Consider the following 511,758-nt stretch of genomic DNA (forward strand, 5'->3'; position numbering starts at 1 on the left):
GATGATTAAGTCCAGTCAAAGGCAACTCTGAGGTGTGGTGCTTATCTCGCTTTCAGGCTGAGGGAGAAACCAGAGCACATGGAAACACTGTTTACCTTCCCGCTGCAGCGGTACCTATTTATCTACTTGCATTGGCATGCTTTTGAACTGCTAGGTAGGCAGGAGCTGGGACAGAGCAACGGGAGCTCACCCCATTGTGGGGATTTGAACCGCTGACCTTCTGATCAGCAAGCCCACAAGGCTCAGTGGTTTAGATCACAGCGCCACCTGCATCCTCCAACCACCAAAGATACTACCCCTCCCCTAACACCCCACACACCCCTAGTCATGACTGAGTCCATCCATTTCAATGGGCCTCCTCTGAATGTTACTTAATTGGATACTAACCATTGAATTCAGCATGGAACCAATGGGATTCATTAAATATACCTGTGAGATACCCTTTATCAGAGCCTGTAGAAATGTCTGGATCGCTACTTTGCTTTGAGATCTTTGGTCTCCTTACATTAAGCAACATAACCACTTAGCAAAGGAAATTTAGCCCAGGTAGACCCTTGAATTAGTATGTCAATCTGAAATGTATAAAGTCCGTCTTTGACAGCCCTTTCAATGCAATAGCCTTTGGCTACAAACAACAAACTGACTGACTGGATGACTTCCAGTATCCCTTGTGACATTTTATGGCCTTAATTAGAAAAGTCTTCTGAGTAAGCAGGAGTGTGTTGCCAGTATCATGACTTCAACGAAGCTGACTATGTTTGATCTAGTCCTTTATTTCTTGAGAACATGACCTGAGCCCTTTCCATCATCAGATGAGAAGGTCAGACTAATACACTGCAGACCTTTCATGGCTGAGGTGGACATTCTGCTCAGAGTGAGCTGCTAATAGTTTCTCTATCTCACAGCCCAGCGGAGGATCCAAAAGGTCACCAGCAATGCAATTCCACATCACTTGTTTCCAAATGTCCTCTGGTTTCTGCCTTAGGCAGCCAACGACAACAAAATGAGATGTTGACAAACATTAAATGTCAGCACCCAGATTGTGCCCTGTTACCATCAGCGAAAGATTGGATTCATTGGGAGTTATTAAAAGTTCCAGACTAAGGATGTGTTAATTTCTCCTGGAGGCACTTCATTTCCATGCTGGCACCAGATTTCCAAAGAAAATCTGTTGGCCAAATCAAGGTTCGGCTACTAACTTGTGGGCTGCTGTCCTTTGAAATATTCACTCTAATTCAAGTTTCCATATACGTTAAGTCTTCTTGGACATGTGATTTGCTTGGTAGCCCACTGCATCATGGGCTTTGCAGTATGACTTGTTGTTTAGTCGTTATGTTGTGTCCGACTCTTCGTGACCCCATGGACCAGAGCACACCAGGCACTCCTGTCTTCCACTGCCTCCCACAGTTTGGTCAAACTCATGCTGGTAGCTTCGAGAACACTGTCCAACCATCTCGTCCTCTGTCGTCCCCTTCTCCTTGTGCCCTCAATCCTTCCCAACATCAGGGTCTTTTCCAGGGAGTCTTCTCTTCTCATGAGGTGGCCAAAGTATTGGAGCCTCAGCTTCAGGATCTGTCCTTCCAGTGAGCACTCAGGGCTGATTTCGTTCAGAATGGATAGGTTTGATCTTCTTGCAGTCCATGGGACTCTCAAGAGTCTCCTCCAGCACCATAATTCAAAAGCATCAATTCTTCGGCGATCAGCCTTCTTTTTGGTCCAGCTCTCACTTCCATACATCACTACTGGGAAAACCATAGCTTTAACTATACAGACCTTTGTTGGCAAGGTGATGTCTCTGCTTTTTAAGATGCTGTCTAGGTTTGTCATTGCTTTTCTTCCAGTATGACTACAGGGTTTTAATTGATGTATTGTTAAGATTAATCAATGTAACTTTTCATCAACTAGAAAGATGCAGGGAAGGTTTCAAGAGTTTTACAAGACCTTCATCTCATACGTCTCTACTGAGCCAGTCCAGCATTTTTTTGGCTGGATTCAAAATTTGTACTGAGGCAAGTGATGCCCTGAAGTGCTCTGTATATCTACTTATTGAGGGGCTTCCATAAAGTCACAACGCTTTGATTAATTTTAATTAGGATATAAGCTTTGGAATCACCCACCAGGAACAAGATGTCCAAAGGCCTCCCTTTCTGCATAAACATGGAATCCAGGAGAGACTCCTATCCCATTCTGGGCAAATGTAAACTGTTATAAATACCGGTACTCCTCTCTTTCTGTGTTCAAGCTGGTTCTATTTTGATAGTAACTCTATAATCGCACTGGGGGTTCGATTGTTCTTTGGTGTTTTGGTTACGTTATAGATTGTTCAGTGCCTTCAGGGCAGGCTCTGCTCAACACACCGAGTCACCCTCTTCTTTGCGTGACTGCGTGTTAAGACAGTTTAATATAACAAATAGTAATGTTTAAGTAAATGAACACAAATATCCATCCGCCCATGAGGTTATTTATGTAGCGGTAACCAAAAAAAACAAGCAATCCCTGATTTCCTTTAAGACGTTGGGAAACTGCTCTGACAATAAATCAGCTTTTATATTGTAACTCAAGCTGTTAAAAATAATGGACTTCTGACACTTGCATCTATGTAGAAATGGGCTGGTCTGCTCCAGCAATTTGCAGAGAGGGTCTCAGGAGATCGCATCCTAAACCTGCAAGTTTCAAGTCCTCCAACCAAAGCAGAGCTCTTGGCTAAGTCAGCAACATACCCTCCAACAATTCACAAATGAAAACAGAGTTCTTATAACAGACCGATTCTGACATCAAGGAACCCCTCGTGATTGCTCAAAGGCCTGGTGTATGTTAAATCTACCATAACCAATTTCCTTAACTAAAAAAACAACAACAAACCCCTTAACTTGCTTCAAAGGACATTTAATCTCACAATGGATTTGGATGTACTTAGCTGCACCTCAGATGCGCTTGGCATCCTTTACTATGGAAGGGAAGCACTGCGATAACGTTTTGTGTCCACATGTGTGGGTGCGTTTGCATGTAGTGTTCTCCTGAGATTTAATTAGGGTCAATCTGGACAATATTTCCCCTGCCCCTCATCTGATGCAGTGGCATGCAAGGGAGGGTGAACTTGCTAGTCCTCCCCACTGACCTGTCTGTCCTGGCTCTCCCCATCAGATGAACTTGCAACTCCAAATGCATTTTCATTAGGAAGAGATACTAGAAAATGTGGTTTGTCCAGGGAAATTGATAGCTGAATCATGCACAGCCGAAGCAATACCCTAAGCGCAGTGCCTGGATCCAAGCTCTTCTCATCATGTACAAGGCAACCAGGAATCTCGGTCAGAAGGGAGGTGGGACTTGACCTCATGTCAAGGCCTAGGCAATAGATGGGCATGTATGTGAAGAACAAGACCTGCAGCACAGGAGAAAGAATGTTGTAAGTGCAGGATGCCAAGGTCCAATCACACATGTCATATGTTCCTCTGCTCAAAGAAGCTCTGGGGACCTGGGCACGCATAATTCTGGATAGTCCTCTAGGTTAGATCCCAGCATCAGACAATGACGTTCAAAGCCAAGATCCCTCAATACATGAACTTCCAAACAGTGTATGTGCTTAGACCTCAGGTCTCACTTCAGAGCCAAATATTTTTGCTTGTGATGAGGCATTTTTAAAAAATGCTAGGAGAGCAGGAAATCTTTCAAAAACACCCTTACATGGTTTTCTGTTTAGCAAGCATTTAAAACTACGGGAGGTAGAGTTTATTGTTCTGTTTAAGGAATGGAAAGGAATTTCTAGGAAAACTAATCAACATATGAGCTTATGTGGATCCAGAAAGGATCAGGAATAGATGAAAACATAAGACCATAAGTATCGAGAGTTAATATGGCGTCTTAGTAAAATGAGCGCACAACTCAGAAAAACAGTTGTGGAACTTGACCAAGGCATATCTTTTTAGTACTGTAATTATGTACAAAAGCAGTCACATGAAAGTCACCACCTCACCTTATTACTCGGTTTCAGAGGAAATTAGTCTTGCATTGGAGATTGCTTAGTTCCTTCTCCAATTATATTACTGTATCCCAGAGTCCCCAGTTCAAGCAGGGACCAAGGGATGGGGTCCTTTTTATACACCAGCAAAAAACAGAAGACATGGGTTTCCATGACATTTGCATATGCTAATTTTATAGATTCACATATTTACATAATTCCTATAACTGAAACTGATAAATAATACACCGCATAATCCATCTCACCCGAATGTAGAAGACCAGGGCAGGAGATCTGTGTGCTAGCTCAGTGTCTGCTGCCCTGATGATGTGAAGAACAAGTGTCTGATGCCCACCTGTGGATGGGCAGCTTCTTGGCCCTGGCTCCTCTTTCCCATAGAATCTACTCATGGATACCTTGTACATGTGGGTTCTGTACAAAGGGACACATGGGCACATGGAAGTCAAGGTTTGATCAGAATATGTGATCTTGCTGTTGTTCCTCCATACATACATCCACCCCACACAGGATTCAGTCCCTCATCTCTTCAGTTAAAAGGGTTAAGTTAGTAGCAGATGATTTGAATGAGCTCAGTCACAGAGCTGCTTCCAGCTGAAGTAGATGTTCAATACAATGGTACCTCAGGTTAAGAACTTAATTCGTTCTGGAGGTCTGTTCTTAACCTGAAACTGTTCTTAACTTGAGGTACCACTTTGGCTAATGGGGCCTCCTGCTGCCGTGTGCAATTTCTGTTCTCATCTTGAAGCAAAGTTCTTAACCCGAGGTACTATTTCTGGGTTAGCGGAGTCTGTAACCTGAAGCATCTGTAACCTGAGGTACCACTGTACTGGATGTTATGGACTGAAGGCAGCTTCCTGTGCAGCATCCAAATTCATACTCAGAACATAGAATTGTGCTGTGAATATGTGTACCAATTTTCATTCTGGTGTTTCGGTCTCCAGGGGAGATGCTGCATTTTGTTAAATCATTCATTTTGCTCTCTGCTTTGAAAATAGCTGTAGGGGTTGAGTTGGCATCTGAATCAGAAACATAAGAATTGAGTGTTTAGGTCAAATTACATTCTGTGTTCAGTCGAATCAATGCATTGCCAACAGGCTTATAAATGGAAGACCCAATAAGTTAAACCTCATTTCACTCCACCCCAAATCTAAACATTTACCATCATGTATAATTCAGTCCAAGCTTTGGATGGAAATAACTTAGGAAAACATATCAGATGCCAATATAAATTGTAATTTTTAAAAGAGCAGGGAGGAAAATGACTGAAGTACTTAGTTGAGTGAAGGCAGCTTGTGGACAGCGATGTTTCATTTCCTTAATACTGCAGCAGGGTTGTTTTTACTAAGTACAGCGACGCAGGGTTTTAGAGGTAAGCAACGTTATTGTGCTGTTGGCTTCTCACTTAACACTTTAAAAACTGCCCTACTCACTGCTTATTTCAACGCAGGCCAATTTTTATTGCTAGGCTATAAATCCTTGGAACTGATTTACCATCAAGATGCTGGAAAAAAGAAGAGGTACCGAGGATCCCCCAGTGGCACAATGGGTCAATGCGTCTAGCTCTTAACCAGAAGGTTGGTGGTTCGAGCCCATCCAGGCAGGGACGGCTGTTTGCAGGATTCCTTTATTGCAGGGGTTTGGACTAGATGACTCTCAGGGTCTCTTCCAACTCTATGATTCTGTGATATGCCCCTAAGAGCATTTTAAGACTTTACAAAAGTATCCAGATCAAAGGATTCACACTGGCAGCTTCCCTCTCATTTATAGCCAGAGCATCTGCTGGTTGCCTCTCTGTGCTATCAGGGGTTAGGCTTAACCATCAGTTTGTTGGTGTTAAACTCAGTAGAGGCTGATGCCCATTGGGGTCAGTTGGGCAGAAGGCAAGGATGCAGACTGTAGCCAGAGCAAATAACAGGCAGAGTCAGTAACAGGTGAAGCCAACTATTTCTGGTAGTTCTGGTACTCCTTCTGCCCTCCTCCCTGCTGAATCCTACAAAGGTAGCACAGAGACTTAACCAGGAGGAAGAGGAGCGGGTTGACATGCAGAGCCACCCCCTGGTCTGAAGTCAGGTAGATGGGGGCTGACTGAGGGCAGGACTGAAGGTTGGTGGGGTGATATTCCACTTGTCTGAATGGAACAGGTTCCACTAGTTAAATTACTGGTGGGCGTATTTGTGTGTGTGTGGTTTTTTTTAAAAAAAAGACTGACAAGCTGCTTTTGTATTTTATAGCTTTGTAAGTCACTTCAGGACATTTTCTTGTGTGGAGCAATGAATAAATGTAAATAACAAAAATAATGCAACAGCTAACATGTAGTCTAACCTCCTGCAATACAGGATCTCTGCAGTGCAGAGGTTGATGATCCTCAGAGTCCCTTCCAGCTCTACAGTTCTATGATTCTAGTCAACAATGGATCAAAATTGACACCAATTCTCGGACTTCCGGGTTGGCGCCATCGCCGAATGGCGGACTCCCTCCGAGCTCCGGAGGGAGTCTGCTCGGCAGGGGCTGGGTTCTACCGCACCGGCGATGCGGGGACCCTTAGAAACCACGGCCACGGAGGCCGTGGACATGGAGACTCGGCTTGCACCGTTAGCGCCCTCCCGACTCGTGAAGGAGCCTTTTTAAAGGCTACGGATCGGGTGCCGGGGAGAAGCGTGGTGCCTTGAGTTCTCTGCTTCCCCTGCTGAGCGAAGCCGCATGCCATTCGGCGGAGAGCGCTGACTTCTTCCATTGAAAATTCGGACTTTTCAACAACAACCCGTGAGTAAATTTGGAAATCGGGTTCAAAAGGAGGAAAAAAAATTTTTTTTTCGAATTGGATACGAGCGGGGGGGATCCAAAAAGGAAGTCAGTCCCCTCCCTATTGTAAACTTTCCAAAACAAGGACGGGGAAACCAAGACCCAAAAAGGCTTGCATTGCTGATAAAAATCCAAAATTTCACGATGGGGAACTACAAGAACTGTGCTGGAGGAGGAACTGGAGGAGGGAAACGCAACCCCCCCCCCTGGGAACCGGGGTGACTGAAGAGAGAGCCTGGTGAAAGGAGTCGGAGATCTTGACAGCTGTCAAAATAGCTGTCAAAGTCGAAAAGCGGAGTGGATTTTATTATGAGAACTTGGCTGGTTAAATTTGATACAATTTGCTACAACTTGTTAAAATTTGGATACAAAATGGCGAATATGGATAACAAATTGACTTTTGGATTAGAGGAAACAAAGATACAACAATCCCCCTTGAGGAGTTTCGGGACATTACAAGGATTGGGAAAGTGGAAAAACACCAATGGAACTTTACAGGACTGGTTATCTTCTGGGAAAGCTGCAAAACGGAAATAACATCTCGTCTTCAGGGTGTTTTCTTTTTTGTTTTTTTAAAGGAGACAATAGATTTTTCTATTGAAGAAAGGAAGGGACTGAACGTAAGGCTTTGCCCCTGAATAACAACCATCCCTGCAGACTTACCAAACTTTCGAACTACAACGTTTTAGCAGCGGAACAAAGGGAAATCAGACTACAACCTGGAAAGAACAATGGAGGGAGTTCTATTACAGTTTTATTAAAGACTGAAGTTAAAGTTTTGAAAAATAATGATAATAATAATAATTTTGATTTTCAAAAAAATTTTTTTAATTTTAAAAAAGAAAAAGCCAGCAAGGAGTTGGGGAAAAGTTGTGATTTATGGTCTTAAGAATTCCAGGCAGACACCAGGGGTTGATGGTCAGGGGGAAATTAAACCGGGGACAGGGGGGGGAGAACTAAAACTCCAAAGGCTTGCCAACTTGGTTATTTTTTGCTGAATTGGTCTATTATTCATTATATTTTTTTTTATTCTCTACCTTTTCTGTTTCTATTATCTGGGGTGCTTCTTTTATTAAAAAATGGAAATTGTGGAATGACATGGGGTGGGTCTTGGGGAAAGAACACTGGGTTTTTTTTTCTTTTTTTTACTGTAAAATAAATTAAGTTTCAATTTGAATGGGGAACTTGATTGGCCAACAATATGAAAGGGGAATATGGTAGGGGTGGGGGAAGGGGGGAGTCCCGTAAAGTGATATTTTTTGTATTTTTGAAAAATTTTAATAAATATTATTTAAAAAAAAAATAAAAAAAAAATTGACACCAATTCTCTGCTTCTAGCCGCAACTTGGCCTATAAAAGTTTGGCATTTCAGATATTCAAAGTGCTTCGCATACAGTATCTTATTTTGCCATGCAATTGCCCTGTAAGGAAGGTCGCTATTGTTGTCTGTATCCTGCCCAAAGGAAGCTGAGGCTGAGAGAAAAAGGATTGACTAAGACAACTGAGCAAACTCAGCACCAGCCCAGCGGTTCAGCTCAGAGTCCACTAATACATTCCAGACTTCGGGTGTAATAGAAATCATAACAAGTCTTTAAAAATAAAAAAAGACCATTAGCATGGAGATCCCTTATTTTCAAAGGTGATGACCTGCATTTACAGTGAACCTTTAAAGTTAACCCTGGTTAGTTTTTTTTTTTAAGTAGCATGACTACTAATGGCAACATCTCAATAAGTCTTATGGCCAAGACTGCTGCATTTGCTTTGGGTATCTCAACAAGCCTTCATTCTTTTTGCCTGTCTACATTTGTCCCAGTTTGTTTTCTGAGCCAACTAATTGTTCACTGGCCATGTAAAAGTTGCTATATGTCCAGTCATTCCCCAGGGAGCAATAGCAGCATTTAAAACAAAACAAAAAGAAGAAGTCATGTGGGGAACGAATCTACATTTGCTGTTAGCAAGCAGTCACCATTGAGGAGAAGCTCTATTGTTGCCCATGTATCTTGAAGTCAATTCCTACATGCTTAAAAGAAATGCTCATGCCCTGTAATGATTATTAAATAAATGACATGAGACAGAATTCCCAAGAAATGACCTTTGCTTTAAGGGTTTGTTGTTTCTGCCCCCTGAAAGATCTCTCCTGTGACTTACAACAATTGTGTATCTGATGGGGTATTGCAAAGTCCATCGCTGATATATATGCCCAGTAACCAATGCTAAAACTTTCATCTAGGACTAGGTGCACATCTGGAGAGCATTAAGGCTGTAAAATTTCCCTTTAAGTACTGGTTGCCAAAGTTAAAAACCAGCCACCCAGAAATGATAGCACTCGGAGTAACTCGATATTTTTTTTCATTAAAAATTACTTAAAGAGATTTACATTTTCTTCTCCCTGCCGATGTTTGCCGGAGCTAATAGTCCCACCAGATTGGTACGAACCACACACATGTATTCACCCTCAAACCAGGGTGTCCCTTCTCCCCAGCTCTTATCAACTGAAATAATATCTGCAAAACCAGCCTATTATAATTTGACTGTAGTGGTTTATGAGTACCATACACAAGACTGCAACTTAGTATATAACATACTTAGAGGTACAAGATAAGTAACAGATATTGATGAGAATACATAGAAGCAAAGTGGTATAGAAAACCCAAAGGAATGGAAGCCTAGCAGTACGGTAATTCTAGCACTTCATCCCAGCTCCTTAAGGAGGCCTACCTCATGCCTCGTCTACCCAAACAGCAGAACTTGCTGGAACTCAGTTCTGGCACCTCTCAGGTGGGGGCAATTGCCATTATAAAAGAACAAGAGAGGCGTTCGTGGTGAGTTCCGGATCCAAAAGCTTTTCCTTTGGTTCTGTGGCTGTGCCTTGCAAAAATCCGATCTTACCCGCCAAATTGGATCTTATCAGATGTGTGGAAGAGATTTTGCTTAATAAGAGTTTTTGCTTAACCAAGTTTCAGTTCAGTGGGAAAGATTGGATTTCCACAAGGCACAGCCACAGAAGGACAAGAAAGCTATTGTACCCAGGTACAATACTGTAATAGAATCAAAATAGAGTCAAGAGAAAGTGATAGATGGTAGATAGATAGATAGATGATAGATGATAGATGATAGATGATAGATGATAGATGATAGATGATAGATAGATAGAACAAAAGCCATAAAACCGGGGGGGGGGGTTAAAAAAACACTTATTTTTATAAAATAAAATATGTTCCCTTCCAAAAATGGGGAAAACACTTTTAAAAGCCAGTAAAAAATAAGGAGAAAATGAAAGAGAAAGAGAGAATTCTCATGGAATGAAGGAACAGGGCAGCTTCAGATGCCACCAAGGGCCATGGAAAATGAGGCTTGGGGTTGCATAGATTGTTTCCCACCCAGGCTGGGAGTTTTCTATTCAAAACGTTCAAGGGGCAACCTATCAGTGACACTGGATGCTTCAAAGAGCCCAGCGGTCCTTTCTTGGACATCTATTTTAAAATGGACTGAGAAGTATGAATTTGTTTTCACTCGGGCCTCCCCAAACCCCTGAGCTGCTAAAAGCCAATGCTGATTAAGGCAAGTAAACATTTAGCTCATTGGAAATTTTAAAAAGAGGATAGGGAGAGAGAAAGAACAGTTTAAAGAAGGATGGGATAAGATTGGGAATGGGAATGAGGTGGTCTAGAGGGCAGAGGAGGGTCAGCCATGTGTGGTCCTGCCCAATGCATGGACACCAAATAAAGCATCTCTTCGCTAGCCTGGGATTAGTCCCAAGGAGAAAGCATGACTCCCAGTCTGGCTTGATCCCAAGAAGCTCTCATTGGCAAAAATGAATCCGGTTCAATGATCCAGTTTATTGTTTCCATCCGCTTGAATATGGACCAAATGGCAGCATAATGGCTTGTTGCTGTTTGCTGTTATTTATCTGGGTGTTGGGGGGGGGGAGAAACATCACTAATCATTGTTCCTCTCTTTGTTGAACATGTGTTTGGACATAACGTGCAGAAAGTAATAGGTCACATGGTTATTTGTGAACAACAAAATATTCCATAAGTGCACTTGGAAATGAAAATTGGAAGCACATGTTAACAGAGAACAAAAAAATTAATACAAATGCATTCCATACTGTTGAGTTTTTGAAAAAGCCAGATCTTGTCTGATTCCCTTAAGTATGCAATGTGCTTCAACCATCCACAAAAGCCAGTATATGTTAGTCACTTTGGGTACACTCACTCATCGCAAGAGGGTGGTGAGTATGTTGGCATATAGAGATTATTATGTGCACCAGAAGAAGTTACCTTTAGTGAGGTCAATCCTTGCTTGGAGGACACCTTTAGCTGAAAGGTATTCAGACAGAGACTTGGAATAAAATGAGAAAGCTTGTGTTTATTACAGGAAGTCCATTCTTAGTATCATAGAGTTGGAAGGGACCAGAAGGGTAATCTAAGTACAGCCCCCTGCAATGCAAGAATCCCCCCAACTTGAGGTTTGAACCCACAACCCTGAGATTAAGGGCCTCATACTCTACCAACTGTGCTATCCCAGGCCTTCTGTCTATAGAGTCCTAGCCAGTTATCTAGTTGGCTATGCTTGCCCCTTTGTTTGCAAAAGAGAGATCCAAGATGACCTCTTGCCTTGACACCCAGAGAAAGAATGTGAAGTGGATTGTAAACTGGATGCCACCTAAGATTTAACATTCTAAACATCAAAGAGATAGAGGGAAATCAGCATAAAGAACTCTGGGAACTGTAGTTTGTTAAGGACGCTGAGAGTAGTTTGGAGATCCCCTCTTCTCCACACAGAGCTACAATTATCATGAGTAGTACAACAATCAATCCCTCTTTCCAGGGAACACTGGGAATGGTAACTCTCTGAGGGGAATAGGGGGTCTCCTATTAGCTTTCAGCACCCTTAACAAACTACAGCTCCCAGGATTCTTTGGGGAACTGGTTAAAGTGACATCATAGTGCTTTAAATGTATGGTGCAAATGTGGCCACATTATTGTTTCTATGAGGGGCTGGGCAGGTTACAAGCATCTGTGAAGTACTAGAGGGTACACAATTGTCTTTTTGTGGTTGAAAAAATAGATTTTAAACTACAGGTAATTGTGATCCCATCCTACATGGGTGCATGGGCATAGCCAGGATTTTTGTTGGAGGAGCAGGCCTTTTGTTAGTGGGGGGCAGAACCTCAGTTAGCTATGTATTTTTATTGATTTTTCTTCATTTAGCTGCCCCTTCCTGCCCCAAACCCCCGGCTACGCCCATGCCTGGGTGCTTTCACAAACCAATTTTCCCACTAGCTCTGGCAGAAAATCATCTCCCAGAGGTCACACTATCTTTTAAATTTTATTTTAAAGCTCCTGAAAACTCAGCCCGATAGTCCTGCCAGTCTGCCCTGCGTTCCTCACTGTCTCCGTCTCTGCTCCAAAGCCATTTTTCATTCTCATTCCAGGGTTGGGCTCCAGCCCACAGTTGTTCCAATATTCCCTCATATGGCTCTGCTTAAATAATAGAGACCTTGTGTGTGTGTTGGTGCTTAGCTGGGGCCATGTGAGGCTACAATGAGGGAAACAAATGTTTGAGATGTTTGCGAAGGTGTTGTCATGAGCTACACTCTGGCTCTCGGGCCAATCCATTTGCTTCTGTTCAGACATTGAGGAATCGGCTTGATTTCTTGGTGGCGACTCTCCCCTGCAAAGTCTTCCTTTTCCTCAGCCTATCCTCCCATTCTCCTTTTGCCTTTGTGTTTGCACTGCACTTTAAAGAGACTGCATTGCTCCAGGAGAAAGGGGAAGCTGCTTTTGTTAAAGTCCAGGTGGTAGTCTATTTTCTCTTCAGTCTGAGCCGTGTGCTGCCACTGATTGGTTTCTGTTTCACTCGGTCTCATTCACGTGGCCCAATAAGCCAAAGTATGCCTTAATGGCACCACATGACTTCCCTGCTTTGCTCTTAGTTCAGAGAGGGGCAGCAGCTAAGCCAAGGTTCAGTAAAGGACAACCCAAATGATCAATGGCATGGAGCGACTCCCCTATGAAGAAAGGTCGCAGCATTGGGGACTTTTTTAGTTTAGAGAAAAGATGAGGAAGAGGTGACATGGTAGAAGTTCATAAAAGTATGCTTGGCATGGAGAAAGCAGATGGAGGAGAGTTTCTCTCCTCTCATAACACCAGAACTTGTGGACAATGAAGGTGAATGTTGGATGATTCAGGACAGATCAAAGAGATGACTTCTTCACACGGTGCATAGCTAAACTATGGTACTGAGAATATGTTCCTTGACCTTCTCAAGAATAGGTTGGTGAGACAGGACTTGCCCTTGCAGAAGCCATGCCAGTTCCACTGCAGCAAGACTTGTTCTTCTATATCCTTGGCAATTTTATATTTGATGATGCTTTCCACCAATTTACCCTGAACAGAGATTAAGCTATCTGGCCTGTAGTTTTCAGGATCCATAGTGGGGAAAGCTGTGAGCCAGGCAGTGTTCGGGTTCCTGCTCTCCCTTGTGATGGCTCTTCATCTTTCAACCAGGCTTGGCCTGGACAGCCCTTCATGGAGAGCAGGGTTGGGAACCTCAGGCTCTGGGGCCAAAAACAGGCCTCCAGGCCTCTCAGTTTCACCCTCACAATTCTCCTCAGGCTACACACCATCCTCAGCCACACCTTTTCTCTCCCGCTGACACCCCTTCCTCACCTTTTCATCCTTCTTTTGCCTGGACAGGCATCCTTCTTTTGTCTTTGCTTGCCTGCATGGAAGCTAGGCAGAGACATGGAAGTAAGTGGCAGCCTGCAGGCTTCCCAAAGACATCTGGCCACCCAGTGTGAGAAAAGGGTGCTGGACTGGATGGGCCATTGGCCTGGTCCAGCAAGACTGCATGAAGGCAAAATTTTCATTTGTGTACCCTCCAGCATTTATCTGATGAAAATCAAGATGCAAATCTTTTGGTGCTGTGCTCTCGCAGGAGCTAGCTGACTCGTGCAAGAGCGCAGCACCACTGCAATGGTTTGGTGGTGGTGCAGAAGGAGGGAGGAAACAGGACATTTTAGGATCAAATCAGGAAGTCTTCTGTAATTCCAGGCTGTCCTGGGGAAATCGAGACACTTGAAGGTGCTCTGCCCACCACTGCCATATGTTTTCTGGAAGGTTGAAATCAGACCCAGAAGTCAACATGGCCTTCCTTTTGCTCCATAAGCCAACGTGTGCCTTGTCCCTTCCCTGTGCAACTGCAAATTTCACCCCATGTGACTAGTGGACTGGTCAATCTCTTTCTGCCCAAGTGAGAAAGGACTTGTGCCAGCTGCCAACACCATTCCTTTTATATAAAAATATTTTCCTCTGCGATTAAGCTCAGCGTAGGCCATCTATGCTAGAATCTAGTATTAAAACTTCCCAGGGGGGCAATTTATATCATGGCTCCTGACAGGTTTACTTTGTTCTCTGGCCAGCCTTGGCCTAGATTCTGGTGCCTTGGAGCACCTGCCGCAGACTGAGTGACAGGCCTCCCTCGGGATGGGGGGGGGGACAGGGGTCGAGGCATTAGCCAATGTGCTTGTAGGCACTTGGTGTTGCTAGCTGCTTAGCTGGCCCTGCTCAAATGCCTGACTTTAAAAAACCTGGGCCTGGAAAACAACAAGGGATATTTGTTATTGGTTACAGCAGTCAACACTGGGAGCTATATTCAGCCAGAGGGGTGGGAGGGAGAACTGTGCTGAGTTTCAAGCACCTTTAGCAATCTAAGCAACCTGCTACACTGCTTCAGTTCAGTGTGGGGTGGGAATTTGCTCTTTGACCGTCAAAAACGCCCCCCCCCCCCAAATTAGGCAATTGCCCAGGCTGTGTTTTACAGCTTTAGAGATAAGTGTTTGATGGTCCTCGGAAACAAATAGGCAGCCTTTTTCATTTGCCGAAGAATTGGATGTGTGTTGTTTGATCAAATGCTCCTGCCTCCGTTCTATGATAGTTACAGATTCAGGTGACACATCTGGGTTGGGATTCTGTTCTGGGATTCTTGAAGACAAAGGCATTTCCTTGATCGCTCCCAGTTTTATTTTCTTTTTTTATAAGATGTTTATTAGGATTTTACAAAAAGCAAAAATTAACAGAATAAAAAGAAGACCAAAAAAAAGAAAAGAAAAAATACAAAAAATACAAAAATACATAAAAAAAGAAAATACAAAATACAAAAAAGAAATAGGTAGAAAAAGTTAAAAACAAATCCATTTTTTTTCATATCTTTAAGCTCGTTTGCTTGTTTCCTTGACCACCTCACACCTCCCTTTTTTGTATTCCCGTTCACATAGTCAGTTCAGCAAATCCTTACCCTCTTTCATTTATCTTAACTCTATATCTTAACATATTATAACTGTATATTTTCATCCATTATCAGTCCATTTTTACATATTCTTATTGGCCTTGTTGCTAATGCCACTTAATTTCGATCCAACATCATTTTAACATTCATTCATTTTACAATATTTCTGCAGATAGTCTTTGAATTTCTTCCAATCTTCTTCCACCGACTCTTCTCCCTGGTCTCGGATTCTGCCAGTCATTTCCGCCAGTTCCATATAGTCCATCACCTTCATCTGCCACTCTTCCAGGGTGGGTAAATCTTGTGTCTTCCAATACTTTGCAATAAGTATTCTTGCTGCTGTTGTAGCATACATAAAGAAAGTTCTATCCTTTTTTGGCACCAATTGGCCGACTATGCCCAGGAGAAAGGCCTCTGGTTTCTTCAGAAAGGTATATTTAAATACCTTTTTCATTTCATTATAGATCATCTCCCAGAAAGCCTTAATCTTTGGGCACGTCCACCAAAGGTGAAAGAATGTACCTTCATTTTCTTTACATTTCCAACATTTATTATCGGGCAAATGATACATTTTTGCAAGCTTGACTGGTGTCATGTACCACCTGTATATCATTTTCATAATATTCTCTCTTAAGGCATTACATGCCGTAAATTTCATACCTGTGGTCCACAACTGTTCCCAGTCAGCAAACATAATGTTGTGTCCAACATCTTGTGCCCATTTAATCATAGCAGATTTAACCATTTCATCCTGCGTATTCCATTTCAACAGCAAGTTATACATTCTTGAAAGTATCTTAGTTTTGGGATCTAACAGCTCTGTTTCCAATATTGATTTTTTCCACCTGGAAGCCAATTTTTTTGTCCAAATTATAAGCCTCCCTTATTTGATAATAGTGAAGCCAGTCTCGCACTTTGTCTTTTAATTTCTCAAAACTCTGCAATTTCAATTTGTCTCCTTCTTGCTCCAGAATTTCCCAATATTTCAGCCATTTGGCCTCCATATTGAGCTTTTTCTGAGCCTTTGCTTCCATCGGTGACAACCACCTTGGGGTTTTATTTTCAAGTAAGTCTTTATATCTTATCCAGACATTAAACAATGCTTTCCTGACAATATGGTTTTTAAATGCTTTATGTGCTTTAACCTTGTCGTACCACAAATATGCATGCCACCCAAAAACATTATTGAAACCTTCTAGATCCAAAATGTCTGTGTTCTCAAGAAGCAGCCATTCTTTCAACCAGCAGAATGCTGCTGATTCATAATAAAGTTTAAGGTCTGGCAGGGCAAATCCACCTCTTTCCTTTACATCAGTTAATATTTTAAATTTTATTCTGGGCTTCTTGCCCTGCCAGACAAATCTAGAAATGTCTCTCTGCCACTTCTTGAAACAGTCCATTTTGTCCAAAATTTGCAATGATTGAAACAAAAATAACATTCTTGGCAATACATTCATCTTTATAACAGCAATTCGACCCAACAAGGAAAGCTTCAAATTTGACCATATTTCTAAGTCCTTTTTCACTTCTGACCAACATTTCTCATAATTGTCTTTAAATAAGTTTAAGTTCTTAGCAGTCATATTAACCCCCAGGTATTTTACTTTCTTGACCAGTGTTAAACCTGTCTCCTTCTGAAACCTCTCTTTCTCAATCGGTGTTAAATTTTTCTCCAGAACTTTGGTTTTTAACTTGTTCAACTTAAATCCTGCCACATGACCAAATTCTTGAATCAGTTCTAATACTCTTTTAGTACTAGATTCTGGCTCCTGTAACGTCAATACTAAGTCATCTGCAAAAGCTTTCAGTTTGTATTGTTTGGCTCCGACCTGTATACCTTTAATCAGACGGTCCCTTCTAATCATATTTAGCAAAACCTCCAGGACCGAAATAAAAAGCCAAGGGGAAATTGGGCAGCCTTGTCGTGTACCTTTCTCTATCTTGAATTCCTCTGTCACCACGTTATTAACTATTAGTTTAGCCTTTTGTTCTGAGTAAATTGCACTTATACCATTTTCAAACCCTTGACCAACCCCCATCCCCTGAAGATTTTTCTTCATAAAACTCCAAGAAATATTATCAAAGGCTTTCTCTGCATCTACAAAGATTAAAACTGCTTTAGTATTAATGTTCACTTGCAACTTCTCCAAAATGTTAATTATATTCCTCGTGTTGTCAGACAAGTGTCTACCTGGGAGAAAGCCGGCTTGGTCCTTATGTATCTCTTCCACTAATACTTTCTTCAATCTTTTAGCCAAAATATCAGCAAATATTTTGTAATCCACATTGAGCAGGGATATGGGGCGGTAGTTCTTAAGTTGTGTCTTTTCAGACTCAGTTTTCGGTATAAGCGTAATATAGGCTTCCTTCCACGACTCTGGCGCTTTCCCCACCCCCCCAAAAAAAAATTCATTACAAACCTCCTTTAGTGGTTGAATTATCCAATCCTTCAAAGATCTATAATATTTTGAGGTTAGGCCATCCGGCCCTGGAGATTTGCCCAACTGCATATTCTGGATGGCACCTTCTACCTCCTGTTCTGTAATTTTATAGTTCAACATTAACTTGTTTTCTTGAGAGATTTTTTGTAGTCCATTTGTTTTTAGGAATTGGTCTATATCAAACTCTTTCTGTGGCCCTTGTGTATATAACTGTTTAAAGTACCTCTGGAATCATTTTCTAATTTCCACTGGATTCTGAATGTTCTTTCCTTCCACTTCCAAACTGGTAATAGTATTGAGCTTTTGTCTTTTTTTCATTTGCCAGGCTAACATTTTTCCACATTTATTAGCCGATTCAAATGTCCTTTGTCTCATTTGTTTAATTTTCCATTCGATTTCCTGATTCATCATCTTCATATATTGCACTTAATATAACTTTATATCTCTCAGAATCTCTTGTGACTTTGGTTTCGCTCTCAGTTTCTTCTCACCCTCTTTTATTTTTTCCAAAATTTTATCTTTTTTCTCATTTTGAGCTCTCTTCTTTATTGCGTTCTGTTGAATCAGAAACCCCCTCATAACTGCTTTACTTGCGTCCCAGATTACTCTTTTTTCAATAGTGGTGTTCAAATTTATCTCAAAATAGTCTCTCAAGGTTTTTTGGGCCTTCTTGATAACCTCTTGATCTCTAAACAAGGTGTCATTCATCCTCCATCTAAAGGAACCGGTCGGTGTTAATTTCATCTCCATTTTCACAGCATTATGGTCGGAGCAAATTTTAGGGCAAATTTCCACTTTTCGAGTCTTAGGTGCCAGTCCTCTAGTTATCCAGATTTGGTCAATTCTTATCCAGATCGCTCCCAGCTTTAATTGCTGTGTTGTTTTAATGGGATTTGCAGGGTATGGGGTGTTAGGAGAGAGGTAGTACCTCTGGTGGGGTACACGTCATGCTCCTACTGAGTTAGTTTGCTCATCTTTGGTCCTCAACCTGCACTTAGCTCTCACCTGTGGCTCCTAGAAGCAGTCAGCATGTGACTGTGGCCACAGCCTGGGAACAGCTTTGACTGGCCAGTTAAACCAGGTGAGGGTAGCCAGGTCTCAAACCCTCATGAGTTAGTTACTCTGCATATGAAGACAGGCTGTGGCAGATTGAGAAGGCAAGACCAATAGTGAGTCCAACAGTCAAGAAGATTATTTCTGTACACAACTCTGTGCTGCAGAGGGAAGTGAGGGGCAGATGTGGCTTGTCAACATGGGAAGGTAGCCCATCTAGGAGAAGGAAAACTGATCCTAGACCTTTGCTGCCTTGTGGCTATATGCATTCGTGATAAAGGTTTTGAAAGTACAGTGGTACCTCTGGTTACAAACTTAACCTGAAACCATTCTTAACCTGAGGTACCACTTTAGCTAATGGGGCCTCCTGCTGCCACCGCGCGATTTCTGTTCTCATCCTGAGGTAAGGTTTTTAACCCGAGGTACTACTTCCGGGTTAGCAGAGTCTGTAACCCGAGGTGTTTGTAACCCAAGGTACCACTGTAAGCCCCAAGGAAAAATCCATACCCGCTGCCTTGTGGGACATCTTTGGGAGAAGAAAAGGTGAAAGAGTAAACCTTACACAAATCCAGAGTGGAGTCCCTAAGGTGGCTGGATGGCACCTTGAAACTACTAGGTGGCTTTAGGCAAGCTGCTCTCTCTCTCTCTCTCTGCCTCTGTTACCCCATCTGTATAACAATTCTCATTTACCTTACAGCGTTATTAACTTAACATTTGTAAGGTTTATAGCTGGGTAATACATGCAAACCACTTTGAACACTTGAAATGTTAAGTATTATTATATTAAAAATACTTGAATCAAATCTATCTCACCCTAGCTAATCCGTAGTAGGAGGGTACCATACTTTCCACAATGGTTTTGACTGGATAGTTCTGCAGTTGCTTTTAGTGGGACTTAGAAAGTGCCTAGCTTTAGCTGGGTGGTCTTCTGCATCTTCGGAAACAGATTCAGAGTTTTCCAGCATGTGATCTTTCCATTACAGTTTGGATTCAACAATGTGAGATTGTGATAAGGAAGCTATCTTGGGCATATTTGCCATTGGAGCAGAGGTCTTTTTGGATTCTGTTCAGAACATTGTATGAGTTTTCAGCTGTGGCTCTATAATGAAAAGGAAGTTCAGAGAGCCAACATATTTGAATGAAGATATAATACCACTTTTGCAATGAACAGTTTACATAAACCTTTGTGTTTGGCATTTTGCAGATGGACACACCCAATGCAACGCGCTGGTTAGCAGAATGCCATTGTGTTTGACCTGCTTGTATGCCAAGCAGGACTTATTAAGGCTGCGGTGCTTAGGAATGGATCCATTCCATGAGCCTCACCAATTTGCCAGATTATCCTGCGGAACAGCTAATCCAGGCCAGGCTTTATACCACACTAGAAAATCAGAGTGTGCTGTATGCAGGATTTAGCATTTAGCCTGATACTTTTTGAGCATTTGCAGTGGCATGCCAGATGCTGAATCTATGGCATTGCAGTCAATGCATGCAGCAATCTTGCCATAGGCTGGAGTTTTCAAACACTTTCCCCTGGGATCCAGTATACACTGAACTGACTGGAGAAGTGTCCATATACTGAGTCAGTATTCTATTCGGGCAGTTAGCTTGGGTGGTCATACACTCAACTTTATGGAGGACAGTTCTCTGTTTGAAGGGCTCTGTTTCAAACCCAGTATAAAGATAAAGAGCCAACAGAAGAGAGAAAAGGAAGGGCCTTGAAGTTGTCCATCCACAGTTAGCATCTGAGCAGAGGCAGACAGGTCACCTGGTCAGGGTCTTCCCCAATATGGTGAAATGCATGGTGTTTCTATTTAACTTGTAGTAACGATATGGATGTTTGCATCACCTGTAAATTACCAAATGCAAATCTGTGCCCTCTTTCACCCTCTTTTTAGGCTGTTCCAATGGCAGCAGCTGCCCCAGATCTCAAAGGTCTTTCCTGTCCTTACAACTTGATGCCTTCCCCCCCCCCCCAGGGAGATGCCTGAACCTGTGGCTTTCTGAATGCAAAGCTTAAGTCTATCAAATTGCTCTGGTGAGCAGCACATAAAAGTGCATCTATATGAAGCCCCAGATTTTGCCTCTTGCCCCAAGGAGGCAGTTGTGAAGACTGAAGGTCCCTGCCTTCCCACAGCTGCCTAAGTCTTCTCTCCTGGGTCTTTCTCAAGAAATCTGAGATTACAATGGCATGCCTGCCTTTGCTCCTCCCGCTTCATGCTTCTCCTGGTCCTGGGAGACCAGAGGGGAAAGGAGCTTTGGCTTCTTCACCCGCCAGACTCACTCCCGCCTCTGAGCCTCTCTCATCCCACTCTCCTGCGTCAGCTTCTACCTCTGATTCTGGACTTCCCTCTGCCACAGCATCTTCCTGCTCACTATCCCCTGTTATCTCATCAGCTTCCAACACCACCTCCTCCCAGGTTTCTCCCTCTTCTTTCCCATGACCAGTCATCACCATCTCCCCACCAATCCCCAGCCTTTGTCCCTTGAGGGTTCCTCAGCTGGTACCTCCTCTGTGTCCAGCCAGTCCGTGACATTCATCTAGCTCCAGATTGTCTACACTGCCTGCTCTCTGGAAAGAGGATTTGCTTGTTAAACCACTATGAGAATTGTAGCTCTTGGGGGTGGGGGGTCTCCTAACAATGTTCAGCATCTTTCTTAGGAGGAAGCCATGACTGTTTAAAGTGGTATCATGGTGCTTTAAATATAAGGTGTGAATGTAGCCTGAAAAAACCAAAACTGACAGAATATTCTACCTTTAGCCAAGTCTATTGGCCCTCTGGCTCCTGCCTAGGTGCACCACATTGCTTGCTTCCCATGCCATTCCTGGTGCTGTGCCAGAGTTTGACCTGCCCTAGATAAGAGCATCCCGCTTACGAGGCTTCCTTCATGAGTGTGCAAAATGAGCGAGAGGTTGTGCCCTTAAAGGTTGCATCAAATGGCAGCAGATCTAGCACCCAGCTCTGTAACAATGCCAGATTTCCCATGGTGGTTGTCATGAAGACTGAGCTTCTGACCAGCTGTGGAGGAAATAAGCGTTTACATTCTTTGAGATGTCAGTTAGCACCAGTGCTCACATTTCCTGCCGAGCTCCCCCTGAAGATTAGAAAGGCTTCGGCAAAAGGTTGAACAGATTTCATTTAGCACCATTTAATTTTTCTAGTTCTCTGCATGGCTTTGAAAAGGAAATGCAGCCTGGTGAGAGAAGCAATAATTGAAACAGTGTGCTAGAAAGCTCCCCCCGTCCCCTCCCCACAAAGAATCTTAACAATGCCAGTAAGAACCAACACAACCCCCAGTTCCTCCCTGATCCATACAGCACTTTTAAAGTCAAGCTAGCATGTTGCTAAGGGGTACATTTTTTCGGGAATAATTTGCCTGGAGCATATTTCCTTTTTTTTCTGTTACTTTCTATTTTTGGAAATATTTATTTACTAAAGTGTTGCTTGGGAATTCTAAGAAGCGCCCCCCAAACAAAAAATTAAGATTTTCCAGGACTGTGCATCCCTTCCCTACTCTGAATTGATCCCGAGGGCTGACCCAGGAAACAGCCAATCTGGATCCAGCCCTTAATCAATTCAGGTGTCAGGGCTAATCACAGAATTGTAGAATTGGTACAGTGCAGGGATCCATCCTCTGTTTAATTAGATTTTTCTTCAAGCCTGTACAGTCAGTAGTGGAGCAGGGAAAAGAGACACTGCGTCTCCTTACTCCCCTCCCAACCGTAATGCAGAGAGCAGGAGGGTTCAGTCCTGCTGGGTGCTGCTTCACCAGTGTGTACCTTATCAGGGTCTGGCAAAGTAGACCCTTGAAAGCCAACTGGAGTGCTCACTTGATGGGCAGCACCTGCACCATTGCAGCATGTGCTCAGCTGCCATGCCAGGCTTCCTTTCCCTCCCCTCTCTCCCACATCATTGTTCCTAATCATCCCGGCTTAGTATGGTTCAGGCCCCAGCCATCCCCAACAACTCCACCTCCTCCCACTTCTTGGCTGCCACTGACCTGACTGCCCTCACCGATGCTGCCACCACTACATTAACTTGAGCTGGATGTTAAGAGTTGTTGCAACAAAATCCCTTATCTGGACCTTGCACAGAGTAGACACAAATGCTGTCCACCACAAGAATGAGTTTCAGAGCTTAAACTAGCTACAAAACAAATGTTGGCAAAAAAACAAACACAAAGTAATGCATTGCTCTTTAACAAACTAGCAATGCGGTCCCATTTTCTTTTTAGTCCTTAATACAGCTCAACAAACTTTTCTCTCTCTGGTCCCAGAGAGAGAGAGAGAGAGAGAGAGATCCCAAGCAACTTGCTTGTTCATCATTGTGGAGCTCAGGTTTCCAGAGTGAGTCATCAATTAGCCTCAAGACTGAAACAGAAACTTTTCTGTGGCTGGTTATTCAGTAGGACTAACCCTTTTTACCTTGAAACATATACAGTGAAGGGGTTCCAGGTATCCTTTGCCCTTGATCCCTGAAGAACTAGGTTATACACTTTTGGTTTCTCAGCTAATGCTGAAGACCATCTCTTAGACATGGGTTTCCCAACCTGTGGTTTCAGTGGTGGCCCATGAGCCAGCGTGGGTGGGGCACCATTGTTCTCCTGGCTTCCCAGCACAGACAGTGGCTGACACTTACCAAGAGGGAGCAGTGAAGTGCAGGGAGCTTGGTGCCGTGTGGCGCACTGCTGCAGAGCCAATCTCTGGCTCCTGCCAGGACACACCACACCCTGCCACTACTGTTTGGGTTGTGACCTGGAAGTGGCCTTGCACAAAGCCTCTGCAAATGGGTCTCTGGCTTTATAAGTTAACCCCAAATAATCAATTCTTGCAATCCTTAACCAATGTGATGAACACCGCTTACAGCTTTTTTGTTTTGCTGCCATGTGTTAACACTTGTAACAGAATTTTAACACTTAGGAACCACCCTCTGGCATCTAGTGGCTGAGAAGGTGCAACATCCAAAATTCATGTAAACTGATGGGTCACAATACCAAATAAATGTGGACTTGTAGGTTGCCATACCAAAAAGTTTGGGAACCACTGCCTTATACCACCATTTGTGCATACCATTCGTGCAGACCACCAATCTTAATATTGGTGAGCAAACTCTGTTTCTAAGCATAGCCATCTTTCCCAGAAAATGATCCTTCTTCAAAGTTGAATTTAAGTGGCAAGAGCAACACACACACATCCATCATTTTACAGGACAAGGAAAGAATGGGCTTTTCCCCTGGGGATGGCTTAACAGATCTGGCTAAGCAGGGGGAATAGGCAGCATGCCTTAGAGGTCCTTGCCCCATCAGAGGATACTGAGTTAAGCCGCGAGCAGGAATGGGCTGCAAAGGACCTTTGAGCTTCAGGAACATCCTTTGCCCTCACTGACAGCTGGAATTCGGACTGTTTTCCCAGCTGCTTCAAGGACTCCTAATATCTCCAGTTCCAGATGTTCAGAAATCCTCGTTCAGGCCACAAGAAAGGATGAGATTTTGTGAGAAAATAAAAGCTATAGCTTCATTTAACTGAATAGTCCTGGGGCTATCCAAAATAGGATGGGAATGTTGTTTACATGCAAAACTGCCATTGCTCTGATATGCATACAGAGCTCTGGGTGTGAGGGAATTCAGATAACCAAGAGGTTCCAATATCCTCGATACACACCATGTTGGTTCTGCTAGTTCCACTTTATTTTTAACACCTTCTGAATTCTGAGCTAATAGGTAAAATGGAGAGTTATGCTACCATCAAACCTAGAAGTATGGTTATATTTAAGAAAGCGCAGTGAATGGAAACTCATTGTGCCACAAAAACTAGGTGTGATGCTAACTGTGCATCCGTCATTGAAAACACAGAGTGCCCATCTAGCCTCCATCACATCTAGTCACGTCACTGGGCTTAGTGGTGCAACATCTTTTTTGCATGCTGAAGGTCCTAGGTTCCACCCCCAGCATCTCCAGGTAGAGCTAGGAAAGACCCTTGCCCCAAACCCGCAGAACCGCTAAGTGGGAGTCCACAGAGTATAAACAATGCTGAACTAGATGGACCAATGGTCTGACTGGTTTTAACACAGCTTCCTATATTTCTATGTTCGTGTGTACTTAGCCAACAGTGCCATGATACTCCACTTTGTTGCGGTGTTAACATAAGTGTGCCCCTCTAGGTGACAGTAACGTGGTAACATTGTGGAAGCATAACAGAAGAACTAAATGTGGACCCATATAGTATAAATCCACCACTCATGCACTGTGTCAGTGACATGTGATCTTGAGCCAGTCAGCCTAACCTACCTCACAGGGTTGTATGGGGATTAAATTAGGGAGAGGAGAAAACAATGTAAACCCTCTTGAGCTCCTTAGAGAAACAAGTGTGCTATAAATGCAACATATGTATGTATGTATGTATGTATGTATGTATGTATGTATGTAAAGAAGGCTGATCGCCAAAGAACTGATGCTTTTGAATTATGGTGCTGGAGGAGACTCTTGAGAGTCCCATGGACTGCAAGAAGATCAAACCTATCCATTCTGAAGGAAATCAGGCCTGAGTGCTCACTGGAAGGACAGATCCTGAAGCTGAGGCTCCAATACTTTGGCCACCTCATGAGAAGAGAAGACTCCCTGGAAAAGACCCTGATGTTGGGAAAGATGGAGGGTACAAGGAGAAGGGGACGACAGAGGACGAGATGGTTGGATAGTGTTCTTGAAGCTACCAGCATGAGACTGACCAAACTGCGGGAGGCAGTGGAAGACAGGAATGCCTGCCGTGCTCTGATCCACAAAGAGTTGGACACGACTAAATGACTAAACAAGAACAACAATGTGTGTGCGTGTGTGCACGCGTGCATGTATGCCACAGATTATACCCACCAATAAAAAAACAAAAACCTACCAGCCTAAAGGGGTGCAAGTTTTAGAAATGGCTAGGGTGTTCCCAGAGTTGGAGCTTGTCTTTCAGCTTCATAAATCCTGATGTCAAAGTCCGGTCATTTGTTCAGCTCCCTGCGAGATCAAAAGCAGAGTGAGATTCTACAGTGCATGGATTCCCTGCATTTTTTAAAGTTTTTTTGATTAATCATGAGTTGCTCTGGCAGCCTTCTCAAATGCTCTGCAGCCCTCATTTAATCATTCACAGTCAAAGTGCTGACTCGGCCTGATCGCAGCCCGCATGATCAGAGCACAAAGAAGGGGAAAGGAAAGCACTGGGCCCCAAGATGCTGGGGAGCTCAGCAATTCACTTGGATCCTAATTCATTTCTGGGCTTCTGTTGAGTTCCTTGGGGAAAGTGTAGAACCTGTGCCATTCCACTGATGGGGAAAAATGAATAGTCTCAATGGTTGTTGGGTTCTATGGTGTCACATACCAGATTTATGGGTCAGTAAATAAATGATTGTCTTCCATAGCTGAGAACAGCAAAATACCACTGGTATGCATCTTTCATCAGAAAATATTATAAGCTGTAGGGCTCTTTTAAGTGCATCTGAAGGAATCTGTGTTGCCAATAATCTCAGGCAAAACTGTCCAGAAAATTAGTGGACCAGTTTCCTTCTTAGCATATAGTGGTGTGCCAGTGATTTGCTGTCTTGGGTGGATTATGGTCACAGGGCAGTGCAGAAGAACCTAATTAAGCCTGCTGAGTCATCCCATTTGGCCCACTGGGCCTTTTGGCCGAGAAATGCCACCTATCCTATACCTGATGTCATATTAGACATGGGGCAGGTAAAGATGTGATAGTGGATGTGAAGAAACCCCCTTCCTCGGGAGTTTCAAAGTGGGAGAGGGAGCTGTGCTTAGGGCCAGCTCCAGATGCACACGGCTAAGCCAAATGCGTGTGCACTAGGGAAGCTGGTTGTGCCAGTACCTCTGGCCTGAGGAGGCTATGTTGCCCTGCTCAGATTCCTAGGTATCCAGCTCAGAAACCTTAGTCTTCCTCTGCTGGAGTCGACAACTGCTAAAGGAGGCTGGGACCATTCAAATGAAGAGGCTGCTTTTGTGGAAAACTACTGAGATTCTCAGATAGAGCTGCAACTCCTCTTTAAGGTTCAGTCTGAGGATGACTGCTGCTGAAACAACATTTGCACTCTGCTCCTTTGGAATCTCCAGCCTGAGTCCTGCAAGGAGCTGTCCAGGGTGCCGCTGAAACCATATCTAGGCTAAGGCCATCACTGCTCGAAACAGAACAACTTGCTCTGTCTTTCTGCAACTGAAAGAAATAATTCTGGTTCACAAAATTATAGCGCCGAGGAGGGATTCATAACAACAATAATACAAAATTTTTTAATCCCAGATATTTATACTTTCTGATACTGAAACCAAATCATGTGACCTTATTTGACTTGATAAGGTAAACGTGAGTTTGCTTTTCACTCCTGATGAATTTTGTTGCATTGAACAGGACTTACGAATTTCAGAGTTGTCATAATCTGGAGAATGTTTCATGTGGTGCTTCTTGGGATACATCAGATCATTCACAAGGCCAGTTCAACACCCCTGAAGGCACTGGGGGAAAGTTGATTTCTCCCCCACCCTATGTGGCTGCTACTGTATCAATCTCATTGGTGTAAATCAGTCTTCAGAGACTCTCCTCCTCCATTTGTTTCCCTACAGCACAAAAGTATGTCTATCTTGTCCTGAAGAAGTGAGTCTTGTGTGAAACAAACATCTGATGACTCTATTTCCTTGGCCTTCTATTATTTGCTAATTAAACCGGAACTATCACCCCATAGTTCCATATACATCATTATTAATGCAGACTGCATTCTGTACTTTGTTCATACGCTTACCCTGAATCCATATCACCATTTTAAACCCCCTTGATATCTGAGTACTTTGGAATGTTTAAGTGGTCAGCTGTGCAACCACATAAAGCCATATATACAATGTGTCCTAGGCCTGTGTCCTATTTAAAGCATTTTCTTTGTTCCTGAAGTTTATTCCTCATGTGTGTTATCAAATTGACTTGAGTGGAGGCAGATGGATGATTTACACTGCCCGTGGATTAGGTTTGGAGCTTCTTCACCCAGACCTGTACAGCAGAGAGTAATCATAATCATAAGCAAAAGATACATTGTTGGCAAAGGCTATTCTCATAGGAATCTCAGGTTATTGGCTGACTTTCTTACGGTCTAATCCAATCACTGCAGATGACTAACATGTTCCACTTGCCTCCCTCATTGTCATCTGTGTTGTCTTGAAACATTTCTCAGCTCTCATAGATGCAGCTTGTTGGATCCACACGCATACACAGTGGTGCCGCTTTGATGCCAGTTGAAACAAACTTCCATCTGTTGAGCCACCATATTGAACACTTGAGTTTGTTCTGTACACGAAATGTTGGTGTAAAGCCTTTTTCAGGTGCCCAGAATTCATGGATAATCAAAACTGGCATCACTGGGCACCTGCTGAGGGCAGCAGCCCAGTGGCAGACAACACTGCCACTCTTTGATCCTTGTGCTTTCTCCTCAATGTCTCTCCCTCTTCACTTTTCCTCTTTGACCTTCAGATGTGGCTGACCTATAGCTCTCATCAGTCCCACCAAGCACGGCCAATGGCTAGGGATGGTGGGTGTTGTAGCTCAACCACATCTGGAGGCCCAAAGGTTCTGCAGGCAACGAGGAACCCTGCCTCTGTCATCTTAATTTGCCCAGAGGCAGATCTTAGTTATGGATCTGTACCCTGCTTGAGACAATTGCCCACATCATTCCCAGTATTCAGTATGGGAGTTCCTCACTTCAGAAAATGGAGACAGAAAGATATGTGTGACAGTAACCAGAAAAAACAACAATAACTTTGTGCAGTGTTCAGTTTCAAAGCACTGCTTAACTTTCTTTAGGCAGGTGAAAATTATCATCTCCCTGAAAACTCCCACTTTGGGTTGTCATGTATTGAACAGACTTGGAATCATTATTGGTCACCACATTCTGTCCTCTATTTTCCTTTAGGCTACTTGCATCTATTGTTTTTCTTTCCAGTCTGCTAATTATACCTACTCTGGCAAACGACCATGTGACATCAAATTCAATGTGATGTGCACTCAAGCTCAGTCAGATTTAATCTGCAGCTGCAAAGGATAGCCAAGCCAGTGGCTATACCAAGACAGTTAACAAAAGGGCAGCTTTTCCAGTACTTGTTGGTGCAGAAAGAAAATGCAGAGGGAGAGGAAGCGCCCATCAGATATTCTGGCTCAGGGCCATTCAGTCCAAGGCAGGCAAAATTCGAGGTAATCTGAAAACCGGGAAGGAGCTCGGGACTTTGATTGCCCATTTGATAGGCCAATGCGTTAGAATCTACACTATGTTAGGTTAACGGCATTTACGACTGTTTCTCACAATCAGGAAACCCCCATTCCATTTACAGCAAACTAAAATACAGTAATAAAAATACATAAACACTAAGTCATTGGTACTGCACATATGCCTGGAAAAACAAAAATGTATTTGTCTGGCACTGAAACAATGAACGTAAAAATAGGCAACTGGATCAGAGCAATGGTCCATCTAGTCTAGCATCCTGTTCTCACAGTGGCCATCCAGATGCCTATGGGAAACTGACATGCAAGACCTGAGTACAAGAGCACTCTCCCCTCCTGCGGTTTCCAGCAATTGGTATTTAGAAGCATCACTGCCTCCAACCATAGTCATATTGGCCATTGATAAAACTTGTCCTCCATGAAATGGTCCAAACCTCTTTTAAAGCCATCTAGGTTGGTGGCCATGGAATGCGGGTGGCTCTGTGGGTTAAACCACAGAGCCTAGGGCTTGCTGATCAGAAGGTCGTGGTTCGAATCCCCGCCATGGGGTGAGCTTCTGTTGCTCGGTCCCTGCTCCTGCCAACCTAGCAGTTCGAAAGCATGTCAAAATGCAAGTAGATAAATAGGTACCGCTCTGGTGGGAAGGTAAACGGTGTTTCTGTGAGCTGCTCTGGTTCGCCAGAAGCAGCTTAGTCATGCTGGCCACATGACCCGGAAGCTGTACGCTGGCTCCCTCGGCCAGTAAAGCGAGATGAGCACCGCAACCCCAGAGTCGTCCGCGACTGGACCTAATGGTCAGGGGTCCCTTTACCTTTACCTTTAGGTTGGTGGCCATCACTGCCTCCTGTGGGAATGATTTCCATAGTTCAACTAAACACTGCATGAAGATGTACTTTCTTTGATATGTCCTGAATCTTTCAACGTTCACCTACTTTGGATGTCCATGAGTTTTTCCATTATGACAGAGAGAGAAAAACTTTTCTCTACCCACTTTTTCTATGCTATGCATGTTTTGATAAAGTTCTATCAAGTCAACTCTTACTCATCTTTTTTTTTCTAAACAAAAATGTCCCAAATGCTGCAACCTGTCGAAGAGTTACCCTATTCCTTTGATGATTTTAGTTGTCACTTTCTGAACCTTTGCCAACTGTACAACATCCTTTCTTGAGGTCAGTGAGCACCTAGTATCTCAGTAGCTCAGTGGTGGGGCATCTGCTCTGCATGGATATAGTCCCAAGTTCAAGCCCTGGCATCTCCAGAGTGGACTAGCAGAGACCCCTGTCAGAAAAAAACTCTGCCAGTCAATGTAGATAATACTGAGCTGGATTGACTAACTCAGGGGTTCTCAGTGGTGGTGTGCCACCCTGGTGTGGCAGGAGAGGATGGCAAGTGTGGTCGGAAGATTCAAGGACAATCAGAGGCAACCATTTTGGGCGCTTCCAATTGACACATGATCACCAATGCACAGGTCCTTTTAGACCAGGGGCAGAATGGGGGAGGGCGGTGGAACAGGGGCAGGGTGAAATGGGGGCAGAACAGAACGTAACATGGAAGGGTGCAGGGAAAAGAACTCCCACCCAAAATGGTAGTCGCTTGTATTATATTTTAGGAATGATTCATGTTCTTCTGTGGCTGCATGGTTTTGTACTTTCTGGGTGCCTCATAATATGATCATATTATAAAGTAGTTGTGTTCTTCTATGTTATAAATCTAGCACTGCTAGGAGTTGTTTTCTTTTTGTTCTCTAGTGTATTTCTTGTCAATACAAAATTCGGTGCAGATTTTTATTCTGAACGTGTGGCCCAGAGAAAGAAGTTTGAGAACCGCTGGACTAACTGGTCTGATTCAGCATAAGGCAGCTTCCTGTGTACCTAAACTTAAGAGAGATTTCCTATTCCCCGGGGCTCTAACGGACCAGGTTCCATTTTCATAACATCGTTACTGTAGCTCCCCGCAGTATTGGTGCCAATGGAAATTCTTTGCTGAAACAAGGGCTTTCCAATTGCTTTCAAAGGAGACGGTGAAAGCTGTTGTTCCTAAATCATTTTCTTGATGCAAAACAGATTTTGTGTTGACTTGGCAAACTCCAAGAGAGGAATGAAGATGAAAGAGATGACAGAAGTGTCAGCGTTTCTGAGACTCCCCACCTCTCTGGCCAAAGGAATCAAAATCAGCAGCGAGCATTGCTGGGGAATGGAAAAGAATAGGAAGAAAATCTGCAAGATAACATCTGCTCAAGTGTCAGAATTCATTAATGGGGAGAAGGGGGAATCGGCAGGCACACTTGGGGTAGCTGGAAAATCTGTGATTCTAAGCAAATGTGCAACTTGCGATCTTGTTATTATAGTTTTCTTCAGCTGTGATTACACCCTGCAGATCAAAAGAATTCTGGGCCAGCTTAAGGAGTGCATGAAAAGCTTAAGTGTATCTTGTTGCTCACGGTCTTGTATGCTCTCTGCTCACAAATTGGATTGTGAATGCAATAAAAGTTGGAAATGCTGGATAAAGGCGATACTTAGGAATGGTGAAGTCATGTATAAAGTAAACAAATGGGGAGGCAAGGTTGTATATATAGCCCATTTATGGCATGCTTGGGCTGATACCAGATGTGTGCACCTTTTAGGGGAAAGATCTATGGCTTTGAAGGAAAAGAAGAAATAATTGACAATATAAAGTTATAGAAGTTCATAAAACTTCCCTCTATGCAATGGCCAAGCCTAAACTATTAGTGAAATAATCACGGCAAGGATCTGGTTCCCCTTCCAACCGTCTTCTGAGAGTTACCCACGGCTTGTGTACAAGTCAAGATGTGGCATGTATTAGTAGAGGCACTTGGGTAAAGCAGATGGAGTCTGGAGAGAAACATCCTGGTAAATGTTTGGTGAACAAAGTGGTAGAGGTGAGGGGCATGTGTGTTGCTAAGCAGAAAGATGAAGGGAGGGTTTGCCTTCTTGACAGCCTATTAGCATGTGCTACTTCAGTAAAGATCATGCCACCTTCCATGGTCACTATGCAACACCTCCAACCCGCTCTTAGGAAACTGACTAACACTGAGACCAGAATTAACCCTTAAGTTGCAAACTGAATGATCTCTGTTGTAGCACTTTCAAAGGCAGGTGGCGCCATGCCCATCCTGATGGCCCTTGGTTCTGAAAGCAAAACAGGGTCTACACAAAACAATCCCTTAAGGGGACAGACCAGGCACTCAGGATGAAGTGAGGCAAATTTGGGACAGATTTCCAACTCCATGCATATGCAAAACACAACTTGTCAATTGCATAGGCCTGTTGCCCCTATGCATGCATCTGATGTAAAATTTCTTGCAGATTTGCATTACAGCAATTGCAGCCTTTATTAAAGGGTTGGGGAGCGGCTGTCATCTCTTAGCTCATTTTTTGACCTTGTACTCTGAGTGTATAGAAGACCAACAAACCCGGTTGCCTGGGCGTGGGGAGAGGGTGCTGGCATGGCGAGGTTCAGATTGCCCATTGCAAATCAATTCTTTCTTTCTTTCTTTCTTTCTTTCTTTCTTTCTTTCTTTCTTTCTTTCTTTCTTTACTTACATACTTGGCCTTTATGCCAAAATGCTATCATTTCCCCCACTGGGCCTCTTGCCTCACTCTGCAGGGTGTCCTGCCCTTTGCAGATTTAGGACAGGGGGGCTAAGAAAATAATAATTCTGCAGGGATACTTACAAATAGTGCCATAAATTACAGGAAATCATTAGGAAAGAGACACGCAAACTCTAATCTTCTTTGACTTCTCTTGGGGCTGCTCTAGGCTTAGCTCTTGATCCGTGCCAACATCAATGGCCACCAACCGTTAGTGGAATTTCTCTGCCGTAGTAGGATGACTCCATTTAGATCACAGGGTATAAAGTTTAACAGAGTTTGCAAGCAAAGCAGCTTTGCTTACAATATATTGCTGCGATTGGCTTTTAGGGTCAGATCTTATCACTGGACCGTGGGGAGGGGGATCTTTTCTTGGCCATAGATGAAACTGAGCCACCTTAGCTCTCGAATAAGCTAAAAGAGGTAAGCTCTAGCTGGCTTCTATAAGATATGTCTTATGTCAAGATCCTGCTCAGCCAGGGGAGACCTCCTAGGAGGAAGAAGGTGGGACCCCACTGAGAGCCCTAGTACAACTGGGGACCTGCAAGAACCTGCTATTGTCCTAAGGTGGTCCATAGTACTTGGTCTGACAGATGTATTGTCTCTGACTCTGATGGGAACTCAGGGCAGCCAATTCTGGTGGGGCTCACTGTCTGTAACAAAACAGCTTATAAATGAACGATTGGGAGCTTACATACCATGCCAGGTACGGGGCAGGTGGACCCAGTTGGAAGCCCAAGGTCAGTGTAAGAGCAGCCATTTGGCTGCCAGGAAGCTTTCTTGCCAGGGGTCTGTTTGGGAGAAAGGCTCCACTTGAGAGGAGGGAGAAGTCAGAGTAAATCCAGTGGTGAGTGAATCCACCAAGCAAGTGATGTGAAAGGGGATGGGGCTGGCCATGGTGAAATCAGCCTGCTGGGATAATAATTGCTTCCTGCTGAACTCCTGCTTGAATGCTTTTGCTCAGAACCTCTTCCAGCTTTTCTCTTAGCTTCTACATTCCTCCCTTGTAAAACGACTTTCTCTTTCAGTATCTCTGCTTCAGCCTAAGAGAGGTCTATATAGCAGATTTTCTCTAGTGTGACCTCACCTCATGCGATTTGTATATTATTGATGGAACAGTTTTATTAATTTATGCTGTTTTATGAGAGTTTTATGATGTTCACTGCTTAGATGTTTTAGGATTAAATAGTATACAAAAGTGTATAATAAATAAATGTATACGTCTTCCTCCCTTGCAGGTGCCAGTCATTAGAACTAGTATACAGGGATTGTGGCACCTCAAGCCTGAGGGCCAAATGTGGCCCTCCAGGTGTCTCTGTCTGGCCCTTGGGATCCTCCCCTGTGAAACATCCTCTTCCTTGGCCACTTACCAGCCCTGCCTTAACTGTATTTGCCTGTCTGGAATATGTCCTTGAACTCTGATAATGATTCTTGTCTGGACTGAGAATAGAAGAGCGCTCTTTTTGTGTTTGTAGAAGCTAGCTTACTGCTGTTGGCATCCACCTGTCTTGCGAGACAATGGTGTGTGCCTCGGGGGGGGGGGGGAGGAGGAGTCAAACCACTGGAGAATCACAGCGCCTGCTGTGGCTGCAGAGACCGGTAACTCGTAACTGCTGCCTCTCACATTGTTTTTGCTACATTAGCAGCACCAAAGTGACCTCTCTGTCGTGCCCATCACTTACATTTGGCCCCCCAGAAGGAATGCAGCCCTCAGCCTGAAACAGGTTCAGCCATGTTTTCCACATGAGGCAAGCTCATATTTGCATTAAACTAACTTACTAACCATTGGTTCTTACATATTATGCTTGTCTCTCCCAAACAGAAACTGGTTCTTTCAGGTTCAAAATCCCCCTTACCAGGTTTTGCAGGCATGGGAGTCATTTGCATATCTGTGTTCTTTGCAATAATGCCACATATGATGCTGTAATACAGGGGTCAGCAAACTTTTTCAGCAGGGGGCCGGTCCACTGTCCCTCAGACCTTGTTGGGGGGGGGCGGACAATATTTTGGAGGAAAAAATGAACAAATTCCTATGCCCCACATATAACCCAGAAATGCATTTTAAATAAAAGCACACATTCTACTCATGTAAAAACACACTGATTCCTGGACCATCTGCGGGCTGGATTTAGAAGGCGATTGGGCCGGATCCAGCCCCCGGGTCTTAGTTTGCCTATCTATGCTGTGACATATCTACAAATCTCTTTGGATAGGCCCATCTGCTGGTCCCTGCCCCATTTGCCCTGCAGAGGGAGCTGCCCTGCCACCTGCTTTGTACCAGGAGCAGGCAGTAGTAGGTAGATCAGAATCTACCGGTAGATCTGGATGAGTTCAGTAGCTTGGTGAGGACTGTTGACTACAAAATTTTATCAACCAGAATGCTGAAAGTTTCTGCTGTGGTGACTGGCCTGGTGCTAATTGCTTCTCTCTCAGCCTCTCTTGTAAAATATGAGTAACAATTGATTGTCTTTGATCAGGACTCCTGTCCACTCTGAGATGTAGATCTGTATTTGTACATGCCAGCCTTTCACAGCCTGGTGCCCTGCAGGGCTGATGTTTTAAAAAGGTTGTTAATTATCTGTTTTTTGTAGACAATGATATGAACGAATACAGTGGTACCTCGGGTTACGTACTTAATTCATTCTGGAAGTCCTTACTTAACCTGAAACTGTTCTTAACCTGAAGCACCACTTTAGCTAATGGGGCCTCCTGCTGCCGCTGCACAGCCGGAACACGATTTCTGTTCTCATCCTGAAGCAAAGTTCTTAACCTGAAGCACTATTTCTGGGTTAGCAGAGTCTGTAACCTGAAGCGTATGTAACCCGAGATATCACTGTACTGATCGTATTCATTCGACTGATTTCCACTGCTGACCACAAGCAGGCTTGTGGACTACAACTCCCACTTCTTTTTCTGTTTCATCAGAATAGCTCAGTCAGTAGACTCGTAATCTCAGGGCTGCAGGTTTGAGCCCCACGTTGGACAAAAGATTCCTGCATTGCAAGGGGTTGGAATTGATGACCAGCTCTACAATTTTATGATTCTATGATGGAGAATTCTCCACTATCCATTAAGGAAGGGAGTATTCTCTTCCCTACTGCTGGACATAAATGGGGAAAGCAGGTTTCCCACTTCCCTAAATATTAGAGTACATCTCTTTCCACCACTTTTACTAAGTAGGGAACAATAAATGCATTTCGGCACAGAAACTCAGTTACAGAGCACATGCTTTGCATGCAAAAAGTCTCTAGTCCAAACTACGGTATTTCTAAAAAGGAATCTGCAGCAGCAGGTGATCTGAACGGCCTTTCCCTGGGGGCCAGGAGGGCGTCTGCCAATGAGAGTGGACAGTGCCAGGCTAGATGGGCAGCTTCTGAAATTCTGTTTTAGGAATGGTAAACCTGTGGCCCTTTGGATTTTGTTGGACTCCAGCTTCCATCATTCTCAGCAAATGGTAAAGAATGATGGGAACTGTAAGCCAATGGCCTCTGGAGAGACGCAGGTCAGCTACCCAACCTCTCCAGATAAAATGTAACCTTTTGAGCCAAGGCGCTCATGATGGGAGGCACAAAATGCAGGCGGAACATTGCTCTCAGGCAACAACGGCAAAGGAACACATGGTGTGAGGAAGGAGCCTTGTAAATCAAGTGACCTTGGGGGCAACTCCTTGTGATTTAAGTATCCATCTGTGCAGAGGGACTTTTTCCACAGTGCAACACCCACATGTTATGAAATCAAAGCCATATGGATACTGTAATGTCTGGACTTCCTTTTTATGCCTCTCTAGGTATCGCCCAGCAGAAGGGTTTTGTTCTAAACTGGATGAGCCCTCCCTGAACAGAGTAAGTGGACTGGAGGGGGAAAACAAATTTCAGATCTGCTCATTTCACTCTTTCAAAATTTATAGCCCAGGACAGGTGTAAAATTACAGCAACAAGGCAGTAACTCATGCAGCCCCTACAAATGCCAATTATATGTCTTTTTTTTTTTTACAACATCAGGCCTTTGCCCGAACACATCGTTTGAAAGAAATATGCTGTTAAAAATGTATCCATTCAAAAGAATGCTTATGGGAAGAGGGGTTGGGAATCTTAATGTCATTCCTTCTCAAGTCTTAAAATCTTCCCCCCATTGCTTCCTATTTCCCTCCCAGCTGCATGGGATAAAACAAGTCTGGGTTATGTTTTGTTGCGTGCACACACAAATCTTGCTGAGCTAAACTAAACAACGCTGGAAAGTAAGTGTTCATAAATGCGAACCATTTATGGTTCTGCAGCTGTGGAAACCACTGACCAAACCCAGAATGAGGAGCACCCATGTAAAAATAGCCACCCCTGTTATTCCAATGGCAGTGACTCAAGCTACACAGCACACCATACTGTTTACAAAAGAGGAGCCAACCCTGAGCTGAAGCACACACTCAGATCTGATTGCAGCACATTGGCCATTGTGTGTTGTTATCTAGAGCAAAGCATTAAACTGCAGAATACAGTGACTCAGGGCCAATGCTATCTCCAATGGGAGTGTACTTTGACTTCTCTGCGATTGGGATACCCTCTCATTTGGGATGCGTTTCTGTGGGGCGAGGTCTGAGTCCAGTCCGAGGTCGATGGTGCGGTGTGGAGGCGGCTGGCCGTCAAAGCTGTAGCTAGGTCCAAGGCGGGGAGTGGGGAGGAGTCAGGAACTCTGACAGAAGAGCAGGACAGGATGCAGGCAGGAACATGCTGGCAGGAACATTGCTCCCGCAACCTGGGACTGGGGCTGACTGGCTTATATCTGCCCCGAGGCATAGGGCAGCCCAGGTCCACAGGTGACTCACCTATCCTGGCCTGGAGGCGAGCACTCCTCCTGCAGGAACTTAGTTCCCTCCGCCTCTCTGCCCTGAGCCTCTGCAGCTCAGGAGAGGCTGGAGGGTTATCGGACCCAGAGGCAACCTCCTCTTCCCCTGACGGAGCTGAGAGTGGAGCACCTGCAGGCAATGGGTCCTCCATCACCTCAGGGGCCAGAGCAGACTCAGCTGGTACCTGCACCTGAGGATCCAGCGCAGGTGAGGACCCTTCAGGCTCAGGCCCCAGCCCCGACTCAGCTGGTTCTGGAGGCGGGGACTCCTGTGCAGGCTGGGATTCCTCAGGTTCTGCCTCTGAGTCTGAATCCCAGGCCATCACACTGGGATTTGGAAGAGCGCAGGAATCAGGATTGTTTGAGGTGGCTGAGTGTGTGACAGCCAGAAATGCAGGCTTCTCAGCCTTGCCATTGCTCTTTGTAGAGAGCATAAGGCTGAGCATGCAGGTACATTAAGGCTCAGTGTTGTGAAGTACTGTAAAGGAGCTCAGACCTCACCAACCACATCCCATTTTTCCGAAAACAGTATTTTAGCCAGCAAGTTTATCATACTTTTCACATAGCAGCATATTATTCCTCCTGGGGGAACTGCCTGCTGAGAGCCGGATCATTTTGTGGCAAAGCTCTCTGGAGAAGGTAGGGCACAGGAATGCCAAACTGTGAAATACGTTTTAATAACAAAATAATGATCTCTGAGAACTGCCATGTGTCAGTGGAATCATTTTCTTGCTCATTAGTTGGATAGCTATTGAAGTGGGCTAGTGAGCTCACAGAAGCATATGTCATAACAGAGGCATAAGCCGCCGGAAGTCTCTCTGGCCTAATTTCATGTGGGTGGTAAGGAGAGCGGAGCAGGAAGAAAGGGGGTGAAAGCAAGACCGAGGGAATGTATGTAGGGAACTGCCTTCTCTAGAGAGTCAGATCACTGTTCCATCTAGCTCAGCCTTTCTCAACCTCAGGTTCCCAGATGTTGTTGGACTACAACTCCCATCATCCCTGACCATTGGTCCTGCTAGCTAGGGATGATGGGAGTTGTAGTCCCAAGACTGAGAAAGGGCGATCTAGCTCATTATTGTCTACACTGACCAGCAGCGGCTATCCAGGGTTTCAGTCTTTCCTAGACGTACCTGGAGATGCTAGGGATTGAACCCAGGACCTTCTGCATGCCAAGCAGGTGTTCTGTCACTGAGCTACAGCCTTTCCTTATTGCAACATAAGCTGCCTGATACAACGTCACACCCTAGGTCCATCTAGCTCAGTATTGTCTATGCCGTGGGTAGGCAAACTAAGGCCTGGGGGCCAGATCAGGCCCAGTTGCCTTCTAAATCCAGCCCGCGGATGGTCCGGGAATCAGCGTGTTTTTACATGAGTAGTATGTGTCTTAAAATGCATCTCTGGGTTATTTGTGGGGCCTGCCTGGTGTTTTTACATGAGCAGAATGTGTGCTTTTATTTAAAATGCATCTCTGGCTTATTTGTGGGGCATAGGAATTCGTTCATTCCCCCCCCCCCATATAGTCCGGCCCCCCACAAGGTCCAAGGGACAGTGGACCGGCCCCCTGCTGAAAAGTTTGCTGACCCCTGTGTGCTGATAGATAGTGGCCCTCCAGGGTTTCAGGTAGGGGACATTCCCCGTCTTTATCTAGATTTAGATACAATTCGATTCTACTTTTATTTTGAAATGGTCACAATAAACCTCTGCCAGTCATGTAATTGTAATCTGCCAGTGAAGAGTAACTGCTGCAATCTAAAAACAATGACAGCTTTTGAGTAGTTTCTGTGGATAACAATTGCAAAAGGAAAATTGATATATAAGAAAATATTATAAATAAAAAGACAATTGATGAATATAGGCAATATGTTTATTGGTACAAAATGGAAGAGATGGGAAGTCACTTATTTATGAAGAATATTATCAGTATAAATTACATCTTTTTTTCCCTTTTCTCCCCCTTTTTTCTTTTTTTCTTCTTCTTTGTGTACAGCAATGTTTGCCAAACTATGATAATTACAATCATGAACTTACTTTGAAAGCAAGAATATGCATAATTGCAAGATGTAAAGTTGTGGTGTAAAGATATACTTGTGAGTAATAAAGGAAAACTTAAAAAAAATAATTCTACTTTTAAGTGAAATAGTTGATCAAACCTTTCAAACTGCACTAAAAAGGTAAAGGTAAAGGGACCCCTGACCATTAGGTCCAGTCATGACCGACTCTGGGGTTGCGGTGCTCATCTCACTTTATTGGCCGAGGGAGCCGGTGTACAGCTTCCGGGTCATGTGGCCAGCATGACTAAGCCGGTTCTGGCGAACCAGAGCAGCACACAGAAACGCCGTTTACCTTCCCACCGGAGTGGTACCTATTTATCTACTTGCACTTTGATGTGCTTTCGAACTGCTAGGTTGGCAGGAGCTGGGACCGAGCAACTGCACTGATTCAATCCAAATTTTGCATGATGGTTCCTGAGGTTAAAAAGCAGACTTTTGTCTGTGTTTGAATACAACTGGGCACCATTTTGAATCAAGATGGTGGAGTAAGCCTATCAAGACTGCACTGATTTTAACTACTGATTTCAAAGCTACACAGATTTTTTGCTTTCTTTTAATCCCTCAACAACATTGGGCATGTGGCTGCTAGTTAGCAATAAGAAAGAGGTTAGTCAGGCACACGGGGACTGTATGAACTGGTATTAAAGCAGAGATGAGGAGCCTGTGGCCTTTCAGATGTTGCTGGGCCTACAACACCCATTTTCCCTGACGTCTGGCACTGCTAGCTAGAGCTGATGGAGCCCAATATCATCTGGAGGGTCACATGATGTTTAATTTTTTTGGGACTGTTCAAGTTGTGTGCTTTAATGCACATTCACGGAGCACAGCATCCAGTTCTTTTCTATAAATAAAAACATGTGTGTGTGTCTGTTTGCATAGTTTTATCTTTTTATGGCCAAGCAATACAAATGTGAAATATTACAAACATGCCCACATCATAAAACAGTTTAAATGTATCCTATATGTTTACCATTGTGTGCTGCTGGTGGACAGAGGATGTTTTCTTTTTGCTGACACTGTATTTCAAGCTCCATGGAAGCGATTTCCTCCCTTATGAGTTCTGTTTGAATAATATTTCCACAGCTTAAAACATGCATTGCAAGCATACTGGATAGCTTTTGGAGCTGGATTGGACAAAGGAAAAAACTTGGCCACATTTGGAACTCTAACAGATGTTTCCATGCAAAGATACAAGTATTTTCTTGTCTTAAGGGCATTCCCTTGAGTGGGAGGAGGATAAAAAAAGCGAGCAGGGAGATGCTGCGTTCTAATCATGGAAGTAACAACACTCTGTCATTGCAGTGAATAATGCAATTACTTAGCATTTATAGTTCAATCCTAGACATGTCTGTTGTGTGCAGTGGGAATGAGAAGGGTGCACAGGAATCTGGTCTCAAAGTAATGCATTTTTAACATGTATATATCTATGGGATTTCAACCCCACCCTTCAAACAAATTACTAGAAGGGCACACAAAGAACTAACAGACATAAATGCAATAAAAACAATAAAAATGTATAAAGGATATCCCGAGCAGCAAATCTTAAACGAGAACAGTATTGTTAGAAGAATTAAAGATGCTTCCAGCTTTTGGGTGGTGCATTGCAATTGTTAATGAACAAGACTGGTGAAGATCTCCCAGGTAAATCCACCTGCATATAGTGGTACCTTGGGTTAAGAACTTAATTCATTCCGGAGGTCCGTTCTTAACCTGAAGCTGTTCTTAACCTGAAGCACCACTTTAGCTAATGGGGCCTCCTGCTGCCACCGCACCGCCGCTGCACAATTTCTGTTCTCATCCTGAAGCAAAGTTCTTAACCCGAGGTACTATTTTTGGGTTAGCGGAGTCTGCTGCAGCTCCATCTCAGGGATGAGCAACTCATGGTCCAGACCTCTAGAGCATATTATATGGCATTGTCAAGCAAGTAGACCGTCAGGAAAGGAGTTTGCCTGTGCAGGCAGGCAGCCAAATTCCTCATGCATGGACACACCACTGATGCTAATCAGTGTGGAGGATGCAGAGCTAGATGATCTTACTTGCTATGATACAGGGTTCAGTATCTATCCAGATAAGAGCACATCCCATTTGGCTTATACGTCAGGAAGCAGGCAGGCAGGTAGACTGTGGTTTCCTTACCAAAAAAAGAGAAAGAAAACAAGACGTACAAATGTGTGTTTTCAACAATATAACCTCTTCACATAGCACACAGTTAAGGTATGGGAATTGCTCCCATGGGAGACAGTGATGACTACCAACTCGGATTGTTTTAAAAGAAGATTGGAAAACAAAAGCAAAGAGGACAAGACTATACATGGCTACTGGCGATGATGGCTATGTTCTGCCTTCACGGTCAGATGCAATAATGCTGCTGAGTAACACTTGCTGGATTCCACAGGAGGGGAGAGTGCTCTTGTGCTCAGGCCTGCTTGAAGGCTTCTTTTGGGGGGCATCTGGTTGGCCCCTGTGAGAACAGGAGGCTGGACTAGATGGGCCCCTGCCCTAGTCCAGCAGGGCTCTCCTTATGTCCTCTTGCATACCAGCTCTTTGTGGCTACATGGTACAGTGGTACCTCTGGTTACAGACGCTTCAGGTTACAGACGCTTCAAGTTACAGACTCCGCTAACCCAGAAACAGTACCTCAGGTTAAGAACTTTGCTTCAGGATGAGAACAGAAGTTGTGCTCTGACGGCCAGGCGGGAGCAGGAGGCCCATTAGCTAAAGTGGTACCTCAGGTTAAGAACAGTTGCAGGTTAAGATTGAACCTCCAGAATGAATTAAGTTCTTAACCCGAGGTACCACTGTATAAATCTTGAAGGTATAAGATAGCCCATACAACATTCCAGTGCCTCTGCTCCTTTCCCCACCAGCTACTTGACTATTTGAGATCGTATGCATTTTATACAGTGGAGACGAAGCACCAGTTGAGGAAGTAACCACACAGCCAAGCCCACCCACATGGGTAGCATTTGCACATGTTACCACTCTAGCCCCAACCACATGGGGCTAGAGCAGTGTTTCAGCTGCAGTCACATGATTGCAGTGACAATGTATTCGAGACCAGCGTTCTTTGTTTTTGGAAGCTTGCTTTACCATGTGGAAAACATAATGTCTGCAAATAGAATGACATAGGCTTGCTCCTTCCGGACTTTGCTTTGATCACCAGGACCCATGTGAAAGAGGCCTTAAACAACTAGTGGGGTGATTTTTCTTGGGAAATGGTTTGGGTCTGCAGAAGAGGCATATGCAGTAAAAATGCTGGGACTGTGGCTATGGCAGTAGGCAAATCACAAAATGTAGAGTAATATTAAGTGCATCTAGTTACTGTACTGTAAGATTGGAGTGATTTAATATGTTAGGGTTGCCATATGTCCGGAATTTCCCAGACATACAGTGGTACCTTGGGTTAAGAACTTAATTTGTTTCAGAGGTCCGTTCTTAACTTGAAACTGTTCTTAACCTGAGGTACCACTTTAGGTAATGGGGCCTCCTGCTGCCACTGCGCCACTGCTATATGATTTCTGTTCTCATCCTGAAGCAAAGTTCTTAACCCAAGGTACTATTTCTGGGTTAGCGGGGTCTGTAACTTGAAGCGTCTGTAACCTGAAGTGTCTCTAACCCGAGGTACTACTGTATACAGAACGCTGCAGCCACAGGCAGTGTATAGGCGGAAATCGGCTAAATGTCTGAGATAATTCAGGTGTATGTTAGCCTATGTCAGCAGTGTTGTATTTTGTTGTATTTGCCAGTTTTCCTCAGAAATAGCTCCAAAACGTCCAATTTCTTTGCAATTCTTCAAAAAAAGTTCAACAGCTTTGGCCAAAACTGAAAAAAGCTCAACAAGTTTTCAGTCCTGATTTTCACTTTTTGAAATATGGCAACCCTATGAGGATCAGGAGCCCATGATTCCTTGCAATGAGCAGGGAAGGAGTTGAGAACATTATGGAAAATATAATAATTGAAACCAGGCCAGGACACAGCTGCAGGAATATAATTTGCACTTCAACCAAAAAGGAAAATAAAATATACTAAAACAGCCACATCTCTTCTGGTTGCTCAGTTGTAGGAAAGGGCCAGAAAGAAAGAGCTAATGTGCATTTTAAGAAATATCCGAGAGACTTGAATGAATATAAATACTTGATCTGTAAAAACAAAATCAGCCAGCTTTTCACACATGCACGTCTGCTTTTCGAGAGCATGAAAATCTAAGTGGAATTCAAGGTAGCCCATTCTGTTGTCTGTGTCAATTGGTCTTAACTTAGCTTTCGCCAACCTGGTACCCTCCAAATGTTTTGGACTACAACTCCCATCAGCCCCACATGTTTGGCTAGGCTGGCTGGGGCTGGCTGGAGCTGTAACCCAAACCATCTGGGAAAGGCCAGATTGGTCAAGGTGGTCAGCCCAAAGCTGGGAAGGCAGTCACAAAAATGGTGCCCATATGCTTTCCCCTCCTATTGGCAGCTGCAGGGAGGCAATCAGATCAGGACTGTGGCATGGGGGGGGAAGCATTAGCCCTCCCCTGATGATGCCATGGCCTTGATCTTAATCAGGAACCTCCATAGTTGCTTCTTGGTGGAGCAGATGCTAAGCATTCTAGTCGTGAACATCTAGTTTGGCAGGGGAGAGGATGCAACTTGCCTGGAATATCTCTTATTTTGGAGGTCTAAGAAGCAAGTTCTCCAGTCCAGGCTGGAAGATAGGCTCTTTGGATGAGATGTTGACAGGATGTACTTGGCTGCTCTGAAGGCTGAGAAGTTAGAAGCTCTTTCTTCGCGTTGCTTACTTCCAGAGTTCCCTGCCTCATTCACTTTACACTCTTATTCTAAAACATCTAGAAATGGAAGGCAGAAAATACTGGAAGTCAATGAGGATTCTGTTATGGGAGCTGGAGAGCCAAGGCCAGTCTCCAGGCCACCAGTTTCAAGGAGTTGGGGAGCTGGTTGTCCCTCCAAGTGGGCCAGAAGTCCAGGCAGGGGTTGAGTTCTGGAGCAGTAAACCAAGGATGAGGAATGCCAAAAAGCCAGGTTCATTGTCAAAGGTAAGCAGAGATCCATTTAAGTACATGCACACACATACCTTCTGACTTGCACAAGATTTATTTTGTTTGTGGGTTTATTGCTCTTGGTCTTGACTGAAACCACACGGATCAGGATAATAGCCAATAGCTTTGTTTATTAGTAAGATCTGGTGCAAATGATTAAGTGTTGGGTAAACACAGTTATCTCTGAAATTTATAAATATAGATGTGTATCTTCTTGTGCTGCATTCCGTCCACTGAAGCCATGACTTCAGTTATGCAGCTTTGACTCGTGTGGACAGCCTTATTAGGGAAGGAAGGAAGGCTGGAGCTGCCATGTGCTCAGGATTTCATCAGCACTTAAGAGTTGTTTGTCTGGAAAGCAGGCCTTTAGAAAAATAAATTGTGTCATACTCCTAAAGTAGGATTTCAGAGAATAATGATTTCAAGAAGCAAAAACAATTGGAACAACAGAATCTTGAAAGAACATTTTGGGCCCGCGATGATTTTATTAATAATGAGTAGCAAACTTCTGTGGGGCTAGGATCTAGCTAGCTTATTCTAGTAGTCTTGGAATCTGCCTTCATCTGATACATCTCTGAAGGTCTCTCAGATGCTTCGGACTTAAAAATATTTGTCAGGGGGATATGTGGGGAAAGGAAGATAGACTTGTCAGCTTTCCAGACCAGCTTCCCAGTGGCCATGGCTAAGATCTGTACTTCAGAATAACAGCCTCCAATGACATAACACCCAAATGAGAATGACTGAATCTTGCAGAATGTCTAGGTGGTGGAGAAGATTCCTGTCGTCTCCAGGTAGGGTTGGGAGAGACTTGTGTCTGAAATCCTGGAGAACCTCTGCCAGTTAGTGCAAACCAGGTATCTTCAAACTTTTAGGACCCAGGACCCACTTTTTACTCAAACATGCACTTAAGGACCCATTTATAAAAAATATTTTACCATATATTTGTATAGTGGTAGTTTTCCCGTTGTGACCCACCTTGAACCAGGCTGTAACCCGCTAGCTGAAGACCAACGGTGCAGACAACACTGAGCTAGACAGACCAAGAGTCTAACTTAGTATAAAGCAGTTTCCTATGTTCCGATCCATGTCTTATACCAAAGCCAGAATCTTGCACCTCAGAGTCACCTCAAAGAGGTGACTGCATCATGTCCTGTTTGTGAGCTTTCCTAATACATTTGTCTGTGAAGTACTAGAAACAGAATGCTGGACTGGATGGAGCTTGAGGTGAATCAACATGCCAGTTCTTAGGATCATGAATCTGGAGGGGAGCCTTGCGGTCAGCCCGTCTGCTCAATGTTGGAAATGCAGAGCTAAAATATCCTAAATAAGTGGTTGTCCAGCCTCTGCTTGAAGTCCTCTGTCTGTAAGTAAATACAGATCTGCTACCCTTCAAGGCCTATGAGAGGGAACTGCCATTGTTTAAGATAGGATGTAGGAGTTTTAGTGGGGAGCAATAAGTGACAAGTGGTGTTGTATCATTCTGTCTTATATATATATATAACTTTTTATTGGTTTTTAAATAATTTTATACGTATTTAACATAACCATTTCAAACATTAAAATACAAGGTTCTTTTGAACCTTTGGACCCCCTTCCCTCCCTCCATGGATTCCATGTTTAAGATTAAATTTACTGCATCTTTTACCATTATCCATTATATAACCATAATTATCATAAATAATTCCACATTACAATGTCATTACATCCCTGCCAAAGATTTTAACTGTTTACAGTGGTCTTTTTAATAAATTACAAATTTACTCCAGTTTTTAGAAAATACTTGATCTTCCTGGTTTCGGCTCTTCCCTGTCAGTTTCGCCATTTCCACATACCCCATCAGTTTCATCTGCCATTCTTCTTTTGTTGGTACTTCTCCTTCCTTCCATCTCTGGGCTAGTAGCATCCTCGCTGCCATCGTTGCATAAATGAAAAGTCTTTTGTCTTCTCTTGGGTATCATTCTGTCTTTTAGGTTTCTCCTGCAGCAAATAATTCCTGGGTTCAGACTAGTACCTGGGAATAGCACTTCATGTGTTTGATGAAGTGGACCTTAGTCCACAAAAGCTTATGCCACAATAAATCTTTTCGCATGTAAGGTGCTCCAAGACTTGTTGCTGGTTTTCCTGCCGCAGTCTAAAATGGTTATGCCGCTGAAAAATTTAGCAATCATAAGAGACGTTGGCAGCAAAGAAATTTCAGACCAGTCTTTGGTGAGTTGACAGTCTGTGTGGTCTCCTCCTGTGGAGTGTGATTTGGATAGAGGAAGAGGAGAATGAGCTTACTCAAGTCTTGGCTCAGGTTAGGCCTGAATGGGTGGCCTTGAGTAAGTTGATATTCCTTGGCTTGAGCTCCCCTAGACATCCACCCCCACCTGTTGACAGGGATTAATAATGACTGTACCTACCTCGTAGAGACATCACCTTGCCAACAAAGGTCTGTATAGTAAAAGCTATGGTTTTCCCAGTAGTGATGTATGGAAGTAAGAGCTGGACCATAAAGAAGGCTGATTGCCGAAGAACTGATGCTTTTGAATTATGGTGCTGGAGGAGACTCTTGAGAGTCCCATGGACTGCAAGAAGATCAAACCTATCCATTCTGAAGGAAATCAGCCCTGAGTGCTCACTGGAAGGACAGATCCTGAAGCTGAGGCTCCAATACTTTGGCCACCTCATGAGAAGAGAAGACTTCCTGGAAAAGACCCTGATGTTGGGAAAGATGGAGGGCACAAGGAGAAGGGGACGACAGAGGACGAGATGGTTGGATAGTGTTCTCGAAGCTACCAGCATGAGTCTGACCAAACTCTGGGAGACAGTGGAAGACAGGAGTGCTTGGTGTGCTCTGGTCCATGAGGTCATGAAGAGTCGGACACGACTAAACGACTAAACAACAACACCTTGTAGAGTTTTTCTGTGGATTGATGAGGAAATTGAAACATAGGAAGCTGCCTGATACTGAATCAGACCATTGGCCCATCAAGCTCAGAAATATCTATACTAACTGTTCTCCAGGGTACAGGCAGTGTCTGTTCCCAGCCCCACCCGGAGAGTTTGGGAATTGAACCTGGGAACTTCGGTATGCAAAGCAGATGCGTTATCACATAATGATCCTTCTCCAAAGGGCAAAGAAGTTCTATTTGCTGTCATTATTTTTTATTAGCTTTTCTCAGAAGCCTTTTCAATCTCCAGTCCCCCCCACCACAAGATGAAAGGAAGTTGACTACAGAAATAACTTCAAGCCCTTACACCCAGTGCAGCCGGCAATCCCAGGGCACAACATCAGTGGTTGTGGGCTCCACTGTCATTGTGGGAAAGGAACGGATTCCAAGGTGATTTTGAATGCAGATTTCAACATGTAGTTGGCATCTATCTGTCTCGGGAGACAATGGAGGAGTACACCTTTGGGGGTTGGAAGCTTGCAGTGCCTGCTGTGGCTGTAGAGACCGATGCCGGAGAGACATGTTTTGTTGCAGCTGGGGCAGATGAAAGTGTCTTTGGTTGTGCTGCTGCAGATACACCATGGCGTTCCTTCTCTCTGCACTCCTCCCAGCATTCATTTCAGTGTGGTGTAGTGGTTAAGAGTGGTAGTCTTGCAATCTGGGGGACGAGGTTCGCGTCTCCGCTCCTCCACATGCAGCTGCTGGGTGACCTTGGGCTAGTCACACTTCTCTGAAGTCTCTCAGCCCCACTCACCTCACAGAGTGTTTGTTGTGGGGGAGGAAGGGAAAGGAGAATGTTAGCCGCTTTGAGACTCCTTCGGGTAGTGAAAAAGCGGGATATCAAATCCAAACTCTTCTTCTCCTTCTCCTATGGTCACTGCTGTGGATACATGACCAGCCTGTCTCCAGGCACTGCAGTCGTCTGCAAGAGATTCCCACATGAAGGGGTTGACGTTGCCAGCCTTCATGTCTCACTCGCAGACATCTTTGTAACATGAGTGCCCTGGAATGAGAGATCCTTTTATTCTGTCAGCGGAGGAGTACAAGTCAGACCATAAAAACTGAAACAAGAATTGTTATCTCTCTTCTGTCTTGCTCTCAGCATAAAGTGAATAGATGTACTCAGGGCTGGTCCTACCATAAGCTGAGTGAGATGCCCACCATGGGTGGCATGGAGTGGGCAGAGCTTTTTGTGTCATGTGAACTGCCCTGCACCCCCTAGGCAAGTTTGGTACAATGGGGGGAGGCACTGTCTCATCGCCAGTAAGGGTCAAATGCCAGTCCAGTTGGCTTCTGGTGCATGCAATATTTTTTGGGGGGTGGCGTGGGAGGGCACCATCTTGTCCTTTGCCTCAGGCAGCAAAATGTCTTGGGAGAGCCCTGCATGTAGTTCTATGGATGGTCTTAGAGCTCTCCTCCCTTATTTCTGCAGCTGAGTAGTGTCAGGCCATATTCACACTTTTAAAGCACTATGATATGATCCAGTTCTAGGCCGAAGTCATGTGTTGGGGCAAGTGTGAGCAACCTGTGGCCCTTTGGTCTTATTTCATGCTGGCAGTGGGAGGAGGAAAAAATAGGGGGACTGACTGATCTGTTTTGATAGAAAATCTAGTTATAATAATGCTAGGCAACAGGCTAATACTTGCAGTGATCCCAGAAGCTGTAAGTTGAGGGCAGGATATGCTGTGGTACAGTTTCCACCTACAGTTTCCTCTTGGCTCTGAGATCTGAAAAAACAACAACACACCACTGAAGGAAAGTTGCTTTGACCATTTTCCACAGCCGAGTCCAGAAGCAAAATTGCTGGAAGCCTTAAAAGGTGGCAAATGACTGTTCTACAGAGCATTGCCCTCCCTCTTGTATGACTGACGGAGGCTACCGCAGGCTGAGATTCTAGATATAAATATTTTTTATTTTGGAAGTCAAAGCGTGCCTCCACTTACTCCATGGCATACATGATTGAAAGATGCTACTGCTTTGGCCCATTTGATCCTCTTCTCATCTCTCCCTGCCACATGCTCTCTGCTTTGAGGTTTTGTTGCATTTTAGCCACATAGCAGGTTTGAAACAGGACGGCTTCCCCCCACTTCCGCTGGGTCTCTCGCGCGGCTGCCTGTTTGACTCCGCTCTGTCACTCTGTTCTCAGCCTTTGACAAATGTGTGAGCAAAAAGTGCACCAGACAAAAGTCAATGCTGGCAATACTTCAAAGGCAGAAGGTGTGCAGGCTTAAGATAACAGATAGCAGAGCAAAAGGCCCCAGAATTACTGGAAGAAGCGAGACTTTGCTTCTGGAAGCAGCAGTAGCTGGAGAAAAATCAGCTGTGTGTTAACAGGAAGGGGAAGGCATCGTAGTAGCAGGAGCATGGAAACTGGTGGTTGTCTGAATAAGAGAATCCAAACATGCTACTAAGATGTTCTTTTTTTAGAAAAGGGAGAGCTTGTGTATATTAAATCATATAGATTATACCATGGGAAACAAGACATTTTATCAACACGCTGGAGGAGTCTGGACACGTTGCTAAGCCATGCTTTGGAGCAGGGGTTGAGGGCAACCTGTGGACGCTGGCCTGATTTCAACAGCCCTTTGGAAGTTCAAACATCTGGCAGAAACAATCTCTTCTGCTGCTCATACCAGCAGACTGCTAGGCGGGAGCAGGTGGGAAGAATAGAGTGTCAAAAATAAAGAAACAGCAAAGAAGTTGAGAGAGAGAGAGAGAGAGAATGGCTGGCACCATCCCTTTTTTGTTCTAGTTCTGTCCAGTAGACCGCAAGAGTAGTGTTACACTCAGGTCCTATTGGCATCTGGTTGGCCACTGTGAGAACATGATAGTGACTAAATGGGCCTCTTACATCCAGTGGGGCTCTTCATATGTTCTTGCCACCAGGATACAGCTCCCAACCAGTGCTGGATTTATGTATAAGCTAAATACGCTATAGCTTAGGGCCCCACTCTCTTGGGCCCCCCCAAAAAAAATTAAAGAGAAAAAAACTGGATGTACATTTCCAAAATACAGTGATACCTTGGTTTGCAACCATTTTGGATTTACAACCATTTTGGATTACAACCACGTCAAATCCTGAAGTGTGTGTCCCTTTTTTTGGATTAATGTACAACCCATTTTTTGGGGGATTACAACCAATTTTTTTTATTTTTATTTTTGGAGGCCCCATTGGCGAAAGTGTGCCTTGGGTTACAACCTGTTTTGGTTTACAACCGGACCTCCGGAACGGATTATTGTTGTAAACAAAGCTACCACTGTATAAGATAAAAAGAAGTAAAATAAAACCTACATACAGCAACAGCATTTTGTGTTGTGTAGGCTCCTATGATGTACATATTTTGTTATGTGCAAATGGCTTCAGATACCTATTAGGTCCATAAATTAGCATATAGCATATATTTAACACAAAAAACAGCGACAATTTGTTGTTGACAAAGGACAGCCGGACATACAAAGGGCCCCATTACCTTTAGTAGCTTAGGGCCTCATCAAACCTAAATCTGGCCCTGCTCCCAACAGATTGCTCCCAAGGTAATGTGGCCCTCGAGGGGGGGGGACAGGACGCAACCACCCACCCCTGCTTTAGAATTGTGTACGCAGACTTTGGGAGCACGCAGCCTCCTGTCTCCTTTCCCCCTGTGTATGAAGGAAGGGGATATTCTTGTAAAGAAGCTGGTAAAATGCGGTCTTGACTATGCTACCACTCAGTGGATTTGTAACTGGCTGACTGACCGAACCCAAAGGGTGCTCATCAATGGTTCCGCTTCATCCTGGAGAAGAGTGACTAGTGGGGTGCCACAGGGTTCTGTCTTGGGCCCGGTCTTATTCAACATCTTTATCAACGACTTGGATGATGGACTCAAGGGCATCCTGATCAAATTTGCAGATGACACCAAACTGGGAGGGGTGGCTAACACCCCAGAGGACAGGATCACACTTCAAAACGACCTTGACAGATCGTTTTGGGCCAAAACAAACAAGATGAATTTTAACAGGGAGAAATGTAAAGTATTGCACTTGGGCAAAAAAAATGAGAGGCAGAAATACAAGATGGGTGACACCTGGCTTGAGAGCAGTACATGTGAAAAGGATCTAGGAGTCTTGGTTGACCACAAACTTGACATGAGCCAACAGTGTGACGCGGCAGCTAAAAAAGCCAATGCAATTCTGGGCTGCATCAATAGGAGTATAGCATCTAGATCAAGGGAAGTAATAGTGCCACTGTATTCTGCTCTGGTCAGACCTCACCTGGAGTACTGTGTCCAGTTCTGGGCACCACAGTTCAAGAAGGACACTGACAAACTGGAACGTGTCCAGAGGAGGGCAACCAAAATGGTCAAAGGCCTGGAAACGATGCCTTATGAGGAACGGCTAAGGGAGCTGGGCATGTTTAGCCTGGAGAAGAGGAGGTTAAGGGGTGATATGATAGCCATGTTCAAATATATAAAAGGATGTCACATAGAGGAGGGAGAAGGTTGTTTTCTGCTGCTCCAGAGAAGCGGACACGGAGCAATGGATCCAAACTACAAGAAAGAAGATTCCACCTAAACATTAGGAAGAACTTCCTGACAGTAAGAGCTGTTCGACAGTGGAATTTGCTGCCAAGGAGTGTGGTGGAGTCTCCTTCTTTGGAGGTCTTTAAGCAGAGGCTTGACAACCATATGTCAGGAGTGCTCTGATGGTGTTTCCTGCTTGGCAGGGGGTTGGACTCGATGGCCCTTGTGGTCTCTTCCAACTCTATGATTCTATGATTCTATGGGAGCAGAACCTTGTGGCCACAGTTAGAGGTCTGTGGGAAAGTGTGATAGAGGGGAACAAGTGCTAAGCTGTTAAATGCATTTTTATTTTTGCCTTGTGTCTATTTATATATTTCATAAAAATTATACACCGCTAGATTTTTAAAAAAACAACAATAACACTCAAAGCGGTTTACAAAAGATAAAATAGCAAAAACAAGAAGAATTCAGAATGATACTTTAATCTATACAAAAATTAAAACACTGAAACAGATTAAAATTGCCTCCACTTTCTGAGCCTCTGGGTAGGCTTGTCTAAACAGAAATGTTTTTAGCTGGCACCAAAAGGAGTACAGTGAAGGCACCTGCTTGATCTCAATAGGCAGGGGGTTCCAAAGTGTAGGCTCTGCCACACTAAACAATCAAGTTCTTACAAATCCGTAGCAGGTGTTATGTGGCACCTGTAGTAGCGCCAATGCCACAGTAGGAAGTGAGGTTATGCTTAACCACATGTAATTTTGGTGACTTCATCTTAGATGTAAGGGAAATGTGTCTTTTGCATTGAACATGCAGGGCTGTTGTTGTTTTTAAATGCAAATAGTTTTAATTGGGGATGCGGCTGAAAACTACCAGGATCTCAACAAACGTAGAAGGGGAGACGTAGTCTTTCCTCCCCTGCTGCAGGAATCCCTCCCTCTGAAGGTGTCCTCTGGCAATGGGATGAAATTTACCATGTGATTTTCATTAATAGTAGTAGCAGCAGCAGGAACAACAGTAATCCTTGCTTGTTAAGTGCAAAAGATATATTTAACAAGTCACATCTTGCCTGGCCCTCAGCCTAGAGCACATACAGGAAACCTCTTTTGGACAGAAACGCTGCGGCCATTGTCATTTCAAAGTGCTACTTGACCAAGGACACGTAAGCCAAGGAGAATATCCTTTCAGTGGCTTCCAGGGAAGGACTTTTCCAGTAAACTGGAAGTTGAGTCAGACAAAAAGATGAGATCTTACACCGGAGAGATTTTACACACACACACACCCCTCCTGGGAGACACATCTTCAACCTGAGATATCTGCTAAATAAAGGAGTATTACATAAGCTTCAGTCTCCCGTCCCACCCATTGGGCATATTTGAATGTTTGTCCATCTTTAGATGCCTCCCACTTTCCTTTCTTGTTGAGAATTGTCTGCCTTTGTGCCTTCAATATTTCACCTTTAAGAAACTCCCATCCTTTGGACCTCCTTCTCTTTCAGTATTACCGACCCCGGGATCTCACCCAGTAGCTCCTTTGAAATCAGAGCATTTCCAACTACACTCAGCTTTCTCTTGACTCTGTATCATGAAACACAAGAGGACATAACAAAAAATTTTTTTCCTTCCAGTAGCACCTTAAAGACCAACTAAGTTAGTTCTTGGTATGAGCTTTCGTGTGCATGCACACTTCTTCAGATACACACGTGCATGCACACGAAAGCTCATACCACGAAAGCTCATTTTCGTGCATGCACACGAAAGCTCATACCAAGAACTAACTTAGTTGGTCTTTAAGGTGCTACTGGAAGGAAAAAAATTTTTTGTTTTGACTATGGCAGACCAACACGGCTACCTATCTGTAACAAGAGGACATGATTACTTCCTTCCAAGATTTCCAGTACTTCCACTTCATCAGAAGTGTTTCCTCAAGGAAGTGAAGCCCATGCTCCAAGAAGCCAAACCTTTCCTGACGACACTACCTGTGCGGCCAGTGGTTTACCTCCAGTATTTTCCTCTCTCTGTCTGGTCCATGAGGTTCAACAGGAAGGAGTGAGGAAAAAGCCACCTGTGCCCCAAGGCCCTTCAGCTTCCCACAAAGAGTCTCATAGTCCCTTGCTATATGTTGAAGGCTGTGTCTGGCAGTATCATTTGTACCCACATGAATCAGAAGGAAGGGGTTGTGGTCAGAGGTTCTGTTACCTCCCCACACTCAGTAGGAAGACACCAACGACAACAACCACACATCTCTTCCTCCTCTGGGGAGTGGCACAAATTGTTCTGTACACCGTACTGTCCACAGCCATCTTGGCATATTCTGAGGCCTTCAGCTGCTGTCCTTGCTTCTCAGGGCCAGAATCGGTTTCTGAGGTGAGGGCCTGGTGTCATCCTCCTGAATCTTTCCTTTCTCTTGCTTCCTCATGAATTGCACAGAGGAACCTTCCTGTATGGCAGTTACTTTATGCCTGCATGTCATTAAGGATTGTTTGCAGTTTCTATGGTGAGACTAAACCCCCAAGGCTGTGCAATTGCACAAAAGTATTAGTAAGCCTTTTAAAATTATGTCTGACTTAATGTTATCTCTTGAGCCCAGGGGCATGAATAAGAGGATTGCAAGAGAGATAAGTATGCGATAAGTTGTTCTACGGGGTTACAGCATCAGTGTCCAGTTTGCAGGATTTCCAACCACAAATATTTTAGAAGTGGACAAGCTGTAGCTATGGATTTTGCCCTTCTCCAAACCAGCATGCTTCTGTGCTGCATCGTGGCACCCCTTATGCTTTTTTGTGAAGGTTACGACAGTTATATGCATCTGCCAGAAATCAGCACTCACTTCAACTTGCACCCAAGGCATCCTTTCCTGTACAAGGGAATTGGCTGTAGCTGATCTTGCATCACCTCCACAGCAGTAGGCCTTAGCAAAGCCTTGTTTCCTAATGCATTGTTCTCTGTGTTCACTTCTGAAATTTAGGAACCAGTCTGTTCTAAGCATTTGGGAGACTACTTTAGTTGCTTATTTTTGTTGTTGTTGACAAGGAAAAGAGGTAGGGCAGTGGTTACACATGTTTCAAAAACCTGATTTAACCACGCTCATTTGAAAACTTAGGGAACAAGCTGTGCTACCATAATGGCTAAGGCCTTAAATCACTATTTTAGGTTATATTTTAGGGATTAAGATTTAACTTACATAACTGCTGCTATATCTGTATTGTCCCTGTTATACCCAATTGCAAATTCAAACATATCCCTATTGTGTTTTATGATTTCCCTGATGTTGTATGTGAGCTAGAACTGGTCTGTGACCGAAATTAATAAATTCAAATTCACCCTCATTTTAACAAATATAATCACTAATCTCTCAGGGGGGCACAGACTTCACAATGATCAGATGTACTGTATTTGTGAGATGTGCTATAATTTGCACTGATAATTTGCATTGGTACATATAAGTTGGCATATGATCTTATGCAAATCTGTGCCTTCTTTTGCTCTCTTTTTGGATGAGGTGTTTTCTTTTTGTGCTTATAAGGGGCAATGATATGCAAAGAGCATTCATTTCAAGGGGGCTTTTGAAAGTCTCTTACTATAAAGTTTGTAGCAATGGATCTTCGTCCTCATGTAAAACTAATTTTCTCGAACACTTTGAAAACAATATCAACAGTGCTCAAAATGAAAATAACTATTTCTGGTTTTGAAAATGTGACAATCAACTAATTATTTATTTTTAACTTGCCATGGCTCTTAATTCTCTCATCCATGTAATAATACCAACAAAGAATATTTTAGGGGTGTTCCTAACTGTTATTTTCACCTGTATCTAGACTAGTGAAACAAAGTGAAAGAACATAAGATTCAAATACTAGCCTTGGGAGAAAAACTTCTCCTAGTGAAGGGTTCTGAAAAACATTTAGTGCAAGCAATTTTTGTTCATTCGCTATTAAATTGTGTCTTGTTAACTTTGGTTTTGATATCCCCCCCTGGCTTGCATTTGAATAGAGTATGAGTTGAAGCAATCATGTCTGCTTTTGATACCACTGCTAAATTTGGTTCATTTCCATCTTAAACTTGGCCCCTTTCATGGAGCAATCTGCCATTCCACCCTCCTGATGAAAAGCTGATTGTATTTTTGACCACAGGTGGCAGAAGCCTGTGGTCTCGGGACCCGGCGGGCGCCAGAAGCAGCCCCCAAAACGTTGAAGGGACCCCGTAAGGGGCTCCGGATCGCGGAGGGGGTAGCGGCGCTGTGGGTCGTTGCGCAAACAGCGAAGTGAAGCCGCATTGCTGTTGCCGGTCAGCGCTGTCCTTTCTTCCTGCAACTTTTCTGAACTTTGGAAACTACAACCCGTGAGTAAATTTGGACATTGAAAACTTTCTGAAACTTTCGTCAACTTTCTGAAACTTTTTGAGAACTTTATGGAACTTTTAAAACTTTTTTAAAAAAAAGTTGAAATTTGGCTGAAAACGGAGTGAGAATAAGCAGGAAGCCCATCTCCCGCGATACTGAACTTTAAGCAAAGAGCAGGAGGAGTGGAGACAAAAAGTTATGCTTTAACTAAATGCTGGCACCCTGTTAAAGCAGTTTTCTGAGTGAAAGACTTTGAGCTATTGACTTTTGCTGGTCATATGTGGGATGCACTGATATTCTTCTTCTGTGGTACCAGTGGATTATAAAATAAATAAGAATCTCTGGTGCTGGAGCTGCCTGAATGAGCACCAGTTTGCAACTTTGGATATATTGAATTCAGGTTTTGAAACATTCTGAGCTGGAACTGGATACTTTGAAACTGTTGCAGTCAAGGCACTGTAAGAAACACTGTTTTGCTTTAAGTTTTACTCTGCTAAAAATAACACACTGTGGAGGCGATAGACATGGATTTAAATTTATAAGTTTAACTTGGATTTGATCTTTTCCCTGAAGACGTATTAAGCTCCCTCTAGAGGATTTTGGGCTTACAGCAGTGACTTTGTTTTACTTTCCCTTTCCCGGCCTTTGTTTGACTATTGCATCTGGGACTCTGCTTTCTCATGGGAACAACTTGGATTGACCTTGGATTACAGATAACTTTGGAATGAGTGGCGCAAGGAGAAGAGGAAGGACTAAACAAACAACTTTAACTTTATCTGCAGCCTCACAGCGTAGATCTTCTGTGCCGGCCTTGCCTTCCACTTTGCCTCCAGACATAGAGGCGGCCTCCCTAATACAGGCAGGGGAGGGTGAGACAGAGGAGCTGCACCTGGGAGATATGGCTTCAGGGACAAGTAGCTCTGTCTTGGAGAAAATTTTGGAGAAACTGGAGGCTCTGGACAAGAAGGCTGATTTGCATACAGCTAAAATTGAACAGAACACAGAAAGTTTGAATAAGCTGACTGGACAAGTTGCACAGAATGCCCAATCCATTGGAGAATTAAAGGAGGCTGTAGGTGAAAATCGTAAACTGGCTGAAGATACTAGTCAAAGATTGGAAGAACTTGAGAAAGAAGTAAGACCACTCAGCAAACAAGTTGGAGAACATCAGATTTACTTTTTGATGACAGAACTGCGAAACAGGGAGACCAACTTGAGGATACGGTCAATACCAGAGGTGGAAGAAGATAATCTTATTGAATTTCTAACTAAGGAATTTGCCAAGTTTTGGGAGTTAGAGGAAAAAGACTTTAAAATTGCATCTGCTTTCAGGCTTGGCAGAGTCAGAAGGACAGAGAAGCCCAGAGATTGTTTGATAACATTGAGATCAAAGGAGGAAAGGGACAAGATTTTGGGCCTGCACTACGAAAAGTCACTAGACATCTTGGGCAAGAGAATTGAAATCTACAAGGACATTCCTAAGCAGTTGCTGGACCTTAGATCTAATTACACGGAATTGGCAAGACTGTTGAGAAGCAACGCAATTATCTTCAGGTGGGAGTTTCCACAAGGATTATCCTTTACCTACAGAGGGAGAAAGATCAAAATCAAAACAGTGGAAGATAGAGACAAGTTTTTGGGAGCACACGGAGAAGACCTCCACAAAGGACTTGGATTGCCAGCGCCAGAACCTCCAGGGGAGCCCGCCCCCTCGGATCCTCAAGGACCGGAGAACAAGGTACCACCCCAGAAAGAATAACCAGATCTATCCAGGATGTCTCTGCAGCTTTTGAGTTGGAACATAAATGGCTGTAACAGTCCCGAAAAAAGGTCTAAAATTTTTCATATTTTAAAAAAGGAACAATTGGACATTATATGCTTACAAGAAACGCATGTGATTAGGCTCCATAGAAAGGTGTTAATAAATAAAAGGCTTGGTCAAGAATTTATATCATCGGATACAGTTAAAAAGAGAGGTGTAGTGATCTATGCAAAAGAGAGCCTTTCACCAAAATTTCTCTTTAAAGACGAAAGTGGAAGAATCCTCGCAATAGAAATACAGTATCAAGGAGAAAAAATTTTGATATTAGGAATTTATGCTCCAAATGAAGGAAAATCGGATTTTTATAAGAAGTTGCACGAGATCATGCTGGACTATCTGGATTACAACAACGTCATCATGATGGGGGACATGAATGGGGTCGTATCAACAAATATGGATAAGTCACAGAACCAGAACATTACTAAAGAGGGAAGACTACCTAAGACCTTTTTTGAAATGACTGACAATATGGACTGGGTTGACATCTGGAGAGTTAGAAACCCCTTGGGAAGAGAAGGAACATTCTTTTCTGAAGCTCAACTGACTTGGACACGAATCGACCAAATATGGATAACTAGAAGTCTGGCACCTAAGGTGAGGAAGGTGGAAATCTGCCCCAAAACATGCTCCGACCATAACGCCTTGAGAATGGATATGACATTGATCCCAATCGGCTCCTTTAGATGGAAGATGAATGATGGCCTGTTTAGAGATCAAAGAATTGTAAAGAAGGCCCAAAAAACCTTAAAGGACTATTTTGAGATTAATTTGAACACTACGGTGGAAAAAAGAACTATCTGGGATGCAAGTAAAGCTGTGATGAGAGGGTTCTTGATCCAACAGAATTCCTTAAAGAAAAGACTGCAAAATGAAAAGAAAGATAAAATTTTGGAAAGTATCAAAGAGTTGGAGAAGAAGTTAAGATCTAACCCGAAGTCCCAACCGATTCTGAGAGAAATTAAACTTTATCAGGCGCAATATTCCAAGCTGATAAATCAGGAAATAGAATGGAAGATTAAAACAATGAAACAAAAAACTTTTGAATCGGCAAATAAATGTGGGAAACTGCTAGCTTGGCAGTTGAAAAGGAGACAAAGATTAAATACAGTAACAAACTTAGAGGTTGAAGGAAGGAACATTCAGAACCCGGGAGAGATTAGAAAGTGCTTCCAGAGGTATTTTAAAAAGTTATATACTCAAGGGCCACAAGATGAAATAGAGATTACACAATTTTTGGAGAGAAATGGATTAGCAAAGCTGTCAGAAGAAAACAGAACAATTTTAAATGGCAAAATAACACAACAAGAGATTGAACAGGCCATCCTGAGTCTGAAACAGGGCAAATCACCAGGGCCAGATGGACTGACCTCTAACTACTATAAGACATTGAAGGATTATTTGATACAACCTTTGTTGGAGGTCAGTAATGAAATAATGGAGGGGAAGAAGGCGCCTGAATCGTGGAAAGAAGCATTTATCACATTGATTCCAAAGTCAGAAACTGAAAAGACACAACTTAAGAATTACCGTCCCATCTCCCTTTTAAATGTGGATTACAAAATATTTGCAGATGTTTTGGCACGAAGATTTAAGAAAGTTTTAAGTGAGATAATCCATAAAGACCAGGCAGGCTTTCTCCCGGGCAGACATATGTTTACTAACACAAGGAACATTATAGACATATTGGAACTTTTACAAACAAACATAAACACCAAAGCAGCTTTAATTTTTATAGACGCGGAGAAAGCCTTTGACAACATTTCTTGGAAATTTATGAAGGGGAACTTAAAAGAAATGGGAGTGGGACGGGGGTTTGAGAACGGGATTGAGGCAATATATTCAGAACAAAAGGCTAAACTGATAGTTAACAATGTGGTTACAGAAGAGTTTAAAATTGAAAAAGGTACACGACAAGGCTGCCCGATTTCCCCATTACTGTTTATTTCGGTTCTGGAAGTGCTCCTGAATATGATTAGGGGGGACCGGTTGGTGGAAGGGATTCAGGTCGGAGCGAAACAATATAAACTTAAAGCTTTTGCAGATGACCTAGTTCTGACATTACAGGAGCCGGAGTCTAGTTTGAAAAGAGTACTACAACTGACTCAAAACTTTGGTCGAGTGGCAGGATTTAAGTTAAATAAGCAAAAAACTAAAGTTCTGGGGAAAAACATGACAGATATTGAGTTGGAACAGCTTCAGAAAGAGACAGAACTAAATGTGGTTAAAAAAGTTAAATACCTAGGGGTAAACATAACAGCAAAAAATCTGAGTTTATTTAAAGATAATTATGAAAAATGTTGGTCAGAGATTAAGAGAGACTTGGATAGTTGGTCAAGATTAAAACTTTCATTGCTAGGCCGAATAGCTGCCATCAAGATGAATGTATTGCCAAAAATGTTATTTTTGTTTCAGACACTGCAGATTGTAGACAAGACAGAGTGCTTCCGGAAGTGGCAGAAAGATATCTCTAAATTTGTCTGGCAGGGCAAAAAGCCCAGAATCAAATTTAAAATATTAACAGATGCGAAAGAAAGAGGGGGCTTTGCCCTGCCAGACTTAAAGTTGTATTATGAAGCTGCAGCTTTCTGCTGGTTAAAAGATTGGTTACTTCTTGAAGATACGGATGTCTTGGATTTGGAAGGTTTTAATAATGCGTTTGGATGGCATGCATATTTATGGTATGATAAAGCTAAGATAAATAAGGCCTTCAAGAACCATATTGTCAGAAAATCAGTTTTTAATGTCTGGACAAAATATAAAGACTTACTGGAGAATAAAACTCCGAGGTGGCTGTCACCCCTGGAGGCTAAGGCTCGGAAAAGAGCCAATATGGAGGCCAATTGGCCAAAATATTGGGAGATAATAGAAAAGGATGGTGACAACTGGAAATTGCAGAGTTTAGAAAAGATGAGAGACAAAGTGCGAGACTGGTTACACTATGCTCAGATTAAAGAAGTGTTTAAAAACGACAAAAAGTTAGGATTCCAAGTGGAAAAGTCAAAGTTAGAAACTGAACTGTTAGAACCTAAGACTAAGGTACTTTCAAGAATGTATAACTTGCTGCTGAAATGGAACACACATGACGAAATGGTAAAATCAACAATGATAAAATGGGCGCAGGATATTGGGTATAATATTATGTTTGAAGATTGGGAAAGGTTGTGGACCTCTGGGCTGAACTTCACTGCATGTAATGCGTTGAAGGAAAATGTGATGAAAATGATGTATAGATGGTACATGACCCCTGTCAAACTGGCTAAAATATACCATTCGTCTGATAGCAAATGTTGGAAGTGTAAGGAAAATGAAGGAACATTTTTTCACCTCTGGTGGACCTGCCCTAGAGTGAAGGCCTTTTGGGAGAAAATATATAATGAATTAAAAAAGGTGTTTAAATACACCTTTACTAAGAAAGCAGAGGCCTTTCTCCTGGGTATTGTCGGCCAGAGTGTGTTAAAAGAGGACAGAACATTCTTTTTGTACGCAACAACAGCAGCAAGAATATTAATTGCCAAGAATTGGAAAACTCAGGAGCTACCCACTGTGGAAGAATGGCAGATGCAACTGATGGACTATATGCAACTAGCCGAGATGACCGGCAGAATTCGAGACCAGGGAGAAGAAAGGATGGAAGAAGACTGGAGGAAATTTAAGACTTATTTACAAAAATATTGTAATCTGGCTGAGTGCTGAATAGGATGCCAGTGCAGACAATTGTCTACCATTAAAATAGATTTAAAGTCGAATTATATGTCAAACCAAATTAAGATTATTAATTAAGATGAGTTAAATGATAATTTGCTTGAAAATAATTTAATAATGATGTAAGTGTATGCGGGAGGTGTGGGGGAGTCCCATGTAACAATTGAAAGATGTTAAATGGACAACGATAAGTGCTTATTTGATATATGTTTTATTTGAAAACTTTAATAAATATATTATAAAAAAAAAAAAAAAGAAAAGCTGATTGTATTTTTGAAGCCACTAAAGATGCTTTTTTTTTTCTTGGGCTGATCAAGTTTCGGAAAATGGGATGTCGATTTTACGGATTTTAAACACTGGCCAGTCTCCGAGCCTAAACACTTGAAAGAGATGGAACTCTGAAATATTAGCACGAAGGCAAAGAGCAAATGAAAAGTGGTTGATAGGACAGAGATTGCAGAAGTTTATCCCTCATTGATTCAGAAAGCAATTAGAGGATAGCCTAAAGATTAACTACCTTCTTGACCTTCAAGGCCACCCATGCACTGCAGAACATATTTTGTTGCTGTTTGTGTCCTGTCTCTCGTAACACTTTATAGTACTGGAACACATGCATACAAAACTCCCAATTCAGCAGAGTTCCTCCTGTTAGGGTTTGCATTTAGTGAATTAGAACCTACTGCATGAGGACAATTTGAAGGAGGCCCTCGTGCTGTGATTTCACCCATTCAGGTAACACTATAGAAGCTTGTGGAAACTATATGGGGTTTTAAGGGAGAGTAGTACCTCTGGTGGGGGGTGTATCGTGCTCCTTCAGGGGTAGTTTGTCCACCTTTGGTCCCCACCCTGTATGCAGATCTCACCTGTGACGCCTATAAGAAGAAGAAGAGGAGTTTAGATTTGATATCCTGCTTCATCACTACCCTAAGGAGTCTCAAAGCGGCCAACAATCTCCTTTCCCTTCCTCCCCCACAACAAACACTCTGTGAGGTGAGTGGGGCTGAGAGACTTCAGAGAAGTGTGACTGGCCCAAGGTCACCCAGCAGCTGCATGTGGAGGAGCGGGGAAGCGAACCCGGTTCACCAGATTACACGTCCACCGCTCTTAACCACTACACCAAGCTGTCAGCATTCAACAGCAGCCGGAGAAAGCTGGATAACATTAGTAACTCACACAAACAACATATTAACAAAGTGCATACCCACCAACCCTGCTGCCAAAAGGGGGGGGAGGGGTAAAATAGGGGGAGCAGTGATTTACCACGAACAAGTACTGGGAAATAGGGACTATCTCCAGCAAATAGGAACAATCGGAATGTATACTGTAGCTTGTTTAATTTTGAAAATTAATTTTAAAATTAATTGGTCCCTTCTTGCATTCAGGCTCAGGAAAGATAATCCATGGCTTCAACTTATTCAAAATTAAGCAATTGCATTGGCTACAGTTCCACACACCCCCTTCATTTCGCAAGGCAGAAATGCTTGGAAGGTGGTGAAGGTGCTCTCTGAAATTAAAAGTGATTTGGTCGGATGGCATGAATTACCCAGGGGTTCCTTGGAGAAGATCAATCTCATTAAGGTGGAGGGCATTGTATCCTCTTTGGATGTCCCGTCTTTTAATCTTCTGAAAGAGGATTTGAATCAGATGGGAAAGCATTTGAATTGGGTTTACTTGAAATGGGGGAGGGGTTTGCACTCAGATGGGAGAATAAATTACAGGCACTTGGATCAGGAAGGGGATTGGCATTTCCTGGCTCTAGCTGATTGCCCCAAAATCAGTGATCTGAGCTGATGGAGTTGAATAGAATCAGGATGCTTCATGCTTGAGGAATTCTAACTTTTTGAATTCTGATGCATTCTGACCTGATCTGCACCTCCAGGAATGATGTGTGGATTGGAATGTACCTTTGCTTCAGATTTTGTACGTCTCTGAATTTTGCAATACAGCTCTTGGCTCATAAACACACCCAAATGCATTTTACAAATGCATATCTAAAGATGCACTTATTTTCAGATTTTCAAGCAGACAGACAGACAGACAGACAGACATACTGAATGCAGAAGCAGGCCTTAATACACTCAAAAATCAGTTCCCAAACACCTCCATTTTGGAACACTTTGGCTCCTGAATGCTGAAAACCCGGAAGTAACTGCTCCGGTTTTCGAATGGTTTTTGGAAGCCGAACACGCTACGCAGCTTCTGTTTTGAGTTTCCCTATTGTACTGAGGCTTCTGCTTTCAGTTTCTGGTTGTCAAACGTTTCGGAGGTTGAACGGTCTTCTGGAATGGATTGCGTTCAACAACCAAGGTTTGACTGTATGCTTATGAATGAACAAATGTAAAATTAACTGGTCCACCCTTCCTTAGATCAATAATGCCTTAAGCTACGTACACACCATACATTTAAAGTACATCCCACCCATCCCCAAATCATTCTGGGAATTGTAGTTTGCCCCATTCCCAGCACCCTTAGCAAACTGCAGTTCCCAGGATTCTTAGTGATGGCGATGGACTTAAATGATGCTTTACGTGTATCGTGTGTATGCTGCCTTAGCTGCATAGATCCTTCGGAGGAAACTCCTTGGAAGATGGATTATTATCTCTTCAAGGGCGAGGAACTTCTTTGAGACCCCTGGAGCCTTTCCAAAGTGCACTTCCTGCCATCTCCCCTTCTGTGGAGATACTTTTGAAGCAGCTGGGCAGAGAGCTCTCCCATTGCAGCTTTGGCTGGAGGGACATCTCTGTGAACCAGATGGTTTTCCTTCTCCAGACAAAAAGAGGGCTGTAGCAGGAGATACCCTTCGAGTGTGTATGTGGGTGTATCCTGTTTCCCTCCATATTGTGACAAACTCCAAATAGTTTCTGCCATGGGGAGGGAACTCCTTCTTGTCTCACAGTAGGACACAGTAGTGCTTTTATTTTGATTGCGTATGATCTGACTGTGCTGTTTTGTTGTTTGAGGTCAGCTTAAAGCCCACACATTTGCTTTGGTATTAGGACAATTAATTCTATCGCTACTTTACAATCTGGCTGCTCCAGTTTTGAGGGATTACTGGTGTTTTTAAGCCAAGATGCTAGTTTGGAAATCTGTACATATTCTCTGAAATTGTTTGTTGAATTGTGTGTTTCTGGGAAACCTAGCAGGGGAGTTAAACTTGGGATGGCCAAATATAATTACAGCAATGGTCCTTGCTTTCCTCTTCAGTTCAGGCCTCCCACAAGCATCTGTCAACTAGTTTAGGGTTCACTTAGCTCCTAGGTGAGGGAGCTACGGCCCTCCAGATGTTGTAAGACTCCAACTCCTGTCAGCCCCAGACAGCATGGCCAATGCTCAGGGATGATGGGAGTTGTAATCCAGCAACATTTGGAGGGCCATAGGTTCCCTACCCCTGGGATGAGAACTTTGTGTTTCCAACCTGCAGATGAAGGGTGCATGTGCTGTGGGTCAAACCTTGATTACTCGTTCAGACTGTGAAAGTGCAAGTAATTCAAAAGTTTTATTGAACAGGGCTATTATATTCAGCTCCCTAACAGAGCTGAGTGAAAATGCCTGCTTTTCCTCAGCCACACTCAAAGGCTGCAAAAGTGGGGGATTCTGACTATTAAGGAGGCACGTGGGGTGAATGTCCAAGGCAAGGGAGCTCAAAATTCAATGGCATTCCTCCTTTCTCGCCAGGATGCTGGGTAGCATTTTCATGCTCCAAGAATGCCCCCAAATCACTCTACTTTATAACCCTGGAGTTTCTGGCCCAAGGTGACCCAGTGAGCTTCATTGCCGTGAACCCTGGTCTCCCAGGTCCTACTCCAAAACTCTAACCACTACACCACTCTAGCTCTCGGTTCACCAGAGCTTCCTACTGCAGTCAAACTGGGAGCTATGAATAATGGCTTTCAAACATGTCAAGATCTGAAAGCCAACTTTCAACCATGGCTTTGTATTCTGACTCACTAGGAAACCACTAGCCACGGTGTCCTGGTTTGGAAGCAACGGGAAGCTGTGACAGGCTGCTTCCTGCTTTGTTTCTTGGCGTGAGTTAAGGGAGGATTGAAGCAGGAGCAAAGGGACTGCAAAGAACTGAATGAAGCTTGTGCATGTTCCAGTTTATTAAGCTGAGATCTGGTTGTGTGAACACAACCAGTATGCCTGGCCCATCCCCAGCAGGCGTCTCAGCACCTCGGATAGCTCCAAGTGCACTGCTTGCTTAGTGTAGTGGCGAATTCAGAAGTGCAGACTGCCTTCATGATGCTCACAGCCACACCCTTCCGAAGATTATACAACCTTCCAAAGCAGAGCTTTCCAAGCTTTTCTTGTCGGTGACACACTTTTTAGACATGGAGAAGCGGCTTAGTCATGCTGGCCACATGACCCGGAAGCTGTACGCCGGCTCCCTCGGCCAGTAAAGCGAGATGAGCGCCACAACCCCAGAGTTGTCCGCGACTGGACCTAATGGTCAGGGGTCCCTTTACCTTTAATTCAGTTTTACTAGCAAATTGGTGAGCTGCCCATTCCCTTTCCCTTTCCAGGAGGAGTGCAGGGAGCATTCATGTGACACACCTACACACTACAGCCAACACATTAACATGCCGCAACACACAGTTTGGTAAGGTCTGTTGTAAGGTTATACAGTAATCTTATAGTTATACAGTTTAAAAATAATTAAGAGATGTATTGCAACAATGAATGCAGGTCTCCATGTATTGCCTTTCAGCTAGATCTACTATTTTATGTGCACATGCATTGGCAAATGCTTCCAAGTGAGCCAATATCTGCTTTCAGACAAGTTGTGTTTTTCATGATGTTCCATTGTACATAACAGAATTTGCACACCATTCTCATAACTGAAGCACCTTGTGCTTTTCATTTTCCTAAATGCCTAGCTTTGAAGAATAATGGGGCTAAGAATCTCCCCTGATTGGGCAGTTGTAGGACACTGGAGACAGGGACCCAGATGAATAAGTGGTCTTCGACAACCATCTCCACCCCATGACCCTGGACCACAACACCACTAGAGGTTGACTGAAGACTTACAAGTCTTTTTGTCCAGATTGCCCCTCTCTCAACCTGAAGTGTGGACCTCACCCTGGCCTGAAGGTGACTGCTTTTATTCTTCTGTGTGGGTTGTCACCTGGTGCACCGTTGAGCAGGCATTGTGGAGTGGGAGGCGTTTGGCTTCTTCTTGGTGAAAGACGTCTTTGAGGCTCCTAGTTCAGGGTCTGCAGGCTCACAACCACCAGCCTCGGAAACAGGAATCTGTTTCTGCTTCTCATCCAGCTGTACAGCAGCTCAAAACTCAAAACCAGCTCTTCCTCCTTCATCTCTGACCCTTGGTTATCACTTGATGCTGGGGCCATGACACCCTATGCCTCAGTACAACACACAGATAGACTTGCAAGGGAAACCCCACAGCTTGTGAGACGCTCATGCCTTGCCAATACTCTTCCCCCATGTCTGAACTTTGGGGGAGGGGGTGCCTTGCCAGCGAATCCTCTGCCACCACTTTCATGAATCATACTTATTCTGTGCTGCTAAGTGCCCAGAGCAATATGCTGAGGAGAGTGGTGACACCCCCACTTTGCAGCATTTTCAGCTATAAATGACCTTTTCTTTCATCCAGTTCCTTTAAATTATGTGTTTTCAGGGAGGGATGAACTGGGTTCTCAATTATTGATCTGTGACCCATTGCATACCTGTGTTGCCAGTTGGTTTTCTTTGTTTGTGGAAAGTTTTTGTGTTGCGTGTCACTGTTTATGTTGTTGCATTTAAGTCATTTATCTTAATCTTTGTTTCTGTGAGCCGGGCAGAGCCATGCAGAGAATGCATTGCGGGGAAATAAATGAATGCATAGGATTGAGCCTGCAGAGTGACCAAGTATAAATTTTGAAGGAGGCATAGGAAACATTGCTCGTCCCTTCTCAAAGCTAAAGACTAGTTTGGTATTAAGCAGCATATAATATATGAAATTAACAAACACTTTAAGAATTTCCTTTGTAAGGGATGTGATCCAATATTTTTGATGCCCTTTCCTGTGTCATAGGTCATACCTCCACCTCACTGCCCCCCCACTTCTTTCCAGAAAGACTACACTTCCCATTCCTATCATTGTGTAGGATTTCCTGTAATGCAGGCCTTGTACGAAGCAGAAGGGGATCAAGTCTTCTGTGAATCTAGGAGTACAGTGTGTACGCCCAGAGGTGCCAAAAATACCAGGCAGGAGTAGAGGCAGCACAGTGTTTACAGCCTTGTTCTTGGGTAACTTGTATCACATTTATAGTATCTTCATAGCTCAACTGTAATGTAATAAAAACAATTCTGAGCTTCTGTTATTTGATATTGGAAATTTTCATATTTTGTTTCCACATGTCAGATCTTTGGAAAGAATAATATATGCTCCAACTGTCTCTATTTACCAGGGACAGGGCCTATTTTCAGTGACCTGGTAAATCAGTTTGTCTCTATTTTTGTCCTTTGGAGATGCCTTATTAAAATGTTGCCAGTGAGTTGCTTGAGTTGCCATTCTTCAGAGTTCCACTCCCTCTCCAAGCTCTCTAGAAATTAAAACTCAGAGCAGGGTGTAGATGCATCTTGTCCCTAGAGCAAATGCATGGCATTAGTTTGCAAATGAACATTGAAGAAGCACATTCAGTGCAGCATGGTGAAAGAAGGACTGTGTCCGGTGGAGAGTGGAGAGCAAGTCCTATGAGGAAAGGTTGAAAGAGTTTGGTATGTTTCATCTCAAGAACAGGCTATTGAGAGGTGATATAGTTTGAAGGGCTCTCACATTGATGATGGAGCAAATTTGTTCTTCCGAAGGTAGCACCCAAACTAGCGACTTGGATTTTGACTAACTGTTAGGAAGAGCTTCCTGATGAGTTATTTAACAGTGGAACAAAGTGGTAGGCTTTCTTTCTTTAAGGGTTTTAAGCAGAGACTGGATGGTGACATATCAGGGATGCTGTAATAGTGAGCTTCCTGCATCAGCACTGGGTTAGACTAGAGAACCTTTGAGGTCCCTTCCAACTCTGTCCAATGTGTTGCTTGCCATTTTAAATACTGCAGCTGGTGAGGCTTATTTTGAGCTGTTGGTAATACGTTGTAAGATTATTTCATATTCCCAGTTGATTATTGTGCTTAACCTAAAGAGCAAACCACTTTTTGACTTTTAAATCAGTGGACAGGCTACTAGAGTTTAAGCATTATTATTTGTGGGCAGTGGTGTGAGGTAGGAGAATATTGCTGTTACTCGTGTGTCCCTGTTTTCATCTATGGCATGTTGGAGGTTCTGCCAGGAACTAAAATCAACCAACAAATTCCAGTAAACTGTATGCAAGGTGGAATCTACACACATATAAAAAAAACCTGAAAATGCATTTAGAAAAAAAAGTTTTGAAAAATACATTTAATTTGCCGTAGCTCACAGTCGCCATCTAGTGTCAGCATTACCACACACTTACTTTATTTGCAGCTGTATAGCTGAGTCCCCAGTCTCAGCTGAAGGTTTACAGTGCAATGCTATACATGTCAATTCACAAGGAAGTCCCATTGAGTTCAATGGATCATTCTCCCACGTAAGTGAGTACAGTATAGGATTGCAGCTGATCAAAGCTGGACTATAATGCTGAGTGCTGTGGGGAGGGTGGTAAACTGTCCATGTTTGCTCAATGTGGCTCTTTTCTCTTGTTACACTTTGGATTTAATTTTAATGCGAACATATGGAAAGATTGCAGGCAGGAAGAACATTAAAAAGTGTTTTTCATTCATGTGGTTGAAGGAAAAGCCAGTTAGCAACACCTCAGCATACTGTCATAGCATCTCAGCTTACCCCAGCTCCTGAGCAAGAGGAACTCAAGAGTTGCAGGTTAATTTACTATGTTAGAGGAGGCAACTTTCAGCTTCACTATCCAGTCACCACTGAACTCGAGCCGATTTCCCCTTAGAGTGTATAGCATAAAAGTGTGATCTGGCACAAGGGTGAAAGATCCTTGGGTTGCCTATGGTCAAACCCTCCAAATTAGGCAGCTTTATTAAGATTAGGGATGGAAGTATAAAGGATGAAAGGGGGAGAGGAGAAACAATATGATTTAAAGAGGAGTCTCAAACTTACTTTCAAAGACCACATTAAATAAAGGTACGGTCACATATACTTGGTTCTGACACTTGGGGCATAGCATATCCAATATGTAGGCAAGGATCACACAGGGAAATGGTCCATTGACACCTTTCAGCAACCTGGGAAGTTGGAAGTAAAAGGTGCAAACTAGGAGATAATTCCAATCTACTTCTGGTATGGAAAACCACTAGGGGAAATTCCAGCCTGTGTGCATGGAGGATGTTTGACATGTGACAGGTGGGTTGAGGAAACTAGGCCGTTGTGCCAGGAACATTGTGCTTTCCTTCATGACAGTAAGATACAATGACCTTGTTCTATCAATGAGTGTCAGGATTATGGGCTCTCCTCCTCCCACGGTGCAGCATCAGGGAAGTGATTAAAAGTTTTTCACTCTGATTTTTAATGAACCATGGTTTATTTTTATGACATTGACCAACCATGGTTAGCCTTAACCATGACTTAGGGAAGCTAGCCAACTTCAAAACATGGTTTATGAAGTTGGATTGTTTCCCTAAACCATAGTTCATAGAAACCACAGTTTCAGGTTCAGACAAAACAAAAACCATGTAGAAGAGGTGATGAGGGAGCATCTGGGCTCAAGGTTTATGCACACAACACTCAGCCATAGTTTGGTGTTATTTCCAGGCCGGATCTGTGCAGAATGGTGGCTCTTCCACTAGCTTTGCTTTGTTCCTTTTCTTCTGTTCAGTCCCTCCCTCCCCATTTTGCTAGCTGTACTGCTTTCAGGGGTTGGCAAGGCTTACCTTGCCTGGGCCAGTTCACTGCCACGGAGCCCCCTCTGTGGGGTGGTTCACGGGCTCACATGAGCACGTGCGCCCATGATTTCCGGTGTCTGTGTCTGCACAGACGTGATTTTCGGCGTCTGCGCATGTGCAGACGCGATTTCCGGCACCATAGAAGCAAGTCCCCACACCGTGTTGCGCCAGTTTAGCGCAGCACGTGAGGACTCACTGAGCGGACGGCTTGGTCCGGGGGCAGCTCGTGGACCAGTAAAATGACCCCCATGGGCCGCTTGTGGCCCATGGACCTTAGGTTGCCAACCCCACTTGTTGGAGTAGGACGGAGAATCTACTTTGCTACTTGCAGGGACTTCCTGTTTGTGTCCCTGTTTGGGGCCCTAGCCACTGCAAGCAGATTAGAAACGGCAAACAAACAAAATACCATTAAAATGAAATCACAATCTAACACAGCAACATATAAGAATATAAACTGAATAAAACAGAAACTCAGAGGATTTCAACATGTAAAACAAGGTCCAGTCTTATGAGTCAGGAATAGCCTGGGCAAAGCGATATGTCTTTGTAAGACATCTAAAGTAGCTATTGGTTGCTGCTTCACATATGGCAGAAGGAAGAGCATGATACGGTGCAGGGGCAACAGCAGACAATGCCCATAGGGTCACCACCCTATGATATTCTGTTGGGTGCAATGCCTGAGTAGAATTTCCCCAGCTGATCTAAATGATCTAACTGTTCAGCACAAGGCTAGGTGGTTTTGAGTTCTCTTTTGTACACTTCAAAATGAAATAAAACTATATGAATTATATACATTGTTTTTTTAAGCAAGCAAACAAACAATAAATAAACCAATAGAAACAACCAGATCCTCTTCAGCCCATAACCAATGGTGTTCGGTTCCATACCTGGAACGACTCCAGGTACTCATAAATTAATTAGTGGTTGCTTAGAATTTTAGCTCTCCTTCCATTTCCACTACTCCGATGGTGAATGGCATCTCCAGCCGTTTTCTGAAATCCCATAGCAGTCCTAGATTCTCTGACTTTTTGTGCTGAGGGAGGGGGTGGTGGATAGGGAGAAATATGATTAAATAATTTGAATGCATACAAGTGGAGGAGGTCACTGTGCTTTCTAGTCTTCTTGACCCAAAAGCATCTTTGCAGCACACAAAGTCCTTTCCGTCTTCCCCTGTTGCCGTGTGTGCTGCTTATCATTGCCCTGGTTCATTCAGATTGGGATATGCAATGGGTGGGGAGGAAAAGATTGGGGGGGGTGATCATAGAATTGTAGAGTTGGAAGGAACCCCCAAGGGTAATCTTGTTCAACCCCTCAGTGCAGGAATCCTGCCCACAGACATCCCTGGGTGGACGTGAACCACTGACCTTCTGGTTAACACCAGATGACCTGGCCCCTGACCCATTGCATCACAAGGAGTCAAAGCACCAAACTACACAGGGAATAGTCATCATTCTTATATGATTTCGAGTACAATTCAAAGTTGACCTTTAAAGCCCTAAACTGCCTCGGCCCAGTAGAAAGAGCGTCTCCACCCCATCGTTCTGCCCAGACACACCGAGGGCCTTCTGGTGGTTCCCTCATTGTGAGAAGCAAAGCTACAGGGAACCAGGCAGTGGGCCTTCTTGGTAGTGGCACTCGCCCTGTGGAACACCCTAGCATCAGATGTCAAAGAGATAAACATTCAGAAGACATATGAAGGCAGCCCTGTTTAGGGAAATTTTTAATGTGTGACATTTTAATGTATTTTTAATCTTTGTTGGAAGCCGCCCAGAGTGGCTGGGGTACAAATAATATTTATTTATTTATTTATTTATTTTTATTTATTTATTTATTTATTTATTTATTTATTTTGAGATGGCAGGCAAGTGGACATGAGTGGGTGCTTGCTATAGCATAACTGGTTATCTATCTAGACTAATGTTGGAAATCTCCAGTAGCAGTACACAAATTATAAGCAGCATCCCCTAGTGAGATGGTACCGAAAGGGTGGTTGGTGCAAATGGTGTTTAGGTGGGCGAGCTACAAGCATAACTCTGGCCAGAGAGATCAACAATCCTGTGAGGTAGTGTGTTAGAATGTGGGGCTGGTGCCTGGAGTGGATCTGTGTTCGAATTCTCCTTCAGTCGTGAGGTTTACCAGGTGACCTTGGGACAGCCACCGTCGCTCAGCCTCACCTACCCCACAGACTTTTTCCAAGGATAAAAATGGGAGAGAGGGGGACCATGTGCACAGCTTTCCAGATCCTTGGAGGAAAGTCAAGATATAATTAAACACAATAAATAAATAAAGCAACCCTCTGAGACTGCAATGCAGAGATGCATCTGTGAGGACTGCTTATATATGTGTGCATTTGGCTCCGCTGACGTGCTTGTATTTCTTTATAAACAAAGCAAATATCACAAAGAATGTCCCAGTGTCCTCTCATTCAGAGGAAACAAAACAAAAAAACAAACAAACACCCTTATTAATTGTTTAACTGCTCAGGGCTTAGGAGAGAAATGAGCAAGTAGCATCAGTACTTAATGTATGTCAGTGTCCCATATGGTGGTCAGGAAAGGTTAGTCCACATGCTGACCTATATGCAGTGTCTCGTTCCAGTGCAGCCTCTGCCTGGGCCATACAGTGCTGGCATAGAAACATATGGCACATACAGGCTGGTGAATAGTTTAAGAGCCTTTAAAATGTTGCACTGGCTATGGGCGCTGCCTACGTGGGCAAATGCCATTTGGCAGCCTCCATAACGGCTGCTGTTGCATTTAAATTGGCCCTTATTTGATGCTATGTTTGCAGCTTGGCTTTTTGATACTCAATGCCTTTGAAATGTTTTTGTTGGCTGGAATACAGATTGCAGCCACGAGTGGTATCCACCTGGTAAGATGATCATCCCCATAAGATTTGGAATTCATTAAACTTTATGCATGTAATTCGTTCCAGAGCTAATAGTGGCATATATATTTTAAGGAAGGGAAGGGGGGAGATTTGGGCTGCAGGCCTGTGACCAATCAGAAATAATATGTGGGACTCGTATGGTTTTTTATTATTATTATTATTATTATTATTATTATTTATTGTTTTTGTCTTGATGATCTGCTTCTTCTTCACCATGTTGGCATATTTATTTGCTGGTCCAGTTAATAAAGGAAGGCATAGCAGCGCTCATAATTCTCCTCTCATTAATGGCAATCTGATTGCACAGCAACTTTTTAGAAGAAAATCTATGGCATGTTAATACAAATAATGATAATTAGGCAAGCCTGTTTCCTCCAGCTCTTTAAATCCAGAGGAAGCTGAGTCATAGAATTGTTACAGTAGAAACTCTGTTCTCCAAGGGCTTTTCAGTTCCAGCAACTCAGCACCGCTCCTCCTATCAGATCCTGAAGTGTGGCTTGACAGTTCTGAAGAAACTCAATTACAACCTGTGCAGCATGTTTCAGAACGCATGCTCGTTAGGTCTTACACCCAAGTGGATGCATGAAGTGTTGTATCGTGGCAGAGCTAATTTAGGGTTGCCATATTTTGAAGAGCAAAAAAGAAGACATATTTGCCAACTTATACTTTTAACTATGGATCGCTGTGACGACTCTCATTTTACATACGCATGAAAAAGAGGACATTTCCTGGAAAAAGAGGACATCTGGCAACCCTAATTCCCCTTAAGTACAACCTAGCCTCAACATTCCCCCATTCTTCTCGTCCTTTGGCCTAGGAGGCCAAACCCTGATGCAGACTTGTATTAAAAGCCCAGCCAGAGATCTCCATGACACCTGATTAGGAAACCTGTGACGCTATCAGCACCTTCAGCTCAGGAATCGCAATTCAGCTGACAACGTGGGACTGCCGCTTTAGGCCACATATTCCACTGCATCCATTTACTTGAAAATCCCAAGTTTCATTGATTCCAATTAAACTTTACTTCCAAGTAAGACTGCAGTCTTCACTAACACCTGAAGAAATATTATTGGGGCCATCTGCTACATGTATTTGCAGCACACAATGCGAGGACACACAATGCAGTTGCCTCCCCAAAATTAAAAATGGTGGGTCATTTCTTGAATGGGAGACACACATGCCCAGAACCTCATGTGTGTGCTTCCTTCAGTTCCAAGATGGCAGAAAGTGGCAGGGTGGGTGTAAATGGAATAAATGGAATAATATTTAAACTTAAATCAGAGTGTAAGGTCCTTTGCACATTAAAATAACATAATAATATGTAGATTTGGTTTTTATATTTCTCTACACAAAGACTCCCAAGACCTGCTGTGATGTTACCACTAGAAACCATAGGATCAATACCTTACTTTTTAGAACCACAAAACTCCAAGCATTGTCTCCAAGCATTTATGATTCTTTTACTCATATTTGTATCCCACCCTTCCTGCATTGAGCTCAGGGTTGCATACATGGCTGAAAGATCTCCCAGATGACCTTTACTGAACACTCTTCCGTATTTGTTTGCATGGAGGGTATAAGGGTTATATAACCCAATGCCATCATTATTCCACTTTCCAGGGTATTTCTCCATAACTTTTCAATGGCAAAAAGTATGGGGTGGGGATTTTGTGGGGAGAATGGGTAAAGAGAGATTCAGGGTTTGCTTTTTTGTGCAACAGCACCAAATCCACTTTAATTGTACTGCCTTAATTTGCTGGTATACGGTTCAATCATACTCGTGAAACAGCGAAAGTGGCCTGGGTTTATTTATAGAATTGATAAGCTGCCCTTTAGCACAATCTCCCATGATTAAAATACAATACAATTATAAGAGCCAACAGTGAAGCAACATAAACAGATGCACAGCAGCATGAATCCAATGAGCCAAGCCAAACCATAAGATCCCACTTTATTAAGTACCACAATAGGCTGTGAGAGGACCACCAGGTCCATAGTGTTTCCTGACTGATCAGGGATCTGAAGCTGGATCTTGGTGGTCAGAGCCCAGCTTACTAATGATTGAATCACACTAAATACTTGTATAGCAGCAGACAACCTTCCAAGTACTCTATTTATATTATTATTTTGAAATCCTCCTGGTAATAAACATATTCAGTAGCAGGGGCAGACTTTGGTCTTTCAGATTTCAGCTGCATCCTTTAAGAAGCCAGAATTCGATACACCATTTGCCTTCCGTTCTGCTAGCAGCACAAACCTGTGCACGTTTGAAGGTATCTGAAGAAGTGTGCATGCACACAAAAGCTCATACGAATAACAAACTTAGTTGGTCTCTAAGGTGCTACTGGAAGGAATTTTTTTATTTTGTTTCGACTACGGCAGACCAACACGGCTACCTACCTGTAACTGTGCACGTTTAGTCAGAAATAGTGTGTGAAGTTCAGCAATCCCTAGTGATGAGAGATTCTGGCGCAGAGGAAAAAAGTCCCTAAGTCCTGCTGGCTCGCTCCAGTTAGGGAGAAGGTGTGGAGGACACTTAAACTGTTTCTTCATCCCATTGAAGATTGACTTCACGGAAGATACTATGCCGGTTTCAGAACCATTTGGGGGGCAAGTTGGGACAATGAAGGCTCACCCTCACTCTCTTAGCCACTATGTGAAACTAGCTCTCAATAAATATTTTGCACTTCACCTCTATAGAATATTTAGATGTCATGTAAAATATTTACTTTCAGGGCAAACACTTCAGAAAGCAGCTACCAGCACAGTTTAAAACAATAAAGATTAAACAGAACACAGCAACCCAAGACAGGAGTCTATTAAAAACAAAAGTACCGGTAATTTTTATTTCAAATATCCTTCTGCACAAGAAAGTCTTCCGGACACACCTAAAGCCAGGAATGAACTTGTCAGGTCTCCCTGGGGAACGAAGTTCCACATCATGAGTAGGCAAACTAAGGCCCCGGGGCTGGATCTGGCCCAACTGTCTTCTAAATCCAGCCTGTGGACAGTTCAGGAATCAGTGTGTTTTTACATGAGTAGAATGTGTGCTTTTATTTAAAATGCATCTCTGGGTTATTTGTGGGGCACAGGAATTCGTTCTTTTTTCTTTTCTTTCCAAAATATAGTCCGCCCCCCCAAAGGTAAAGGGACAGTGGACCGGCCCCCTGCTGAAAAAGTTTGCTGACCCCCTGTTCCACATCCATCTGGCTACCACGGAGAAGGCCCTGTTGCCAATCCAAGAATAGCCGTCTGAGAGCAGGGCCTCCAGTGCCATCTTGAAGCCTCCTGCTGGGTTTGTGTGGGTGGTACAGGACGTCCTGAAGACAAGCTGGTCCCATACTGAGCTTTTAAAGGTCAGTACCAGCAATGTTCAGCTGAGCCTGGAAACAAACTGCTACAACCAACTGGACTGATGTGAAAGGAGTGTCACAAGCATGTCCTGCTTCACTCCTGATAGCACCCAAGCAGCTGCATTCTGAACCAAAATAAAAGAAGACAGAAATCGTGGTTTGCATGGAATCCTCGCTGGCCTTTCTGAGCTGAACATCAACGAGGTTTCTGCAGGAAAGCTTCCTCTCCCCAGGCCCTGAGGCGTCAGGAACTGGGGCTCTCCCTAAATGACGAAAGGCAAACCGCTGCAGAGTTCTGAAGCCAGCATGGAAATTAAATCGAAACCAAACAATGCCCAGCCCTGGCAATTGCACGCATGGTGCCTGAGGGAAAGGCACTCCGTGTATGCTCTAACGCGCTCTCGTCACTGTTTAGAACCAAAACTCGGCCAAGGGGCTGAGCTCTGCCTAAGCCGAATAATGAGCCTGGCCACACCTGGGAGCTTCCCCTTTACGCCTCCGCCGGGCGCGGGGGGAGCCGCGCAGCTCGCCCCCCCCCCGCCGCGAGGGAGATATTTGGCCTCGGCGCTCGCCCCCCACACCCCGACTTGTGTCGCCGGCGGCGCGGAGGGCGGCTCCCCCACCCACAGCCCTCCCCTTCCGTCCCAGCCAGGAGCCATTCCAGCGCGCGCCTTCCCGTGCAGGCGCCCTCAGACAGACGTGGGGTTTGCTCTCGCTGGCGGCCGCCGAAGCAGCAGCAGCAGCAGCAGCAGCAGCAGCAGCAGCAGCAACCTCCCCCTCGAGCCAAGCCAGGCCCGGCCGGCAGCAGCGGCGGCGGCGGCTCTCGCACGAGCCGAACTTTCTTATTGGGCGCCCGCGCGCCCTCCCCGCCCCCCGCCAGCTGCTCGCTCTCCTCGCCCGCTTAGCGGCAGCAGCAGCAGCAGCAGAAGGCGGCGAACTTTCTCTCCTTTGTTGGGAACTTCTGCGCTCTTGCCTTCCCCTCGGCCAGGCGCTCCCGGGAGCTGAGGAGAGGCAGGTGGCGGGCGCCTCGGCGGCGGCGCCCCGCGAGCCCCGAGGTAAGAAAGGCGGGCTGCGAGCGACCCCCGACGCGCGTTTGGCTGCCGCCGGCGACGCCAGGAGCGAAACGGGGACTCTGTGGCGGCAGGAGAGACAAACGGCGGGGGGGGGGGGGCAGGTTGGGGACGAGCCCTTCTGAGGGGACAAGGAGGAGCGAGGGAGGGTTGGGTTGGGGGAAAGAGGAGCGAAAGGTCACGACTCTTGGCCTTTCCCTTCTCTTCGCAACAACACAGCCAACCAGCCGGCAGGCGCTCTCGGCGGGGACGGGAAGCGGCTCGCCTCAGAAGCTGCTCGGCTACAAACGTCCATTGAGAAGGCAGCGCCGAAGCAGGGCCGGGGGTGGGGGCGGCGGAGGAGGAGGCTTCAGGCTGTGCCTCGTTGTGTAACCTCGCCAGCTGCCGCCGAGAGCCCTCGGGCTGGGGGAGACCCTGGGCTGGAGGCGAAGCCGCTCTCTCCCAAGCAGCCGGCTCGGCTTCCCAGGCGGCGGGAGCCCTGCGAGAGAAACAGCTCTAGAGTAAACGTGGCTTCCTAAGGCGCTAGCCCTCATGAAGCAGCTGCGTAATTGCTTTCGCAGCGGGCTCCCCCCGCCCCCGTAAACCCGAGTAACAGCAGCGCCTCCTTATAGCTGACAGCTGGGTGTGCAAACAAAGTCTTTCTTCTGGACGCCGAGTTGCTTCGAGGAGCGTCTCTTTCAGGGAAACTCCCGACGCCCACTTCTGTTCTGGATAGGAGGAGAGCTTCAGAGCTTTTCGCTGCAAGTGAGCAGAGTCCTTCCGCTACCTGGCGAGTGTGGCTCAGAAAGGCATTGAAAGGATCTGCTCATATTTCCACTTGGAGCTTCGCGAGAGTTACAAAGGCTTCTCTTGCTTCCGCGAATCTCTAAGCTGAGTAAGTCTCCCTTTCTGGAAGGGGATCTGCAGAGCAGGTCCAGGGTCACCTCCTGCATGACTCTGTTGAATTGTTCAATTACTTTCCGGCTGTCTTTGAATGTCTTGTCTTAGTTCAGGACTAATTGCTTCTCTCAAGACCTTCTGCAGGCCGTAGCAGCTGTGAAAGGAGTTGTGGCCGATTGTGAAAGGGGGGTGGGTTCTGGATCTGAAATGTTTCTTTTCTGAAGCCAATTTGTCACAGTGCTTGTCAAAGTTACTGTTTTCTAGAGTTCGCCTCTAGCTGGCGATTTTTTTTTACTTTCATGCAGAGAATTGAGCAGTAGAGGGAGGGGGAACTTGGGAAGACTACTTCAATTGATGGAACTAGTTTTTTTGTGGTAAACAATCCTTTGCTTAGTTTTGCATTAGTTTTCCTTCACCATTGGCAGGGCAAAGGACAGGGAGTTCTGCTCATTTAGGCTGCAATCCCTGATCGACTTACCTGGGAATCAGCCCTATTGAGGTCAGTGAGACTTGCTTCGGAACATGCGTAGGCTTGCACTGTCTCCTGGATTTCAGTCTTGCTTCAAGCCAACTTTCCTGATTGATGTCTTCACCCCCTAACCACAAAGTTCATCCCTCGGTTTGGTATTTTTCTCCCTCCGCTTCTATAATGGTTAAAGGGCACTCAAATATGGCGAGGCATCTCCTATTGGAACATGAGCTTCACTCTAATTGGCTAATTTATATGCATTTAGAATGAACCAAGCAGTAAAGCTTTTTTTGGACTGCATCCTTTAAGGCTGCCGGTACTGGGATTGCATAGCTGAAACCAGGGAGGGAAGGAAAAAAACCAGCCCTCTCTGCAGATTATAAAAAATAACTTTGGAAGAAGGCTAGGTTGAAATTCTTCATGATCTGCTAGCCTTGTGTGGCTGGAGATGGGTATTTTAAAATAGCGGGATTTGAAAATACTCAGGTAGCTCTTGGGAAGAGGGCAGACCATGAAAAACTCTTGATTCTCATTTTGCATAATTTGTCAACTGGGCTCCACATGATTATTGTGCAGAATGTTGGGGTTCTCAATAAAATTCATGCCAAATGCCTTATAATATAAAGCATATGTTCCCACAGGGGCCTTCCCTGGTGCTTGTAGGGTCCACTCCACTGTCCTTCCCTCACTGAAATTAGGTTTGAAATAAGCATTTCTCTTGTAGCCAGTAGAACAGGTTTTGGTGTGTGTTCAGCTACAGAGGGTGTGCGGTGCCCATGACAGAGTCTGTGGTTTGTAGTTGTGCCCACAGGCCCCCCAAAACATTGGCAGCCCCCACTTTATGTGAAGCGGGGGGGGAATCTGATACTCTCCAGAAGTTGCTGTATTTCAGCAGTAGTCGTCTCTGACTATCACCCATGCTGGCTGGAGCTGATGGGAGTTGTAGTCCAATGTCCTTTGCAAGGCCACAGATTTCCCATCCCTGTTTTACTTTTTATTTTTATTTAATTTCTATACCGCCCTTCATCTGAGGGTCACAGGGTGGTTTACAAGACAAAACCACAAAAACTCATAACAGTTCGAAATGCCGTAGATTAATTAGGCAAAGTCCCAGGAAAAGAAGAATGTTGTTGCCTGGCACATAAAGATGCAATGAGGGTGCCAGGAGAGCCTCCATGGGAATAGAATTCCACAAGTGGGGAGCCACCACAGAAAAAGTGTATTCTTGCGTTGCCACTCTCCAGACCTCTCGTGGAGGAGGCGCATGAAATGGCTTCAGATGATGGTCACAGGGTCCGGTTGGTTCATATGGGGAGAGGCAGTCCTTGAGGTATTGTGTACCCAAGCCATTTAAGGCTTTATAGGTCAAAACCAGCACTTTGAATTGGGTCCGGAAACTAATTGGCAGCGAGGGTTGGTATTATATGCTCAAACCGTCTTGCCCTGGTGAGCAACTTGGTTGCTGAATTCTACACCAGTCAAAGGATGATGAAAACTTTCCCAGTGTTGCTCCTACTGACCTGGAGTTCATTCCCTTGACCAAAACTTTATTTTAAATGTTTATTTTTCAACCTGCTTTCCTAATAATCAAGGTGGCTCATACTAACAAAACTGCAAACAAATAACTGAAAACACAATACAACTCTGAAATACAGCAATCAAATAAAACAGCATAAGCCATAACAACAGAACAGCAGTATTGACAACCAAATGTTTTATTCTGGAATATAATTCATATTCCTCTGGAAGATGAAAGAGATGTATCTCTTCACCTCATCCCATGATCTCTTCGTGCCATCCATCATGTAGGTTCGTGTTTATGGGAATTGGAGCCCAGTAACATCTGGAAGGTCTGTCACTTCACTCCGGAAGAAAATGAAATAACTTTTGATAAAAGAGAAGGCTCACTTCTTTGGAATCTTTTCATCACTACTGGTGTTTGTAGGGAGGTGACCGATATGTACAACTTGACTTGCAGCAGGTTCTTCAAGAGATCCAAGGCCCAGAGACCCTGCTTGCCCACTTGTTTGTTTTGTTGATATGTGACCTGCCTAAACCTGAACAGCTCAGAGCAGGAAATTACATAAAATGTGTACAGATTTCATTGAAAGCCCCCCCCCCAAGTTCTGCAGGCAAACCCTTACTCCCCAAAGCAAAGCCATCTGTATGTATTCTGTTTACATTTCATGCCTTGCTTTTCCAAAGTGGCTACAGCATCCAATTCCAAACAAAATTCAATAATAACAAAACTATCAACATATATAAAAACAGCAGCTAGTTGAACAAACACTAGGAGTTCATCATAACCTCACTAGGCTCTTATGGGTGAAAAATGCAAAGACAGTCAATACGTTTTAAACAATAATTGTTTATTATACATTGCAGAAGAGAATAAAACTATTATTATTAATTAAATTTCATCTGATCGGATCACCGGGCAGTTTAATAATACAGTGGTACCTTGGGTTACAGACGCTTCAGGTTACAGACTCCGCTATCCCAGAAATAGTACCTCAGGTTAAGAACTTTGCTTCAGGATGAGAACATCGCTCAGTGGCGGCGTGGTGGCAGTGGGAGGCCCCATTAGCTAAAGTGCTGCTTCAGGTTAAGAACAGTTTCAGGTTAAGAACGGACCTTCAGAACGAATTAAGTTCTTAACCCGAGGTACCACTGTAACCACTTCACCAGGTCAAAGACCTGTCTAAACAATGTTTTCACCTGCTGCTGAAAGGCCAGCAGGAAGAAGGCAAGATGGGCTTCCCTTGGCAGAGACTTCCAGAACCTGAGTGCAGCCACTAAGACAACCATTTGTTGCATCCCTGCCAGGGTCTGCTCTTTGCAGGATGCAGACGACACCTCTTATCTTATAATGCTTACTCTATATCAGGGCTGGGGAATGTTTTCTGGGTAGCATTCCCTTGGGCCTAATTTGGGGCACTGCATGCTGGTGGGGTCAGAGCTCTTTCCTCCTTCCTTCCTGCCCAGCTGGGTACCAAGGGAAGGACAAAAGAGTTCTTCCCTAAGGTCTGAGCTCATTGCATGCCCCAGTTGTTTGAATCTGGCACATGGATGGTACAATCAGGAATAAACCCTTGCGAGATCTTGGCGACTTCAGTGGGGACCTGTCAGAGGTTGGGTTGCAGTTGCAGCTTTCCCCTCACCTTGCTTTCAGTGGTATAAGAGCAACTGCAGTTTGGCTCCCTGTCATTTCTCTGGTCATCACTGAGAGCCCATGGCTTTATGGGAAACAGTTCACCTTACAGCTCCTTCCCATGCCGGCACCTCCTTCCTGGAAACTGGAGGGAAGGCTGTGATTGCGAGAAACCTACAGTGTGGTCTCAGGTTACAACTTTTATGAAAATTGGTTGCACTGATTAATCAATTAAGGCTTGCAGTGCTAGCAAACATTTCCTAAAAGTAAAACACTTGGCTAGATAGGCACATTTGTGTGCTCCTCTTCAAGTTGTTATGTAACTTGACATTTTGTTAATGTTGATTACTGTTTTGATAGTAACAAGGGTATAATCAGTTGCCTGAAAGCAGGATGATGGAAAATGAAATTCAGGAACACAGGAGCCTTTCTAAATACCTTTTGTACTCATTGCTACAACTTGTGAAATTGATTTGCATCTTGTGCAAATTTCAGTTGTTTCATATTTCGTCTCTGGAGGCTGTGTGGACACTTCCTGATTACTTCATTTTGCACATTGGTGCTAGAATTTAGCTGTGGATGGAGCTGAAATGGGCGTTGGGTTACTGTTCTCTCCCTTGTTAACATCCTGTTTGTTTTTAATTCCTCAGTTCTCTTTGCAATAGGAAGTTAGAACTTTTACAATTCTGTAGTGCTAAGTTTAGACCCAGGTGAAGATTGAATTGTTCAAAATCATTTACAGCTCAAACCAATGAATATCTAGTTAGAAGTAAGTCACACTGACTTCAGTGGGACTTACTCCAAAGTAAGTGTACATAGGATTGCAGACTTTTAGAAACTGAGCATCAAGCTGTGACCCTCCAGATGTTGTTGGACTTAGGCTCTCATCATCCTTGACCCATGCTGGCTGTAGCTGATGAAGGTTAGAGTTCAACAACATCTGGAGTGTCACAGGCTTTTTGTTCCTAACTTAACAAGCAACATCTTTCCATGCAAATGCAGGTGTCGTTATTTTTCTTAAACTGTTCCTTTTTTCTCTATCCCCACCCTAGTTTTCCTCCCGCTTTAAAATATTCATAATTTCTTTACCCTGGAGTTATTACAACTTGCTTGTGCTGAAGCTTTCCTTAATGTACTAGGAGTCTATATATGGAAATATACTTTTAATTACATTTGTTTAATTACAGTTGGTAAATCATGCCTCCAGGACTTAAAATACAACTTTTTCTGAGCTGGCACCTGAGAGGTAATCTCAGATGCGACATGTTCAGAGGCAGTACAATGTTGAGGATTAAAGGTTGGAGACAAATAAGGGAAGGCCATTGGTTTCACGTTGTGCTTCTGGGCTTCTAGAAACTGACAAGCCAATGTTGGAAACAGGATACTAAGTTAGATAGCTGCAATGGTACGATCCGGTGAAGCAATTCAAAAGGGATGCAGAAACGATTTCATCTTTCAAGCGATCTGTAAGATGACGCTTTACTTTTTCTTTATTTTTAAAAAGTGGCCTTAAAGGAGGGCTGTGTCTGCTGCATCAGACCAAGGGCACATTTTGTCTAGTTTTCTGTTTGCATGGTGGCCAACCAGAATCCTATGGGAGGCCCACAAGCAGGACTTGACTGCAATACAGTGGTACCTCGGGTTAAGTACTTAATTCGTTCCAGAGGTCCATTCTTAACCTGAAACTGTTCTTAACCTGAAGCACCACTTTAGCTAATGGGGCCTCCTGCTGGCGCCGCACCACCGCAGCACGATTTCTGTTCTCATCCTGAAGCAAAGCTCTTAACCTGAAGCACTATTTCTGGGTCAGCGGAGTCTGTAACCTGAAGTGTATGTAACCTGAGGTACCACTGTAATTCTCTCCCACTTGCATTCTGGTGGCAACGTGTATCCGTCATGACTAGAAGCCACATATGAATTTGTCTCATCCCATTGTTACAGCCACCCATCACTACACCTTGGGGTGACAAATTCCATAGTTTAACTATGTACTGTGAAAAGAAGTATTTCCTGAATCTCTTACTGCCCAACTCCTTGAACCCAGTATTATAAGAAAGGGGAGAAAAACTTCTCTTTATCCATGCTATGCATAATCTTGTAAACCTATATCATGTACCTTCTTACTCACCTTCCCCCCTAAAAACTAAAGAGCCCAGACATAAGATTTTCACATGGCTGCTTATTATCATTTCTAGAGGTGTGGCAACCAGTATTTCAGGGGCTTCGTAGTGCTTAATGTAGCTTTTGTGATGCAAATCCTCTTCCTTCTGAACCATGTGAGTGTCTGCTCCTGGAGTAATATCATTAGAGGGAAAGGTGCCCCCCTTCTAGATCATGCCATTATTATTATTATTATTATTATTATTATTATTATTATTATTATCATCATCATCATCATCATCATCATCATCATTATGTTGCTGGAATAAGCAGCACAAAACACTCTGCTGAAATCTTTTGTGTAGAAGGTGGTGTTACTCCAGCAGGGTTGCAACTCAAACTGAACACGTTTTTCCAAACGAAAAGGTGGCCTTCGTCCTAATCTCCCTGGATATTTCTGCTCCCTCTTATCGCAATTATTGTGCAACAGATGTTTTGCTGGAAGCTGTTTTTAAACCTTCCAAATCTTAATAAGAAAACATTATCGTTCACATGTGATGTGGATTGAGAGGGGTCTGTCTGATTGTTTTTATATTATTTAGCAGGAAAGCGCATTTCATAAGAATTTAATTTTTAAAAGTATGTACACGCTGTTCTTTTTTGTTTGTTTTAAAAGTGGCAGCAGTTATCTCTTTCTCCCCGAGCCTTTAAGGCACAAAGGCAACATTGTAAATTGTTTGGCTTTTGGTGTGCTGGGATAGGATAAGTTCTTAGATATTGTGGATTGTTCCTCTGCATTTCTTAAGAGTGCCATATCAGCTATAGCACCTCTGTGTGGATTTAAGCTGAAATGTAGTACAGTATATTAGTGCAGTAAAATCATATCTGCTTCTAAATTAGAAAAGGCCTTGATAAGAGGGGAATGGAATGAAAGTTGTGGCCTCATCCTTAGGGAGGGAAGAAGGACTACAAAGATGCTGTACAATTAATTGCACCAAGGAAAGGTGAATTAATTTTAATTGTTGGCCAGAAACTACAAGGAATCAAGTGAAACATAGACATTTCAAATTCAAATATAAATGTTGATGAGTGTCATTTTTTTATTTGTATCTGGATCACATTTGTGATGCCTTGGTTGACCCCACAAATCATTATTGCCCAACTGTGGGGTTTATCTTATTAACCAACCGCTATTTTGATCTTAATGCCATTTTTCAGTAACCCTCCTTACATGTTACAACTAGGGAGGTGCACTGACAGCAAGATTTGGTTTTGAGCCTGATTTGGTACTTTAGATTTGTTGCTGATTTGGTGCTGAACTGATTTGGTGGGTGTCTAATTTCGCTTTGGGTCAAAGCTGAATCCTAATTGGTAAGAATAAGCTTTTTGCATTCCCCTTTCATAATTATAGTGGGGTTTTTTTGTTTTTTTTTAACTTTCTTTCTTTCTTTCTTTCCATAATTAGATTAAATTTTAAGATGTAGCAGCCCCTTCTGAGGAGATGAATCCTGAAAAACTTCAGAAGGGTAGCTTTAATTGTTTTTCAAAAGGGTAGCATTTAGAGTTGGGGGACAGTTAAAAATGATTCATTTAATCTCTATTGTTTCATGGGCAAATGGTATAAGAATGGCATACATTGTAAAAGTAAGACTAAGTAAGAAAGCTGCCAAATTGCAGACAAATGGATCTAGGGGGTTTTGTACTGATCATTCTTAAACTGATATTTGAGGGTGGGAATGAAAAAGGCCTTCACTTCTCTCCTTGTGGTTTTCTGGCAAAAAAGAAAAGAAAGAAAAAAGAAAAATACCTTGCAGAGTTGCCCCTTGGGAATTTATCTTCACATTTTCAGAAGGATGGATGCCTGAACTATGGAGTTATGCTGTATGAAAAAACAGCTTCGGTGTTCCTACTCAGTTGACACAGTAAAAGACACCAGACTTACAGAAACTAGGTGCAAAGCTCATTTGGCAGGAGTGGATATGTGGACATGTGACAGAGATGCAGGAGAGCTTGAATGCCTAGTATTTTCCAAGCGAGCACTGCTAACAGAACTAGCAAAGAGCACAGACCAGATCAGGGTGATGCATTAGTTCAAAAATCTCTCCCCCAAAGCACGAAGATTTGAGACCCCTGGTAAAATCAACCCCACTGGTTAGAAACTAGATTTGTCAGTCACCTCCTTTCCCCACCAACCTAATGTTTTCCTAATGTGGCAAGCATGGGGATTATTATTTTTTCAATTTTTGCAGACACCAGCATTTTTTATTTTTATTTTTGAAAAAGCAAACCTCAAACTGTTTTGGAAGTCCCTGCTTCAGCTGGGGGCACTTCAGAGATGTCCTGCTTTGGCTTGGACAAGCCTTAAATCTATTGGAGATGGCCTTCTTCAGTTCAGGATTCATCTATAGTACCCGTAGTTTACAAAGGGAAGGGCTGCAGCTCAGTAGTTCAGTGGCAGAGCCTTGCATACAGGTGGTCCTTGGTTCAATCCCCACCATCTCCATGTAGGCCTGGGGATTCTCCTTGTCTAGAAACCTGGAGAGCAGCTGCCAGTCAGTGTTGGTGGACCCATTGTGCAATTTGGTATAAAACAGCTCCCTATGTTCTTATGCAACACACGCTGACCATTTCCAAGGCTTCCCTGGTCCCGATACCTTGCACTGTTTATTTGATTGATTGCATCTTATCCCACCTTCCTTCGGCAGCTCATGGGCTAAGAGGTAGAATTTGAAGAGTTGAACTTGGGTTTGTCTGTCTCAAGTCATCGTGGTTATTGGTATATAGCTGACAGTTTCAACTGGACATGCCAGTCTTTTCATTTGGAACCTTAAAACAATGCAAAGCATGCCTTTCACACACACACCCTAAGCTCTGCCACCTCTCAGATACTTCTAGTTATTCTAGGTAAATAAAAATTCAGACGCTGGTATTCAGGAAGATGGAATTCATAAGGAATTCAGATGCTTTAGATGAAGTCAACTTAGTTTTGCAAGCCCCACTTGTATCCACTTGTGCTTAGGTCTGAAATAAAGGGCAGCTGCAGTCTATGCGCCAGGCTTGTGTTTGGCTGCTTCCAGCTCCTGCTTCATGGTGTGTGTGCCTGCAAGCGTGTAGCATTATTCTGGATTACATTGCAGCGTGCTCAAAAGTGCCTTGCATTTCCCAGCTGTTTCACAATTTTTCTCTGCCTGGCCCTGCCAGCTGCTTTTGCCCAGGCGAGTGTAGATAATATGTTGGATCTTCTGATTTTCTGTGTTTACTAGTTCTGGTGGCCAGGCTTTTGTGTATGTATATACATATGTATATGTACAGTGATGCGGGTGGTGCTGTGGTCTAAACCGCAGAGCCTCTTGGACTTGCCAATCAGAAGGTTGGTGGTTTGAATCCCCGCAACAGGGTGAGCTCCTGTTGCTCTATCCCAGCCCCTGCCAACCTAGCAGTTTGAAAGCATGCCAGTGCAAGTAAATAAATAGGTATCACTGAGGCGGGAAGGTAAACAGCATTTCTGTGTGCTTTGACTTCTGTCACAGTGTTCTGCTGTGCCAGAAGCAGTTTAGTCATGCTGGCCACAATACCTGGAAAGCTGTCTGTGGACAAACACTGGCTCCATCAGCCTGAAGCAAGATGAGCGCTACACTGCATAGTTGCTTTTGACTGGACTTAGTCGTCCAGGGGTCCTTTACCATTACCTATATATGTATATATGTACAATATATGTACATATGTCCTGCTGGCCAGCCCTTTGAATATGTGCATTCAAAGTGGAGGGCATTTGACATGTCAATTCAGTGGTCATAAACGATAAAATATTAATAGTGATTAATTTGCTCCAACGCTTCATGAGGGGTTTTTTTTTAACTGCACAATATAAAAGAAAAGTAATGCCCTATTTAGATGAAAATATTGAGTGCAGAAAGGGTTGAATTAAGTATATAGAACTATTTAGAAACTGACCAGCTGCTACTACTAGTACTTTTGGATGTATGTGTTTCATATGGTTGTGTTAGTGAAGCAACATGATAACTTCTTGGCACAGTAGCTCTTGCAGACTCATTAGCAGGAAGTTGCCAAACACCAGGAAAGAGACATCGAGCAGAACCTACTAATCTCTCTCTCTCTCTCAGACTGCAGCTGGTGTATGGAGGGAAGAGTAGCAATGGTTCCTATAGCAATTTGTGCTGACTGCTGAGATCAAGATGGCAACCATAGCACTGTCAAGTGACAAACCCATTGACCATTTCCTTGACCCTGGTAGATTCCTGTCAGTTTTAGCTTGACCCGCCCAGCAGAAATTCAATCCTGTGTCTGGAACTGGGTGACAATCTGGCTGGAAATATTATCCTTTCCTTATATGGTTAGTCTCAAATTGCTGGGGAAAGGCTCAGCATCAGGTTGTAAGACCTTACCTACGGAACAGCTCTGTATAACCCAAAAGCTTGCTACCCTTGCCCCCCAATAATGTTGGTCCAATGAAAGGGTCCAACTCACTCCTAACTTTATCTGTTTCTGACATTTAATGTTTGAACCTCCTGGTGTTTTCTAAAAGAATAGGTTGAACTAATAGTTACAGAATATCTTCTATAATGTTGCTCACCACAATTAAATTGTAGCAGTAAAAAACTGAGGGGGCATGGATAGGTTTTGTTTCTTTTTCTATTTTCCCTTTCTTTTTTAACCATTAACCTCATTCTCAAAAACAGCGGATGTTAAGTGGTCATCTAAATACTTTGGAAGTAAAAAATTCACGGCAATATTGGTGAGCTTTGAAACCTGCAGTGTCAAGCTGTTCTTGATGGTTTGTTGGGGAAAGGTGTGACTGAAGAAACAAAAGAAGAGGCAAACCCTCAAAACAATCCTGAAATATAAATTTTTATCCGTTGTACTAGTCCTTGTGAAACAATCACTTGTCCAAAATGTTTTGGTTGATGACTGCCTTCTGCAGCAGCAACAAGATGACGGCTATTCTACCAAACAACATCTCTTTGCAAACCATGTCCAGGCTTCACTTTCAACCTCTAGCTAAGAGATGAACCATGGGCAGCATGAACTATGGTTAACATCTTTGCAGATATAACTTTAAACCATGGTTAAAGGTGACTTCCAATTTTATAAAAAATGGTTGGCAGGAAGTGACTGGTGTACCTTCATTTGGCCCCTGGATATTTGCAACTACCCACTCCAAACTGAAACAAAATTAAAGGGTATTGGTCACTTTCCTACCTGCCTCTTAAAGATAAAGGGTGCTAACTTGAATAAAATATTGTGGGGGCCCAGGTAAGCCCTGCCCCGCATAATCAATCAAATGGTGCATGCACACCATTTGAATGGCAATGCCCATCAACTGGGGGAGGGGGGTAAATATTTTATTGTGGGGGCCTAAGCCCCCACGGCCCCAGGAGTTGGCTCATATGCTAAAGATGATCGTGCATGTGGACTCGAAGTAACGATAGATATAGAAAGAAAATATCCCAGCTGTTGCCTCAGAACATCCAGTTGTCTTCAGTTTGCTGCAGTTTGTGGTTTTGTGTGTGCTTTGTGTGATATAAAAACCTTGCCCTAATATCTGATTCAGTGGTGTGTGTTTTTATATTAAATTCACCCTTGCTCCAATGGTGTTCATATTTCCTGGAAAAGAACGATTTGTCATTCCTTGTTAATGGAGGGGAGAAACAATAAGAGTGCTATGTTAAAGGGGGGGATTCAAGGGTGATAGCAGGTGGAGCAGACATTTGTGTGTGCACAAGCTTGAAAACATGGTTGTTTTAAGGGTGTGAGAGTGAAAAGCGCCAGCCGCTTTCGTATTATCTGTCTTTGGATGCCTTGTTTTTTGTGTGACTGATGTAGACCCTGAACGTGGCTCTCATATTTGGCATGTGTGGGCAACACTCAAAGATGTTTCAGTGACAGTTCATGACACCTTCCGTCAGATGGTACAACAGCACCATAGCTACAAGGAACAAATATGTCAACAAACCTCCTTCCAACTGTGTCCTGAACATTACAAACACATCTTAAGGAATAACTGAGCATTCCTTTTTACTAGCAGAGGTAGATGCTTCATCGTCGTCCTTGGAGAGAAGGGATTGCATTTACTTAATGAATGATGAATGCCACTTCTGCCCCTGCTCATCCGCTTTGCATGCAGAAGGTCCCACAATCAATCCCCAGGGCCTCCAGTTTAAGAGGGTTCCAGGTGGACTTGGAGGAGGCCTTTGCCTGAGACTTTGGAGACCTGCTGCCAGTCAGAGTAGACAGTACTGAGCAAAATGGACCAGTGTTCTGATATGACTGGAGATAAAGCGGCTTCATGTGTTTGCACAAAATAATGCATATGAACTTGCCTCCAGCAGCAATCTCCTTTCTGAGGATTCCCCCCCCCCTTTCCCACTTCAACTTCACCTTTATGCATCTACCACTTCATCTTGCTGCCGTGTCTATTCTTTCTTGTAACGTAAAAGTGTGCTTTGTTAATTCTGTGCTTTGAGCTGTTTACAACAGCTTTCTTCACCCTTTTCTGGTGCTTGCCTTTTCTTGTTCTTGACCTGTCTTTACTAGTGTATTTACCTGCGTCTTAAGTGAGTCTATCTTTCTGCACTTCTTTGCCTTTTTAGAACTAACTCAAATGAACACAGGGTGACCTGCAGTTTTTCACAAAGCCTTCCTTAAAGGGGGTTTAATGTTTCTGATTTCGCAACCCCTTTGGCCTCAGAAGTTGAGGTCAAATATCTGCTATGTAGATTAAGCAATGGCTGTGAAAAGAGGGTGAGTGTATCTGATCTTGTTGCTTGATTATGGCTGTTGTTGTTGTTAGAAAAAACATAGTCATATGTAACACTTTCCATCCCTGTTATTAATATTTCCCTGTTTGCTTATACTTGTTTGGAGACTATGCTAAGAAATAAGTTGCTGCCATTTTATAGACTGTAGAAAGATCCCATTGCCACCGGTCCTTATTGCCATGTTACTGCAGTCTTAATATACTGTAGTTAGGTGTATGAAAACATCTAAGTGACCATCAGATGTTGTTGGGAGTCCAGCTGCCATCAGCCCTAGCCAGCATGGCCAATAGTCAGAGATGATAGAAAGTAGCCCAACAACACCTGGATGTACACAAGTTATTTATCTTGGTTTACACTAACTGGGAACAGCTCTGTGGGATTTCAAACTGGAGTCTTTCTCTGCCACACCAGGAGGTACCAGGGATTGAACTCAGGATGCAAACCATGTTATCTTACTACTGAGCTATGGCCTGATCAATAATGACATAAGAAAACACTGTGTAAAGGATAGTGACAGTGTCTGCCCAAAGTGACCTTGTGGTAAATTAAGGTCTTGGGAAACCACCCTTTCAACCTGTGATGTCACCAGTTGCAGTTAGAGATTTTGTTGGCAGGTATTTGAAAACATGTTTGCAGTTTTTCAGTTTTTATTCTCGTTTGTTCTCTCTCCAACCCCAGTTCCCAAATTTTCTTTGACCGAAGACCTGCTGTTAGTCAAACATCCCATCCTACCAAGCATGTGTGTGGGTCCCAGCCACACAATTTATCAATACAATACATGTACCAATCAGAGCAAAACAAAACATTAAGTACTAACAAATTAGTTCAGAGGTATCAAGTGTTGAGTTACACCCATGAACTGAGCTTGCGATGTGCTTCAACAAGCAAAAATAACTTCTCTGGACTTGCTGCTGTATTCAACATTTTTGTTGCCACTAGGTATTGATTGTGCTTTGAATGGTAACTGTTTAGACCTGGAAGAAGTCGCTGCAGGTTACATGATGTATGCAAAAAAATAAATAAAAAAAAAATCCCTATTATAAGGTTCAAGTGGTGAAGTGCAACCTGATTCAGAGAGAATCTGGGTTTGTCAAGTTGAAGGAACTAATAATGGTCGTTAGGCAGCAGTTGTGCCACGTCTAGCCTTGAATTTTGGACACTGCAGCCCTAAGGTATATTGCATTATATGAGAGCTCAGTTCACTGAGCTGGCAAGCAAAGTAGGCCAGGAGCACATGTCTGGCTCTGTAGTATAGCCATGGGGAACCTCTGGTCTGCACATCTATTTACCACTGCCACTGGCCCAAGAGGTTGATGTCAAGATGTGGCTGGGCTGAACTGTAGTTTGTGGGTACCTTTGACTGGGGTCATTTACCTTTTACCTTAGTGCAGGACGTGGGTGACGCTGTGGTCTAAACTACTAAGCCTCTTGGACTTGCTTATCAGAAGGTTCGAATCAGCACAATGAGGTGAGCTCCCGTTGCTCTGCCCCAGCTCCTGCCAACCTAGCAGTTCAAAAGCTCACCAAATAGATAAATCGGTACTTCTGTGGCAGGAAGGTAAACAGTGTTTCCGTGCACTCAATGTCTTCCGTCACAGTGTTCTGTTGCGCCAGAACTGGTTTAGTCATGCTGGCCACATGACCTGGAAAGCTGTCTGCGGACAAACATCGGCTCCCTCTGCCTGAAAGTGAGATGAGCGCCACAACCCCATAGTTACCTTTGACTGGACTTAACTGCCCAGGGGTCATTTACCTTTTACCTTAGTGCTAATAAAGCTCCATAAAATAGACAAATGTAGTTTGAATGAGATGTTCATTTTGTTACAATTTTTATATAAGAACAACCATTTATGGCAGACTATTTTGCATCCAATTTCAAACCTCACCTTTTGGGTGTGCAGTATATTGATCAAAAAGCCACAGTTCCAGAATGCAACAGGTAATGCAGTATAAAAAGAATATTAGAAACCAAGACAGAAGTGGTAGCATTATAACCAGCAAAACTAATGCAATAAACCCCACATCAGAATGCACCTCAAGAATTTGGTTCACTTCTAGCAGGCCAGGCATATTGTTTTTATGGAAATCACATAATTCTTAATATGGAAAATGTGTCCTACTGTTCAGTATGTGTTAAATTGGGACTAAAGCTCATGAAATCTAAGCTGCCTGGCTTCTAAAATTATCTTGCATAATATTGGACTTTACTTAGCCTGAGGATTTAGTGTTGAGAGCCAGACTGCATGTTGTAGTAGCTTGACCATTGGTTTGCAGGGGTGACTTCTGCACAAACTCTTCTGCATTGTCTAGCAGTACTCACTACATCAGCTTTCCCCAACTTTGTTCTTGGAGTCCAACTCCCATCATTTCCAGCCAGCTTGTCCACTGGTCAGGGATGAAGGAATGTGTGATTTAAGGACCCAAGGGGGAGAAGGCTGCATGGAATGAACTGGAGCAACTCCTAGATTCTGATGCCAGTTTCAAGGCAGGGAAGCCTAATCATACTGTCTTCACAATGCAGTCGTTAAAGCTAGATGGTCTAGAACTCACTGCAGCATGTTTATTCCTGTTGTGAGTAGAGCCCTCATGCAGATGTTGTATCAGTTTAGTTTAACATGCCAAAGTGTTTGCCAGAAAATGCTGTCTTTTAAAGTATTGCCTATGGTGTAATATTTTGATGGAAATTCCAGAAGAAGCTGCCCCTCCCTGTGAAATCAAGGTGGTGCAGCCCTTTCTTAAGGAGACTCATTTATAAACATTCCTACTGGAGCTAGTGTATATATCTACCACCCAAGGCCATTGTCCATGTTTACAGGACATTTAAGGCAGGTATGGGGAACCTTTGAACTACAACTCCCATCATTGCTGGGGCTGGTGGGAGTCGTTGTTCAGCAACATCTGGAAGACCAGAGCTGGTTGCCTTGGGAGGCTTATGATGGGGGCTTTAGGGGCAACCCACCAGCCATTCCTCATGAATCCCCTTTGACCAACCCCCTCTGTCAAAGGACAGAGCTCTCTATTCCACATGACCTGCCCTGATCCTTGTAAGCCATTTTCCACCCCTCTGGTGCAGTGGAAGATGCTGTGGCATTACCAGTGTTAAAGTAAAATTCAGCTGCCAGCTTCTGTACCTGGTATGGAGAGGAACACCATCTTACCTTTCTTCTCAGACAGCAGAGTGTCTTATGATGGCCCTGTCTTGCATTGGAACAATTTCTGCACTTCAGAAGCTAGTTCATTCTCTCAACAGTTTTTCATTGCTGAAAACACACAATATTATTATTCTCAATATCCTTTCTTAGTTGCAATCACATTGCAGCAAACCCTTTGAATAAGTTTCTCAATCTTGTTCCCTCACTTCCGGCCCCCTCTTCTCCTTGTTATATTATGCGCAACTCTGAAAGGCTTTGAAGGCTGATAATTTCTGGCCCCTGTCTGTTCATAATTATTCCTTCTTCTGACTTGTGAAAGAAACCTCAGCGCAAAGCTTCTTTGGGGAAAGAGGTTGGTCTACTTGATACATTTTGAAAAACACCTAACACTTAGAAACAGTTTTCAGATCCTTCTTAACTGGTTAAGCTTGAAATGATGCAGTCTAGAGCTGAAGGAACACATGCAAGGTTTAGGTTCAGCAGTAATGAAGATTTAAGCGGTTGGATAAAGTTCAGGAGAAAGATTTCCCACAATACAAAAGGAAACTGACTCTCTACAGAGAATGTTTGACAGCTGATTAAACAAATTTAAGAAAACCCACCCAGGTTCTTTCTTTTCTTTTTCTTAAAAATAAAAATAAAAATCCCCCCTCTGGTCTTCCAGTCATGGTAATTATTGGCAAGATGTTAACTTTTAAGAGCAAAGACTCAATTAGTTTTCAAGTTAGATAGATATATGACCCAAGGTTTTGGTAGGAAAATTCTTAGTCCTCTCCTTTTCCCTTCCACTTAATTATGTCTATGGTGTCTTTCAGCTGTGTTCTTTTGGGGCCGGGACAAATTTGATTACTGGTTTTTGCAATCGTTTTAACATGGCATGCTTTCTAGGAACAGGGTGCTGGTGGCATTGCAGTAATAAATTAGCATTTCTGAGCTAACGCGTGTCCTTGCTATAAATAAATACCTTCAGCATGCAAAATGTGCTCGTGTGTTTAGTCCAGTGGTTCCCAAGCTTTCCCCCTCTATGACCACTTGAAAATTGCTGAGGGTTTCGGCTGATCACTTCATTTTTCTGGCTGTTGTAGCCATTATAATTACAGACTCCGCTAACCCAGAAATAGTACCTCAGGTTAAGAACTTTGCTTCAGGATGAGAACAGAAATCGCGCGGCAACAGTGGGAGGCCCCATTAGCTAAAGTGGTACCTAAGGTTGTTAAGAACAGTTTCAGGTTAAGAACTGACCTCCAGAACGAATTAAGTTCTTAACCCGAGGTACCACTGTATGAATGCTTAATGCGATGGATGTGCCATCTCCCACCTTCAGTCACAGACCCATTGTGGACCACCTGAATGAAGCTATCAGATTCCTGGAGGCCCATGGACTGTAGCTGGGGAACGCCTTCCGTCTATTGCAGCCTTCGTCAATATGGTGTCCTCCAGATGTTTTGGTTTATAGCTCGCTTCAGTCCCAGCCAGCACAGTTGTTCAAAACATTTGAAGAACACCACTGGCTGTGACTGATAGGAGTCGTAGTCTAAAACATCTGTTGGGTACCTCTAATAGTGGCAAATGCATTACAAAATTCACTTATGTACATGACCTTGAGCAAATGGATGAAACAGGAGAAGAACCTGTGGAACCTTCGCATTTTACAAAACAGGAGGAATAAAGATTTAGGAAAAGGGTATCCTAACAGGGAAGTCTTTTGTTAATGTTTTTGAGAAGTGTAAAGGCTTTTGAATATATTTTTTCCACCCCCACCAATATTTCCTTTCCCCCTTTTAACATACGCAGTGGTCTTAATTTTAGCTAGAATGAAAGAACCTGATATAACCTTCCAGAGATATCACCTTTCCAATGGGGCAAAGACTAAGGCATCTCCTATTTCCTCTGCTTATTCATCCTCTTGGAACCAGAGTTGCCCTCTGCAGAATCTTCCGGCCATTTGTTCCAGGCCTTCAACAGTACTGCTTCTCTTCTGCTCCCTGCCCCCCACCTTCACTTTTATATCTTCTTGACTCTAAACATTCTGGTATATATTTCATCTTGCTGAAGGCACAGGCATACTGGTCCTGGATTTGTGGTTGCCTCTGCTTAAAACACAGGGTAAACAAAACCAGTGTCAACTGAAATGTTGAGGTCAGAATAATCTTATTCCTAGGTTTATGACCATGTCTTGTTCAATGCCCATAGCTTTTCGGAGTTCGTATATAACAATGAGCTATGGTTAGTTATACAGCAGAAGCAGATTCACCAAAAGGGAAGGGGGAAGTGTGTGAACTCAAGGCTTTGGTGGGCAAATTCTTGTGCAGGTTTATTCATGTAATACTAAACCATAGTCTTAGTCTTGTGTCCGAGCCAGCCCAGTGTACTGAAATAACAGGCTGAAGGTTTGAAATAAGTTCTTTTGAAAACTGCACCAAACTTCTCCAAGACACATTTTAGTCAGCCATTTTGATTTCTTTTCCTTTTTGGGGGGAGAGGGGCAGGGATATCACTTTAGAGGAAATCCTCACAACTTGTTTTTGCATAACTGGGCCCTCATTTGGTCCAGGTTACTAGGATGTTTCAACCAGTTTTTGTATGCCATTGCTCATTAATCCCATATTAAGACGATTTACGTGGTGTGCCAGACTACAATGATTCCTTGTGATAAAAAATGGAGAATTATTTTGCTGGTTCCAAATCCTCCCAAAGTCCATTTGCAGGGCAGCTGTATGACTAAACATTGCTGTCTCTGGAACTGACATGTATGCATGCTCTTGATACCGTATGCTGAAAACCAATACTTTTAATCCAGTGTACTTCAGTCTTGCCAGAAACTTTGTGGTCAGCTGACAGGCTGTTTGTAATATCAAAGAACTGAAATGCTCTCTTTCCAGCATGTTAGCTATCTTTCCCAACCTAATGAGTATGTTCTGTGCTAAGTGAAGCAGTGTTTTGCCCCAAATCCTTCTCAGCCACATTTTGCTGTTTATAATTTCCAGAATGTCTATTATATCTGTACCAACTTAGATGGCCTTGCACAGGGGGCTCTTTGTAGATATCGCATGAGTAAGTGAACTCCCCCCCCCGCCACCTTTTAATGTATAGAGATGTGATACACAGTAATCTTACAGCAGCTTTTAATGTACCCATCGCCTGTGGCTTTTGGTATGTGTGGTTTCTGCTAACCAGACAAAATGTGTGCAGAATTGTAGCTGAATCTCATCTCTGTCAGTGGCAGAATTTTCTTTATAGTACACCCTTGAAGAGAGGCTGTACTGTAGGCATTGCAAAATGCATGCAGAAATTATGTGTAAGATGTTGCCCTTAATGCCTGCTTCTTGGGCAAATGGTTAACATGCCCCCCCCTTTTTTTGTATGCAGCCACAGTAGGAATATATTTTTAAATGCACAGCACTGTTTGTCAGCATGTGCCATCAAATTTTGCAGGAAGGCTTTCCAGTGGAGAGCAGAAGTTGTAAGGAAAGTTTTCCAAGAGCATCAATGCAACTATGTGAATTTTCATCCTATATGCTTTCTGGTTATGTGGTTTGAGTTAATTCCTACCTTGCAAACTGTATTGATGTGAAGGATGATTTTGTTGTGTGTTTGAACGTAGGCCAAAAGAGCCAGAAAAAATGTGTTTTTAAAAAGAGTTGCTCCTGTCTTCAGCATCTAAACTTAAATCACCTTGACTTGCCTCTTTAGCCTGAAGTTCAACCTCCATTAGATACTTGGCATGAGTTTGTTTGGACACTTGCCTGGAGCTAGCATAGCTCTGAACATGCATCTCTTGTGCATATAATCGCTAGCATAAGAGAAGTGGTATTATGCTTGTAAACACACACACACTCTGGATGGTAAAGGACACAAGGGAAAGAGGCACTTCGCCTTTGTTCTGCTCTCTGTGTAGTAGAGAGAAATGTCTACTGGTTCATATGTAATGTGAAGCAATGGATTAGTAAATAATGGTTTGTTCAGCTCTGCTCAACAGCTTAATCAGGGTTTGTTTACTGTCAATAAAACATGTTATGAAGCCATGGTTTGTTGTTGGCTAATGAACCTTGGTTTGTTCTAACCTATGGCTCAGTACTGTGCTTGAACTTGGAAGCTTTCATTAATCTTCTTTTTTTTTTTAACCATTCCACTGTCACCAAGCTACAAAGGCATGAAGCAAGATTAGCTGGAAAGGGAAAGAAAGCTTTGGAGAGACAAGACATAATTTGTGTGATTGTCCGTTGAACAAATTATGGTTAACTACACATGCATACATAATCCCCCCTCTCTCCCCCAGTTGCCTCACAGGGGGGTTTGGAAGGCACCACAGTGCCTGTGGGTGTCTGGTTGGCTACCACCCCCCTGAAAAGTGTTATCATTTATATCCATTGTAACTCTAAAATCCAGTAATGCTTTCTACGGTATGCTTTAGCCCAGAGTTCCAAATGCATAGTAAACAAGCTTTTACTCCTATAGCAGTTATGTTTTGAGTTAACTGATGCTGCCTGAGGGTTATAATAGTGCATTTTCTGGGATAACTGCCATTCACGCTATCATCACAGCTCACTGTCAGCTTCTTTAAAATGTTCTTTTGTGCAGGTCAGCTGAGTTACGGAATTACAAGATCGCAAATGAAATTGGATAAATTGCATCTAGGTGTAGCTGATTTTCTGAGCTGCTCTAACAAGTTGATTGTAGTGTAATTTAAGTACACCGTGACATCCTTTCAGCAGAGGAATATGAAATCTGTACACAAAGACTCCTATTTGCATACCTAAAGGACTGCAATTTACTGAACCTTGAATGTTGGGTTTCAGTGATATTCCTTTCCCTGACACTCCTCTGTTGGCTTTTGTGTGCACAAACGAACCTTTGCAGGAAAAGCTGGTAGGTCTATATCTAACCAGGGCTATCAGAAATTGTTGCTTTTGGGTTGACGTTTAAACTCTTGTGACCATCCTCTACATGGCGGACAACAAAGGAAGTGGGAGCAAGTAAATAATGTGCAATTATTTCAGTTCACGTGTTACATGCAATTACTTAATTGAGATTGCTAGAGGAGAGTTGCCACACTCCCCCCCCCGCCACCATGTAATTTACCCTGCCCCATGTCCTAATCCTCTCAATATAAGGAATAATTCTGATGTAATTTAATACCCTTTGCAGTATTTGTGTGTAAAAGCAAAAATCTCTTGCTTCCTCCTCTGATGCCCTGGAGCTTGGCTGCAAGACAGAGACACCTTGGCACTTCATTTTGACAGTTCCGTTTTAAAAGGCAGTGTTTTCCTTGAGGCCTTTGCATTTAGCACAGATGTAGCAAGCTATAATTGTGCCCTGGAGTTCAGCTTTGTAAAAAATATTTGGTGTGTGTGTGTGTGTGCGTGCGCGCAGTTCTTAAAGCTGAATGCGTGGTTGAGGAGGATTAAGCCTCCGGCAAACAAGACAGCACATGCACAAAGAACTTGGACTGCTAATGGTCATAAATCAGAATTGTACACATCTGGAAGTTAGACTGATGTTCATAAAAGAAAATCTGGTTCTGATTGTTACAGTAATACAGACTTGGGGAATAAATATGGAAACAAAAATGGAAAAAAACTTTTCAGCTCTTGCTGTGTTCAGGCAATTGAGGCATTGGCTGCTGCGTACAATGAGTTCTAATGTCTTTCAGAAGCTCTCATCTTGTTGGAAGGGGAGGGCAAAGGCTTAGACTACCATTGCCCATTCCATGATGGGACTCCTAGGACTCCAGCTTTGCTCCCAACTGAGCTTATCGGGTAGGCAAGCTTTCAGAACAGACATTTGATCTTTTGTTGCCTTACGACTGTAATATTGCCTAACTGTTAAACAGTAATCCTTGCAGATGTGCCTCTTACAGGTATACAAAGCTGTGCAACAACCTTGGTGAAGCTAAGCAGATCTGTGCCTGGTCGGTGCCCTAAATGGGAACCCTATGCACACTGTGTTGAATTCCATCAGGGAAGAAAGGTGGGATATGAAAGTAGTAAATGCCATCTACCATATATGTCCTGTCACTTGAGGTACAGTGGTACCGTGGGTTAAGTACTTAATTCTTTCCGGAGGTCCGTTCTTAACCTGAAACTGTTCTTAACCTGAAGCACCACTTTAGCTAATGGGACCTCCTGCTGCTGCTGCACCACCGGAGCACGATTTCTGTTCTCATCCTGAAGCAAAGTTCTTAACCTGAGGTAATATTTCTGGGTTAGCGGAGTCTGTAACCTGAAGCGCATGTAACCTGAAGTGTATGTAACTCAAGGTACCACTGTATTAGTAGCTTTTGAAAGATTTGACTACCTCTGTGTAAATATTGAAAGAGAGAGAGAGATCCACATTTCCTTTCGGGCAACATTCTGGAGCCCACATGGCAGCACTGGGCAAGGCCAGAGGCAAAAGCAGGCAAAGCAATGAATGCAAATTTTACTCCTGTGCAGTAGGCTAGTTTCTATATGCACACCCACAACCATTACACTCTTCCATCAAGACAAGCAAGAAGCACTGTCCGGCCATTCGTGGTGCAAAGCAGGATCAATGAGTAGCCGTTCAATGGTACACTCCTAACACCCAACACCCAAGTGCTGAGTCAGACTCCCTGCTGCTTCAAACTGATCTCTGATTCAGCCAGAACTAGGATGAAATTGACACTACTTTCTCTTTCTGTCTGCGGTCATGGAGAGAACTGTGAGAGTTCATTATGAAAGGAAGTAATCAAATACATTGCACTTATCTGGTGCATCCATGGGTATGAAGTTCTGATTCATGCACTGTGTAGATTCCTACTATCTCTTCATGATCAACAGCTACAGGCAAAGGAGCTGAGCTGCTCCAAAATCCCTTTCTAACAGCCTACATGCCATTTCTTCTTCTTTTCCATGGATACAAATTGCTTTTGGTTGGCCCGTCAATTCACCAGAATTTAGAGAGTTAAAAAAATCTTAATAGCTCAGACGCACCCTTGGAAGGAAGGGTTATCATGTTCCTCTGCTGTGAATGACAGATTGCTTGGTTCAGGAAGAGGGAAAATTCAATGTCATGTGTAGGAAATAGCCTGCTGTTACAGGAGAATGAGCAGCCCCTAATTTGCCAGGTGTGTTGCAAGCATGCATTAAAATCTTAAGAGGTGAAAAGGGAAGATAACTGATTTTTATTATTTATTTTTGCAAACTGAATCCTCTCCCTTTGTGTTTAAATGTCTGGTTGCCATTTTTATTTTATAGGTGCTATTCAGTTGCCTTTGAAACAACAGAAAATCACTTTCAGTTGACTCTGGTTTGGTTTCCTATCTTTGCATAGCTGGTGATTTGCATGAACCTTTTCAGCTAAGCATTTGTTACAGCGTACTGTACCATGCAGCTGCAGGACTTGTCTAACTGGTTATCGACAGAACTTGTGCTATAATGCTCTGCTGGCAGAGTTCTTTTGTTTTCATAGAATCTTAGAGTTGGAAGGGACCGAAGGGTCATCTAGTCCAACCCCCTGCAAATGCAGGAATCTGAATGTTGTTGTTTATCCCTAGGGGAAACTCTGCTCACTGATGCCCCACCATCACTCCCCCATGGTAACCCCCTAGAACTTTCCCTTCCCACCCAATGTAACTACAAAGTCCCCTTATTTTCACCTCCACTCCCCATGGTAACCTATGTCTTCTTCCTCTCACACATTTCGCCAAATTGAGAAGCTACACCATCCTATTCTGCAGCTACCATTTCCACCTTCACCCCCATCTCCATGTCTTCTTCAAGGAGCCCAGTGTAATAAAGTAAAACAGTTATAATAATAACATCCCACACAGAGAGAGCTTCTCTTCCTTGGACCTGTCTTTAAACCTTCCTCAACCATTTACCACAGTATGACTCCACTCCAGAACTTTCCTCCCTCTCTAATTCCTCCCAGTGCCTCCTCTAGTTCCTCTGCAGCATTGCAATTATTCCCTTTACCACCAGGAACTTCCACTTGTGCCCTCTCCAGTTCTTCCTCTTCTCCAAACCTCCCTCTCTCTCATTGTGCAGGATATTACAAGCCATGAAGCACAGTTCTGCACATGTTTATTCAGAAGTGAAGCCCCCGATTCACAATTATGCAGAAAGCCTCATTCCATTTTTGTCACAATGCAGCAACAAAAAATATATTTATATCACCGCAATGTTGTTCCTGAATGTTTCTGATTAACTTGCACGTATACAGATTTCTGCATCTGGGTCTAAACAAATGCTCCCAAGTTCTTGCTGCCGCATATTCACAATTATCTACTGGAGACGAGTGTATGTTTTGATGGCCAACAATTTCTACATCATTTGAGTTTATAAAAATACATGGTCTAGGCCTGCTCTTCCTGCAGAAAGTGCTCTACCTGTCTGAAGACCTCAGCAGACTTGCAGGTATTGTCTGGGCTCCTATTCTTGCCATCAGCTTTCCCCAGCTTGGTACCCTCCAGGTGTTTCGACTTCAAGTCCCGTAAGCCCCAGCTAGCATGAGGGGAATGGATGAGGGGAATGGTAGTTCAAAGCATTTGGATGGCACCAGGTTGAGGAAGGCTGGTTTAGAGAATTGCACAAACTTCTGTATAATTATGTAGAAAAGGATGAATAAAATAGTAAATTGTGGATCAATTAAAAAAAAAAAACACGGGGAGGGGAGATAGATTGCAAAGTTTGCAGGAGCATTTCCTGCAAGTCATTCTCTTTTGACATCTGATTTGGTCAGCTTAGGTTTCCCCGGTTATATTTCAGACTTCTCTTTGAAGCATTGCTACTATTAGCGTGTTCAAGATGTACCCAGATGGATATGTTTAAAGAGATCCATATGGTTGGCAAATAGCTGCTTTGCAAGTAGGGCTCTCTGTTGTTGATCAGAAATATGCAATGGGCATGTGGCACTTTGCTTAAGAAGCCTGCACTTGTCTGGCTTGTCATCTTTAATGGATGCAGCTAATAGCACAGCCAACCAGTAGCATCTACAAAGGCTTCTAAAGGAACTGGCTTATGGACTGGACCAGCATGGTTCAAGGAAGGCATTCATTGAATTTTGTAGATCTGAGCTTTTACAAATGGGAAAGCATTCTTTTATTTTATTTCATGGACATAAGAAGGACATGAGATGAGCCCTGTTTGTTCAGAGCAAAGGCCAATGTAGTTTAGCACCTTTCCCCCACCGTGGCTGACTATGGAAGACCACATGCAGGACCTGAGCTCAACAGTACACTCTCCCTCTTGTGATTCCATGCAACTGATATTCAGAGCCGTATTGCATCCGACACTGGAAAGCCAGCATGGCCAGTAGCTTTTAATAGCCTTGTCCTCCACAGATTTGAAGTGCAACAACCAGAACAAAATACAATGTGTCCTTGTACAACTTTTTATGAAAGAACAGGCAATCTTTGCTCTACAAAACCGAGGAAGGGTGAATAGATTTTTTTCGCACTCGGTTTTGTAATCCTTTTATGGTTTGGCTCTGCCGTAAATTCTCCTCTTCCAATTATGCATGAAAAATTTCTATAACTTTGGAAATGGTATATGCATGTTTTACTCTGCCTTAAGCTTCAATTCCCCCCACCCCTACCCCAGTTTTAAGTAAGCCACCCGAGCATCCCATGGTGCACATCTGCCCATCACTGGGCACATCCCCCACCCCCAGTAAGTGAGATTATTCACAATCCTTCAAGAGTAGATGATAGGATGTGGACTACAACTTATCTGAGCAATAGTCCACAATTTCTGGAGGGTACCATATCACCTAGTCCTGGTTTAATTAATGTAAATGTTCCATTTTGTTCATATGCTGGTGCAGACTGGAAGGTGCATTGTTTCCTGTTCATTTTAGAGGCTCAGAAACACAAATTGAATGCTAAGGAAGCCCATGTGTGGGTCTGATGCTTGCACTTAATGAAATAATGAATAAGTCCTGTTCTGTGGATGGGGCAACGAGGAGAAATGGTTTAATTGGGCTTGGTGCTTCAATTACAGGCTGTCCATCTAGACCTCTTCTACTTCCCTGTTTTAAATATTTCTCTGACACAATCAAATTCTACATTATACTGCTTAGAGAGACATTTTTAACTTCTAATTGGGGTCAGAGTGGGGAGAAAAGGGATCCAGTTCCCTTGAAGTAACTTTCTAATGGAGCTGATAAAAGGCTTTTAACATTTCAATTTGCATTTTTAAGCAGCTTCTTGTTGCATTTGACTTGATGCCTTGTCAGTTCAGGTTCATAATTCACAATTCCCTTCTTTGCCTACGTCTAAACTCCCTCGGGTTAATTCTGCTGGGTTGTCCAATGTTGTCTGGTATTGCTGAAGTCTTAATAGGAGCTAAAAGTCAGCCGTAAAACTGGATGTAGCATGTGCAAGTGTCCTCACTAAAACACCATGCCAATTCTTTGAGATGCAGGGTGCACGTTTGTCTATGTGTGAGTAGTGTGTGAACTGCCTCCATTGAAAACATTTGCATTTGAGGCAGCTTGAAAGTGTTAGCTGCAATAGTTTTATTTTCGTTGGCCCATTCTGCACATGTGTCCTCATGTGATGATGAAGGATGTGTGAACCAGCCCTAACCCAAATATTGGTTTCAATCTGCTGAGCAATCCATATACAATTACAATAGTTGTTCTGTTGTGTGAACAATATGTATAGATTTAGACAATAACAAACCATTGTTTCCCAGTGTTATGAGAAGCCTTCTAGCTTGAAAACTCTGCAGTAATTATGTGTAATCCTTACCACACCACCACAATGTTTTTGTTGGCATCTGTCTGTTTTGAGAGACAATGGAGGATGACTCCAGGGGTGATGTCAAACTTAGCAGTACCAAAGGACCCTGGGGCAAAACAAGTCTGGGCAGTGTGTATGGAGGTCCTGGGCTAAACCCCCCTTCTCAGCCTCACTGGTGTGGTCCAAGGAAAGCAGAGCAAAGCGTTTAGCACCAGCTTGGCTGCACAAGTTGCCTGAAGGAGGTGTACAAGGTGCAATCCAGCTGATTTGTGTAGGGTTTACTTCTTAGCCTTTTCTTCTCCCAAAGATATCCTGCAAGGCGGTGGAAGTTTAGGACCAGAGTTTTCCTCCTTCTATTCCCTGCCCCCAAGATAATGGGACTAGAGAGGAGCTGCTCTTGCTGCCACCCCTGTAAATTAAGTAACAGCGTCAGTGATTCTACTTTTCAGCTATCTTTATGTTGGCTCAGCTGAGAAACACAGCCTTAATTTGGGGATTGAAGTAGATGGAAGCTTGGCCTGTTGTTGTTGTTTTTACCCTGTCCAAGACCCATTTGCCTTGAAGCAAGCTGGAAAGTTATGCTGCTGCCGCAATTTCTTGTGGCGGTAGGAGTGAGTTAGGGACTTCCCTGCATGTGAACACATGTTTTGGCGGATTGAGCTGACAAGACACATAGTGGAGTCCAACACTCAAGAAGGCAGTTTCTGCATGTACAACCACAGATACTGTAGGACAATGATTAGTGTGCAAATGTTGAAGTATTAATGCATTTCTGTAAATACTAGAGTATTTAAATTTCTCTGTAATTGTTTCTCTTTCCCCCCAATACCATTTGTCTCCATAGATATTAGCACCCTTTTAGGAGCAGTTTTATTATGTTCTCCTACCCCCTTAAATATGTTTTGTAGTGTAAGTGCAAAAGTAATATATTAGGGAGCCAATTCAGTGATCCCTTCAATAGCTGTACAGTCATACCTCGGGTTGAAGTCGCTTCAGGACTACTGCAATGAGCTCTACGTGGGGCTACCTTTGAAGGTGACCCAGAAACTACAACTAATCCAGAATGCGGCAGCTAGACTGGTGACTGGGGGTGGCCACCGAGACCACATAACAGTGTTCCTAAAAGACCTACATTGGCTCCCAGTACATTTCTGGGCACAATTCAAAGTGTTGGTGCTGATCTTTAAAACCCTAAATGACTTCAGCCCAGTATACCTGAAGGAGCATCTCCACCCCCATCGTTCAACCTGGACACTGAGTTCCAGCTCCGAGGGCCCTTCTGGTGGTTCCCTCACTGCAAGAAGCAAAGTTACAGAGAAGGCAGAGGGCCTTCTCAGTAGTTGCATCAGCTCTGTGGAGCGCCCTCCCATCAGATGTCAAAGAAATAAACAACTATTGGACTTTTAGAAGACATCTGAAGGCAGCCCTGTTTAGGGAAGCTTTTAATATAGGATGAATCATTGTATTTTAATCTCCTGTTGGAAGCCACCCAGAGTGGCTGGGGAAACCCAGCCAGATTGGCGGGGTATAAATAATAAATTATTATTATTATATTATTACAGAACTGTGGATTTCTAAAGGATATGCCTCTGTGTTGTATTAAATTTTTAAAAGGCAGAAAAGAACTGTATGCCATGATAACACCCTATATTTGGTCACGTTAGCAGCAGTGGCATGATCCTGAAAACTGCAGGAAGATAAAAATTCAAAACTCCTGTGATTTTCTGAGTTAATGGGACTACAAATATTTTCCCTGGAAACAACTAGCATGGAAATGAGAGCTGAACGTCTACTAGATTTCACCAGGTTTTCAAAAGTGGCTTTTAAGTCATGTGAAAGATCACACAAAATGTGAAAATTAATAGGTAAGGAATAAAGTGGTGTCTGAATGCAGCCTCAGTCTCCTTGCCCCTCTTCTCCCTAAATGTTTTCACAAGCTTTTTGAAAGCTCCCTGGTAAGCTTGATTCTTTCTTAGTACACTAGAGGTCAGTGTGTGATGATGGGAACTCCTGTAAAGATAGTGTAGAGTTTCAGCGCAGATTTCCCACTTGAAGCAAATCTCAAACAGCCGTCATGTAAGTAGTCCTGTTCTTCAGCAGATACTCGCTATTCTCCCCCCCCCTTTATGTCCCTTAATATATCTCCCAGCAAAAGATCTTAAAACTTCCTGCTGTTGAATCCTCTACTTACTGGGAATGTGGGCAGGCTTGTTCTACTACTAGCTGCTCCGCATGAGAAGCATAGTAAATTCTTCAGCATGTTTGCCAAACTTTCATGTTACATGACCCAATACATGAATATGCACAGTGCTATTTAGAGGAGTCATCCCCTGTGTTTGTGCTCTATAACCCTGGATAATTTGGAAAGGGTTGCACATTCATATCACTATTATTAGCACGGACCCCAAATAATTCTCCCAGCACCATACTGCTAACCTTTTAAGATCACAGACTTCACCCCTTAGCTATGAGGACAGCAGCACCGTGCATTCTTTGTTCAGGTACAGTGGTACCTCGGGTTAAGTACTTAATTCTTTCCGGAGGTCCGTTCTTAACCTGAAACTGTTCTTAACCTGAAGCACCACTTTAGCTAATGGGACCTCCTGCTGCTGCCGCACCACCGGAGCACGATTTCTGTTCTCATCCTGAAGCAAAGTTCTTAACTCAAGGTACTATTTCTGGGTTAGCGGAGTCTGTAACCTGAATCGTCTGTAACCCAAGGTACCACTGTATCCGTAAGGTGCTATTGGAGAGCACTTGGTTCTTTTTCTTGGGAGTGGGTTTTTATACTGGAAAAAAATCTGTGGAATTCATTGCCACTGGATGTTGGATGGCCGCTACCTGAGATAGCTTTAAAAGGGGATTGGACAAGTTAATGGAGGATAGTGTATCAGTAGCTGTTAAACATGATAACTCTGTGGATCTTCCATGTTCAAAATCAGTATACACTGAAAACCTGTTGCTGAGCAGGGCAGCAATGCTGGAGGGCTATTGTCTTCAAATCATGCTTGTGGGCTTCTTGGAGACAACTGGTTGGCCACTCTGGAATGCAAGGCTAGCTCAAAAGACACTTCGCTGCCTAAGGACAGAATGGTCCCCCCCTTCTTCTATGTACATAACATGTCCTGACGGGCTGATGACTCTGACTTGAACACTGACGGCATCAGGCTAGCCTATGGGAATGGCTCCCAGCCTACCAGCACCTGCTACTTGAGGTGTCTACTTTTGTCCAATGGTAGGGCTGGCCTCAAAGTTGAACTAGTTGGACATTTGATACAGCAGGGCTCCCTTTAATGAATCATGAAAGGGAAAGGAAGTCAAACTTAAAAGAAAAGAAAAGGAAGCATTATGTGAAGTAATGGATACTGGTGGATATTCTATGAAGAACTAACTGGCTTTATATTTGGCTTGTTTAAAACTTTTGCATACCACCCTCCATCCAAAAGTCTAATTACTGGCCAGGGCAGTGAACGACATAACACTAAAATACACAACAAAGCCGCAGCATTAAGAAGAATTTGAGGCTGCATCTAAAAACAGGTAGCAGACTAAGGCATTGCGCAAATGTTAGTAATGGCATTATGTACATTGTTTGTTTGTACTAAGCAGATACCCATGTTGGTCCATAATAGAAAATGTGGAAATCTGCACTTGGGCAATATCTTTATTAGAACCAGCAGAAGTGTGGCAAGTCTTTGAGTTCTCCAGAACTCTTCATTAGGCAAGAGAAGAACACATGGTGAGGCAATGGCACATCTAGGACAGCATCTTCTTTCTCACAGTGGCCGACCAGATGTCAGTGGGAAGCCTGCAAGTGAGACGTGAGCACAACAGCAGCTCCCCTCTCCTGCAGTTCCCATCATCTGGTATTTTGAGGTGTAATGCCTCTGGCTGTAGAGGTAGAACACAGTCATTGTGGCTGGTTGCCATCGATGTTAACACAAAGCCAGGGTTGTTGTTGTTTTTAATGTAGAAATGTTGGATTTGATGCTATAACCATGAGGTCTGCTCGCAGAGATGAAGAATGCATGCAGAATATGCCTTTCCCAAGTGCTTCAGTAATTCTGGCTCAGTTTGCATGTAATGCTAAGCCAAGTTCTCAGAAAGGAGATGGTGGTTGCTTTGCTTCTCCCCCAGCCCTGCTTCTGCCATGCTGCTATGAGCTAACCAGTGGCTTGGGTTAGCATAGGTGTTGGGAACCTTTGGCCCTCCCTATGTTGCTGAACTACGACTCCCTTCTGCTCCAGCAAGCATGGACAGTGGACAGGGATGATGGGAGTTGTAGTTCAAAAACACATGGAGGGCCAAAAGCTTCTGCACGACTAGCCTAGCATGTTATCTTAGTTTGTCTAGCTCTAGACAAACCACAAACTGTAAATGAAGAGCGAACTTTAGTTGGAGCTTAAAGTTTATCTGGTGTGAGACAAACCATGAACCCAGGTTTGGAGAATGCACTAAGCCAGATTGTGTGTATTTTTAATCTTTTGTTGGAAGCCACCCAGAATGGCTGGGGAAACCTAGCCAGATGGGCAGGGTATAAATAATAAATTATTAATTAATTAATTAATTAATTACCACCAGGAGGGTCGGAGGAGGAGCACAGCAGCTTCAGTCCTCTCTGGGAATCTGCAATTTCATGTTAAGTTTTCCACCCACATGTCAATGTTCTACTCTCTCCCCACCCGCAATTAAACTGAGATCCACTAAACAAGGGTCCTTCTTGCATGCACGAGAGCAAGCCTGGGTTTGTGGGTCGACTATACCAGTTGTTTGGGAAGGCAGAAAGTCAGGCCTTGCAAGTTACTTTTGGAGGATCTTTCTGACTGTACAGAATTTTCACTGGAGTACGAATAAACCACAGAAATGTTGGATCGTCTCGCTCTCCACTCATTCCCCAGTAGCCAATAGTCCCCCTCAGTATTTTCTTACCTAATTTCCACTTTGATGATGTAAGCTGGCAACAGCTGTTAACACATTGGTCATATGCAGAAAAGGGAAGCAGGGTTATTCTGGCAGCTCTGCTGAGAAACCAGCTGCCTTTGTTGTTCAACAGTTGCCTTTCCATCAGTAGCTATTCCATCAGGCTACCTGAACTGTTTCCGTCCCAGTTGTCCATTAAAAGATGTGCAACTTCACGAACTGGTTACAGAGTTTGCTTTTTTCCTCCTCCCTCCCCCTCCCCTTTTCCTTTTGTGTCATGTCTTTTGGGTTGCAATCCTGAGGGCAGGGACTACCTTAATTAATAATAATAATAATTTGTAAGCCTTTTTTTTTGGCTGAAAAGTAAACTGCTTTGAATAAATGGATTTTATCTGTCCCCTTTTGTATAATGACAGCAGATTTCCTGCTATATAGTATAATGGGTTGGATCAGGGCCTCCCCCCACTCCCACCCTGCTGGCCTATGGGGAAACCCATCCAGGTGCTGGAGTCAAAAGAGAGTGGAGTCAGTTGTAGGAAGAGGTGCTAGCTTCCTTCACACCATGCACAATCGTTTGGACCTTGATCAGGACAGTCACTCAAATTTAATTGTGTCCTCCTCTCTCCCGATCAAAAGCCCCAAACATTGTAGCCTCTTCTACTGGGAAGAAAGGAATGGGCTCTATTGGTTCTCCCATGGTTTTGCCTGCACATTGCACTAGAAGGGAATGAGGATTAATCGCTACCCAGGGAACAAATGCCTCTGTAGTGACCCCTCCCCTCCCCTCTGCTAGAGACCCCTCGCATCTTCCCCAATGGCTGTGGGCCACCGTCACCTCTTGTGGGACAACCCTGCCCCATAGAACATGCCCTAAAATGCCCCAAGGCTGGCTGGCAGGCAGAAATGATCAAGGGATGAGGGAGGCGGCCAGACCTAAGTGTGGGCCTCATCCGTGGTTCTTTTGAGGGGTGGGAGTCTGGATAAGAGAGTCATTTGGAACTCCTTAAAGGTATGAAAGCAAGTCAGGCATAAGTGTTTGTTTAATTCTGCACAGGAATCTATAGTGGAAAAATGTATCGTAATACATTCTGTGTGGTTAATGTTTATTGCAACCTGAGCAAATAATATTACTTAATATCTTATATCAACACTTCACTTGTAAGTACAAGAATACCAGTCACAAACGGGTCCCCTCCATATGTGATACTCTTATATAAACAGAGCAAAACCGAACATTCTTCTCAAAGCATATTGTTTAATATCATGGTAGAAAGGACATATGGTGAATTGGTGACAAACCTGTTCATTGATATACAATGGTGGAGTGATAATTTTTTTAGGAGTCAACTCTCTACTGCCCTGTTTAATGAAATGAACTTTTCTGAGCCTTCTTGGAAGCAAAGACCTCAATCAAATCCCTGTAATCCAAATCTCTTCCTGTTTTATGTTCAGCTGAAATCTGTGCAGACACAGAAGAGTACAGAGATAGATAGATGATAGATAGATAGATAGATAGATCAATTTCAGTTTTGAAAATGAATTCTCGCCATATGCAACTGTTGCAGCAGGGGTGTGGAACCTCCATCCTGCAGGCCTGTAAGGTCATTTAACTAAAACCATGTCTACCCGTCAATCAACTGACATCAATGGCGGGGGGGGGGCTTTCAATCTTATTGGGTGCTGCTTCGCATTTAAATAATGCCTGTTTTGTTTTGTTTTGTTTTTATGTAGATAAAAGTGCCTTCAGATTGAAGTTCTCTGTTGAGCATTGGGATTCAGAAGGCTGTCTAGCTGTGAAATCATGGACAGCCATTAAGGTAAACATTGTTTTTACCAGTATTCCTTTTGAAAACAACAACTGAAAACTAAAACTTAGATGTTATACTTATATATTTAACTACCGTATTTTGGAAAAACCAACAAGCTTTGTTCCACAATGGCACCCTTGAGCAGAGATTGACTACTAAAGAAAGGCAGTATCCAGCCACATGTGCTCTGATGCTCAGGCATTAAACGTTTGAGGGTAGGAAATGGGCATGTCCGTATGCACTTCATGCTTCACATCTTAGTTCCAAAGGCTCTGGATCTATGCCATTCCTCCCCCCCCCCCACAGCACAACCACTAGGATGCAAAATGCAGCAGCCAGTCTATTGCCTGTTACAAATTTTACGGTCCGCATAACACCAGTTCTAGACCAAGTTTAAGTTGACTTTTGATGAGATTTAAATTCTGGGCTCTTTTTAAAATAATTATTTCATTTTATTTTTATTTGGTGTGTTTATTAATTGATGCTTTTACCTGTAATATTGTTTTTTAATGATTATATATTAGCTTGGAGTCCTTGTAGGCAGTATTTACTATTACTAATTACTACCATAAATCCCATCCCCCAACACCCCACGTTCTTATTAGCACAGTTAACAGTAGTTGTAGTAATAGCAATGTAGGAAGTGGGGTTCCTGGTCCTCAGAAGAGGCATGCGCACATTGGGGTGATAAACTACCTTTTTAAATGTCCCTGGAGTTCCTTTTGCTGTTTGCTGCCTCTGGAGTATAGCCTGATGTACCTTGTTCAGCAGCCGAGTCTGTGATCGCCACTCAGCCTTTGCAAAGGCACGCAGCCCAGCCCAGACCTGAGAGAATGCAAGAGCTCCACACAATACTATAATCTAGGGAAGGATTAATTATTGCCCTGTTTTGCGTAGTGTTGGTTCTGTGATTATGCAAAGCGTGGTGTGAGCTGAAATTATGCAAGCTTCCTCTCTCTCTCTCTCTCTCTCTCTCTCTCTCTCTCTCTCTCTCATGTCAAAAGAGATCCTAATTCAACTGTCTGAATTTGGCTAGCAGACCACTTAAGTTGTCAGCTTCATGTTAGTATCCCTGTCAGGAGCTTTTCGGGGCTTTACACAAAAGAGTCAGTCACTTCTGTGCAGCAGCAATAAGAAAGCAATGGTTTCCCATTCACCCATTGTTGGGACAGGGGTGGGTGGAAAGGAAACCCAGTGGCATTTTTAACACAGATTGTTTCCCTCTGATATTTTTACCTGGGGTTTCATGCTCTCTGAAGCATTATAAAATTCTTGTTCAGAGTAATGCTGAACAGGATTCCAGAATGCTTCAAAGAGCCCGAGGAATTATTATTGCTGTTTAGCTTAAGAGCAGCTCAGAGAAGCAACAGAAAGGAGCCAACTCCCATAATTTCATACCAGTTGTAGGCATCCTTTGTTATAAGCAAGGCTAAAAGTGGTTGGGGTCTTTGCCTTGATGGGACCAATGTTTGTATTCCCTAGTACCAGCTGGAGAACAGGATTTCCTCAACAGGCAGAGTGGTTGGCAAGAAGACCCCAAGCTGAGCAGCCACTGAGCTATATCACTGTGCCAATTTTACCAGTCCCCAGCATATAAGGCTGGTGGGTTGCATTCAGCTTCACGGGTCACAAGTTCCCGAGTCCTGTTTTATGGCAACTCTTAGGAAAGTTTGCCCCCCACTTGGGCAACCAGGGATCTAACACAGAAGCAGCTAGGTATTGCACATTGTGGTAAAAAGTGAAAGAGGGGCTCTGCTATTCTCTCTCACCCTGCACAGAATCCATGTTCGTTCAGCATTTGCTGGCCTAAGCACCTGGCCACAAAAGCTTAAAGCAACATGTTGCATCTTTTATTTATTGACATATTTATAGCCCACGTTTTCATTAAAAAATACAACAGAGCAGTATACAGCATCTGAAATTACAAAATTATAGTTTTGTAAACTAGGGTGCCAGAATTGGACAACCTTCAGTTTGATAGCTCAGTTGGTAGAGCATGAGACATTTAATCCCAGGGTCGTGGGTTCAAGCCCTATGTTGGGCAAAAGATTCCTGCATTGCTGGGTTGGACTAGATGACCCTCATAGTCCCTTCCGACTCCACAGTTTGATGATTTTATAGTGTATGTACTTTGTTCCAGGACAAAGCAAATCAGAGACCTTGTCAGGACTTGGGAACTGTGCTGTTTCGTCTTTTAAACTACAACACAACTGAATAAATCCACGACAAATGTCTTGTAATTTAGTAATGCTACTTAACTTTCTGGCTTCCAGTAGTCTTGGACAACCTTCTATAAATTCATCTCTTGATAGCCTGGCTCTTATCTTTACTTCCCTCATGTTGTCTCCCGTATCATTGAATTCTAAATGGTAATCACTATGGGGCAGGGATCTGTTTTGAGGGGTTTGTTTTGGTTATGTTACTCAGTGAAGCTCCACTTGCATGCATAGATACATACATAGATACATACATAATTTTTTTATTTAGAAAAGATCATCAGCTTATGCAGGAGAGCTGGTGAGAAGGACATCCTACTCACTATGACAGATGGAACTAATACTCTTCTGCCTTCCATTTGTGACTTCTGGCAAAGAAGGACTTGGCTCCCTGTGCAAGTAATCATAGCAAATGTGTTGAGCAGTAGCTCTCCCTCTTCCACTCTATTTAGAATGATGTGCAGTTGGTCTTGTCACCAGGACAGATAAAGGCAGTGTTTTGTTCCCCCCTCTACAGAACTTCCAAAAATAGGCATGAACTGCTAACTATCTGAGCTAATAAGACACTCTACTTTGAATTAGAAATCTGAGTTGCGTGTGAGCTGTTGCAAACCATCTCACCCCTTTTCATTTCACTTATTATGAATGGAGAATCTCAGCATATTATAAGGAGTTTTCTTTCCCTACCTTCATTATCCAGTAGGAATGCTAGTGTTGAGATTCAAGAGTTTCCAATGCTCTATACAAAAGCTTCCTTATGAAGAGGTTGTGGAATGCTTCCTAATCATTTGATATCATGTGAGGGAGAATTGACTGGAGCGTTTAAAAATAATTTTCTTCCCTCTATAGAAATAGCCTCAGGTGTGACCATAACTACAGTTACTGGGCCATCTCTGCTGGAGATCTGGTACAGTGTAGTGGTCAAAAGACTGAGCTATGATTCAGGAAGACCACACTTCATATCTCATCTCCCCTAAACTTTGGCAAGCCACAGTGTCTCAGCCTCAAAACCTATCCACAAGGTGGGTCTAATAATACTGAATACAATGCCTTACGGCAAAACTTTCCAAACTGTGTGTCGTGATACATTGGTGTGTTATGCAAACACTCCCTGTCCTCCTCCCAGGGTTGGAAATGGGTTAGTTTAACCTCCAGTTTGCTGGTAAAACTGAATTACTGTGTTGCGAAATGATGCATGTCTAAAAAGTGTGTCACCAACATGAAAAGTTTGGAAAGCTCTACCTTATGGAGTGGTTGGTAAGAAATACATAAATAATATATGTATAGCATCTTTTAGTTCCCTTGCTTGTTTCACTCCCCAGTGGGTGGGTCTTTCCTCTTTGTGAATGAGGATCAGAATGCTTTAAAAGCACAGGTAATATTCAGATCTCAGTGGCACCGGAAAAGAGGTAATGTGAAACAGTCTTGCCCAGGAATAGGAAACCTGCAAATTCTCTGGACATTGCAGGACTCCTGCTTTAATCATTACTAACCCTCCGTCCCCTGCTCACACCTACAAATTCTTCTTCTGGGACCTTATGTATAGACCCCGTCTGCCTGAAGTGTTCCCTTTTATTTTTTTCTTACTAATATGTTGATCCCATCCATCTGACAAGGAACTCAAGCCAATGGACATGGATATGGTTGTTAAGCAGAAAGCTTCCCTAGTTTTCTCTGCTTAACAACCACATCAAGTATGTTAGGCTGAGAGGGAGAGTGGCTGGACCAAGTTCATTCACATACTTCATAGATGAGCAGGAATTTTAACCTGGGTCTTCCTGGCTGTAGCCTGGCACCATGCATGCTATTTATATCAGTAGCCTTAAGCAGTAAGCCTCTCAGCAGTGTATAACATTAGTATTAATATTAATAATAGAGAGAGAAAGAGTGGGGGCAGTGGCGCAGCATATGACCGCGCTGCCCAGGGTGGGCGGGCGCACTCCCGAGGAGGGTGGGGCATGCTCCCGAGGGGGGCAGCATGCGGAAGGTGCCCTCCCAGGCGCGGGATAGCCTCTTGGGTGTATGGTGCGGCACGCGCGCCCTGCAGCCGGGGGTGGAGCGAGCTGCCGATGGCAGACATTCGGTGCGCCGCACGCCCACGACTCCCAAGCCTCCCCCAGCTGTCAAAATGAAGGGGGGAGGGGGAATGCCACTAGCAAAGCGGTGCAGCTCCCCCTTTCCCCCAATGGCTCCGGGTAGGCTTGGGAGTCGTGGGCGGGCAGCGTGCCGAATGTCACCACCCCCTCAGGGATGACACCCGGGGCAGTCCGCCCCCACCGCACCCCCTTCCTCCACCACTGCAGGGGTGGAATTCTAACAGGAAGCACCAGAGTGGTTTATTGGTTAGAGTACTGGACTTGGATCTGGGAGACCAGTGTTCAAATCTCCACTCAGCCATGAAGCCTAACCTGCCTCACAGGGTTATTGTGAGCATAAAATGGAGAGAAGTGTGAATAAAGAAAAAGGTGATATATAAATGTAATTAATAATACAAATATAAAGCAAGAAACAAACAAATGCAAACGATTCGTAATGGTCAGCAAACCACACAGCTTCATTTGTTCCAAGGCTGAGTTCTAGCATTGAAAACTGATCTGGATCTGAGCCCAAACTCAAAATTAGATCTTGTGAGTGCCCTTAGGTGCCATTTTAAAGCCCTTCCTGTGTGCTGGTCCTAATATTAAACCACGGGTTGTATAAACAGACAGCGGCAGTCCTCTGTGCGTACTAAGGAGTATCTACATGAATTTTATTTCCTCTTTGTAATGAGGAGGAGCTCAATTTCTCAGGCGCTTTGTGTTAAGGAAAGGATTTGGCCCACTGGGAAGAAACAGGCTTTAAAGATAGCCTAGCTGCCAGCAATGAAAGCTTGAACTTTAACTTCTACTGGAGCAGAGTCACAAACTAGGGAAGCCAAAAATGTCCCTCTGGGTCATTTCAAGCTCTCAGGGAAACTTGAATATGCTAAGTAGAATTGTTTGTGAATGAGCCAATAGAGATGGTTAGGCAGGCAGGGTAGAGGCAATGTCTTTTTCCCACAAGTGGGAGGAGGGGTGGGTGAGCCCAGAAGATATAAGCTCAAAACAAAGCCAGGCTGTGTCCCTGAATTGTTCACATCCACTGGATAAGTGAGGCTTGGTCCAGAGAAAGAGAAGTTGGAGCCATGATTCTAACAATGGAACCTGGTAAGTGTTTTTTTATTTCCTAGAGGGGAAAGAATAAAATATTAGGTGCCTGTTTTAAATTATTCTATTGTTTAAAGGAGTATAGTCCCTTCCTTGTTTTTGAGTTCTTATTTGATGTGTGCCTTGTGCCGTGTGAACTTTTCAATGGGCTCTAATTCCCTCTGGATCAGAGAGCACACTATGGGCAAAATAAGTTATTTTATATGAGCTCGTTGAAAGGGTTCAGGGACGCTTGCGATACATTTGTTATGATGGTGCCAGAAGCTGGAGGCGTGATAAACACCGGAGTTGTTAGGGAATGGGAAGGGGGCAGTCTTTCATTTAATAGCAAGCCATTACACGGAGAGTTGTGTGCCCTTAGTATTGAGAAGTATCAAGTATTAAGGGAGGAGCCCTGTGCCAGTGAGCAAAGCTTCAGTATGTGAAGTGCAGCCTTCTGGGCTTTTGTTTTGTTTTACAGTGTCGTTTGCTGTCTACTTTTACCATAAGGGGAAAGAAACAAAATCTCTTTTGTGCTTTGTAAATTTCTCACTTTCAGGAGCAAGAGAAAAGGAGGCAATTTATACGCTGGAATTGGGTTGGCTGAAACATTGCAGATAGGTTGCAGAACGTTAGTAATACAAGCTGTGCATAAGTCCATGTGCAGTCCTGGTACAGGCTGTTTCGTTAAAATGGATATGTTGCATTCATCTAACATGTGACGCCTGCACTCTGCCTCTGGACAAATGGATTTTGTTGTGAGTGTGATTGTATCAGTAGTCACTATTTTTTTTTTAATGTGGTGCTTTCAGCCTAAGCACACTGCTCAGTTCTAATGTGCATGTTCATTATTCTTTTTAGTATCAAATTTTTATACCGCCCTTCATCTGAGCATTGCAGAGCAGTTAACAATATATTTTGTTTTCCATGCTTATTTCATACTTGTAGCACAAATCTATGCATTTCTACTCAGAAGTAATTTGTACTATGTTCAATGGATGTCTCTCCCAGGTAAATGGGCATAGAATTACAACCTGAGCCTATAATCCTAAGTGTGCTAACCAGGAAGTAAGAGCCATTCAGCTCCAAGAGACTTTGTTTTGAGTAGACATCCTTATTTTACCCCCTGCCCACAAGGAACCCTGGGAATTATAGCTTTTGGGGGGGGAGGGGCAGTGTTCTTTGGCACAATTCTGTGGCATAAAATGTTTATTTTGTATGTTTGTACCATACCTTTCCTCCTAAGGAACTCAAGGTGCAGTGTACATAGTTCTCCCCCTTCCCATTTTATCCCCACAGCAACCCTGTGAGGCAGGTATTTGCACTTAGTGGAGATATTTCTTACACCAGCAGTGGTGAACCTCTGGCCCATGGGCTTAATTGGGCCTGCCAGTGCTCCGCATTTGACTCCCAAGGCCAGTTAGACAAGAGGACATAGGTTGGCTGTCAGCTTTACGTTGTGTGATGTCATGTGCAGAACATGGACTTGGTAAAACATCAAATTCCAAAGGCATGAACTGAACTGAGAGTGCACTTAGAGTACACCTCTGGTTCTCCCTTTGTAGCCACAATTACAAGTGGACACTTTGGTGCCTTTTTCTATTGCCCACAAACGGCTATCCAGCCCATCCACCCCTTTCAATACTGGTCCTAACAACTGTGCTTTTGGAAACAATGCAGTTATAAGGGCATCCCAGCATCCTAAGCATATGTACCAAATGCAAGAGGGCAGCTCTAGCATTTGTATAATCTCTTACTCGCCCCTGCCATATAGGCAGAATTTGAAGGTGACCATGAGCTGTAAATAAGTCCCCTGTACTGTGAAAACACAGGCTTAATTAAAGTGGAACCTCATTACCTGAAGCTGTGCTCTGTTTTTTCTAAGCAATATTTTAGAAACAAAATTTTCATCCATTCCTAGCATGTAGTATTCAATGTATACAGATAACAGAAGATGGCTGCCTTAAAAAAACCCCACACACATGTGAATTGTTGCTACTGCTCTCCTGCCGTTCATTCATTGGTTTCAGTCCAAGAGCATGCTCGTTGCTGCTTAGTTTGTAGAGTTCATATGACCTCCTACCCAAAGGGATCATTGCATTTGGCCCATGTCATTAAAGCTGTTAAGTCAGATGGAGGAAGCACAAACCAGATGGCGGTGGGGGTGCTGTGTCAGAAAATGCATACTTAGATACTGCTCTCTGTGGCCTTCTGAAAGAGAACAGAGATGAAGCCTCTTGATAACATTGCCAGATGATGTATCTGGACCATACAAGAATCACTCTATTGTTATTTGATGTCTGTGATGAAGACATTCATTGTAACTAATATCATAAGATTGTAAGGGGATACAATCTTGAAGCTTCGAAGAGCTCCAGGCTTCCCTGCCCCATTATATTCCCCTCTGCAAGTAATACAGAGCTTCACTCTTCTATGCCCTTGGCTAATTGCCAGCCCAAAAATCAGTGGGCAAATGCCCCCTGTGCCTGTTGATCTTTCCCTAGACACATAGCATCCCTAGACTTGGCTGTTCCTAAGCCGCTTTAAAACAGGGATGGGCAACCTGTGGCTCTGCACATCTTGCTGGGACTTCAACTTCTGCCATCCGGATGCTGTTGGGATCCAGCTCTCATCAGCCGTAGTCAGCAGTTCCAGTGGTGAGGATTCTGGGAATTGTAGTCCAACAACTTCTGAAAGGCCCCAAATTTCTCAACCGGGATTTAGAACTTTAATTGGCTTTATAGATATGTATTGGTATGCTAAAAAATATTTTAAATAAATAAATTTGCTGTATACCACCCTATGACTCTGTGGTGTGAAAGGTGGTATAGAAGTATCTAACCTGGAAGATAAGCTTTGCTGACTGGCATCCACCAGCCCAGGATCTTTTATCTCAATAGACTCTTGCATGCAGGAACTGATCTTTATCTATCTGGGAGTTCCCAGTTTATCTATCCCAGTTCCATGCATAATGCACTTTTCCTTCCTGGGGTGACTAAAGATACCAGACTTTTATTTTTCCAAGGGTATATGTGCAAGAACTTAGAAACTTGAGAAACATCCTGTGTGGTTCTAATACACTTATGAAGAGTTACCCAACACTGAAGGAAGTAAGAATTTCCTGCCCAGAGAGCTTTATGTGTGATAAAATCCCATGGAGTTTTGGGTTCCACTGATCACATGAAAAGCTTTAATGCTAGTATCTTCCTTATTTTTGTATAGTGTGTTATATTCTTTGCAGCACAAGATCATGTTTAGACTGTTTCCCCCCATAAAAATCCAAGTTCATTGTTTATTTTTCTGTTTCTCACCTTCCAATAACATCCACATAGTAATTAAGAAAGCCTAGTGACTTTTTTAAAATAAAAAAACCCATCTGTACCTTTTAAAAGAGATCTCTTAATTTTTAAAGTGTGCCAAGTACAGCCTGTATTGTGAACTCAGGCAATGGCACTGGACAATTTACTTGGGAAAACAATGCATACAGTACATCTTTTTTCTTTGCTTGGAAGTATCTTCTTTCCTTTCATCCCGTCCTTCCCAGGCTTTTCTTTTCTGAATGACTTGATTTCTTTCTTTCTTTTCCCTTTTGCATATTTTTTTGGAGGGGTTGGGGGGGAGGTGCTGAAAACTGGAAATGAAAGCTAGGGCTGAAACTTTCTGACAGTGGGGAAGGACTTGGAAGTAGCTGCAGGCCAGGCCTGTTGTAACAGCTGATATGATCCTTCTGCATTTCAAGAGCTATTTATGGTCGATTAGCTGGTATCAAAGCTCCACTGTTCAGCCCATAAAAGGTTGGTCCTGTGTGAAGTTACCACACTGCATTTGGCTTAGTCCTCTTAAGTTTGAGAGCCTGTAGTTGTCTGTGTAAGAATCCCAATGATGGATGGAAATGCTGAACTGCGGGATTGCTCTGTTGAGGATTTCAGGTGTCTGAGGACATTTAAAGAGAGGTTTTTGCCAATAACATTTTCGTCCAGCCTTTCATTCCTTGGAATATAGCTTTTGCACATGTTCTCTGCTGGTGCACATACGCCACTGGAAAGCCCTGTTCTAAATTCATCTGGCTCTGAATCATCTTGGCCACAGTTGTGCCTGTGAAGGCTGCATGCTACTGACTTGTGTGATGTGTCACTCTGTTTTCTTAGTACCTGAATGTATGTTGTTTCGGAGAGAAATTGTAGCTCAGCCGAGGAGCCACTTCTGAAATGAAGCCTAGTTTTTACTGTTGGATAAAAAGACGTTTTGCTAGGGCATATATATTTTTCTTTTGTGAATTTTCTTTCTGCAAGGGTTTTTGTTTTGCTTTTTAATACCCAGGCTAGGATTTAAAATATACAAACCCAAACGCACAGGATTTTGAAGTAAGTAACTTCTCTCTTCCTTCAGTGCTTGACGCGAAAAGTTTTCGAAGCCAGTTGCTTGCAAATGTTTGACTGCTTTGTCAGGTTGAATTGTGACTGAGGATTTCTTTCCCCCAGAGCCTGTGCATGTCAGTCATTCGAGGCATTTTGCATCTCTCTTTTCTTCTTTTGCCTATGGGGTGATTTAATTCTCACAATGGATGGAAAGTTTGACACTTAATGCCTTCTTTGCGTGAAGTGTGTGACAATTAAAAAGAATGTGTTGACCTTTAATATCTCTGTGTTACAGCAGATTGCAAACACCATAGATAACACAGTCTGAACAATGGAAATTTTATATGCTCTTTATTGAAAAGTATGAAATACTTCGTTAAAACTGAAATATGTTCCTCGCTAACCCACTGTCAGCTAGTTTAATGCTAGGCCACGTCTCAGGCTCTGACTGTGCTGAACTCCCTCTCTCTCTCTCTCTCTCTGTGTGTGTGTGTGTTGTTCTTGAATTGACAACTGGGTTGCACTAGCACTGGTTTTCACAAAACCAGTAATCATCTTTTGGGAAAGAGGAGGAGGTGGGGAAGATGAGTAATAACTTTGGACAGCAAGTCCTATTAATTTTTCTATGGAATAATATCCCAAATAAAATGTAGCTTGCTAGCCAAATACAAATATTTTGAGAGGGTTGGGCTAGATGATTTCATGGTTTCCTAACCATTATTCTACAAAGCTAGCATAAGTGCCCCTTTTGGCTAGTGTGTGTGTGTGTGTGTGTATTCACTTCTCAGGAGTGGACAGCCTTTGGCCCTCCAAATGTTGCTAGAGCTGATAAGAGTTGAGAGTCCTGGCCATTGGCCAGTCTTACTGGGCCTGATGGGAGCTGCGGTCCCAACAACTTCTGGAGGGCCATATCTCACCCATCCTTGACTTAAATGCTGTATTTCTTGGCATATGCTAAGAACAAACTGTGACCCAGGAAGTCCTCGGTTCAAAGGTTACTTCAGCCACAAGGTCACCAGATTGCCTTAGGCAACCATCTCCTCTTCAGTGGGGCTCTTGCCACTTTGCCCACCTTTTGTTGTATCCGAAAACACTTTAAACTGTGCTATACTAATGCTAAGTATTATTCATTGCATGCAATTTGTCATTCTTCACAAATTAAGGTCAGCCTTTAAAATTACCTGTGTGGGAAATGAAAGCAGTCACCCATACAGCTTCTTCTCCTTTTTTAATTGGAAAGCCTGTCTATATCCTTGTAAGTTAGAAAAGAGCATTCTTGAACAGAAACAATATTGAAAAGGTGGGAAAACTGAGGAAGAGATGACAAAGAATCTTGGTTGGTTTATTGTAGAGATCCTGTGTTCCAGTCCCATACTTAATTTGCAAGAGGAGAAGCTTCACAAAAATCCAGACACCTTTGAGAACACCTGTGCCCTCCTCTTTAGCCCCATGGTTCTCAAGTTGACCAGTGCCAGGCAAGCATAGCCAACTGAGTGTCCTCCCAGGTGTTGTTGGACTTCACCTCCTATCAACCCCAGCCAGCATGGCCAGTGATCAGGGATGATGGGAGATGCAGTGGAATTGCACTTGGAAGGCATCAAGTTGCCGACTCCTGATTTTATCTCCTACTGTTTAAACATGTGCCCTCGTTTTGTCTTGGTCTTAAAGCTAAAGTGCTGCTGCTTAGCTGATTTATTTTTTACTTAACTGAAACATTTATATCCCTGCGCCACCACCCACCCCAACAAAGGCTCGGTAATATGGCTAAAAGTCAAAACACAAATGCACATGCAATCACTATAAAAGAAATAACACAGTCTGTAAACTAACCACTTACAAAAAAAACCAACAGTGGGCAAAATGCTGGCAGAGAAGAGACAGCACAAACATTTCTCTAGGAGTGGAGTTCAGGGTCTTGGTTCCATTGTTGAAAGGACCCTTGTCCTGGGTAACTTCTCCATTAGATTTCAGCTGGTGAAAGGTCCCAGATAAGAGCTCGAAGACCCTTAATGCAGCATTGGGGAGCCTGTGGCCTTCCAGATGATACTGGACTCCCTTTAGCCCCCAACCAGCATGGCCTTAAGGTCAGGGGTGATGGGAATTGTAGGCTAACAACAGAGCTGGTAGGCACCATTTGGCTGCACGTGATTTAAACCCCTTCTGTGCATCACTGCCTTCCTGAGTCTCCCAAAACACAACCCAGCGCTCTTATTCAAGATATAGGTGCCGATAGGCCAAATGCTTTAAGTTAGTGTTGTGCTCCCAGGACTTAAAGGTGTGAACGGCCCATTTTAGGTAGCGGAGAGCAGTTATGAAATCTTTCCTCCTGCGAAAGAGTTATTCAAAGCAGGAAATGGCAATTATTTAATCTGCCTTCATAAAACATGGAAAAATAAAAGCAATTTGTCAAGCACGAGCCCCACCCCCTGCAATAAACCACCTCAGCACTGCCTTGTGTTTATGTGCATAGGAGTAATACCAGAAGGGACTCTACTGTGAGGAATGACTACATAGAGAATAGGCGTTAGAGAATGTGTTCCGTAAATTGTATCCTAAACTGGGATGGGTGGGAGTGGGGGGCTACCCATGTAGTGCCTTCTCAATGTTGCTGGAGTCCAACTCCCATCAGATCCAGCCAGCTTCCGGAGGGCATTTCATTGGCTCCCCCTGCCTTAAGCAGGATGCATGGCCATTAAAGCACAACAAAATTCCTTTTATTATTGAAACAGCTTGATTGTGAAGAACTTTGGACTGCAAACATGGAAAACTTGTGTGTAGTAGTTATTCCCATAGTCATAAGGAGGACCAAAGCTTTAAAAGAAGTCAACACATTTAAGATCCTGCATAGCATGATCTTTCTAATCTACTGGTTTTGCTATTTGCTATCCCATTTTGCTGATTGAATTTGCCATCCAAGTAAATGGGAAGAATTAAGGAATGTGACCGTTTCTTCCATCGATTTCCATTGTTGTTTGCCTCATTTGCCAACTTTATATGTACAAACTGCTAATAGTTGATGTTAATTATAATTATTGATGAGATGCAGCTTTGGGAGTGTACCAGTGTAGTAGGATCTCTCTGACTGCTCATCTTCCAGAAGCATTGCTGCTGATGAAGAAACCTTTCTTTAAGCTTCTACATTTCCTTCCTGAGAAAGATTCCACCCTCTTCTCAGACCGAAAGGCATAATTTCTTCCTCTAACAGAAGTAGTAGGTAAGCGCTTTCTTAAAAACACTATTTCAAGAAATAAAACAATTGCATGGCTGTGCTTGAAAGCTGTTAGATGGAGAGATTTTGTTTTCATTCATAACTTCAGTGAGGAGAATGTATTCCAACTGAAATTTGCTGTGAGCAAATAAGAATGCAACCCAGCTTTATATTAGAAAAAATTAAAATAGAACATGGAGAATTATCAATCTTAAATCTTTACTGAAATAAAAGTTTGCAGGGCTCACTTTCCTACTTGAATGTTGTATTTACTCTGTTAAATAGTCATGCAGCTTGAGACTAAAATGAAGAGGATAGAATCTTGGTGCAAATATTCTTTATTTACGAGATTTCTTACACATCCTTTACCATAAGGTCCAAGGGAGGATTAAAACAATACAAACGTAATATAATATACAGTGCATCACAATATAAAATTATAAAAGCAATTATCACAACTGTGAAATAAAACCATTCCAAATAGAACAGTATGCATTCAACAAAAGATAAGGGCCCCACAAAATGAAAAACCTTTACCTGTTCATGGCCAGGATGCAAAGATGTTGATACAAACCTTGGCTATTAATCAGCTGCTCTGGGTGCCACTAATCACAATTCCTACTGGAGATTTGGAGACTGCTCATCGGAAGCTGTGCCATAACCAAGAGTGATTCAGGCAGCAAGCCTGTAGATTTTTTATTTTATTTTGCTGTAAACGTTTTGTGTCTCACCAGCTACAAATGAGAGCTGGTGGTTTCATAACCTGTAAGGCCAAGGGGTGTGGAACCTGTGACCCTCCAGCTGTTGTTGCAGTTCTACTCTGACTGGCCTTAACCCGCATGGCTGATGGCCAGGGATGATGAGGGTTGGAAGACATCAACATTTGGGATTCAGCTAGGTGGGTAAAGAAAAAGCATTTTATATGTGTTGTATATTCATTATAGAGAAGTTTGGTGGAAGATACAGCAAATGCTAGGCTGCATTTGTGGATCATACTATAGCTTCAAACAGTCTGCTTTCTTAAAAGCGTGGATCTTAAGTGTTTCCAGGTCTGTACAATAGTGTTTGCTATGTTGGGGAGATCTCCTATGATGTCCTCCATGATGGAGCATAAAATAACACAATGCAGGTTATTCCATACTATTTGCTGTTTGAGAAAGTAGAGCAGTCAGTGGATTAATGCTGTTTTCTGGAAATATAAATGATTTGGCTGCCGCATGAATTATTCAGTTTGTATCTTTTGATTCCAGATGGAAACGCAAAACTTATTCACGGTGTTACTAAAACGGCTTGTGATATTGAACTTCACAGAATAACGTGTCACAGACTTTATATAGACGCTGCAGTTGTGCTGGCTCCTGGCTTTTGAGTATGTGGAAGAGCAGCCTGGATATGTCAAAACAATTGATGGAGAGAAGCTTAAGGCTGCAAAGTATTGGAAAAAAAGGCCAAGGCTTCCAAGGACTAGTCTTGAGAATGCTGCTGTTGATCTAACCCGGAAAACGTGGAAGAGGGTGAAACAGGAGTAGATAAGCAAAGTGCTTGGAGGAGGGGGTTACGCTAGTCCTATTAGCATGCTAAGTATCCTGACTTCCAGCAGGGGGGGATTAAGAGGCACATTATACAGAGCTCTTATTTCAGCTGCTGATGTTAAATTTGTGCAAGTGACCCAGATGGAAAGATCAGGTGCAGAGTAGTGAAAGATTGATAATGTTAGATTAAATCTGCATTTACATTGCATTGTACATTTATCAGAGGATCTGCCCATATCAATGAGAAGGGAAAAATGTGTTTGCCATTTAACAGATTCTGGAATTGTTGTAGTACCAGCAGACTGTTACCAGATACTTATAGAACATTTTAAATGCTGAGGGACTAGAGAAGTTGTGAACAAGAAAAGGCATTACACAGTCAAACATGATTATTGTTGTATCTTAATGTTGCTGGGAAGCTCAAGGTTGGGTTAGATGTTTGTCCACAGAGTGACAGCCTACATGGAGTGCAGCAACCAGTCTCAGGAATGAATGTGCCTGATAATTGCACAAAGAAAAATGGGCACTAGACTTTTATATATATAAATATGCATGTGACCACTGTGTTTCTCATTTTTCTTGATTCCTTTTGGAAGTGGGGAGATAGAAATTGGGTGACTCACACCTGTGGACAAGTACAAATGGCTAAGATCAAACAGCTGGGTCACACATGACTTGTGTACAGTGGTAGTAAGTGCATGAAATCCAATGATCCATCTCTACCATCTAGGCTGTCAGTGCTTCAAATAATAAGGCATTTAATTGACTATCCTTCCAGTTCACTCATGAAGTCAATCAAGAGTGTATTTGGGTCCAGTGGCAGCTAGTTGCAGTAGCTGGCAGGTTGTGGGCTGGTTTGTAGCATCTGCAGCATCTGTTTCATGAGATTTTGCACAGTTGAGTATTACAGCAGAAGTGGGCAGGAAGCAACGCAACTTGCCCTGTTCGCATCATTATGTAATTAATGAACCATCTTGCAGTGTAGGAGGATGTAGTGCTGTATTGTCAGGCAGACAAACAAAATACATAATGGTGTTATCAACAGGGAAAGAAAACTTCCTGTATTTCGATCTTCAACCCAACCGAGATGGGAAGATCACCACTCTATAAATCTTGAGAATTTTGCAGTGTTTTATTACCTTTAGCAAAAGTGTATCTGATTTATCTTCCTGCTAGCTCAGCTTGTGTGCACCCTTTTTTTTGGGGTAGGATATATAGGGGGAGTAAAAAGCTGATCTGTTAAGGAACATTTCATATAATATTCATCATATTATATTGATAGGAGTGTTCATGAGGAGCTTTCCTTTTATAAATGCTGGAGCAGGGCTGCTCTGCTTCTCACCAGCCCAGTTGAACTCTGTCCTCCAGCCATGTAAAGCAAGCTATTGTACTAGGGTCTCAGTAAACACCCTGGGTTTTGCCACTTGCCTGGAATGTTAAAAAAGAGAGAATTGCCACATACATGTCATGGCTGGTGGATCTGTGTCTGGCAAGTCACCTTTTCCACTGTGATTGATCATTTGCACTTCCAGCTCTTGGCAGTATGAAATGTTGTTGTGATTGTCTCTCATTTGAGAGGAAACTCAAGCTTGAGTTTATTATTTTTATTTTTATTTTTATTTTTATTATTATTATTATTATTATTATTATTTATTGTTATTGTTGTTGTTATTATAATAATAATAATAATAATAATAATAATAATAATAATAATTATTATTATTATTATTATTATTATTTATTTATACCCCACCCATCTGGCTGGGTTTCCCCAGCCACTCTGGGCAGCTTCCAACAGAATATTAAAATACAATAGTCTATTAAACATTAAAAGCTTCCCTAAACAGGGCTGCCTTCAGATGTCTTCTAAAAGTCTGGTAGTCGTTTTTCTCTTTGAAAAACAAAGTTTGGTAGAAGTTCGTTGCATCTCCCGGTTTAAGTGAATTAAAACAGTTAGTGGGAAAGGAAAGGTTGGCTTCTGTTCGAGATTCAAAAGAGAACAAAACTGAATGCTGACTGATACTCAGAAAGCTTATTTTACATGTGGCGTAAATTACCTTTTGAAGCAAACTGAAGCAGTCATTGGCTCTGAGATTGGAAGGAATCTGAGCATCTGACTGTCCCATTTTCTTCTTCAGAGTGAGTAATTTAAGACACATTATAAACACAGATTAAGTTGCTTCAGTAGTCTCTGCAGTTAAACGAGAAAGTAGGAAAAAAGTGACGTTGTGGTTTGGAGAGGTAAGCCGTACAAATTTTTAAAGCAATCCAAAATGTTTCTTTAGACTTGAGATCCAAAGGTTGTGTTTAGTTTTAACATTCCAAGTAGTTAAAGTTTTAACTGCTGTGTGTAGAGGGCACTGAGACATGGACACAAAAATTCAAATTTCCCTCTGATTAATTAAGCAAATACAGCATTTGTCACACTTACAAAATAATGGTTTCTGCTATTGTTATCCATTTAAAATCTAGCTGGGAGCAGCTGATCAGTGTCTCTGCATGACTAGGACACATAGCAGATGTTAGATTGTCTGTCAGAGAAGAGGCAAGGCCTGAGTCCCAAGCCAAACATGATTTACTGCTTATTTTACATTCTCTTACCCTCCAACATGTTGAGTCCCAAAACTAGGTTCTGTGTCTTCCCAGCTGTGCTTCCACGGAAGTCATGTGACTTGTGCAAAATCACGGAGCCCCAAAGATGTGCTTTCTCCAGGGTGAGGTTTTGGCGCAAAATCATGCAAAATCACAGTGCCCAAAATGACCACCTTGCTCTGGTGGGAAAAAAGGGATGTCCTGTTTTTTTCTGGGACACTTGTGGGGTATGTACTGAACTCTAACTTGCCCAGAGAACCTCTCGCCAAGAAAACCATCCCAGAAGTAAAGTTGGCCAGAATGGCATTTGGTTGAACAAAACATCTGTGCAGACATCTGCATTTGCTGTTATAAAGAACAGTCTTGAAACATCCATTGTTGAGACAAATTTTGTTTTGATTGGCCTTCGTCAAATGTTAGCTTGTAAGAGGACCACCAAGGCATAAAGCATGAAATGTCATTTAAAAATTGGTGCTTTTAATAGTGCATTTATTTTTTTGTACACAGGATTCATGAGTCTAAAAGCATGCTAGTCAATATCCACATTAAGTCTGCAATAGGCTTGCCTTCTTTGCTTTGTTTGTTTGTAAAATGGTGCAGATCAGTGGGGAGATAGATGGAAGAGGCACCATCATGAAAGTGCTTGCTGGGAGGCAAATTGCAACCTACTGCTGAAGACCTTCCTTCTTGCCCCCAAGGTTTTCAGTGGTGAGTTGCTTTGTGTTCCAGGCTAAACTTCTTTGGACTATAGCCTTTTTCTAACTTCCTGTTCACATCAAGGGAGACATCAAAATTGTGTGTGGGGATCACAAATTTTAATGTTTTTTAAGGAAATTGTTTATGCGCAGAACCCCATCACCTAAATTCTACAATCTAGATTTCCGACTGGAGTTTAAAAAGGCGCAGGGGTCAGATTTGCAAAACAATTGCAGAAAGGAACTGTTTTATTCCTTGCCTCCCTTCTCATGAGTTCCATTCCTTGCTTTGCTGCCTCTGCCTATTCCCATTTGCTTTCTTAGCTCTGCGAGCCTTTTCTGATTTGTCCACCGCACCAATCTTACTACCTGTTCCCTTTCCTGGACTGCATCTCTGACAAATTGTTCCACATTGTCTTTCATTTGGGCAGCTTAGCCTGACTTTGCAAAGAGATTGTAGACGTATCCCCAGCGTCAGGCACAGACATGTAGAGGAAGTGCCATAGCTCAGTGATAGAGCTGCTGCTTTGCGTGCTGAAGGTTCAATCCCTGGGATCTCCAGGAAGGGCTAGGAGAGGCCTGGGGAGCTGCAGCCAGTCAGTGTTGAGAGTAAGCCAACTTCCTATTTTCCAAAGAATAAAAAGTATTTATGAAGAAATTAGTTCCCTAAGGCTTAAGGCTGATTTTCTGTTGCTTACACATTGTTTTGAAACATATTGTATTTCTGTTATTTTCGTCTTTAAATCTATCTGAATTGTGCAAAGCACTTTGGTCCCATGCTAGCATGAGGAGGCGAGACATGAGCATCCCACACAACAACAAAGTAACTGCCACATAAATGGGGTGGGGGTGATCTGGAAAGGTCCCTGGGGTGCTCCTCAAAAGCCTTGGTGGGAAAAAAAAAATTCCTTGATTGAGAGGGATTTCAGAGGGTAAGCAAGGGCAGCCAGCTGAATAACCGTATCTTAATTAAACTCTTAATTCAGCCTGACCACTGGATGATTATTTTTCTTCTTCTTGGCCGCTTGGAACATTGCAATGGGCAAGCCGCCATATTTCCCAGATCAAGCTGTTTTTATGATAAGTGCAGAGACTTGTTTTTCTCTGCTTTTTTCTACAACCTTGGAGGATAATGCGCTTATATTTAAAGCAAAACATGTCCGTTTTGTGTATTATGGGAAGCAGAAGCACATGGCTGTGCGCTTGGCGCCAACTGAAGATTTCATTCATTTTGCCAAGCCATTGCCCGCTTGCATGTGGCCAGTACTCATTTATGAAAACAGCTAGGCGCACAGATGGCTCTTACTTGTTTCCAAATAAAGGCACAGCTAAAAAGAGTTCCGTTAACCGTCTGGAATGTAAGGAGTTGCGCAGGGAAAGGACCTCAATTTGTGGGCTGAATGGAGATGATTTTCCGGTTGCAAGCTCGGTGGTGGTTGTTATGTAATTTACAAAACCAAGAAATTTTGAAGGTTTCAAAAGGTAGTCTTCTATATATAGTTGCAGAGCTCATTTTTGTAGTCCTTGCTACAACACTGAAATTGCATTCTTTGAAATGGCATTTTAAGTGCTGAATGTTGAAGAGAACGTTCACTTTCTAGAGCTTCTCTAGTGATAAGAAAGGCTTGGCTCCTAAGCAAGAAAGCTGGCATGCATTGTGCCTTTTGTATCTTTGACTGAAATTGGCAGAGTGCATTCGTTTTAAGAAATGAATGAAAAGCCTATGTGTAGGCCCATTTTCATTCTTCATCTTGGACGTATCCAAGCTGCCTAAGTTTGGTACAGATTATATTGAGGACTGAGCAATGTGCTAGATTTGCATGTGCAGGGAAATTTTAATGTTGGGGTTTATTCAAATACATGATACCCCACGAGCATGGTATATGTGCTACCATTCACAAACAAACTTTTCCTTGACGTGCTAGTTTTCTAAGTGCCTCTTTCCCATGTTAGCTTTCTAGGTGCAGGGTGTGTGTGTGTAGCCAGGCTAGCATAAAGTAATGGAGGTGAGATATCGCTCATGAAGCTCCTAAATGCAAAGATAAAACAGCCTGTTGCTGTTGTTTAGTCGTTTAGCCTGAGAAACCTCAAAAGACTGAAACAGACAGACAAAACAAAAACTTTGCTGCTGAAACCACAAAGAACTGTAGCTTCGTTCTCACACATTCAAGAGATAATGACGTAAATCTAAGTTGAACCTCTTTGGGTTGCAGATGCAAGCTCATATGACACTGTGTTTTGTGGTGTGTGTGTACGTGCAGTGTGTACACACACACTGTGTTATATGAGTTTACATCTGCAGCCTAAAGTTGTACAAGTGAGATTTACGTCATCCGTTGCATGTGTGAGAGAGAAGCCATAGTTCCTCATGATTCGAGCAACAAAGTTTGTGTTTTGTTTGTTTCAGTCTTTTCAGGTTTTTTCAGGCTGTTTCGTTTTTTGCACTTAGAAGCTTCCTGAGAGAGATTCAACCTCCTTTATATTATGCTACCTGTCTGCCCACTGCCTGCATGCCTAGTCCCACAAGGGTATCTGCCAGGATAAACCATGCTTCCTGAAAAGATCTTTTAATTCCCCCCCTCAACCCCAGAGCTGCCTCCAATATTTTTCGGGGGGGGTGGGGAGTGTGTCCTCTGATAGATCGCTTCAGCTGCTAGTGGGCTCTGGAGAAGTGACCTGGTAGCTGAATGTAGCCACCTTTTCTGTTTCCCTGAATGCGACAGTGATTCCACTTCAGAGACCTAGAATTGTGAGAAATTAAAAAGTGTGGCTAGGTCCAGCTGCCTGGTGCTGGCCAGAGAACAGTCCTACCTCGGGTTGAAGTAGCTTCAGGTTAAGCATTTTTGGGTTGCACTCCACGGTGACCCAGAAGTAACGGAGTGTGTTACTTCTGGGTTTTGCCGCTCGTGCATGCGCAGACGCTCAAAATGACGTCATGCACGGAAGCGGCGAATCGCGATGCGCTGTCTCGGGTTGTGTTTGCTTCAGGATGCGAACGGGGCTCCAGAACAGATCCCACTCGCATCCAGAGGTACCACTATACTGGGGCAGAACATTTATTTGAAGGGGACCCAGTGCAGCCATTAGCAGCAGGCAGGCCCTGCTAGAATATCTGCGTTCTAGTAGATTCAAAGAGCTGATACTAGCCTTGTTTGTTTTTTGGACAAACCTGGACCTGTGTGAAAACAACTGTGAAGGCCACAGTGTCAGCTACACTAGTACAGATGGCTATAATAAGGTGTCTTAAGACATTTCTGCACCTACTCTTCAAAAATTGTGTAGCAATTAGCCTGAGACTTTGGAGAACTTCTGCCGGTTGGTATTGTAGACCGTAGCTGGCTAGGTAGATCAAGGAGATGACTTAGCATAATTCAGATTCATGTATTCAACTGTGGTGGGGGGTTTAAATGACTGTGATGCAACACTGTCACTCATTTCTTTAATGGGTTTTGAAGTGGGTAAAATGCTGCCTCCTGTTTATAACAGAAGTTGTGCAAAAGCACGCTTTGCTGTTGACATTTTCTGATATGTAAACAAGTAGAGCCCCTCTCTCTCAAAAGTTTACAAGCATAACTAATTGTATTGAACATTAAGAGAGCTCAGAAACCAAGGGATTTAAAACTATAAACTTCTGACTAACATTCAGATGAGTAAATACACACTTTCTAGAGTTTAAAAAGCTGCATAGGGATTTTGGCAAAGATTTTGGTGAAAATAGCTGTTTCCCCACCCGCAATTACCCTCTTTAAAAACACTTGTGTCAGATCTCCAAACTGCTATTTGAACATAGGGGAGTTTGGGGGTCGAGGGAATTTGGAGGCCTTCCAAGAAGGAAAGTTTGAGAGGGAAGAAGCAAGATGTTGGTGTGCAGGAGCATCTGCCCCCTTGAATTTTGGCTTACAAATCAGGTAATACTACACCTTAAGTACGTACATGTATCATGGGGTAAATTGGTAAATATATTGCTTAAACGAGCAACTTGCTGAATAAGAAGCTTCTGCAATATTGGAGCTTTGGAAGCAAAAAGATTTGAGACCCTCAAATTTGACTGCTGTTTTTCTTTTTGAATAATTGTCTGCAGCAAAAGAAATACATAAATGGGCTGTGAATACGTTTACCGCCCCCCCTCCTGTTGTGCAGTGAAGTTAGAGCATGTGAACTTCGGGATCTTAGGGACTCAGTCAGTGCTCCATTTCTGACCCTGGAAGGATGAGGATTTTAGGCTGTTGGGGCAGCCATATGCTACATGAAAGTCTTGGCATGTCACCTACTCAAAGAGTCCCATGGAGTTTATTATTGCATTCCTCTTGATAAGTTACAACTAATTGAAATAGGCCTTGGCAGAAAAGCCAAATCCAAAAGGGATTATTTGCACACATGGTAAATCACTTAAATATGGCTTTATTGTCCAAAGATGAGAATGAAATGGAAGCATCTGTCCAATAAAATTATTTGAGTGAGATCATTCCTCTTCAATCATCCACCTCAGTTTTTCTGGATCTAATTATATATATAAAAAACGCAGAAGCTCCCTTTCCACAGAAATTCTTTGGGTTCTTTGGAGCACAGTCCTAATTGTAATGGACCCGTTGACTTTTCAGAATATGATCTAGGGATTAATGAGTGCAGTATCCCAGGACAGGAGCTTAGCTGCAATGAAGAAATGCCCCAAGGGGGTGTCATTAGTTTCATTTCCACCCTCTCCTTCTTCCATGGTACTCAAGGCTATGTAACTGGAGTTCCCAGGCATTCTCCAATCCTCACAGAGACCATACTTCATACTTCAAGGTTGCTGCATCACGAGCTTTCACAAGCTCCGTCCAATAAGAGTTCAGTCATGAAAGTCACTTTCAAGAGCAGAAGAAATAGGTTCTCCATAATAATCCACATGCTGCTGATGGTATTTGAGCCCAGAACGTTAAATGGGGTTTTCCCCAACTCAGGCACACTTCCATCAGTTTTAAGAGTTACTCAAAAAATAGCCTGCGGTTAGGAATGATGTCATTTATCATGTGTGATTAATAGAACTCACCTAGGTCACCTGAATAAAGTTTGTAATGTGTATTTCCTCTTAGACTTTATTTGGTTAATTTGGTGTTTGTTTGTGTGTGTGTGTGAGGCTATGCCAAATTTTGGATCTATTTTTTGCAGCTATTTTTTATTCTATGTTATGCATTGAATTTTATTACCTGCATATGGGTTTCCTGGCAGTGGCTTTTTTCTAAATAACATAGGAAGCTGCCTTCAGGTAGGTCAGGGCATTTCCCCATGTAGCCCAGCATGATCTACTCTGGCTTGCCCTGGTTGTCAGAGGTCCTTAGGTAGGAGTCTGCTCCCATCATCTACTACCCAATCTTTTTAGACAGGGAAGCCAGGGATTGGACTGGGATTCTTCTTCATGCAAAATATGGGTTCTGTTACTGAATTGTGGTTCATCCCCTGATAACTTATTATGAATTTATACAGCCCACCCTTTAGAAACCTCCGTGGTATCACTGAACACAAACAAAAAAACTTCTATGGTTCCTCACCCCTCCCTTTTTCTCTAAAATCTATGTCCAACTTTGTTTTCTTTGTTCCTCTTCATAGGATATGCCTGGCTGCTAGTTGATTGCACTATGCCAGCGTAGACTCTTGACATGAATGAGTTTTCGTGGCTGTGTGTCATGTGCTGTGCTCAGAGTTCTGCTCTTTTTGGCCCAAAAAGATATTACAAAGACCAACATGTTTGAAAAGCAAGGATGCAACTAGGAATGGAAACAACAGTCTCTGCTACCAAATACTTTTTGCTGGGGTTTGTTTGTTTGGCCTTGTAATGTTGTGAAGGCATTTTAGGCTTACAAATCTCCTTCTGATCTGTATTCCTAAATTAATTGGCTCAAACTGTCTCGTTGTGTGAATATTTGCATTTACACAACAGGAAAGTCTGTTTCAAATTACTTCAACTAATGGGAAGAGCTTTTTTCTTTGTTCAAGCCAAATATATTGTACAAAGCCCAATTAAGCATTGTAGAGTCAAGTAAAGGACGGCCCTTGGAGATTGGCTATATATGTGGGGACATAGCCTTGTACAAGGGGACACAGATTTGAATAAATATTCCTTAAACCAGGTTGAGGATGAATGGGTGCCCATTTCCCCATTCTGTCTGTATTTCACAGTTGTGTGTGATATTTATACATAGAATCATAGAACTGTATAGTTGGAAGGGGCCCTGAGGTTTATTTTGCAATGCAAGAATCATACCCACAGCCATCTCTGGGTGGGATCAAACCATCAACCTTCTGGTTAATATGTTTGTGAATATTTGATTTCTTTTTTTCATTTGCATTCTTGGTTTTGTATTTAAAAAAACACCTGAATGCCCCGGACCCAGAAACTGCTAAAACTTCACTTTTATAGAGGTGGGCACAATTGCTGATGTTCAATTAAAAGGTAAAGGGATCCCTGACCATTAGGTCCAGTCGTGACTGACTCTGGGGTTGTGGCGCTCATCTCGCTTTATTGGCCGAGGGAGCCGGCATTTGTCCACAGATAGCTTCCGGGTCATGTGGCCAGCATGACTAAGCCGCTTCTGGCAAACCAGAGCAGCACACGGAAATGCCGTTTACCTTCCCGCCGGAGCGGTACCTATTTATCTACTTGCACTTTGACGTGCTTTTGAACTGCTAGGTTGGCAGGAGCAGGGACCGAACAACGGGAGCTCACCCCGTCACAGGGATTTGAACCGCCGACCACCTGATCAGCAAGTCCTAGGCTCTGTGGTTTAACCCACAGTGCCACCTGTATCCCAATTAAGCAAGGGTATTTGATTAGCAGCATCTACCTGCTACTTAGCCTCTTAATTCCATTGGAAGCATAAGGGTGTACTTAGCTTTTCACACATGACTTCTCCTTTTTGCCTTTATTTTTGTTAAATAAATCATGACGCAGTATAATATGACATGTGTTATTATTCATCTGAGGTTGTATTTACCTAATTTTAAGACCTACTAAGCAACAGATTGTTATTATGTAAAACCACAGAATTCAAAGAGGGTGTACTTTCTTTTTCCCATGACCGTATGTCCTGCTCAAGAACCAGACTCCTAAAGGCTAGCATAAAAAAATTACAATTAAATGCAGTTGTTAGGTTGCTTCTATTAACACCAAAAATGAAAGATGGACCTTTGCTCTTAGGAGCTTGCTATTTAAAATGTTGCATTTTAGTCACATTTGAGACACCAGGGACAGTCAGAGGGTTGAGGGTGAGGGTGATAGAGAAGGCCCTCCCTTTCAATGCAAGGAATTGCATTTATGAGGTTCCACATTCAGCCTCTGACCTACTCAGTTAAACTTAAAAGATACTATGTCAGTGGAAATGAAAAGGACCTTTGCCCGTCATCCTGGACAGTTGCTACCAGTCAAGAGCACACGATTAAGCAGAATGCAACAATTCATGTAATTGCAAGTGGATTGGACATTCTTAACCCTGCTTAGTAGGTTTGAAATATCTGCACTGAACTCTTGGAATAATGTTGAGAGTAAATGATAAGAGGGAGGTTTGCAGACCCTTTTCTCAACAGCACATTCTATTCATAAGCCACCCAGCCCTAACAGTGATGGGATAAGCATGAACTTCATTAGAAGCAAAGCACATGCAGTCACATTATATTATGCAGCTTCTGTTGCAGTTTGCTGACTGCGTTTTTAAATCTCTACAAAAGGGGCATTATCTTATTTCAAAGCTTAAGCCCAAACAAGACTAATTTATAGATTTAAGACTTGCTATAGATTTAAGACCAATGAAAAGTCAAATGGTAAACCCAATGGCTATGATTGCGGGATGGCATTTTTGCCCTACTCTCTTTTCCCCCTGATTGAAATCATTGGGGCTGATCTCATGGCTAGCCTATTCGCATTGACTTCAATGGGACCAAAGTGCAACGAAGTTAGCCTGCATCTTCCCCTACCCATTGAATATATGGTACATGGAAGGTGAGCATGGAAACATGTTTTGGCCACATACCTTCTGAAGTGGTACAGTTTAGCAAGAGCTGGTCCATGTGATTCTGCTGCTCTTGTGTCGCTTTGCTTGAGCTGCAGCCTAGCCTCTTCAAGAGAGATAACAAAAGTTCATGAGGTTCTTGTTGGCCCAGGCAAAGCTTCTCCTGGCCATCAGATGATGTGCCAGGTCTGTTAGGAATATTTTGTGGGCATATGAATCAACAGCTTTGCTTGATCTCCCGTAGAAGTGACAGAGTTTATCATCCTGTGACTTGCCAAGGAGCCAGGGTGTGTTTCCTACCCCATACCTATTAGTACCTTAATTAAGAACAAAATGACGTGCTGAGGACTACTGAAACATGGTAGCAACAGCACGAGGGGGATCAGTTGCTCCCTAAAGGAAAGGAGAGAAGCTGATTATGGGGAAGGTGGGTGAAGAAGAAGTGTGGGCCTGTTTCTTAACAACGAGAGCTTGGACAGGCTCCTGACCAATATAGCAAGCTACCTCAGTCACAAGTCTGGCAGAGGAGGGTGAACTGTTTTTGCCATTACTCTATCCTAAATATAATGAGTGTTCTCACTGCTGATCTTGCATAGATGCTTCATTAGTAATCCCGGGGATGACAGCAGCTAGCAAATTTAAAATGACTTTGGGAGCAGTCAGATTCTGGGTGACCTGAGGACTGAATCTGGAGCCACAGAGAATCAAAAACATTAAAATGGCAGAGTGACACCAATCCAAATTGTTAAGTTCTTAATTCAGTAGCATTGTACTTCAATGTGGGGCTTGCTGTAATCCTATTGTATGTTGTTTGCCCTGAAAGGACAGTCTTCCCTGATGACTAAGTAAAGTAGTAGAGCCAAGCATACATGACTATCAGTCAATTTCTGCCTCAAGTGGGCAAAAGCCCCTCTTGCCATCTTGGACTGCAAAAAGTCTAGTAGTCCTACTGGTGGGTTTCTGGTGACTGCAGAATGTTCATACATCTTTGAATATGTTTTGCATGTTCTCTACCTGTATCCTATGAGCTGCTTTAAACAGAAATTAAAAACGTAGAATAGGTCCCCAGAAATGGGTAAACTGGAATGGTCTGAAACCACATGAGGCCACCACCTTGTTGAAGCTAAACAGGGGCTAGTCTACCAGATGGGAGACCACCTGGGAGCCACATACATGCCACTATGAGCTCCATGGTGGAAGACAGGCAGGATATAAATGTAAGGAAATAAAATCTTTAGAAAAGAGTTAACACTGCTATTCTATATAATTGTTGCTTCTGATTGCTTTTTACCTCATGCACTTTGAATTAACAATTTACTTTATAAAGTCCATAGTTGCATCCATTTAATTCACTTTTAATCAAGTTTTTAAAACTGGAAATACTTTGACATGTAGGAAAGCATTTTATTGTATCTTTTAATATGACATACAACATCAGTTGGTCTTTACAAATGTGATCCATCCTCTTGCCCAGTTCATGTTGCTCCGTGATATTTTTTTGACAGTGCATCCTTTTCTTCCCTCACCCCCACCATATGTTGTTGATTTAAAGATTTCCTATGACTGGATATAAAACTTTCTGCAGCAATTGGGAGAGGATAGCTGAGCACCCTCTGTCTGCCAAAAGGTAGGCTGTCAGTTGCTTGAAAGGTAAACACTACATGACCTATAAGCCAGCCAGTCAACTTGCACATTGCCTTATTAGGTAAGTAGCTGGAAATGGAGTCTGGGGACAGAATTTGCTGGATGGCAAACTGAGCATCCGCCTGGGGGAGAGAGAGAGAGAGAGAGAGCCCAACCTCCCAGTAGATATGGCCCAATAGACATTCACTGGACTGAAATCACTCTTCACTTGCATTTTCATTAAGTGTGGAAATTCATTTTGCAGGCACCAGAACATGGGGTTAACAGATCCATCTTAATAGCTCATAAATTAGAAATATATTGCTCTTCTTCCATTGTATCTAGAACAACAAGGTCAATACTATACAATACTGTATAGTAATATTGCTATCAGTGTATGCATTTTTCCATTGTTGGTTTTTGTTAATTCTTGGTTGTATTGACATATTTATAAGAAAGAAAGAAACTATTGCAAATAATACATTTCTTCATATTTGTCTTTCCCCCCTTTAGTTTGCCACAGACTTCAGGGGAATTTCGGGGAGGAGAGCATGGAAAGCAGGCTTTTGTGTGGCTAAGGTTGACTAATGACCTGATAACTTGGTCTGATAAAGCAGATAGGATCAGGTGTAAAGCACATTGAAAGAGTTGCATTTGTGCAACAGTTCAAGACCATTGAAGTGCATCATTTAAACCCTGAGTCAGATGGTGGGTGGTGTCAATTAGTGCAATCAGTTCATTCTAACTGGATGCATTTCCTTGCATTTGTGAAGCAGTGTCCATTGGTATTAACCTAAAAAATGTGGGTGACTGCCCATACAGCAGTTTTTGCCCTTGGTTTTAAGAAAAGCTAGCCCTAAAAATGGTTTGAGCATATAAAGTAGACTAGCCACAATGTTTTGTGGACTGATCGGTACAGAGTTTAGCACCATTTTTTTTTTTTACAGTTTCATAATGGATCTGGAATGGTCTTTGGATAAAATATTAGGATATCAATACTCAGAAAATAAATGACACAAAACCAAAATCAGATCTGAAGCATAGAGGAGCTGTGTGTCCTTTATGCTCTGTTTATAGGCAACAACAACAACCACAAAAAGCCAGTCGATTGCTTGCGTAGTACATAATAGCAGTGCTTGTGCACAGGATGTGGCGCTTTGGCGGGGGGAGTATCCAAGCCAACCCCATATCTTCAATTCACTCTTGTTGACTCAACTAGAGGAAATGCATTCATTATTTTCCAGTCATACTGCCAACGATCATGTTACATCAACACCATGGTTGGTTGTTCCATGTTGTGTAATGACCAGAGTAGTTGTAATCAGGATGTTTTCTTATCTAAAAGACCCCTCCTAAAAATGTCCAGAATGTCTTAGTTGAATTACCTTTGCCAGGTGTTGTACTGTCTTTGTCTCTCCTTTTAAAAGGAACTGCAGTCTTAGAAGTGACTTAACACTCAGCAAGATATGGCTTTATTTTGGAGATGAAAGATTTGGGAGTCCCTCTCTCACAAACATATTTGCAGGATGGATTTCTGCCCCTCTACCCTGGGGGGTTGTGTTTGGAACTGGATGGAGGGCAATTTGTTTTTGTTTGGCAGAGAAGAATGCTTCTTGGAAGTAAATAAACTGCTGAAGACTGACAAGGATTTGGGGAATGAGTATCGGGGTTTTTTCCAAAGGAAGATGCATATGTATAAGTTAAAGTAGAGAGGCTGTGTGCTTTCAACACATCTGGCATCAACAATTTGCAATTGTTCTGTAAACGTGCTACATGTTTCTGTTCTTGGACAAATACTTTCTATTTTGATCCTCACCTATGACCTCTTTGAAACAGTTTCTGCAGTGCAGTACAAAATTCTGCTTCTACAGGGATATGTCCAAACTTTCCATACTCTGCAACACCGTCTTGCATCATTGTATAACAATAGCTGTGACTGGAGGAAAGTGAAATGGATTAAACATTTTCCTTGCTAGAGGGATGATCTCATGTCAGGAAATTTTATACCCAGTTGGAAGCTCATATAAATAACATCCACTAAGAGAACAGAGTAACACTTGCAAATCTTCTTGGGAGGGGGAAGAGCAGCAGGAAGCTCTCTGAGATCCACCCATGTTTTATGTTTACAAGTCCGTGTATCACCTTCACCTCCCCAGTAATTACGTGTACTGGGATTAAAGCATGACCCACCACCACTCAGTGTGTAGTCGTTGCTGAAAAATATGCAGCCCATTCTGAGTTGCAACCTGGCACCAGAAATTGTATGGGGTTTGTATGGCAGTATGTCATTGCTACGTACTTAAAGGACTTGGGGCACAGGCCTACGGCACAAATCTGGGGAGCAGACTTACAGAAGACTCAGCAGGGATGGGGCTGATCTGCACCAGCCTAGCCTCTGCTCCGTACCTGCTGACACCAGGCAGGTGCGTTTCACAGTATTCTTTTTTGCACCTGCTAAAAACATCTTTGTTTAGAGAAACCTACCTAGATATGAACACTACTGGTGAGTGTTTTTAGTTTGTCATTGATCTTATTCTTGGAATGTTTGGCTTTAATTATATTGATCTACTCTTTTTGCATGAAATGGGCAAAACCATACTTACCTTACTTTCCTTTAATCGGGCTTGCTTACTTTCCCCTTCACCCACTGATGACAGATGTAGGAACTTAAGAAGAGCCCTGCTGAATGAGGCCAGTGACCTATCTGCTCCAGCATCCAGTTCTCACAGTGGGAAGCCCAAGAGCAGGAGCTGAGCACTACAGTTCTCTGCTCACTTGTGATTCCCAGCAACTGGTCTTCGGAGGTCTACTGCCTCTGATGGTGGAGGAAGGACATAGCTGTTGTGGCTTGTAGCCACTGACAGCTTTATCCTTTATGAACTCCTGTTCTAAAACCATCCATGCTGGTGGCAGTTGCTAGTACTTGCAGGGCAGGTTCCATAGTTTAACTATGTGCTGTGTGGCGAGGCAGCCCTGTTTAGGGAAGTTTTTAATGTTTGATGCATTACTGTATTTTAATATTTTGTTGGAAGCTGCTCTGAGTGGCTGGGGAAGCCCAGCCAGATGGGCGGGGTATAAATAAATTATTATTATTATTATTATTATTATTATTATTATTATTATTATTACTGTCCTGAATTGCCCAACATCCATTTTATTGTTCTAGTGTTACGATAGAAAGAGAGAGAAAACATTTCTCTATCCACTTCCTCCACTCCATGCATAAATTTGTACTCCTCTGATCTGCTTTTTCTCTAAATGAGAAAATGCTGCAACTGTTCTTGATCAGCAAGTTTCTCCTTGATCATTTTGGTTTCCCTTGTCTTGACCATTTCCAGCTCTGCAACACCCTTTGGGAGGGGACGCACATATAGCTGAAATTTCTGGGTCCCTTGCACATAGGACTCTGTCTGTTGTCTCTGCTTACTTTAGTTCTCATAGTCCCATTGCCCTTCCTCTCATCAAGTTAAGTCTACGATATTAGTTGCATTTTCTTAGAGCCCTGTTGAAGGCTGAGAGTCCTCTTGGGAGGACAGTCTTAACGTGGATGTTTTGTGGCGCATTAGATCTGTCAAACTTCATCTGCATTCATGCTCATGTGTCATTGTGTAAAGATGCTTTGTTCCCTGCTGAATTTTTGACCTCACAGACCTGTGTGAGGAGAGGAACCCACACCACTGTCTGTACCATATTAAGGCTTGTGTTCCCTGGTGGAGTTGGCTGCTGTTCAGAGACCTTGAGTTGACTTTCACATCCAAGGGGCTGGTTGGAACTTGTATGAATACATTTTTTAAAAATAAAAATAATTATTCACATTTATGCTGTTTGGAAAGTCCTTGCAATATTTGGAAGCCTGCCCCCATCGTCTAAAAGCTTGGTCAGCTAACAATTAAATACATAAAATATCTGCTAAAATCAAAGCAAAGCAAAATCAAGTGGCTTTTTAGGTGCCCTTCCAGAGGAAGGAAGTGCCACAATTTGTTTGTTGGGCCTCTGGCGTGCTTTGGTCATCCAAGACATGGTGATACCTCTAAGAAATCCTCACAAATCAGGGACCTTAGATACTGACTTGATAATAAAACTTTATAGCCTCCAAGTGGAACTGAACAATGTAAGCTACACTTAAGGAGGGCAGAAAAGCAATATGGTTTCTTGACATTTCAGTGTGTGTTCACCAAGGCTGCCCCCACCATTACCCAGAATAGCATTTCTGCACACAGTGGCAGGAGAGGGAGAGAGAAAGAATGAGAATTGCTGCCACTTTTTCAGTGTAGCCTTTCAGGAAGATAGGAAGCAACCATCTAGCTCAGCATTATCTTCTCTGATGGGTAGTAGCTCTCCAGACAAGAGCATTTCCCAGCCCCCTACCCTGAGACAGAAAAATCTGTGTGTATGAAGTAAGTCTCTACTCTTGCCATTTCATTAAAAAATATGGTTGTGTGGCATAATAGACCTCAGCCACCTTTTGACGTTAGACGAAATATCAATAACTTCCAAGAGATCTTTTAGTTGCATGAGATAATCACTAGATGGCTGTATGCTGGAATATCCCTGTGTTGTGCTTCTTTGCAAAAAATCGCAGGAAAATCTTCATTTCAGCTACTTAATCCTGACACTTGAGAAGGGAGTGGATTTGAGTCTTAAGCACATGATGAGCTAGGAAGCTTAAAATGATCTCTTTGCCCCCTTCCCTTTAATATCCCTCTTGTGTATTTCACTCTCAGCAAATCACTCTAAAGAATAGTACCTTATGTTGATATCAGCGCTGGGCAAAGGCCAGCCATTGCAGAATCTTCCTGTGACCATTCAGTGGGACATATTGCCGGAGATGAGATTATTGGGCAGTAACATGCTTAATTCACATGCTATTTTAATGCCTCTCTTGAGCTATTGGGACACATCAAAATACAGTTAGACTTGTATTATAAATACATGCCTTTCCTAGGGCTGACAGCTTTAAAACAACAAATTCATAGGAAGCTGCACTGACCAGCAACAGTTTTCCAGGGTTGCAAATTCCTCTCTTTGACAAAGCCTACCTGGATCTGCCAGGGATGGAACACAGGACCTTTTGCATGCAAAATCAGGTGTTCCTGTTTTTTGTCAAATAAGGTTAGCATCGGAGCAACCTTTAAGGGGATGGAAGGCTTTTGGAATGTTGTTATCTATGGATATCCACTGTATTTTTTGAACATGTGAACTGTGGAAATATAGGCCAGAGGGACAAGTTCACAAATTCCATATATGCAGCATTTTTTAAAAAATACCCATAGTTAAAACATTCAGCTCCAAACCACTATTTAAACTTCCCATGTTCAAAGTCCGTTTGGAAGCTAGATGTGAAAAGCTATTCACAGTGGAAGTGCTATCAATGCATTCCTGCCACCATTTTCCCTTTTGAACAGTTGTGCCTAGTCCCTTTAGAACTTTTGAATTTAAGGAGTATTCTGGAGGTTTTGAGAGATCATCTCCTGAACTACCAAACTGGAGTGAGGGTGTTTGGGGTGCATACGGAATGCATATGTGGGCAAAGGGCATCAGTTACTTTTCATGAGTCTGTGAAGACTAGAATAAGAACTTACTCCTTTAAATGAGACACCTGGATAATCTACTCTCCCCTCACTGGAGAAACCATGCTTCCATCCCTTTTGGTTGGTTTGGTTAAAAAAGAAAGAAAGGGGGGTGATATGATTTTAACCCTACTTAACTTTGAAGTCTCTTCATTTGAAAGGAGTTCATCAAATTAAAAATGAATGCTGTTGTTAGGTGAATTGTGTCCTACCAATTTTTACAACCATACTTTTAACACCTTGCGTCTTTAAATTTTGAAGTTCTTCTGAGACTGATGTCTGTTCCCAAGAACTTAGTTACCCATCTTTCCTCCCCCTCAACTGTGAACCAAACACTGTTTTGCTCATATGCTGTTCAGAATTCTCAGCAGTTTCAATATTTTGCTATTAGTCTGCCAGTAGTAGGACAAGTGTTTAGCATAATGGATATGATTACCAGCATCGATCCTTCTGTAGAAACCAAACTGGTTGGCTGTCTCTGCTTTCTGTTTAAACTATCACTGCAGTATATTCTGATTACAGGTATCATATTTGCCTTTCCTTTATGGCAAATAAGGATTTATTTATTTTTCATTTCTATTCCCTAGTCAAAATAAAGGCGGGCTATTTAATTGCTAGAATATAAATAGTCATTCAGCTAACGGTTTCAAGTGGTAATATTATGAATCTCCCAGTCACCATTGTCCAATCTGTTTTAGCATTCATGTGCCTAATTTCTGTTTGTAATCTGATTACTGCCTTGAGCTGCTCCACTTTGCAGCCTATTGCTATGCATTTACTGTACTCCCTGGGACGCGATAGCCTGACAGCTCCAGTCCTGAGCTATGAAAAAATCTCTACACAATATTGCTAAGACGGGCCTAGGGCTGTGGCTGGCTGAGAATTAGCTGCTATTGTAGTTTTCTCCTTTTGCCTGGTCCCTTTGTTTTCTGCAACCATGTTTCGAAATCCTTGGATATCCAGCTATTTGCGAAATGTCAGCTACTCCGAAGACCAAGGTAAGAGTGCCAAGTCCATCGGAAATAATGCAACTGAATGTAATTTATTGTAATCTAAATTCAAACAGTTTTCTTCAAGGTTTCCTCCCTTCCCCTCCCTCCCGCCATGAAAAAAATATTTACCACTTTGGTAATCAGCATTTAGTTTGGCATCTAGTCTTATTGTTTTCCCAAAGGACGCTCTTTTAAAAAATCCGATTAGATGAATCTTCTAATTAGCTTAGCTAGCAGTTGAATTAAGGCCTTGTAGATATACTGAGTAATCATTAATGGTAATATCTTTTGAGGATTTTTTTTTAAAGGTGATGTCTGTATTGTGCATATGTTAGGAAGAGGCTTGCTTGTTTGATTTTTTAAAATTGTTTTGATCGGTGGTGCAGTGATCAGTTTAAACTTTGAAGCAATAAATAATTTTATTGCCTTCAGAAAATAAACAAATAAAACAGTGTATGCATATATTAATTGCTTTCCAGTGAAGAGTTTTATGAATACAATTGTCATAATCCTGTGACTGCCCAGGGAACAAAGTATTGATACGTTTGCAGTGACTCCTTAGTATTCTGGAGAGAATATTGGACATGATTGTCAGACTAACCACCAAAATATCAGTCAACCCCCTTGAGAGAGCCTAGAAAACAGAAATGCTTTTACGTCTGTTAAACATCTTTATGTAATTTAAGGGCTGAATGCATGCTATTTGAGCAATAGGTTTCTTTTCCCCCACCCCTTGAAACTTTTAACACATAATGTCAAAAACATGTACCGTCCACTAAGAGAAACTTCATTTACGGAACTTTTTGAGGCAAGGTATCGTAGCATTTTGGAATTTGCTGTAGATTGAAAAGGTACTCTCCCCGCCCCCATCACATTCACACAGTGTACCAATATTTTAAGCTGCTCTGTGCATTGCAGTTATTCAGAATGTGGGTTTGGTGCTTCATGGTTAATGGAGAGTCAAATCATAATATCACGCAGGCTTTTTCTTCTTTGGCTAGCTTCCCTTCTTCCTCCACATCCCTTAAGTTGAAAGCTTCTCCTGTTTTGGCTGGGGATGGAGAGGAATTTTCTCTGTGGCCTTCTGGAGGCTTTCATGGTTGAGAGAGGTATCCATGCCAAAAGCTGTGTTGGGTTATACACCATTTAGAATTGCTATAAATTTTTACGCATGCCTGGCTTTAATTTAACCAAACTCATATACTGTTAGAGAATTATTAACAGCTGCTCTTTCCAATAATACAAATCTATTATTCGTAAAGGTCATTCTTTTTCATCAAGACGCAGAGTTTCAAATAGGGTAATAATGGTAAATCACTGCTAATGCTTGCCTTGACTATTGTGTGTGTTTCTTTGTTTTTGAGTTGCTTTTTAGGGTAAGCTTTATCCATATTGTTACTTTGGGGAACAAAATAAACTGGATATCATCATAGGAAAAAGCAGATGCCAAGTTTGAAAACGATGTTTGCTGACAAGGCTTCAGAAACACTAAATTGTTACTGTCTATTCCAGTTAACTTAAAGCAATATTTTATTGACTACTTAATTTTTTCCAAACTTTCTACGCTTCTCTTTAAAAAGCCAAGTCATTTCAGTGTGGAGGAGGGAGAGAAGATGAGAGAGCATACTGTTACTTAGCTTTATTAAAAACTTATTCTGGACCATGTTTCCATTTGAACAAACAAATTGATTGTATCCAAGGCTGCCAATGAATGGAACATTTCTTGCTCAGGCATCAGAACTTAACCTTGCTTTCCATGGTGTGCATCCCACAATCTTTTCTCTCCCCTGTGCAACCTCAAATTCCAAAAAATTAGGGGATCCAAAGAGTTGGGGGCCGACAGGAGGAGAAGAAGGGGAAGTCCCATTGCGTGGCAAGGTCCCAAGCCCTCCCCAGATGTTGGAACAAAGACACATGAAACCAGTATTTTAGGTTAATAGGCCAAAAAGGCCACAACTTTATTGGTTACAGAATGTGAGTGGTATTGACTTAGGCCAGGCATAGGCAAACTCGGCCCTCCAGATGTTTTGGGACCACAACTCCCATCATCCCTGACCACTGGTCCTGTTAGCTAGGGGTGATGGGAGTTGTAGTCCCAAAACATCTGGAGGGCCGAGTTTGCCTATGCCTGGCTTAGGCATTGGAAATGAACTGACTCTATCTGACTCCTGCCCATCTGCAGGAAGTCTCGGAAGGGTTAACCACCAATAGGGGGAGCTCTGCTGCTGCACATCAACTAGGAACTCCCCAGGGTTGCCGCTTGGGGTCGTGCCATAGCCCTAGCTCCCGTCTGGACTTCAGACAGAGACCACACCCATTGGATTCCTTCAATGGAATACCCTTGAATTAGGAGGTGTAGGTGATGGCCAATACCTCCCCTCACCTCCAACCGAATACTCCAATGCCTAACCGCCTAAACTTACAAAGTTGTGACGATTCGCTACAAGGCAGGTGAAAAACCAAATGGCTGGTGCCAATTTTCCAAGTGAAAAAAAATCCTACCAGGCCCCTTCAACAGGCGACCAACAGGCAAGGTCCATAGCAAGGTGAAGAGATAAAGAGCCTAACCTTAGGGAGGGAGGGAGAACTGAGTGAGCAGGAAGCAGAAAAGGGGTGAGTCCTCCACCATGGGCAGTTTAAATAGCCCAAGCCACGCCCCCTGACTGACCGGATTGGTCGGCCCAAGGGATGACACGGCCGAGGGCTCCCAATGGCGCAGGGGCTATACCGCCCCAAGCGCAAGGGTCGAGCTTGTGACCAGCCCACAACGTCAGCTCCCCGGGAACGGGAAATGGCTTTGTGTGAGTGGAAGTCTGTTGAATACAGCCCAAAGCCATTTGATTTACTTCCTGTGAGGGCCATGGATACAGGCAGTAGTTGCAAAGTAGCCTCATCTAGGGTTGCCATACTTTTCTGTCCAGATTTACACTGTTTGAAACATGGCAGCCCTGCCATTACCTTCCTTTATATCTTACTTTTCAAGAGTATCTCTGCATGGCATTGGGGAACGTAGATTCACTGATCTAATACATTCTGCAACAGCTCCACTTGTTCCAGCTGTTCCACAAGGTATGATAGAAGAATGTTGGAGCCGGTGTGGTGTACTGGTTAAGAGCGGTGGACTCGTAATCTGGTGAACCAGGTTCGTGCCTCTGCTCCTCCACATGCAGCTGCTGGGTGACCTTGAGCTAGTCACACTTCTTTGAAGACTCTCAGCCCCACTCACCTCACAGAGTGTTTGTTGTGGGGGAGGAAGGGAAAGGAGAATGTTAGCCACTTTGAGACTCCTTCGGGTAGTGATAAAGCGGGATATCAAATCCAAATTCCTCCTCTTCTTCTTCTTCTTCTTCGAGTCAAGATATGGAGCAGACTCCAAAGATGGGACTGTTGCCAAATCCCTCTGCAGTTTTCTTGCATGGGAGGAGGGGGAGTCCAGAACAGGTTCTCACCACAAATTTCCTGCATCCTACGTTTGTTCAGTGGTTCCTGTACTTACCACTCAGGCTAATCCAATCTTTAAACAGTAGAAACAACTACTGTAATTGTACCATTATTTTGTATTTTATGCTGCAAATGTGAAGTATGAATGGTAAACCTGTTTTTAATGTGAACATGCCTTGTAAGTCTGGATCAGAGATCACCAAAATGTGTATATAGCTAGAATCCCTGTGTTTAATGTTTTCCATGTTTAATCCAGGAAGTACATGGCGGGAATGATGTGAGCAGCATTACGGACACAGGTTAGAGCTCAACTTCGAGCCTACCAAGTGGCGATAGCGACGGCGAAGAAGACTTTCTTCACCGCCTCTATTGCATCTGCAGAAAATAGTAGCAGGAGACTCTTTCAGGTGGTTCGCAATTTAACGGAACCACCTTTACCACCGGGGCCTTGTAAAGACCCCAAGATCTCCTGCAACGATTTTGCAAAGTTTTTTGCAGATAAAATCACTCATATTCGGAAGGAGCTAGACACCACCGTGGGAGCAGGGCTGGGGCGGGAGAGTGCTAGAGCTCTGTCTGGTCAAGTAGCATGGAATCAATTTCAATCCGTTACCCCCGAGGATGTGGACAGGCTGCTTGGACGCGTGAAACCAACCACCTGTCTCCTTGATCCTTGCCCATCCTGGCTAATAAAAGCAAGCCGGGAAGGGCTGGGCGATGGGCTCTGCGGGGTGGTGAATGCTTCCCTCTGTGAGGGAACATTCCCAGATCCGCTGAAAGAGGCGGTCATTAAACCGCTTCTTAAAAAACCATCTTTAGACCCGGCCAGTATGGCCAACTATCGCCCAGTCTCAAATCTTCCATTCTTGGGCAAGGTGATTGAGCGCGTGGTTGCTGAACAACTCCAGGCACGCCTGGAGGATGCGGACCATTTGGATCCCTTCCAATCAGGATTCAGGCCTCATCATGGGACTGAAACTGCCTTGGTCGCGCTGGTTGATGATCTCCGGCGAGCTAGGGACAAAGGTGAGAGTTGTTTCCTAGTTCTGCTGGATCTCTCAGCGGCCTTTGATACAATCGACCATAACATCCTTCTGGACCGTCTAGAGGGGCTGGGAGCTGGGGGCACTGTTATGCAGTGGTTTCGCTCCTTCCTCCTGGGTCGTGTTCAGAAAGTGGTGGTGGGGGATGAGTGCTCAGACCCCTGGGCCCTCACTTGTGGGGTGCCTCAGGGTTCCGTCCTCTCCCCCATGCTTTTTAACATCTATATGAAGCCACTGGGAGAGATCATCAGGGGGTTTGGACTGGGTGTCCATCAATATGCAGATGATACCCAGCTCTACCTCTCTTTCAAATCAGAACCAGTGAAGGCGGTGAAGGTCCTGTGTAAGTGCCTGGAGGCAGTTGGAGGATGGATGGCGGCTAATGGATTGAGGTTGAATCCTGACAAGACAGAAGTACTGTTTTTGGGGGACAGGGGGCGGGCTGGTGTGGAGGACTCCCTGGTCCTGAATAGGGTAACTGTGCCCCTGAAGGACCAGGTGCGCAGCCTGGGAGTCATTTTGGACTCACAGCTGTCCATGGAGGCGCAGGTCAATTCTGTGTCCAGGGCAGCTGTCTACCAACTCCACCTGGTACGCAGGCTGAGACCCTACCTGCCCGCGGACTGTCTCGCCAGAGTGGTGCATGCTCTGGTTATCTCCCGCTTGGACTACTGCAATGCGCTCTACGTGGGGCTACTTTTGAAGGTGACTCGGAAACTACAACTAATCCAGAATGCGGCAGCTAGACTGGTGACTGGGGGCGGCCGCCGAGACCACATAACACCGGTCTTGAAAGACCTACATTGGCTCCCAGTACGTTTCCGAGCACAATTCAAAGTGCTGGTGTTGACCTTTAAAGCCCTAAACGGCCTCGGCCCAGTATACCTGAAGGAGCGTCTCCACCCCCATCGTTCTGCCCGGATGCTGAGGTCCAGTGCCGAGGGCCTTCTGGCGGTTCCCTCATTGCGAGAAGCAAAGCTACAGGGAACCAGGCAGAGGGCCTTCTCGGTAGTGGCGCCTGCCCTGTGGAACGCCCTCCCATCGGATGTCAAAGCGATAAATAACTACCTGACATTCAGAAGACATCTTAAGGCAGCCCTGTTCAGGGAAGTTTTTAATCTGTGATATTTTAGTGTATTTTTGGTTTTCTATGGAAGCCGCCCAGAGTGGCTGGGGAAACCCAGCCAGATGGGCGGGGTACAAATAATAAATTATTATTATTATTATTATTATTATTACTCATTCATGTCAAGTGGCAGTTTGGTTCACCATGATGTGGGCCACTGTGGAACTTATGCTAACTACAGTATAACAAATTTACCCAGGGTGCCAACATGAGAGCTACTGGCCCAGTCCTCTGTTTATAGTTCTAAGTCATAGGCAGTGTTCTGTTATTATTCTCTCTCCCCAGCATTGTTTGCTTTCACCATATGAACACTTAATAATTGATTTGTTTGGCTCAAAGTGCAAGGTTAGACTATTAAAGCACTGGTGTTTTTTCCCTCTCCGATTAATGCGCTGATTTTGCTGATGTGATATAATTTCCTTTCTTTGTTCCAGATTTTGACAAAGAAAATTTGGTCAGGTATAAGACTCCAAGATTACTCCAAAGGAGGAGGACACTAAGGTAAACAAACAAACAAAACTCTCTTAACAGTTCTTAGGTGTAACTGACTAGTCTCTGGTGAGAACAAAGAACAACACGTTGCTTAATCTTCATCATTGTAGTATTTATATAGTAGAACAACAAAGAGTCCTTTGACACCTTGGACACTAGCAGGTATTTTGGGCTAGTTCATGCCTAGTAAACCCTGGTTTATAGTTTACTCTGGATATTGTTGAATTGCCTCTGTTTGCTCCACACTGCCTCGAGCCAGGAGGAACAAACTATCTGTGATTAGTGTTGTGTGGGAACCATCACTCACAATCAGTTTCTCTTCCATTAGCAGCAAGTCAAGAACAAACCTTGGCTTCTGCCTGTAGTTTCTTTGGAGAAAACAGAGTGCAAGTGTTGGCAAGGATGTAATGTGGTTTGTTGATCCTGGCTCCAGGTCAGGCAGAGCAATTCAGCAGCAAGAACTAGCATGCTGCTATTTCATGGTAAGCCATAAACCATGGCTTACTGGCTATGCAAACCAGCCCATAGTATTTTATGGGGCAGAGCCCACTCTGTCAGATGCTTGAAATGTTATTCTCAGCTGGCAGGGAAAAAAAAGAGTGGAGCCAAAAGCTATGAAATGTAAGAGGAACAAGGAGGTCTGTGAGGTTTCTGTGCAAAGTTCAAATTGAAATGTCACAGCCTTCCTGCACTTGTTATTTCATGGTCTTGTGACTCCACTGTTAACACCTCCTGTATATCTGTGTGTGCATGTGCATGCACGTGTGCTTCACAACTGAAGGTAACATTTCATGCACCTAAAAGAAGGTTGCTAACACATGAAAACATATATCACAATAAATCTTTAAGGTGCCACAAACAAAGCGGGTGGCGCTGTGCTCTAAACCACTGAGCCTCTTGGGCTTGCCCATCAGAAGGTCGGCGGTTCGAATCCCTGTGATGGAGTGAGCTCCTGTTGCTCTGTCCCAGCTCCTACCAACCTAGCAGTTTGAAAGCACACTAGTGCAAGTGGATAAATAGGTACTGCTTCGGCGGGAAGGTAAACGGTGTTTCCATGCACTCTGGTTTCCATCAGGGTGTTCCATTGTGCCAGAAGCGGTTTAGTCATGCTGGTCACATGACCCGGAAAGCTGTCTGTGGACAAACACTGGCTCCCTCGGCTTGAAAACGAGATGAGCGCCACAACCCCATAGCCGCCTTTAACTGAACTTAACTGTCAAGGGGTCCTTTACCCTTTTTTTTAACCTTTTACCCCTCTGAACATACATTTGGAGATATTAGAAGTGACTGCGTATTTAAATCTATGTTCGCTGCACTAATCATCCATACAGATTCACCCTAGAAATTAAGAAAGTGGTCATATAAACCAATCTTTTAGTCTCTGTCCAAAAAAAAAAGAAAAAAGCTCCATATCATGCTTTTTTTTGGAATAGAGCAGGCTTGGGTCTTGAAGGAGCCTTCTTGAGCAATAAATGGAACTCCAGCCAAAAGCAGGAGAGGCAGGAAAGAAACCAAGTACCTATCTTTTGCGGTTACTACTGTCATCACATGTATGTACAGTACATGCAAATACTGGCTGGTCCTCCCTTGGTTGCAATGAAAGCTTCTGCTCTGCCCAGGCCCACTTAGCTGCCTTATGCCAAGTCACACCACAGGTGTGGCTCTCAAGAATCTCAGATAGTGATCCCATCTCCCAGCCCTTTCAATTGGATATACCAGGGACTGAACCTGAAACCTTTTGCTTGCAAACTCCATGTTCTGCTGTTGAGTTATGTCTCCCATCTACTGAGCTGTGGTCCCTCTACATAAAGAGCAATAGAGGAACTGAAATAAAGAGAGCTGATGTATGTATGTTAGTCTGTATTTTAAAAGGAATTGTTATGTACGTTTGTTTTTGCTGCCTTTTCCATGAAGGAGTTCAAGGTTATGACTTCTTTGGGTGTGCAGTATAATGAGCCATAATGACAAAATGCCGTTTTCCTTGGGGTTTGAGTTAATGGTATTGCTGATTGTTGGGAATGGTAATTAGGTTAATAGGACAGATATTCAAAGACTGTACGTCATGGAAGCAGAGAGCAGTCCTCCTTATCCTTTTCATCTTAAAACATGCCCTCTTTGCCCAAAATTATTCTCAGCCTGTGTAACAGGAGCTCAGTCAGACAGCTTAGCAGTTTGTTTAACATTACCTAGTTTTAAAACGGTAAATAACTGGAAGATTAGAAAGCCTAGTTCTTTGGGGTGTGCTTTTATGAGTATCTTTCAAATCTCAAAGAACCATGGAAACATTTGCAGTCTTTTTCTTCTTCTTTTAAAGGAAAAGTTAGGAACTGTAAGCTGTGGTACTTTATTATCATGATCATTTTAATGAGCTATGTTCACAAGATATTTTGAAGTTGAAGAAGCAGGAAATGGATATTTTCTGGCTTCTGTAAAGTATCTGGACCTCTAGCAACAGATTGGCAGGGGATAAAAGTGGGCAAAGGCCACCTCTCTAATTTGTGCCAGGAGAGAGAGGAAATTCAAGAAAAAGAAGAAATGTAGCTCTTCTGCCCTGCCATAGATTATTAAGTCAGAAATTTAGCCTATCCTACCACCAGTACAATGTGAGCTTTACAAGTCATATTGGCTAGAATAGAAGTGGGTAGAAAGTTGTTTTGGATGTACTGGTAGATCTTTGGGTGATTTGCAGTAGAGCAGTAAGAGTTTATGACTCCCAATTATATGGCAGTGACAAAAACTAGAAAGCTTTCCTCCCTTAAATTCAGTTGCAGAAAAAGATAGATTGACAGAAAAAATATAAGTAGATCTTTAAAGGTAATACACCTAAAAACAAATGAGAAAACGGTGATGTTTCAGAATTGGAAGAGTATCACTTTGGTAGGCTACAGCACACATTCTAAGCACCTGGTGTGCAGGAGCAGATATGCGCTCTTATAGGCATCAATAGCTTCGAAGGGAAGTGTGTGTGTGTTGTGCAAAAATAGCATGAAGAGATTCCTGTAAATGGCATGAGCTTGCAGTGCACCCAGGAGTTGCAGATCAAAACCAAGAAAATATGGGTAGATGCTGTATTTGTAACCTCTACAATTAGTGAATGACTAGAGAATTTCTGATTATGGAAAGCAATGGTCAGGGTAGGAGTCAAGACATAGACCAACCTTCCACAACCTGGTGCCCTCTAGATGTTTCTGAGTTACAACACTTACCATTGCTGAACACTGGGCATGCAGCCTGGGGCTGTTGGATACTAACAACATCTGGAGTGCACATCAGGGGAAGGGTGGTCTAGACTGAGAATAATAATAGTAATAAACTGCAGCCAAAGGAACAAAAGAGAGTTTGTGAGATTAGTATATTTTCCACAGCACAGGCATGAACTCCCACACTAATAAACCAAGGACCAGAAGAACCAATGAGGATATGGCATAATATGTAGTATTGATCATCGAGGATGATAGACCAATGCCATGGGCTGTCCAAGTACTGGTGCTTCCAGTAGGGGGGTGGGAACTGCCTATATGCTGTAGTATAACTTGATTTATAGCAGAGTCTTCCACACCTTTGTTAAACATAATGTTGTCTATGCTACAGTTTTCAGAAAGAGTTTTCATTTGAGGATAAAGAAGAGCTTGCAAACAGCACTAAGGATATCGATGCCAACCTTTTAGCAGTGCTGCCAAAAGGTAGGTACAGAATTGTGTTTTCTTGTACTGTACAGTGGCTTTTTAGACTGTCTCTTTGAAAGATTGCCATAGACATGCTTTCTTTGTAAACAACCTTTTGCCCCATTCCTGAAAGAGGCATGCTGAAAGCAGAGGATTGGTTCTGGGATGATAGTTCTACTCCTTGCAAAATTCTGACATGCCAACAATGAACCTTCAACTTTTATCTTGGTGTGCGAAATCTCCCAGCGATGGTTGTTCACCTCCCTCTTCCCTCAAAAAGGAACGGGGAACATGAAGTTCAGTGCCATCTCCAGGTTTTGTAGGGTCCTGAGGCAAGATGCCCTTAGCAGGCTTCCCTCCTTGTTGTGGGCCCCTCAAAAACACAGAGCATTATGGCCTCCATACCTAACTGCCTTTACCTAGAATAAACTCTTATCATTCACACACTTGCCTAATGGAAGACTTAGATCTCCAAAGAAAAACTGTTCATTTTAGACTGGACAGAGGACTGCAAGCACAGAGCAGCTGCACTAGGAGAGCTCTTGCAGAGGAGTAACTCCAGATAACTCTAAATGAGCTGCATACTGCTGGAGAAGGCAGAGACCATTCCCCAAGGCTCTCTGTTTAAGTCTTTTCTGTTTAAGTCTCTTTTCTGACCCCATTGTCCTTGCCTCAGGGCTCATCCATTCTATCACAAAACTTCCCCACTCTCTCCAAGTCCCTTCCAATCCTATGTTCTTTCCAATATCATCCCCATGCGCAGTGTTCTTCAACCTTGGGTCCACATGTTGTTGGTCTACAACTCCTACCATCCCTGACCATTAGCTAAGATAGCAGGAAATGATGGGAGTTGTAGTCAAACAACTTCTGGGGACCCAAGGTGGAAGAACACCGCCCTGGCATCATTAAATAGTTCCAGAGTGGTGCAGAAAGAAAGAAGTACCTTTGCTTACATGAAATTGATCTGGGAATTGGGTATTGTTTTTATTTTTAAAATGGCGATGCAAAATTCTCAAAGTCTTGATTTGGACACGCCTGTGTCTTCCCCTTGTGATAGAAACTGCAAAAGGCTTTCAATTTTGCCCTTAAAATAGACTGTGCATTACTGTCACATGGCTAGTATCTAACTGGATCCTTTATCCTGCCTGAGAGAGTTTTTGCCATAATGTGGCACATTTGTTAGTGTGATAGGGAAGACTGTTCCTTCCTGAAATTTAAAGCTGTTTGACACACACAAAATATAATTGGAGAGACAAAAATATTTCTTCCTTTGCTTGTTTTTAAATTGCCATTGGAGTATATCTTAAGACACTCTTGGCAGATGCATATTTAACCTGCTAAAATGTAACTGGTGCCTTGTGTAAAAACACCCCCCCCAACCATATATAGCTTTCAAAACTAAGATTTATAAACTAGGATTTATAATCTTTTGCAAAATAACCCAGTTTTAAGTGCCCTGTGCAACATTTAAAAATAGATTCTAAAGTCTGTGATTCCTCTTATGGGAGAAGGGTTGTCACTTACATGATCTGTATAAAATCCTTGGGACTAAGTGACTTAAAGCAAAGCTGGTTGCAAATGCATGTCGGATCTCTCATCTTTAAAACGCTGCTTTCTCTCTTGTAAGTGTTCTGTACCTCTCAGCTGTGCTGAGATAACTTGTGCAGCCCAGCTGTATCCTTCAATGGTCAAAAGTTTATGCTGATGTTCAGACTGGCCCAGCACGTCTGTGTGAAATTGTATACTTCTCAATGGGATTGCGAAAAGAGTGAGCATGCAGGTGTCTTGCACTGATGATACATGCATTACATGACGTATATGAAAAGCAAAATTTAACTGACGATTTCCCCCCGCCCCCAGGGATTTACTAGTATCTGTGGGGGGGAAATACTTTTAAACCTAGGTGAATGTGGATTTTACTTATATACAGCATATAGGATGGGGTGGAAGCGAACCTGTGGCCCTCCAGATATTGTTGGACACTTCAGCACCCGCCCCTCCCAGATTTGTGTCCCTTTTGTAGGAAATGTTTACTTTCTGTGCATTCTGCAATTTCCCGGTCAAAGGTCAGGGATTGTAGGGAGTGGTAGACCATCAACATCTGCACGGCCCCAGGTTCCCCCACTCCTGATCTAGAGGAACTTCATGTTAGCAGGGCTGCCTGTCAGGTCACTTTAAAGGGGGATGGGGACAAAGTTGCCTCAGGAGTGCCTCCAGTCATGTGTTAACCTATGTAACTGATATAACTGTCTGGAATCTCAAGTGTGGAAAAAGTGTGATGCTGCACAGGCTAGGTCTGTGCTATTTTTATCTCGGGTCTAGCTTGAGAAGGTGTTGGGGAGATACTCCACAAGCCCATAGCTTTCCCTTAGGCCTGCAAAACAGCAGCACAACCCAGGATGCTGCTGACACCTGAGGAAGACCATTGCATCAATTGCAGAGTTGAGATTGCAGGGTTTTAACCTCTCAGCTGGCTATTAACCTGGGATATGGACCATCCAGCACTGCACTGTGGGAAAGGAGAGAATCCTATTTGGTTTCCTTCACCTTCCCTCCCCTGCAAGGCTTGAACGGGACCACGGTACAAATCTCCTGTTCCAAGCTGCCTGGGGCCCTGAACAGGAACATTTGTTATGGAGTGTGGAGGCATTTTGCTGCAGGTCTCACTTGCAAATAAACTCTTCGGGGTTTTGCTTCAGCGAAGTGGCGACTTGCAGTTCATATGTTAACCACGGTGACGGTCCATTGATGGCAATAAAAAGAAGTTTATGCTCTTAGGCCTGCACCTAAATAAGAGCTGGCTATGCGTAGGTGTTATTTATGTGGCTTAGGACCTCGGCTCTTAAACACGTACCTAAAAATTGTGGCCTGAAGGGAAATGACTGCATAAGTCTCCAAAGGCCCCCTTAAAAGCCTGTGCTGTAGTCAGCTTTAGAGTTGCCAAACATACAGTGCATTAGTGGTTCAAGCAGTAAAATTGTTCTGTCAATTAACCAGGGCTGGGGAGTGAAAAGCGAGTGAAAGCCATGCAGTTGTCTCCACTCATGACCCACAAGATTCCCCTTCCCCAAGCTCTGGTCTCAGTGTTCCTCCTGACTTGCCAGCTTCTGATTTTGCTCTGATCCTGTGGACTGCCTTCCGCAGCATTTTTCTCATCAGGATTTTGGATAGAGCCTGAATGAACATAGCTGTGCAAACCATGGTGTCAAAAGCAGCTGCCACTTTGAATGTAAACTTCTGTTTCCTCTTGGGGTGTTATTTGTTTTTATTTACACTGTTGCAAAATGAATAAAAAATAGATGGTAACAACAACAACAACTATTACCTTAAGTTCATTGGCCCACATTTACTGGCGGAGGAAGAGGGGGGTGGGGGGAGCGCATCGCCCCCTACACCACGATCCTGGTGGGGTGCAATCACAGCTGCACCCCCCCACACACGCTGGGCGCCACGCCCCCACAGGCAACGCACCACACCCCCAGGACGTGCGCCACTTCCCTGTGGGCGGCGTGCCACGCCCCTGGGACGCGTGCCAGCCACGCCCCCGCCTGCTGTCCACCCCCAGTGCCGGAGCATGAAGCTCCGCCACTGCCTACATTTGGTTTATATGCCCTGCTCTAGATTCCACCTTTTGCAGAAGTGAGATGGGTTGCGACTGAAACACTGACTTTTCAGTGGTGGCACCCTGGTTGTGGAATGCTGCTGCTTGCTAGCAGACTGCAAAACAGTTGTGGCTTTTAGAGTTAATGTACCTTTGAAGCAAGAGCTCCTGCCTCCTTCTTTATAATGGCTTCTCCACTGAGCATGAAGTATGAATTTAAAAAAAAAGTGAATGTCTGCTGTTTGAAGGAACACAGAATTCTATTAACTTCAAAAGAGAAGCTCTTTAAGATCAGGGAAGTGGCTGCATAGCACAAGCTGGCTCACCTCTACCAAAAGTTGCTTTATGATTATGCATGGTTGAGAAACACCCCAAACAGGAATGAGAATAATGTTGGTATTCTACTGGTTTCCAAAGTTTTACATAATATTTATCTTAATCCTCTGTTTGCTAATAACCGTATTGTAAAAATCCAAAGGTTGTATCTGACTTCTCAGAGTAGACCCATTAATATTAATAGGTAATATTAATTACAAGTAGTCTTGTGCATTAATTTCAGTGGGTCTACGCTTATGACTAACCTAGAATACAACTGCAAACCACTCCATTAACAAAGTGCATAGTTTCAGATTTCTAATAAGTATTTTATGGGGTTTTGTTTTGCTTCAGTTTCCGAATTAAGAAAACTCTTTGAACCGAACAGGCAGGATACCTTGGAAATGAAAAGGTAAATTCTAGATCTTCCTCTATATTTCTCCTTAGGATAGATTTCCAGTTCTTTGGGGGTATTTCTGGCATAACCTCTTGCTGTCATCTTCCCCAGGAAAGAAAGGATAGCTAGGCGTTTAGAGGGAATTGAAAATGACACTCAGCCCGTCCTTTTGCAAAACTGTCCAGGATTGGTTACCCATCGTTTGCTAGAAGAAGATACACCAAGATATATGCGTGCAACAGATCCATATAGTCCTCACTTCAGTAAGAAACATATTTGTAATATGTGCTGTTCTTAACCAAGTATTGTAGCAGATTTGAGCTAGTAGGAGCTCTGCCTGGCTACGAGTCCTTATATTTCCTTTATGTTTTTAAGGGCAACTGGTATAAAATACCTTAAACATTTTTAGGGTCTTTATTCTATGGGAGTGTGTGCTAGCACATAGAAAAGTAGGTGGCTTTAAGAGAGGCTTAGTCAAATTCTTGCCCGATCGACTATTAAGTTTTTCTGTACTAGGTTTTTTGTTTTTGTTTTTGTTTTTAAATGCAACTCATGCTTAGAAATAGCTAACCATAAGGATCCGTAGAATCGATGAATAGTGAGGATGCTCAGCTGCATGATGTATCTAGGATTTTATCAGCCCAGGGCAGTCTATTTAAAAAGTAATATGGTTGAAATAAAAGACACAGCTTATAAGCAATTATACTGTATTTTGATATGATGTATAATAATGGGAGAAGTCCCCACAGCTTGGTTTGGAAATTGAAGAGTAACTTCAAATATTTGTGGTAAACGCTCAAGAAACAGGCAGCAGTTGCAAGTTTTAAAGTTACTTCTAATTTTCATTGCTCTCTATTAAGGTTGTTTAACTAAACTGGACTTAAACTTCCTCTGTTTTTAGCCCCAAGTCCTAGACACCAACTGCTGTTTACAAAGAGATAAGCAAATCATAGAAAGTTGGAAGGGACTCTGAGGACCATCTAGTCCAGGCACCCCCAAACTTGGCCCTCCAGCTGTTTTAGGACTACAACTCCCATCATCCCTAGCTAACAGGACCAGTGGTCAGGGATGATGGGAGCTGTAGTCCCAGAACAGCTGAAGGGCCAAGTTTGGGGATGCCTGATCTAGTCTAACTCCTTGCAGTGCAGGAATATATGTCTGTCCCAAGCAACCTTGGTGTTATCAGAATGGTGTTACCATTCTGGGATGCCCCTAAGGGGAATTTTTAAGGCTCAAGGGACTGATGGGCCAGCCCAGGGATGCTTCTGAACCTTGGGACAGGGGCACAAATATGCACAGTCCCACCCAGGACATTTTTTAACCAAACTGTGGGGAGCTCCCTAACCCAAAACGTCATGAACAGAGGCAAAGGCTATTTACAGGCTCTGCAAGCCATCACCCCAAAGACTTGCCTGTAAATTCCTTAATGTCTGCTTCAAAATTGTAACTTGTGTTGAATACTAAGACATTTGGAAGGAAGTCATAGGGAAGTGGATGAGTGTCAGGATAATACAACTTTGTAGGACTTCTTTAAAAAGAGATAAATTGGGAAACCTTCTGCCTGTTAAAATCATTCTGTGTTGTTATAGGAAGATCAAATGAAGAAGAAACTTCAGATTCCTCAGTAGAGAATCAGCCTAGATCAAGATACCAAGCAGAATCCAGTGGAGGAAAAACAAAGCCACCTTCTTACAGCCCTTCAGTCATGGATTCCCAGGGACCCGAGTCCAAAGCAGAAAGGATAGCTAGGTACAAGGCGGAGAGACGGCGCCAGCTAGCTGAGAAATACGGACTTTCGATAGATTCGGATGTGGACTCAGAATATTTATCCAAATACACCAGGGCAAGGAAAGATCAAGAAGTGGCTGAGAAGAGAGTACCAAAGAGTGAGAAAAATGAGGATGAAAGTAAAGATTATAGTTCCCTGTACTCAGCGAGAACAGAGACTAAGGAGATGAGGAATGCTTCTTTGGAGTCAAAGGAAAATTATGTGCTTGAGAGGGCAAGTTCTCCAGAAAGGGAAAAACTGCATTTGAATGAGGACAATGAGAGAGAAGCCCCAGAACCTAGTTGCAACAGACACGATCTACCCTCTGCATCAGAGAATTCCACATCCTTCTCATACATCGGCCATGACTCCTCCCTAAGTGAAGTGCCAAGTTCGCCAAAGCAAACTCGCAGGGTTTCCCTTTCTTCACCAAAGCAGCTAGCTTCACCAAGTCATTCCCTCAGCGACAGCAGATTAGGGTAAGTGCGCTGTTCCTGTCGCTGTTTAGTAGAGTGTCAGCAACTGTTGGTATATATGGTACCTGCTCCAAGGACTTTGCATTGTCTTAATATTAGGTGACAATGGCAATAAGGGGAAAACTGGGTAGGAAGCAAGCGGTGTGAGTTAGTACAATGACACATACAGCACACTTCTAGTGTTGCAGGAATAAGAGCAGGATTGGATGTAGGATTTTGGGAAGGGAAAATTAAGCAAGGCAGATCTATGCACGGCATAGATTGTATGTTTGGAACAGCCTTTGAAAGAATGGTTGAAATCCAACGAGAAAGCAGGTGTTGTTGTACTGGTGTACAAACAGAGTTGCTAAAACTTTGAGGTCAGTGCAGAAATAGGGGACAGATTGAGGGAAAGAATTCCGAAATCATTCAAGTCTTTAAGAAGGCAAATACCTTTACAAACAAACTTACCCATTCTGAGAGGAGGGAGAACAAATATTCTGCAGACCCTCCAGTTACCACGGATAAAACCCAATGTAAATTTCAGACAATCCACATAGCAATTCAAAGTGAGTGAATGTGAGGGTTTCAGGTTGCATTTTTCTGTCAGCAAACAACATACCGTCAAAAGCACATGATGCCCAAATAAGTACATGGACATCTCAAAAAAAAAAAAAAAATGGCAGCCAAGTCCCCTTTTCTCCCTTCTCACTCACAGTAACATCAAGGGCAGCTAAACTGTGTTCTGGTGTTGCAGGTGTGTGTGTATCTCTGCCCCACGTAACTGGCTGCTTGTGGGGGTGTTTGGGATGTCTGAATGCAGGAACAACAACTCCTAGGAGCCAAAGAAGTCTGCCCCCCCAATGTCTTTTTTTAGGGGCCCGAGCCCTCTCAATATTCAAGGAGCATTCAGAGAGATTATGGGACAGAGAACACAATAAAAACCCCACAGCTATCTGTCATGGCAAATATGTTGACTGATGGTGATGAGAGAGAGAGTGAATGAATGAATGAATGAATGAGAAGAAGATTGCTGAGCACTTTAAACCCAAAGACAGACTTTAATGGAAAAAGAGGAGGAGAAGGCCTGTGACTGACAGCAGGTGAGCACAGCTGCCAAAGCCTCTCTGCTGAGCCACACTGGATGATAAAGGCTGCTGCTGCAGCAGAGACAGGTTGCTTGAAGGGAGCTGCTGATTGCTTTACATGTGTATTAACAAACTTGGCTGATCAGGACCAACCACCACAAATGGTGCCCTTGTTACACTGTAAACCAATGAGAAAAAGATCAGTCCAAACTGAAAATTGAGAAGGGAACAACCAAAGTAGCTTGCAGTGTCACACATTCAAATACATAGACTTATTGGAAGGACGCTGTAACAAATTCTACATTGTAGAGATTATAATAAGGTCTGTCCCTCAACCCAACCTCAAATATATGTTCCTGTCCTAGATTCAAATGAAACCTGTCTCAGCCCACTAAATGAAAGCCCTCTTGGGAAGCTTTTTAAAGACAAGGAAAGATTATGGCTGCATGAATAAAAATTAGTTTCAGTGTTGAGTTCTGCAATCTTCCCGATTCTATAGATTTTTTAAAATGTTGTTTTATAAATACCACCTTTGCCATCAGCGGAAGAAATGCTGTGTGTTTGCCCAGTTGAAGTGGATCATGTATTTCAGAATTCATCATGTTCAATAGGGACCTAAAACTGGCGGCAGACAAATGCAATCTTTTAAGTTCCCAACTTGTTCTGCAATTGCCCAATATTCATTTCCTGTTTGAATTTAATTTTTATTGTGTATCCGGAGATGAGGTAAAAGTGATGGCTCTTAATTGGTCATTGTTTTGCCTATTCTGCTTGCAATGCAATTTATCTAAATTTCTGTACAAGTGAAGTACCAAGAGAAAGTAATTACCGTATTTTTTGCTCTATAAGACTCACTTTTTCCCTCCTAAAAAGTAAGGGGAAATGTGTGTGCGTCTTATAGAGCAAATGCAGGCTGCGCAGCTATCCCAGAAGCCAGAACAGCAAGAGGGATTGCTGCTTTCACTGCACAGCGATCCCTCTTGCTGTTCTGGCTTCTGAGATTCAGAATATATTTTTTTTCTTGTTTTCCTCCTCCAAAAACTAGGTGCGTCTTGTAGTCTGGTGCGTCTTATAGAGCGAAAAATACGATATGTCTGTGGTGGTTTTTCAGGGTTTTAGGGTCCCTTTGTGTGAATCTGGGGTGACAGGGCTAACTAACCACCTCCTCCAATGTTGCTTCCATGGAGTCACTTACATTTTATGCAATTATGCAGTAATGTAGCTACTCAAGTATTGTTGGATTTTAATGCAACTCAACTTGCATTAAAGCTGATGGGATTTGCATGGGGAGAAAGTAGATAGAGGAACCTCCAAGCTTCCCAGATTGTCTTTATGACCTAAACTGTTCAGACGCTAGACTGGCATTCTCAGAGTTGCTTACCTAAAATCCTACTTCCCCCTCCTCTCAGTCTCACCTTGAGAGAGGAGGCATCTTTCCTTTGTTTCTCTCCTGCAAAGTTCAAAGAGCAATCATGGCTCTTTGCATCTCCATCTTAGACATAACTAAGATCTTTCCTATCCAACATGTATTTCCTTTGATAAACTTGTCTTTCTTATTTTTCCACACTAAAAGTATCAGTATCCAGGGTAAAGGGCGTTCTTCCAAGGGATTTCAGCCAACAGTTCAAGCTTCTGTATATGGGTAGAGATTTTTATTAAGGATACGCCAAAATTCTTCTTGCAGGTTTCTTTTTTAATGAACGGTTGCTCTTGTACCTTGCTTGTGACCTTCCCATGGGTGTCACCTGGCGAATGTGAGAAATGGGGTGCTGGATTATACTGGGCTTTGGTCCAATTCTGGAGAGCTGCTCTTACGTTAAAACAGAGGAAAGTGATTGCTTATTCAAGAAGCATGGCTACATCAGCATGAACCAAACGTGATTGGTTCTATAGCATTGTGAGCATCATTTTTACTATGTGATCGCTGATTGACTGCAATCACTGAGCATAAAAGGCCTTTAATTGGGCACAGCAGCAGATAGGGCAAACAGTGGCAGCAAATGCCTTCCAAAGAAAGGCAGATGTTTGGACCTTTAATTGGACTTTGAGGAAAACAATGTTTCCCTTTTCCCTGCTGTTGACCTGAAAATCAAAACAGGTGAACATGTTGTTGGGAACAATGCAGGGGAAAACCATGGAAGAGGTAGCCATCCTATCACTCCAGGTACAGATAAGAGTAATGAAATGTAGTTAGAGATGGAACTTACTTAGTCTTATTGAAATACCATTTCATTTTTTGCCTTTTGGGCCCAGAGAATATGTGTGTTAAACTCACTCCCAGTATTTCCTTATCTTTAGTACTTTGCATTGCGCCTGCTTCTTTCGCACACATTCTTCTAAAAAGTGTACATGTGTGTGCATGCATATGCATGTTCACATGTGTGCATATGCAAACATAGAAACTGTACTCACTATTTCAAGTTAAAGTATGCTTTTATATTCTGGAGCTTTAGCATAGATCAAAATAGCAGAGGACATTAAGCAGATCTGGACCAGGTCTCTCTCATTGGGATTAATGCTGCCAGCTTCCTCATTCTTTCCATTTTGGGCTACATGTCAGGTCACTCTGACTCTAGCTAAAGCTCCTCTGTGATAAAGATTAAGCTAGTTCACTCTGGCATCAAACTCTCTAGCTTCCATACCTATCTAGATCCTGGCAGCTTCTAGGAATGCTGATTTTGGGGAAAGGTGCCAATGTCATTGCTTCCCCCTTTCCCCCCTAGTTTTTTGGTGCAGTTTGTGGCTGACTTTGAATATTGACTCAACCTGCCTTTCACCAGTGTCACAAATGAGTATTTATTCCAAGAGCCTGGTCTGAAGTAGCAAATTTTCAAGGTGATGCTAGGGTTTTAATGTGTGCATTTTAATAAAATCTTGCAGTTTTCAATCATAACCACTAAATATTGATTTATTGTACTTCTCTCACCACTTTCATTTAAGTGATGAAGGACTAAGGCATTGTTCATGCAATCAAATCCTGGCTTTATAAACCAGGATTTGCCCAAACTTCTTGAACCTGCAGTCACTTTGCTTTTTCCTTTCACATGAGCAAACAGACTAGGAAGCCAGTTCAGCATAGCTTCCTGTTACATCTAAAACAGGAACTGTGGTAAGTGGCTTCTGAATCTGGCTTACCAGGTCCAGGTTCTTCAAAGCCTATGAACAAGTTCATTTATTTTGAAAAAATACAAATAAAAAACATCGAACCGAGAGAAGTTATAAGATGGGGTGAGGCATCAGAATAGTTGTTTCAATGAAATTCTTTTTTAAAAGGTTTATTTGACTTCTTTTTTTAATCTCTTTATAACTTTCCCTTTTATCTCAATATAACTTCTCACCCTACATTTAAAATGAAAATTCAGGATAAACTTCTCTTTAAACAAACAAAAAGCAGGTCTAAACTAATTTTATTATGACAATGCATCATTTGTTAATTTGACCATGTTACACTTTCATTTCTTAGGAATATTTTCTTGCATTAAATATCAAACCAGAAGAAAAATGATTTGAATGTGTAGCTACAAAAAAACCCCACATCTGGGTGTAGTAGCAGTCTGTATTGAGAGCATATTTGTCTCAAGAGAGGTTTAGCTTTTTCTGTGCATATTGTGGATATGTTCCTAATTGCATTCACACACAGCTATTCTAAAGCTACAAGCCTGCCTCTTACATTTATAAGCCAAATACCTTCAGTGAATAATGAAGAAACTGTTTAAGGAATTGGGGGGAAACAGGAGGATTGTGTGTGCATGCATTGACGTATTGCCAGAAAAAAATTCTGAAGCTCTATTTTCTATAGTAGTGCAGGGAAAACAAAACCTGATTGGTTTCTTCAGAAAGATTCGGATGGGGATACACCTTCACTTATCAGCTGGCCCTCCAGGTATCCTACCATGCAGCTGTGTGGCTTAAATAATAATAATTTGGACTGTTAACTTCCTTTCTCCTTTTCCTTCCCCCACTATCATTTTAACAAATGTCGTTGGCACCCTTTAATGGCAGTGGATTAAAAATAAATAAATCAATTTCTGTTTTTAATTTCTGCTCTAATGAAACTTTCCTTCTGCCCCAGCCCTCTCTCCCACCTCCCCACCCCCCGGACAATTTCTGCGTCTTCCTTTTTGTCACTTACAACTAATTGATGTTCTGGTAGGAAGCACTAGAAATGCCCTTAATGTTTGCTCCACAGGTGTAAACATAGTGGCACTGGCTAAACTCAGGTCTTGCCTTTTGGCCTGTCATTAACATGTTTCTCCTGCCTTGCAATCTGAAGTGCAACAGAATACTAGCCTGTGAAATGTTGCGAGCACTGAATGCAGAAACTTTTGCCCCTTACTGAGTGGTTTCCCTGAATGTGAAGATACAAAAAAGTGTATAGTTAATACATTAGCTTTTCTTTGGAGCTGTGAGCAGCTTGCATGTTCACATAAAGTAGTTCTCATAAAGGGATGAGTTGTCCTTCCAAAAAGTGGGTCTCTAGTGAGCAGACAAGGAAGTATTCCTAAATCCGGTGGTTAAAAACAGGCTATAGCAAAATTCTGATTGTTTAGTGCTGTGCAACATACTTTAAACGAGAACTTGGTTTGCTAATAATGTGGTGTATGAACACTTGCTATTAGTAACAGTTCCTTTAAAAAGGTAATGTGTCAAATGTTATATAGAATAGGCTCAGCTATGATTGAGAGGCCCTATCCAACAAGGAGTTTGGTATCAGTTGTACACTCCACTTCTTTTTCTCTAACATATATACCTTGTTTGCACACAACACTAAACCAAAACATAACTTACTGTGAATGAGCAAATGTGTGGTTCCTGGACAGGTGATCACGGCTTGTTTTACACTTGAATTTCTTTCTCAGATCCTCTGCTTAGGATATATTTTGTTCTAAGGTATAGGTTGCAGAGTATAAAATATAGTCTCCCCCCTTCATGGTGCGCACCCTTTCAAATTGCAGCATATTTCAGCAAAACATACATAAGCAGGAGCCTCCCTTTCTCTGTTTCACACTTCTTGTGCATTTTGCAAAGGTAGAGGCATGAGTCTTTCACAAATAAAACAAATATCTAAAAGTATTGGCTCTCAGGTTACGTGTCAAGATTCAGTTGCCTCTGCTCTCCATCTCTGTTTAGAACATTTTCTCACTGGTTATAAGTCAAATGGAGTATTTTTCTTTTTTCTACATGTTTTTCTTATAATGTGTTCTCAGCTGCTTTTTTTTTAACAAAAGAAACATGTTAAGGGAGCCACCCAGTTTTTTTCTTTTTCCACTCTAAAGGTGGACAAGTGCCAGTGTTGTTATTTTTTGGAAAAAAATTTAGTGATATAAGTAGTTAGACGAAAACCCAAATTCTATTTATTCTCCATTTGGGCATACTTAATTGCATTTCCTCATCAGCAAATTGAACACAGCTGACTAAATTGTTCAGCACAACGCATGAAAATAGAAGTGGACAGAGAAATGACTATGCTGAAATCCATGCCTTGATCCTCTCTGACATCAGATTGGGCAAAGGGCACTTGTTAAGAAGGTTCTCAAATATCCCCCACTAGTTTAGTCTAGTTTAATTTGATGCTTAAAACTTGATGTTGCTGGATGTCCCCAAACTAGGTGCATGTGTTTCCCCCCTCCTCTCTGGCTTAGTTACGACTGTCCCACATTTTTTTAATCCATTTTTCTTTCTTAAAGAGTAAAAGTTAGAGAGAAACTGGTGAAAGAGGAAAGTGCCCGTTCAAGCCCTGAACTTCCAGCAGACACTATGACTCAAAGAAAGTTTCGCCCAGTGCCTGTTAATTTCGTGCCTCTTCAGTCAGAAACGTCTGCTTTCCATAGGGTTGCCAATCAGCCTCTTGGCTTGGCCTGCCAACCAACACATGGCTATGTTCAGCCTGCTGGAATCGCTCATATAGCTAAACAGGTGGCAGCTGAAGAACCAGAAAGCAGCCCCATTCATAACCTCCCTGGGCCGGCAAATGTAGCGTTCATAACCAGATTCCCAGAAGATGGGAAGATGGATGATGAAAGAAGTGACTTGCCTCAGAATCATGGATCGTCATCGAAGCTCACTTACTCCAGTTTGGAGGCAGAGAAGGAAAGGCAGCCAACTTTGACTTCAGAGAATCGTAGGTTGAGCAGAGGAGATGAATTTGAGAAACTGGCAATTGGCCAGCCAAGGAACGTGGAACCTGAGAAAGAGCTGGAGCGATGTATGCAATGGATGCCTGGACCTCAGGCGAAGACTCAGGAGAACGTTGAGAGGAGCGAAAGAGTTGTGTACCTGCAGAGTGCTAAAGGGAAAGTTCAGGCTCGGGAAGAGACTCCAGTGAAGCATAAGCTCCTTACTCGCTCATTTTCTGATTATAGTGGTTCGCCCAAATTAGAAGTTTTTAAAAGTAAGGAGAATGTTGCAAAGAATGCAATGGAGTTTCAGAGCACTGAAGCCAAGATCCCCAATGGTGAGATTGCCATGGTTGACACAAAAGTCTCTGTTGCCCAACTCCGTAATGCCTTTTTGGAAACTGCCAATGCCTGCAAGAAACCTGAACTGTAGGTGACGTTTCTGAATATATATGTGTATATATTTTTTTAACTTGGTGTGACACTTGCACGTCCTTGGCATAAAATGGCACCCCAAACTCAACATCAGTTGCGTTCTGCAGCACTTCAAACACACGAGTCAATTCCCATCTAGTGTGTCTTGGAGGTGGAGTTGTCCTGGAGTTGTCTTGTTCGTTTGTGCTTCTGCTTGCTTAGTGCAAGTTCTGATGTTGGGGCAGCTGGAATGGAATGACTTTGTACTTTTCTATGCATGGTTTTCCAGGAGCATGCAGAGTGATTGATAATGGACTGATTTGGTGGGGTGCTTTATATTTGTCCTTCACCTCTCTTTCTCTTTCTCCCTTCCCTCTTTCCCCATCCTAATTCTTTGTTTCCTTTCTTTGCACTTTCTGATGTGGTTAAAAAAAAAAAGTGAATCTCAGTTTGAGATGCCAACATCAGGTACTGATTTGTCTGCCAGTGCTGAACACGAAAGAGGGTCACGGAGGCCAAGGCGCTATTTTTCTCCTGGGGAAAGTAGAAAGACTTCCGAGAGATTTAGGACTCAACCTATAACTTCAGCAGAGCGAAAGGAAACAGATAGGTAGGCATTTGTATGGCACAGCGCACTGGAGCAGCGTTATTTAGAATGACAGCTGGCAGTAATAAAAGTAGTGGAAAAAATGCAACTCAACACAAATATTAATTCAGATAAGGTGGCAATGTAGTTCAAGGTGGCTATTTTTAATTTTTGAAATAAAAAGTTCAATATTTACTCTAAAGGCTGTTTATCACACAACTCTGAGCAGAAATACATTTACTTAACGCTATATGTTTTAAGGTGAAAGGGGAACAATTCATAGGCTTCAAGCCAAAAGTCAGTGCTGTGTGTAACAATTGGCAGAATATTTGAAGTTCTATTTTTATTTTTATTTTAGTTGACATCATTCTCCTTCACGCAACTTACACCTGGCTGGCATTGCTTGCCTTCTTGCTTTTTAAGGGTCATTGTAAATGAAACACTATTGTAACTTGAAAAACCGTTTTTCCTCATTTGCAACCTATTTGCTGTCCCTCTTGAACAAGATTAGGCTTAGGGATTTTTATTGCAATTTTTATTTCCAACTCATAATGATATTTTCTTTTGTAAAATCCCCATAGGTCCATATTCAGTCCAGAAATGCCAGCTCCTGAAGGTAAGATTTTTTTCTCACCATGCTCTTTTATGGGTAAATTTTCTTGTTTTACCTATCAGCCTTTGGTAGCAGGCTGGTGACACCTTGACCAAATTTGACTCCCCCTCAGCCTCAGAGGTGAAATGAATCCCTGCCCAGAGGGGCTTGCAATCTAGATAACAGCACAAAAAGAGTCAATGGGAAGGGAGAATAAATGAAGGCAGTGTTACGAGGGAATGGAGAAAATAAGCAGGTTTGCTGGGTCACAAGGGAGGTCTTCAGATCTTCTGGCTAGGAAGTAAGTAGTTTCATTATCTTCAGCATAAATGACAAACAAATACCAGAATATAACCTCTTTTGACTGAAAATTATGGATATGAAAACCCTCTTCACCCTGGTGTGTTACCTTACAACTGCCAGGAAAGAGCAATTCTCTGACTCTGTTAAAATTGCACTATATAACATTCTGCAGCTTAGATGCTCATTAAAAAGCGATGTTACTGTCTTGCCCAGAGCTGAACCGACCTTCACTTTCTTGATGTACCTTTTTGTCAGTTGTGTTTTTGGGTTATTTACGTGTGTGTGTGTGTGTGTGTGTGTGTGTGTGTGTGTTTTAAAAAAATTGAGAATCTCTTGAATTTATCTAAAGATATGTCATGTAATGTAATCTTCTTTATTATCTGTAGATGAGGAGAAAGTGGACGAGCGAGCCAAGCTGAGTGTTGCGGCAAAGAGGTTGCTATTCAGGGTAAGTGTCTTCCTTGTCTTCCCTCACCATTTCAGTCTGCAGAAGGGACACACCTCAGTGTCAGAGCTGTGCGTGCAGAGTGTTCCAGGTTCAATCTTCAGAAAGGGCTGGCAGAGACCCCTGAACAGCCACTGCTAGTCAATGTGGACAATATTGAACTAGATGCCCCCACTGGCTTGAGGGCAGTATAAAGCAGCTTCATGTGTTGCACTATAAGGAGTTGGGCCACAAGTGTGTAGGAGGCAAATGAGTGAGTGGGCAGGGATGGGGAAGCTATGGCCATCCAGACATTGCTCAGCTCCCATCAATCCCCAGCCAGTGTGGCCATTGGGAGTTGGCGCATAGGTGTCACAGAAGGTGGTAGAGCATCTGCTTTCTGTGCAGAAGGTCACAAATGCAATCCATTGCATCTCCAGGGAGGACTGGGAGAGACCCCTGTCTGAAACCTTAGAGAGTTGCTGCCATTCATCACTGATTATCCTGAGCTAGATGGACCCAATGGCAGATGGGCAAAATGGCAGACTCAGTATATGGCAGCTTCCTTTGTTCCACGGTACAACCCTCTTCTGAACTGAGCGACAACCCTATCACCCACTTGATTTGGGAGTCTTCCTTTCTGTTAACCTGTTAGTTCTGGTGTGCATCTGGTTCTAGGAAATGGAAAAGTCGTTTGACGGAAAGAGTTTTCCGAAGCCACATTCAAGGAATTCTGCGGTGGAAAGAAGGCTAAGGCGAATGCAGGATAGGTCACGCACGCAGCCCATTACCACCGAAGAAGTGGTCATTGCAGCTACGTAAGTCTTGGAAATGTGTTAGGTCTTCTATTCCACTGGGTTGTGTGTTTTTTTAACGGAGCTCTAAATTCCCATTCATTTAAGTGCCTATGGCTTGGTAATAAGGAAAAAGGCTTGTTGCTAAGGAATAGCTTCCTTGAGAAATGTATGCCAGAGGGAATGTCTTTCTAACTGCTTTTGGAGGCAAGGGATAATGGAGCAACGCAAAATGCATGAGCAATATAAGCTTATGAAGCAATAGATGAAAGATTGTAAGGGAGGAGTTAATTGCAGTTCTGGCTTATAAGCCAAGTGAAACAGATTTCTTGCCTTGAGCCCTGCACAATTAAGCTGCTGAATCTTACTAGAAATCTAGAAGACTTCTAGACCTGTGCATCATCACATTAATTAATAATATCCAGTGCTTTTGTACATCTTGTAACTTTCTTTCAGAGCACCAGTGTTGCTGCCCTGCAGCCAAGATTTTTTATTTTATTTTTAAAAAAGTAAAATGCATATGAAAATGATTCAGTTTTATAGAAAATCAGGATATCCTTGACCATCTTCTTTCAAATATTTTATGGGATCAACAATGCAATTTTATTTTTAAAAAATGTCCAATTATTTTAAATGAGGGGGGAAATTACTATTGGTTTGTTTACGTGGTTCAAACTGTATGTTTTTTCTTAATGCTATTCTCTTCTCTCTCTCTTCTTGTGCATTTTCTTTCCCTTGGCTATTTTTTTTAAAGTGAACCTATCCCTGCCTTACGTACTGTGAATACCCATTCTATAGTGGCAAGAATACCTAATCCCACTGTAGTTAAGAGCACTGTACATCCTACCAGGTACTGGGGGAGACAACTTGCATGTTACAGGGAGCACAAGGGTCATTTGCTAGCAAATGCATCCATAAAACCAAGTGTCTTAAGTGTTCCAAGCAATTTGGTGGAACTTTTAAGAACGTCGTTTGTTCTTGTCCTCTTTCTGTGTTTGACTGATAGAACAATAGACTTCTTTGCCTGTTGAGTGTTTGATTCAGGAGCTTTCCAATTAAGCGCACTGCCTCTTTTTAGAAGGTGCATTTCTCCAATGCAGAAGAACATTGCATGTTAAAAAGCTGAGCAAAGACATTTGTTGTGTCTCAAATAAAAGTGAAAAAGCCAGGTGTTTTCTGATACTGCAACTTGCACCCTCCTCTGTTTCTCTCCACTTCTAACAACTTGCAGAATTAATGGAAGGATGAGAAATTGCACCACCTATAGGTGTAAGCACAAATTTCTTCGCTTGTTTCTGTTGCATTTTGTGATTTTAAAGTTAAGAGATGCAAAAGGCAGCATTGGGAAATAACACTGTAGAAAAACCATAGGAGACTTGTGATTTCTCAAAGGGTAGCTGTTTTATTGTGGCCCCAAAGTCAGATATGGATCTTGTATACTAACAGAGGACACTTACTTATACTACTTTGTTTTTGTTAGCTTTTTGTTAAAACAGGCCAACATGGCTTATCCTTCTGGATCTTTAAATCTTGAACACTTAAATACCCCAGACCTTTCAGGCTATATAGCCTTTTTCTATTGGACATCCACGTGTCTTTCTGGCTTTCGGAATGTAGATGAGTTGTCTTCCTCCTTTCTGTTCCTCTAGTCTGGTCCGCAATCTCTCAGTATATTTCCTAACCTCTTTCCTCTCTTGGGAACTAACAAGGGTCTATGTCATTATAGCCAAAGAGGAAAGACGTAACAGATGTGTGAAGCCAAGCAAGAGAGAGCACAGGTTGCTGATAGAGCAATATTGCCATGGTATCGTTCTAATCCTCCCTATCGCCTCTTGCAAGCACCTTACAATGTAACTTTTGTCTTCTAAACAGGGTTTGGCCAAAGTTACTGTGAATATGTCTTTGGGAATATCTCCCAGCTCTTGGTTTTGGCCATCTGGGCACATGGAACATAGGAGATGTAGTTCTATAGGAAGCTGTCATTGGTCCCATCTCTCTTATTAATTGTCTACAATGACTGTACTGAACCTGGAGCTTTCTCCATGCATAGCATGTGCTCTAGCAATGAGTTATGACCCTTCCTCAGTGTGTGAGCAGCTCCACATCAAGTCTTCCCTGTGTGTCCCCTGTGTACATGCCTACAACCCAAAACTAACACAGTGAATATAGACTTGTAGAAGAGGAGAGAGAGAGAGGACAATGTAAGGGTGCCATTGCTGTGTGCTTGGTCTGCGAACAAGCTAATGCATGCAGGGCTTGGTTGACCCTTTACGGAACTGTTGGCTTCACCACTTCTGCTACTTCCTGTGTGGATTGGTGTTGCTGTATTGAGGTGATTTCCCCCCCCCCTCCTGTTTCCCTTTTATGATTAGCAAAAGTTAGACAATGCAATACTAATGCGGGAGGTAAATTCACTCCACATTCAAGGACCTTCATCCCCATGGACTAGGGAAGGGAAGAGAAGGGAAGCCAAGGTGTATTTATTTATTAATCTTTTTGTAAACCACTTTGAGGTTTGGGTTTTTGTTTTGTTTTAACAATCAAGCAATTATATAAAATTTATGAAAAAAATAAGATAAGAAGGTGGGTACCCCTACAAAGAGGGGTACCCACTGTAGATGTAGATGTTTGGACGTCCTTCTCTCACATGTGCAGTGTGACTCCTTTAAGACCCACTGTGCATATTAATATGTAATCTATGCACAAATGCCTATGTGAGGACCAGAAGCAGTGAATAAGAGAGTTCAGAACACTTAAGACCCCAGCAGTGTGAACTGTGTGTCTATTTCACTGCATCTGTACAACTGCATCTTTTTGCCACTAGGACGACTCTTTTAGGGCAGTTCGTCACTCTGCAAGCAGTGCCATTAGGGGAGCGTTTATAAACAAATCGCAAAATGCTATTTTATGTTAGCAGTTCTTCAGTCAGAATTGATGAAGCTGATTTCACAGCTTAGTCAAATTGCCAACACATTTTGTTTGTTAGCTTTCCTGATTACCCTACCCCACCCCATACTTTGCTCTCTACATCTAAAACTACAAGACTGCTAACTGCTTAGCAACTCTCAGTACTGATTCTCAGTTCCACTTTTAAGGCTGCAGGCATCTGCGAACCAAAAGACATCGGCTAAAGAAGAAATCAAAGAAGCCAGAGAAGCCCTTGAGCAAGATCAGTCTGGGGAACCAGACTCTTCCACCCTGAGCTTGGCAGAAAAGATGGCCTTATTTAACAAATTATCTCAACCCATAACAAAGGCAGTCTCTACAAGGAGCAGAGGGGATATCAGGCAAAGGAGGTCGAAAGCTCGTTATCAGACACAGCCTGTCACTCTTGGAGAAGTTGAGCAGGTAGGTATATACAGGATATTTTCTTCTGGCAGCCGATTCTTGGGCATATTTACTCAGCAGTTGTTAGGTGTCATGAGTTCAATGAGGCTTAGCCACCCCAAGTTAAGTCTCCATAAGATGTTGGTGCAAGTCGTCATCAAATGATGCACCATGTTCCTTGCTATTAATGCAGCCGTGTGACTGCTGTCACAGCATGTACAGGCAATGGCTTGCCAAGAAGCAGACAAGACACATCTTTCTAATGCCACAATTTGGAAGGCTTCTGTTTGTGTTTACCTGAGAGTAAAACCTAAACTGCAGTTGCCATTACTCTTGATATTTGAATGCCAAATCCAAGCCCTTATATCATTGCACTCATGATGATTTTTGGTTTCTGCTTTGAGTAATCATTTAAAGACAGAGGGTTTTTTCCCCAGTTTCGGTAATAAGTAGTCTCTTAATAGAAATCCTACTGCCGATAGGATGCGACTGGTAAACACCAATATTCCCCAAATTTTGAAATGCACAAGTGATTGGGCTATCCTAGGTTCAGTTCCCTAATTTGAATCTGGAATGCTACATTTGTTGAAGACTATGTTAGCTTAACTTGAATTTTCACCATTGAAGTTTGCGTTTTTCAACTCTGCAACCCTTTTACACCATAAAATAAAAAGCTCAGGAAATTATTGAATGTATGTTCCTTCTTTTTCTGTCCCAGAAATGGGACCTGCAAGGCAGTAAATGATCGCAGTAAAACAACTAACAATAAAAGCAATACTATATCCAATGAAATAAACAATATATGCAGCATATGAAAACCCAGCAGTTGCAAAATTCATTGAAGAGCATACTTAAAACAGCATCTTACCAAACGGGTCATTGGAAAAGAGCTGTTGTCATTTTCCTATAGAAAACAGGGACAGAGGTTCCCAGGGCAAGGGTGTGTTCAGAGCTCAGGTGCCACCACTGGTAAGGCTTTCTCTCATGAGCCCAACAATCTCACCTCTTTTTGGAGTGTGTGATGCAGAGCCTGGCCCCCTGTCAGTCACAGCATGTGGATAGTCTTTTCTTGAATAAGGCAAAAGAAAACGAAATAAAAAATTGTCCAGTAGCACCTTATAGACCAACTAAGTTTGTTCTATAACAACTAAGTTTGTTCTAAGTTGGTCTATAAGGTGCTACTGGACAGTTTTTTAATTTTTTTGTTTTTATTTCGACTGGGTCAGACCAACATGGCTACCTACCTGAATCTTGAAGAAGGCAGTCCTCTTGATGTTCTTCTTCCAAACCATTTAGGGCTTTAAACCAGCACTTTGAATCGGGCCTTGTGAAACATACCATAAGCCTGCAAAGATACACTGATCACAGAATCATAGAATTGTAGATTTGGAAGGGATGCCCAGGGCCCTCTAGTCCACCCCCACCCCCACCCCCTGCAATGCAGGAATCTCAACATGTGGTCCCCCATCCAATTTGCAACCATACCAGACTCTTCTTAGCTTTGGAAATGTGCTAGCAGTTTTATTGTTGCACCACTGATCCTAAAACTGGGCTCCCGTCAGCAACCTAGCTGCTTCATTCTCCACCAGCTGAAGTTTCCAAAGCACTTTGAAGCCAGTCCCAAGTAGAGGACGCTACAGTAATATTATATAGATGTAAACAAGGTATGTGTAACTGTGGCAAGATTTGCCTTCTCCAGGACTGTAGTCTAAGCTAGCCAAAAACATTTGTGGCCACAGCTGCCACTTCTCTATCCAGGAGTAACACTGGGTCTTGAACTCCCTGAGCTACACACCTGCTCTTTAATTACAAAGTTGTTTACTGGCTAGTGAACTTTCCCCATTGGGTTTTAGGCACCAGTGTACAGCAGATTCTTTCCATAATACAAATTTAAGCAACAAATCCCATCTGCTGCCTGGGGGGAAATAGCATTACAAGTAGAGGGGAGACATTAGCTGTGATGTTGTTCAAAGCTTTGATGCTAATACTGTTTGAGGTGCTGTTTTATATTTAAGAGTTGCATGTATATAGATTTTCACCCACCTGAGTTCAATTTTATTATACTAGTCTGCAGTGTTGAAAACAATATGAGTGGCAGGTCTATTTTTCTTTTGCATTTGATGCCATAATATTTCTCCAGTGGGTGATATGCTGTTGCTTCATGACGGCATAACTCTAGTTGGATTAAGTTCCTTATACCTGTGAGGGTAACTGCAATGTGTTTTACTTTAAGCAAGTACACTCTCTCAGCAAGAATTGGGAGGGGAATGCGTAGGTTCCATAAATTGTATCTTAAGAGGCTGAGAACAAAGCAGTAAGTAATGCCCATAGGTGAACTGTAGAATTGGAATGTGAAGGAAATGCCCCCTGAGTATAATACATATGTACACTGCAAAAGCATTTGTAAAATAGTTTTTGGGAAAATGAGTTATCAAAAACTATTTTGTTACACATTACATTTGCATCACACTCTGCTTCCAAATTTCTCAGCACAGCATAGATGGTGGTTCTTCTCCCCCACCTTCCCACTTTTCTCTCACAACAACCCTGTAAGGTAGTTACACTGAGGAGAGTTTAGCTCAAGACACCCAGGGAGCTTCATGGCTGAGTGGAGATTTCAGTCTGCATTTCCTTGATACTTACTCCAGCCCTCTAACCACTATACCACTGGGCTCTTAACATACTAGCTGATATTTTGTGGTAGGTTAATGAGGAAGAGCTGTTTGTGGAAATGAAAAGCAGCTTTTCAAAATATGGAAAGCTAGGGGAAGAGGGATCACTTCTGTTTCGTTTTCGCTGGTCATATGAAACGTGAACCTTTGTTTGTGTTAGCCAACCCTCATTCTGTATCTGAAGGGGTGTGGCAGCTAAATTGCAGGCTACCAAACCTGTGAGCTGTGAATTATTAATTTTTAAGTCTCTTTATATTGCTCCACAGGTGCAAAGTGACAGTGGGAAAATTGCCCCTTTGTCCCCTACTATTGTAACGTCGGTGTCAACCATGGTGTCTGCATTGTCGCCGGTGTATAGTAAGGATCTGCATGTGAAGCCAGCAGAAGACGAGGTGGTGAATGAGATTGGGAAACCTGATTTCAGATACCACTCTCCAGCGGAAAACGCAGATACTTCATTAAAAAACATCCTGAAAACGGAATTGTGGCAGCCTTTGGTGGAATTGAGAGAGAGCAACTGGCAGTCGAGGGAGCCTGAAGAGACAGAGCCCAGGGGATTCGTAAAACGTGAAGAGAATGCTATGAGAAAGCGAAGCTCTTTTGAGGAAGAGCCACCGCTTCCTGTTCCTGATAAAACGGAGGACTACAACAAAGAGATGAAATATGCATTCCCAAGAAAAAGCAGCATGGAATTGTTTAGCCCACAGCCTCTTTGTCAGCCTGCTGAACAAAAGGAATTCGCCAGCGACACTCTGAAGAATAAACGGGAAGTCAAAGGCCAGTCCTCTGAGGAAACGATGGAGTATGAAGGAATTGTGGCAAGATCAACCCTGCAGAGAGGTAAATGCCTCAGTGTGGGCTGCCACCCAATTTAAAGAAATCTTAGCCTGTTTGTTGTTTTGAGTTCTTAAAAGCAATTAATTAAAAGGTTTGGATGGCATAAATTTGTATATGATTGAAGCAGTTATGAAGAGGGGGCGGGGACCATTGTTTATACAGGTGTCCCTAACAAGCTTTAGCTTAAGAGGGATTCTGTCCTCTCTGAGGGGGGAGGGGGGAATGCCTCATCTGTCGCTCGCTAAGGGTTGTGGGGGTTTTTTTTGTAAATGCTTGTATTAAAAATAATTACCATGGGGTGGAAAACCACAGGTTGTTAGTTGTAGGAGATTTCAGCTTTCACATTGCGATCACTCTTGGGCCAGCTTCATAGCCTCCATGACACAGATGGGGCTGTCTCATATTGTCATGGTTAGAAGAGACACTGAAGTAACCCTGTTGTCATAGTCGGACCACTTCCTAGTGGTCGTTTATTTCAGCGAGAGAGAACTCTGCACTGCCCCCCTCTCCTGGGGTGAAAGACTGATTAAGATGGTATACCCTGGTGGCTTATTGAATCCAATGGATTCCTGAATGCTTTTGGATATTTTCTGCGGTACAGAAAAGGCAATTCTGTTCAGACCACAACCTCACTTTGGAATGGTGAGATGCAACAGGCCATTTTCCACAACCACATCTTGAGTGCCATTGCTAATGCTGCTGATTGGTACCTTGGACAGTTGTGGGCAACGAAACAGACCACATGATGCCTGGAGCGTATTTATTTATTATATATTTGCACCACTTGATTGTAAACAACGCACCCACACATAAACCATAAAGTGTGAAGATGATCATGTCTATTGTGTGGTGGTGAAGGCATACTTTTTTGCCCTTCATTGCAATAACCACCCAACAGATGCTCTTTGTGGAAGCGGATGTCTGACTTGGCACATGGGGTATTGTAGCCTTTGGAGGCCTGTTGTGACAGATTAGCAATGGTAATTGAGTGTATAAAATCACTCATCTCCATGATGACTTGGACATCATTGTTGTGGCTTTTGTCGGATTATACAAGACAGAGACCAGAACTGTGGTGTGACATGTCTTTAAGATGCAACAAAGGCAAGGGCTTTTGCCTGAGCATTCTCCCTTAGTCCTTTACCTGAGCTGGGGACAGCATAGTCTCTGGAAATGTGTTCCTTGGGAAACTTGAGAATTGCCTCTTTCTCCATCTTGCTCTTCCCCAGCGCTGGCATTCAATGGAAGAAACACATTAGCATTGTACACTGCATCATTTAGGACCGATACACTAGCATGCTACATTGGGACTCAATGAAATCTCTTAGTATGAGTAGCCAGAAGTACCATTTCCCCCAAGCCACCTAGGCCTGTGTGTGCATGCGCGCTCACATGCACATGTGTATGATGTCAGATTTCTGGCATCTTGCAAACGATGCAAGAAACTCACCATCTATTTTCATTGCACTGGAGAGTTATGAGAACTCACAAGGACTCAAGGAAGCTGTCTTATAAAGAGTCAGACCATTGGTTCCTCAAGCTCAGTATTGTCTACACGGTCTGGCAGAACCTCTCCGGGATTTTAGACATGGATCTGTCCCAGCTCTATCCAAAGTTGACGGGGACTGAATATTGGACCTTTTGCATGAAAAGCAGGTTCTCTTCTGCTGAGCCTGCAGCCCTTCCAACTCCCCAAACTTCCAAGTCTACAGTTCTGTGATTCTACGATTCCTTTCTTCTGAATCACTGACTCTTGGTTAGTTCTTCTAGCCACAGAATGCTAGTGACACTGTAATTTTGTAAAGCATGAGAAAAATTCATCATTGTGGTGGAAAGCACCTAATTTGTAACCTGGGCTTGTATAATTCATTATATGAAACAAAGAAGTTACCTGTCAGTTTGAGTGATGTGTTTTGCAGGTTTTTGCTTTTTTGCAATTAAGCACTAATTCTGAGCTCCCCACCCCCCCCAGAGCATGATGAGCCAATTTCAGAACTTGTGGGAACAGCAGCAACAAAGAGCTATTCTCAGTCTGCGGCTGCGGGATCCTGTAGACAGCAGGAAACCTCTGAGCTGTTAGAGGGAAAACTAGACTCCAGGGAGAGCAAAGCCGAAATTATGGAGGACACCCTTGACGCGTCCAACAAAACTATGTCAATTAAAGAAAGGTAAACAAACTCTTCTTCTTTTGAAGTATCTTGTTTTCTCTCTTCTTTTATAGTAGAAGTATTTAGTGTGGTGATGTGCAAGAACATCCACTGGGGAATTTCTTAATCTGTGTATTAAAATCATAAAGTCTAAACCTGAGTGGCAATTAAAAAGAAAAAAGTTTAATGTTGAAAGTGAAACTATAAAGGGAAGGCATCCTTGAAATCTGGGTAAATCAGTATTAAAGCTTAGGAACATAGGAAGCTGCCTTATACCAAGTCAGACCAATGGTCTGTCTAGCTCAGTAGTGTATGCACTGACTGGCAGAGGCTGTCCATGTTTTCAGAAGGGGGCATTCCCAGGAGACGGCAGGGATTTAACCTGGGACCTTCTGTGTGCAAGGGAGATGGTCCACTGAAGGAGCGTCTCCACCCCCATCATTGAGCCTGGACGCTGAGATCCATCTCCGAGGGCCTTCTGGTGGTTTCTTCATTTTGAGAAGTGAAGCTACAGGGAACCAGGCAGAGGGCCTTCTTGGTAGTGGCCCCCACCCTGTGTAACGCCCTCCCATCAGATGCCAAGGAAATAAACTACCTGACTCTTAGAAGACATCTGAAGGCAGCCCTGTATAGGGAAGTTTTTAAATGTTTGATACTTCACTGTGGTTTTATAATTTGTTGGAAGCCGTCCATAGTGGCTGGGGCAACCTAGTCAGATGGGCGCCATATAAAAAATAAATTACTACTACTACTACTACTACTACTACTACTACTACTACTACGGCCCTTCCTGAATACAGTGAGGTGAAAGTCTCAAATTAATTTCTCCATCTTCCGTTAAATAGCTGAACCAAATTGTTAGACTCCAGCTAATCAAACAATGGCTTTTTGCAAGAATGGCTGTGGGTAGTCCATGATCAGAATGTAATATTCAGCATTTTGAGTTCCCACCCTATTTTTTCAACATGGAAGTGTCCTTAATGGCTCTGGAAATGGACATGAAAGTATGTGGATAATTCCTGGTTGAGCTAGACATTTCCCCCCCTGCCATGCATAGTAAACAGATGTGCATACATTATAAGTAACATTTAAGCTTCTCCCACCTTATAATTTGAGTTGCCCTGGCATGCAATATACAGCCATACCTTGGTTCTCGAACGGAATCCATTCAACTCACGAAAACGTTTGGAAACCAAGGCACGGCTTCTGATTGGCTGCAGGAGCTTCCTGCACTCAATCAGAAGCCGTGGAAGCCTTGTCGGACATTCGGCTTCCAAAAATAGTTCACAAACCGGAACAGTCACTTCCGGGTTTGCGGCGTTCAGGAGCCAAAACGTTCGAGAACTAAGCTGTTTGAAAACCACGGTACGACTGTACACAGCTCCTGTAGGGTCTTTTGGATGATCTCCTCACACAGCTATAGCTTTTTTCCTCTCCAAGGCATATTAAGTGTATTCCAGGTCATAGTTTGGCATCAAATCAGTGGCCTGGTTCCAGCATTGCCCATGAGTTTACAGCAGGGTTAGTAAACCAGTAGCCCTCCAGAGGCTGCTAGACTCTAGCGCCCATAATCTCCAGCCAGCATGGTCAGTGATAACGATGGTGGGAATTGTAGTTCAACAACAAAACAAAACAGCAGTGAACATGCTGGTAATACTTGTGTACTGAGTTTAGGACTACTCACCAGTACTTTTTCTTTTCTTTTTTACCACTTCCATGCATTTGATGATAGAGAAGTGCTGCATAGTTATTTTCAAAATACTGTACAAAAGAAATGGCCATGTTGCATGTACACAAAAGCTCCTTTAAGGAGTGATACACAGCCCACTTGTTTGAAGAAGGATCTGGGAGAGGGGAAAAAGACGAAGCAAGGAAGACGGGGAACTTTCAACCCCTGCTCCAATGTCAAATTGCCACAGAACCTCTGTTTGTCCCCAGAGGGTGTTGAATAAGCACATCAAAACACATCAAAGAGAACAAAGCAGAGTCCTCCTGGGCAAGAGGCAGCAGGAGTGGGGTTTCCTCTGGTGTGGCTTTTCCTGTCTTTCAGAGGATTAAGAATTACTTGGTACCAGTGTTGGAAACTGGGATATGAAAGCTAAAAGCTAAACGGCACCTTAAACCTGGGTTATAGGCACAACAACAGAATGTCTAGGTCTGCTTTTTTAATACAAGAAGGCAAAGCTGAAAATAACTGCAGCAAAAATATTTTGTACATTTTTCACATGGTCTAGTCCTTCCCCTGCCCACCTCCCTGATATTCTTAAGAGGGTCTCATCTCCAGTCTTCAGAGAGTAGCTGGAAGTGGGAAGGCAAACAAAGGTCCTCCTTTCCTTCCACTCTGCAGTTTTAATCTGAAATCTTAGGCGCAATACTGCATCCAGAGCTCAGAAACTGCTCACGCTAATGAAATTCACTGTCGCAAAATGCGCCAAGAAAAATGGGAGTTTCGAACACTGCTTGGAACATATTGCTTAGATATTTCCCCAGGGGAAATTAAGGTCAGGGGTCAGAGCTCAATCTTTTCAGGTAGAGAAGTGGTAGCTGTCTCCCCCACCCAGAGCCGTAGCTAGGTAAACTTGCGCCCCTGAACTGTCCAGATTGTGCCCCATAGCCATGGACAGATTAGTTCTTCTTTCTGCCTCCCCCCGAACCCCCGCTTCCACATATTCAATTCACCCTCTATTTAAAACCATTTCTTATGAGGCAATAATTTATATTTATATTTATATTTATGGACATATTTTTAGCCAATTTTGCACGCCCCCGTCGCCTGCACGCCTGACTACAGCCCTGCCCCCACCCTACCCTGAATCTGTGCATGGCATTTTGCAGAGTAACATAACACACACTCCACAAAAAGACAGATCCCTGCCCCAAGCTACGTGCAGTCTAAATTCTGAGAGAAAATGGTTTTGTAACTTAACATTGTTCAGTATATTGGCTGCTGGAGAGGCGAATTGTGTATAGTTTTGACTAAAATATGGGTGTGGTTCTATAATTATTTTGTTGTCGTCCCCCCATCTATTTATGAATTGTTAACTGAATGGTTTTTGTTGTTGTTGTTGTTATTGTTCAAATTATATCCCTCCCTTCCTCCCAAAGCAGCTCAGGGCAGGAAGCATGTCTGATTTTTTTTTATTAAAAAAAATACAACTAGAAATAAAACCACATTTTAAAACAGTTTAAAGCTGTTGAAAACATCTACAAACAGTTAAAAACACAAACATTTAAGGCAAGCTTGCAAAATCTATAATACTCTGATTTCATGGTTGGAGGCAGTAATGCTTCTGAGTACCAGCTGCTGGAAACCATAGAAGGGGAGAATGCTCTTGGGCTCAGGTCTTGCTTGTGGGTTTCCCACTGGGGTATCTGGGCGGTCACTGTGACAACAAGATGTGGGGATAGATGTGCTGTAGGATGTAGGAAGCTACTTTGAGCCTTGTATTGGTCCACTGTCTACTGGCAGCCGCTTTCCAGAGCCGCATACAAAGTTTCCCCCAGCCCTACTTAGAGATGGCAGGGGTTAAATCTGCAACCTTTTGCCAGCAAGGCATGTGCACCACCACAGAGTCATGACCCACCCCCAATCCCAGGTGTGTTACTGTGTAATGTGTGCAACAGCCCCGTGAAAGGGATACAGAAGACTGGTGAGCAATGGTCAGTATAGTTCAGTGCGGTGTCTTTTGGCTTCTTCACTTTCAGGCTGGCACTCCTGAAGAAGAGTGGTGAAGAAGACTGGAAAAACAGGCTGAACAAAAAGCCGGAGTATGGCCGGTTATCTGTCATTGAGCGTGGCCCCCAGCTGCCAGAGATGGAGCCGCTGTTTGCGAAGAAGGTAAAGTTGCCCATGTATGGGGAAGGTATTTCACTTGAAAGCACTTCGGCGCTCCAGATGCATCAAGCTAGACAAGCATGCCTGTCTGGAGGTAACAGCTGTTGCTTGTAGCATGGCAATTCATCATCAGTCGGGTTTGAACTTGAAGCACAACCAATCTATCTCTCTTATGCACCAAGGACAGTTATCTGAGATGCTTTCTTTACTGAACAAATGATCCCCCCCTCCCCGGTGTCTTGACACAAGGTTTATGTCTGAATGGAAGAATATTATACATATGCTTTGCAAAATAATTTAGGAATGCAATTATGTTAGGAGCATCTTGACTTAACCTCAGAGTCAAAGCAGTATTCCTTTAATGCAACCTTCCTCATCCTGGTGTCCTCCAGTTCTTTTGGAGTACAGCTCCCACCATCCATTAGCAATAGTCGCTGGCACTCATGGGAGTTGTAGTCCAAAACATTTGGAGGGCACCAGGTTGGGGAAGGCAGATCTGATGTAAAGGCAGGTTGGGGGGGGGCTGTTATCTGGCCTGCAGGACAGAAATTAATATCCCTACCTTGGTGGGCCAAATTTGATTGGTGGGCAGGGCTGCACACCTGTGAATCCCTTAACATCAAAGTGATGTCCTGTGATGCTTCGCTTTGGGACTTTGCAGTACAGCACAGGGCTCTTTGAAAGTCCTTTCCCAACAGCTCCAGGCTTCTCCTCAAAGTGTACCATATAGCCATTTGCATTTTAAAGTAGTGCATTTGTATTTTAATCCTGAAGGATAACCATGTTGGTACATTTTAGCAAAAAGTCTCCTGGTCTCACTTTAAAGAAAAAAAGTTTAAATGAGATGCAAGCTTTAGGGGACTCCTTTGCAGAAGCTTATTCCAGAATAACATGTGGCACAGCTCTCTTGTGTTTTATGGTTTCTGCAACCCTTAAAGGATATTTAGCTACCTAACAAGTTATTCATTGGTAAGAATCATAGGTGAGAAGTGAGTCCATAGCAAATAGATGCCTAGCATTCCACAACCGCAGTAGAAGAGAGAATTTTTTTAAGTCAGGCAAGGGAAGCCTGTGGTCCTTCAGATGATATTGGAGTTACAACTCCCTTCATCTTTGACCATTGGCAATGCTGGTTGATGGGAATTGTAGTCTGCCAGCATCTTGAAAGGCACAGGTTCCTCATTGCTGTTCTAAGTATTGTAGGATGTCACCTCTCTGTATCGTGTATCGTGTAGCTCTGTAGCTCTGTTTCCTGGAGTGTGAGATGTGAAATCTTAAAGAATCTATATTTTATTGGGGTCACTAACAGCAATTCATTCTTGGAACTTACAGTGCTCTTTTAACCTGAATTATCCCATTTTATCTCTTCTCTTTATAATTGTATGGTGTAAAGTAATACTGAAAGGATTGATTAATCAACTAAAGCATTTGCCGATCGATTTTCGGCTCAGCATTAAGGACACTGTTTTAAAACAAAAACAAAAACATTCTTTGGCTCAGGTTAGTCAGTCTAATTATAGAGCATGACAATATTATTATTATTATGTCTTTTTTCTTCAAACCAAGAATGGTAGCTTTTGTTAAGGAAGCTTTAATTCAATTCCTTCAATATCTCCAAAGACTATTTATATTATACCAAGGCTTTGATGATATGGAAGTTATTTTAAATTTAATTAAGTAACTGGAACAGTTGAAGGGCACATGATTAATCAGCGAAAAATTCTTTGATCACTTGATCTGCTATGAAAACAGCCCCCTCTCAGCCTCCTTTTTAAAAATTATAATCTTCAACTTAGCAGGTTCTTCTAAATTCTGCTGCTGAAATAAATTCTCCCTTTTTTGTTATTCTAATTGTTCGATTTTGAATTCATTCATCTTAGATGAAGGAGATAAAAAGGTATGCAATTTCAAGTGTGGTTTTTATCTGGCTGAGCCAGCTACTCAAAGTGCCTCTGCTAGAACAGGTGCTTCACAGAACATTCCTAGGCATGTCTACTCAGAAGTAAGCCCCACGGTGTGCAGTGGAGTAGAATTGTAGTCTTCATCTTTTTATGGCAAACCAAAGTGTCTCTTCTCACCATCCATCTTTATTGAATAATTCCATTTAAGATTTCAAATGGATTCCTTTTGCCAGATCAGACCAAAGAGATGACTATGTCCAGATTAGAACAGCCCTGGAAACCTGCTGGAGGGGTGAGGTAGAACTTTCTACGACAGAGGTTTTCAACCTCTCTTGGGTCCACGGCTCCCTTGACCAACTACATTCTTTCTGTGGCACCCATGTGGGGCTCAGAAGCCCAGTCATGTCACCCCTTGCCTGCAGTGCCGGCAGCCTCTCACCCTTTCTTGAACACCCTCCCTTGTGGAGTATTCCCTCAGTCTCCTCTCCTCTCCACTCCACTCCTCTCCTCTCTCCTTGGAAGTCCTCTGGGCAGCTGCTGCCGCCACCCCTGGTCATTGAGCTGCCCCTCTTCCCCTCATACTGCCCTACAGTGGCCTGGGAAGAGGATGCCCCAGCCTTAGTATCCCAGTGGAGACCGGCCAATGGTGAATGTGAGGCCAGCACCTTACCTTGGGAGGCAGCAGTGGCAGCAGCAGGTGCTGTCAGGCCTGCATGGAGGAAAGGCACTGGGCACTCAGCTCCCAGGCAGGGAGCACAAGAAAGGCCAGTGAAGCACCTGCCTGGCCTCCCATTTGTCTGTCCATTCCCAACAGCAAGGGTTGATGGACTGCCTGGCTGGGCTCCCTCGCCCACTTGCTTGCTTACTCTGAGGCTGCCTCAGCTCCTGGCAACCAGCACCCCCTGGCCAGCCCCAGAGGCACCCACTGACCTGGGGAGCTTGTAGCCAGGGCTGCTGCATCAAACAGCTGTGCAGGCGTTTGGGAGGCAGAGACGCGAGAGGGCATCAGTGGAAGGAAAGAGGGATGGAGGCCAGTGTTGCCCCCGGCACCCCTGACCATCATTTAAGGCACTCCAGGGTGAAAACCACTGTTCTGCAGTATAATAAAATGTTGTCTTCAAGAGAGCCAGCCAAATGGCCAGCAGGAAATAATCAGCAGATTCATACTAGCAGTTTATCTCCCAACAGTTACCAAATATGCTATTAAATCTGATCCTGGAAGAAGATGCCTCCAGAATGTATCCTTACTAGTCCAGACATTTAAACACATCAATCTCAGAAAAGCTGGACGATACACATATTTTGCTTTTAAGCCTCGTTCACTGGAAAGATTTCAAAGTGTAGGACTAGGGCGCGAAAGGTCAAATGCTGGAAGCAGCTTGGAACTTTCAGAAAGGCATTTAATGGCCTTTAAAATGCAAGTTATGGAATGTCATCTCACTGCAATTTTACTACCACTGCAAACCTGTCTTACTTTTCAAATATCTAGTATGGGGAAGAGTCATGGCTTCATTTTAAGACAGCAGCATTCAGTTCCTCAAAAGCCCTTGTGTATATTGCGTATATGCAGTTCAGCATCTCTCTGATATTTTATAAAGGACTGCATTATTTCTAGTGCTGATGAAATTTACACTGGTTGATCAAACCTGAATCTCTGATACCATCCATTTATAGTAGGAATTGCTTTCTTGAAAATTGTGTAAACTGTTAATTGGCTGCTGGTGCATGATGTTATGTATTGAAGCCTGTGTCTGACTTTGCTTGGTATGTCTTGTATGTACTTCTGGATGTAGCTTGCAGCAGCAACCTGTAACTCTTCTAAACATAAATGCCGCACTTGTAAGATGGCACAGCCATCCAGTGGAATAGACCTGTAATGGTTTTTGGCAAAAGTGTGGCATCAAATGCTTAAGTGAGCTTAAGGCTCTTTCGCATCTAGAGAAGAACATCCATTATTTTTCCAGGAATTAAGCACACCTCTGAAATATTTAGGCACACGCTAAACTATTTCAAGTGAATACATAAAATATCAAGCCTTTTTACGTCCCTACTCCACGGTGTTCCATAAAACAATAGTTATTTAGAGAATGAGGAATTAAAATAAATTGATGGCCTTAATATTGGGGTGCTCTTCTAAATTAACATGTTTTACATATTATTGAGATCTACTATGCAAACTGGTATCCTGAGTGCTGATGGTTTCGAATGCTTTTTTATGCATAGAGGAAAACACTTTCACTATAAAAGCATTTGCATACTTTGGAGTGAAACTTTATACCTTTTCATTGTACATGCCAACTTTCTTGGTTCCAAAAATAGCTGTTGGTAGGCATACAGAGATTAGGCGAGATCCATTATAGTATGAGCATTTGTACAACAGGGCTTCTTTTTTCCTCTGCCATACAGTCTTCTAGAAACCCCCAAAATCTGCTCCACATAGTTGGGGAACACTCTGGAGCAGATTTTTGGAACACGTGGGGTGTAGAGGAGAGAAGAGAAACCAGAAGTCTCATTGGGCAAGCTGATTTTTGTTTATGTGGGCTGCCATAATTGGACCTTACCTATAATTTTTTTTGCCAACCTGTGATATTATAAGAGACATGATATTTGTGGCAGCCTTTCCTTGAATTAGAACATGCTTCATATTTTAATAGCAGTAAGTTGTTGCCATGTTGCCTCCTGGAATGACCCCGTGTGTTTAACATTCAAATCTATTGCACGTATTGTACATAATATGAGAAGAGCCCTGCTGGATCAGGCCAAAGCCCATCTAGTCCAGCATCCTGTTCTCATGGTGGTCAACCAGATGCCTAGGGAAAGCCCATAAGCAGAACATTAATGCATCACCTCTCTCCCCACTTCTGCTGCCCAGCGACTGGTATTTAGAGGCCTGCTGCCTCCAACATTGGAAGCACGTAGTCATTGTGGCTAGTGGCCATTGGCAGCCTTATCTTCCATGAATCTGTCTATTCCTCTTCTAAAGCCATTCAGGTTTTTGATGCCATCATTATATCTTAGGACAGCAAATTCCAGATGTGCTGTATGAAGAAGTATTTTGCTTTGTCTGTCTGAATGTTCCAACATTCAACATTAGCAGCTAAAATTGTATTTGGTTCAGTATACTGAAGTCTCCTAGGCATGAACTAAAGCTTATCTGTTTTCATATCTGACCTTGCCTTGGCTTGTTCTCTTTCCCGTCACGGTTTCATAATCGCACGAGGGAAACGTTCGAATCATCTCTGTTAGGTTGTCTCTTTATTGAAAAGCACACCCTAGTCGGCTTAGAGTTCCAGATTATGCAGTGAGCTCCAAGTCATGTGAGTGGAATATTAAATCAGCAAAGGGGGTTTGAAATGCGTTTCATTCCAACAAAGTGCTCCTGCAAAAATGATGCTTTTTAATCTCCTACTGAGACCTAAAAGCGACCTTTTCAGGCTGACATCCTGCTTTAGAGCTATTCTTACATCAAGCGTTGATTCCCAAAATATCCATGGCAAATGTAGTGGGTCTAGCCACTAGACGGCAGCTTGCTTTTCTTTTGGAACTGCAGCTAACGTTATGTTTAGCAGACCCACTGTGAGTTTTAATCTGACTAGGAGCAGTGGCACTAGGAATGCAAGCTTCCTCCTGCAGCTACACCTCTCTCCTGCTCTGCAATGTTTCCTGTTTGTTTTAACCTGTAGGAAGGAGGAGGAGGAGTTACAGATTATAATGCCATGTCTAAGCTGCTTTGGGTAAGCCTGACTCTAATGCATACAGGTTATTCTAGGCTCACTGTGGTTCTTCTTTGGGTGCAATTCTGTATTCCCTTCAGCCAATGGTTCCCTTTCTGGAAGTGGTGCATCAAAATAATGGACAGTTCTTTGTTTCAGGAAGAGCTAAATGCATTGCAGTCTGAAAGCATTGCTGTTGTGGTTAATGGTGTGCTGTACATAAGCTTTCTCGTGCAATTGACTTGCTTAAGATCCAGGAAACTCCAGATGTATGGCAGCCCTATTTTGGCATGCTTCTTTCTGATACCACTAAACCTTTTAATTATTGCATGTGAGTGGCTTCAGGAAAGTGTGTGTGTGTGGTTTTTATTTACTATTGTAGAATATTGTCTGGTGGGGGAGAAATCTGATGATAAGGATGCAAACTGCTACAAACTGTTTAGCAGGAAGTAATCACTCATTTGACCCTTACCGTCTTGCACATCATCTTCATACCTTTTTAATTCTCTCATATTGCTTCTGCCCCCTGTCCATAGGAACCTGTCTATGCTTCTACTTATTCTCCTGCTATAGCTGCTGCCCATAAACTTCATCCCTTTGTACCTATTAATCAGGTGAGCAAATCTTGCAGACTCAGACATTGCAATGATTTGTCAAGTGCTTGTTCATGCGGAGGGGGTATAGGATTGTGTCTAAGTTACACTCAGACCCATTGAAATTAATGGACCCAAGTTAGCCATCTTCATTCATTTCAGTGGGTCTATGCAGAGTATGACTAGCATTAGATACAACCCATAGTTCCCTTGTCCCTTCCTTTCTCTTTCTCTTTCATCCCTTCTCTCTCTCTCTCTCTCTCTCTCTCTCTCTCTCTCTCTCTCTCCACACACACAGTTACATATATATGTCTGGAAATCATTAGTACTGAATTGTGGCCAGCCATTATGTACTCTCCTCCTTATAGAACAGAACACATAGCAGCATACAACCTAATCATTTTTAACATCTAATCATTTGGGTTGCTTTCAAGAGTGGCATTTGACTTAAATTCTGAACCTTGGAATGATATGAACCTGTCTTCGGTGCATTCAAACGTTTAATGCCTTGTTTTTGAAATTCACACATCCACTAGTGTCTGTGAAGCCATGGGCCCCCACCCTTCCCAGGAGTGAACCCAGATTCCAAAGATGGTGGTCGGCTACCAACAATTATCATGACACCTCCACCCCCATTCACTGGGGCAGTCTGGATTTGTTCAACTTAACTAACCCTGTTTCCAGATGGCCGATTCCTTGTAACTTGGTGCATTAGCCAAATGTTTGTTTCTTACTCTGAAGGTGGTCAAAAAAGGCACTATTAGTGTCGTAAAAGTGTTTATGATTCACTCTGTTGTCTACATATTGTTGAGCATGGTGTAGGGCCTTTTTGCTTGTTTCCTTCCTTCCTATAGGTCTAATGTATAATAAGAACTAAAGTAACATTGCTGCACAATCTGGGTTTTTCCTCTCTACTTGGAAAAAGGGGAAGGTGGAGAAATTGTGGAATGGTTTGTTGTGCTCCAGTTTGTTTGGCTTCATTCTCTTTCCCCCACCCCTTTATGAAACTGGAGGCAATGACAGAAACCAGAAATGGTGATGTGTACCTGAGTGTTTGTAAAAATGATTTTTGTCCCGGTCCTCAGCTGAAAAGGCACCCAGAGGGGCTTACATGAGAACAGTAATAAACAAGACAGAAGAATACACAATTCAAGAGGAAAACAAACAAACTGAGGCACTATCCTAAAAGTTACTAAGTTCCTATAGCAGCAGATTTTAATGAAAACAGTTCAGGGAAAGGAGAAGTCCAGTGGTCTCAGCAGAGCTGATTAAACAGCCCTGTCTCTCATCTTTCCTCCTGCCAGAGCCTGATGAAATTATCAGCTGCTCCAATGTAAACATTATCTTACTCATCATCAGCATATTATCATATATTTTTATATATATTGTGTGCCTGCCTTTCTCTAAATCCAAGATGTCTTACACATATAGCCATGGCAGGTTACAGATTTAATATATGGATAGCCCAAATTCCAAAGCAAACATCCGATTTAGTGACTAGATTTCAGGGATTTGTTTTGCACCGCCTTGGAGGCAGATTATTTCTATAGTTTGGGGAGTAGTGGCGATCCAGGATAGCTATTTCACACAAGCAAGCCATTGTTTGGAGGTTCTAGGTTTGAGCTTCTATAACTTAGGAAAAGGGGTTGGATGCTTATTGCTTCTGTTCTGTTTCTGCTTCTTTGCTTTTCCTCTCCTTCTCATACTTCCATTTTCTTTTTCCTTAAGGTCAGTAGTGCTAGTTTGAAAGATCCAAGCCCCCTGGCCTTTGAGCGTCACCCCTGGAGATGGAAGGTGAAATATTGCCTGTTCTGTCTGATTCTTTAGCTTAGAACCAAAACAATATGAAACTCAGTTTTGTGGTGACAGTCTTTGGGAGAATTGTCAGCAAACAGAATGTATTATTTGGCTGAATGGATTCCAGATTTCTGATAGGGATCATTTTTGCAAAAAAAAATTTAAAAAATTACATGTGCATAACTTTCTAAATGCATGTGAACATATAATATATGTGGGCTGGAATTAAAGACTCTTCGGTAGGTGCCGGAAGTCCAACAAGGAGGGTGCCTATTTGACCTCACCTGGAAAGGAGTTTCACAGAACTGAGCACACAATTCTGAATGCCTGGCTCCTCTAGTGGATATGATCCATACATCCTAGCCATTTGGGGGGCACTAACAGTAACTCCCCTGAAGACCTTGGTGATTGGGCAGGGATGTAAGGGAACAGGCAGTCCTTGAGATACCCTGGACCCAATTGTTAAGGGCCTTGTTAATCAATACAAAAACCTTGAACCTGGCCGAATAATGTATAGACAGCAAGTGCAAGCTTTTTAGCAGCTTATGTGCTGGTGATAGCCTGTCCTCATCGACAGTCCAGCTGCAGGGTTTTAGCACATAGAGTGCATTGCAACAATCCATGTATTCTGAAAGGAACCTTGGAAGCAGATTTAATATACACATGAAAGCATTTCTTTTCTCCTTCTGTCCTGTATCTTTCAGTTAAGTTTCATCCACTAGGCCACCATCTCCAAGATATCTCTTGATCTTCGTGTGTTCTGCTGTGCAGTGTGTTCATATGTTCAGAATCTAAGTTGGTCATGCTAAGCACCAAAAAAAGTGATCTGTCAGATCCAGTGAGTGTAGCAATGGATAAGGGTTTTCCCTCCCTTGGGTTTAACTCAGAACTGGGTTTCAAAGCCGGTCTGTTTTAATGATGTTTGAGTACGATTGTAACTTTTGAAACGAAGCAATAGGGCTCAGTGCTCTTCGCTTCATTAGTGATGAGAATGACTAATGTTACTCATATTATGGGTTCGAACAGGGCTGAGAAACCTGTGCCCCCCATGTTGTTGGACAGTAGCTTCCATCATCCCTGACCCCATTGGTCATGCTGTCCGAGGCTGATAGGAGTTCAGTAACACCTGAGCGGCTACAGGTTGCCATTCCTGGCACTGAGGGTTTTTTTATTGTACGGATTATCTTGCTTTTCATAGAATCATGCTAAACCATTTGTAGAGTTGTCTAATCCAACCTCCTTCAGTGCAGGAATCACAACAAGTTTAGCTTGGGTAATTTGATCTAGATTACCGGTATTTTTTACATGTGTTGTGTTCAGTTGCGGAGAAAATGAAACCTTTGAAGTCCTTTGGGATCCTAGCAGAAATACTTCAGGCATTTTTGTCTGAATTAATGGTCTAGATGCACCATTTAATAATAATAATGGGACGGCTTTCAGCAAAATATTAAAATACAATAATTCATCAAATATTAAAAGCTTCCCTAAACAGGGCTGCTTTCAGATGTCTTCTAAAAGTCAGATAGTTATTTATTTCTTTGACATCTGTTGGGAGGGCATTCCATAGAGCGGGTGCCACTACCGAGAAGGATCTCTGTCTAGTTCCCTGTAACTTTGCTTCTCTCAGTGAGGGAACTGACAGAAGGCCCCTGGCACTGGACCTCAGTGTCTGGGCAGAACAATGGGGGTGGAGACCCTCCTTCAGGTTTAAAGAGACCAGCACTAGTTACAAGCAGTGTGTGTTGGATATTTTTGCACTTTTCTTGAACACTTCCTTTTGCCACTACCGTGTACGCCCTTGGCACTGCCTTTTCTCTGGGTTTCATAAGTGTTTTATGGTTGCAAAAATATTTCTATGTGGATCCCATCAATTCATACCAGGCAATAAAAGGTTATTGGAGTTTTAGAACTTTGCAGATTAAGCCACTTCAACTCCTTGTAGTGGTCCAGAGTGCAGTTTATAGTCTTCCTTCCTTCCTTTCTTGCATTGCCTTGTATCCAAATGGAGAGATGAGTACATAGCAGTTGTATACATGTACAAAGAAAGGGATGGGGTAAAAGCATAAGACCCTTTCCAGGTGCTTAAACACAAAGCTGTTCTGAGCTGATTTGCTTCCCTTAGGTCAAGTCTGGGGAACCTGCAAATCTTCAGGTGTTCCAAGACTGCATCACCCCTGACGATTGGCCATTCTGTTCCCCCAGTTAGGGAAGCTAATCTCATGATAAAGACAACATATAAGGGTTAGATCTTCACAGTCAGTTCAGAAAATCTGTCCATTTAGCCTTTCAAAATACCTTGAGATATAAATACTTTCTGATATCCCCAGAGCAGCCAAAAGCAATCCAATGGTTAGTACTTGCTAAATGCATAGGTTAACTTAGTTGCGTCAGAACATGATTTCAAAGGCTAAAGAAGCAGAACAAATCTATTTTGTTGTAGTGCCTTCTTCAAACTGTAGTTGGTGCTCTTGTAGAAACACCAACGTCATATTGAGTGGTTTCTTGGCAGGAACTTGGTAATCTGGGGCATTTGCTTGTGTTACAAGAAGAATTATGCCATGCCGCCTTGCAACCAGGGTAAAATGGAGAGGCACTGGAGGGAGTTGTTGCTCAAATCATTACAATTATGGAAACACTACTAAAAACCAGCTCGGCAGAAGATTGTGAATGCACATGGCAATGTGGTTGTGTTTATCTCATGAGAGGGCTAAAATTAACATACCAGCTTTTACCTGTTTTTCTTGTGTATTCATTCTTGCCCATATGCACCAGAAATAAGGCTGATGTCTGTTATAGCCCTGTGAAGTTAGGTGAAACTGTCAAGAGCTGCGAGCAAGCAGTCCTGGGGTTGCTTGAGGTGGAAGGGACCAGCTCCCAGAATTCTTTGGGGGAAGCCATGATTGTTCAAAGTGGTATCTTATGGCTTTAAATGTATGGCATGAATGCGATCTATGCTCCGAAAGTTTGTTTAGACTCAAACTGAGCAAATAATAATAATAATCCAAAGAACTAGCTTCCTTCTGCATATCAGAGGTGAACGTGTGCATTTTGGATGTTTATTGAAAAAATAACCAGATTAGGAACAAAACAAAACAAAATTACCCATCTTGTCAATGTTTCTTACAAAAAAACCCCACATAAATTATTGTACAAGATGAATTCTGCTGGTGAATCAAATATGTTTAGGCCAAAGATTCATGCATGGAAATGTCATCTAACAATAACATGGAAATTACTTTTTTTAAAAAAATTGTATTGACATTGTAAGATAGAACACATTTAAAGGGCCAGGGGTTTTTTGTTTTCTTTCTTGTGCCTCAAAATTCATCTCCTCTTTCTCTTTGAAAACCAGAGGATGTCGGATACCTGTGAAAGTCAAATGACAATTGAAGAAAGAAAGCAATTGATAAGTGTTCGGGAAGAGGCTTGGAAAGCGAGAGGGAAAGGAGCAGCCAATGACTCGACACAGTTCACTGTGGCTGGCAGAATGGTCAAAAAAGGTCAGTGAATTTATCCATCCTTTGTAACTGGGAATGTTTTCAGTGATAGGAGTGAGAAGCAAGCAGAGGCAGATATGCCAAGGAACATTCAGTTCTTCATAATTTCTGGAAGCCGCTCGTTTCAATTTCCCCCACCATTATTTGTAGAGTCATTTCAATTATATTAAAAGCACAGTACGATGATGAAACGGCAAAATATTTGCATTCTGAAGCTGATTGTGTGTTGAGTTTCCCTTTATATGCAATTTGAACACCCTGTAACTAGACCTCAGGATGCTGTAAATAAGATCTGAGCAATCAACATCTGATCACATTGTGTTAGGATACTTAACCAATGAGTTCCCTACTTGCTTTTGGGAATTGCCATTATCTTTTCTCATCACTGCATCTTCCTGCCAAAAAAATGGCCCTAACCCCAGGCTTTTGTGAATGCTTAAAATATGGATATACATGGTCCCAAAGGAGACCATAACCTATATTTGCATAATAGTGATTATGGGGAGAGCTTCCTGGGTGAAATGTTTAGGCATGCTAATTTGCTAAAAACTGAAGCATCTGTTATGTAATACAAAACTGAGCATCTGCTTATTCCACAGGCTTAGCATCTCCTACTGCCATAACACCTGCCGCATTCCCTTTCTGCAACAGACTGAAGTCAACAACGCCCATCTCAAAACCCCTGGAAGGTGGGTCATTAAAAAAAAGGAAAGTATGACGTCTAATGAGAGTAGTTTTGATTCTCTTTAAACTCAGCGACTGTTTCCATTCTTATTTTGTTTAGAAATTGAAGCTAGGCCAGATATGCAGTTAGAATCGGACATGAAGTTGGATAAACTGGAGACTTTCTTGGGGAGGCTGAACAACAAAGGTCTGTAACAGTTTAAGGCATTTTGTGTTTTAGCTCACCTTCCTTACGTCTGCTGATTTAGTAGTTCTGCTAAGTATTTTCTTCACTGCAGCAGTGGCTTGTGAGTCACATGTCTACAACATCCACTAGCAAAGCTTTGCTTAGTTCAGGACACTGATGGAACACCATGGCTCCCCAGTATAAAAAGCACACTTACCACCTTTGTTTATTGTTCTGCCTTTTTTTTCTGTGCTGTACTCAGCGGGTTCCCAGGCAGTCTCCCATCCAGGCAGCGATCCATACCTGCCTGGCTTCAGTAAACTCGCTGCATCATTTGTATTCAAGATTATTTGCCATGCAATATATTTATTTTAAGAGATTTTGAATATTGTGACTCATAAGAAAATGTCCTGCAAATTACATTTTTGATTGTTTGTTTATTGTTTATACAAATAGCTATCTGGGGGTTGGGGCACACAATATATGGCTTGCACTGGGCACAATTATAATTAGTTCTGACACTGCACTCATGCCTTCACTATAACCTGTGCTATCAATTCTAGCTAAGCTTTTCAGTTTTCGAGCATTGCTTGTATTACCCCAGTTGAAGTCCACAAAAAATTCTCACCCCCTTCTTAAATGGCGGGTCCTTCTTTGAAGAAATTTGAAATGGCAGTGATGATGTTCCTCTGCACACTTTAGCAGACTTCCCATTGCTACTATGACCAAGAGAAACTGCCAGGAGTACAATAGTTGGAAGCTATTGTTGCTTATTTTGTTCTGTGTCTTGCGAATATAAGGGAACTCCTGTTGGATGGCGCCAGTCAGTCATCCACCCAGTCTGCAGATGGGGAACCTGTGGCCCTCCAGATGTTGGACTCCAGCTTTCATTAACCCTGGTCAGCATGGCCACTGGCCAGGGATGATGGTAATTGGAGTCCAGCAACATCCGAAGGAACACAGGTTCTCATCTCTGATCTCATTCAACGTTCTGTTTCACACAGTGGTTAACCAGATGCCTCCAGGAAGTCCACAAGCAGGACACAGAGGCAGTAGCCCTCTCCCATTGTTGCTCTCCAGCAGCTGGAATTCACTGACTTTCTCCCTCTGAAGTAGGAGGCTCCATAGAGCTATCATGACTAGTACCATTGCTAGGCTAATCCTTCCTGACTTTCTCTCATCCATTTATAAAGCGACTTTAGCCATTTAAGTGTTCCTTGTTGTCTTCTTTGTCTGCATTTATGCAGGCAATGGATGTTGTGTGTCCCTTGGTATCTTGCACCAATACTAAGGGTGGGGTTTTTAAAAAATAAAAATAAATAAAGCAATGGAAAGATATTGTGTTTTATTTTTTCTATAGTTGGTGGAATGCAAGAAACATTGCTGACAGTCACGGGAAAATCTGTGAAGGAAGTGATGAAGCTGGATGATGAAGAAACATTTTCCAAGTTTTACCGTTGCATGGATTACCCCACTTCCTCTTTGCCTTTGGAGCTGGATGAAGACTTTGATGCCATATTTGATCCTGATGCACCAAAGTGAGCACTTTTTTTTCACACACCTGGGGAGAGGGATGCTCCTACCACTGCCAGAGTTCTCCTTTGCCCCTTCGCTTTGCTTTATGCAATGCTAAATGACTCCTACTGGAAACAGTTAGGCCGCTATGAGCGATGAAAGCCCCAGACACACTTTTATTATTATTAGTCTTCCTCTCTCTTCCTTTGTAGAGCTAGGAGTGGCGGTGGTAGAGAAGGCAGTACCAGTTCCTCATTGCTTGAAAAGGGAATGCTAGGATATAAAATTCTTCAGTTTAAAGACTAAGAATCCAGTATCAGTGATGATATTAATTTCAGCTTAGTCCTCCTGGGATCATTATGGTTTGCATGACCAATGTATTAGGACTTACGCACCAGCAGCATTTGACTGTGGTGACAGAGCCTGTGTGAATGTATATTTCACTTACATCTCATCTTTCTTTCAAGGAGCTTGAGAGGGTCAGTGCATCAAGAGATTGTTCATTGAGCAAGACCCCATCTATTGAGCTTCTAGGGATCTGAATCCAGCTTTGAAGTGCCACATTGTATAAGGGGCGTGGCGCTGTTTGCCAGTGCCCAAGGCAGGTGCAGAGTGCATCTCCCCAGCCCACGCCACCACCAGGGGGCGCTCATGCACTGGGTGGGGGTGGCACACGGAGGCTGCTCTTCACCCGGCCCTCGCTGCCGCCACTCGAACCCATGTCCTTGAGATTAAGAGTCTCATTCTCTACATTGCCATTGTAATTAATGCTAAGGAAGCCATAGAATTGAAAAGGCAAATGCTGGCAGGTAACAGTCCTTTCTTATTGTTGTTATTATTATTATTTATTAAATTTGTTACTCACTTTATATTGCCCAAGGGAACCCAAAGTGACTTTCAAACAAACAAAAAGTCGAAATGGATAAATTAAATCCAAGGGAGGGGGGACATTAGAAACACCCCACCTGCTTTTAAAAGGCCATAGGGCTGTTTAGACATCTAGATGCAGAGATTGCACTGCATGCCTTCAGAAAAGGCTGCATGATGTCTCTGCTTCTTCCACCAGGCACGCATGGCATTTTATTGGTGCTACTAAGCATGCACATTTTGTGCGGCATCCCACACACGCTCCTCAGCAAAATGTCATCTCCTGTTTTCCTATTTAATCAGGATTTAGCATTTCTATGGAAAATCAGATATTGAAAAGAACAACACAGAAATAGCAAATCTGGATTAAATGGGGGGTGGGGTGGAATTCTCAGTATTTTCATTCTCTCGCGCTGCTGAGTGTGTGACTATTAGATCACATGCTCTGTGTGTTTACCTTCTATGCTTTCGAAGCATGAGAACGGAAGACACTGTGTACCACTTCCACTCTCTTTGTTCTTTGTTCTGACTCTTGTTCTCTCTTGGTGGAGAAGAGAGACACGCCATGATCTCTCTGTTCTTTATTTTGATCCTGTAAATAAATAACTAAACGCAGATGCCACATGTCTGCAGTCTCAGCTTCTGCTAGGACTCTGCTGTTTACTACGTTCGTGCATTTTCGGATGCATGTCGTGCTTGGACGTCCGGAGGGATGAGTGCTGTGCTATGCATTCTGGACCGGTGCTGGGAGATGGCTGTCTCCCACTGAAAAGCACCAATAGGAATAGGAGGTAGCATTTTGATGAGGATAGATTCTTGTGCACACTGTGCAAAACTGGCATGCGTGAGCAGCATTGAGTACACAATACACTGCTGTGTTTTGGAAGCTCCCAACGTTTCATGGAAGGCAGATAAAGTTTGGGTTAAGCATGGGTCTCTTTCTTTTCTCAGGTTGACTTCTTTGGTAGCAGAGCACAAACGTGCAGTGAGGCCCGTGCGCAGAGTCCAGGCTTCCAGGAACCCTTTAAAGATGTTAGCCGCAAGAGAGGACATTCTTCATGAATACACAGAGCAAAGGCTAAATGTGGCTTTTATGGAATCAAAGCGGATGAAAGTTGAAAAAAGTAAGTTTGGTATCCCAGGTGCACCTTCCGTGTGCTACAGATGCAGTGTTCTCAGAATTTATGGTTTGGCTTTGAAGCGTAGCGGTATTGCTGTAGAAAGAGCACTATGACCTTGAGCCAATAAATACGTTTTTAAATCCACAATATCCATACCAAAATCAGATGCATGTGAAGAGGGGAGGAACAAGATGGGAGCATGTGGATATAAAGATACTTTTCAGGCTGATGAACCATAGTTTATTGGCATGAGACCCTTACATTATTATTATTATTATTATTATTATTATTATTATTATTATTATTATTACTACTACTACTACTACTACTACCACTACAATACTTGTAAGTTACTTGGAGACCTTTGGGTAACAAGCAACTAATTACAACCTGGGAATATACTAGAGGTCTGAGTATTTACAGATTACTTTACCTTAAAATAGGCAGTGCCTCAATAATTTTAAATGAATAGCGCAGGCAGGGAGAAGAGGTTGTCGGTCATTGCCAGGGGTGTGTGCCTATATGTCCTGGAAAAGAACTGCAAACACACCTGAATCCTATTCATTGACTAAGTAACTATTATGCAAAAAATAATAATGATGCAATTTTCCTTATAGACTTGTCCTATATAAATATACAGTGGTACCTCAGTCTACAAACTGAATTCATTCTGGAAATCCGTTCTTAAACCAAAGCGTTCTTAAACCAAGGGGCGCTTTCCCTACTGAGGCCTCCCGCCGCCAGTGCCCTTCCACCATTCAGCTTCCAAGGCAAAGTTCGCTAGCCTTAACACCTACTTCCAGTTTTGCGGAGTTCGTTGCCCGAATAGTTAGTTAACAGGACTGTTTGTAGACCGAGGTACCACTGTATAGGAATTTTAAGACCTAAATGCTTCCATTATTCACCATTATCTTGAAAATTTCCTCCTGGAAATGTCAGGTTCTTCAGATTAGTGAATAACTTGAGCTCAACCTGTTTTTTTGTTGTCTCTTTCAGCAGCAACAACAAAAAATGCTGGAAATGAGCCATGCATGAAAAAACCTAAATAAAATTTGGAAACGAAACATAATGTGGTTTCTTTGTTGTTTTGTGTGTGTGGCTTTCTTTCTTTTTCTTTCCCCCTTGCTTTTTTCTGTCTTGTCTGTTGTTTTTTTACTTCTACTGTTTTAAGTGTCTGCAAACTCAAATTTCTCAGAAGTAGCACTTGCTGGCTTAGCAAGTAAGGAGAACTTCAGCAATGTTAGTCTGCGTAGTGTCAATCTAACAGAACAGAACTCAAACAACAGTGCTGTGCCATATAAGCAGCTGATGCTCTTGCAGATTAAAGGTATGTGAAAGAGCTATTATTTTCTAAAGTTTATCTGAAATGCAGACTTTAAGAAGTTATATGGGGAACTGAGGAGGAACAGCATCCATATACTGTGGTTGAGGGCAGCGGCAAATGTAGATAAATGAGTGGTCATCTTAAGCCACCCTAGGAATTGGACCAAGAAGTATCATCGTTGTAGTGTCTGTGTGTTCAAAGCACTTGGCAGGCAGGCTTCTTCTTGGAACAGCTTGGCTCAGCATCAAATTCACCTAATAGTAAGGACCCCCTGTTCCAAAGGTGTTGCAATATTCAGAAATTCTCCCTCCACCTTCACAACAGGTGAAGATGGGGTACTGGTTGTTTTTTGTTTTGTTTTTGGGAAAAAACCTATCATGTTGCCTGTTACATAAGGAGAGCCACCTGCATCTGGCCAGTGGCCCATTCTTGCAGTGGCCAGACAGATCCCTATGGGAAACAGCTGAGCTCAACAGCATTCTTCCCTCTTGCAGTTTCCAGCAAATGATGTTCAGAAGCATACTACCTCTGACACATTTTTTTCCTAAACTAAAAGGTCCCAAGGGTTGTATCCAACTAAGTTCCACACAGACTAGACTCAATGAAATGAATGCAATTAAGTTAGTCATGCCCATTCATTTAAATGGATCTGCTCTTGCGTATGGCTAGCGTTGGATATAACCCCAGGTATTCAAACCTTGTATCACAGATTGTAGCTGCTGGGTTGTTTTGGTGATCAAGTTGCTGTATTCTTTATGCACAGGAACCCTCTGCTACTCCATAAGCTACCTCTTGCATAAAGCAACGTTGTGGAAATGGGAGTATTAGTTATTTGTTCCTCCCCCAACCCCCTCAGTGTAATCAAGCACGGAAGATGGCTCTAGTACAGTCATACCTTCCAAAACATTCCGTTCAACTTCAAAAACATTCGAAAACCAAAGCACGGCTTCTGATTGGCTGCAGGAAGTTCCTGCAGCCAGTTGGAAGCTGCGGAAGCCCAACCGGACCTTTGGGTTCCAGAGAACGTTCGCAAATCGGAATACTCACTTCCAGGTTTGCGGCGTTCGGGAGTCAAAACGTCCGAGTACCAAGGCGTTCGAGATCCAAGGTATGACTACTTATTTATAGGAATGCAACTAGTCTGGTTTTTTTTTCTCCCTTTCAATGTAGGAAGAAGACATGTTCAAACAAGATTAGTCGAGCCAAGGGCTTCATCGCTTAACAGTGGCGACTGTTTCCTGTTACTTACTCCTCATTTCTGCTTCCTGTGGGTAGGGGAGTTTGCAAATGTCATCGAGAAAGCAAAGGTTGGTGCTTATAAGCATTGAGATAACAAAGCCCTTAGTTCCTGGGGAGTTTCTTCTGTGGGCAAGATAGAGAATGGCTGTTTGTAACATGTGAAATGTGGAAGTTACTGATGGGGCAGTTCTCTTCCTCCTCCTTGCTCTCATTTTGTGCCTCTCCCCCCCCCCCAAAAAAAATGCTGGTATGGGTTGATTTTTATATATATTAAAAATTGCATTGCAGTTTTCCTGCTTTTTTAAACAAAGCAAGCATTACTATTATTTATTATTTATGAATTTATACACCGCTTACATGCCAGAATGGCTTTTAAGCAGTATAACATATCAAGTTCCTATGTTACTTACAAAAATTCAGAGGCATCATTTAAATCAATAAAACCACATTTAAAAACCACAAAGAAATTGAGGGGATAGAAGAGACAGTGGGAGTCAAAGCTGGTGTTAATGGTTTGTAACTTGTTAAACCTTACAGCTGAGCAGATGAAATAATTCTATGTGTGGAGGAGAAGGAATACAAGAATTCTGCTTGTATTCAAACGGGGGGGGGGGGGAATGCTTTGAAGATGTTCTCTTTGGCTTCTGGGTTAAATGGGATGAAGTCCTCATTGAAATGCAAACAAGAGAGCCTATATGCATCTGACATAGTTTTTATGTTCAGTATCGTTTGTCTAATAAAAACAGCAGAAAGCTCCCATCCTCTTTCTCTCCTCTGAACTGAGCTATTATCCCACCAGCTGAAACAAGCCTATTCAGCTAATCGTGTTCAAATTTCTTAGGCTTCAGAACTTGCAACTTTAATTCAGACAAAGCGAGAACTTGGCTGCCGGGCTCCTTATGTGCAGACCATAGAGGAAGGAATCAATACACACACTCATGCAGCCAAAGACTTCTGGAAACTGCTTGGTGGCCAGACAAGCTACCAGAGTAAGGCTCTCTTTTTTTGTTTTCTCCATCTCAGTGCTGGCTTTTTTTTGGTAAGAATATCCAAGAGTTGCTTCTTCCAAGTTAAACTGACGTGACGTTTTGTCTTGCCTGCTCATTTCAAGCTGCTGGAAACCCGGAAGAAGATGAAATGTATGAAGCTGCAATAATAGAAACAAATTGCATTTACCGACTAGTGGATGATAAACTTATTCCTGATGATGACTACTGGGGAAAGATGCCAAAGTGTACGCTGTTGAATTCAAAAGAGGTATAGTAAGTGGTGCTTTGAAGTTCGGTGGCAGCTCAGGCGCTCCTTTTGGGGCGCAAACAAGCATTGCCTTTTAGTACGATTTCCTAGGATCTTTCCCCCTTAGGACTCTGCTGATTCTGAAGTAGGCCCAGACCAGCCCTTGAGTGATTGCACACTGCCTTCTACTGATAACTGAACTAGCACCCTTGACCCCCAAATCACAAATTAAATCTAAGAGTGCCCATGTCAGAAGATGGGAACCAGGTGATATTGTAGGAAGTAGCATTCATGGCTCACTCTTCAAAGCCAAGGAAATAAAATATATTTACAAGGCATACAAACAGGCACTTTTCACAGAGCTACAAGTGGGATAAGTACAAACCTTAGTGCTTGCCTTGAATGATGCAGATGTCGTAGTTTTTCGTTATGCAGCTGTAAATATACAAAACTGTAAATTGGGGTGGTTGGAGGGAGGCAAGACAAGAAGCCATTTGTGTAGCAGACCCCGGCAGCAAATCAATTATTGCTCAGAAATGAAGCCTGAACTACTCATTATGGGGAAATGAGTGGGTGCTGCTGATCCATTTCTTCCCAGTAAACATGCATAGCATTATTTTGTGGTGTTATTGTCAGCATTGTTTAGCTGCACTGCTCAGTTTTTACTCAGCATTTCTTCTTTTTTGGCTAAATGAATGACTTCATTGTTTGTTCTCTCTCCTCCTCCTTCCCCCTCCCTTCTCTCCCCTCCTTCAGGTCTTGGTGTTTGATTTTGGTAGTGAAGTGTATGTTTGGCATGGGAAGGAGGTCACGCTAGCCCAAAGAAAAGTGGCATTCCAGCTGGCCAAACACTTGTGGAACGGCACCTTTGACTATGCAAACTGTGACATCAATCCTCTGGATCCTGGTGAATGCAACCCCCTTATTCCAAGGTATCAACCCCAACCCTACGATTCGTAATGCTGAATTTGCTCCCTCTTTTGATACCTCCATAACAAACATTGCCATGAGCTAAGGATCTGAATTGCTTGCAGCTTAGAGCAGGCTTCCTCAACCTCGGCCCTCCAGATGTTTTGATACTACAATTCCCATAATCCCTGACCACTGGTCCTGCTAGCTAGGGATCATGGGACTTGTAGGCCAAAAACATCTGGAGGGCCAAGGTTGAGGAAGCCTGGCTTAGAGGGTCTCCTCTAACTTTTGCTAATTCTTGTGCATTTGTGGGAAGAAAATGATGGCTTCTGCATTCACCCCAGCCATTGTTAAAGAACATGCAATGCTTGTGCCAGTACCAGACAGGAAACATGTTTGGAAAAATAAATATTGCAGACTTCCTTCTCAGTATATCCAAACAGGGTGTGTATCTCACTGCTCTACAGCTCCTCATTCACATTTTTAAACAACCCTGCATCAGAATTGTTAAGAGTGTTTTTACCTACACAATCTTGTGTTCTTGTAATTCTCAAAAATAAATAGAGCTTTCAAAGTTGAATTAGGCAAGACATCCAGCACTATTTTTAAGCTGTTGCAGCTTTTATTTTATAGTGTGAAACGTTGATTGACGTTGGAGTGTTTTCTGTGTTTATATCTATCTATCTATTTTTTCTGTAATGCAGAAAAGGACAGGGACGTCCAGACTGGGCTATTTTCGGCAGGCTCACAGAACACAATGAGACAATATTATTTAAAGAAAAGTTTCTCGATTGGACCGAACTGAAGAAACCAGCTGAGAAGAACTCTGGCGAATCCCCTCAGAAGGTGTCAGAATTATATACTTATTTATAGTAGTTTTATTTGTGTAAATTAATTATGCATTGCCAATCAGGGCATGAAACAAACTTTATATTGTTCCACAAAGCGAACCTGTATGAGAGATTGTATTGTGTCCATTTTACAAATGGAAATACTAAGCTCTAAGAGATGGATTTGCCCAGGGGCTTACCCAACAAATTCAAAGAATCATAGAATTCTAGAAAGGGACCACAAGGGGCATCTAGTCCAACCCCCCTGAAGTGCAGGAATCTTTTGTCCAATGTGGGGCTGAAACCCACAATTGTACCTGGGGATTTCACTATAGCTACTGCGATGCACTTGTCCTCTGTACTAAGATGACATGATGATTATAACATTTCTTGTGGTCCCTTATGAAGTAAAAGAAACTGAGATTGTCAGGTGTGAGGCTAGATTTCACCATTATAAGCATTATTTCTATTCCTGTAGTCTTTTATTCCATGTCTTCTGAAGGTTAATTTTGTGATTGACAACCAAAGTGAATTGCTGATGAACCCCTGTAGGCTTCTTTAGTATGATGATAAGTGCTTGACATCTGGCTCGTTTGTTATCATAATGTCATAATGGGCTTTCTGAAATTGCTAAGGGGAAATATGCTTTGTGTCTTGTTACAGGAGGAAACCAGGTCTGACGTTAAACCATACGATGTCATGCGAATGGTCCCTGTGCCCGAGACAACGGTTGGCACGGTCTTGGATGGGATGAACATCGGCCGCGGCTATGGCTTCATTGAGGGAGATGACGGGAGGCAATTTGAAATCATCACTGTCTCTGTGGATGTCTGGCATATATTGGAATTTGATTATAGCAGGCTCCCTAAGCAAAGCATTGGGCAGTTTCATGAAGGCGACACGTATGTGGTCAAATGGAAGTACCTTGTGAGCACTTCAGGTTAGTGAAAAATCCTCTAATGAGGTATTGATTTTGTCTGAACTGGGTAAAGTTGATCTGTGCTGCCTGTGATGCACTTAACTATTCAAGCACATAACCAACTAGTTTTGTTTTTCCGTATATGAATTGCTAGAAACGATCTTGCTGTTGAGGAGGAGGGCAGGATGTAAACAATGTCCTTTATGTATCTTTTTATGATCTTCATTTTTTATTTCAGGAGGTAACTGTTTATCACCCTTTTACATTTGACTAGTTTTTACGCCGTTTCTGAATGATGCTTAATTATACAGCAGAATGGCTAAAACATAGTTATTGGGTGTTTGCTACACCTCCTGGGTGAGCTCTTCATTCATACAAGAAGCCACGTATCATTTATGAAAACAGATATACAGTATCAACAATTTAATTTTCTCTACATACCTCTGCACTATGGGAGGAGCCCTTTGAATATTACCTTTTTAAAAACAAGTTTTACTCAAGTGAATTGCACTCTGTGCATATTTTACCTGCACAGAATTCCAATGCTACTCAGTAATACTGAACGCTCACCCCCACGAAATATATAGCTGTCAAAGACTGTTAAAGTATGGGAAATGGCATAGAACACTTATTTTAAGGTGGTAGCATGATGAGCTTGCAAAATATCACACACATACTGCAGTTGTCTTCATTTTCGCCCAGCAATGCCGTTTACTTTTTGTTATGGTGCTTTGAGAAGTATAAAACTGCTGGCCAATCTGCAGTTTTCCTGCATGTATTTTTGTCTGCCAGATCAATTTTCCCCAGCAGTTCTTTGCAGGAACACTTTGCTATGCTTTCGTCCTAATGTTTGTGAGTCCTAAAAATGAGTTCTGCGTTGGGCGTGTACTCCTCGGGTTATAGCCTCTTTTGACTTTGCTTTGCAGTTGGGAGCAGACAGAAGGGGGACCTACAAACCAGGGTTGTTGGCAAAGAGAAATGTGTGTACTTCTTCTGGCAAGGGAGGCACTCCACTGTCAGTGAGAAAGGGACATCTGCACTGATGACCGTGGAGCTGGATGAAGAGAGAGGTGCTCAGGTAAGCAAAGCATGAGGCTGTCAAGTTCTTTTGCTTTCAGCACGATGTAGACCAGAGGTGGGGTAACTCCGAGTCAGAGCCCAACGTGGCCCTCCAGGTCTCTCTGTCTGGCCCTTGGATCTCTCCTAAGGCCACTCCCCTGGCTGGCTCTGCTTCACACTGTGTTTTTGCCTGGCTGGTGCAACCTAGTCTTCTGCTAAGTCCCTGTTGCTTTTCTGGATGGAGGGGGCTTCTCTACAGATGTGAATTTTACATCAGTTGCTCTGCCTGCTTTTGCCTCTGCCTCTATCCATCACAGGCACGTGGTCCTTGGTTGGAAGGCTGCCCAGAGGGTAATGCAGTGCTCGGGATGACAAAGGTTTCCCAGTAGATTCTGCCAAATTAATGCAATTGAAAAGGCTCTGCTTTTTGTAACCTCCTTCCATGCCTCCAGTCCTATCAGATGATCAAAAGCATGGTTGGGGAACCTGTGGCCCTCCAGGTGTTATTGCACTTCTGTTGGCCTCAGGCAGCATGTATAGCAGGAGCTGTGGTCCAACAATATGTGGAGAGCCACATGTTCTCCACCTTTGTCCTAAGAACATAAGGAGGTTCGTAGGACACCTGGCATAACTTTTGACCCCAGCCATTTATCAAATTAATTATATAATATTTTGCATTGCCCTGAATGAAACTTAACCGGTTGTAATGCTAGGATCATGTTCACTTTTCAGGTTCAAGTTCTTCAAGGAAAAGAGCCGCCGTGTTTTCTTCAGTGTTTTCAAGGTGGAATGATCGTTCATACGGGCAGAAGGGAAGAGGAAGAAGAAAACACACAGAGTAAATAGCCTCCTGATACCAATTTTTCTGCTGTGACAGAAGGGAGAGTTGAACTGTGTGAATGCTTTTACCTCAATTCACTCTGTTGGTCATCTAAGGCAGCACAGTAGCATTTAATTTAACCAGCATTTGTCTTGAATGCCAGGGAAGCAAACTAGTAAAAGTGAAGGCAAGTACATTTAAGCATGTGCAAAGCTTCCTTTCTCTACAGCCAAGAAATCACAGCTGGCCCCACATAACTGGGTTTATGCATGGGGGTTCCAGATCTGAGACAGCCATTTGCGAAGCAGGATGAGCCATATAGTTTGTAAGACACATATAAAAGGCATGATACAGAAGGGGGGAACAGAAAGGGCAGAGGAAAATAAATCAGGTCCCATCTTTCTAAATGATCAGGTGGAATGGCTGTTGATTGAGGTAGTTAAAGGGAGGGAGGGAGGGAGGAAGGAATCAAATCCTGGCTAATGAAGTGGGCCTTGCTGTCTCACCTCGCCCTCAAATAGAGTCAGGTGGAAAGACTACTGATAGAAAAGTTGGCATCCATTCTTTTCTCACTATATTAACTCAAGCCACAGTGTGTTTCACCAGTGTGGGCCAACAGTGGCTACATTCACACATAGCACTTGGACATGGTTTGTTTTAACAGGGGCTTCTCAACTCAGAGCTGAGCAGACAAGCCCTTATTTTCTCCAAAGCTTTTTTTGTTTCTCCAGCTGTTCATGCTTTTGAATCTTGGCATAGGTCTGGGGTGGGATGGCCAAACAAACCATGGTTAAAGAAAGCCACTAGGTTCAGGCGTGTCACCCAACCAAAGTTAGAACAACAAAGCATGATTTCACATCATGGTTTGCTGACAGAAAACAAATCACGGCTGCGTTGCTGGGCTGGGTTTGCACATACCAGCAAACCACAGTCAGGTTCAGCAAACCATCACTTAGCACTATGTATGAACCAGGCCTTTATGCCAGTTAGGTTTGCTTCCTCCAGCAACATTCATAATAAAAAGGGAGTGAAATGAAGTAAAAACCATCATAAATAGGAAGAAAAACTGAGTTTTAGTGAAGTGTTTTAAGTGACCATCTTTTTTGATCCTGATAGTTTGTTCAGACTTTGCGAGTGATCAACAGTGGAGATCAACACAGGCACATTCCAGGTGTTGACTGCAGGTGTGCACAACACTGCCTCAGCACATCTGTCACTCACCAAAGCCTTGGTCTTCAAGCACCTCAAGGCTTTTTGTTTGCCTGTGCCAATGCATAGCTTAACTTGGAAGTAGCCTTAGCCGTTGTATAATAAAGTTGCGTTATCCATGCCCATTGCAGGCGATTGGCGATTGTACTGTGTACGAGGGGAGCTTTCCCTTGAAGGAAACCTGCTTGAAGTAGCCTGCCACTGTAGCAGCCTGAGGTCCAGGACGTCAATGCTTGTTCTCAATATCAACAAAGCTCTCATTTACTTGTGGCACGGCTGCAAAGCCCAGCCACACACCAAAGAAGTTGGAAGAACAGCAGCCAATAAAATAAAAGAACAGTAAGTAACCAAACTATCCTTTTGAATACATATCCACATTGTCTGTACAAAGTTTGTGTGGAAGACCCCTGAAAATGGGTGAGAAGTGACTTAAGGGGGGGGGGACAAAATTGAGGTTTATTACTTTTATTTCATTTTTTGCACACATATTCCACCCACCCTTCCAGTAGCTCAAGGTGGCATACATGGTTCTCGCGTTTTCATCTCACAACACCTCTGCAAGGGAGGTTAGGCTGGGCAGTGGTGACTACCCCAAGTTCACCCGGTGAGTTTCATGGGGGAGTGAGGATTTGAACCTGGATCTTCCTAATCCAGCACTCTAGCCACTATGCCACATTGGCTTTATAACGTGCACATTGGGCATTGTATAGAGAAGGTGGCTAAAGTGAAGCTTTTGTCCTCATCGCTCAGTACTAGAACTCAGGGTCATCCAGTGAGATGGATCGGTAGCACATTCCAGAGAGATGGAAAATGGCACATCACATCTTAACACGCCACATAAATTTATTTATTTATTGAATTTGCTGCCACTGACTAAGGTGGCTTTGGATAAATGGGTGTCAGTGGCAAGTAGCCATGATGGCTGTGCTGAGCCTCTGCGTTCAGAGGCAGAGTGTGTTCAATTCCAGCTGCTGGAGGGCAGCTGCAAGGGGAGAACTATTGTCTGGGCTTCCTGGAGGCACCTGATTGGCTTCTGAGAGAACCAGGAGGTTGAATTAGGGGCCCCTTTGGACTGATTCAGCGGAGCTCTTCTCAAGTTGGGAAAACACTTGCAGGATGCTTGAGTGAGCCAATGCCAAGGATGTCGGTTTATGAGAACAGTTGAGTCAGAGGAAACAAGAGGTGATGAGGCTTGGCAAGTGCCTGTTACCTGGCATTGTTCTCAGCTCTCTTTTTTTGGCAAAGTGTCTATGTGCATGTCTGACTTGGTAAGAATCATGCTGCAGCACAAATTCACAACACTAACAGTGGTTCTGATGGATTAATATTGCATTTCAGGTGCCCTCTGGAAGCAGGGCTGCACAGCAGTAGCAAGGTGACGATACATGAATGCGACGAAGGGTCAGAGCCATTGGGATTCTGGGATGCCTTAGGGAGGAGAGACCGGAAAGCCTATGATTGCATGTTGCAAGGTAGGGAATGCTTGGTTTTCCTGTGGCGCTTTGATAAGATACCCCAGAACTCACAAATACAGACAAGAGAAAAGCGCTTGTCTAAAACAGGAGTGAGAAATCTGTGGCCCTCCCTTACCATTGGTCAAGCTGGCTGGGGCTGGTGGGAGTTGTGATCCACAGGCTCCCAACCCCTGGTGTAAAGCTGTGGGGTCATCTCTGGGGAACATGAACTCCATGGCAATACAATGCCAGGAAATGTTCAGGGGTACTGGCTATGAGGGCATTCTCTATGGCAGCTCCTAGGTTCTGGAATTCCCTCCCCATCTGGCACCTTCATTATATAGTTTCCATCATAAAAAGGTAAAGGAACCCCTGACCATTAGGTCCAGTCGCGGACGACTCTGGGGTTGCGGCGCTCATCTCGCTTTACTGGTCAAGGGAGCTGGCGTACAGCTTCCGGGTCATGTGGCCAGCATGACTAAGCCGCTTCTGGCGAAGCAGAGCAGCGCACGGAAACGCCGTTTACCTTCCCGCCTGAGCAGTACCTATTTATCTACTTGCACTTTGTCGTGCTTTTGAACTGCTAGGTTGGCAGGAGCAGGGACTGAGCAACGGGAGCTCACCCCGTCGCAGGGATTCGAACCGCCGACCTTCTGATCGGCAAGTCCTAGGCTCTGTGGTTTAATCCACAGCGCCACCCGTCATATACCGAAGTACTACTTCTTTACATTGGCTTTTGACACCTCAGATGTGTTTAATATTGAATTTTAGATTGTTGAAACCCACCTTGGGGCCTGATGGGGTAGCTGATAAATCGGATGATAAAACTAATAAGTCACAAGACTCATAAAAAACCAACCACCCTAAAATGGGTAAAATGGCTTCTGAAATATTAATTATACATCTTTTCATTGCTTTTTCAAAAAAGATCCTGGGAAGTTCAACTTCACGCCCCGCTTGTTCATCCTTGGTAGTTCGTCTGGAGAATTCTCAGCCACTGAATACATCTATCCAGCAAGAGACCCCACTGTGGTGAATTCTATGCCATTCCTCCAGGAAGACCTCTACACAGCTCCCCAGCCAGGCAAGTGAATGTGGCAGGGGACAATATGGACCCCAATCTGAAGCTTAACTTGTCTGGTGCCTTAGGAAGTCTCTGGCCTCTAGGAAGATGCCTTTGCTCAGGAATACTGCTAACCCTGAACGTGCCAGATTTCAGTTACTTGATTATGTTCTTCCTCCTAAAAGTTGCAAAAAAAACCCAAAACCCAAAAGAGGGGTGATGATGATTCTTATATTTCAGTAATTCATATAATGTCATCTCTTAAGTGATGTACAGAAGACCCAGTGCAGTAAGACTAAAAATGAGTTAAAAACTATAAAAAGTAGTTGTCGGTTGTAAACCTGCTGGAACAAAAAAGTCCTTGGTAAGCACTGGAGGTTCAACAGGGGGCCTGTCTGACCTCCACTGGGATTTCCACAAAATTGGGCCCACAGTACTGAACATATGACTCCCGATGGAGATGAGCTGTGCATACAAGCCATGGGAGACCATGCTCAAGCAGGGATATAAGGGATCAGATGGCCCCTGAGGCATCCTGATTCCAAGCTGCTGAAGGCCTTATAAATTAATACACTCTAGCACTCTGAATCACTAAAACTAAGATAATGCACTCTAGCAACACATGGTGCAAATTAGAAGTAGTATATAAGCAGCAGTAGCCTCCCTGCAGTAAGAATGCAAAGTGCTTTGCCATTTTCATCTTGTTTGTCTCATAAAAAGCACTGTGAGGAGATGCTGATGGCAGTTTTAGTGCCATTTTTATATGGAAAACTCAGAGAGTGGCATAATGTGTTTGCTGCAGAAGTAGGAACTCGACCCAAATCCAGTGTGTTAGGTTCTGGTACCACACCAGACTCTTTATTATGTATGAAATGGGCGTGCTGAAGATACGGTACACCCTCTCTCACACACACAAGCGTGCAACGTTTAGAACCTTTGTCTTTTATTTAACATGTGCAGCCCTCTTCCTTGTTGACAATCACCATGAAGTGTACCTCTGGCAAGGCTGGTGGCCTGTGGAAAATAAAATAGCCGGATCAGCCCGAATCCGCTGGGCCTCGGACAGGAAATGTGCCATGGAGACCGTCCTCCAGTACTGCAAAGGTAATAACAAGTTCAGGAGCGTTTGTGTTGGGATGTGCATCTCATACAAAGTCAATGCTTGTTTGCAGAGGAGGCCCAGAAAGAGCGTGGATGTGCATAGACCCCTGTGCTGAGATTCCCCATCCCTTTCATTCTTCTGTGGCTTTCCCTGTCCTCATCTCCAGCAGCCAGTGATGTGGAGCAGGGGCAGGAGGAAAACACATGTCAGAATGACACGGGGTAGGTTGCAACACATGTTATGGTTGTGGGGGACAGACACAAGTTTGTTGTTTTTGGCTGAAGCATCATGTTTCCTCTAATACTGAGTTCACAGCACACTTCCAGCTAGTGTATCCCAGACGTTGGCTTGGGGCCCAAGTATGACTTAGGTCTCTTGGAGCTTGCTTATACCAAGTTTGATCCTAGGGCAGGATGACATTTATTTATATGTTAAATGTTTATAGACTCCCCCACTCCCTTTCAAATAGAATACCAGGCTGCTATACAACAAAATTTATTAGTACAATAAAGCATAAAGCACTGTTTGAAAAATGAAAATAGTCATTAAAATCACAGGCTCATCTTGGAAAAATTTAAGCAGCTGGCATAAGGTCTTCAAGAGACATATGGAAATTGGTAGCGAAGATGCCTTCTGAATCTTCACCAGAAGAGTATTTACTCCACACTAAATGCCTCGTTGAAGGTAGCCAGGATTCTGCAGCACAGGGGGCAACTAGCAGCCCTCCTCTGAAATATCGCAGTGACTGAGCTGAGATAAAAGGGCTCAGATGGCCCTTTAAGTTATCCTGGAACCAAGCTGTTCAGTGCTACCTGGCCTGGTAGCAGATGCTGTTGGCTGTCTGCCCTGTGTAGCTCCTGCATTGTGCACATTGATAGCTATAGCTCATGAATGAAGGTGCTACATGCCTTGCATTATTCTTGCACTCCCACAACTCTCCTTTTTAAGGCAGATCACCAAGGATTTGTGACTAGAGGCTGGATATGTGTGGCTTGCCTAAAGTGGGGGTGGGGGCAGTTAGCCCCGTGGGAGTGTTTTTCTCCCTTCCCCTGCCTATCATTGCTCTAAGGCAAAGTTCCCCAACATTTCCATGGCTCTCATCTGTTATAAGGAGAATTCAGCTGCCCGATCATGCATTCCCATCACTAAAAAAAAAGCTTGTGTCTAGGTAATCATTATTTAAATCAATTATTTTAATTCATTAATAAAATATTACTTTACAAGCAGCTTGCTGCAGTTAATGAGCAGGCGTTCTACAAACCTTGCGATAGCTACAGCGAACCTAATTGCGTTTAACTGTTTCTAAGAGTCACCTCAACCTTTTCTGCTTAAATATAGTGACCTATAAAGTCAGAATCAGAATGTTCAAGGAAATGAAAATGTTCTGCTTCTTAATCTCTCTGGATGTCCTGTGCCTGATGTATTTTGATGGACACTTAATGAGGAGATGCAGGATTAGAGTCCACTAACGAAGTTGACACTATATCTCTCCTGTTTTAAATAAGGATTATGGGTGATTCTCTCCTAGGGGGGTGGGGAAACCCAGTTGGTGTTAACAGCTGCCATTGAGAATTCATGCTTTGTTTCAGCAGATGCAGATATAAGACTACAGCTTGCATTATTGCTGCCTGGGTGTGTTATTGCCCTTTTGTTAACAAGTCTTGCCTTGTTGAGTTTGCTTTCCTTCCACTGTTCCTGAGCCCATGTGCATCTGTACCTAACCATCTATCTAGTTCGCTTTATGTATTTGATGCAGTTAGGCTCCTGTCTATAAAAATATTATGCTGTGATTAAGTTGCTTTGTCTTCAAAGTGCTATAAAAAAACCCCCAATATGATTACTTTTCCAGTTTGGTGTGAATCTCACAATAGAAATGTATTGAATATATACTGTACTGTTCCATTTGGAATGATTTTCATCTATACTCCATTGGCTCGAGACAGACAGATGGCAGCCATATAATATATACATTGATAATGAGAGCTAAACCAGATTAGGTGATGGCTGAACTTGTCTGTTTAAACTTTTCCCAAAACTTTGCCATCATATACCATCACAAAGAAACAACACCCAAGATCAGATTAAAAAGGTGAAGGGATGGAGTCAGGCAGATGGCAGCAGGCTTCACTCAGGGACTTGTAGATGCACCACTGCTGCTGTTGTTCTGCAGCACAGTTGCTTAGCAGAATGATACACACCCTAAGGAAGACTGTAAGAGCCTAGACCAGGGAGAGATAAAGGGAAGCACTCTATCCAGACTGGCATATTTGCAGAGTTTGGACTTTCGTCAAACAGTTGCTGTGGCATCACTGACAAATTCAAGCAGCTTCCACTGTTGTAGTTAGAAGAGCGGAAGACTTTTAATTGCACACGTGCAGATTAAACTGCACTGTAGGTATGAGCTGCTGCTTACACAAAGGTAAGCACTGCCATATTTTTAAAAAGGCACTTGGAGAACTTCCACTAATCATTTTCTAGCTTCAGCATGCGGGTCTGATGCTTGTATGTTGGGAAATTTGTAGAAGAGAGGCTGTGATAATACATGGACTTCTCCAACAAACCATCATAGTCAATTTAAGTGATATTGTTGCCACTAGTTTCTGGAGATAGCTTTTCCTATGCTATGCTGTGTTGAGGTCAGGCATCCACACTGAATATTTGTAGCTATTATCTGCAGCTATATGCAATGGATAAAAATCATTGGGCTGTACCCAGTGTAGACTCATTAGAATTAATGGGTATGGGTAACTGAGATCCATTAATTTCAAAATGTCTAGTTAATAGAACTTAGTTGGAAAAAACCCATTTGTCTTGGCAGTAGCATCCATTTTCCTTCCTCAAGCACTTGAGGGTAGAATGCAAGAGGTCTCAATTCTGGGCACAAGTAGACCCAGGCCTGCGTAGCTCCAGCAAGCCCACTGCATCATATGCTTTCAGACCAAGCTGTCTGAAGCAGACTATGCTTAAGCCTCTCTTAGCAAGGTTAGGAAAGGCCTCATCCATTCCAAGTAGGAAATACTGGGATCAGTCAACCAGTGTTCTGTCTTGTTATATAAAAGGCAACTGCTTTTATTGATTGATTTCAGTTTGTTTATGTTCTGTTTTTCAACAAAGCAACTTAATTCAATTAACTTTAAAAAATTGCGACATTCATTGTGTGGGTGTGCATAAACACACATGCACACATATATTAAATTCACACTCTGCTAAGACCAGAATAAATGCACTTTTCATTAAAACAGGATATATCGAAGACCAAAAAACTCACCACCCTGTGCAATAAAAAGGTTTTCAGAACCCATCTAAAAGCAGTGAGAAGGATCTCCCAAGCGTAGGGGTGGGAGTTGCAGGCCAGCAAGCTTCTGGAATGCGCAGGTTTTCTGCCGCACCAACTTTGCATCTAAAGATGGAATTCTGCAATTGAGAAGGCCTCATCACTAGGGCCCACAAAAGGAATATCCAGGAGCCTTAAAACATATTCCTGGGTAATCTGGACACTTTGTTTGAAAGGTTTACAACACAAAGCTTTTTTTTCAGATAAGTGGAAAATTCACAAAAGTCTAGAAGAAGGTGGCAAGGTATTCCATATTTATTTTGATTTCTTTTTATGTATAGGAAAAAATGTGAAGAAACCTCCCAAATCTTACCTAATTCATGCTGGTCTCGAACCTCTGACCTTCACCAATATGTTTCCAAGCTGGGAACACAGAGAGGACATTGCGGAGATCACAGAAATGGTAAATCAACCTTTCTCATTATCTTTCTTCATTTTCCACTGCACTGCTGGTGATGTGGCTGTGGTGGTGTTCTGGGAAGCAGCAAAAGCCAGGGGATTACCATGGAGAGGCAGCTTCAAGCATTTGAGCGGGGAGAATAACCAGCGTGGGTGGATTTTGACTGAGATTTTATCATCTACTCATAAAGCTTCCAGGATGCAAGGAAATGTTTTATGTCCAAAGAACTGAGAGGTCTGGCTGAAATATTTGTTTTTGTTGAGCTGATTCAGTAACAGAGGCCTGGCTATTCCTTATCTCTCTCAGAAAACCTGCCAAGGCTTGCAGTGGTTGGAGCTTCCTTCTCAAAACAGAGCACATCGTTTTTGTCAGAAATGCAAAGCCTTACACAAAACGTGAAGTGGCAATGTGGGGACTTTCTTGGTAATTAAGAACCTTCCCTCGAGAGAGCCACGTCTTTTGGCTGGTTCGTTCTAAATCGGCTGCCATATCTGTAAAAGAAGTAAACGAAGCTCCTTGGGTAAAATGTACATTTCACAGACCTGGTTTTTCAGATGAAACAGTGGCTCCGTTGTGACTGCAAAGTGCGAGTGAACTAACGTTTGTTTCTCCCACTTCTGCTTCTGGCACCACCCATCCACTGGCCGTGGCATGAAAAATATAAACAATATTACTAAACTACTGTATTTACTCGAATCTAATGCTCACCTTTTTTGGTCAAATTATGTTGTGGGATTTAAGGTGCACATTAGATTTGATGGCACAGTTACATGTGCCAACAAATACTTTTTTTATTTGTTTCAAGGTTCTGAAAAATTGAGGTGCACATTAGTTTTGATGGCGCATTAGGCTCAAGTAAATACAGTAGTTAATTGAAAAAGGAATCAAAAAGTGTCTTGGCCACCTTCCAGCCATCATGGAAGGCAAGGAGGGAGGGAGACTGTATGCAAGCCCAAAGCTTGCCCTGGTTTCTTCATTTAATGCTAAGCCATAGCAAATGAGGTTGCTATTGTAAGTATATACAAACTCCTTTCAGATTGAAGAGGGGGGGGGAATTTGTTTATCACCTGACTTCTCCGTAGAGAATATTTGGCTGCTTATCTCTTTCTGAACCACTTGAAATTTCTAAATCTTTTCCTCCCCTCTAGGACGCTGAAGCTTCTAACCAGATAATCCTTGTGGAAGATGTGCTGGCCAAACTATGCAAGAAGCTGTACCCATTGGCCGAACTTTTAGCAAGGCCCCTCCCAGAGGGTGTGGATCCACTAAATCTTGAAATCTACCTTTCAGATGAAGATTTTGAGGTAAATGGGAATACACATCTCACAGATGTCTCTATAATTACTCTTTGCATTGCTGTTCTTTTTTACACTTCTTAATGCTTACCCTTCAACAATCCTTTTAATGCAGGCTGGATTGCAGATGACAAGAGAGGAATATAACACACTGCCTTCCTGGAAACAGGTGAACCTCAAAAAGGCAAAAGGACTCTTCTAAGTAACCTGGCTATGTTGCAGTTAAGGGCTAAAGCTGGAGTGGGATCTTGTGTCATTTTCAGCACCTCGTGGACAAAGCAGCAGCGTGGCCAACTTGCGCTCACCCCCCCCCCTTCACCAAGCCAAGAAGATACCGCCGGAAGGCTGTAGATTACTGCCTCTTCTTAAATCACGTCATATTGTAAATGTGTGAGAGAACTCTTTTGCAGGCTCTTTTGTTTGGGAAGGTAAGGCAATTTGACAGCTGATGAATTGTGTTCTCCCTTGTACTTTAGCAGCAGTTTCTCAGGCTGCTGCTGCAGCAGCAATGGCGGATCTTTTTAGCTGTGTTACACTACTTGCCATTTGGGTTTTGAAGACGTTCTCTTTGTAAAGTGTTATTTTGTCTAAAGCTGTGGATTTTCAAAAAGAATTTATATTTATATAAAACACATAGGACAAGGATGTATTTAACAATGCAATGTGTTTTGTTCACTTTCAAGACTTCAGTCAAGAAGGACTTTCAGAAAAGTAGCTCGGCAGCGCAGTTGCTTGGTCTGAATTAGTTAAACTACCAATTATGTTTTTACTCTCTCTTTGTGTCTTCCCACCCTCTATCTCTGAATGGTTTCTCTTTTTAATAGGCGACGAATTGGTCTCAATGCTGCTTCAGGTGCTAAACTGAACAAAGCGTCATCACACAAGTTTCTTGAGAAACTCTCCAAATCCAACTTTGATATACTTTGTTATCCCAAAAATGTATAGTGCCTTGTTTTTTTTCTGTGTACAGTTTATATACAAAAAAGATCGGTCTGCTTTTTGAAGATGGCTCTGAAAAGTCTCCTATGCTCTACTTTTATAATAGTAGAAATAAAAAAACATCTCAGTTTCTAATAACTTGTTGTAAAGATAAACTGTCTTTTATGACAAAGACTCAAAGCAAAGCTTCAGAATAAACTCTTAGCAATGCACACAGACTTGTTCTTCTTCTCCCACGTAACTGATTCTGTCGGAAAATACCTCATTTCAGTGAAACACACAGAAAATATTTGCATTGTGCTGTGAACAAAGAGCAGAAATTTTCTGATTCAGAAAATTAGTATTTCGTGATAGAGAACTGGTGCCTGTGATCTAATGTCCTATAAAATGTTGTGTACAAGCAACCAAGGTTCTCCACTGAGTTCCCTGCTCATTAAATAATGGTGCTGCATAATCAGAGCCTCTGAATAAAGATATTATCATTTTTCTGTATTACCAGACATTAAGTCTGAGGTCTTCAACCATCTGAACCACTCATGCTAATGGGTCCATCAGTATGGGACCAGGTGATAAACAGTTGCCACTTGTAGGAAAGAGGCGACAGAAGAAATTGATATACCGGTACTTACTGAAATATACCTTCAAGATGCAGATTGGCAGCAGCTCCTTTCCTGAATTTGCCTACAATAGCAAGCACTGCTGAGAAATGCAGCCTCGTTGCTTCTTTTCCCTATAAGTGAAACAGAACAAAAATTATCATACCTTGATTAAGATGTAGTAAGACAAATGATAGCCAGATAAAATAATGTGGCTCATGGATCACTGCTCTAGATCTTAGCTGACTTCTCTGGCTTATATCAGACCTACTAAAATATAGTAAGTTTCAAGGCTTTTGCTCAGAAATCACGTGGTGTGGTTTTTTTCCCTGAATTAAATTCTGATTTCAACAAAGGATGCAAAGCCATATCTGGTTACTGTTTTAGGTAGCTATCTATTCACTTTGAATTACCACAACATATTCAAAAGATTTCCTCCCTTTTATGTGTCTTTCAAAGAGATGCAGTACAATGTTTTCCCTGCCTGTAAACCCGGGGAATGCATTTCAGTAGACTTAACAGTTCAAAATTACCTTTACAGGAGGAAAATCTTCAAGCCATTGTTGCTAAGTGACATGATGATCTCTTGAGATGCTGTTCTTAACCTGACCAAATCAAATGCAATCAAGCACATTGAACAGACTGAATTGAGTGGCCTTGTTGTAACCTGAAGTGTGACTTAGCCCACAAAACCAAAAGTCCTTAAGACTTCTGCATAAGTAGTGTCCAGAGATGTCAACAAACACAGCTTAAAAAAAAGGAAGCAACTGCAAATTATATGCTGTACTTCCATTACATATGTGAGCATCAGTTTGAGTTCCAAGTCCTGTATGCAAGCCTGCTTTATGTGGGGACCTGCCTATGCTAGATGAAAACTAGTAATTGCTTGCTATGAGAGGACTGGCTCATGATTTCTTTCTTTATTTCATTTATATTGATACCCATAGCAGAAGTTTCTAAACTGTTCAGATTATAAGAACAACACTGAAGTATAAAATAATGGACACTGTAATGGGTTGATTCTAAAAATGAACATAATTAAAACACAAAGAGCCAGGCTGTGAAACATGTAAGTTCTTTAAAAAGCCTGGATGAATTCAATGTTCTTCCACCTGGTGCAAAAAGGTAATAAAGTAAGAATGTAGGGAATGCGGCAATATGGGGGGGGGGGATTCACAATCTGAAAGCCTCCAGTGGATTGGAAAACCCAGAACACATTTTTGCAATTCATTGGAGTTTTATTACATATACTATTACAAATAATGCATAGAACTGTCTAACTTTTACCATTGCATTAAATCTGGACACCATGCTGGTGCTTTTTGTAAAGAATCTTATTTATACTGTTGTTACTTACCTTTGCATCCCCCTGTAGTTTTGGGCTTGTTCATGTTCTTTTCTCGTGGGAGTGCTATATAGAACAAGAAAAGATCATGAAAATGATGGCAAGCAAACCTCCCTGGAAAAACCATTCCCTAGCAGGGGTACCACTACCAGAAAGGCCCTGCCTATCCTATATTTGGCAGAGCCACTCAGAAAAGAGCCACCAAAGATCTTTAGGTTTGGGCAGGTGCACACAGGAGAAGACGCTCCGTTGGGTAACTTGATCACAAGCCATTTCAGGCTTTCAAGACTGAAACCAGCACTTTAAATTGGATCCAAATGCAGGGAGCCAGTGCAGCCTGCAAAGGAGAGGTGTAAAGATGGTCTTATACCAGTCCCAGTTAATGTTTTTGCCGCCCTCTTCAGGACCGGCTGCAGTTTGTTTTCAAAGGCAGATCCACAACACAACACATTGCAATTGTCTAAAATGTTCTACAAAATGGGTACACTTTTCACACATGTAAAGAGCATGGCTCTGCAATTTCAGGTTTGTCTGTGGCAGAGAATGTTTTGTGACTCATTGAAAACCAATAAACTAAAAGTGATCACATATGTGCATAGGGCATGTAGTATATATACCCCAGAGAAGAAAAACTATTGGATTTTTTAGTTTAGTTTTACAAAAGGCCACACAGGAATTGGAGGGGGGGGTGTCACAGTAAAATCTAGTCAAATGACCGCAGGATCCCATCAGTGTTTGTGTGTGTGGATACACAGTGGGGCATCCAATCATGTGAGGCTCCCACCTCCACCTGCAGTTAGAAGTCCAGATTAGTGCAGTTCAAAAAGTTACTCCTGTTCTTCCCCTGCACACACACCCCACACCATTATTTATCAATGAATGAGAAAAGAAACTGCATTTGAAAATGGTCAAAGGTAGATCATTTTCTTGTGAAATTCCCATCGTGGGTTGCAGGGTTTTTGTCATGATTACTTTCAAGGTGTCCGTGTAGCATTTATGAGGGTCCCTTTCATTCTACAAACCATCTCTCTGCACTCTGCAGCCCTCCTGGGTGCCTGTGCTTCCATTAAAGGTCAGGGAAAGACATTCTGCAGCATCTCCTCCTCTGAGGCTGCTTTTCAGATCAGGAAATGTGGGCAGCCAGGGAGGCTGCAGAGAGGAAAGGAAAAGGTGCCATCCTTTGCAGTTCTGCAAGGTAAGCTATCAAAAGTCTAAACAAATTCTAAAGTGTTCTGAAAATGAGGCAGAAAAATAGAAGTCTCTTTTGCAGAGGAAGAAAAGGACAGAACTGTGGTATAGACTCACCATCTCATCTGGTTTTTCTTAGAGCTGGTTTAGCAACACCCGTCAACCAACCTAAGAGCTGGCTAGGGCAATGTTGGTGTTGCCACAATCATTTCAATACTTCACACTTTGGGTGAGGAACTTCTGTTCCTCCAGGTGATGTTGCACTTCCAGTTCCCATCAGCCCTGGTTAACATGGCCAAGGGTCAGGAATAATGGGCACTGAAATCCAAAAACACATGGGGTGGGCACAGATTCCACTTCCCAGCATTACACAGAATGAAATAATAGACTGAAGTGGGTGAACTCAAGAGCTGTGCACCACTTCAGGCTGTGTATGAGGAGGGGAGGGGTGTTGTATTCTTGCCTATTCCCCCACATTAAAAGCTGGCTTGCAGCAAACCAGAATATTGGAGAGAGGTCCTTGCTAAATTGCCTTTTGCTATATCCCATTCCCACCTGCTATTCTGGCCCTTTCACACTCTCATCTATTAAGTGATGTGCTTATGTCTGTTCAACTCTCTTTGGAAATGTCAAAACTATTTTTCAGCACCACTCAGTTTCCAGGAACACTGATCTAAATTACACCCATATTCCTGGCTTGTCAGAGCCTTATCTAAGCTGCTGCATGAGCGACGTGCTATTGTCTCTTCTGTCAAACCTTGCAGGCTGACATTGCCAGCTCTCCTGTTACTTTGCCTGGTGCCATGGTGCAGACAGAGCAATGCCCTCTGAGCTAAGGGAAGGCACTCTGGGCCGGGCGCCAGGAAACCATGGGCTGTTAAATCTGTCTGTTTTCCCTAAGGGTATAATTTAGCTGCTCCTTTCCTGCCAAAACCTGGCCATAAAATGGTAAAAGTACTCGACGTGTCACCCCCAACCTGCCAACGGAGCTGGGAATTGGATCCAAAACATTTTTCTTTCTCTCATTCCCTCTTAAAATGCAGCCGGGTGGAATTGGGATGCGGATATCAGTGCTGCGACTGGTTTCTTTTGGGTCTCTTTAATGAGCCCTTGCTCTTTTGGGTGTACTTCTCCAGGCTGAGACCACCTGAGAGAAAAGTCACAGGATCTGATTCCCTCATTATTATCAATTGCATTATGATCTCAAAAAGCTCAGGGGAGTACGGAGGGGGTTTATCCCATAATGTCCTCAAAACAGGCCCGCGATATCAGGAGTGAACATGCGGTAGACCAGTGGTACCAAAATGTATGGGAAACTGCCATACTAGAAAAGTTAACCAACAAATTAGCATGGAGCCCCACTCACATCCTGAAGCGAACATAACACGCGACTGCTCGTCTGTGCATGCGCGGGTCGCGTTTCACCGCTTCCGCGCATGCGCGTGACGTCATTTTGAGCGCGAGCAAAAAAACCCGGAAGTAACACGCCCCATTGTTTTGGGTTGCGCTCTGGGTCACTGTGGAGCGCAAGCCAAAAATATTCATCCTGAAGCTACTTCAACCCAAGGTATGACTGTATGGGCTAATCTGACCCAACAACCAACCCACCCCCTCAAATACACATGCAAAGAAGCCATACTTCTGCAACCAGCATAAACAAAGGACCAATCCACACGATGCTGATACAAACCCTACACTAACACTATGCAACAGAATGAAACAACAACACCTCCCCATCTCTCTCCCCACTGCACTTTTATCCACTTATTTGTCTGTTTTGTAACAGAAGAACATTTTTAATTGAAACTAATTAAAATAAACAGACCCACGAGACAGAATCACTGGATTTTAGAGTTGGAAGGGTCTTTGGCAGTCATCTGTCCCAACCTTCAGTGCTGGAATCCACAGCACTGCTGATAGGTGGGCATTCAGGCTCTGTGAAGGCAAGACAGCCTGCCCCAGTGTCAAATGGCCCTTTTTACCATTGGGACATTTCTCCTAATGGAATCAAAACTACGTAGATATGGAGAATCTAGTCTCCATTATTATAGCGACCGTTACGGCATCCTCCTACTATGACATCATGACTGTTAAGAGGCAAAAGTCTGGCTTTGGGTGGTCAATTTACTGGGCCTCAATAAAAAGTATCAATAGTATGCTGGAATGGGAGACCCTCCAGTCTAAGTGATGGAACTTGGAAAAGTGGGTTGAACCCTGACAGACAGTAAAAAGCTGCCATTTAATGTAACATACATTTTCAAACTCCTGGCACGTTTCAGCAGGACAAAGCAAATGCCTAAGTACTGATGATATGAGGCCGCCTAAATTTTTCTGTTGCCTAAATGTTGAGCCTACTGTTGAATTCCTACCTCGAAAATGTGCTGTTTTGTCAAAATACCTTTTGCTGTGATTAGATCGGGCTATGGAATTTAATCAGCGCTAATTTCCACAGTGGGAAATATTTCTGGTTGATTACTGCGATATCGCAAGCGGCGAGGAAAGCCATTGTGCCTCACGGTTTTTATAGCCCATCCTAGGCAGGGGTGACTTACAGTGAAGAAATGCATTGGCACTCCAATGCCATAAATTAGATGTTGTTTTTATAATAATGTAGCTGGAGCTGGCAACATTTTATCATAAGTGCTTCAATTCCTGTGGAAAATCATTGTGCGCTGTACACTTGATGATGAATTGAGCATCATGTTGGGAGAGCCGGGCCGGGGCAGGAGAAGAGAAGAGAAGAAATTAATCCGGCTGATTTTATTTACCGGGTGCTTGTGTGATATTTCACCTCCTAACTCAGATGTCTTTTGTCAGGCCTGCCCTCTGCAATTCATTCAAGAAATGAGGTTTCGCTCCAGTAATATCTGGACTAAATCTCCCTTTTCTGCGTTACTCTTTTCCTGGCCCAGTCTAGATCCTGGCTGCTAAACTGGGCATTGAAGGGCCAGCTTAAAACACCTGCTGGAAAACCCTTCACTGCTTTTGAGTATCTAAGAAGGCTGCTGCTTGGGTCCCAAGTGCATCATAGGATACCAAATGTGAGGAAAGGTCATCAGAAGAGCTAAGAAGGAAGAGGAAACCAAGCCCTATGAGGAGCAGTTGAAGGAGCTGGGCATGTTTAGCCTGGAAAAGAGGAGACTGAGGGGAGATATGATAGCCATCTTCAAATATCTAGAAGGCTGTCCCATGGAAGACGGAACAAGCTCGTTTCCTCCAGAGATTGGGACCTGAACCAATGGCTTCAAGTTATAAGAAAGGAGTCCAGAAGAACATTCTGACAGTGAGAGCCGTTTGACAGTGGAATGGACTCCCTTGGGAGGTTGTGGACTCTCATTCCTTGGGGGATTTTAAGCAGAGGTTGGGTGGCCATGTGTCATGGATGCTTTAAACCTGCATCCATTGCAGGGGGACCCTTGTGGTCCCTTCCAACTCTACAATTCTATGATTTTTGGAGGGTTAGTTTATGATCCTTGTGGTGCAGGGCTGAGAGATCAGGAACCTGCCAGATGTTGCTGGACAACAGCTCCGATCACCACCCCTGACCATTGGCCATACTGGCTGCTGGGACTCATGGGGGTTGGAGTCCAGCTGTGTTTAGAGACCCACAGGCCCCCATCCCTCTTGTGATGTGATAAGGACCGCCATGGCACCAGGTGCACCCACTTTGCTTAGTCAGGTGTTCAATCAGAAACCCATTCTGGAATAAAAAGAATCTGACGGTGGTGGTGATCTCTTTACAATGGAGAGTATGGATACCAGGAATCCAGTTAAGCACCTGTGGGTCAGTGGAGCACTGCTACGTGGTCGCAATCACACATTAACAAATTCAGTGACGCACTTCCTCTCCCAGTGAAATCTGGAACCCAGATGCAGCTGGCTACGAATGTTTCTGTCTGGCCTCAGAATGTGAACAATCTCACTCACTCTCCCCCAAATGGGTGAAGCACACAGGTGCTTGACCCTTCTGCTCCTGCCCAGTACAGACAACTTCATCAATGGGAAGCCTGCACTCTGGTTTCTCGCCTTCTCCTTTTTTATGTTGAGATGATGAATTGCTATAATCTTTTTTCTTCCCCTTTACGTCCTTGTCCTCCTCCTTTCCTCACAGTGTTGTCTTCTCAGACTGTGAGCCTGATATAATTACTGCACAGTATGTCTGAGGCTCTTTGTAAACCATAAACGTTACATTTATGATAATGATTACACGGCAGGGAGGGGAAACCTGCTGGAATCCAACGCCCATCAGCCCCAGGGACACACCCAATGGTCATGGATGATAGGAGTTTTAGTCCAACAACATCTGATGGGTCCCCATCGTTATCTTAGGGAAAAGGTTGGGGGAAGAGGGGAAATGGAAGGCAGACTCCCCATGTCCTCACACTAGGGCTGCCTTCACCAACCTGGTGCCCTCCAGATGTTGCTGGACTACAATTCCCATCATCCTTGATTTTTGGCCATGCTGGCTGTGGCTGATGAGAGTTGGAGTCTAGCAATATCAGGAGGGCACCTGCAGCCTAGTTCAATATTGTCTACGTATCAGTGGCTATATTGTCAGTGGCTCCTTGGGATCAGGGTCATTTTATTTTTATTTGTTTCATAATATTTACATGCCACTTAATTGCAAAAAAACAAAAAACCTCAAAGCAGCTTTCCAAAAGATGATACAATAAAATGAAGGGGGAAACTACTTGCCCTACCTGAGGATAGTAGGGATTGAATTTGGGGGTTCCTGCATGCCATGTTTGTACACATTGGCCATGTGGCTGGGGTTGATGGGAACTGTAATCTGAAGGGCACCATGTTGGAGAAGACTCCCTTAGCGGCTTGCTTCATGTTGATGCAATGCCACATTTGGCTTAGTAATATTCTGGCCTTTCTGATTTGGGGGACAATGAAGGCATTCAAAGAAACAACTTTAACCTTCTCCTTCTTCCATGTTCGGGCCAAAGGGGGTTGATACACTTTCGCAATGTGCAGAGAGTTGTTTTATACCAGAGGTTTTCCAGCAAAGAAGGTGGTACCAGAGTGGTGTAGTGGTCCGAGTGTCAAACTAGGACCTGGGAAACCAGGGTTCAAATCCCAACTCGGCCATGAAGCTGGCTGGGTGACCTTGGGCCAGTCGCTGCCTCTCAGCCTGACCTACCTCACAGGGTTGTTGTGGGGTTTAAATGAAGAATGGAGGAACCACGTTCACCACTTTCAGTTCCTTGGAGAACTGTGGGGTAAGAATGCAACTGAATGAATAAATGGCCAGTTCAGATTGCTCACGCAGAAAGTTCTCCTGACTTGGCCTTTGTATTTGCCTCCTGCGTTCCAAAGGTCCATCCTTTGAACCCAGAGATTGTCCCTCTGGAGGCCCAGGGGAGGAAGGTGAATTCTGCCAGAGAATGGCAATGCCGAACAACTTGCACTCACAGCATTTTGATGAGGTATAGCCCTAAAGACACAATTCAGGGCAAAAGGGTTTACTTGAGGATGGGAACGCAAAAAAACAGGACTGTTGTCCCTGGTAAATAAGAACCACAAAGTATATGCAGCAGCCTCTTCCCAACTGCATATTTTACTATTATCAGGGGTCAGCAAACTTTCTCAGCAGAGGGCCGGTCCACTGTCCCTCAGACCTTGGGGGGGGGGGATAATGAACGAATTCCTATGCCCCACAAACAACCCAGAGATGCATTTTAAATAAAAAGCACACATTCTACTCATGTAGAAACACCAGGCAGGCCCCACAAATAACCCAGAGATGCATTTTAAATAAAAGCACACATTCTACTCATGTTAAAACACGCTGATTCCCAGACCATCCGTGGGCCAGATTTAGAAGGCGATTGGGCCGGATTCGGCCCCCAGGCCTTAATTTGCCTACCCATGTGCTATTTCCAGCAATGCACTTAAAGTAAATATTCTGCTTTTAGGGTTAGCTCTTATCTTTACTGTATCTGACTAACTCTGCTGCATGCCACTTAGAAGCTAAAGCGTTAATTGGTATATAAACTGTGGGAAAGAAATGTATCAAGAAATATATTTCTAATGACTAAGTTTTTTCCATCACTTTTCTTTGCCTAAGCACGTTCTGTCCCCCTCTCTCTCACACACACACATATGAGGAACTGTATGCGATATAAATATAAAGAGTACCTGCAGAAGAGGCCTCAGGCCACGCGCGTTGTTTTCCCGGTTCTCGCCTGGGGAAGAGTCACCAGCTGGCCGGCCGCTGGCGGAAATGAGCTGCGTGGCTGAGCGTCCGAGCGATGTCCAGCAGAGGGCGCCTCAGGCCAATTAAGGGCCCGGCCTCGACCTTCTGGGCCGGATCTGCGACTGCCAGCCCGGCCCCTTTTGGAAGCAGAGCCCGGGCTCGCTGGTGAGACGCCAGCGAGGAGGAAGCGGCGGCTGATCTCACGCAACCCCTCGCGTTTCCTCCCTAGGAATAAAATGCGCAAGCGGTGCGCGTGGCGGGAGTCAAACTCGCAGCGCATTGAGCAACATGAAAGAGATCTCGTTGAGCCAGGAAGGAAGCCACGTGGAGCACGCCGAGGCTGAGGACGCAGGCCGGATTCAGCCCGCGTGCTCGCTTGTGGGCATCGCTCAGGGAGCTGCCGGCGCCGGCGCTTGTGACCCACTTGGCACCGCGGCTCATCGCCTACGAGCCAGCGTCTCCAAGGGGCAGCGAGGGGCTCCGCGCCTCGGGCTGTTTTTGCACGACTGCAGTGCTTGGGGCACGCGATCGGGACCGCACCTGGTCGAGACACTAGAACAAACCCACCACAACTGGCACGGCGACCCACAAGCCCTCCCAGCTGTTCCCTGCTAGACTTTTCAAGAACTAAAGCAGAACTGCGAAAGCGGACCCTGGTGGCCAGATAATGAATGGCTGCTTTCTAACACAGCCGGCGCTCGAGCCATTTTGCAAGGTGTGAGAGCCCTGCTGGGGCCTGCAGGGGCTGACCCTGATTGCTGCAAGATCCTTCATAGAATCAGAGAGTCGGAAGGGATCCTGAGGATCAGCTAGTACAACCCCTACTAATACGCGTGTCACAGCTAAAGAATCCCTGGAAGATACAGGGCACCGTGTGGTGGAGAGAAGTGTCAACAGTGGAAGTCCCTAAGGGTCCAGGAGACAAATGCCGCCTCTCATGTTTCTGTTAAGTCCTTGGCATTCTCCCCAGGCTATACCCCTCACCACCCCTGCTTTGCGGAATTTTTGTATGGCTTTGATGTGGTCTTCTGCGAACGCCTCTTGCCTGCCTGACAGAGAGGGTTGTCTGAACAAAACTCGCCCACAGTACAAAAGTAAAAATTACATTCATTGCTCCACACACTTTTGCCCCTGGGTACAAATTAGGGGAGAGCATGCCCCGAAATGCAGCACACACAACAATGCATTGTATCGGAGGGAGAAACTTGTAAAAAAATTGGTGAGTGACAGAAAAAATGTCATACAAACATGTGCCTATTAAGAGAAATGGGATTTCCATGGGATCTTTTGATCACAAACTCATGCGGAAATATGGGAAGCTCAAATGAAGCTTGGGAAACTGAAAGGAACCACAACTGACAGATTCTCTCCTCTCCGGGCAGCAATAATAATAATAATAATTTTGTAATATTTTCATTAGTTGTACTCCGCCCATCTGACGGGGTTAGTTTCATCTATGCTGCAAGTGGGAGGTGGGCGGGGAAGGAGCCTTCCTCTCATAGCTCTCAAGATCTGCAGCTCAAGACCCCCTTCTCCACCTCCCAATTTCTTCTCTTGCAATTGGGTGTGAAGGTTGGCTGGCAAAACTGTTGTGCAAATTTCTGTAAACTAGCCCTGAACTGAAACTCTGCATTATGAGAGGCCTTTTTCCAGCACTCAATTGATTCCACGTCCACCTCTGTGTGTTGTTAAAGGGAATTTGGGAACCAGCAACAGAAAGCGAAGCAGGGCTCATTAACTTCAGGAGGCCATAAGGATGCTGGCAGCTTTGACACTGACTTCATCCTCCTAACAGAGTGGGCTGCAGGCCTCACTGGGGCAGTCCCCCCCCCCCACACACACCATTTGTTTCCAAGTCCTGCTTATAGCAACCTTCCAAGCACTGTGAGAAGGCGGCATGGTTCATAGATAGCATGCAAGCAGATATGCTTGCCCTTGGTGCATTTTTAGCTATTGCCCCTGTCAAAGAGCCCTAAGAGCAGGGTTTTTCATGTGTGGCTTAAAAACCCAGATCCGAAGCTTTAGAGCGCTGTAGTCTGGGGAAATCGCGTCCCGCGGTGCCCGTGAAACCTGAGCGCTGGGGAGAGAAGGGAGTCTATTACTCGGGATATTGATGTGCATCAATAATTCAGTGCCCCAATCCTTTCTCCGAATGCCAGGCACAGCCAGCTGACGTCAACCCAAACGGCGTCCGCACCTGGCTTCGCGTCTGACAAGCATCTCAACGTTCAGGAGCATGGCTTTGCATTCCGAGTCCTGCCTTCGCGGTGCCCAGTGAGATGGGCTGCTGAGAGCTTACCTGCTCACCAAGGTGAATCCCTTGGGCACGGAGCTCACGCTGGGACTGTGGGCAGAAGGTAGGTCTGGGTCTCCTGGATGCAACGGGAACCCCGGAAAGGAGCTAGGAAACAGAGTAAAAAGCAGTGGGGAAGGTGGAAGAGATATTTATTAAGAATTTAAGAGGAGCCTGCTGCATCAGGCCCATCTAGTGTGACATTCTGTTCTTTTACAGAGGCCAACCAGATGTCTGTGTTGAAGCCCAAAAGCAGGAGCACTCTCCCCTCCCAGCAGTATGGATTCCCGTGCTTTAGAATATAGCAGCAGCCTCCCAACACTACTGTTAAAATGCCCGCAAAAATAGCAGCATCTTAACCTGGCACCTGCATTCAGGACTCTCCAGCTGTGGAACTTCATCCCTCTAGAAATCAAATCAAAACAGATCTGATCTCCAGTATTTCCTGGAAGTGATGAGCCCTTGTTATCTCCAGGCAAGCATTCTGTGGCTACGGATGAACAGAAGCTTCTTATACTGGCTGATTATAAAACAATCAGTGTGTGTGGTGTTGTTGTTTTTAAAAAATAAACTAAAATCCCACCTTGTCCATAGATGGGCCACCTGGGAGCAAACTAGTCACGAATATTCCAAAAGGCTGTTATTGGCTGTGTTTGTCATAATTGGTTACAGCGTTTATACTATTTTTGTTAGTTGTTTCAGGTCACTTTTGTGAGGAAAGCAAATAAGAAGGCGGTGGCTGCAATACTATGTACGCTTTGCTGGGGGTAAATCTCATTTAACTAAATGGGACTCGCTTCCGCCTAGATATGCATAGGCTTGCATTGTTAGCAGTTATTTATATAGTGCTTTAGATTGTTCAGAGCACTTCCCTTGTACAATCTCAGTCCTTACAACAACCCTGTGAGGTGGGTCACTTTCTTGTCCCCATAGTGCAGATGGTGAGTGTTATGTACTGAAGTTCTCACCCTGGGCCAGCAGGGGGATACTGTAGATAGTTATGCAAATGAAGGATCGAAAGTGACGTTCAGTGATTGGATAGTTTTAGAAAGCTGTTACAGTAACGTGGTACTGGAGCTCTATATAAGCAGGCTGACTGAGCCCTTCAGTTCAGTTCTGTTCTGGCCTCTGAATAAACAAGAGCTGTTTGAAGAATCGCTGTGTCGTCTGATATGTTCACCCAGAACTTAACACTGAGAGAGAGAGAGACTGGCTTCAGGGCAAGCCCACCCCATGAGTTCATTGCTGTCGTTGAAATTCGAACTGGGACTCTCCTGCCTTTCTCACAATTAGTGTTTGCCCTCATGAATGTATAATTCAAGGCTGGAAGGCAGGTCACTATTTGGGAATGGATGGGAATTGGCAAAGCAAGGCTTTGCTTGCTGGCAAGCCAGAAGCAGTAACGCATATACCTTACACTAGATTAGAGGAGCTCATGCATAGAATCACAGAATTGTAGCGTAGTGTCATCTAGTTCAACCCCCTGCAATGCAGGGGTCTTTTTGCCCAACCTAGGGCTCAAACCCACAACCTTGAGATTAAGAGTCTTGTGCTCTACCGAATGAGCTATCCCAGGGCTGATTGGCCATGCAAAGTCATCTGCAGGAAAAGTGCTGTTGCCCGATGCTATACTACTTGAGTAAGGGGAGCCACAGATAAGTTTGCTCATACTTGAGAGCCCATAGCCAACGCCACTGGGTAGGAATTTCCTTTTCTCCTCATGTCACAGCATTACACAATTGGACAGGAACTGGGTGGAGGGAGCAGGTATTTCCCTTCTCCGAGGCCTGGGGTGCCAGTCTCAACAGCCTAGGAAAGAATTCCTACAGAAGGGATACCTAGGGTGTGGCATGCAGCAAAAGGTAATTTCCTGCCATTCATCTCCCTTGTGTTCCTTATTCTTGGACAGCAGTTTTAAAGCACACAGATTTGACCCCAGCAGCAGAACACAGGCTTTGCATACAGACTGCATGCATTTCTTAGGTTCGTCTGGAAGAGACTCCTCTCTGAGCTGTTGCCAGCCAGTGTCAACAGTACTAGGCCAGATAAACTGGGTATTTTGCCAAGGCAATTTGTTGTGTATACCTCTGGTTGCCATGTGAAACCTTGGTTTTTTCCAGAAAGCTTTTGTGACTGGTCAAAGCTGCTTTGAGTGCACGGTTTTATTTTGGCCCAGCTGGGTATTTGCTATTTTATCTTCTTGCTTCTGCTGCTACTATTTTGGGTGGTTGTGGTTTGTTATCCAGCAACATTTGGAGGGCCGCAGGTTCCTCATCTTGGATATATGGGGAAGGATTGTAGCTCAGTGCTAGGGTATCTGTTTTGCATGTAGAAGATGCAACCCTAGTATCTCCAGGCCTGAAACCCTGGAGAACCACTAACAGGCAGGCAGCATAGACCAGGTGCAGGGAACCTTTAGCTCTCCAGATGTTGAACTACAACTCCCATCAGCCTCAGCAAGGATGGCCAATGGCCAGGGATTATGGGAGTTATAGTTCAGCTTCTGGTTGGCCATAGGTTCCCTATACCTGGGACCAGTGTTTTAACATGGTGGTATTATTATTATTATTATTATTATTATTATTATTATTGGCAGCTTCCAGCAGAATATACAAAGACACATCAGAACATCACAGATTAAAAGCTTCCCAATACAGAGTTGCCTCCAGATGCGTACGGAAGGTTGTATAATTATTTAAACATCTTCCAAAGACCCCAGCAATGTTTTCAGGGTAGCTCAGTGGAAGAACACTTACTTAAAATGCAGAAGATCCCACACTCAATCTCTGGTGGAGAGCCACTGGCGGTCAAGGCCAGATTAGGGATGGGAAGTGTGTGTGGCCCTCCAGGTGTGGCTGGACTCCAACTCCCATCAGCCCTGCTCAGCAGGGCCAAAAGTCAGGGATGATGGGACTTGTAGTCCAACAACATCTGGAGGGCACCAGGTTGGGCAAGGCTATCCTGTGCGAGGGCATGGAGAGACCTGCTGTTCCCTTTTCCTTCCCAAAAATAATAACAACTATGTTGCTTATTATTTACAAAGAGCCTCAAACATACTGCCCAGTATTGAAAGGAAACACCTGTCTCTGAGCAAGGTGAGTGAAGGATCTGACCTTATCTAGGGCAGCTTCTAAATCCTGGCTTCCTATATTGTTGTTTTTCCTGTTGGGATTCTTTTTACAGCTGCACAATAGTCAGAAATTCGTCCATGGGCAGGTTTCCTGTTAAATCTCAGTCTGTCCCCACATTGGTGAAAGACAAGAGACCGCTACACCGAGGAATCTTCAAGCTGTAGGTGAGGTAGCCATTCCTGGGGAGGTACAAACCTCTTCCACCCAACCCCTTGGTGAGCAGCGGTGTACAAAAGAGAAAAGGAATCCAGTTGCAAGCATTATGCCCAGTCTGTTGCCCGCAGAATGGGGAACCGGAGATTCCAGAGTGGGGGAAGTGGCTTCATGTGGGGAAGGGCCCCACGGCACAGTGAGGTACCCACAGAAGGTCCCAGGTTCAGTCTTCAGGTGGGGCTGCCTGAAATCCTGGAGAGCTGCTGCCAGTCAGTGTAGACAATACTGTACTAGATGGACCACTGGTCTGATTGAGTATAAGGCTGTTTCTTATGTTCCCAATATTTTAAAACGGGGGCCCCTGATATGGCATAAAATGCCTCGAGGGCTCTGTCCTAGCACACTTACTTGGAAATGATGGACTGGAGTCAATAAGATGTCCTTCCAAGAAAACGGATTTAGGCTTTCAGATTATGACTCAGAAGGGAAGCAAGGGATCCCTTAAGAGGTGCTTAGGAGAAGGCTGGAGGGAAGCAGAGAGAGAGAGAGAAGGAAAGAAAACAGCCAGCATCCTGCATCTAGGTGGTTCACGTCGATGAGTCCATGTCAGCTGCCTTGCTCTGAAATGCAAGCCGTGGTCACGCCCTGCACATGAATCAACAGTGGTGCTCATCTGGAATGCATCTGCTCCAGAGCTCTGGCTCACAGCTGTCATGGAGGGGGTGGCTGCTCCTTCTTTCCTGTCGAGTCTTCAGATGTTGTGGGACAGGTCTCCATCCATCCATATCGGACGCTGAGCAGAACCACCGCCACCATATTCTTGCCACATTCCCCAACGTCCTCCTCCCTTTCCTGAGTCACCCACATAGGCTTTGGCTTCCACAACTGGAGAGCATCCTCGCCCACAGAAGGACTGGGACAGGGAATTTCCTAAAGGGCAAGGCAGATTTCCCAGAGTCTGTGTGGTGTGGTGGTTGGAGTGTTGCACTAAGACCTGAGAGACCTGGTGTGGCGATCACACAGGGTCCCCGGACGTTTAACGGTCTATTGATCCCTGTGCCACCACTGTGCTCGCTTCCCCGCTGCCACCAACCCGTTACTCTCGGGTAAAACACTGAGTCCAGACAGTTGTTAAAAGTGAACCAAAAAAACCAAGTTTATTTTACAAACATTAACAAGTTTATGGTTTCTCAGATAATATTCCTGTCAGTATCTTAACTTCAGTTTCTTTACCAGTCTATACCTTCCTAATACCTTCTGTCTGATTATCTCAACTGTTTGACTGACTTCTCTTAACAAATTCTCTCACTCTCTCACATCAGACTAGCCCAACCCACACACTTTTCTTATCTAACTCCAGACTGTCTTCTCAACAACTCTAACTCCTAACTCTCCTCTCAAAAAAACCCCTCTGTGCTTAAACCTTATACACAATTAACTTTGCCCCTTGAGTTCCCATTGGTTAGTCATTTTACAATTTGTTAACCCTTTCCTTATGAACCCAGTATGATGTCACACCCCTAGGAGGGCAAACGCCACACCAGGGTTCAAAACCCCAGTCAGCCATGAGGCTAACCAGGTGACCTTGGGCTGGTCGCTCAACTCTCAGCCTAAACTCCCACACTGGGTTGTTGTGAGGATAAAATGGGGAGGAGGAGAATTACCGTATTTTTTGCTCTATAAGACTCACTTTTCCCTCCTAAAAAGTAAGGGGAAATGTGTGTGCGTCTTATGGAGCGAATGCAGGCTGCGCAGCTATCCCAGAAGCCAGAACAGCAAGAGGGATTGCTGCTTTCACTGCGCAGCGATCCCTCTTGCTGTTCTGGCTTCTGAGATTCAGAATATTTTTTTTCTTGTTTTCCTCCTCCAAAAACTAGGTGCGTCTTGTGGTCTGGTGCATCTTATAGAGCGAAAAATACGGTATGTATGCCACCTTGAGGTCCTTGGAGAAAAGGTGGGATAGAAATGCAATAAATAAAATTTTGTCCTTAATAAATCTCCCTGAAAGCTCTGTCTGTCCCCTTGGCAGCATGTGCTGTAGCTGGGACAATGGCAGTTCAAATCTCCACCCCACCACTCAGCGTAAGGTAGGACCATTTAACACATCCTTCAGTAAAAAGCATGAGCTCAGGCTCTTCTCTGTGTGCTCCCAGCATCACAGGGAAATGGAATGTTTTTTGACTGAGGGTTTGTTTATTTTATGTAAAATATTTCTGAGCTGCCCTTCATCAAAAGATTCTAAAGCCATGTTGATTAACAGATTGTAAGTAGTTGCTGGAGGCAATGTTTGCCAAACAAGCAGAATGGAATAGATGTGAACCGTATACAGTACATATGTGGACAGCGCAAAAGGCAGCCAGGTCCGGCCTGCTGAAACCTTAACCTTTGTCTCTAGCAGACCTGACGTTACAAAAAAGTTGGCTGTACTTTTGGTCAAGAGAAGAATTAAAGTGAAAAATACAGAACAGTTTGCGTCATACCTTCCCCACAGATGTTACTAGACAAAATCCTCTCAAACAAGGGACTGTATGACAACCACTACTTCTTATGCTTATATAAGAATGTATCAGAGACGAGACATGCATTTAATCGCTTGTGATATGCATGTCCGGGGGGCGGGGGGGGAGAGATAGAGAGAAAAGATCATTCTACCACTCCCCATAGACTTGGACTGAGAATCCAGAAATTAAAAAAAAAAAAAACCATGTTTCCCAGCTTGTACCTGATCTGCATGCTTTGCTTCCAATGCTTAGGTTGCTGCAGATGTACTTGAGCATGACAATCAAACCATGATTTCAAAGCATCTTTTTGCTGTCTTGAAGCCAAACTTAGGTTTTGACCTGAATAGTAGCTCACAGCATTGATTGATTGATATTGCATTTCTATACCCCTTTCCTCCAAGGAGCTCAAGGCTGCGTACACAAACATCTCCCCCTTCTCCATTTTATCTTCACGACAACCTTGCGAGGTAGGTTAGGCTGAGAGATAGTGACTAGCCCAAGGACTCACGGTGAGAACTTTAACCCGGGTCTCCCAGGTCCTAGCCTGACACTCTAACCACCACACCACACTCGGTCCCACACCATGCATTTTGCTACGGACCATCTTTCTTTGCAAATGTCAAAGGCAGGTATTTAGGGGTGGGTGAGCATCCTGTTGCTTGCCCCAAATGGGGCTGAGTCATTGCCTGGGGAAGGTCTGCTAGGAAGGTCCTAGCTCAGTGGTAGAGCATCCGCTTTGCGTTCAGGAGGCTCCAGGTTCAATTCCCGGCATCTCCACCCTGGGCTTGGACTGTCCCCTCCTTGGAAGCTTGAAGAGTTGCTGCCCATCAGTGTAGACAGTGCTGTGCTAGATGTACCAGTGGTCTGATTCAGTACAGGGCAGCTTCCTTTGTCCCTACGTACCGTCTGCCTCCTCCCCATCTCTCAAGGCAAGTGACTGAGGCCCTCGTGCAAGGAGGGGGCAGCGGTAGCAGCACCTTTGAGTCCTTTCCTTTGAGCATCACCATTCTATGATGCTAATAAGATGCTTTCTTTTTTGCCAGTTCCAAACACAAGTTTGCCAGTCCCTTGAGACAGGGATCCGCAGAATAAACTCTGGAGCCAGAGTGGAGTCTTTAATAAAGGTTCAGTGTGACTCACACTGATGAGTCTTGTTCTTAATTGCCCGGGTAAACTGCACAAACAATTCGCTTTGAAGGAACGGCCTCTCAGATCTCCTGTTGAATTTGTGGAAGACCCAGGAAAGGATGGAACGCAACCTCGTAAGCTTTGTAAAAACTGAACAAAACAAACAAACAAAATCTGGACAGCAATGTTGGATTCCGCCCCCACCCCACCCCATAAGTGGCTCCCTGGATTTTTGGACGCTGCTTTCAGGTTTGTTTCCAGAAGCTTAATTCTCATACCACTCTGTGGCCACCTCTCTCTTTCTCTGCTGGCAGAGGCAAGCTTGCTGGCTGAGATCCAGGATTCACATCCCTGAGCCAGCTTTTGACCCAAATTGTTGAAGTCAAATTTGAGAGGAGAGAGAACAGCGATCTCTAATCGGAGATACTGGTTGGGGAGAGGGGAGGATTGTTACCATGAAAAAGGAAGGAAGACCCTTAGGTACCCTTGCTGAGAATCTCATAACGCCAGCAACAATAAGGGTTGGTGCTGTTTGAGTGGAGCAGCCTTCCTCAACGTGGTGCCCTCAAGAGCAAGCGCTTGGCTGGGCCAGGTAGGAGCTGCAGCAGCAACCCCATGGAGGGCATAACCCTTTCTTCCGTCATTGCAAAAATTTTTCGCAACAAGAGCAGCGGTGTAATGCACAAAAGACCATTCTGGTTTTGGATTGCTCTCAAGGTATGCCCATAAGGAAATCTGCACAAATGAAAAAGCAGGCCCCCTGTGAGCCCAACTGCCCTTTATTAGGTCATGTCCAGAAATATGGGGTGGGCGCTTCTCTTGTTTTCCTTGGTAAGGATGGGGAGTTTATCGTGCATTCTTTTTTTACTCCTCCTGGCTTTGGCTTTGGTTTTGGAAAGAAAATATTTGGAGCAGAAGTAATTATTGTTCTCACCTCCAGCAGAGTGGCTAGAGGTTCTTGGCCAGTGGTGGGGAATCTCCCCATAGCTCAGAGGGAGAGCATCTGCTTTACATGCACAAAAGTCCCTTGTTCAATCCCAGATAGGGCTGGGAAAGTGTCTTGCCTGAAACCCTGGACAGCAGCTGAACTAAGAGGGGCCAACGGTATAAGCCAGCTTTCTGTGGCCCCTTGTGGCCCTCCAGGCCCCTCTCTCTGGCCCTCAGAACTCTCCCCAGGACACACCACTCACTGGTCCCCCTCACCCCCTGAGTGTTTTGCGTGTCCTTGAACCCCAATAATGCTTCTTGCCTGTCTGGATGGAGGACAGTAGCATGTGTCGAAAACCAGGCTATGGTACAAATTTACATACGTTGCTCCACCAACTTTTCCTGTTAGCCCCTCCCACTACTGGCATGTGGCCCTCCAGAGGCTTGCCCAGAAGGTCATGTGGCCCTTGGGTGAAAAAGTGACCACTCCCAATCTTGATGCAGAAGAGGCTGAGAAGGAAGCCACCCTCCCAAAGGATGGATGGCACCCGCCTAGTACCACGATTGGCACTCCTTTGTGCCAATCCGAGGCCCTTATGCCAGATCACCTGACAAGTTGCAGCTCTGCTGCAGTAACACAGAGCTGGGCCATGAGCCAGAGAAAGCATCAGCAAATGCTCCTCTATCATCCCGTTTTGCCTTGTGGTGACTTGTTAGCTTTAATGGGCTTGAGGCTTTTTCTGGATTCGCGGAATCAAGGCCTTGTGCTGACACTTCAAACTCTCATTCCTTCCCCGGGATTCCTGTTAATTTCTTTCTTCCCTGTTCCTTATGGTTCCCGGTTCGGGAGGAAGGCCACCATCGTGCCCCTCTCCCTTAGTATTTAAGCCATCGCTCAGGTTACCTCACTGGGCTCAGTCCATAGGCACTCACTATGCATGGCTAATAGATGGGAATGCCAGTTTGCACAATGACCCAAGATTAAGTAAGAAAACGCAAGTAAGAAAACTTAACATGCCTGATGAAATTTAAAAAAAAAATGTCTTGTGGAAGTTCAACAGGAAGTGGGCCTGGCTGACAGAATAAGAATTAAATAGAGGGTCAGGCCATCTAACCCAGTGTTTCCTGCTCAGACTGGCAGCAGCTGTCCAAGGTCTCTCAGGTCAAGAAAGGGCTCTTCCATCAGCCACTTCCTGTTTCTTTGTAACTGGAGATGCAAGTAACTGAACCCAGAACTGTCCACGAGGAAAGACTGTGCTCTGCAAACCACAACCCCCTCAGCAATAATATGTGAAGAAGAGGGATTTGCTGCCAAACTGGTAAAACACATCGAAAGTTCCTGTGAGGAACACAGAGGGGAGGAGACCCAACCCCCACAGAGGTCTCTTTTTTTGCCTAATTAAAGGAAGGGTTTCTCACGGGACGAGGCACAATCCTTTGCACCCTTTCCCAGGACTTCTTCTTTCACTGTAAAGAACAATCCCGCTCGGCTGTGAACTTCAAGGAGCGAAAAGGAATTAAATAGCGCCTCTGTTTGTGTCGGCCTTCACCTTGGCTGCTCTCTTGCAAGCGGGGCCTGTTTCCTTTCCCAAGGCACAACCGGCAAATGAGGTGGAGGGGGGGTGAAATATCTCTTCCTGCTTCCTGGGTATTGTGGTTCACCATCACGTCAAAGAAAATTTTAAACCACTCTCCCCTCCATTGCTCTCTGTAGCCTCAGGGGGAGCGTTCATCACCCAAGTCCAGCGACTGGGCTTTGTACCTGGAGCTGGAGTATGCCTTGATTGGAACAGCTATTGGTTTTGTTTTGTTTTATCAGCTGCCTGGTTTTCAGTTTGAAAGCAAGCTTCCAAAGCAGGTGGCAGGATGATTTAAAAGATAAAGCATACAAAAGGATGTATAATAAATTAAACAGAATGCACAACAACAATAAATAATAGTAAGGGCTCAGTAATAATAATAATAATACAAACAGCAAGATGAAAACAGAGGCAAGATACGAATTGCAGAACCAGGGTGAAATACCATATTTTTCACCCTATAGGACACACTTTTCCCCCTCCAAAAATGAAGGGGAAATGTGTGTGCGTCCTATGGGGTGAATGCAGGCTTTCACTGAAGCCTGGAGAGCGAGAGGGGTCGGTGCGCACCGACCCCTTTCGCTCTCCAGGCTTCGCGTAGTTCTCCGCAAGGCGCGGGAGCCCGGTGCTGGGCTCCCGCGGCTTGCGGAGAGTTACCTGCATGCTGAAGCCTGGGCGCGCTGAGGCTTCGAGCTTCGCGCAGCTCTCCGCAAGCTGTGGGAGCCCGGCGCCAGGCTCCCACGGCTTGCGGAGAGTTGCCTGTTCTGGGGGCTGGGGTCGGGGGAAGCTCGGGCCTCCCCGGCCCCAGCCCCGCGCCTGGGGGGGAAATACTTTTTTTCCCTTTATTTCCCACCCCCCCAAAAAAACTAGGTGCGCCTTATGGGACGGTGCGTCCTATAGGGCGAAAAATACGGTACCATAGGAATAAAATCATTTGGCATTAAATCATCAGGGCATTCTCTTGGCAAGAAAACTGACTAAAATGCCTGGATGAATAAAAACGAAGACGTCAGCTTGATCTGGCACCTGGAACTTAAAAGTGAGACTCCATTGTCATAAGTCAGGTGCCACCACTAAGAAGGCCCTTTCCCCCGTTACTCGCCACTGAAGACAGGGCACCACTGAGGCAACGAAGATACTAGTTCTGAGGCAGGTTCATGCGGAAGAAGGTAGTCTTTCAAGTTCCAGAGACTCAAGCCTTCTGTCTTCTCACAGCGAGAATATCTGTCCAGAAAGGTTTGCCCATTTGTGTGAGTGGAGGGGGCTGTGGGGGCTGCATTTGCACTAGTGGTACAGGAGCATGTTAAGCAGTATATAAAAGCTTGAAATAAATAAAATAAATATAAACATGCACCGACTACAGTGGTACCTCAGGTTACATACGCTTCAGGTTACAGACACTTCAGGTTACAGACTCCGCTTCAGGATGAGAACAGAAATCGTGCTCCGGCGGCGGCAGGAGGCCCCATTAGCTAAAGTGGTGCTCCAGGTTAAGAACGGTTTCAGGTTAATTAAGTACTTAACCTGAGGTACCACTGTACTTAATTTCCAAATTGTATTAATCGTGTGAAGAAATATGATAAATATGAACAAATATGGGGGAATTCTGATCATAAATAACACTGAGTTTTGCTATTTAAATGTAATTGGGTTTGTTTGTCTTTTAAGAAAGTTTTGAATCTGGATTTTACAGCTCCTCTTCAATGCCAGCCGCAGAGTTCCACACTCCTAAGCTATCTCCCCTTGGCTCTCTTTATTAGCTGCTGGAATTGATTTGGTTTGGTTTTTCCGGGAAACTACGGCGAGATGCTGCAGTGTTTTGCAACCACTGCCTGGCATGGCCCAGCAGGCCGCTGCCAGCAGGGCCACCTGCGCTGGTTTCAGTGACGTCAAATGAGTCCCAGAAATGCTGACATCTGCTCCTGAGGTTTGCCGCTAAAGTGCTTTTCTTTAGATATGCAAGTCAAGGGACTTTACCTGGAGCGCTGCTTGGAAAAAATGTTTGAAGTTTCTATAGAAGGCATTTAGGAAAAACTTACCCAACGAAAAATCTGGGCTTTGCTCCTCGGCCAAGTCTTACGCACGCTTGGCGTCCTCCTCCTCCTCCTCGCCTCGTTTCAAAGTTATCTTGTTTCTCCAACAGAGGGACTCCCCATGGCCATCAATCTGAATGAGGTTGACACACCTCCCCATAGGCCTATATTTCAGCTGTTCATAAATTGGCAAGTTTTATTGTCCATTTTGATTGCTCTGCAGCCAGGGGGTGGGGTGGGGGAAATGTCAAAACTTTTTCGCCTTGTTCAACTGGAGAAACACGTAGCTGCCGGGTAACGTAATGAGTTCTGTTAAGGGAACTTCAGAGTTTTTTCTCTCTCATACATAGAAATCAGTGCCTATATTGACTTCTCTGCCTAGGAAAGCCAACATGCTCAGAGGCTACAAGTACCCCAACAAATGCTTCAGTCCCGACTCCCTGGGACAAAAGTGTCAGTGAGAGATAAGTCTAGTCTCCGAAGGGAGGTGCATAAGTTGTGTGTGACTTTTGTAGATTCACTGTTCGCTTGCCTATTTCAAAATGGTATACCTGCGTTTCTTTGTGACTAAACCAAATTAAACATATTAGTAATTGGAGATCACAAACACACACAGGATATAGCAGCGGAGCAGAAGTTAAAATAGCTATGCAAATGTACAACAATGCCCTCAAAACTGCCTAAGCCAATCTCAAAAGCTTTCTGGAAAAGCCACATCTTCACACTGCTGCTGGAGGGATACAAAGGAAAACGACTTATATGTCAGACCATAGATCCACCTCACCCAATATTGTCAACCCTGACTGGTAGCAGCTCTCCTGAGTATCAGGCAGCACTTCTACCAGGAGACGTCAGGGATTGAACTTGAGACTTTTTGCATGCTTTCACACAGAATCATAGAATTGTAGAGTTGGAAGGGACCACAAGGGTCATCTAGTCCAACCCCTTGCAATGCAAGAAACTTTGCCCAATGTAGAGCTTGAACCCACAACCTTGAGAGTAAGAGTCTCATGCTCTACCAACTGAGCCATCTCAGATGTGCATCAGCACTGGCAACTGATCTGTGGTTGGGGTGTGAGAATCATGGAACATTTTCTTTCCTTTCTAGATTTATAGGCCACCTTTATATTGAAGCACTCATGACACTTTGCAGTTTAAAGTATTGACACACTGTCCAAGATGCAGGACAGGAAAGGTTGTGGGAACTGGAGGGTTGTGGGGGAAGAAGAAAAAGAGGGAAAATAAGAAAAATCAGGTGCCAACTTTTTCTTACCATTCCAATGGCCTGATGACACAATGAGGTTGCACAATATGGGTGCAATGAATGATCACTGCAGCAAATCCACTTTTTAAGAAAAGTCTCCTTTTTTTTGCAGTTACTGAAGTGACAAGAAAATGCATCGAAAAGTTTGGGAGGGATGAGTAAAAACATATACACACCTTGGAAGCAAATCACAATGAATGCTCAACAAACAAGTGTTTTGGAAGACCCCTTAAGGAAATAATAAATGGAAGTGTCAACAAAATGCAGAGTAAAACTTTCCTTTCCTGTGTGAGTTAAAATCACAATCTTGCTTGTTCATTTATGTGCAACTCAGGCTCAGGGGTTGACACAATTCGCTTTATATTTGTTTGCCCCACATCCCACTTTTTAATCTGTGACAACAGCTTACCACACACCTATTTTTACAGCACATTATGAAAGCCAAGAGGTATAAACAAATCTTTTCAAACAATATTCCTTTCATTTATGACATCGAAAACAGACCTGCAAGATAGCCTAATTCCCTCACCCTAAAACCCCATTACATTTTAATTTATCTATCAATCCATCAGATTTTACCCATCAGATTTATGTCATAAAAATCACAATGAAATTGTTATCTAATGGCTCCTAATAAATGTCAAAAAATAACTTGTGGATGGTCATTTGGAATATATTGGAAGTCATTAAACATCAATTAAACTATGTTTTGCTAATACTTTATTACAGTCTTTTTAACTGAACTGCGAGGAGGGGGAAAGATTTGCTGGCTGCTTTATTTAAGTCAAGACATCGTAAAAGTTCTTACTGCTTTCACTATCAAATGTATTGATTCTGCTCAAATTTTTCTCCTAGGAGAATTGCTGACAGCTGTTCCTTACAAACAATCCTGACGGCAGAGAACTGCAGGAGGGTGTTCTGTGGCTCCACCTCACTTAAGCATAGGGAAAGCTGCTAAGGGGCTCTTCCCTTAAAAAATTAGGACCAATAAAATTGACACCTGGGTCTCAGCCACCACTCACTTGGTACTTGGAATGGCCCTTCAGAAAGCAGGTGGGAGGGTTGTGTGGCTGAATGCTTATAGGTGTGTGAGGCTGTGTTAAACAATGGTTTTTAAAAGATGGGGCACCGACTTCCGGGTTGGCGCCATCGCCGAATGGCGGACTCCCTCCGAGCTCCGGAGGGAGCCGGCTCGGCAGGGGCTGGGTTTTACCGCACCGGCGATGCGGGGACCCTTAGAAACCACGGCCACGGGGGCCGTGGACTTGGAGACTCGGCTAGCACCGCTAGCGCCCTCCCGACTCGTGAAGGAGCCTTTTTAAAGGCTACGGATCGGGTGCCGGGGAGAAGCGTGGTGCTTTGAGTCCTCTGCCATCCCTGCCGAGCGAAGCCGCATGCCATCCGGCGGAGAGCGCTGACTTCTTCCATTGAGAATTTGGACTTTTAACAACAACCCGTGAGTAAATTGGAAATCGGGTTTAAAAGAAGAAAAATTTTTTGGATTTGAGACGAGCGGGGGGGGATCTAAAAAGGAAGTCAGTCCCCCTCCCTATTGTAGACATTTTAAAACAAGGATTGGGAAGCCAAGGCCCAAAAAGAACGGTATCTTTGCTAAAATCAAGAATTCCATGATGGGAAAGTACAAGAATTGTGCTGGAGGAAGAATTGAAGGAGAAGGAAAATACACCCCCCTCCCTGGGAACCGGGGCGATTGAGGAGTGAGCCTGGTGAAAAGAGCCGGTGATTTTGACAGCTGTCAAAGTAGCTGTCAAAGTCGGAATTTTAAAGAGGATTTTATTACAAGGACCTTGCTGGTCAAATTTGTTACAACTTGATATAATTTGTTAAGACTTGAATACAAAATGGCGAAAATACGGAGAACAATCGGATTTTTGGAAACAAAGTTACAACAACCCCCCTAGAGGAGCTTCGGGACATTACAAAGATGGGCGTAAGCCGGGAAAAATACAACACTTCGGAATTTCACAGAACTGGTTATCTCCTGGGAAAGCTGCAAAACTGAAACTGAATCTCGTCTACAGGGTGTTTAGACTAAAAGGAGACAATAGAATACTTTACTGAAGAAGGAAGGGACTGAACGCAAGTTTTTGTTCCTGAATAACAACAACCCATGTAGAGTTACTAAACTTCTGAATAAGAAAGTTTTAGCAGCGGAACAAGAGGAAGCTGGACTATAACCTTGAAAGAACAATGGGGGGAATTTTATAATTTGACATTTTTAAAGATTTAGGAATTAATTTTTAAAAAGTAATCCTAAAAATGGGAAATAATTCTGCAAGGAGTTGGGGGAAAAATGGGATTGATGGACTTAAGACTTCCAGGCTGGAAACATAGATTGGAGGATAAGGGAAATTAAACCGGGGAAGGGGAGGGAGAATTAGAATCCAAAGGCTTGCAACTATTTTCTGAATTGGTTTTCTTTTTTCTAATATATTTCTTATTTTTTTATACTTTTATTCTGTGTGCTTTTACTTTAATGGGAAAAAAGGGGGACATTGTGGAAAGAAAAGGGGGCGGGCTATGGGGAGAGATCTTTTGCTTTTTTTTATCAAGGGTGTTGCATAAGGTTTGTATAAATTTAAATTTGAACAATGGGGTATATAAATTGTGCTTTAAATCAGAAACAGAACTTGTGGAAACAACAATATGAAAGGGGAATACGGTAGGGGTGGGGGAAGGGGGGAGTCCCAGAAAGTGGATGTTTGAAAATAAGGTTCTGAATGTATCTTCATAATTTCTTTTCTTCCCTTTCTGTATTTTGGAAACTTTAATAAATATTATTTAAAAAAAAATAAAAGATGGGGCACCGCACCCTTGGACTACTCCAGAAAATGTCCACCCACCCAAACTTTCAGCCCCTGAACTTCAGGGAGGCCCACCCACCCACCTCAGGAATATGCGAAAGACAATTCTCAATACAGAGCGACAATACTCAATTCTCAATACTCAATACAGAGCGACAAGACACCATAGACCAAACTGCCCTATAAGAAGTCAGACAGAGACATGGTAGGCAAGGGAGCACTGAAGGACCTTGAAAAGGCGGGGGGGGGGGGATCACACCCAAACCTGCAGCTAAGAGGCCCATTGCAAAAACTAATGGAGTGGGCCTTGCCCTCCCTGTGTTTGAGCAATGCTAGCTTCCTGTCCGTGCTTTGTTGCTGCAGTTCCACACCCTGTTCCACACCCATTCTGAAGTGGTTCCGTTTAGGAAAGACAATCTTGCATCCTTTTTCTGAGCTCAAAGGGGCAGCAGATCCAAAAGCCCTGGGGCTTAGCCCCCCCCCCCCGACATCCCCTTACAAGACCCCTGGTAGTACCAAAGAATCATAGAATGCAAGAGTTGGAAGGGTCACTGGAGTTCACCTAGTCTCACCCCTTGCTCAGAGCAGAGATCTACAACAGGGGTCAGCAAACTTTTTCAGCAGGGGGCCAGTCCACTGTCCCTCAGAACTTGTTGTGGGCTGGATTATATTTTGGAGGGGGGGGAAGAATGAATTCCTATGCCCCACAAATAACCCAGAGATGCATTTTAAATAAAAGGGCACATTCTACTCGTGTAAAAACACGCTGATTCCCGGACCGTCCATGGGCCGGATTTTGAAGGCGATTGGGCCGGATCCGGCCCCCGGGCCTTAGTTTACCTACCCCTACAGCTACAGCATCCCAGACAGCTGCTGTCCTACTCCTGCTTAAATGCCTTCAGCCCACTGTCTGTTCTACTAGCAAAGAGCTCTAAATCAAGAATAACTGTCAAGTTGTAGGTTAGCTGGATGCTGGAGGAACCATGCGGCCATTCGTTCACACATTTGTGCATTTATTTTGTGCATGTATTCCCTGCCCTGATGCCATCATGGCACTTGAAAGGTGGCATGCATGAGGTTCCCAGGTAGTCTCCCGTGCAGACACTGACCAGACCTGCAAGGTGGCAGCCCTCACCTCATGCCCGAGACATTCCAGACCAATCACGGATCTGTGCCCAGTCACTGAGCAGCATCAGAGTCACTTTCCAGCCATATCCACCAAGTGCCAAACTGATTGCCTAGCCTGACCCTTAGATGCTTTTCATCCTGCTTTTCATCTGATGCTTAGATGCTTTTCATCCTGATAGCCTTAGCAGGGCTACTGCCTCTCAGCACCTGCACATACACAACCCATCTCCCATACAGGGAATGCTAGTACTGCGTGACCTTACTAGACAACTTTTGAGGATCACTAAACTAGTGTTTTTTCAAAGGGCTTTGAATACTCACAATAAAAGCTGGTGCTACTGGGAAGTGTCACTATTATTGGGGAATATCTCATGCTGTGGATGGCATGAGCTGATGGGGAGGAAGATAACTTCTACACAGTGAGCAAAGTAAGCAACCCATCATTTTGTTATACAAGTAGCTATTAGCATTCAATAATACTCTATTGTGTCAGTGTACAAATGTGTCATTATCCTCCACTTTCCTCCGCTGCTCCTTGAATTATTACTATGGCTACACTCCCCCCTCTCCCCGTCCCTCCCCATTTCTTCTTCCGTAAATTAGCAAGTAATAGATCTCTGTTAACTAAAGCTAAACAACCCTTCAACCTCCTTCTCCGTGATAAAGCTGTAGACGAGAGCATTTCGCTGCAAAAATAGTAAATAGGCACCATATGTCATCAGCAGAACTAATGTCTCCACATACATGTAAACCTGGGCTAATGGGCCCTGCCAAAATATTTTAAACCATCTGTTTTGACTTAGCTGTTTTTGAGAAATTATGTTTATCATGCTAATTTATTTTGCTGTCAACAGCACCAAGTGAGACAGTTGCTGCTAAACAACATCATTATATATATCGCATTTCTGGCACAATACCAGCAGGCTTTTGCTTCTCTCGTTCAAAATGCGAACGGAATAAATAAGCAGTAACGTTGTCAGCATATTTAAAGATCTAGCACGGGGTGGTAATGCATCTGCCTGGATCTGCAGTGTTCCAGCAAGGGGATGCTGGCGCAGAGCAGTCCTTAAGGATGGGCACCAGGGCATCCTCAGGAGGAACGGCAGGAGTGGTGCCACAGGTGGCCCAGGAAGTGGGCATCTGCGCAGCAGACCTGGAGAAAGAACAGAAGGGCCCTGCACGCATGGATGAGATGACACAGAATCAGGTTTACACTTCTGTCTGTCTTCCTGCGCTGCATGGCACTGATGCTTTCTCCGTGGGCACTCGGGCTGCATGCACGCCATAGAACTGAAACAGGCCAGTGGCCATCTGGCCCAGCATCTTGCTCTCACAATAGACAATGCCAAGCCCCCAAGCAGGATACGAGTGCAACAGCCCTCTTGCCCACCTGTGATAGATACCCAGCAACTGGTATTCAGAGGCATAATGCTTCTGACTGTGGTGGAGGAACACAGTCAACCTGGCAGGTGATAGCCATGGAGAGCCTTGCCCCCTGTGAATTCGCCTAATTCTGACTTGAAGCCATCCAAGTTGGTGGCCATCACTGCCTCCTGTGGCAGTGAGTCCCCCAGTTTAACTATGCACTCTGCGAAGAGCTGCTTTCTTATATCTGCCCAGAATCTGCCAGCATCCAGGTCCATTGGACACTCACTAGTCCTAGTGTTATGAGAAAGGCAGAAAAACTTTTCTCTGTCTTCTTTCTCCCTGCCATGCATAATATTTATAAATTTCTGCCATGTCACAACTTACTCTTTTGCTAAGCTAAAAAAGTCCCAAATGCTTTTCCTTATACTGTGGTACCTCGGGTTAAGAACTTAATTCGTTCTGGAGGTTCGTTCTTAACCTGAAACTGTTCTTAACCTGAGGTACCACTTTAGCTAATGGGGCCTCCCGCAACCGCCACAGCACGATTTCTGTTCTCATCCTGAAGCAAAGTTTTTAACCCAAGGTACTATTTCTGGGTTAGCGGAGTCTGTAACCTGAAGTGTCTGTAACCTGAAGTGTCTGTAACCCGAGGTACCACTGTATGAGAGTTACTCCACCCACCTGATCAGTTTGGTTGCCGTTTTCAAACTCTACAGTATCTACTGAGGGTGGGGGAGGCATTTGAAGCATGTCTAAAGAACATGACTTCCCCCCAAAGGACTCCTGGCAGTTAGTTTAGAAATTGATCAGTTATAAGATGACAAATTGTGGGATCATTACGCATTTCCATGAGTACATGGAACGTTTATGACAAAGGCCATTGAAGAAGAACCTTCCCAAAACGTGTCTAACGACGTTTCACCCATTTGGGCATATCTACACTCTAGTCTTGGTTTTAGGCTTGTTTGACTGTCTTGGAGACTGTGCGGATGCTAGGACGTTTAACTGCCACAACATGTCGTGTCTGATCCAGACCCAAGCCACGACTCCTGACTCCTCTAATGAAGACCCCAATGACACAAAGTCTTAACGATCTCATGGGGCCTCCTGACTTTGGTTTCCACCTCCCTGATTATGTCATAGTTTAACAGCAAAAATAAAAATTTAAAAAATTTGTGCATCGTATTTGCTGTATTACCTAATGTTTCCTGCTCTTTGCTACCATCTGGGTTCAGATTAGCAATTGTTTCTTTTTTGGTTTCCTGCAGCATCTCTTCCCCACCCCCACCCAGCAAAATAGTCAGCATCTTGGACAGGATATATATTAAAGGAACCAGAAGTCTCTCTGGCCATTTCAAAGAGGTTAATTCTCAGACACTAGATATACACAAACATCCCCATGCTATCTAACAGATAAGGCAGTCATGCTGTACTTAGCTGGTTTCCTCGCTCTAACAAGGAGCGTTTGTGCTGGGTTGCCAAGGAAGTTACTGTTTCTGTGTATCCACTACACTGCCAACCTTTGTCAAGTCATGCTAATGCCAGAACGGAAAAGGCTCTACTGTGTCAGATGTCTTTTTCCTCCGGGGGGGGGGGAAGATACAGCATCTCACTCCATCTAGCAGCATGTTAATATGGGTGTTGTATTCCGAGAGCTAAAGGTGTTAACAACACCAGGGAGAGCCCAGCTAAATATCTAGCACTACTTATTTGGTATAAAGAAGGCTGATCGCCGAAGAATTGATGCTTTTGAATTATGGTGCTGGAGGAGACTCTTGAGAGTCCCATGGACTGCAAGAAGATCAAACCTATCCATTCTTAAGAAATTCAGCTCTGAGTGCTCACTGGAAGGACAGATCCTGAAGCTGAGGCTCCAATACTTTGGCCACCTCATGAGAAGAGAAGACTCCCTGGAAAAGACCCTGATGTTGGGAAAGATTGAGGACACAAGGAGAAGGGGACGACAGAGGACAAGATGGCTGGACAGTGTTCTCGAAGCTACGAACATGAGTTTGACCAAACTGCGAGAGGCAGTGGAAGACTGGAGTGGCTGGCGTGCTCTGGTCCATGGGGTCACGAAGAGTCGGACATGACTAAACAACAACTTATCTAGTCCGCTGGAATAGACTCTGTTGGGAGGTTGTGGACTCTCCTTCCTTGCAGGTTTTTTAAGCAGAGGTTGGATGGCCATCTGTCATAGGTGCTTAAGTTGAGATTCCTGCATTGCAGCGGGCTGGACTAGATGGCCCTTGGGGTCCCTTCAAATCCCACAATTCTGTGATTCTATGATTCTGAAAAACATATGCTGTGTGATTTTGCTTACCCAGTTCACAACAAGATGCCATTACAATGCTCAGATGGGGCTATCCTGGATCCCACCCCTTCCATTTGACATTTGTATATCAGCTAGCACCCCTCTGCTTTGACGGCACAGAAAACTCACCAGCTTCTGTCTCAAGGCTGCTCCTTCCACTGCAGGTTCTCCCAACATTTTTGACACAGTCAAGTTTGAAGATGAGCCTTCTTTTTTCAAGCGCGCCCTCACATTGCGAGGCATAGTATTACAATTTTGGGCCGGACTTCTATTTTCAATTTTGCAAATACTAGACAAAACAAGCACAGGAAGGCATATTCAGAAATAACATTGGCCAGGAGATCCGCTCGTCCATTTATGTTCCGTCATTCCCATCTATCCATATTTTCCATTACTGCAGGTTCATGGTCTCCTTGAGTTTGGGGCACCTTCCTAACTCCTGCAGGTGATTCAGTAACAACCCAAAATGGGCAGGCCATGGATGACTCCAAGTGGTTCCACTGATCAAACTGACTGCACTATATGCTTGATATATTGACTCCAGAAGGGCAGGTATGAAGTAGGGAGAGGCAAGCTCCCCAAGGAAATGGGTCACTCTTGCAAGCTTCCTCTTCAGCTGATTGGTTTACTCTGCCTGGGATCTGGAGAAGAATGGAAGGACACCTTTTGCTGGCTGTTTAATAAAAATGCAAACTCAAGTGCGAGATATATATATATATATATATATATATATATATATATATATATATCCTTATCCTACACATTAAGACCACTTCCTTGTTAAGCCAGGAAGGACATAATAAGGGATCTTAAGTTCACACTGCAGGACATCCAGACAGGAGACATTCCCTGCCTAAATCTAGTTATCCAATACCAGACATCTGCTAGGAAGTTTGTTCAGCTGGGCAAACACGCAAGATATACAAAAGGAAGACTCTTTTAAACAATGGAGTGTGAACAGAGCTTTTCATTTGCATGAGCTACTCTATAAGCAAGAAAATGGAAAGCTTAATTTATTTATTTATTTAATTTATAAATTTAATTAATTTATTATTCATTATCATCATCATCATCATCATCATCATTACTATTCCCCACCTTCACCCTAAAGTCCCAGGGCAGGTTACAACAATTAAAACACGTTAAAAACCTTCTGTAGCTGACGCACACCATCACAGTCTTTCCGCCTTCTTAAAACCTAGGAATCTCGTTGCCTGAAGCTTTACCCTGGGACAAACACAGAGGGAAGTCACCTTGCAGTGATTTAACTGTGTCCAAAATTACTGTGTGTTCAACAGTATCTGATCCACACAAGGTCATATGATGATTATGGAGTAATCCTCAATTGTAATCCACCTTGCAGTTTATTGCAGATTGGAGGCAAAAGACTGAGCTATGCATCATCCCTGAGTGAACTTGAAGGGGGAAATGTAAACCTTTGTCCATGTGGTACAGAGGTTAACTTGGTGGATTTGGAGAAGGGAGCCCCAGGCGCCATAAAACTCACAGGGTGACTGTAGGCCAGTCGTTGCCATCTCTTGGCCTGACCTACCTCACAGGATTGTTGTGAGGCTAAAATGAGAGAGCGTACAACCCCTTTATCAATACTGAAGCTCCTATGAGCCTGCCTTACACAGAGAACAACTACCATTGCTGTCAATATATATGTATGCCACTTAAGTGCCAAAATGGCTTCTAGGTGGTCTACAAGTATAAGATCAATTGTAAAATCCGTACCTTATTAAAATACACAAACAAATTGATTCCATCAAAGCATTAAAAACATTGACAGTTTAAAAAAAATGCCACAAAACAAGCCAGCTAACATAACCATTGAAACAGTTAAAAGGAATTATTAAATTGAAAGTTCCAAGTTCAGGGGAATGTTTGCCAAAACAAGTGAGTCTTCCAGGGCACTTGGAGCACAGTCAAAACCTCCACTCACCCACAAAGCTCGCTGGGTGCCATTGACTGATGTCCCTGTCTAGGCCACTCTGGCAACCAGGTCATTTCCACCTCTCCTATTCTAGATCCTCTATACTGAAAAGGCAAGGGCTCCTCCTCATGCATATTCTCTCTGCCCCTGAAGAATCATGGCACTCCCTGCCTCCTCCAAGCTCAATATTCCTGTTGTCGAATGATTGGCAAGGTTGGCCTAGTTCCTCCTTAGTCCACATTGGTGGTGCCAGTGAGATGAGAAAGTCGGTTGCCCAGACTTAAATCCTGAAAGGCTTCCGGCAGAAAGTAGCAAAGAAAGGTGTTGTGTAAATCAGTATCTATAGCACTCACCAGCCATCCTTTCTCGAAGGCCATTTCTTCCAGGGCCGTGAGTAAACGTGGCTCTCCATTCCTCCATCCCTGTGAAGGAAGTCAGGCTGAGAGCTAAGGACTGGCCCAAGGTCACTCACTGAGCTTCACTCTAACCACTTCACCATTCTGCTCCCCCCCCCAATGATAATCTAGCTAGTGGGTCAGGCCCCTCCTTGCCCATTAACAAAGAGCACTTCCAAACTGGAGAAAGAGAAGACACCAGCAACAGCAGAGAAGCGAGCAGAAAGAGGCCGGGAGCTCTTTTTCTACCTTAAGTGTTCTTGCATACACATTCAGGGGAAGGAGTGCTGGTCCAGTTGCCTCTCGCTACCCTGATATGCACAGGCGAGGATATTCTGCTGTCATGCTGGTTACAACCAAGAGGCTCCTTCAGGTGAGTAATTCATAGGTTGTCACTAGACTGAAGTTATCTTAATCGCCATAAGCTTGATTAATCATATGAATTTTAATTTGTTTATCAATTAATTGATTCTGCATTCATTACATAAAACTATAGTAGTTTTTTTAAAAGCACACTTTCTTTACTTTTAGCTGACACCTGTAAGCATTGTAGCCAACACCGTCTGAGAAGGGATTCCTCTGTGTGTGTGTGTGTGTGTGTGAGAGAGAGAGAGAGAGAGAGAGAGAGAACACACAAGAACACCAAATGAAAGTGGTCCTTTCCTATAGCCAAATCTCACAAATGAAAATCTATAGGAGGAGGATGTTATACCAAACACAGATGCTTATACTGAGCCAGCCACTGGTCCATATAGCTCAGTGCTTTCTACACTGGCTGGCAGTGGCTCTCCAGTACAGTGGTACCTCGGGTTAAGTACTTAATTCGTTCCGGAGGTCTGTTCTTAACCTGAAACTGTTCTTAAACTGAAGCACCACTTTAGCTAATGGGGCCTCCTGCTGCTGCCGCACCGCCGGAGCACGATTTCTGTTCTCATCCTGAAGCAAAGTTCTTAACCTGAAGCACTATTTCTGGGTTAGCGGAGTCTGTAACCTGAAGCGTATGTAACCTGAGGTACCACTGTATCTCAAATAAAAGTTGCAACAACACAAGAAGAAGCTGCTGGATCAGGCCAGTGGCCCACCTAATCCAGGATGTTGTCTTCACAGAGGCCCACCAGATGCCTGGGGAAAGAACGCAAGCTGGACCCGAATGCAGCAGCGCTCGCCCCACCTGCAGTTCCCGCAACTGGCATTTGTAGTGCTGGCAGTATGATTTGGATCCTTGTAAAATACAGGGACCAAAATAAAAATAACGCAGGAAGTAGAGTTATGTTTGCTTTTATTGGCATGGCTTCACAAAAACATTTGAAGTCCGTATATAACCAGCACCTACCCTCTTGAACTATCCCATACAGGGCAGCACTTTTAACCATGCCGATTAATCCTGTTCCCATTAAAAAAAAGAAAAAAGGTTCTTCCCATTCTAATTTGATTTTTTTTTAATCTCCTAGACCTTTTAAAACCCCGTTTTACTGGGCACGCTTCCTGTTTCAGAATGCGATTTTCACCCTCGACTTGCCGAACAGCCCTCTCCCCCACCTTCCCTCTTGCAACTGGGATTAATATAATTGCTGTAAAGGGAAAGTGGGTGGCCGGGGGTGGGGCACACCATTGCTTTATTCATATAAAGGGATTATCAAGGGCCAGAAATAAATCTGCTGTTCTGGGCGTAGCCAGAGATCACATTGCAGAACACAGACTTCTAAGCAGAGGTGAAACCAGAATGTTGCAAACTTTCGTTGGGTGGGTGGGGGAAATGGAGATGAAGAATTTTCTTGCAATTGTGGCTGATTTCCTGTGTAAACTGAAACCATGTGATATTCCATGAAGACATCCAGCTCTAAATTACAGGAAATGAAACCCATTGTGGGGGAAAAGACAGCTCCAGAATAAATTCCCAGATGAGGTATTTTTACCACAAGGTTTCAGGCTGGTTACATTCTCTTGGAGGGTCTCCTGCATACCTGTCAGTCATTAAAGTAATCACCTGTGGACAGCAGCATACAGACATGGGTTCCCAGGGGCATTTGTAAGAGTTTATGGCTGTTGTTAGTGCAGGGTGCATCTTTAAGGCTGAGCTGAGCAAGGGAACCTGTGGTGCTCATGTGCTGATCTTGGGGCCATGTTCATTAAGGGGTCTTCCAAAACACCTGTTTGTTGAACATTCATTGTGATTTGCTTCTAAGGTATGTATATGTTTTCACTCATCCCTCCCAAACTTTGATGCATTTTCTTGTCACTTCACTAACTGCAAAAAAGGTGTTTCTTAAAAAGTGGATTTGCTGCAGTGACCATTCATTGCACCCACATTATGCAACCTCATTGTGTCATCAGGCCATTGGAATGGTAAGAAAAAGTTGGCACCTGCATTTTCTTATTTTCCCTCTTTTTCTTCTTCCCCCACAACCCTCCAGTTCCCACAACCTTTCCTGTCCTGCATCTTGGACGGTGTCAATATTTTAAACTGCAAGGAGCCATAAGTGCTTCAGTAGAAAAGTGGCCTATAAATCTAGGAAAGAAAGGAAATGTTCCATGATTCTCACCCCAACCACAGATCAGTTGCCAGTGCTGATGCACACCTGAGATAGCTCAGCTGGTACAGCATGAGACTCTTACTCTCAAGGTTGTGGGTTCAAGCTCTACGTTGGGCAAAAGTTTCTTGCAATGCAGGGGGCTGGACTAGATGACCCTTGTGGTCCCTTCCAACTCTACAATTCTACAATCTTTGCAGGGAAGGAGAGCCAACGTTCCAACACGTCTTGGTCCTTTGGCCAGGGACAAAAAAGTCAAATCAACTCTCATGACTAAAATAAAACTAGAATACAGCCGTTTTTGGCAGCACAACACAACATTTTTCAAATACTGCTCCAAAGAAGGCCACAGGTATTCTAGCAATAACAAAAGAAGCCCTTTTCCTCTTGGCAGCTCACTGAGTGCTACCATGCTTCTGCCTGAGCACAGTTTGTGTTAATCAGTAGATGATCCCGCTTCACTGATAAACTGAAGGGCAATTTCGGGGCTAGAAAGGTGGAAATTATTTATTCCCCAAACTTGCGCATAAGTTCCATTCTGATGAACAGCGAGGCAGAGCCTCTAAAATCCCCAGGACAACATTTCTAGGATATCTCTAGGTCAGCTGTTCTGAAACTTCAAGATACCGAAAATGGCTGTTCTTGCTTGCTCTTTCCAGGTTACTGTGGAGTGGCTGCCCTCTTCACGACCGCAGCGCCATCAGCAACTTTGGAAGGATGCAAGCCAGTGGCATGGGGAGGAGAGGGTTAAAGCCTACCTTCCCCAGTACTGCTGCTCAGATCCAATTCAGACCTTCCATGCCAGTTTTTAAGTAAAAACAAAAATGATAGGAGATCAGATCGCAGAACTCCTGCATCAAACATGCTATTTGGCCCTTAAACTAACACCCCCTAAGTAAATCAGAATAAGCATTCAAATGTGGGTTCTGCTTTTGATCAGAGTCTTTGTCAGGAGCTTAACCTGTCACCATTTTAACACTCCTTTCACACACTCATGGTCAGCTGTATCCCGCTTTCTGCTGCTCCTTTCCCTCTGGCCTTCTTCCACCCCAACAAATATCCATAAGTGTATCCTAAAAATAATCAAAGTGGGCTGAGTGTTGTATTACATTTATGGGACACAAGGGACTAACTTGAATGTGCTGACTGAACCTGCTCTAACAACTTACATGGGGGGAAATCCATAGTGCAGATCACGGTACTTAGCTTGGTATAATAAAGTCTGCGTAATCAAAAAGAACCTAAAGGAAATGACAATCTAGAGAGGGGAGGGAGGGAGAGGGAGAGAGAGAGTGCTGTGTGGGCTACACATTATATACACCACAGGATGATAAAAAAAATGGCACACCAGTAGCACGTTCTCATGACATAGGGTTAGATCCATCAAAATGGGTAGGCATGACTAACTTGGGCCCATTCATTTCAATGGCTCTCCTTGGAGTGGAACTTAGTTGGATGCAACCCATAATGTTATAATGTCCACAGACATCAGAGTGGCCACTTACTAATCACCAAAAAGAGGACAAAGGACCTGTTGATGGGCATCTCTGGCAGCCCCTGAATTAGATATATACAGTCGGACCTTGGCTCCTGAACGCCTTGCAAGTCAAATGTTTTGGCTCCCAATGTTTTGGTTCCGGTTTGCAAACATTCTTTGGAACCCGAACGTCCAACGCAGATTCCACAGCTTCCGACTGGCTGCAGGAGCTTCTTGCTGCCAATAGGAAGCCGCACCTTGGTTTTTAAATGTTTTGGAAGTCAAACGGACTTCCGGAACAGATTCCGATCAACTTCCAAGGTATGACATACACATGGAATGTATGTTTTGCAAATTTATGTTCCCACCTTCAGTACAAATATTTCCAGGGTGGCTAACAGTTAAGATGCAATCAATGTCATAAGAAGAGTGGTGGGGAACCTGTGGCTCTCCAGATGTTGCCAGCTGGAGCTAATGGGGAGTTGCAAACCAGCAATTTCTGGAGGACACAGTCTCCCCACCCCTGCAATAAAACAAAACAATTCAGAAAGTTCAAATGACAAACTTAAATAATACAGGAATAAAACGGGAGATATCAGAGCAGCATAAATGCATCATAAAAGGTTTAAGTCTGGGGAAATTGAAAGATGTCTTTGCCTGGCATCAAAACCACACATGCAGATTGGAGAACTGGACCAAAACTAACAAAATGAATTTCAATAGGGATAAATGTAAGGTTCTACCCTTAGGCAGGAAAAAGCAGCTGCACAAATATAAGATGGGGGAGACCTTGGCTTGACGGGAGTACATGTGAAAAGGATCTAGGGGTCTTAGTAGACCACAAGCTTCACATGAGTCAACAGTGTGATGCAGCAGGGGGGCAGGGAAGCTAATGCTTTTCTAGGCTGCATCAAGAGAAGCAGAGTGTCCTGATCAATGGAAGTCCTGCTCTATTCTGCCTTGGTCAGACCACACCTGGAGTACTGTGTCCAGTTCTAGGCACCACAATTTAAAACAGATATTGACAAGCCAGAATGTCTGCAGGAGGGCAACCAAGATGATCAGGGGTCTGGGAACCAAGTCTTATGAGAAACGGTTGAAGGCATTGGGTATGTTTAGCCTGGAGAAGAGAAGACTGAGAGGAGATATGATAGCCAACTTCAAATATTTAAAAGGCTGTTGCATGGAAGATGGAGAAAGCTTGTTTTCTCTTGCTCTGGACGGTAGGATCTAAATGGCTTCAAGTCACAAGAAATGAGATTCCAACAAAATACCAGGAATAACTTCTTGACAGTAAGAGCTGTTCAACAGGGGAACAGACTGCCATGAGATGTGATGGACTCTCCTTCATTGGAGGTTTTTAAGCAGAGATTAGACGGCCATCTGTCTTGGATGCTTTAGTTGAGATTCCTGCATAGCAAGGGGTTGGACTAGACGACCCTCAGGGTCCATTCCAGCTCTACAGTTCTATGATTCTATGAAATTTAAGGTATATATCATATCCATAACAACTGGTATGGATATCCTTCACAGTTGTATGATTCCAAATGAAGTGTTAGATATTATCAATTTGTGATGCTGGAAGGATTCTTAAAAAATCCTTAGGGACCTGGAATGAAACCACCAGTTCATTTTACATAACTCACAGCCAGTACATTACATATAGTCGCTATTTCAAATTTCCACCAAGCGTAAGTGAGATTTGAACCAGAACTCTATAGGTAAAAGGTCAACATAGGCTACTTTGAAAAAGAGCATTTAAGTGAGCGGTTATATGAAAGCCTTTGCCGAGTGTTAACTAGGCCGAGAGTATGGAAAAAGCTGGTATTTTAAAGGTAACAATCATGACTGGGCAGACTCCCAAGAATGCAAATAAAATTAGAGGTATTTTTCCTCCTTTCTAGAGATCTTGCCCACTGTAGCTTTGGAAACATCATTAAAAATAATGATAAACTGTCTAATACATTTTTTGTACATTATAGCCTTTAATCTTTCATGTTAATGACAGAAAGGTTACCATTAGCCGCCCTGTACTTTGCTGTCCAAATCAGACATTTGTTATAACCATGTTTCGCTACTCTCTTTAGGCAGATGGTAGCGATTTCAGCTCAAATTCCTCGTTGCGTTAACACGGAGAGATTCAGAAGAAGAAGAAAAATAAACCAGCCTGTAGCGGTACAAACGAAATAGCACAATGATTGGCTTAGGAAGTGTGCTGCTTTACGCATGCAAGTAGTTCCTGAGGGTGTGTCCCTGTGCTGAAAGTGTTCCATAAACATCACTGATCAAAAGGAATTCCATTTGCTTCAATTGCTAAGATGCACTGGCGTAGATTCTTACGTATTCTCTAGAGGAGACATTTCTGGCGAGTTAACTGGAAAAAACCTCTCTATTTCTAAGTATATAGGAGTGTGAGAAATATTTAGTACAGCAGAAGCAGAGTTTGGATTTGATATCCTGCTTTATCACTACCCTAAGGAGCCTCAAAGGGACGTGGGTGGCGCTGTGGGTTAAACCACAGAGCCTAGGACTTGCCGATCAGAAGGTCAGTGGTTCGAATCCCCGTGACGGGGTGAGCTCCCATTGTTTGGTCCCTGCTCCTGCCAACCTAGCAGTTCAAAAGCACGTCAAAGTGCAAGTAGATAAATAGGTACTGCTCCGGCGGGAAGATAAATGGCGTTTCCGTGTGCTGCTCTGGTTCACCAGAAGTGGCTTAGTCATGCTGGCCACATGACCCAGAAGCTGTACGCCAGCTCCCTCAGCCAATAAAGTGAGATGAGTGCCAAAACCCCAGAGTCGGTCACGATTGGACCTAATGGTCAGGGGTCCCTTTACCTTTACCTTTAAGGAGTCTCAAAGCGGCTAACATTCTCCTTTCCCTTCCTCCCCCACAACAAACACTCTGTGAGGTGTGTGGGGCTGAGAGACTTCAAAGAAGTATGACTAGCCCAAGGTCACCCAGCAGCTGCATGTGGAGGAGCGGAGATGCAAACTCAGTTCACCAGATTACAAGACTACCGCTCTTAACCACTACACCACACTGGCTCAGGAGATAGAGCTGGAAGAGTATGGATTTCAATTCTGGAGCCTTCTATGACTTTCAGGCATCACATTTCTGTTTTTTGGTTACCTGTCTCTGTCGCATTTTAATCACATCCTTCTCCCAAGGAGATCAGAGCCTTGTACACAAGGTTATCCCAATTTACTGATCCTAGCAAGCACAGAAGGCAGATTACATGCAGAGACAGGACCTGATCCATGGATAACCAGCTTCATTACCCCTGTTCAGATGCGGGAACCAGGGATAACAACTATGGAGACTGGGGAAGTGGGATCATGCCTGTTGCCCCCCATGCCGACAGTCCCATGGTGGCACACATGACAATAATTCTGTCAGGACCTTGTAAACTGCAGACTCCGCAACATGGACAGAGGTTGCTTGATTCAAGCTAGTTCATGAAGAGACAACTATTTTCACAATGACAAGTATCCAGTGAACAACGGCAGGAGGTTTACACCATCTAACTTCTTCAAAGTTCTAAGGAATGGACAAAGGATTGAAATTGTCTGTATATTCAAAGATTAGTGATGCTGTTTATTCCTTCTACTATAAACTGTTTAGTCAGAAGATGAGGCAGCTATTTGCTGGTGGATTGCTTCTCTGTAAGCACTTAAATTATCATCTTAAAAATCATGAGGTTTCAGATGGTCATATGTGTTGCATGAAGAAGTGGTATGAGCTGAAAGGAAGGTTGATTTCAAAAACACCTATTGATGCATTACAGCAGTGTCAGTTGTAGCTGCAAATTGACTACTGGAGAAAAAAATACTTCATTGCCTGCTTCCAGTTCTTAGCCGAGATAAATTTAGTTCAACAGGAACTGGTGGTCATTTTTTAAAAATGACCTCGGTGATGCCAGAACAGTAATTCTTTTTAGGACAAGTGGGTGTTATGGCCAGATAGAACCAAATGTAAGGAAATGACTGCCCTCTAAGAAAAAAACATACAAAGCAAATTAATTGAACTGATCTCAAATCATATATTGAAGAACATCTGAAACTTAAAGTATCAAAATACTATTCTATCATCCTTGATTGTACCCCAGGTATATGTCATCAGGAACAAATCACATTTTTAAGAGTTGCTAATGTTGGAAAGAGTGAACCTGCATAAGAAGATTCGTAGGATACATACCGTATTTTTCGCCCTATAGGACGCACTTTTTCCCCTCCAAAAATGAAGGGGAAATCTGGGTGCATCCTATGGGGCAAATGTAGGCTTTCGCTGAAGCTTGGAGAGCGAGAGGGGTCGGTGCGCACCGACCCCTCTCGCTCTCCAGGCTTCAGGAAGACATCCGCAGCCTGCTTCCCGGAGCGCCGGGCGCGCTGCAAGCAGAGCGCCTGGCGCTTCGGGAACACATCCGCAGCCTAGGCAGCCCTGCGGGAGGTCCCGCAGGGATGTCTAGGCTGCGGATAGCAGCCTGCTTCCCGGAGCGTCGGGCGCTCTGCTTTCAGGGCGCCCGGCGCTTCGGGAACACATCCGCAGCGTGGGGAGCCCTGCAGGAGTTCCCCGCAGGGCTCCCCAATCTGCGGATAGCAGCCTGCCGCCCGGCGGGCGGGGCGCCCTGAATCAGAGCGCCCCTCGCGCTGGGCAGACATCGGCCAGCCCCACAAGCTCGGGGGACAGCAGGGAGGCGCAGCGCCGCCATCCCACTGTTCCTCGACCTGGTTTGGTTTCTCCGACCTGCTTTTTGGGGGGGGAATAAAGGGGAAAAAATTTCCTTTATTTCCCCCCCAAAAAACTAGGTGCGTCCTATGGGACGGAGCGTCCTATGGGACAAAAAGTACGGTAAATGCAAATTCTCTAGTGGAGCTGGGTTGACAGAGTCACTTCTTGAGAAGCTTAGGTAACTGCAGAGGTCAAGGATATGATAATGGTGCCAATATGAAATGAAAATATATTAGAATACAAAGGAGAATGTTATGTCTCAACCCTAACACTATTTACATTCCCCGTGGATGTCACAGCTCAAACCTAGTTCTATGTGAGGCAATATAGCTTCGACTATTTTCTTTTTTAAATTTACACAGAATTTATCGTCTCTTTGCATCCTCAACAAAAGATGGAAAATACTGACACCATTTCTAAGATGTGCTTTGAAAATGCCACCTGAAACTCATTGGGAGAGTTGCATTACTGGTGTAGAAGTCGTTTGCTTCAAGGCTTCTCAAATTTATAAAGCCATTATTAAATTATTGAAAGCCCCTGCCCTTGACAGTGTAACTTGCGCTGAAGCCAACGGTCTTTTGTTTTTTTTTTTTTTTTATAATATATTTATTAAAGTTTTCAAATAAAACATATATTAGATAAGCACTTATCATTGTCCATTTAACATCTCTCAATTGTTACATGGGACTCCCCCACACCTCCCGCATACACTTACATCATTATTAAATTAATTTCAAACAAATTATCATTTAACTCATCTTAATTAATAATCTTAATTTGGTTTGACATATAATTCAGCCTTAAATCTAATTTAATGGTAGACAATTGTCTGCACTGGCATCCAATTCAGCACTCAGCCAAATTACAATATTTTTGTAAATAGATCTTAAATTTCCTCCAGTCTTCTTCCATCCTTTCTTCTCCCTGGTCTCGAATTCTGCCGGTCATCTCGGCTAATTGCATATAGTCCATCAGTTGCATCTGCCATTCTTCCACAGTGGGTAGCTCCTGAGTTTTCCAATTCTTGGCAATTAATATTCTTGCTGCTGTTGTTGCGTACAAAAAGAATGTTCTGTCCTCTTTTAACACACTCTGGCCGACAATGCCCAGGAGAAAGGCCTCTGATTTCTTAGTAAAGGTGTATTTAAACACCTTTTTTAATTCATTATATATCTTCTCCCAAAAGGCCTTCACTCTAGGGCAGGTCCACCAGAGGTGAAAAAATGTTCCTTCATTTTCCTTACATTTCCAACATTTGCTATCAGACGAATGGTATATTTTAGCCAGTTTAACAGGGGTCATGTACCATCTATACATCATTTTCATCACATTTTCCTTCAACGCATTACATGCAGTGAAGTTCAGCCCAGAGGTCCACAACCTTTCCCAATCTTCAAACATAATATTATACCCAATATCCTGCGCCCATTTTATCATTGTTGATTTTACCATTTCGTCATGTGTGTTCCATTTCAGCAGCAAGTTATACATTCTTGAGAGTACCTTAGTCTTAGGTTCTAACAGTTCAGTTTCTAACTTTGACTTTTCCACTTGGAATCCTAGCTTTTTGTCATTTTTAAACACTTCTTTAATCTGAGCATAGTGTAACCAGTCTCGCACTTTGTCTCTCATCTTTTCTAAACTCTGCAATTTCCAGTTGTCACCATCCTTTTCTATTATCTCCCAATATTTTGGCCAGTTGGCCTCCATATTGGCTCTTTTCCGAGCCTTAGCCTCCAGGGGTGACAGCCACCTCGGAGTTTTATTCTCCAGTAAGTCTTTATATTTTGTCCAGACATTAAAAACTGATTTTCTGACAATATGGTTCTTGAAGGCCTTATTTATCTTAGCTTTATCATACCATAAATATGCATGCCATCCAAACGCATTATTAAAACCTTCCAAATCCAAGACATCCGTATCTTCAAGAAGTAACCAATCTTTTAACCAGCAGAAAGCTGCAGCTTCATAATACAACTTTAAATCTGGCAGGGCAAAGCCCCCTCTTTCTTTCGCATCTGTTAATATTTTAAATTTGATTCTGGGCTTTTTGCCCTGCCAGACAAATTTAGAAATATCTTTCTGCCACTTCCGGAAGCACTCTGTCTTGTCTACAATCTGCAATGTCTGAAACAGAAATAACATTTTTGGCAATACATTCATCTTGATGGCAGCTATTCGGCCTAACAAAGAAAGTTTTAATCTTGACCAACTATCCAAGTCTCTCTTAATCTCTGACCAACATTTTTCATAATTATCTTTAAATAAACTCAGATTTTTTGCTGTTATGTTTACCCCTAGGTATTTAACTTTTTTAACCACATTTAGTTCTGTCTCTTTCTGAAGCTGTTCCAACTCAATATCTGTCATGTTTTTCCCCAAAACTTTAGTTTTTTGCTTATTTAACTTAAATCCTGCCACTCGACCGAAGTTTTGAATCAGTTGTAGTACTCTTTTCAAACTAGACTCCGGCTCCTGTAATGTCAGAACTAGGTCATCTGCAAAAGCTTTAAGTTTATATTGTTTCGCTCCGACCTGAATCCCTTCCACCAACCGGTCCCCCCTAATCATATTCAGGAGCACTTCCAGAACCGAAATAAACAGTAATGGGGAAATCGGGCAGCCTTGTCGTGTACCTTTTTCAATTTTAAACTCTTCTGTAACCACATTGTTAACTATCAGTTTAGCCTTTTGTTCTGAATATATTGCCTCAATCCCGTTCTCAAACCCCCGTCCCACTCCCATTTCTTTTAAATTCCCCTTCATAAATTTCCAAGAAATGTTGTCAAAGGCTTTCTCCGCGTCTATAAAAATTAAAACTGCTTTAGTGTTTATGTTTGTTTGTAAAAGTTCCAATATGTCTATGATGTTCCTTGTGTTAATAAACATATGTCTGCCCGGGAGAAAGCGAAGCCAACGGTCTTTTGTCTGAGCTTCAATCTTTCACATATCTTCTTAGTACAGTTATCTGGTATGGCATCCTGTCACAAGTGAGTAAGCAAGGTGATGCAAAATCGAGATACGTAGCAAGATGTTGCATTGACACTGTTGAAAGGTATTCATGATTATACGAACTGAGTATTGGACCATGGGTTTCAAAAAGCAGTAGAAGCTTCTGAAAAAAATTGCTGCAACATTTGATGATTCCAGTGAGGTGGCATTCCCAGCGCAGCATGTAAGAAAGGTGAATTGACCCCATTCTTGATCCAAAAGTCAAATTTTGCATAAAGTTCTCCAATGTTATAGTGGATGAAACAATTGCTCACCTAGATGACAGATTTAATCAAATGGTGCAGTTTAATGAGAAGTATGGATTCATATGTGATGTTTAATCTTCAGATAATATGGGAGATGATGACCTTGAAAAAGGCTCCAACTATATGTCTTAGCAGCTTGAGGGAGATATTGATTCAACAGAGTTGCTGATTATTATTATTTTATTTTACTTTACTTTATTTTATTTATTATATTGCCCTTTATCCATGGATCTCAGGGCAGTTCACAACACAAAAGACACAATAAAAACAAGAGCAAAAAAAACCCACAAACCAATAACACCCCCTCCACCTCCACACACCTTGAGGACCTTGAGGTATTGCAATCCTGAGCCATTTAAGGCTTTATAGGTCAAAACCAGAAGCTAACTGGCAGCCAGTGCAGTCAGGCTAGGATTGGTGTAATATGTTCAAACCGTCTTGGTCTGGTGAGCAACCTGGCCACCAAATTCTGTACCAGCTGAATTTTCTGAACTGTCTTCATAGGCAGCCCCATGTTGCAGTAACCTAGCCCTGAAGTTACCAAACCATAGAAGACAGACATTAGACTATCCCTGTCCAGATGGGGGCACAGCTGGGCCACCAGCCAAAGCAGATGGAAGGCATTCCATGCCACTGAGGTCACATGAGCCTCAAGTGACAGCAAGGATGCAGAAGTGCCCCCAAGCTATGTACCTGCTTCTTCAAAGGGAGCATAACACCATCAAGAGCAGGCAACCTCTCATCCATCCAGTCTAGGGAACTGCCCACTAACAGTGCCTCAGTCGTATCTGGATTGAGCTTCAGTTTGTTGGCTCTCATCCCATCCATTACCAAGGCAAGACAATGGTCCAGCACATCCACTGCCTCACTTGCAGACTGATAATAATGAATGTATTATGATACTTTTACCCTTGTTGCAGTTCTTTTTTTTAGAGCAATTTTTAGAGAAATTTAGCTCTACAAGGAACTGGGGCGAGGGGTGTCATAAAAATGAAACTGCAACAAAAGAAAGTGAGATCAATCTTTTTTTGTTTCTTGTTTAGCTTATATAATCAATGCAGAGCTTTGCCAGCCCTTCAGTTTATTCATGTGTAAAATTCAAGATATTTACCCCCAATTTATGTGTAGTACATGACATTATTCCCACTGTACCATCTGGTGAGAGGTCATTTTCAAAGCTGAACCTGATAAACAAAAAAACAAAACAAAAACCTGTCCTCTTCTATGTTGCAAGAACGCTTAGTAGGATTAGCACCGATTTCAGATGAACATAAAATTGGGAGAGGTTTGGAGTGATTTGATTGAGGACTTCACTTCCAAGAAAGCTAAAAAAAATCAATTTCATTAAATAGGATACTAGAAAACTATGCTGTTATTTATGAGGGGCCTGGTGATCACCAACATGTCCCTTCCACCACGATATCAAACAATAGGCTTTTAAAGGGTTTTTGGTTTATGTAAGATCATCACCTATGGAGGCAACAGCTTTTTACTTTTCGTTTATGACTTGTATGCATGTATTTACAAAGTAGTGGCTGGGGCAACCCAGTCAGATGGGTGGGGCACAATTGCTACTACTACTACTACTACTATTACTACTACTACTGAATCCTTTCAAAGCACTGCTTTCCCACAGGAGTATTTTGGAAGACAACTCTGCTGCTAAAGCCCCACACATTGCTGGGAAACTTGAATTGAAAATTCAGCAGCCAGTCCACCAGATCACCGAGTTCAACATGAAGAAATGAACACTAGCAGGCGCACGCACGCACACATATACACCCCACATCTTTGTTTTGAAAACCAAGCATCAAGCACTGGATCGCAGCCACAATAACTGTGAAAGCAGGCCAAACCAGAGTGACATGATACATTGGAAGAGGCCCAGATAGCCATTATACGGGATTGTGTCAAAGATTCGCTTATTAAAGTCTTGATGTGCCTGACCCAATAAATCAACATTGTTACAGTGTTTTGTTTCCATTAACATCCTTGTACATTAGAGGTTTGACAGAAGTCTTTCCTGCTGCTAAGAACCTGCTACAGAGTCTGTGTTAGCACTGCACTTAATTCCCACTTGTAGCTGTCTGTCTCAGCTTTAATCTGCACTTGCCATATGTGGATGGTGGTGTGTCATGTGACACCAGGGCTCCATCTCTTTAGTCTCCATTTGCTACTTTCACAAATCATGCACTGGGTTTTAAAAAAATTAATAATAAGCATGACCCAGCAAAGCTAAGCACACTTAACAGCTGCAAGCCTAGGCACATTTACCTGAGAGCAAGCACATTAAATGGGCTTACTTCTGGGTAAAGTTGCACAGTAAATCTTTTTGATTTTAATGGAAAATTAAGCATGCACTAAATGCCTCCTGCTGAATTCAACGGAGCGTGAAAAAGGGTTTGGCTCTAGCTGGACTGTGTCCAGGTGAATTTCAGCTCCACTATATAAATGTAAGCCTATAAAAACAGTCCTCCCATTTATAAAGCTATATGTTTATCCCACACTAATTTCAGATTAACTAGAAGAGGAAGTTTTACGATCAATAACCCAAGGTATACATGTTTATATCTACGTGAGTTCAAATCTTATTTCTCTCCTAATGTTTACAAAATGACAAAATATTAAGGTTACAGTGGTATGCTCCCTTAACTGGGAACAAGACACATTAAATCCAATGCTCTCTTTGCCAAGTATGAGATCTGAATGGTACATTTACTGGCATGTCTCACCAATTATGATTTACTTTTATAATGTTGTTGAAATGACAATATCTATTGCTGCTCCTTACCCCTTGGTTTGTGCATCTTATGTATTTATAACAGGGGTGGGGAATCTTTCTCCGCCTTCTGCAGGAACCACACGGCAGTACTGGGTGGTGTCAGAAAAAGGAAATATGTGGAGCAGCAAATTTGAAATATGTGGAGCAGCCTTGAATAGCTTTGGCCAGACTACCTGAAAGACTGACTCCCCCCCATTACTCCAACCTTAAGAGCCCCTTTCAAGATCCTGCTCTGGATCCCCTCGCCTTTTCAGTAGTGGCACCTAAGTTGTGAAGTGAGGGAATCTCGCCAAGTGCCATCCGTGCAGGCTTTGCAATGCCAGGTGAAGACTTCTGTGTTCACCCAGGCTTGTGAACAACTTAGGAAATCTAGGCACTTGTTGCATTCATGTCACCCCCCTTTTTGTTAATTAAAGGTAAAGGGACCCCTGACCAATAGGTCCAGTCGTGGCCGACTCTGGGGTTGCGGCACTCATCTCACTTTACTGGCCGAGGGAGCCAGCGTACAGCTTCTGGGTCACGTGGCCAGCATGACCAAGCCGCTTCTGGCAAACCAGAGCAGCACACGGAAACACTGTTTACCTTCCCGCCAGAGCAGTACCTATTATCTACTTGCACCTTGATGTGCTTTCGAACTGCTAGGTTGGCAGGAGCAGGGACCGAGCAATGGGAGCTCACCCCATCACGGGGATTCAAACCACCTAACCCACAGCGCCACCCACGTCCCTTTTTTCTTAATTGGTTTTATGCTTTAGTTTGAATTTCTTTTCTTTTTTTTTTTAAAAAAAACTTATTTATTGTAAGCCAGCCAGATAATTTTATGTTATGGGGTGGCACAGAAATGCCATATATAAATACATAAAAGTTATGAACTATAATAATGCAACAATGAAAAGCAAAATGTGAAAATGTCACTCTCATCATTTTCATCAATAGCCAAACATAGTTTTGAAGCCATTTCTTATGTTGCCAGTTTAAAGACGCCAAAGGCTTTGCTGAAAACAAGACTGTTGGTTTGCAAGTGAACAAGCTTTATGGTTTTACTATCTGAAACAAATGTCAGGATCCTCTGCGGCCTTTCAAGATTTATTCCTGTGGAGTTAATTTGAGATTTTATTACGCGACTCCTTGGTGCGAATTTGTTGCCAGTTGGTTGCATATTTAGGCTAAAGAAAACAACACCAACCCACAAAAACAGAATAAGCAGCTTAAAGGCTTATAACTATAGATGGTAGATTATCATTTGCAAAGAGATTTTTATAGGGCAATTCAAGCAGAGGATGCTGCAACCCCTGAGCATCCTCCTATCTATTTCACATCACAAGCATATTACAACTTCTGAGACCAGTACCCATAAGGAAATGCCACTGTCTGATTTCAGTATTATCTTTACAATGCTTTGTCAAATACCTTTCTAATAGATAAAGTAGCAGCAGAGGAGGGGTGGAGATGGGACAGTGCTAAGGGCTATGTCTATTTTTATTGGACCAGAAGCAAATGCTTGATTTCAACTATGAGTGTAAGTAATAATCCTGTTTATTCTACAAGCAAGCAGTATGGGTGGAGAGACGAGAGCAAAACGTTTTCTATTCAACCATTCTCTCATGAATAGATTGCTTCCATCCTCCCCCCCTTTCATTCAGTCCTCTGCTTTGCAAATTGGAGGTCTGCCTTATGGCCAGAGGTCACCAAATTAATCGCTTCAAACAAGGGTTTTTACTGAGCTTTCAGCATAGCTCAACCTGCTCTGTTTCCCACCAGGTTTCCGTTTCCCTCCTACACTGTTTTGAAGTAGAAAAACCATTGGGATAAGGATCATAAGACACAACAGCCAGGAGCCCCTTCTGAACCCCACTAAGAAACAGCTGTCACACAGATAGTCATGCGTTCCAATTAGGTGTTGTGTTTTGGAGCTCCAGTGAGCAAACTATTGCAGTTTAGGGCTGAACCTTCCAACTCTATGATTCTATAAACCCCAGACTATGGACACTAGTGGAATCCAACATTTGTGGATTCAGATACAAACTGATCTGGTCCCACCTAGAGGTTGAATTTGTAAACTGGAACTTAATTACCCGCGACCTTTTCTGGGGGTTGTTGTTGTATCAAAGGTCTAAACACAGAAAACACATCAAAATTCATTTTTAAGATGCATGGAGGGAGCTATAATGTAAAACAATCAAATAAGCAACATTAGTCTCCCCAAAGTATTTCCACTGGAAAAAAACGAAGAACACACTGGGTTTCTTAAAGCATTTCTCACAATTTTGTACTAAAAGAAAGCAGGAAGTTTGAAATTGCTGAGGTATAGAAGATGCGTGAAATAAAACGACTCCAAACTTAAGATTCATTCTTGCAGGATCCTCAGCCAGGAAAGCGCTTGAATGCTATGAATAGAAGTACATTTTTCTTTTAAATTAGGGCTGGTGAGCCTGCAGTCCTGCAGGTGTTGAACTTCAACTTCCATCAGCCCCAGTGAGTATGGTCAGTGGTCAGTGATGTAGTCCAAAAACCTCTGGAGGGTCAGAGGGTCACCAGCCCTGCTTTAAATAAGAACACAAGAAGAGCCTGCTGGATCAGGCCAGTGACCCATCTAGTCCAGCATCCTGTTCTCACAGCGGTCACCCAGATGCCTGCAGGAAACCCACAAGCAGGACCCAAGCACAAGAGCACATACACCACCATAGTTCCCAGCAATTTCAGAACAGTGCCCTAATATTCTTTTTATCCACACCTCCGCTGGGTTGGCGATCAATAAAAGACCCATTGGAGCTCCAGGATCTGTCTTGCCACCAGTTACTCATGCCTGACCTGAGGTATCTCAGATAACTGCTTTCAGAGTGAAATTGCTGGATGACAAGGTTCTGTCAAAATGAGATTGTTCCACTGTTGCTGTTTTTAAAGGAATCCTACCATCCCACCAAGCCCCACCCCCACCCACCCCCAAGACAGAAGGAAATGTTTTCTGGATTGATTGATAAGAAATGTTACAACAGTTCACAGTTCTAAAGGGGACCACCAGTCTAAAGCTGATAAAAGCGTATCCTCCTCTCACCACGCGGCCATCTGAAGCTGAACCCAGAGAAACGACTCAACGCTTTTCTCCTCATGTCAATATACCTTAAGTGTTTCCATATGTTCATTTTACATTTATTGCACTTGATTCGGTAACTTTTAGAATTTATTTTGGAAGAGCACAGTGCAGGCCCTTTCAACCAAATGGAGGATAACAGAGCGTGAAAGCAGGATTCCTCTTCAGAATGCAAATGTCAGCTGCAGTTAAGATGAACTGCTCCGTTTTAAGACCCAGCTAGTTGACTTGTGCTTTGCTGGAAAATTCCGGAACAATACAAAGTAAGGGGATTGGAAAGAATGTTGGGTTGCACTGGGATTGAGTCTGACAGATTTCTGGCTGCCTGAACTCTGGCACGATTAACTCCTCAGCCTGAAATACCATGAAATAGCAGCTTTGTTTCAGAATATGCAGTTTAGAAAAGGCCATTGTCAGAACTGCAGCCTCTCTTTTCTCAGTAGGTTTTGCATTTTATGTAACTGTCCATATGTTGCTTACAGTCTTTTTTGAATCACATAACTGGCAATGGAATTTAATGCTGATGAGCCCTGGAAGTCCCTTGCCACTGTACACCTTTCCCTCTTTCTTCACTTTCTGTACACAAACTTTGTCTGTGCCAAGGAAGTGAGTAGTAACAGACCCGCTTTACATATTTTATTCCAGAACCAATGGAGTTTGGCCACTTGCATTTTCTACATAGTGCACACACAATCTTCATCTCTGCATATTGCTTGTCCCTGAGAAGTACTTCTTGAGAGACTGGCTTCATTCCAAAAGTAAAAACTCATTGTATATTGATTCTGTGTAACCCTGCAGTTTGTGCATTTGAAAATAGATGTGGGAGGCACTGGCAATGGAGATGTATCGAAAAGTAAAAACCAGGGCACCCCAAAATTGTTGAGCTTTTTTAAACAAAACCACAAACACTTTCTTCTCCATTCACCTGGAAAGAGGGGTTGATTCTTAAACCACTCTAGAAATTGTAGCTCTGTGAGGAGAATAAAGGTGTCCTAATAACTCTCAGCACCCTTGAGACACTACAGCTCCCATGATCCTTTGGGGGAAGCCATGATATAATACTGCTTTAAATGTATAGTGCAGATGTGGCCTCTGTTGCAAGCAGCAACCTGCTGCATGGTGTTCTCTCCATAAACCATTTTGTATTAAAGCTGTTGTTGTTTAATGCATCCTGTGTGTGGCCTTCTCTTGACACTTTTCAAATAATCATTAGTATATTATTATTATTTTAAGGAAGAGTTTGAAGATAGCAGAGTTTTTGTTAAGCTGAAGTCACAGCTCGAACGATCACTTCAGTCATTTCAAGACAATTCATCAACCTATTTCTTAACATCCATCCCTAGAAGACCGGCTGAGGAAAGTTTTGTCCAACTTCTGGTTCCTCGTGAGTGTTCCCAGGGCCTCGCCAAGCTCACATGACCAGCCTTCTCTTGGCATGCTCCCCAAGAGTCTTATTTTCCAGCTTTAAAAATGGTTACCTTCAAACTGGCTAGCACAACTGCCTTGAAATCTCCCAGCTGTGGCCTATTACTCACTACTGTCAACTGACTCACACTAGGTCTCGCTCTCAAAATGAGAAGAAACCAGGGCAGTATGCCACAACCATTTACTGAGTGTAATGCTTTGTTCCAAACATATAGTATATCTTCTGGAAAAAAGCCATGGGCCTCCAAAACTTCCCAGGTTACTAACATGAAATTTGCTGCCACAAGCTGTGAAAGTCACTGGCTGAGATGGCTGTTAAACTGGATGACAGCCAGTCATGGAGACTTCGTCTCTCCACGCTAGTGAGCCATGATAGCTTAATGAAACCCCATGCTCAAGAGCAGTATATTTATAAATAATAATGATGATGATGATAATTTATTATTTATACTCCACCCATCTGGCTGGGTTTCCCCAGCCACTCTGGGCAGCTTCCAACAAAATATAAAAAATACATTAAAACATCAGTCATTAAAAACTTCCCTAAACAGGGCTGCCTTCAGATGTCTTCTGAACATGAGGTAGTTGTTTAATTCTTTGACATCTGATGGGAGGGCTTTCCACAAGGCGGGCACCACTGCTGAGAAGGCCCTCTGCCTGGTTCCCTGTAACCTCACTTCTCGCAGTGAGGGAACCGCCAGAAGGCCCTCGGCGCTGGACCTCAGTGTCTGGGTTGAACGATGGGGGTGGAGACGCTCCTTCAGGTATACTGGGCAGAGGCCATTTAGGGCTTTAAAGGTCAGCACCAACACTTTGAATTGTGCTCAGAAATGTACTGGGAGCCAATGTAGGTCTTTCAAGACCAGTGTTATGTGGTCTCAGCGGCCACTCCCAGTCACCAGTCTAGCTGCCACATTCTGGATTAGTTGTGGTTTCTGGGTCACCTTCAAAGGAAGCCCCATGTAGAGCTCATTGCAGTAGTCCAAGCGGGAGATAGCCAGAGCATGCACCACTCTGGCAAGACAATCCACAGGCAGGTAGGGTCTCAGCCTGCGTACCACATGGAGCTGGTAGACAGCTGCCCTGGACACAGAATTGACCTGCGCCTCCATGGACAGGTGTGAGTCCAAAATGACTCCCAGGCTGCGCACCTGGTCCTTCAGGGGCACAGTTACCCCATTCAGGACCAGGGAGTCCTCCACACCAGCCCACCCCCTATCCCCCCAAAACAGTACTTCTGTCTTGTCAGGATTCAACCTCAATAAATATTAAATGTGGGGTATAAATAATGGGAGAGTGCTGCTATCTTCACTCCTGGCTTACTGGTTTAGCAGAGGCTTTGGTTGACTACTGTTGGAAACAGCATCACTTATCAACTGGCTCTCCAAGGTTTCAGACAAGGAGTCTTTGACCAGCCCTGTGCAGAGGCAAGGGTGATTGAAGTTTGTACCTTCTGCATGCAAAGCAAGCGCTCCGCCATTGAGCTACAGTCCTTCCCCATATCTAATGATGCAGCAGCAATCCATGGATATTAACTTTAACTCTGTTCGCTTCAAGTAAGTTGAGGCTCTTAAGGCAAGAAAATTGTAAAACTTCTCTCTCTTTTATCTCAGTAATTGACTCTTTTCCTCCCTCATTCTCCTCTCCAGCTAGTTCATTTCCACATGACACATTAGATCTATTCCTCTTTTCCAGTTAAGTTAGTTGAACATATATTTGCAGTTTAGCATTTAGTAACCATGCAGCCGTAATATAATTCCACTGCGATGTTCTCTGCCAGATGTGATTGTTCTCCACAGCTGGGAGGGATATTAAGGGACGATTGCGTAACTCCCATTCCCATTCTAGCACGGAGGGAAATTAAAATTTGCAATTCAAGAACTGTGTCCCCAAATCACTCCTAGCGCTTCCTCCTGGGCTGTTTCACCTGTCAGTTTATAGTTAAATAAAGTCCTGCTTTTCATTTTAATCTTTGGCCAGACACCGGTTCATCTCTCATTTTCGCTCACTCTTCAGGCATACAAGTTCTTTGGCTTTAATTGCCTGTCATTTTTGTTGACCAGAAAATGGAACATTGCAAAAATCCAGACTTCAATGCCATCAAGCCTATAAAAGACTCCTTCATTACTCCACCTGATTAGGAACATCCTCTTAACAGATCTACATTTTAATAAGCAGGGCTAAATCATTAGCTTTGAAGTGAAGTTTATTCAGATGTGATCCTTCTTTGAGGACTTACTAAATTGAAGAGGGGATGAGGTATATAATTTATGACAAAAGGGACCTGGAAGAACTAACTTGTAGATTAGAAATCCGACTGCAGTTGAATGTGCAACAGATGTCTGGCAAACATTTGCCTCTGTGCTGCCAAGTGAGGCAAGCACAGGTCTGCACTTGGGAAGGAACACAGAGAGGGAGATTAGAAGATTGCAATCCTAAACCACTTAGGGGCGTTGCATACATTACATGCTCCTACACAAAACAGGAAGCCATAGCCAATCATAGCTTTCTGGACCACACACCTTTTGTGACTGGAAACATGTGTTAGTTGAATGCACGTATTAAACATTTAATGGGAATGCATTCAAAATGCAATGTCTGAAGGAGCAATTGCCCAACCATCTTAGTGAATGGATGCATGGTCTAGTCCAGCAATGGCCACCACAGGAGCAACTGGGGGAAGAATTTATTATGTCCTTCATCCTAAAGTCTCAACAACTAGAACACAATGCAAGAAACAGTATAAAACAACTTGCAATCATGCCCTAAAAACACACATCTCAAGTGTCAAAAGCCAGGACAAAGACCTAAGGGGCAAACAGAAAGGCCTGGGGGTCGCATGTGAGCCCTGAGCCAGAGGTTCCCCACCCCTGGTTTACTGAGTGAGGGGCACCTAAATTCATTTGTGTTCATCACTCAGGTCAATTTCATATTTCAAACCTCAGCCAGGACATCTCCAGGAAAGCACCTATTTTTCTTTAAGCAAAACTGACAACTTATTTATCCTCAGCAGACACTCAAATCACCTGTATTTATAATGAACATGGCAAGCAAAGAGCATAATAAGCATGGATGGCTAGGATGCATTTTAAAATTATTATGAATAATTTCTAAAGTACATTCCAAAGTGGGGCCTGGCCCCACCTGTAAGAGGAAGGTTAGGCTGAGCGATAGACCACCCAGCAGGCTTGGAGAGTAAAAAGGGATTTTAATCTGTGTCTCTCAATGTTCTAGCATGCTGTAAATCCTTTACTGTTCCTTTGGACTAAATCAAATTATTTTATCGTCTTTTTTTTTGGGTCATCTTTGTGCTATATTTTTCCTTTGTTTTCTTTTTAAAACTTATATCCTGCCCCCTTTGTCAAAAGGCCCAAGGGCAGTTTACAGCAATGAAAAATAAGTAAAAACAAAAACAAAACAAAATCAAGCAATTCAACACAGTAAATAAGCTTCATCTATTTGGGCACATATTACGATACAGGCCAGAGCTCAGCATTCAAAGCCCTGCTGAAAAAGACAAGTATTTAGCTAGTGCCCAAAAGTATGCACCTGGACCTCTGGTGGGGAGGGAGTGCATTCCATAATAGGGGTGCTATTGCTGAAAAGGCCTTTCAGTGGGTCACAGGCCCCTGCGTTTCACTCAGTGATGAAGCCTCGGAAGGTCTCACATCACAGGCAAAATGGTATGGGGAGAGGCACTCCTTCAGGTAATGGGGCCTTAAGATGTTCAGGGCTTCATAAGTCAGAACCAAAACCATGACTCAGGCTCAGAGTTGATGCAGATAATAATAATAATAATAATAATAATAATAATAATAATAATAATAATAATTTATTATTTGTACCCCGCCCATCTGGCTGGGTTTCCCCAGCCACTCTGGGCAGCTTCCATAGAAACCAAAAATACACTAAAATATCACACATTAAAAACTTCCCTGAACAGGACTGCTTTGACATCTGATGGGAGGGCGTCTTTGCATACTGGTGATATAGGGTCTCTCGCTGTCAGATCGAGCAAAAGCAACTCCATTTTCCACCAGCTGAAATCTCCAAACTTCAAGGGCGGCCCTACCTAGAGCCCAAGGTAAAGGTAAAGGTAAAGGTACCCCTGCCCGTACGGGCCAGTCTTGACAGACTCTAGGGTTGTGCGCTCATCTCACTCTAGAGGCAGGGAGCCAGCGCTGTCCGCAGACACTTTCTAGAGCCCAAAGAAGTAGTCTAAACCAGAGTATGGATCACTGTGCCTAGCTATCCCTAGCCACAACTAGCAAGATCTGGAAATGGGCTTTCTGTGCTACTGGAGCAACTTGAGCCTCCAGTGATAAGGGAAAACCTAGAAGTACCCGCAGATTAAAGATCTAGTTCTTCAGGGGGAGTGCAACTGCATTCAGGCTGCCTCCCTGATTCAGAGGCCCATTAATCCAAAGCACCTTTGCTTAGCAAGGATTCAACTTCAGCCTGAAACACTGCAGGAAGCTTTGCATCTTCCACATTTGTGCATTTTTCCACAAGAAAGCAGCCTGTTTCTCACGGGTGGTATAAATTATGCAAGGTTTTCTATATAGCATAAGTTCTAATTGACCTCCGCTGACTAAATTGCTACAAATAATGTGCAACCCTGGATGAGGATTAATGAAGCAGCATGTGGACTCTGACCTGTTGGAACACACATTGTTGCATCTTCAGTGGGGGAAACAGCACTTTTAAATTAAAAGCATATTTTATGCACTCATGCCATAAATATTCTGTGGTCAGGTGAGGCAGAAGTACAGAACAGGCACCTACCAAAGAAGGATAGGGGAAAGGGATCCAACTTGTGCAATTCAGACACAAGCCCCCCCTTCCTTTTTTGTTTTCAGAACAAAAGAACTAAAATTGGAGTAACAGACAATAAAGTGCACAAAGGACGCCCAACCCACATGTCTGATGTTACCATCACATCCACATCTCTGAGAAGCACTAAAATAATGCTTAAATCCTTGTTTGGGGGTCCTCAAGTGAGGGTACCATGGTGCCCTCAGACATTCCACACTTGCTTTGTGTCTGCCAAGGCCATCTGCCCTCCCATTTTGTTGTTGTTCCCTGTTTTTTCTCCTTTGGCCTGTGTTTTTAGGAGGGGTGTATGTAGGTGTTCTGCCTGTTGTCTGTGTTTGGATGGGAAACTTCTGAGCAATGGGTATTTTGTGGTGACAGTTTCTTAGATGTGCTCCTGGGCCCGAAAAGGTTGGGGACCTCTAGCCTAGTCCCTCAAGCAGAAAGATTATTGACCCAGTCCCGGTGGAGGCCAAAAGCCCACATATCCATCGGCTGAGGTAAATAAAGTTTCTATTGCTATTGCTAACTATGCCCACTTATATCACCAGGTGGGTTTCTATTGTTTTTATGCTGCCTTCTTACGCTGAATCCCCTCTCCTCTGCCTTGTCAGCCCCTTTAGAAAAACTGATTGTAAAAAAGTGATTAAATAAATAAATCATTAAATAAGGCCAGAACTATGAAAATGAAACAGCAAAATGGATTGTATCACTTCAGATTGTTGGTGGGGAACTCAGTTTTTGAATGTTCTCCATCATATATCTAAACAAAGTGTAGAATTCCTCCATGCAGCACTTCAACAGATGCCAAGGGTGGTGAGTCATATTTATGAATGCTCCCATAGACAAAAAGGTTGACTATGCTAAATTTTGCTCCCCAATCTGCTGGTTGTATGGAAGTTGTTGCTGTTGTTTGCATGGATGTGTTTTATATCACCTTCCCCAATGACATGCTCTACGGGGAGTTGGCCAATTGGCAGACAAACTCTATGTTACAAAGGTATCTGCAGGTGTGACATGAATGCTGGCAACATCAACTCTTCCACGTGGGATTCTCTTGCAGACAACCGTAGTGTCTGGAGACAGGCAGTCACGTCATGTATCCAAAGCAGTGACCAGAGGAGGAATGACTCCTGGGAGGAGCATAGACAGAAGAAACACCATGGTGCATCTGCAACAGCACAACTGGACACCTTCATTTGTCCCAGCTGCAAGAAAACATGTCTCTCCTGCATTGGTCTCTACAGCCACAGCAGGCACTGCAACCTTCCAACAGATTGACCTCACCCCAAAGGTGCGCTCCATTGTCTCCCGAGACAGATGGACACCAACTAACCATTCAGAATTTAATTTTGCTGAAGCTTAGCTTATGGGAGTCTGGGTCTGGCTCAGTGCCTGTGTAGGAATGTTAAGGAAGGCAGGAGAGGATATATTAATTAAATATGATCCCTCCTCACTCACACTAGTAAGCATACAGCAGAGCACATTCCTTGCAGCAAATAGTGAAGCTGTTGATGACTGGTTTCAGTCTGTTAATTAAGCAATCCAGGAAGCCCTTTGTGCAGACTGGATTCTTCCTGGTAATTTCCCCTTTATTTTCCTCTTTAAATAATAACACAGTTTACTCACATTCAGTAGCAACTGAAGGCAGGCTTTAGTTGTAGTTGGTAAAGGTAAAGGTAAAGGGACCCCTGACCATTAGGTCCAGTCACAGACAACTCTGGGGTTGTGGCGCTCATCTCACTTTATTGGCTGAGGGAGCCGGTGTACAGCTTCCGGGTCATGTGGCCAGCATGACTAAGCTGCTTCTGGCGAACCAGAGTAGCGCACAGAAACGCCATTTACCTTCCCACCGGAGCAGTACCTATTTATCTATTTTCACTTTGACGTGCTTTCAAACTGCTAAGTTGGCAGGAGCAGGTTGGCAGAACAACAGGAGCTCACCCCATCATGGGGATTTGAACCGCCAACCTTCTGATTGGCAAGCCCTAGGCTCTGTGGTTTAACCCACAGCGCCACCCACGTCCCTGTAGTTACAGGTACATTTGTAGATTAAAGTGCAGAGAAGAGAAGTCTGAGCTAAGCCTCAAACTTACAACATGGGCTTACATCCTTTGTTATTGATGAGCCATGTGCTGGTTAACAGCCAGAGAAGTCCAAAAAGAGAGATCTAAAAATAGGAAGATGGCTATGTGCTCAGCCCTTTTACTTGGGTCAGCTAGGGTCACGCCCATCTACCTGGTCACACTCAGGGGGAGGTGGCTCTCAACAGGTATGGCAGGAAGTCCTCCCTGTTTGGAGCCACATTCCTCTTGCCACATTCTAGCAAGCAGGAAATGTTGGACGTGAATGCTCTAGCTATACATCCCACAACCTGGATAGGAACCAACTCAAATCCCATCACGAAAGAATGCCAGGATACAAATTTAAATGAATATGCAAGAATTATTTTACCCCACTGAGGGTATTGGTGGGCTTCAACTATGGCAGACAGGGCAGTTCCACTTCCTTTGTTGCTTATTAGTGTTCAACCTTTTTGATTAACATCCAAGTTACTTCTTAGCAATCAAAGGCAGTATTGCTTTATTGCTTTTATAATATATGAATTTTGTTTGCCCATCTGGTCTAGCGTTGTCTCCTCTGACTGGAAGCGACTTTCCTGGATCTCAGGCAAGTTTCTTTCCATCCACTGGCTCTTTCACTGGGAAAGCTGGTAACTGAACCTGGAAGACCCTCCTCCTTCATCCAAAGCATGCACTCTACCACTAAGGCACCGGCCCTCCTTATTTACTAGGTTGCTTTTTCTTACCCTAATATTGGGCCACCGCTTACTTCTGAGCTATGAGACTGTACTTCAACTTCTATTAAAACAAATGATTTAAGGTTCACACCACTGAACGGAGATTCCCCAGGGCCAATAATTTTGATGCTCAACTTGCTAAGTTGGTTCTCTTTAATGCGATGTTCTCCACGCATGGTAGAACATTAAGCAATGCCATGTCCTGGTCTTTCCAGGACCCAGCAATGTGCAAAGGAATGCAGTGCCTAGATGGCTAAAGAATGAAATAATGATGTTATTATAGATAGTATCTCTGACTCCTGTATTGCCTTCCCCCAACCCATCAACCAACACTGTTCCTGACAATATCTATCTATCTATCTATCTATCTATCTATCTATCTATCTATAATGGCATATGTTTAATTTAAACATACAGGCAGGAAAATGCAGTCCTTCATTAGCCTGAGTATCTGCAGCTGGAAAACCGAAGGAGTACAGATGATCTTTCACTGCACTGATAACATAAAGCATGAATATTGGAGAAAAACACATTTCCAACTAGATATTGAAATGTCCCCAGTCAACAAGGATCACAACATGCTACATCAACAAAACACCTGGTCTGATCCCCCACCCACCCTTTCCCAGAGTTGTTGTGTTTTTTTTTAAAGGAAACAGCATTATTTATACCATGCAAATCCAGGTCCTTGGATCGTCGCAATAAGAGAAATCCTGAACACATGATGGTTTTTTTAGTGATATGAGAAAGGCCCGCTAGTCCAGTTTTCACCTTCAGTGTTAAGAACAGCAGAGTTCTTATCTGGAATGTGTCTCTTTATAATTATGTAATTACACACCTCATTTATCCAATTGTTAAGCCAGGAGTTTGATTAAATATTAACAACGGCCTGGTTCTTCTAGTGTCATTAGTTGGAAAGCAACCCTGTAATCTCAGGTAACACATGATAGCAATTATCGTTCACAGTCACACTTAGCAGAAACCCCAGCACAATCAGGACAGATAAGGCCGCTCAGTCGAAAACGCATTTACCTGGATTGCCTTTGTTATCTTAACAGCACCAAGGATAATGTAGGTTTCACGCCACTTACGTGCTGTATATGAAGTAAACTGCAATGTGGAATTATATCACAGTGTTAGTTAGCTGTTAAATGTTCAAATTGAAAAAAATTATCAAATTCAAATTAAATTGAATTAATTTGAATTGATAAGCAGTTAAATGTTCACCTACTCAACCTATTTCTTCAACAAAGTACAGCAGGCTATATGAGGGTCAAACAAAATGCAATATCAATTTGCATGAAGGAAATTAATTGGTTGATATGTAAACTGTAATTACAGAGAAGCTGGAGAAGCCTTGGAATCTTAGAAGTGGGGGAATTTAACTCTTTTCCTGTCATGGCCCTAACAAAAATTGCCCCTCTAAAGCTGCTATTTGCATTTCAAGCAAAGCTTGCTTTGATGCAGCTCCAGAGAGATGTGTTGCTGTTTTTGTTGGAACTGTGATAGGGAGAGAACGTTAAACCTGCATTTCTGTTTCCCATGGCCCTGAGGCCTCTCTAGGCTTCCCAACAGCTGCTATTCATATAGCATTAACAAAAATCTGCAAATTAATTGCATTTACGCAATTAAGGCTACATCTAGTTCGGCCCTGAGATCACAACCTTTGACAGCAAATGCATGACTGGTTTTTCCATGATGTGTCCGCCCAGTATAACTGCCACTACAGAATTAAACTGGAAATGGAGAAGGGGGAAACACGGGTACCATGGACAGCTACCGTAGGTGACACATGACTGCTTTAGACAATTAGGCTGACTGAACTCTGCAAAAAACAAGCAAACAAGCAGACAGACAGACAGACAGACAGACAGATTTACCAGAGAACAGGAGATTGACCGAAAGGCCTCCAGGAGTCTCTCCAAGTTCAAATGGAAGGATATGAATGTTTGTTGCACAGGAAAGAAGGTGGCTTTGAGTTTTCAGAGGAAACTTCTACCTTTTTATTTGCAATTCTCCTTGGCAGGGCTAAGCTCCAGTAGACCTGATGCATCAGTCTCCACTGGTTCTAGAACTAAAGCCATTATGTCCCATCCTGTCTGGTCTAGCAGTAAAGATCCAGCGCGTACAGCTGGTATCCTGAATAGCTCACCTCATAATTCTTCACGATGTGTTTATGCTGTGTCGCTGGCCTCATAAGCCTTCAACACTGCTTTATGCCTTAGCCACACACCTTGCAGAACTGTGCTGTCATGTCAAATATCTGGTCCCAGGTGTTATATTGCTTATGCATGTTAAAACTAGGGTTCTAAGCTAACTATTTTATGGTGAATTGTTTTTCATCATTATATAGATAGCAGCTGAAAAGCTTCTGGTTTTCTGTTACAGAATTCGGATTATTTTTATTTCCCTCCCACTTTTGTAAACTATTCATCACTTTTGGTAAAATGTTGTGGCAGACAGCTGCAAGATCTTAGCTGATTGAATTTATTGATTGCATCCTCCTGGATCTTGCAAATCTTATTTCGAATTTTTGCATCTGCCAATTATGTTTTAGGAGCTATTTATCATAAAGCTGGGGTGAATAGCACATACATACATACATACATACATACATTTGGGGGGCATTTGTGTCCCACAAAAATGTATGCATGGTTCCACTCCACTGTGCACCTGTCAGAATCTCCCCATTTGCTCCAAGTGAGGGGGAAATTCTCCACAAAGTGAAACATGACCTTGTGTACGAGGAGCAGGACTCCATTTAAGTGAATGGGTAAGCCAGGCATCCCCAAACTCGGCCCTCCAGATGTTTTGGGACTACAATTCCCATCATCCCTGACCACTAGTCCTGTTAGCTAGGGATGATGGAGTTGTAGTTCCAAAATATCTGGAGGGCCGAGTTTGGGGATGCTTGGGGTAAGCAAATAAGAATGCCTATTCAGTCAGTAACTTTAGGTGTGCTCACATTTCTGTCTCAGAATATAGTGAAGTTGTTGGGGTTTTCCTGGTGCATTTCACCATTATCTCTCCCCAAACTGTTCACATCAACTTATTCATTGGTGTCAGATTTGTTTCTGTTTATGTCCACACCAGGGGGTGTTGACAGAGTGGGAATATATATTCTCTCTCCCTCTCTTTCTCTCTATATATAGAGCCAGGGAAAATGTTTTGGAGTGGAGCTTAGATTTTGCAGATCAAACATATCCAGTTCTGAAAAAGGAATACAGTACAGTATTCCACAATGTGATCCCTTACAAAGAAAGAAGTCTGAAGACTTCAGTCATTAAAATAACCAAGGGTTCCAATACCAGCTGCATGCTGGCTAGATGGCCTGTTCCCTGGATATGTAATATTGGAGGTCATTATCGATCTTTTAAAAGCGAGCAGTTGAACCCAACTCCATTAGATTTAAACAGACTGTGCCCTTTTTGTAAGCTTAAAACTGAAATATAAACTGGGCAACACATAATTTACATGCTGAATGCATTTGTTTATCCTTTCTTGAAAGATATATGGAAGTCCTTGGAGGCTTTTGAAGGTTTATTAAGACTTGAAGGTGATTATTTGGCCTATTGAAGATTCAGAAGAGGAAGTGCAGAGAGCTGAAAAGAACAGATACCGGAGTATTAAATCTAACCTTGATATTCTGAACAGCAGACACCTTTAAAAGATTTTGTGTGTATGCGTGATGCCCCATGTCAGCTGTAAACTAGAGATTCTGTTGCTTTGTAGACTTAACAGAAATGAAATTCTAGCATCTGCTTTGCAAAACAAAGCAATAATCTCCTTAAGTGAGACGGAAAAACAAATTCTATTTTCAGAATAAATTACAATTTCAAGTTCATGAAGTTTGATTCTCCACCAATCAGAATAAAACCTGCTTAAAACTAAGACCCTAAAAGTATTTAGCTTAAAATAATTTCCAGCATAAGTGAGAGAACTTACTTCTAAATAAACATGGAAGTAAACAGAATATAAGCGCAGGAACATAGGCAGTTGCCTTAATCCAAGTCAGATCATTGCCCATTCAGTTTAGTACTGTTGATGAAGGCTGGCAGTACCTTGAACTTAGCCCTGTAGGTACTCTACAGGACTCTCCTGTGTGAGTGTCTGAGGGCCCTGCTCCTTCCTGCCACTCACCATCTGGCCTGGGGCGGGGCCTGAAGCCTCATAAGGACTGCTGCGCTCTGCTATTTTGTCTAATATGCATATTTGTGGAATCCATTTTCCCTAATATAATCCATTTCTGTACATTATTCTCACCAATATATGCATTTTATACACACTTTAATATATGCATTTTTGCATACATAACCTGATTAGAGAACTGCATTGTAAAATTAGAAAAATGCAAATTTCAAAGGATGGTTGCCCAACACTGGAAGGGACTCCCTCGGAAAGTGGTGGACTGTTCTTTCTTGGAGAGGTTGGGTGGCAATCCGCTTTAGTTGAAATTCCTGCATTGCAGGGGGTTGGACTAGATTACCCTCAGAGTCCCAACTCCACATTTCTAGAATTCTATGAAACACTTGACATGAACAACGCTCGAAAAATGCAGGACATCTAAATGCTGCAGAAGGAACAAAGATGAGAGTAATTGGTTCTTCTGACTACATCACTTTGAGCCCAGGGTTGTTGTTTTTTAAGTCTGCAGGAAATGCTCTTAGCGCTTATGGAGCTTAATCAAATAAACTCCAAAACATTTTATGATATATATATATATATATATATATATATATATACACACACACACCATGCATCCTGCTGTGAATATTTGTATAGTGCTAAAACATTAGAAATATTTTTCAGGACTAGTTATTTGTACAAAATGACTCAGAGATGTTGCCAACATTATTAGCAGGGCTAATGCATGCTTTAACATGCTGATTAACTGACTAGAGATCAAGTTGATTAAATTGATGGGAGTCCATTTTAATCAACGAGGGAACATTTTAATCAGAGACGCTGCAAATTAAAGATGCAGCTTTTTCATTTCTAAAAAGTACCTTGTGGTGGGATCACAGTCGCTGTTTCTTTGTATAGGGGTGCCCATTTTCCATGAGAATGCAAGAAGCTATCTTCTACCAAGTCAGACCATTGGTCCATCTAGCGCCATGTTGTCTACACTGACTGGCAGCAGCTCTCCAGAGATTCAGTCAAGGGTCTGTCCCAGTCCTACCTGGAGATGCTGGGATTTAACTTAAGACTTTCTGCATGAACAGCAGATGCACAACCAAGAATCCTCCCAAGTCTTGAGAATCAGTTCACAATGAGAAATCAACCCCAGGCCACTGCCTGGTGCAATATCTGTTCCCCCACAAAAAACTGCATTTCTCTTTCAGTCTAGGTAACTCATTGCAAGGGCCACCAATCAATCCAGATCACCTGCCCCAGCCAGCCACTGGCTTTCCCCTCCTGCCTGCCTGTCTTCCACTATTTTTAAAGAAAAGACTGGTTGATTGATTTGATTGCATGTGGGTGGTGCTGTGGGTTAAACCGCAGAGCCTAGGACTTGCCGATCAGAAGGTTGGCGGATCGAATCCCTGCAACCGGGTGAGCTCCCGTTGCTTGGTCCCTGCTCCTGCCAACCTAGCAGTTTGAAAGCACGTCAAAGTGCAAGTAGATAAATAGGTACCGCTCCAGCGGGAAGGTAAACGGCGTTTCTGTGCACTGCTCTGGTTCGCCAGAAGCGGCTTAGTCATGCTGGCCACATGACCCGGAAGCTGTACGCCGGCTCCCTGGGCCAATAAAGCGAGATGAGCACCGCAAACCCAGAGTCGGTCACGACTGGACCTAATGGTCAGGGGTCCCTTTACCTTTACCTTTATATACCCTTTTCTCTAAGGAGCTCTAAGTGGTTCTTCCCCCTCCTCCTTTAACCTGCACAACCCTATGAGGTGGGTTAGGCTGAGAGGCACTCTAACCACTATACCATACAACAGTCAAGAATGAAAACTCTGTGTGTGCATGGGCATAATTACACTGATGTCATTCACATTCATTCCAGAGGGGAAGTGATAGGTAGGAGCTAAGCACAAAGGAAACCAGCCTGTGTACATGTCCTCCAATAAAACAAGTTCTGCTTAGACAATTCAATTTTCATACACTAAGCACAACCCACCGAGCACAATGAAAATCCCTTTCATTTCACTGGGGCATCCAGGGGCACATATCTGTGCCTAATATGCTCTAAAAGGAAAACCCAGAGGAGAAAAGTGTGCATCATAATGCATGTCTATTCATACAATGGAAACCTAGATGTAATTACAGTGTCAATGGCAAGCCACATAAGGGTACCAGTGATGCAAACAATTTGATGCACTTAAGAACCAGTTTTCATAAGAAGCCAGAGGAGCATAAGCCAAGGAATTTACACTATCCTGCCTTTGTAGAATGAAAACAGGAAGCAAAGTCCATGGCTGAAATGAAGTGATAAAATAGAGACATATTCTAAAGGCATTCTCTACTCTCCAGTTAGAGCTAACAAAGGCTTGCATGAAAGAGTTTCAACAACAAATGGTTTCCATTTCTCTATCAGTTCCATTCATAGATCACAGAATCATAGAATTGTGGAGTTGGAAGGGATCCCGAGGGTCATCTAGCCCAACCCCCTGCAATGCAAGAATCTCAACACATGGTTCCCCATCCAACTGAAACCATACCGGACCCTGCTTAGCTTTGCAAATGTGCCAGCAATTTTTATGCAGCACCACTAGGAGGGGGCAAGTTATCTGTAAGACACCAGGCGAAGCTTTCTGGTAAACTGAACCAACACTGCAGCTTTACACACACACCCCAGTCAAGTCCTTTATGTTGGCCAGGTATTCCTGTGAAATAACAAACTTGTGGTGCTCCTTGGTGCTGTCAGCTGCCGGGTCCCCCCCCGCACCGCACAGCTGTCCTGTCCCCTGCTGTTTTGTTCTGCGTTACTCCCAGAACTTGATCAACATCTCTCCTCACTAGATGTACTTTGCCAGCTTTTGTCTTCCTCACTAGCTCACCGTTCCTTCTCTTCCCCCTCTCTCCCCACTTTCCAGCCTAACTGCCCTGTCACTTTCCCAATCATCTGATCACCTTGGCAACAGTTGTCAAGACTGCCAAAAACTGTCTCACCCCTAACTAATTTCAATTTTACTTATTTCCCCCCACCCCATGTTCCCCAGGCAAGTAGCCTTATGAAAAATATTAAAACCAAAACAGAAACATTTAAAAACCATCTCATGACAAAACCACATCAATCTGCTGCAAGAACTGAATTGTGAGACAGCCAGATTTGCAAATGGCATCTAGTTATTCTGGATTGTATCATCAGGCTGAGAAAGGATCTCTCCAAACTAGGTTATGAGGCTCTGGACAACCACAGTTATAATTAACTTACGAACTGTAATGCCACAGAATGTTACAATGGCCATTAGATATATGGAAGGCAAATTCAGGGAAGGTCAGTTGATCAATAACTATTAATCACAACAGTTAAAAATGGAATCTACGGATTCAGTGGTATTATAAATTTGATTACTAGATCTTGGGTTGAATCAATGGGGATGGTTTCCCAGAGGGGTCTGGCTGGCTGCTGTTAGAGGCAAAAATGGCAGCATCAATTGATCTTTGGTTAAAAGTCCAAACTCCATCCAAATTCCCAGATAATAAATTATATATTTCATTGTTGTAGCATTATATTACCCAAAATGAACAAGAAATAGTAGCTGGAAGGTGGGAATACTCTAACTTTAAATGCTTTTTTTTTTTTTGCATTCATTTGGCTTGAACATTAAAAGAACTGGGATGTTCCTTTACGATTGGTATCTTCTAGTTATAGGCCAGGATCCAAAGAACTGTCCAATCCATTGTATGTGACAAAGGAACATTCAGAGCACAATTTCATGTATGTTTACCCAGAAATGTCTCAACTGGACTTACTCTTAAGTGCATGTGCAAAATATTACATTCTATTAATCTCAATCAACAGCTGGAAATCTGCTGTTCTAAATCAGAAAGCTTAAATATTCCATGGGGCTAAAGCAAGCCCTTATGTCACCACAACAATTCTTAGGATCCTGCCTGTACCATATGCAGTGGTTTTCAATTACTGCAATTAATCTATTTGGGAATAGGAAAAAAGATTCAACCATTCATCAAGGCTAGGTGCTGGACCAGGTAAAATATAAAATGATCATGAAATGGAAGGAGTATTATTCATATCACACAACTTGGGTTCAACACCCTCAGAAGAGGCAAGAGAAATCATTTGCATTATCATGATAGGCATATAAGCAAAAAAAAAATTTCTCCAAAGTTACCTTGAAATTCTTTTTTTCCATTCTTGCCTCATTATACATGCCGGCATAGGGAAAACAGACTACAGTTTATCTGCCTCAGAGTTTTGCAGATGTGCCATTTATCTTCTTTAATATGCCTAACAGCAACAGACTTCTGGAGTCAGTCTGTATTCAAAAGTATCTTCTCTCAAGCACTGATTAGCTTGGCAGAACATATAGCAGGTGACCAGATGACTTAAGGGCATGAAGGCAGATTTACTGGCAACCATGTCCGCTTTGCACTTACGACAAGTAACATTCTGGCAGTTAGCAAAAAGTAGTTGGATGGGATTCAGGCACCAACTGTTGCCTGATTGGCTAAGAAGCACAAAAAGGATTTATTTGAATAGCACATTATGGCAAGCCCAATTTACTTCAGTCTGGAAAAAAAGAAACACCCCTGAATTGGGAAAGAACTAGCCTGTCATGGAAGCTGCAGACACAGCACTTGACTTGAGGTCAAAAATATTCACCCCAGATTATGTATTCTACTTCTGCACCACAATGATTTGTTACTTATGCCAATATTGGAGAATTCTTGCTTTCTTTGAACAGTATTATGACAAGTCATTGTCTGATGCAATGCAACAAGTGCAGCAAAGGCCTTCCACTGCAATATTTTTAAGAAGCCAGTTTTGTGCTCCTATCTCTTGATCACGCCAAACTTCAAAAGTGTGGCTTAGAAAAGTCATGTCGGATGAATTCCTGGGTAGATTGGCACCTCGTGGGACACATTCCCATGACTCGTGTGGAAGCGGTCTGTACCCAAGATCCACGGTGCAGAGTGATTTGGGCTAGGTGTGGATGGTGAGCCTCAAATGCAAGATTGGCAGAGCGGTTGGAGTAAGACTCTTGACCGACACAATAAGAAATCACACAATGCAAGAAGTCTTGCATTGTGCCAGGAGCAGCTTCAGTACAAGGCTGCTGGGCAGGATGAAGAGGATAAAGCATATCCCCCAACTGCCCACCTACAATAAAATACCTAGAGAAATGGCCACTTTTCTCTAACAGAACAGCATGGCTGTAATAACCTTTCCCCTTGTACACCTCTCCATGATGCTTCTAAACTTGCACCAGTGTCCTGGTGTGCTATTTAGATATGCAGGCAAATCTCTGCAGTTGACCTTAAGATCATAAGCAGGCAGCCTGCTGGATCAGACCAAAGGCCCATCTAGCCCAGCATCCTGTCCCCTGCAGTGGAAAACCAGGAAGACCGCAAGCAAGACACGAGTGCAACAAATCTCCTGCTGTCCCATCCCCTCAGAGACTGGTATTCAGAGGCAAGCTGCCTATGGTCCAGGAGGTGGCATACCCAGCTTGACTAGTACCAACTGATAGCCTTTACCCTCCATGAATTTGTCCAATCTGATTTTAAAGCCATCTAGTGGCAGCCATTCCTGGTGAAAGCAAATTATGGAATTTGCTTATGTGAGTTTATGTGAGGTATTTGCTTTGTTATGTTTGTCCTGAATCTCCCACTGTTCAGATTCATTGGGTGACTCTACATATTAGAATTATGAGAGGGAGAAATAGTTCTCTCTACCCACTTTTATTTACCTCCGTCATCTCCCCTGGTCTTATTTTTCTACACTAAAAAAAGCCCTCAAAACTGCAACCTTTCCTCCTAGTGGGAGTTGCTCCTAATCATTTTGGTTGCCTTTTTCCTGCATTTTCCCCAGCTCTGCTGTTTTTTGTTTGGGTTTGGTTTTGGAGACACAGCAACCAGAATCATACATAGCATGGTCACACCATGAATTTGTAGAAAGCCATCAAACTCTCCTTAAATTTTAATGCTTAAGGTATAAGGTTTCCCATGCATGTGTGGGTATCTAGCTTCCTGGAGAAGGGCCATAGCTCAGTGGTCGAGCATCTGCTTGCATGGAGACAGTCCCAAATTAAATCTTTGGCATCTCTAGTTAAGGCTGGGCTTGTCTCCTATATGGAAGTATAGAGAGCTGTTGCCAGCCAGTGTGGACAACAGTGAGCTAGATGGATCGATGGTCTGCCTCAATATAAAGCAGATTTCCAATGCTCCTAATTGTGACCTCTCTCTCTCTCTCTCTCTCTCTCTCCACACACACACACCCCTATTGCCTGCAGGGGAGGAAATCATAACAGAATAAATCAGCTGTAAAATGGTATTAAAATGAGAAGAGACAGCCTTTGCTACTCTTCTCAAGTGATCACATTCCATTTGCTTCAAAAGGATGGAATTTTAGCCTCGTGCCATTTTTCAGAGCAGGCATTTTCACACTCCAGGAATGGTAAAGGGAAGTCTGCATGCAAGCCTTGTACATTTAATCGCATCACGTGAGACGTGATCAGCACAAGTCTGTGCTATAGAAGAGTTTTAGAATAAGAACAGCCCTGCTGGATCAGGCCAATGGCTCATCTAGTCCAGCATCCTTTTCTCACGGTGGCCAAGCAGATGCCTATGGGAAGCCTGAGAGCAGATGATATGCAGTTCTCTAAACGTAGACTGTTTTCCTTCCAAAGTAACTACAGATGTAGGTGGAATTTTGAAGGAAGTACAATAAATGATATTACTAAGCTTTCATAAGCTGGGTCTGCATCTGAGGCATTGGACTAAGTTAGGGGCAATATAGGCCATTCTCCCAAATTCCTGCTCATCCCCATCGTGACACTATCTGCCAAAAAGCCAAGTGAATGGAAGATAAAATCTGTATCTAATGAGATGTGACAGGCAGCTTTGGTGGAGCTAACCAGCAGAGGCCTGGATTTCAAGACGTAAATTAAGTGGAGCGCTCGTTGCCAGCGAGGCTGTTAAATTTGCCATAAGAAAGTACAGCTCTTCAGCGAGAGGAGGAGGAGGCTCTGCAAGCAAGAGAGGGTGGTGGAACTCTTCCAGAGTCAGATTATTTACGGCGGGAAGAGAAAGAACCATTTTCCGTGCGGGAAAACTGATGTAAACAGCAAAGCTGTAAAAGAATTAATGGAGAGACAGAGTTGGAGAGAAAGAAAAGGCAAATACTGGCGATCGCTGCAACATTTAAAAACTGCTGCAGTTAGAGAAAAGCAGGATCCAAATTTTTTAATAATAACAATATGACAAATCCTTATCCTGTGCCCATGGAGAGATCTCCGTAGACTCCTACTCCTCACTGGGCATGCTGCTACTGTGCCAGGACAATGGGGCGTGCCCATTCGGATCAGCTTAAGGTGCTTTGCCTATAGATATTCAGCTGCCCTCCCTTATCCAAGCACAGCCTACTCCCTGGAGACAAGTGCAACTCAGTTCCAGGGTGTCATTCAAACCCAATGCCATTTTGTTTCGTTTAATGAAAGGAAGTTATATAGAGCTAGGAAAAACCTGGAAGTGCTGGTGGCAGATGGAGGAGGGTCCCTCAGAGGGCCTCCTCCTATATGATCTCACCACTTCATCACCACTGAGGCTCTGCTCATTTTCTCACCCTCGCTCTCCCTTTGGCTTCAAACACAGCTCTCTGGAGGGAGATGGGAAGCTGCTAGGCCTTCTCCTGGTCCTACCACTGCTTGTTTGCTCAGAAAGGCCAGGTGAACAGACAGTGTCAAGAAGGGGGAAAGGGGCTGGAGGGCTCCAGGAACGCAGAACCTGGTTGGGATCTTGGCAAGGACCCAGCCATGCTGACCCCTAGCACCCACCCAGAAATCTCCATGTATAGAGCCTGTATACTTCTTAACACTGCTATTTTTCTAGAAAAAGAGGTGGCAGAACTCACCCTTGTTCTCTTAAAATGACAATGGCGCCCACATGAAAGGTACCAGAACCCACCTGTGAGGTGCCAGAACTGAGTTCCAGTGAGTTCTGGCTGGAAAAAAGCCCTGCTTCTTGATAATGCTGGACACCAGACTGGAGAAAAACAGGAGAATAGTATAGGGATGTGAATAGATGCTAGGAGATGATATATTTATTAGATATTATCCTTCCTTCCTTAGGTGTGTAAGTTCAGCAGAGTGCATCCCCTTGCAGCTTAAATGGAAGTTTAGATAGGCTAGTTTTAGCCTTTTTCATTTAAGTAATCCAGGATGCTTTAACAACACTCACACAGACTTGTAAAAGGTAAAAATAACATTTACTCACTCGGAATACTTGTTGAAGAGTAACAAATACAGCAGCTTTGTTCAGTCGGGCTTAAAATGCTAATTCAGTTACAAAGGTATGCTTTAGTCTAGTTTGGAATGATGTCTGAGCATTGCAGCTGAGACACAGCAAATGTTCTCACATTGCTGTCGTGACGAAAAAGAGGATATGCCCAGGCAGGTAGGTAGTTAGGTAGGTGTGTGTGTGTGTGTGTGTGTGTGTGTGTGTCTACGCCCTCCCTCTGTCAGGGCGTAGTGGGAGTGTCTCTCACAGAGTCCTCTCTAGCAAACTTACAGGACAACTCTGTGAGCTTCAGTACCTTTCATGTGCCTATCTGGCAAAACATGAATGGTTGGTTTGACTGCCCTTTAAATATCCCACCAGGAGGACTGTTGCTGATTCCCAGAGACAACTGGCACACCATTCTTTCTTATCTTAAATCCTTAGGGGTCATGTTGTAAAATATACTTCTAAATCTGTGTGCCCCAAATCTATCCTAACTCCAACCCTTCAGAGCAGGAGAAGGAGGAAGTTCAGTTGAACAAGTTTAAATTCTTGGGCTGATGGGGCAAGTTACGTGGACACTACTTTAAGTGTCCTTGTTGTATCTAATTGTTGTGGTATAACCAGGTCATTGGTCCCATTTCAATCCAGTACTGGACACCAATATTCAGAATAATCCTGCTTGTCTAAAAAGAAAGGATATGCCATGCAAATTAAATTTAAATGCAATGTATATATGGACATTATGGTGTGCATAAATGAACACTTCTGACCACCTGCCTTCCAAAAAGTGATGAAAAAGATACAGCATGCTATCTTTACCATTAAATTATATGCAGATTGATACAATTTTAAATGACCATTTAAAACAGCCTTGGTAAAAAGGGCAGATCAGATGGTTAGCACTGCAACAGAGACACAGCAGCGCTGATTTTGCTCAAGCTGATATAGTTAGGTAAAATATATATCCAAAATTAGTTTTTGAAAAAAAATAAATCAAGCCCAAGGCCAATAGAAACACTTCCATAAAATATTAACTTTCCAGGGGGAAATGAAAAAATAAATCTGCTGTGTTGGCAATCAATATATTGCAGCACTATGCCAGAAAAGCAGTAAATTAGAAGAAATCAAAAGAAAAATTAAACTAAGTACTTGTTTGGCCTGACTTTCACAAGAAGAAATGAAACCCAAGAAAAACAGAATGTTAGCGATCTCTTTCCAGTTTTAACAACCCTGAACAAACTTAATCATCGAGGCAATGAGACTCATTTTTCAGCAGAGATACGATTTATGCTTTGATTTTGTCCTTTCTTTGATATATTACTGCAATGTAATAATAAATATGGAAGATAAAGAAAACAGATACATTAGAGGCCATCTTGCTCTCTTTTCTAAAGCAAGTGGGATGAGGAGAAGCATGATGGAGTAGCTCTGCAACAATGAAAGATATGGACAGACTCAACACTAAAACATATCTGGCTAAAATATTAAACCAGGCTAATTCTAACCAATTCACTCACTAGGCTGAACGGTGATTCACAGTGCAATCCTAGGTGTGTCTATTCAGAAGCCAAGTCCCATTGTATTCAATAGGTATGGGACTGCATCCTCAATCGAGGATCTATAATATAAACTCTCAACATTAATACTACATAGTATTATGATTTTCCATAAAGCAGCATTAACATACATCATGAAATGGAAGCTGAACAAGAAGGTCTCTGCTCCAGAAAGCTTACTATCTAAATATGGAGAGCAGGAGGACAAAAGAAAATTAGGAAGGAATTGGGAAAGGCTAACAAAAGAACTGAGAGGCTGGAGGCACAGCAGTAGAGTCAATTTTATGTTGAACATTAATGTTTTAGAAGCTGGAGTAGATAATTGATCAACCCCAGCTGAGCTTGACGAATGTTAGTGCTGAATTATATTGATGTTCCCCAAATCCCATGACACCCAGTAGCCAATGTGATTCTGCATTTAATATTCACAACTAGATAACTGATATTCTATCGCTGATGAAATAAATTAAAAAATTGTCCAGTAGCACCTTAGAGACCAACTTAGTTTGTTCTGGGTATAAGCTTTCATGTGCATGCACACTTTTCCAGATACTTCTTCAGATACCATGCACACGAAAGTTTATACCCAGAACAAACTTAGTTGGTCGCTAAGGTGCTACTGGACAATTTTTTAATTTTTTAAATTTATTTCGACTGCGTCAGACCAACAAGGCTACCTACCTGAATCTATCGCTGATGTTAAATATCTCCTATTTGAGAATCAAAACCCATACAGTGAAGATTTGTACCAAGGGGATGGAACAATATTCACTCACTTCACGTTAGAAGCTTCACTTGTTTATCTGTGTAACACTTCATACACCTGCCCAAATATATCTATGTCAGCATTTCTGAATTATGGGAGGGTTTACAACCTCCTCCACAACTACGGAGGACCATTTGCATGGTCCTGTCGATGGCACTGTTTAAAACTGAAATCGTAGTTGCGAGTGGTATACAACAAGCACAGTTTACTCTCAGAAAATTGTGTGTTCCTTCTGGCAGTGAACTTTAAAAATTGTGTTTCGGGGATGTATGCATCTTCTCCTGTTAGGAAACATGCTGCACGACAGCTATAGGTTTGGGCTTATGCTGTGTGGCATTTCCACCCCAAGGAATACATTTTCCCTAAGTCCTCTCTAAAACTTTTCAAAATAGGATTCCTACTTTACATCTTTAAAGCCATTACCACCCTGCAGTTTCTCTCATTTTCTTTCCTTTGAGCACTTGACATAAGTCATTTTCACATGTGACACATCTGGAGATTTATGAGAAAGAGATAAATTATTATTTATCAAAATGCTGTTTGAAACAATGCTTATCCAAGCTGAGATCTCTTCAAATTCAGAGCATTTTCTTTTCTGAAGCACATATATCCAGGATGCTAGAACTTGGTTAACATTCATGGCAAATTACATCATTTAGACTGCAATCCTCTACATTCTTACCTGGGACTAAGTCCCATTGAACTTTTAGTTTTACTTTCAGTTTAATAAATTCTACCCTATTTCCCCAAACCCAAAAGTAGCTGACAATCATTAGTAAATAGAATATACTACCATCATAACCCTACTTTTCATCATAATGCGTGTAGGCTAAGATAAAATTGGAATATACCAGCTCAAGAAAGCAGAACAAAATAGTAAAAGCTTCCCAAAAAGAGGCTTTCTTGGAGTGTCTGGATCCTCACGTTTACGCAGAGCTCTTTAGGCGAGTATCCAACAGAGGTGGAGCCATCACTGAGAATATCCTGTTGCACCTGTCCCCACCAGCAATTTAAATTTCTTTAGCAGAAGGAATTATAATGTTCCTCTTGCTCTTTAAAAAATGGATGGACTGCATTCTGATGATACAGAGAACACTTAAGTATTTTTTCTACCCCCCCCCCCCTTTCATGGAAGTGAACTGTAAAACAATATGGGTTCAAACTGCGCTGCTCTGTCCAGGGAGGTGTTTCTTGCTGTTTGCACAATAGGTTGTCTTTTGTAAGGTAAATGCCCTTTCTGAATGAATATGATTGCATTAACTTGAACTCTATTAAGAGAACGGATAATACACAATATAAAATTGTAATTAATGCCCTATTTCCTCTGGGCTGCTGCAGAAAATTATTCTGACCAGGTCTCGGGTGGGGAGGGAAGCATTATTAAGGCAGGGATACAAAAAGCAGGAACAGAAATAAAAAGGTCAAGTGGAGACATCTCATGAATCAGTCATGGAGTATGCATCTTGCTTTGCTTACAAATTATAGGCAAAAATATCTTCACGGATAATGATGATTCAAGTCAAGTATCCCCAGTTCAACACGAAGGGTTGCATCCAGCTGTTATACTCAGAACAGACAGAATGAAATTAATGGACCTAAGTCAGGGCACAGTCACACCACACATTTAAACGAGGGCTGCCATACATCTGGATTTTCCCAGGCATTACCAGGATTTCAAAGGTGGAATTGACGTCCAGCGGGAATTACCTAAATGTGGTGTTTTGTCCTGGATCTTAGGCAAGTCAATCAATACACATATTTTTGGAGTCCTGGTTTAAGTTATTACACCCCTGGGAGCTGTGGAGGGTTCCCTATTGCCTTCACAAAACCACAATTCCCAGAGTTCCCTGTGATGAGGGAGTGATTGTTAAACAACTCTGTGGGGGAAACAGGGCTCTTCTAACAACTTTCAGCACTCTTAACAATGACAGCTCCCAGAATTCTTTGGGGAAGCCACGGCTGTTTAAAGTGCTATCATAGTGTTTTAAATGGTGTGACTGTTGTCTTAGCCACGTCCATTGATTTAAATGGGTCTCTTCTGAGTATGACAAGCACAGGATGCAACCCTAGCATGCAGTGTAACCACGTGGTTCTTTGATCTTTTGATCATACTCATGGAGGCTCCTTGTGTGATTTAGAACCTTGGAAAAATCAGGATTCTAGATCGTCCAGAGAACCTCCCCAAGTAGAGGTGGTTTCAGAAGAATGCTACTCAGCTCATAAAGGGCTGTAAGGACAGGAAATGGGGCATGCTGAAAGAGACAGGGATTGCTGCCGCCACCACCCTGCTCTCCTTCATGTGGTTGCCTTGTACGAAGAAAGTGAATGCCTGAATAGGGATCATATGGTGCAACAGATATAATGTTGGGCTCATTTATGATCCTGAGTTCAATCCCAGAGAACCTGGAGAACCATTTGCAGTCAGAGCAGAAAATACAGGGCTAGATGGGCAAACAGGCATTCAGACATCACTTTATTCCATCTTTCCAATGTCTCCTTTCCTCTTAATGTTCACGTTTTATATCAACTTTCACACAGTGTAAAAGTCACTTTGAGAAATCTAGTGGAATCTAGTAGAAGTTTAGCACTCATCTCTGTGTTAACTGTTTCCCAGGGAAAAAATCAATTTGCAAGCCCATTAACTCTGAAAATTGCAAGAGTTTTACACTGTAATATTCCTGCAGTTTTCATGATCACGCACCTCCGCTCATGTGATTAAATTTGTGGTGGTATCCCGGCATACATTTAAAATTTAGCACGGCATGGTGGTATATTGCTAAAAAATGCCACAGCTCCATAACACAACAGGTACTGCAGTATAAAAGAAATGTTAGAAATCAGGGCAGAAGCAATAGTGTTAAAATCAGTATAATTAATGCAATAAACCTGACGTCTGAATGCAGCCATAGTCCAACATGGTATAAAGCATTCCTTTGTTTGTTTTCATGAATAATCAAATAATCACGGCAACGCCAATCACACTTGTTAAACACCGTTATTCACAGGAATCCTTTCAATATCTTCTTAAACTATAGTTGACATTCCGCACCAAAACTGTCTTATAACTGTTTGTACTTCCCTGTGCCAAGCCAAACACAATAGATCTGTTTCACTAAAAGAGCTGGTAAATCTATATTGATTGTCATTCCTACTTGAGTTACGTAGCAGGGAATAAAATAAAATCCTTGTGACACCTTTCCCCCCTTTTTCTTTTTGGTATGCTCAACATACAGGAAGTCTTTTGTCAAACTTTCCTGCTTTTATCATCACCCAGCTCATCACACAAGCCATCGGCATAAATAAAGATCTAAGCATCTGCTGTATGGCAAATGGTCTCAGGGGCAGATGTTTCTATCTTTGCACTCATGTCACTGAGCATGGATACATTATTTGAACAGATGCATGCAATATGAAAGTGTTGTGTCCCACAGTGAAATGCCTCCAACTGCTTCCTATCAACATACATAAATGCTATTTGCACCTGCATTTATGTTAATGATAGAAAGGCAGCAGGGGTTCCCACTGAGCGAGAGTTGATGCTATGAAATACATTCAGATGGTTAATTGAAGTTGAACGTCTGTCTCCAGAAGCCTGCATTAATACCAGTGCAAATATGGTTTTTAAAAAGGAATTTTTAGAAATGCATCCAATGAAAAATAAATTATTATATGTCGCATTATCCAGCAATCAACATTTCCAAAATGGTTCCAAGTTTCCCAGTGTTTTGTTGTTGTTTTTTAAAAAAGATAAAGTTGTGAAAACAAAATTTATGCCTTTGTGTCATTTTTATCCTGCTTTTCTTCCAAGGAATTATGGAGACTGAACGTTTTCCTGGTAGCCCTATTTACCTTCATATACAATCCTGAAGCTGCAATAGTAACCTCAGTTACCTGGGTGTAAGCCTCATTCAATAAGACTTACAACTGAGTAGACTTGGTTAAGATTGTGCTGGAGAGACAGTAACTGGCCTATGCTACCCAATGAAGTTCAAGGGCCAGTGGGCTTCTGTTTCACATTTATAGATTATCACTACATGGATACGCTACTAGAAGTGATTGATTTCCTACAGGCCATTGTAGTGGCATTTGTGATGTTTCTATAACCATTGATCAAAAGTAATGCACAGGTTGTATTAAAAAAAAATTTAATTGACTGCCTGGACATATACTGAACCAGGTTTGACAAATCATTAATGCCTACAGCCTACATATAAAGATTGCACAAAGAAAATGAATATGGATTACAGAAAAGGTATTAATGCAAGAAATTGTCACACAGAAACAAAATTAGAGATGATCAGCATGCCATGCCTTTGATCTTCCTGCTCCCAACAACAAAACCAAGTGCTGGGTATTTAATGTTAAGCAGCAGCATTTTACTGACAATTCTAAGACATTTTGAAGACTCGCTCTAATTTTCTTTCAGTTAAGCCTTGCAACGTCTGTCCTCCAACATCCCAGCTTAAAAGTATATGGTTTTATTTCTGAGATCCCTTTCAACAATCAATCTTAACCCATCTATGTAAAATCATGTTTTAGTATTGCATGGTGACATATTTCTCTCCATCCATCCTTCTGTCAATACAGGAATGCTAGTGACCCAGCTCACTTGTCAATGCATGGCTGAAAGAAAGAGTAAACCCTATTGAAATCTGAGGGTAACTGGGGTGGGAATTTGGAATAGGGTGCTAGACACAAAAGCATTCCTACTTGGATGCTTGAGAGCAGAACTGAGAGAGGCACGGCCCATCTCAAACAGTTCCCCCCATGTCATACTTCCTGTACCCCAAGGCCTACAGTACCTCCTACCCTGTTTCCTCACCAGGGGGGCCATGGATTCCCCACCACTACATTACATAAACTTCCTGATAAACTCATGATAAGTATACTGTTACATTCAGTGAAGGGTCAGAATTTGAGCAAACTCATAAATTTCATGAATTTAGCAAGGGCTGGAAATAACACCAACTAGCTTCCTCATAAGGCCAGCCTGGTGGTAGCTTGCTGGGGAATGGGTTCTTGAAGATGGCTTGGATCATTTGATAATGGGAGCCATCAGCCAGGCAGAAGACAATGCAGGCATGGACAGGGAGGTTGCCAGCGTAACAGAGGGCATGATGTCACTGCAGGGGGAAAAGTGCCCTTTTGAACTGAGGTTTTGAGCAAGGGTTTTTAGGAAGGAGGAAAGAGGGGTGAGAACTCCATACACTCTGGCTGGGAGAGGCTGCACTGAGAGAACGAGTTGGGGGCAAGGGGTGGGCATAATTGGCTGCTGCTTTGGACCCAGCTGAAGCTATGAGAAGAGCGAGAGACACTATTGGGGTGTAATGTTCTGCATTCGCTCCATCAAAACTCAGGTTGTAAATATGTGTAAAATAAACCATATGTCTTAAGGACACTAGCCTGAAGATCACCATGATGTGCTCCTTACCAGAGCTATGACGAATGTCAACGACAGCTGGACAGATCACCAATTAATACGTTGCATGATGGCTCTCAAGATTATACCTCAACACGGGCTTCAAGGAAGGAAACCAAGGTGCAAAATGAACACTCAAGCCCTTCAAGGTCCTATTAAGCGGGTTTGCTTCCAAATGATTCTTATGGACCATCTGCTTTTGGATAACATCAAGGAACACCGAACCAAGCTAAAAACATCCATTATTGCAGCCTGTGAACAAACTATTGGATACCAAACCAAGAAACACCAGGACTTGTTTGATGAGAATGATAGTGAGATTTAACACATTATTGACAAGAAAAGGAAGGCCTTTCAGATCTGGCAAGAGACAGAAACAACAACACTATACCAAGGCTAAGACTGAGGTTCAAAGAAGAACCAGAGAACTAAGAACTAAAGAACACCTGGTGGGCAGACTGCAACTCCCACTAACCCCAGTCAGTATGGTCAATGGGAGTTGGGAGTCCAGCCACATCAGGGGGGTACAAGTACCTCACCACTACATTAAATAAAATCCCTGATAAATTCATGACAAGCACACATTCAGTTGACACAGAAGCTTAAAAGACTGAACTTGGTGCTCAACATACGGGCAGACAACACTGTTGTGTTATTACTACTTGCATTATTTTTTAAAAGAAAATTTACTAACAAAAAATTATCACGCTTATACCCTACTTTTCCTTCAATGAGCTCAGAGTGTCTGACAGAGTGATTGCCCATCCAGGCGGCTTATAGGGCTTCAATTTAGCAGTAAGACTTCAGCATGTGCCTTATTTCCTCTAGGTTCAATGCAGCTTTTCTCTCTCCAATTTTAATTATTCACAATGTTTTTATATGTCTTGGATGGTGCTCTTTGTGTATTAATTTGGCAAATGGGTGAAGGCTGTAAATAAAGATGTGGCATACAGAAAAATGCTGCACTTAGGATTGCTGGGTCCAGAGGTAATTAATTCTACAAAATGTTGCCTATGTCTGGGTTTTAATAGTTTGGACCCATTTTTTCTCTAAAGTGTATTTATTTTCCTGCACCTAAAACCTTAGCAACGGCTAAGTCCTGTGCAAGATGAAACTTTTTTCTCATCAAAAGCAGTCACTGTCTGTAGGTGAAAGAAATAAGGGATTATTGTCCCCAGACTGTAAAGAGCAGGGATCTCATTAGTAAGACCACCAGAGAAGAATGTACAAAAAACAAGCTAACCCCCAACTACAGGAAGAATTGTTCATCACTGAGTTCGAGAGGAGATTCCAGGTGAGAAGGTGACCAAAGGTTGCAGGCCTGCTTATGGCCCTCTAACACAAGACCTCATTTGGGAAGCTGTCCTATACCAATGCATTTGAATGTCTTGTGGATAGGAATAATTAAATATATTTAATTCTTCCCTGGCCAGAATTTGAATGAAAGTTGAAGCATATAACTCAACCATAGCAGACACATATACTTAACGGGGGGGGGGGTGTTTAATCACAAAGGGGTTATTCTCATGAACAGACCTGCCCGACCCCATTTGTCAGAGTTTGTTCCCATGTGCCACCAAGATGTACAACAGTTCATCATTTTTAATGCAGCTGGCCTCCCAATTCAAATTTCACCCCAGCCATAAACTGACATAATGGCTTAGGTAAGCTATTATCTCGTAACTTTTGACTGCCATCTGTTTTACCGGAACAGCATCCTACAGAGCTCGCCATAGGTGCTTTCAGACAGAGGCTCAATTTGCAAACAGGTTGGCTTGAATATCTCAAACAAGTTGTCAGCAACAGGTTTCACCTAGAAAGGGCAAATCAGGATTAAATTGAGTGGCGGCGGGGCAGCAGGGAACAAGCTGGCATTTTGATGCTGGCATTGTGTAGATGCTGCAATGCGCGAGGAACACTGTTCCCACAAGAAACACCTTTCTAAAGAACTATTTCAGTGCTATTGCAGTATTACTAAGGCAATCTGTATGTTGCACCTTATCCATCCAATAAGTGCTACATAAAACAGAAGCTACATCAAGTCTAATGGGAAAACCGACAGGCCTCGCTTTTCATTTCCATAGATTGTCAACCCCATAAGCAGTAACTTCAGTCCAAGCCTATTGCTTTGCCTTCCCCAACCAGGTGCCCTCTAGATAGTTTGGGCTACAGCTTCCAACAAACATGGCCAAGGATCAGGGATGTTGGGAGTTACAGTCCAAAACAACTGGAGGCCGCCTACTTTTGAAAGGATGCGCCAGATGAACAGGAATATGGAAATACAAATCAGATGGTAACTGGTGGTAACTTTTTATACTGTTTTTGTAACCTATGCAGATCTGGAAATGAAAGCCCAGCTCCATTCAATTCCACTAACAGTTTTGCAATCTAGGGAGCCCCTTACTTTGAATTCTAGAACTAGGAAGTGGTGAGGTTGTTGGTTCCCCCTTCTCCTCCTAAAATGTGTTGTTAAGGTAAAGAAGTACAGTGGTACCTCGGGTTACATACGCTTCAGGTTACAGACTCCGCTAACCCAGAAATAGTACCTCAGGTTAAGAACTTTGCTTCAGGATGAGAACAGAAATTGTGCTCCGGCGGCGCAACAGCAGCAGGAGGCCCCATTAGCTAAAGTGATGCTTCAGGTTAAGAACAGTTTCAGGTTAAGAACGGACCTCCGGAACGAATTAAGTACTTAACCTGAGGTACCACTGTATATCACATTGTCTGTTCTTCCCACGCACACCTGTGGAATGAGGCTGGTGAAACATATGACATGATGAAATCACATTATGCATTTCCTTAATTACACATTAATTACATGTTACAGAGCAAGGAGGGGAGTTCAACAAAAGGCTGCAGTTTTAAGCAGCAATTCCCATGATTGCTATAATATCTACCGCTAATCTTAGATGGTTTGCCAGATATGTTGGCAAAAGTGAGGCCGTCAAGAATGTGCCTTTTGAACCATAGACTCTTTTCTAAATGTGTTTAGCAAAAGTTCATCTTTAATGTGAAACTGAAAGCCATTTATCTAGGATTGAGCAAATTTTAAACCCACACGGAGGACCGGTCGAATATTTGATTCTTAAACCTGACTTGAAAAGACTAATTTCCTTACCATATTATTGTTTTTAAAGGGATTTCTTCTGGGATTGTAAAGCAAAGGACGGCACAGTTAAAGTATCTTACACAGGAAAGAGATTTTCTTTTCCTTAAAAGCAGGAGGTTCGCCCACATGATCACCTGGGACAAAGTTGGCCAGTGCAAACAGACTAGAAGGTTATAGGAGCCTGGGAATGTTTAACCTCAAGAAAATAATTACAGCTCAGCAAGATCAGAAGGAATTACACAGGAAATGTGAATAGTAACCCTTTAGTGTCCCCCAAAACATCCCTTAGCACAGAACCATTCTACCAAAGTACAGAGCTAACCAGCCAACTGGAGAGAAGGCTATATTTACATCCTAAATAAAATAAACAATGAATTATAAACACACAAATAATACGATGGACTTTTGTTTTCAGAACAGCACTTTTTCACATTACCCAGCGTACTGTCTTGGGCTTTATAATTAAGAGTGCAAAATAAATGTGTCATTTCAAATCCTATGTAAAATGGCATTGAGGTCAGCTGCATTTCTGCAGCTTTTTTTAAAAAATTACCATCATCAAAATGTCTCTTAACAAAGTAGTGGTTTTATTGCTGGAGTTCATTTTCTTGTTTGTGCTTGGACGTCTGGCCCTCAGGATTAAATTACCCCCAAAAAGGGGGGAAAGAAAAAGGGCAAGTGGTATGAAAAAAAAATGGAATAATAAACTAACATCTTGATCCTATGCAGAGTTTGAGGTATGTATATGCCAACTAAAATCAGTGGACTTAGACACACCTAACTCTGTAAAAGAATCAGTCATAAGGGTGTTATGTGTGCCAGCAACAAACAGTCGAACCTCTTGCTCCTGTTCAGCTGGCAAGGCCAGCTCAACCATGAGGCAAGGTGAGATGACCACTTCGGTCCTCAAGATCCACCGGGGCAGCAGATCCTGCCTCCAAGGAATGCACTGCCCACTGGTGCCACAGTGATGGCAGGAACAGCTGCAGCACACTCCTTGGAGGGTGGATCTGCCACCTCCTCTGTAAAAAATGCCACCCCATCCCACCCCACCCAATGCCACCTCTACAGCAACTTCTTGGTGAATAGGAGGTGCTGCTGATCTCCTCCCTTCCCTGGGGAGGAAATGCCTGGGGCTGACCTCTGGGGTCTTCCCCCACCCCAAGCAATGGCCATTGATTCCTGGTGTAGATCTGCACTCACTCCTTCTTCCCAGGAGGGGGGTTGATATTTTGTGGTTCACCTTAGGTGTCAAAATGCCTTGGGCTGAATCTGTCAACTGGTGAAACTTTCTGCCATAGATGAACAGCATTTTCTTATTCAAAGGGGGGAGCACGTAAACTCCCCTCTGCTCAAATCACAATTTGGATTCAAATTGAGTGTGTTATTGAAGGCTTGAAAAGCAGATCACTTTTTTCAAGAGTTTAAAATAGTTTTGCAATGCCACTTGAAAACCATTTGGGGGGGAAGGGGGTAGAAGATGATTGTGGGTGCCTTCAGATAGTCAGTATTTCATGAGAGGAACTTTAAGCTCACATCATTAAAGAGTTTTGTCGTCCCAGCACAACAGATCTACTTTTAAAATAACTAATTGATTTTTTGCAGGTCAGAAAGTGTCAAGGAAATGCACTGAAAAGTGTAATGAACAAATAATTAATGGGAAGATGTATAAACACCACACAAGCAAATCAGGATGAATGCAAGAGAACATAATTTGTTGCATATCTGAATCGCAAACAAATCAGAACAAATGCTCAATAAATACCAGATATAGTCTACCTTCTGTGTAAGACTATATGGAAATATATAAGGATGAATGCTCAATAAGTCACATGGCCCAGTATGTATCCTAGACCACTGAAATCCAGGACACTTTCACTCCCTCAACCACTGAACACAAAGAAAGCAGCCATGAAACACTTAATAGTAATCTCTGAGAATATCTCCTGGTAGTAGGGCTCAAGAATAGGGCTGGGTGATTGCAGTCCTCCCAACTGCTCCAAAATAGCCTGTCTGCACTTCAGAGCCTGGAAGGGCTTTTCAAGTGTTCGACGGGAACATTAAACAAGCCCCATAGAGTGGAAACTGCCCAAACCTCTAAGACTGAAGGTGAATTGGCAGCATATGCTATCACTGATGTGCAGAGCAAAGTCTTCCCCATTGGGGATCTGGGACAAGTCTCAGGATTCCTTGTGGAAATTGATACACCATTGGCCTCTGATGAGGGGGAGCAAACTTTTATGGATCTGGCACACCTGCCAACTCCCAACACTTTCCCCAAGGTGAGGTTGGGGTTTTTTGTTGTTGTTTTTTTTGCCTTGGAAGAAGTGGAAAAGTCAGGTATCTGGAGGGGTGAGCAGGATCAAGATGTGGGATCTGTTCACAGCAGACTATGCCCATCTTGATTCTGGTCATAAGAATTCAAGCAGGGATGCTCACATAGCCATGGACTTCTGCTTCAAATTCTTGCCTCACCTCCATTCAGTCCTGAGTGAGAGGCATCACAGATCTAACCCACTACCTGCCCTGCCAAACTCAAGCAATCACCCCCCAAAAAGAGGACACACTTCTGCATAAAATTTGATTTTTAAGAGGAACGAATTAAGTTCTTAACCCGAAGTACCACTGTATAGATGCAAATTTAGAAAGAATTACTATCATTTAAATAGAAATAAAGTGCATTGCACTAATGAAGGGAAGATGATGACCTGTGTATCTATCTGCTCAGTCTGTGATTCAGGATAACTGTTGATGGGAAGCATCACACACACACACACACACACACACACACACACACACACACACACCACTTTATGTGCATTGTTTGAACCAGGAAATGGTGCCCAAATGACACGAAAAGAGCAGGTGAGAACTGGACAGCAGGGAAAACAGTTTGCATGGCCACTCCTAGTGTTTTGCTGCCCCCCTCACTTACCCTCCTTAACTTTCTTCTACCTGGTCAGCTGAGCAATGGTGTGGGGGCTGCTCTCTGCCCCCAGCCGCCTGCCCATCCCTCACTCACTCATGTCAATTTTGTCCTTGGGCAGGATCAGAGAGTCTCTCACCACCCCACAAGGAGGCAGCAACATTGTTTCTTGCGGGTAGGGGAGAAACCAGATAAAAACAAACCATCTCCGGCAACTTCCAAGACTAAAAGGGAGAGCATGGAGAGGTCCTGTGGCAGCGCTGGGCACTGCAAACCACCCAGCCACCAACCCCAGCTCAACTTTCCAGTCACCAGAAACAGGCAGGGTGTGCACATGCATGGGGAAGGCAGGTGGATGGATGGAATCTGCCAAGGGAGAGCTGTTTCCCGGCCACTCTCAACAGTGCCTCCCCAGTTTACATGATTTCACGTATACATGTGGAGTCCAGGAATGTAGTTCTTTATCATTAGGTAGACTTGCACAGGTCAACCCTTCAGCTGGAAGACTCCTTAAAAGAAAGAACTGTCCTCTGTAAAGTAGGATACATGGCACCCTAGGCCAAACACAGATGACACAGGACATTTCTGAGTCAGCTTCCTGTCCAGGAGCCGAGGCATTGTTCTGTAAATATGTTGTAAAATTAAGAAATCAAGGGCAGCTTCATTCGAGAACAAAAGGTTACAGTAACCAACTTCTGGGCTTGCCCTACCAGTGGCTACCAGCTTTGGATGGCTAGCATGCAGTGCAAAACCAGCACATACATTAATATCTTGATTTTAAAATTTCAGCACATGGGAAATTCACTTTCAAAAAAATCAAGTACAATGGTACCTCGGGTTAAGTACTTAATTCGTTCCAGAGGTCCGTTCTTAACCTGAAACTGTTCCTAACCTGAAGCACCACTTTAGCTAATGGGGCCTCCCGCTGCCGCCACACGATTTCTGTTCTCATCCTGAAGCAAAGTTCTTAACCCGAGGTACTATTTCTGGGTTAGCGGAGTCTGTAACCTGAAGCGTATGTAACCTGAAGCGTATGTAACCCGAGGTACCACTGTACTGTAAACGTAATAGAGGGTTATTGTTTTTATCTTGATCTTTTTGAACTTTAATGGTGATTTCATTCTTATTTATTTCAAAGAATCTCCCAAGATCCAGTAATACATTATAAAAAGCTTCAGCTCTGCAGACAATTACAAAGAAATCTGAATGCTTAGAGAGTGCAGGTGAATCAGGTTACAAAATTGTCAAGTGTCAATTCAGGGGTGGGAATGTTATATTGTTGATGCTCTTCATTACTCCCATTATGCACTTCAGCTCCTGGGAATGATGGCAATCTAGCAAGCTGTTATGAGATTTTCTTTCTATTATACACTAAAGAAGAAAGAAGATGTCATAATATCCAATACAAGGCAATGCTGTAAGAGGGCTTTCGAAAATATATTTTTAAAAATACGTTAATGGTCCAAGAAAACCAAAAACAATACTATTGAAATGTTGTGGGATCACTAGTAAATACCAGTTTTTAAGCAATTCTTCCATCTATTCAAAATATTGAAGACAACTACCTCATGCTTGTACTCAAGCCTAACATGTTTGCAATGTAATCACACCAAACCTAACACTCGGGTATATAAAACACGGAAAAGAGCTGTGAAAAAGGAAGACAAAGTATGGCCAGCAGCATCCTCATGGGAATACAGTGGTACCTCGGGTTACATACGCTTAAGGTTACATACGCTTCAGGTTACAGACTCCGCTAACCCAGAAATAGTGCTTCAGGATAAGAACAGAAATCGGGCTCTGGCAGCACAGCAGCAGCAGGAGGCCCCATTAGCTAAAGTGGCGCTTCAGGTTAAGAACAGTTTCAGGTTAAGTACGGACCTCTGGAACGAAATAAGTACTTAACCTGAGATACCACTGTACACATTTCCAGAAAATGAATTTGCAGATTTTTGACATACATTTCTGTATCATTTAAATACAACTTTTAGATTCATTCAGATTGCTTTTCTTGTCCATTCAGTTTTCCTAGTCCAAATAAATTGCTCATGTATCATGGTTTTCACAGGAAGCTGATATCCTAGTATGATCAGGTGCTACTCATGAGCATGTGACTGGAACAAGAGGGATAAACTGATGATGCACTAAAATGTGCTAGCTTCAACTATTTAATGCAGCAGTTTGTGCATGGTGGAAAGACACTGAATCATCTCATCTAAAGTACTCCTGAAAACACGTGACATGAGCGACTGTCCAGAAAGTTCTAGAATTATTTCATTCAAGACCTTTGTACTTAACTCTTCCTATTCCATGAGGACCAGAAGATTTCCCTGGTGCAAATATAAAGAAATGTATAAAAAGTATATATTTCTGCAAAAGTCTTCTACCACTAACCACTTATAATATTCATGTACTTTTGTAGTTATGAACTCAGCAAGTGAAAATATTTTTCCCTATTGGTGAACTTCTGCTTTCTCCAATTTTAATTTTATTATTTTATATTTTTTTGGTGGGGGACAAATAAGAAAAAGAAAAGTAGTAGTAGAAAAAGAAGAAGGCGATTTCATTCTTCAGTGCTACAGCATTGGAGGATCACAGATATGTTTTTCAGAGTGCATATATTAAAAGGATTACTATAAAACTGTTCCACTTTTTGGAATGGAAATTACTTAATGCTTTGCTAAAACATAGAAAACAAGCCTCAACTATATCTCAGTTGCTAGAAACCTTGAAATTTGTTATATACAGTATAAAACACTTATCCAGGGGTTATTTATAAGGATAAAGTTCAGAATTCGAAAGTGTATGAGCACTAACTCTTTTCACATTGTTCAATAGCAACAAAAAGCCTAACAGTCTAAATCACTATTACCCTATGAGTGAAAATCTACTATTCACAAGAATGTTAGAAGTGGAAAAAAGTCACTGAGGTCTCTGCCACAATCATTCGTCAAATATCATAATACATTACAATGGTATCCACTCAGACTTAAATTTGTACTGCACAACACTGGAACTTTACAGTTTTATGGCACATTGTTAGTACCATCATAACCATATATTCGAGCACAGCAAATCTTGGCACTGAATTGTAAACAACCTAACTATTCTATGGTATGGTTTTTTATGCATGGTTTGTGGTCTAATGCAACCTGAAGTACAGATTAAATTTTGGCTACCTAGTACCTAACCTTTTGAAGTTTTTTTGAAGGAAACACCCCTAAACTAATAGGAAGGACCAAGAAACAGTTTGTAGCAAATCTTAATTTGGATATACAGTAGTTGTATGTTTTCAGTTGGAGTTGACCAAAACTGAGGATGTAGTACAGGCTTCCTCAACCTTGGCCCTCCAGATGTTTTTGGCCTACAACTCCCATGATCCCTAGCTAGCAGGACCAGTGGTCAGGGATGATGGGAATTGTAGTCTCAAACATCTGGAGGGCCGAGGTTGAGGAAGCTTGAAGTAGTGAATCCCTGGGGAACTTCATGCAGGATTAGCAATTGTATTCTCTGCAACAGGAGTCCTTACCTCCAATACGACTGCCTTAAAAGGTAAAGGCAAAAGACCCCTGACAGTTAAGTCCAGTCGCAGAGGACTCTGGGGTTGCGGCGCTCATCCCGCTTTACAGGGTAAGGGAGCTAGCGTTTGTCCGCAGACAGTTTTTCCGGGGCATGTGGCCAGCATGACTAAGCCGCTTCTGGCGCAACAGAACACAGAAACCAGAGAAGCACACGGAAACAGGACGCAGGTGGCACTATGGTCTAAACTACTGAGCCTCTTGGGATTGCCGATCAGAAGGTCAACAGTTGAGCTCCCACTGCTCGGTCCCAGCTCCTGCCAACCTAACAGTTTGAAAGCACGCCAAAAAGTGCAAGTAGATAAATAGGTACTGCTCCAGTGGGAAGGTAAATGTCTGCCTTACTTATTTGTAAATAAAGCAAATGATGCTATATGTCTCCAATGGAAACTGAATTCTGGAGCACTGCACCTAAATAAGCTGGGATGTGCATAACAGTATTTTACAGAGCAGCTCCCACCTTTGTTTACATGATTTGATTTTTATTCTACTTATATTTGATTACTTTCAATATTTGCTGCAACAAGTTGCACTTATTGAATCATCATTTTGGAACAAGGTAAAACAAAAGATGAGTTCAGTGACAAATTTCATTTCACCATAAATGACCTTGTAACCAAAGCATCACCACTGCCCTCATAATTTTTCTGTATTTGGCAGAAATTTAGCTAATGGCCCTCTAAGAATAAATAGTACTGCCTCATTTCCTCAGCCCAATTTACAACAGATTCAGCTTTGCAAGGATAAATATGGCGGGAAAATAACCATGCTGCTTCCCGCTGGGCTCAAAGAAAGGAACCACTTACTTGAGTCAAATTATTTCGATTTGCCTATTTAGTCTGTGGTTTCAGTAGTCTAATAGTACTTCAAAAGAAGACAGGACTATCACACTGAAAGATAATGAAATTCACTGGACTCACAGTCACAGCCTATGTCAGTACCTAGCACATAACAATCATAATGCTACCATAGTACAACATCTCTCTTTTATTTTGCTTTCTCGCTGCCAGTCTTCAGACTCAGCCACACGGAACACCTCATTCTGACTTATGGTTGCCACACAGCTCTTGGTCATAAAGACAGATTAATTTTCTATGTTTGTTTGTTAGCCATTCTAATTCCATGCACAAAATAATTATTTTTATAATTTACAGAAACACAGAAATCTGCCTTATACCATCTAACCAAGGATTATCTTCAGACTGATAGCAGCTCTCCAGGGTCTCAGAAAAAAGTGTTTCCCATCACCTGTGGCCCAAGAGCCTTTGAAGTGGAGATAACCAGGAATAAATCCCAGACCTTTCACTTGCAAATCAGGTGCAATCAGGTCCCTCTCCATAAAATAACTACAGGTACAAGATCCACAGATGCATGCACTGCATTAGAGGTCCAAAAAGCAACTATAGATGGTAAATAATACATATATGTTTTCCTGTCATATGGTTTCATATAGTAAAATAACCAAGGTATATCAAGCTGGTGATATATTTAATCCAGTATCAAGAGATTTGGGGCACTTTCAGACTTTCACTATATTTAGGTGGGATTCAATCACATACTGGAAAATCCAGGTTGCGTAATCTAAGTGCAGTTGAAGGACTTGCACAACAACCTCCCTTTCTCCAAAATATCAGGTTTTGCTATAAGAAAAGTGATATAAAAATGTCCTGGAAAGTGTGGAATGCCACTTGCCCGAGGCAATGCCATCTAACCTCCCATGAACAGTTCACAAAGTATGCTCAATAAAAAGGTTGTCCAGAAGCGATCTTGGACAGGAAGAGACTTCTGTAATCCATTGCTACTGCCTCACTTCAAAATTTATTACTTAGCCTGTCACCTGTTACATCTTTTTGAACACAGCATAGTAAATAACTGAAGAACTTCAAGATATTGAGAGGTCAACAAAGAAACGTTGCCACTGACTACACTCCAGAATGCAGCATTTCTAATTCCATAAAATTATGTCTGCAAATTTATAAACATTCACTTATGTGTGAGCCCCACGGAATCAGTAGGACTTAGTTCCAAGTAAACATGTATAAGATTGGCTGTCACAATACTACAAGACAAAAAGAAAATGGATCTGGGAAGTAAAATGAAAAATAAAATAAATTTGAAGTTCCAAGTTCTGTCATACACAGTGAAATCACATAGAATTTGGAATAAACAAATTGGGTGAGAAAGACATACTACTAAAGAAATGGATCTTACAAGTGCTTCTGAAATATGTTCACTGTCATTGAAAAGCTACAAAATGTAGGGAAAGTAAAGAAATGGTGGAATGCCACAAATAAATACATTAGGTATCAACAAAACATGCATTACAAAACAAAAATGTTGGATATACTGTACAGTGGTACCTCGGGTTAAGAACTTAATTCATTCCGGAGGTCTGTTCTTAACCTGAAACTGTTCTTAACCTGAAGCACCACTTTAGCTAATGGGGCCTGCTGCTGCTGCCACGCCACCAGAGCACGATTTCTGTTCTTATTCTGAAGCAAAGTTCTTAACCTGAAGCACTATTTCTGGGTTAGCAGAGTCTGTAACCTGAAGTGTATGTAACCTGAAGCGTATGTAACCCGGGGTACCACTGTATATGAATATGTCCAAGTCTTTTCATAGGCCAATGGTTTAATATGCAGTATGGTAACACTTGACTTAACATGGGTAAATAATGTGATTACGTAATATCCTCCCAATATTGCAAAAACTAAGGAAGGTAGCAGAAACTTTTCCTGATGTAGAATGTGTTCACTTGTTTGATTAATGACTTAAAAGAGCAAATACTAGATAATTTTTTAGAAAACTGGAGAGAGGACAGGGTTACCACTTTTTCCAAGTAGGGTTCCAATGTCTTTCGCACCTGCATGACAGCCTGAAATTCTGTCACCCACCGTTCACATCATAGCATCTCTATCCTGAAGATAGTTGTGCCTATCTGTTTTATGATTTGATTATGATTTTGTTTGAAACTATGAAGGCAGTACACAAATGTATTAAGCAAACAGCCATAAGGGGAGATTACTGTGGGAGTAGTCTCTTCAGAATACAGCATTCCCCTTCAATGATTCCCCCCCCCCCAGCTTAAATCAGGTAAGACATATTTAGCAGGTGGGCAGGTCACCTATATGTCAACTTGCAGTAAACAATTCTCCCCCCCTCCCCCAGGCACACACATGTAACTTTAAAGTCTCTTAACCTTCATATTTATGACTACGGGCCTGAACTGTTGAATTTCTACCTGCCCTGCTGATGCACACACAGGGAGAGAGGAATAACCCAAGGTGGGGGGGGGGAGCCTGTGACCAACTAGGCCATGGGTCAGCAAAGTTTTTCAGCAGGGGGCTGGTCCACTGTCCCTCAGATTTGGGGGGCCGGGGCAGACTATATTTTGGAGAGAAAAAATGAACGAATTCTTACGCCCCACAAATAACCCAGAGATGCATTTTAAATAAAAGCACACATCCTATTCATGTAAAAACACCAGGCAGGCCCCACAAATAACCCAGAGATACATTTTAAATAAAAGGGCACATTCTAAAACATGCTGATTCCTGGACTGTTCGCAGGCTGGATTTAGAAGGCAATTGGGCTGGATCCGGCCTCAGGGCCTTGGTTTGCCTACCCATGAACTAGGCAGTCAACAGGGGCTCAGACCTTAGAGGGGCGCAGTACTGACCTTTGAAGGGCACAGTTTGTGGTATCCCTTGTTACATGGTACATCCTTTTTGAAGTCAATCCGAGCAACCTGTTACAAACTAAGGAAGCTGATTTAAATTCAGCTGCAAGCCAACTGCAATTGACCAAAAATTACCTTGTGGGCTGCAGGTGTGATGATGTACCTAAGGCCTGCAAGTAGAACAGTATCCCTTGGGAGATGGTGGAGGCTTTTAAGCAGAGGTTGACTGGCCATCTGTCATGGATGCTTTAACTGAGATTCCTGCACTGCAGGGGGCTGGACTAAATGACCCTTAGGACCCCTTCAAACTCTACAATTCTATGAAGAATTTGGAAAAATCGTTGATGCACAGTGGAAACAAAGGAACTGATGCTGAAGATCTGTGCTGTGAACTTAACAGCAATAGCCGAAAGGCTTCTGAAGTCTGTGCCAGTGTCAGCCAGAAGATGTGAATGCCGTTTCTCAAAGTTCAAATTTATAAAAACCCACATATGCTCCACAATTCTAGTTACAGGTAGGTAGCCGTGTTGGTCTGCTGTAGTCGAAACAAAATAATAATAATAATAAATTCCTTCCAGTAGCACCTTAGAGACCAACTAAGTTTGTTACTGGTATGAGCTTTCGTGTGCATGCACACTTCTTCTGATACCTGTATCAATGCACACTTCTTCAGATACCAGTATCTGAAGAAGTGTGTATGCACACAAAAGCTCATACCAATAACAAACTTAGTTGGTCTCTAAGGTGCTACTGGAAGGAATTTTTGTTTGTTTGCTTGTTTCATGATCCACAATGTTTCAAAAGAGACTTGACCTGAAGGAATTGGTGACAAAAAAAAATTGTCAAGGAAAAGGCACGCAAAATGAGATTTTGATGTGCCTGAAAAGGGAAACATTTAAGAGACTTAAAAATTTAACATCACGATTCACAAGGTCAGATTTGTGTTCTGAAACGTTTCCTTTTGTATTTGGGAAAGATAGCCCAAGATTGCTGCATTACTTATTCTTGCAACTTAAAACAGATTTAGCAGTTCTGTGTTTTTCGTGTTGTTTTTTCTACATCTGCTTTTGAAAATTGAAGTAAGCAACTGTTTTGCGTGCAGGGAGGGGGCGGGATAGGGTTTGCAAGTAGTTTGCCTTTCCTAGGACTCAAAATAGCCTGGTATTGAGCACTGCCTCTGACCCTTCCGGATTTTGTCGTAGGACAACCCCCATTGCTCCTATGCTGGCCGCAGCTGACGGGAGTTGCAGCCCCACCAAACATCTGGAAGGCCACAGGCTTCCCACGTCACGGCGAATTTCTGAGGCGGCCGAAAAGAGCTTCCCAAAAGGGGAGGAGCGCGAGAGTGCCCGCCCAAGAAACCCCGCGCTCTCTTTCTCCCACATCCTCTCCCTCCTCCCCTAGAGGGCAACGAAACTCCACACGGGGGAAGGAGCCGAGGCGGCGCACACGGTCCTGCGTCAGAAGATACCAATGCGCGCTTTTGAGGTCCGGCTGAAGTAACTGGGGTGGAGGTGGGAGAGGAGAAAACCGTTAGGCGTCCTGAGTCAGCCTCCCGCGCGTGCGCGCCCGGCCGAATGCTGCTTATTGTGGTAGATGCGGCTTTGAAAGGCGAAGAACGCGGGGGGATTACTTATGAGCCCTCCCTTCTCACCCCTCCTCCTCCTCTTCCCGTGCGCGGCTGCGTCACGCGCCGGACGACGTCAACGGAGGTCAGGCGGTTCTGAGGCTTTTGGCGTGCAGGCTTGTGAGAGCGTCGTTTCTCTCAGGACTTCGCGGAGGACGCTCCTTTTTTTCTCCCTTCCTCCCGCCTCGCCTTTGGCTCTCTGAGCAAGGCGGCAGCGGGAGGAAGGTGGAAGGCAGCATTCGGCGGGAAAAGGGATTCCTTCAGCTCGCCTGCTGGGTCATTGTAATAAATAAATAAACATACAAACAAACAAATATTTAAGCCGCACTCCTGTTGACTGGGTGTCTCTTCTTTTTTCCTCTTAATTCCTCACACACGAAGCCACACCTGTTGTGAGGCTGCAGTCCTGTGCAGGGTTGCCTGGGAGCAAGTCCCACAGAATTAAGTGTGAATTAAGCATTATAAAATTTATAGCCTGGTTTTTCACCCGACTCTGCAGCTATGAATGCACCAGTGGGTACTTACCATTTTAATCTAGCCGGCATCCCATAGTCTGGATGGCTGCAGGGAACGAGGCTGTGCTTCACTATGTACTGGGGAGCTACAGCAAGAAGAGATACCGCTTTCATGCCCCTGGGTTGCAGGCTTTCCCAAGACACCTGTAGGGAGCAGGATGCTAGCCTCTTCATAGATCTAGATACAGATGGAGAAAGGAATTTTGCTCATGTTCAGATAATTATTATTATTATTATTATTTATTTATTTGTACCCCACCCATCTGGCTGGGTCTCCCCAGCCACTCTGGGCGGCTTCCAACAAAGATTAAAAATGCCACACATTAAAAACTTTCCTGAAGTTTTTGCATGTTCTGTTTTGTGCCATGGCACAGAAAGCCATCTTAGCCAAGCATGAATTTAAACTTTGGATACAGTTTACAAGGGATGCTAGTTTAGTCACCTTGACCATAGCTCAGTTGTAGAGGACACACTCTGTGCAGAATGTATGTCCCTGAGTCAACCCCGAGCATCCCTGGTGAAAGGGATCAGAGAGCAGGTGATGTTCCTCTGCCTGAGACCCTGAAGAGGTTCTGCCCATCAGAATATACAATACTGAGCTAGATCGACAAGTGGAACAAATCTGGAATAGATGGGAAATTGTTTCACCAGTGCCAGCCCCCCAGCCCCCGAGTGCACATTTTAAGCATGTACCCATGCTGCCTTTGATCATGCTGTTTGTGTGCCCACATGACAATGTTGTGAACATAGAGCAGAAAGCAAAAGTGGGCAATTTAAAAACTGTGTGTAGGTTTGCTGTTTTAGTTATCTACAGTCTGAGAAAATGCAAAAAGAACCAAAACATTTTAACACTACTGTGAAAATACCCTATCTATTCACAACACAGTTTAGTATTGCACTGCAGTCAGATGCATCTGCAGATACGCTAGGACAGCACCAACCCGAACAATAAATGACACACTCACAAGCAAAACTGGCCTGGAATATTTTGTGGGTCATGGTTATTCCTAGTTAACAGATGGCAAACTGTTCGCTGCAAATGTTTTAGATGCAGAAGTGAGAAGCAGCGTAGTCAGTTTGAAGAGCTTTCCAAAAAAGCAGAAAGGCAACACTATATAATAAGTGCATTATTCCAATGGGATTAGCTGTTTTGTGTGTTTCTGTTCTGTTCTTGCATCTTATGACTTTTCAATGGCTCTTTATTGGTAGTGGTGGTGGGGATAAGTAGTCAGCATTCTTCTGAAAAACAGAGCCCTTCTTACAATCTCTCAAGCTGTCTGGGCTGCAATTGAATCATGAGGTCACATACGAATATTTTGAGAATTTGTCGGAGATCATTATTGTGAATGAAAGAAATTGAAAGCATCTGCCCATCTCCTGCTGCATTTCCTATTCCCAGGACCTGAGTTGTGTGTTGGATAGACTAGTACTCAAAAGTAAAGCTTTTTGGAGGAAAGGGCAACTGTTGCCCTTTGAAAATCTGTTCCCAGAGCACGACACAGACAACAAGAAGGCACGTTCTGGGAACACTGGGGCAGCCATTCCATCAGACTGGAACACAGAGAGAGAAGGGAAGCAAGGCCACTCCATTAGTCCAGCTGCCTTTGGCTCCCTCACATCCGTCACCTGGTGGCAGCCATTGCATAAGGCGATCTAAACTGCTGCCATCCCAGCTGGTTGTTTTGAGAACTGTAACTTTAAGAACTACAGCCTGAATTTGACTTCCCCTTCTCATCACTTTTTCTTTTTATGTCATGTCTTTTAGATTGGAACCTGATGGCAAGAACAACCTTGCTTTTTCTTTTTGGATCTGTAAGCTACTCCTTTTCAGCTGAAGCATTGGTTTTAAAACGTCTTAAACAAATAAATGAATAAATGATGTCGTTTATGAAGATAATTTATTCCAAGTTGTTCATACTGTTTTATGGATGTGTTATGTTCACCACCTAGGTACTTTGTTTACTGGGTGTTATCTGAGCCTGTGAAATAAACAAACATATCAGCTCTTGCTTTCCAGCAAGGAATACAGTATTGCTGTAGTTCATTTGCCCTCAGTATTTTCTGCCTTGACCAAAGCACCAAAGCAAGCTTTATGAAACCTAACCCAAATATGTGGTTGAAGATGCACTGTGTTTGAACGATTATCTCATTAGTGACCTCAGCCATCTGTGCAGACGGCTGCTAACTCTGGAGTTTGGCAAGGCAGGCCAGGGTCTCTATCATTGCATTGAGCCGTGCGTGGGGGAGGGGAGAGAGAGAGAGAGAGAGAGAGAGAGAGAGAGAGAGAGAGAGAGATGGATGCCCCTTGTTCTCTCTGCTCTGTCTCTTCCACAAACTGCAAAGCATTGTGGATCCCCAAAGAGCAGATTCAATGTAAGAAACAATACACTCTTTTCTGAAACTTTTTGGGGACGTCTATACAAAAGTTTTCACTACTCTGATCCAATACATCTCTCCTCAAGCCATGAGATACCCATGCTTTCAGGAAGTGCATGTATAAAATTACGTGCCAGTCATGTTTACTGTGTTGTACAGGGGTGAAATCCTGAAGGAAATAGGACTGGAATGACTAATTTCAATTGCCCAGCAATGTAAAAAGTTTATTCAGATGTATTCATTTAATATATTTATACAAAACTGTTCAATAGCATTGTTCTCTGGGTGGCTAACAGCAGAAAATGATAAAATGCATATCATAGGACTATTTCTAGGATAAAAAATAGTAATCTTCAACATATGCTGTCTAAATCTGAATACTTATTCAGTTTTGCTATTTTTTAATATTAAAAAAGATCACAACTGCAGACCTGTGCATTCTTAGGATATGTTGACATTGCCACATACTCTTCATCAGTGTGCTCCAATTAGCCACATCCATCCTGCAGTTTCTTGACCAACACTGATATTTGAAGAGGGTTCCCCGCCTCACCAACCAGCTTCAATCCAACTAGAAAACTGGATGTGGAGTAAGCAGTAATGCAAGCATTTGAGACAGCCATTGCACCATTACAGATGACAGCTTCATGAATAGGAGTTCTGGGCAGGGGTGTTTTGCAGGGTCAGGGTCATGTGCATCAGGGGAAGACATCCCTCCCCATTTTCTGAAGTGAACAAATGCAAACTGAAATGCACTAGGGGAGGGAATGACCTTGCCGCATTTTACGATGCAAATGTGAGCACACCCTTATTTGGGGACTACGGACGCCACACATCTCTCAATAGGAATTACTTCCCATGAAACACATTTGGGATCAAACTGAACTACTACATTACAAGATGCAAGGGAGAACCTGCAGCCATCCAGATTTTGCTGAATTCTCAGCTCCCATCGCAAATGACCGTTGGCCATGCTGGGTGGCTGATGCAAGTTGGAGCCCAGCAAGTTCTGGAGGACCAGAGGTTTCTTTGATGTCCACCAGCATTCTAAGAGTGGCTTGGGAAAGAGACGGATGACTCTTGTTGTATTTTGTGTTTTGTTGTATTTCTATTTAGCTATAGCATTCTTTTTTTGAAGAAGTGTTGAGCTACCACAAATACAAAGGATCAAAACAGTGGTAAAGAAAAAGAAATCCTCCAAAACTAAACAAAAAACAGTTGCAAGAATTGTTTCCACATGTTTTAAAAATATCTTTGATCAAGGAAAGTTTCTATATTGACTCCTTAGTAAAACACACAAGCACACACACTAAAAAGAGAAACATAGCCTTTGTATTAAGGGTTTTTGAGGAGTAAGTAGTAAAAAAAAGTAATGGCTTCCCTTGATAACAGTATTTTAGAAAGCTGTTTCTTTTTGGTACCATAGTAATGCTTGACAAATTCTACGAGGGGCAGATTCACACCCATTTTTTAAGACCATGAAGTATAATATGTGAATGTAACATACCTGCACCTGGGATAGCTTAGTTGGTACATCATGAGACTCTTATTCTCAGATTTGTGGGTTCAAGCCCCACTTTGGGCAAAAGATTCCTGCATTGCAGGGGGTGGACCAGATGACCCTTGTGGCCCCTTCCAACTGTACAATTCTGTGATTCTATATGTCCACAGAGGCCTTCCCCGGCACCCACAAGGTTCCCTTCCTCTGCCCCTCCCTTTGCTGAAATTAAGACAATGGTTTCCACAGTTTGTAAATACACCCATGGCCCAAAATGCGGCTAAAACCATAGAAAACTAATTTTGATTAGTTTTCTGCTAATCATCTTCAGGCGTAAGAATCCTTGATGCACACATCTCCCAACATTTGCCCTGAATCTGGGAAAAGGAAACGTTGCCCATTTTACGCAGTAGGCACAGAATAAAAGCATGCAGTATTTGAAGCTGGTTAGGAAAATAGTCTACCCTGCTACTGATAACAGAAGAAAGTTAAGTAGAAATTAACCTTTTGTGTGAACGTACTTAAGGTGATGTGGTTATCTGTCTGTCTTGGGAGACAACGGAAGAGTTTGCCTTCAGGGGTAAAGTCAAACCTTTGGAGAGTTACAGCAGCTGCTGTGGCTGAAGAGCCACAGGAAATACATGTTTTATTGTTTAATGTTTGACATCTTATTATGTTTTTGCTGGAAGCTGCCCAGAGTGGCTGGGTAAACCCAGCCAGATGGGCATGGTAGAAATATAATAATAATAATAATAATAATAATAATAATAATAATAATAGTAATAATAATAATAATAGTAATAATAATAATAAGTGGGGCAGATGGAGGTCTCCAGTTTTGCTACAACCGGTGCCCCATGGTGTTTCTCCTCTTTGCGATCCTCGCAGCAGTTCAATTTCTCTGCTAACTTTTTAAACAGAGTTGTGTGCATTTCCTTTCTCTTTTTTCATTCCTGTCTTTTCCTTTCCTGTTTTTGGTTTTTAAGAACAGTTTGTTATGACTTTCCATATAAAAGAAAAACAAGTAAAGAAACAATAAAAACTTAGAGCAGATACGCCCACATATTTGGTTACTGCAAACATAAAAGCAAAACAAGTAGACAACAAAAAAAAACCTCCTAAAATATACAATCTATAACACAGAAACAAGCACTAAGTGAAGCAATCAGGGAACCATCATGGAAGTAATCAACTAGAGAAGAAGAAAAATTAACTCAGCCTATAATATCTCTATATAAAGTTGATGGAAGAAGCCAATCATGTTCTTTGACTGAAACATATTTAATAAAACGTTTCACACAAAACGTTTTTTTCTCTCCAATTTCTCTCAATTGACAAATTGAGCCACCAGCCGAATCTGAGAATACAATTCTTCCATCAAATTAGCTGTTATTAATTTTCAATTTCAGGCTACCACCATATGGGTCACAATAACGACAAAAAAAGGAAACCGACACACTCTTATAAAGTACGGTATATTTTTGTCTTCGTGGTGCCAACAAATGCTTCATAATCAATTGGAGCACAGGAAAAAGGTTCTTCCAAAACTCATCACTCACTGGGCAAGTCCCCCACTTATGGTAGAATGTACCTAACCCTCCATACACCCTCCAGCAATTTGGACTGGTGGTATGAGTTATCTTACACAGAGTGTGAGGAATCAGTCACCACCTATGATTCAATTAAAAAAGAATTCTCTTTAAATCTTGCTTAGGAATGATTTCCCTTTCCGATATCCTGTTGCCAAACCTGATATAGACAATAAAGGGTACCACTAGATTCACCCAGCAATATTTTATAGTTCTTCTAGATAAGATAGCTTTGTCTGTAAATGAATGTGGATTTGTGCATGCTGTTTCAGACAGAGTTCTTTGAGGTACATTTTGGGTTTTTTTAACTAGTTAACAATTGTAAAATTCTAATTTAATTGTCTTTCCTATCATTTATATTGTACTTCTTTGTTCACTGTGTCCTTCTCCTGCCCAGTGGGTCCCCTCCCCCACTTTTCCTATTCACTTTCCCAAAATGCCTCTGCTCACCTCTTCCTCTCCCCCACTCCTGGTTTGGTGAACTGAGCATCCTCCAGCCGCTGACCTCCTTTTCTTTCATCTTGTGCATGGCTTAGATCTGCTGGATCTTTTGATCTATTGGCAAAGAGCATCAGAAAGCACATGTTCTCATTTGGCAACACTGCTGAGGTTTACTACAAGCCCTTTTGTCCACCCTGGCCAAAAGAAGATTCTAAATTGGACGTGAGTTTTCTAGCACCTCATTTGTTTGAACAACTCAAGGAGCATTCAAAATGCAAGTTAATTAGATATATACAATGTCCTGCTTCCACAAGATTATGAAAACGCTGAGTTCCACTCATCAGGAAACATGGGTAGCTCAGGTACTCTACATTCTAACAAAACATGCCTAAACACACACACGGGTTGGAAAGATATTCCATGAAACTCAGATCTGCCTATGTGTGGGATTTGTATCAAGCCACACCTTGTCACAGGGCACCTCTCCCCATTTTTACACGACAGCTATTGCTTGAGAAAAGCTGTGCTGCGTACTCAAGAGAGCCTCATAATAACAGAGTGGTATCAATGTCTTCCTATCTTCTTCTAAGTAGCAGAAAACTCTACAAAGTGATATTTCAATGAGCCGGAGAAATGTCCCTACATCGTTCAATATCTCTGGCAAACAACTGTTCCTGATTTGCCAGATTAGAGCTATAATTAAGTCCAAATGTTCTTGATTTCCCCCCTTATGAATCCTTCGTCTGAAACCTGATGCTGGCAAGGGGCACTGTCCTCTTGTGACCTTTTCCCTTCCTGTCTCCGCAGCCCACCAACTTTTCAACTGTGAACAATTGTAAAACAGCAACAGTTGCAGGAGTTATCACTCTCCTCACACACCTGGAGGTCTGCCTGCCACTTTGGTGAAAGATCAGGCAAGGGAAATCTGTTTTGCTGTCTGATCCCACATCAGGTATAAAGCAACAGATTTTGATGAAATGGAGCGGCAGTCAGGGAGTGCAGTGACTGTACTGGAAGCTCCCCTTCTAAGCAATCAGTCACCTCTATATTTGTGGTATTAGCCATGTTTCCACATCATGGTGAACCATGGTGTGGGATGGGGCTGGTTGCCATGGGCCTTTGTGTTTGGGGGTGTCAAACAGTGATTTCCCAGGGGCCAGATATGTTTCCCTCTGGGCAGTGGTTCAAAGATTCCCATAGCCTTGTCTGAAGAGTGTTGCTGGGGTGTGGCTGGGAATGGTCAGGGTCTGACTTAGTTCCGCAGTCCTCCATGGGGGAAAAAACACCCATAATCCTTAAGCTTAAACAAACCCAATATCTGTAAGACAAAAACAAACTTTGGCTACAAATCATCGTTTGACTGGCACGAAAGAAACCATGATTCCCAGTTTGAACGTAACACTAAGCCAGGGGTCATGGTTTCATTATCCCTCGTGCTAGCAGGAAGATCAGTATGTTTAAGGTGGATGATCAGTCGTGGCTTTCTGTGATGTATATCAATAAATGGGAAAAGTTTGGGAAATTGTCCTAATGGTGAAACTGACACATTATTTAAAAGGCAACAACAGGCAATCCTTTTTATTGAGCATTGTTAAAGAAGCCTTCTGGTTCCTCAGTCAACTGCTGGCTTTTCAGTGTTTTGATGTATGAAGGCTTATTTGTAGTGTCAGGTATATGATAATGGTCATTGATCCTCATGATGCCAGCTGAAGCAAGTGGCAGAAAAGTTTCAGTCCAGGTGAAATATTTATTGTTTGATATTGTTAAAGCAGGTAATAGCTGTAACCCCCTTCTTTTTATAATTGTGTTTCCTTCATGAAAGGTGTTGTAAAGTTTAATTGCAGATATAGTAAAAGCATTAAACAATTGGATTGTTCTATGCATTAATTGTTCAGACTAGTTAAATGCTTATCTATAGTGTTAAAATTCTCACTGTCCTATTTGTCTCCACAGATATCTTCCATATTTATACACCACCATTCCATCTAAGGAGACCATGATCGTCTGCACGGATTTGGTCCATTTTATTCCCACAATGGACTTTTGAGGCAAGCTAAACTGAGAGACATTGACAAGGTGAGGGGAATTTGAACCCAGGACCCCAAGTCCGCTATTCTTTCCAGCACAACACACTGGCTATGACAAGTTGCTTGCCTCCATCAGACCTCCAGATCAGTTGCTGAGATCTTCTGTGATTGAATTTTTCTTAAAAGTTATTCCAAGAGTTCACATGGTAATGTGTCACAGCTGGTCAAGGATACAGCTCATGGATAGTTAAAAAAAATAAATAAGCAGCATGCCCTGGCTTTCCCAGATGTATTTTATTACTTTATTGCCAATTCACAGGAAATGAACAATCATTTAGCACTGACAGGTACATGCTGAAACTCACTATCTTTCTTTGAAACCTTAAAATAATGTCTTGCAGAAGTTTAGCATTAACCTCAAAACACACCACTTTTCCCCCCTCTTCCTTCTTTTTTGGCCGAAGTTACAATGTCTTGTGAATGCTTTTCAGCCCAACCTGAAAATGATGGCAGCAAGGCCAAAAGAACCTAACTAGAAAAAATAATAATTCAAAACACGTTGGTCTTAATACAATTACTTAAAAGATTTGTTGTAGGTCTGAGCAGGGAAGGCCTGTTTTTCTCTTAATTGGCATCTAACCAAAATTAATGGAACATTAGGACCTCTTCATACATTACAATTTCCTTCACTGCTAATGCATTTTCAGTTGTTCTCTGCTGAAGAAGGAAATGTAAGAAGTGGACTTTATGGCCTTACATCAGACTAGACAGCCAACTAAAACCTTGGGGCATTTTCAGACATGACACTAACAGCAAATCTAAACTCCCAATCTGTGTTGTTGGATGCAGCAGGGTTGGCCAGCTGCTGGTCTCCACCAATGCAGAGTGGGGGCCACCACCACAGAGACACCGCCCAGGGCAGACCTGAAAACAGCTGTAGACGGAACCTGCTGGTGAAAGCCTGTATGCCACCCCACCAAGCAGGGCATTATGGGGGCAGGCAGGAGTGGAGCTATCCATGAATCTAAGCTGCTCTACTCTCTTGAGAAGGGCCAGATCCAAGCCCCTCAGCTGCTCCACTTCACACAAAAATAATAATATAATAATAATTTATTATTTATACCCCTCCCATCTGGCTGAGTTTTCCCAGCCACTCTGGGTGGCTCCCAATTGAGTGTTAAAAACAATACAGCATTAAATATTTAAAACTTCCCTAAACAGGGTTGCCTTCAGATCTTATAATAATAATAATTTATTATTAAAATGGCCAAAGATGGGATTTTCAAAGGGGTCAATGGAAACTTCCATTTCTCTCTCTCTCTCTCTTTGACCTATAGTTTATATGGGGTTTTACATTATTGCAAGCGAACAGCACAGTGGTACCTCTACTTACCACAGGCATGTGCAGAAACGGCACCTCCCGATACGCACACCTCAGGATCCGACCGGAGCTCCAGAATGGATCCCATGCGCAACTGGAGGTACCACTGTACAGTCCTTCATTCCTCCTCTCCCTTCCCAGCTTTCCTCCCTCCCCTTCACTTCATGCTCCCTTTATTTATTTATTTTGCTTACTGTTATCATCTCTAATATCCTGCTGTTTAGCATGCTACTACACAGTGTTGAGGTTTGCAGGCACAGATACAGGTTGGATAAGTGAGTGTCAGGGCTCTGCTGGGTTCCCAGATTAACCACCGTTAAGCTGAGGAAGTCCTTGAAATGCAAATGGAGGTGACGTTTGTGAGGACAATGACAGAGAGAGTAAGAGTTAAACCATCCCTCCCAACCCCCTGGCCCCTGCCTAATACATAACAAAAAAAGGACACATTAATTGCATTCACACAATTAACATCATAGCCATCTCACCCACTTACTCCTGCAGTGCTGCAGAAAGTTCATTTGAGCTGGCATCATTCAAGAGCAGTTAAGCCTTTCTCCCATGGTGATCCTTCACAGGTGGTCTCCCATCCAGGCACAGACCAGACCTAGACCTGCTTAGCTTCCCCTGCTGCTTTATATGCCCTGGTTCCATGCTCCAGCATCCAGAGGAAGGCCCAGTTTTGGGCATCTTTACTTGCAAAAATGTGTGAGGGGGGCAACTAAACTGCGACCCTTCAGACACTGTCATTGAGTCCAGTCAGTATGGCCAATGATCAAGGGTGATGGCTGCCATAGTCTAGCAACATCCAGAGGGTCACAAGTTATCTGCTCCCAATGTATGGAATAATTCACTGCTGTGATTTCTACTGCTAGGGAGGGGAACGTCTGCTAAGTGAAAATGGATCTGTCATGTTAGAAACTGGAAGAGTGAAAAAGATACAGCAAGAGTTTGCAAACAAGGGAGAGTCTTCAAATATGATAGCTGCAAAAGGAAGACAAAACTTACACTGCACCTGTGGTTTGACTTCGAAGGACAAAAACCTGACGGAAGTAACATCTACAACTGAAACTTACCTCATTTCCCCATGTATAATGCAATGGTTTTTTCCCTTAATTTTTTGAGTAAAAAATGGGGGGTTCGTTTTATATATAGGGGTTGTCATACACTTTTTTCCGTGGGGCAATCAACGACTTTGGGAACTCCAAAAATATTGATTTCTTAATCATTTTGGGTTCAAAAAAATAGGGGTCGTCTTATACATGGGGGGGGCCTTATACACAGAAAAATATGGTATAGTGGTACCTCGGGTTACAGACGCTTCAGGTTACAGACTCCGCTAACCCAGAAATGGTGCTTCAGGTTAAGAACTTTGCTTCAGGATGAGAACAGAAATTGCATGGCTGCGACGCAGCAGCAGCGGGAGGCCCCATTAGCTAAAGTGGTACCTCAGGTTAAGAACAGTTTCAGGTTAAGAATGGACCTCCAGAACGAATTAAGTTCTTAACCTGAGGTACCACTGTATTAAACTTTTATCAGTATAATTGTCCTGGCTCCCCTCAAAGAGTCCTGACAACTTTAGTTTGATGAAGGAAGAGTGTTCTCTGATACAGATCCTTCAACCTCCACCCCTTTTAGAACACTAGTTCTTGGAAGTTCACTAGGGTGGGGGTGTAAATGTTAAGCCAGTTTATATCTGTTGTATAAATATATCTAGAGAAGAGTGTGGGGCTACACTCGCCACAATTAGAGCTTCATCACCTCCAGGCATGCTCTTAGACTTCAAATGGAAAACTCAAGATCACTCTTTCTCCATTGTAGTCTAAAGGCAGAGGTACATAAATGGTCTAGAACCTTCATTTGAGCCACACAGGTACTTAGTCAGTAGGAATTAAGCAGAAATTTGGAGGAAACCGTGATGATCGAAAGCAACGTCTAAGAAGCAAATTTTTAGTGCCCCTCATGGGAACATGAGTAACTTCGGCTCATGTGAACTGGTTGCTTTTGGAAATAGATCTTTGTGGGGTGTACAGGACGATTAAAGGTTTGTTGTTATTCTTGGCTCCCATTGCTGCCTTGGCGTTTATATTTTCCCAGTAGAATTCCCCAAATTGGAAATAGAGAAGTGTCAGCTAGCACCGCTTCAGTGAAGGTTGTGTCAACATTTCCTATAAAACATTGTTTGTCTAGGCTTTATAACCAGACTGTAAAAATGTGCTATGCGCAGGAACTTGGCGCTGTGAAGTGAGAGCATCTAATTTAGCTTTTTCACAATTAAAAATGAAAAGCAAGCTCATCTGTTCCTAACTACTGACCAGTGGGTATCACGGAAACAAGCAGATTTCTATGAATCCACTTGCATCATTCCCAAGTGTGCCTTACACAAGTTGTAAAAGGATTAGTCCTTTGACATGATTAAACCATCCATGCTTTGTAACATCAGGCTGTGGTTGGAATTCGACTTAAGCTGGGTTGATATGAACCTCCTTACATCTACGCTGCTCATTGCCAAAATCATTTGAGCAGCTGTGTTGTGAGTGACACCACAATTGGAGATACACTCTCACCAATCTAGAGCATTTTTGGTGGCAGTTCCTGCACCTCTGGAACCCCCTGCTCAAGGAATGTGACCTAGCTAAAAGAAAGAACACATAACTATGGAACATGCTCCCACAGGAGGCAGTGATGGCCAACAACTAGGAGTATAAATCTATCAGTGGCTACTAACCATTTGGGCTATGCTCTGCCTCAGAGGTCCAAGGCAGTGATAATTCTGAATCCCGGCTGCTGGAAACCACCGGAAGGGAGAGTGCTCTTGGGCTCAGTCCTGCTTTCAGGTTTCACACAGACACTTCAGCCATGCTAGCCTGGAAGTAAACAAATGTTTGACTAACTGCTCCCTCCATCATTGGCTGGCGCATCAGCAAGGTGTGGAAGTGGACTCATCACTTTGCTGCTCCTAGCTGTGGATTTGGATTGCTCTGCCCAAAAGGAAGATAACCTGCGAAAGAGGATGAAAGCAAGCAAGCTAAGAACCTAAGGAAAGCCTGCTGGATCAGACCAACAGCCCATCTAGCCCAGCATCTTGTTCTCACAGTGGCCAACCAGAGGCCAGGATTTGAGCGCAAGATCAAATCCCTCCTGCGGTTTCCAAAGACTCGTATTCAGAAGCACTGCTGCCCTCCGCCGTTGAGGCAGAGCATAGCTCCCGTCATGGCTAGCAGCATATATATGTGTGTGTGTGTGTGTGTGTGTGTGTGTGTGTGTGTGTGTTTTAACATATCATTTTCAACAATTATTGAACATACTTTTATAACTTATACAATTTTTTTGACTTCCATCAATCACATCTGAAAATTTTCCAATCTTTTCACTTAATTTACATTTCTTACTTTCACTATTACATTTAAATCTCATAACTAATATCTCTCTTCTTTCTCTTCTTTGCAATATTTCATATATTTCTCCTTACAAAACTTCTTGTAGATCTACTAGCGTAATTTGTGGAGTACAGTTGCTCTTCAAATAGTTCGTATATTTCTTCCAATCTTCTATAAATCTCTGGTCCCGCAGGTTTCGAATTCTTCCTGTCATTTTATCCAATTCTGCGTAGTCCATTAATTTTGTCTGCCATTCTTCTTTCGTTGGTATTTCTTCTTGCTTCCATATGGATAGCAGCTTTCAATAGCCTTCTGCTGTCTAATCCTCTTTTAAAGCCATCTAGGTTTGCGGCTATCACTGCCCCCTGTGGGAGTGAGTCCCATAGTTTAAATATGTGCTGCTTTGAAGAAGTAAAAGAAGGCAAAATGACATCAGTTGAGGTTCTTGCATCGCAGGGGGCTGGATTAGACAGGGTCGCTACAATTCTATGACTCCACGTTTCTATGCAAATGTGAATATTAGGAGAAATTCATTGGGGGATGTTCAAAAGGACTTAAACTTCAAAGAATTGCCAAGTGTGAGAAACCAACATCAAAAGGTTCACCCCCAAAAGAACAAGCACAGAAGCAGCTGCTGCCCATGGCCCAGGCATTTCGATGCTTAGATAACAGTCCCAGGCACAACACTGGCAGTGCCTAGAAAGCGAGGGAGCTAGAAAGGGCAGCCTGGCGTTCCTAACATCAGTACGAACGTGCTTCCTTTTTACGGTAGCGAGAAGCTGGCTTAGCAAGGCGGAACAGCCCTGGGGTAGTTAATCTCTTCCTGCTTGGCGCTGGCTGGGACTGCATTCGTCACCATTTGTACTATGGCAGCCTCTGCTACGGGCTGCTTGGTTGCAATCCCAAGCCGCTCGTTTGGAAATGCGTTCCAGTGACATCAACAGTGCCTGTTTTAAAGGCAATGACTTAAGTCAATGCACTGGTGGTTCTGAAACCACCCCACCCCCGCCCTTTCCACATGGAGGCCTCTGTAAGGCCTGGAAAACAGCTTTTACATTTAGGCAGTCCTGCAGTGTGGCATCCGATCACACAGAGCTGCAGAGCGGAGACAGGTAATTTTGGAAGCCCAGCGTGCTCTTCTGCTATTATGTTAGGAAATAAAAGCCTAATTTGTACAGATTTGGAGTCTTCCTGCTATCTAAAAGAAGTCCCCAAATCTTCACCACAGACGTTCTAGCAGGGGTGAACTCACTGCCCATCCAATGAAGGGCTGCATGATTGAGCACCCCAGGGGCAACTCAGTCATGGAGCCAACCCAGCCATGTTTTTACCTGCTGCACACCTGGTGTCATATATGGTATCAGTTGTAGGCCACTTAGGCATGGCTTGCAAGAAATGGCCTTGCAGACCAAACTGGGACCCATGCTGGACCAAATTTGGCCTGCGGGCAGGAGATTCCCCACTCCTGCTTTACAGTGACAGGGACTGTGTTATTTATATGCCACTTTTAGATCCAAAGAGCAATGCACAACAACAACAACAATTTATTATTTATACCCCGCCCATCTGGCTGGGTTTCCCCAGCCACTCTGGGTGGCTTCCAACAAAAGATGAAAAATACATTAAAACATCAGTCATTAAAAACTTCCCTAAAAAGGGCTGCCTTCAGATGTCTTCTAAACATCAGATAGTTGTTTATTTCCTTGACATCTGACAAGAGGGCATTCCACAGGATGGGTGCCACTACTGAGAAGGCCCTCTGCCTGGTTTCCTGTAACCTCGCTTCTCACAGTGAGGGAATCACCAGAAGGCCCTCGGAGCTGGACCTCAGTGTCCAGGTTGGACGATGGGGGTGGAGACGCTCCTTCAGGAGTGTCCATATGAACCTCCTTACATATGAACCTCATATGATCCTCCTTACATCTATGCTGCTCATTGCCAAAATAATTTAAGCAATGTATGGCCATTTATCATGGATGCTTTAGTTGAGATCCCTGCATTGTAGGGGGTTGGACTAAGTGAGGGTTGGGGTCCCTTCCAGCTCTACGGTTCTACGATTCTATGCACAGAACGACCCTCTGCCCAATGATGAGACCCCAAAGTTGAGATGCATGTGCACACTCACTGGTACAACTACTTTTCCTGTTATTTTTTAGTGCATCCTTCAGTCTGCGTGTCTACAAGTTACTGTTTGCAAAAGAGCAAAAAAGTTTTTTAAAAAAATAAATCTTATGCTTAAGCTATATATGCTTATCTGCCAAGCAGGAATGAATGTTAGGACTTAGTTCCCAGCTTATCCCCTTTCTCAAAAGTGTGAGAACAGGCAGGCCTGCTGGAACGTAGGCCTGCAAAGCGAGAGATGCTCTCAGCCAACTGAGCCAGCGCCAGACCCTTGATCAAAAGCATCCTGCCCGTCTCCTCCTCCCAATTGGACTGGAAAGATCGTGGGCTCCAGTTCCTCCCGACTTCACATATGGTACTGATCACACCGATTGCAGGAACAAGAAGCCTGGGCTCCCTGGATCGGGTATGTTTCATTAAAGGAAAAGGGGAAACAACTTGTCCTTAGGTATCGGTTGAACATGAAAGTTGTTCTGTTAAATCAGATGCTCTTTTGCTCATAACAGCCTCGGAAAGTTTTCCACGTATGATAAAGCTTAATACGCTGGAATAAGCTGGTCCAGCTTGGCTCTGTTAGCAGCTAGCCCTTCAAGCATCGAGGGGCAAAAGTTAAACCTCCCATCCAAATTCTCCCTCTAAGCTCAAGTAGCAAACACCAGAGAGGGATGGAAAACTTAGGCTATCCAGATGTTGCTGGGCTCTTACCTCCTGTCAGTCCCGGCCACTGTTGGGCGCTGTGGTTAAATAATACCAGGAGGACCACAAGTTCCCCATCCATTAAAAGCAGATTTAATATATTGGCTTTGGGGGGCAGTGTGTGTGTGTGTAGACACTAGCTGACTGTCAAAAGGCAAATTTGGCATCAATGCTCTGCCTGCTTTTGCCTTTGCCCACCTCTGACTTGTGGCCCTTGGCCAGAAGTAAAGGACAGTCCTCAGACTAAAAATGGTTCACCACCTCTGAGCTACATGGTAACTCTTCTTTCCTCCTTCAGTGTTAGACTTTCCTGCAGGCAGAATTCCTACAGACAAATAGAAATATAGCCACCATTAGGAGAGAAGAGTGAAGAATAGCGTCATATGAAGAGAGAGAAACTAAGCATTTGACTGTAAGGTTGTATGGTGACCTACTGGTCTTGTCCCTCCATAAAATGACGCCCACACAAAGCTTCAACCCTTTGCCAGTCTCCAGTCTGAGCTATAGCTCAGTTCTAGAACTGCTGGGCTCATATCTGTAAGGAGCAAAACAGCAATAAGAGCCTCTGTGCATGTTGAGAGTGCTTTTCCCCTCACTGGCAAAAGAGCAGAAGTCATCAACGTACACTATTTATTGGCGGTTCAGAGCAGCAAACACTGCTATGTGCCAGCAGCAATACTTTTCCCTTTTTAAAAAAGGAATCCATCGTTTTCTGCCATTATACTAAAAAGGGGTTGGCTTGCATGAGGAAAGCTCATAGTTTTTGCTGAACAAAAGTCACACACTCCATACGCTTTGTACTTTCAGCCTCCGCCAGAAGCGTTCAAAAATTATTCAGCAAAGCTTAGTGATTAATTTCACTGCCCTGGGTCTTTCAGCTGGAAGCTGGAAGGGCTTCGCACAAAGCTCTAAGTATATAGGGAATTTCTGCAGCCAACTTTTAAACCTTTAATAAACAAAAAAAAAATAGTAATAGTGGAAATGTTGACAGGTGATGATCAAAGCAGCGGCTTCAGGCGTTGCTATGATCTAGTTGGTTGGTTGTTTAAAAAGGGTGGCCATATAACCATCCTGACAGTTTTTAATTGGGACGTCCATCTGTACCTTTTGGAATCACTGCATTAAAATCCTCACTGGTCTGCCATTATGGGTCCACCTTGCTCTCCAACACTCATGTATGTATTATATACAGTGTGATACAATTACAGCAGGGCACAAAGGCCCACGCCATCTCTCTTCATGTGATCATTCTTGGCTTTCCCCTTCCTCCACCGGGAACTGAATAACATTCCTTGATAAGCAACTGGTGGGTGGGGGCAGAGTGGGTCATGGAAGTTTGCCGGCTTCCCTTCCTTTCCCCACCTGGAGATCCTCTACCCAAGCTGCCATCTCCATAATGGAAGGTGGGTGGGCAAGTGATCAAGCAAGGACCACACAGGTGTCCTCTGTACATAGTCACATTCTTGTTTCTTTTGTTAAACCGGAATGTGGCAAAGAGATAGTGGAATGCATATACATATCGAAACATAGAAATGTAGAGTTGGAAGGGACCCCAAGGAACATCTAGTCCAAACCCCTGCAATGCAGGAATCTCAGCTAAAGCATCCATGACAGATGGCCATCCAACCTCTGCTTAAAAACATCCAAGGAAGGAGAGTCCACAACCTCCCAAGGGAGACAGTTCCAGTGTTGAATAGCTATTACTGCCAGAATGTTGTATATTCATATTCATGGTGAGCCGGTGTGGTGTAGTGGTTAAGAGCGGTAGTCTCGTAATCTGGGGAACCAGGTTCGCGTCTCCGCTCCTCCACATGCAGCTGCTGGGTGACCTTGGGCCAGTCACACTTCTCTGAAGTCTCTCAGCCCCACTCACCTCACAGAGTGTTTGTTGTGGGGGAGGAAGGGAAAGGAGAATGTTAGCCGCTTTGGGACTCCTTCGGGTAGTGATAAAGCGGGATATCAAATCCAAACTCTTCTTCTCTTCTTCTTCATATATGTATACATGTATACATGTATGTATATATCAGTGATTAACAAAACAGAAATTTTAAATTCTTAAAATCATAGAATTGTAGAGTTGGAAAGGACCAACCCCCTGCAATCTGACAAGTTCCACCTTTAGCAGTTGCTCTGAAAAACAGAGAGAGAGAGAGAGAGAGAGAGAGAGAGAGAGAGAGAGAGAGCGCTCTGAGGATGGGCTGCTGAGAAGGCCTTCATTCAGTGAAGCTAAGAGATGCCAGCACTATCCTCTAGGTTGAGGTCATGGAGTGTCAATGTGCCCAGCATGTACTCCCAGAAGTTCTCGCACATTGTTGGAATATATACTAGTAGGGCTCAGGCATAGCAGGCACAAAATGACAGGGCGGTGGGGGAGCCAGTTTAGCTTGAGGCTCATTGTTCAAATGATGGGCTCTCTTATTTCAAAGACCAGCCAAGAGGGTCACCAAATGTGCAGGTGGTGACTCTTGCCACAGATGGAACACTAATCCTGATGAGTTCAACCAAAGCCTAATGGAAGCCAGGGTTATGATGCTGAAGAGCTGGTATGGTGTTACAGATATCAACTCTGAACTTCGGAGACCCAGCTTCAGATCCCTGCATGTCAGTCATAATAGTCACAACCTGGACCTGGAAGTAAAGTATCTCTGGCATCAGTCTCATCTACCTCACAGAGTTGTGAAAACAAGTATGGATTGTAGAGCAAAGCATTGGCTGGAAAGAGCTACAGGAAAGATTAATAGTATCCCAGAGTGTTTGTGTCACTGAAGACGAATGTTTTCCCTTTTACAATTCTTGGGCTATGTCAGCTAAAATGCCTGAGAAATCTTGGTGTGAGTGATTCATTTCACCGTTCTGCCCAATGTGCAATTTTTCCACTCTCTCTCTCTCTTTCGGTCTCCCTGGGTGGAGTGTTTTCTGGGGAGCTGGGTTGGTACAGCTGGCATTCTCAATATTATTTAAGGCAGATGAACTTCTTCGCCAAACGAAAGTGGTTATACAGCAGTTCAACAGTGACACGGCAGCTCTAAAGATACACCCAACCCTTTGTTACTCCACCTTTCTGCATAAAAACCTCTATGGTGGCTAACAAGATGATGAGAAAACAATCCAATGGCCTTAATTAATAAACAACAACAATAAAACAGCAGTCTAAAAACAAACAAACAAGAAAGCAGCGGAAAAGGGAGTAAAAATGTGCATTGTTGCATTTAATTCCTTACCTTCCGGTGCTTATATTTTTGGACATTTCCCATACATATCTATGATGATGATGATGATTTAGTTTTATTTATGTAAAGCTTCCTGTGATGCATCTCAAAGCAATTCCACAATACAATAAAAGCATATATAAAACAATTACATATATAAAAATAATTTGAAACCCAGTGCAGATAATGGCTTGGGGGCAGGGATCTCCACTTAGAAGGATGGATGAGAGAGGAATGTCTTCAACAGATGCCTAAAAGACAACACAGGTGCATACCCTCCAACATTCCTCAGGTGAAAATAGGGACATTTCTCACTCCCCCCCAAAAGATGACCCTCCATTTTTTGTCCCCAACCCCTGCAGAACAATTCCTATCAGAAGAAGGGCGAGTGTCGCCACCACAACACCAATGGGGCACAGCACACATGCCCTCCACCTCCCTTCTTCAGTAGATTTACAAGAAGATTTACAAAAAGAAAAACACACACCAATGAATAAATTTTAGAAAGGGGCAAGATGAGGCGTAGATGCACAAAGAACATCAAGTCCACTCTGCTCTGGCTTTCTTTCCACCCAGGCTGACCCTGCCCTCACCCTTGGAGCCGGTGGATCACACAGGGTTGGCCTCTTTTCCTCCTCAACTGCTCTCCAGCAGCCACTATGAGCTACACAAGGGAAGAGGCCAGCAGTGGCAGCCATGGAGAGGCCATGGAGAGCCATCAGGGCTTGGGAGAAGCCTTGATTCATCCTCCTCCCTGAGCTTGGTGGCACATCCAGCTTGCAGGCTTCCGTCAACTGGCCTCTGAGAGAGAGGGCAGCATATTGGGGTAGATGGGCTCTTATTATGCTGTTAAAGTCCTTACCTGAGAGAGGTTTCGACCATTATGGAACACGGAAAGAAAAGAGGAAACTCAAGTGCCTCCTGCTTCCTCTTCCTTCCATGGATAGCTCAGTCAGTTGAGCCTGAGACTCTTAATCTCAGGGTTGTGGGTTGATGCCCCACGTTGGGCAAAAGATGCCTGCGTTGCAGGGGGCTGGACTACACGACCTTCGTGGTCCCTTCCAACTCTACAATTCTACGATTCCAGGTCATAGAGTCATGCGACATACGAATTCAGGCAAAGAAAGCAGAGTTACTGTTTTGAACTTGAGCGTGTTGTTATTTTCCTTAGTGGTTCACGCAAATTGCTATTCTGAACAATGCTTTTCATAGAGTAGGAGACACCGTGGATGAGTTTATGGGGAACAAGGGGGAGGTGGCCGAAAAAGTTTGGGAACCACTGAGCTAAACAAATAAATCTTGATTCAGCCCAGGCTCTAAAGCACATTGCTACCTAGATGAGAGACCATTTAGGTTCTAGGAAGGAAGAATGGGTACAAAAGTAACAACGAAATTGAACTCATCCTGCACATCCCTTGAACTGTGATGGAAGTTTAAAGTTGTCCTCTTTAAAGTAACCCCAATAAAGTCTTCCTGGGATTGTTTGTGCAGCTGAGGAATCCACCCTCTTCCATATGCAAGCCTTTCCTCTGTCAGGCCTGCCTGCTTCAGCTGCTCCACAGCTCAATGTCTGCAGCAGCGCTTTTGTTAAGCGAGATAATTGGATGGAGCCTCCTTGTTGGGACTGCTCCCCTCCCCCTGCCCCCTCCCACCACAGACAAAGTATATAGTAATGCATTCTCCTCGCCATACCAATAGCACAGCCTAACAATAGTTGTCAGAAATGTATATAAACTACAAGCTCTTGGGTACGTTTTAACATCAAACATGCTCATAAATTGAATTCTGAGCTAGAAATTGTACAGCTGGGGACAGTTAGCTGTGTCACACACACAACTGTGATGGCCCTGGAAAGCCATTCATAATGGGTGTCATGTAAACAGGCAGGCCAGGAAGTTCAAATGCATCTTTATATTTGATGTATACTGAGATTTGTTTGTAGTGTGTGTGTGTGTGTGTGTGTGTGTGTGTGTGTGTGTGTATGAATGAATGGATATGTGTGAGAGTTAGAGGGAGGATGGATGGATGGTGAATGAATGAGCAAGTGAATAAAGGAGAAAGGGGCAGGGAGCAAACAGAGGCTGTGGAGCCTAGAGAGAAGGAGGCTGCCTGCTCAGGGGGCAGCCTGAATGTATGACTTTTGACTTCTCCCGCCCCCAAAAGGCAGCACACCCCTCCTTTGACTACAGGCTCACTGGAAAAATAAAATATCCTGGGTTGATAGGGAGGTATGGCAACAAGCAACTTGCTAGGTGCTCTTGTTGGGGACTGATCTTCTAGATCTATTTTAATTGGGGTTCGGCCACAGATACTGCTTTGGTTGCCCTATAGGATGCTCTGGGTTGGGAGAAAGTCAGGAAGAGTGTGAACCTATTGATTCTCCTTTATCTCTCAGTGGCTTCTAGTACTGTTTACCACGGTTTACTTCTGGGGCAACTGACATTGCCATGGTTCAACTCCTACTTGGACAAACAGCCCCAGACCCCACTCAAAGAGGGTAAATTTAGCCCCTGTGTTATTTAATACCTGCATGAATCTGCTGAAAGGGATCGTACAGAGTTTTAGAGTGTGCTGCCATCAGCAGCCTGATGGCAAGCAGCTGTTTCCTCTCTTCTTCTTCTTCTTCTACAGGTGATGCCGTGGGTTTGCTGCCCCCATGTCCGGTCACAATAGCAGACTGAATGACGGTCAATCAACTGAAGCTTAATCCAGAGGTGACTGAGATCTTGCTAGTGGGTGGTTCTCCAGAGGGGTCTGCAATCTCCTCTAGATGTGGTCACACCATCCCAGAGTTCCCTCTGAAGTATCCATTTATTTTTACTTCATTTATAACCCACCTTTTTCCTCAAGGTTCTCCCCCTCCTCATTTAATCCCCACAAGAACCCTGTGAGGTAAGTTGGGCTGGGAGGCAGTGACTGAACCAAGGTCATCTAGTGAACTTCATGGCTAAGTGGGAAAATTCGAACCCTGGTCTCCCAGGTCCTGGTTTGAAACTCTAAGCATGACACCACGTTGGCACAGAATTGTAGCTCTGTGAGCCGAGAAGGTCTCCTAAGAACTCTCAGTGCTCTTAACAAACTACAGCTCCCATAATCCTTTGGGGGAAGCCATGACTGCTTGAAGCGGTATCACTGTGCTTTAAACATATGGTATGAATATGCCTCAGTCCTTCAATACACACAAGGTTCCAAATCCCATTGCAGTCAAGTCGCCTATCTTTCCAAGTGGAGATTTTTGCTTATGCTTTTGGTTGACCCATACAGGTTAAGCTATATACATGCAGCCTGAGCCAATCAGTGCATGTTTACTCAGAAGTAAGTTCTGTTCAGCGCAATAGCTTTACAAACCTGCTCAGGTTTAAGCTCAAAGGCATTTTCCAGAGCTGTGCCGCTGCTGAATAGTTTTCCCCCTGCAGTATGCAGAGAACATTAATAGTCGATTTGCCATTCGCATCTTACTGAAAGCTTTGGAATTGGGTTTAACCCAGTTGGTCTGTTATTAGTGTTTACAGATTAAGAACAGAAGGTTCAAATTAACTGGGATAAACAGTTGATTAAATATTTATTTTATTTGGCTAAAGTTCAGAGCACATAGTAAAAAGGACAAGGCATATCAGGAATGAAATCTGAGAGCAATCAAATGACCCAGCTGCTATTATTTTATTTCATTATGTGTACATTCTGCTTTTCATCTGTGATGGAACTTCAAGCATCGTACCTCAGGTTCTCAGGCTGTCTCGTGTCTTAAGTACTGACCCAGCAAGGCTGCTGCGTCATCATAGGCCTCCAGATCAGGCACCAGACCAAAGCTATGTACAGTGGTACCTCTGGTTACGTACTTAATTCGTTCCGGAGGTCCGTTCTTAACCTGAAAACATTCTTAACCTGAGGTACCACTTCAGCTAATGGGGCCTCCTGCTGCCGCTGGCACACAATTTCTGTTCTCATCCTGAGGTAAAGTTCTTAACCCGAGGTACTACTTCCGGGTTAGCAGAGTCTGTAACCTGAAGTGTCTGTAACCCGAGGTGTTTGTAACCTGAGGTACCACTGTACAGATAACAGCATTTAATAGTCATTGTGGCATTGCATTTGTGGCATATATCCTACCCTGTCAAAGAGTTCTGTGATGAATTCTGAAGCCCCCAAAGCAGCACCATGAACGAGCCAATGGTGTTTTACATCAATAGTGCAAGAAGTGTTTTACATCAATAGTGCAAGAAGTGGTGTACCATTCAGTACACTTCCTGCTTCCTGCAGCCAATCAGGTGTTTTACATCAATAGCCAAATGGTGTTTTACATCAATAGTGCAAGAAGTGGTGTACCATTCAGTACACTTCCCGCTTCCTGCAGCCAATCAGAAGCAGCGCTTTGGTTTCTGAACTTTTGGAAGTCAAACAGACTTCCAGAACGGATTCCATTTGACTTCCAAGGTACAACTGTATTCCTAGCAACTACCTAATGCTCATGGCGGATTTGTTAGTTGCTTTCACTGCCGTGAGCAGGGATCTGTATCTGGCACACCACCCAAAATCTCCACAACACAGATCTTTCCATCTACATATATAGCATATAACCAATTTGTGTTTTTATTTATATAAATATTCAGGCTTAAACAGACACACCCCTTTCAGTCCCCAAATCCAGCTTACTACAATGACGTGGAAATCAATCGCACAACAAAAATTCCACTAAAAGCAACCAAACCAGAAGCAATAGCATAAAAACAGCCCATAACATAACAGGACAGAGTAATAATCTCACCCTAATGCAGCAAAACAAAATTATCCTCACAGTACGCCTCAAGACTGATAAAAAGGGGCCACATGAGTGTCCCAAGATACAAAGTTCTACAATCTGGGTGCTGCCATCACAAAGGCCCTGTCTAGTCTTCTCACCCAGCAGACTTCTGACAGTAGCTGGGTGCAAACCAGCACCTCCGTAGATGACCTAAGTGGATGGGCAGGAATTTACAGGAGAAGACAACCCTTTCAATATCCTATTCCAAAACTGCTTAGGGCTTTGCAGGTGATCGACCTCACTTCTGAATCACGCTTGGAAAAGACCAGAACCCAATAAGGTCTGAAGAATATTGGCACCACATGCTCCAAAGAGCAAGCCCCAGCCAAATCTCTGTGCAAATGTGTGGATATATACAACATGCAAGTTTTCCGATTGTGCCCACACTGAACCAGACAGATGACTCATTTGCCAGTACCAAGTACCCATTGTCAAAGCTGTTATGAGACCAGTCCATAGGATTCCCCACCCCCCATATTCCCCCTTTCCTGGTTAGCTAAGTGGAAGACAGCATTTCCTCTGCACTCTGTATCTAAAATGGTTGGACCCCACTGGCTTTTTCCCTTCCTGCCTTGAAGGTGATCTGTACTGTGACTCCAGCACTAATCTGCTCCCCCAAGGGAGGTGAATTTCTTCATTACTGAAATGTAGGCCTGTAACAGTTTCTGCCCCAGTGTTGCCAATCTGGAGTTTATCTCGGTGGCAAATGGGCCTGAGCCTTCCAGTGAAATTAGAGCCTGCATTCTAAATTAAGTTGGCCAGATGTCTTCAGTTTAGCCAGACAGTCCTCGGTGTTTGCAGGGAAACCACCGAGACCCGCGAACCACCCCCGATTTGCCAGTTTTGCTCTGTACAGATGGCCCCACTTCGAAATCCATTCCTTCCCCATCTCTGCCACATGCAAGATGCAGATCAGCGAAAGCTGCTGCTGGTCAGTTTAAAAGACAAAACATCTTCCAAGCTGTGCTCGTAGCCGGGGAAGAAAGGAAGAAAAGCTCTCCTTTCAGAGGGCCCCTCTGGGTAACAATGGAAATCCCTTTGGGGATCTAATGGGCAAACCTCGTACAAAGAGATACATGACTCCCACCTCCAGCTGCTGCTTCAGTATAAAACAAGGGGAGTGAAGATTTGGCTACTTTCATCCAAATCCTCTTAGACAATGCGAGTGCAACGGGGTGTTTTTGCCCTTTTGTTCAACATGCTCTGCTTCAGAATCAGTGTAACATCCTTGGGCGAGGGAGACAGAGCGCAGCTTGTAGGCAACAAATTACCAAAGGGTCTTCTTATTGTCTAACAGCACACAGAGTACCAGTGAGGTGAGAGAAAGCTTTTCCCAGAGATTTGATGGTACGGTTACAACAGCACCGCTGCCCATGGCATGTGCCTACTCTATTCTCCTTGTCGTTCAAAGATTATGCAGGTTTTTGGTAAACCCTCCAAAAACCTGTGGACACTGTTTGATCAGCAGGACGAAAGAAATCTGTTTGGACCATGAGTGTGAGAGAGGCTGATGCTTCTCTTATGCAGCCTTAAGTCATCTTAAAATGCTCTCTCTGTGTGTGTCGGGTTTTGCAATCGTCAGCCATCTACCTTGAATCCTTAAACTGCTCTGAAAGCATCCCTAACAGTAAAGCACAATAGGATGACTCAGTGAGAGATCTGCCAATAGGAGAAAAAGAGTCTCTCGGGGGCATATGCAAGTTTGCTTGTTGGCAGAGTTTGTATCGAGCTGCCAAGGTGCTTTTTAAACTTGGGGCACTTTGGGGATTGCATTGCAAAGGGATGCTGACTGGGAAAGACTGTAGCTTGAATTCCAGGTAGTACTTGTGTGTGCAGTTGGAATATTTTCCCCTGCCCTCCTTATTCTAGGAGGACAAGGAGAGGGCTGTTGAAGCAAGCCAAGGGCCCATTAGTCCAGAATCCTGACTCATGTGCCAGCCAGCCAGTTGCTCCCAAGGCAAAGCGCCTTTTGGGAAACAAAGGGATGGCGAGAGACCATTACTAGGGGAACAAGGATTTCATCCAGGATCTAAATATATTCTAGCTTGAAAGCTCCCCACCTCCAATGATGCAATTAGGTTTTAAGGTCTATAAACTTGCTTTCAAAGTAGCCTCGAGTGCTGGCAACTCTCTTTACAGAGCTTAAGCACCACTCCGCCACACATCCTGTTCTCTTCTCCCCCCCTTTCCCCGTCAGCATGGCTCAGCCAACAGCCTCTGCTGGATGAAAGGGATGGTCATTTTGCACAGATGGCAATGAATCCTGTGCTGACCCTGCAGATGCTATAGCTCAGGAAGGAGGGGGTAGCTGGCCCTGGGGGGCTGAATATGGACCTCCAGGCCTCTCTACTTGGCCCATGCGACTCTCCCTAGACAACATCCCTCACCCACAGCCCCCTTGGGGACTTTGGCTTGGCTGGAAAGTCTCAAATTGTGATAATGGTTCTTGCTTGCAGGATGAAGAGAGATGTCAGCATGGAACCCTACAGCTTTTGTGTGGCTGAAATGTAGCCTACATCCATTGCTCCGCCCACTTTCCCCTCTGGCTCCACCCACCTCTGGAATGCCAATCCCAGAAGGTTATCTATGAGGAAGTGCAGCCCTGGAAAAATGTCCCCCATCCCTGCTGTAGCAGGCAATACAGAAGCATCCTACACGTTGAGCGAAACTCAAAGCCCATCTTGCTCTTCCACTGATCTTTCGTAAGCGATTCCACCGTAGCAGCTTCATAAAGGAGTAAGTTTTAGCCTGTCAGTGGCTGAAAGGCTCTTAAGATGCAGTGTGAGTTACCTTGATCTCAATGCATTTCTGTTCTCCGTGATTTAAGCAGTGCTGCTTTACCCCAGGCACAGTCCTTGTGCCAGCGACGTGTCCTCGGAGAGAGACGCCCCAAAGGTCCCTGCCGCATTCACTGCACCATCACGTGCACAGCCCATGCGCTCAGGCTACAGCTGCCAACACATGCACTGCAGGTGACAGCATGCACTGGTTACCTGCACACAGCAGGTTAGGGTTTTTAAAAACATCACATTCTCCCACATGCAGCAGCTATAAGAGTTTTCCTGTATCGGCAGCGTGGGTTAGCAAATGTTTAAAGTGGGCTGAGGTTTTCCACTACATTGCTCTGGCAATATCCTAGGTCAGCTCCCACTGGGCCAGTTCAGCATTCCTTACAAAGGACCCTACATTAAAACATTTGTTGGTGCAGAAACTCCCAGGAGTTTATAAGGCTAGTGTTATGCAAGATTGAGGCTGCAATCCTAGACACACACTGGGAGTGTGTCGCACTCATCTCAGTGTGACTTGTTTGCCTTTGAGTAGATGGGATGGCACTGTAAAATGACTTTGTACCACTGCATCTGGTAGGAGAGTCACAAAGCACTGCAGAGAGGGAGAATTTAAGTACCACCAAGACAAGAAACCTGTGAAGTCTCCGTGCCTCATCCTTGGATGGTGCCCTCCCCTCTCCTCCTGCATGGAAAGAACAGAAAGATGCATGTCCCAAAAAGGGCAGCTGAGCAGCACAAAGTTATTAGTCACCCAGGTATTTACAGTGTTTTTCCTACTTCCTTTCTCCCATGGCCTTTGTGGTCAGCAGAACAAAATTCCTGGGAACTCCCACCTAAACACAAGTTTCCTGTTTATGCTCTCCTAGTGCTTTTATGCTGTTGCTGCTGAAAACCAGGGGACCAATGTTGCCACAGAACAACGCAAACAGAGATTGCAGGTGAGCAGAGAGCAGCGAAGACGCCTGGTCTCTCTCCACACATTTCTCTTTGGTGAAAAACGGGGAGGGAGGAGGGCAAAGAAAAAAGAGAATAATGATCAACATGTTTCTCTCCCTCTCTTAGCTTCTTTGTCTTTTTTGCCAAAATCTAAAAACAGGGAGGGGGTGTTTTGTGTCTGTTTTGCCCTATAGATCTGTCCATCAAAGTGGGGAAGGAAGTGCTAGTCCAGGTGGGATTCTGATAAGTAGCTGAGCTGCATAGTCAGGCTGGCAAAAGGTAGCTTGTGAGAATGGACAAAGCTGTGGATTTCAGATTCTCTCCCTTTCACGTTGTTCCAACCTTAAGTTCAGCTTGCCCTGTTTCATAATCAGTATGTGATTTTTAATTCTAAAAGTTTGCATGGAGATTTGTATATGAGGTAGCTCAGTTGGTTTGAGCAAGGTGCTGACAACACCAAGGTCACAGGTTTGATCCCCATATGGGACAGCTGCGTATTCCGGCATTGCAGGGGGTTGGACTAGATGGTCCTCAGGGTCCCTTCCAACTCTACAATTCTGTGATTTTAGGAATGCCAAATGTTGCCAAACATATGCAATTTTGCAAGCCATTTTCCTAATGGAATGTCATTTTGCACACTATGTTTCCACTAATTTCCGGGCACTTCTTGTGGCCGGAGACCAGGCGCCGCAAAATTCAGAGAAGCGTGAATTCTGAAGGATAGCTGAGTTTGCTCATTTATTGGTCCATAAAGTGCAAATTAGGGAGGTTCATATAAAAATGCAAATCAAACATTTTTCTCTGCCCCGCCCCCAATCCCTAGCAGTACAGCTAACTCTGGAAAAAGAAGGCAACAGTCCAGGCGATGTATTCAAAGAATTTGACTTGAATGCCAACATCTCCCGCTTGTTCCTGACAATCTTACCTGCTCTGTGGGGGAGAGGGGACCAGATCACGAGTGCCCTCCACCCTAACTATTATGCATTCGGACTTGGGCTATGGATGAGCATCTCATTTGCCTGTATTTGCTTCTGCTTCAGAACCAACATCTGGCTTGGGAATTAGAGGTATTGCCACACAGAGTATCCCCAACGAGCCGTCTCTGGATTCACTAGAAAAGGATCTGAGTCAAAAGGAGCTGGAATTTGAGATGGCGTGGGCTGGCTTACCATGCAGCCATTATACGCTAATAAAATACTGGGTTGTTATGTAATGATCTCCAAGGGATCGGAAGGATCTGGTATACAGTACTCTTCCAGAGCTTGCTGTGCAGCAATAAAAAATTTCTGAAATGTTATGTAAGTGCAAAACTAGCACACCAGAGAGCAAAGCTTGAGCCCAGCCCTATTTGAGTGGTGCTCATTTTAAGGTGGGGAACCGTTTGGCTGTGGCTCCACTCCCTTGAAACTGGAAGTGGTACAGCCTGTTCCATGGCCTCTCCCACTTTAGCCACCTGGCCCAGCATCCTTCTCAGGCCCCAGAAGACTCAGGTTCACCTTCGACCAAAAGGAGGGTGATACAGGGAGTGGCAAGAAAGTCACGGTTCAGCCTTTCCTTCCCTGGTCTGGTCCCCTGCCCACCTTCTCTGCCTGAACCCCAAGGATGCTATCTGGCTATTGGGGGAGGCAGAGGAGAGGATCCTCCGACCCAGGGGGTGAATGAAGCCCCCCATGCCTTTCCGTCCCACCCACAGAACTCTCCCCAGGCCACCAGGTCAGCTTCACACCCTCCTTGAGTTTTTGCCTCGCTGGAATGTGCCCTTGAACTCCAAAAACGCCTCTTCCTTGCCTGGATGGAGGATGAGAGGGACGTTGGCTTTGGACTAACCTACTGTGCAAAGGCAACATTTACATTTGTTTCACCTCGCGCTTTTGTCTCTGACCCCTCAACCCTTGGCACGTGGCCCTTGGAAGGTTGCTCAGAAGGGAATGTCTCCCCTGGCCTGAGAAATGATTCCCCACACCTGGTAGAAGAAAGTGAGGGACTTAAGTAGGGCATTCCGGGGGGGGGGGTTCAGTGTTGGTTAGATTAAGCTGGGGAGGCACCAGCAAAAGTGAGAGTATTGTCCTTATTTTCCAAGGACAGTCCTGGATTTACAGAAGCCATCCCGGTTTCTGATTTGATCCCAGAATGTCCCGCTTTTCCTTGGGACGTCCCTATCTTCATCGGAGAAACGTAGCAGGGTATGGTTATGCGATCCCCGAAACAGGGAGATAAGTAACTGTACAGCCCTTAGAAGACTTCTGAAGGCAGCCCTGTATAGGGAAGTTTTTTTTAATGTTTAATGTTTTATTGTGTTTTTATATATGTTGGAAGCTGCCCAGAGTGGCTTAGGTGACCCAGTCATATGTGCAAGATATAAATAATGTTGTTGTTGTTGTTGGTTGTTGTTGTTATGGAACAGGATGTCCCTATTTTCATCAGAGAAATATAGGGGATGCTATACACACATAGTTGGGGTAGCTGGTGGTTGTGGCTGGGTGTCCCCCGTATTTCTATGCTCTGCTAGTACTTAGGAGGGTTCCCATATGCTATTTGCTTTGGTTTGTATTGATGTTCAAGAGCAAGGGTGGGGAAACGCAGATTCAAGGGCCAAATGTAGAAGAAGAGAAGAAGAGTTTGGATTTGATATCCCGCTTTATCACTACCCGAAGGAGTCTCAAAGCGGCTAACATTCTCCTTTCCCTTCCTCCCCCACAACAAACACTCTGTGAGGTGAGTGAGGCTGAGACTTCAGAGAAGTGTGACTAGCCCAAGGTCACCCAGCAGCTGCGTGTGGAGGAGCGGGGAAGCGAACCCGGTTCACCAGATTACGAGTCCACCGCTCTTAACCAGTACACCACGCTGGCTCTCAGAGCACTTCAGAGCTCTTCATTCAGCCCTCTGGACCCTTCCCGGGCCACACCTCCTCACCGGCCCTGCTCCACACCTCTCTCCACAACTTTTGCCTAACTAGAATGTGACCTTGAACTCTAAACAGGGCCTTTTGCTTGCTTGGATGTAAGCGTAGAAACCTCTGGCTTTTGTGGCTGGACTTCAGCCTCTGGGAGTCACATCCACTGCCCCACCCACTGTTGTCATGCGGCCCCTGGGAACTCGCTTGTGATGGAATGAGGCCCTCAGGCTGGAAATGGTTTCCCTGCTCTTGTTCAAGAAGAGATTTCATCTAATTGTTCTGCGCTGCTCTAAAATGTGGATTTTTTTTTATTGTATTGATTTTGTTATTTGTCATATTTTTTAGTTCAGATCATTGAAATAAGAAGCGGCATGTTAACAATAATAACTGGAGATTAATGAAAAGGACAGGTGGGTGCTGCTTTGTCTCTTAGTGTACAGTGGTACCTCGGGTTAAGAACTTAATTTGTTCTGGAGGTCCGTTCTTAACCTGAAACTGTTCTTAACCTGAAGCTGTGCCGCCGCCGTGTGATTTCTGTTCTCATCCTGAAGCAAAGTTCTTAACCCGAAGTACTATTTCTGGGTTAGCAAAGTCTGTAACCTGAAGCGTCTGTAATCCAAGGTACCACTGTACTGGGGAATTTAAAGATTCGGTAGGGCTCTGGGCAGGGCAGGTATTGGATGCAGTATTAAGTCTAGGAAACAGGAATGACTGCTTTGTTAAAGGGCTACTGTACCTTTTACAACTACATGACAAGCAGAAATTCAGCAGATGAAGCTTTCCCCAACATATATTAGGTGCAACAATGGAAAGAAAAGGTTTACCTAGTGAATTTCCTTCTTCCTAGTTTGGAGAAGTTCAAATTGCTCCTCTGCTAGGAGCAAAAAAGTTGATTTACTTGGTTTTAACCGTTTACCCCAAATTTCTTTAGTTTGGTGATTAAATCTGTGACCGAGGATCCTATACACTAATACCAAGCTCATTTTCTGCATGTAGATATTTTTATAGTGAAAATGACACTATCCAAGTAGAAGGGGAAGGGGGGGACATCAGCAGTTTTTTTTTGGGGGGGAGGGGTTTGCAGAAAGCTTACAGAAGTACAAAAATATATTTAGAAACAAAACCCAGAATAACCCAGCAAGGACTGAGCATACCCACTCAGTCCAGAATACTGACTTTTTGAGGAGGGTGATGGTGGGTTGGAGACTGGAACAAGAGATGGAACAGTGCATCCTAGCTGGCCAGAATCCTGAACGAGAAAACTCTACTTAGACAACTGAGTAATACTGCATTTCTTGCCAATTTTGCTTCCCGCCACTGTGTACTATATACACATGAACGTATTGCAAAGGATAAAACTAAAAGAGCTTATTATTAGGATTCCCCAGAGGTGTGTGTAGCAGAATGCTTCACCTGTTGAATATCCTCTACCTGCTGAAATCACAGGAATCCTGCAGGGGGGGCGGGACTGGCAGGCCTATTTAAATCTAGCAGTTGTAGAGCTGTAGCCAACACACCACCCACAACACACTTTTTATTCACATCAGCTGGACCTAAAAGTGGAAGTTCAATATTACTTTTGATTTCCGGCCTTGGGTTTGCTTTGAGCTGGACCCTTAATGTTATTTAAACACAGTTGTGTGTATTTAATTATATCACAAATTATGTCACTTTGACCGCAGACAGCCTCGAACTGAATTTATTTTAGCAGCTGCCGATCAGAAAAGAATAACGGTGCTTTTTGTATACGGCCCATTAATACAGCAAACTTTTTATCCGCTCTTGCGGAGACCCCAGGATAATGGGGATGATTCACAATGTATAAACCACGTCGCAGCCTGAGGCCATCAAAACGGTGTACAGCAGGATAAAATTAAAATGCAAATGATGTAAATTCTAAAAATGATTAAAACCTTCTCTACAACAATACATTCTTACAGGTTTACAATTTCAATACTGTTTGCAGCTGCAAAACACTGCTTCGTTTCCAATCAGTGCGTATCTGGTAACATGCCGTAACTTTCTATAGCACAAATGTTCTGGTTCATTTTTGTCCCAATTTTGTTGCTCTATAGCCCCTCTAGACAGCACTGGGGAAGCATAGCACATCAGACTGAAGTAGAAGGAATCTACCACTGATGCCCTATTATCGTGTCTAGAACATGTTGCTTCATACAGCTGCAATAAAACACCAATCTGCAGGGGCTCCATGTCTAATTTCAGCTGGTAATTGATTCCAGAGGGCCGGAGCTGCAACACTAAAAGTCCAGTTTCTTGTAGAAGGGTTGGGTATGAATTCAAACCACCACCATCACCACTACCACCAGCAACAACGTGAACCTCTGGGACAAGCGGTACTCTCAGTAGTGCCCTATCTGAAAAGCTGTGCAGTTGCTGGAAAGGAATATTCAAGCTGAAGCAGCCTCTTAGGTAAATTGGTCCTAAGCAAAGATGAACTGTAAAAAAGGCTACAGTCCCATGCACCAGGTATGGGGAATTTTTGGCCCTCCAGATTTTGCTGAACAATGTTCAAGGATGCCTATGCTTGCTTGGGCTGACAGCACTTGTAATTCAGCAACATCTGAAGGGCCAAAGGTTCCCCACACCTGTTATACACACTATTTTCTACATTTTAAAAAATTGTGCTTCTATTGTTTCTTACTCCTTTGTTAGCTGCCCTGAAAATATAAGTTTATGTTGAAGCTGCAGGATATAAATGATGGAAATACAGTGGTACCTCTGGTTACAGACGCTTCAGGTTACAGATGCTTCAGGTTACAGACTTCGCTAACCCAGAAATAGTACCTCGAGCTAAGAACTTTGCTTCAGGATGAGAACAGAAATCATGCAGCGGCAGTGGGAGGCCCCATTAGCTAAAGTGGTGCTTCAGGTTAAGAACAGTTTCAGGTTAAGAACGGACCTCCGGAACGAACTAAGTTCTTAACCCAAGGTACCACTGTAGAGGTGAAGGCTTTTCTCAAGAAGCCTGTTCCTGAATGGGCTGCATTTCTTTTTTGCTGCTTATTTATTTAAAACCAGCCTATGTTTTTAAAAATGCTTGTTAAACTGCTGCTTTTAAATTGGCAGCCTTCTGAACATCAGTGTGTTTTTACAAGATGCAAGCCCCCTCGGGTGAGCTGTGCCCTCCTAAGGTGGTCTATAAGCAGTTTTATAAAGAAACAGATGAACTCTCTGAGGCTTACCTCTGAGTAGACATGCATATCTAGCACATACATCGACAGAGCATAAATAACCTGATTTGTGCTGGTGAAATCCTAACAAGTGCATCGCTATTGTCATGACGCAGAGACTCCCATCAAAAATCTTTTCACGACCCACAAAGTCCACACTGAGGATGACTTTAAGCTTGAATTGTAAAACTGAAAGAGAAGCCCAGAGATTTCTTTGTTACCCGGGCTCCTGTTTTATGAACCTTAAGGTTTAATTCTCCCGTCTTAAAAAAGCAACAGAAAATAAAAAAAATATGTGGCCTTTCCTTTGTTAGGTTAGCACTCAAGGAAAAGATGAAACAGAAGCAATGTCGTTTCTATTGAGCTGTATCAGGTTACAAAGCAGATGTCTTGCATGCAGGGATGGCGAGGTGAGGAGAACAGATGGCGCACCAGGAAAAGCATTGGTGCATTTCCCCAACGCCAGACACTGTAGGACAGCAGGGGAGGCCCTGGCCACCTGGGTCCCACACAGGTGGTGGTTAATAAACAACAACAACAACAATAACTCAACGCCGAGGAATAATGTAAAGGAAATCATAACTCCTATCTTTGTCCACCTGCACATTAATAGTGTGCCACCCAGCTAGAATGGTTCTTGCATTTCTCTGATGACCAAGGTTGCTTCCAAACAGGGGTCCTTCAGGGCCATACCTTTCCCACCATCCTCTCGAAGAAGAATTTTAAAAGTTTGGTGGTCCACACCACTTTTTGTTGTTATTTAGTCGTTTAGTCGTGTCTGACTCTTCGTGACCCCATGGACCAGAGCACACCAGGCACTCCTGTCTTCCACTGCCTCCCTCAGTTTGGTCAGACTCATGTTTGTAGCTTCGAGAACACCATCCAACCATCTCGTCCTCTGTCATCCCCTTCTCCTTGTGCCCTCCATCTTTCCCAGCATCAGGGTCTTTTCCAGGGAGTCTTCTTTTCTCATGAGGTGGCCAAAGTATTGGAGCCTCAGCTTCAGGATCTGTCCTTCCAGTGAGCACTCAGAGCTGATTTTCTTAAGAATGGAGAGGTTTGATCTTCTTGCAGTCCATGGGACTCTCAAGAGTCTCCTCCAGCACCATAATTCAAAAGCATCAATTCTTCATAGTACTTTGCATCCAGCAATGCCCTTCTGATGGCCAAGATCCTTCTGTAATTGTTTACTCAGTGGTCAGTCTCTTTCTGCCAAGCTCCCCTGCCATGCTAGTTAATAGTTTCCTTCTTGCAGGTTCCATCCCTTTGAGCAGGGCTGAAGGAAAAGGTTTGATTATTGGGTTTCTCCAATCATTGGCAGTCTTCAAATAAGCTTTACTCAGAACAGACCCATTGAAATTAGTGGACCTAACTTCAGTGTTTCTATTGTGAGTAAAACTTGCCATCTCACCCCAACTACCTTCAATAAATATTGTGCATACAAACCAAGACAAATTATATATATATATATATATATATATATATATATATATATATATATGCAGGAAGTGAGATATTTATCCATTTACTCCATTGGGTACATTATATCTTGTGCCATTTCAAATAATGTCTATCCATCTCTTTTTTGTAATTCAAATATTTTTCCTCCAGCCATATGTACATGTATGATTTGGAAGAATGTCCAGATTTAGAATGGGATTTACTAAAGCTCAGGTGTCTGAATCAGTTGCATCTTGAGTGTAGGATAGCCACATGTTCTACAGAAGAACTTCTAGGCCCATCTCGTCCAGCATCCTGTTCTCACAGTGGCCAACCAGATGCCTATGGGAAGCCCACAAGCAGCACCCGAGGGCAAGTATGTGAAGCAGCCTTCTTTTTGAAATGTCCAGGTCTGATTTAAGGATGGCAAAACGTAAGAAGAGAGAGCAGGGGCTTTGAAGTTGCCCATCAACAGGACCTGGTTAACAGTTTAAACAGCTGTTCACACATTTGTCTGCAAGACCACAGTGTTCCCCACTATCCTGAGATGAAATATATGTCTATTTAAATTGCATTAATTATATCTAAGTATGCAACTATACACATAAATTGGCACATATGAGTTTTATGCAAATCTATGACCTGTTTCTTTGACAATGCATAAGTGTCCGCTCTACCTGAGTGTAGGGATGTAGGAAGGCATCATTTCCACTCCATTGTATGCAACGTGGTTTCCATTCCGCTGCAATTTATCTTCTGCCCAAACTCACATTATTCTGCTCGCTGTCCCCTGTGGTGAAATGATGTAACTTATGTAATGCAGTTAAGCACATAAATTATGTTGTCATTATGTTATTCCACCCCATTCATTTCAACTTAAAGGAAACACAATGCAAAAAGGGTGTGTGTGTGTGTGTGTGTCTAAACAATTGCATATCAACTGCGAACTGAAAGCAGCAGCAGCAGCAACAACAACAACAGTAAATACTGATCATAGTCATTGGACTGATTCCTGTTCTGGACATGGAATAAATAAGCAAACATTGGCAATTTCTTCTCCCATTTCTATTTTTGTTGGAAGTCGAGTAGGAAGGGACGCCACATGCCAAATATTTTCAGCAGATGTATAAGATCACAAACAATTCACTTATATAAAGAAAATTACTGAAAGAAATTACTAAGCTTAATCTTCCAAAGCAAACAAACAAACACAGCCATATGTCAGCCGCCTTAAAAGCAATTGCAGTGAGCTGGCTATTTAAGGCAGCTTTTCCTGTATAGCAACTTGCTGCCCAGATCTGGCAAAACCATATTTGCCTCATATCCATAAACCACAAAATGGAACTGTTTGGTCAGTGTGTTAAAAACTGCAGAACCCATAGGACAAGCAGCTCTATGCCAATGGCTTGCCTTGCATATCACCTCGTTTTTGATGTGTGAACTGATCACAAGATCTCTATGGACTGCTTTGAGACGGTTCCCACACACAGTCTTGCCAAGTGATCGCTGCAGCATCAAGTGATAGCTGTTACATGGGACTGAGGCATCACAGGTCTTAACCTGCAGGCCAGCCCTTCACATAACCCCAAGCACAAGGTTTTCCAAAGAAAAGCATGATCAGGGCAGGCTATGGAGCAGTGCTGGGAAAGTACATTTTAAAAAGCAATCCATTCCAGTTCATCCCTTCCAAATTGGAACTAATTCCATTCCAGCTCAATTCACAACTCATTTACATGGTATTTCACACAAACACACCCACCTTCCTAAGTTTACAAGCTGCTCTGCTAAAGTATAAAATATATTTAAGAATACTAAGGAAGCATCAAAGCTTCAGTGTAATGTGAACAATTTTTTAATCTATTTTTCTCAACAATCATGATCTGTAACCTTAAACATCGTTCTTCAATAAGGTGAAAATGGCAGATGCAAAGGCCACAACCACAGAAGTATTAATTATTGTATAAATATAAGTATAAATATAAATATAAATTATTGAATTAAAATTAAAACGGAATTCAATTTAAAATTTCCCAAAGTTCCTTCACAAAAAGTTTGGTTCGCCCAGAAATTATAAGAACTACTTTCAGGTGTAATTCAGAGATTTTTGAATCAATTTGGTGAATTAGCTGAACTGAATCAGTTCATTCCAGTGCTATTTTTCTACATTAAAAAAAGGTGCCAGAACTCACCATGAATGCCATCCTTGTTGTCTTATAATGGCAATGACGCCCACCTGACAGGTGCCGGAATGTATTCTGGAATGTTCCAACTGAAAAAAGGCCTGGTTCATTCCAAGGACTGGTCTGAAGTGAGTTGGGAGACTGGAAGTGGGAGTCAGAACTGAAGACCAACCCAGATTAGAGAACAAACCAGAAGGCAGGGCCACAGACACAAGTGAGAGAAACCAACAACACTCACATTGGCCTTGTTGCTCAAGCAACATTCAGCTGGGAAAAGAAGCCCTTTATTCTCCTTCCTACCCAGAGGCAATGGGTCAGGTTGGGTGGGTGGAGTCAGTCCAGAAGGTTCTTCACGGAGAAGACCGCTAACTGCAGTTCACACATTCACCACACACAGGGCAGCCACACAGATTTTGGGAGCTCTTCTGCCTTTTGGACAAAAATGAATTCAGGGTGGTCCTACTTCTACACTGCAAGTTGAGCTTTATTGCACCTCTGAACTGCGTGAACCCAGTTGACTAGAATTTGACTTTGAACTCTGGCCAAATTTCACAAAGGAATGATTCTATTGACTAGCTGACATTTACTGCAATTCCATTTGTTTTAATGGGACTTCTCCAGTGAAAATGTTCACTGAGCCGCCTAAACCTTTCGGTGAACTCAAAACTTTAAAGAAACACGGGATATATTTATGATTGCAGGTGGGAATAAGGTAATGCTGTGGTTTGGCATGTTTTCTTTAATAACCCCAAATCTGGCCTGACTCAGGGAGCTGGGCCAAGCTGAACTCTGAACTTACGCAATTCATGAATCGCCACTCACAATTCTTATCTGGAGTTGTGCACATTGCAGAAAAGGTGTGTGTTGCTGGATCAGTACGCAAGGGAGGGAAGTTTCTCAAGCAAGCAAGATGTTTAATGCAAAACCATCTGCTGGGATCGGCTAAAGGTGAATTCAGTCAGCTTCAAGGTAAACACTCCCAACTTGGGAGGGGTGAATTATTCTGTGCTGCTAAGAGGCTTTAAAAGATGCTGCATTGCGTGTGGATGGGGAGTCACTGTGCACAGCCCTTTCTGAAGACAGTAGATATACATCAAACAAGCAGTTTTAGTTGCTGCAAAACAATGGTTCCCCCACTTTGATTTTAGCTAATCAACTACTTGGAATGCACAAAAGAATGTGTTGCAATGGTGTTAAGTTTGCAAGCAACCTTGAAGTTTCAAAAATGTTCTTGCCCAAATGATCCATTGCTGTCGGCCATCTTTGGAGGGAGGGGGTTGGTGTAAACAGGCTTATTGTGAGGATAAAATGAGAAGGAGAACAATGTACGACACCTTGAACATCTTGAGGAAAAGGTGGGGTATAAATGCAATAAATAAATTTTCATGAGGACTTTAAAAAAAAATGCTAAAACTGATGTGTAAAATATGGAGAACTGAATTTAAGATTTAAAAATGAAAAACTGAGAGAAACCAAAATTGACATAGTTGCCCAAGACCTGATTCTTGACCATTCACTCCAATTTGTTTTCAGGGAGATTAGACAACATCGACTATTAAATGAGCATGTATTCTACTTTGTTTGTGGGGAATTTAAACATTACTTCAAAGCAAACATCATCCTACACTTTCCACTGCATTTTCCTGTCACTTTCTTTATTGAAAAACGTCTAATCTTTGGGGGAAGTGGGTTTGTTGTGCAAGACCTCCCAGTCAGCTATCGTTGCACAACCTGATTTTGTTGTGAGGTGACTGAATCCCACCAAAAAATAGCAGCGGTCTGGAAGCACCAGTAATCACACAATCCCTTCCAGCTATCTTACGTCTGATCTTGAGAGTGTGCTATCAACTTCCTCAAAGCCGACACCTGCCAAAGGTGTCTAAAAATTACCTTCAGACTGTATTAACTTGCCTGCACCAGAGTAAAGCAGGCTGGATGCAGAAAGTCCTTATTATTGTTGTTTATTTGACCTCCTTTTTTTGTAAATGGCTGAAGGAGTACGACGATCAAGAAGCCATGCCCTGCTGACCTCCACTGAAAGAGAATATTGTCTCACTGTGGGGAGTTCATCTTAAAGATGACTGAGACAAACCCTGCTAGATATTTGACTGTGGATTCACCATATCAAAGAGAGAGAGTGAGAGAGAAATTCACTGTCATCAGCCGTATGGCGCAAACAATCCCAATGCTTTTAAGTGTAGGATTTATTCTTCCCGGCTTGCAAAACAGATGCCACAAAATGTCCCCAGATGTCCATGAGATGTTTCCCAGGGTGTTCTTCCCTTAAAAAACTCAAAGATCATTCCAAGGTGTGCAAATGTTTGCACTAAACGCTTGATTTAGATGTGGCTCCCGCATCCTGTTTTTATTTCTGTTTGGGCATGGTGGGAAGACTAGACTTTGGATGGAGGGTATGACATGGTTATTTGTTTGTTTCTGCTGACTTTGGCACATGACCACATCCTGCTTCTAGGAACGATGCACCTTGGCCCTTGACACGGCCAGCTGGTGGTGCACCCTCCAAAGGGATTATCCTCCGTCAGAACAAATTGTTTTCATTCTCGGGCAGAAGCCAGCAGACATCTACAATAAATGGTCCAAGATCCTGGAATTTCAGGACTCTGAAAGAAGAGAGCCAGAGAGTCAGAATTCAGAATGGGATTAGAAGGCTAATCTCTGTTCCCGACTGTTTTTTATGAAGGACTGCATCAATTAAACCAGCCTCTGACATGAATCTGTTCCAGGTGTGTGTTATCTCCTACTCCATAGAGCAGTCTTCTGCCTTCTGGGGGTCGTGTGTCAGTGGTGGGTGGGGCCAGAGGCAAAACTGGGCAGATCAATAGATGTAACTCTTTCCAGAGTACGCATAAGAGTACAAAGGACAAAAATCCCACCATGGAGCATTTGGTTGCTGAGCACCAAATGTAGCATCTTCAAAAGGACAGGGCGCGTGAAGGTGGAGAGACAGGGAAAAGAAGGAGGCAGCAAGGGAAACACACACACACACACACACACAGAGGGAGAGAGAGAGAGAGAACTTCATATATCAACTGCTGCTGAACTACAATTTATTTGTTGCTTTTATGCTCTGCCCTTTTATCCCAGGAGCTTAAGGTACATGGGTTCTCCCCCTTATCATTTATACTCAACAAAAATCCAGTGAGATTGGGGGGGGGGAGAGGGAAACCAGCCCAAGGTCACCCAGTGAGCTTCATGGCTAAGTGAGGATTTGAACTCTGGTCTCCAGACCCTAATACAACACTCTAACCTCCTTAGTGTCATGTCATCCCTGACCATTGGGCATGCTGGCTGGGAGCTGGAGAGTGCTTGGCACTAAACAAAGGTGGAAACATTCCTCTTTCTTTATTATAACTTCTATGAGGTGCTCCGTGCTGCAGAGATGCAAAATTATCACCATTATCGTTATTATTATACATATCGTTATTATTGCTGGTGACATTGGATGGCAGTGGTTCTGCAGGATTTCAGACAGGGTTACCTGGAGATGCCAGAGATTGAACCAGGAGCCTTCTGCTCTACTGGAGTGGGAAAACCCAGCCATAATTATTATTAGAAACCTTCAGAGACACTAAGAGATCTCCTCCAGCACCCAAAACACACCCTCCCCTTGCTGAAGTTGAAAGATTCTGTTGAAAGAAAGATTCTGCCATAGCCAATAGAAAAGGTTGTAATGTGTGCTTGGTTGCTGGGAATGTGTGGTGGCCAAGACAGCTTCTCTGGTTTGCAAATGTGCTCCCAAATATGAAAAAGGGCCCCTGCTCTATATGATGTAGCAGAAAACTTGGGTTTGCAACTGAGTCTTTACTTGGCACTGCTGCCAACACTCCACGTTCTGGGGACATGTATGGCCACCACCAACCTGTGTTTCTCTCTGCGTCTCCCTGGCACATTGTGGCATAATGTAATTAATTAATTAAACTCTTTCCATCCTGTCCTTCAGTCAAGGGCTGTCAGGGGCAGCTCGCGGGATTTTTAAAGCAACAAACACGTTGAAATCAGAAAACAAGTGAAACAATAAATCACTGGAACAGAATTGGTTGGCAGTAAACCAACGACAAGAGCAGATATCATAAAAAGCTAGGGAGAATAATTTACACTTATGTTTCTTCACTTCCTGCCAGGAAAATACTAGCAAAGTGACATCACACGGGACATTCTTTCAATGATACGTCACCAGGGAGATATGGAGGAGAATGTGGATCATTGGCCCCTATGTGTTTCCCTGTAACACGTAATTTGGGTCAAAGCTACAGCTTATTCTCATGTTCTGATGGCTGTATCATAATATGTTTCCAATTTACTACAGCAGGTAGTGGGCATTAGTCATTGCAACTGGTAACAGCTGAGAGCCTTATTCTCCACAAATTTATCTAATCCCTCTTAAGGCCATCAGAGCTGGTGGCCATCACCACATATCACAGTAATAAACTCCATATTTTAACAAAATGGTGTGTGTAAAAAGTACTTGCTTTCTTCTATCCTAAAACCTTCAACATTCCACCTCATTAGATGCTCCCCAACCCACCCCGGCTGTCATTTGTAGGGTTCCCATGTTGTCAGTTGAATTTCTACCCCACAACTACATCCAGTCAGAAATCCTAGGAAGTAAATAATTGTGCAGTTCCCCTCAATGTATAGCCAGATCAACGGTTATATGATCACTGTGGTGGCTATCCACATTCAGCATCCATCATGAGAGTTGGTAAGTTAAAGTTAATCAGTAACATTTGATTCTTTAGCTTGTTCTTTCATTTTTCATATTTTCCCCTTGGATATTCCTAGGCTGGCTTTTCAGGCCACGTTTTTCAAGGTTTTCAGGTAATTTGCATAGACATACTTAAGGCCTCATGGCTGACTTGAGCTTTCCCATGAAGCTCACATTTCAGTGAAGAGTTCTGATGCAGAACTGAGACCAACATATATAAAAGGCCCAGAATTGTTCCCGGTTGACTCATCATCATGGTTCTAGTTCACGTGAAAGGTCCTCTCCCCCCAAAAAAGTTAAAGCTATTTGAAAGTATGGATTAAAATCAGAGTCATTTTGGATTAAAGAGAAATCGAATGTCATTGGTAGGATCTCATTCTTTTGGATCTTCTGCCTTTTCTGCAAATTATTTGGGTGGTGCTGTGGTGTAAACTACTGAGCCTCTTGGGCTTGCCAATCGGAAGGTCGGCGGTTCGAATCCCTGTGACGGGGTGAGCTCCCGTTGCTCGGTCCCTGCTCCTGCCAACCTAGCAGTTCGAAAGCACATCAAAGTGCAAGTAGATAAATAAGTGCTGCTCCGGCAGGAAGGTAAACGGCATTTCAGTGCGCTGCCCTGGTTTCGCCAGAAGCGGCTTAGTCATGTTGGCCACATGACCCGGAAAAACTGTCTGCAGACAAACGTTGGCTCCCTTGGCCAGTAAAGCGAGATGAGCGCCGCAACCCCAGAGTTGTTCGCGGCTGGACTTAACTGTCAGGCACTGGCAGAGGAATGGGAGTGCGGAGGGAGCGGACCGTCCCCGGCACCATTATTCCGGTAGGGTGCCACCGTGGCGGCCCCCCCAGACACGTGCTGTACACCCCCACGTGTGCCGGGCCCCCACAGGGCCCCGTCACGCCCCCACCTGCTCTCCGCCCCCGGTAGCAGAGCATGCAGCTTCGCCACTGCTGTCAGGGGTCCTTTACCTTTACCTTTTTTACCTGACAGTTTCCCTTCTCTTTTCTTAGAAAAGACTTCCCTATGATTTTTAAACAATGTCACTTAAAGAATGGGATTAATTTTACACTGCAGTCATTCTATGCAATGGTGTGATTAATATTTTGCTAGAGGCTGAAACCTATTTAGGCTTCTTTCCTACCATAATGCAAAATACATTCCACCAAGCATCAACCCCAAAACAATATTTCTGTAGCTCACAGGAATATTAAGTTTTAAGTGGTTCTTCCAGAAACAAAGCTTTCTATGCAAATGGCCTGTAAACCCTGAAAACAATACCACAGGCCTGCTAATTTGTTTGTTTGGAAAATGCAGCTCAAGTATGACCACTGAGATGAAACATCTCATTTCAAGAACATCTTCGGGGATAATGGTAAATTATAAACTGTTCATGATTGTAGGCAATAGAAAGTGCAATATATATGGTCAACCCTGACAATGGCAGAAGTTGCTTAAACAGGGCAATAAAATTACCTTGAAGGGAACTCCAGAATAAAATCACAAAAATATGCCATAATCAAAAGCAAACCAAAGACTGATGCGATGCTTTCCTTTTTTAGGAATCATTTCCTTTTAAACCACAACATGAACATCTGTAATGAAAGCATTCCACTTTATTTTTTAAAAAATAACAAAATCATCAGGTTAATCCAGGTATTCATCTGGAGAATCCCAAGGACACGAAATGTATGGAAGTATTTTTAGGAGCCCCCTTGTAAGAGACTTAACAAAGGAATGTAGTAGCTGCTTATCTCTTTAAAATACTGTCTTTGAAGAAAATCTGCTGTTCAGAAGAAATACATGTGAGGGTTTTATCAACTTTGATTTGGATCACTAAATAAGAGCCATTGGTAAGCTGAGTTGAAGACTCTGGATCAGTACTGCAAAGAGTATAAACTCATTTATATCCAAATTGGAAAAAGGCGGAGTAGGGCTTTATATACTTAATATTTGTAGTATTAATTTTAATGCTCTATTTACCAAGATAGACTACTGCTCCATCGAGCTCAGTACTGTCTCCTCTGACCAGCAGTAGCTTTCTGGGGTATCAGGCAGAAATGTTTCTCAACACAGGAAACTACCTCTGGTTTTGCTGGGGAAGGTCAGAAATGAAATATTTCACCATCGTTCCACACTATCCTGTGTGAGAGAGTGTTCCTTGCCCAGTCACCTTCCCATCAGCCTTTAAAATCTTACCATTCCCACCTTCTTAATTAATGCAGCTCTTTGAAGTCAGTGTATAGAAATGACATTTTTGTTTCAGAGTGCTTCTTTTCCTAACCAAAATAGTTACATATTCAGACAGGATGATTTCACAATGAGGATAACAAGGAGAAGTGAAATCATATAACTCTGAAGATGGCACATCAATTTCCAGACAAAAATGAAAACCTGTAAGGAAGAAATGTATATTTATGTCATATAGCTCCAGAACTTCTAAAAACTGCTGACTAATAGCAATGCAATCTTAATACTTTGCCACCTTTCTTGTTTGCAGAGGATAATGGCAGAGGTTCCCCCCCCAAAAAAGAACTATAAATAAAGGTAAAGGTAAAGGTATCCCTGACCGTTAGGTCCAGTCGCAAACGACTCTGGGGTTGCGACGCTCAACTCGCTTTACTGGCTGAGGGAGCCGGTGTTTGTCCGCAGAGTTTTTCCAGGTCATGTGGCCAGCATGACCAAGCCGCTTTGGTCTGGCGAACCAGAGCAGCACACAGAAATGCCGTTTACCTTACCGTTGGAGCGGTACCTACTTATCTACTTGCACTTTGACGTGCTTTTGAACTGCTAGGTTGGCAGGAGCAGGGACCGAGCAACGGGAGCTCACTCTGTTGCGGGGATTCGAACCGCCAACTTTCTGATTGGCAAGCCCAAGGCTCAGTGGTTTAGACCACAGCGCCACCTGCGTCCCTTGAACTATAGACATTTAAAAAAGAATAAAACCCTTTGCTTTGAATTCTTGTAGTAAAAGATTTTGCCTCATTATTTAGTTTTATATTCTCCTTAAGTTAAATTAACTTAAGTTAATTCTCCTTAAGTTAACTTTGACTCTTCACTCTTTAAAGTTGGGGATAATTACCCCACAATTAGTCCTGATAATAATGATTAATAATAACAATAAGTTAAATGACTAATAAGCAGAGTATAAGTACAGACTATGGCTTGTATCTAGCTAAGTTCTACTCAGGGTAGACCCACTGAAATTAATGGACATAAGTTTTTTATTATTACATTTCCATCCCACCTTTCCTCCAAGTAGCTCAAGGTGACATACATGGTTTGCCCCGCTCTCTGTTTTACTCTCACAACAACCCTGTAAGGTAGGTTAGACTGATAGATGGTGACTGGTCCAAGGCGAACTTCATGGCTGAGTGAGGTTTTGAACTCTGGTCTCCAAGATCCTAGTCCAACACTCTAACCACTGTGCCATGCTGACTCTTACCACCAGGTATCATATAAGTCTGTGCCTGACAGGCATTTTGTGCTGGCTTAGGTATTTATTTGCAGTATTGTAAGGACAGCCCCAGAAGAACTCAAGCTTCCAGCTGGTGAATCATGCCCATTAATTCCAATGGGTCTGTTCTGAGCATGATTAACACTGGACACAGCTCTTAAAAACTCTTTAAATGAACCAGTATTGAGCAGATGCTATAAGCTATATAAGTTGGGAAATACAACTATAAAAACAGTTTCAAATGCAATCTATATCTTATTAAGATCAACAGCAAAGTTTCCATTGAATTCAATGGATCTAGGTTTTGCCTTCAACAAATAAGCCTTTTTGCTCCAGGCTTGCATGTGTGCTCTTGGTATTGCTATGGAGTCACTGGTCTGGTCTTGATTCCAGTATATCTCACCTATGCTGGTCTACACAGGCTGGCAGTGCATGCTGTCCAACTTTTGGAAACCCAAAACTGTGACACGCTTCTGCCGGTATGTACTCCTGGGTGAGTCATGTGACCCACGCCTCACTCTCCCAAAAAAGCACTTTTGGGGGTGAGAGCACAGCAACCAAAATGGGATGTCCTGTTTTTGGGGGGGCAGGTATGACTGTGGCTGTCCAGGGTCTCAGCCCAGAGGACTTTCCTCGCTTTATCCACTTCATTAAAGGTAAAGGTAAAGGGACCCCTGACCAATAGGTCCAGTCGTGGCCGACCCTGGGGTTGCGGCACTCATCTCACTTTATTGGCCGAGGCAGCCGGTGTACAGCTTCCGGGTATGTTGCCAACATGACTAAGCTGCTTCTGGCGAACCAGAGCAGCGCACGGAAACGCCGTTTACCTCCCCATCGGAGCGGTACCTATTTATCTACTTAACTTTGACGTGCTTTCGAACTGCCAGGGGGGAGGAGCAGGGACCGAGCAATGGGAGCTCACCCCATCGCAGGGATTTGAACCGCTGACCTTCTGATCGGCAAGTCCTAGGCTCTGTGGTTTAACCCACAGCGCCACCCACGTCCCATCCACATCATTAATAGCTGCCAAAGACTGAACTTGGGGACAAGCAACACATGACCACTGAGCCCTGGGCTTTCCCCCACTTTCTGAGAAAAGATACAGGCGAATGAGGAAGGTATCAACTTACCGTATCCTTCAGCAGGCTTTGCAGATCACAAATTGTGCAGGTCTACTATAGTTAAAACAGTCCTGGCAGGTATTTATTCAACATATTCTAAGGCCGGAGATTCTTTCACATTTTGCTAATTCTTCCAGCAACTCTAAACTACTCTAATAACTGGGAAGACTTCCGATTATCCAGCCTGCTTTGGAACAGTGCAATCTGCTGTGATTCCTGCAGGCCCAGGACTTTTCAAAGGAATTTGTAGACATTACAGGAAAAGCAGGAAACAAAGGGGGGGGGGGGACAAGCCAATGTCTTCTTTTTGCATTCTACATAACCAACGGCTTATGATTGCCTAAGGATGTATTTACTGTACAACTTTGTTGATGCCCATTTGCCTAGTGATTAGAGGATAGAAGATTTGTGAGGGATTAGAAAAGGCAAATGCCGAAAATATCAAGGCCAAGAACAAATGCGGCACGGACCAGTTCTATACATGAATGGCCTATTAAGGGATAAGCATATGGAACAGGGAAATCTCTGGGATCAGGAAAAATAAACAGAATGGATAGTCTTCTGCTTTGAAGGTAAAGGTCATGACGGTGCCATCCAACCTCCACATTTGGAAGCTTTTGAAATTACAGCCACAGATCCCTGTGCAGGAGGTAGGAGGACTGAGGCACCAGCTGTTGTCCCTGAAAAGTGTCAAGAAAAAGTTGACGAGAAGAAGAAGTTGTCAGACGTCACATTGTTGAAAAACGTGCTCTTGGTGCTATTCTAGAATAGCCTCGGCAAAATAGACTTGCAACATTTATCCATATTGCATTAAAACTTCTAAATGGTTCATAAGAAATATTAAAATTATCACTAAAAACAAGTAATTAGAAGCATTTAAAAGGTAATAAAAATAACAGCGAACTAAAAAGAGATTAAAACACATCAACATCTACCGTATTTTTTGCTCTATAGGACGCACCGGACCATAGGACGCACCGGAACATAGGAGGGGGAGAACAGGAAAAAAAATTTTTTTTCTTGTTCTCCCCCTCTAAAACAAGGTGCGTTCAAGGTGCATTCACCCAAAGCCTCCGGAGCGCAGCAGGAGGCTTCGGGCGGCTACCTTGGAAGCCTGGAGAGTGAGAGGGGTCGGTGCGCACTGACCCTCTCGCTCTCCAGGCTTCAGTGAAGGCAACCTGAAGCCTCTGGAGCCCGGCGGTAGTTCCCTCTGGGCTCTGGAGGCTTCAGGTTCCTTTTGACCTGCTCTTTGGGGGTGGCAGTGGGGGGAAGCCAGCCTCAAAGACCCGCTGCCCCCCGAGCCTGTGGGGCTGGCAGTGGGGGGAAGTGCTGCTTCCTCCCACCGCCAGCCTCAAAGACCAGGTCGGGGAGCAGCGCAAAGGCGGCAAGAGGGGCAGCGTTCCATCTCCCTGTTCTGGCTTTCGGCTTAGCCATGCAGCCTGCATTCGCTCTATAGGACACACACAAATTTCCCCTTAATTTTTGGAGGGGGAAAAGTGTGTCCTATAGAGTGAAAAATACGGTATTTGTCCGGAGAGCTTGTCTTAACACAAATGTTTCAAGCAAGTGAAAGGAGTAAAGTTAGGCCACCTGCTTGGTGTCAATAGGCGGGGAGTCCCAAAGTTTAGGTGGTGTCACACTAAAAAGATCAGTCCCCCCTCCCGAAGTGTGGAGTGAATATTATCTGTCACCTATAAAAGCACCGGTTTCACAGACCAAAGTGGTTGAGTGGGTTAAGGTGATCCCACAGGTAAACTGATCCCAATGTGTTCATTTACACACTCAAGTGAAACTACAGAAATATGCCTTTGTCGAAAGTTATAGATAAAATACGAAATGTATAGGACAGGGTCGGGAACTTATCATGCACTTCAGCCCTTCAAAAAAAAAAGTAAGTATATTTTTCAGCGTGTGTCCAATAAATGGCTCTTTCCTAATTAGAAATTTCCATAAAGCTACACTCAGCTTTTAAAGTAAAAAAAGTCTCCTATGTGCTTTGCAAGGTGCTTGGCTCTCACTGGGAGCTGGATATATTTCTGCTGAGTTCGGCTATAAATGGGCCAACTACTGATGGCAAACAATATAATTGCCTTCTTTATTAAATTTCACAAGCAGAGAAATGTTTTAGATTCTTGTTGGACCTTTTAGAAAAAGGCATTAGCACCACAGCAGTGGAACTCAGGCTAGAGATGGATGAGCTTGCCCCCACTTGCCTCGAGTTGAAATAAACCAGACTGTTTCTGGAAAAGTCAGAAATAACTGGGTTTATTTTCTGAACTAGTTTGCCAGCCTTCCATGAACCGGAAGCTGCTTTATATCATAGAATCACAGTATCGTAGAGCTTTGGAAGGGGCCCGAGAATCATCTAGTCCAACCCCTTGCAATGCAGGAATCTCAACTCGATCATACACAACAGAGGACCATCCAACTTCTGATTAAAAACCTCCACGGAAGGAGAGTCCACCACTTCTTATGAGAGTCTGTTCCACTGTTGAACAGCTCTTACTCTCAGTAAGTTCTTCCTGATGTTTAGTCAGAATCTCCTTTCTTGTAACTTGAATCCATTGATTCAGGTCCTAACCTCCAGAGCAGGAGAAAACAAGCTTGCTCCATCCTGCATGTGACAGCTCTTTACGACACAATGCGATAATCTTTATTGTCATTGTCCCATACAGAACAACGAAATTGAAAATCTACACCAGACATTCAGAAACCAACAAGTCTGTTATCCCAGCTATCCCAGCCTGGTTAGCCCCCTAAAAACTCTGATATCCCATAATTAATACAATAAACTCCCATAGAGACTACCTTACACTGCGTTTAAAACCAAAATCGCATTTGAATAGAAACTGTTTCTCAGGCGGCTAGTCCTTTAGATATCTAGCTCAATAGATATCTGAAGATATCACCCAGAAGAGTTCTGCTGGGCAGCAAAGAGAGGGTGCAGTGGAGGTGGTGAAAGAACACTAGTAATAACGCCTGATTTGTACTCTTCATGCAAACTCTGTTCAACGTTTGAATTCATCTCTAGAAGTGAAAACTTAAAAGCCACCTGACTTGCACATCTATGGCTTGCACTTTGCATCCTATCAGCTTCAAGTGCTGATGGGTCATCAGGACTCAGTGGAAGAGCACATGCACTGCATGCAAACAAACAAACAAAACCCCCAAACCCAAACTCATGTCCCATCCCTGGCTTCCCCAGGTAGTGTTGGGAATGACACATGTCTGAAAACCTGGAAATCCCAGTCAGTGCAGACAGTGGTCCAGGTTTGTACGAGACAGCATCCTGTTTCAGAAACTGTATTTTTGGTATTCATGCAAAAAAGGTGCACAAAGACTGTTGAAGCATAACGGTGTCTGAAAGAAGAAAAACGAATGCAAAGAAGTCTATAGCGTACAGGGCATGAGCATGGGTGGAAGTGGGGCAGGGTGGGGGTGGGGAGAGCTGGTATTACTTTCAAAATTACTGCCTTGTTCCATTCTTCTGGGAAAGCTCAAGATCTATTTCTCTTTAGGGGAAGAAAAAAATTGCCTGTCGTGGTGAGCAATTTCATAACCCCCCCCCTTGATGGTCTGAATAGTTTTGACTGAAACAGCCAAAGCTATTAGACCAAACTGAGGCATTTCTGAACCCCCCTGGGGTGCAGAATAAACCACAGGTGAACATCAAGTAAAGCAGGAATGAGTTAAGCCTTGTTCACACCTGTTTCTAAGCTCTTCCCTGTTGTGAAATCCAACAACACTGCAGTGTGTGTTCAAGCGCCAGGACAATGGTGGTGGGGCCGGTTGGTTGGATTTTACCCATCCGGTCCTCACTGGGCTGGGAAAGAAGTCAGCACCCAGGTAGAAAACAGCCAGGCAACTGGCCTCACCCACCATGCTTCTGGTATTCACACCCCACACAAACTGCAGCGTGGTGAAATGTCTGTGTGAAAGAGATTTTATTATTCAGCTATTGAGGCAAATTGGCTTCTATATTTCTTCCATATCAACAGAGAGAAATGGTTTCCCAAATCCTACTGAGAAAGTCACTGCAGACTCTGCAGCTACCCAAATTTTTATTGCCAGAGCTACTGGCTTGCAGGTTTTTACCTTCAACAGCCAATTCAAAGTAAAAGTTTCGAACAGGAACATTTTACCTCCCCACGTAATGAAGCAGATGCAATTACTGCTAAGTGATCAATCGATGCATATTAATAGCCATTCATTCTATGACAGGGTGAAATGATGTTGGCTCTCTAAAATATGCTGCAGAGAGCAATATTTCATGGGCATCAGAGACTGGGATTGGATCTCCATTCACATCAGTTTCACTTGGGAATACCCACTTCTCCTTTCACACCAACATGAAACTAAAGGTTGTTTCTAATGCTGTGCAATTCCACCCACTTTCTCTCCTCTCCCCATGCGACCCCACCTGCACAGGGGCGCCAGGTAGGGGGAGTGGGGGCAGGTCCCCCAAAAAATTTCAGGAAGGAGCAAGGCCTCCTAAAAGTTCCACGGCAGCTGGAACTTGGAGGTCACGGTAGCTGCAGTGAGATGGAGCAGGGTAGCTCAGTTGGTTAGAACATTGTGCTGATAACACCAAGGATTCAGGAACGATCTGCGTTTGGTCAGTTGCATATTTGTGCATGGCAGGGAGTTGGACTAAATGATCCTCAGGGTCCCTTCTAAATCTATAATTATATGATTCTCTGTGCCTGCTCCTGTAGCACAGGATGAAAGGCCAGGAAGCATATTCTCTAAATTCCAGCAAGGTGGAAAAAGAGGATTTGTTTCTTAGACTGCTAATATCTGCACAAAGGTACCCAGATATTAGCAAAGCACTTGGATACCATTCATTACATTAGATGTTCTTTAATGGAATGAATGTAACTCAGTGGTAGAGCACCTGCTTTGCATTCAGAAGGACCCAGGTTCATTCCCCAACATCTTCAGGGAGGACTAGGGAAGATTCCTTGCCTGAAGCTCTGGAGAGTTACTTCAGTCAGTAGAGACAATACTGAGATAGATGGACTCCGTGTAGGCAGCTTCCTGTGTTTCTATGTAAGAATACGAGTAAGAGAAAGATTCCCCCTCCCTCTCTGGCTGCCTAAAAGAGATAAATTGCTTGTAGGTTCTTAAATTATGAAGAGTGAGCACCATTCACTTTTATTGACAATGCTGCAGTACTCTGTGGGAGAAACATTTTGCCACTACTCAGCACAAGCGATGGCAAGACAGGGGTACTTTGTCTAGGTTGGAGCTAGCTGGAAGGAACTATACAAAAACATTTCTTGATAATAAGACATTGGCAGTCTCCTGGGAACGCAGGCCGATAGTTTGCACATGTTAATTTCACCTTCTTGCAAAATGCTCTCTAAAAAGATGGTAGGCCTGAAGTCATAGATTGCAATCCAACACAGAGTCAAGCCCATTTGTTGTTGCGCTAGGCTTTGACAGCTCAATCCTATACACATAGAATAAAAGAGTTGGAAGGGACCACCAGGGTCATCCTCCTGCAATGAAGGAATCTTTTGGCCAACATGGGGCTCAAACCTACAACCCCGTGATGAAGAGTCTCATTCTTTACCAACTGAGCTATCAGGCAGTTGTAATTGTCAAAGGATTGGGCCTAGTTTATGTTAATCACGCTTGGTTCCCAATGAATCAGCGTGACTTAGACAATCTTTTCACAGTGATTTCAGGGGGACCTAAGTACCACCAAGTCCGACCCAGTGACTTCTTAAGGGTCAGAAGTGCCCCTTGAAATCATGTACTCCAATGCTCTGCCTGGAAAGCAGATACTCAAAATATTCCCAGTAGATGCTTGTCCACAATGAACTTCAGGAATAATTCTGGTGTCACTCACAAGTTAGGGACATTGGAAGCTGCCTTATAGGGAGTCAGACCATTGGTCTACCTATCTCTGTACTGTCTATACCAGTGGTGGCCAAACTTGGCCCTCCAGCTGTTTTGGAACTACAATTCCCATAATCCCTGACCACTGGTCCTGTTAGCTAGGGATGATGGGAGTTGTAGTCCAAAAACAGCTGGAGGGCCAAGTTTGGCCACCACTGGTCTATACTGACTGGCCATGGCTCTCTCTGAGTCTTTCCCAACCCTGCCAGGAGATTCCAGTGTATATGACCTGGGACCTTCTGTATGCAGAGTAGAATAGGTTCTCCACTGCTGAGTCTTTCAATCTCAGCATTTATTGGAAGAGAATGAGACTCTTAGAGTATAGCATAAAGTTCTACTATAGCTATTTCTATGTAAGCTAGTTATGTGCTTTGTTGCCCTGGATAATAGTATGCTGCTAATGTTGTAAACAGACAGGAAGGGTAGAATTACAACTAATCAAGAGTTAATACATTGTTCTGAAATGTATTCGTGAGGGCCAGTTTCCCAAAGCCTTGAAAGTGTTTCACATGTTTGCTTGAATAAAACTGTTGAAGAGTTAAAGTGTGTGGTTTTTTGTTTTTTTGTTTGTTTGTGTGTGTGTGTGTGTTCTAAACTGGGAATCTTAGTCTTGTTTCAGATCAAGAAAATCCACGTTACTTATGAAGACACCTGAGCGAAAGAGAGACAGAGACTAATAATAATAAATATTGTAATAAAATAATGAAATTCTGGAACGGATCCTAGAGTTCTGCTTCTCCTCAGATATTGGCTTGGGGTTCAGTATAACTATGATGACTCAGTGGAGTAGTTGCTGAGTCATAATGAGGAACTGGGAGGAGACCAGGGCTCATAGTTTTCTTCTGATACAGATAATATCTGGAGGGCGTTACACTCTTGTGCTCTGTCATCTAGCTGCTGGCCTAGTACCTGTACCCTGGAAGAATTATTGTGTTGTCGTTGTCTGTTTCGGATGCAACCCTCAAGTCACTTCCTCAAAAAGTCATTACAATTTTGTTTGACAATCTTTCAGAGTCAGTGTAGTGCAGGAGAGAGACTAAGAAAGGACTCGTATTGCTGGTTATCTAAGTAAGTGGGAAGTATAAGGATATCTGCTTGAAGTGTGGTGTTTGTAAGTTGCTGCTCTGTTTATTTTATATGAATGAATATGACTTTGTATAATTGGTATGCGTGTGAAATATTTATTTATTTTAAGTGGGCTCGAATTGGGTTAAAGTCCCCCTTTCTTCCATGAAGCTCACTTAGTAACCTTGGGTCGGCTTAACCTACCTCACAGGGTTGTTGTGAACTCCGCATGTCAGCACTCTGAGATTAGAAGAGATAAGAGATCAGAAGAGCCCTGCAAGATCAGGCCAGAGGCCCATTTAGTCCCAACTGCCCACCATACCGTCTTTGAAATCTGTGGTACCAGGGAAGGTCTCACAAGGGGGAGGGATCTTCCCAAGGGATTCGGTGTTTTTGTGTGTGGAGAGACAACGCTCATTGCCTGGAGAGAGGGAGCAGGCAGCAATGGCTGCATCTGCAGGCCAGGTTTTGCTGACGGACTCTCCCAGGATACCCAGACCTCAATAGATGTTCAAGGATGCAGACCCCTGATGCAGTGTGGCATGGGATAAACCTCTACCCCCTTTGAAACTTCCAAGCAGGCACACACTTAATTACAGCCCTTGCTGCAAATTAAATGACTTTGCTTTAATTTAGTCCCTTGCTAAACGCCTAATAAGTTTTTCCTGACATATGCTGTATCCACAAATCATTATTTTGCCCCCCAGTGGGCACACTCGCACAGAAACAGGTTCATCAGATATGGAATCAATTTAAGCTAATGGTATGTGAAAGTATTGTAAAATTATTTCAGATTTAAAAGCAAGCAATTTTTAGAAGCTGACTCTGGCCTGATCTCATATATTCCAGTACAGCCCCCTTGAATTTTGTCTTTGTGTGTGACAAAATAAGGCTCAAAAATGCAAGGGGGGTGCTTAGTTCTCTCTTACTGCAGAATGAAGTGGCCTTTGTAAGAATCTGACTCAATGACAATTTCTGATCTGCGAGTGATCTGCAATTTTGTCCACAAACCAGCCTCTGGAAATCTGCTTTGTGATTTCCCCCCTCCCCTCCTTCTTTCCCCTCTTTTCTTTTTGTTCTGTTTTCATTCTTCAGAAATGCAATTCAGCTAACTGACTCAACTCACTTCAAACTTTGTTCCCTGACTCAGGAGGAGCAGCTGCAAAAGTTCTTCCATTTCCCACATCTAACCCATGCTGGCTCCCATCGAAAGCCAAATTCCTGGCACGTCCAGGAGGAGAGAGGAATCTACGGGAACAAGAAGTGCCGGAGTGGTGCTCTCTGGTTACAAGGCAGGTGGAAGGTGGCACTGCTTTTAATAAAAACAGAACACCGATCAATTTCCAGAGATCAGGGATGGCTCACAGTTGTTGTTTCGCTCTAGATTTCCCTGGAAAAGTCATTTTAAGAGGGAGAAAATATCTATGAGCTCTGCCAGTGCCTTGTTACTCTTTCCTCTTCTGACTAAACCTTTAACAAACACATAAGTCATTTTTGCAGCTCCTCCAAGCAAAGTCAGACTATGGTATAGAAAACAAGCTCTGCCCCCTCAGACTGTTCTGCTACAAAGGAACTTGTTTGGAAAAGAAACACCTATTTTTTGAGAAATATTACGGAAACCAATCATCAGCCATAAGGAGAGCCCTACTGGGTCAGAACAAAGGCCCGTTTTAGCCTAGCACTCTGTTCTCACAGTGGCCAACCAGGGACTCAGCTACATTAGTAAAGAAAAAGTGTTTTCAGTGCATTATAACCTGTGACAACAGATGGTGCTGTGGAGTCCTGTCTTTCAGCAACATGATTTCCTATTATGAGGCTTACAATGCGTTTTCCTGAAATGTTTTTTTGATGTGTCTAGATCCAGCCCAGGTACCTGAGGGAAGCCCCCAAGTTCATGCAGCCCATGAACGCAACAGCTCTCTTCTGCTTGTGGTACCCAGGAAATGGCATTCAGAGGCAGACTTCCACAGATACTGGAGGTAAAATACAGTTCTTATGACTAGTAGCCACTGATAGTCTTGTCTTTAGGCAGGCATTTGCCTAATCCCCCTTCAAAACAGGTTGGCAGCCATCCCTACATCTGGTAGTAAAAAAAATAAAAATCCATGTGTGAAGAAATACTTCTTTTGGTCTTTCCTGAATTTCCCAGTGCTCAGTTTCCTAAGTATTCTGGTATTATGAGAGAGGCAGATGAACTTGTCTTTCCCCACTCTGTGCTTAATCTTGTATACCTCATACCTTGACCTCCTTACTCGCGGGCCCCTCAAATATTTTATGTGTGGGGTGAAGACCCCTTGGCCCCTAGGAGTTGGCTCCTATGCCCCTAGGTGACTTCCTGCTCGTTTTTGTTGTGAACATGGATACCGCATGACAGAAGGAAACACTTCTGCCACAACAGTAAAAGTTATGAAGCATTTGGAACATTGGGAGTGGCTGCTTTCTAATCCAAATTTTACAGAAAAGTCTGGCAACTTTAAGAAAAGGGTTTGTGTTGTTGCGTTTCTTAAAAAAAAAATCTGAGTGGCGTGGTGAAGGTGAATATGAAGAAGATGTTGAAAGCCATCAATGAAATTGAGGATCACAGAATAACTGAACTGTTGGGTAGGAATGAAAAGGTCTCCTTGATTTTGATTTAATGCATTTCTGTGGAGAGAGAGAGCTCAGTCATCTCAGGCTTGTAGGTCTGAGCCCCACGTTGGGCAAAAAGATTCCTGCGTCGCAGGGGGTGGGTTGGACTAGATGACCCTCCTGGTCCCTTCCAACTGGGCGATTCTCTGATTCTATGCCGCTTTTCATTCCAATGAATCCCAAAGCAGTTTACAAAAATAAATACAGTGATAGAACGTAACAGAACATCACAAATACTGCATAAATCTTATAGAACAATTAACAAGCCATCAGGGAAACAATTGCAATCTATGAAACGCTGTTAACAAGCAGCAACTAAAAAAATCAGCTGAAACATCACAATTAAAGCAAAAGTCATATTATATGATTAACAAATCAATACGGCATTCATCTATAAAGCAGTATTAACAACTTTAACGAAACAGCAACTGAAAGATCACACACTCCACCAACCCATGAGTCCTAATCTTTCACTCTAGTCGCCTCATTCAAATACACATACAGTGGTACCTCGGGTTAAGAACTTAATTCGTTCTGGAGGTCCGTTCTTAACCTGAAAATGTTCTTAACCTGAGGTACCACTTTAGCTAATGGGGCTTCCTGCTGCTGCCGCGCCACCGGAGCACAATTTCTGTTCTCATCCTGAAGCAAAGTTCTTAACCCGAGGTACTATTTCTGGGTTAGCAGAATCTGTAACCTGAAGTGTCTGTAACCCAAGGTACTACTGTATACATATTCCCTGTGGCAGCAACTCCCTTCTAAAGGTTCCCTGGACTTGAGCTGGAGCAGCAAAGGTCAAACCAAGCACTCCCTGATCGAAAACAAGAGTCTCTCTCCCCTCACAGTCCTCCCTCTGGTTAACAGTTCCCTCATGAAGGTTCCTAGGGCTGGAGGGGGGGCAAGGCAGGTTGAAAAAGCCATGGCAGGCTTCACCAATTCAGAGGCCTTTTATTGCCTGCCTGTCACAGGGGCTCGTGTCTGTTTACTTATAGCACTTTTACCATGCTCTTGAGCCAAAAAGAGTTCTCAGAGTGGCTTACAGAAAATCACCAGTAACAAATGATGATGATGATGATGATGATTGCTATTTATTAAATTTGTATACTGCCCTTCATCCGTGGATCTCAGGGCGGTACACACCAGTCTGTGCCTGCAAGCTTACAATCTAAAAGACATGACACAAAAGGAAAGGGGAATGGGAAGTGGGGAGGAGAAAAAGCAAATTCAGGAACCAGTTCTTAAAATTTACGAAGTTCATCTAATGCCCCACATGAATGGAAACAGTTGGCGGAGATGAGGAGCCCCTCTCAGCAGAGCCAAGGGAGTGGGCCCAGGAAATCCCAGCCAATGATGTTGTGGGATTTTCAGGAAATGCAGGAAGTCAGGATGGCTGAAGAATACAGACATTGGCTACCATGAAAGTAAAGTATATCCCACATCTCGCCCATGAGGATTTAACTGAAAGTTTTCTCTTATTTGGTAATTTTCAAACGCAATTTCTTTCAGCATTATTTGGCAGAGGAATGTAGTTAAAAACAGAAGGAAATTTTTTGATGCAGCACTACTAGTATGGCCAATAAACAGAACAAGGTTAAATAAGTCCAGTTCTTGTTGAAACCTTGGCATTTAAAAGCATCCCCCCTCTATTTTGACTGAAGAAATTTGCACATTGAAGCTGATGATTTGCAGAATGTGTGTGTTCCACAGGCACGTTATTACACAGAAAAACCTTGAAACGAATAAGCTGCGCATGAAATATGAACACACTTGTGACTGAAGGTTGAGGTGTCTGCTTGTTTTTAAATTTATTTCTAATCCTAAACATATTTTCCAAAATGAGAAATGTCGAAGAAATTCACATAGGGAATCAACCCACCCCTTCACCCCCAGCAATTTAACACATTTATAAGCCTCCTTTCCCCCAGCTTGGTTTTTAAGACTGTTTTGCCACCCTTGGGAATCATTGCCTGAAAACAAGGTGGTTTAGGTCATTCCCTCTTATAAACCCAATGTATATATAGCACACGAACAAGTGCAAATCTCAGAGTCCCATAAACATTATATTTCATCTGCAAGACCCTGAAATAACAATGAGGGCAGCGTCAAAAAGGTTCCTCTTGACAGACAAAGTTTTAAATGTGTATTAAGGGTCTTTGTGACACTAAAAAAACAACCACCCTGAGAACACAGACAAGGAGGCTTGAAGCAATATTTATATTATGTTCTCTCTCCTCGTCCCAATTTTTGAAGGTTTTGCAACTAATGGATGATTGGATCATGAGGGTAAAGTCTACTGTTTTCCCCCAAAGCTTGTGGATAGTTGCAATCCACAGTACTCAAAAGGGAAAAAAATGTTTTTACAGGCTCGAATTCCCACAGACTCAAATGCTGTTTCCCCCGCTCAGCAAATGGGAGAGTTACTGCTGGAGGTCAGGAACAAAAGCGGGAGGAACTTTTGCTGTTTTGAGGTCCCAAAAGTTACACGACTTCAAACATGGGGAGGCTGCTGCCCTCCTGCGTGCCTTACCTATCTCATCATCGCGAGCCACTTCTGGCAACGGCACATTTTCAATAAAGCTGTGTTATATTAATTTGGAAGAGCAACCTTCCCAGCAAGCTTGATCCAACTTAAATATGGAAATAGTGAAAAGCTTTGTATTTGTGCCAATAGCAGATTTCTTCAATCAGTCCTAGACACGCTGGGCGAAATTAACTCCGGACATCTTAGTGAATTTTGAGCGAGGCCTCCCATGGCAGATGGCAGGCAGGGGGATGAAATGAGCAACCAGTTGGAGGGCAAACAGAATGAGTAATGTTGTGTGAGGCAGAATGTATTCAATGTAGCCCTAGAAGCCAGAGCAGTGGCTCCCAAATAGCCTCCCTGCCCCCCATGGACCACTTGAAAATTGCTGTGAGTCTTCATGGGCCACTTGTTGATTTTCCTCCCTCTTGTAATAACAATAATACCTTTATTGTCATTGTACAACCTGTAGCGATTGTAATGTGCTGTGCTAGGTGCTGTACAGTGGTACGTCAGGTTACATATGCTTCAGGTTACATACGCTTCAGGTTACATACGCTTCAGGTTACAGACTCTGCTAAGCCAGAAAGTGCTTCAGGTTAAGAACTTTGCTTCAGGATGATAACAGAAATCGTGCTCCGGTGACGCAGCGGCAGCAGGAGGCCCCATTAGCTAAAGTGGTACTTCAGGTTAGGAACAGTTTCAGGTTAAGAACGGACCTCCGAAACGAATTAAGTACTTAACCTGAGGTACCACTGTATTAATTTTAATTGTATTCTTCTTGCTGGTTTTATTTCTTGTCGACTACATTTCATGGTCTTACCATTCAAATTGCAGACATAACCACCAAAAGCACAATTAAGAGTTAACATGAATATTTCACAGATCCACAGATGCCATGGACCCCTTGGATGAAGTTTGTGGGTCACTGGAGGACCACAGAAGACAGTTTGGGAACCTATCAGATTGAGGATGGCCTCCTTTACAGAGGACAATCCTCTATTTGAAGCTGTCCACTGTTTGAATGGTGGTCTGGCTCACGTCCAGTGTAAATATCTTATTCTTTATGTTCTTAATACTGTATTGCATATACCACCATGCAATATTTCATATGAAAGTGTGGTTTAAAGATGATAGAGATAGATAGATGATAGATGATAGATAGATAGATATAGATTATAGATAGATAGATGATAGATAGATAGATAGATATAGATTATAGATAGATAGATAGATGATAGATAGATAGATAGATAGATAGATAGATAGATGGTAGATAGATGGATGATAGATAGATAGATAGATAGATAGATAGATAGATAGATAGATGATAGATAGATAGATAGATAGATAGATAGATAGATAGATAGATAGATAATTAGATAGATGGTAGCGAGCAAACTCTAGGAAGGAAGAATAGGGGTTCAGTCAGCACCTGGACAGCAGGTTGAGCAGACACGCAGGGCACTTCCTCACCTTGCTGAGATGTGTTCCTGTTTAAATTACAGTAATTATTTTTAAATTTGCATGTGTACATGCTTATGCAAATGTAATGTGAATCCGTGTCTTCTTTCGCCATCCTTTTTGGTGATGTGTTTCCTCTTTTTTTCATGAGGCATAAGTGACCAGCCTAGGTCAGGCCCAAAGTGATATGTTATCTAGACTGTGAGAAGGCACCAGCCAACCTGGGAGCCAGCAGTACCAGTTTGGCTGTCTGGCGTCACCTGTGAAATGCTGAGAGTGATCCAGCTACAATTGCCTGCGTTGCTCTCATCAGATCAGAAGGTGCAGTTGGTGCAAGGAGACTGTGTCTAATTCACCAGACTTCTCGTGCATTTTTATATCCTCCTAGCATTTTCAAAGACAAAAACAGAGATACCCCTGAGAACTTTCAACACCCCTTTAAAAATGTCCAGCAATATTTACAAACTGGATAGGTGGTTATTAAGGATGGATGTATCAATCCACATAGCCTTTCATAAATCCATTCCACCCTGTCTCTGCATTTAACTGTTCGTTCATTTTTTAAATGCACAAAAATGTATATTTGAATTTATGAAAGTACTGTACACATTTCTAAGTGTACTTTATCTGAAAATATGCATTCCTAAGTGCCTGGTGATGCATTTTTGGAAATGAAAACCACATTGCAAAAGGTGTAGATGTGTGAAATCCGAAGGAAATAGACATTCTGATCAGGGCACTAGCTCAGGAGATATTGATGGTTGATTTGTATCGGATTCACAAATATCATATTCCCTAAGCATCCCTAGTGGCCATGTGTGGAGCAGGAATGTGGCAGCATGCTGACCTCACTTGCTTCACACCCTTCCTTGAGTGTTTTTGCCTGCCTGGAATGTGTCTTTGGAGTCTAATAATGGCTCTTGCTGGCTTGAATGGAGGATAGAGAGGGGTGTGGGAGTGTGTGTCTAGACTAGCCCACTGTGCAAAGGTAAAAAATTACATTCATTAAATTATGCTACCACTTGTATGTAACCTCTGGTAGGTCACTCAAAAGGGGCTACAGCCCTTGGATTCAAAAAGGTTTGTCACCCCTGCCCCAAACTTGGAATTGTTAGTTCTATATTCAGTTATATGGGGAGGTGAGACACTTGCACATTCTTTTTATGCCATATTCAATACGCCCGAAGCTCCTCAAAGATAGGGGCACTGTTACAGATGGGGGAGTATTTTCATGCAAACCCACTTAATTCTCCCTGCCCAAATCAATAAGCGAACTGAAACACTGCTATCCTTCAGAATAAGGCCGCCTCTGACACAGTTCTCCAACCCAAAAAGAGAGCACAAAAGTGAATATATTAGTGAAAATAATGTGCAAAATAACATTATATTTTGGGAATTTTCTTGGGCAAATGCATGCACTGGGCAAAATCACATTCAACGTGTGGATAGTATGAGAAATGCATATGAAAATGTATTCAGTTTTTAATATGAAGATTTAACAAGAAAATTTCACAAACTGATGCCGGAATGGGGTGAAAAGAATTTACGGCTGGAAAAATGAGAAACTGAGAGAAACCAAAATTGACAGACTGATCCATCCAAAGCATCGTGTCTAAGCACCCTCATTTTTGCTGCTGGGTGAGCCGATAGAAAATGCTCAGTTTCTAAAAGCATCTAAGAAACTTGGCATGAGTGCAATATTCACTACTGAAATTTACTAGGTCATGAAATATTAATCCTATCCCACTGTCTTCCTCGTGGTATTTTACTCCATTTATTTATTTAAGAGCAAGATTTCCAAGAATGCTTGTGAACATTCTTTTTGCACTTTGTCAGCTGAGACTTATATTCTCATTCCTTGACTTCTGCCAGCTGGTTTAGGGATGTCTCTACGGAGAAAAACATCTTGTCTCCATAACGGCAAACAAATAACTCCATAACAGAGCAGGCATCGATTCGGATATCAGATTCAAACTGCAGATTGTCAAAGGCTACCAGAGTTTTTCAAGTAATATGTTTTACCCATTGCCTCCTATGAAATGTGTTTTATCACTTGTATGATGCTGTGCGGATTTTTTTTTAATCCTGGTGCTGCAATTTGATCATGGCCTGGCATTTGGTATTCCTCTCATGGTTTCCACCATTTCTTGCAGAAAACCAAACCAGTTGGACACAGTGCTGACTTCACACAGCATTTCAAATGAAGATTGGATGCGGCTACTTCTTAAAAAGTGGCCACCAGGAAGCAGATCTCTACAACTGCTCTGGAGATCTTGCATTCCCAAATGCCCCTTGCCCTCTTCATCTCTCAACCTCCAACGCATTGCCATGTATTAATAATGTCATTGTCCTTACATATAATTTTAGAGCACCTATAGAAAACATCAGGGACCAGTTGGATGCAGTCGGAAGGATCAGAGGAACCAGCTGGAGAACTCCCAGGGGAAGAAGGCTCAGAGCCAGGGATTGGTGGTGAGATGACAATGAGTGGTCAGAGGGAGAAGACTGGGAGGAGGAGATGTTGGAAGCTGAAGAGGTAACAGGGCTTTGTGAGTAGGGGCAGGGAGCCTGTGGCAGAGAGAAGTCTATAACGCCTTCTTGTATATTTTCTCACTAACACATGCATTCTTATGCACAATTTATCCTAGCACATGCATTTCTGTACACACTACTTGGCTGGAGAACTGCAAATTTCGAAGGGTGGCTGATTTTCAGCTCGCATACTGTTTCAGAAATTGTGAATTAGAGACGTTCAACTTTAAATGTGAACTGAATCAAATTTCTGCCCCACCCCTGTCTATCACTGAGTTCTGGCCCCTTCCTTTGCTGCTCAGGCCAATGAGCAAGCCCAATCCAGAGTTTCTTCTAGCAGGCAGGGTCTTTTAGCCGCCATGGCCTGGCCTATTGGTGCACAAGCCATCATTGACTGGTAAGGCTGGTCTCCATTGGCCATAGATAGGTGGTGGTGTAAGACCTACTGCACAGTCCACTTCTGGCACCAAGACATGATTAAATAAAACAGTGGTTCTGAACAAATTGTCCGCATTTATAAGCTTCTTTATCATTGTTTCCTTCCACAGTCAACATCCCCACATAATACACTGGATGTGAGAGAATCTCTTTCATGCATCCTACATTCATGTCTAGCCATCCAGAACTGTGGTTTGCTCAATTACTTTGATCCAACTGGAATTTCCCACATTAGTTTTCATTTATTCCTTTGGGTTCTTGGTTTGTTTTCCCTCCAAGATTTGGGTTTTTTTAAAAAAACAAATATTTTCCATTAAAACTAATTACTGATGTTTAAATATTTGGGCATTTTTTTTAGAGCTTCAATGAGTTAAAGCCTGGCAAGGAAACTGTAAGGTTGGGCTGCAAGTTGTTTCAATAAAGGGTTTCTTTTTACAGGCAAACCCTGATGAGTTTTCTCCTGGTAATCCCCTTTCAATCCCAATTCCCGGGAGAACCCCTACAGTGAAGGTGATTCACTCGAAAAGGAACAAGCTTGGGAGGAGGAAGAGGACCACTTCTGACAACAAACACATCATGTAAGTGCTAGAGCTACAAATAATGTGATTTAGGTCTTGTTAAAGATGTTTTAACTATCCAAGCTGTAGCCTCAACAGGATTTATTAGGTAGGAGAAACTCTCAATATTTATTTATTTAATCCATCTTACTGAAGTGTGTGGCTAGAGCATACAGTGGCCCTCTTGAATATGTCCCTATTCACATCTAATTTTATTTGTTGTTGGTTTTTTAAAAAATTGTATCCCACTTTTCACCACCAAAGTCTCAAAGTGGCTTACAAATAAAAATACGCAGTATGCAAAATTTAAAACATAAATTCAACTGCAGAAATTTAAAGACTCGGAAGAACATTAGTTTTTTTAAGAAAAGAAAAGAAAACAGGAGAAGCATTCATGATGCAAAGACCTCCTGAAATAAAACGGCTTTAGCCAGGCACCTGAAACTCAGCAGGGATGGTGCCTGTCTGATATATAGTAGGAGGGAGTTGGGCCCACAACACTGAAGGCTTAACATCTCATTGACATGACTCATGCTTCTGCTCCATGGAGGAGCATGATTAGTGGCCCTCCATGGACCTGAAGCATGAGTCACGTCAATGAGAAGTTGAGCCTCCAGTGTTTAGGCCCCCCTAATAGTGCCTGCCAGATTATCTCAGTTATTGACTTGGGAAGGACAAGGTAAGGCAGTCCTTAAGGTATCCTGAGCACAAGTTATTCAGGGTTACGACAAAACAAGCTTGCTCCATCTTTCATGAGACAGCCTTTTAGATATTTGAAGATGGCTATCATATCTCTTCTCACTCTCCTCTTTTCCAGGCTAAACATTCCTGTCAACTGTTCCTCATAAGGCTTGGTTTCCAGACCCCTGATCAACTTGGTCACCTTCCTTTGCACACCTTCCAGTTTCTCAATACCCTTATTAAACTGTGGTGCCCAGAACTGGACACAGCACTCCAGGTGTGGTCTGACCAAGGCAGAATAGAGCACTACTATTACTTCCCTTGATCAGGACACTAAACTTCTGTTGATGAAGCCTAGAATAGCATTAGCTATTCTAAAATATAAAATGAGTCAACAGATCACAGTTTTGACTCATATTTTATTTTATTTGTATATTGCCCTTCATCTGAAGATCACAGGGCAGTTCACAACATAAAAACACAAAAAGAAGACACAAAAGACATAATGAACAAAAACAAAAGCAGAGCAAACCAATAACCCTTCTCTCACAAGAGGACCTCACTTCTTACTTCCAAGAGTGCTAAGCTTGTAAATAGGTTTGAACCCTCCTAACCAAATCCAAACCATATGGGAGAACACGCAAAGCTATTTTATGTAACAACAAGCACAGCTAATTCTAAGGCATAACATGTATAAACAATACAATAATTAAAATGCATGGTTGTGCAACAGTAAGATTTCCCCACCCTTGTCCTTCCCATCAGTATGTTCCTCAATATTTTGAAGATTCTTACTCTTATTACGGCTGTGTGTCCCCAAACCTGGAAGTGGTCTGAGCCTCTGACTCTCTAAATCTTTCATTTTATTGCTGGCCTGGTGTGATGAAGGTTTTGTTCTTCCTGAAATGTGCATGACTGATGCTGACACACACTAACCAGAGGATGAATGAATGATGGATGAAGGGGAGAAAAAGTACGTACGTGTGTGTCAGAGAGGGAAAGAACGGATGATGGAGAGAATGGAAGAGAGAAGGATGTCTCGCACCTCAAGCCCAAACGTTCCTCATGCCTGCTGTGCAAAAATGGCTTTGAAGAATCAGGGTTTAAGAACCAGAACAAAAGTCGAATTCTCATAAACCAGTCGTAGCTGTGATGTTTGTAAGACGAAACAACAACAAAACTGTGCTGTGGGTGGTGGTTAGAAGAGTATGGTGAGAAATAGGACAGGTTCGGATCCTGTAACAAACTTGCACAGGATCTAAATGAGTGATGGGAGCCTGTGGTCCTCCAGATGTTGCTGGACTACAACTCCCATCATGCCTCACAGTTGGTCATGCTGGCTGGGGCTGAGGGGAGTTGGTATGTCCAACAATAGGGCCACAGTAACCCCACCTCTCACCTAAACACATTCCAATAAGACAACATGGAAGGAGGCATTATCAAGAGTTCAAACTGTAAGAGCCAAGGGAATATACCATGTGAGGAGCAGAAGTTTTAGTTGAAAGGCACCATATATGAACCACGGTGGAGGTGATATAGTAAGACATTTCAGACAGAGGAAAATGGTTATATACTATTGCTTATGTTTGTGCTATTTAGCTTATTTTTTTAAGTTGTTTTATTCATAGTGTTTTCTAGATTGTGGTGGCTTTAGTGATTTGTTAGCTATTCTATATGATTTGTGTTATATTTGTGATGTTCCGTTCTGTTTTCTTATTTATTATTTGTGAGCCGCTTTGTGATTCATGTAAGTCAAAAGCAACATAAAAATATAATAAATGGAAATGGAAAATGGTTTTCTCACTCCACAGACAAGAGGTTAGATTTCTAAACAAACAGCATTCCCATTGTTATAAACAGCTGGGTGAAAGCAGTGATGAACTCTTGGCATTAATTATATAGCTATGCATATTGCATGATCACTTGACTGGATATAATGTGGGAGTCGAGAAATGAAGGAACTGGAGCAACACAACTAGAAGGAATATTGGCTTTGATCTCTATTGGGGAAAGCAGAAATGAGAACCTGCAGCTTGTTACATAGCAAACCTAGAAAGGAACCAGTTTAAAGGTCCAGCTTGTTGTTTGACTTGCTCTGTTTTTATTAGATCTGCCCATTCCTGGTCTTTCTTACGGGGGGGGGGGGGGGCTGCAGCTTTGCTGCCAGCAAAATTGCAAGCAATGATAATCCTGATTAGCAGCATGGAAGGCAGTCGAGGAGGCCCTGGACTCAATTATACCACATGGTATGGTTATTAGCTAGCTTGATGTACCTCTGTGAAAACTGTCTACATGAGCCATTGTTCTATCAAACCTTCTTTGATGGAGGGATGGTGACCTAAAAATGACTGGCTCAAAATATGTGGTGGACACACATCTTCTGATGCATGATCAGACATCTTATTGGAATAGCTCCATAGCCCACAGAACTGAATGGAGAGTCTTTGGATTCCATTTGTAACCACAGTGCAGTAACCACTCAAAACGTGTCTGGTCTGTCTTGCTGATCACAGTTGCATCTACTTGTTTTGGGTTTTTGAACCATAGCATTGTGGTATGACAGCACACTACATGCCCCTAATGAGAGTAATTAAATCCCTGCTATGAAGCGTGTGAGTTTGTTTGTAGGGTGGACCAAATGATAGGAACAACCACCTTCAGAACATACTGAAAGAGATTACTGTGGGAAGGACGATGGCAGCATTTTGGAATAGGCATAATCCCCTGCATGGGGAGATTAATTTATAAGGTTGTGACAGGCAGAGGACAGCACTGGGCTCAATTCCACGCTGATTCATAACCTGTATTCATTTATGCAGAACTGCACCATGCTATCATTCTTGCAAATGCAAAATAACTGTAACAAACAATCGCAGAAGCAAATGGAAGAATTCTCCTGGCTAGTAAGGCAGCAATGATATGTGCTAAACTAAGGCTGCAATCCATAGGGATGTGGGTGGCACTGTGGGTTAAACCACAGAGCCTAGGACTTGCCGATCAGAAGGTCGGCGGTTCGAATCCCCATGACAGGGTGAGCTCCCGTTGCTCGGTCCCTGCTCCTGCCCACCTAGCAGGTCGAAAGCACATCAAAGTGCAAGTAGATGAATAGAATCATAGAATCATAGAGTTGGAAGAGACCACAAGGGCCATCGAGTCCAACCCCCTGCCAAGCAGGAAACACCATCAGAGCACTCCTGACATATGGTTGTCAAGCCTCTGCTTAAAGACCTCCAAAGAAGGAGACTCCACCACACTCCTTGGCAGCAAATTCCACTGTCGAACAGCTCTTACTGTCAGGAAGTTCTTCCTAATGTTTAGGTGGAATCTTCTTTCTTGTAGTTTGGAACCATTGCTCCGTGTCCGCTTCTCTGGAGCAGCAGAAAACAACCTTTCTCCCTCCTCTATGTGACATCCTTTTATATATTTGAACATGGCTATCATATCACCCCTTAACCTCCTCTTCTCCAGGCTAAACATGCCCAGCTCCCTTAGCCGTTCCTCATAAGGCATTGTTTCCAGGCCTTTGACCATTTTGGTTGCCCTCCTCTGGACACGTTCCAGTTTGTCAGTGTCCTTCTTGAACTGTGGTGCCCAGAACTGGACACAGTACTCCAGGTGAGGTCTGACCAGAGCAGAATACAGTGGCACTATTACTTCCCTTGATCTAGATGCTATACTCCTATTGATGCAGCCCAGAATTGCATTGGCTTTTTTAACTGCTGCGTCACACTGTTGGCTCATGTCAAGTTTGTGGTCAACCAAGACTCCTAGATCCTTTTCACATGTACTGCTCTCAAGCCAGATGTCACCCATCTTGTATTTGTGCCTCTCATTTTTTTTGCCCAAGTGCAATACTTTACATTTCTCCCTGTTAAAATTCATCTTGTTTGTTTTGGCCCAGTTCTCTAATCTGTCAAGGTCGTTTTGAAGTGTGATCCTGTCCTCTGGGGTGTTAGCCACCCCTCCCAGTTTGGTGTCATCTGCAAATTTGATCAGGATGCCCTTGAGTCCATCATCCAAGTCGTTGATAAAGATGTTGAATAAGACCGGGCCCAAGACAGAACCCTGTGGCACCCCACTAGTCACTCTTCTCCAGGATGAAGAGGAACCATTGATGAGCACCCTTTGGGTTCGGTCAGTCAGCCAGTTACAAATCCACTGAGTGGTAGCATAGTCAAGACCGCATTTTACCAGCTTCTTTACAAGAATATCATGGGGCACCTTGTCAAATGCCTTGCTGAAATCAAGGTAGGCTACATCCACTGCGTTCCCTTCATCTACCAGGCTTGTAATTCTGTCAAAAAACGAGATCAGGTTAGTCTGACATGACTTATTTTTCAGAAATCCATGCTGACTATTGGTGATCACAGCATTCCTTTCTAGGTGCTCACAGACTGTTTGCTTAATGATCTGCTCCAGAATCTTCCCTGGTATTGATGTCAGACTGACTGGGCGGTAATTATTTGGGTCCTCTCTTTTCCCCTTTTTGAAAATAGGGACAACATTTGCCCTCCTCCAGTCTGCTGGGACTTTGCCTGTTCTCCAGGAATTCTCAAAGATGACTGCCAGTGGTTCTGAGATCACATCTGCCAGTTCTTTTAATACTCTTGGATGCAGTTCATCTGGCCCTGGAGACTTGAATACATCTAAACTAGCCAAGTATTCTTATACTATCTCCTTAGTTATTCTGGGCTGTGTTTCCTCTGCTGAATCATTTGCTCCAAATTCTTCAGGTCGGGCATTGTTTTCTTTATCGGAGAAGACTGAGGCAAAGAAGGCATTGAGGAGTTCAGCCCTTTCTGTGCCCCCTGTTTGCATTTCACCATTTTCTCCTCTGAGTGACCCCACTGTTTCTTTGTTCTTCCTTTTGCTACGAACATACCCATAAAAGCCTTTTTTTGTTGCTTTTAACCTCTCTAGCAAGCCTGAGTTCATTCTGTGCTTTAGCTTTTCTGACTTTGTGTCTACACGTGCTGGCTATTTGTTTGAATTCCTCTTTGGTGGTTTCCCCCCTTTCCCATTTTTTGTACACATCCTTTTTTAATCTTAACTCAGTTAAAAGTTCTTTCGATAGCCACCCTGGCTTCTTTAGGCACCTTCCATGTTTCCGTCTCATTGGTATTGCCTGAAGTTGTGCTTTTACTATCTCCCTCTTAACAAACTCCCAGCCATCATGAACTCCCTTTCCTTTTAGTATTACTGTCCATGGGATCTCACCCAGCACTTCCCTAAGTTTTATGAAGTCGGCTTTCTTAAAGTCAAGAAATTGAGTCCTAGTATGCTTGGCTGCTCCTTTCCGCTGTATAGTAAACTTCAGAAGAGCATGATCACTCGCGCCTAATGATCCTTCCACTTCTACCCCACTAACCAGGTCATCAACATTGGTTAGGACCAGATCTAAAATGGCTGTTCCTCTTGTTGCTTCTCCCACTTTCTGGACAATGAAGTTGTCTGCAAGGCCAGTGAGGAATCTGTTTGACTGCTCCGAGGGGAAGGTAAACGGCGTTTCTGTGCACTGCTCTGGTTCGCCAGAAGCAGCTTAGTCATGCTGGCCACATGATCCGGAAGCTGTACGCCGGCTCCCTCGGCCAATAAAGCGAGATGAGCGCCGCAACCCCAGAGTCGGCCACGACTGGACCTAATGGTCAGGGGTCCCTTTACCTTTACCTAAGGCTGCAATCCAATATCCACTTATCAGTGAGTAAGGCCTACTCTTCTGAGTAGAGATGCCTAGGCTTGTGCTGTAAATGAAATTCTTGCAACAATAGCACAACTAAAGCAGGTGACTGGGGTCTAACCTCTTTTTTTTTTTTTTTTGGCCAGAGGGTTGCGTTCCCTGTTCGCCAACCCTCAGAGGTGTGCATACAAGTGTGGCCTAAGCAAAAATGGGCATCGCCACCCCACATTCCCCCTTGCACACATGCAGACCACACATGCTCAAAATACAACACATGTGTAGTAATGCTGATAACAAACTCCTCTAAAGGAAGAGGAGTTTGCATCAACATTATTACACATCACGTGTTGTGTTTTTGGAGGGTAGTTCTCGTTCCTGCTGCTCAGCTAATTGGGAAATTGCAGAGAGAGGTGACACCCAGAGGTGGCATGCACACAGATCACTGCAGGAACACAACACATGCACACACTCATTGGACCTTTCCAGCCAGTGTCTTCTTTTGGCACAACTAGCTGTCCGATTTGCCTCTCCTACCAGCTCTCTGCAATCATTTCTCCCCTGGAAATGACAGGTTTCAGGGACCTGTGCTTTTGGACACAGCACAGAGCCACCTTCCTCGATTCTCACCTTTCCTGAGCTGGCTGATTCTCACCTTTCCTGCTGCTAGGCGAGAAGGGTAGTCCTGATCTGCCAGAAGATGACTTCAAAGATCCAATGAAGCCATCAGTAACTCAGAAGACTCCAAGGCAGCAGAAGACTGTGATCCTGCATTGCTGGCAGATCGTCCCCTTTCCAGTCTGGGTGGGACAGACTTCAGACAGAGGACAGGGCCTTGGCCAGGGCTTCAACAAACTGAACAAAGAGGCTTCATGCTGCAGAACCAGGCTGGAAGGGGAGTTTGCCACCAGTGAACTAAGAAAGGATAAGAGCAAAGTAGCACATTGGGAGTGCAATGTCCTACTGGGCATTTGGAACAGCGTTTGCAAGGGCAGCTGAACGCATGGGAACTGAAGAATAAATCTTGGGAGGGTGGGGATTTGAGACAGCTGAAGTTCTGGAGCAGGAAAAGGACTGGACAAAAGAGCCAAAAATAGCTCCAAGCCAGGGACTGGAACCAATGCATCCTCTAAGTACTGTGTCAAGAACTGCAGCAGATGTTGCTGGACCACAACCCCCATCATCCCTGACCACTGCCAATGCTGGCTACATCTGATGGGAGTCCAACAGCATCTGGAAGGCCACAGCCCCTCAATAGAGGGTGATCCCAAAGCCATGAACCATAAGTCAGGGATGGGAAACTTGTGTCCCACCAGATGTTGCTGGCCCACACCTCCCATCGTTCCTGGCAGATGGCCATGCTGCCTGAGAGATGGAGTCCAATAATAAATCTGGAGGGCCACAGGTTCCCCACCCTTGCTATAGGATAAGTTACCATGCATGCCTGGAATGTCCTCCAACTGTGAAATCCCTCTCACGTACAATTTTTGGATTCCCTAACTGCCAAAGAGCATTGCAAAACATTTCCAGCATTTGTGCTGCAGAAGTATCATGTTTGCAAATATTAGCTGCGCCCATAAAGACCAGCATCAGTGCACTAGCTTTTGTGATTTTTAACCAGGCCACCGCTCCAGAAATGGTCCAGGACTTGCCCTCCTGTAAAGCCTCCACATGCCCTTAACCACAGGGCTAAACCTCCATAGATTACCACACCATACAGTAAGGCTGGATTTTACTGAGCACATAACAAAGAATGCTATTTTTAGAACATGGCACTCTTAAGTGGACATTTTAAAGAGGAACCGACAAAAGTTAGAATGTACTTTCTGGTAGTAATTACCTCCTACAAATGTGACTCATTCCTGCAGTTTGAATGTATACGTTTGATGTCCCAAAATCAGCAGTCTTATAAATAAATCTCTGAATCACAGACAGAAAGCCTTTAAGTGTTCAAATATTTCTGGCTGCTCTGGGAAGCAAGTTTTTCGTTTAAGCTTTTAACTTCATAACAAAATTCCAAAGTCACAATGTTGATATTTAAGGTAGGCAAATGCAGATAAAAGGCAGCCTGCAAAGAGAGATGTGTATAAGCATCATGTTCTTTCCCTTGTCTTGTCCATATAGCTCTGTAAACATGAAACCAGCCTTGCAAAGTCGGGACGTGGAGAGCAGAGAGGCTGGGATTGTTTTATTGGGGAAGGACCTGCAGCTTAGCACTAGAGGACATGCTTTACGTGCACCAAGTTCCAGGTTTAGTTCCTCACATCTCCTTCTAAGGTAGTGAGGCTGGAAGGATCCCTGTCTATGTTTGAAGAGCTGCTGCTGGACAGAAGCAGCAACCCAGAAGATCAGAAGATGGACCCATGGTCTGACTGTATATAATGCTAATACTGCCAGGGCCATTGGTCCATGCAGCCAAGAACTGAAAACAGTGGGACGCTTAATAGCAGGTTGACAGTGGTGGGGAGAAACCTGTGGCTCTCCAGGTGTTGAACTGCAATTGCCATCAGCACCAGGCAGTGGAGCCAATGGCTTGGGCATGATAGGAATCGGATTCCAACAAGATCTGGTGGGCCATAGCTTCCCACTCCTCTTTTGTAAACTGCATTGCTAAAACCAAAAACAAAGTTGTGTTGTAGACTTTCTTTATTGCTCAAAATACACCAACAGTAACAGTGGGTGGGGCAATCTAAGGTACTTAATGGACAACAGATAACATACTCTCTGTGTAACTGTGTCAGTTGAGGCAGAAGGTGTGTCCGCAATAAGCGTTATCGCTTTAACAAATTTGCAGCAACTTGCAGATGCAGGAACTGGACAACCTGGTGTCTGGGAAACATAGATAATGTATTTCTCAAACTCAGCGTCCTCCTTTCTTCTTACCTTTTCCAGGACAAGGTTGTCGTAGCTTTCAGAAAGCCTACTATTTACCTTTTTCTTTCTGCTTCTAGTCCAAAGATATTGGCTCAGTCTTTAATAATTTTTTATCTTATTGCCATGTTTGAGGCATGCTATTGGCTTGCCTTAAACCTTTGTTCTCATCTCAGAATTCTGCCACCTTGGTCCAGCTCACCAATGGTTCTGATCAAACTAACGCTCTACCTTACACATGAAGGTAACAATCCTATGCACTCTTAACTCAGTGGGACTTACTTTTGAGCAAACACCCACAGGACTATGCTGGAGCATATTTATTTTGGAATAGGCTTTCTCTGTTGGCAGGCATATTATACACACACGGGGGGGGGGGCATGGGGGCAGAGGAAATGTATTGCAAACAGTGTTGCTGCAATTTCACACTGGACTAAAATTTAATCAACAAATTTGTTTCCAGTCAAGACTAGAACACTACATAAGTACTTTGAAACTATTTGTCTCGCCTTGGGTGCTAAATTAGCCTTGCAAGAAAAACTTATGTCACACATTGGGCTTTGACAGACTTGCTGATTTCCTGTGCATTTCATGGCCCCACTCTTCAGTCCACAAAAGCTTATTCCACGATATAAAAAACCGTGTTGTGGGGCTTTTATTTATTTATTTGCTACCAACAGCTTAACACAGCTACCCCTCTGGAATTCATTATGATCATATTACTTTTCTCTTTTGACCTCTTAACTGGATCTTTAATTTCCCCCTTCATATTCTGCTTTTAGTTTTAGTTTTTGTGGCGTTCAACAGTTTGGCTCCTCCTGACCATTCTCCTCTGATTTGCTGTCCATTATCTCTTCCTTTTCCCTACGTCTGGAATGGTCTTCCTGGACACATTTGTCACACTTCCTCTCTTAAGAAGCGTAGAAAAAAGGGTGCATCTTTTTGCTTCCCTTTTCCACCTAAATCTTCTCCCTCTTCATCCACTCCTCAGAGATTTCTTATAGTTTAACATATAACTCAATAACTTACTATTGTGCTTCCATTTCAAATTTAAATTTGGAACTATAATTATTTGCATGCATATCCCTGTGCTTTATTCCTTCCCTCCCACCTGTCCTATCCCCACATCCCTGTTCCACTTCTTTTTGCAAGCTGCTGTGGACAGGAACGTGCATATTGCATCATTTGTCAAAAGCACCAAACACACCTGTAGGTACTATGAAAAAGTACTAAACGATTAAAATGGTTGTGTAAAAGTGTCCATTGTCCTCAAGAAGAAGTGGAGGACACCTTCAGAACACCTTGCAAGATACTCCAAATAGGAAACCCGGTCTTTATTTTCAGTTGAGATGCAAAACAGAAAGCATTATAATGATCCACTTCTTTACCAATTGTACTTATCTGCCCATTCTGTTATGTGCAGAATCAGCGATGAAAACCCCACGCAGTCCTAGAATTAACTGCATTTTTGGTCACTCCAATGGAAGAAAACAGCTTTATGCTTTATCTTTCAAGAAAGCAATGCGTTAACAAAGAATTGGGGAGGGGGAGAGTCATGATAAGCTCTTGCTTTGTCCTTAATGCTCCCCCTTAAATCAATTTTCAGCTTCTTCTGAATTTGCTGCCTGGTTTGCAGCTGTTCTCCGCTGCTGGATTTGCCTGCATGTCACTGAGGAATCCAAGGAAACATTTAAGCTCTTCTGCAGCAAAAGGAAGGAACTGCTGCCAAAAGAGGGGGGAACTTGCTGATGGAGGTCACTGCCAGCTGCTCAGGCAGGACTTCAGCATTCTTAACTTATACTAAAGAATATTTACTCTGTGAGGTCACCCATTCTTCTGCATTTATTCTGAAAATAGTGGAATAACCTTAGAAGATACTTCCTCGCACCAGCAAGGGAGTGCTTCTTGCTTGCTTCTATGCATGTATACCTAACTGGATTAAGACAGATGCTGTACACACAACTGCCAGGTCCAATCCAGCCATGGGGACTGTGAATGCCTGTGATCCCCAATGTGGTGCTCAAGGACACCATGGCATCCAAAGCCCCCATCCCCGTTTTTAATGTTTTGAAAGGCAGAGTTTGCCCAGGTGGGGGGGTTGCCTTTTTTTATAAGTGGGTTTGCCTCCTATTCTTATCTTTGCGCTTAGTTGTTGGGGTGCATGCATGTGTTTTGCCTGTTGGGGGGGGTGTCTAAGCATTGCCAGTTTTACTTCTGTGAAATGCCCTCAATGGTTTTTTCTATAGGCTTTTGAATGTGCCATGGGCTCTTTAAAAGTTGAGGAGCCAGGGTTGGCACTGCTATACAGGAGGGTGAAGTGACCAGCTTTAGACAGCACCATGAAGGGGAGATTAATGAAGGCAGGAATTAAGTGTCTGAATGGTGCAGCAAGACTTTTATTATCATAGCAGGGCGGCACCATTCGGGCTCCGCCTCATGCAGAAAAATGCCCTAAGCTGGCACTGGTTGCATGTGCGCAGTTGGATCGGGGTCCAAGGATGTAATCCATCTCCATTAAGATCAATTGGGCATTTTTTCAATACCTTCAGTAAGAAGCAGACCGAATCCTAAATCCTTTTAAAAATACACACAAACTAAGTCCTGATATTGGAGCAGAAATGTTTGTTTTCTTCTGGACTTGATTCAACTTTGCTAGGAACAGCATTTGTTCTTCTCAGAAGCCTCCCTCTCCATTTGTGTTGGAAAACATCACTTGTTGAAAAGAAATTTGTAAAGTGAGATGGTTCGTGGTCTTTCTTTGCACAAAGGTAAATGTTCCGAGCCAATCGCCTGAGTGTTTGATTTCATCAGCATGCAGAAAGACAGGGCCTCAGGTAGGGGGGCTGCTGACACATTACCAAAAAAAACAAAAAAAAACAACCCCACACACATTCCCCACCCCCCACAAAAGGACATGAATTTCCATAATATTTGTGCACTACAGGGAAATACAACATTATGCGCTCCAGACGTTGGACTACAAGTCCCATTAGCTCCACCCAGCATACCCTCCATGAATTTGTCTATTTGTCTTCTAAAGCTGTCCACATTGATGGCCATCAATGTCTCTTGTAGCAGAGAATTTTGGGTGAAATACTTTCCTTTGTCCTGAATCTTCTAACATTCACCTTCACGGGAAGAGGGCCCTGAGTTCTAGTATTATGAGAGATGAAGAAACCCATCTGCACGCCATGCATGATTTTATACTAGATGTTGAACTAGAAAGGCCTTTGATCTAATCTAGCAAGATTCTTACATTCCCACATAGGCCTGGTCTACACACACAGTGGAATGAAGGGGCAGAATCCTGGAATGGTGATATGAACCATGCAGATTACAGGTTGGGGATGCAATTTTCAACACATACACCCCCAACACACACAAAAACTAGGGATGTTATGAGCAATCCCATACTTATGAACAGGATCAGGGTGTGCTCACCCCAACCCTGCAAGTCACTGTGGCTCCAACCTCCTCCTTCTCCAAGGCATCCCAGAGGTTTGCCATGTGCCAGAAGGAAGGCAGAAGAGGTTGTGGTGGTAACTCAAGTGTTCCACTGTAGCAGATGATTGTTTTTCCTGCTGAACACTGAACTGGACTAACAAATCCTAGTACCTCAGGTGGGAAAATGATGCTCTGCGTGATTCTCACGGAAGGACCCCAAGGGCCAGCTCAGCAGAAATTGCACATAGTGCATAATTTTTCCTGTTCAGGTTGCTGGGGATACTAGTCCCACCCTAGCCCCCAGCAGGCTGGGGAATGCTGCCTTCTAGGAGCAGGGCTTGGGGCAAGGGAAAGAGGTAGCAGGGACTTTGCAAATAGTCACTTGGAACATTTGCAAAATGCTCAGGTTTTTCCTTCCCTCGGGGAGAGGCTGCTGTAAACCAGCATCCCATGTCACTTCAACTATACTGGGAAAGGCAAGTACAGTGCAAGGATTATGGCCTGACTGAGTGAAGACGAATTGATAAATCACCCAGTGAGATTTCTGTCTGCAAAACAGTTGCCATTCCTGCCCTCCTTCAGCAAGAGCATTCATTCCTGTCCTGCTAGTCTCAAGATCTCACAGCCAGCATCAAATTAATACATCACGCTTCAAAATATTTACAGTACAATGTCCTTAGAACGAGCTCAGAGGAGCATTAGCATTGGGATCACGGTGAACTTGGGAAAATAAGCCAGGTCACAAAGCATTTATTATACAAAGTTTCCCATTACACGATCTGACTGACTGCTAGGAGGGTTAGGATGTTTCTTGAGTCAGTGGCGTAGCGTGGGGGGTGCAGGGGGGGCGGACCGCACCGGGCGCAACATCTGGGGTTAGGGCAAATCAATGGGTTAGGGGGCGCAAATCCACGGGTTAGGGGGCGTAAATTACTTGCCTTGCCCCGGGTGCTGACAACCCACGCTACGCCACTGTCTTGAGTGACTAAAAATATTTGGCCGAAATCTCTGAAACAGGGACAGGGAACTCGTGGCCCTCCAGATGTTGCTGCACTTCAACGCCCATCGTCCCTGCCCATTGACAAAGCTCACTGGGGCTGATGGGAGTTGGAGTGAAACAATAGCAACTGCAAACCTAGGAAGTGAATTGATAATAATAATAATAATAATAATAATAATAATAATAGAATTTTGAAGGGAGAATGGAGGAACAGATGTGAGTCACCAGCGAGAGGACAAATCCCGTTCTGGTCTCCATCCCCTCCCTTTCCTTTCTTCCAGAGGTTAAAGCCTACCTAGGACCATGGCCCTCCCTCCAGTGAATGGCAGCTGATTTTGGGGAGGAGCTAAGGAAGTAAAAGAAAAAAGTGACCAGGTCACATAGAAGGTAGAACAACTCATGTCCTGCCCTCTTCAGCAGCTCAGTCAGCAGGACTCATTTTGGGGTGCCAGTAGTAACTGGGTGCCCAGATTTTTACAGCCCTGCTAATAATTGCAACGGTAAGAACACAACTATCAATTAAATGCATGGACTGAGGATAAAGCTTCAGTAAACGTCTATAGCCGTCTCTTTCATCCTTAAAACAGCCTTGTATGCTGAGAGATAAAGCTCTGAGCAGAAATCCTAAGAGCGGTTCCTGAAGCAGTTTATGTCTGTAATGCAGATCACAGAATCATAGATGCTGCCTCTTAAATTCACATTTTATATTGCAGGCGCGTTTGCCCTGTACATAGGGGTGGTTGCAGCTGTGAGCATCCTATTGTGTGAATATGGTATGTTTTGGTAAACACATAGGGACATGAGGTGCACATGTGTTGGGGAGTTCAGTTTGGCTACAGTTCTCTGATGTGTGTCCACTGCATGTTTGCAAGAACACATCCCTGTTTCAGACTTCCCAGCATTTAGTTTCTGCCACTAAATGCTATAGATGTCAGAAACCTTCTAGAGTGTGAACTAGCTATCACTAAGAACAGCTTCCCAAGTCAAGGAATCTGAATGTGGTTATCTGAAATGAGATTAAATTGAGCAACGTTTTTTAAAAACAAAACAACAGTGCATTTAATAGTGAGGAAAAGATGTGTTCCATTGGGGTGGGGCGGGGGGAGAAGGAGACTTTTCCGGGAAGCCCTTAGGTGCACCTACTGGAAAGCTAGACCATCAGCAGCTGGATGGGTGGGTTTTACCTAATAGAGTTTTGAAGCACATATGTAGAAATGCTTTATACAGCAGCATTTAAATAAGAAGCACACCATGCCTAAAGGAATAAGCTTTTAAAAGTGATGGATCCTTTGTATTCGCATATAATGCCTTGATGCAGTGCTCTACATTTCCTTCACGAATGATCATAATTTCTCCGGTCGGTACGCTGCTAGAGTATTATTATGCACGCAAGTCAGTTCCTCGCCTGATTTTTGCTATGGTTTGTAGCTTGAGGCCTGAATTACATAACATATCCTTCCCCCTCCTTCCTTTCTTCAGCAAAGCTTGCTTTTTTACAATGTGCTCTGTGTGTTCCCGTTTTTTGCTTTCATATAACATTCGATCACATGCAGATTAATGCCCTGAAAAGACACTCTAATGATAGCTATTTGGGTGCTGATAAACTATGTGGTGTGATTTTGAATATTCTCTGATGCTCTTTGTGACAATTAATTTGCTGTATATTTCTAGTTACACAGAGAAGGAATTTACCACGGAAAGTACCAACTTTTGCTTCTCTCTTTGTGTGTAAGCACATACAGATTTCTGCAGTGTCGTCCAGACCAGTAGGAACAGCACTAACCAGGGAGGCTGGCGAAGGGGGCTTCCCACTGCCCTCCTCAGCACGTCCCTGCTGCTGTTGTCAGTCTCCTCTGGAGGAGAGGAAAAGGACCAATGTGCAGGAGCAGAACTCCTGATATATATGCAGAGAGTCCCAGGTTCAATATCCAGCCTCTTTGCGTAGGACTGGCGATGTCCCCTGTCTGAAACCCTTCATGTCCCCTCTTGAAATGCATGCAGAAATTCCTAAGTTCAATCGCCAGTATCTCCAGGTAGGAATGGGAGAAGCCCCTGTCTGAAATGCTGGAGAGGCACTCAGTGTAAGGCACCTTCCGATGTTCTGCCTTCCATTCTCTGGAAGCGCCTCTGTTTCTAGCCATTTCACTGGTTCTGCAACCTACTGGTCTCCGACTCCCATCAGCCCCAGCCAACTTGGCCAATGGTCAGGGAAGATGGGAGTTGGGGCAACAACGTTCAGGAGGCACCACACTGGCAACTGCCGCTGGGTTATGTAGTCCTCATGCCAGATATTCCTATCAAAGGCACAAACTGTTTGCAATCATTCTTACGGAGGTATTTTAAAACACCCCTGGCACCATTCTCTTAAATTGTATTCTATTCTATTTTATTTCCTTCTCCTTGTGTTTCATTGAAACTTACACTGTTGCTCATAAGGCATGATGGCACCAGCTACAGCATTTGATCCCTCGCACTGGCATTCTCTTCCTTTTGCAAATTAGGGCACAAGCCTCTTGTCTCAGAGGCTGTAGGATATCATGGACCTTCCTCTGCACATGCAGAAAAAATCTGGCCTCAAAGAGGGAAATCTGCCCTTGGAAGCCCTTTCCCAGCCAGCACGGGGGGGGGGCGGGGGGAGGACACACCTCTGGGTTACCCCTGCCAATGAAAAAAGTGGATGCCATGCCAGGGTAGTACAGATCAGGATCCTGGATCCTGACACAACCACACACTTGGGGGCAGAAGTAGTACTAGCGCTGGCATGTAGATTTTTCATCCTGTTGTGACCAAGATGGAAGGGGAAAATTATGTCCAAAAACAGGGGAATGGGGGAGGGGACTGCTCCCTCCAGTTTTGAGTCTAGCAGGGCTTTGGATTTAGTAGTTCATCTGCCCCAGCAGCTTCCCTGATCCAGTAAGAGTGCTCTGCCCACTTTTATTTGAATAGATCTAACAGCAGGTCTTTAATCTTTAATAAGCCTTTTACCTGTCATTCAATGAAATCTGAAATGGCGCCCGGGATCACTCTCCAGTGAATCTGCCTGCAAATACGATGCACGATTTCTTCCCGTATTAACCTGGAAGCACAAGCAAGAGATGTGTGACTCATTTGTGCCTTTACTGCCCAGGACTTTCCAGTAAGCTGCAAAACAGCCCTTCTTAAGAGTAAGGACACCGATAATAAGTATTTATTAAATTCATTTTAAACATTTACATGCCGCTCTTCAGTTTACAGAACTCTCAGCATAAGAGCTTGGCATGAAAGCAATAAAAACACTGTCAACTATAAGAGAAACCAGTTGAATAACAGAAACATAGCAGAGAAATAAATTCCATAGAATCAGAAAAAGCACCATTTTAAGTATGCGTCAGGGTGCGTCATGGAAAGCCCAGTCAAATAAAAAGCTCTTTGCCTGGTGCTGAGAAGACATCAGGTTTGGCATCAGCCACACCTCCCCTGGGGAAGGCGTTCCACGTACACTGTGCCTCTCCCTCTAGTTATTGCCCATCTGACTTCACAAAGCAGAACGACTTGAAGGAATGTATCTGGTGATATCATCAGGTTTGGGCAGGCACACACGGAATACAGAAGACCTTCGGAGTCCTAAGCTTTCAAGAGCCAAAAAAGGCAATATATTCTGCACCCTTTAGCTCATTTCCACATTTGATCTCTGCTCCCTATGTGCAGCGTGCATGTGCTGCTTTCCTAGTTTATGAACCTTCATTCACACTTTCAACCATGTTTCTCTTTAGCTGTCCCATTACCTTGTCCCTGCAAACCCTTCTTTGGACATGTTGAATCTGCCTTCCTGAGGAGCATAAAAGAACAGCATGGACGTTGTAGAAGAACATTTTATGTTGTGGCTTTCTTTCAGTCCTCTAGTGGATTCTCTCCTCAGTTTACCAATGGATACCTTAATCTGAACACGGCGTCAGATGGCAATTTTGTGGATATTGATGAGTTCTGCTATATGTAAACACAATATCCAACCATAGTGTCTCGCTTTTTCATTTAGGGGGAGAGGTTCTGGAAGGCAAATATGGAAGAGCTGTACAATCCTCATTCTTTCCCTCCACATTATTCTACATAATCTAAGGACAAATAGCTACATAGATGAGATGCAGAAGAAGTAACGGTGAGCTAACTCATCGGTGTTTTAATACAGGCTGCACCTCTGTCTACAACATTCAAAGCAGATCCTCCGATTGCTTGCACTCATGCAAACGCAGGCATGTCAGGGGGTTCGTTTCAGTGAAGAAACGTTTGCAGGTTTGACCCGGCTGGTTTTTACAAAATCAACTGTGTGAAGGGAATTGTACTTCCTTAGCAAAAAGAATTCTGGCCCTCTGCAAAATTCCAGAGTTTCTAGATTCATGCTGTCACTGGAAATGGTTTTAGGGAACACACAAATAGGTGAAAAAAGAATCTGCATGACCTCTCATTAAAAGCAAAAATGTCAAGCTACCTTTTTTATTTTAAACAAACCACAGGTTTCCATTACTGCCTGAGCTACTGTCCATGGTATTATGAACTCAAATCTCATTTAAAACTGGAATTGTTTTGCATTGATGTTTATATGGCTCTCCCCCTTGTCAACTGGGGGGAAACTGAATATACTTGGTTTTGGTAGACAAGCTGAATCAAAATTAGCATGGGAAATAGAAGACATGAGATTCCTTTCAAAAATACACAAACATACAGCCTGCTGGTTGCTTTAAAATTTTAGCAATGTGCAGGGATTTAAACGGCCTAGTTGAGATGTGCAGTGGTCTTGAGTGTGTGTGTGTGTTTACGTATCTACTTTCTCTGTACTTGCACACTACATGATTTAGTTGATTCCTGGATTACAAGGAATTGAACTTGATGGCCCTCATTTTCCCTTCCACCTCTACAACTCTATGATTCTATGTGAACCTGTTGCCTAAAATCTACCCAGGTAGTAAGTTCATCATCTCAGCCTCTGGTTTCTTTTTAAACTCTAGACTCATTGGGTAAGCATCAAAATTATGCCCCACTTTTTAAAACATAACCAGGATTGTAGAATTCCCTTCCAGGGAAAACCTGCCAAGCCTCCTCATGGTCTGCTTTTAAGGGTGTGTTGAAAATGTTTTTTCTTCTACCCCAGAAGCCTTTTAAGAATTGATTTCTGTGTCTGTTGTCTTTAAAGCTGAACTGTTTTATTCGTTTTTTATTGCTTCTATTTTATTCTTGACGCTAGGTTTCTTGTGGCAATTACCGTAGGCTTTTTCCTAAAAAATAATATCCAAAATTTGGGGGCGTCTTATACATGGATAGATCTCCCCCCATTTTATTAAATTGGAGTCCGCAAAAATAGGGGGCATCTTATAGACGGAAAAATATGGCACTTATAAGCAGCCTGGTGATTTTTTGTTTTTGTAAAAAGCAGGGTAAAAATGAAAAAATACATTATTTTATTTTTAAATCGTAAACATCTTTTGAAATCCCCCACCCCTCATGCTTTGCTACATAGCATAAGGGGTTGCTGTTTGAGAACCAAAGGCCAAACTCATCTATGGCCAAGTTTGGTCGTTGCTTATGACAGCAGGTAGTACTGTACTCACATTTTCAGAAATGATGAGATTCGGCTGTCTCTTCAAAGCGTATCTTTCAAATGCACATTGCAACAAATGCTTTGACATGAATTAAGGTGACATTTGACATCCATCTTTCAATGTCTGGTGTAGCAATTAAATGTTACTTCAATTTAGAAAGCTTACTTTGGCAGCTAATATTCATTACTGGTATAAATAAATATGAAAGTCATGCATGAAGAGCCACTTTGCAAAGATCTTCAGAGATGAAGTTGGGTGGTTAAAAAGGAAGTCGAACGACACAAGGACAAGGACAAGTGTAAGCACTAACAATCTGAGTCAACATTAACAAGAAAAGGCTCCCTGAAGGGAAAAGGTCCCTTTCTCATGACTTCTCTGTTTATTGATTCAGATGAAAGAAGATAGATTCCACATTGAGTTTGTTTATTAATTAGAATGGTGTTCAGGGATTTGCAATTTAAGCATTCGCATGTTAAAAACCAGGAGAAGCAAACCTATTGTTACTGCCTCTTGTTTAGTCTACCTTTAATGCCTTGGAAGTTTACTATCAAGGGTTGGAGAGCAGGAGGAGAAATACAAAAGGACTCTCTCTCTCTGTCCGCCCCCAATCTCCTTTGTTCGCTTACAGGGCGATACTTTAAAGTAGGTGTCTCTTCTACTTAGTGCTAATCAGCTCTACAAATATTTTACAGCGTTCACTGGCTGGTTATATATTTGGAAAGCTTAGGTGCCTATTGTATTTTGGAAAGTCACCGCAAACCTGCTTATTATATTCTTACATAAGGCTGAAAAGAAAACTCGGCACAGCTTTTCACAATCCTTTTCATAAGTGTCAAAAACCATCTCCCTTTTCAACATTTCTGGCCGAGCTGCTTGGACATTTCGCAATAGGCTGTTCCTACTTTCACTTTTCATAGGCAACAGTCACACGGTTATATCTTCCCTTGCACTGCGTGAGCCCGGATTGGTGGAATCACCCAGGTGATTAGGGCCCCACCTGCACAATACAGTATCACAGCACTTTAAATGGTCATGGTTTCACCCCAAAGAATCCTGGGAACTGTGGTTTGTTAAAGGTGCTGAGAGTTGTTAGGAGACCTGTAAACTTAAAGAGTCTTGCAAGATCAGGACAAAGGCCTATCGTTGTCCAGCATCCTGTTTTCCCCGGGGTACTTGTGGGCGGCCCATAAATAGGACCCAAGTAAGCAGCACTCTCCCCTCTTGTGATTCCCAGCAACAGATATTTGAAGGCTTACTGCCTCCAGCAACAGATGGAGAAAATAGTCATTGTGGCCAGCAGCCACCAATAGCCACCAACTTGGATGGCTTTAAAAAGAGGAGAAGGAGAAGGAGAAGGAGAAGGAGGAGGAGGAGGAGAAGGAGAAGGAGAAGGAGAAGGAGAAGGAGAAGGAGAAGGAGAAGGAGAAGGAGAAGGAGAATTTATTATTTCCATCACAGACCAGTTCCAGCCCAAATACAATATCAAGGAAGTCATAACACATGATAGGGGTACATTTGAATTTGCAATTAGGTGTAACAGGGACAATACAGATATAGCAACAGTTTAAAAATATATAAATTAAAACTTAGTCACTAACAGATAACCTAAAATTATCATTTAAGGCCTTAATCAATATGATAGCAAAGCTTGTTCCCTAAGTTTTATAGCAATCGCACAGAATTTGGCTACCCTTAGCGTGATCTCAGGATCCTTGTCCTCTACCAGGGATTTTAGACACTGAAGTTCAGATTCATTCGGAGATTTTTGCATAGCAGGGGTAATAAATACCAAGTGTATATCCCCGTAGAAACGGCAGCATAACGAGGCATGAGACAGTTTCTACCTCCATCAAGCCGCAGGGGCAGACTCGTTCTGCATATGGTTTACCCTCGAATCTGCCCTGCAGTAAGGCGGATGGCAGCACATTGAATCTAGCGAGGGTAAATGACCGTCTGTATTTAGGTATTTGTAATTTTGCCAAATAATTTGCTGGGGTAAATCCTCTCTTATTATCTTATATTATTGCTGGTTGTTTATTCATCTCGCTCACGTGGCATTGCAGTTCCACATTCCAAATTCATTGGCGGATTATTGCTCTAGCTTTCTCATAACCTACAGCTATCAGGGCCTGTGGGGAAAACCCCAAGCCTCTTACCTTTTCATGCAGTGTAGCTTTCCATTTGGATTGGTAGGAATCCAGTAGGGTTAAGGGTGCCAACACAACAGGGAAAAAGATAAGTTTTAACCAATAATGGATCTTAGAATCCATATCTGAGTGCTAACAGGGATTTGCCTGACCTCCGGGCGGACAGCTATGCTAGACACACAAGAAGGGATCCCTAGCAGGCAGCGATAGAACTTAAGTTTGGAATGATTCTAAGGGAGCGAGGTTTAAGAAGCTGCAGATCTGAGAGCCATATGTCAGTTGTGTTAATATTTTTGCAGCAAAGACCTGGGAGGCTGCCGGAATATATTGGCCCCCTTTTCCATAGAAAACCCTTATAATAGCTTTGGTAGATCTTTGGGCATTTGCAATAGTATTTTTAACCTGGTAATGCCACAAGCCCTTTTCCTGGAAGGTTATACCCAGGTATTTAAAAGACGATACCTGTTCAATAGGTCGATTGTCAATTCTCCATTTGTGTCTCATTATTTTTTTAGAGAACACCATAACTTTGGATTTGCTATAGTTAATTGTTAATTGTTCGGCATTACAATAGACTGTGAGAGATCTTAGAAGTTTTCTTAGGCCTACACAGGAGAAGGATATTAGAACTGCGTCATCCACATATAAGAGAACCGGGAGGGGTGTACCAGCCAATTTAGGGGGTTGGGCATTTTCTTTCTCCATGTTTTCTACTAAGGAGTTAATCTAGAAGTTGAATGAAGTAGGCACAAGGACACAGCCTTGTTTAACACCATGGTAGGATTTCCTTGGATAAATGGCTCTGTTGGTCACACCTAACCCGGACCCGAGTGTTTTCGTATAAACTGCAGATGAGACGCAGTAGACGTCTGTCTATGTTTGAGGCGCTTAGTTTTTCCCAAAGCCTCTCTCGTGATATTAAATCGAAGGCAAATTTAAAATCTATGAAAGCTGTGTAGAGAGATCCTCCTTTTCTTGAGGTGTATTTTTCCACAAGATGTTGGAGTACTAGGCCTTGGTCAAAAGTTGAACGGTTTGCCCTGAAACCAGTTCACTATTTTCCAAAAGATGATTGAGTCTCTCCTTCAAGAAGCCTCTATTAAACATTGCCACTCTCCCCTTTGGGCCTAAGCTTTTTCTTTTTCTTTAAAAAGAGGATTAGACAAATTCATAGAGGGGAAGGCTATCACTGCCACTTCTGGAACAGAATCCCATAGTTTAACTATGCGCGGTGTAAAGAATTATTTTCTTGTGCCTGCCCTTAATCTTCCACTCTCTACATCCCTCCATTGGGAAAACTGTCGATTTATCCCTACTCTCTGCCTCCAGTTTCCTAGGCATTTACTGATTCACAAAAGCACCCGTGCCTTCTAAATTTATTCAGGAGTCCTTGGTGAGGGGCTTTTATCAAAAGCCTTTTTGAAAGCAAGAGCAAATTTTACTAGTAAAATTAAAATGGCTTGATTCAGGTTTTATGTCCCAGTTAGAAAGAAGTCAGCCAAGCCAAAAGGAACTGATCACAATTCTTTGAGCCCAAATTGGCTAGTTCACCTCAGCCCCTCCACCACACTAAGATTTTGGAATGGGGGGAATTTTATTGGTATACCATGAGAAGTGTGGAAGATTAATTGCTCAGAGAAAATCTCAGGCCAACCACATGTCGGAGATATTTGGCACTCTACTTCTGTGCGTGTGTCCACACAGAAAATGTCAGACACCATTTTTCTTTGCAATGAAACCTAAGGAACATGGCAACAGCTCACAATATGCCTACATACTGTGTTCTTTGCAAATATCTGAAACCGTATATTTCCATATGCCACCCATTCATTTGTTATAATAAAATCCATGTAGTTGAGCGTTTCCTTGCCTTGAACTGTTTCTCCATTTGACTATAGCAATACCACATACTGGTTTACCCTTTTTGTGTGTTTAAAAGGAGAGAGCAGATGTACTTGAGGCCCAAACCATAGATCACTGAAACTAATGGGAATAATAATTGGTTTCAGTTGGCTTTAGATCAGGGCCTTGGCTCTTCAGCCAGGCATTGTGCTCGCTCATCTAAAAGTTAGCTCCAAAAGAAACATATTTCAGTTTATGTATTAGCGTTTTATTAAGGCAGACAGGTGGATGAGTAACTACTGCCAACATTTTCCCCACAGAAAATAAAGCTTTAATGAATTGTTCTGTTGCAGGCCATAGCACAAAGACAAATTGTTCCAAGACATGGTGGGGATCTAGAAGAGCAAGTCAGAATTAGACACTTGGGATAGTTTAAACAAGAAAAAGAAGAGGGATCTAGGGCAGAATCCAGGAAGTTCGTCACAACTCCATTCCTTTCACGGCATCGTACTGCAGCTTTGAATCAGTAAAAACCCATGCTAGAGTAATGTCATGGCCTGAAATGCTGCAAATATTAAATGGACATAAGTCCTTTTAGATTTTAATAGGGTTTAGGGCTACTTGCCCATTACTTTAGAAGACTGTTCAGTGTCAGAAGATGCATGCAACATTAAGACTATAATATTTGCATCTACATAAAGCATTGCCTCTGGTTTCTGGAGTTTTGCCCTACATGCTTCTTCTCTCAGAGATTAGATGCATTATTTTAGTCTGATCCTTCTTTTCCCACAGAACTTTAGAGACGCACACAACTCCCAAGAGTTGACCTTCAAAAGTAATGTGAAAAGCAGTGCTTAGATACAGTTGACCGCAGAGCACAGCAGAATGGGTTAAAGGAGATGTGTTCACATACTGCAGTAGGCCGGGAAGCCGCATAACCTCTAATGAAACTCTTTTTCCTGTGTGCTGATATAATCGGCTCTCCTCCGTTTGGCCCCACCATGAGCTGAGACAGACAGGAAGCGGCAACAGAGAGAATCTTCAAGTTCATCATTCCCTGCCTCTGGAATGCCTTCCCTAAGGAGGTTCGATTAGCCCCTACATTGCTCTCTTCCTTGCATCAATAGAAACCATTTTTAATTCTCCCAAGCTATTTTTTTCAACCCTCTTAGTTTCCATTGAAATCAATGACACTTAAGTCATTTATCCCACTGATTAAATGGGACCTCAGTGCAATTTACAGCAGAATCCCAGCCATGTCTACTACTACTACTACTAATAATAATAATAAATTTTATTTATACCCCGCCCTCCCCGGCCAAAACCGGGCTCAGAGTGGCTAACATCAAATATACAACATACTACTATAAAATCAAGCAATCAATTAAAATACATCCTAAAATCAAATCAGAATCAAAGTGAAATCTAATCAGATGGCAACCCACAAATTAGGGATGGAGACCTTAAATGCTTTATACTGATCTTATATGAGCCTGGTAAAAAAGTTGGGGGGGGCCACTTTCATGCAAGTTCTTATAAGGAGAGAGGGGGAGTCAGACTGGACTCTGGTCAAAGGCCTGGCAGAACAGTTCCGTCTTGCAGGCCCTGCAGAAAGATGTCAGATCCGACAGGGCCCTGGTCTCTTGTGACAGAGTATTCTGGTCAAGGCCAGTCTAATCTCCTTGAGACCCGGGACCTCCAAGATGTTATTATTTGCAGACCGTAAGGTCCTCCGTGGGGCATACCAGGAGAGGCGGTCCCGTAGGTACAAGGGTCCAAGGGTCCTAGGCCTTATAGGGCTTTAAAGGTTTTTTAAAAAACAACAACAACTCAGAAGTAAACCCTGTGGAATTTAATGGGGCATATTTCCAGGTGTAAGGATCCTTATCCTGGATCAAGCCAGTTGTCTTTTATTGTTATCTAAGCAGCAGCATATATTTGTTTGTTGCATCCTGGTTTCATCCATTCAACATCTGTTGGCAACTGGTCTCTAGTGCTTTGCATCCCTCGAGACGAACTACCTCAACTTGATTCCCTGCACACGGTGACTGTAGGAGTCAACACATGTTGGGGGAAATAAAAGCTAGATGTACTGTAATGTAGCATTTATTTAACAATGTTGATTGAATTTCAACACAGCATTAATAAGACACAGTATCCCTTAGGATTTACAGACAGACTCTAAAGCAGGGAGAGTCAATGTAAGGCATCATGATCTGTAAGAGTAGATGTCATCTTTCCATATCACTGTATGTATTTCCTTCTGGATAATGGAGACTTTTAAGTGGTTGGATTCCAGCCAATCAGCCATGACCTTTTCCTAGGGTACTACATTCCATTCCCCACTATAGTCAGTTGGTATTCCATGTTCACTGGCAATGCTCAGCTCCCACTGAGCAATTTCAGAGCTTCTCCCCATCCCTCACTAAGGGGTCGTCGTCCCTGGCCAAAAAAGTAGTTTTCTACTTCTGTAAACATTGGAGTACCCACCTCCTGAACTGTTTGGGCTATGTAAGAAACCACGCTGAGAACTGAGTTCACTGTTCGTATGTAGGATTTCACAAATCCCTTCAACATTTTCCTCCCCTAAGGGAATTAAAAGAACAGAGTTTTTATACTACACTTGCTTTCACTGCTTTAAGTGGAAGAACTCGTACTGCTCCAATGAACAACTGAGCGCAAAGAGCATGGCGTTTTCACTGATGATGTCAACACCCTCGAATAATGTTCACAGGAAGGCCCAGCTAGCCCCATCACTATTTGCATTTCACCACTGAGTGAGCACATGACTTTGGGGGGAAGTTTTTGTGCTGGCTGACTACTCTGGGATTTTTTTAAAACTACTGCCAATAGTGGGGTTTGCAGGCTGCTGCTTTTGTATAATTTTATTCTTGACTTTTTATGATGTTTTTATGGCTATGTGCTGCTGTAAGCTACATTGACATTTCTTGTTAAAGTGGGATATAAACGTTTAAAATAAATAAAGCTACAGTGAAAAAGCTTTGAGGCAGGATATAAATATATTAAGGAGCAACTGAACATCTAAAAATGTTCTCTCTGTACAAACAGGACCTTTGCAAATTGTTCGGTCACAAAATACCATCCTGCTCATGCAATCAAGTCTACAAAGAGTTCATGACCCGCCACTGAAAGTATTTTTTCTGGATGGAGGTTTCCTGGCCCACTAGCTCTGGGCATCCTGAGCTCAGCAGTCACTGATTAGCACCAACTTCCTCGTTTTGGTTTCCGTTTTTGTGAAGGGCCTCCATCCTTCCCTTAGGTTTTTGTTATGCTCAACAAGCAGCGACTTCCACAAGGTTGCAAGATTTGGTGGGACTACCATCATACCATTTCTTAAGGAGAAATCTATTTCAGAAAAGATACTGAGAACTTTCAGCAGCGGATTCTGCAAGTTACATTAGGTTTTTAACTAAAACCTAATGTGGCCAGCAGATTTTTACTGGGAGAGTTTACACCTATCTTCCCATTGAGACATTCCTCCTCTTTGGTTCTCTTTTATAGAGATTTTGTACTTGGAGACAGGTAGTGAATAAGAACCATGTCTTCTGATATGGTCATTTTTATAATTGACAGAGAAAAGGTCCTAAACTAGCAGAAGAAAACAAAAGAGGGAAGAGTTCTCAACTCTCTCTCTTTCTTGTACTGTAGTTATAAATGCCAAACACATTTTGGATTTTTATTTTTTTTACAAGGAACAATTCTTTTCACATGAACTCTGCACACTCTCTCACACAAACACAGAATTCAGGTTTCCTCCTTGGACAAATGACAGAAACTAAGAATGAGCCACAGGTTTACCAATGTGAACTTTCTGAATTTGGAAGGGGGTCAAGTCAGAGGCCGAAGGGATGTCCTCACTTCCTTTTTCTTCATTCCTGTCAGAAATGCCATTTTAATTTCCCATCATGGTGCCCACTCTGACTCTCTATAATTCCCCTTGGAATAATCTATATGATGATGACACAATGCAATTTTCAGTGCGGCGATGGAAAATTGAAATAGTAACTGACAAGATCACTGTCACGTCAGCTTAAAAAAAAACACAACCCACCCCTTCCATTCCTGAAAATTGTCATTCCCCCTCAGCTTTTTTTTAACCACCTGTGCCTAGGGAAACAAAACCCTAATACAAGCATTATCTGCCCAAGGAAAACTCTGGGTGGCACAGGAATAACAGTGGCTTCGATCCTAACTACATCCTAACAATAATATTACTGGGCATTCCAGTAATAATCCCTAGGTGTTTAATTAGTGCAATCACAACATTAATAGTAGAAAGCTGTTGGGGCAGAAGGACAAGTAAAAAGCTAAATTTTTAGGATTGTGATTTGGACCCAAACTGGACTGGGCACCATCCAAAATACTTTACATTAAATCTGACTGTTCTCTGAAACCCCCAAATGGGATCTGATCTGAACCAAACCTTCTGGCTGCTACACACTCCTAATTGATAGGAAAGGAGCTGCTCTGGTTTTGTAGGAAATAAATTAGCTAAGGAAGGTCATGGTACAGCCAGTTTTTCCACAGGTGACACAAGGCAATTGCCTATAGTAGGGACACTTCCTTTCTCCCCCCCCCCCAATAGCTGTCAGCTTACAGATTTGAAAATAAGGGACCAGCAGCCTTGAAAATAAGGGATCAGCAGCCAAAATAAGGGATCAACAATTACTTTGATAAAATACATATTTTGCTGCGTGCAAATGGCTTTAGATACCTATTAGGTCCATAAATTACCATATAGCATATATTCAACAAAAAAAAAAACAGCAACAATTTGTTGTTGACAAAGGACAGCTGGACATAGAAAGGGCCCCATTACCTTCAGCAGCTTATTTAAGGGACATCATCAATAAGGGACAGCAGCAGGACATGGCGCTGGGATAAGGGACTGTCCCGCCAAATAAGGGACGCTTGACAGCTATGCTCCCCCCCCCCACTGCTAAGCATACACTGTCATACACACCCCTTTCAAGTTGACTGGGCACATTCTCTTTCCACAGTGCAATTCATTATCTGCCTCACAGCTATTTGGCGATGGCCGGCACTGTCCTCAGGCATGACTTGAGCCACAGTCACAAGTGCGGAGAGGCAACCCTGGAAGCTCCCCAGCACAGGGCTGGCTGCCTGACAAACAGTTGGGAAGCAGCATAGCAGAAGCAGGTGGCATGTGCCCCAGAGGATACGACCCTTGTCGAGCTTGACAAGGGTGGGTGACAGCAATGCCAGTCATGTGCCAGGGAGGAAACAGGGGTGGCATTTTAATTGTTACTCAGTGTGCCAAAATGTTGAAGGACTGGCCAGGAATAGAGCACAGAATGTATAAAATTACTGTTGAGAAATGTAAGAGGACACGATTTGGAAAACAGAATCAAATAAGCTCATTTGACTACTGCGGGGTACGGAGAAGGCCCTATCCTACATCATCACATAATGCACCACTCCCAGAGGTGGAACAATGAGAAGGCCCTCCCCAAAATCTAAGGTCATTGACAGGCTGGTACAAAGAAAGGCGCTCCTTTGGATATTTGGGTGCTAAGTTGTGTACGTCAACATCACCGTCAGCCAATGTTGATATTTTAGAATCCTGTATAGGTGTCACATGATTCCAGCTAGTGGGAATCATGTGACTAGTTGACGTTCTGGCCGCTGCATTCTGCTCTAATAATTGTAGCATCTGGATAGTCTGCAAGGGCAACTCCGTGCAAAGTGCACTACAAGAATCCAGCTGGAAGTAGCTCCTGGCTACTTGAACGGAAGATTTTTCTTTCATTGGCCACTTAGAAATGCCTAACTTTTCATAGGATGACAGTCTTAGCTGGACACAAGGTATATGTGTGAGTAGAGGTGGGGGCAGCATATATTGCTAAGAAGCACTTCGTAATTTTTATTTATCACATTTCTACAGCTCCCTTCTCCCTGAAAGTTCTCAAAATGGTATACATCTAATCCAATGAAATTTATTCTATGTAAAATTAAACCATAAGCTTAATAATAATAATAATCCAGCAGTATATACATCTGTGAAGCAGACACATAACTTATAGGCTCAGCTATGCCCAATGAATGTAATTTAAAAGAATAAGAAAAAAAGATGAATGCCGGAAGGCTACAAGACAGGGACCAAGTGTATTTTCAGTGGCAGTTCCGCATTTGGGGCACCACAACAGTGAAAGCCCTGTCTTGTGCCTGCACACTCTGAAGCACAGTTGTACATGGGACCAGATCTTAAAGCCTGGGTAGGCGGTGCTTCAGAGAAGTGTTCCATCAAGTATTAAGTCTTGAGCCATTAAAGGATTTATATTCCAATGTTAATATCTTGAAGTTGGACCTAGAAGCTAGTTGGCAGCCAGTGTATGCCATCAAAATGCAGAGCATTTTGAAATTTAAAACAATAAATGAGAGGACATAACAGATGAACGGCATCCCCGACATGTGCTTGCAATAAAAGCATGAACATGAAAGAAAGAATAAATGAAAACCCTATTTGGTGAAATAATTAAAGAAGCCTTGTTAAGATTTAGAGTACTGAGTGAGCCAGCTGTATAGAGACTGTAACTAAGAGAACTGCTCCAAATGAAAGCCAAATGAGCAATGGCATAATATTTTGAGAAAGCAAATAGCAAGGATTGCTGTGTGTAAAAGAGTGAAGCCAGAAACAGCACATACATTGCAGAAGGCAACAAAAACACACCATATGGAAAGGGGGCCCAATATTCTTGACGCCTTAGTGTTTAATAACAAGGCAATGGCAATCACAGCAAACAAAGAACAAATAAAAAATTTGTTACTCGTCAGGAAACCCGTTTGTTTGCAACCTGATGTGAAATCTGAAATAAAATAATTTATCTTTGGCATATTACATAACTTGCTGCTACCATATTTGACAAGAGACTACTCACACCGAAGTATGGGGCATTATGGGAATTAGTTTCTGTGGCACTGTGAAGAATGAACCCAAGAGTTTTTGAAACAAGGCAGTAATTACAACACGCTGCGATGCGCTGAAGGGTAGTCATTTTAAAAGTGTTGTACGTTTTCCTAGGAAAAGAGCTATTTAAGAGGACGGCAAAGTTGGGAAGGGTTACAATAAGGATCTGATTGACAGATAGACCAGGCAGTCACACCCTTAAAGCTAGGGTAGGGAAGATCTTTCTGCCTAAGGGCCATAGTCCCTTGCGGATATGCTTCGGAGGTACTGCTTACCTGTGGCTGATGGGAACAGAGGCTAAATTGGGCAGAGCAATGGAGGCAACTCCTACCTTTTCATAGCAGGCTACATTCCAACCACACGCACACAAACAAGGCTTCTATAGCACCACGTATACATCTCTCCATCCAGGCAAGCAAGAGGCATTAGCATAGCTCAAGGACACAATCCAGCCAAGGAAAAATAATAGAATCATGGAGTTAGAAGGGACTCTTAAGGATCATCTAGCCCAACCCCACACAATGCAGGAATATGCAGCTGTCCCATACGGGGATTGAACCTGCAACTTTGGCGTTATCAGCACCATGCTCTAACCAGTTGAGCTATCCACAAGGAAGCAATGTAGGACAGGGCTGGTGGGGGTTTGGCCTGGGGAGAGTCCCAAGTACCAGATAGAGAGGACCAGAGGACTGGATTCTGTCCCCGGACCTGAGGTTCCCGACCTCTGCATCCAACCATCCATCTGGGTGACAAAAGCCGCTCGAGTTTATCCAGCTTCCAGCCAGCAAATAGGTTCGGCAATATATTTGGTGCATCTAAATGAGTGCGTTTCCAGTTGCGTGGGGAAATGTAAATGTCATCCACACTCTGATGCTGATCTGCATGGATAGGTTTATTGATATCATCAGAGTACAGAGCACAATGGCTAGACACGCTAGGCAAAAAAGGCAGCAACATGAATGGAATGCTTTTAACACAGTGGAGATGGTGTAAGAAAATAACACAGGGATTGTTGAAGGGTAGTGGAAATATAGGAAAGGGGGGGAAATGACTAGATGAAAAGATGCCACCATTTAATTGCACGTTCCAAACACAGGCACAGCTAGGGAAGGGGCCCCGATCTCTCTGGCCACCTGACGGCTAACAGTGGCATCCTTAGCCCCTCCGAGAAACGCCAAGTTAAAGCCAATGCCATAGTCCTTTCCCACTCACCACCAAGCCTTGGGATATTAAAAAGCACAGCGAATTATTTACTTATAGCACCATCTATGTACATGGCACTTTACAAAGAACAAGAATGACAGGGCCCTGCCCCAAAGAGCTTTGGCTTGGAGCCAATTTGATTCCCTCCCCCTCTTTCTTTTTTCTTTTTCCTTTCTCCTTCTGTGATGAGGCTGCATTTTAATATTTTAATGTTTCAATATTTTAATTGTTGTATTTTAATCTTGTTTTTAAGTTGTATTCATTCAACTTGTTTTTATTATTGCTTGTTAGCCGCCCTGAGCCTGGCCTTGGCTGGGGAGGGCGGGGTATTATTATTATTAATAATAATAATAATAATAATAATAATTACAATATGGACACAGTGAAGCAACAGAGAATTGGGGCGGGGGGGGGAGATGTGGTTCCTTCAATTACATATACTTTGGCTTAGTTAAATTAGGATTGGCGAAATGTGGCAAAGTTTCCCTACAGAACTTGAGTTTTGAGGTGCGATTTAAAAGGGATTAAGGTGGTCATGCAACAAGCAGTTCTGTGCATAAGGGGCAGGAAGGGAAAATGGATGAAGTCATTTCAGGGAGCAGGAAACCTTTAGGCATTGGTGGGTGGTAGAGCCTGATGAGGAAAACTCACAGGAAGGAACCTGTTGGGAAATAAGTACAGAGAGATAAGGAGGGGCAAGGCCACAAGGTTTTTACAGGGGATGGCAAGAAGCTTGTGCAAGATCTATGTGTGTACAGGAAGTCAGGGAAGGGTTTAAGGAAGTCACACGGTCAGAGTGATGAGAGGTGAGTAATTTTGGCAGCAAAGTGCAGGATGGACGTACGTAGACAAAGGTGAGACAACAAAAGTTTGGAGAGAAGACTGCAGTAGTTAAGGTGAGATATGACCAAGGACAGAGAAGAGGCGAATTCCTGTAATGTTATAAAGGGGGAAAGTGGCCGGATTTAGCAATGGACTGTTATCTCACATTCTGACAAATTCAAAGCTGTATTTGGAAATTATTTTTATCTGAAAACTTGTAAATATTTTCGCAACTCAATTGTAAACGCTTTTCCTTATAGAGTTTACGCTTTAAGGGGAAAAACAGGTATTGACAGCCGTTATTGTGCGGGCTGAGCAATTCTATGGGTTTATTTATGGGTTGTGTGTGTGTGTTTGTGTTTGTTTGTGTGTGTGTGTGTGTGTGAGAGAGAGAGAGAGAGAGAGAAAGAGAGAGAGAGAGAGAGAAAGAAATCATCTGGCAGAGCACTGCAGTTGCACAGGAAAAGCAGCTTTCATTTCTTCTTTCATGGGCTGCAAAGGGAGGGAATTAACTATGCCAGTCCCAGGGCTGACAAGAAGAACCTGGGATGCTGCCTTATACCAAGTCAGATTTTTGGCCTACCTAGCTCAATATTGTCTACACTGACTGGGAGTGACTTTCTAGTTTCAGGCAGCAGACATTACCAGCCCATATTAGAGACACTGGAGATTGAACCAGGAACATTCTGCATAGCAATCAATGAGCTGTGACCCTTCGTCAAACCTCATACCATGTTAGGTTGTTTTTCAGGTGTAATGGGGAAAGAAGCAGCTTTGGATCTTGCAGATCCTGATGTGCCCCTCCATGCCTCTAGCTGGCCCTCGGGGGGGGGGGAATTATTTGCTTTTTTATTTAATCATTTCATCAATACACACTGTGTTACAGTCAAGTACAAGGTAGTAAGAAAGAAAAAAGAAAAACGTAACTTAAATATAACACACATGTATATAAGCAACAATCACAGCATAACTTATTCCTCCACTTTAACTGACTCTTATAAACCTTGATTTCAACTCAAGTTCCACTCTTTTCCTGGTTTCCTATCTCATATCTTTTCAAACTGCGTTTTCTTACTCTACTAAATTATTTTTATTACCATACTGTCCCACTTTGTCACGTCTACTGCTGAGCATTTTTTCAATGTTACACTTATTTTCTTGTTATAGTGGTTTTCCACATAATCTGTATATAATGCCCAGCCCTCTTTAATTTTTGTATTGTCTTTATTTCTTAATCTGTCATGCTGGAAAATTCTATATAATCTATTATTTTAAGGTGCCATTCTTCTCGTGATGGTACTGCATCTGTTCTCCACTTTTCTGCTACCAAAGTTCAGGCAGATGTGGTCACATACATCCATAACATAGTGTGATTTTTTTGGTATTTCTGTTGTCATTATTCCCGGAAGGAAAGCTCCTGGGTTTTTAGGAAATGTTCTTTTAAACATTTTCTTAAGTTCGTTATAAATCATCTCCCAGAATTCTTTTATTAATCTGCAAGACCACCATGAATAATAAAATGTTCCAGTTGTTTCCTTACATTTCCAACATAAGTCACGTTTAGATCTAAACATTTTAGCTAGTTTATTTGGAGTCAAGTACCACCTGTGGATCATTTTTAAACAGTTCTCGTTTAGTGTGTAACTAGTGGTGAATTTTAAATTTGTTTTCCACAAATGTTCCCACAGGTTTAAATCAATATTATGACCCACAGCTTGTGCCCATTTGATCATAGATGATTTTGCAAATTCTTCTTTCGTTTCCCAATCAAGACCCTCTACATTTTAGATAAATTTTTAGCTCTGGATCTTAGGGTTGATGTTTTTTCAAATTGTGATGGTTTTTCTACAAATTCCAATTACTTGTTGTTGTTTAGTCGTGTCCGTCTCTTCGTGACCCCATGGACCAGAGCACGCTCCAACTGCTTATCTACCTTAAATTTTGAATTGATTTGATGATAATTTAACCAGTCCGATACAAATTCTTTGATCTCTTCAATTTTCCTCATTTTGGGCTCTCCTGAAAAATCTAACAATTCATTATAGGCACCCCTGTTATCATTCATATTATTATTATTTTCCTTGTCTCAGCTTCTATTGGGGATAACCACCTTGGTGTTTTGTTTTATAGTAGGTTTTTTGTATTTTTCCTATACCCTAATTAAGTTTTTTTATAATGACATGATTGGTGAAGCTTTTACATATTCCCACTTTACCATACCAGATACAGGCATGCCAGCCGTGTTTGACATCATGACCCTCCAAATCTAGCAACTGTGTATTTTCTAGCAATATCCAGTCTTTTTATCCAACACAGGCATGCAGCTTCAAAATACGATTCCAAATCTGGGAGGCAAAACCTGCTCTGTCTTTTATATCAATAAGAATCTTATTTTTTATCCTAGGTTTCTTTCCTCTCTAGATAAACTTAGACAGATTCTTATGCCAATCTTTTAGACATTGTGTGTCATTAAGTATTGGGATTGTTTTAAACAAGAATAGCATTTTCGGGAAGTATCAAGGCCATATATAAGGAACAACGGGCAAACATTATAATAAATAACATCAGGTCAGAAAAATGCAATATGATGAAAGGAACAAGACAAGGGTGCCCACTCTCTCTGTTATTATTCTTACCTTAGAAATTCTATTGCAAAGTATTAGGAATAATGATAAAATTAGAGGAATGACAGTGGGCGAGCAAATTTACAAAACAAAAGCTTTTGCAGATGATACTGTCTTAACTTTGGAACAACCTCAAGAAGATACACTAGAGTTATTAAAGGAGATAACTGAATTTGGAAAATTGGCAGGTCTCAAAATAAACAAAGATAAAACCAAAATGTTAGTTAAGAACATGGATAACCAAGCTAAAAAGAAATTAAGGGAAATTGCCGGCTGGAAAATAAAGAAAAAAGTGAAGTATTTAGGAGTGTGGCTATCGACAAATAATCATAACATCTACAAAGACAGCTTGGAAAGAAATTTAAAAAAAAAAGATTTAGATATATGGGGCAGAATGCAATTATCATTAATGGGGAGAATCTCCGTGATAAAAATGGCCCCACCCCTCACTGACCCTGCCTCACAACTCTTCTGAGTATATTTGCCAGGCTGTCTTCTTGAACCTGTTGGAGAATGAAAAAAGAGGTATATTTGTATGTAGAAACCTCTGTCTCTTGCCTATCCAGGAGAGTGGAAAAAGTTCAGCATAGAATCGTGGAGTTGGAAGGGACCCTCAGGATCATCTAGTCCAACCCCCTGCAATGCAGGAATATGCATCTGTCCCATACAGCGATCAAACCTGCAACCTTGGCATTATCAGCAATGCCAAGGTTTTGCTGGATAGCTCAGCAAAATGAAAAACTCCAGGTACATGGAGGTGAAAGGAAAATTGACCACAAGTTTCTTTCCCACCCGCTCTCACAGGTGAGTGGTTTGGGTAGTTTCACAGTTGGGGTAGGAGCAATACATGTGTGTGAAAACATGTAGACCCTGCTCTTACATTAGCATTACACTGGTCACCCAATTACTGATCAGGTCTGTGCCTGATGAGCTTTAAAAGAAATGCTTTCCAATCCATATATGGTAAGCTGTATGGGGCAAAATGTGTCTTCCTTAACATGACAGAAGAGACAACACCTGGACAAAAGGTTTGGCTGGATGCATCCTTGCAGTAATTTTTTGTCATTTTGCTTCTGGATCCCTGGAGCAAAGGAGAAAAACTGCACCCTTGTACTTTTGTTTTTTCCTTACTGAAAACCTGGAGGGCCAGATTAGGAAAAAGTCTAAATGCCGCTAGTGCAAAGGATGACTCCACAATTTTCAAGCCTCACGTAATGCTCCCAGGTTGACTTTGCCAGAGCATATTCCTGTCGGTGGAATGTTCTGTGACACTCTGGCACACACCCTGCAACAAAAGCCATTTATTAGTGACTACCATTGACTGTGCAGAATAATTTGCTGCCTTGATTAGAGCCAAAATCTTTTGTTTTACTTGTGCTGCAAAGAACTGAATTATCTCACTTTGATTATTTGCCTAGATAATGGTTATGCATAGCTTGTTAATGGGTTATTTCAAAGCCGTGGCTTCAACTATCAGGATTAACTTTACCATTTTAAGGAATTGCTATTGCTGAACATAAACAGGATATCTGTGTTCTGATGCAGTGCTGTTTTGAGTAGCAAGTACTTTTACAACTTCAGTGGTTCTTTCCAAAATATTTTGCCAGTGCTGCATCTCAGATGAGATTACTTCTGTGTTTCTGCTATCAAGGCTTACATTTGTCTTATCAAGCACTTTCAAGATTCCAGATTATATGGTACCTCCTTGTCACTGTTGAGTTGCCTATGTAAGATTAGCCGATCTTTTGCTCCAGACGAACCAAATTCTGTAGATAATTTAAAAAATTAAAAGAATATGCAAAAGCAACCAGAACTGTACATTTGTATTATTATTTGTATTATAATAATCATGCAAGTTTTGTTTTCATTCCCTTTCCTAATGATTGCCAAAATAAAATCCTCATTTTTCACAACTGTTGCACACTAGTCAATGTCTTCACTGAGCTATTCACCATGACCCCTGGATCATTCACTGCCAGATCAGACCCCATCACTATATAATGTGAATTTCTTTTTTGCTCCAATGTGCCTCACTTTACACATGTGTACATTGAACCACAATTTGAATTTTATTGCTCATTCACCCAGTTTGGAGAGATTGTTTTGCAGCTCTTCATAATCCTTTTGTTCTTCCTTTTTTTTTCTTTTTAGCACCCTGAATAATATGGTGTCATCAGAAAACTTGGCTACTCTATTTCTGAACAAGTTAAAAAGCACCAGTTCCAATACATGTCCTTGAGTAGTGATGGGTGATTCTGCCAATTCTGGTTTCTCTCAGTTTCTCATTTTTCCAATCAAGTTCAGTTCTCCACATTTCAGTTTGCAAGCTTTTTGTTGGTTGTTGTTTTTTTAAATCCCATAAAAAATTATCAGCAATTTAGTGCAAATTAATCCAAATATACACATTTCTCTATGTAGTTTTCCCTAACATATACATTTTTGCAGAGCAGTTTCCCTTAATATAATGTATTTTTATATGTTTATCGTCACTTAGGCATTTTTATACAGACTGCCCCAAACCTTCCATCAATGTAAAGGTAAAGGGACCCCTGACCATTAGGTCCAGTCGTGGCTGACTCCGGGGTTGCGGCGCTCATCTCACTTTATTGGCCGAGGGAGCCGGCATACAGCTTCCGGGTCATGTGGCCAGCATGACTAAGCCGCTTCTGGCAAACCAGAGCAGCGCACGGAAACGCCGTTTACCTTCCCACCGGAGTAGTACCTATTTATCTACTTGCACTTTGACGAGCTTTCAAACAGCTAGGTTGGCAGGAGCAGAGACCGAGCAACAGGAGCTCACCCCGTCGCGGGGATTCGAACCGCCGACCTTCTGATTGGCAAGTCCTAGGCTCTGTGGTTTAACCCACAGCGCCACCTGCATCCTTCCATCAATGTGGTTGGCTTTAAAAGAAGATTAGATAAATTCATGGAGGACATGGTTGCGGGGGGCTGCTAGCCACGATGGCTGTGCTCAGCCTCCACATTTGACACCTGAGGCAAACCACATAATGGCGTCCCCTGCCAGGGAAGATGAAGTGCGTGAAGATCTACATCAGGAACAAGGAGGGAGAATAAAGATCTACACCAGGATCTGTTGTTTTGGTGGTTGCTGCCGCCTGAGGCGCTCGTCTCCCCTTGCCTCATGAGTGAGCCGGCCCTGGGAGGCAGTATCCTTCTGAATACCAGTTGCTGGGAATCACAGAAATGCTCTTGTGCTCGGGTGCTGCTTGATGCTTGGCATCTACCTTCTAGCCTTTTTAAAAAGTCCCGTAAGGTAATAATTATGCAAATCACCCTATGGTAACACCTAGGCTTATGTACATGACAAGTAAATCCCTGCCAGTAATCTAGGGAGGAGGCGGAGGTAGCAATTAGACAAGCAGGTGAAACTGTATTGTAGAACTGGAGGAGGAACGGCGCTCTAATGCACAGCTTTCTAAGCAGTACAACTCCTCTGTTATAATCCACCTGAGGAACTGAACCTCATTCTCCTGTTGCCCAGTTCAATGCAGGCTTACTCAGAAATAACTCTTCTTTTTTTCTTCAATGGGACAATTCACTTCAACTCATAAGTATGTGTTCAATTGCAGCAATCTGTTTAAGACACTTGTTATTCTAGGTCAGAAGTCCAATGCTTAGTTTCTCGCAGCAATCAGGTATGAAGGCAACAACCAGTCCCTTCATCTCATGTTCAGAAATATACTCCAAGGGGCTTCAAATCATGTGTGATAAAGTTGTCCTATTGTGAATGCTTGTTGGGTCAGAAGCCTTCAGCAGATGTCAGCAGTAGTCGAGCAGTTAATAACCTGGGACCTGGGATGGTGCAGCTCTTCATTTTTCTGGAAGCTGTGTGTAGACTACTTTGTAGAAATCAAATCAGATTTTATTTTTATTTTTTTGCTGGTAGCAGCCAATTTAAAGATTACACATCACTGGTGTTATGCCAAGCTGAAAGGGTTGCGAGTTGTCACGGGGGACCAATAACAGCCCCTACCCACCAAAAAACTCTTTGAGAAGAACTTGTTACCAAGGTATCGTCGTCATTTTGTGTGAGGTTGTGTGATGCACACATGGCTTGGAGTTGTCTCTTCCTCATGGACAGTGTGCACATTGAACAAGCATCTAGTATTTTGTTTTCTCTTTTGGCATTGTTTGTATGAAGAGCATTTGTATGTTTCTGATGAAAGATTAAATACAAAAAAGTACACTGCGTAGACAGGTGCATGTTGCATATTTCCTAACATTAATGCTACTCTCATATTCAACTCAAGATTCTGTATTCCACTGATGACTGGGTGTGAGATGGCACAGGCTGCACTGTGAGGTGGAAAGGAAGCATGCAGAACAGACCCTCATAACTATCACCATACAGTGGTACCTCAGGATGCGAATGGGATCCGTTCTGGAACCCCGTTCGCATCCTGAAGCGAACGTAACAAGCAACGGCGCGTCTGCGCGTGACGTCATTTGTAGCGTTTGCGCATGCGCGAGCGGCGAAACCCGGAAGTAACACACTCCGTTACTTCAGGGTTGCCGCGGAGCGCAACTCAAACTCGCTCAACCCAAAGCACATTCAACCAGAGGTATGCCTGTAATGCACTTTTTAAACATACTGCAATTGTTTCTTATTTATTGCATTTAACTGTTCTGTAATGCAAGGCTGGCTTAAGGGTGGTATATAAATATTTTAAATATATAAAGAAATTATTCAAAACCATAGGCTAAGACCATTTTGCAACCTGTGCCTATGCATGCTTACTCAGAAGTAAGCTGCACTTACATCAATAGGACTTGCTCCCAAATAAATGGCCATAGGCCATTGGAGATGTCCATCCAGTATTTGAAGATACTTGACCAGTCATGTTAGGAGGCAATCATCTGACGGGTCAACAAGGCACTATTGCAATTCATGGTTATTTTCCTGTTCATTGTCAACTAACTGTACCAAATCTCAAGTCAGGGTGGCCATTCAGAACCCGTGATGTTCCCATGTGTCTGCTTTCTCCTTCCTTTTCACCAAAGTAGCTCCGGTTTCTCCTCACTTCCACTAGCATTCTTTTTTGGGGGTAGAGCATTTTCAGTGGTGGCTCCTTGCATGCACAAGTTCCTCTCTTCTACTGAACTGCATCTGGCCCCAGTTCGGGCAGCTGGCAAAGAAACACATTTTTTCTGCAGGTATTTGGAAGAGAGACCTGATCAGATGAGAGGGTATCAGACTAGGACCTACAAGACCAGGATTCCAATTCCCACTCAGCCATGAAGGTCACTGGGTGACCTCGGGCCAGTCACAGCCTCTCAGCCTAACCCACCTTATAAGGTTGTTGTGGTAATTAAATGAGAGGATGAACTACATACACCACCTTCAGCACTTTGGAGAAAAAGGTGGGCTTTACAAATGCAATCAATCAATCGGCTGCTACTGCAGCTCTTAATAAATGGCCATTCCGTGCATTTTTATGAGTTGTAAATTTTAAAGATTGCATTATTTTATAACCTTCTGTATTCTTTTCATCTTACTTCTCACTTTGTTGTAAATCGCCTTGTTGTCACTTTTCCCCCCAGAAGGGGCGGGCATGATGAATTGTCTAAAACTCTAAATAAATAAGTAAATAATCTACATTAAGCGAGCTAACAGTTCAAACAGAAGCCCTGGGAAGGCGTGTGTCGACAGTAAAGCCGACCGTGCGTGTCCCTACAATTCAGCAATCCACCAGCAAGTGTACACATGAACGAGCTGCATGATCCCACACTCCTGAACTTAAGATGCTTTACCAAGCTCTACCGGTAAAACCAGGACACAACAACTTAACACACACACGAAAACTTCACGCGCACAAAAACACCGTAGGAATGAAACGTGTAAACAACAAATCCACACTTCACCTCTCTATCTCTCTGCAAGCCTTTTCGTTGCTTTCCCTTTAGTTCGCTTTGGGCTGATACGGATGCACGGATGCGCGTGTGCTTGTGCTGTACTGATATAAAGCGACAACAAATTGCAATCCGTGATAATGAGGATAATAATAATAACAGCGCGGCTAGCGGCGCCTCCTCGCCCGGCTCCAGCACTAGCGGCTCACGCGCGCTCGCCCGGCTCCATTGCGCCGGAGGGCACCGCTCTCGCTCTCTATCCGCGTCGTCCGCTGGGCCCTCCCCTTAGACACCCCACATTCAGAGGCACTTTCCCTCTCTCTCCAACCCCAAATCCTCCTCCTCCCATTCCCCGGCCCTCCTTCTGACGCCCCCTCCGCGCCCCGTGCGCCACACACGGGTACCTGCGTCGCGCCCAAGCGGGGCGATGAAGAAACTTTTCCCTCCTGCCGGTTCAAACGTGCTGCCGTAAAGCGGCCGTCTCCCCTGGCAACAAGGTTCCGGCGGCCGAGCACTAGGTGTAGGAAGGTGATGTAAAAAAGTAAAAAAAAAAAAAAAGGACATATACACACACGCGCGCACACACATACACAGACACACACATACACCCAACCACCCAGTGTCGTAAACCAGGTCCGGGCGGGGGTTGAGGGGGGGGGAGAGCGGCGAGGGGGAGGGGGGAAGGGAGGGGGGAGGAGGTGACTGGAGCATTTAGACACAAGCGAGAGGATCATGGCGGATGGCCCCAGGTGTAAGCGCAGGAAGCAGGCGAACCCGAGGCGCAATAACGGTCAGTCAGCTCCGCCGGGCAACGGCCCGCGCCGCGCCGGGGACGCTCAGGGGGGACCGGGCCGGGGGTCGGGCGGAGTAAAACGGGGGGGGGGAGGAAGAAGAAGAAAGAAGACAGACAGAAGCAGATCCGAGAAGTAGAAAGTAATTTCCCGGGCGCTCCCCGCCGGGAGCCCGGCTCGCCCTGCACCGTTAGATCCGCTACCTGCCTGCCTGCCTCCCTCCCCGCCTCGCGCTCTCCCTCCCCGCCGCCGGGCTGCCTCCTTCTCCGCCTAGCGGTGCCTCCTCCACTCGAGCCTCCTTCGCCGGCGAGGATCAGCCCTGCCCGGGGACCGTTACACGCCGCCCGCTGCCTCCTCTTTCTCTTCCCCCGTGTCCCACCCTTCATTTTGCCCGGCCGCCGCCCGTCCCCGGCTTCTTTTCCTCAGGAGCGAGAGGGCGAAGCGGAGCCGGGGGGGGGGGTCTTTCTTTCTTATTTTCCTAGTCACTCCGGTCCCTTCTCTGGGGGGGGGGGAGAGAGAGAGGAAGGCCGCGCCTTCGACCTTATAACGGGCCCCCCCTCACCTCAACTTGGAAACTTATTACCTGAGCTGAGGCGGGTCTCGCCGGCCTCCGAGGAGAAGGGGCGCCCCCTCCGACCCCGCTCCCCAAACTTTTTGTTTCGGGGGGGGACTTTGCTATTGCGGAGGGAGAGGGGGTCACTTCCCCTCCTCTCTCTCCTCCCCTCGCGCTGGGGAAAGTCCCCGAGGGAAGCGCGGCGCTTTTCCCTCCCGCAGCCTCCCACCTACAGTCTTCGCGATCCCCCCATAGTTTGTTGTTGTTGTTTTGGGATGGTGGGGGGGTGGATGGTGCGCTAAGGCTCATAGTTTGGAGTGGGGGAGAAGAGAGATCCAGAGGAAACTGCGTGTAACTCCCGAACTACCTGCTTGCCAGACACGCAACAAAAACGTTGAGGGCAGGATGACTGTAATGGGGACTTCGTTCTCTGGCGTGTGGCGTGTTTTGGCCCCGGCTGGGGAAGAAGCGGGGGGAAAGCGGGCGGCGAGGGGAAGCACTGTTGCTTGCTGCAGTGTGTATTGATTTTCTTTTTTTCCCTTTTTTTACAAGGGAAACGCACCACATGCGCACCCCTGAGATTGCCCTGGAAAGGGACCCCCTCCTTTTCTCTGCCCCTCCTCCCCTGCCTTCTATGTATTGCTCCCCCCTCTTCTCTCTCTCTCTCTCTCCCCCCACCGCTACTTTCGCCTCCGCCTCTTTTAGTGCCTGCAGTGCATGTTGATTTATCTCCGTAGCCATTGAACATATTGTTTCTCCTCCCACACCCCCGCCAACCTCCAGGTCTTGGCAGAAGTGTTGGAAGTGTTTCTGTGAGGTTGGGTGGGTGTTTTTTTTCTTCTTCTCCCCCCCTTTATCAACGTGATTGGGGTGCGGGGAGAGAGAGAGAGCGCGCAAAAGGAAGGCTTTCTTTCTGTGTGGGTTGGGGAGGGGACGTGAATCAGCCAAGTTTCTCTTTCTCGCCCTCTTCTTGGATTTCGAGGTACCTGTTTGTATCATAATCATAATAATGGGTGGTAACGGTTTGTCCGCTGCGCCCCCTCCCCGCCTTTCTTCGCTGGCTAGGAACAACTGCTACAGCCTATATAAGGAATGACGCTTACTTTTCAGATTTAAGGGCTGTCTCTCTCTCTCTCTCTCTCTCTCACCCCCCCTTTATGCATACGTATTACTTTGAAATTAGTTGAAACCTGCGTTGAAAAGTGGGGGAATAAATACTCAAAACTTATGTTGTTGGATTTTTCTTCTTATGTATTCTATTAAAAAATAATAATAACGGGAAAACTGATGACTTCTTAGGATGTAAAACGGGAGGTTTTGTAACCTTTCTTGGCAGTTTTTTTTAAAGCTTTCGTTTGGCATTTCCTGTATACGGTTATGGATTGGAAGGGTTCTAGTGGTTGGTCCGAGATCATGACGTTTTGGACAGGATTTTTTTTTTTTTTTTAATATCTCCGAGAAGGAATTATGGTTTCCCCGGGTGAGAGGGCGCTACGACTTCTGATACTTAACGTGAAACACGCACATAAACATTGGCCTTCTAATCGACTAACTAGTTGATCTGGTGGTTCTGAACTAGAAGCTCCCTGCTCTGTATGGGGTGGGTTTATTTATAGCAAGTATCAGGATATATACGGGATATTGTAATGCTAATTTCCTGTTTCAGAGCACGCATTTGTGTGGTCTGTTTAATGTTGAGGCAATATTAAAGGTAAGTTTGCAAAGTGCTCCTCTCTCCTTACCTTATTTAAAATGTTAATGATAGAGAAAGGGGGCTTTTCTTGTTGCTGACGACATGTGTGTGACATGGGAGTCTGAACCACCCAGTCTCCGGGCAGGAGCTGTAAACATGTTTACCTGAGCAAGGAAGAAAATGGATTTTCTCTTAAAGATACGCTTAATTGGAATATTATACTTGTAAAGCGTATTAGTAGATGCCTTGAGAGACTGCCTGAAAACCTTCCTTTTGAAATCAACCAGGGAAGAGGGGGAAGAGGGATTTTGACGGCTGCAGCAAATGGCAACTTGTGCAGGTAGGGAAAAAATGGTGTGTGAGGTTTCTCTAGCATGCATGTCAGTGCTCCTGACTGCTGCTCTTGTTCTCAAGGGAGATATTTATTTACCATGCTTGCTGTCAGTGTTGTTCCTTTGTGCTTAATATTAGAAAAATAGATTTGAGGCTGTTTAGCACAAACCATTTCGTCTGCAGCATGCATGACTCGTAGAAAACAAAAGGTGCGTGGGATATAATGCTATTCCAGGTATCTTTTCATTTTTCATTATTTCGGTTAAAATCGTCACCCCAGTGTTTTCAGGTTCTGAAGGAAAGCCTTTGATTTATTATTGAGTGGTTCTGATTATACTATAATCTTTTAACACATAAAGAATAACTTGAACTGCTCTACATTAACCATCACTGGGTAGGCGAGATAATAGATGCCAGATAATAGAGATTTCTCAGCAGTAGGTTCCTGTTTGACTTGCAAATGTTTACCGATCAGAATTGCCAGGGAAAGTTAACCCTTAAACCTTTCCCACAAATGGACAATTGAAATTATTTCTATATCAAATCTCTTCCATGAAGATGGTGTTGATTTCATGCCTTTCAGAGATAGGTACCATGTCTTCCTGCTAATCCTGTGTAATATTTTTCCTGTCTCCAGTCTTAAGGAGGACAGACTATGATAAACTGATTTCCAGCAATGTGATTTTTACTTAGTTGTAACACCAGATTAAGTACCGCTGCTGTCTTAATGGAGTAGTGTAAACCTTTTTAAAATGGTATAATTTTTTTAAAGGACTTACTTTTTGATTCCACTGCCTTTGGCTCTTATTAAACTATACATTGATCAACTACCTTTTCTTTCCCCCCCCCCCCCTTAACAGTATAAAGGTGTATTATCTTTGTGTGCCAATGTAGGTACACCTGAGGTATGTGCCATTTTTAATCTCTAAATGTAATCACTGCACTGCCCTCTCATTTGACAGTTGCAGTATTTGAATTCCAAGATGTGTGGACTTAAACATGAATATTTGCCGCTAGAAATCTGAACTTGAGTCAGAAAATCTGCTCAAATGGAGAAGGTTTTTTGTTTTTGTTTTTTGCACAGGAGCTGTCATGTCTAGTCTAGGCAAATACAGAAATGTCATCTGAGCTAATACAAATAAATCTATTAATTTCATATAAAAGTGTCCTGAACTATTTAGTGGTCTGTCAGTATTACACTGTATAGTTTTGCTTCTGCTCTCTGTTGTGTTCTTGAAGTTTGCAAATAAAGAGATCTATGCAAATCACTTCATTAATCTAAAATGGCTACTGGTTGTTACATTTAAATGGTACAGCTTACTTTGGACTGATTATAGCACTTGCTTATTTCAGGTATTTATTTCTCAGCTTTCTATGTCTTAGGTCCTCAAGGTGGATTTAGTACATGTTTGAATAAAGTTGTTTACTGTGTCAGTAGGACTGGGCTGTCCTAAGAACTGCCTGATGTCTACTCAGGTTCTGGCTGCCTTGGCCTTAAAGGCAAAGAGCAATCAGTTTCCAGATGAACCTACCTCCCCAACCAAATCTAGGAGCATATGATGTAACAATGGCTAGGTCAATTGTGGTTTGCCACAGAGTTCTTCATGGCCATGGCTGGCTTTGTCTGAATATATATACCTTTTATTTGTAACATTCCTAAATACTTTCCCACAATATATGGTCCTTCTGGATTGTTCAAAGTACTTTATTTCCATTCTCTCATCTATAACACCTGTGTAAGATACTATCTCCATTTTGCAAGTTGGGTTGGGGCTGAGAGTAACAGCTCAGATGTTATGTTTTGGGGAAAAACATTAAGGAGTGAAACATGGAAGTGTATAAAGATATACCTGGTGAGGAGAAGATAAGTTTTTCTCAATGTCTTGTAATATTAGAATCTAGAATTGTCCAGTGAAGCTGAATGGTGGGAGAATCAGTTTAAATGAAAAGGATGTACCAGTTCACACAACACATACAGTGGAACCTCTACTTACAACCATAATCTGTTCTGGAGGTCCAGTCATAACTAGAAACATACATAACTAGAGGCACACTTTTCCATAGAAAGTAATGGAAAAGTGAATTGATCCATTCTAGACTATGAAAAAGACCCCCTAAAACAGCAATTTAACACGGATTTTACTGTCCAACGAGACCATAGATCTATAAAATGAAGGCAGTAATCAGTGTAGGTAAAGGTAAAGGGACCCCTGACCATTAGGTCCAGTCGTGACCGACTCGGGTTGCAGCGCTCATCTCGCTTTACTGGCTGAGGGAGTCGGCGTACAGCTTCTGGGTCATGTGGCCAGCATGACTAAGCCGCTTCTGGTGAACCAGAGCAGTGCATGAAAATGCCGTTTACCTTCCCGCCGGAGCGGTACCTGTTTATCTACTTGCACTTTGACATGCTTTCAAACTGCTAGGTTGGCAGGAACAGGGATCGAGCAACGGGAGCTCACCCCATCATGGGGATTCGAACCACCAACCTTCTGATCGGCAAGTCCTAGGCTCTGTGGTTTAACCCACAGCACCACCCGCGTCCCAAATAATCAATGTACTTTACTATAAAATAAATAAGACAGCATTGTAGATGAAAAAAACTAACTTTTTTTTTCTTACGTGCACTGAAGGTGGGTAGGCTTACCTGGCTACAAGCGGGGTGGGGCAAGGGTCAGTAAAGAGCTGATTCACTTCAGCCAGGGTCACTTTTTTTTCTTGCCCGGCCAGGTTCTTCTCTGGACTTCCTCAGGTTAGTTCCTCGGTGGGGTTTGGGGCTGCAGTGAACCCTGCTGTGGCTCTTACAGGCACCACCTCTTCCACAGCTTCGGGGGTGGGATGGGGGCCCTTTCCCGGGCAGCAGAAGCCTCAGCGCTGCTCCGCAGCTGGCCAGGCGAGCTCCGGGCTGCCAGCAAGGCCTCTGTTCATATCTAGAGCAAAGTTCATAAGTCAAAGCACCTACTGAAGGTCGTAACTGGAATCATACGTAAGTAGAGCCATATGTAAGTTGAGGTTCCACTGTAGTTAAATAATGGAATTCCCTACTGTGTACGATAAGGCTACCAGTGGCTACTTGTCGTGATGGCTATGTACTACCTCCAGCTGAGTTCCAGTGACAAGAGAAGGCCATTGTCCTGCTGTGTTGCTTGTAGGCTTCCCATAGGGATATTGTTTGCCACTATGGAAAATGGGATACTGGACTAGATAGGCCTCTGAGTTCATCCAGCAGACCTGCTCTTGTGTTCTAGTGCTACCTAGTAAGCTAATGGCTATGGTGAGATTTGGACTTCCTGCTGCACACTTCTAGTTGCTGCACTATATGAACCCCTACAATGATACTGGTATTTTTTCCAGAGTGTTCAGAGAGTGTCAGCAGTAAAACTGTCATTATAGGCTTTTGTTTGGTCACATACAACTTGGCTGCATTCCGAGATAACCCTGAACCATGATTTAGCATTATGAGAACAAACCTCAGGATTTCATGCTCTCTTCTCCCCTCTCCTCTAGGGTGTCTATGAGGGAAAGCAAAAACTTCCATATTGCAGTGTACTGCACTATCCGAAGCAAAGAGTGTGGTTACTCTTCTTAACTATAGCTAATTGCCACAAGTCAACTTCAAACCATAGTTTATGAAGCTGTCTTGTTTTACCTAACCGTAGTTAAGATTAACTACAGCTTCTCCAGGTATGGATAACATGGCAGCATATGAACAATTTAAACCAGAAGCAAGAGCCTTCTGGACTTGTGACTGTAGTGTGTTGAGGACAGTGCGAACCCAAGGGTAGCTCAGCAACAAAATGCTAAATATTATTTAGGGCTGGGCTACTAACCTCCAGATGTTGTTGAACTCTAGTTCTCATCAGCTTTAGCAAGCATAGCCAGGAGATATTTGAAAATCTAAATACCCATTTCACTGAAGAAAAGCTGGCAATGTTCAGAACCACCCTGCCTCCCAAACAGGTAAAAATCTACACGTGCTCCAGAACAAACAAAACACGTAGAAAAGCAGGCAGCTCTCTCTCAAAGCAGCCAAGCCCCAAATGAAAAAGAAAAAAAAAACCTTATAAATTGGGAGGGATAGGGGCCTTGGTGGGCATCAAGCAGACGTCCAAGGGTGTTTTGGTGTCCATGGGTGCTATTTAGGGGGTCCTAGTTGTATGTGTTAAAATATTTTATGCTGCATTTTCTCACTGGCCTTGGGCAAATTATCACAACCTTGATTCCCTATATGAAAGTAAGATGACTAGGGCAGATGCACTTATTGCCGTGTGTAGCACAAATCCCTTATTTGCCAAAGTTTTTTTATCTGACCTTTCTGCAGCTAGTAACAGAAATGAGATAACAAGAATATATTAATAGCCTAGCCAATAGCACTCTGCTGATTTATTAAAACAAACAAACCTGTAAGCCACCCAACAGAGCAACTATGATTTCAGCAGCAATAAATATGCCAAATGGCAGCCATAAATGCTCACCGAAACCGTGATGTCTTGCCCTGTACCTAAAAACAGAAAGGGTGGGTGACAAGCAATCCTGCCAAGGCAGCCTGTTTCAAAGCTCTGGTAGGCCGTCTCCAGCATCACCAGCTGCAGCACTGCCAATGGAGCAGAGCCCCAACCGTGGAGCTTAATGTATGGGTGAGCTCATACGGGCAAATTCATCCTTCAGATACTCTGGTCTCAAACAATTAGGACCTAAAAGGGAGAAACCATAACTAATTGAATCCCAAGTAAATGTGCATAATGCGTTTGTGTTTTGATATACTGTAGTAATCTGTAGAGCTCACCCCGCCGCGGGGATTCGAATGGTCGGCGGTTCAAATCCCCGCAGCGGGGTGAGCTCCCGTCTTTCGGTCCCAGCTCCTGCCCACCTAGCAGTTCGAAAGCACCTCTTAAGTGCAAGTAGATAAATAGGGACCGCTTTATAGCGGGAAGGTAAACGGCGTTTCCGCGTGCTGCGCTGGTGCTGGCTCACCAGAGCAGCTTCGTCACGCTGGCCATGTGACTCGGAAGTGTCTTCGGACAGCGCTGGCTACTGGCCTCTTAAGTGAGATGAGCGCACAACCCTAGAGTCGGACACGACTGGCCCATACGGGCAGGGGTACCTTTACCTTTATACTGTAGTAATAATCAACTGTTGAATAAGAGAAGGATGGCTCACTCTGGCCAAAAGTCTAAACTTTTGCTTTGGGGATGACTCTCCCCCTGCCACATCCTTCCGCCAGCTTCATCTGCCCCCCCATGCACTTGAGCTGCAGGTTCCCCACCCCTGCTTGCGACATAAAAGTTGCTATAGTTATCCTCTGAATCATAAATTACTATTCCCCTAGGGTTTGAACTGTATCGCCAACAGGTGACTCCTCTGGGTAATGATTGTTTTTAAAAAGAAAATTGCACTACTGTAATGCATTAGCTCTCTGCAGAATGCAAATATTTAAATGTTACACAGCATCATACATTCAACATTGATGTACGCTCATGACTAGTAAACAATGCCGCAATTTAGTAGATAGCCAAGTTTATATATAGCCAGCTGTAAAAATACTCTTAATAAATGCATTAAGCAAATAATTGCTTGTTGGCAGTTGTTAGTGCCGCTTGACATCCATTTTTGTTATTTTCTTGTGCTTCTTTTTTCATAAATGTTGTGAAAAACATGATACCTGTGGTAACTTGAAAATCTCTAGCATAGTAAAGATATCCACATAGCAAGCTAGTCAACAGTTTCCATGGGAATACTATCCTAAAGTTTTAGATCGTGATGAAACACTGTGTTTCGTAATTAAGGTTTTTGATTTAACTTGGTTATTTGTACTTTGTGTCTGATAGAGTAGCTTTAAGAATACCACTACACCCATGGGTATCCACAGCAAACCCTATGTATGCCAGTCTAGAGCTTATTGGAAGTATGTTAGGGAAAGGGCAAGATACAAATTTAGGTCATTAGTCTTAAAGTGCTCGACTAGGCAAAACTCTTGTCAGTGACTTCAGTGATGTTCTGTGAAGATAAGGTTTCAGTCTCAAAATAACCATTCTGAGAACTTAATAGGAAGAAAGATGTTTAAGACAATATCATTCTGGACAGCATCGGTGAACACAGCACTCTTTTTGCAAAATAGTACGAGTGGTGAAGTGATGCACAGGAAGTTGAGTCCTAGCAAGAGGAAATGATCAGTCTCTGTTGTTTTGGTTGTCTAGTGTGCTGACCACAGTGCCATGTGACACAATCATGATTTTTAAAATTGGTTATTGTACAAATTAGTACCCTACTTCATTGTCAGAAACTTTTGAAACTTGGTGTGCACCAAAGATAAAACATGATAACATACCAAGTGACATATTGATAATGGGGCCATTGTTCTCTGACATCTTCAAGCATCCAGCTGTTACTGGATCAGGCAGGTGCAAATGCACAGGTCAATATTCTAATTCTATGCAATCTGTTAAGGCACACAAACTCATCTATAGTAAGCTATTGGAAGGTTTCGAATAAGGAAATGCTGGTTGTGCCAGTAAACTAAAGCACACTCTACTTTGCTGCCATCACATGATTGGTGATGATGTCTTCTTAGGTTGTTATTTTTTTAAGGTCACTTGGCTAGAATTATTCAATATTTAGCAGCCATATACAGTGCTATTTTTCTAGAAAAAGAGGTGCTGGAGCTCACTATGAACTTCTCTTAGAATTGCAATGGCTCCTACCTGAGAGGTCCAGAGCTGAAAAAAAAAAGCCCTGGCCATACATATTGTGAAGACCTGTATACTAAACAATTTTTCCTGAAAGTTTTTTGTTCCACAACTCTGGCATTGCCATTCTTTTTAAGATGGTGAAATAATCTCTGTGAGACAGAACTCAGAACTTTTATAGTGATAATTCAAATGACCTTATTGTAATGAAGTTAATTTTACAGTATTAAAAAATAAATGTGATGATTACATATGTTCTGTGAATATTTTTCCAGGCTGCTTAATTGCATGTCTCTTTCAATAGTGCATTTGTAGGTTGTGATAGTTCTATGTTGTGTTCTGGTTGTATCACTCTCTGTTAGGATTGTAAGAAGGACTAGGAGTATGAAGATGGCTTGATGCTCTCTCTCCTCCTATTCCGTTATTAGTTACCCATATTCACTCCAAGTGATGCAATTGAAAAGTTAAGTGTGGCAGCTGAATCAGAGGTTGTTGTTGTTATATTTATACCCCATCTGGCTGGGTTTCCCCAGCCACTCTGGGTGGCTTGCAGCATATCTAAAAACATAATAAAAACATCAAACATGTTTTTATTAAAATAAAAACTCTTTAAAATACTGCTCTTTAAAATACTGCTAGTGCATAGATCCTATGGAGGAAGCCAAAACACCTTGGTTTTGTGTCACAGGATATTTTTGGGACATTTGTGTAGAGCACTTGCCTGCTTTGGGACTTGGGGAAGGAGAACTGTAAAAGACAACCAAGAAGTGGAAACTTTGTCTGCAGCATGGTGGGTACAGCTGCCGCTTTTCCGGTAATAACTCATCTGCATCAGGTTATGCAAAAACAGGTGGGGTCTGTTATGGGTCTGTTACGTCACTAGTTTTAAGCTAAGGTTGCCAAAGAAACTGCTCCCCTGAGATCTACCATGTTCCTTTGCTGGGCAGGAGGAGCTAGGCCTCTCCCACTGCTTAACAGGGAGCAAATCCTTCTGAGCTTGATGAAGTGGAATGCTGAGTAATGCATGTACTGTATTATTATTATTATTATTATTATTATTATTATTATTATTATTAGCATGTACTGTATCTTTTGTAAGTTGCTTTGAGAGTTTGTTTAGCCAAAAAGCAGCTACTGTATTAATGTATCTTTGTCCATGAGGCTGGTACCTCTTACCCATAGCTGTCAATTTTCAGATTTGAAAATAAGGGATCAGCAGCCTCACCTGTCCCGGGGACCGTCTACGGGATATCTAACAGTCTGGGAAAGCAGCGGGAAACTGCGCTGTAATAAGGGAATTTCCCACAAAAAAAGGGAAGGTTGACAACTATGCTCTTACCTCTTTTGACAACCCCCTCCCCATAATTAGCTTCTGTATTTGAGGGGCAGGGAGTTCACTGTTTAAATCCCTATATTGATTGAGTTTGCCCATTATGGCAGATCAAATCTAGTACTGGTGTTTTTGGCAAGTGAACGGGACAGAAATGTGTGGTACCTGTTCTTCCTTGGGGAGGAAAGGGGTATATAACTGGTATATCAACTGCCCAGAGTAGCTGGGGCAACCTAGTCAGGTGGGTGGCATATAAATAATAAAATTATTGTTGTTATTATTACTGTCACAGGAGGAAGTGGATGGGTTCAATAATCTCATTGTGTTTCTTCTCTACCCTTTCTTTTTTTGTTGTCCATTGTTTGCTTTCAAACTGTTGTTTAGGATATTTCCAAGGAAGTTTGTATATGTAAGAATTACCATGAAAGAATGCAACCTCTCAGACAGCACTGCTGAACACACACACTAATCAGCAAAAAATAAATGGGGATTTTTATACACTTTGCACCAGTACTAACCATTCTATGAAGAGGTTTGACACAGGCCTGTTTGGACTAACTACTATGCTCTCTGCAGAACAGCTACTGCTTATTGGGCTCATGCGTAGCTAAGGATGGTAACTAAGGAAAGGTGCTTCTGGTCTGGTTGCCTGGGCTTAAGACTACACAAAATGAAGAATGATCAGGAGTAAAGTTAACATTAAAAAAAAAAAATTGCTTCTATGGGGAGAAACTTTTCTTGCAGAAATTTCAGTTATGCTGAGTCACTTTATTTCTGCTCTTTGAAAATGGCCTAAGATTTATTCATACTTACAATTCAGTTTAATTTTTTAAAAAAAAAATCTCAGGTGTTTAATAAAAGCACTGTAAAATACAATAGGTCAACTTGCCAGTGCAAGGGCCTAGCTGTCTTTCTCTCTTGCTAGCTCCATGTTGGCTGGCTGCAAGTGGACCATGTCTGAGTGGCAGCTGGATCCAGCAGACCAACAGAAATATTGTGCAGTGTGTGCTGCTCTGTTCTCTTTGGGTTTAATAGAAGATTGTTCTGCTATACAGAATCTTCTCTTCTCAAATGGAAAAGCAATGTCACATGGGATGACTGTTTACATCCACTGAAATTTGAGCTTGAAATGGAGTGGAGGAGTGAATAGATAGCTCCTTAAAACATATTCCAGTGTTTGGAGTATGGCTGGGCTGCTGTATTATTAAACCACTACTCATAACTTCCTGTTTCCATAACTTCAAGATCTATGACCAGTTGCAACAGGTGGGGAAGTTATTTAAATATCCTACATACATTCTATCTTGCATGAAAATAGGACGTTAAGTATCATAGACTATCAGAAATATAGTCAATACCAGGGTTCATCAGCCTTTCTGAGCCAGCTGGCACATTTTGAATTTTGAGAAAGTGCTGTTGGCGGCAATTACAAAATAGCTGCAATGGGTATAACACTTCTGTTTGGAATGGAAGGATTGGTCCAGTCCTAGCATCCAGTGAAATGTGGACATGTTTGATGGGACATGTTCAGTGTACAAGAAGCTGAGCCAAGTGCAAACGCAAACTGAGCAGGAAGAAGAACTAGCCATTTCTTATGTATTATTATTTTCTGAGGCCTTTCGCGGGTGGGTGCATCTATTGCCACAGGTCCCATGTTGGTGACTCTTAATATTGTTACTTTAAAATATCTGTAAACTTGCTGGAAAACAAAATGGTGGTGGTGCTAAACAGTTTTGTATCTAGCAAAACACCCCTCTCTCCAAGTTACGGTACATTTCATTGCTCCTTTGTGGAAAGGCGTGAAATATATTTGTAAGGCTGTAGTTGGAGAGAAAAGAGAAGAGATCCGTGTTGCCAAGCAAGCCCCAGATTGACATTTCCCCTCATGATCTACTCCCTACTAGGGGGGATTGAATGTTGACAGAGAAGCGCACTGCATTACAGTGGTACCTCGGGTTAAGTATTTAATTCGTTCCGGAGGTCCGTTCTTAACCTGAAACTGTTCTTAACCTGAAGCACCACTTTAGCTAATGGGACCTCCTGGTGCCGCTGCGCCACTGGAGCACGATTTCTGTTCTCATCCTGAAGCAAAGTTCTTAACCCGAGGTACTATTTCTGGGTTAGCGAAGTCTGTAACCTGAAGCGTATGTAACCCGAGGTACCACTGTACTTCCAATGTGATATGCTTTCAGTTGCTCATCTCCTTTCTGTCCCAGCTATCCACATGGAGTTTTACATAATGAGAATCAAACTAGGGTGAAAGTATTGCACTGAGCCCTGGCAGGCAATGAAATAAAATAGCTCACTAGACAGGATACCTTGCCCTGTTGGCTGTGCAGTGGAATCACATCCCCTCTTATTTTACCCTCATCCCAATTCAGAGTAAGAGCAATGGGAGAAGCTCACTTTCCATCAGAAATTCACTACATAGCCAAATCCAGCTATATGATGGAAGGGTGTACATATACAACAAATAATAATGTAACTGGAAACTATAAATATATGGTGCCACCACAGCGTATCAGGTATGTGAAGTGGTGTAAAGAGATCACTATTAGGATTTTCCTCCCAGGCCTGTTTGCACCTCTTGAAAGCCTACATTCCATGATAAGCTTTCACAACTGGATAAATAGATTGGGTGTCCCTGCAGTGACAGAAGCCTGGTGCAGCTGCTGGTATAGTCTCCATCCACTTGCCAGCTCCAGACATGGAGCTGAGGTGGCCATGGTTTTGCATTTTCCTGCAGTGGCATTTGGGATTCTGATTTTGGCACAGGATTCTCCAACTTGACCTCCAGCCCTGGGTCTCTTCCCTAGGGCTGCCATTCATCTGGATTTTTCTGGACATTACCAGGATTTCAAAGACAGGAGGGATTTCTGAACGGCGGTGCCAGCAACTTTCAGTGTCCTGGTTTTTACTTTTTGAAATATGGCAACCCTAGTCTTCCCTGTAGCTGAACTGTGCTTTTGAGCACCTCACGACTGTGAGGACAGTTCCCTCCTCTGCCTGGTTTCAAGTTGGAAGCTTGGGACCCCTAATCGCCCTCCCCCAAAAGCAATTTAAATGCTCTGTGGAAAGTGGAATTGTGAATCACTGATGGTCAGCCTCTGAACCATCTTTGGGGCAGAAGAATATTTTAGTGTAAATTATTTTGTTTATATTATTCAATTCATGCACCCCACCTTTTCCCAGGAGCCCAGTGTGGCTAACTATAATAGTCCAGCATTCAAGAAAAGTAGAAGCACAGTGCAAAACCTAACATTAATAATAATGTTTCCTTATACAAATGGTGTCACTCCCATTTTGCTCCAGAGACCTACTAGAACAAATTAGTCTTAAGGTGCCACTGTGCAAGGGACAATCTGAGGAATTGCTGTCTCTTGTGAACAAAATTTCACAGGCAGGGCCTTCCCTACAGATCACAAACCATGGCTTGGCTGGTACTGGGAAGATGCTCTTTCAGCTACTTGTATCCTAAGCTGTTGAGCCGTGTATAATAGTACAAGCACCTTGAATTGGATCTGACAGTTATATTGTCATATGCTGAATTAAGTCTCTTTTTGACACTGTATGTTTGTGTGTGTGTGTATTTAGAATCTATCATATTATTGTGATTGTAATTTGTTTTAAACTGTTTTTAATATTGTGTTTTAAATTGTTGCGACCCGTCCTGAGACCATATGGGTAATCCAATCAATCATAATCATATATTAAGTAGATGACCTAACCTAGACATCAGATGTACTCTAAGGATGCTATGGGAATAAAATTTTGAATCTGGTACTCCTTGCTAGATGACCAGAACATATTTGAAACAGGCAAGCATCAAGGTTAGAATTATTTATTCCAAATGTATCCATTTAGACTGATGGATGGTGGGGTCAGATTCCTGAAAGTCATTAATAGGAAGCTATACAAAAGGTAGCAGCTGGAATTGGGTGGCTTCAGGAATGTTTGCTCAATAAAACTCGTACTGTTCTGCCAGAAAAGGATGAATATTAGTAAGTCATTGAGCACATAATAAACTCTGCACTGCCTGTATACCCTAAGATCTCTCAAAAAACTACTTTATCAGAACAAATTGCTTGTCAATGTTGGTCTACTTAAAACACCTTTTTAAAAAATCTGGCATTTTTAGCACAACCAGTGCCCATGACCTTTAGTGGCCTTAGATTAACTAGTTGAGAATTTGAAACACTCTGACTTATTAATTACCAAGGTAATGAAAGGGAGGAGAGGAATTACAAATGAGAGGCCACTGAAGACTCTTTAAAAACAGCTTATGTTAAAACAATTAGTTATTACACATGTTTGCATCTATGCCAATATGAATAGTTGAGATCTGCATTTGTAAACTGCCAACCCAATATCCTCCACAAAAGAGGGTTTTTGTTTTGTTTTGTCTTTAGACTGTCAGGAATGATCAATGGCAGCATTTGGGAACAATTCCAATTGCAGTCAGGCTGCAGTACAGCAACTCCCTGATCTGAAAGCTGTGATTAATATGTGAAGTTCCTGCATTAGTGGAATCCTCCTTTTCTTTTACATTCACTTTGAGCACCCCTCCATGCGCACATCCCCTCTGAAGTGAATATGAAAACCTCTGGTCGCAGGGCATCCTCTTGGAACTCTGAACTACAGTCTGTTGTGTGAACTGAACAAATTCTATATTTTCTTTCATTTCTGGAGTTATTTGGACAGCAAAAAAAACTTATTTCCAGTTCAGCACCTCAGGGGTTTGCTTCAATCATTCTTGAGAGTCAGCTTTGGTTTCTGTGCATAGTTCAAGATCATTATTTCTAGCATGACCTACTAAGATGTATCCACTTCCTCTTTTTAGACTCTAAAGCATTAGTAGTTATATCATTAAAAGCAAGAATCTCTGGCATTTTTGTAAACTTGGTAATAACAGGACTGAGCTGAGTGATGCCACTCGACTGGATCATAACAGATTTCTTATGAAAAACAATTTTAAGCACTTGAAAGGTATCTTCATTTTGTATATTGCACTATTTTACAGAACTCATCAACGGAGGCAATTGGACATTTTATTTTGGCATGACACCAGTGCAGTTTTTTGACAGCTACTGCAATTTTTATATTTCAGATTCCATCATAATATTTAACATACAGTACTGCCAAAGAGACTTTTACAGTCATAACAAAAATAGAAGGGACTAATTGCAAAAAATAAAATCCTCACCAGAAGTCATAATCTTTTGTTTAATAACTTTTTGTTTTGCTGCTATTTAATATTTATCATGCATAGATAACATATTTCCAATATGGCCTTTCTGATATTTCTGTGTTGGACATTCAGTAAATTTAAAGATGCATAGTTCTGACTCTCTAAAGATCTTTCAAAATGTTCTGCTACTATTTTGGCCGGGGGGGAGGGATTTCTTGTATGTTTTATACGCTAATCTTCTGTGCCAAGTTGCTTGTTCCCACATATTGATTGATGGTAACTGTTGGGTTTTCTATTAATTAGCAATCAATATTCCAGCTGCAGCTAATATTTCCTACCATCTTTATTTTATTTTTTTCAATTTATCATTTCAGTTTCTCCAACAATGTAACCACACAGTTTAGTTTTCATTTGTGTGCTGTAATTTCATTCATCTTTATAACTTCAGTCTGAAATATTCACTTCTTTGAAGTCACACCGAATATACGGTACTTAAAATCTGCCTGGCCTGACACATTGCCAGCATAATGCAGTAGAACGTTTATTTTTAAAAATAGTAGCCTACAAGGAGTGACATACCATGCATTTAACATTTTATGGAAGTTTTTTCCCTTCTTGCTGCAGTATCACATAAAATCTTTGGCTGCCATTGCATATGAAAGACCATTTCTAATTGGTTATTAGAATTTTAAACATTTACCCACTTGATCCTGAAACAAACTTTTGTTTCTTGGAATTCCAATAATATATTAATTTTTTGAAAGCCCAAATTCAGAAAGGTCTGTTTAGTAAATAATATTTCACATTTTATAAATGATCTAAAACTAGTTTGAAGGCTAATTGCTAGTACTTGCACAAGCTGGTGGCATCTTAATTTTGTTACAGAGAAAAATACAGCAAGTTTTGGTTGCCAAATCAAGATTTTGCCAAAATATGTAGCGTACAGAGACTTGACAGACCCATATCAAACTTTACTTGGCAGCTGAAAAACTAACAACCTTTGACACAGGAGAGCTTGCAAATGCCCTGTGTATGACTTCACTTTCACCACATTCTTTGAGCCTGAATGCTTGTGAAATCAGATGTGTATTTAAATCTTTTCACTTGGTGTGCCCAGGAGAGGAAGAACAAAGCACACAGGGTCAACTTGTAGTAATCCCACATTTATCATAACACTATTGTAGTGGCTTATGGGGGATGGGGTAACTGTTCTCTAGCAGTTTGAAAATACAAGTCAAAGACACCAGCTACTGGTCGTCTGCTAAACTCTGTTCACAGCTAGTTTTAAACACTATGTATTGAGCTAGTTGATGTGTTTAGCTATTTTGATCTATGTTCTCACTGTACTATAGCAACATCAGTTGGGGAAAATTTCAGAAGGATGATCGCTATGGATGATTCTCCATAGGCTCAGCAGTTGAAACCTGATGGTTCTGTGTAAAACATATTGGATTCTAAGCATATGTAGGAAACAGTGATATGATTATTAGTTTCATTTACAAAAAATAATGGTCAATTACTCTTTTTTAAACCCTTTAAATTAAATATCCTGACTATATGCAATTTTACTTAAGGGAATAGTTGTTGCCTAGGAATTGTCATACAGAATCTGAGATCTGACTGTAAACAGTGACATTTATTCTCATGCCTACATAAGTGTGTTTAATGTGCTACGTTAAACATGCCATAGAAAACAGAACACTTTTTTGTGTGTACAGCAAAGATGACTAATTCACACTCGGTCCTGCTAGATAAGTTCTACACAGAATGGACCATGCAAACGAGCTCATGGTCTCCCATATATAAAGAACTTTTGAGAACAGAATCCTGTGTATTTTCTTTCACGAATATGCATAGGTATGCAGTGCTCTCTCTCATTTTATTTAAGCTAATGCATCTCATAGCATTCATGTACAATTGTTCACACAAGGGAGGGGCAAGGGGTTGACTGTCAAGGTGCATTATAGACTGTCCAATAATATCAGATCCAGTATACTCAAGCAAATGTGTCCTAGCAGAATACTATGAAGGCTTAAAAAAAAGATTCCTCCTTTGCTGCTAGGATTGCTAATGAGTACTTTTCATGTGAACGAGGTAACACAGCTGGAAATGAGATTATTGGATAGCATCTTCCCCAAGGATTGTGAACAGACAATATTTAGTACAACAGGAACAATTTTGCTATTTAGCATTTCTGTGGCACTAATGCCCATCCATCATTGGTACTGCAATTTTCATACAAATATAGGGAGGGGTGTGTTGGCTGGCTGGCTGGCTGGCTCTGGTAACTTGTGTATGGAACGGAGATTCTATTTGCTGTATTATTCCAAGTTGTGGCTAATTTCCTTCCATTTCACATGATGACTGCTTCCCTACAGTTGGCTATAGCACTCAGAATATAGTCCTCAACCTTTTCAAACTCAGGAACCATATTTAACCCAAACATGCATTTAGGGGCACAACTCTTAATTTTCACCATATATGTGTGTGGTGGTTACTGTAACACACCTTGGACTTTGACCAACCTGCCAACTGAAGATCAGTTAAACTATTCTTCAATAGCTAAACTATAGTGGTACCTCGGTTTATGAACTTAATCCGTTCCGGAAGTCCATTCTTAAGTCAAAACCATTCTTAAAACGAGGTGCGCTTTCCCTAATGAGGCCTCCCACCACCGGTGCCCTTCCACCGTCCGGCTTCCGTTCTTAGACCGAGGTAAAGTTCTCAAACCGGGACATACTTCCGGTTTTGTGGAGTTCATAAACCAAATCGTTCGTAAACAGGACTGTTCTTAAACCAAGGTACCAGTGTATTTAGAAGACAAGGTGCTTGAATAATCTGCAGGCAGTGCAGTATAGTTTCAACCACATGACATTCTAAGGAAGAAGATGCTCCTTTTATGTCTTCAGCTACCTTGCTCTGATTGATAGATGTGTCAGAATTGTACCAATGAATAAAAGTTTCCTAATCCAGCAGTTTGGATTGAAGGTGTTTCTGACGACAGTGACTTTGAATAGGTGTTGTGATTTGGAAGCATAAATTTAAAATAGATTTTTCTCTTGGAAAATATGTATTAAAACATAAGCTGAAACTTAAAATGTAAACAATTATAAACATTGCAAGGCTAGTATTTTTCTGGGTAATTTGTTCCTATGGGGAAAGGTTTGATACCTGTCAAGACAGTTAGACGTGTTAATTTTGGGATTCATTAGCTTTACATATGCAAACTTTTGTGAATGCTGCCAAATAAGGGGGGTGGTTTTTTTAATGAAAAAGAATATGCAGTTCTTAAATGATTCCAAAATGTCTGTGCGTGACTGTCCAACTACTTTACATGGAGTGAAAAATTTTCCATGCATAACAACAGTATAGTATTCCTAATGTTCCACAGGTAGCCAAGTTGGGCAAGTGATGTTTTGCCCTAGCAATCACACCCCCAAAATGCATTCCTATGAAAGTTGCATCGTTTCTGATAGCAGGCTGAATTGGGGGGATTTGCACCATCCATTTTCCTTTGGTCCAAATCAGTGAGACTGAGAGGGGGATCTCGTCAAGGCAGACCATGACGTCCGTACACACTGCCCAGGCTTGAACCCCAGGGAGGTCACTTTGGTGCTGCTAGTGCAGTGGTTTGACCTCGTCCCCAGAGGCACACTACATTGTCTCTTGAAACAAACGGATGCTGACAACAACATTGGGAAGCAAAGAGCTCACAGTCAAGCCTTAGCTATTGAATAATGCAATTAAATATAGGCAGCTAAATATCAGTCGGTGCACAGGTACATTCTTGGTTTATGGTATATTCAAGTAGCATTTTACATTGCTTAATTGACCACTTAATCCTTATTTCTGAGCCTGGCTAGATTGTTGCTGTTTGCAAGAACACAGTCTGCCACTTCAGTCTTATACTCCATTTCTGCTGGAACTGGGTTGCAAGAAAACAAATAAAAGGGTATATTTGACTACCTGTTTCACAGTATCATGAGGTAATGTCAGCGGAGGAGGAAGCTGCTTGGGCGCCTGGGTCAGCGGACCAAAGGGCGGGGTGAGCCGCTCATACGTTTGGGGGCACCGCACGGCCTCCGGAGTCTGCCAGCCTCCTCCCACTCAGCCACCCTATACCTGGGGGGGGGGGGAGGCGGCGGGCGGACCGTTTGGGCAGCATGGAGCCTGCACCCGCCCAAGCCACCACGTCTCTCCCAGGAGAGACGCGTGGCTCGGACGCACTGCAGGCCCCGCAGCGAGTGCTGCCCAGCATTTTGTCATCCCCCTCAGTGGTGACACCCTGGACGGTCCGCACCTACCGCGCCCCCATTCCTCCGCCCCTGGGTAATGTGAATACTTAATGTATAGTAATAGCATCCAGCTAATTCCACCATGCCCTGGAGCTGACTTTCTGACTTTTTGTTGTTCAGTACCTCATATTTCACAGTGAGTTTCCCCTGGAATTTGCTCTACTGATCATTTGTTTTTTTAAATTGCCCTATCTACCACCTGTGAAGGTGTTTAATAGCAGTACAGGTCTGCCCTAGGAGTGTTAAGACAACCTAAAATACATGCCTTGGAATAGACATTACAATATAATATTCAACTGGTTTTAATGCATAGTTTGTTTCAAATTCCTTGACAATTGTAATTCTATTTACTTAAGGCTTGGTTTGGGGTTGGAATGATGTTTTAGCACCTGGGTAGCACACTTTGCTTTATAACTGCTGAAACTGCATATCATGTTGCTTTCTAGAGCTGGTATGCAATGTATTAAGGATGATTTGGAAGGATTTTGAGTATCTGTTTTCATTAGCTAAAGTGGTGCTTCAGGTTAAGAACGGACCTCCGGAACGAATTAAGTACGTAACCAGAGGTACCACTGTATATCCATGTGTATTCCACACATTATCCTGTTGTGCCTTACAGTCGTACCTCTGGTTATGAACTTAATTTGTTCCAGAGGTCCATTCTCAACTCGAAACCATTCTTAACCTGAGTCGCGCTTTCGCTAATGGGGACTCGCACTGCGTGCGCTCCTCTAACGTGCGATTTCCGTTCGCATCCTGGGGCAAAGTTCGCAACCAGGAGGACCTACTTCCGGGTTAGCCGAAGCTTTCTCAAGGAGGATTGTTCGTAACCAGAGGTATTACTGTATTTCTTTAATTTTGCTCATTTGAACGTCAAAGGATCTTTTTAAACAGTGTAGTATAAAAACATGCCTTCCCATAGAAATATATTTGAACCCATGTTTTGTATGTTTAAATCTAAGAGAGCTTGTTAGGTTTCTGCTTTTGTTGGCCAGTGATGGTGGAATGTAGACTACCTGCCTCCACCTTTTTACACTGTTTATATTGGTTTTATGACTTTTACTGTGATGAGTTATTTACGACCACATTGAACCACTGGATTGAGAGTGTTAAAATCCCACAAATAAGCAGTAGTACTAGTGTCCCAAAGTGTCTAAGGGTGCATAAATACGAACACAGCTTTAAGCCTTTTCTGGCTCCTTAGTTGCCTCCTTCTGGAGGTCGAAGATGGGGGGCAACCAGTTTCCAGCAGGAGCTGGCTTCGGTGATAACTGGCTGGCCTTCGTGCAACTCCCAAAGCAACTTCTTCTTCCCCTGTCCTGTTTTTCAAATAGGAAGAAAACATGGTTTGTCTTTTAAAATAAATAAAAAACACAAATGTTTTTACTGGTGCCTGGCATTGTTTCTCCCACCCGTCCACCCTCTTTTCTTTTTTAAGCAGCAAACATGCTTGGATCAGCACTAGATTCAAGGCCATTTCATGGATGGCATGGAAGTAGAGGTTCAGAGGTTTTTGCTGGCCTTGATTGGCCTCCCCTCCTCTTCCTGGTGCAGTTGTTGGGCCACTCTGGGAGCTTCAAATGCAGAGCAATCAAGGAACAGCAAATTATGGGAGGTGTTTGCTGTGTCCCTGCTTGGTAGAGTTTCTCAGGTCACTGCCACAGTGTTGTGGCTAAACAACTCCAACCCTTCCTCCAAAACATGGAGCTGAGGGGGAGGGCAGCTATCGCTGTGCATTTATTGAGATGATTTCACCCACCTCTGCAGCACCAAGGTTGGGAGGAATGCTTGGGCTAATCATGCTCACCAGGAGTCTTGGCAAGTGAGTGAAAACATGGAACATTGCCTGGAACTCACTTGACAGATAACAGCCAGTTAGACCTTTCTATAAAGTGACTTTTAATGGCCTCCAGCATTCTTCAATGCGGTCTTACAGTTGTTAACTAATCTGCTGCCCTCCCATCCACCCAATGTCCCAGAGCTGTGTTGTATTAAAAAAGTAAAAGAATCTCACCAGGCACCTGGATAAGAATTGTTAAAAATATATTAGTGCTCATAATGTAAAACTGATCTGAGCAGGTCTTCCCTTTGACTTGGCTACTTGCATGTTGCTATATAGCAGGCACCCCCAAACTTGGCTCTCCCATCATCCCTAGCTAACAGGACCAGTGGTCAGGGATGATGGGAATTGTAGTCTCAAAACAGCTGGAGGGCCGAGTTTGCGGATGCCTGCTATATAGCCTTCTACTGCTCAGAAAGTAACCATCTTAATAGTGATTCACAGTAGCAGTTGCTTACATTAACAAATTATGTTTGACTGGAAATTATTAACTTATGGTATCATACAACTACTATACTGTTGTATGTACCTGTACATCAGTACTGTACCTGATACTGTACTGTATCAGGGAATTAAAACTTAATGATTTCACTAATAGTGTGTGTGATAAGGCACCATTTAGTAAGGTCATTCAGTAGTGTCTGTGTTTTGTTGCAATCAGGTCCTTGTTCTGAAGGACTTGCTTGGCCAGAGTAAGAGCAGGATGCTGGACTAGATACCCATTTGTTCTGATCCAGCAGGACTTTATATTTTTATGCATTCTCCCAGTTTTCTTTTTGTAAATGGGATTTTGTGAGGATTTGTAATAATCGAAAAGAAGAAGAAGAATTTGGATTTGATATCCCGCCTTTCACTCCCCTTCAGGAGTCTCAAAGCGGCTAACAATGTCCTTTCCCTTCCTCCCCCACAACAAACACTCTGTGAGGTGAGTGGGGCTGAGAGACTTCAAAGAAGTGTGACTGGCCCAAGGTCACCCAGCCGCTGCATGCGGAGGAGCGGAGACGCGAACCCGGTTCCCCAGATTACGAGACTACCGCTCTTAACCACTACACCACACTGGCTCTTTGTGCAGTTAAAAGTGCTATATAAAACTATTTCATAAACGAAACCACATTGGAGGTATTTAAGCAGAGGACAGGTGGTCATTTAGCATGGATGCTCTTGTTGAGATTCCTGCACTCTAGGGGGTTGGACTAGATACCTTGGGACTCTACAATTCTATGAGTCTGATTGTATGATTCTAAACTGGAATAATGTGACTTTGTCAACCCAAGGATAAATGATTTTTGTGGCTTTGCCGGGTAGATACTTTTTAACTATTAAGTGGACCTGGCTAGGGTTACTTTCGGCTTGAATCCAAAGATCCACCAGTGGAAAAATAAGCTCTTTTGCTCATGCACAAGGAGATCATTGCTTCCCCACGCTAATTTCAATATATAGCATTGCTCTTTGCTGTGTTTCCTACTGCTCCAGAATGTCCTCTTAGACTGAGTGTTCTTTCGAGGTGAAAACAAGCTACAGACGAGAGAGCCACCCCCTCTTTTCAGGCAGAAATGATTCAAGCAGAACGTTTGATTCCATTTGCCTATATATTTAATATGCATACATTATTTATACAGAATTTAGTTGCTCTTACTTTTGATAGAAATTCATGCAGTCAGCTTAGATGCAGGCAGTTGGATGTTACCTGGAGGATGATGGAAGGGGCTGGGAAGAGACTTGATCTTCTCAAACAGCTTACAGGATCTTGGAAGGAGGAGTTAGGGTTAGGGGAGGCATATGTGCCATGAAATGCAATTCCCCTTCATGTATTATTCAGGAATGTTTCAGGAGAAAGGAGAGGGGAAAGTATCTTCCTTTGCCACTTCCATTCTTGAGTGGCAACTCCCCTTGGCACTATTTCGCACAGCAAGGCAAGACTTGGTGGGAGGGGAAGGAAACGATACCAAAAATACCGTATTTTTCGCTCTATAAGACGCACCTAGTTTTTGGAGGAGGAAAACAAGAAAAAAAATATTCTGAATCTCAGAAGCCAAAACAGCAAGAGGGATCGCTGCGCGGTGAAAGCAGCAATCCCTCTTGCTGTTCTGGCTTCTGTAATAGCTGCGCAGCCTGCATTCACTCCATAAGACGCACACACATTTCCCCTTACTTTTTAGGAGGGAAAAGGTGAGTCTTATAGAGCAAAAAATACGGTAATACCTTTTCATTTCCTCTGATAAGCATGGACAGTACTACAATGATCCTATTCCAAGCTGGGTGGAGACCTAACAAGAGCCCAGCAATGGGAATGCAGTTTGTTCTAAGCATCTTTTATTTTATTAAATTTCTCTACTGCCCTTCAAAATTAGTTTGTGGGGCAGCTTGCAAATGAGAGAAAAATATAAGTGCAGTACAAAAGATACAACCAAAAGCATAAAAAACAGTAAAATTACATAAGCTTTCCAGATATAGAAGAGTCTGCAGCATAATGTGCTAGGGCAGCCTAGAATAAACACCTTTCTGGTTCTTAACCGTAAGAGTCAAGCATGCATTTTTTACACTGGCCAATGGATAAATTGCTATAGCAGGAGATTGTTGCTGTGCTTAAGGGCATCTCATAGGCATCTGTGTTTCCACTGTGTGAAACAGGTTGCTGTGCTAGATAGGCCTTTGGTGTGACCCAGCAGGGCTGCTTGTATGTTCATAAATGGGAACTCATATGTGCAAAAGGGCCAAGGTGGAAGTTTATGCAAGCAAGGTTCCTTATAGCAAATGATATTGCAAACAGTGGAAAATCAGGCACAAGTGTTGCAGGACTAGGGCAGGAAAATGATGAAGTGTACACCTGTGTGACCAAAATATTCTCAAAAAGCAGTAGTAGTTCACTGATTTGAGGAAAATTATAATTGCTCTGGAAAGCAAAACACCTGTCTTAAATGATAGCTGCTATTTATGTACACTGAAAAGGGCATATTAAATTAGTAGCACTGTGAATCTAGATCTTTTTTTCAAGTGTGTCTCAATATGCAAAAGTGGGTGAACACATTTTTTCTAATCCAGGGTCAAGTTGGGAAATGATAGGTGAATGCTAATTTGGGGGTCTAAATTGATCCTCTGTCTTCATAATGAAGGTCAGCAGATAACGTGAGCACATGAAGAATCTGCCATTTGTCTCTGGTAGATGTCTGCTAGACTTTCTGCTTCATTTCCTGTTGAATAGAGCTTGAATGAGTACTTTTGATTGCTTTATGTGTGAACCATGACTTGAAAGACCTTTTAAAAACTAATTAACCTGTTATGCTTTACTGGAGCTAACTTGTGAATATTGAGGGAGCCTCTCAGTGGTAGCTGCTCAGCTGAAAGCAAATTTGAAAGTTTACTGTAAAATACACATGTAGCTATTTTTCCCAACTGAATGTTTAATGCTGCCTTGCAAATAAGGCTGTAACATTTATTAGCATATACAATTTAACTAGCCCACTCTTAAGCATATTATATGTGGCCTTAAAAACTGCTTTACCCTCGACTGTCCACTTGTCTCAGTGGGATTCTTACTTGCCACAGGTGACTAGCCAGCTGGCTATTTACAAGCCTTATAAATGTGTATCATATGATTTGGCATCAGCTCTTTCTCATGGAAGCTAAAGTGATGTAACATTTTTGCTTTCCTTGCTATTTTGAGGTATTTATCCAGATAGACAGCTCAGGCCCAGCTTCTCCAAGATGAGTGATACTTTAAAAAAGTAAGCATACCCTGGAATATTTCATCTAAAGCTTTGAACCTAATCCCCACAGACTCACTGTCAGGTGAGGGCTTAGACTTTTGGAGTCTGGATTATTCCATTTGTGTAACAGTTGGAAATGCATTGGATTGTTTTGAATGTTGATATTAACAAGAGCAGGTTTTTCTGGTGTTTTTAGAGAGGGTGGAATGGGAAGAAAACTTGGAACAGCTGAAGAATTAAGTAGCAATCATTACTGTGCAAGTAATGAAGAGCTTTTTGGCGTTGATGGAGCTATAAATAAATAGAAGCAGCATTGAGTTGTTTAGGACAACGGAACAGATGATGTTTAATAAACTTTTTTCACTGTAGCATATGCAAAACACGTTCTGCCACGTCTCCTTGAATTGGCATAAAGGAAACTCGCTTGGGATACCAGGTAAATGAATAAAAAGTGAGATTCAAGCTGCAGAAATTAGTAAGTGTTCAATAAACATTAGAGATTGGGCAAAAAAAATCAGGATTGCTGATTTTCAGATTTGAGGGAATGGATCAAATTAAATTCTAATGATAGTGCATTTGCAACTTCTAGGACGGTGGCAGTTTGTAGGTAAATATAAACCTTCATAGCAGAATATATTTTGCCCTGTGTTGTATTCACTGCATTGCATTTCATAAGACCAAACTAAACTTTGGCAGTAAAGCACATCATTCAGGAGGACAGTTATTATAATTCCTGGAGGCTTAGTTTAAAATTTATACTCTTCCATCTATTCTATAAACTCCCATGCATTTTTCTTACTAATGCTCAATAATAACTTTTGAAACATATGTGTGGGACAACAGAGAGAGTCATCTGTACTCCATATGAATTGTATTTTTAAATGGCTGGAAATGTCTGTGTGTTCATAAACTAGAACTATGTACAAACATGCATGATACTTTGGCCACTGGAGGGCTCTCATATTTTTTCCCCCTTTTGGAGCATTGGATCCTGAATGAACAGATTGCTGCAGCACAGCTTCTATATACCACATACAGAACTTCAAATCTAAACTTTCTGTGCAAAGAGTGGATTGATTTAAATCAAGGTTCCCATTGCTTTAAATAATATTTCCTAAACTCTGCAAATTAGTTCATTAAACCATGTTAATTCAGAACTAAAAAGAGTATTATTTATATTGTTTCCTTTTTACAGCAGGGTCTTGCATTTCAATCTTGTTGCCCTTTATACATCCTGCCTACTTTTCTTGTTTACCTTTAGAAGAAATGTCTTAAAAATATCCTTTCATATGAGCTTATTAATAAAGGCCAAAGTTGCCATAATAGTTCGTGACATTAAGTGCGGGAATATAGGAACCTGAGCCCTGAACAAATTTTGTACTGTTTTCTTTCCTGTGTTGCTTTTCACAACAACAAAGAGCAGCAAACAAAAATGAAATCTCCGTGACTTATGTCAAAGTAAGGCCTGATCGTGACTGGGCAGACTTCAGAGTAGTGTGTAAACCTTTAGCTATTTGGCTTCTATCTCCATAGGAAACCTAATGCTAATACAAAGACCCAGGTAACTTTGTGGGTTTTGAACAAAATTGTTTGTTTGTTTGTTTACCTAGTTATTTGCAGATTTTTAATAGGTGAATGTACTACCTGCATATCACCAGCATCTTAACATTCTAACAATAATGTTAAGATCACTGCACACAACAGTCTTCTAGACACGCTGACATTTTAAAAATATTTTTTAACTTTTTCATGCAAAAAGTGCTCATTTTAATAATTAAACATTTTAATTAATAAACACTGTAACCATTTCTGTGCATACTTTGAATACTTCACCGTTTCTTAACTTAAAAGAAGCAGCTTTGAGGCATGTAAACGTAAAACTTTTTAAGATATTCAGCGTCCAAAGAAAAGTTTCTTGTTGCAAAGCTTACTAGGAATTTCCTCCTCCCCTTTGCACCTTCTCTTGGTTCCCCTTATGGCCACGTGGATCTTTGGGAAATGGAAGGATGCAGTTATTTATGAGTTGGATGAGCAGAAAGCTGATCTTGGGATAGAAAAGTTTCCACTTGATGTGCAAGAAATGTCAAAACGAGCATTATAAAGAGGAGTGAATGCATGGCCCTGCCAGCTATGAAGGAGTCAGGTGCTACCTTTAAGCAACTGCTGACGCAGATTGCTCACCAGTAATGCTCGTAGAATCATAGAATTGGAGAACTGGAAGGGACCCCAAGGGTCATCTAGTCCAACCCATTCCTCTCACCACAGCAGATATAACAGCCAGTGGGTTACATGATACATGTAAGTCTTATTACAGCATCTACATCCACCTCCCTTACTTCCTCCCTCAAGTCTCCCCCACAAGTCCTTTGTGAGCTATATGCAGTCCTTGTTCCTTAGTCTTGCTACCCTTTGCACATTTGTTAGTGCCACATCTCTCTACAGTTGAGGGGAAGCCCAGAATTCAGCTTCCTCAAGTTGCTGTTCACTGCCTTAAAGCATGTGGAAGAAAGGTGAGACAGGACATGTTAGAACTAATTTCTATGTATATGTCTAAAGTTCTCTTAGGGGAGGAAATAGAAAGTTTTGTTGTGGGATAGGAATGGAGTTACCTGTACCAGGTACATTTTGGGTCAGGGATGTCTCTTGAAGTTGTGAAAGTAGGATTATTTAATTTTATGTATTGCATCAAATTTATATAGCACTCAAAGCTATCCTCAAAGTCCTGCTGGATAGGTACTGAACACTGTTCAGTTGCCCACCAACTCATTGTAGGACTGATCTTCAACTTTGAAAGGATCTCTTTCTCACACTATGTAGTGTGATCGTCTGGGTCCAGCAGGAAATGCTGGTGTTTTTCTTGAGTCACCTCCTCAGCTTAGTCTTCCTCTTGGTTAGAAGAAAGGAACAGTGAACCTTGAGACTGCTATTGCCTTGATGGTGGCATTTGGAATGCACATGCACTGTTTTCTGTTACTGCTTCTTGCACCTCGGTGGTGATGGATTTTGGAATCTTGTGATACCTATGTGCAGTTATTCCAAGCTGCTTCTCTCCACTTGGCACCACTGAAGAAATGCCAGAATGTGCATTGGACTCTTGCTGGGCATGTGGGCAATAGTGAGTCGATTGAAAGTTTGCTGAGTGTTTCCTCCCTCCAAGGGTTATAGTTCTGTACGGTAAGGAGTTTGAACTTCTTAGCCTTTTCAGTTTTACCTATATGCACATTCACTTTTTATCTTCTTCAGCATCTACTGTTTTATCCCTGTAGTTTTTCAAAAAGATTTCACATATAAGTGACTTGCAATTTAATAAGGTAGATTTGTGTACCATTACATATGCTTTCCTCTATATCTCATATTAGTTGTTAGTAGGTAGTACTGTATTGTGGTCACCCTAAATTTCCCTCTGTAGGGCAGCAGCCGTGAGGTGGTCTGCCTTTTGAGGGGGGGTGTCGTGGAGGAGTGGGGTGGGGAAAGGACAAAGTTAAGAGGGAATTCCTTAGAAAAAAGCACCAATGAAGGCTGTTTAACCATGAGGTCAGTATTTTTATGCTGCTGTTGCTGCATAGCTCTATAGTTTGGCATGCATCTGGAATGGGCAAACAAACCACGATTAATAAAACATACTGTTTTCAAATAATGACAAACCATCATTAGATGTGTCTGCTAGAAACAGACAAATCATAGTTAAGCTGTTGGACTGCTTCATACAATCAAACAAACCATGATTAAGCAAAACAAACCGAAGTTTAGCATCCTGTGTTAACCAGAGTCACTCACTGTCCAAAGTTAGGACTACCATCTTCATAAGTTATTCCAGTCAGTTAGATCTGGCTATGTACTGATGTAGCTGAAAGTAAATAAATTTCATTTACAGTAAGGCAATGCTTCTTGAGTTGGTCCTTGGGAATAAGATGACATCATCGAGGGCAAACAAAGCTTCTAAGTAGGCAGATATTCTTGTTCCATTTTGCAGAGGTGTGCTAAATTTTGCTAAAGGGGGTGCCTTTTTAAGCAGTTAATAGTTCTTATCTTCCCTTAATTCATCAAAAATTCTATAAATCTACATAAATTTATTTATCTTATCCTATCCTATCCCATAGGGTTAGAGCAGCTAGCAGTGATTTTTGTAAACATTAATAGTCCTTTCTGTCACCTTAAGGCTGACAATCTCAGAATTTGCCTAATCAGAATACACAAAATTGCTGTGAAAGAAAGCAGGAAAATTAAGAGTATTATTTTGGTTTACTAGCAAGCTAATAGTAAAAATATATACATATTGTTAGGTTTTTATACAAAACCATCACTTATTGGTTAGCATGGAATATAACAAAGTGACACAAAAATGTGAGGCTTTAAACAGATGTGACGATTCAACATATCAAAGCGTTGGCTGCACATTGGATTAACCTAAGGCTTTTATTAATTGAATTGATACAAATAGGTTGCTCCTCTAACATGAGCCACGTCTAATTTTTCCTTTGCAATGTAAAACTATTCCCAAATAGAATTGTCTGGATTCTAATTGTACCATCTCTGAAATATTTGAGCAGATTAGTACAGAGCAGAAAGAGAACGTTTTCCTAATTGGTCTTAAGGGACCAGTTGATTAAAATGTACAACTACTTTGTAGCTCAACTATTTTTAGAACTTGGATGCCTTTATCTGATGTCCTTTTTGTAGACATGCCAAGAGGTTAATTGTGAACACTCGTGAAACAGTTTAATGAAATTCAAGCTAAGGATGCTTAACTGGCTGAAAAATGTTGTTGAGCCATAGTTGAGTGCGGGATACTTCTTAGCTGTATCTCAGTTTTCTTGCCTTCAAATTTTGGCATGGACCTTGGTGGATTGCTCAGGGCAAGTTACGTACACTCTGACTCCGCATAGGGATATTCCAGTTACCTGGACAACAGTGATGTGGCCAACAGTTGTAGCTTGGGGCTACCTTTGAAAGTGCCCCGGAAACTGCAATTAATGCAGAATGCGGCAGCTAGACTGGTGACTGGGAGTGGCCGCCGGGACCACATAACACCAGTCCTGAGAGATTTGCATTGGCTCCCAGTACGTTTCCAAGCACAATTCAAAGTGTTGGTGCTGACCTTTAAAGCCCTAAATGGCCTCGGTCCTGTATACCTGAAGGAGCGTCTCCACCCCATCGTTCAGCCCGGACACTGAGATCCAGCTCTGAGGGCCTTCTGGCGGTTCCCTCATTGTGAGAAGTGAGGTTACAGGGAACCAGACAGAGGGCCTTCTTGGTAGTGGCACCCGCCCTGTGGAACGCCCTCCCTTCAGATGTGAAGGAAATAAGCAGCTATCTTAACTTTAAAAGACATCTGAAGGCAGCCCTGTTTAGAGAAGTTTTTAATATTTAATGCTGTATTGTTTTTAACACTCGATTGGGAGCCCCCCAGAGTGGCTGGGGAAACTCAGCTACATGGGCGGGGTATAAATAAATTATTATTATTATTATTATTATTATTATTATTATTATTATTATTATTATTATTGCTGTAGTACCTGCTTCACATTCACAAAGTCTGACATACGATCTCTGGCACTTCGAGTTTAAAAGACCCCTTATAGAAAGTTGGAAAGAGTCACCTGAAGTAGGCAATACCAGGCCTGAAACTGTTGTTAACCTGAGGTACCACTTTAGCTAATGGGGCCTCGTGCTGCCGCCGCGCAATTTCTATTCTCATCCTGAAGCAATTTCTGTTCTCATCCAGAGTCTATAACCTGAAGCATCTGTAACCTGAGGTACCACTGTAATGCTCAGATACGTTTGCTGGCCCCTGTTCATGGACTGGCATTGTTCATGTCAATATGAAACAATGCACATCTTCCCAATTTCTCTTCAGCCATGCTTTGACCAGATAAAGTTATTTTCACAGTGCAGTGGATAGCAGTAACAGTAGGTGAAGCAGTATATCCTTCAGAATAGTAATGGAGTATCTCCTCTCTCTCATAATTTTGGCAGGACGTGGTAGTATAGAGAAGTCTGAAATATGAAGACAGGATGAGATTCTTCCGTTCTTCATAGAATCATAGAATTCTAGGGTCATCTAGTCTTGCTGACTCTGATCCCAGCCTGCTTCTTTCATAACTTCTGAGAAGGTTTATAATCCCTAAGCACCCTTGCTTTCGGGGTTTTACGTACCCAAATTTTAAAAAATGGATCACTTGAAAATTTCTGGGGGCTTGACAGACTTGTTAATAAAAAAAGGTTTGATTTGCACATCAAAGCACACAACTCATATTTCTGATGCAGTGGGTGTGCCTGTTTTTGTGGCTAAGCTCTGTTAAGTAGAGTATAACATTTGTCAGCTTTAGCAGATCCACAGCCTTTCTGCAGACCACCGAAAGGAACTCGCAGGCCACAGTTTTATGAACCTGTGATGTCTCTTGGAGCAATGTGAACCTAAGGACATGATTGCCACCCTTATCAGCTAGGCCCCGTAGCAGTCTTCCTCAACCTGGTGGAGACTGTGTGTTCAGCATGGTAGGCTCAGTTTGGTGGAACTCTTTCAGGATGACATCAGACAGGCCCCGTTGCTGTTGAACTTCTGTTTCAGCAGGCATTTTAAGTAAGTTTTCTGATTGATTTTAACTGATTTTATCTTAGAAACTACAGGTTAAGTGGTATATAAATTGCTGAAAGGAAGACATTGCAAAACATAATTCGCTGCAGACGCTCATCCGCTCTCATTGGCCTCCCTTTTCCAGCTTTGTCTCTGTTCCACACAGGCTCTCATGTGCAAAAATATCATCCTCTGTGAAAACAGGAGTATGTGAGTCTTTCTGATACCATCTCTATTTCCTCTAATCCTCTTCCCCTCAGCCCCCCCCCAAAAAAAACTGGTGTGCTTCCTTAGGTGAACAGTGACAGCAGAATTTTAGCAATCTCCCTTTGCAGTCATTTTGTAGCTGTTTAACATTTTCTTTACTTTCATATAGACCAGTGCGACCAAGGGCAGAGAAAATGGTGAAAATGAAGGTAGCAAGCAATCCAGGCAAGAAATGGGTGGAATGGCAGCAGTGTGATCTTGGCAAGGTTGATGCTTGTCAGTCCCATTTAAAGTGAGACGTCTCTGGACAGGGTCTTGAAAGCTTTTGAACAAGCAGGTGTCCACCTAACACTTTCCCTGGGACAACCTGGAATAGCTATTCCAAGATGCTTGCATAGGCAGTCTGCTTCTGTTCCACCTGAAACTGCGGCCCCAAAGGCCACTTAATGAATTTGTTCGTCTTTGAAATGCTTCAGGCTATTTTTCAGAAAGAAAATGGAACACACACAGGGATCTAAAGTGTACTTTTTAATGTCTGGTGTTTTGTCGTGTTCTTTTATATTCTGTTGGAAGCTGCCAAGAGTGGCTGGGGCAACCCAGTCAGATGGGCAGGATACAAGGAATTTTATTATTATTATTATTATTATTATTATTATTATTATTATTATTATTATTATACTGGGAATGGGCCTTAAGCACCTGCAGGGCTGAAAGCAAGTCGCTTGTTGGCAGGGCTCAAAGCAAGTCACACATTCTGGGTACTATTGGTATTCTCTCTGTTGCACCCAAAAGTACTATTTATTCTATTAGATTGTATCTTCAAAGCTTTTTCAAGTCATAATCTCAAACTTCTAAAGAGGCCCATGAAAACAATTTATTATCTGATAGAACCTGCTGACGTCCAAACCTCAGTTATCAGAATTAACAAACAAACAAAATATTCCAATACCCAGTTGCACTTCTTTTAATTTAAACTCTCAGACTGGTTTTTTGGAACAATAATAGGTTTGCTTCATGTTTGATCCCATTCTGGGATGAACAGTCCCACAACAATTAGGAACTATTCTTGCCACAATGCAAACATCAGCAGGACATGTCTGGTCATGTGCAGATCAATTATGCATCTGACAGATAACTAACCCAGACTTGCCATGCCTTAGTGCAGCGACTGCTTCAGATAGTGATGCTATCCTAATTGAGAGGTGTGGGATGAGAGTTGAAACTGCTCTTCTAAGTAGATTTGGTTCTCATTTCTTTTCAAGCTGCACTGGCTCCCAGTGGAGTACAGGGTCAGATTTAAGGTGCTGCTTTTGATCTTTAAAGCCCTTCACGGCCTAGGACCCTTGTACCTATGGGACCGCCTCTCCTGGTATGCCCCACGGAGAGCCTCAAGGTCCATAAATAACAACACCCTAGTGGTCCCAGGCCCTAAGGAAGTTAGATTGGCCTCAACCAGAGCCAGGGCAACTCTGGCTCCGGCCTGGTGGAACGCTCTGCCTCATGCGACCAGGGCCCTGCAGGATCTGATTTCTTTCCGCAGGGCCTGTAAGACAGAGTTGTTCCACCTGGCCTTTGGCTTGGAGCCAATTTGATTCCCTCCCTCCCTCTCTTTCTTTTTTCTTTTCCTTCTCCTCCTGCGATGAGGCTACATTTTAATATTTTAATGTTCCATTATTTTAATGTATTTTATTTTTGTTTTTAAGTTGTAATCATTCATCTTGTTTTTATTATTGCTTGTAAGCTGCTCTGAGCCCAGCCTTGGCTGGGGAGGGCGGGGTATAAATAAAAAATTATTATTATTATTATTATTATTATTATTATTATTATTATTATTTCAAGTAAAAATATTGTGTATTAAAATATTGTAAGCCACCTAGTGGAGGATAGCTTCAAAAAGCGGAGTATAAAACTTTTAAATTAATTAAATTTTAAGATGAACTATTTGTCCTTCTGACACTACACTTTGGAGCAATATTTAATTGATGCAGGAAGATTTTTTAAAATGCTTGTAATAAATGTGATTAAGGTTTGACCTACTAATTTTCACAATCTGTATTAATTCTTATCTAGAGTTTTGTCCACCCTAGATGTTTGTCATATGCTCATATAGTATATTTTAATGCATACTGATACAGAATCTCTGCAGGTATATCTTACCGTGCGTGGTTGTGTTCAAAACTGTGTGCCTGAATATTTCCTACTAAACCGTGACAAATACGAAAGAGACAGATCTGTCATAAGGGAATCTGCTCCTGTAACTTAGATAGGCTTCTTCCCGTAGGCTAGCCCAAACATCCATCCCCCCTAGTGTACCATGTCTGGATAATAACAACAAAACAAAAAAACCCCACCATGGTATGGTTCTGACTGCACCTGCAATTTCTACTCTCTTAAATCCAGAATTTAAACAACTATAATGCATGCATGTGTGCACATCCCTATTTCCCATCCCCAGATCTCAGTGGTATGATTTATAGGGATAGGTGTAGGGGGATATGGAGGTATTTACTTCCCTGTCCCCGCAAACTGAGGCCCCATCTGGCCTGCCCTGCTGCCCTTCTGATTGGCAATAGGAACAGCTGAGGAGTGCACTGACCAGCTTGTTCCTCAATGGTTTCTGGCTTTATTGAATTGGGCAGCAGGGAGGAAGATGCTGGGATGCAAGGAAAGTAGTTCAGGGCTGCATGTCACCAGTTGTCCATGTGCTGTATAGACGTCGACCCAAAGCACAAGCTAAAACCAATATGACATCCCTATAAAAACACATAAAACCAAATAGTACGTAAATTAAAGGATTCAAATGCATAAAACAGCGTCCAGTCATATGGGTCATGGAAGGCCTGAGCCAAAAACAGAAGTCTTCACAGGACATCTGAAACAACTGCTAGCTGCTGCTCCACATATTACTGTGTCCCATGACATCCCATTGCTTAGACCAGGAGTTGTCAACCTGGTCCCTACCGCCCACTAGTGGGCGTTTCAGGATTCTAGGTAGGCAAGTAGGGGGTTCTACGGTACAAGCTGAATCCTCCTTCCATCAAGCACTGGTGGGCGGTAAGGAAATTTTACCATCAAGCATTGGTGGGCAGTAGCTATAAAAAGGTTGACTACCCCTGGCTTAGACTGTAGTTAGTCAGTATCACAAATTAAATGTGTTCTGTGCTCTACTTACAAAACTGGTTGTTGATGTTGACAGAGATATATTTGGGGATGGATTTAAAACCTGCGTAGGGAATTCTTGTTAAAAGGGGAGTGGGTGAGTGCATTTGGGGGAGGGGAATTACAAGTTATCCTTGCAGCCATTACAGTTGGAAGATGCACGGACTGGATAGAAGTGCTGCTCCAGCTTTTCCCCTCCTCCTCCTACCTCCATTATAGTCTGTAGTGAGGCTGTCCCTGACATTAACTGAGGACAGTAGGCCTGGGCCTTACATGTATTGATAATAGAATTGTAGAATTGGAAGGGACCCTGAGGGCCATCTAGTCCAACCCCCTGAAATGCAGAAATATCAACTAAAGCATCCATGGCAGATGGCCATCCAACCTCTGCTTAAAAACCTCCAAGGAAGGAGAGTCCACCACCTTCCAAGGGAGTCGGTTCCATTGTTGAAAGTTCTTCCTGATGTTTATTCGGAATTTCCTTTCTTGTAACTTGAATCCATTGGTATGGGTCCTACCTTCCAGAGCAGGAGAAAACGAGCTGGTTCCACTACTAGTAAATGGCTCGTGGAGTGCAGATGGTTTCCTCTTTAGCTTTCATAGTGCATTTTTACGATTTATTTTTAGACTTTTGGATCTGTAGTAACATCCCAGCCTGTTTTAAGCTTTATGAATGGTGTCTAATCTCCTCCTCTAGGTTTGGATTCTTGCTGATGGTTCGGTTACTTATACAGTATAGTGTTGTTGAAAAGGCATTCTTGCTTCTAATTTACAAAGTATTTTTAAAGTCCTGTGCGCAGGGCATGTTGACAGGCCACTGTTTTGAAAATAGCTGTCCCTGCTCTCTTCACTGGGCCTGCTTAATGTGTTTTGGAGCCACTGCACACACCCATTGCTCCAGCCCACATTTCTGGCCTGCTTACTGTTTCTGCACAGCAAGTGATGATTGTTGCAAAAATTAGGTATAAAACCCATATATATCTATATCTATATCATCTATATCTATATCTATATCATCTATATATATCTCCCACTGCTGTTATGCTATCCTTTATTCCTATTCCACCACTGGAGTTTCAGGATTAGACATAATAGATAGGAAACAGACTATTAAGGTTGATAGTTTGAATCTACAAAGCAAGCACTTGCTTAGCTTGGCTTAGCCGTTTTCTGCTTGTAGAAGTTGTCATAGTTCCTCTCTAATACTGCTAGGTGATTTTAATCCTCACTACTTTTGCACAGCAGGAAGTAGCTTCTAAAAATATTTTTAAGATTTCCATATGCTCTCAGTGATCATAGAAATATCTATACTGCCCCCAACCGTTCTTTCAACTTGAAGACATTTGTCTAACTGTCGTGCTTTGAAAAGAGCACAGGATTCTGGCCGAATGTGTACTATCTCACTTTCCTTGTAAATGAATTTGTTGTGCAAGGCACAACTTCTGGGTAGTATTTTAAAGAAATGTTTCTATTTTGTCAAGGGTCTCAACTGGTTGTCAACTATACCAGCTCAATATATTTCTTCCAAATAGCTCTTAGCAGGGTTTTCTGTTTACAAAGCAAAGGTCTGGAAGTGGTTTTAGAGGTGTATATCTTGTAGTGTCTCAAACCATAATCCTATCCACATTTAATGGGGAACAAGTTCCATTGAACTTGGGAAGTTGTTTGTGACTAATAACAGGATCAAGCTATAGGTTCTGAATCTGTACTTTAATAGAAACACCTTGTTACATGTACTATGAAGTCAATTCCAGAAACTGGCCATTTGAGTTTATATTCAGGGTAAAGTCAGGTTAACAACATTTTTTAATGAACAGCTAAAAATGTTTCAAGGAAGAAACTAAAGTAAACATGAAAATACTGGGATGTATCAGAGGAAAAGACTTAAGTAACTTTTCTTCTCCTTTTTAGTTCCTTTTATATAGGAAAGGTACCACCAAGGCCAAGAGGATGCCAGCATGGTTAATGAGCAGAGTCAAAGAAGCTATTAGACGCAAGAAGACTTCCTTTAGAAAATGGAAGTCTTGTCCAAATGAGGAGAACAAAAACAACCTAAACTCTGGTAAAAAAAAAAGTGCAGGCAGAGAAAGGGGTGATAAAGAAGAAATTGAGGAGCATATTGCTAAAAATATAAATGCCAACAAGAACAAAATATTTAAACCCATTAGTAGTACATGACTGGCTAGGTAGGCAATTTGGTTGACAAGACATCCGAAGGTGTACTAAAGGAGGAGAAGGAGATTGCAAAGAAGCTGAATGAACATTTTGCACCTGTCTTCATAGCAGAAGTTATCGGGCAGATCCCTGTGCCTGAACTAACTTTTTCAGGGAGGGAGTCTGAGAAATTGGGGCAAATAGCGATGACAAGAGATAACTAGGCAAAATCAAAACTGACAAATTGCCACAGCCAGATAGCATCCACCCAAAAGTTCTCGAAGAACTCAAATGTGGAATTGCTGATCATCTGAGTGAATGGGTAGTAAAACAGCAAATGCCCTTCATTGTAAACAAGTATGAAGTAATAGATGTAAAGGCAAAAAAAATTTTTTAGTTATACAGACATGGGGTCTGAACTGGCAGCGAATGACCAGAAATGAGACCTTGGGGTCATAATGAATAGTCCAGTAAAGACATTGACCCAGTGTATAGCTGCTGTGAAAAAGGCAAATTCTATTTATTTCTTGATTTTATTGTATTATATTTTTGTAAACCACTATGAGGGTTTGTTGTTGTTTTAACAATCAAGCAGTTTATAAATTTTGTGAAATAAATAAATTGCTATTTCCTGTTATTCACATTGTTTGATGATGATTTGACTATTCTGTTGTACAGTATTTGTGAAACTTTAACTCATGTCATTTAATAACAACATTTGGTTCTGTCTTCAGACTGAACACTTTAAAAAGGTTCAGTTTTGACACATTTTAGAACTTGAATTGCTTTATGTTCCAGAATATTTACTGCCTTTGTTTCATTTCAGAATGACCTTATTTAAAAATGTATGAGGCTATTTATAATTGACTCCATGGCAGTGATTAAAGAGGTGTGAATAATAGGTTATTGGACGTTGACAGCTCCTTGTTTGCTAGACTGCTGTTAGAACATTTATGCTGCTCAATCTTACCTCATTTATTCTAAGCTGATATCTGCATTTTGACATGTGCATAGTAAGTTTATGTATTCTTGGGAGGGGGTGAGTTTTGGGTTAGTGAATTACTAATATATCTTTTTAAATTAACATGGGCATTTCAGTTTCGGTTTACATTTATGTGTCTAATGATGCTGTGTTGTACATATTTATTATAATTATGCCCTTATCAGCTATTTAGTTAGTTGAGTGTAAATTTGAAGTTGCCCTCCAATTGTACTTGATCAGGAACTCTAAATGTGTAGTCGGTATTTTGGTATCTAAATAGTTTTATGTGAAACTGTTTCTTTGGTTCTCTTTAACTCTGATCAAAATGAAAATGTTTATCCAAAACAATGAAGAGGGAGGTTTTTTCAGAACCAAAAAAAAAAAAAGCGTAAAATGCAATTTTCATTGCAGATCTAGTCATGAAGGGAGGAAGCTTTGAAAGAAATATGAGAATTCTAGGCAATACTTCTCTTGTGCTAGAATCTCAAAAGTGAAAGAACTCTTAAACTGGATTTCCCCCCCATCAGTGGTGTCTTTAAAGAAGACATGTTGAACACTTCATTTCTGCTCAGTTGCTCATTATTTGTTTATTTAAATGCATTTTTAAGGGGTGGTGTCCCTTAATATGTGGTCTGTTAAAATGGATTATTAGATAGGCAGCTACACTCATTCAACCCCCCTCAGAAGTCCATAATGCAATCTGAGGGAAATGCATGGTTTAGTGCTGGCATATAGTAGTATGTGAAACTATACCTTTTGTGGAAAGACAGACAAGCATGAGACAAGAAGTCATAAACACCCTGGTTTGTTTTTGGTTTTTGTACACCACCGCAACATTTTTGAATAATGGGTGGTTTATTAAAAAAAAAAAGTTTCTAGCCGTAAGTCTTCAAATTATTTCATCTCCCTTTTCTCATCTTCCAATTGTAAGTGTAAATTTTTATGCTAGTGTCTGAACAGCTATTAATATTCACACCACAATACCCAGCCAGATGCATTATTCCCTTTTTTTTAAGGAATGAAATGTCATAAAAAAGGATGAAACAGCAACTCATAAAATTCTGATGGAAACTGGCAGGTTGCAACTCACCTATAAAATCTGAAAGGTGTGTGAGAAAGAAGAGAACATTATACCCCCAATGTGTAACGTACAATAAAATATCTGTGTGGCATTACTGTTTGTGCCATGTGAAGGTCCTGGGAAGCGAGGATTATTTTCTTTACAAATTTATAATCCTCAGTGACATAAAAATATAGCAAGGCAGAGTACAACATGCAATGTAACATCAACAAAACATAAATACAGATGGGTTTTATATATAACCAATGTTCTTAGCTGTTTCGTACATGTGTTCTTTAACTACACCCATAGGAGCCAACTCCCTTTGTCCACCCCTAATAAAATATTTGATGGCGCGTGCCCCCAAGTTGATGTGCATTACCATTCAAATGATGTGTGTGCTTACTTGCCCCCACCAAGTGTTTATTAAAGTTGGCACCCCTGACTACACCTGAACATTGTAAATTCATACTTGGTGTGTCTGTACCAGAGGTGGGAGTTTCAGGCACAGAGGCTGAATGTGGCCCTCCATCATCTGGCCTATGGGTAGGCAAACTAAGGCCCAGGGGCCAGATATGGCCCAATTGCCTTCTCAATCTAGCCCGCGGATGGTCCGGGAATCAGCGTGTTTTTACATGAGTAGAAAGTCTGCTTTTATTTAAAGTGCATCTCTGGGTTATTTGTGGGGCATAGGAATTCGGCCCACCTGCTGAAAAAAGGCCCACCTGTCTGAGGGACAGTGGACTGGCCCCCTGCTGAAAAAGTTTGCTGACCCCTCATCTGGCCCTTAAGACTTTCCCATGCCCTACCCCTCACGAGTCCTACTTTTAGCCCTCCAATGTTTTTGCCTGGTTGGAATGTGTCTTTGAATTCTAATATCCCCTGTTGCTTGCCTGGATGGAGGAGAGAAAGAAGTGTGTGTATAAACTAGCCCATTGCAAAAAAAAAAAAAAAGGCCTGCCCATATTTCCCTCTGGTCCCGCCCACTAAGGCATGTGGCCCTTTACCCTGTACTATACTATCAGATAATAAAGTGGTAAAAATGTACCTGCAGTGTTTTTGTTATTTTAGGACTGAATAATTTGTGTTGCATCTGTGCATGAACAAATGTCCTTTTTTTTAGCCACCTTGATATATTATGAAATATGGATCATAATTATTCAAACAGATTAAAAAAGAGAGATAACATTTCAGATATTGCTCCATTTCAGTTACTGCACCGTTAAGAAAGAAGTACCATTCAGAAAGTGTTTCTCAGTATATTTTGTACACATCTGACAACAAAACACCTAGCAAATTCTCAAACAAGGTGTGCTTTGCCTTCTCCAGCTTTGCAAGTAGAATGATCAATATTTCAAGTGAATATGTGCCATTATTTTAGTTCTTTCCCCCTTGCTTTATGTTTAAAAGTGGTGTGTTAACATTCACACATTTGTCCATCAATGTGGTGTATTTGTAAAACTGGTTTGGGAATACAGTTAAAAAAATAAATCAGGGAAACCAGCCAGATACTGCCATGCTCATTCAATTCCTGCTTGAAGACACACACACCCCGAGCTGAATCCTGGATATTAATAAATACTGTTGAACATGTTGAGAATATTTCCAGTGCAGCTCTAGTGTTTGGAAAATGTTGTGTATGTCTTCTGCCTGGACCTATGCATTCACTCCTTGGGTCCTGGACTGCTGTGGCCCTAAAGCTATCTATATGGTCTTGATCATAAGGAGATGTAAAGTGATCCAGCCAGTAATTGTGATGACTAGGAAAGGTATTGGCATCCATTAGAAAAATGTCTCCCAGCTGCAGCTAAGTATATGGCCCAGTTTACACCAACTTTATATACAAACATGACTGAGCTGCTCATGTATGAGGAAACTCGCCTCTCCCCTCCCCCTTTTGTTTTGGGGATGTGTGTGAAAACAGTTATTTGGATTTCTAAATAGACTCCAGAAGCCATGTGTATTCCTAAAAGAGACAATGCACAAGAAAGACGTGAAGAGAAACAAGCCACTGTTCCACTGTCAACAGAAAGTACTCAGTGATTAATGTTATTTTTTCATAATGCATACAGCAATCAACAGAGCAAATCAGTGATCACATGAATAACCATGTGGTTCTAAACAGCTGAAAGTTAGCGGTTGAGAGCTGGGAAATTCAGGGCCCCTTAAGCTGCAACGAAGAACATTTCTCAAAAGGTTGTGTCATGGCTGATGATTGAAAATCTATTACTGGATGGATTGGTCCAGTTGTATGCAGAGGGTTTTTTTTGTGGCAGTTGCTTCTAATAATGTGTGTCATTGCCATAGAAAATATCCATGAGTGGGCTAATCTGCATTGAGTCAAGCCATGAAGTCCATAAAATGAGAATTCAGCAGCAAAGGCAGCCTTGGTCTGATCTTTACAAACAGGGACATTGCAGTGCAATGCATAAATGCTACACATGTGTTATCTCCTAGCTTTAACGGGCACAGGAAATCTTGGAAGGACCTCTGATAGCATTGTACAGTACTGTATTTTCAGCTGGGGAAAACAGCACTGAGCTGTGATAAAATATTTAACCCCTATTTTGAAAGCCAGCTGATTCAGTGCCAAAGTTCCTTCTCCATGATTGACTTCTTGGACATTATTGAACTGTGTGATACCAACCCTAGTGTTGTACCTAAAGAAACAAAATGATGTATGCTAGATAATTCAGACATGATTAGAGATACCATTCTCTATAGCATGCACTCGTATGGTCAGTTTGTGACTGGATTTGCTCATTAGGGCTGAACTGTATCTTAAATAAATCCTCACATTTGCATGTGTTTTTAAATAAGTGCCATGGGGGGGGGGGGTCAGCCAGGAGAAGAAATTGGCGTAGGTGCAGGAGGGCATTAACTCTTTCTACTCACCTCAGTTCAGGTGCAAATTATCTAGCCAAAGCTCAAAAAGAAATTGATTCAATAAGGGTGAAAATATGCATTTACTTAAAGCCAAACACATTTTGCGTTCTTGAGAGCTCTTTTCCAGGGATAACTTAATTCAGAGAGATTAAGAATCTCCTGCAATACTTTGACTGTAGTTGGTACATAAAGTTTTTGCTGAAGTATTCAATCTTCTATTTTCAACATTTCAGTTGCCCTTAAAGTAGTCTGAATCAAATAACTGAATTAAAAAAAAAATAACTGTTCACTTAACTGAAATTATAGCAATTTTAGTTATAATTAAGGCTGGTGCATTTTCTCTGGATCAAGGACTGGATCATCAAGGGACTGTATGTAGTACATGTCTCACCTTTCACTCCCAGTGTTAGTTCTCCCCCTATAACTGTTGGATTTCAGTTTCCCCTGCTTTATGTTTCTTCCCAGTTTACTGCTTTTGCCTGTTTTGCTGCTAACACCAATCTCTCAAAAGCTGCACATATATTAAAGGGATATGCTGTTTCTCCATCTCTCAGTGCAATTTTTTTAATTCTGCTGGGTTTATTGTCACTGCTATCGTTCAATGAGAGGTGTGGATACTTCTCGGGGCATTAGGATTGTCTTAACTTGAATTTGGATGATACATAGTATGAAGACGTGTCCCAATTCAGTATTTACTATGGAAGACACTGCAGATACAGTGAGGGGGGAAGTATTTGATCCCCTGCTAAATTTGCCCGTTTGCCCTCTGATGAAGAAATGACCAGTCCATAATTTTAATGGTAGGTTTATTGTAGCTGTGGGAGACAGGAAACCAACAGGAAAACCCCCAGAAACCCAGAAGACAAAAATCAGAGATTGATGTACATTATAATGAGTGAAATAAGTATTTGATTCCCTATCAACCAGCCAGATGTCAGGCTACCTGGTATCTTCACTGTATGTAATGAGCTGAGATTAGAGGCACCTGCTGTAAGGGAGAGGTCTTACCTGTAATCCCAGCTTGTTACAGTACCTATACAAAAGACACCTCTCGACAGAAGCAATCAATCCAGCAGATCCCAAAGTAGCCACCATGACCAAAGATCTGTCCAAGGATGTCAGGGACAAGATTGTAGACCTGCACAAGGCTGGACTGGGCTACAAGACTATTGTCAAGCAGCTTGGTGAGAAGGTGACAACAGTTGGTGCAATAATTCGCAAATGGAAGAAATGCAAAATAACTGTCAACCTCCCTCGGTCTGGGGCTCCATGCAAGATCTCATCTCGTGGAGTTGCAATGATCAGCAGAATGGTGATGAAGCAGCCCAGAACTACACGGTGGGAACTTGTCAATGATCTCAGGGCAGCTGGGACCATAGTCACCATGAAAACAGTTGGTGACACACTACACCATGAAGGACTGAGATCTTGCAGAGCCCACAAGGTTCCCTTGCTCAAGACAGCACATGTACAGGCCCATCTGCAGTTTGCCAATGTACATCTGAATGACCCAGAAGAGAACTGGGTGAAAGTGTTGTGGTCAGATGAGACCAAAATCAAGCTCTTTGGCATCAACTCAACTCGCTGTGTTTGGAGGAGGAGGAATGCTGCCTATGACCCCAAGAACACCATCCCCACCATCAAACATGGAGGGGGACATATTATGCTTTGGAGGTGTTTTTCTCCTAAGGGGACAGGACACCTTCACCACATCGAAGGGACGATGGACGGGACCATGTATCGTCAAATCTTGGGTGAGCACCTCCTTCCCTCAGCCAGGGCATTGAAAATGGGTCAAGGATGGGTATTCCAGCATGACAGTGACCCAAAACACACGGCCAAGGCAACAAAGGATTGGCTCAAGAAGAAGCACTTTAAGGTCCTGGAGTGGCCTAGCCAGTCTCCAGACCTTAATCCCATCGAAAATCTGTGGAGGGAGCTGAAGGTTCGAGTAGCTACACATCAGCCTCAAAATCTTACTGACTTGGAGAGGATCTGCAAAGAGGAGTGGGACAAAATACCTCCTGAGATGTGTGCAACCCTGGTGGCCACCTACAAGAAATGTCTGACCTCTGTAATTGCCAACAAGGGTTTTGCCACCAAGTACTAAGTCATCTTTTGCAAAGGGATCATTCCTTATAATGCACATCAATCTCTGACTTTTGTCTTCTGGGTTTCTGGGGGTTTTCCTGTTGTTATTCTGTCTCTCACAGCTACGATAAACCTACCATTAAAATTATGGACTGGTCATTTCTTCGTCAGAAGGCAAACGGGCAAATTTAGCAGGGGATCAAATACTTGCACCGCCCCCCTCACTGTAGCTCCAAATGCTCAGGTTGTGAGTATTTGTCCGATTTTGGGGAAAGGATATAACTTTCTCCCAGGTCAAATAGCTGGTGTTCTGGGGCAAAGGTGAATGTTTGCTTCCCCTATGGTCCTGTATTGACTTGCATCATTGCATGTTAGAACTGACAGCATTTATTTGCTCTGCATCCTGCTTTAACTCCTAGTCTCTGCTGATGACTCACTAGGCCTGTGAGATTAAGAGGGCAGACTTCATGTGCCAGGCTCACAATTGTCTCTTAGCCCCTGTTTTTTCAAAAGCTGTGCCCATATTTATATATGGGAAAGACTATGAATAAGGCACCTCTATGTTTGATAAATATAATTTAGGGATTTTTTGGAGGGGAGATGGGAGAAGGAGTGGTAGGAGTTATACCACCACAAGGACATGATCATAAACATATATTTTATTATAACCAGCTACATCCAGTGATGCTGCGTGTAATATTCCATCTGGTGACAGTACGTTGACAGTCTTCAATAATGACTAAAAATAACTTACAATTTTTCTTTGTTAGATGGCACACCAACCAACTGATGAGATTTGACCAGTCTCTCTGGGCATGTTTTGCGTGACGGAAACGTCTACCTTCCCGCTGCAGCGGTACCTATTTATCTACTTGCACTGGTGTGCCTTCGAACTGCTAGGTTGGCAGGAGCTGGGACAGAGCAACGAGAGCCCAAGAGGCTCAGTGGTTTAGACCACAGTGCCACCTGCATCCCTAAAAAGTACTGTGCACCCTTCCTCTGGCACCGTTGGTCAAATCAAATACAGTACATATGTGTGTGCCAATTCAGGTCAGCTTCCCTAAAGGGCTGTGTGTGTGGTTGGTTGGTAAAAGATATAACTGGATCTCCTACATAAATAATCTTTCATTCTGAGAAGCAGGCAACCATAAAAAAATCTTAGCTATAGGTAAAACCATAGAGTCATAGTTTCATATGCTGAAGGAGGAACTATGTCTGACGGATCAAAAGTGTCGTTTGTGCTCGTGTATTACCAAAGGGATGGAGGGGGGACATGCAGTACTATGTTTAAGGGAGCGGCAGTGACGTAGCGTGGGTTGTCAGCACCCGGGGCAAGGCAAGTAATTTGCGCCCCCTAACCCGTGGATTTGCGCCCCCTAACCCATGGATTTGCCCTAACCCCAGATGTTGCGCCCGGTGCGGCCGGCCCCCCCTGCACCCCCCACGCTACGCCACTGGGGAGCGGTAGCCTCTAGCTTTGTAGATTGGTATGATAAACAGCTTTAGTTATTGAAGCAGAAATCCTTAATAAATACTTGTAAAGGTTAATGTGTGGTAGAACTGTAACAGTATTAGCTTGATGGTTCAAAACTAGACTAATACCCTTTACAAGTTGGCTTTGAAGGAAACATTGCCGTGTGGGGTGCTCCTGTTCAGTGTCCCGGCCAGTCAGCAGTGTCTTTACACAATACTCCATCCCCTCTGGTTTTTAGCACTTCTCTTTCCTTTCCTTCCTGGTCAGCATTGCGTACCCTCTGAGCATGCTCACTATGGGGGGGTCTGCTTAGGGGGATCTGTTTTCTAAGTTTATCTAATTTGTTTTTTGTTTACTCAAGCATTCAGATACATCCCTATTGCCCATGGGTGGTATAATCAAATTGAAATTACCTAGTTAATGCAAGTACCCATGTCATATGCATATGAAAAATAAAAGCCAACAATAAATTTGCTGAAAATAATTTGAAATGGGACCAGCGGGACTAATGGGACTAATTTTAAATTCTTTTCTTAAATCCATTCTTTCTTCCATCATGGAAGCCAAAGTAGCATACACTTAGAGGAGGCATGCGATGCAACTGCTATGCAACAGTTTGTGCTGAGATATCTAGCTCTCTACTACTTGATTTCTAAAAAGCTCTTAGCCATTATTAACATAGTCTGATTGTTAGTGCAAATACGTAGCTGGCATGGAACAACAATATTCTAACTGAAGTCACGCTGAGAGCTGCCTGCATTGTCCCCAAGCCTCTTGGGCAGTGCCACTCATGGCTGTTGCCATCCTGGAACAAGGTTTAAGAGCAATGGAGAGTGGTCACAGGTCATCAACAACAAACCATAGTATTATGCATTACAGTGGTACCTCAGGTTACATACGCTTCAGGTTACAGACTCTGCTAACCCAGAAATAGTGCTTCAGGTGGCGCGGTGGCAGCAGGAGGCCCCATTAGCTAAAGTGGTGCTTCAGGTTAAGAACAGTTTTAGGTTAAGAACGGACTTCCGGAACGAATTAAGAGCTTAACCCGAGGTACCACTGTACTAGCTTTGTAGTAATATACACTCAGAATTATACTGAATTATACTGTAGGAACTGCTGTGGATCTCTTGCCGTTGCATATTTTTAAAAATAGAACTGCCATAATTACAGGTCTTGATCTGAGTCACCTCAAAGGAGGAGCTGCCTCTGAACATGGGCAGAATGTGTTTTACCATTGATTACAATAATATTCTGCTTCCTGTCAGGAACTGAGGCCTGGCCTCTTAAGTCAGCAAATAGAGCAAATTGTCAGTACACATTGGAAACCAAAAGTTACTAAACAGCGTAGTTACACTGATCTTTCGTTTTGTTTCTCTGCAGTTACCAATTACAATAACGTCGTAGAAACAAATTCTGATTCAGATGACGAAGACAAATTGCACATTGTTGAAGAGGAAAGTATACCAGATGCAGCAGATTGTGATAACAGCGTGCCAGATGATGACTTGCCAAAAGACCATGCAGTATTACCAGAACGCAGTGAAAGAGAAGGAAGTGCAAACAGTTGCTGGGAAGATGAAGGTATGTGTCATCATCAGTGTCTCTACCTAAAAAGTCCTTGCAAACATATATATTAATGTTATAATATATTATATTAATGCAATATATTAACTTTTTACAAAATTGCACAGCACTGAAATGACTGTATTCTGCATAAAAATGAAACAAAAGGGAACAGTTGTTGACTGCTAGCTCAAATAACAGTTATTTTTGGCCCTGATTCAGGTAGATCATCTCCCCCACCCCATTTTACCTAGTGCTGATAGAGTTCCTGCTTCATACAAGAAGTTACCTGTATGGCAGAGAGAAGAGACTTGTGCCACTCATTCTACCATGTAAATGAAGTGCCCGCACCCATTGATTTGTGAGCTGGGGTTGGGTTAATAGTACCAGTTGTGTTCAGAAGTAGCAGGACTAATAAAGTTTTCAGGTTTTTTTCTGTGGGACAACCAGCCTTATATGACCAACATGCTTTAAGTCTAATTAATGCATAAAGGGGTTAATACCATAGAATAAGCTGTCTTGCCAGGCTTAGCAGCATCACTGCCACTTACCTTAGGAGGAAATAGGCAATTAAGCTTATCGTTCTCTCTCAGTGTACCTGATGAACTCACCATGTGAAGATGTCTAAGCTGGTTGTTCTGGCATAGCCACATGGCTTTCACAAGCCGCTCTTCAGTTCCTATAACAATAATTTAGGAACTTTCACCATTGTAATTAAGTCAAGTTTTACTTCCTGTGCAACTTTTTTTGAATGTTGTATGGAAAAGCACATGTTGAAGAGTTTGTAAGTAAACAAATGTTTAACTTACTAGACTTTTGGTATTTTGCTTTGTTGGGAGAAGAGGGACGTTTTGGAACTCACAACAGCATATTTTAAAGGTCTATCTCCACACTTTGCTTTGCTGCATGTTTTGTGATTTTAAATCTCTGCAGGGCTTCTCTCACCAAAGACTACTTGCCCCCAAATCTGGATTTTGGAATCTAAGGAATTCTCCTTTCTATATACCTATTTTTTACTTACGCCAACACTTTCCTCCTTGGTTTTGAAAACAGGTGTCTGAGCAAAATCTGTCCACTGTTCAAATTTGGTTGGTTTCAATTAAGTATTACTTCATTCTGCAGTTTCTTTCATTAAAAGCCCTATGTGTCTTTCTGTAGACATTTTTTGCTTTCATATGCCCCTTATCATGAGTTTAATTTGTCAGGTTGCATGGAATTTTGCTCACATGAAAACGTGTGTAGCCTTAATCACTATTTACTTGGGCTCAAAAGCTTCTTGGTCCTTACCAGTTCACTGGGATGTTGCAGTAGGGATTTGCTAGATCTTGAGACTCAACTTTTTCTGTTTCCTCAGCTTGTTACTCTGACACCCACCAGTAATGATCTGACATAAGAACTTATTATGCTCTTAGGCTCTTTGCCTTTATTCCCCACCTAACCAGCCATGGAGTTCTTTTTCAATGGGATGCCAAGTTGCCATGGGCATGGGCATGGGCGGTGTCTTTTCTGGTTTATGAAATCTCAAATTATTGACAAAGCTGGGAGTGTTTGGGGGGGGGGGTCTAAATGCATTTTCTTCTGCATTTAAGTCGTGTTCATGTTGTTCAGATCTTGACTACCTTGTTGATTTTTTCACCCAGCACAACGAGGTCTTCTTTGGTACTTAAAGAAACATGAAGGCCAACTACGTTCAAGATCTTTTATCACTATTATAACCATTTAACTTTTGCAGAGTTAGATATCAATCTCTGCAAGCCTGCTGACCATTCTGTTTGTTTGCTTCAGCAGTATTGAATTCTGACTTCCACAAACTCCTTAAGATTCTTTTCCTAAATGCTTTTTTCTGTTCCAGCAGAGGAAATGAGCAATTTGTAATTACTTTGCAACAGGAAGACACTCACGTGCCTCTATGAAGTAACCTTTTTTGTGATGATACTACAAAAAGATAGCTAGAGTACATATTGTTGGTTTCAATTAGTCTGTCACTTCTGTTAGATCTCAATGCACTCTCCCAACTTTACTACCAGAGAATGCCAATCAGAAAAAGTAATACACTCCTAGAATTCTATTCTTGTGATACACTTCTCTAAGCCCATGCCTTTACTCTCTCAGCTTCTTACATCATCACCCCAGTTGAATAAATTTTGTATCATATGGAATACTTAAAATATTTGGTGTTACAGACGTTTCACCTCTCTTCTGAAGAAACAAGAAAAGCATTAGATCTGAGTACCATAGGTCAAGGCTTTGAAGTTCCTTGAACCACCTTCTGTGGAATAAAGCAACAACCCAGTCTCTTGTTATATGACATGTCTCAGTTTTAAGAAATGGACAGCTAGATTGAAGGATTGCAATTTTTCTTTTGCTACTACATATTTCTAGTTTTAATTTTTGAAATCTGGTTTATCTGCAGGAGGGGTAACAGGAGGAAGCATGAGATAGATAGATAGATAGATAGATAGATAGATAGATAGATAGATAGATAGATAGATGATAGATAGATAGATATCTGAGGCAAACATTTGGTTTGCACATAATAAATTAGCTTAAATCTATCACTTGGGAATAGTCTGATGACCTATCTGCACATCTCTGTATTTGTGTGAATAAAGCAATACTTAACTAAAGTCTGCTGCTTGAAAGGTTGTGTGTGCTTGTTAGGTCATCCGTAAAGAAGGTAGAACTTCTTAAATGAAGTAGAGTATACCCAAGAATAATTCACATTCTCCAGGGTCATGTTCACATTTGAATTTAAACCTAATTTTATTTCCAGGGCTAAGTTAGAGCTATTTACAGAGGCATGTTGTGAATTCTTTAGGAGGAATCTTCTAAATGGCATCAGCTGCAAGCCCAAGGTCTTTCCTACAGATCCTAGCACAGTTTTCTAGACACTTTCTAAACTCATACACACAGTATAAATAGTGGGGCAGTGTCTCACGTAATTGAAGGCCATGCTTTGAGAGCACACATGGAATCTCCTGTGTATGTAGATTCTGTTTTGGCCATCAACTTCCAAATCCACTATCAATATTTTAAGAAAGAAACGTTACAGAAATGAAAGCTGGCCAAAGTTATCAAGGCCCTGATAACATCTAGATGGATAACTTCAGTGCACCAAGGTTGCCTTTCAAGATTATTCAAAATATAGCAGCAAGCCTGTTAATTAGTACTGACAGAAGAGAATTAATATATCACTATATTTATTGATTTTGCATTTGCAACCCACCCTACACCATGTGGTCCCAGGGCAAGTTACATATGGCTCAGTACAACAAGCTAACCGTGTAAGACATAAACATTACAAGTCCATAAATTAAACCTAATCAACAGTAGGCAGAAACAGCACTGTAGTTGGATGCCAGGAAAGCATAATGCGGTTTGTGCAGGCTTTTAATGGGGTTTAATACCCCTTGTTCAAATTTTCTGCTTATATTTTTAAAATAGATATGAAACTGTTTTTTAAAATGATCCACAATTCTTCTAAAATTTGTTCGGATTTTTACCTGATGGTTTGTTTGCTGATATTGGATTGTTGGATTTTGATCTATATCTATATTTATATATATATATATCTGTCTCTATACAGTATTATTTATATTGGGAACTCCACCAGAAATTACCTTTGACAAGTGAGATATAAATAAATACAGTTTGTACCCAGCTAAGTCATATTTAGAGTAGACCCACTGAACCAACAGTCTTGTATGTCTAAGTATGCCTTGGTTGGATGCAGCTTAGCAGTCAATACAGGACTGGTATATAGCAGAATAAGTGATTGGAAAATGCATCATCTGTTTGCTGCTTTTGCTTAGTAGCAACATTGCATAGTACTTTCATTTCTGCACTGTACTTAACGCTTACAAGAACGTTAATCAGGGCTAGTAAATCTATTGATAAACGTTCTGATTACATGTTCTAATTTTATACTATTATGCCACATTTGCCTTTAGTTTTAGGATTCAAACTCCTAAGTTCTTTTTTACTACTATAGTAAATAAACATATTGTTCCTTGAATTTGGACATTGGAGAGAGTTTCTAACATGTACTGTTGTTAATAATATGCTCAGAGCATTTTTACACAACATACATCTTATTTATGCAAAAGAGGCAACCATGATTAAATATGCAGCAGAATGTCTTATCCATGTTCAAATAACATAATTGTCTGGGCTTCCCAAATCTGCAGAGCGAGGGTCCCTTCCAGTTGGACTTTTGCAGGAGGCACCAGAAATGGTACCTTTTGCAATAGCCTGGTGAGAGAGAGTGGCTAGAAAGTGAACCAAGACTTATGAATTTCAGCTCGTTGCTGTAGTCTGTTTGCTTTCTGTTGTGTAACTGAAAATTTCTGCTTACTGTGGTGCTGGTGTCTGAGGGTGTGCATTTCTCCGATGGCAAGAGACGAAAAGCTGTTTTAAGCAAATGAGGGTTTCTGGATTATGTAAAAGTCTAAACTTCTCTTCTTGTCCTATTTTAGCTAGTAAAGAAGCAAAGGAAATCCTGGGGCCTGAAGCTCAAGCAGATGAATCTGGATGTACAGGTATTTGTCACCAAATTCCTTCATTTGTGTTTGTGGTACTTAGCATATCATTGAGGTTTACATAACAGTGCATGTTCTTGAGGAAGGCTATTATTCGTCTTTCTCTGCCACCCCTCGCCCTTTTGGTCTTTCTGTCTGCACATGAAGCCTGAAGTATGACTAGTGAAGATGACTGGCTTAGACTCCCATTAGAGCCGTTTTGAGGTGTTGCTAGTAAATTATGCAAAGCAATCCCTTCCACTGACTGCAGTGCCTCTGCAGCCTCTTAGCTGCTTTTTGGTTCAGGGAACAAGAGCAATGGATGAACAATTTACTTCTGGTCTGTTGCAAGATCACAACAGAGCATTATGATGGGTCCCAGCTGAGGTAATACTATTAGCCATAATACCTTAATATTACATTTTATGCTTAACAATGTATGTAAAATTAGCTTATATATAATGAGCCACAATATGCCAAGGATGTTTTATTTACTGTAGTTGCCTTATTTTAATTGTATGGAAAATAATGATTCTTCGCATGAGGTTTTAAATTGGCACTATATCCCAACTCTGGGTGAGCGACGTACACCTCTGTAGGGCGTGTTGTCTCCCATAATTATTATTCATACTGCAAGCTCTTGTTAATATTCTGGGGATATAGAGATGTATTTGAAAATGCAATTACCGAAGTGTTCAAAGAATAAAAAAAATAAGGAAGTAAGCAAAAAGAAACAGAAATTTCCCTACCACAATACAAACTCCTACACATGCTGTACTTCCCATACTTAGCTATGAAAAGGAAGTGTTGCATGCATGAATATACATTTTACACTGTGATGCCAAAGAGTGCCCTTTAAATAGACTCTATACAGGTAATTGGGGCTGCTAGATTGTTGCTGTTTCTTCTTCCAGTGCTCTAAACTGAGGTTTTCAAATATTGATTTAGGTTAAAAAGTGAGGTTAGCCATTTTTGAAAAGGCAGGGGGGGTGTATGCAACATGTCTTTTTAGCATCTTTCATGGGTGTGTTTGTTTTTTACAGTTTTGTTTCTCTTCCTGCTTTTTCAAAGAAGAGTTTAAAAATAAACCAGCCAGTAGCAGCAATATTTAAAATTAACAATACTCCCAGCAGTCAGAATTAAAATCAACATTCTACTGGCCTGGCAGAACAAAAAAACTATTTACGATTGTTCTAACAGTCCTTATGGATTGTATCTTGCAGGCTTTCTTTTAGAAGAGAGTTTTATAAGCAGTGTGCCAGGACAGAAAAAAACCCATGGGCCTAATCTCTGGTGGAGAGGGCCCATGGAGAAGGAGGTAGTCCTCTTTTAGATCAGGAGGCATATGGAGTAAGACTTGCCAAATTAGCTCAGGATGCAGAGAGTGTGGAGGTTTATATGCAAATCACTTAATAATATCATGAACTCCAGTTTGCGAGTTGCATGAACTATTTCTACACTGCTAAGGCCCTCTCTCCTATAACTGAGACCTGGGGCAAAGATTTGTATAGGAGCCGGAGGCCTGCGTTAAAGGGAAGGTAAGCAGGGAATGAGATACCAAGGATGTAGTGATGAGTGAAACACCAGAGGCTTTCCTCTGGCACGTCGGGATTTTTCTGTGTTTTCATGAAAAATCCCGAGAGTTCAGAAAGATGTCACCAAACTACCACCAGTTACTACATTCCTGCAAGTTTCAAAGCTATTGCCGCTGTCCCAGTAACATGCTTTCTCCCCTTACCTTGCCGTTGGCAGTGGTCGGAAAGCAGTGGCATCACAGGAAGCAAAAGGGAGCCCTTTTTCCCCAGCCTCCCTCCATCACTTTCATCCACACAGACTTAAGGGATTCTATGGCTAGGAACATTGTGGCAGATGTACCATATATACTTGAATATAAGCCAAAAAAGCCTCCCTCGGTTTATACTCTAGCGAGGCGGGCAGCGGTGCAAGGATGAGCCCTTTCTCGCCGCTCGTCCCTCCACTGCCGCCCGCCTCTCGCAAGGGCAGGCACAGGAGCCGTGGCTGGGAGAGGCGCTGCGCTGTCCTGTGTCTCTCCCAACCAGGCTCCTATGCCTGCTCTTGCAAGCGACAGAGGCGGCAGCGGAGGGACTGCTCCTTCCTCCTCCGCCAGCTTTGCCACTGTTGGCAGCAGCTTGTTCTTCCTCCTCCGCTGCTGCCACCACCAGGTTTGTGGTGTGGTGAACCGGCTTATACTCGAGTCAATAAGTTTTCCCAGTTTTTTGTCCTAAAATTAGGTGCCTCAGCTTATGTTCGGGTCGGCTTATACTCGAGTATACAGTGGTACCTCTGGTTACGTACTTAATTCGTTCTGGAGGTCCGTTTTTAACCTGAAACTGTTCTTAACCTGAAGCACCACTTTAACTAATGGGGCCTCCTGCTGCCGCCACACCGCCGGAGCATGATTTCTGTTCTCATCCTGAAGCAAAGTTCTTAACCACAGGTACTATTTCTGGATTAGCGGAGTCTGTAACCTGAAGTGTATGTAACCCGAGGTACCACTGTATACGGTAGTTTCCTTCAAGAACTCCTATATGGCACTGTAGTTCTCTTAAAGAGCTGCTACAGCTACCATGATGCTGCTTCAAGCCTTGGCAGTATTTTAAATGGAATGACCAAAAAAGGAGAAATAAAGAGTTATTTGTTCCAGCATGCAGACTCTGGCCCAGACTTTTATATCATTGTCTGCATGTTTTAAAGCTTCTCTCCATAGTTATGAAGGCTGTGACATGTCTCCTTTAAAAATGAAAGCTGAATTCTAATATCTGTTAGATATGAAAAAATTCTGATATCTGTTAGAATATGAAATTCTCTCATTCTTCACAAATTGTCTTTTACTTCTAGTGAAAGAAGATGAATGTGATTCTGATGCAGAAAATGAACAAAATCATGACCCTAATGTTGAAGAATTTCTGCAACAAGACGATACAGCAGTTATCTACCCTGAAGCACCTGAGGAGGATCAAAGACAAGGAACACCAGAAGCCAGTGGCCAGGATGAAAATGGTTAATATTACTTCTGTTTTCTGTACAGTGGTGCCCCACAAGACGAATGCCTCGCAAGACGGAAAACCTGCTAGACGAAAGGGTTTTCCGTTTTGGAGGTGCTTCGCAAAACGAATTTCCTATGGGCTTGCTTCGCAAGGCGAAAATGTCTTGCGAGTTCCTGCGGGGGTTTTTTCCTTTCCCCCCCCCCTTTTTCTCAAGCCGCTAAGCCGCTTATCAGCTGATCCACTAAGCCGCTTAACAGCTGATCCGCTAAGCCGCTTAACAGCTGATCGCTAAGCCGCTTATCAGCTGGTCCGCTAAGCCGCTTAACAGCTGATCCGCTAAGCCGCTTAACAGCTGATCACTAAGCCGCTTATCAGCTGATCTGCTAAGCCGCTAAGCCGCTAATAGCACTAATCCGCTAAGTCGCTAATGGGCTTGCTTCGCAAGACGAAAAAACCGCAAGACGAAGAGACTCGCGGAACGGATTCTTTTCGTCTTGCGAGGCACCACTGTAATTTGTAAAATGGTTTTATTGGAAGCAAGCACTGTATACATTGGCTTCCATTTTGAAATTAAAAGTATGAATGATGGCATTTCCACAGAAAAAAACCATAGGCTTTTAAATGCAGTCAAAATCCAAAATATAACCTTTGTGTTAAAATTTTATTTATCATTAGGATATCCTGTGTGTTTCTCATATTCCCCATATATTAATACTCTGTTATAATTCAAATCTGATTTAGGGTTAAGCGCATAGATTATTTCTTCTAAGTCCATGTGCTAAATGCCACTATAACTAACATATATTTACAGGGGGAGGACTGGTTCTCTCAGTCATTATTGTTGAAATATTTGTGCCAGTCTTGTGCAGGGTGTAAGAAACTGCATGGTTTCAGTAGGGAGCATGGACTTTAAAGCAGTGGTGGAAAGAGTAACGGTTGCATAGGGCAGAATAAGGTGGAAGTGGCCCTACAAGCCGATGCTGGTGAGAAGGATCTTTGCTGAAAAGTAGGAATTGAAAGAGCAGTGCCCAATGTGGGAAATAGAACAGCCTCTCCCATCTGCACTTCCTCTTTCCCCCTTTTTCATGTCCTCCTTAAGACCAAATCATATGCAATACCGGAGAACCTTAAATTTTTTCTTTTAACGCAGCCACAGGAAGGCATCCAAAGTTAATCAGAGTGTGGCACTGGGAGGGAGTGTTTCCCCACACCATTTTCTTGACTGAACTAGCTCCTGTGGAGCTCATTTTTTAAGAAAGGAAACACACACACACACAGTGCAGCAGCTTCAGGGAGTTAAAGTTATGAGGATGAGGAGAAGAAGAAGAGTTTGATATCCCACTTTATCACTACCCAAAGGAGTCTCAAAGCAGCTAACATTCTCCTTTCCCTTCCTCCCCCACAACAAACACTCTGTGAGGTGAGTGGGGCTGAGAGACTTCAGAGAAGTGTGACTAGCCCAAGGTCACCCAGCAGCTGCATGTGGAGGAGCGGAGACGCGAACCCAGTTCACCAGATTATGAGTCTATCGCTCTTAACCACTACACCACACTGGCTGAGGGCAGGTAACCCCTGTATTTAAAAAGGGCAGGCAGAAGACGAGCCCTAATCACCCCACTGAACACGCACACACACACACACACAAATCCACCCATCCCTAACATCCACCAAGGAAAAAGCAAAACACACACCCCGATCCTCCAAACTTACAAGTCAGCGGTAGGGTCCCCCTTCTTTTTCTTTCCTGAAAGCGTTTCTTCTGGTGTCTGCAAGCTGAAGCATGGGCTCCTCCTTTTCTATGAAAATGTGTCTGGCCCTACCTAGGGCTCTGGGGCATTTTGAGGAAAAGGAAGGGAAGAGCGTTGGGCAGATGGAGGCCTGCTCTTCTCTGTCTAGCACATTGGAAGGTGCGGAGGGGCTCAGCCACCATGGAGGATGTCTGGAGGCATTGTGATGCCCAAGGCTACTGTACTGGGTACTCCAGAGCTAAATACTTCCTCAAATGCCACTGTTCTGATCAAAATCAGAGCTCCCTGTCCCCATGGCTTCTTTTAAGGGCTGGAGACTGGGGAAGTCAAGTAATCTGATCTCAGATTTCCACTATGTCTCATTGTAATCCTTTGGATAAGGTCCCTGCCAAACTATACTTTACGGTGTCTATTGTATGGGTCATTCCATATCAAGTGATCCAACTTTTTTACCTCATGTCATCCAGTTTTCTCAATATTTTGTACACTTGTTGAATGATCAAAACTAAGTTTAAATGGAAAATTTTAATTTTTCATCTCATCCTGTTTTTGAGTTCAATTTTTTGAAATTTCAAGCCCTCATAAGTCAAAAATGGGATGAAATGAAAAATTAAAAATTTAGATTTAAATTTGGTTTTGATAATTCAACAAGTGTACACAATATTAAGAAAATTGGATGACATGAGGTAAAAAAGTTGGATCACTTGATATGGAATGAATCATATATTAAATGCTTTTGAAATTTTATGTGATGGTAATTTACAGCAGTAAATTCCAAATTAATAGGAAGTGCCTTTTTATGGCACTCCATAAAAATAACCTTGGTATTAACCACTGTGAAATGTCTTCAAAATAAAACTACTTTTTAAAGGGTTGGCTAGCTTTACTAGTATTAGTAGCCAGTTTGTATTCTTTTATAAAGAAATTAGAAGTGTTCTGTAAAACCCTCCACAAAGTTATTGTGAGTTACCCCTGATCAAAATATGAAAACGAGCAGTTGAAGAGCTATGGTGAGTGACTTGGAAGCTTTTAGTCAGCTTTAAAAGGAACTCAGAGTGATCCTGTACCCATGTACAAATGCCATTTTGTACATCACTAAAGTAATTAGGACTTCTGACTGGATATGTACAAAATGGCATTTGTGCTATAGTAGGGTATGTGTCAGTGTGGGTGTAGAATTTCCTTTCCCATTGCTATTGGGTCATTTCACCATTCATCAAGGCTATCCTAAGAAATTCAGAACTTGTTAGATATCTATTTACAATTTATATCCTTAAAGTAAGAGTCAGGGCAGTGCAAGCAGGCATCCACCTACACAACTGGGCTTTTCCCTCCCCCTGTGCAGTCCCAAATCTGCTCTTTAGGTTGGGATGTATGTTGAACTGGAGGGAGGGGAGAAAAACCAAGAGTCCTGTTGTGCAAGTGGATTTTCAGGTGGACGGTTTTGGATGTTGCCCTAAATGTACTGATTCATTTGTTTATTCACTATGCTGCAATAATTAGCCCCCTAAAATGTTTCCTTATTCTTCTTCAGGCACGCCAGATGCATTTTCCCAGCTGCTTACATGCCCTTACTGTGATAGAGGGTACAAACGCTTTACCTCTCTGAAAGAACACATTAAATATCGCCATGAAAAAAATGAAGATAACTTTAGTTGCTCCTTATGCAGTTACACGTTTGCATATAGAACACAACTTGAACGCCATATGACATCACATAAATCAGGAAGAGATCAAGTAAGTGATAAAGTACATATCCAATGCACTGTTTGAAACTTAAACCATTTTGGTATTGTGTTCATTTGAGTATACTTGCATAAACAAGTGTGTTTAGAGTATTCTTGCCTTGATATACAGTATATTCAACAATGTGCTATTAGAATAACAGGAGCAATGTGATGTTGTGCTCTTCTGATAGTTCTATCAATGTAAAAATTTCAGCTTGCCCAATGGGATGGTCTCCTCTTCTGCCCCTATGCACTGTTGTGGTGTTTCTCCATATCCCCAGAGCCAACTGGGGAGCAACGCAAAGGAAGGAAAGCAGGGAGTCCTGTTGCCCTATAGCAGGACCCATTGCACTGGCTCCCGTTAACACACCTACTTAGTTGAATCCAGACTATAACAGCTTTTAGCAAAGCATGTTTACCAGGGCGTTTTGTATTGGCTGCATGACTGGGCTAAGATGATTTTATTAGAATCCTTAGGTGAAAATAACACTAATATCTTACGTTTATTTTCTCTTGCTCATTTCTGGATTCTGTTGCTGAACAAAAGCCTCAGGGCTTCGTATAGAGAATTATCGGCATACTAGTCACAGATAACAAGAGAGGGCAGGTGATATGATAACTTTTGTTAAACCAAATTCTGTAGGGGAAAGGTGTTGATAGTTACAGAAGGGAAAGACTTACAGAAATATCTCCACTAATAAAGCTGTGAAATGATACCACCCATGATGTAGAGCACTGAAGCACGTTGTAAAACTAAAATCATGAGAGATGAGTAACCTGGGGCCATCGCTGCTCCTGACACCATGCAGATGCCACTACAGCAATTGCACGAGTGATTGCAGATTGTTGTATAGATATCACACCTCAGAGATGTTCTGGCAGGCAGCCAATATACAAACAATACACAGTGTCTTGCAAATAATATGGTCAGCCGCCAACGCCTGGTCAACATAAAATAGATAATATTTTTTATTTATTAAAAGATGAATATGTTTTTCAGAGCAACCCCCACCCCCTCCCAAGGCTACTGTGCTGCATTCTAACATTTCTACTGGACATTTCCCCTCTTAAGACTAATGGTTTAGGGCAACCGCATAATATGTTTGAAAAAAACAGTAACTTGTGGCAAGAAAATTGAAACTTTGTGGCAGAATACTGTCAGCTGCCCTGTGATCCTCAGATGAATGGCAATAAATATTTAATAAATAAAATAGGTAAATAAATAAACTACTCATTTTTATTGGTTCAGTGTGGTTTGTTCTATGTTTGGAAGCAACCAAAATATGTGAACTTTGCATATTTCTTAGACGGGTTTGTGGCTAGTAACTTCTGCTTCAAATATCATATTTACATAAACAGGAATATACATATATTCCTAAAAATATTTCTATATATTCCTAATGATAGATAGATGGATAGATAGATGATAGATAGATAGATAGATAGATAGATAGATAGATAGATAGATAGATAGATAGATAGATAGATATTCTTACTGGTTGCACATTTGTAACATAGCTTCACTTGCATTTTCCTGATTCATAAAGTAGGTGTTGCAAAATTTCTTCCAAGTCCGTTATCCTTGACATTGGAAGCCTGACAAAATGCTTTCTTGTCATGAATCTCTGACAAAGGGATCCCAAGAAACCTTTTCAAGAACGTGGCATTCTAACAAGAGTGACTTGCCAAGAATGACTTTGCTATTTATTATGATTCCTTCTCATTTATTTATAGCAATGCCCAGTAAGAGTTTGAATGTATATATGAAATACAACTGAGTTGCTAAATCACTTATAAGTTATGGGCCTTTATCGTCTAGAAGCCACCTTGCATTTTATCTGCAATTTGCAGAATTACTGTATTGCTTATTTACATTGCATGGCCTGCCAAGTGCTCCCCGTTTGGGGACTGAGTACCAGATATATATACGCAGCCATTGTGACTTGTGTGAGTCACAATGACTTGTGACAGGAAAACAAGTCTTCCATGTCTACGTTGTTCACATGGTGCAGAGGCCTCCCTGGGTGCTCTGCCTTATATATTGTTAACTCAGTGGCAGCTTCAATGTGCTCCAGGTGTGATTACCTGGGGACCACTATGTATAAAGTGGCCCTCAGCATGGAAGAAATGTGCATAGGTGGAACAGCTACCTAGAGACCAGAAACACTGCTTCTCATTAGCTCCAAGTTCTTATTGCACATGTTTTCCCTGTCTAAAAAGTATAAGAGTGGTTTTAAAAAAAGTATAAGGACAGAATGTCTCTTCCATGCCCTTAAGAATTTAAGTTTCATAGTCACGACAGTGTTTGATTTAGTGTTGGGCAAAATGCCTTTCACACGCGCACTTCACTATTTTGTTCTTGGGCTGGATTTGGGAGTGGCAATGTGTTGAGGTGGGGCAGATTTACTGCTGCTGGTGATTCCTGGTTTTCTTGGGCATCCCACAGTACTCCAGAAGGAAGACATCTGAAGCCACATGATGTCAGAGTGAGAGTTATACTTCCTGTCCTCACTCTGCAGTCTTATGAGTTTATACAGAAAAATGCCACCCAGCAAGAGCTGAAAATGTCATCATGGTCAGGACCCTGAATTGAGTGGTGAATTGAGCAAAGACGGCGGGGGGGGGGAGCAATGGAGTTGTTTCCTTGCACACATATCCCAAACCCCAACTTTTGGGCTGAAAGGTTTCTTTTAATACAACTTTTGGACTCAGCAGAGGCCTCTTTGTAAGATATACAAGATATACATAATGCCCTATTGGGCATATAGAGCATTTGTAGGCCTGATTGATTGCCGAGCACTATCTGTTTGAACCATTAATGTTCTCAATGGCCCTTGGCAAGTCCAGATCCCAGCCTCAGTTATTTATACAACTTGGGGAACAACAACAACAACAACAACAACAACAACAACAACAACAACAATAATAATATATTATTTATACCCTGCCCACCTGGCGGGGTTTGCCCAGCCACTCTGGGTGGCTTCCAACAAAATATTAAAAATAAATCATCAAACATTAAAAACTTCCCTAAACAGGGCTGCCTTCAGATGTCTTCTAAAAGTCGGATATTTGTTTATTTCCTTGACATCTGATGGGATGGGAGGGTGTTCCACAGGGCGGGCACTACTACCGAGAAGGCCCTCTGCCTGGTTCCCTGTCACCTCACTTCTCGCAGGGAGGGAACCACCAGAAGGCCCTCGGAGCTGGACCCCAGTGTCCCGGCTGAATGATGGGGGTGGAGACGCTCCTTCAGGTATACTGGGCCGAGGCCGTATATATAACGATTCACCTCACTTTGCTATTGTGATTATGGTGATGAGAGCAGCACCTAAACTTGTTAAAGGGCTGAATAGTAACTCATGCTTTTGATGTCTTACTGCCTTTAACACAAAGTTGATCCCTCTGTTGTGCGTACTTAGCAAACAGCCAGTCGTTTATTTTAATTATTTATAACTGCCTGCAATATTTCATGGATTTTCTCTGCCTCCTGGTATCTGTTAGGGGATCCATAGCTGTGGGTCACGATTTCAAATCAGGAACCTTCACTTGTTTCTTCCCTGTTGGAAATCTGCACTGGAGAGTCTGCCATGGGAACTGCCGGTCCAGTCCTTTTCCATTAAAGTTAATGGGGGACATTTCACTGCAAAACTTTAGCAAATGCCTAATTCAGATGAGCATTTATAGGAATACAAAAACCCATAAATAAACACTGTAAAGTTCAATGGGAAAATTAATCTATGTCCCCAAATTAATGGGGCTTTAAAAGACTGGCTTGTGATTCAATAAATTAGGACTAGTATATAACCTAGTAAAATAGTACCTTTGCACAATTTTTTTTTTTGTTTCATGATAACATGTTTACTGTGAACTGCACTTCTTTTTATTAAAGCAAATTCACCCCAATAACAAGACAATTCTGCATATTGCCCTGTACATTCACTTCAATGCCAGGTATGGGCTGTTTTTCCTAATATTGCAGTGAGCTGGGCAGCCCTTTCTTGTGTGGGACTCCATTGTTTTGTTCCATTTCATAGAAGTGTTTTCCCTAGATCCCTTGTTGGTGCAACAAATTATAGTAGATGGGGGGCAAAAATGTATCCACTGCATTGGCAGAATTGCATGTATTTTCTCATACCTACCAACCTTGTGGGATGCTATTTTGAGTAGTCATGAATGAGCATATGCAGCTTCTACCAAATGCAGGCTGGAGCCCTGGGCACCTTTGAATTGTGGAAACTTGACTTGAGCAGCTCAGATCAAAGTGAATTATACAGTGTAAAGGTTGAAAGCTGCTTGATACATCTTTTTTTACTTCCAGAAAGTTTCTCGAGTATCAAGGTAGACAAGGATTTCTGGAATCTTAACTCTTATGTAACTTTGAACTTAGCTGAATCCAATTAGTGTGTGCTTAATAAAAACATTTTAAATGCAAGAAAGAACAAATTTCCCCCTGAATAGTAAAAACATTACCTACTACAAAGACAACTCTTGCATAAATCTCAATTCCATGTCTTATCTGTTGAGTCCTAAAAAATAAGTAAGCCTGAAGGGCTAAATCATATTGCAAAAATTTTAGGATGTGTTGACTAGTTCTTTATTTACAAAATAGTTACATGGCTTCAACATAACTTATTAATGCTGATTATTAGTTATATGTGAGCTCTACTAACTTTTGAAATATGATTTCTGTGTATTTATTTGGAGAATGATTTGTGACTGGGTGCATTTGTTACTGGACCATCTTCCCTAGAGCAGCCCTGTGATGTCGTTACATAAAGGAATTCGAGGCCAACAGTAAGAGCCGGAAGCATGTAAATGGAAAAATCAAGTCAAATAATTAAAATTTAAACAGGCTTTAATGTTTCTTTGTCTCATAACCCAGATTCTTTGGATGTCTTTTACAAATAGAATAAGGGAATGCCTTGTTGAATTTCCTAGACATGTAAAATGCCAATACAGTCTCTACCTGAAATTTTGATAGAGGGCAAAATTATTTTGTGGCTTATTTTTCTAACTTTGCTCACCCGTTTTCTTGCTAGTTTGTATTTCACAAGCAATATCTTCAATCACCTGATGATTTTTTTAACTCTATTAAAATTTTATCTTTTTTTTCCTATTGCAAATGAGAGATTCCTCACTTGTGTGTTTCGTTATACCTGTTTTCTCTTTATCTTCTGATTGATATCCACATTCTGTCTTACAGAGACATGTAACTCAATCTAGTGGTAACCGAAAATTCAAGTGCACTGAATGTGGAAAAGCTTTCAAATATAAACATCACTTAAAGGAACACCTACGAATCCACAGTGGTAAATATCTTAAGTCCTGCTTGTCAGTATAAAGTGTTGCATACCACTTGCTATGTTAAAACTATACCAAATTATAGCCTGCAGCATAAATTATGTGTTTTGGTGTGTTGAACATAATTTGTCAGGTAAGATATAGTGATAATAGGTAAGATATAGTGAAAGCATAAAATATGTTAAGGAGGCTCAATAAAGAAGGTTTACTGTACATTATCAAAGCTGTTCTTCGACTGTATGACCCTTGTTCTGGCTAAATTGTAAGGTGGCACTAAGTTGTTTCAGCCATTGGATATCCAGTGTTGGTACTGAGAAGTGGTGATTTTAAAGTTTATACTTATTGATGTTGGGTTGTATCCAAAGGCATTTTCCATTCATGGGTAGTAATAATAATAATAATAATAATAATAATAATAATAATAATAATAATAATTTTATTATTTATACCCCGCCCATCTGGCTAGGTTTCCCCAGCCACTCTGTTTTACACCTTGCATGAGAAAATATAAATAACAATATGATGTTCAATCTGTGCATCAGCTTCTGCAAGCAAAACCACAAGAACTGTTATAGATCCTACCTGAGATAAAGTACTGTATTACCTCTGGAACAAGCATTTATGGAACAGCAAGCGCAGCTATTTTCTTTCTGCTGGTTAAATGTTTGGTTCATGCAGCTATAGCTGTCATATGCCATCCATTTCCTGGATTTTGCCTTTAAAAAAACTTCTTTTGCCCTTTTCTGGCACGGGGGGGGGTGTACAATGCCATTTATTGGTTCAGCTGAACAGATGAGCTTTTGGACACTTATCTTAGATGATGTGCAGATTTTATAAATGTGTGAAATCTTGATATTCCCCCCCCCCATAGAAAATGTAGTACAGTCCAGAAAAAAATAGTGGTGATTAAATCCCTACCTTTGGAGAGAAAATGCATAGTTAAATGTTTAAGTACCATTGAGGGGATTTAGCGATAGCTAACATTCATTGGATTGTGCCTTTTGCAGTGGCGTAGCGTGGGTTGTCAGCACCCGGGGCAAGGCAAGTAATTTGCGCCCCCTAACCCGTGGATTTGCGCCCCCTAACCCATGGATTTGCGCCCCCTAACCCATGGATTTGCCCTAACCCCAGATGTTGCGCCCGGTGCGGCCGGCCCCCCCTGCACCCCCCACGCTACGCCACTGGCCTTTTGCATTGTTTTTTGAAGGCTTTGGTGCAGTTACTTGAAAGGGTAGTATATGTGTGCATATGAATTGGCTTATCATTAGTTTTGCATCTGTAGATTTTGAAGAGCTGCTGAGCAGATATTGCACCGGATCCAAGGTGTCCTTCCACATGTGAAAAGCACTTTCTGCTGATGCAAGTTAGAATGTTGTGCAAATAAAGTGAAGCTACACACAAAGTGTTCCACATCTTATGGAAGCATGATTGCTGTAGAGCCTACTTTTTTGTAGCAGTGTGCGAGCTGTTGTGCTTGCAGCTATTATCCTTCTAGACTCTTTCAATCCAAGCTATAATTTATTAGTTCAGATTCCTAGATTATAATGGCTTTTTTCTTTCTTTTTTTATACCTCTATAGGAGAGAAGCCATATGAGTGCCCAAACTGCAAGAAACGTTTTTCCCATTCTGGTTCCTACAGCTCTCACATAAGCAGTAAGAAATGTATTGGTTTGGTGCCTGTGAATGGCCGGGCACGATCAGGGCTCAAGACATCTCAGTGCTCTTCCCCTTCCCTTTCTGCATCGCCGGGTAGCCCAGCAAGACCACAAGTACGACAAAAGATAGAGAATAAGCCGTTACAAGAACAGCTCCCCATTAACCAAATTAAAACTGAACCTGTGGATTATGAATTCAAGCCCATAGTGGTTGCTTCAGGAATCAACTGTTCAGCCCCTTTGCAAAACGGGGTTTTTAGTGGTGGTGGCCCGTTACAGGCAACCAGTTCTCCTCAGGGTGTGGTGCAAGCTGTTGTTTTGCCAACCGTTGGTCTGGTGTCTCCAATAAGTATCAACTTAAGTGACATTCAAAATGTACTTAAAGTTGCCGTTGATGGCAATGTAATAAAACAAGTGTTGGAGAACAGTCACACCAATCTTCTTACATCCAAAGATCAAGAAACAATCAACACTGCATCCATACAGCAAGCTGGACATTCCCTCATTTCAGCTATCAGTCTTCCTTTGGTTGATCAAGATGGGACAACCAAAATTATCATCAACTACAGTTTGGAACAACCTAGTCAACTTCAGGTTGTGCCACAGAATCTGAAAAAAGAAATCCCCACCCCAACAAACAGCTGCAAAATCGAAAAGTTGCCAGAAGATCTTAGGGTGAAATCTGAGAAAGAAAAAAGCTTTGATGGAGAGACCAATGATAGCACTTGCCTTCTTCGTGCCGACTGCCCAGGAGAATCCAATGCACTTCAAGAATCAAAGCACTATGATATCAGAAATCCCACTCAGCCATCTCAGCTCAGCGGTGCAGAAGCTGAGAAGTCCGAACCCTCTGTTTCACCAGAAACAGGGGAGGCTAATCTATCTCCTGGCCAACCCCCTCTAAAAAATCTTTTATCCATTCTAAAAGCCTATTATGCATTAAATGCACAACCAAGCTCAGAAGAGCTCTCAAAAATTGCCGACTCAGTAAATTTGCCATTGGATGTAGTAAAAAAGTGGTTTGAAAAAATGCAAGCTGGCCAAATTTCTGTACCATCATCAGGACCATCTTCCCCTGAACCTGACAAATTAAAAAATTCTGTGGATAATGATGACCGCGCAGGACTGGAAACGGCAAATGAACACCAGGACGGCACGTCTAATTCTGAAAGCTCCCTCAAGGTAGATAAACCACAGACTATATCAACAGGATCAGCTCAGAATGGTTCGCGGAGTAACACAGCATCCCCATCACCCCTTAACCTCTCTTCATCTAGAAATTCACAGGGTTACGTGTACCTTAATGAAGGTGTCCAGGAAGAGCCACAAATAGAACCTCTTGACCTTTCACTACCAAAGCAACATGGAGAAACATTAGAGCGATCTACTATAACTAGTGTTTACCAGAACAGTGCTTATTCTGTCCAAGAAGAACCATTGAACTTGACTTGTGCAAAAAAAGAACCGCAAAAGGACAGCAGTATTACAGACTCTGAACCAGTTGTAAATGTAATCCCACCAAGTGCCAATCCCATTAATATTGCTATACCTACAGTCACTGCCCAGTTACCTACAATTGTTGCCATTGCTGACCAGAACAGTGTTCCATGCTTACGAGCTCTTGCTGCCAATAAGCAAACCATTCTTATCCCACAGGTAGCTTATACGTATTCAACCACCGTTAACCCTACAGTTCAAGAAACACCAAAACAGATGCAGGCCAATGGAAGTCAGGTACCTGAACCAATATATGATTATGTATTTTAATTAATGAGGCAAACATATAAAGTCACAAAGTAAGGTTGGGGGAATGAAGTGTTCATTTTGCTAATATTAAATTATTCTGACTAGCTGCATTTAGCTAATACGAGTTAGAATGAATTTTCTGTGCAAATACCTCACACTTAATGTAAGCAAGGCCTTTCATTCCATACGCCAGACACCATTTAGCTTTACTGTGGACTAGATGCAGATGACGACAAGAATTTGAGTCTGGTATTGCAATTTCCTTTTCCATGTGGCCATGCCTACACAACGTGACTTATCATAGCCTCTACAATGGTAATGTTACACACCTTTGACCTGTGTCCATTATATTCTGAGGCACGTTCCAAAATATTTTGGGGGGTATTTTAACAATCAATTCCTGCATTTTCTAATTATGTAACCAAATTCTTAGCCCTTTACTGAATATTCTCTAATTTTGATCATTCCTAAAGAAATGTGCATGCTACTGCAAAATACTGATCTGCCCAATAATTGCATTGTTTCGTGGCTTTTTTATATTGTTACAATTTTCTGGTTACTGCTTGATTATAGTGCCATATTCCGTCTCCATCATCCTCATTTAGCCCAATGCCTTTTAGCCTTTTAATCAGCCGAATAAGCCATATGATTCTGTTTGCGGGTGTCTAAGATGTTATTCCATGATGTTGTTGCCATAGCCAGTCACATTAAATCGCAATAAGGGCAGATGAAGTCAAAGGCAGTGAGTGTGAATGGGTTGTATCAAGCATAGGCAAACTCGGCCCTCCAGATGTTTTGGGACTACAACTACCATCATCCCTGACCACTGGTCCTGTTAGCTAGGGATGATGGGAGTTAAAGTCCCAAAACATCTGGAGGGCTGAGTTTGCCTATGCCTGGGTTATATAAACTCTAGCCTGGTGATTAGTCAGGTGTGCTACAGACACCTCAACAAGTGCTACTCTCCCTAGCAAGGACTCATCCCAGCTGTAGTTTGGTTACAGGAAACTGTCTGACTGCTGCTAACATGGAGTCTTCACACAGTCCAGGCAGGAAAAGCCATCCTTGGCGTAGATGTCTAGTTATGAGGCAACGGGGGGGGGGGGCTTCTACTGCTACATGAGTGTCTGCTATGCAGTAATGCACCTAACATCCTGGGAGCTAGATGCAAATGCTGGCAGGCCAGACACCCAGTCCCCATATTCCTTTTTATGCACAAGCAGCTGTTTGTACCTTATTCTCCATATGTTGTAGGATGCAACTAATGTGTGTCACTGGTCTAACTATTAAATTACTGAGGGAAATCAGTTTCTAAGTGACTGATTATGTAGTGATCACGTTATTATTAAGATGCATTGCTAGAAAGTCTCCTTTTTTTAGCTTGTTGATACCATTAATGCTGGAATTGAAATGACTTTTGGGGGGTTTCGCCTTAATAGTCGAGGATGAACTTTTAGCACAGGTTCATTGGCAATGCATTAGAAATATATGCTGATAATTGAGAGTGAAACAACACTTAAACGCATACAGTACATTGGAAAATCATTTTACTTCTTCATAACTGGTATCAAAGTAGTGAAATCTGGAGCACCTATACACTACTGCTAAAAACATTTGAGAAACCCAAATGAACACATTGCCGAAGTGCCTTTTTACAATTTTTTAGTCTATAACATTCTTGCCTTTGATATCTCCCTTCTTAACTGTTGAATAGCTTTCTCTGTTCTACTTGAAAGCCTGAACATCAGGCAATTATTTAACCTAAATCTTCAAGGCCCCCAATTATTAGCAAAGTTAGAATGATAGGTTCATAAAAAGAGAGAGATGTTGCTACATAAATGTGGTTGAGATTTAAACGAGTTTACCAAAACGTAAAAAAAAAACTTCATACTGCCTGTTGTGTTCACTGCATTTCAGCAGGTGTAAGAATGTTGTTCCTTGATTTCTCAGGATGAAAGACAAGACACTAGCTCAGAAGGTGTATCAAATGTAGAGGATCAGAATGATTCGGATTCCACACCACCGAAGAAGAAGATGAGAAAGACAGAAAATGGAATGTATGCTTGTGATTTGTGTGACAAAATATTCCAGAAGAGTAGCTCACTCTTGAGACATAAATATGAACACACAGGTATGTGAACAAGAAGGTACATGGGTTGAGTTTATTACATCCATCCAGAGCCAAATGTGGCCATTGGCAACTAGTCAGGCACAGGTGAGAATATGCCTCACCATTCATGTAAAATGGCATCTCCAGCCTGTCCACATTGGGTTCAGAGGAGCAAGATTGTGCAGATAAGGTTGCCCATCCAGGTGTCCATTTCCATTGACTGCAGATACAGAAGGCTGACAATATAGCTGCCTTGATGGATCAAGACAAGAACATAACAAGTTGTATCTAATTCATTTAGATACAGGCGAATTTTTAAAAAGTGAATATGACTACAGTGGTACCTCGGATTACATACGCTTCAGGTTAGAGACTCCGCTAACCCAGAAATATTACCTCAGGTTAAGAATTTTGCTTCAGGATGAGAACAGAAATCATACAGCAGAAGCGCAGCGGCAGCAGGAGGCCCATTGGCTAAAGTGGTGCTTCAGGTTAAGAACAGTTTCAGGTTAAGAACGGACCTCCAGAACGAATTGAGTACGTAACCAGAGGTACCACTGTAGTGATAAAACAAGAAAGAAAGTGATCAGTTAGATATAGGTAACACTAGATGCCAAAGGCCTCTCCCATCCTCCACTCTTTAAGAGGTTTATCAGTGGTCAAAGTGTTAGCCATGTTTAGTTTTGTCTTTGAGTGAAACGGTGAACAAAATTGTTCAAAAAGACCAAACAAATCATGGGACCTTTGATTGTGTGTGCAGTGATCGAGTCCCAGCACACACGCCTGGAAGTTATATTGTTTTTCCTTTTTCAGGTAAGCGGCCTCATGAGTGTGGGATCTGCAAAAAGGCATTTAAACACAAGCATCATTTGATCGAACACATGCGACTGCACTCTGGAGAAAAGCCCTACCAATGTGACAAATGTGGCAAACGTTTTTCGCACTCGGGGTCCTACTCCCAGCACATGAATCACCGCTACTCCTACTGCAAAAGGGAAGCTGAGGAACGCGACAGCACAGAACAGGAAGAGGCGGCGCAGGAGCGGCTAAGTAATGAGCACGCAGGGCCCGGGGCTTCCCCCTCGCAGCTCGACTCCGATGAGAGAGAGAGCTTGACGAGGGAGGAAGAGGAAGACAGCGAAAAGGAGGAGGAGGAAGAGGAAGACAAAGAGATGGAGGAGGAACCGCCAAAAGGAAAAGAATGTGGGAAATTACAAGAGGAGGAAGAAGAGGAGGAGGAAGAAGACGAAGAGGAGGAAGACGAAGAGGAGGAAGAAGACGAAGAAATAAGTGAAGGTAGCATGAAGGATAAGGAAGCTGTAAATGAAGAAAGCAGTGTTAAACAAGAAGATATACAGAAAGAGGAGCCAATGTCAGAATCAGCAGCAAATAAAGCTTAACTGATGGTGTGGTTTTGTACAAGGCAGAGAAATCTCGGCTGGCAATGAAGGTTGTTCTGTACTCTACATGCTTTTCATGGAAGCACAGTAGCTTGTGCACTGTGATTCCTGTTCACTACTGTGTAACAAAAAAGAAAAAAAAACAGAAAATATAAAAAATATATATATCCAGGTGTGCCTGAACCTCAAACCTAGTAATTTTTCACACTTTTCAAAGTTAGGAACAAGTTTGTGACCTGAAACAGATTAGAAGAACATGGTGACTTTGGAAGCAGATATTTAACATGTTGTAGGAAACATGTTTTATTTGATATGTGTTGGACATCAGTTTGTTTTTATCAGTATTAAAACAAAAATCATTTTTCTTTTTCTTTTTTTTCTTTTCTTTTTGTTGGTTCAATTTTTCAACTGTACAATTGGGAGAGATTTATGTTGTTGTCGTTGTTTTGATTTTATCAGTGAAACAATTCTGCTAATTCCGCTTCAGTATTTTATTATATTTTTAAAATGTGAGAACTTCTGCACTACAAGATTCCCTTAAGCAGAAAGGTATGATGCAGTTCCAAACAGTGCTTGACTACCTTTGTAAATTCAGCTTAGAAGGTAGCAGTTTAAAACATTTAGATGTTGTTAGTAGAACATGTTCTCATTTAAAGTGTATTGTTAGCCTTAAGGAAGCAGCTGATAGAAGAATTGAAGTTTCTTACTCATGTGGTTGAAAATGTAGTTTGAAAAGATTGTGGTGGGGTTCTGATTGCAGGGACTAACAGTGTTAATACTGGTGAGGACAGCCAAGTTGTCAAAATCAGTGTTTGTAATTGTGTCTGGAGTATGTAGTTTAAAATATGAAGGATATGACATGAAGCTTTGTATCTCCTTTGGCCTTATGCAAGACCTTGTGTGCTGTAAGTGCCATTTCTCAGTATTTTAAAGGCTCTGACCGGCCTTTCTCCAATGTGTGGCCTACAATAACTAGCATTTGTTGATTTATATTGAACTTCTATAAAACAAAATCATGGGGGAAGAACACTTAGCCATCAGAAAAGTAAAAGCACTGGTACATTTCATAATGCAATTCTTCAGTATCATTTTTTCTTTAATTACCTACTTGGAGAATTTCTCTATAGTAATTACGAAGGGAAATTTTTAATTTGTTTTATTGGTTCACTTAATTTCAGACGCATACATCATATGTTATTGGGCTCATAAATGTTTCCAAATGTTAGTTATTCTGGACCCCATTTATTGACAATGTTAGCTGATTTTAACCTATCAGTATTATTTTATTTCTTTTAGTTTTTAGATCTGTGCAACATTTTGTACTGTATGTTTTCAAACCTGGCAGTATTAATACCCTTCTTACTGACATATGTACCTTTTTAGTTTTAGAAAACTTTTATATTTATGTGTCTTATTTTTATATTTCTTTATTTATTACACAGTGTAGTGTATAATACTGTAGTTTGTATTAATACAATAATATATTTTAGTATGAAAATTTGGAAAGTTGATAAGATTTAAAGTAGAGATGCAATTGGTTCTCTTGCATTGAGATTTGATTTAACAGTGTTATGTTAACATTTATACTTGCCTTGGACTGTAGAAGAGAAGAATTAAAACGGGAATGTATCAATTTTACAATCGCAATCAATTCATTTTACCTTTTCCCAGTTTTTAATATAAAGCTCTTAAATTTTGAAATTCACTGTATGACTAATAGCATGATGCTCTGCTGTTTTATTAAGAGTTTAGCCTAACCATAAAACACTCATTTCCTTAGCTAAGCCAAGATAGAATAATCTTCTAAACAGTGTTGGGAACAATGTTTAACATTTCTGTGCCAATTTGTTCCTGTATTCATGTATGTGAGTTACAAATCTGAAACTTTTTTTTTTTTTAAGTTCCTTGTTACATCATGGTCATTTTCTAGTTTTCTACCAGACTCCCCATCTCACAATAAAAAGCGTCAACAAGCCTGATTTACTGTCATTATTGCAGAAATAAAAGCAAGGAGAGGGTTGTTTGTCACATTCCCATGGGACATCACTGAGGCTGCGTGTGCCCTGTTTCTTTCACAAGAGCAACTGGAATGACTTCCCCCTCAGTTGTAGAACTGATAGTTAGGTGGAAATGTAATGGGAGAAACAGGGAAGCAAGAACTTTTACTGTGAAGAAAAAAGTAACTTTACTAAGCTTCACGGCTGAGAGAAATTTTTGCATTCCTCCCCCTTTGTTGCTATTCTCCCATTCTTTCGCATTCTAAATTTTCGAAATTGCTGCTGTGTTGGGGGTTGGGAATCCTTACCAGCATTAGCCAACAGATGCTCTCAACAGAAAAACAAAAGCATGCACTCTATCTACAGCAGCAGTATCTGACATGCTTCTGGAAGCTTACTTTCCTTTGTCCTGGGGACAACTTTGAAGCACCACAAAAACCCGAGATAATAATTGGACTGGGGACCATGGCAGGATGTAGAAATGAATGTGTGTTTGCCACAACCACCTGTGACTGATCTCCAATGCATCCCTGAAAATCTGTTGCCTATGTACTGTTTCAGACTTTGCTTAGGTGCAGATAACCACTTTGAGCTTGGTGGGGAAACAAGTCTGTTAGAAGAAGCATATGTTGTATGTAGGCAAATGGATTACTTGAGTGGTTTAGTGAGTTTTCTGAGGTCAGCAACTAAAGTGGAAGCAACTAGGAATCTGCTCCTTACAGAGTTGTTCCTTGGTTTCTAGATCAGCAGGAAGGTCTAGGTAGCACCTTGCTAAATTATAATTTTTGTTTTCTTGTTTGATCCGCCTGCTGCCAAATACCATTGAGCTCTTTTGAAAGGAAATGAGTTAATGTCCCTGCTGTATGCATTTTTTAAAAATTGAAAGGTTTCCTTTTTGCCTTTTTTAAAAATGGTCAAAATCATTCCATACATCAAAAGGAAAAAATGCTGTCAGTTCATTGTTTTCTACACAAAAGTATTTTCATAGTGAGCATCATGTACTTCATTTCATGCCACTATACCACTAACATACATACATATGTTGTTCTGTTCCTGCATAAGAGCATTTATTTTTAACGTCATGCAAGATATGTGCTCCCAATGAGGTAGGAGTTAATGGCTGTTTAACTAATCTACTCACTGAAGTAAAAAGCTGAGGCTCTTATCCTTGGACATAATCATGAAATTAGTATCTCAACGATAAACAAAGGTAAATTGGCATTGAATGTGTTTGGAACATAACGTGAGAATGTATTAAAGGCTTCTTAACCAAAGTTAAATTTGTATTTCATGTAACTGCATTTTATCTTCTATATATATTCTGAAAATGCTTTTTCAAAACCTCTTAATGCCTCATTTTAAAATTTCTACCCCCATAACTTGTCCTTTTTTGTCCTCTTTTTCTAGAAATGCTAACTTGGGAAATGCAAAATAAATAAGTTATGAACCTGGAAATACTTCTAAAAATAGAGGGGGGGGGGTCCAAATAACGTTTTCTACTTAAGGCTGTAGTCTTGTGCACATTTATCTGGAAGTTAGGCCCCTTGAGCACAACAGGGCTTACTTCTGAGTAAGCACGATTAGGCTGTTCTGCAAGTCTCCAACCATGTGCACACCTTTTTATTTATTATGGTATTTATTCATAAACTATACACCACTTGATTTGTAACAAAAAAAAAAACCTCAAAACAGTTTACGAAAAGATAAAGGGGGGGTGACAACACAACTTTAAAATATACAAAAGTTGAAATACTGAAATAAATTAAGATTTAAAAGTGTCTAAACAAGACTGTTTTTAGCAGGTGCTGGAAAGAATAGAGTGAAGGCACCTACTTGATATCAATAGGCAGGGAGTTTGAAAGTGAAGGTGCTGCCACACTAAACGATGGAGTGCTTACATATGCAGAACAGGTATGTGACACCTGTAGTAGTGACAATTCTGCTGATCAGTATTCTTGGGATTCCTTTAAAAAAAAAAAAGCACTGTATATGAGTGGGATTCAAGTGCCAATTCTAATGCTGCATGAAAAGCTCCCTATTTTTGCAATTTCATTTGCAGACTGCAAAAAACTGCTTGACAATTTGAGAGCAGGGCATGGAATTTCCTGGTGCTCTTCCTGGGCTCATGATCATTTCCCCCAGCCACAGAACACCCTCACAACAAAGTGATGTTCTAGGCATTCTGGCAAGTGAAAGGGTACCTGCCAACCTAGGAAGAATTTGAAGGTACGCTAGTACATTTTGGGCCAAAAGTTCTCAACTAAGAGCTTTCAGTTCATAACTTCCAAATCTTACTATAATTTTTTTTATCTAAAAAGTATCCAGCTAGACATCTTAGTTTTAACACCAGTTCAGCTACTGCTTTTAGGGCCAGTGTAAACTTACTGAGATAAAATATAATGGATATACTGCACGCATCCCCAACCTTTGGCCCTCCAGATGTTTTGGACTACAATTCCCATCATCCCTGACCACTGGTCCTGTTAGCTAGGGCTCATGGGAGTTGTAGGCCAAAACTTCTGGAGGGCCGCAGGTTGGGGATGCCAGATATACAATGGTACCTCAGGTTACATCCGCTTCAGGTTACAGACTCCGCTAATCCAGAAATAGTGGTTCAGGTTAAGAACTTTGCTTCAGGATGAGAACAGAAATCGTGCTCTGGCGGCATGGCAGCAGCAGGAGGCCCCATTAGCTAAAGTGGTGCTTCAGGTTAAGAACAGTTTCAGACCTCCGGAATGAATTAAGTACTTAACCCGAGGTGCCACTGTACTGTGTAGTGAGGATCTGCTATGTACTGATGGCCACCAACTTGAATGACTTTAAAAGGGTTAGACAAATGGACGGAGGACAAATCTATCAATGGCTGCTAACCATGAGAGCTATCTTCCACTTCTGCTGTTGGTAAACTCTTAGGTTCTGTGAGTAAACCTTAAATTCTCTTCTAGATGGCACAGGGAACAGGTTGTTGTTGCTGCTGCCACAAACAAGGGATGAAGCTTTGATCACTTCTGGAAATAGGGTGGCTTTGTGCACTAATTTTGATTTCAGGTGGTGTTTCTTTAATACACTAATGAAATGGTGCAGCCAGATGACTCCTAAACATGGTTTCCTTGCATTTCTTCCTGCAAGGTAAGTTGCAAGAAGGGAAAGGAAAGGAAAGACGGTGTCTTACACATGGCTTTTATGTAAGCACTTCCTACTACCTTGCATCCAAATTACACGTGATGCTCAGTTGCAGAACTTCCTGTCCTCTCTGATATTTTTTTCCATTTGGTTAATTAGCTGTTCTCTGCCTTGAAAGGAAGAAATACAAAAGTGCCCAGCCAGAAGATAAAGATGCCACCTTGTTTCTCTAGGTTGCAGCCTAACAACAATATTAAAGAGGGAACAGTACTCAAAATTTGTCAGACTTTTGCTATCACATCTGTGTTGTATGTTACCTATTCAAACACAACTAGTTATACTGCTGGGTACCGCAGATTATTCTTTTAAACTTCTTTTTAAAAGAAGACAGATGAGCATCTTTAAAGCAATTTTAAAACTGGTTTTAACTTCAAGTGGCAAAGCATTTTTTGGAATATAAAAGTGATCAACAGAAAAACACGGAAGCAAAAAAACCCCCTAAATCTGATTGTGTGATCTTTTCCTTAACAGGTGTGCATTGAAGAGTAACAATACAATTGAGAATGAAATAAAGGTTTAATAAAAAGTTTCTGTATCCTGTAATTTGTCTTATGTCCTTAAATGGGAAAAATGCAAGTACAGTAAATCCTGCCTGAATACTTGCTTCAGTTTCATCACTCCAGTTCACAAATGCCCCATATTATCAAGTGCCATAACATCTGTTTCCCACTTTTTGCCAAGGAACTCGGAGCAGCAGCATTCATGGAGCTCATTTTTATTCTCACGTCACACTAATTCTGCAGAATAGGCTGAGCCGATGGATAGTAGTGTGTTTGTCTCTGTAATGCAGCTGCTAGGATGCTCAGTGGAACAACCAGCTTTGCACGTATTACAGCTGTGTTGAAAGATTTGCACTGACTGCCTATTAACAAGCGAGTCAAGTTCATCATTTTGTTATAGGTGCTTAAAGTCCAAAACGCTTGGGGACCAGGGATACCTAGCAGGCTACTTCCATTGACACAAGCCGGGTTAGGTTCTTTCTGCTTATTGCTTCATAGCCAGTGGAGGTAATGAAGGCTGGCATAGATGTGACATCTGGGGCAGTGATGTATTCCAAGTTTGGATTTCACACTCCCATTTGCCCCAACCAGTATGGCTAATAGGCAGGGATGCTGAGAGCTGGAGTCCAACAAAATCAAGATGGCATAATGTTGGCTGCCCCAGTCTGTGGCCTTTCTCACATCTTATACCAGGAAGCTAGTCCTGCAGACCTAACACACTGGCCAGATGTCCAGGAGCTGTAAAAGGGAATCTGATATCAACACATCAGGAGATTGCTTCTACCGCATAAGCCCCACTGCCTGTTTATGTTAAGTGCTTAAGAAAATGTGCTGTATATATTTGGGGTGAGATTCTGTTGCAAGGAGGGCCTTATGTAATTCCCTGCGTATTCTCCCCTGCCAGAATGGTTCATACTCAAGCAGATCAGTGTTTCTAGCCTTCAAACAATCCGTGTGGGTGGCTGAGCAGAGGCCAGCAAGAGTGTCAGTCGGTTAAAAAGAGCAGGCTAATGGAACTGCTTGTTCTGATCTGAACTCGCTTCCTCCAATCAAACCCTCCCAAGTCCACGAATCACACCACAAATGCCTATTGCATGCAAACTGGGCATTTCACTTCAATCCCATTTTGTCGTTCTGGTGTGAGATAACAGGAGTGAACTCAGCGGTTCCACACTTTCCTCGCCACCCTATAAAAATGTACAGAGGTGTTGCTTTTCCCATTTCAATGACAAAAATACAACTGTTTCAGCCAGAAATTTGGCCTAAAGATTTGTTATTCATTCCCCCTCCCTTTTAAGATCTCTGTTCTGTGTTTCTTCCCCCTGCACTATTTTGCCATGAAAGGGCTATGTCTAAAAGCAGCTCTTGTCAGCTCACACTGTAAAGTGGCTTAATAAGCTAATTTGTCTGTCACGTTTGTTTTTACAATGTTTCCATCATCCTGCTTAAAATACAGAATCTCACTGTTGTGAATTCTCTCTCCTATCAATATTCCAGCACTGCTAAACAAGACCACTGAACTTTGGGATTTTCAGTTGCAATTAGCATGCTGTCAAACTGGAGTTAACAGGTACACAAGGTGTACATATTGGTGTGACCTTCTCCCTTCAAGCTGATCCGCCAAGCACATGTCTCTTCCAATGCTAAAATTGTGTGTGTTGCCATCTGAGGGGGGAGAGATGTTGCCAGGTAATAGAATACAAATATAATGCCAACCCTATGTGAAAAGGGGTGTGTGTGTGTTTTTCAGCTTGTGGAGACAATGATATTTTAAAGTGAATGTTGCAAGTATTATTGGATAGGACATGGCGCTGGACCTCATGAAAACAGCTTGTTCGTTTGACTTGCTGTTATGAAGCCCCGCTCATGTATCATAAAGCAAGTGTACCTGTTTTCATCTGACAGGTGATTTAGCACTTCCCAACTGTTTCCTATAGAAAAGCCTATCACGGGGACAGGATATTTATCTAGCTTCACACAGGCTTTCTGGGAACATTTCATCAAAGTGGTAATGCTGCTCCCATGTGTCTCTTGCCGCATCACACAGACACATCCACCGCATCACTCATCTCTTCATAATGGAAGTCTATACATCACAGTTGTGTGCAGGTATTGTCCAGTGCACCATACAGAAAATTCATTTTTTTAAAAATTTGATTTAATTAGCTGCAAAGCCTGATGCTGGGATATGCAGATATTTCATCTGTAAGACATTTTATGAAGCTTGGCTTTGAAATGTTGGTATGCAAGTGCTATAAACTCTGGGTAAATAAGATTTCATAGCCTCTATCCTCCAAGGGTTGCATATACAATTATAAAGGAGGCAATTTGCAATAACTGAGTGGGAGACAGTCTGGGTTAATTGGTGCAGTGGAACCACATAATGCATTCAGACATAAATAATTGCTTCTAACTGTGTTGTTATTTGTTTTGCTTTATTGATATAATGTCCTCAAAATCCCTCTTTAAAACTTTCCTGTCATTTCCAATAAACTCCCAAGTAAGGAACTAGGGATGATCAGACTAGTTTGCATAATTCTCTTCCCCTCCCCTTCCTAAATTAATACTTTTCAAGCCCGTTTGAAATGTCCGTCCTCTCTCGTTTCTTGGCAAAACATGAGGGTAAGCTAAGAATATGTGTCAGGTGAAAACAGCTTTATGGTTTAGGGCTGTCAATTGATAGATGGGGTTTTGTTTTGTTCAGCTGTCTTGCTTTTAACTAATGGATTAAACTGATTAAAAATCAGCACTATGGTATCTTGACAGAAGTGGGTGTATTACAAGATGTTTAATGAAAGTATCAGTCTCTCTGGGCTGCCCAACGTAGACAAAATGTTCTCAAATGCATTACTCGAATCATTCTGTTGCTAGATTGGATGGGTGGATGGATCAAAACAAAGTAGCTACACTCTTTGAAAAGGAAATGGCTTTGTTTAAAATCGTGCATTTTCTCCATTGAAGTAAGTAGGCAAGTCCTATATATTTAGAACAAACAACCATTTTTTTGTTTAGGGTGCTTTAGGCCTAAGCATTGCAACAAATAGTGTGTCATATACACAAAGCAGTTTTGTAGCAAATTAATATTTAATTTCATTTAAAAACATAAATTTACAAATTATTGATTGTTTTCCATATTTTTTTTTTAAGAAAACAAGCGTACTTGGAGGCTTACTTCTTTTCCTTTGCCTTTACACTATTAATTTTAGGCAACCCCGCCTCCAAGAACATACCCTTAAATCTGGCCCTGATCTCCCTGACAAGAATCCTGTAAGGTTGTGCTTGGCATGTGACCCTCTCTTTCTGTCTTTCACCATCCTGGAGTCTTCTCATGATACAAGCCCTCCTTGTATACCAGGTATGGCAAATCTGTGCCCCTCCAGAAGTTGTTGGATTCCCAAGCCCTATCAGCTCCATCCCACCAGCATGGCTAATGGCCATGGTTGATGGGACCTGTAGTTCAACAATATCTGGAGGGCTACAAGTTTCCCATCTTTCCTCTGTGTACCAGCCATCATGCAGTGTCGCAGAACGAGCCAGTCAGTAAATCACACAGTTGAAGGTTGGAGTTAGCTCTTTAGTAGCAAAACCATTATTTTCACAGACTTGACTGAGTGTCAGGCCAAATCAGCCCAGCAGCTCATTACCTATAGGTCTTACTCCATGAAATCAGTTGCTGAGATGGTCCCCATCTCTCCGTGCTCATCTATATCTCCTCTCCAGGGCTTCTTCCAAGCAATCAGAGGCTGTGCCTGTCCCTTTGCTACACCCATTTCACACCCCTCCTAGTTCTGGGAGGCATGCAGGAGGAGAGCTTGTCACAGGAGGAGGGGAAGCCTCCCATGATGCTTCACCAACCTGACTCACCTCTGCTTTTTGACCTCCCATCTCCCACTCGCCTGCTTCAGCTTCAACTTCAGCCTCTGATCCTGGACTTCTCTCTGCCACAGACTCTCCCAGCTCACTAAGCCCTATTACCTCTTCAGCTTCCGACACCTCCTCTTCCCAATCTTCTCCCTCTGACCAAGCATCGTAGTCCCACCACCACTGTCCGGGCTCTGAGCCTTTCTTCCCTTAATGGTTCCCCAGCTGGTTCCTCCCAGCATTCCTCTGCATCAAACCATTTCATGGCATCCAGGCAAGTTGGTGGTACAAATAACACAGCCCAGGCTCTCCATGAAGGATGGACCAAACATAACAGGGAGGGAATGAAATGTGTGATGTTTACCGAACTCTGAGTCACCTTGGCATTAGGCTGTGAAATTGTCTGTATAATTAGAGATTGCTAATGACTTCGCCCAGGCATTCTGTCTCCCACTGTTTTCATCTCTTCAGCAACGCTACCTCAGCACACTTCTTCAGTTTCTGGCTGCATTTCACTAAGGGGGGGGGGCTGCCAGTGGTTTATCAGACTGCTCGACAAACAAGTAAGAGGGATGCGTCTTCGTCCTTTGAGCTGTTATCTCCGTTTCAGACACAATGGAGACAAGACAGCGAATGGGGATTGTTTCCACAGGTGTTCCCTTGAAATGGTGAGTCAGGAGGAAGAAGTTATCATGCCTATAAAACAGTGTGTGCTATTCTTCTGCAAAGCAGGATGTCTCCTGTCTGCTCTCAAGATGGTTAATTCATAATACAGAGGCCCCTTTGAGGCATTTTGAGAGGACGGAAAGAGGAAGAAATGCCAACACGTGAGTCAGGTGCAGCCCCCTCCCCCAGCATAGCAAGTAAACTTCCAAAACACAAAAACAAAAATGCAATTAGCATGAATACCAGGGTTGTTTCCCCTCCCACATTCGGATTGGTGTACGTTTCAAGGAGACAGGTAATTTGGGCTTCACAGGCCCCCACCATTCTAGGGATGCAGGGCCACTGCGGAAGAGACTTTGGGCCTGCCAACCTGCCTAGGCAGGGATGTGAGGAGAAACTCCCTCAACCGTGTGAGCCGGCTGGTATGGGTGAAGGTGATCTTTCAGGTAACTCTCCTTCAGATAAGGGCAGGGCGAGAGATGTCAGAAAAAGAAGAGGCGAGTGCGGCAGAAAGAACACAGGTAGGCTGTTTGGGCTTTGGGTCTGCCCACCACCAAGAAATGCATATTCCAATAGTTTTCTTTTGAGGGAATGCAGACTTTGACATAAAAGGGACCCCATCTCTGCTTTTAGAAGCACGAAGTATGACTACTTTGCCACACACTCTCTATCTTAATAATAATACCATGAGCCAAAGGAACACGCCTGGGAACTCCCACATCACTTATACCCGTGTGAGGCAGGCTCTGAGAAGAGGGAACCCTCTTAGACTGCCCTCTTGCTTAGAAATTCGGGTAGATGAGGCACCTCTTCCAGGTCTCTCAGAGCCTGTAAACCTCTTTGCGTCAGGCCAAATGACTTCCTCCCTAGAAGTTCCCAGTTTAAGAGAAATGGTAGGAGCGATTAACCTCTATGATGTGTACTGATAAGGGGGACACTTCCTAGACTGTTACAATTTTTTTTGGGGGGGGGGGTTCAGTCACACAGTGGCACAGTTGATCTGACCCTCTTGCTCAACAGACCTGCTTCCCCTAAAAAAAGCGGGCATTTGCTATGAGGAGAGCGACAGGAAACTGCACTGGAAAGGGGGAATAGTGCTCGCTGGGTGCAATGCAGTTTAACCTCCCTGCAAAGAGAACTGCTGCTCAGTAAAGAACCAGCATCATCTAACCTCCCTGCAAACAAATCAGGATGCATGCTCAATAAACAGGTCACCTGGAAGCGATAGATTTTAAAAAGAAAAGAAAACCCTTCCCCAGGGGCACAGTGCTCTATAGTCTAAATCGCAAAGAGAAAGTGTGCTGCTTCTGGGAAGAGCTTTCTCAAAAATCTAATTGACAAATATTTTCAGCATCTCAGCTTGTTTGCTTGCTTCATTTCATTTATGAATCAATTCCCATAAAACAGCCCAAAGCAATTAACAATAAAAACATCAACAATGAAAGCATTTTTTTATTAAAAAGAAAAGAAAAAAGCATTTCACATCCGATGCAGACTGGGATAAGAAGCTTCACTTTAAAGGCTTGAAGGAAAAAGTGCCAACAGTTGTCAAAAAATAACAGAGATGGTGCCTGTCTGATATATAAAATGGGAGGGAATACTCTTTGAGGAGCTGGTGAATGGAATACAGCGGTACCTCTGGTTACGTACTTAATTCGTTCCGGCGGTCCGTTCTTAGCCAGAAACTGTTCTTCACCTGAAGCACCACTTTAGCTAATGGGGTCTCCTGCTGCCGCACCACCGCCGCGCAATTTCTGTTCTCATCCTGAAGCAAAGTTCTTAACCCAAGGTAATATTTCTGGGTTAGCGGAGTCTGTAACCTGAAGCGTATGTAACCCGAGGTACCACTGTATTGGCTTGGGTGTGAGGAGAGCGGTTGAACTGCCACCCCATATTGACAGCAGGTGGGGACCCTGTGGAGAGTGGGATGATGTATCACAACATCCCTGGCATGGGGGGGGGGGGAGATACCGTATTGGCCTGAATAGAAGCAGCACTCCCCCCCAAAAAAATTCTGACTGTGAAAAGTTAAAGTGCGGCTTATATTCGCAGCCTTATGGTATGCAGCCAGGAGTGTGGGGCAAACAGCGCCAGGAGCAGGGCAATGCGGTTCCCGCCCTGCGCGTAGTCCCTCATCCTCTCCCCTAAGGCCAGGAAGGGGGAGAGCGAGGAAGGGAAAGGCTGCTGGCAACACAGCGTGGCTCTCCACCCACCCAGTATGCAGCCAGGAGCAGCAAGGAATGGAGCGGCTTATATTCTGGTATTTTTTATTTTCTCCCCCCCCCCTCTAATTTTAAAGGTGTGGCTTATATTCAGGTGTGGCTTATATTCGGGCCAATACGGTATTGATGGGAGAGACAGGTGCTTCCACAGCAAAGCCCAATTCCTACATCATACAGAAAGGAGTGCCATGATCTATAACGGATGCCTTTTCCACCCAGTTCAGAAGACACAAGAAACAGCCTCAGGACCTGAAATGGCCCATGATATTAAGCCAAACAAATGGGGTTCCCAAAGATCAGATCATGACTGTTTTGTGCCTCCTCCAGTTTTGCTCCTGCTACACTACTGAAAACAAAGCCATGGTTTGGCTCAGCATTATGTATGAACCCAGGCTTGTGGTTTATTTCTCTCCAGGCAAACCACAAGCTGTTAACCAAGATTTGTTCTCTGGTTTACCACCTACGGCTTGGCCTGGAGCAAAATAAACTATAAGCCCAGGTTCAGACATAACACTAGTTTTACGTCCAGTGAGACCAGAGAAGGAGCACGCCATCTGCAACCTTCTCTCTAAGAACCCTCATATCTGCTGGTTCCTGCTAAGCCATGGTTTGGTTTGTGCAAACTGGCTCATTGCCAATGCAAACCCTCTCTCTATGTGATCATTAGGTTTGATGGGCCTGGAAAGCTACATGCATTCACATTGCAAAGATAAAATGGAGCCTTTCAAGGTGCTTTAGTGCCAGGACACAGCAATCAAATTACCATTGGCTCTAAGTAGGCCTCCCACATGCTGCTAATCCATTGCCTGCAGCTAAATTGCAATCAGAAAAGTGCAGCGTTTTATTTCTTGCAGGGAGAGGGGATCAGGTTATAAAGACCTCTTCTTCTTTTCCCAGTTCTCAGTCCCTGTGGGGTTATATATATATATATATATATATATATATATATATATATATACACACACACACACACACACACACACACACACACATATATAAGCAATGGGTGAGTGCACCAGCAGGCAAGGGAACTGGCTTTCAGAAAACAAGACTTAATCCATGTAGCCACTATTTGAACAAGTGCAAGCTGCAGAAATTGAGTGCCAGTCTCTGGCAAATGGAAGGGAGCGCTTATTAAGAGCTAGCAGGATTCACTGCCTGACACTTTCCCTCCAAATAAAGGTTGAAGCAACATGCAGAGCAGAGAAAGAGGTGTTCTACATCTATATCTTGTGATTCTGTTACAAAACATGGTGCAGAGACTTCGGGTAGAAACCTACACACTTGTCAGTCCCTCAAACATCTCTTGTTATCGAGTGAAAGGTAAGGAAGAAGAGGAGCTCATTTAAATCCCAAACAGCCATTATTACATAACGCTGTACGAATGAAGCTAATATTTCCTGAGGGTGCTTTATAAAGGTATAAAGTACTATGGTGGAGTCTTCCAGGAATCTAGCAAAGTGTACAGGTGTTCATGGAAAGGGAGGAAGAGCCTGAAGGGGTCAGTGATCCCTTCCAGACAACCTGTTTATTCAGCATTCATCCTGATTCATTTGCAGGGAGACTAGACATTGCCACCTATTTACTGAGGATTCATTTTGATTTGTTTGCAGGGAGGTTACATCATGTGAATGTTATCATACACTTCCTACAAGCCCTCCAACATTCTCCGATTAAAATAGGGGTGTCCGAATCAATCATTTATGATTATGATTATGATTATTATTATTATTATTCCATTTATACCATCCGACTGGGTTGCCCCAGCCACTCTGGGCAACTTCTAACATATATAAACACATAATAAAACATTAAAAATTTACAAAGTTTCCTATACAGAGCTGCCTTCCGATGTCTCGGGTGTTGGATAACTTCATACCCTCCAACATTTCTCTGATGAAAATAGGAACATCCTAAGACCTAAGGAAAAGCGGGATGTTATGAGATCAAATCAGAAACTGGGGCGGCTTCTGTAAATCCAGGAAAATAGGGACACTTGGAGGCAGAGGTGGAGCTAGCTGCTCTGGCACCCAAAGCGGCACACATGCTGTGCACCCAGGGTCAGGGCTAGATGCCCTCAGGGGCGGGACTAGCTGCCACAAGGGGCAGGGTGAGCATCCCAGGGGGTGCCGCCCGCTGTGAGCGTCCCAGGGGGGAAGGGGGGCGATGTCACCCCCCCTCAGGGATGACACCCGGGGCAGACCGCACCCACTGCACCACCCATCCTCCGCCAGTGCTTGGAGGGTCTGTTCCTAACAACTTTCAGCACTCTTAACAAACTATAATTACCAAGGTTAGTTGGGGGAAGCCACGACTCTTCAAAGTGGGATAAAAAGGTAAAGGTACCCCTGCCCGTACGGGCCAGTCGTGTCCGACTCTAGGGTTGCGTGCTCATCTCGCTTAAGAGGCCGGGAGCCAGCGCCGTCCAAAGACACTTCCGGGTCACGTGGCCAGTGTGACGAAGCTGCAGCTGGCGAGCCAGCACCAGCGCAGCACACGGAAACGCCGTTTACCTTCCCGCTGTAAAGCGGTACCTATTTATCTACTTGCACTTAAGGGTGCTTTCGAACTGCTAGGTGGGCTTTAAATGCATAGTGCAGATGTGACCCGAGTGAAGTGTCTGCTGTGTTGTACCATCTCTCTTGGACACACAACCAATGCAGTTTTGCTTTATAAGATGGCTCCTTTGCACCAGGACAGCAGAGGCTTTGCCCCAGTTGCTAGAAGCTGTTAGCATAACTGTAACTTTGGTGAAATGCACCCATGAACAAGAATAGGCTAACCAGATTTTACAGTGCTATGAAATTTCTCTTTTGCTGCTACTTTGATATGGGTGAGCTACCTTATTCTTAGGTCTGTTAATATGAACTGCTAAATGACTTGCTACGAACATGAGTTTGACCAAGCTGTGGCAGGCAGTGGAAGGCAGGAGTGCCTGGCGTGTGCTCTGGTCCATGGGGTCACAAAGTGTAGGACACGACTAAACGACTAAACAACAACAAATGTGGGTATAATGTTGGTCCCATTGCTACTGGATATTCTTAACTGCCCTATTAGTATGTCTAATGGTATGTTTTAAATGGAATGCAATTCTTGAAATGCCACTGCTGTATGTTGGTGTATTTTACTTGTTATGCCTATTGTACTATTGCTCATAAACTGCCTTTCCTTAATTGCTTTGAGCAGCAATATATTTGTGGGATTTTTTATTTTATTTTTAAAAATGCCCAAATGTGACTATTTCTTCACTGCACTGAGCAGCTGTGGGTTCTGTGGGACCCACAAACAGACATGCACATCTGAGAGAAAGAGATAAAAATTTTCAAGTGGCCGTTTTTTGTTAACTTCAGCAACAGTCTCAATACCCCAGGGACAAAATAGATATTGGTTTTGTCCATATTTTGCTAATTGGAGACTTTTGCTTTCATATACAAATAAAATAATAGTGAATTTGGAAAAGTTTAACCTGTCTTTAATATGGAGTCTCTGTGTGAGGCAATATTGGTATATTCTCAGATTTGATGCACAACATCATCTACTAGCAACTCTGTAGGACTAGCTTGTGCTCACTTCCAACTCCAATACAAAAATCACTCATCCACATAATACAAAGTAAATTTACCTAATTTCACATGACAGGTGATATGGGGGGTGGGGAAAGAAACATGGGAGTCAGCGGCTTACAAGGGCCGTTTGGTTCATTAATGAATAGGAATCTGAGTCTCTCCAGACCAGGTTGAAACATACAACTAGCATATCATCAAAAAATATCCCACCTAGCTCACTGCCTCACCTTGATTGGGCATCATTTAGGGCGGGGTAGTGAATGTGTGCCTTACAGATGTTATTGTGTAGTCAGGGATAATGGGAGTGGCAGTCCAGCAACTTCTGTAGGGCACTACTTTGAATACCAGACCCAGGCAGCATGATTGTGACCAGCCCTGCATCATGTGGGGAGCGGTAGCTGAAATCTTCACTTCCCAGCTGTGATCTGGAGAAATATCCCTACCCTGTGCAGCAATTAGTATTAAGGTGAAGGAGGGAAGACTCCTGTTGGTGCCAATAGTCTTGCTCAAGGAAACAAGAGATCTCTTCCTGAGACTTTGCTACTCCTAGTCCAGTGTTCTTCCATTGTGGGGACACAGATTTTGTTGAACTACAACTCTCATCATCCCTCGCCATCGGCTAAGCTGTCTGGGGATGATGGGAGTATGAGACCAGAGAGCCCTGTCCTGCTCTGCTAGATAATGCTGGGATCCAAATATTCCCTTCATCCAGTGGAGCAGTCCTTCCGTTGCTAGAAAGAGTCATTCAGTCAGAGGAGGAGGACTCCTCCTATTGGAGGAACAGAAACAAGCATTGGAACCAGCCCATTGTGAATAAAGATGAATTTATATCAGAGGGGATAAAGTAATCTCAGGAATTGTTGACAGTCTTCTGAGCGAGCATCACGTTCTTTGAGAACTGGGACTGGTACCAAGACACTCATTTAATTGGCAGAAGTTATGAGCAGCCAAGTAAGCAATACATACAGGGGAATTAGTATATCACTTGAAGCTTGTTAACCTCCAGTCTACTCCCTGCCCATGATGTCAAAAGTGGAATAAAATTCTAACATGGCTTCCTGTCCTTGAGTGGTCCTCATGTGCGTGTTTTTTCAGTTGGAAGTCTTCCAGCAGAAACAGTTGGTGAGGGAAACAGATTAGGGTCATGCCTTTTGAATTTGTGCCAGGGATTTGTAGCAGAACCTGCTTGGCTCCATTTGAGCGAAGGATGTTGACATCTTCTGAAACTGTTCCATAACATTTGGATCCCACAGAAACGTCTTCACATACAATGATTCATGCAGCACTGTATTTTCCAGATATGTTTTGCTTTTTTTGTCAGTGTGTATTGAGTCAAACCATCACTGAAGTGCTTCATAACCATCTCAGATGTTAATTTATACTTAGTACCCCCTGGGGTGGTAAGCCCACGTCACTTCAGGTGGAAGCTCACATGAATAAATGTTCCTACACAACACACACATACCCTGTGTATAGAAGGCTAGATGCTAGGAAGAAGGCTAGAAACATTCTCCCTAACTCCTAGTTTTCTAGGGTCAGGGAATTCTTTTGGAATGGAGAACCATTCAGTAATACTGCCCAGGCACGGGCTTTCTACATCATTGTTATCACTAGGCTTTAGTGTGACCCTGTAGGCAGAGGCACCGCAAGGTCTGTTGGGGGCCCAGGTGAGATGCTTTCTGTGTGGGAGAGTACTACCCTGGCCAGTGTCCCACTGCTCCTCTGGCAACCTCTATTTCTACCACCCCCCTGCTCTGGCTGATCCTTTATTTGTCCCATGGGCAGCCTGTCCCAATTTGCCACTTGAGGGTCTAGACAATTTATGTTCCAAGGGGAGTCCATTTTTTAATCACCCTTTTGCTTCAAGCTGTGCAATATTAATATCTGCAATACAGGTGATGTCAAGAATCTTTCAGTGCCTTTGGTAACAAAAGGAAACTTCAAATAGAAACCCCCTTGCTTGCTCTCAGGGTCAAATTAAACCTGCACCTTGTTTTAAATAATGAAATAGTCACTTAGAACACAGAGCAGGATCAAGGCCACAGGGCTCCAAGATGTGCACATAGCCAGGATCCTCCCCAATGGAAGATTTCATGTCAGTGAGATCTTGGACTTGGATATACTTGGCTCAAATAATGTGACTGATCTTAGATCTTTCCAGAAGAGCAATGTTTCTTTTCTTCTCTCTCTCTCTCTCTCTCTCTCTCTCTCTCTCTCTCCCTCTCTCTCCAACTCCATGTTTTTCTTTTTTTGAAGTTCCAGGAACCAGGGGTGCTTTGCTTAACCCCCATTGCCCTTTCTGCCTGAAAGCAAAAAGGGAATTAAAAAACGTTGATGTTTTGAATAAACAAATCAAACACATTTCTTCCCCCCACACACACCCATATGTGGAGCAGTGGCTTACAATTAATTATATTTTTCTACAAAGCAGTGTGCAGGTTACAGAACACATTGAAGCCATACATCATGGTGAACCAACAGCGGGGGTGGGGGGGAATTTAAGCGACTGGGATTTTGCATTGCTTGCTCTTGGGACACAGCCAACAACAACAATATAAGAGCTGGCTTGAAAGAGCCACTATCAGCAGCTGTGCTGCAGATATTGGACATGATCCACCCTACCCTGCTGCATAATCTCTGTGTTTGTGTCACTGAAGACTCCCCAGTGATCCACTGCAGGCGGCAATAATGTTATTAGAGGTTGCAAAGTGGCAATTCTTTAGAGACGGCACCCACTCCTGTCTAGGTGGGATGAGGCAGTCCAAGTTCAGGTGATGGAGGTAACTAGACAGTTTGGCCTTCCCATTTGGTTGGGCTTGTTGCGCAGTGAGAGATCAGCATGAAAAGAGGTACAGAAATGTAGAACTGAAATGCTATATTTCAAACATGACCCACTCTTCCTACACAGACACGTGTTTACAGAACTGGGGCAGAGGGAAGTACAAAAAGATATGCAATCCGGTATCC

The 511,758-nt window shown here is 42.9% G+C and overlaps 3 protein-coding genes and 3 long non-coding RNA genes across 62 annotated transcripts; 4 read left to right on the plus strand and 2 right to left on the minus strand.

The window, feature by feature from the left end:
• Window positions 1-45,845: 45,845 nt before the first annotated feature.
• On the minus strand, window positions 45,846-48,285 carry LOC310745303. Its single transcript, XR_014540074.1, has 2 exons — window positions 47,247-48,285; window positions 45,846-46,757 (listed from the first exon to the last, which is right to left on the minus strand). It is a non-coding gene; the product is annotated as an uncharacterized lncRNA (long non-coding RNA).
• A 28,520-nt stretch (window positions 48,286-76,805) lies between these two features.
• Window positions 76,806-220,381, plus strand: SVIL (supervillin). 50 transcript variants are annotated; one of them, XM_083579082.1, is made up of 43 exons: window positions 77,357-77,829; window positions 111,731-111,816; window positions 121,508-121,551; window positions 124,643-124,759; window positions 151,787-151,853; window positions 155,436-155,527; window positions 159,780-159,837; window positions 159,934-160,085; window positions 161,412-162,069; window positions 166,933-167,016; window positions 168,821-169,678; window positions 170,103-170,273; window positions 170,831-170,865; window positions 171,531-171,592; window positions 172,247-172,386; window positions 173,117-173,212; window positions 175,458-175,710; window positions 178,628-179,201; window positions 181,171-181,366; window positions 185,051-185,183; window positions 191,331-191,408; window positions 193,116-193,181; window positions 196,537-196,684; window positions 197,281-197,370; window positions 197,466-197,552; window positions 198,892-199,069; window positions 200,865-201,037; window positions 202,206-202,361; window positions 203,529-203,665; window positions 204,439-204,586; window positions 204,709-204,854; window positions 205,590-205,765; window positions 206,450-206,591; window positions 207,239-207,515; window positions 208,421-208,572; window positions 209,286-209,391; window positions 210,714-210,921; window positions 211,921-212,054; window positions 212,965-213,120; window positions 214,060-214,203; window positions 217,817-217,938; window positions 219,084-219,239; window positions 219,346-220,381. In XM_083579082.1, exons 7-43 carry the CDS (start codon window positions 159,830-159,832, stop codon window positions 219,430-219,432), a joined length of 6,687 nt encoding a protein of 2,228 aa, XP_083435208.1. In that variant the 5' UTR covers window positions 77,357-77,829; window positions 111,731-111,816; window positions 121,508-121,551; window positions 124,643-124,759; window positions 151,787-151,853; window positions 155,436-155,527; window positions 159,780-159,829; the 3' UTR covers window positions 219,433-220,381. The 50 variants fall into 50 exon arrangements, with proteins under 50 accessions (XP_083435217.1, XP_083435256.1, XP_083435209.1 ...); XM_083579088.1 differs by lacking the exon at window positions 191,331-191,408; XM_083579090.1 differs by lacking the exon at window positions 191,331-191,408 and having other exon boundaries at window positions 166,936-167,016.
• LOC310746217 (uncharacterized protein) lies at window positions 214,681-353,956 on the minus strand (the record flags this gene model as incomplete). 6 transcript variants are annotated; one of them, XM_083580062.1, is made up of 8 exons in its annotated part: window positions 316,974-317,135; window positions 252,275-252,434; window positions 231,800-231,901; window positions 229,443-229,725; window positions 222,123-222,176; window positions 220,799-220,899; window positions 217,369-217,898; window positions 214,681-217,299 (listed from the first exon to the last, which is right to left on the minus strand). In XM_083580062.1, the coding sequence occupies exons 1-4, from the start codon at window positions 317,075-317,077 to the stop codon at window positions 229,501-229,503; spliced, it is 591 nt and encodes a 196-aa protein (XP_083436188.1). In that variant the 5' UTR covers window positions 317,078-317,135. The 6 variants fall into 6 exon arrangements, with proteins under 6 accessions (XP_083436188.1, XP_083436190.1, XP_083436191.1 ...); XM_083580064.1 differs by lacking the exons at window positions 214,681-217,299; window positions 217,369-217,898; window positions 220,799-220,899; window positions 222,123-222,176; window positions 316,974-317,135 and adding exons at window positions 282,413-282,490; window positions 314,822-314,886 and having other exon boundaries at window positions 229,501-229,725; XM_083580065.1 differs by lacking the exons at window positions 214,681-217,299; window positions 217,369-217,898; window positions 220,799-220,899; window positions 222,123-222,176; window positions 316,974-317,135 and adding exons at window positions 282,413-282,490; window positions 293,783-293,948 and having other exon boundaries at window positions 229,501-229,725.
• LOC310746316 lies at window positions 229,721-234,025 on the plus strand. Its single transcript, XR_014540620.1, has 4 exons — window positions 229,721-230,719; window positions 231,660-231,857; window positions 232,013-232,745; window positions 233,002-234,025. It is a non-coding gene; the product is annotated as an uncharacterized lncRNA (long non-coding RNA).
• Window positions 353,957-421,609: 67,653 nt separating the features above from the next.
• Window positions 421,610-494,770, plus strand: ZEB1 (zinc finger E-box binding homeobox 1). Of its 3 annotated transcripts, none has more exons than XM_083579323.1 (9): window positions 421,610-421,804; window positions 469,398-469,598; window positions 474,056-474,118; window positions 476,957-477,118; window positions 480,388-480,590; window positions 485,787-485,892; window positions 487,464-489,274; window positions 491,237-491,417; window positions 492,210-494,770. In XM_083579323.1, the coding sequence occupies exons 1-9, from the start codon at window positions 421,747-421,749 to the stop codon at window positions 492,794-492,796; spliced, it is 3,372 nt and encodes a 1,123-aa protein (XP_083435449.1). In that variant the 5' UTR covers window positions 421,610-421,746; the 3' UTR covers window positions 492,797-494,770. The 3 variants fall into 3 exon arrangements, with proteins under 3 accessions (XP_083435449.1, XP_083435450.1, XP_083435451.1); XM_083579324.1 differs by lacking the exon at window positions 421,610-421,804 and adding an exon at window positions 423,335-424,391; XM_083579325.1 differs by lacking the exon at window positions 421,610-421,804 and adding an exon at window positions 423,728-424,069.
• On the plus strand, window positions 445,936-459,839 carry LOC310746302. The gene is made up of 2 exons (XR_014540602.1): window positions 445,936-447,445; window positions 459,282-459,839. It is a non-coding gene; the product is annotated as an uncharacterized lncRNA (long non-coding RNA).
• Window positions 494,771-511,758: the final 16,988 nt, after the last annotated feature.

This window comes from Podarcis filfolensis (genome assembly GCF_964270895.1).
Source record: "Podarcis filfolensis genome assembly, chromosome: 12".
Classification (NCBI taxonomy): domain Eukaryota; kingdom Metazoa; phylum Chordata; class Lepidosauria; order Squamata; family Lacertidae; genus Podarcis; species Podarcis filfolensis.

Bases quoted from the DNA above. Each gene is read 5' to 3' on its own strand.
- ZEB1 (XM_083579323.1), top strand. From the start codon at position 421,747: ATGGCGGATGGCCCCAGGTGTAAGCGCAGGAAGCAGGCGAACCCGAGG. The intron at 480,591-485,786 runs GTAAGTGATAAA...TCTGTCTTACAG, and splicing joins ATAAATCAGGAAGAGATCAA to AGACATGTAACTCAATCTAG. The intron at 491,418-492,209 runs GTATGTGAACAA...TTCCTTTTTCAG, and splicing joins ACATAAATATGAACACACAG to GTAAGCGGCCTCATGAGTGT.
- SVIL (XM_083579092.1), top strand. From the start codon at position 117,187: ATGATTCTAACAATGGAACCTG. The intron at 169,679-170,102 runs GTAGGTGACGTT...AAAAAAAAAAAG, and splicing joins GCCTGCAAGAAACCTGAACT to TGAATCTCAGTTTGAGATGC. The intron at 197,371-197,465 runs GTGGGTCATTAA...TATTTTGTTTAG, and splicing joins CATCTCAAAACCCCTGGAAG to AAATTGAAGCTAGGCCAGAT.